The sequence below is a fragment of the Urocampus carinirostris genome, chromosome 1 (assembly GCF_059441175.1).
Source record: "Urocampus carinirostris isolate Australia breed hairy pipefish chromosome 1, RoL_Ucar_1.0, whole genome shotgun sequence".
Classification (NCBI taxonomy): Eukaryota; Metazoa; Chordata; class Actinopteri; order Syngnathiformes; family Syngnathidae; genus Urocampus; species Urocampus carinirostris.
Genome location: NC_142349.1, coordinates 64388327 through 64940743, shown reverse-complemented (window position 1 = coordinate 64940743; position 552417 = coordinate 64388327). Strand labels below are relative to the sequence as shown.

Below are 552417 nucleotides of genomic sequence, written 5' to 3'. Positions count from 1 at the left end.
ATGCATTGCTTTTTTTGTTTGTATGTTGGTGTTTATAATTTTGTGTGTGTTTTCGTGCTTTTCAGAATAAATCTTCGCGGAACTTTGGCCATTCCCACAAATTTACGACTCCTAGCTGACGCAATCTGTCAGGAAACCATCACAGGTGAACGGTAGATTGATAAGTGTAAAGTGTAGTAGACACTTAAAATAAGGAGAGAAGACATCAATGGATTCTGAACTTGCAAGCAGGACTCTTTGCAACATTGCTAAAATTCGCCCTATGTTGTCTTAGTCTGAAACTGAGATTGTGTTTGTTACCTCCCGTCTCGATGACTGTACTGTACTACTCTCCGGCAATGTTCCCTCTAATTTTCCTTACGGGTCTGAGCGTTCACACAAAGTCGGTGAGCAACGCTTGAAACAACAGTGAGCAACGGCAATCCCAAGTGTGGCATCTAAATCATTATCAAATATGTCCAAAACTTGACATCATGTTAAATTTTGCTGAGTTTCCGGCAATGCAAAAAAAGATTTAACTTTTGAATGAGTTGACTCATGTATTTTTGCAAAGGTTTTAGGCCTACAAACGTCATTTGTTTTTACAACAATTCTTTTACAATATTTTCATTTTTTTTTCCTGGTATCTTTTGACGCATAATACTAACAATTTTGGGGGCTTATTTTGTCGGTTGCAAGATACAGAACTGTATTTAATCACATTTTTTAGAGGAAGTACAATGTTGGCAACAAGATTGACTTGGTATAATTGGAAATTATTTGAATGCAACACAAACTTTTTCTTCTTTTTCCCTGTTTTTTTTTCTATTTTTTTTAAATTCCTTTTAAAAAATCTCATTGTGTTAATTTTTTACTAGCTGTTACTTTTTTCTTTTTGTTCTCTATTTACTTTTTTTCCTACATTTCTTTCTTTTCTTTTTTTCTGGCTTTTTTCTAAATTTTTCCTTCTTTTTTCTCTTCCTTTTGTTTCTTTTTTTCTCAGCTTTTCACTACTTTTTCATTTTGGTATTTTTTCCCCCCTTCCTTTAAGTCATTTTGTGCATAATTTTACATAATCTTTGGTCATGTTGGGATTAAAGAAGCAAAAACAACCCGAAGAGCTGTTTATGACCCGAAAGAGCCGGTTCCTTTTAGTGAGCCGGCTTTTTTCTGAATTTTTCCTTCATTTTTCTCTTCCTTTTGTTTCTTTTTTCCCCAGCTTTTCACTACTTTTTTATTTTGGTATTTTTTTCTTTTTTGTTCTATTCCCCCCCTTCCTTCAAGTCATTTTTTGCACAATTTTACATAATATTTGGTCGTGTAGGGATTAAAGAAGCAAAAGCAACCTGAAGAGCCGTTTGGGACCCGAAAGAGCCGGTTCTCTTTAGTGAGCCGAGCCGAAGAAGCCAGATCCCCAAAAAACTCTACTAACTTTACTCAACTTCGCTCTCCTTCGACTCGACTTCAAAATACCGTATTTAGAAAACAGCGTCAGGGGAACCCGTGTATTTTTACCTTCATGCACTGTAACTTTGACTTAATTCGCTTCTTAATTAGCAATTTTGAGCCCTGATTTTTGTGCGCTGGCTAGATTTTCTTGTGCGCTGAGAATATGCAGGCAGTGCGCGCATCTTAGAGGGAACATTGCTCTCCGGTCTCCCAAAGTTTAGCATCAAGAGCCTGCAGCTGGTTACAAAAAGCTGCAGCGAGGCTTTTAACTAAGACTAGATCGATGGCCGGGACGGGGTAGCAAAAACGACGATTTTAGCTAACTTGCATTGGCTTCCTGTTCTATTGGTATTATACAAAATTATGCATGGACTTTCCCCCATCATAAATGTCAGATTTTGGTATTTTTTGTTTAAAAACTCCACAGTGCGTCATACACCAACAATCATACTAGAAGGCCTGTCCTTGCCCTGAACCGGAGCACAGCATCACTCAAAATAAATAAATTACAGGGAAGATGGAGGAGAAAAATGCGCAGGGATCTTCGGAGAGTTGCAGCGGAGAAACACTCTCTGTAACCTCTTTAATGGCCCGTGGAGTGAAGAGACATTTCCTGGGATGCGACTTCGCAGTCAGCACAATCTATTCCAGGAGTCACACACACACACAATCATGAACCCCCCCTAGCCCCTCTCTACCCTCCTGTGATCTCAAAAGGACACAGCCATAGTTTTCCACATGACGGGCCTAACAGCCACCGCAAAACTTTAAACGGGAAACAGGAGAAATTTGCGGATCACAATTAACTGGCTTTGTTGGCCCAAAAAATAAACTGTTGTGAACTGTTGTGATTTTGCTGGTGGACCCAAACGCAGGCAAGCAGGAACCTCACTGTCATGATTGCCCATTAAAAGCCCGGAGAGCTGATTGGCTGTCAACAGTGTTCCTAATAAGCTGCGATGTGCGCAATCGCGCAATGCTCACACATTCTTAGCGCACAAGAAAATCTAGCCAGCGCACAAAAATGAGGGCTCAAAATGACTAATTAAGAAGCGACTTAAGTCAAAGTTACAGTGCATAAAGGTAAAAATACACGGGTTCCCCCGACGTTGCGTCCTAAATGCGGTATTTTGAAGTCGAGTCGAAGTAGAACGAAGTTGAGTAAAGTTAGTAGAGTTTGTCGGGAACCGGCTTCTTCGGCTCGACTCACTAAAAGGAACCGGCTCTTTCGGGTCCTAAGCGGCTCTTCGGGTTGTTTTTGCTTCTTTAATCCCAACATGACCAAAGATTATGTAAAATTATGCACAAAATGACTTAAAGGAAGGGGGGAATTGAACAAAAAAGAAGAAATACCAAAATTAAAAAGTAGTGAAAAGCTGAGAAAAAAAGAAACAAAAGGAAGAGAAAAAAAGAAGGAAAAATTTAGAAAAAAGCCAGAAAAAAAGAAAAGAAAGAAACATAGGAAAAAACTAAATAGAGAACAAGAAGAAAAAAGTAACAGCTCGGAAAAAATAAACACAATGAGGTTTTTTTTTTTTAAAGAATTAAAAAAAGTAGAAAAAAAACACGAAAAAAAGAAGAAAAAGTTTGTGTTGCATTCAAATAATTTCCAATTATATCAAGTGAATCTTGTTGCCAACATTGTACTTCCACTAAAAAATGTGATTAAGTAAAGTTCTGTATCTTACAACCGACTCAATAAGCCCCCCAAAATGTTAATATTATGCGACAAAATATATCAGGAAATAAAAAGAAATGGATATCTTGTGAAAGAATTGTAAGAACAAACGACGTTTGTAGGCCGTGCAACCGTACATGAGACAATTCGTTCAAAAGAGAAATACATTTTTGCATTACCGGAAACTCAGCAAAATGTAACATGATGTCAAGTTTTGGACATGTTTGATAATGAATTATCTTGCCACACTTGGGGTTATGGTTGCTCACTGTTGTTTCAAGCGTTGCTCACCGACTTTGTGTGAACGCTCAGACCCGTAAGGAAAATTACAGGGAACATTGGCTGTCACTCTCCTTTTAAACCCCCGGCTTCCTCTTGGAAGCCTTCAGATCGTTACGCAAACTGTTGCCTTCAGCTCAGTCAGCCTTTTCGTCCAACTCCGTTCCCGTCCTGCTTTTTCTGCCTGATCTTTGTTGCTGACCTGTTTCCGGACCTGATTACGCCCCGTTCTGCCTGCCTGTTACTTGACCTGTTTTGCCCCGTTACCTGCCTGCCTCCTGCTACCGACCTCGCTTACGAACTCGACACCGCCAGAGATCTCCACCCCCGACCAACGACTTGCTATTCCCGCCTGTCTCCAATCCTCCTCGCTCGACACTGCCACTTCCCCGCCACCTGCTAACCGTGTTCGTCGATCCGCGGATCGTGGAAGCATGCCTTTCTCTGCCTCTTTTATCAATAAAAACTGAGAAAACTAGCGCTATTGGGTCCCGTCTCCGTTCCTGGTTTGTGACACTCACAGTACTCAAAAATGATTGTATTTAAATAAAAAAATGCTCAACGGTCAAAAACAACAATAAAACTGTTTAAATTTAAAAAAAAAACAATAAAACAAACCTCAGAAAGCAGGCGGACTGGAAAAAGTGGAAATGAAAATCACCTGACACTGAATGCTGTCCCAAAATGTCCTTATGAATGGTGAGGCTAATTAGGGACACCTTTTCCAATTACAAATTAATTACGCCCCCTTCTGGTGGGTGGATATACGCCAGACCCTAGCAGAGTGTTTGCACCCTGTAGAGAAATCACTTTGGAAAATAGTGAAAATATTTACTCTGGCAAAATGACACCGCCTTTTCTCACTAATCGGTCAGGTTAATCGGCTGGTCCAAATTGTCCCTAGGTGTGAATGAGTGAGTGAATTGTCTGTCTCTATGTGCCCTGCGATTGGCTGGCAACCAGTTCAGGGTGTCCCCTGCCCACTGCCCGAAGACAGCTGGGATGGGCTCCATCACCCCCGCGACCCTACTGAGGATAGGCGGTGCAGCTAATGAGATGAGAAGGTACAAATGCTCCATGCTTTATTGTTCTATTACATTCCTAAAAATAAGATACGAAATCGGATTAGTGACGTTTGGACGAGGAGGGACATTTCACGCTGTGAGTGATTTTACGGCCCGGTTGGAAAAGATATATGACGTCTATAGATGTCAACGGGAGTGAATGAGGCAACAGCTTTATATCTAATATGTGAGCCCCAGGAACTATTGTAGTTGAGATTGAGTTGATTTCGTTTTAAGGAGAGATTTCCTCTCAGGGTACATTTTATGTAACTGCAATTGATTAAACCCATACTTGAATTTTTGATTATTAGAATAAAATAGAAACCAAGATAGATTTTATGAGATTTGGTTTTTGTACACAGTTGATCAATTTAATGGACAAAAATATTTCTGTTAGTTCCCTAATTAGGATTAGTGTCATGATTACTGATGCGAGGCACCTGAGCCTGCTCCTTTTGGCGCCAACAGCCTCGGACGCTGATTGGCTACCTGTCACTTTCTATACCCCCATCTTCCTGTCACCGGTTGTCAGTCCGTCTGCAAACCTCAGCTTACGCTAGGCAAGCTTTTCGACCCTGACTCTCTCCTGTTCCGATTCCTGTCTGTTTCCCTGCTCCGACCCCTTTTCTGATCTCAACCACGATTTTTGCTCCCCCGTCCCGGCTACTGATCCGTTTTTTCCGCTCTCGACTCCGCCACGGAAATACCACTTCCGTGTCGAGCGATAGTTTGGACACCTATGACTTAAAGTCTTGCAGAGTTACCTATGTAACCTGTGATCAGGGGTGGTGTTTGCGACAAACACCTGGGTAGCGTTTGGACTGATTCTGAAAAAAGCTCACCAGTGACGGGTCATTGTGATTTTCAAGGAAATTTGAAGTGTTGATAACAAGAATTATATTTAGTGGGTGAGATGAGCATATTTCAATCCTACTTCAATGGATTACTACCTGGTTATAACATAATAATTACATAGTTATAACATGATAAGTAAAGTTTTTTTGCTGTAGTCTACATATTGGAGCTGTCATTTGAAAAAATGAAAAAGTATCTTTATTCTTGGTCATTTTTTTACCTTAAATCTAATTGTCTGCATTTATATGGCACCTTTCAAGTCACTGAAGACCTGCCAAAGCGCTTTACAATGTACTTCACACTTACCCATTCACACACACTCACACACACCGATAGCAGCGTCAGCCATGCAAGGCAATCACCTGCTTATCAGGGGCATTAGGGATTCAGTGTCTTATCCAAGGACGCTTCGACATGTAACACGGAGGAGCCGGGAATCGAACCTGCGACCTGTTGATTGAGTGCTTTACCTCCTAAGCTAATTCACGGACAATTTATGTTTTTAACATTATCATGGAAAGTTTACGTTTTAAATAGGATTATAAATTGAGAAAAATGGACCCCAAATCAATTTTTGTTTTTTTGTTGTTTTTTTGCATGAATAGAATATTTACAATGAAAAAAAAATGGGAAAAAGGCAATGGAAATGAATATTGATTATTGAAATAGCAGCAACAATGTGCACGTTAATGAAAAATACGTAAAGAAAAGAGGACAATACTTGATATGAAAAATAATTCTGCTAATTTAAAATAAATTTCTGATTACATTAAGATATGTTCCCAACATATATTTAAGTATAAGTATTTTCAAATATGTTTATTTTTATAGCCATTAATCACATAGGGTCTAAAGGGCTGATCCAGAAAGCTTATGTAATTATAGACCTGTGTCAAACCTACCGTTTCTTTCTAAAGTACTTGAAAAAGTTGTGGCACAGCAGCTGAATGATTTTATATGCGGGAACAATCTTTTTCAATCTATGCAATCGGGATTCAGGGCTAACCATTCTACTGAGACAGCCCTGATTAAGGTAACAAATGATCTTCTACTGGCAATGGACTCTGGCGCTTCATCATTCTTGCTGCTGCTGGACCTTAGTGCTGCCTTTGACACTGTGGACCATAATATCTTACGAGAACGGTTGGAAAAATGGGATTGGTCTCCCAGGAACCGTCCTCTTATGGTTCAGATCCTACCTCTCAGATAGGACGCACTGTGTTAAATATGGTGAAATGACATCTGAGCCCTTTAGTGTTCTGCAGGGTTCAGTACTTCTTTTCAGCATTTACATGCTTCCATTAGGTGATATTATTCGCAAGTATAATATCAGTTTCCATTGCTACGCAAATGACACTCAACTATATCTGCTGAGATAAAATAATGGATGTCACTTAACTTCTTGCACCTTAACTTGGAAAAGACCGAAATGTTAGTTATTGGTCGATCTAAATGTCGTTACTTGTTCTCAAAAACGGCTCTGAATATTGACAAACGTAATATCACCCAGAGTGACTCGGTCAAAAATTCAGGTGTCATATTTGACCCCAATCTGTCCTTTCAAACATATTAAGAATATTACTAGAACAGCTTTCTTCCATCTTCGCAACATCGCTAATATTCGTCCTATGCTGTCTCCGTCGGATGCGGAGATTATAATTCACGCGTTTGTAACTTCCTGTCTCGAATACTGTAATGCACTACTCTCTGGTCTCCCGAAGTCCAAAATCAAGAGCCTTCAGCTGGTACAAATTTCTGCAGTGAGGATTTTAACTAATACAAGAAAGTTTGATCACATTACTCCTTTTCTTCTATTGCAATGTTTACATTTTAATCGTCTTCAGGAAATGTTTACATTTCAGATACGATTAAAAAAGTCCGAGGTAAGTTTTTTTTCCCATGACAGCGACAAGATACACGTTAAACCTTTTTTATAGTAAACTAAAAAAACATAAGATGAGGAAAATATGGGAGCTATTTTGTGTCTTTTTTCATATTTTTCTTATAATATTAAAGATATACCCAAAATATGATTTTTATCAAATAGACAAAACTGAAATTCAGTATTTAATCATATTGCTTGTTTTGAATTTAAATATATATATATATATATATATATATATATATATATATATATATATATATACTGTATCGGTAAATGAGTACATCTTTATCTATTTTTGAATGAACATTTTAATTTACATGTTTAAAATATACAAAAAATGGAGAAACAATACTTGGTGAAACAAACTAAATTATTTGCTGGTGGGACAAGTTTTTTCAAGCTAAATTAGACATATTTTTGCTTTTTTACTGTGAAAAATGTCGATGTAACACCAACTCACCTGATTAATTCTTCTTCTTCTTCTCTTCTTAATTTTCTGATCTACAATAGTTCAAATAATTGAGGCTACACAAATTCTACGTTAAACAATTGTAACACACTATTCCAATAATAAAAAGCAACTCTACTTTTGGATGGATGAAATGTTTATGTGTGCATAAAAAAATGTAAATACTTGACTGATTTTTATGTGGGGAGCAGAAATCAAACACCACTAATTTCAAAAGTTTACATCACCAAGCTTTTTGATTGATATGCATTTCTAAAAATAACAACTTATGTAATTACTGTGTTATTACTATGTTATTACTAGGTTGTCATTATTAAAGGTAGAGCAAGAAAATCTCAGTCAACCACTACAACATCATGTCAGTTAGAAATAAGAAATAAAACCCATCACTGGCAAGCTATGTACCCAGGTGATCTTAGGGAGCTACCCAGGTCCCGTGAGCACCGTGCCGAGTATCCTTCAGCCCTTTATCTAAAAATAAAAAGATCACAGAGAACTTACTTTTGACAAAAACCGAGCGATGTGATGAAGTTGAAGGATGCTGGGTGAGTTCTCGTCTCGTTCATCCTTTCGCCTTCCTCGAGGAACCTCCTTTGCTGCGTCGGGGGGCTTTAAAGTCTCCTCGCTTTCAGGAACCGCCCCACTCCCATCCGTCTCCATCATCGCCCCTTTCCCTCCGCCTCTTTCTCCTCAGGAGTTTTCCCCCCGCTTTGGATTTCTAGCACTAATCTCTTCCTCTCAAAGAGCAAAGTGCAGCTTTTGTATTATATAAGATGACCGCAAGGGGTTGGACAAAAGGCTGAGGGGGTCCATTCACATATTGTCCAGTTAGCTTTTATTACTGTTTAGCGCTGTGGAAGAATCAAAGATTAAAAATGCTACTGAAAAAAAAGAACATTGTATTCAATTTGAATATTTATTAAGTCTACTCATCCCATTTTAAATACAGGTTGACCTACAAATTATACCCAGTAGGGAAAAAAAGCATTTGCTGTACGGAGTTTGAAACTTTTTTATTCAATGACGTCATCTTCTGGCTTGTGTCATCATTGCATCCTCTGTCAAGCTCCTTATGTTGCACGTTCAAGTATGTGCATTTCTTAGAACCAGTCATGGTTTTGTTTTTGCATTCCTCGTTTGATCAAAAGATGGCAGCATTTACCATTCCCCATGTGTTTACAATTAGACAATCTGCTAGAAATACCCCGGGCTCCCACCTCACTTTGCATGAGCATTTTTATTATTAAAGACTTTCAGTCACCAAAATGACACGCATGACCACCCATGACCTCCTTTTTCTATTCCCTCCACGTTCCAGTTTCGCCACTCCAAAACCTGCCACACCAATTACCTTCATCTCCACTGACATCTTCCTTAAAGGAAGTCCCTTCAAGTTCTTTATTCACCCCAAGACCCCCTCTTAATATCTCCTCCCCTGCATTCCCTGTCCCACACCCCCTTCTCCCCGGTAAATTATTTTGTTGTTACTGTTTAAATAAACCTCCCCCCTTGTGGGGTTTGACCACATCCCTTGCGTCCTGCGTTTGGGTCTGTCCAACACCTCGTGACCGACACGCTCGAATAAATTCTTATCTTTCATCTTTTTAGGGTTTGGGTTGGCATTTGGACTGTACTTGAAACAGGTCTTTTCTTTCACCATTTTCATGCTACAGTAAGAAAAAACTGCGGGGACGAGCATGAATTCACTATACACCCGCCCCCCTTTACCCAATTTGTTATGTGGCCCAAGCGGCTTTGCAAAAGTGGGGAGAAAACAGGGGCTCTTTGAACTCAGTTGGGCATTGTTATCAGTGTTCCCTCTAAGCTGCGTGTGTGCACAATTGCGCACTGCTCGCACATTCTCAGCGCACAAGAAAATCTAGCCAGCGCACAAAAATGAGGGCTTAAAATTACTTATTAAGAAGCGACTCAAGTCAAAGTTACAGTGCATGGAGGTAAAAATACACGGGTTCCCCTGACGCTGTGTCCTAAATGCGGTATTTTGAAGTCGAATGAAGTTGAGTCAAGTTAGTAGAGTATGTCGAGAACCGGCTTCTTTGGCCCGGCTCACTAAAAAGGAACCGGCTCTTTTGGTTCCTAAACGGCTCTTCGGGTTGTTTTTGCTTCTTTAATCCCAACATGACCAAATATTAAGTAAAATTATGCACTGAATGACTTAAAGGAAGGGGGGAATGGAACAAAATGTAAAAAAATCCCAAAATGAAAAAGTAGCGAAAAGCTGAGAAAAAAAGAAACAAAAGAAAGAGAAAAAAAAAAGGAAACATTTAGAAAAAAGCCAGAAAAAAAGAAAAGAAAGAAATGTAGGAAAAAAGTTAATAGAGATCAAAAAGAAAAAAGTAACAGCTCGGAAAAAATAAACACAATGAGATTTGTGATTAGAGCGAAAGAAGGAAAGAAAAAAGCACGGCAGCACAGTGGTTAGCGCGTGCGCGGCACAGTTCTAAGGTCTTGGGAACCTCCTGTGTGAGTTCAAATCCATCTACCGGACTTAGTGTGTGGAGTTTGTATGTTCTCCCCGTGCTTGCGTGGGTTTCCTCCGGGCACTCCAGTTTCCTCCCACATTCCAAAGACATGCATTTCAGGTGGATTGGCTGGTCCAAATTGTGCCCAAGTGGGAGGTGGCTTTAGTCAAAAACACACATCTGCGCAATCTTGACTCTTGGGAGTTTCATACACAGGAGGGGATTCCCAGCCACCACACTCCACCCCTTTAAGACACCTGGGTGTACACGCCGTTGGGAGTCATGAGGTGACCAAACCTTCCAATTCCAACCCCTAATGCTGTGGAACTGGGAGCCAACTGGTACCTATGTCGCAAGTCTTAGGTATGACTCGGCCGAGGCTAGACCTTCAAGTCTTTGGGCACCTGCCCCACCCCCAAGCCCACCCAGCTGGTAAAAGCAGTAGATAAAAAACAAAAACAAAAGTGGTTTAGCGTGTTGAAGGATTTTACATATTTGACTATAGGGGATTTTGTACGATCAAATACAAATTACATTTAAATGCAAAAGATATTCACTGGCTGAGCTGTGGGGCGAGGTCAATGCAACCTTGTGAAGAATGACGTTTACAGAAAACAGTAGGAACCGGGACGAATGGCTGATATGATAATCAGCGCTTCCCGGCGCAAGAGGGGCCTTCGTGACACAGGGGTCCAGACATCGAGGCGACAAGGTGGAGCCCACATGGGGATTCTCTGACCCGCCCATGGCAGGAGTCAAGTCAAGTCAAGTCACATTTATTTATATAGCCCTTAATCACAAAAATGTCTCAAAGGACTGCACAGGATTACAATTACAAAATTACACGATTACCTGATCTCAAACCAGCATGCGGGCAAGGAACAACTCAAAAACCTCAGTGTGAGGAGAAAAGAGAAACCTTGAGAAAGGACCTCACATGTGGTAATCCCCCTTCCAGGATTGACCAGGGTGAATTACAATTAGCATTACTGTACACATAATAGTAAACATTAGGTAAGATGTTGAAAATGTCCGGAAAGTGCATGACATCAACAACGCCCCCAGCCTGCAAACCAGTCCAGAAAGTCTATGACGGCCACGATGCTGCCTCCAATCTCTGCCAGCTGGTAAATGCAGGGGTTGACATGCTGCAGGTCAGATGCTGGACACCAGCTGGCGGAGAGACGTGAGTCGAGAGAAGAACTTCAGAAGATCGGAGAAGATCGATCGAGAGGGACAGTCGAGAGAGAAAAGGCTCAACAAAGACTCGAGCAACGATAATTCGGCTAATTCGATGGAGTTCACTTAGTTAAATACTTTAAGAAAATAAATCTGTCCCCGTGTGGAAATGCCGGTCTCCTGTCTGTCTTTTCACAAAAAGAAACAAGCATGCATTGTTAGGTGAACGAAGGTTATATTTGGTTAATGGAGTCAGATAACTAATTCGAACGATTTGGTAAACGATACATTTTGATATTTATTTCCTAACAGCGTACAGCGGAAGTAATGGTGAGTATGTGTTTCGATTTGACCTCATGACACCGATCGGACTAAACTAGGATTCACATAAGGACACAGCGGGGAGTTGTTCAATTATATAAACGGCCAGCACGCCGGCGGGACGAGCTTGTTGATTGGATCACAACGTCCTTCAGGACGCACGGCAATTAATGAAAGCTTGGGGGAGGCATCAGGTGGGGGACGTGTTGACGCCTCCATTCCGTTTTAATTGCGCCGGCTAATTACGTCTCTCAGTGGAAGTTGCCGGCCCGGCTGCTCTACAGGCTATGTTCCACATCTCAAGTGTGTCAATTCTTGGAATGAACCCGGACTCCAGCTGGTGTCCCAATCGTTACGCAAGTTTGTTATGAAGCTCAGTGTTTATAATCTTAGAGGGGAGTACGATGGCCACAAGTGACAGTAGTCAACCACCAATTCCATGAGAAAGAAAATACCCGGAAAATCCCATTGATTTTTTACTAGTTTGTCTGTTGGGCAGCACTGCGGGGCAGTGGTTAGCACGTGTGCGGCACAGTTCTAAGGTCTTGGGAACCTCCTGTGTGGGTTCAAATCCAGCTTCCGGACATCCTGTGCGGAGTTTGTATGTTCTCCCCGTGCCTGCGTGGGTTTCCTCCCATATTCCAAAGACATGCATTTCAGGTGGATTGGCCGGTCCAAATTGTCCCTAGGTGTGAGTGAGCGAGTTGTCTGTCCCTGTGTGCCCTGCGTTTGGCTGGCAACCAATTCAGGGTGTCCACTGCCCGATGATTGCTGGGATGGGCTCCAGCACCCCTGTTACCCCACTGAGGATAAGCGGTGCAGCTGATGAGATGAGATGAGATGTCTATGAATTTTTGCTTAAAGTATTTGGTTACATTCAAACAATGTTTTGCTCTCACAGATCTGCTACTTTATAATGATTTTCTGTCCTCCACACCCGACCTGTCTGAAATTCACCAGAGAGCATTTGGATGATCCAGAAGAAAACTAAGAAAAACTTAAATATATCTTATACTAGTGATCCAAGAAGAGATCCGCAGATTTGAGAGCGTTCTCCATTCGGACTGTGGAATGCTCTGCCCTCTGAGATTTGATCTTCAACCTCAGTGGAACTGTTTGAGTCTAGGATAAAAACACACTTCTATTCTATAGCATATGAATAACCAATATTTTATGTTGACAGTGTCTGTGTATTATTTGTCATTTGAACCTGGTCATCCTGGAAGGGGGATTACCTCACGTGCGGTCCGTTCTCAAGGTTTCTTCATTTTCCTCATGTTGAGGTTTTTGAGTTTTTCCTTGCCCTCATGTAGGTTTTAGATCAGGGGATGGTGTAATAAGAGCCTTAAATTTGCAATAGTTTGTAGTAAGTGCAGCCCTTTGAGAGTCCTTATGATAAAGGATTACACAAATAAAAATGACATCATTTTGTGTTTAGAGAAGAAACACTATTGAGATGCATCCAAAGACCAACATAACTACTGTAAAGAATAGGGTTGGACCATCTTACTTTGGGGCTTTTTTCTGTAAAGGGACTAGGACGACTTCTCCATAAGAAGGAAATAAAAAATTACGCCATGAATTGAGATTTTGCGGGAAATTTTTCTTCTATACGCAAGGGCAATGAAGATTCAAGTCAAGTCATGTTTATTTGTATAGCCCCTAATCACAAAGAGTCTCAAAGGGCTGCACAGATCAAAGACTATTGCAAACTACAGACTATTATGACACCATCCCCTTATATTGTCAACATAAAATAGAGGTTATTCATATGCTATAGAATAGGAGTGTGTTTTAAGCTTAGATTTAAACATTTCCACAGAGGTTGCAGATCGAATCTCAGGGGGAAGAGCATTCCACAGCACCAGGGCCCGGATGGAGAACGCTCTCAAACATGCGGATCTCTTCTTGGCTCTTGAGATCACTAGTAGACCAGCATTTTCAGAGCGAAGGCTCCGGACCGGAACATAGGGCGAAATTAAATCTGAAAGATATGAGGTAGCAAGTCCATGCATGATTTTGTATACTACCAACAGAACCTTAAAATCACATCTTAGGCTAACAGGGAGCCAATGCAGGTTAGCTAAAATCGGGGCAATGTGATCAAACTTTGTCTTGGTTAAAAGCCTTGCTGCAGCATTTTGTACTATCTGAAGGCTCTTGTTTTTGGACTTCGGGAGACCGGAGAGTAGTGCATTACAGTAATCGAGACGGGAGGTAACAAACGCATGAATTATAATCTCCGTATCCGACAACATGGCTGGGTTTTTCAGCACAACAATGACCCCAAACAGACTGCCCGGGCAATAAAGAATTGTTTCGTAAGAGACGTTCTTATATCAGTAATTGCATTATTTTAAATTATGTTACTTTTCAAATTCTATGTCACTTTATAATCTAGGTGTACTATATGGGGCAGCCTTGAATTTCATTGACACTTTGTGTAATGACAATAATGGGATTCTATTCTATTTTATTCTATTCTAATTCGAGTGAGTTCGTTCAATTCAGTGTAGTTTCAACTCGATGGCCAGTGCTTGGACAAAAGACAACATAAATAGGAAGTCTAATGGATAAGTCACCATGGCAATGGGAAGCCAAGGGTGGTGTTTGTGACTCCTTTGAACTAGAAAGCTTGTATCGACCACCGGATATGACGGGGGGAAAAAAGAAAGTAGAAAGTATGGAAATATGGAACGAAAGACAGTAATATTTAAAGATGAAGAAATGTGGAAGAAAATGATGTAAAAAAATAAAATATATAAGAAAAATATAAATGAGGAAGAAAGGAAAGAGATATCGAATGAAGGAAATATGTGGAGGAAATTCAACGAAAGGAAATAAGGAAGAAATGACCTATGGAAGGAATGATGCAAGGAAATATGGAGGGAATGGATGAATGAATGGAAGAGATATAAAAGGAATAGAAGAAAAGTACAAGGAAGGTAAAAAAAGGAAATAAATGTAAACAAAGCAATTAATAATGGAAGGAAGGAACAAATAAAATATGAAAGAAACGATGAAAGGAAAAATTAAAGAAAGAAAATAAGGAAGGAATTGTGAAGGGGAAGTAAGAAAAGGAACATGGAAGAAGGTGGAGAACTATTGAAGAAAGGAAATGAATATGGAGGGAAGGAACTGTGGAGATCTGGGAGGATATATGAAAGGAATATGGTGGGAAAGGGAAGACAGAAAAGCAACACAGAAAGAAAAGGAATGAAGAGAATAAATATGGAAGTTATGGAATAGTTATAGAAAGAATGAAAGAATATGGAAGGAATGAATTGGGTAAATTTGGAAGGAAATATAAAATTAAAGAAACCTGGGAGGATGGAAATATGACAGAAAGGGTACACGGAAGGAAAGAAATATGGACAAAAATAATGAAAAGTTGTAAGGGAGAAAATATGGAAATATAACAAAGGAAGGAAGGAAATATGTCACTATTTCTGAAACATTAATAAAACACTATCATATAATTAGTGGTTTAGCTGAAATGTCAGAAAATGTGTATAAATGTTTGTCATTAATTTTCAAAGCAATAGCAAATGGGTGGAATCAAAAATATCATTAATAAGACAACAATACAAAAATTATGAAGAATACATTTTGATACCAAAAGCAAAATGTTTGGTTTCAATTTAAGACAAAGATTGTTAGTTATCAAAAGCAGTTAAAAGAATCAGAAAATTTATAGTTTTAAGGAGCAAAATTAAGTATTTCAAATTCAAGGAGTTTGTAAATCATCCACCGAATACCCATAGTTGATTAATTAGGCAATCGATTCAGGGTCAATAAACCGCTGGATTTTGGGGTTGCAGCATACATCTGTGTGGAGGAGTGGGCCAAGAACCCTCCTGCAGTGTGTTCAAACCTGGTGAAAGACTACAGGAAATGTTTGACCTCTGCAAACAAAGGCTACTGTATCAAAATATTTACATTCTCAGGTTTTCAAATACTTATTTGCAGCTATATCACACAAATAAATTGTTATAAAATCATGCATGTTGACTTCTCAATTTTTCTTTTTAGTTTATCTCTCTCACAATGGATATACACCATGATGAAAATTTCAGACCCCTCCATGATTTCTTAGTTAAAGAAATAGGACAATAGCGTGTTCAAATACTTATTTTCTTCACTGTATGCCATTTTTATCAATGTACAATGCTTTGCTGTGGTAGTTTTTCAATATGCAATATTAAGCTTAGTGTTTTCCTACATTTTTCTCAACCCAACACTTTGAACATGCCAATACATTCAAGCAAGTAAAAAAAAATGAACAGAAACAGCAAAAAGTCAAGTACCGCTTGAGGATGTTCAAAAAGGCTACATCGTTTGCTTATATTGGCAATACATTGGGTATTTGTATATTGTATTCTTTTTGCTTTATTATTGTATTGTTCTCAGCACAGGGATGCTGCTGGAAATGTGAATTTCCCTGCGGGGATGGATAAAGTATCTATATATCTATCTTTCTATCTAACTATGTAACAGTACCCTGTAAGTGCTTTTATGTATAACATAAGACTGAGTTCACATACTTTATGGATTGTACCGCGACAAAGAACATGCAATAATACACGAAGACTGCACAGGCTGCAGCTTTTTCCACGGCCGAGCTCATTCATTCTGTCACAATACTTGTGTACTCATACTGACCGTAGCCCGGAGCACAAAAAGCTCTTACTTCACATTGTACTCATTCTTTCACTGTACATTACGTGATTCCAAAAGCTTTTTTTTTCCTCCATCGTAGTCGAAAGAACAGAAAGACTTTAGAAGGAGAAGCCGGTCGAAGGACTCTTACGACCATCCATCACAACGGACAGCCATGGGATGAGGTCCCGAATATGTTGGCCCTGTGTTGGAATCTACAGGAGCAGGTTATTTAAAGCCCGTTCGATCATCCCTATACGGCGCCGCCGAATCCATAGGTTCATCAAGCCGTGTCAATGGGTGGACAGGTGGGCATCTATCAGAGCACGTCAGCGTTGAAATTTAAAAAAAAACATAACGGTCAAAAAACAGAAAAACAGAAAAACAGTGCAGACCCAATCAGCTTGAAAGGGGTTGACAAGTACCTTTTGGACCATTTGGATTCAATATCGAGCACATATTTTAGCTGCAGAAAGGTGTACATTTGTAGAATGGCTACAAAGACAAATGTAGGGAATTTACATGAAGTGCTTCTGTCAGCATCTTGAAGATGCTGACACTCGAAAGGCAAGCCATACAATTGGAGGTGGGCTCCTTTAATACACATATATAGCTGTGCAAATAATGTAGAGATTGGATGAGGCAAAATCACCAAAAGATTGCATGTTTAGCCAGAGTAAGCCCTTTCTTTACATGCAAAAAAATAAAGAGCTTCTTATGCTGGCAGATCACTTTACTTGTTTAACCCATTCCTTTTTTTAATTTTTACTAGATTTTCACTTTTTTTCTAGAATATAAGAGGAAAAAATATCTATATCAGTGTCTGAAACTCATGAGAAAAAATTACCGGACAACAGGGCAGACCACTCTGAAAAGTTGCCTGCCCAGCCATAAAGTTACCTGCCCCATTTTTCCCAACTTGAAACATAATAAGACAACTCATCGTAAAAAGAACCCATTGTTGCAAAGTATTAAGGATTGCTAACCAGAATATATAACAGAACAACACTTTCAAATTAAGTTGATTACAAGTATACTTATAACATTCATTGCATGCATATGACATCGCTGTTTTGTGTACAGGTATTTACTCATCTTCATTCATGCAATGTTTGCGTTGCGTCATCTGCTACAAGCCTTGTGAACTCCTCTTTCCACGATGCTTTTAATATACTTTACGTTTTGTAGCATCATAAATTTTGTTAGCTTCTTTTGAATCTTCTGGGGCTGAGGTTTTGGCTTGATTCCTAACCACATCTCCATTTTTCTTGTGTTCTCAGTGCATCTACTTTGGAAAATGATATGCAAATGCACGACCTTATAAGGCTCGGGAAAGTCCAGAAGCACAAAGTTATTCGATGCAGGCTTCTGATTGGCTGCAGAGTATGCAAATTGCCAAAAGAACCGAAATTTCCAAATTTCCAAACTGAACAAAGATTTCGAAATCGGAATAAAGCAAAAGGTTTGATTTGAAAAAAATTTAAAAAATAAAAACGAAAGATGCTTTTTTTTATTTCATGAAAAAGTTGAAGCCACCCGGGCAGAGATGTTGTGTAAGTTGTAAGCCCAACGTAAAAGATGCACGCCCCGGGCGTCCGGGGAGATGTTATTTCATACACTGTCTATATAAAGTTCTAAAATAAGGAAAAAAGGAGAAAAGGGGGATGAAAAAATAAAAGGGAAAAGGCGAAAAAATATTTTTTATAAATGTTTTACTCATTTTAAGTATCATATGTACATTTAGCAAATTAATTGCTCAATTCAAATGTTTGTCTTATTATTATCTAATATATACTTAGTTAAGACTGTTACCTAACAAAATAATTTATTTTTTAAAAAGTATTTAAAATGAACACACTTGCACATGTATTGCTCATTTTCAATATTAGAGAAAAAAACATTTTAAATAAGTAGACTTATTGTAAATCATTTTTTCAGAATATTTTTTTATTACAATAAAGGCCAACACAGAAAATTAGCGAATTTACCAGCAAGGAGAAATCGGTCATTTGGCTCTTGCCACGTTCCATCCATACATTGTCTTCCGCTTATCCGAGGTCGGGTCGTGGCCTTAAAAGGGAAGCCGAGATGTCCCTATCCCTAGCCACCTCCTCCAGCTCATCCGACAGAATCCCAAGATATAGTCTCTCCAGTGTGTCCTGGGTCGCCCCCGGGGCCTTCTGCCGTCGGGACATGCCCGGAACACCTACCGAGGCATCCAGAAGGCATCATTATCAGATGCCCGAGCCACCTCAACTGGCTCATCTCAATGCGGAGGAGCAGTGGCTCTACACAAAGTCCCTCCCGGATGACTGAGCTTCTCACCTTGAGATATAACATTCCATGCCCCAAAAGCCAGTTTCTGTAGCTGGGGATCGTTACGCCAAGGACCCCTTCCTTGGCTGCTACCCAGCTCTCTATGCACCCGGCCCCTTTAGCCCCTCCCACAGGTGGTGAGTCCATGGGAAAAGGGACCCACGTCGTCCCTTCGGGTTGTGCCCGGCCGGACCACCAGGCGCTCGTCATTGGACCCCACTTCCAGGCCTGGCTCCTGAAGGGGGCGCCAGTAACCCGCATCCGGGCGGGGGAAATTGTGGCCCAATGTTCTTTGTCTTCATAAAGGGTCTTCTGATCTGCGTTTTGTCTGGCCCCTCACCTAGAACCTGTTTGCCATGGGTTTAAAGCCCCCGACAACATAGCTCCTAGATCATCAAACTCCTCCACCACGATAAGGTAGCAGATCATGGAGGATTCTTGCCACTTTATTATACTTAATTTCCCTCCTTAATTTTCTAATAGACTTAATGCAGGTTAACACCTAAATCGAGTAAGTAATTTGTCAATACAGCACACATGGAATGAACAAATGTATTGATTTTTCAATAAATAAATTTATCCACAAAGAAATATGAAGAATAATTAAAAAAAGGTGTTAAAAAAGTACACATATGTACTTCCTTACTGGTCAACATGTGTCAGCAACAACAATCATGTAAATCATTTTGGAATTGAAACATGATCCGGTGTCAATACATGAGGATAGGCAAACCTATTTACATTAAATTTTATACAAACAGAATGAGAGATGGGCAAAAATGCAGACACTTTTCATCCCCAAGCTCTAGCTCACATTAGTTCCAAGCTTAATATCCTAGTAGCAATTTGTTTGGATATTCAGGTGACATTGATGACTGTATAAGACACTGAAGCTACAGTGTAAGATGAGGTTTAACCAACCTGAACATAATAATATTCATGAGGAAGATTTTCTGGATTGCTTCAGTCATTAAGCTCTTCTCTGCACTCTCGAGTGTTTTCTCACAGTCACAGTGCCCTCCCTACTTGTTTTTGTCCTAGAGAACCTGCTCGGTGCTGGATGCGGAAATGTCGAGGAGTCTCCACGCTGCGTTGGGGTTCAACTCCTCTTGGTCACGACACAGCGCCCACACGTACATTGTCCTCAAAACTTTTCCCTGTGAAGGCGAACAAATCACATATGACAGAGAATTGGTACTGGGTGAATTTTGAAGATAAACATAATAGGAACTGCATTACGATATTTTCAGGAAACAAGGTTTGTCGTTCTCTGTGTTCAGTACCTTGGACAAAACTTCAGTTTTCATATCCATTTAAAAAAACGAGTGCACATGATTTTTACTATCAAAGTTGATGTATAGATGGATGAGCAGAGGTGTTGGATGGATACATAGCCACGTGGACAGATGGATTAAATATGAGACGGGGCAGATGGGTGTATGTGTTGGATAAATGGAGAGATGGACGGTAAATAGATGTATAAATGGACGAACGGGTTGATTGATGGCGAGAAGGATGAATGGACGGACGAGTGGATGGATGAAATGAAATGATCTGCATTTATATAGCGCTTTTCAAGTCAAGACTTCCCAAAGCGCTTTACAGTATGCTTCACATTTCCCAATAGTGGCCGTGCAGCCATGTCAGGCGCTAACCTGCTTATTGGGGGTATTAAGGGTTCAGTGTCTTACCCAAGGACACTTCGACATGTAACACGGGGGAGCCGGGATTCGAACTGCGATCTTTTGATCCCAAGACGAGCGTTCTACCTCCTGAGCCACAGCCGCCCCACAGACGGATGAGAAGAAGTAATGGATGGATAAATTGCTAAGTAGACGGATCGCCGGACATATTGAATGGGTAGCATGGTAAATGGATTGTATGGATGAACAGATGGGTGGAAGGATGAGCAGAAGAAATGGATGGATAGATTGCTGAGTGGACAGATGGACAGACATATGGGATGGGTTGGATAGAGGAATGATGGATGGATGGATGGTGAGTGGATGGATGGATGAGCATACAGGGAGTGCAGTTTTCTGTGTTTTACGGAAAAGTGGCTCACGTCTAGCATCCCGGACGCTAACGTGGAGCTACCCGGTTTCAGCGATGTAAGGGGAAAAGGACACAAAAGCCTGCGGGAAGCGGAGAGGAGGCGGACTCGCTATCTACGTGAACACGAGGTGGTGTAACCCTGGGCACAAAGATTTCCATCTGCTGCAGGGACGTCTAACTTTTGGCCTAGCGTGTGACGTCATCCACTTTGCTGTTGCTAAACTACAACACAGCACCCCAAGGCCATCCTGTTAATCTGTTAAAAATCAACACAAGGATACTGCTGGAAGTGTGAATTTCCCTACGGGGATGAATAAAGTATCTATCTATATATATATATATATATATATATATATATATATATATGAATGGCTTGATCAATGGCAAGATGGATTATGGATAAATGTCTGAGTGGAAGGAATGGATAAATAGATGGCTTTGTGTACAGATGGATGGACAGATGGATTTGGTCGGGTGGATGGTGTCGAATGAGCAATTGGATAGCTAGATGGATGGCGGTTAGGAAGGGAATGAATGGATACATGGCAGAGGACAGATAGACGGACAGAAAGTATTGGAGTGTTGGATGGATGAATAAGTGGGTCGAGGGATCCATGCATAGATCAGATGGGTTGGATAGGTAAAGGGTTGAAGCTGGACAGACATATAGGATCGGTTGAATGGGTAAAGTTGTTGGATAGAGTGACGATGGATGGTGAGTGAATGGATGGATGGATGGACAGGTTGATCAATGGCTAGATGGATGGATGGAAACACTGAAGGATAGCAGGATGTATAGATGGATGTCTGAGCAGAAGGAATGGATGGATAGATGGCTTGGTGTACAAACAGATGGACAGATCAGATGGATTTGGACAGGTGGATGGGTGTCGAATGAGCAAATGGATACATAGATGGATGGCTGCTAGGAAGGAAATGGATGGATCGATGCCATAGGACAGATGGTTCGACAGATGGGAATTGTTGGATGGTTGGCTGGATGGGTGAATGGTTAAGTGTGATGATTTGATGGAAAGATGGCTGAGTAGGCAGATGCATGGACAGATAAGATGGGTTGGATGGATTGAATAGATGGGTAGACAAATTAACTGATAGTTGGTTACATGGGTGGATGGACGGATGGCTGAGAGGAAGGAATAGATGAATGGATAGATGACTAAGTTGAAAAATGGGTGGACTGATGGATCAATGGACAAACGGACAGGTGGATGAATAGATGGATAACCGGGTGGTTGGGCAACGGATGGATTAACCTTTGACAAGAGGGCATATCAACCTATGATTGATGGCTAGATTGCTGGATCAAAGTTGGTTTACCATATGTGCTTCTAAAATTTTTGGCACCTTTTTTCCTTCTAATTCACAGTTCCTCATCGTAAAACAGCCAAAAGAGGAAGCCCTCATGAGTAGCAGAAGGACCTTGAAAAAAGGTCAGCAGTGCCTAAACTTAAAATGTTCGTAAAACATATCATTGATCTTGACACCTTTCACGTTCAATAAAATGGCATCCGTCTTTTTATTTAGAAGACTTGGTGTAAAAATGACTAACTTACCGGATCTCCTTCCACGATGTCTCCTTTGGGGCTTCGTAAAACCATGACTACTTGGGCCTGGAAGGTGATGATTAGCACTGGGCCCTGGTCCATCATTTTCCCCATGGCTAACTATATACAACAGCAAATAGAGAATAAAGAAAACCTTTGAAACGTCATAAGAGTTGAAAGACTTAATAAACATTATGTATACGATCTGTGTGCTTTCATTTCAATATTACTTTCTTTACACATCACAGTATGTCACTTTGTCCATTAGTAGAACACGTTACTTTACAATATTACAACTTCTGTACACTTAGAGACGAAAATGTGGCAGACTCTCAGGTTAAAAGGCAGGTTTGGGCGGTCATTTGTGTGAACTTACATCAATATTATCAATATCAAGGATTTTGGACTGGAACAGCAACCCCATGGCTTTAGCTTGTTGGATAGGATGAGCGAGCTGGCTGTACGTCTAAGGACAGAAATCAAAACATGCTTCAGTTATGGAGAAAACGAAGTTGGATGACTTGGGGAGAAGTGTCATCCTGGGCTCAGCTATATCTGGACTGTTAAATGACCTCACTAAAGGTTGTGTCTTTATGGGGAACTTACCGCTTCATAACACCAGTCTTTCAATACATCCAGCTCTCCACGAATCATCGCCTGCAGAAGAACACAGTGAAGGTTAGAACTCTTGTATTGCTGGTTCGGCAAGATAGTAACTCTTTGAGAGTCATTAACAGCATAGAGACATCAGTGACTGACCAAAGCATTGTGTGGCACCATCTAGCTTTAATGAATGGTAAAGGCAGAATAATGAATCAGCCATGTCTGCTGAGAAAACCAAGTACAGTGGCTTGCGAAAGTATTTGCCCCCCTTAAACTTTGTGACCTTTTGCCACATTTCAGATTTCAAACAAAGATATAAAACTGTAATTTATTGTGAAGAATCAGCAATGAGTGGGACACAATCATGAAGTGGAACACACTTTATTGGATATTTCATACGTTTTTAACAGATAAAAAACGAAAAAGTGGGTGCGAAAAATTATTCAGCCCCTTTACTTTCAGTGCAGCAAACTCTGTCCAGAAGTTCAGTGAGGATCTCGGAATAATTCAATGTTGATATAAATGCCTAACGATGATTTTTCAATGTGCAAAACTGATAGACATACGCCAAATGACTTGCAGTTGTAATCACAGCAAAATGTGGCGTTACAAAGTATTAACTCAATGGGGCAGAATAATTTCGCACACACACTTTTTCGTTTTTTGTTTATTAAAAAAGTTTAAAACATCCAATAAAGTGTGTTCCACTTCATGATTGTGTCCCACTCATTGCTGATTCTTCACAATAAAGTAGTTTTATATCTTTATGTTTGAATTCTGAAATGTTGCAAAAGGTCAAAGTTTAAGGGGGGCAAATAGTTTCGCAAGTCACTGTAGGTCTGAAACTGTATTGCGAAACACTACTTAGCAATGGTGCCCCCTGTCTGAATGAATAATAATTTTGAACGAAAATTATAACTAGAGAAGAGGGATAAGAGGAAGGAGAAATAGAATAAGAAAAAAAATAACCTGAAGAAGAAGAACAAGTAAAAAAGAAAAGGGAGGAGGTAAAAAAAGAAGATGATAAAAAGGATGATTAGAAGCAGAAAATAAGGAGAAAAAGAAGGAAAAGGGAAAAAGAGAAAACAAGAAAAAGAATGAGTAGAAGAAAAAGAACAAGTAGAGTAGAAGAAGAACGAGGAGGAAAAAGGAGAAGATTAAGAATGGGAAGAAAAAGAACAAGAAGCAGGAGGAGAAGACAAAGAATAAGATACATGATGTGAATACGAAAATATAAACAGAAGAACAAGGAGAAGAACAAAAAGAGGGAGGAAAAAAATAGGAAGAAGAAAAATGCTGGTTGTCGAGCCGCTATGGGGAGCAAGATAGAAATTGCCGGGGGAGAAACCCTGCCAGTGCGCCCAATACGACACCAGGCGGAAGGAAAAGGGCCATGGAACAGCCATGTTCCCCTTTTTTCACAACAGAGGCGACCAAGCTTAGTTGCCTTGAAAGCTTCTATAGACAGGAACCAAGGGAGGAACTCACGGGGGACCGCATCAAAGCAGGTGCCTTTATAAGCATGAGCCATAGTAAAAGAAAGGGAGTGGAAACAATCCCTGGAAAACAGGCCAGGTGTAAAAGACGATGGCTCTCATACACCAACATGGAACGGCAGGAGAGGACCTTCCCAATGTGGGATCCGCGGGGGACCCAACCCTATCTAGGGGCCGACAGGTCGTTTTCGTTTTGGAAGAAAAACGACAAAGCGAAGGAGGGCAAGGAGAATACAAATAAGAAGTCAAAGAACAGGTAGAAAAAAAAAGAAGAGAAAAGGAGAAGGAGGGGTGTAAGAAAATAAGCAGGAGGGGGAGAACAAGAAAAGGAAGGACAAACAGGAGAAGAACAAGAATAAGAATGCGTAAGAGATGAAGAAAGAAGATAAGGAGGACGATAAAAGGGAGATGGAGGAGGGAAAGAACATGAGAGGATCAGTATGCTCGGATTGGATAAGCCTTGTAACAAAATCAAGCTCTCCTAAAAAATAAAAAAAAAAGCTACCTAGCTAGATAGCAAGCTAAATACCAAGCTAGATAGCTAGCTAGAGAGCTAGCTAAAAAGATAGCTAGATAGCTAGCTAGATAGCTAGCTAGCTACTTTATTCATCCCCGTAGGGAAATTCACAAAAGATGAAAACACCGAGGATAGAAGCAAACAATAAAAACAATAAATCACAAAAAGAGCAAAATAACACGGAGCTGCTGGAAAGGCAGCCCCTCGCGACGACGCCAACATCAAAGTTTATCAAATATATATGAATACATCTTTTCGTTGCTCGATTTTGCTCCAGAACATGCAAGTCCCAGTGTTAAAAAAATACACATTTTCCTGCAAGCCTTCAAATATCAGAAGAAATTGTCAAAATTGGGCAGCACTGGTACATCCTCTTTTCGGACAACAGCTGCCCTTCAATAAGTTAATGGTTGTGGCTATGTTGACTAGAAATATTTTTTTCATTTTACTACCTCTAATTGATTACAAGCACCCATCTAATTTCAATTCAAGAGAGTATGTTTTTACCTCAAGTATGTTTGGGATGATGTCTTTCTCACACTGCTTGAGAAAAGAGTCCTTATCAAATTTGGGGTCGGCTTTCACAATCTCTGTCAGCACCTCGGACATTTCCGTCTTGGAGAAAAGACCCCCTAGAAAAACAAAAAAAAACCGCGATACATAAAAAAAGATGAGATACATACAAGCAACAGATATGAGTAAATGTTTTAAAAAAAGCTGTCTACCGAAGACGGTGGTGACTCGGTCGGTCACGGCTCTGGATGCTCTGACGAGGACGTTGTCACTTTCGTCATATTTCATTTTCATCTCAAAGAACCCTGCAGGGAAGAAGAAAAAGCAAAGTATATAAGGCCACGGTGTTCTGATTATGGATCAAAATTAAACGCAAGAGGGCGCATCGTCCGAAATACTAGTTCATCCATTTCCATTAATACTAAACTGCAGTTGGGATTAACGGTTTCTACTGCCACCTTCTGGCTAGAAATAAAATTGTCTGCATCAACACATCCACCCCAAGCAATAAATTAATTTAAGAAATTATTACGAATTATTAGTCCCTCCTAGTGGTATAAAAATAACTCGCATTCAGTATGCGTACTTTATATATTTGAATACTAAAAATACCTAAACTATCAAACCAATGCATCCCCTAAGAACAACTGAATAGTCCACAAACAGATTCTGAAAATACCCCCCAATGATGGCTCATTGTGATTTTCTAGGAAATGTGTTTTCCAACTGTCGTGAGAAATCATTTACATGATCAGTGTTTTGAAATACATGATCAGTTCTGCCAAAATTATTTTTAAAATTAGCCAATGATTTATAGGTTAATCACTCAGTGCATTAACAGAAGGAGGGTGTTTTGGGTTTTGACTAAGCCTATTTTAACCCTATTTCTAATAAATACAAAGTTTTAAAAACATAATAACTCAGTAATAACATGATCAGTTATTTTTAAAATGCATATCAAACTGGTAGCCTTTTGCGCTCTTCCGTAACTCAGAGCTTCAAAAAGGTTGGTGTCCCCTGACATATTACATAAGAATGACAACGTTGTCATGGTTGCCATGGCGCTCAATTGGTCCCGCCCATGTGGCGCCAGCTGCAGCTTATTGACAGATTGCCTTTCAGTCTATTTAAGCTCAGTGATCTAATTTTTCCTTTGTCAGTCCGTCAACGAACGTCTGCCCCGCAAGACGTAGGTTTTGACTCGGTCCTGTTTCCTGTTGGTATTCCCTGTCCGGTATTGTTCCCGTTTATTTTTGTCCTGTTTAATATCCGTTTCCAGTTTCGTTCCCATCTATGTTTGTCCTGTTTATTATTCTCTCCAGTTTTCGTTCCCGTCTAGTTTGTCCTGTTTATTTTCGATATCCTGTTTCATTATCTATCCTGTCTGTCCCGTTCTGTCCGGTATTGACCCCATCCGTCTGATATCAACTCGGGCAATTGGTATCGATCTCGTCGGCCTCTGGCTTCCTATCATTTCACGCCAGAGTGTTGCCTAATGTGCATGACTCCCCATTTCCCGTAAAATAAAAGGCCTGTGTGAGTAATGTCACGCGTTTGGGTCCTGATCCTATTCTGATTTCTGACAAACTTGTTTTAAAAACAAAAAGCTATATTAAATGCTTCATATCATTTTTTTGATTTCAAATGGTATTTTTGTCCATTTAATTTTGGTACTCTAAAGCTCCCATATAGCCGAGGCTATTTTCCTAAATAATTCTTCTTTTAGAACGCGATGCAATACTAAATATTTGTGTTCTCTATCCTGTGTGACCTAAATGGTCCAGAGTTCTTAGAAAAATCTGTAATTCTTATCACTTACTGTTGAAAACCATATTATTATCCTTAAAGTCCTTCCACTGCTGGTACCATTTTGAATCCTTATGGAGAACAACACCCAAAGCCTCTCTGCAATACAAAATATCAAAAACATCAGTCCATGTTTATCATTTCTTGTTGACACACTAATAGTTATAAAATTATTTGGATTAATATCATAATGTGATCATTTCCCAGCTGCATCAACAATCACTTACTCGTTGGCCTCAAATACTCTCGTTTCGCTCTCTGCTCCCTTTGAAGAAAAATCACTCCTCTTTCTGAGCTGGGCGGGAGCTCTGTAAGGACCAGTGTCGCCAACGTCAATCTCTTTCTTCATCGTCTCCACGCTCTGCAGAAAAGATCATAAAATAGCACTAAGGAAGCTCATTTTTCTGCACTGAAAGGCTATAACATAGGAGACCAGCTTAATTACAGCAGAAATGTTTTCATCATGACCCAGTTTGCTTCAAGTCACAGTCAACTGGGCACCAACAATAACACAACGACATGAATAGAAACCAGCAGAAGTATAGAAAAGTGTTTCTTAATTTTTCTGATGTTCCCATATTGAAATATTTTTGGCCAAGTACCCTCAAATGGGATAAATCTACTTAGATATAACACAATAAACGAGAAACATTGATATAAATGTAATTGATTTGATCCATGAAATTCATTTATTTTAATTTATTTATTTAAGTTTATTATTTTAACTAGAAAAACGTCTGTCATTGGATTTCATATAAATCATCTGAAATATGTTTCTAAATTCAGTGTTTGTTTTAATAATCATTTTAATATATTTGTTGATCTATTTCTCATAGAAAGATTTTAAAATATTTTTAGTAAACTTAAAAAATAAGAACAATGAAAGAAATTGGAGGCAATATTATCGGGTTTTCTTGGGGGGGAAATAAATAAATAATACAAGTAGAGGAAAATTAGGAAAATAAATACCTAAAAAATTACCATCACGTGTAATAGTAAATATTTGTTCCAGCAAATAAATCACCATATGGAAAAATAGAAATAAATAAATATGTTCATCGGTCTAATCGTTAATCGTCTGCATTTATATAGCGCTTTTCAAGTCACTGAAGACCTCCCAAAGTGCTTTACAATGTGCTTCACACTTACTCATTCATACACATTCACACACCGATAGCAGCGTCAGCCATGCAAGTCAACTACCTGCTTATCAGGGGCATTAGAGATTCAGTGTCTTGCCCTAAGACACTTTGACACATAACACAAAGGAGCTGGGAATCGAACCTGCAAATCTTGATCCCAAGACGGTGCATATCGTCTCATTTTAAGATTTTTTTTGCTTCTTGAATAATAAAATGGAAAGAAATCCTTACAATGAGCAAAAACATCTTATCAAGTAAATGGCAGAGAATTTTGCCTATTTTCAGAAAACTTAGCATTGTTTTGTTTAATTTAAATAATTTTTTCTTATTCTGTTTGAAATATTTATTTTAAAAGTCTAAACAACACATAATTTGGAAAAAGAAATCCTAAAGAAGCTTATTATATGAAGATTTTCTTGGAATTTCTTCACTCCTTCACTAGCGATATTATAAGTGAGTAATGTTTTACAAACCTTTTGAAAGATTTTCTTTGGGTATCACATGCTATACAAGTCAGTCGTGATACTATTATAAATTTGAAATGTATTTTTTTTTTTGTTGTTTTTGAAATATGCATTCCATGTAAGGAGAAAAAAAAATTAACAGCGGTGGGCACATAAAACATACTTGTTAACAATTGATTTTGATGAAACATTTAGTACGCCTCTAAATTTCTTAGTTACAAAATTAAAGAAAAATGCAGTAAATATTTCTAAGTAAAATGTTTTTATTAGGTTGAACATACTGTAAAACAACATTCTAAATATAACATTCCTTTTGTATACAATACCTATATTTTCCCAAAATAATAATAATAATTAAAGTGTTCTGACAGGCCACCAGGGTTTAATTGGTCCCACCAGTCTCATTTACTTGTATTTGAAAAAAAAAGATAATATTTTTAAATAGATTACATTTCATGGTGTATCATTTTTTATTAGAAACCAGTATAAAAATCTTGTCTCACTATTTCTCAGCTTAAACTAGATGTAACAGAAATCGAACTCGGGTTGCAGCAGTGAGAGCAGTAAATTCTAACCACTAAACCACCAGTGGGGTAAATGACACATGAAAAGTCATTTTTCTTTTATTATCACACTAATTTCAGTCACGATACCAGAGAAGTATGTCAATGTTTTTGTGCATTTCACATGTTAAAAGGACAATAAATTTGTCATTCAAAATGCTTAGACTAGAATAGAAGGACACACATGGATCATAGATCTAGCTTCTCTATTTTTGCTCTAAAAATGCACCTGGATGATGCATTTAAATTTAAAATGAAGAAAATGTTCTTCACACTGACCCCTCGTTGACTGTCCACCCAACAGGGTCTCAAAAAATTCTATGGAAAACACTGCATTATGTACCACTTACTTCAAGGTGACTGCTTCTTTTTATTTATAATATTTGTTTCCCCTTCTCTCACCTGTGAGATAGCCTGGAAAGCGCTGGTCTTGCCGAGTCGCTCTCCTCCTTTGGAGACGCTTTCAGCAGAGTGCATGGCGCTTCGGGCGGCTTCCTCCACTCCTTCTTTTAATTTCTTCCCAATGTCTGTCCGACTCACCTCTTCGATACTCTGCGATAAACGCAAGAAGTTAATGAAAAAAATGTCTCAACTGCTGTGCATTTGGAAGACTTGTCATTTTCAGATTGCTGTGGAAGTAAATACAATAGACCCCCGCGTACAGCGTGTCTACCTTTCAACGTTTTTGCTTTACAGCATGATAAGATGTTTTGTCTACCCTCTCTTTACTGTATTTACCCACTTCACGAAATCAACTGGATTATTCCGTGCCCCAGAACTTGCTAAATCCTTTGCATTGTTTGCCCGTATGACAAGCTACGTCTTTAAAATGCCTGTCTGCTATTGGTCGACATCATATAAAATGCTGGTCTGCTATTGGTTTATGTTACGGTATCATTAAAATGCTGATATGCTACTGTCTGAAAAACTTCCCACAATGCCTTTATATTCATTCAGTTTAGACTCTTGTGTGCTTTGTAAAGACTTTGCAAATCGGCAATACAAGACGGTATTTTTGGGACTGTATATGTTGATTCATTTCTATGGGTCCCAAGACAAGCGGTGATGTTAAAGAAAGAAGTAGAACCATGATAATTGCAAGCTCCGTTTCCATAGTTATCAAGGTAGACAAAGGAGGCACGCAAATGGCTGCTCTACCAAAATTGCACTGCTGTAAACAATTAACAATTGGGACTGTTTTTATAACTAGGAAGGTTTGTAAAAAGAAATCTTGTAAGGGGAGGACCATTCTCGCAGATTAGAAGTTTTAAAATCAAGTTATTAATCCACCCTGCTGCATCCACTCAACTAACTCAAGTCACACTTAAGTAAATTACAACTTTATTTTGTCTTACATGTATACTTATTCATAATGTTATTTAATAATATGAATACATATTACAAACGGTAGTACATACTACACCGTGTATTTTCTTTTTTTATTATGGGTATTGTAGGTTTGGAACGCATAAACTGATTAGCATGATTTCTATCCCAGCTATATGGCAATTTGACTTTGTGATTCCCAATCTCGGAAGTTAATAAATATTGCATCTGGGGGGTCTTTTGTATTTTGAGTATAAATAAATAACAAAAACACAACACAATGAGCTTGATCTTCAACATTTCATGCTTGAATCTATGTTTGTCCTACACATTAATCTAAAGACATCCGTTTACGTTTTCAGGTTCTGGGCTGTTACTTACCTCCTTCACCGTTTCCGATAAGGAGCCCAGGGTCTTTTTAAAAACTTCAGATGTCTTCACTGTCTCTTTCTCTATAGATTTCTAAAAGAAAACATTTTTTTAAACGAGGAAACCCAGGTAAAGAATTAAACAAGTTATCTTACATATTTTCTTCGCGCCTGTTGGAGGGCATCAGACTCCTCCAGCCTTTTGGCCTCCTCTCTGAACTTCTTGATGTTGTCCTTCATCTCCTGATTCTTACCGAACTCCTGACGAAGATTATCCAAAAACTCTCCCAGAAAACCTTTGCGACCTGAGGCATGTCGGACCTGGTGAGCCAGAGGATTAGTGTCACATTAAGTTATTGCAATGACTTGCCAATTACAAATTAAACAGAAAAGAACTATTTGAACTTAAAGGTGGAGTACAGTAATTACTTGCACATAATCAACATGTATTGAGAGCTACTAGGGGCCCAATGAAGTAGATTTACCTGCAGTGCTGCTGCTTGACTCTTGGGTAAACTGTCATCTCTTCTCCAGTTTATGAAGCCAAGTGGACGAGAGCAAAAGGCTAAGCGACGCTTACCAACGAGCTACAATGAAGAAAATACTCTTGTCATTTAATATCACAGAAAAATCACTAAAAGAAAACATATTGTCTAGCTAAAATTAGGCTTAATTGATATAGGTATGTTTTTACCGCAGGGATATCACCACCCGAAAAAAGAATCAAGATCGTCTTTATTGTCCTTAACAAAATATGCCGTTGAAATTTTCATTGCAGCCACAGTGTTTACAGAAGGAAGTTCAAATTTACAGAGAGATCAGAACCGGATATAATGAAATTATATTTTGTATAATACAAAAAGGGATATAATATACGAAAAGGGAAGAACACAAGACTTTGAAAAAATATCTTACCTATGATATTCATATTTCATTATGTTTATATTTTGTAAAATAAATACTAAAACTCAGCTTAATCCATACAGATATGTTTCTTCCTCAGAGACATCAACACCCTAAACAAGCACACCAGACTGTTAAAAATATCTTACCTGTGTATTAAAATATTCATATTTTATTTCTCTATGTTTATATTCTGCTAGTCATAGCACTGCTTTCCTATGTACTTAAAACTTAAACCAGTCTGAGTCTACAAGCACAATCGTTGAATATTGCCTAGCTAGTCTGTTATTCTTTATCATTTTATTTTTAAAGATCATTTTTATTACACGTTTATTATGGAGTGATCAGACGGGACCGGGTTGTAAACAGTGTTCTTTCCGTTATTAGTCATTAAAAAAAACAATTTTTATTTCATGTTTATTACCACATACTTGGGGGAAAATACAAATTTTCTATGTTGTTATTAATAAGTTTTCTTCATTAAGTTATGTTTATTTTTGATGAACTCGAGGCATCACTCGGTAGACTCTCATTAATAAATCCACCCTTACCTTCTTAAATCTCAATGATTACAAACCCACCTAAACGATTTAATCAAGCCTAAATTGCTAATTAGTTTCGTGTTGTCTTGATAATAAATAATAAGTTCTGAAAATAAATGAAGGACGTATAAGCTAACCTGGTAGCATCGTAACATGGCGGCCGCCATCTTGGTTTCAGCATGCGTCAAAATCCACGTGCAACGTTGCGATATTCAGCTGACCCTTGGCTAGCCAATAGGGAGAATGAAATGAGTTTAAGGGGCGGAGCTAAATGTCGTCAGATTTTTTTAAAGGAGGATCGAATAAAAAAACTTTAACATTATTCAAGTGTCGAAAAAATGAAATTTATTAAAAAAATGTAATAAGTAAATGATCACGAATCTCTAGCAACTGGAAAAAATATTTTCTTACAACTTAAGCCAGTGGGAGTCTGCAAGCACAATCGTTAAATATTGCCTAGCTATCCTAATATTCTTTAATATCTATTTCTAAATTCAGTTTTTATTGCATGTTTATCCAAGAGTGCCATGTTAATTTATTTTTTCTATCCTTTCATCCATTTTCTGCGCTGCTAATCCTCACTAGGGTCGTGGGGGCGCCAGAGCCAATCCCAGCTATCTTCGGGCAGTCGGCAGGGGGCGTCCTGAACTGGTTACGAGCCCCAGAAATTGTAGATTAAATTATTAAAGATTGATTTTATTTTATTTTTTACTGTTTTTAATAGATCTTATTTTGTGAAGCAAATTCAATAAAACAATATTTGAGAACAATGGAACAGTTTTGTCAGAACGTTTTGTGGAAAACCTGATTTGGCCCAACCTCACCCAGATCCTAGCTCAAGGGGCAGCAACTTGAGGCTCTAGTGGCTCGCTGAGGATTTTTCAGAACTGTTTGAAAATGGAAAAAGATGGGAAGGGAATTATATATGTATTTTTGTGTGATGATTTTCTCAAGTATAAGTTTTCAATATTTAATGACTAACCTATGTATGAATTACTTTCTCTTTTAATCTACAAATAGTTTTATAAGGCTGTTCTATCGCGACCAGAATGGAATCAGGACCCAAATGCGTAGCGTTAACCACATGTTTATTGATAGAAAGAGGAAAGACAGCACCCGCGATCTGGTGCTCGCTGGACGCGGGAAGCAAGCCGCTCACACAATCGGATCGAGATCCAAACACGGAAGTGGATCTTCCGGAGCGGGAGATGGCGGTGTCAAGGACGGAAAAAACAGGTCGATAGCTGGGACAGGAGAACAAAAACATGGTCGGGATCAAAAATGGGTCGCAAGCTGGGATGGGAGAGCAAACGTGGTCGGGATCAAAAACAGGTCGTAGCCGGAGACAAACGGGGAGATCAGGAACAGACGGGTGGAAAACTGGTGCAAAAAGCAGGACTGACCAGAGTCAGAGTCAAAAATGCTTGCCTTGCAACAACAGAGGTTCACTGACGGACTGGCAACCGGAGAGTGACAGGACTGGGCTTAAAAAAATGACAGATAACCAATCAGGTAGCCTGCAGCGGCTGGCGCCAAATAAGCGGGCACAGGTGATCCAAATCAGTAATCATGACAATTTCATTTTTGTAGCTCTAGACATATTTAAATGGTACATGGTCTGTGTTTATATAGTGTTTTTCAAGTCATTGAAGCCTTCCCAAAGCGCTTTACAATATGCTTAGCACTTACCCCTTCACACACACTCACACACTGATAGTGGCAACAGCTATGCAAGGCGCCTACCTGCTTATCAGGGACATCAGGGATTCAGTGTCTTTAGTTTTTTCTTTTTGTTCCGTTATGGTCTAGTGCCCCCTAAGTAAATAGATTTTGAGGCCCCTGTTGTAAACAGTGCTCACTTCTTTGTTATTAACAGCACTAAAGGCAATTCTAATTAAAATTATAATTCAAATTCTGATTCTGATTCTAATTGAAAAAAATAAGGTAAATTATATAAATAAATATCCATCAAAATTATAACCCACGAAGATAAGTGGAGCGGAAATCAGATGGATGGATTATAAATATGTAGTAATTAATATTGCACGCTTTAGATCGTACGTGACCAAAACTGCAAATTCTACAACAGCATACCTGTCAACCTGTACGTTTTTGCCATACAAAGTACGTTTATTATGCATTTTAAGACGTGTACGACGTAAAAGGAAATCTGTACGGAAAAACGCAAATTTGTCAATGATGGGTACCATCCGGTTTATATCGACTATCACGAAACGGCAAATCAATCAAGTCAAACAAGTTCGGCGCGGTAGCCTCTATCTCGGTATGTTTTTTTTTGTTGCAAACGAACCGTGCAGTTTGATATTACTGTGCGCATGCGTCTGCCGCCTGGGGATTTCCCATCATGCATCATTCTGTGGTAGTTGTGTAGTGAAAGGAAGTCCGTTTATTTTTAGGCAACCGACTTTTTCGGCCCAACTCATTAGAGAGCCCGGCTCTCAAACAGCTCACTTGCTTTGATGCATTATATTACGAATGATTATGTTGTATAAAGAAGTTAAGAAAAAAGGAAGTATAAAAGGAAAAATGAAAAAAGACAGGTTTGTGGTTATCCTTTTAAACAGTTTATTACCAACAATAATTTAAAAAATGAATTCATAATTTGAATAAGAAAATTCTACTTAATTATATTTGCATGTTTTTTTTCCTTCTACAGTGAAGCTACTTCATTTTCGAACTTTTTTATAATAAACCTCATTCATGTCGAGCAACTCGGTATCTCACAACAAAATGTTAATTCACAATATATATGATATAAGGAAACACATGACATCTGAGCCCTTTAATGTTACCTGCGGTGTTCCGCAGGGTTCAGTGCTTGGCCCCCTTCTTTTCAGCATTTACATGCTTCCATTAGGTGATATTATTCGCAAGTACAATATCAGCTTCCACTGCTACGCAGACGACACTCAACTATATCTTCCGTTGGAGGAATCTACCACACTAAACTGTGGAAATTTGGAGGCCTGCCTCATTGAGATAAAAGAGTGGATGTCACTCAATTTCTTGCGTCTTAACTCTGAAAAGACCGAAATGTTAGTCATTGGTCCATCTAAATGCCGTGACTTATTCTCAAAAACTGCTGTGAACATTGACAAATGTCACATCACACAGAGTGACTCAGTTAAAAATTTAGGTGTCATATTTGACCCTGATCTATCCTTTGAAATGCATGTAAAGAAAATTACTAGAACCGCTTTCTTCCATCTTCGTAACATTGCTAAAATCCGTTCAATACTGACTCAGTCTGATGCGGAAATTATAATTCATGCATTTGTTACCTCCCGTCTCGATTATTGTAATGCACTACTCTCTGGTCTCCCGAAGTCTACTTTCTGGTCTCCCGAAGTCTAGAATCAAGTCTCTTCAGCTGGTACAAAATGCCGCAGCGAGGCTTTTAACTAGGACAAAAAAGTACGATCACATAACACCGATTTTGGCTAACCTGCATTGGCTCCCAGTTAGCCATAGATGTGACTTCAAGGTTCTCTTAGTATTGTACAAAATCATACATGGACTTGCTCCCTCTTATCTTTCAGATCTGATTTGCCCCTATGTCCCGGTCCGAAGCCTACGATCCGAGAGTGCCGGTCTTCTGGTGATCCCAAGAGCAAAGAAGTGTTCTGCTGGTTCGAGAGCGTTCTCCATCCGGGCACCGGTGCTGTGGAATGCTCTTCCCCCTGAGATCCGATCTGCAACCTCAGTGGAAATGTTTAAATCTAAACTTAAAACTCACTTCTACTCCATAGCATATGAATAACCTACTCTTCTCGTCGGGTGAAAAATAGTCTGTGTAATATAGTGTAATAATCTGTGAAGCCCTTTGAGACTATTCGTGATTTAGGGCTATACAAATAAAGATGACTTGACATGTACAATATAACATGTTAAACTACATAAATAAACACGTTTGGAAAAAAATGGTATAAGATTATTTTGTATTTTGTAAGGTAAAATACGAAAGTTTCTAAGGGCATGGAGCCGTGGAGCTTGACAGGTATGCAACAGCCTCTTCTATTCACATTTAAAATGTTTCTGAATGGCGACGTCATATCACTCCTGCATTGGCATTAGTTGTCGTTGAGAGGAGCGCCCTCTAGAGGAAAATATTCATAGCGCAGGGACTCCTCCCTCTGCAGAGTTGGGAGCTGCTGAGCCTTCCTGCAGCCCTGACAGCTAAAGCATTGGCGCATTTCAGCCTCACCACTAACCTTTGCCACATTTTAGCTTCTTTTTAACCTTCTTCTCGTATATCTCACACATCATCCTCCGGGGGAGACACGTCGGAGCGGCCTCGTCTAGAATGGGGAACCGAGATGATGAATACGATTTCTTATTCAAAGGTAAAGAAAGAGAATGAGAGAGAAAAATGATGATCGTGTTTTTTTTCTTTTAAAATGCATTTTAGTCCTTTGTTTGGTTCTGTTAGTAGAGATGACTTTATTGTTACGTTGCTGGAATTGTGCCCAAATTTGGGCCTTTGTTTATCTAGTGCTGGACTGACTTGTGATGATCTCAAAACAAAAACCTTACGACGCCTGCAGCTATGTTTCTAGGAAGGGTGCAACACCCTATTTGTTAGTTGGGAATGTTAAACTTATATTCGGAAAACCTAGCAAGATTCAAACTAAATCTTGTGGGACCCTTTGCAAATTTAAAATATGTCAGGGTCCTCTGTTTATGCTGAATTGTAATGAATTGTCACCTTTAGATGTCAAATTTAAACGAAACTCTTATCTATGAGTGGGTTGGGGTTGATTTATCTCTTCTCTTCTTCCTTCTCAAGGTTTCTTTGTTTTCCTCAAGTTGAGGTTTTTGAGTTTTTACTTGCCCTCATGTAGGTTTTAGATCAGGGGATAGTGTAATAATAGTCTGTGGTCTGCAATAATCTGTGGTCTGTGCAGCCCTTTGAGACTCCTTGCGATATACAAATAAAAATGACTTGACTTGAATTTGCCATTCCAAGTGTTCCAAGTCTATGGCATATACTAAAAAAGAAAATCAAATCGATCACTTGGGTAGCCAAATACCTCGCAAGTCCTAAATTTGACCCGAGAATTACCTGAATAATTGACAAAAATAAGAAAAGATATAGTACAGTTGCAATGCTTTTATTTGTATCCCATAGCCAATATTTGTACAAAAATAGAGCTTTTTCGCCATCCAATGAAACGTTTAAGTGTCACGACCAGAACGGAATCAGGACCCAATTGCGTAAAGTTTACCAGAAGTTTTATTGAAAGAAAGAGGAAGGGATGCACCCACGATCCAGTGTTCGCTGGACGCGGGAAACAAATAGCTCTCATACTCATGAGTGGATTTTCTGTAGCGAGCGATTGCGGTGTCAGGGGAGGAATTCAGGTCGGTAACCAGGAAAGGGAGAGCAAAAATGTGGTCGGGGTCAGAAACGAGTCTTAAGCCAGGACGGGAGAGTAGACGTAGTAGTCAGGATCAAAAATGGGTCGTAGCCGGGAACAAACAGGAGCAAAAACGGGACAGGCGGGAGTCAGGGTCAAAAAAGGCTTGCCTTGTATCAACAGAGGTTTGTAGACGGACTGACAGCAGGGGAGTGACAGGACTGGGTTTAAATAAGGACAGGGAGCCAATCAGAGACCGCAGCGGTTAGTGCCAAATGAGCGGGCCCAGGTGCCCAGCCTTTTTTTCTTTTTTTGAGGTTTTGGGGTATCAGTAGCAGTACAACAAGATGATGGACAATTATGTCAGATCATTTTAGAATAAATTCAATATTTTTCACCCAATCAGTATTTTAGATATTGCATGGTTTTATGATAGTTGGTGTATTTTTGCCTATTATCTGTGTTTAAATCAATTATGGTTGACGGATCCCTTAACCACTAGGGTTGTAGGTGCACCACTATCTGTGGTGTTTCATAAGCCTGGTGGTGCCCATCTCTCTTCAGGTTTTTTTTGGGGTGGTGGGGGATGAAATAGATAGTACTGGTTTTCATCTTTACCAGTAGCAGGAGGCTTTATCATCTGGTCACCGTTCTTCAGTGCAATGCGTTGTTTTTGAATAAATTAAGGTTTTTTTTTAACCATTAGAAGGTGCTAAATCAAATGCACTCCCTTTAAGTATAATTTTTTTCTTACTTTTTCCCGCCAAGAGCATAATAATATTGTAAAACTTAAAAAATGTTAAAAAAATAGTGAAATCCAAAATGACAACAACATTATTAAAAAAATGAATAACCACAAATCATAACAAAAATGATAATTTCTGTTTAAAAACAACAACATGAAACAAGTGCTGGTAATCACTTTTTAAACATTTTTGCTGTATCTCGAGACTTTTTCAATGAAAAAGAATTGTGCTTATGCTAAAAAAGGTTAAAAAACATTGGTTTAAAGGATACCCTTATTGCACCTTCAAGTGACTACAGGGCCCTGATGTAGCTTCTGCCTCTATTTGCTAACCAAAACAGCAGATGAAGATAAGCCCAGCTAAATATTATTGACCCAAAGAGTCCAGGGATTTAATGCCTCGTGCTCGCTGATGGATCTGCTGTTTATGTTTCGAGCTCAGCCGGACCCAAAATACCTCTTTGATGGTTCTACCGATTCCTGTGGCACATTAGCATCCCGGGTGTGTGTGTGCAGGAGGCAAAAGACCATTTAGCCATAACAAAGTCTCCTCTGTGGGATGAATGGTGCATCTGCCGGAGCCGAGGGCTCCCCTCACCCCGTCCGGCCGAGCCGTCGTAACGCTGACACAGGAAGGGAACTAAGAGGTCGGAAAATTGCAGATTCAGGTTTTGGAGGAGGCCGTTATCGGTTTCCTGCAGCGTCAAAGTTGGGCTGTATTTCCTTTGTGGAAGAGGCTAGAAAACAAAGGGTTCCACCTCTGCTGCCTGACTCAGATCCTGGGTTTGCCTCGGAAATTCACAGGAGGTCTTCAAGACAACAATACACTTCACCAGTATGGGCATGTTACTAAAAAACGTAATTAGTTACCGTTACTTCATTCAAAAGTAATTCCATTACCCACGAATTACTGACACCCAAATGTAGCGCATTACTCTAAAAGTAACGATCTAGTTACACATTACTGTATATACTCACATTGAAGCCCCCTAAAACTGCTTAAAATCCAAAAGAAAATCGAATAAAATGTGTACACCAACCAGTGGAAGCGGGGAAGCCTTCATATTTATTATGTAATCATGAGAGCTTGCAAATGAATACTGTAACACGGCGTACTTAACAATTGTGTTTGTGAGGTGGGTCGGTGACCAGTCGGAGGTGTAGAGGGTGAAAAGCAGGGGGCTCAGTACACATCCTTGGGGGGAGCCAGTGGTAGGGTGGGAGAGACGTGGTTGCAGAGTTTCACGGACTGTGGGCGGTTTGAGAGGATTGTCAAGTCAAGTCATGTTTATTTGTATAGCCCTTAATCACAAAGAGTCTCATAAAGTATAGATTATTCATATGCCATAGAGTAGAAGTGTGTTTTAAGCTTAGATTTAAACATTTCCACTGTGGTTGTAGATCGAATCTCAGGGGGAAGAGCATTCCACAGCACCGGGTCCCAGATGGCGAACGCTCTTGAACCTGCAGATCTTCTTCTTGGCTCTTGGGATCACTAATAGACCAGTTCTCAGAGCGAAGGTTCCGGACCGGAACATAGGGGGAAATTAAATCTGAAAGATATGAGGGAGCAAGTCCATGTATGATTTTGTATAATACCAACAAAACCTTAAAATCACATCTTAAGCGAACAGGGAGCCAATGCAGGTTAGCTAAAATCGGGGTCATGTGATCAAACCTTCTTGTCTTAGTTAAAAGCCTCGCTGCGGCATTTTGTACCAGCTGAAGACTCTTGATTCTGGACTTCGGGAGACCGGAGACTAGTGCATTACAGTAATCGAGACGGGAGGTAAGAAACGCGTGAATTCTAATCCCCGCATCTGACTGAGACAGCATAGGACGAATTTTAGCAATGTTGCGACGATGGAAGAAAGCTGTCCTAGTAATATTCTTCACGTGTGTTTGAAAGGACGGATCAGAGTCAAATACGACACCTAAATTTTTGACTGAGTCACTCTGGGTGATATTACATTTGTCAATGTTTAGAGCAGTTTTTGAGAACAAGTCACGGCATTTAGATGGACCAATGACTAACATTTCGGTCTTTTCAGAGTTAAGGCGCAAGAAGTTGAGTGACATCCACTCTTTTATCTCAGTAAGGCAGGCTTCCAAATTTCCACAATTTATTGTGGCAGATTCCTTCATCGGAAGGTATAGTTAAGTGTCATCTGCGTAGCAATGGAAACTGATATTATATTTGCGAATAATATCACCTAATGGAAGCATGTAAATGCTGAAAAGAAGGGGGCCAAGTACTGAACCCTGCGGAACACCATAGGTAACACTAAAGGGCTCAGATGTCATTTCAACATATTTAACACAATGCGTCTTATCTGAGAGTTAGTATCTGCCGGTTCCTGCGAGACCAATCCATTTTTCCAACCGTTCTAGTAAGATATTATGGTCCACAGTGTCAAAGGCAGCACTAAGGTCCAGCAGTGGCAAGAGTGATGAAGTTATCCTCGATCAAGCATTTATTTGGTAAATAAAATGAACTTACTGACACAAGTTATCATTCTTTTTATCCTACTTAGTCTGTTTTGCTGTGAGTAAATAGGTGCTTTTTTTTGTGTCTGCAAGAAGTATTGCCTAATAACAGGAATTGTGATCTTTAATATGGGGGAGCAATTGGCTAAGGTGGACAGGTATGTTATATAGCACAAGCAGTTTTATGTTATAGTTGTAATATGCATTACTGCATGTCGTTATTTTTCACGGTCAATTTGTTAGCATCTGCTTAATCATTTTTGTGCCGCTAGTAGAGTCATAAAACCTTTATAAGACTACACGGATCAGGGACTGGATCAGAGCAGAAGGCACAAAAAATCTTGGTCTGCATTTTGCTTATATTTTTCTTTTTTTTAACCTATATATCTAACAAAAAAATCCAAATGATTGTTTCGTTTATTAAAACATAATTTGGGAGTTAGTAAGTAAGTATGTGGAACAATTATTCTCAATGTAAATAATACAGTAACCTACTATGCACACACCTACACACACCCCTGCTATTGTATTTTCCTTATTCTTATTTCACAAACATCAACCAAAATGATGTGTTTATGGATAAATGCTGATTGAGTCTATAGAACTGTCAAGACCAGAACAGGAGGAGGACCCAGATGCGTAACGTTTACTCACAAGTTTATGGAGATTTGGAGAAAAAACAAACGCCAGCGATCCGGTGCTCGCTGGACGAGGGAAGCAAGCCGCTCACGGGATCGAAGCGTGTTCGGAATGCGGAGGTGGATCTTGCGGAGCGGGAGATCGGAGCCTGGTCTGGCGGGAAAAAAACGTGTCGTTAGCCAAGACGAGAGAACGTGGTCGGTGGTCAAAAACGGGTTGTTAGCTTGGACGTGAGATCAGAATGTGGTCGGTGGTCAAAAACGGGTCGTAGCCAGAGACAAACGGGGAATCAGGAACAGACGAGTGGGAAACTGGTGGAAAAAGGGAACAGACGGGAGTCAGAGTCAAAGTCAAAGTGCTTGCCTTGTGTAAACAGAGGTTCCCTGATGGACTGACAAAGGGTGAGTGAGAGCACTGAGCTTAAATAGGAGGGGGGACCAATCGGGTAAACAGCAGCAGCTGGCGCCAAACGAGCGGGCACAGGTGAGTGCAATGAGTAATCATGACAAGAACTTTTTATTGTTATTACATTATTTGGTTTGACATTCTTTAACACTTTACCTTCTAACATTTAACTGTATTGTAGCAGTTAATCAAATGACTTCAAAATGAAAATGACTTCATGTTTGACAGTTCTTCCCCTTTTGTTTTTACAGTCGTCTTAATTGGGGACTCGGGCGTTGGAAAAAGCAATCTGCTCTCACGATTTACACGGAATGAGTTCAATCTGGAAAGCAAAAGCACGATTGGCGTGGAGTTTGCTACGCGGAGCATTCAAGTGGACGGCAAGACGATAAAAGCTCAGATTTGGGACACGGCAGGACAGGAGCGCTACAGAGCCATCACCTCAGCGTGAGTCTATCCAATGTCTGGAAGAGTGTCTCAGACCAGAAACAGACACAGGACCCAATAGCGCTCATTTACCAGACCAGAAACAGACACAGGACCCAATAGCGCTCATTTACTCAGTTTTATTAATAAAGAGGGAGAGTAGGGCTTGCTTCCACAATCCCATGGTTGACAGACAAGGGTAGCAGGTGGCTGGAGACACAGAAGTGGCACTTTGTCGGTCGTAGATTTGCAGGAATACTAGTCGTTAGCCGGGACGGGAGAGCTAGGGCGGTATCGAGTTCGGAAACAAGGTCGACAACAGGTGACAGGCAGGTAGCGGGGCAGAACAGGTCGGATATCGGGTCCAGAAACAGGTCGGCAACGGGTATCAGGCAGAGGAAAACAGGGCAGGAAAAATGTCTGAAAATGTGAGCTTGCCTAGCTGGGAACATCGGTTCGCAACGATCTGACGGTGTTCTCTTGAAAGCCGGGGGTTTACAAAGAGTCTCTTAGCCAATCAGCTTACAGGGCTGTTGGCGCCAATTGGGCAGTCACAGGTGCCTTGAATATGCAATCATGACAGAAGAGGGTTCTATTTAGCATGTGATGTCACATGGAACTTCAAACATTGAGATTTAACATTCCTGCTCCAAATTTACATCAGAAGTAGGAAAAAAACTAACCATCCATCCATCCATCCATTATCTTCCGCTTATGGCTGGGTCGCAGAGGTAGCAGCCTCAGCAGGGAAGCCCATACTACCCTATTCCCAGCCACTTCATCCAGCTCATTCGACGGCCTAGAGACATTGTCTCTACAACGTGTCCTGGGTCGTCCCTGGGGCCTCTTGCTGGTGGAACATACTTGGAAAACCTCCCGAGGGAGGTTTACAGGAGGCATCCTTATCAAATGTCCGCGCCACCGAAGCTGGTTCCTCTCAACAAGGAGGAGAAGCAGCTCTACAATGAGTCCCTCCCGGATGACAGGGCTTTTCACCTCAGCTCTAAGGGAGAGCCCAGCCACCCAAGGTTCTCCTCCTGTTGGAGGTTGGCTTTCCGTGGTTGGTGGAGCCTTTGCTCAGGGGTTGCCAGGGTCCGGTTGTCTCATCCCTCCTGGGGCAAAAGCACCTTTGGAAGAGAGAAATTTCACACTTAGCGACACTTCAAGTAAGTTTTCAAGCTCTCCCAAAAGCCAGGGTTCTTCATGGGTTCAGCTCTAGCGAAAGGAGGTTTCTCTTCTCTTCTTCGACACTGGCCCAGAGGTGTGGAGGGACTGAGGGGTTCGCTTCACCAGCCTGGTCATAAATCTCCTTCTCTCTGGAAAGCTGGGCTGGAATACAGCTCTCTGGGCAATTGGTGGATTGGTCTTAAGTGTGACCACTCCCAGTGATTGCAGGGCATGTACTGGAAGGTAGCAGTGGTTTACAACTTTGACCAATAGAAAAGTTCGTGTCCGCCCGCCCAGTAGAGCCTGCTCTATCGGAAGTGACCTTGGGTTGCCATAATATATATATATATATATGTGTGTGTGTGTGTATATATATATATATATATATATATATATATATAGACAATATCTAACAATATTAAACATTTTACAAAAAAACCCAAGGAGCTACTGGAGAGGCCCAAAAGGCTGCATGCGGCTGCTTGTTGCTGACCCCCACACTAGGTCGTTCATATGACGATGAGCTTTAATTATTGAAAAAGACTGGTCTAATTCGCCATGGAATAAAAAAAAAAAAAAAGATTTTTTTTTTTCTTTTTGCATGGAATAAAAGAAGATAAAGCTAGTTTTCAGTGTCGGTACCTGTTGAAGTTGTTAGTTCTGCTCAGGGTCCTTGGTTGGAAAAAAATAGGCATGACAGATCGAATTTTAAGTTTTCTAGTGATGTCAAAGATTTGTGCCTTGTGAATCTTACATTTGGGTTGTACCATTTAACATACACAAAACATAGACACATATTCTTAAGAATTATTTACGTTGTTATCCAAAAGGATTTGAAACAGATTCAAAGCAAAACCAGATAAAAGATAAATATCCCCTTTATGCATGCCATTGTGAGAAATCCGATCAGGAGGGCTAGCACGAGTGACGTTATTCCGCAAGGCTACATACTGTAGATTCTGCTTTTAACTTTTGACATTATTTAAAGAATAATTTCATTTATGTGAATCACCAAATTTGCCGTCAGTGTTCACGTTTGCCCCGTTGTTATATTTGCTCCTGTCATGATACTGATCCGAAGCACCTGTGCCCGCTCATTTGGCGCCAACTCCCGCGGGCTCCCAATCAGTATTTGTACCCAGTCCTGTCTGTCCCCTTTTGTCAGTCCGTCTGCGAACCTCAGTGAATACTAGGCAAGCTTTTTTTGACCTTGACTCCCACCTGTCCCGCTTTTGCTCCCGTCTGTCTTGATCCTGTTTTGATCCTGACAACGTCTGCTCTCCCGTCCCGACTTACGACCCGTTTTTGATCCCGACCATGACTGGTCTCCCGTCCCGGCTTACGACCCGTTTCTGACCCCTACCGCGTTTTTGCTCTCCTGTCCTGGCTATCAACCTGTTTTTCTGTCCTTGACACCGCCATCTCTCGCTACGGAAGATCCACTTCCGTGTTGGGATCACAATCCGAGTACGAGAGCGACTTGCTTCCCGCGCCCAGCGAACTCCGGATCGTGGGCGCAGCCCTTCCTCTTTCCTTTAATAAAACTTGTGAGAAACGTAACACAATGTCGTCCTGTTTCTGTTCTGGTCCTGACAGTTCCTGTATAAGCCATTCCCCCTCCCCACCTGACGCCTACCGTTCGCTACTGGTGACGCAAATAAACCTGACCCCTGATTTCAGTATTTTGTTGTAAATATCACTTAGATGCGAGTATATATAGTAGGAAGAATATCAGTAGGGAGAAATTCCGTTTTCACATGCTCGGTGTTTGACACAGCGCTACCTCAACTGTATTCAGTTGTATTTTGTAGGTATATAAAACATCCCGGGCAGCACGGCGTCGCAGTGGTTAGCGCGTGTGCAGCACAGTTCTGAGGTCATGAGATCGAACCTCCTGTGTGGAGTTTGCATGTTGTCCCCGTGCTTACGTTGGTTTCCTCCCACATTCTAAAAACATGCATATTAGGTTAAATGGCCGGTCCAAATAGTCCCTAAGTGCGAATGAACGAGCAAATTGTCTGTCCCTGTGTGCCCTGTGACTGGCTGGCAACCAGTTCAAGGTGTCCCCTGACCACTGCCCGAAAATAGCTGGGATGGGCTCCAGCACCCCGTGACCCTACTGAGGATAAGCGGTGCAGATAATGGATGGATGGATGGATGGATAAAACATCCTCGCCTTGCTCATTTTTTGACTGAAGCGTTGCTTTGCTGGCAGAAAGAGGATGGTATGTACTTAACAAACGAAAGAGAAACTCAATTTTCAGTAGACATGGTTGTGATTCACTGTCTGCTCTTAAAAAGTAATAGAGTAATGCACCATGTTGTAACCAGGGTTGGGTAGGGTTACTTTAACTGGATTACTTTCAATTACTTTTGGATTACTCCAATACCAAATATGCTAATAAAAGACAAAAGAAACTAAATATGAATTAAATGATGACTCACAACACGTGGTAAGCTTTCTCTCCTGGCTTTGATCTCTCTGATCTCCGGCAAAACTAACATAAAATGCGACAGAAACAAAATGAAAATAAATCCAAACAGCTTGCCAACATCATTTTTGACGTTCCATGTATTCCGTTACTCCCCAAGCCTGCACAAAATTGAGTCATTTTATTCCTATTTAGTTTCTTTTGTCTTTTATTAGCATATTTGGTATTGGAGTCATCCAAAAGTAATTGAAAGTAATCCAGTTAAAGTAACCCTACCCATCCCTGGTTGTAACGTAGTTGATTTAGAAAATTTGATCATTAACGCTTTATGGTACTCGTTACCGAGAAAAGTAATTGCATTCCAGGAACGCATTCTTAAGTAACGTGTTACTCCCAACACTGTCTTTCACAGATACTACAGAGGGGCGGTGGGGGCCCTCCTAGTCTACGACATAGCCAAGCATCTGACCTACGAGAACGTAGAGCGCTGGCTGAAGGAGTTGAGGGACCACGCCGACAACAACATCGTCATCATGCTGGTGGGAAACAAAAGCGACCTCCGCCATCTCAGGGCGGTGCCCACCGACGAGGCCCGTGCCTTTGCAGGTAAGAAAATATACAGTGGTACCCCTAGTAGCTTTGTAACCTGAAAACTTCTTAAGTAGAGACGCATTTTGAATGTAAATGTGCTAATCCATTCCAAACCCTGCAAAACTACTGTATGACATTTTTTGATAAATCTTAAAAGAGCATTAGAGCATGAAACAAATGCATGTTAAAGTTAGATCACCACACAATAAACACAAGACGAGAGGCGCATGATGTAAAAAAAAAACAAAGAAAAAGGGAATAATAATTTTTTTTTTTTCACCTTTTTGCCCCGCATTTCTTGAAAAAAATGATCCAACGACGTCTGCTTTTGACAATCCGGGGGAAATGCGTGAGGCAGACGTAGGATGGCCTGGCTTGCACTTTCCCCGCATGATAATTTGGGCTGATTAAATGATGGCTGCGTCGTTCCCCTCCCCACTATCTTGCCAGAACCCCTTCTCTTTCTCGTCTCGGAATTCTGAACTGTGACGGTGACACGAAGAGCATGCTGGGAGCACGCATTTGCACTGGGTTGCGAGGCAGATTTGAAGCGATAGCCAGTTAGTTCATGTTCAGAAAATCTCTAGGATCGCATACTCTACTGTGTTTTTGACTTTGTATCCTGAAATGCCTTTGTAACTAGAGGCAATATTTTCCCCTTCAGGTACTTCATAACCTAAAATATTTGTAAGTAGAGGTACTCCTGTTATACCGGCGCATGATCTGCAGGAAATTTGATCTCTATAACACAATGCAAGATCAGCGCTTCTGTCGGACGACACATCCATGCTGCTCGGCCTTGCTCGACTCAGCAAGTATTGGTTTTAGCTCTGCTGACAAGAAATGGAGCTGTGGGTTTGGCAGCAAACGGAAAAACTGAAGTCCAAGACTCATTTTTGTTTTTAGCAATAACAGGCTATGATACATTTGTAAGTCCAAGTAGAGCTCCCCAAAAAGTTATTTCTATGAAATGCTTTGACTCCTCACTATTCGAAAAATATATTTGTGTAAATTTTGACCACTAGATGTTGCTGTATTGTGTAGTTCAATCAAAAACAAGTGCTACGAAACACAAGGAAGATTACAAACTATGGAGACTAAAAGTGACCAAAATGTCAAATTTTTCTTCTCTTTTTTTTCCCAAGCCTTTCCTGAGGTATTTAGTTTGCTGTCACGGATGCCCATTGCCCTCACTTGGTCCCACCCGTTTGGCGCCAGCTGCGGCTCGTTGCCTGATTGGCTTGCCTCCTATTTAAACTCAGTGCTCTCATTCACTCCTTGTCAGTCCGTCAAGGAACCTCTGCACTTGCAAGACTCTGTTTTGACTCTGTCCAGTTTCCTGCTCGTGTATCCAGTATCCGATATCGATCTCGTCTGTCTCCTCCTTCCCTGGTTCTTGCTCCAGTTTCCAGAATCCGTTATCGATCTCGCCTGTCTCGTCCTGTCCGGTATCTTGCTCCAGTGTCCGGTATTGACCCCGTCTGTCTCGTCCTGTCCTGTATCTTGATCCCGTCTTCAGTTCCTGATATCGATCTCGTCTGTCTCCTCCTGTCCGGTATCTTGCTCCAGTCTCCAGTATCTGATATCGATCTCGACTGTCTCCTCCTGTCCAGTATCTTGCTCCAGTTTTCAGTACCCGATATCGATCTCGTCTGTCTCCTCCTGCGTGGTGTCTTGCTCTAGTCTCCAGTATCCGATATCTATCCCGCCTGTCTCGTCCTATCTGGTATCTTGCTCCAGTAGCCGGTATTGATCCCAACTGTCCTGTCCGGTATCTACCCATTTGTCCTGTATCGATCCCATCTGTCCTGTCCGGCCTCTATCTCGTCTGCCTCTGACTTCTCTGTCTCACTTCTTCCGCCCAGAGATCGCCGCTTCCCTGGCGTTTGTGTTCTCCGACATGACTGCCCCATTCTTGTAAAATAAAGCTTGTGTGAAAACGTTACGCATCTGGGTCCTCTTCCTGTTCGGGTTCTGACAGTTTGCAGATACTCGTGGTAGCAAGATGGCGGATAATTATGTCAGTTCCCTCTAGGTGAGACTAATGTAATGTATAATCGATACAAATTTTTTGATCTACGAGTAGTTTATTTTTTATTTTTTATGCATGTTCATATAACAGTTCATGTATGCTTTGATTATTATTTGAATCTTTTTTTTTTTTTTTTACGAATTAAGTTTCTTTAACAATTATGTCACAATTTGTGCAGTACAACCTTGACCCAAATAGTATTTTATCATGAGATAAAACTCATGTGAGTAAATGAATCAGGAAAATTAAAAGTTTTCCAGCTTCAAAATAAAATCGTATTCTGTTAATAAAAAATCTTGCTTGTTTTATGTAGTAGTTTGTAATTTTATTTTTTTAAATATTTAATCAGTTTACTAGACTTTATCCCGATGCATGTAAAATTCCCATTAAAGTACAAGAATGGGAAAAATGTGTTTGTAAGGGGTAAATATTGATGATAATAATAATAATATAAGTGTGCTTTATCATTTGGTGGGCCCAATAGGCCAGAAAATATGGTAAGTAAAATGCATAATTACAATGAAATGCTAATACTCATGGTAGCCATTTATGAATGAATCTATATTAGTGGTGAAACAAGATTCCACAATGTTAATTTATATTCTAAAAAATACGTTTTCATTGTTTTCTGTCAAGACCAGAACTTAAGGAGGACCCAGATGCGTAACGTTACTCCCAAGTTTATTGAAATATAGAGGAAAGTCAGCACCAGCGATCCGTCGCGGGAAGCAAGCCGCTCACGGGATCGGAGCCTTTTCTGAATGGGGAAGTGGATCTTCCGGAGTGGGAGATCGTAGTGAAGTTAGACGAAAAAACTGGTTGTTAGCCGGGACGGGAGATCAGACCGTGGTCGGGGTCAAAAAACGGGTCGTTAGCCGGGACGGGAGATCAAAACGTGGTCGGGGTCTAAAAACGGGTCGCAGCAGGAGACAAACGGGGAAATCAGGAATGGACGGGTGGAAAATGGGTGAAAAAACGGGACAGACGGGAGTCAAAAATGCTAGCCTTGTGAAAACAGAGGTTCGCTGACGGACTGACAACAGGCGAGTGAAAGGACTGAGCTTAAATAGGACAGGGAACCAATCAGGTAACCAGCCACAGATGGCGCCAAACGAGCGGGCACAGGTGAGTGTAATGAGTAATCATGACAGTTTTCTGTTTTTCCAGTTGTTTCATTTTCACAGAGGCTTTTTTGGGAACATGCGGTTTACTTTTTGGTGTGCCTTACCATTTAAAAAAATATTGTACTTGAAAATAACAGAGTGATCTGCAATGGACTTTTTGTTTTCATCATATTTTATTCATAGACTTATGGTACATTATGTTTTGTCTTCATGCAACAGAGAAAAATAACCTGTCATTCATCGAAACGTCAGCCTTGGACTCAACAAATGTTGAAGAGGCCTTCAAGAATATCCTTACAGGTATATTTATTTCCTCTATACATATAGTATGTTTACTTCTAAAGCAGGGGTCAGGAACCTATGGCTCACGAGCCATACATGGCTCTTTTCATGAGTACAAATGGCTCAGAGAAAATAGAAATAGAAAAAAATACATTATTGCATGTGCAAAGCCAAAACAGTATTGTTTATTTGAAGGGTTTTGTTCAGTATATATATATATATATATATATATATATATATATATATATATGACACAACTTTTACTAGTGTTGACTGTCGGGGTGTCACACCAACGGAGCTCATTTTGGCTGTAAATCGCTGAATAATCGGAAATGTGTCAACAACAGAACGGAAAAAGGACCCAATTGCGTAGCATTTACCACAAGTTTTATCGAAGGAAAGAAGAAGGGCTGCGCGCACGATCCGGTGTTCGCTGGACGTGGGAAGCAAGTCGCTCTCGTACTCTGATTGGGTTCCGAACACGGAAGTGGATCTTCCGTAGCGAGTGATGGCGGTGTCAGAGACAGAAAAACTGGTCGGTAGCCGGGACTGGGAGAGCAAGGCGTGGTCTGGGTGGGAAACGATTTGTAAGCCAGAACAAGGGAGTAGACGTAGTCGGGGGACAAAACGAGGTCGTAAGCCGGGACGGGAGAACAGACAAGGTCGAGGACAAAAAGAGGTCATAAGCCGGGACGGGAGAGCAGACGTGGTCAGGATCAAAACAGGTCGTAACCGGAGACAGACAGGAGCAAAAACTGGACAAGTGGGAGTCACGGTCGAAAAAGGCTTGCCTAGTATACACTGAGGTTTGCAGACGGACTGACAACAGGGGATAGACAGGACTGAGTTTAACTAGGGAAAGAGATCCAATCAGAGCCCGCAGCGGTTGGCGCCAAATGAGCGACCACAGGTGATTCACATCGGTAATCATGACAATATGGAAAGTACTACGCATTCTATGTTCATTGTTTTACACTTTATAATGAAAAGCCACACAACAGACTTTGAATACCCAAAAGTTCTAGCAAAGCACGTACGCACAGGACAGTATATGCCATCTCCTCACCCACTGCCGTCTGCACTGAAGGTAAATAAGTTGGTATCCCCGTTTGCAGGATTTTGTGACATTTTTACAAAAGGACTGTGCTTGCATCTTGTTCTGAAACTATTATTTAGGGGGAAATGACAGTCAGAATGAGCCTCAACACTTTCAAGTAACTGTGGGAGGGAGACAAATGTTAAGTGGTATATTTTTATTGATATGGGACACAGGCTCTGGCATTATCATTGTTTCATAGATAATATCAAATCATCAAACATCATCAGTGAAATAAAATGTGTTGAAGGATTAACCTTTGTTGGGAGAGCGGGTTTGTCAATCTTGTAATTTTTTGTCTTAAAATATATGCTGTGGCCTGCTCTCCCCCCAAAACATAAAAATATATTTGCTCCTACTGCTCTTTGGGTCAAAAAGATTTGTTTTGTATTGTTTAGAAGAGGAGTCTGGAACCTATTATTTTCGTTTTAATCAGTGGCTTATCATTTTAGAACTTTGGGACCTCGTTTCCCCCTAGAATTTGGAGAAAATGCCTTTTACATGATATAAAGTGCAACTGTGTTCCATGTCTTTTGTATCAAGGTCACCTGAGTCAAGGGCAGTAATGCCTTTATCCAATTTCTCCATCATGATCGTTCTTCACCGCAGTCTGTTATTGATCAATTTCTCCCGTTTCCTCCTATAGTATTAGCAGGCCTGACGTGTAAATGGAGGATGTCTTTCACTAAGTGATTTAATGGTTTTAGTTACATCCAACATCAAGCAGGCACTTCCCCAACCTCTCTTGGAAAGAAATGTCATGACATCTTAGCTCTTTGTTGATTGTTTATATATCCAGTTCCAAGATGTTTTTTGTGTTATTGATTATAGTTGATCAAAGTACAAAATAGTAAATTTTTGCAGGTTTGTTGGATTTTCAGTAAGGAAGATACAATACTGTATCGAAATTTATACCAGTGTTATGATAAGGATGCCCTCTATAATGTCATGAACCAGAACAGGATCAGGACCCAAACGCATGACGTTTCTCACACAAGCCTTTTATTTTACGGGAAATGGGGAGTCATGCACGATAGGCAGCAGTCTGGCGTGAAATGATAGGAAGCCAGAGGCCGACGAGATTGATACCAATTGCCCGGGTAGATATCGGACAGATGGGGTCGATACTGGACAGGACGGGACAGACAGGATTGATAATGAAACAGGATATCGAAATAAAACAGGACAAACTACACGGGAATGAAAACTGGAGAGAATGATAAACGGGACAAAAATAGAAAGAATTTAGCTATATAAATTATATTTATAAATATGGTTTGAATTTCCAATCTTGACGATATTTTGCGATATATAAGGTGCATCTTGTTATAAGGCACACTTCCAAATTCCTTGCCAATTTGGGTTTTTTATCGTCCAGAGAATGTGGTATATGATACAGCCGAATCATATCTAAATAAAATTATATTTTAATGATGGGAAAATCCAGAGGGTGCTAGAATTGCACATAAGGAAAGTAAACACATTGGATGCTTTCAAGTCAAGTCTTGTTTATTTGTATGGCCCTTAACCACAAAGAGTTTCAAAGAGCTGCACAGACCACAGATTATTGCAAACCACAGACTATTATGAAACCATCATCTGATCTAAAACCTAGATGAGGGCAAATAATACAGATACACATTGTCAACATAAAATATATGTTATTCAGATATGCTATAGAATAGAAGTGTGTTTTAAGCTTAGATTTAAACATTTTCACTGAGGTTGCAGATCGAATCTCAGGGAGAAGAGCTCTCGAACCTGCGGATCTCTTCTTGGCTCTTGGGATCACTAGCAGACCAGCATTTTCAGAACAAAGGCTCCAGACCAGAACATACAGGGAAATTATATCTGAAAGATATATGAAAGTCCATGCATGATTTTGTATACTACCAAAAGAACCTTGAAATCACATCTTAAGCTAACAGGGAGACAATGCAAGTTAGCTTAAATCGGGGTAATGTAATCAAACTTTCTTGTCTTAGTTAAAAGCCTTGCTGCAGAATTTTGTTCCAGCTGAAGGATCTTGATTTTGGACTTCGGGAGACCGGAGAGTAGTGCATTACAGTAATTGGGATGGGAGGTAACAAACGCGTGAATTGTAATGTCTGCATCCGACGGAGACAGCATAGGGTGAATTTTAGCAATGTTGCGATAATGGAAAAAAGCTGTTCTAGTAATATTCTTAACGTGTGTTTGGAAGGACAGATCGGGGTCAAATATGACACCTAAATTTTTGACTGAGTCCCTGCATAGCCCTTTATCACAAAAAATCTCAAAGGGCTGCACAGACTACACCATCCCTAGATCTAAAACCTACATGAGGGCAAGGAAAAACTCAATTCATTTCATGAAACAATTTTGTGATTAAAGACTGTACAAATAAATGTGAATCGACATTGTGACATTTGTAATTAATCACAGGTCTAATACAGATGACAATTTTTTGACAATCACTTTACTTTTTTTTCTATTTGAACAGAAATCTACCGTATCGTATCACAGAAGCAGATCGCCGAGCGGTCGGCCCACGACGAGTCCCCGGGGAACAACGTGGTGGACATCAGCGTTCCCCCTACCACGGATGGGCAAAGAGGAAGCAAGCTGCAGTGCTGTCAGAACCTGTAACCTCTGCCCAATTGTCCATCTCACTTTTAGAGTGGATTATGATTTTGGATCCAGCGCTGTCCCGCCACAGTCCTCCCTGGCTGCGACGTCGTCGGAAATTGGCGTTTCACGATCCCACAGGATTTGTTTTCGAGATGTAATCTGACCCAGTTTCAGCCTGTTACAGTACGTGCTTGTGCAAAACTCGAGACTGCTGATACCACACAAGTGTGAAAGACAGGATTTTATCAGTTGAGTTCCTGATTAATATTTGTGTGGTAGCAGCATTCCTTTTGCAGTGCACTTCTTGTCCCGTCATCTTAAAAGTGGTAGTGATGCTGCTGATGCTTAATTCCTGTAAAATATTGTTATGCTGTTTTTTTATTTTGATAGTGTGTCTGCTCACATACATTATATTAATGCCATGAAAATACATTTTACTATATTATGTGGTTACTGATCAGAGTCATGATGAACCAGTTAGAGAAGTGTGAATGGTCCTTGAACATAGTATTACAGGGGGACACCTAGTAGTTCCCCTAAGAACACCAGAGTAGCCTGCTCACCAGTGATGGATCATTGTGATTTTCTAGGATGTTTGATCTCTACTAAATAATTGAGTGGCCTTTTACCAGCGGTGGGCAAATTTGTTCAAGTCGCGCGCCCCATTCGGTTAAAAGGTTTGTCCAGGGGCCGGATCTGGAGACACATGCAATTTTTCCCATTTGCATACTTGCAGACATCTAGATATAATTTTTACTTTTTCATATTTTCAAATAGTTTCACCAAAATGGCTTCTAAATGCACAGAATTAAAGCAAAATAAGTAAATATAGTATTTTTCTAGTATTACTGTTTTAATTTTTGTATTATATTGTTAATGTGGTAGTATTTTTTACATTTTAAAATTAATTCAAAATCATCAATCAGGTCCCCGTTTTTAGCTCAGGAGGTGGAGCGCTCGTCTTGGGATCAAGAGATCACAGGTTTGATTCCCGGCTCCTCCGTGTTATATGTCGAAGTGTCCTTGGGCAAGACACTGAATCCCTAATGCCCCCAATAAGCAGGTCGGCGCCAATGTTCCCTGTAATTTTCCACGGGTCTGAGCGTTCTTTTTTTCTAAATTTTTCCTTCTTTTTTTCTCTTCCTTTTTTTCCCAGCTTTTCACTACTTTTTTATTTTGGTATTTTTTTTTTCCTTTTTTGTTCTATTCCCCCCTTCTTTTAAGTCATTTTGTGCATAGTTACGCTGAGAATGTGCGAGCAGTGCGCAATTGCGCACGCGCGCAGCTCAGAGGGGACACTGGCCGGCGCCTTGCATGGCTGCATGGCCGCTATTGGTGTGTAAGTGTGTGTGTGAATGGGTAAGTGTGAAGCACATTATTAAGCGCTTTGAGAGGTCTTTATTGACTTGAAAAGCGCTATATAAATGCAGACCAATTACCATTCACTAAATTTGATATTTAGATTTGTAGTATTTTGTAGTAGACAAAGGACAAAGCTGCCTCCAAAAAAACATATTTTATTAGTAGTGCTTTATCTATTGTATATATTGTCATGATAATTTTACCATTTTCGCACAGCTGAATTAAAAAACCCAACAGGCAATGGGTCGTAGTTTGACCGCTCCTGCCTTATACACAGCAGATGTTTATTGGTTGTCTGAGCCTATTTAAACCTTCTAATCATTCTGACCTAGTAATAACATATTCATAACACATAAGTTGATATCTTAAATACATACCATAAGGAAACCCGAGTAGTCCACACACGGGTTGTGAATAGCTCACCAATAACGGGTCATTGCAATTTTCTAGGAAATTTGATTTCTACATCATTGACATGATTAAGAGTCTAAGACGCGCCGTCCGTCAAAATGTGTGAAAATTGATTACAAGCACTAGTTTCATGTTTTGTTCTAAAGCGAAACTGTATAATATACCGCTAGATATTGCTGTATAGTGCATTGCAACTAAAAATGAGTGTTACAAAACAAAAAGAAGATTACAAACTCTGAAGACTCGATGTGACCAAATCGCACCATTTTTTCCGGGCATTCGCAAGGTTTTTGGTTCTTGGGGGTACCCGTAGCAGCAAGGTGGTGGACAATCATTTCAGCCCCTTATGTTATACAAAATAATGACAATTTTTTTCGACCTATAAAACGTGCGTTTTTATATGATATATCTATATTGTTCAGTTTGAATGAATATATTTTTTACCATTAGGAGGTGCTAAATATTACACAATTAAAATAGGTAGATGATGCCTCCTGTAATGGAAATCACTTTGTTTGCATGGGTAGGATCAGTGTTTAAAAATAGTCAGTATAAAGACTCCATTAGTAAAATTGTGCACCAGTTTGCGACTAAGTTTATTCAATCCATCCATTCATCTTCTTGCACCGCTTATCCTCACTAGTCATGGGGGGTTCCCAGCCATCTTTGGGCAGTGGATACTCCGAACTGGTTGCCAGCCAGTCGCAGGGCACACAGGGACGAACAACTCACTCGCTCATTCACACCTAGGGACAATTTGGAGTCACCAATTAACCTGCCACACGTTTTTGGAATGTGAGAGGAAACGGGAGTCCCCGGAAGAAACCCATGCAGGCATGGTGTAAACATGCAAACTCTGCACAGGAAGATTAGTAGCTGGATTTGAACCCTAGAGCCCCGCATCGTGGGCCTGCGCAGTAACCAACCGGCCGCCGGACCCGCCCTGAGGTCTGTTCTAGTTCATTCAAAAGAAACAAGAAACGAGCAAACAAGAAAGCAAGTGCACAATGATAGTTTGGGATTCCCTCAAGTTTTATTGCACAATAAACCAACTTCCAGGGATGCAGCAGGAAGAGTCAGGGGGACATAAAAAAAACACTACATTTGAGTGCTGCTGCTCGAAAACTTAACGATTACTGTGGCACCCTGCAAGCATTTAAATAAATGTGTCCATATTTCTTCTGTTTAAAATGGAGTCTTGTTTTCAAAGGGGCCATTTTGTATAGACAATAGCTTAAATAATGAATTATGCATTAAATTAAAGCAAAAACATAAGCATTTTTTTTAAGATTTCAAGTTCACCTAAATAAGCACTCACTGCTGGGTTGTTAAAAGAGCTCAGTCAGCATCCAATGCTATAACTGACAAGAAGGTGTAAGACTGCTGACCTACTTGACAAGAATACTCCCTTATTTCACCCCTCAAATACAAAAAAGTGGTAGTAAAACCAAAAGAAGCAACCAATTTTTAAATCCTAACTTGACTTGATTGAACATCACAGCAGACAACCACCGTGTCTGAAAATAAAGGATTGTAACGTGCAAAATAAAAGTGATAATAAAATTTGTAAAATAAGACAAAAAAAAAAAACAACTGGTGATTGTGATCACAGTTTGGTACAAAATATTAAGGTTGGGGATCATCACACAATTTTGAGTTCCTGTAATGTTTGTAAGCCAATCGATAATTGCAGGGCTTCACAAAATAAAAAGTGGAAAACAGCACTGAGAGAACCCAATACCACAGGTGTCCCTATGTCTCAAAAATGCATGTACTCTATCTGCACTTACTGCTATGCATTTTCACCCTGGAAACCCAAGGACACTCTAGAGTTAAATTTGCTTACAAGAACAGAAAACAATTGTATTTCAGTGTTCTTGTGAATTGGCAACATTCAAGTGCTAAACGCTCTACTGTCCCAAGGTTGTCGTTTTTTTTAGTAAATACATAGCAAGAATCAACACTTAGTGGACCACAAAGGTTCAACTGGGGAATAAAAATACAATTGGAGAGACGAACCCTCCATTCGTTCAGCAAATGTCCAATACAGGGGCATAAATTACTGAGTTTAAAATTCAGCACTCTGCAAACTATTCTAACTGAAAAGTCAGGCTTGTGGCGTAAGTTGAAGGTTGCCCCCTTTTTAAAAAAAAAAAACGGCTAAATACATTGTGAAGGTGCGTGGGGGGGAATTATTAGGTAGTGAATACGTTTCATATTATACTGTCGTAGCATGCTGTCAGATAAACCCCGCTACAATAGCATGTGTCTGAGTATTTCATACCTTTGTCTGAGCCATAAGGCTGGGCTGGTTTGTCCATCTTCAATTTAGGGGATTTCTGACGTTTCTTCTTCAGCACCAGCGGTCCAGACGATACGTTTATCAAAATCAACGGGGGGCTCTGGCACAAGTTCATCGTTTGACCACGTTTGTGGCTTAGCAATACTGTCGATTGTTACATCAAGTGCTTCAATACAAAGACAAAAATGGGAGAAAGTAGTCCTCCCCCTCTCAGAAATGGTCCATATGAAGTGCAAAGGTTCGTAAGCATGATTTTTGTATGTGTGGGTTGTTTTTTTTCCGAGTGCTTCGGCAGGCTTTATTTTAAATATTCCCCATGCCGCCGAGCCGCACTCATACGATGGTCTCATCAGTCATTTTCTTTGTCGACTTGGTCGGCACAGAACTTTGGGTGCTGAGTCCGCCTTTCGAGTCAGGCATAAGCAGACGCACTTTCTGATTGGTCCTCCTCCACTCAGAGTACAGCTGACAGTGGTATCGAAAGGACACCTGGGACAAAAAATGTCACAGAAGGAAAACTGTCATTAGACAAAAGAAGATTATTTTCGAGTTTCTACTCCAGAATCTTGCTCTGGCGGCCCCCAAGTCAATTGAGTACAAGACCCCTGCTTTTCACCCAACAAAACAACAAAAAAACAGCGACCAGAGGATAAAGGTGCTGTATCTGAGTCAGATCAGGAGGCTTCCCTTCTATAGCAGGGGTCGGCAACCTATGACACACGTGCCAGCAGTGGCACGCGAGCCCACGCAAAATAATAATGATATTTTTTCATGCGCATTTTTAGGTGAAATTTAGACATTTTCAGTTGCGAGCAGTGTTATTTAGAGGCTTTACGGTAGCGCCCCTCCTCTGCTTTGTGTGTCTGCGCCACGCCTCGCAAAAGGAGGAAAGATTCGTCTTTTAACCCAGCCACAGAAACACCGGCGCGCGATAAATCAACAAATCACCACCACTCCTCCAGCGAAAAAATCTCGTTCTTTTCAGCCACCATGGACAGAAAAATGAGGCTTTGTGCAAAAAATGACCATGCTGTTTGTGCATTATGCCTCGAGAGCGTTGTACCTCGCACGTATAGTGTTAAAAGTCGTTACGAGACGAAACATGAACACGAATTCAAGGATGAGTCTGACAAGGCGGAGACATTAAAACGCGTAGTGTCCAGGAACGCCAAACAAACACAGACTCTGAAAACCTTTGTCACTGCTAAAAACGCCACCACTGAAGCAAGCTATCACATTGCTCACTGCATGCATGGCAAAGCACTTGATTAATATTTGGTTGGCAGAATATAAATTAAGATGCACCTGTTGTTTTTTTTTATAATTTCGAGAGCGTTTCAAGTGAAAAAGAAATCAAATTTCTTCAGGGCTCAGCCCCTTTCTGTAGCATAAACGTATTGGTCATTAGCTGAAAATTGAACAACTGTGATCTCTAAAAGTCTGCCGACACAGATTGATAAAATGGTTGGGTAATGATTCTTGATTCATTTCTCACAAATGCAAAATACTGTGTTTGGACAAGAAGATGCCCATAAAACACAATATTACTGTATTGGGAAAACCTCCAAGTTGAATTCCACTTCAATAATCCATCTCTTTTTTAAACTGAATTTTTTTCAAAAACGTGATTTAGGGTTTCAACTTTTCAAAACATTCAGTGTCATTGACAACTAGACATTAAAATTAAAAAGTAATTAGGCTGGCAGCTCATATGTAAATTTATTTGGTAAAATACGCTTATTATCTTGGAGACATAAATGGTAGGGTGCCTAAGTGACACCAACAACATGGAGAACTTAAACCACAGATGATTTACATCGATGACAAGTTGTTCAAAGCCAAGAGCTGCTTTTTAGTTACTGACTAGGGCTACTGGTTTAATATGCATTTCTAACATAACTTATTATGTAGTTGCTATGTTGTTAATATATAACAATCATGTTATTACTGTTTCAATTATTATTAACTTTTAAATAGGCTCAGTCAACCACTAAAAACTGCCCTGTATGAGCACAGTGTGATTTACATCCAAAGAAATTTTGGGGATGGATCTATCATATATTTAAAGACACTGATAAAAAAAAGACAATGATCGTCAATGATGAAAAAGAAATCAAATTTACTAAAAAAAAAAACAAGTACCCATCACTGGCGAGACATTTCCAGAACCGGTCCACGGTCCACTCAGGAGTTCATAGGGGGCAACCTGATGCCCGCGAGCACCATGTTGGTGACCCCCGCTCTAAATATTTTAACGGCAATATATGAAATTGTACTTTGCTCCAAGAATGTAACGCAAGTCAGAAATCATTAAAAAAATGACAATCTTAGCTGCTGTGCACACAGAAATACAACAGCAGTTTTGTTCACTCAAAGATCAGTCTTAAAAAATGTATTCTATTTCAAACCTATTTTAAGTTAGAGGCAATCGAGGACTATTACCAGTGTCCAGAGGATGTAGATGGTGAAAAGGGCAATAGTAAGTGCGATGAGGCCGACCGCCTCCAGTCTGCTTTTGAGCTGCAGGTGGTCTTGGGCCCCCCTGAGACACAACCAGCCAGAGATGGCTGCCAGTGGAGTGATGAGCAGGAAGCAGGCCATGTCGCACAAGAGAGTCCGCTTCTCGCTGCGTGGACCTGGGTCCTTCAGCCACTGCAGAATGTACAAATCAACTAGGTAAGAAGTCAGTCATCTCCTTATCCATATACTCGTTATTACCACATTGAGTACTACAAGATCTTTATTTCGTTCCTTGCCTTCAGTTGAAGAAGGCAAGCCAATAGTTAATCTTCAGGAATTTAGGGTATTCAACAGTCTTACTGAACGGAGCAGCTCTCAGATTTGTATTCGTTTCTGGTGAATGGTTTAATAAGTTGAACTGTCTCCTAAAGTTAATTCAATTAAACGAAAATATGCTTTAACGAACAAATGAACAACTAACATTGGGTGCTTAGCATTGAGCTTAAAGGGATTCCCAAATTCTAAAACATACGAAATGTGAGAAAATCATACATGTTTTTGCATAATATCTATACATATGTCAATAGTATATTCCAATTATTTTCTGAGATAATGCATTTTGAGGACAGTCTGTCTCGTCTTTGACTCCCTGGGCTCTGATGTCATGTGAAGCACACCAGCACCCTAGCAAGCCAGTCACCCAAATGGTTTACATGTTACCTAGTCAAAAAGGTTGAGTGTTTTGAGCCAAGTTTTGGTAGTTTTCATGGACAATGGCTAGGTGTTGTGTCGCAAGTGGATGCGGCAATTGTACAATAAATGGCGAGCAGCCAAAATGGGACGAGCTGGCAAAAATAACACACACAGCGTTAACATGGGCTAAACCAGCTGAAACATGGCAGGCTAGTTGGCTGCTATAGAGGACGAACCGGGCCCGATCGGCAGAAAAAAGACAAGAGGCTGGCTGACCGAAAACATGCAGTAAGCAGCCAGGATAACCGTGAGCCACGGCAGCAACAAACACGAGCCCAACCGGGAGAAAAAACAATAAACACGGCAGGCTGGCCAGCTAGCTGACTGCTAACGGGGCTAACCTAGACCAGACAAAATGGAAGCCTTCGGGAGCCTGCACGCTAAAAGGGAGCTATGTGGACCATATTATATTAATTGCAAGACAAGCGGCCAAAAAACAAAAGGGAAAAGTCACAATCGTATACTTAAAATGAGGCAAAGTTAAAAAAAGATCGCTGTCTGTCAATGGGGCGCGCCGTTTGTTTTGCTTCTCATAATCATCCAGTGACATAGCAGCTCTAGGGGATATGAGGTCAAACTGTCTACTTTGAAAATTAATTTCTTGAAATACAACGCACGTAAAATAATTCAGAAAATATCTGCAGGATTATGGGGGGAAAACACTACACGTTATGTGCCTAATTGAAAAAAAAAAAGATATTTTATAATCCTTTTAACCAAATTACAAATGCAAAAGAAAGTTTACGTAAGTCAACTAATAACATGTGACATGTAGCCATGTGTCAGGGAGACATCTGAAAAATAAAAAGGATTTGAGAGCCCACTATCTTAAATTCTTATTGTTGTTTTAGGGTTCCCATCTTATGGACTGTAACACATTAGTATTTGCATTGGCGAGTGTTCATATATATAGCACAACCGGTGGGTTTTTAACAGCAAGTGGTCTCCATTGCTACAGCTCGTCACCTAATGAAGCGTTTCTAACCACTGTGCCGTGGCACACCAGTGAGAATGAATCCAATTTGTGTATGTGTGGTCTAGCGAAAGCCATCTTTCATTCGGATTTACTTTTACCGGTGATGTAACGGCACCGACTGGTGGTAATCCGCGGGACTCTTCAATGAAAGAAATGTGTCTTGGCTAAATTGAATTAAAAACACTAATGCAATGCATGGAAGTCTGGAATTCGTAAAAAAAACTCTGAATTGCTTCTGACCTGCGTTAGAGGTTGTGGCCTCCGTTCAATGGTGAACTCTGTGTGGCACAGCTCACAGTAGCTGGTGTTGGAGGACGACAGCCACTTCTCCAAGCAGCTCTTGTGCACTTTTCCCAACGTGCCGGTACATTCGCACGGCGAGAGGAGTGTCTCCCCTCCGCCGCCCTCATGGCAAATCCGGCACATGCCTACATCGCTATAGATGTAATCGACAATACAACTGCATTTAGAATTCCTGGCAACATATTCATCAGGTTGCTAAAATCTTCCTACCTCTGCAGGCTCACAGCTTTAACAATGGTAGAAAGTGGGCGGCCGTCTTTAGCCGTAACCTTGGCAATGTACTGGGCCTGTGCAGTGGAATCAGACTCTTCGGAATCCTTAGAGGAGTCGGATTCCGCGGTCCCTGAGTAATCGCAGAGGGAGCCAGGGAGGTGGCAGCACCCTGATGAGGACATGGCTCGGGTGGGAGGGACACGGCGGCACAAGGAGCTTTAAAGCTTCAAAATGTTTTCAGACTCTTCACCTGCAGGAGAATAAAATAGACCACATTAACAAATGACACAAAACATACAAATCAAATATGAAATGCCCCTATTCAAAACTCACACATAATAAACTTTAACTGGCTTTGCAGCTTAAATCGCTGCACACCGAACTGTCACACATAAGGAGTAAACATTTATTCCTCGTTTATTGCGGCAGGTAGGTTCCAAAATGAACCTGTGATAGGCAAAAACCGTTAAGTAGAAACTTTAATTTTTTTTCTAATAATGATAAAATCAGATACTCTACTATGCACCGAAATCAAAGAATAAAACCTATTTACAGACCTAAGCATTGGTTTAACCAATAAAAGTACGGTATACTGTAACAATTGATTCCTCCATGAGCAATAACTACAATTTTTGGGACTGTTTAGCCAATCAGAATGCCCAACACAATGCACGATGCGAATCTGTAAAGAAGCGAAACCGTGAAAAGTAAACAGTGTTATTGCAAGGGACCAAAGTAGACGCCCAGCATATGGTGTCCCCACCGAACAACAGTTTTCATTTCAAGATTTGGCGGAAGCTGTTTTACAGGTCCCTGTTTCAGCATTTCCTCCACGGCACATCAACAAATGTACTTTGCGTACTTAAAAACAAAAATTCAAACTTTGCGACGTCAGTGCAAATGACTGTGAGTCACGTGACTTGTACGTCTCTAAGATTGGTGTATTATTTTATTGCATTACTTTTTATTGCACTACAGTGACGATGCACTATTCTTTCATTGCACTATTATTATAACTTAAGCCAGTCGCTAACATTACTTTCTAAATATTTGGCCTTTTTGTACTGATTAGATTTGTATATATTTCTCTATAACGCCTTTATTACATGCTTTACCCAAGAGTGCCATGTGTAATCTCGGTGCATTCAATGTTTCACAACATTGATGTCAATGACTACAAAGATAATCCAATTCCAGATGTTGGCCTGTTATTGGTTCGTGTCATGGAATAAACAAGATGCTGATATGCTATTGGCTGAACTCCTTCCCACGATGCCTTTCTACTCATTTATTTCAGAATCAGGAATAGTTCGTGAAAACGTTGCGAGTTGGCGATATAACACTGTTATTTTGGGTTACTCTATTTTATTCATTATGGGTCACATGGCTTGCAGTGATGCTAACAGTAGAAGCAACAGGGAGTTAATTATGGGAATTAAGCTTACACAAAAAAAGGCATACACACCATTATCCTGGCAGGTGGAAGTTTTAAAATTGTCGCTTCCCTCCCTTTCTAGCCACCTACTATAGGTACTGTACCTGCTCAAGTCACCCATACATCCGTTTTCTGTGCTGCTTATCCCCAGCAGGTTCGCTGTTTTCGTTAGTGGACAACCTGAACTGGTTAACATTCAATGGCAGAGCACACAGAGACAGACAATCATTCACACGTTCAATCATACCTAAGGGCAATTTATAAGCGCCGATCAGCCTTTTGAAGGGTGGGAGGAAACCGGAGTAACCAGAGGACATGCAAACACAGGTGGATTCGAACCTGGGACCTCTGAACTGTGACTCAGTCATCGTAACGCCCAGCTAAAGTCATGTGACACTATATAATCTTATTGTTTATTAGCTTAATTTAATTATATACACAGATATTACATAGGAGTAGTAGTACGGGCAGCACGGCGGAGCAGTGGTTAGCGAGTGTGCGGCACAGTTCTGAGCTCATGAGATCGAACCCCCTGTGTGGAGTCTGCATGTTCACCCCGTGCTTGCGTGGGTTTCCTCCGGGCACTCCGGTTTCCTTCCACATTCCAAAAACATGCATATTTGGTTAATTGGCCGGTCCAAATTGTCCCTAGGTGTGAATGAGCGAGTGAGTTGTCTGTCTCTGTGTGCCCTGTGATTGGCTGGCAACCAGGGCTCCAGCGCCGCCGCGACCCTACTGAGGATAAGCGGTGCAGATAATGGATGGATGAATCTTGAGTATTGGAAAGCATAACTTAGCTAATTACCATGGGTTTCTATCCCTCGCCATACGGCAATTTCACTTGAGAAGCACACCTCAGAACGGATTATTGTCGTTTAACGGAGATCAGTACTTGACTAAAAATGATTCTTAAGGAGTGTTTTGGAATAACAAAAGAGAAAAGAGAAAGCACATGTTTGACTTTTGATTTTTTACAACCCTATTTAAGGGCTGCACTGAGCGAACGTAAACATTTAAATCCTGAGTGTTTTCTAAACTAATTTCGTTGTTCACAGGTGCATTTACTAAACGAGTCGGATTATGGAATGAACTGAATAATATGACTACTACAAAGGAGTATTTATCTGAGCTGTCAAAAGCCATCTTGCAAAAGTAGACGCTGGCTGGATGCCAAACGATTTCACTAGACAGGATCGTCGTTGTCAATCATCGACTGACTACAAAGGCTAACGCCGTTTCACTCCACATCGAATAAACAAACACGTATATTAAACGTAGTTAGCAAATAATAAAACTGAGAGAAAAAATAAATTCCGCCATCGAATCCACTCACCCGACAGCCTTCCCCCCCTTTGTGTTTCGGCCTTGGCTTCTGTGGAAAAGCAAAACAGCAGACGACGGGAAGCTAACTGCTCAGCTAGCTGCAAAATATGACATTGACATCGAGCCGAAAGCACCTCGCGGGACAAATGGCGACAGACGAGCGCACGCGAAGCGGCACCGCCATTGTCCGTGGAGTGTTTCCCGCAAGCGGTTTCGCTTTAAGACGCGAAAGTTGTTAAAATGTGACAGGATTACCAGACAAAGCTAGCTCGGCTAACGTCGGCTAGCATCGGGGCAAGCCTGCGCGTCCTCAGCTGTGCGATACGGTCACGTGACCAGACGTTGCCTTCGGTTTCCCCGGTAAACGTGGGAGCTTTCACACCTCTTCGACTGAATCCTCCAGGTTGTTGTTGCGGTTGTTTTTTGCTCTTTTTTAAAAATTGGCCCTGTGAGAAGGGAAAATGAAAGTGACACATCGACAACGCATTTAATTATTGCTCTGATGATGTAAGAAAGAAAGAGTCACCGTTTTTATGACATTTGAACACACATACATTGCAGGGGACTGACTACCTTTTTTTTTTAAATAAACATCTGTTTGTGAAAAATTGATGAAAATGTCCTCATGCAATTTTGTGTTTGCTGTTAAAAACGTCATATTGGAATATAATATTATGAATGTGCTTAATTGCTGTTGAGATTGTCATGATTGTTTTCTGTTTTTTAGTGTCAATAAATTTGTTCAAACCCCAAAAAAATTTTGTTTCTAAGATAGAAAAAATAGAATAGAATTGTCTTCATTGTTTGCAACCTGAGGTACAGTGCTTATGACATTGGTCACCAAACTACGGCGCGTTGGCAGTATCAAGCCTGGCAATGAATTTATTCCAGCAGCTTGACGATGCTGAGAGTAGCATAAGAAAAAAAAACAAAAAATTATGTTCTCTGGATGTCGCCAAAGCCATGCGCAACCCCAACAATTGCAGCTGTATATGCTCATCTCATCTCATTAGCTGCACCGCTTATCCTCAGTAGGGTCGCGGGGGTGCTTGAGCCCATCGCAGCAATCATCGGGCAATAGGCAGGGGACACCCTGAACTGGTTGCCAGCCAATTGCAGGGCACACAGGGACAGACAACTCGCTCACTCATTCACACCTAGGGACAATTTGGACCGGCCAATCCACCTGAATGTCTTTGGAATGTGGGAGGAAACCGGAGTGCCCGGAGGAAACCCACGCAAGCACGGGGAGAACATACAAACTCCGCACAGGAAGTCCGGTAGCTGGATTTGAACCCTCAGCTGTATATGCTAACTACCAATTATTAAACAGACATTTGTAGACACACCCATTCAGATGTTATTTGATTTAAAATGTAAGTATTTGTCTAAGGTAATATTTGTGATCACCTGGATTTCTTAACCTGTCATCGTGGACAACATTCAAGTAGCCGACTACATTTTCCTGCAAATTTCAATTTCTTTTTTTCTAGATATTAAATTTCATGCAATAAAACACTTCTGAAGTAGCCGGATCACATTGAGCTTTTCAATACAAATGATCAAACTTTGTGCTTAAAAAGGGAGGTATTACTTTACTATTACTATTAATTAAAGTTTTTATTTGTAAATATATTCATTTATCTTGTGCGTTTCAAACCCGATTGGATGAAATGGTCCCTAAATCAACAAATAGACGAATAAATGAAACACAACTTGTGCAGGTAAATGCAAACATGAAAAATGCATTGGTTTATGTTATCTTTCTTCCATTGTAGGCTGTACTTGCCCAAGACACACCAGTGGAAATGGTGCCCCTATGACCCTAGTGGTTAAGGGGAGGTATCAAGTTTTAGACACACTATTTGCATATACAAAAAAATTAAATCCATCCATTTTCTGCAGCAGGCCAGGTAGACCCTGAACTGGTTACCAGTGAGTCGCAGGGCACACAGAGACAGAAACCAACCGCAAACACAACCAAACCATACCTAGGGGCAATTTGGAGTCACCAATTTACCGGCAATGAATGTTTTTGGAATGTGTGAGGAAACCGGAGTGCCTGGAGGAAACCTTCACAGGCACGGGGAGAACATGCAAACCCCGCATAGGAAGACTGCTACCTGGATTTGAACCTAGGAGCTTAGAACCGTTCCGTGGATGTGCTAAGCACCCAGCTGCCGTGCCGCCTTTAAATATGCAAATCAAAAACTTTGGAGACTCATGGCCTACAAAAAGATTAGACGTGGCACAATATATACTAGTAAAAAGGACTATGGATAAAAAATACAACAAAAAAAGCAACATTGGGTTGGGTGAAAATCAAATGTTATGTTTTAGAAGTCACTGTTTCTATATTTTTACATTTAACACAGTTGCCCTTTACCCCCAATTGGCCTCACCCGTTTGGCGCCAGCTGCGGCTTGTTGACTGATAAGCTTCCCTCCTATTTAAGCTCAGTGCTCTCACTCACCCCTTGTCAGTCCGTCAGCAAACCTCTGCACCCGCAAGATTTGTGTTTTGACTCTGTCCGGCATCCTGTTTGTGTATCTTGTCCGGTATCGGTCCAGTCTATCTCGTCCTGTTTCGTATCGGACTCCAGTCCCCAGTGTCTAGTATCGATCCCGTCTGTCTTGTCCTGTCTGATACCTTGCTACAATCTCCAGTATCGGGTATCATTCCCGTCTATCTCGTCCTGTTTGATATCGGACTCCAGTCTCCATCGTCTGGTATCAAACCCGCCTTTCTCGTCCTGTCTGATACCTTACTACAATCTCTGGTATCCAGTAGCGATCCCGCCTGTCTTATCCTGTCCGATATCTTTCGCCAGTTTCCAGTATCGATCCTGTCTGATATCTGTCTCCAGTCTCCTGTATTTGATATTGATCCTGTCTGTCCCATCCTGTCCGGTATCAATACCGTCTGTCTGTTAACTACTCGTGTATCTGGTATCAATCCTGTCTGAACTGTCCTGTCCGGTATCGACCTTATCGGTCTGGTATCTGCTCGTGTATCTGGTATCGATCTCGTCGGCCTCTTGCTTCCTGTTGTTCCACGCCGGACTTCTGCCTTACTTCTTCCGCCCAGCGATTGCCGAATCACTGGTGTTTGTGTTAAAGCTTGTGTGAGAAATGTTACGCATCTGGGTCCTCCTCCTGTTCTGGTTCTGAAAATGTAGTCTTTAGTTTATGTTTAGAAATAACGATGAAAACTAGGGTTTATAGAGTATGTTTACACATAGAGAAAACATGATATGTCCTTAAAATATTAAAATACAAGACCATTGTTAGCATAATACACTTTTTTGTTTTCTTAAATGAATCAAATTAGATAATTTTCCCATGGCACCATGGCATTAAAGGAATGTCTCAGAAAATTAGAATTTGGTAATAAAGTTCTGAATTTGTGTAATGCATTTTACAAACAAAAATATCACACATTCTGGATTAATTACAAACCAAGTGCAAAATTGCAAGCCTTTTATTACTTTAATTATGCTGATGATGACTTACAACGTACTAGTATACATTCTTTTGATATTTTGAAATATGATATTTGACTTTTTTCCTGTAAAGTCCTGAAAAGTCCTGTTCTTGCAACATGTCAGTGCACTATTTTCTTTGCGCAATTTTTTTGATGCACTTTTATCGTATTTTTTTTCCTTTTTTTCATTATATGTTTACTCAGGAGTGCAACGTCTAATCTTATTAGCAATGTTCCGAACATTGTTATCAATGACAATAAAGACAATTCTAATTGTATGATAAACAAGCATAATGGCGTTGCTGGGCTTGGCATTGCATGGGTTTGACGTTGCCCTTAAGCTAGGTTGTTTTGGGGCCATGGTTTGTTGAAAAAGTGCCAAAGAGCCACTATGGAGTGCCAAAGAGCAATATGACTGCATGCAACTCCAGAGTCGCTTGTAGACTAAAGCAGAAGTTTATCGATTTTATTGGTATTTAGGGAGTGCCTTGACAGCAAACCTCCCTAAAGATATTCTCAGAGGCTTAAAGTATAGTGTGTACATTTTCACCAAAATCAGTTCAGCCGTTTTGAAGAGGTCGGGAACTTTTTTGACCCAAAAAGCCATTACAGCAAAATATTTTTATTTTATTGATTTTTTTGTTAGAGAGCCACACCATCTATTTTAAGACCAAATTTAGTAAAACTGCCAAAATATTACATTCCCTAAAAAATGATAAACAGCCTCGTTTTATTAACGTTGGCTCGAGGGGAACGCCAAGGATTTAGCATTTCTGGGCAAAACGAAGCACAGTAACGCCTACCAGCTACAAAGAACTGATACGCATCCAGCCTTTTATAAGCTTTTAGATCAGCACTGGTGTATGGGGATACTCCAGTTACGATATAGTGGTAAAGATGGTGTGGACAGAAGTCAGGCACACTGGACGATTTGTTCAGATGTGTGATTATGTCTGGAGAAGGACTGTATCGCTCGCTAGCTAGCATTGCTAATGCTATCCTCCGTTTTTCTAAATACTGCTTTTTGTGCTTTCCAACAGGGTGAGCCACCTCATTTGACGACTGCACAAGGTTCGTTTGACTATTCATAGGCAATGGTTCTGAAAAGTAGGCCTATACTGTAGCTTTTTGTTATTGTATTATACTTTTTTTCATTCACTGTTTAAACGGGCTACTACCATCCGTCATGGTGTCGTCACGTGTTTAGGTCACGTGTGTGCTGGGGTTAATAGAAACTTAATATCATATTAGACTATACCTGCCAAAAACACAACCTCGTTATTACCCTCTAACACTCAAGGTTTTAGTGCCTCATGTGGCATTTATTAACCAAGCAACCTATTTTCTGTAAAAAATTGATAAACAATATCTATTTTAGTCCCCCTGCCTTGACCTCATTGTGTGCCCCTTATTCCCTTTGTACCCAAACACTGATAAACGCACAGTTTCATGCTATATAATGGAGCACGTGCACGCTGACACAGTTGCATATGCAAGCCGGCATGCATGTCTGTTTGAGTTAAACCACCCAGTCCTCTCTTGGGTCAAGGTTCAACGGGAATCATAAGATTCCACCACTCTGGAGAATATCATGAGACGTCCTTTTGTGGACTTTAACATGGGCTGAAGAACAAACGTACACGCGAGTTTTAGGATGATTGGCCCAAGAGATAACTATATGGCACGCGATAACTAGTGCAGATGCGACATCAAACGAAACGGCTAGAATTTATGAAGGGAAAAAACCCAAGTTTTAACATTGTTTGGCAAAAATATCTGAAGGCCCTGAAAGCAGGGTTACTAATTGAAGGCATATATGCTGTTCTTTCTCAACTACTGATATTTCCAATTAAATGCGTGTGCAGGCAAACTCTTTGCACGAACAGGTTTGAAAATCTAATTTATCCGGTGCGTAAAGCAAGATGATTACATAAGTTGTTCAAAACGTCTGGTTTTCAATAATTGAATAAGGAAATTGTCTCAGTTCAGTCTTGTGATCTTTCAGATGGAGTTCCCATGAGAATCATAGCTAAGTTACAAATCCGTTTTGGTTGCCCTGACACGAGCGACTGCTGCATACTCTCACTGTACAACGGCTTGTGTGCTACTTTGCAATGAACACCAGATAAAATAGATCAAATTCCTAATTGTTTTTAAATTGATTTCCAGAAAGTTGTGGCTGACGTTCATATATTCGAGGCACAGATGTGACTACAGTGGTACCTCTACTTGCAAATTTAATCTGTTCTGGGAGTAGCTTTGTAACTTGGAACTTTTGTTGGTAGAGACGCCTTTTGAATGGAAATGCGCTAATCTGTTCCAAGCTCGCAAAAGTATGATCATTCTCATAACAAACCATAAAAGAGCATCAGAAAATGAAACAAAAACATATTGAAATTAAATTTCCGTACAACGAACATAAAACGTGAGACACATAATGTAGAAAAAAACAAAGGACCCACTTTTCTGCATGTCTTTTGTGGGGTCCTGTCATGTCCTCCACGGTCGTCATGGCACCCAGCTGGTCCCGCCCCTTGACACCGGCTGAGACACATTGACTTGATTGAAACGAAATGAAATGAAATGATTTATGATGATAAATGCCTTGTTTGTAATTTTGATTGCCTTTAAGCCTGTTTTGTTTTGTCTTTGGTCCCTGTGTGTCGGTCAACTTTTATTTTCCAATTAAAGTGACAGATCGTCTACGCATTTGAGTTCACACTTCCTGCTTCCTGGTCCATTCCCTGACAGGGTCCATTGTGAATGACAGCTCTTTATGGCTGTACCATACAGTGGACTGCTTACAGAGTGGGAAGGGGACACGTAAAGCATGTCGGGATTCACACATATGCACTGGGTTGCCAGGTGGAACTCTGGTAGCGGCGAATGGCAGCGCATACTGTTCTGTATGTTTGACTTTGTATCCTGAAACTCCTTTGTAAATAGAGGCAATGTTTTCCTGTTCAGATACTTTGTAACCTGAAACTTTTGTATGTGGAGACATTTGTAAGTAGAGATACAACTGTATATCAATTAACATTGATGCGAAATTATTTTTCTTTAAAAATGAAATAATCTTAAACAAAACACAATGGCAAAAGAAGAAACAAATACAGATGGTACATAATGGTAAAATGGAAAGATGAAGGGATGTAGGGATAGCCTGTGAAATCAAGCTCAACTTTGCCACATTGATTTGTTTGCTATTCTTATTAAGTCAACTTAATGGCCCCTTTGGGCACTTTTCCTACACAGGACTGTAAACCTTTTAATTACCTTACCAAGATCTTACCATGTCGTGATGTTAGTTTATTTGAGCTCAGAAGAAATTATTCATTTCCAGATTGCAAAAAAGGAAAATGTTGTCACTGTTAAACTTGTATAAATGTAGCCATCTATGTAATAAAATATATATTTTTCTGTCACTGAGACACTTCCTGCAAACGATAACTTTTGCTTCTTCTCCCAAAACAGCAAGCGAAATATAGCAAATAACGTAAATATCATACTTCCTTGTCACAGATCCCTTCCAGCTGAATGGCCAAACATAAAGGAAATCATTTAAAAGCCTAGAAAACAAAAAAAATCCCCCAGTGATTTCGGATCTGGTATCATCTCTGAAGAGCAGGAGGACGCTTTACACAACAAACAACGGCGACCAGATGATGAAGGTTCTGTGTATGAGTAAGATCAGGAAGCTTCTCCTGCTACTAGTATAGATTGTCACCAGTACCATCTGTTACATTTGGGCGGGCAAACCCCTAACTGAAAAAACAGCCTAGATGGGCGCCACCAGGCTGTTCTTGTTCATGACACACAACAGGAAGTGGTGCCCTGACGACCCAGGTGGTTAAAGGATCCACGGACTGTGATAGAATACACTCCACAATGGGCCTGACAACCCTTAGAAACTCTGATGATTAGCTCAATAGAAAACCATTCACATTGATTTTTTTTGGAGCACATCCTTTTTATGAGCCAGACATATTGCACATACCAGAAATCGCCACTGATTAGGGTGATATTCATTAAATTGCATTCCTTTCTGTATAACCATTTAAAATAAATATTGGCCTTCTGTTTATATGGACATATAGCATTTTTAATCCAGAACTGTCATGATTACCGATGTGAATCACCTGTGCCCGCTCATTTGGCGCCAACCGCTGCGGGCTCTGATTGGCTCCCTGTCCCTAGGTAAACCCAGTCCTGTCAGTCCCCTGTTGTCAGTCCATCTGCGAACCTCAGTGTATACTAGGCTTCCGCCTGTCCCGTTTTTGCTCCGGTTTGTCTCCGGCTACGACCTGTTTTGATCCTGACCACGTCTGCTCTCCCGTCCCGGCTTACGACCCATTTTTTGTTCTCGACTACGTCTACTCTCCCGTCCTGGCTTACGACCCGTTTCTGGCCCCGACCACGTTTTTGCTCTCATTTCCCGGCTATCGACCAGTTTTCACGTCCCTGACACTGCCATCGCTCGGTACGGAAGATCCACTTCGGTGTTCGGGTCACAATCCGAGTACGAGAGCAACTTCCCGCGTCCAGCGAACACCGGATCGTGGGCGCAGCCCTTCCTCTCTCCTTCAATAAACCTTGTGGTAAATGTAACATAATTGGGTCCTGTTTCCATTCTGGTCCTGACAAGAATCAAATGAACTTGCAAAATATGTTATTTGAAATACTCAATAATAATTCACACTATTTGATTATGAAAATATAATAACAAAAAAAGAATGTAATGTTGCCCTGCAATTGGCTGGCAACCAGTTCAGGGTGTCCCCTGCCCACTGCCCGATGATTGCTGGGATGGGCTCCAGCACCCCCGCGACCCTACTGAGGATAAGCGGTGCAGCTAAAGAGATGAGATGAGAATGTAATGTTTTTAGGCATTTTTCTATACTAAGAAATTGGTGATTACGATGTGTAGGCTACTATACATTGAAAACATGATTAATCAACAAAGCAATCAATCAATTTAACAAAGGACGTGGTGAAAACTTCCTTTAACTTTACATAACCATGTCAGGAACTCTGACTGTATTTAATCACGTTCACTTTGCCTCCTGCTCCAGAATTCAATCAAGAGTTTTGGATCATGCGACTTACACTACTTTTCTAATTTTATGTCGTGACATAATAGAATGTGAATGCTGAAAATGCACACATGACTTCAACTTCGGATACTCTGCTGTCAATTACAAAAACTGAGTGGATCCATTCAGCGGCATTATTGAATTAGTAGCTAACTATTCTGAAGGCGAGTCTATCAGCTGATACGGCTAGTCAACGTAACTCGTGAATTTGTGTTGCCATTGAAGGTCAATTCCGTAAAAGCAAACAATGGCATGCATGTAGTATATTCTCTTCTTTTCTTGAGCACACCGGAGCCCAAGTTGCATGGATTTTCCGTGTCGACTATTTAGAAAAAAATCACAATATAAAAATTGGTGTAAATTACATTTCAAACCAAAGTTTTATATAGCTCGGTGGCCTTGGGGCTATGGCGCCCGCCCCGAGACTGGAAGGTTGTGGTTCAAGCCTCGGCAGAGTCATACCTAAGACTTTGACATTGGTACCCGTTGCCTTCCTGCTTGGCGTTCAGCATTAGGGGTTGGAATTGGGGGGTTTGGTCACCTAATGACTCCCAACACTTCAGTTGGGTTGAACAAGGGGGCTGGGAATCCCCTCCTCTAAATCAATCTCCCAAAAAGAGTCAGAAATGACCCTAGCCACCTCCCACTAGGGGGATATGGCTGTGTTTTATATATATATATATATATATATATATATATATATATATATATATATGCTTATTTTCAACTATAAAACGCAATTTCTAGGTCCACACAAGGAAATGTATACCTGCACAACGTCGTGGAAATCACACATTTGAATCATAATTGCGTTACTCTGTAGAAAAAAATAAGAGATAAAAGTTCACTCTTTTTGAATTTGTTGAACTGGCAAGGTTTTATATAAGGCATGCATAAAAAGGTTTAATTGTGTTTACTGTAAGAATTTCTTTGGTTTGAAGAGGGTCACTTGGAAATAGATGAAATTTGGGCTAGGTCTGACTAAAACACTTGCATGAATTCCTTTTTTTTAGATACAGCGGCACCTCTACTTACGAATTTAGTTTGTTCTGGGAATAGCTTAATAACCTGAAAACTTTGTAAGTAAAGACACAATTTGTATGTGTATGCGCTAATTTGTTCCAAGCCCCGCAAATGTACGGTACGATATTTTTTTAATCAATCACATGAGCATCAGAAGATGAAACAAATACAAATTCTAATACCGCACAATAAATATGAATCGAGAGGCACATAATGTAGAAAAACAAAGAATGAAGGAGATCATAAAAACATTTATTTAACTTTTTGCCTCAGGTTTATTGAAACACTGATCATATGCATATATGGAAGGAGACAAAGAGGAAGTCCACGATTGACGTGGATGGATGGTGTTATAAGTGCACTGCAGGAAAAAGGTCTAAATATAGTGGAAGCTAGAGCTCTTGTTGGTGATAGGAATGAGTAGAGAGGTGTTGTAAAATGATAGTGATATTTTTACACATGTTCTAAGGGATGGGCAGGGCACCTGTATGATGCGGCAGGGGTAAACCAGTGAAAGCTGTCCGGCCCTGCTGTAGGACAGAAGAGTGTGTTGTGTCACCCGGACCCGATTGACATGGCCGCTTTCTTGTGTCCCGTTTCATCCGGAGGTACGAAAGCATGACCAACTTAGGTGCCGAGGTGCTTAACTTGTTTGGGTATTTTGGCATTTGGGTTGGCCATTGTCAAAAAAAAATTGTGTATTTTTTGCTACTTTTTCCCTTTTTTATATTCTTTGTTTTTGTATGTGTTTCTCTGGCTGTCGGTCACCCCTCTTGAGGGATATGACCAGGGTAAAAAGATAGATGGAACTATGCGTCTGCTTTTGCCGGCTTTTGACAACTTCGCGGAAATACGTAGGGCAGATGTGCAATAGCCTGTCTTGTCAACACTTTTTCTGGGTGATTCGTTTCCACAAATTCCGAGACTTCATGGAATTTTGCTAGAATGTCTTTAATTTGGGCTGACTGGATGATGGCTACTTCTTGCCGGAAACCCTCATCCTCGTCTGTTAACTCTGAACTATGTCGGTGACACAAAGAGCATGCTAAGAGCACACATGTGTACTGGTTGCCTGGCAGATTTGAAGCAATAGCCAGTTTGTTTACGTTTAGGAAACTCTGGGAGCCACGAAAAGCAGCGAGTACTGTACTGTATTTTTGACTTAGTAACTGAAGGCAATATTTTCCCGTTCAGGTACTTTGTAACCTAAAATATTTGTATGTAGATACAGTACATTCGTAAGTAGATGTACCACTGTACAGTACAACGCTTTTGTTTAGATATGCATTGTTCGTTTGACAAATTTTGCAGTCATAACGCATATTCTGCAAAAATGCTGGATTAGGTTTGCAGTTGGTGTTTTTTATGATTAGCTATAGAGACGAATAGATGTCTCTAATGGTTTCTATATTCAGTTTCAACATATCAGATAGTGATGGAAAAAAGTCTTCAAAAACTTGATTGCAGGTTAAAAGTACTGTATTATTTGTTGCCCAATTATTAATCACTCAGGTTTAGAATTAAACCAGTCTTTATTGTCCTGGTTGAGAACATAGTGTATATTGTTTACAATGAGATTAGACGTGGCACCCCAGGATAGATTTGTAATAAAATACTTAAATTTGGACGAAATTGCCCGGTTGTCGACGAAGGGCATGGCCAAACAAGTAGTCAGCTCATGAGAATGGTTTGGGAGAGAGAAGACATCTTGCAGCATGTGTCGACCATAGCGTTAGAAATTAAATGCTGCCATCGAACTCAAAGGTTGCGCCGTGGACAATGATGATCGAACACCTGAACACGCCACATCTCACAACTATACAGGAGGATGGTGTGGACGAGAGCTTGATGGATTCTGATCTTCGTTCTCAAAGTGATACCATAGGCAAGACAAGCATTGTTAATGGATAAACGATATGTAATGCATAGTCCAAATAAGTGTTGTTTTCACAGTCTTAATGCGCTTGTTTAGGGTGAGAAAGAAATAGTCCCTTAGCATGTTAATCCTTGCTTTAAGGGATCTGTAGCATTTGCAAGAGGGCAGCAGGTCAAATAGGTAGTGGATAGGATAAGAAGAGTCCTTTATAATAACGTTTGCTCTGCTTGCAATGTCCTCCAGACTGGGAAAATAAAAGCCGATGATGGTCTGGGCTGTGTTGATGAATCTGTAAGGTTGGCAAGAAGGCTACAGAGGACACTGAAAGCAGCACAGCGCATCATTGACTGCCCTCTCCCCTCCCCAAAGCACATCTATTCCAGTCAGAGCCCAAAACATCATCTAGGGCAGGTTACATCCAGGTGTCCAGCTGTTTGACCTTATGCCTTCGGGAAAGTGCTTCAAGTTGCATCAAAGCAAAAACAAAATGAGGGACAGCTTCATCCTAAGAGCCTTTACCACCCTGAACTTCAATCTACAGCGTCCATGAGCTCCATGTAGAGTACAACAGCCACTGTAAATTTTTACATATTTATTATACATTATTAATATGTTTTATTTAGTTTTTTTTGTTTATCCCTTTTTACATGTTTTACATATGTATTTTGTTTTTGTACTTGCACTGAAAGGACCCCCCCAATTTCTTTATAATTGTATCAGGACAATATAGGCCATTTATTCATTTTATGTCTGCAGCCATGCTCCCAGCTTAACACACAGCTGCATACCTGTCAACCTGTACGTTTTTTGCCGTACAAAGTACGTTTGTTAAGACGTGTACGACGTATAAGAAAATCTGTACGGAAAACGCGAATTTGTCAATTATGGGTACCATCCGGTATACACCGACTATCACGAAACGACAAATCAATCAAGTCAAACGAGTTCGCCACGGTAGCCTATATCTCGGTATCGTTTTTTTTCGTTGTGAACAAAGCGGGCGGTTTGATGCTACTGTGCGTATGCGTCTGCCGCCTGGGGATTTCCCATCATGCATCATTCCGTGGTAGTTGTGTAGTGAAAGGAAGTCCGTCTCTTTTTAGAGAACCGGCTTTTTCGGCTCAACTCATTAAAGAGAGCCGGCTCTCAAATGGCTCACTTGCTTTGATGCATTATATTACGAATTATTATGTTGTATGAAGAAGTTAAGAAAAAAAGGAAGTATAAAAGGAGAAAATGAAAAAAGACAGGTTTTTGGTTATCCCTTTAATAGATATTTTACCAACAATAATTTAATGCAGAAAATGAATTAATAATTTGAATAAGAAAATTATATTTGCATGTATTTTTTCCTTCTACAGTGAACGTCCAAGCTGGTCATTTTTTTTTTTATAATAAACCTCATTCATGTCGGGCAACTCAGTATCTCGCAACAACATGTTAATTAACAATATATATGATATAACGAAACACATGTGCAATGAAATGAATGAAATGAATGAAATGAATGAAATGAATGAAATGAATGAAATGAAATGTTTATTGAAGGTATTGTTGGATACATTAATCAAAACATGACACAAAAAAAAACTAGTGCTGAGAGTGAGCATGGCCAAATATGGTCACCTTACGCCCCCTCCCCTAAGGAAATTTGACAGATCTGTTTCTGCCAACCTTTGCTTAAAGGTTTGCACCGTATTTGCACTAATAACCCGGTCAGGCAAAAAATTCCAAATTTTTGGTATCCTGAAAGAAATAAAGTTTCCATGCAAGTTGCTGGTAGGTCTAGGCACCCGTAACTTATATCTGTGACCACGTAAACCATCAACACGACAGAACTCAAAAAATTGATCAAAAGGCACATCGATCATTCCATGCAGTACTTTGAACACAAAAATTACATCAAATCGAATTCTACGGAGCTCCAAAAAATCCAAGTTCAGTCTTTGTAGTCTTTCCGGATATGACAAGCTGTGCATCCCAGGTATCCGCTTCGTATACCGTCGTTGAACTCCTTCCAGTAGGTTAACGTCCTTGAGTAAGTAAGGGTTCCACACAACGCTGTTATATTCTAACCCGGGTCTAACATAAACGCAAAACATTCGAACTAAGAATGCTGGGTTCTTGTTGTGAAAGTTTCTGTAAATGTTTGATGCTATGTTATTGGCTTTGTTGGTAATTTTGGCGATATGCGTGATAAACTTTAAGTTTGAAGTAAGAGTGACACCCAGATCCTTATGTTCAGTAACAACATGCAAATCATGATCATTAATGTTATACAGCGGAACAGAACCATGTAAAAACGACTGTGCTAAGCATTTATGAGATGACAATTGCAGTTGCCACTTTTCGGACCAAAGAAAAACTGATTTAATGTCATTTTGGAGAGAATCAATTGTTCCTGTAACCTGGGTTTTTGGTAAGAAAGCCGACAGTTTAGCATCATCGGCAAAATTTGAGATGTCACTACTTTGAATGGCCTCAGGTAGGTCGTTCACAAAAAACAGAAATAATAATGGTCTTAGTACTGAGCCCTGCAGTACCCCACTACAAACTTCCGACCATGCTGAAAGAACATCATCAATTTTTACGCATTGTTTACGATTTGACAAATATGCTGTTATCCATTCAAGCAGTTTTCCACTAATACCATAGCATTTCAGTTTTTGTAAAAGCTTGGTATGAGACACTTTATCAAAAGTTTTGCAAAAGTCTAAGTAAACAACATGACCAGCCATATTGTGAACAAAAAACATACTGGTAATATTATTCAAATGAGCTATTAAGTTAGTCATGGTAGAATGTCCGGACCTAAACCCATGTTGTTTAAACGTAAAAAGATTGTGCTCCTGTATAAATTTCCATACATAAATAAACACGTTTGAAAAAAAATATGGTGTAAGATTATTTTGTATTTTGTAAGGGAAAATACGACAGTTTGTAAGGGCATGGAGACGTGGAGGTTGACAGGTATGCAATATAGGCCATTTATTCATTTTCTGTCTGCAGCCATGCTCCCAGCTTAACACACAGCTGACAGGTATTCAGTAGAATGCCATATGCTATCCTATACACATATGAATTAATTCATGTTATAATTTGCTTGCAATTAAAAAAATATCAACAAGTTTAAGATTTAAGCCAACCGTTTTCCCAGTGGTTTAATAATTGAATCGCTGAACATGTGAACGGTGCGTGATCAGGGCGTAGCCCAAGTGACGTCACCGAGGAAATAACCAATCGCCGGCCGCGATTCCCAGCCTATCAGAGTCCAGTTAAATACACTGAGCTCTGCCCTCTTGCCGCAACGACCTGAGCAAAGGACGACAATCGGACGAAAGAGTGCAAGTTCGAAATTCACGATTTGAGACGCACATTATCAAACGAAGGCGAGTCGTGGTTGCTGTTTTCTCTTGTTTCGGTCCAGAAAACAGTAGCTAGCTGTTAAGGCCGAGAAAACAGATCTCGAATCCGACAGGGCCCTGACTGGTGTCCGCCTCCACCGGATCATCATCGGCAACCTTCGTCGTTGTGCCCAACGTGTGCATCCTACGACGGCAAACAAACATCCACGGGACGGTGATCATTTTCCACCCCCCCCTTTTTTTCCTGCGACTCTGCCGCAGCTTGGGGGTTTTCTGCTTGGCAGAGTATGCTAAATAATGAGCCAAAGGGACACACTGGTTCATTTGTTCGCCGGGGGGTGAGTTCAATTCCATCTTTTGACGTCCGCGATGTCAGGCTTTAAAATGATGTCGTAATTTGTAGTTTCGATCGTTTAGTAAGGCAACTTCGCAATGTTTACTATAATCACGTTAATGATTTCCAACAGTGCGAGGAATTCACTTGCCATTCTCGAAAAATAGACTGATATAACGATTTGGCTTCTACCCCATCTAATGGCCGCACTTCCGGTGTTATCAGAATAAAGCTTGCTTTTAATTTGAAATTTTCTTTTGTTTTGACAACTGGGTGACGTTTTTAAACATTATTTTATCTCTATGTAAAAATGATGGTGTAAGGACAATCACATCGTGCTAAAGGAATTAGCCAGAACTAAAAAAAAATTTTGTCATCGTGGTGTTTGTGGATTTGTAATCAAGACACAGCAAAAAGAACAACATTTAACCACTAATTAACAAAAAGAAACCACAAAAATATTTGCTCAAAATGCTTTACAATACAACAATAATAATAAAAAACATGTGCTCAAAGGGAGTAAGCTAAAGCGTTTAAGTGCCTCTCCATATTCCCTTTTCCCTTGCTTAATCAAAATAAGAAAACTCAATCTGACGCCACAAAAATAAAATAATAAACAAAAATATTACATTTTCAACTTACAATAGTGACTCTTACAACATATCCCCAAAGTGAACTCATGTTTATTTGTATAACCCTTAGTACAAGGAGTGCTGTTTAGACTACCAGTACACCACCCCCGATATAATTACACTGGCCACTCCAGGATAAACTGTAATAAAAAAGGAAAAAACCGATAAAAATACTAGGATAAAATTGGCAAATATTTTCAAGATGGTGCTTTTACACTTGTATATGTTTTAGGTGCATCATAAAGAAGTACAGTGAAAACTAGTGCAATCATATTAGCAGGAATATAATTCCAAAATAAGAGAAGAGTAGAGGACTATACATCTTTTATACATTGGCAAGCTATTGGTCATTTTTTTTCCACAATCTTGCCTCAATAAACTATCCTGCAGACAGGTCTGATGGTCCTTCCATTAATGACAAAGGCCAGTAGGACCTTTTTCGATAAGCATTGCTCATGTTTTCTTTCGCTCTCATCTCTTCACAAATCCATCGGTAGCAATTGGATAATATATCATATCCGAGGAGACACTTCACTGTAGAATGTAGCTCTAGGTAAAACTAAGATTACAGTACGACATTTTTCCTTGCTCAAGTGAGCTCACGCCCCCTGCACATGCAGCAGTTAACGCTGCACTGAAAACTAGGGTAAAGGTCACCGTTGCCTTTGCGTGAATGCTGCTGGGCTACCTTAAAGGTAAATATAGCTAGTGCAACTATGAATAGAGACAACTTTTTCTGCCAACTAGAGACAGTGCGATGCACCATATAGATTTTATTCATGTGACTTAATTTAAATGTACAGCATGGTTTTCAATTGAGGTTTTTCTGCCATTTTAAAGTGAAGAAGTTCTTCCTAAATTTTTGTGGTGAACGAAGTAGCCAGGTTAAGAAGCAGTTTCTAAACTGTTAATACTGAGATCTATGTGTTTTTATTTTTAATGCAGGACATTGTTTACTTCTTAGCAGTAAGTTTAGTTAAGGTCAGAGCAACCCGATCACCAGCTTACTAAAACCATTCCGCGTATTCCATCTCTGGCATCTAAATATGTATCTAAATCATCACATGACACATGAATCTGTCACAAATAGATCTTCTTCTTAATTAACGATCAATTCCCGCCTTGCTGGTCACTAACAATTCAAAAATTTTCCCTATATCATATGTTTGGTAACTACTAATAAACGATAGGATAAACTTTTCCAAGTCATGTGCTTAAAGTTGTTCTTTTAACGTTGTCTTTTGGATTTTTTTACAGGTGTGGGGGTACCGTTGGGGCTATCTTGACATGTCCTCTGGAAGTGGTGAAGACCAGACTGCAGTCCTCTTCTGTTACACTTTATATCTCTGAAGTCCAGCTCAGCACTGTAAACGGAGCCAGTGTCGCCCGTGTTGCTCCACCGGGGCCTCTGCACTGTCTAAAGTAAGGCTGGCAATGACAAATGTCACACAAAACAATCATTACGTGTGGCCTGAAATGTGCTGTTTTTTATGCAATTGTAAAAGACTGGGGTACTTTGATAAGAAGTACCAGAAGCACAATAATCTTTTTTTATTGCAAGGGTAATAGACTGAGGTACTTTAATATGATTACAACCCATTTATTGGGTTGAGTTAAAGTCATTGTAACACATGTACAGACGCTGCCCTACTTACGATCAAGATTCTGGACGATCGTAATTTGAATTTGTTCGTAAGTTTCTTCAGTGCTATGTATTGTATGTTTAAGTTTTATGTAAGTATGTTTAAGGCTTGTATAAGTAACCTGTATTGTTTTGTATTCTAAAAAAACATTTTATAAATGAATATGCGCTAAAAAGATAAATAAAATTGAGTTTAACTTACTTTTGGAAGACTGGCTTCAAGAGGTCCTCCTCCGTGGTAGAGAGTTTAATTTAATTTCAAATGAAACGGCTCTCGTCCTCTACACTTTACACCAGGCATATTGAATGGATGTACGAGATATTAAACAGTGAAAACGTCAAAGTTCTTAGCGCTAGAGATGCAGTACAAGTATGTTTACACACGAACTAGAAGGTAGAAGCCGGATTTCTTCTTCGGGGTGGATGCTGGGTGAGCTCTCACAGCGCCACACGCTGGTAGCGGCAGAAAGAAGCACCACAGTAATGTCCTGCACTTGTAAACGGGTGCACACAATACAAAATCTAACTCGCAGCAATGTCCAGATATTTTTCGACATCCCCAAAAATGTGCTCATCTGCCATTTTACTTAAGTTGAATGGTTGTAAGTAGGGAGCGTCTGTAGGCTGAGCCTCATTTCAGTTATTCCTCAGCCACCACCACGAAGGAGAGTCTGCATACCAGAAGTGATACATTAACACAGCTGTGAAATAATGCAATCGCATTCCTCACAAACCCTTGATAAAACTTCCTGGACTCCTCTGTTGATTTAGTCTTATATTTGTCATTTTTGCATGTCATCAACAAAAAAACAACCTAAGTGACATTGTTTGAGTAATGACTCAAACATGCATTTGTCGTTAAACGTTTGAAAAATCACATTCACATCAACACACATCATTTAAGATACTTTAAAGTCATCGTGGAGTTTTTTTTATTTTTTTTTATTGAATTCTGCAAACATTCACTGTAATTACAATCCCTGGCAAACTAATTTCCCCTGTTTGTAAAACCATTTGTGGGACAATGTGTGTATAAGGTTTCACTATCCAAAATAATAAAAGATCTCCGTTGGCTTAGTCTCAAATATTTGCCTCGAGAGCAAATTATAACTCTTCATGTAAAACAGTATGTCACCTTCCACAATAAAATTTTTCCTTAATTTAGCAGAAAGTTGGCAACAAAGAGAGACCCGAGGCTCTAAATACCTGTAGGCTTGATTTTGACAGGCTGTTCGTCGCTATGTGCTCTGTGAATGACTGGCAGCACGTCTATCGCTAAATTCTGCCTTATTCATTCCCTTAAACAAGACAAGAGATAGAAAATGGCAGGATTTTAAGAAATTTGCAGTGCAGTGGCATTCCTTGCTGAGCATCTCCACTTTAGTAGAGCCATACAAATCAGTCACTTGTGTAGCTACGAGAAGAAACTTCGCACTACAGGTCAGAGAAGGACGTACGAGAATAGAGCGATTGGGCGGATGGGAATAAAAACATGTGCAGAAGTAGGTCAACATTCTTTGAGAGGAAGCCTTGTTATGTACCCGTTGGAGTAACTGTGAGTAACAGTTTTACATTCAGATCGTGGGACATAAATTAAAATGAAAGATTGGGATTGGGATTTTTTTATCGTATGCAGGTAAAAATAAACATCTTTCCAAAGCTTTCCTGTGGAAACGGTCACATTTGATAGAAAATGATACATTTTCTGTCTTTGAATTCTCTTGACAGTACTTTTGAAGGGGTAAATGAAGGGAATTATTCATCATTCATAGTACTGTAAAGATGACCATAGCAAAGGCCACTTAATTTATTTTGAGTTTTGTTTTTTTCCCCCTTGTAAATACTTACTTTGAATGGATGTGAGTAGTCATGGCAGCTTACCATAGGAGTTATTATTAAGGAAGAATGCATTAAAAATGAACAGTACAGTAAGGGTGCAATGAATACATGGTAATTAATAAAAAGTTGTTATTTTGGTGACCGTATTAATTAAACCCAGGTTGTCGTCGTCTTACTACTGTGAAGATAACTAGGTCAAAGGCACATGTAACATGATTTATTTCGGGTGTCTGAGTAGGTTGATCGCGGCCCTATAAAATCTGTATTTATAAGATATTAAAGGTCATGGCATTGGCAGGCTTCTCTACAAGTGATAATTTTGTCATCCATCTGCTATGAAAGGATCACATTGTGTCCACATTTACTATTAGTTGTAGTGTCAATTGCTATAGCGTTCAGTTGTTTTCTGTATCAGAATAATTCATGCACTTAGTATTCAAATACAAATACTCACATAATTTTTATTTATAACATGTCCTTCCGCTTATTGATTCAATTTTCTATCTGCAGATTGATCTTCGAGCGAGAAGGACTGCGGTCTCTCTTTAGGGGACTGGGACCCAACCTTGTGGGTGTGGCACCTTCTAGGTATGCTCACTGTTTGGATTGATAAGGCTGTGTAATGACAGAGGTGCGCACAAATAAAATGGAATAGACTACTTCTTTCTTGTTCATGCAGTTGGTAGAGCTCCATTGGATAAGGGTGTGAGAAAATCACCTGTAGAAATTTATACATTTGCTGACAGTGTTATTGTTGCTTTTACTCACTGTAATATTTTTTTATCCTACCTATAAGGGCTTACAGAAAATAATTGAATTCGACAATATTGGTTAATAATGCCCTTTAACTAATTTAGTCACGAAAATATTAGTGTCAATTAGTTAGTATAATCGACTTCAGTAAACTGACACATAGTGGCCTTAGCATGCAGACAATAAGGAACAGTACAGACACTGCCCTACTTATGAACGAGATTCCGGACGATCGTTCGTAAATTGAATTTGTTCGTAAGTTGCTTCAGTGCTATATTTTGTATGTTTAAGGCTTGTATAAGTAACCTGTTTTGTACTAAAAAATAAACATTTTATAAAATAATATGCTCTATAAAGATAAATAAAATTGAGTTTAACTTACTTTTGGAAGACTTTGGAAGGCTTCAAGAGGTCGTCCTCCGTGGTAGAGAGAGGCCGAAAAAAAGCGATCCAACCATTTTCTCAACCGCATCAATCTTTCTTATTCCACTTTCATTTCAAAAGAAACGGTTCGCCTCTTTACACTTTACACCAACCTTATTGAATGGATGCATGATACATTAAACAATGAAAACTTCAAAGTTCTCAGCACGCTAGAGATACAGTACCATTACACATGAACTAAAAAGTAGAAGCCGGATTTCTTCTTTGGGGTGGATGCTGGGTGACTTCTCACACTACCATGCGGCGTAAATAAGCACTACAGGATTGTCCTATACTCGGAAATAGATGTACAGGATACAAAATCCAACTTACAGCAATGTCCAAGTATTTTTTGACAACCCGAAAAAATTGTTTTGATCTACCATACAGCAAATTGTATTGATGCAATAAATTGTGATGAACCTAGTACGCTTTTTTTTTTGATAAACTGCTTTATTGGAAAAATACAATTATAAAAAGATCACAGAAACTGAAAATAGGTGTGGAAAAGTTACACCCTCAAAAAATGAGAATGTGCAAAAAACGGGGGAACTGCAAATCTCCGCGGATTTACTATAGCCGGTTATTTGTTAGTTTTTCTCAGTGGGAGTCACTGTTATTGCTCAATGTGTTTTTTGCAAGTTACTTGACTCTTCTGGAAACGTTTCTTTGTTAGTTTCTGGCTACCAAATACAAAATTGGCAGCTGATATGAGAGGCTGTCTAATCAGTAGGAATGCACTTAAGTTCGTGCAAGGAACCAAATCTCTTACTTCGAAAACGGTCAGAATTGAAACGTTCCTTTTCACAGAGTTTGGCTAATCAGGATTACATAAAAGCGTGACGTCAGCCTACCAGATTCTGTCAGAAAACTGCAACATAAAGTGGTGCCAGCTGTGACACAGCGGTCGTGTAACCACTGTATCATCACAGTGGGTTGTTCCAGTTATGAGGCAGTTGTTTTGCCATCCGATCTCTCACCTTTCTTTTTTTCTACTTTTTACTGTAGATCCAAAACAATTATTTCTTACATCTTGATAATAGAAAAATGTTGTTAAAATAGCATCACCTACCGGCTTAAAAATAATTTAAATGATCTTAATGAGGCCTTAGTGGAAATGTCCATGATGATGGAGATTGTTAAATATTTTTTTGCCTTTACTTTTTGAATATTGAGTAGAGGGAAAATTATTAGCAATGCCTGAGTAACAATAGATTGATCCCTCCTTCCTGGCAGAAGTGCTATTTTAGAAAAATAAGGACACTCGTATCTTGACTTATTTAACATAAAATAAGATTTTCTCGTCTTTAGTATGTTACGTTTGTGCTTAGCTAATAAAGGGTTGAGAAACGATGGCATAAAAGATATGCTTGAGTTTCTCAGAAAATTGGAATATTGTGATAAAAAAATTCTGTAATGCAGGTTAGAAAACAAACTCATACATTCTGGATTCAACAGAAAAATTGAATGTATTTTATTTCGGGGCGGCAGTAGCTCAGGAGGTAGAGCGATCGTTTTAGGATTAAGGGATCCCAGTTCGAATCCCGGCTTGTCCGTGTTACATGCCGAAGTGTCCTTGGGTAAGACACTGAACCCCCAATACCCCCAATAAGCAGGTTAGCGCCTTACATGGCTGCACAGATCACGGCCGCTATTGGGAAATGTGAAGCACAATGTAAAGCGCTTTGGGAAGTCATTGACTTGAAAAGCGCTATATAAATGCAGATCATTTCATTTCAGATCATTTCATTTCTATATTGTTGATTATGACAAATTAATATCACAATATTAAAATCATAAACGCCTGCAGTATTTCACTTGATTTGCAATGAATCCTTGATGTATGGCATATCTGTTTCTTCAACTTACATTACATGAAATGACAATATTAACTGACAATATTCTAATTTTCTGAGACTGTCCTTTTGGTATTGCAGGGCCCAAGCTCAGAAAAATTGGATTTGGGGGCCCTCCATTAACGGCGTACTTGAGCTTATAGCTCATTTCATGTTCTACTTGTATTACGATATATTCTAAAATCCTAGATGTGAGATGTTTCTATTGTAGTTAAATTATAATAAACAATGATTAGAGCCACATAAGCTGACAACAGATTTGAACATTTGCAGAAAAGTCATTTCAAATTATTATATGGCAAAGTGAGCAACTTCCCCCTACTGGCTACACAGAAATCAATACATAAAACCTCAAAAGGCAGCCAGTCATGTTTCACCTATGGTATATAATCTGAAATGGTACCAAATTCAACTACAAGAGCAGCCTGGAATTCATATACACTAAATATTCAAAGTGATATAGTACAAAGTGGGATACTGAAAGCCATTTAGGCCATCTTTAAGGAAGTAAGTAAGTGAAGTAACAAAATAAACCAATTATTTACCGCAAACACAGTCAGCGCTATTATTTGTGTTTTAATTCAACTGCAACAAGTGTACTAAATTTAAACTCAAACGAATACTTAAATTAGCATAAATGCACAGAGATACCTGAAACAAGGAAATGGGAATGATTTTTGTTGTAAATTAACAGCAACAACTAATGTACTAATGCCCTTAGCAGCTGCTTCGATCGCTTATGCCTTGGGCTGGCGCTGAACTATTGTCTGCCTGCTAGTCATGTTCAACTAGCCATAGTCCCTTTACCATGGTGTTTTTGCAGCGTGTTAGCATCAAACTAAAAGTATTTTATAAGGCAAATTTATTCTATGGTGTTAATTTGTTTCTATCAGTATATCTTGGGGCTGCACGATTAACTTAAATCTAAGCAATATTGCAATGTAACATAGTGCAACTGTGTAATCGCAAGACACTGCGATAAAAGGGTGCTGTTTACTTAAGTTTAACCCAATTAACAAAATGGTAAAATTGAACTAAAATCCCAATCCAAGACGTACCCAAAGTAAATTAAATGCTGTTGTTGAATCTTTTTTAAAAATCTGGATGGTTTTGGTCTCTTTTGAACTGTTACATTCTGAAATTTTCTCTTCAACTGAAATAATCACTGCAGTTTTCCATGGATAGTTTAGGTGTGTCCAAAGTTGCCATTTGGACACTCCAAAAGGACCAGTGACTGGTACAGACATGTCCTGTCACTAGTATTAACATAAAACGACCACATGCGTTGTCACTCTTAAAAATGTTTAAAAAAAGTTGTAATATTGTCATTTTCCTGGTATCCCTCATAAAACATTTCCATGACATAATGCCATTAGTATTTTTATTTTTTGTCCACCGATTTTTCAGTGTATGTACCGGTAGGTCGTTCACCCAAGGGTTAAGTACTCACAAAAACAAAACAAGCACAGAAAATGCTTTCCTTTTAAATTGCATCGAAAATGCCATACTGGTCTGAAAAATCGCAATTAGGGTTTTTCCCCCTAAGTTGCGCAGCTCTAGTACACAAATTGATTTTTACTTGATGTTGTGTATTTTTCTGCCAACGTGACTGTGAGGATGTCAAACAAAAAGTTCAGTTCCTCCCTAGCTGAAATAGTCTTCCTAAAAGACACCCCTGCTTTAGTCGGGTTGCAATATCTTGTGTTTGCAGCGTATGGAACATCTTGCATTATACATGACTTATTAAGTACAGAGATAAGCATCAAGGTTATTGTGAGGTAATGTATTCACTCACGTTTCGAAATGAGGACAGTTCGGAGAGGTTGTAGAGTTTAATCCCACCCAGCAGAAATGTTGATTAAATCCACTCAGATTTGTTTCCACTTGCGGCTTATTATCAAGATTTGAAATGCTTCTAAAGCCGATTATGTAATATGTACGGTCGTTATAAAAATGCTAAGATTATTTTCTTTATTTTGCTAAATTTTCAAGTTGTTTACAAAATGGTAATAAGCAAAGAATCTTTTTTATTTTCTTAAGTAAATTTTAAGTGACTGGCAATTCTTGGCTTGCCCTGTCTTATCATCTGCAAATAATAGTGGCGCATTACAATTTTGATTTGCAATATCGTAATATGCCACAAAATTGGTTAATCGTTCATGCACTTGGGGCTTGCCACAAAGCCCGTTTTGGGGAGTGGATTTGTTTTAACTTGAATGTGTGTTGAGGGGCTCTGAAATTTACTACTCCACAACCCGCTTCCATCAATCATCATATCCTTATTTTCTGTAGGGCAATCTATTTTGCTGCCTATTCAACAGCCAAGGAGAAGCTTAATGGCGTGCTGGAGGCAGACTCCACCCAGGTGCACATGGTGTCTGCAGGGATGGCAGGTAAACATGGTTTCCCCCCCTCCCTTATGTCCGTTTGTCTGTCCAGATAACTTGAGGCTGCCAGCCAGTCTGCTTGAGAAGTAGCACTCAAATAATGGGCTGATAGACAAAAAGCCCAAAGTATGATAGAATTAATCTCCAATATTCACGAGATAAATCATTTTTTTTCACGTTAAATTCCTCACCCCTCCCTCCCCTTCCATCTCGTGATTATTTACAAATGTAGATTCATTACAAACGTACCTGACTATTTAAAGAATGCTAAAGATAATACTTTCTTTGTATGTTTTTTTTTTTACCTATTCGGATATATCAAAAGAGGTGTACCAGAAAGCACAATTTAAGACTCTTAAGGATCAGACAAGAATTCTAAACTGTGTCAAGTTTCAACTGTAATCCTCCGGTATATAAAGTCTGTAAAGGGCATTCAAAAAAGTATAGTGGGACCTTAAAAATCAAATTGTTCTACATGCACCGTGTTTTTTTAAGATACAAATCGTAAACAGCAGCTAATGTTAACTTGTTTGGTTTCTATTTCGGCTTTGCCAATGCAAGTGTTTCTGTAAACAGCAGCAGGGGCTTGTGGAGTTGACCTGACATGTCAACTAGTGTGTCAACAAAATGAAACCAAGCAGCCTGCCTTTCCTTTTTTCCTGGAGGGAAACCATCGGGGTTTTTAATGTAGTGAACCCTTCACGACAGGCAAACGTTAGACAAAGCAAAAACAAACAAGAAACCAGTTGGTGTACGTTATGACAAACCGTGACCTTGTTAGCCACGCTAGCATGCTGGTGAGTGTTTGCATATCACATGTGCTAATCACATGAGCAACTACTTGTTTCTCCAGGCTTCAGTACAAGTGTGGATAATAATCTCTTCGTCAAATCTAATCTTTACGTTAGGATTTACTTTATATTGCACATTTTGCAAATAAAATCAGATCTTTTTCGACAACTCGTTTTATGGGTTTATATCTCGCACAATCGCTAAGTCCAATCATACAATGCCGTGTTTTACACCCCACGGTTATGTTAGGTAATCACTGACCTTAGATAATTAATTGCACTGAATTGATGTCTTTTTAGATTTTCGTATGTATGGCATGACATTTCTTTCAGACCGTTTGAGAGGCATAAGTTCATATTACGAATGTTTGAAATTTAAGGTTCCACTGTGCCATCACAAGTTGTAACTGGATTATGTGGTCATTTTTTAAAACCATGATAGTACCTTAAAGTGAGTACTTGCTGGCTTATTTAACTCAACTTATTCTGCAAGTCTGCATTGTGCCAGTACTAACATCTGCACTAATACACAGTCTGTGTTTGGTACTTTTAGGAAAACAACACAAGGTCCTTGAAGTTTAGGTTGTGCTTTTTAGAAATTCATACAAAAAACACCCCCACATCCCGCATAAATCCTTTTTTTATTTCAACCATTACCTCCCCTTTTTTAAAATTTCATTTACATTATTATTTTTCACTTTGAGGTCTCTTGTGAGGGCTCTAAATGGTTTTTAACATCCTAGTTGTTATTTTTACAATGTGGTCTGGGCCCCCTTCTTTGCTCTGTCTGTATAGAGGAGTGAGCACGGCCCCCAGTGGTCAACAGGGGCCCCTGGCACTCGGGCGGAACCGTCAGGTAGCACCTCATTTCATTACACTGGTATGATGGTGATTTCAATTAGTAGTAGTAAATTGTGGCTTTTCATTGTTATGATTATAGCATTGCTTATGGCGATGAACACTTTCTGGTTTGTATCTTCCTTTTGTTGTTTTTCATCAGCGTTTTATTATCGCGCCAGTGAAAGTGAATTAGGAAACTTCTGTATATAAATATATATTTGAAGAAATGCTAACCTTGTCATAAGCACAGATTCAAATATTTCAAGCCTAATTTCGCAATCTTTTAGTTGATTCCGTTTATATTGGTTCAAGATACAGTCGCAGCAATTCTCAAATAAGTCCATGATTGACTGTGCCAAACCGAATGGGAATGGTTTTATAACCACTTGGCAACATTCATCTGCTCAGTACTTCTCCTTGTCATATGACTCAAAATATGTTTGCTCCGCAGTGCCTATTTCTGTTGCACATACACGACTTAACTTAGAAAAAAAGGAGCACTTTCAAAACAACTCTTTCATATGGAAGTAATTTTGCTTTGCTTGATTTAAAAACTAGGTTTTGTATTGTCATGTAATCAAACTAACTTTGCAAAGCGATGCCATAGGATAGGCACATTTTTTGTTATTTTGGCGGATGAAGACTTCCCAGTTTTACATCCACATATACAGTACGTTTCTGATTCAGCTGACACCACATAGGCTGACTCCTTAAGTAGGTCAAACCACAGTCAATGTTGGCATCCCTATTAAGAAGCCACATTGATATAAAAAAACATGCCGTTTTAAATGTCAGCTCGACTTCACAAAATTGTAAGCCACGATCAATTATTTCCTGCAAGCTGAGCTACTCTTATGTAATTTTACAGTTGAGCAAAAGTGGCAAAATAGCTGGCTTTGAGATGAATTAAAAAGATAACAGCCCTGTTTTTATACAACATAATAAAACTTTCACAAAAATAAGTACAAACAACATTTTGTGAAGTGCAATGATGATAAACACACAAGCTGTTGTACAGTGATATCCCCCGCCTTTGACGGTCTATTTTCCAGACTGCACCATACATTATTAAACAGCACAAGACATGGATTAATCATAAGGTTAATCATTCCAGCCAGGTTTGAAAAGGCTAAATGAGTTCAACATTAGCTCCTACTGAAAAACAGAGGTAAGATCATGCCCACCCAAAATCGAGCCCAACCTGCCACAGGCCCACCGGAATTGAAGCCCGATCCAGCCCGAGACCGACCACTTGACTTGATTTGCAGGACCGCGCCTGAAACAAACCTGAAATTTCCTATTTTATTTGATAGGGCTCAGGAGCAGAAGTGATTTATGATAACAGTAAAGTCTGTCTTTTGTAACAAAATCTAAGATAAACAACATTTACATCGTTTATGTTTCTGTGTCTGCAAAGGTTACATTAACCAACAATTTTCCATAATGGTTTTTTTTCTAGTCTACGTGAACATTTTTAGGCCGTCTGTCATTTTGACAGGTTGCGAATTGGGCCATAAACTTTAGCAGCAGTATTTCCTAAAGAATCTAGCGCAGTACATTAAATTGAGAGTGGAAGAATTTGACTATGCATGAGTTAAGTACGTGTAATGATGAGGCAACTAGTGTTTTTTTTTTTTTTTTTTTTTGCAGACTACGGTCTCTTATGGCCAAAATTACTAACGCCCTTGAAACGCCTCGGCGCACTGTGATATTAGCGTGGCAATATTTATGTACAAGAGAAGAAAAGCCTGGCTGATTGGCGTTTTGCGTCTGATCTTTGCCGAAATTTAGGTTGGGCTTGGACTTGGGCTTGGGCTCGGGCTCCGGATCTTACCTTTTTTTGTACTTGACACAGACAAGGTTAGCATTTCCCCTTTTACTCGAGATGTTTTTTAGTTTATTTAACACAGTGTGTTATGCACGGTAATAACAGGAACTGTAATTTAAAGTCGTTCGCCGTTTTTTTCCAACTACCTTTTATTTGGGTTAGTTAGTAACGCAGTATACAAAACAAATAGGATGGGGTTTAGAGTCTGGTAATGATGGAAGCCTCCATCTCTATAAAGGGTTTTGGGGTCGGGTAGGGTGGTTGGAAGTGACTGCTGCTTGTGTGTGACTGTGGTCCAGAAAAGCCTGTGTCTATTTTAGGGCTTTACTGTAAAGCTTTCACCCCTGGGTGGGACATCCCCGCCAACTGAGCTCCCCATATCTGCAGGCTACTAGCTGCAGCGGGGAGGAGCTGGAGGAGCTTTGCCCCTCCCCCGTGAGTACATGCCATAGACGCTACCTTCTCACTTTCCCCCTCTTTTTGTCTTCTACCTCTTCCTCTTCTTCTTTATGTTCTTTTCTGCAACCGACCTGCGTCAACATAGGGCTGTTGTACCAAGATGTTAGATGCAACTCAGGTTTCTTTTGCTCTGGTCTTAGCGCTTCTGCTAGGTGCATGACTTGTCCTGCACAGTTTAGTTCACGTAAAGTAAATAAACTCGATACACTCAGTTGTTTATGCATTTGAAACATCAATATGGACTAATGCCCTTTAAAATAACATCCTGGAAAGAAAGTCAAATAAGCTAAAGCAAAGAAATGTCCTGCCAGGAAAGCAATTCGTGTCAGAGAGTACAAAAATGAAGGCAAATAACAGTTGGCCTCGCTAGCATTGGCCATTTAAATCACCATTATTAAAAAAAAAAAGACCAGAAATGGCCATTTATTATAAAGTTGACGTTATACATTTTGTGACTCAAATATCTTTACTAATCTTCTCTTGATTTATTTTGAACTTAATTCATTGAATAGTCACTGCACTTAAAGCCTGGGATTATTTGCAGATTTTTTTTTTTTATATTCTTAAAAATCAATTTCCCTTTTGTCATCAGTGCCTTATTACAACATTTGTTGCCTCATTCGATATAACTTAATGAGGCAATTCTCAAATAGGCCTAACTACGATCATACTTCTTACAACCATAACCATTAAAACTATTTGTATCTGTTATTTTTCTCTTTTGAAAATGTTTCTTAAAATTGGGTCCAAAAAAGAAAACCTTTTTATTCATTTTTACCGGATTATCAATGAAAAAGAAAAAACTTCTCGTTGAACACCTATTTCCTATGGAGGATATCTCCTCCAAACATGTTTTTTTTTGTGCTTCACAAGTGTTTTTGGGGGGGTGAGCTTGTAATTGTAAAACTTCATAAATTGGCATAAATCTAATGAAAAACACTGCTAAATCACTAAAATGTGATGTGCATATGTTTGAGATCGCAAGATCAAAATGTGTCAATACTGTAAACAAAATTACGTTTGTTATTTGGCATTTTTCACAGTATGCCATGATGATAAGGGGTACATTTTGTATATTTCCATTCTTGCTCTGGCATTAGTTTAAGAATCATTTGCTAAACAAGGACAGTTTGTATCCATGTCAAAGTTAATATGTACAATGAATTCATGTCCGTGACTCCTTATTTAAATCCAATTACAGAAGCGAATCCATTTAAAGATCCATTGCCCCTTGCACTGTCCTGTTCAGTAGTGTAGAATAAACTGTGTGTGAGATGTAATGTAATTACAAGGGGCTTTACGTGTGTCTGAACCTGAACTGTTCTTTTTTAGGGTTCACCGCCATCACAGCCACCAACCCTATTTGGCTGATAAAGACCCGCATGCAGTTAGACTCCAGGTGAGAAGCTTTACAGACCAACGTCATCACGCAGCATAAAAAGGGTGTTTTTGTTGTAATAAGTGATTTTTATTGCGATTGCAGGAACCGGGGCGAGCGCCGAATGAATGCGTTCGACTGTGTTCGGCGGGTGTACCAAATGGACGGCCTGCGGGGTTTTTACAAGGGCATGTCGGCCTCGTACGCGGGCATCTCTGAGACGGTCATCCATTTTGTCATCTATGAAAGCATCAAACGCAAGCTGCTGCAGTCAAAGGCTCAGACGAGCATGGAGGGCGAGGAGGAAACTGTCAAAGACGCCTCGGACTTTGTTGGCATGATGCTCGCTGCCGCCACGTCCAAGACCTGTGCCACCACAATTGCATACCCCCACGGTAATTAAAGCATCTGAATTACACATAATGCATTTCCCAATTTTAATATTATCTACAAATGTCTTATATTAAAAAACGTAATTTTAATGTCATGCTACATTGTGCTTGAAACACATGGAAACCTAGCGTTGTTTTCTTCTATGGTGAAGATGACAGTGTCTTCTTCGAAGATTTTTTCAATTTGAAAATTTTAAAAGAGATGTTTCTGCTATACCTGGGACACCCAGTAGTGTCCTAAGGCAATATTCTTTAACCTCTTTTGAGCCAGGGCACGTTTTTTTCCATTGGAAAACTTTTGCGGCACACCACTAACCAAAAATGTTGTAAAATGACACTGAACAGTGTGTTTAATTACAATATAATTTATAATACCCCCAATTTTTACAGCACAGACACTTGACAATGATATCATATTTAATGTAATTCATACATGTTTTATACAATGTTTAAAAGTGACATTGGATAATTTCTCACGGCACACCTGACGATCTCTCACGGCACACTAGTGTACCGCGGCACAGTGGTTGAAAATCACTGTCCTAAGGAGCCTGCGGACTGGTTCAGAAAATGGCTCACCAGTGATGGGTCATAATGATTTTTTTAGTAACTTAGACTTTAAACTGGCATGTTTTGATGGTTAACTGAGCCTATTTTAACTTAACTCTAAATAATCACAACCAGGTAATAACATCAATACTTAGTAACAACATAGTAATGATATGATAAGTTTTTTTTTTTTAGAAATGTATATCAAACTTGTAGCTTTTCGCGCTAAAAAGTGACAAAAAGTTACTCGGCTTTATGAAAGTTGGTGACCTCATTTCTATTTCATAAATTAGCATCATCATCTTTGCAAAAAAACAGTGTTGTTTTCTACACTAGGAACTAGCTTTTTCAGATAGGCCAGAAAGTACATCTTCTCTACAACAAAGACTAGCATCATTTTTGAGTGCGCCAGAAACAAATATTGTCTTCTTAATTTATTTTTAAGCATGGCCTTTTTCCACACCCAAAAGTAATATCTTCCTACACATACACTATTTACTGTATCTGGATCTTTCGCTAAAAAATAGCTTTTTATTTTCCTGCGTGATCTTCCTCGCCAAAAATTCACCTTTGTCGTCTTTGTCAAAAGTTAATGTTTTCTTCACTGCCCAAACTATCTTCTTTCTCTTGACACAAGCTAATTAACCTTTTCGATGACAGAAACCAACCTGTTCCTTTATTCCTAAAGCTAATTTTGTGTTATTATACACCGGAAACTATATTTTTATTCTACGCTGAAAAAATACATTGTCTGCAGTTGGCAACTTATATAGGTTTGGTGTTTTATTGTAAACAATCATGCTTTTGTGGCTTAGTGAAAATTATATCCAGAGATACCTTGGTTTTCACGGTAATGGGGACCAGAACCACCCGCGAAGTAGCATCCCAACTTCATAAAGTGTCAAACTTGCCTTGAGATTACATCATTACTGATAGAGTAAATGATGTAACAAAATAACAATTATAGACCTAGAAATAATGACACACAACACGTAATTGCAGTTCAATGAATGGTTTTATTTTTATTATACAAAATTGGAGGGCTTCCCCTTTCAGTGTAAGAAAGCAATTTAAAGAGCTGCGCGCTAGCAATGGGTTACCTCGAATGATTGCAAAAAAAACGTACCGAATGTAGCGTGTTCCCACTTCGAAGCTCAATGTCATTCGTTTCATGGCTAATGGACCTGTTGTTGGAAAGATACAGGGTCCGCTTGGTGGCCTAGTGGAGCTGTTAGCCTAGCTGTTAGCAGTAGGCCGGGCTAGCAGCACCAAGTCAAGTCAAGTCATGTTTATTTGTATAGCCCTTAATCACAAAGGGTCTCAAAGCGCTGCACAGACCTGAAGGAGCAAGTCCATGCATGATTTTGTATATTACCAACAGAAGCATAAAATCACATCTATAGCTAACAGGGAGCCAATGCAGGTTTGCTAAAATCGGGGTAATGTGATCAAACTTTCTTGTCTTGGTTAAAAGCCCCGCTGCAACATTTTGTACCAGCTGAATGCTTTTGATTTTGGACTTTGGGAAACTGGAGAGTAGTGCATTACAGTAATCGAGAGGTGAGGTAACAAACGTATTCTCCCAGTTGCCACCTGAGTTGCTTCCGGAACCCGATTATAATGCACAATTTCGCTGCGCTCCTTTGACTTCATTTAAAGTCAGATTAATTTGATGAATTTATTTTCAATTTATGCTTCCCAGATTGTTTAGATGCAGGGCCTGTCCACTGTTTGATTGACACCATACACTACCCTATCACAGTCGTGCACATAGACAGTCACACCAGCCCAAAATCGCCCACACTCATCGGTCCCCGCTGTCTGCAGAACACAATTCACTCAATACGTTTATATCGATGACAATAAAGACAAAATGAATTCTATTCAAAATCCGCAAAGGAGTGAACCAGTTATAACTGAAGCGCGAAGTAGCAAGGAGTCTCTGTATACTGTATGGCAGGGGTCACTAGCATAATGCTCGCGGGCAACAAGTAGCCCTAACAACACCCGACTAGCAGGTTGTGACTATGAAAACATTCCCAATTTTTTTTTCCTAATTTGCCTATAATTTAAATGTTAATCACTCATTGCCCTTATATAATGCATATGTTTTAGTAGTTGACTGGGCCTATTTTAACAGTAATTCTAATAATGGTAATAGTAATAGAATAGGATTAACATGATGACTTGCTTCTTTTTTGAAGAGATGCATATCAAGCTGGTAGCAATTTGCTAAACGATAACTAAGACGAGCTTTAAGCTGCAAAAAGGTTTCTCACCCCGACTCTAGATTCATTTAAATATTGGAAAATATGGCGATGTATACCATAGTGTAGTTGATGCAGTATGGTAAAAAAAATTAAAGGTAAAACTAGCTCACATGTTAACCTAGCAATGCAATTGGGAATCCATTTTACAGAACCCCCCAAAAGGTTGTGGTTAAGCAACTCTATTTGAATTTGATGAATATATGACTATGTTCATTCTCATCCAATTGTCTTTGCTTCTCTTTGCAACCACAGAGGTAATTCGCACAAGACTACGAGAAGAGGGGAGCAAGTACCGCTCCTTCTTCCAAACTTTGCTGACTGTCCCCCGAGAGGAAGGCTACGGGGCGCTCTACCGCGGCCTCACCACGCATCTCGTCAGACAGATCCCTAACACTGCCATCATGATGTGCACCTACGAAGTGGTGGTCTACCTGTTAGGTCGCTAGCCCGCACCCTTTCCCTCCTTCCTCTGTGTACAGACTCAAAAATCGCTCGCCTTTGGTATGGAGAGAATAAAGACCAAAGGAAAACCGAAGACGCCGAACCGGGACAGCGAGGTACAAACGAGTCAATCCCTCAGACCCGAAAGAAGGAAGACCTTCGGTACCAATTCGACCTCGGGACTGCTCATTCCAGTCCTTACCTTATCTGAAGAGAGAGATTCCTGAATGTTGCCTTGGATAAGAGATGAGTTGGCACAAAGAAAGGTTGCACAAACAGAAGGAGCCTCTGATTTGTACAATTCAGTGGCCTAGGTATTGCATCAGGTGAATTGCTGCTTACCATTCCTGAAGAAATCCTTATGGAGGGGGAATGCTTGAAGACGACTTGTTTTGGTAGGATTTGGCTTATTCTGACTTTATTTTTATCTTAAAAAACTCATTTATTTTCAGATCCAGTGTCGTTCTGTCTTGACAAAAGGGGGAGGAGTTTCCAAATTTTGAATTAGATTTTAAATGGACAGTTTTTAAGTGTAACTTGAAAGTATTTCAACGATTTGTTATGGTGGAATTTTTTTCGGCGGGAGGAATTATTAGTACCTTTTTGATTTTTCGCCACTAATCTATAATATTTTACCTCAAGGCAGAATTTCAACAAACTTTAGCTATCTAGTCACATATTCTGCATACAAAGGCTCTATGTAAGCTATAATAATAATTGGCCTTTTTAGCAAAAGATAGACTATCCCACCAGTAATCTATATCAGGGTGTTGCTCCAAGCCCAATCAAAGGTGATTAGCATTCTTAACACAAAGCTAAGCTAATTTTAAGGAAAAATGTATATATATACTTTTAAACTTCAGAAACAAATTGAAGAATTATTTGAGGTAATTGGGTTTATAGCTAAGTATCCTTCAGTCCAGATAAAGCAAACAATCACAATTTGGGTTACTCGTGCATCATTGTTTTGACACACTTATGGTGCCAAGGAAGTTGTTAGTTAGTGAGCTATTCTGGGCGTAAAAATTGACCTTTGCTTCCAGTTTTTGGCTTCTTTAAACAATAACTGAAAAAAGAAGGTAAATACAACTTTGAGGGAAAGGTCCAGTTTGCCTTCCAGGGCATTTGGGTTCTTTTTTTGGGATGCATTTGTGTCCAGGGTTCAATGTCAGAGAGTTGTTTTTGTTCTGTAAGGAACGCAAGGCTTTTTATCAAGTTCGAAAGTGCCAAATCTCGACACGACTTCAAGCATTCCCCTCGAAGCGCTGAGACCCACGAAATAGAAATCCTACCTGAAATGGCCCCAGTGCTTCGAACTCGTAAAGGATGAGGGTGATTTAGACTTCCTTCTAGAATTTAGGGGGGGATATTCGGTGCCTGGCTGGGAAAATGAGATCTTCAAGGCCAGACAAATCTTATGTGATTTGATTGATTTGTTAAAACCAACTAAAAAGCCAAAACCAAATTGTTCTTCCACCTTAAAATAAAAATATAATGGTTGTGCAAGAGAAGGTAATATGTGTGTGTCTACCAACCAGATTAAGATTACATATGCTCAGTTATGCATCTGCAGTATTGAAATACCATTGTAATAAGCATCTACTAAAGCTTTCCCAACAGATGATAAATACTAATTTGGCGAAACAGCGACTCGGAGCACGGAGAAACTTCTACGTCGAATGCACATTCGCTCCCTGGCAACAGTTCTTCCTTCTTTTAGCTCCCAGCCGAGCTAACGTGCACTTTGGTGGCCTTTTTCGAAGGCTTGTGCTTTGATTTTTATGGTGTGGACAGTCGAGTTGTGTACATTGTAAAGGAAAACAACAAAATGTATATGAAAAAAAAACGTATTTTGTGCTACTGTTCGAATAGCAAATATATTGTACAGTGTTTGAGCCCTTTGTGTGTATAAGGACACTGTCTGTTTATAGATATGAGTTGGGTTCTTTAGGGTCACTTTTGTGCAATTGAACCTTTGGAATGACCTTGATCGTGTTCGACTGATTTTTTTTCCCCCCTCGCTGAAACGCCAATCCATTTTTTATTTTTTTTTATTTTACTTTTTCAACAATGTTTAATTGGATTTCCCCTCCTCAATATAATTAATGTTCTCAGTAATATCATCTGTGCTGTTTACATTCTTGTTATCATGTTCAGGTCTAAGCAATTCACCTATTGGGAAGTGTTATACAATCTGATTGTTCAAAATATTGTATAATCCCTTAAATTATTTAAGGTAGTTCTGAAAATTTAAATCTTGTTCATCAAAAGGAATTCTTTTCATTTTTCCTGCCTATTTCCCCCATAGGTAATGATAAAATAGGCGAGGCACTCACCCCCAGTGTTTTGTTATTTGTTTTTTTATGCATCGTCGATCAACGCACAAACTGCCCATTTTTCCCTGTTGAGGATGAAAATGCAAGAAACCAAATGTATTTATGCATGATTCCTCCTGAACACTATTTAACGTTTATTACAGTGTTGTTACAGGGGCAGGCAAATGTCAGCACTGTTACTTGGAATTATTATAGATTTTCTTTCCGGTTATATGTAGCTAATATTTAGTTGCATTTTACTTCAAGAAGAAAGCATATTTTCTTTTTATGTTCATTTTTTTTAACCACACTAAAAACTTTTGTCCTTTTGTCCTTATGTAGTGGTGATACTGAAGGTCAGCTACCAAAATGTGACAACTTGGATGAGTGCTGATTTGTCTGTTTTCCTTTTTCTTTGTATGTTTCTTTTAAATTTTCCAGCATTTCGGTGTTTGCAATTCATTTTACCTTGTGTGTTTGTGGACGGATTGTTAAAGATTTTTTTGTTACTAAATAAAATTAAAATGTTTTCAAAAATAAGCACGTGTGATGGAAATTATTTGAGTGGGACATTTTCAAGTGTAGCACCGATGATTACCGCATAGGGGAGCCAGAATTCTATTGATTTACTTTCTGCATAAATTTATAACCTCTTGGAAAATGTCTGCACGAATACCGTACGTGAATATATATGTTCTGTAAATATATACTTTTTGATTTATCTTATAAATCCATAATGGTTGCTATTTAATACAATGGTAATAAATATAATTTCAAATTATCAACACTTTCATTTGATCACCCTTCTCAGCTTTCCTAGGAAGGTCTCTTTAGGGGTACTGGAGAGGAAGGTCTGTCAGGGAGTTGAATCTCGGAATCTAGAGGAGCAATGTGGTTTTCGTCCAGGCTGTGGAACAGTGGACCAGTTCTACACACTCTGCAGGGTCATCGAGGGTGCATGTGAGTTTGCTCATCCGTGAACCCATGTGTTTTGTGGACTTCGAGAAGACATTCGACCGTGTTCTCCCGGAAGCCCTGTAGAGTGTGCTTCGGGAGTATGGGGTACCACATAGTCTTATCGTGGCTGTACGGTCCCTGTATGCCGGGTGCCAGAGTCTGGTCCGCAGTGTGAGTCGGATTCGTTTCCAGTGGGAGTTGGACTCTGCCAGGGCTGCCCTTTGACACTAAGACAAAAAAGTCCGATCACATCACCCCGATTTTGGTTAACCTGCATTGGCTCCCTGTTAGCCTAAGATGTGATTTCAAGGTTCTCTTAGTATTATACAAAATCATACATGGAATTGCCCCCTCGTATCTTTCAGATCTGATTTCCCCCTATGTTCCGGTCCGAAGCCTTCGTTCTGAGAGCGCCGGTCTTCTGGTTATCCCAAGAGCCAAGAAGTGTTCCGCTGGTTTGAGAGGGTTCTCCATCCGGGCACCGGTGCTGTGGAATGCCCTTCTCCCTGAGATCCGATCTGCAACCTCAGTGGAAATGTTTAAATCTAAGCTTAAAACTCACTTCTACTCTATAGCATATGAATAACCTAAACTTTTGGTGGACAATATCTCTGTATTATATTCGATTGCAACATCCTCTGCTGGCTGGTAATCCTGGAAGGGGGGATACCTCATGTGCGGTCCCTTCTCAAGGTTTCGTCATTTTCCTCATATTGAGGTTTTTGAGTTTTTCCTTGCCCTCATGTTGGTTCCAGATCAGGGGATGTTGTAATAATAGTCTGAAAAAATAGTCTGCGTAATCCTGTGAAGCCCTTTGAGACTCTTTGTAATTAAGGGCTATACAAATAAAAATGACTTGACTTGACTTGACTTGATTCTGTTCATAACTTTTATGGACAGTATTTCTAGAACTAGCTTCAGTGGGAAAGGGGTCTGGTTTGGGGGCCTCAACATTGCACCTCTGCTTTTTGCAGATGATGTGGTGCTTTTTGCTTCCCGGGATGAAGATCAGCTCCTCCTAGTCCGAGACCATGGTACTCAGCTGGAAAAGGGTTGCATGCTCCTTGCGGGTTGGGGAGGTGATCCTGCCCCCAGTGGAGGAGTTCAAGTATCTCGGGGTCTTGAGATACTGGGGCGGCAGTAGCTCAGGAGGTAGAGCGCTCGTCTTGGGATCTGATAAGGATGCCTCCCTTAGGAGGTGTTATGGGCATGTTCCACGACAGGAGGCCCCACTGACGACCCAGGACACGCTGGAGAGACTACACCTCTAGGCTGGCCTGGGAACGCCTCGGGATCCTATCGGATGAGCTGGATGAATTGGCTTGGGGTAGAGAGGTCTGGAATTCCCTGCTGAGACTGCTGCCATTGTGACCAGACCCCGGATAAGCGCAAGAAAATGGATGGGCTTTCATTTGACATATTTAAACACTGTAGATACACTGTACATGATAACAAATGGTTTATGGTTTTGGTTTCATTTGCTGCACAGGCGTTGTAAAAAAATGGGTATTGCTCTCACATTAACGGTGAGTTGGTTGGTTAGATCCCTTAGACATGAGAGTTGTAGGCGCACCATCCTGTTGGCGCCCATCTCACTCCAGGCCAACATATGGTCATTTATCACAAAAATAATCGATAGATAGATAGGTACTTTATTCATCCCCGTAGGGAAATTCACACTTCCAGCAGTATCTTTGTGTTGAAAATGAAACAATAATAAAGTAAAAGGAATATAATACATAAATACCCAATGTAACGTGTTGATAATATAGGGTATTTGGATAGTGCTACATAAAATACACAACGTAATAAAATACAGTAATATGCAATGGGCGGGTGTGGATTAATATGGGCTTTTACTCCCCCGGGTGGAGTTAAAAAGCCTCATGGCATGAGGAAGAAATGATCTCAGTCTGTCCGTGGAACAAGAACTGCCAGAAGTCTGTCGCTGAAGCTGCTTCCATAATTTATTTTCCATCCAGTAACTTTCAAACTTCTTCAGATAAATGTACACTCTTTACTAATAACTACAGAGACCACGTAAAAACGTTATTTATAAGGATGATAAGTATGTTCTATAATGTTTCCTTCTTAAGAGATGAAAAGTTATATACGGTAAATAGGCTATTCGACTAATCAGCAATAAAACAATAATGCAATGCTTGTGGTATTTCATTTGATTGGTGCAGTATTCAGAATGTATGCCCTTTTTGTTTTGAAAATTCCATTACAGAAAAATAACTTTTCACAATATTCAAATTTTTCGAGACAGTTCTGTAGGTATTGCCTGCCTTGTACTTATTTTCAACAAGCCTTAGTTCTGTTAGCATGGCGTTCTTGCGAGTTGGTACTATCAAGCTAAGAGTATTTTATGAGTAAAATTTACTCAACGGTCTTGAATGTACTACATATTCAAGTTAAATTGGCTTTTTTATCTATCTATCTATCTATCTATCTATCTATCTATCTATCTATCTATCTATCTATCTATCTATTTATCTATGCATCCGTCCATCTATCCATCCGTCCTTTTATCTATCTATCTATCTATCTATCTATGCATCCGTCCATCTATCTATGCATCCGTCCATCTATCTATCTATCTATCTATCTATCTATCTATCTATCTATCTATCTATCTATCTATCTATCTATCTATCTATCTATCTATCTATGCATCCGTCCATCTATCCATCCGTCCTTTTATCTATCTATCTATCGATCTATCTATCTATGCATCCGTCCATCTATCTATGCATCCGTCTATCTATCTATCTATCTATCTATCTATCTATCTATCTATCTATCTATCTATCTATCTATCTATCTATCTATCTATCTATCTATCTATCTATCTATCTATCTATCTATCTATCTATCTATCTATCTATCTATCTATCTATCTATCTATCTATCTATGCATCCGTCCATCTATCCATCCGTCCTTTTATCTATCTATCTATCTATCTATCTATCTATCTATCTATCTATCTATCTATCTATCTATCTATCTATCTATCTATGCATCCGTCTATCTATCTATCTATCTATCTATCTATCTATCTATCTATCTATCTATCTATCTATCTATCTATCTATCTATCTATCTATCTATCTATCTATCTATCTATCTATCTATCTATCTATCTATTCGTCCATCCATCTATCTAGCTATGCATCCGTCCATCCATCTATCTATCTACCTATTTTCCTATCTATCTATCCCTTGAATTTTGGCGGACTTTCTGAAGGATCCCTAAACACAGCATCAAAGTCTAACCCAATGGCGTGAGGGCTGCCACGGGAGTCGACCAATCAGCGCTCGAGCGGCCGCGTTAATGGCCACACAACGTCGGGGTTTGGCTGCTCTGCTTCCTCTAGCTACCATTGAACTGCAACAAAGAAACAAGGCGCTCATGCGCTTGTTCACATCACCGCTGGAATAGCATCGTGGCCCTAAACGGCGTTTTATTTTTTAAATTCATTTGCCTCCGAGAAAAGTGTCTTTTCAGACCCGTTGAGTTTCTTCCGTGCGGTGAGTGTTTGTGTTGACCGTGTTTGAGTACCACTGTGTATTGTTTAGAGTTGAGTCGCTTTGTATTGTTGATTATAAGTCACTAGGGATTTACAAAAGCGGTACTGCTTTCAGTACTTTTATTTCACTATCGTATTGTTCCATTTTCCCTTTTCACGGGCTACCTGTAGTGTCGTCCGAAAACGACAAAGTTCAATAGAGCTAAAGTGGGACATGTTTTATCACTCCGGGGACTGCAGCCTAGCCATTGAGGGTCCCTCATCATTTGGAGTGTTTGTGAATCCCGAGATGATAAGCAAGCATCTGCTGTGTTTTTCCGCCCACTCCCTGGTGCCACCTGTTCAAATAAGAGAATAGAAATATAAACAATCCCGCAGGGGTTGTTGGTTCTGTTTTTAATTCGAACGGAACTGCAGGAGGTAGAGTGCTCGTCTTGGGATCAAGAGGTCGCAGGTCGATTCCCGGCTCCTCCGTGTTGTATATCGAAGTGTCTTTGGGCAAGACACTGAATCCCTAATGCCCCCGATCGCAGGTAATGGCATTGCATGGCTGATGCTGCTACCGGTTAGTTAGTGTAAAAAAGGGAAAAGTGTGAAGCACATGGTAAAGCACTTTGGGAGGTCTTCATTGACTTGAAAAGCGCAATATAAATGCAGACCATTCACATTCATCATCCTAAAATTCCTTCACCCCCTTCTAATATTGCCAAATAACTCATTTTTATTCTTTTGCTATTTAAACTATTATTTTTTCTTGGATACACAAAAACAGCGTTGAAATTCAATCTTAATTATACCTATTTTTTTTAACTTAATCTGTTACAACCAGTGGTTCCGGTATCCAGGTTTAAAGGAGCCCTTGTAATATTTGGCCCCCTAGAGGTCGCTGTATTTTGGAGGTTTAACCCAAAACGCTACAGAGCACGAGTTAGATCAACATCTATGGTTTCATAATAGTCTGTAGTTTGCAATAATCTGTGGTCTGTGCAGCCCTTTGAGACTCATTGTGATTAAGGGGTATACAAATAAACATGACTTGACTTAAATGCGCATGTCCTTTGGGAATTGTCATGGATAAACAACAGTGTGTTAATTTACTTGAGCGTCTGAAATATATTGGAATATTGCTGGTATTCGGGTAATTTAAAGCCATATAAACACTGACAGAAATCTGAAGTCTTTGTCCGATTGCAATGTTCGGGTTAGTCTTTTCTTTTTCTGATTACTCGTTCATGTACAGACGCTCCCCTACTTACGACCATTTGACTTACAAAAAACGGTAGATACGAAGAACATTTTTGGGGATGTCGAAAAATATCTGGACATTGCTGTAGGTTAGATTTTGTATTGTGCAGCTTTTTCAGTGTAGAGGACAGTGCTTTAGTGCTTCTTTCTACCGCGTGGCGCTGTGGGAGCTCACCCAGCATCCACCCCCAAGAAAAAATCCGTCTTCTACATCCTGGTTCGTGTGTAATCATAACAACGTGTCCCGTATCGCTAGCCCGCAGGAACTTTGACGTTTTTATTGTTTAATATCTCGTGCATTGATTCAATATGGTTGGTATAAAGTGTAAAGAAGAGGCGAGCTATTTCTGTTGAAATGAAAGCGGAACAAGAAAGCTTGATACGGTTGAGAAAATGGTTGCATCGCTTCTTTTGGCCACTTTCTAACACGGAGGAGGAAGTCACCTAACTTTTGAAGGCCATATTTCAAAAGTAAGTTAAACTTCACTTTTTGTATCTTTATAGAGCATATCGTTTTATTAAATGTTTATTTTTCAGTACAAAACAATACAGGTAACTAATACAAGACTTAAACATACTTATACAAACCTTAAACATGAACTCCAGTCAAAATATAGCACTGAAGCAACTTACAAAACAACTTTAACTTCCAAATGATCGTCCGGAAGGTATCTCGTTCGTAAGTAGGGGAACGTCTGTACATACAAATAAATTAAGGTTACCTACAGACTGCTAAAATAGTCATATGCCCAATGGAACTAAATCTACTTATTTATTTTGCTCAATTTACTCAATTTGAGAAAAATATTTTTTTTTAAATGATCCGCATTTCTGCCAACGGGGGGTAAAAATTATTTTGCAGTGTATCAGTCAAGAACGTTCAAATTCTTGTATAAATACATAAAGTTTGGGTATACATATGTACTTGTATAATACACTTACCACTTATTTTAAGTTAAACAAGCACATTGAAATGAAAATGAAATGATCTGCATTTATATAGCGCTTTTCAAGTCAATGACTTCCCAAAGCGCTTTACATTGTGCTTCACATTTCCCAATAGCGGCCGTGATCTGTGCAGCCATGTAAGGCGATAACCTGCTTATTGGGTTGAATCACTTTTTTTCGGCCACTTTCTACCACGGAGGAGGAAGTAGCCAAACTTTTGAAGCACATCTTCCACAAGTAAGGTAAACTTCACTTTATTTATCTTTTTAGAACATATTATTTTATTAAATGTTCATTTTTTGTACAAAACAATACAGGTTACTTATACAAGCCTTAAACATACTTATATAAACCTTAAACATACAACATAGCACTGAAGCAACTTACGAACAAAATTAACTTACGAACGATGGTCCGGAATCCCGTTCGTAAGTAGGGCAGCGTCTGTATCTAGATCACGGGTGTCAAACGGGCGGCCCGCGGGCCAGATCAGGCCCGCTAAGGGATTAGATCCGGCCCGCGAGTCAACGCTCAGAGAAGTGCAAGAGAAAAACGAGCTGCAGGTTGAAATATATCCACTTGATGTTGCCAAAGCCAGGTGCCTCTCACAAACGCTGTACTTGTATTTCTCTCTCTCTCTCTCTCTCTCTCTGTCTTCTTTCCACTCTTTATCTCTCTCTCTTTCACTCTCTCTGTCTCTCTTTTTCTCTTTCTTTGTTCCTCTTTGTCTCTGTATTTTTACCTTATTTCACTCTCTCTTCCCTTTCTCTCTCTCTTTATTGCTTTCCCCTTTTCTCTTTCTCTCATTCTCTTTTCTTTCCTTGTCTCTTTCTCTCTTTCTATTTCTCTCTGAATTTCATTCTCTCTCTTTCCCTCCCTCTCACTATTTCTCTTTTTATCTATTTTTTTTCTCATGCTCTCTCTCTCTCTCTTTCTTTTCTCTCTCCCTCTCTCTTTCTCCCTTTCTCCTTCTTTGTCCTACCCTTTCTACTTTTCTCTCCCTCTCTTTTTCTTATTTCCTTTTTTTTTTTCTTTTCGTTCTCTCTAATCTACTAGTTCGGCCCCCGAGAGAATGTTTGTTCTCTCGTGTGGCCCCCGGGTTAAAATTAGTTTGACACCCCTGATCTAGATGATTCAATTGCATCTGTGATATTTTTACTTCGTTGGTGCGGCAAAGACCACTACTTTTGGACTTTTTGTACAGAGCTGACACTTTTGAAGCCACTTAGAATCAAAATCGCAGGTACAGTATTCCCTCACCGCTGTTCGACTTTCCAATCCTTAGAGTGTAAGAGATTTTGGCGTAAATCACATAATTTTGGCAACTTTTCATAGGTGGAGTTCCTTGTTTGAGGTGTCTTTAAAAGAGTTAACGTTGAATATTTTCTCTAGTAAGTTTGTGGTCAGAATGCCCAAATCAGTTCAACTAGCCTTTTATGCTTGAACACTTTAGGTAGGAGGAATCTGTGGAGGGGGTTGTATGCATCGTGATTTTATGCTCATCCAAGCGTATTTTTTTCCTTCTAATTATTTATGTAGCATGAACATGGTGAAAGTAAGAAAATTCCCCTTCAAGTAGCAATCCAAACTTAAAGAAAGAGGAAAAATCAAAGAGTTTATTGGAGCACGTTTAAGAAATGCACGTACTCGCACACGCATTTTATGAAGCTTGACAGATGCTGCCAGGGGATGGCGACCACAGATTAAAAGAAGTTCAGAATTCAAACCAATCAGAATTGCCTTCTGTTTCTTAGGTGCTGATTTGGAGTTTGCATGCCCAGAAAAAATACAATAACCCCTTATGCATTGGTCTTGCGAGTAGCCCGATCATGGAGGCAAGCACAAGCAATGGAAATTGATTTTTTTTAAGCATGTAACTTTTGACATTAGGTAAAGGATGACTACATAAATGAAACTCACCAAATTCAACTATGTACTATGGTCGTGGAACTGAGCAAGCGTGTTGATAAGAGAGTTCTCGGTTGGTTTGGACACATGGAGAGGATGGATGAGGAGCGAATGTTTAAGAGGATCTACAGAGTAGAAGTCAATGGAAGGAGACCAAGAGGAAGGCCGCGATTGACGTGGATGGATGGTGTTATGAGTGCACTGCAGGAAAGAGGTCTAAATATAATGGAAGCTAGAGCTCTTGTTGGTGATAGAAAGGAGTGGAGAGGTATGGTGAAAGGATAGTTGGATTTTGGACGCGTTCTTAAGGATGGGCTGGGCACCCGTATGATGCGGCAGGGGTAAACCAGTGAAAACTGTCGGGCCCTGCTGTTGAACAAAAGAGTGTGTTGTGTCACCCTGACCCGAGTGACATGGCCGCTTTCTGGTGTCCCATTTCATCTGGAGGGACGAAAGCATGACCAACTTGGGTGCCGAGGTGCCTAACTTGTTTGGGTGTTTGGGCAATTGGGTTGGCCATAGTCCAAAAAATGTGTGTTTTTTTCCTATTTTTTTCCCCTTTTATTTTCTTTGTTCTTGTATGTGTTTGTCTTGCTGTCGGTCACCCCTCTTGAGGAATATGACCAAGGTAGATAGATAGATAGACTATGGTTGTTGTTCCAGAAGGAGAGATTTACACTATATCAGGATGGAGACAATTGGATGGATATAACTGTGGACTTGCACTACACATAAATGTCATCCACTATACCTGTATATAAATGTGAAATATTTGCTGTGGGGCCAGAAAATAAAATGGAAATGTCTCAGAGAAATCAATCAATACACTGGAGGCTTTTCAGCAAGTAAGCCGATATTTGCATGTATCACTGTCTCTATACAAGTCCACCATGCTTTGTGGCATAAAAATATCCCGGAGGGAAATTGCTCGGGCGCAGAAATCCCAGCAAGAAAACTGATTTGTTGTGGTACATATATAGTCTTACTTCGCAGAAGTTCACCTAATACGAGTGGTTATATAAAGGATTGAGCGTGGAAATCAAGTGTACATAATGGTTTGTAGTCATTTGAGGTTAACCTTATACTTCAAATCAGCACATCCTGGATTTGCAATCCAAACTTTCTGATTTGCAACTGGATTTGCATCTTGTGCACTAGGCACTTTTCAAGGATGGAGTCAGTCCTTGCACCTCTATAAGTGCTCAGGTCCCTCTGCGGTTACCTTGACATTTCCTCCACGTTCTATAGAAAGGTGACAAGGACGCGTAAGTGAAGGGAGCTGATGAGCGCAGAGGAGGGAAGAAGACCAGATAGCCATCAAGTGCAAAAGAGGAACAAGATCAGAACACGTTGATACAATACTAAGAGTGAGATTAGATTGAAAGCAGAATTGGGAGATTGGGAATCTACCACACGTGTAAAAGTGTGTATTTGTGTGTACCTGTGTGTGTCTACCACTTGACAGATAGCCCGTCATGATGGCGGACTGAAAGATGGAGGAGGAGTGTTAAAATGGTGACAAGGAGTCATTTATCTGTCTACACAATCAGACCAGCCAGTCACCACGGGAGATCAGCTGCTTACCAGCACTCCCCCTTTTTAGCCGGCCATTGTCCCTGCCTCATTTGAATATATCACTTGTCTCTACTTTTGTGCAAACAAACCTTTATTTTTTACCGTGCACACCTTTTTACACTTCCTAATCTCAATTTGATTAATGCTGTGGGTAAGAATCTTAACACTTTTCGAAGGGGAAACCACTTTAAACCTTTGATTTATCAGAGTTTCACATTTTAATATTCTCATCGTGCAGCTGAAGTGGTTTGAGATACTGTTCACAGAGCTGCTCGCAGAACGTAATAAAATAATATATAATAAGTACTAATTATGTGTAATATAACTAATTAAGACTGTATATACAGAGACAAACAAGGACAAAGACGGGTGGATAATAAAGAAAACAAAGAACGTCATTTAGAAAGAAGCTTGTGCTGACACAGCTCTAAATTCGGGTCTGGTTTGTTCTCAGGCTTAAGATCTTACCTATAGGCTGAAAGTGGTGGACAAAACATTTTCCCGCTTGCTCGCTTTGGAGTTGTCTGACCTTTCGCTTTAAGATAAACACAATATATATCCTTGTACAGCTAAGTTTCCTCAAGTTTCAGCGGCTTCTATCACCATCGTTTTTGTGGATTAGGCATTCATAGTTTGTGAAACCTGTGACGTTTCTCAAGGCCCCCTAGAAGGATCTGAGACGCCAACTCTGTATCTGATTGGCTAAACCAACAGCTTTCCCGAAGACTATGTTATGGGACACGGCCTCCAGGAATTTTTCTGTAGGCCTCTGGGTGGATTTTAAGCCCAACAACAACTGTTTGCTTAATTATAGTTGTTTAAATGCTTAATTATAAAAGGAAACATCTGGAAGCAGCAGAACTAGGTGGAAAGCTATGAAAGGAAGCTAACAGACTCTTTGGATTTATTTAATAAGTAGTCTGGGACAAAATATAATTAACATCACATGATTCACATATTTTGTAAGGCAGCAAAGAAGGCCTTGTAGCCCCTCACCCCCCTATATATGATTAAAAAATATACATATGAAGGAAAAAAATGAAAATATTATTTACTTTTTTTGATTCGCATTCTTGCCCTGCGACTGGCTGGCAACCGGTTCAGAGTGTGTCTGCCCACTGCCCGAAGATAGCTGGGAAGGGCTCCAGCACCCCCGCGATCCTACTGAGGGTAAGCAGAGCAGATAATGAATGAATGATTCACATTCTATTTACTGGGTTGATGCAAAGAGGGTGGAAACGGTGGATTAAAATTTAAAACTGATTTTAAAACTACAATTTATGAGGATTCAAGAGATTCAAGATTGTCCATTGTCATTAACATAAGTCAAGTCAATTCAAGTCAAATTTATTTATATAACCCTTAATCACAAAAATGTCTCAAAGGACTGCACAGGATTACAGTTACAAAATTACACAATTACCTGATCTCAAACTAAAATTCCAATGAAACTTTCTTTGCAACACCGGTGTGCAGTGTTTATAAACAAAGTTTAAAACAAGGATCCAATAAGTTAAAAACATATATATATATATATATATATATATACAAACAAACACAAAAAGGAAAAGACAATGTACAGCTGAGTGTAGAAAGTGTTGTTTCATTCCTTTAAAAGATTTTGTTGCTTTAATCGCCTCCCTAATAATAGTCCCAATGGTCGATTGGTTAAGGCCATAAACATTAGCAAGGGTAACAATTTGTGCAAGTGTCGTTTCCATGGTTACCATTTTTTGCTTCTCCCTTTAGCATCACTGCTAGTCTTTGACCCCTAGCTAATAATAAATACAGAACAAAACAATCCAGTATTACATCACAATAACTAGCGGAGTATGCCAAGCATAAGAGTTTCAGGACAAAGAGACCGCAAAGCATTGTGGGAGGGAGTTCAGCCGGTAGCATATTGGCATCTTCAAGATGCAAACAATGGCAGACCAGAATCTGATATGGTGTTGACCAATAGCGGAGAGGTATCTTCGAGATAAATGAGTCATGTAACTAAGTATGAATTTTGTAATCTTTTTAGGGTCGGCAAAACAATTTGTCGATGTTATACGGTGGGGAAATTGCTGATAAAACATTCTATACCCCAGCGAAATGTGTAAACATCTTAAGATGACGACACTGTAACCCGGGGCTCACCTTTACTGCCATTATTATCAGAATGTGTCTTAAAGTTTAATACTTTTGAGAGCATTACCAGGAAAGCCTTACAAAAACAAAACGTCTTTATTGGCCAATCAGGGAAATTGCTCATGAATGAATGGCGGCCTTTCACAGTCACACACTCGGTTCAATTATATTTGACTTTTGGTCCACTTCTTCTCCACCCGCTGGTGCTTTTGAGCTGTTTTTCCATCCATCGTCGTTATTTTTAATGATTTAATTTCTCCCGCCTCCCCCACTGTGTTTGTTGTGTGCCTCAGGAAGCAGGCTCAAAGATCAGATCCGGCGGAGCCCTGAAATTAGACTCGCTTGAGGTGCAAATGATCACCACAATTTGTGTCAGATGCATGTTGCGATGAGAAAAGCGCACAATGTCAACGTATGTGGTTTCCCGGAAAAGTCGTAAAACGCTCCGTTAATTGTCTGATGTTTTTATTGCCAAACGCAAACGTGTTCGTAGTAATGGCAGATAAAGAAAAACATTATCGACCTGGTGGTGTTTCGAGCCGTGTGCGGAAATGGGTTGCCGGGTCCCGGTGGCTCAAAGGTGCATTACTGTTCAGCCTGCGGGTCGCTGTGAATGCCCAGTGTTTCCTGCCATGTTTCTTTCACCATTTTCAGGATCTGGACAAATACAATGTGGGCAATGTGCAAGTCTCTGGGTCTTTTTCTGTCCTGTCTGTCTGTCTGCTTTTCTGTCTCTCTTTCTGGCTCCTCCCATCTCTCACTCTTAATATCAGGGGTCTCAAACCAGCAACGTGGGGGCCAGTTCCGCCCCCGATGATGATAATTTGAGGCCCTTGCCTTACTATGATAGTTAAAGGGACAGTGTGTATTATTTTCCTACTAGATGTCGCCGTATTCTGTTGTACCACGGAAAATGAAAGAAGTCAAATCAAGTCAATTCATATTTGTATACAGGGTTGGGTAGGGTTACTTTAAATTGATTACTTTCAATTACTTTTGGATTACTCCAATACCAAATATGCTAATAAAAGACAAAAGAAACTAATTATGAATAAAATGATGACTCACAACACGTGGTAAGCTTTCTCTCCTGGCTTTGATCTCTTTGATCTCCGGCAAAACTAACATAAAATGCGACAGAAACAAAAAGAAAATAAATCCAAACAGCTTGCCAACATCATTTTTGCCGTTCCATGTATTCCGTTACTCCCCAAGCCTGCACAAAATGGAGTCATTTTATTCATATTTTGTTTCTTTTGTCTTTTATTAGCATATTTGGTATTGGAGTAATCCAAAAGTAATTGAAAGTAATCAAGTGAAGTAACCCTACCCTGTTTGTATAAGCCCTCAATCACAAAATGTCTCTAAGGGCTGAACCGGGACTAAAGACTAACATCACAACATCCTCTAATCTCAAACCACATGAAGGCAAGGAAAACCCATAAACCTCAACATGAGGAAAATGAAGAAATCTTCAGAAGTAATCCAAAGCACAACAGGATCCCCCCTACTTTTCTTTTTATTCCTATTTTCTTTTTTTTGTTTCTTATTGCTTCCTCCCTATTTTTCATTAAAAATTGTTTTCTCTTCTTTTTGTCTTTCTTTGAGAAGAGCTGGTTAATAATTGGAAGAAAAAGGGAGCTTTTTGCTTTCTTTCAATCTCCATAGTTTGTAGTCTTTCTTGGACTCATTTTTAGTTACACTACACATTACAGCGGCATCTAGTGGACAAATATAAAACGGTTTCTCTTTATGAACAGCGGAATGTTTTTAATCAGTGCTGTTTTTGTGGAAAACACCATTTGGACCAACCTCACCCGGATCCTAGATTCACAACCCCCTACTCCATTGAATTTGAGACCCCTGGTCTGTATCAGTCTCAACTTTGTATTTCTGTCTGTTTCTTTGTCCTTTTCCCAAGTTCTCTTCTTTGCCCTTCTGTCACTCCATTTCCCTTCCTCTGTTTGTTTGTCCTTCTGTTTCTCCTTCTTTAAGGCTTTCCCCATTTCTACCTTTCCCTGTCACTCTCTCTGTCTCAATCTTTCTACGTCTCTTTCTGGCTTTCTCTGTCTCTTGAACGCTCCCTGTCTTTGTTTTTTGTTTTTTTGTTCTTCTTTTTCTGTTTCTTTGCTCATTCCCCAATTTAAGAAATTGTCTTTTTTTCTTTCAGGATTTCTCTTTTTCTGTATTTGTCACTCTCCCTGTTTCTCTTTTTGTTTCTAACTTCGTTACGATCTCTTATTGTCTTTTTCTTTTCATCTCCCTCTGCATCAGTGCCAAAGAGAGTATTTAGCATTAAAGAAGTAGCATATACGAGTTACAGCCATCACATATGAGTTGACAATACTCCCTGTGACTTTCACACAAAGGACATCTTCCAAGTATTCCTTTTATAAGAGCACTGCTTAGGAAATGTGAGGTTCAGTTGAAAACGGACTGTTGTGAAAGTTCCTCATAACCAGTGTGACTTCACATTTTTAAAATGATCTTGTCGGGTATTTTCTGGAATTGCGTCTTCTCGCCTTTACCCACCCTACCCTCTTACGTCCTTTCACAATTATCCCGTGTTTTTGTCCCAGTTGAACTGAGACAGGTCTGCCATAGTTGCCTGGATCTCAGTTGAAATTTGTCAATAGGGACTTTACTCTTGTCTTGTTGCTTAGTGCTTGCTCACGTGGGATTCTATTATCTGAGGAGCCGAATTCAGAGACCTTCACCATTGGTGAATTGCTTTGAGAGGGCGTCTTTTATTAGTTTGTGTACAAAAAAGATCTGTTCCCTGAAAGTGTATAAACTCCGTCATCTGATAGAGAAATCTCTTTTTTGCATCTTCCCATTTAGACCCGCCATGGTACTAAAACTATAAAAAGCTTGTGTGGACAATTTATTAAAATCAATATTTCCTTAGGAGGGTGGACATTGATTCTCAGTACTAAGAAGATGTATCCCGGAACAAGACGTTCTTACTTTAAGTAATAATCATATAAATGTGTGTATAATACATGGATTTATACAAAATCGAATATGAGTGGATTTAGAGTACATTTTCTCTACGATGAGGGGTGGGTGCCAACAAGGAATATGTAATGATACATCAACTTAAGTTGTCTTGCAATCCAGGGTGCTGTAAGAAGCTTTGCTCTGATGTATTTTAAGAAGCCACTTTGCTGTATACTTCTAAGGGGGAAAGTTTGCTGCTGCCAACTCTGTGTTTTAGGGTCCAGGTTGTTAATGCTCTGTCCTCGGAGTGTGAAATGCGCTGCTCAATTCAGGACAGGTCGAAGCAGATTTACGGTAATTTTCCTTGTCTCTGCAGATGCAGAATTCTCATCTAAATATAAATCTCACTGTTCTCTCTTGTTACACGTTGTTTGGCTCCTGGATGGTCCCACTATTTCATTTCTGGGATTCCTGATCGGACTGGATATGTGAATCACCTTGTGGTTTCCCGCAAAATGTGATCATTTACATACAAATGAGGGCAGTGTCTGAGTTGGCAATCTCTTGCTTATTTTGGTGTGAGTCATTTTTGTACGTGTTTCATCTGAATGGGAACTGCTACTACCTGCCTTTTGATGTTCATGGATTTCCTGACACTGTGGTGATGGTGTTTCCATTTCATATTGGATGGCTGGTAATGTTGTCTCCGTATCTTCCATTTATACTGTTCTGTCTAATGTCACATTGGAAATGGGAATAGGAGGATGTTACACTCGAGTCGCTCATATGAGTTTTTCTATCTCATCTTACATAGATATTGTAACACCAATCTGTGCTGGTTTCTTGGTATGTTTCCACAAATAGACCAGACTGCCTGTGCTCCTACTCCCACATTCCTCACATCACGTTAAAACTAATATTAGCCCTTTTCTAAGGCTTTAAAGGCAAAAGTCAACCCAGGCATTTTCTCAAGTTTTATGGTCTCCCGCTTGGTTTAAACATGATGTAACAAGTGATAGATTTTCTTGTCGCTGGATAACCAAAGCAAAAAGCCAAACTGGGCCCAAGGTCCATAACCATTTGCTTTTTTTGAAGACCTAATAGGATTACTGTTGTTCTGTTGATTGTTTTGCATATCAACCGTTAACTTACAAAGATTTAAAAAAAAAAGTCCCTACAACAAAAACTAGTGATAGTTAAGTTAGCAGGGCAGTTATTGCACATTACGGCATTTCAACCACAAGCCTGTATTTAGCCAACAATGCACTGATCAAAGTTGGAGAACACTCTCAAGATCCTCCCACATAAAGGTGCTAATCTAGCCCATGTTGCTAATAACCTCGATTATTTGTCAACCCCTACTTAACTGACGTTCTAAATGCCAGTTTTGCTGACCTTGCTAGATGGTGGGCCGTTATTAGTGACTTAAACCCTCTGCATCAGGTTGTCCTGATGAAAACGAAAGGAACAAACTCTATCAGCCATAGAAAGACAAGTTGATCGTTCCTAATCTATGATTTAAAGATTATTGAATCTTTACAAAACTACAAACTCATTCAAGTCACCCAAGAGGGCTGGTCGTCTACGGAAGATAAATGCAAGAGAGGACAGGTCACCGAAGAGGATGTCAATGGGTAATCATTTCTACACTGCAGCTGGAATTGCTCGCCAATTCGGTGCTAAACACAGTAAGGATCTGTATCGCCATACGGTGTCTCGCCGTTTTAGGGAATTTGGACTGAAGGCCCACGCTGCAGTGACCCAACCTCTCAATAGCAAAATAAAAATCAAAAAGCTAAACTGAGCTGTGCTGAGGAGCATGTTGTGTGTACAGATAACTGGTCCAGGAGCTTTAGTAATAGAAGCAAATTTATTTTGATTTAGGTCTGTTGGGAAGCATTATGTTTGGTGACTCATTGGAGAAAGTCTAAACCCAAAGTGTGTAATAAAAAAAAGTAAATGAAAGTTGGAGTACGAAGTGTCATGTTTGGGCATGTTTTCTGCAGCAGGAGTTGGACCTCTTGTACAGCTACATGGCAGAGAGAATGTAAATTTGTATCAGAACCTTCAACAACACATGGTTCCTTACTTGTGTTTTTCACCCTATCCGCCTGCAGTCTTCATGCAGGACAATGCTCCATGTCACACAGCAAAAAGTGTAAGGAATTTCCTTGAAGGTGAAAACATATATACCTGTAGAACATTTTATCTATATCTGTACATTCAAGGAAACTGCGCGGGTCAGATGTATCGACATTTCGTTCTGTATACACGTGTACTAGAATGACAATAAAGCATATCTGAATCTGAATAGAATTATGACATGGGCGGCCCAGAGTCCTCAACCCAATAGAGAACCTCTAGAAAATCCTTGGCAACAAAATTATGGTAAAAAAAAACCCCACTACCAATATTTGCTGATGTCATTCACAGCAGAGACATGTACACTTCTTACAAATTGTAACCTACAGATTTGTTTCCTTGCAAAGTCATTGTTGTTCTCTAATTTTGATCAATGTGTTCTCCAATTTTGAGCAGTGCTTTTTATGAAAAATATGATTTGTTTGTTAAATGCCTTTAGTCGTTTTGTGCCAAAGTCAGACTAAAATTTAGTTTGCACTTCTGCTCCCTGTTTTCCCTTTAACTCAAATTGAACTGGAATTGAGGGTCATTTCGAATTTAACTTACAGAGCTTTGTAGTAAGTAGATTCACCGAGTCGACGCAATTTCAAGCTCACTGACATGCTAAATACTGAGTTTATTTTTAGTGCGCCGACCCCCACAGACGTATACAGTTGGTGTTTGCTCCAATTTTTCAGCTGTATTGACTCTGCAGCTGCACGATCAGAAGAAAGATTTCTATTATTTTGTATCTTGAGACGAGTCCTCATTAAATTGTAGCATTGCTTCCATCATCGTGGCATTGTGTAGCATTATTTGAATTTAGAAATCTGTCAATGTCATCTGAGATGCTTGTGGTTTTTGTGAGTCTTTGTTCCTACTCGACTACTTTTTATGGGCCAACGATTACAGTGCTCATTCTCATGAATATTTACACCTTAAAGGGGAATTGTCAAAGGGCACCATATGTGACTGGCCTGACCTAATTATGGAGATAGGCTCCTCCAGAAGACCACACGTGCACAATTCCAATTAGATAACACTTACTAAGCCTTAAACATATCAGCTTGAACAGCATCGGCGCATGCAGACATGCACCCCCCCAGTAGAGAGTTGGTAATAGTGCAGCTGGGGCTTGCAGCTGCTTCGTTGGTTATTGTCTAACAGAGAATTAAATGATGGGCACAAACTTGGCAGATGAGTCATTAGAGTCATGCTTGTTCTGCCATTGTGCCATGAGAGGGGGGAAAAAAATCTGACAGTGATGAATAGAAGTGTGATTCACGTTGACGGGCACAGCTGAGGATGGGTGGGGGCGTTTAAGTGAAGAGAAATGAGTGGTGGTGGAGGGGGGAACAAAGAGTGACAGTGGAAGAAGGGATGCGAGATCAGACGCAGAGCCAAAACAAATTGGAGCAGCTTGTATCGTTGAGTGTGGGCAGAGCGAAAGGAAAAAGGGAGGAAGGAAAGACTGGTGACCCAACGAACATCGGCGGGAAGGAGGCTTTTGCTGGAGTGACTCATTTCAGACAAGGAAGACGACAAGGGATGGAGGTGACTAATCATAGGACACATGTTGGGAAAAGCGGGAGAGCGACGCCAGAGTGATATGATTCTGCAATTAGACACCACTCTGACTCAAAGAGAGGAGACGGTCAGGGAAGCCAGCATCAGTGCGCCGGGTCCCAGAATAGAAATTAGAAATATGATAGTACGTCATTGATAAGAGAGGGTTTGTTGTGTATACCTGATAAGTTATTCAACAGTGATCAAATGATGCTTGAAGTGAATTTGCATTTGCATTTTTTAAGTCTTCAGAGTAAACCCTTCAGTGAGCTAGTCCTGACATTGACGTTTACATGGAGCCAATAATCCAATTGAAAACTGAATATTTATTTTCTAAAGAGGATAAATGGTAAATGGTCTGCATTTATATAGCGCTTTTCAAGTCAATGAAGACCCCACAAAGCACTTTACAATGTGCTTGTGGATCACATTTGGCATTTGGCATATTTAAACCAAGTTACATAATTACTTTTTCCATATTTTGCAGAAAGTATTCCCGTTCCCACAAAAATATTCTATATAGCTGATGCTTCATTTTACTAGTTTTTGTTGTTGTCCTGTACAGCCCTTTGAGACTTTTTGTGATAAAGGACTATATTTTGGAGTTAACCTTATAGGTTTTGTCCCAACTCTGTTAATGTACCGTAAATTCCGGACTATAAGCCGCTACTTTTTTCCCAAATGTTAAGCCCTGCAGCTTATTCAGAGAAGCGGCCAACTTATGTAATTTTTCTAACTGATACCAGCGGCACTCGAGTACAAAAGATAAGATTTAGACCGGTGGAATAAGTGCCTGACAACGGCATCCTCTTAGTTTGCGTACAAACTGTCAGTCTGACAAAGGTTCTTTCCGATAATGAGGAAATCGCCCTTGATGGCAGCAGTTATAAGGAGAAAGATGAGGACGGGGGTTTTTAAGGGTTATTGTTCTATCTTCGTTATTCATTATCCATTATCTGTTATCGGTCAGTTCATAATACGCTACAAAGCCTAGGAGCCGGGACACTTAGGGGACGTGAATTTCACATTTGCGGTATGGCTTTTTTTAACAGATACGCATGATGCGTTGCGAGCATGTTATTAGTAGCGCGTTGGTACCTTTCACAGGCACGGTTTGGGATGAAAATTATATTATTATTATTAAAGCTTTGAAAACTATCTTTCTTTGTAAATATGTGTAACCATGTATAATATGTATTTGCAACTGTATATTTTTGTAACGTATTTATTTTAGACTTATTGTGATATGTTTTCTACGAGCGAATCAAAAAGAAGGGGCGGAGCAAACGTGGGGTGAAGTTGAGTTAAATCTCTTTGTTGTTGCAGCGGACAATAGTGGATACCGGTATATATTTTTCCCACCCTTAACTTTGGAAATATACATTTCTTTCATTGGATTACTTTCAACGGGACCCGGACTTTAAAGGTCTGCATTAAATTAAAATTACAGGTATCATTTTCTGTTCATGTTGCCAATTGTGGTGTTTGGATCGTATACTATATTTATAGTTACAATCGCGGCACCTAGTCAAATTTGGGATAAGCTTTTGACTTTGCTACATGTTTTAATGTGGGTGCATGCGGCTTATATACAGGTGCGGCTTGTGTAAGGACAAAACCAATAATGCCCGTAAAATGTAGTGCGTGCGGCTTATAATCAGATGCGCTCTATAGTCCGGATTTTACGGTAATTTATTTTATTTGTAGAATGTTTTTGGTCTCTTATTGTTACGCCTTGATTCAAACTGATGTTATATTTTAGTGATGTGGAATGAAAAAAACAACTTTTTGAATAGGTGATAACAATCATTAGATTGAAATATTTGTTACTTTTATAGTGATGTTCAATAGAATCCCCCCAACAAATTACTTTAAATATCAAATTTTAAAACCTCATTTATTTTTCTGCAAGTGATTTAAAATGGTAGAAGTGATTACCTGCCTCAGCCGCGCAAGTGACGTGGTCTGTGCACATTCTGACATCACCAGACTCTGACAAGTACAAGTTGTCCTAAAAACCTCCTTATAAAAATGTACCAGAGTAAATGCAGTGCTTTGCTTTCTAGCATAATTAGGGCGACTTTTATAAAAGTGTTTAGCTCGTTGAGAAGATGTTATTTTCATGCTATAATTACTTCAAAGTGTAGTTTAACTATGCAGTGGAGTTTCTAGATTATCACAGATAGAAGTGGGTAATTGTGCTAATTGGAGTCATTGAGGGATGGAACGCAGATGACTTCAACCCAATCGAAGCGGATCTTTTCATTCTTTCAAAATCAGAGCCTTCAAGGCTTGCAAAACTTAGCGCACTAATCTTGACCTGGCACGGAAACGAACATGTTCTTTTATTTTTTTATTAATATACAAAAAAACACTTTCACATGCAATTGCCTGTTTGTTTTGTGGTCATTCATTAGTTATTTCATTTAAAACGTAATTTACTAAAATGTAGTGCATCACCTTGAAAGTAACTATCTCGTTCCAAATGACCCTTTATACAATGTGTCACCATTGACCCTTGGCCGAGACACAACATATCTATTTTGTCTCTGGGCTTCAAACCAAGTGAAGATCCCTTTCTTGATTTCTAGGTAATGTCCAAGACGTTTTCTTTTTTTCTAAAGGCATTGTGTGTTGCAAAAGTAATTTTATAAATGAAAAGACCAAAATGCAGCACATTTTTAACTGTGAATTCTGTACCCAACTTTGTTGCATTGTTTTTGCGTTTGTTAGTGGTTCCTGTATAAGCGATACACCATTTTGTATGTGCTGCTTATCATTTGCTACTTGTGACACACAATCAACTCGTGATTTCAGTATTTTATCTTATAGTAAGGCGCACCGGATAGGAAGGCCCACACAAAAATCAGTCTTTTTTAAAAAAAATTTATAAGGCTATAGAGCGCATAAAATTGAGACTCAAATAAGAGCTAATGTGGGTATTTGTGTATCACCATTGGGCTCTACAGTATATATTAATGCCATGACGCAAATATTGATCAGTCGATACGTGTGGCAGACCATAATCACAAAACTTTATATTCAATGAGAATCAAACCTGAGTTGTGGTAGTTTACCGCTACACCACTATTGTTATGGATGACATACAAAAAGGCAGTAAAGCTTATCCCATTATCTCAGTATTTTTGGTCACAATGCCAGCAACACTGATTTGCATAGTGCATTATGATACGTTAAACAGTCTCTTCACTTCTCAACCTGTGGGTCAAAAACCTCTGGGTTCAATATGTAAGACCATGTACAGTATTTTGTTGTAAGACTTTCTGTTTTGTACTGTCTCTAACATTCATTGGTCAAAAAGTAGAAAGACTGTTTAATGAAGAATGCACTATGCAAATCGGTGTAAAATGGGCTGTAATGCCTTGTTTGATGTCATCTGTACCAGTGGTGTTCTAGTGGTAAAGTGTTCGCGCACGAACCATAGATACTCTGGTTTGATTCCCGTTACATACAATGTTTTGCAATTTAGGTCAGTGATGATTCTCGATTAGATCATTCATTACATAATCATTGCTCAAATATGGTAATATACGGTAAAATCTTGTATATAAAACCTATAGTTCTATCTATCTACCTTGGTCATATCCCTCAAGAGGGGTGACCGACAGCAAGACAAACACATACAATAACAAAGAAAATAAAAGGGAAAAAAAAATAGCAAAAAAACACACACAAACATTTTTGGACCATGGCCAACCCAATTGCCCAAACACCCAAACAAGTTAGGCACCTCGGCACCCGAGTTGGTCATGCTTTCGTCCCTCCAGATGAAATGGGACACCAGAAAGCGGCCATGTCACTCGGGTCAGGGTGACACAACACACTCTTTTGTTTAACAGCAGGGCCCGACAGCTTTCACTGGTTTACCCCTGCCGCATCATACGGGTGCCCAACCCATCCTTAAGAACGCGTCCACAATCCCACTATCCTTTCACAACACCTCTCCACTCCTTTCTATCACCAACAAGAGCTCTAGCTTCCATTATATTTAGACCTCTTTTCTGCAGTGCACTCATTACACCATCCATCCACGTCAATCGCAGCCTTTCTCTTGGTCTCCTTCCATTGACTTCTGCTCTGTAGATCCTCTTCAACGTTCGCTCCTCATCCATCCTCTCCATGTGTCCAAACCAACCGGGTACTCTCTTATCAACACGCTTGCTCAGTTCCGCGACTACTCCAGTTCTGTCCCTCACAATTTCATTTCTCAATCTATCCAATCTTGTCACTCCTAACATACTCCTCAAACACTTCATCTCAAAAACATTCAATTTCCTTCTGGAATCTGCGTTCAGGCTCCAAGTCTCTGCACCATACAACACAGTCGGCACAATCACACTCACGTACAGTCCCCTCTTAACATCCATACTCGTACTCTTGTTGTTCATCACTCTCCTCAGAGCACCAAAAACCTTGCTTCCTTCATTAACTAAGAATGCAGTATGCAAATCAGTGTTAGTTAAAATAAGCTGTAATGGCTTGTTTGATGTAATCTGTACCAGTGGTGTTCTAGAGGTAAAATGTTAGCGTATGAACCGCAGCTACTCTGGTTTGATTCTCGTTACATACAATGTTTTGCAATTTAGGTCAGTGATGTTATTGTTCAAATATGGTAATTCACAGTAGAAACTTATATATAAAACCTTTTATGGTAATGCATACCTATAGTTACTTTATGCATTTTTAATCTTATCCACTTTTTGCACTTTGGGTTTTTTAGATGTGCCTTATAGTCTAGAAAATACAGTAATTGCATTCCAGGATTTTGTTCCTTTTCAACAGTGATAACCCCCTCAAGCATGTCTATTCCTGAAGACATGAATTTGTTTTTTTTTTTTACCATGTGGCATCAGTATTTAAAACAGCCTAATGTTTCTGTTGCGCTTCTGTTTGGAAAGTTGTGGTTACAACGTCACAGCACATCTCACCCTCACTAAGCACGACCTTTCATCAGGGCACTTCAGATCCTCAGAGCGGAAACCAGAGCGCCGCTGCGCTGTGTGAGGCTTCGCTGCTGCACAGTCAGACATACGGCTAGGATTAGGTGAGGCCTCAAAATTATAAGGGCCCGTAAACATGTGGAACAGCCCACAACTTCATGGGGTGTCTTAACAGTCTGAGGAGAGTCAAGCCCACCTTGCGTGCTTGTCTGCATGCATGCGCTTGTGGCACTTATTTTTAGATGTGGGTTGTAGGTCACTTTTCCGAGTGGGGTGCAGTAATCTCCATTTGAGAAGCCTTACTGTTAAAATCTAAGAAATGTTAACCTTCAAAAAGGTTTATGATCGCCAATTTTAATAGATGAAGGTTTAAAAAAAATCTCTGAGTTCAAACTCTGAACTTGGTCATATGTAGCTTATCACTATAAGAACACATGTGTCAAACTCATGGCCCACAAGACGAATGTGGCCCGCCGGACAATGCTGAGAGAAGAATATAATGACTTGCGGGTTTAATATGTCCACTCGATGTCGCCAAAGCCAGGCGCCACTCGCAAAGCACCCACTGTACCTGTATTTGCTAAGCACCTTAAATCAACCAGAGAACATTGAGGAAATTCATTCAAATTATATTTTATTTAAATGGAAGACACGGACGCGCTGTTGAAGGCAATACCAAATTAATACAAATAATACCTAGGTGTTTTGCCAGAAGCTTAAAGAAGCTATAACAGATATGAAATCTAACAGCAAAGGTCCCATATTCAGGTAACCATTTTTCTACAAAAATAAAAGCAGAAATACTTTTAAATCATTAAAACAATTATTTAAATGAGTGCGTACTGTATGCCATTTTTGTCACTTTCCAGTCTTGCAGAGTTTCCCAGTGTTAAATAAACTGTGTTAAAAATGAATTCAATCGTTTTTTGCTTTTTTTCCTGTGCAAATGCACAGGTGATAAACTACAAGAGATTAAATGTTAGTGAAGGAAAACAAATATTGAAAAAAAAAAAATTCAGTACTATTTTTTAAATAAAATCTTACATCTCTACATCATAATTTAATTGTGATCTTCTGAAAAGACCCCCAGCCCTCCAGCTCAGGCACACTTTTTATGTCATTAATTCAGTAGTCCAGCATACGTGAGTTTTTTTTTCTACCATGTGGCCCCCGAGCTAAAACGAGTTTGACATTGCCGCTATGGACTGTTAATTGCCCACATTTTTTGTCCACATTTGGAATATATTAGCACTTAAAGCATCAATGGACTTTTTTCCCAATTTTGAAATATCTGACTCCTTTAAATGCAACTTGTAGCTCGCCGAACAATGTTAATATTTAGTGGCTGAATGTTAAAAAGATGATCACCACACCAAGTGTTGCTTATATTACAGACTTACAATAACTGTAGTGCTAATAACGCTAGCAGCTGCAAAGTTAGTCCGCATCAGTATTAGCAGTGCTTGAGCTGGAACTGTTTCTGGCCCCTCACACCTGCTGAGCGCCTCTAGAGGCGAATGCTTGGGCCCAAATCAAACATTAGCATCAGCCGCATTTGAACAACAACTATTTACCCTTCTTGTACTTTCTGAGTTCTATATTTTTTGTTTTTTTACATGCGTTATAATATTAAATTCAGCCGCTATTAGTGTCTTGGTTTGAGTCCAATTCTAGTTTCACTTGGTAGTTTTTAGATAGATAGATAGATAGATACTTTGTTCATCCCCGAAGGGAAATTCACATTTCCAGCAGCATCCCTGAGCTGAGAACAATCGAGAACAATCGAAAATAACACGGGAGCTGCTGGAGTGGCTGCCATTCGTGACGGCGCCGGAAGAAAAGATTCAATAGCAGATTTTGTTAACCTCATCTGGTCTTTATTTAGTTAATTAGTTATTTAGCTTTAGCCAAATATGTGTGTAGTTTTAGTCAATTATCTATCTATATAACAAAGCCATATGTCCCTCCATGGGGGGTGATCTGAGTCAACTACACACTCACATTCATTCCCCGTCGCTCTTCCCAACCTGACACTGAACATTAAGCCCACAGCACAACAAGGGGTAAGTTGCTGTGCTATGCAACCCTTCATCAGCAGAGAGGCCCGACAGGATACACTGGATTTCCCTCTCTACATTATATGCGTTTACATCAGTCATTTTTAACTATCCTTCGGCATTCACATTTATCCCTAGCACGCACTCTTGCATATATTAAAAAAAAACAACCTCACATTGAGAGTACGTTTATCCCATCCATCCAACCATATTTGGGCCTTCCTCTCATTCTATTTCCCACTACTTCTGCACTACATACTATTTTAGTCGAACTGCCTTCATCCATTATTTCCATATGTCTAACCATCTCAGAAAAATGTCATCAACCCTCTCAGCAAGATCTTTCACTATACCAGTTCAACCTATCCTGTCATGTCACTCCACACATTCTACACAAACCTCTAATTTTAAAGGCATTTAACCTATTCCGCTCATTTGCTCTCAAACCCCACGCCTCTGAGCCATGCATCACTATTACCCTTACGATACCAACGGTATCACGACAACACTGTATGTAACATCCCACATGCCGACATTTCTTGTGTAAATACCATATAAATTATAACTATAGCCTTATCCCCCTTGTTTTATAACCTTATCCTCTCTGTTCCTTTATCTTCTTGGCTCATACCTCACTGTGAATGTGTAAAACTGGAGTGTCATGCCCAATTTCGTTGTCACAATATGTTAACCCATTTTGTAACAATGACAATAAAGGTATATTCTATCTTCTATCTATCTATTGGCACCAGCACACCTTCATACAGTCCTCACTTTGGATCCATTCGATGATCTGTACATTTAAACAATCCGTTTAGCACACCCATTGCCTTGTACACTTAACCCCACTCGCTTCTTCACATCCTCTTACAAATCACCACCTGCCTTAACATATGAACCTAAATACTTAAACCATCTACCTTCTGTAACTTTATACCATTCAACAAAATCTCTAATCCAACTATTTCAACACTTCTCGAACACCTCATTACCTTACTTTTGTCTGCATTTACATTAGGCTTCCCTCTCTTCCACACTCAAATTCCACTACCAAAGCACTCAGTCCTGCTGCAGAGTCAGCTACTAAAGCAATATCACCTGCAAAGAACAGCTGACTTACAACCCAACCTTACACGCAATACCTGCTCTATAGTCCATTAAGGGTCGGCAAGATTTTAATCTTGGTTTAATCCGTACAATTATTTTAGCCTTCAAGATAACAATATTAATAAGAATACAATATTGAGCATTTCCATAGAATCAAACATTTGCTTCTGGAACATTTTCATCTTTGTGAGAAATAAAAGTTAATATATTCAGATTAAAAGACATAATTTTGAAAATAAATAAAAACAAGTCATTTTTGTCTCACTACTCGTAAACTTGTAATAATATGTGTTTACAAAAATATATTTGTTCAGTTTAAAAAAAATAAGGTGGTGTAACTCAATAATTTTATTCCAATGAGAAAATGTTGACGTTAGCTCGGAAAGGATTGAAAAAAGTGATTTAAAAGATGAAAAAACGATGGTAACAAAAAAACATACTGTACAATACCTCTGGTAGAATAACCAAATTTCTAGTAAAATAATGATAAAAAAAATTAAAGAACGACAACGGTGACAATGATGTAAACAGTTAATAATAGTCAAAACAACAAACACCAGTGCGCAATTATAGTCAGCTTCTGAAATAACGTCTCGCCGGACGCCCGGTGGCGTGCATCTTTTACGTCGGGCATACAACGTGCACAACGTCTCCGCCCGGGTGGCCGACAACTTTTTCAAGAAAGAAAAAAAAATCTTTCGTTTTTTAATTTATTTTTTTCAAATCAAACTTTTGCTTTATTCCGATTTCGGAATCTTCATTCGGTTTGTAAATTTCGGAATTTCGGTTCTTTTGGCAGTTTGCATACCCGGCAGCCAATCAGAAGCCTGCATCGTATAACTTCGTGCTTCCGGACTTTCCCGAGCCTAATAAGGTCGTGCATTTGCATATCATTTTCCAAAGAAGATGCACAGAGAACACAAGAAAAATGAATAAGTGGTTAGGAATCAAGCCAAAACCTCAGCCGCAGAAGAAATATTCGAAAGAAGCTAACAAAATTTATGACGCTACAATACGTAAACGTACATTAAAAGCATCGTGGAAAGAGGAGTTCACGTGGCTTGTAGCAGACGACGCAACGCAAACATTGCATCAATGAAGATGAGTAAATACAGGTACATACTGATGGAAAATGGAAAACAGCGATGTCATATACATGCAGTGAAAATTATAAGTAGATTTATAATAAACTTAGTTTTAAAGTGTTGTTCTGTTATATATTCTGATTATCATTCCTTAATACACTTGCAACAATGGTTTTTTTTTTACGATTAGTCGTCTTATTGTGTTTCAAGATTTGAAAAAATGGGGCCGGCAACTTTATGGCTGCGCAGGCGACTTTTCAGAGTTGTCTGCCCTGGTGTCTGGTAACTTTTTGGCATGAGTTTCAAACACTGCTATAGTCAAAATGCAATATCCTTTGTAGGGGTCCAATACTAAAAATAATTGACGTATCATGTAGTGATTCTTTATTTTGTTTTTGCTTTTTTCATGTCAGTTTATGTCCTTACTAATCACCTGTGTTTACATCCAGGCTTGGACGAAAATGTGTTGATAATGAGATGGCTGCTGTATTTTGTCATCTAGTCAGCAGCTTTTCCTTTCCACGTATTGGAGCAAGAGAGAGCGAATCCATGCCTCTTGTCAGGGATAATAAGACTTGTGTCCTCAGCTAGGCAAATGAGTACACATAAGAAATGCAGCGAGAGCAGTATTTTTTATTTTTCAAAGAAAGAGAAGTAAATCGGATATTTAGGTCAAAGGGTTCACATAGCACAATGTTTCTGTCATAGGTTATGACTTATTTATTCTCTTTACTTACTTACTCTAGGCAAGTATCTGGGGCAGAAGTAATGGAAAAGGGGGGTGTCTGCATTTCTTTTCCCTCACTGTCTTGGTAAGAAAATGACAGAAAAGAAGAATGCCTTAAGAAAAGTATCGACTTCAGGAAGGGGGGCCTGAGGTTGGTCAGCTTGTATTTGTAACGGATCTCGCAGATCTTCTTAAATAAGTTAAAGAAACTGGAGGTGATTGTGTAACTGGAGAGCCTCGGAAGAAAAGTAGCCGGAACATTCACTCAACCTTGGTGAGCTGGCGAAAAGCAAGGCAATCCTGGGCGTGATCCGTTTTATACGGCCCTAGGGAGGCATTTTCTTCTGTCGAGGAGGGGGAAGCTGCAGTGGAGATATGGAAACGATGCGAGAGATAAGACGCTCATTATTCTGCTCCTATTTTTGGCTCAATATTCCCACTCTCATTTTCACGCTTACAGTGGAGACACGATCTATGTAGGCCTACAAACTACTTGGATCCGCGCTTGTGTTTAGGTGCTTAATCTTTGTGTTCTTTAGTTGTCTTGGAAACATGCCCATCAGGTGGGAACTTTTTTTTTCCTATTCTCTTTAAGTTTTATTCTTACAAGCAGAATGGCCAGGCTCGAGTGGTGAACATGGGGTGAATGTGGGGCTGGAGACAAGGAGAGAGTCTAGGAGCAAGAGAAGAGGCAAAGGGGTAGCAGGACATTCGTGAAAAATTAGGAGATTAAATCCATCCATCCATTATCTACACCGCTTATCCTAAGTAGGTTCGCGGGGGTGCTGGAGCCCATCCCAGCTATCTTCAGACAGTGGGCAGGGGATACCCTGAACTGGTTGCAGGGCACCGATGCAGGGACAGACACCTCACTCGCTTATTCACACCTAGGGACAGTTTGAACCGGCCAATTAACCTGACATGCATGTTTTTGGAATGTGGGAAGAAACCAGAGTGCCCGGAGGAAATCCACGCAGGCACAGGGAGAACATGCAAACTCCACGCGGGGAGGCTGGATCTAAACCTCTGCTTGATTGGAGGCGGCTACAGCTGGGATGATTGTGATCCACCCCACTTGTGCTGGCTAAGGTAGACGACTGACCCAGCGATGAGGAAAAACAGGGACCCCTTTCTTGGCAGGGACGCGGCATACAAACTCGTGCCTTGACTAAAACATGGCTAAAAACTCTTCTGGAGCCCTAAAGTACTACTGTACATTTTCAAGAAAATCAGTTTAGCCGTTTCGGAGCCTATAAACCACACACACACACACACACAAAAATATCGGGATTTATAAATAAATTTAGATTTTTTGCGACACAACACGTTTTTTAATTGACTGCTCCTTGGTCTTCAGTCTGATGACAAAAGTATTTTTTGGTCTTTTTGTCATTTTTTTGAGCTTTATTTGATATAAAGGAAATTATAAAATGATAATGAAATATTCTTCACCTGTTACTTATGGAAGCAAGGAACCGCCAGTGTGGAGTGAACATTTTTGACTCACAAAAATGTTATGTATTTTAATGTGCTTGTTTAACTTAAAATAAGTGGGAAGTGTATTATACAAGTGCATATTTGGGGCGGCAGTGGCTCAGGAGGTAGAGCGCTCGTCTTGGGATCAAGGGATCCCAGTTCGAATCCCGGCTTGTCCGTGTTACATGTCGAAGTGTCCTTGGGTAAGACACTGAACCCCTAATACCCCCAATAAGCAGGTTAGCGCCTTACATGGCTGCAAGGCCGCTATTGGGAAATGTGGAGCACATTGTAAAGCGCTTTGGGAAGTCATTGACTTGAAAAGCGCTATATAAATGCAGATCATTTCATTTTCATTATATGTATATCCAAACTTTATGCATGTATACAAGAATATGAACGTTCTTGACTGATACACTGCAAAATAATTCTTACCCTCGTTGGCAGAAATGCTGATCATTTATTGAAATATTTTTCTCAAATTTAGTAAATTGAGCAAAATAAATAGGTAGATTTAGGTCCATTGGGAATATGATTTTTTTAGCAATCTGTAGGTAACCTTAATGTATTTGTATGTACAAACGTTCCCCTACTTACGAACGAGATACCTTCCGGACGATCATTTGGAAGTTAGTTTTTTTGTAAGTTGCTTCAGTGCTATATTTTGACTGGAGTGCATGTTTAAGGTTTGTATAAGTATGTTTAAGTCTTGTATAAGTTACCTGTATTGTTTTGTACTGAAAAATAAACATTTATTAAAACGATATGCTCTATAAAAATACATAAAGTGAAGTTTAACTTACTTTTGAAATATGGCCTTCAAAAGTTAGGTGACTTCCTCCTCCGTGTTAGAAAGTGGCCAAAAGAAGCGATGCAACCATTTTCTCAACCGCATCAAGCTTTCTTATTCCACTTTCATTTCAAATGAAACGGCTCACTTCTTTACAATTTACACCAACCATATTGAATGTATGCACGAGATATTAAACAATAAAAACGTCAAAGTTCTAGAGCGCTTGAGATAAAGTACACGTAGTATGTTTACACGCGAACTAGGAATTAGGAGCCGGATTTCTTTGGGGTGGATGCTGGGTGAGCTCTCGCAGCGCCACACGCCGTTAGTGGCGGAAAGAAGCACTACAGCAATGTCCTGTACTCGGAAAAAGGTGGACAATACAAAATGTAACTTACAGCAATATAGACATTTTTTGACACCCTGAATCTTTTTTTCGTATGTACCCTTGTTCGTAACTCGAATATTCATATGTATGGGAGCGTCTGTATTTTCCAATTTGACATACTTTAAAAGTTTTACAATTATGTGTTTTATAAGTATTTGTATATTATACAATGTTAGAATATCCTTGACTGATAAATGCACTGCAAAAAAAAATCTTGTGATTCATTCATCAAGAATATTCTTTCCTATAAAGCAAGTGTATTGGCACATTTTTTGGAGTCTCGAGGTAACCTTGCATATTTTTGCATGTGCTTTGAAATTTTAAATACTCAGGGACAGATTATACAAGTATGCATTTTATAAGTACATACAGATTATACAAGTAATTACAAACGTCATTGATTGACAAATACACTGAAAACATGTTGACTTCACCTTTTATCATTTTATATCTTCTTTTACTAGAAAAAACAAGCTAAAATAGTAAGGCTGGAAAAAACACCTGTGTTTGGAAAAACCTGGCAAAAAGGTGCAGGTTTACTTAAATGGAGCTATGCATTTTTTGCATTTGATTTCCAACATCAAACATCTTGGAACATAATATTCAAGTATAGATTATATAAGGGCAGCACGGCGGCGCAGTGGTTAGCGCATGTGCGGCACAGTTCTGAGTTCATGAGATCGAACCTCTTGTGTGGAGTTTGCGTGTTCTCCCTGTGCTTGCGTGGGTTTCCTCCGGGCACTCCCACATTCCAAAAACATGCATGTCAGGTTAGTTGGCTGGTCCAAATTGTCCCTAGGTATGAATGAGCGAGCGAATTGTCTGTCCCTGTGTGCCCTGCAACTGGCTGGCAACCAGTTCAGGGTGTCCCCTGCCCACTGCAAGAAGATAGCTGGGATGGGCTCCAGCACCCCGGCGACCCTACTGAGGATGAGCGGTGCAGATAATGGATGGATGGATAGATTATATAAGTATATTTAGTATCTAATGTATTTTTTTCATTTGTTTTTCAATTCCAGGTATGTTGTTATGACAAGCAACTTCTGTAGCAGCCAAGAGCAATATGAACCTCACATAACCCAAAGTTCTGACCTTTTTTGAAGCGTACAATTGTAGCTGTTTGCAATTACAGTTTGTTCAAGCATTCACCCGCCTGGCAAATTTGCATAAATGCAATTGTTATTGAGTCCAATGAGCGACAGTTGATCCACAATTGATATGATTCACGAACATTATCCAATTTTTTTTAGTTCTTATCAAACAACAATTGTTCTACCAAGAGCACACAAAACTGCTTTAGCTCATCAAATTACATAATTGTCTTTTGCAGTTGCGTAATTTGTCAAGAGCACAACCAAATGGAGAGGCGAGACTGAACACCACCTGCACAGAGCTTCTAATCCCAAAGAAAAGCAGATTAGTTTGCAGGCTGGTGCCCCTACTCAAGTGTGTCTGGCCAAGGGGATCTGCTGAGGATGAGTTGCCTGCACGGTTTAGCCCCACTTAGCTCTTGTTCGACACCTCCTGGAAAACCTCACCCAAGCGCATCCTTCCAGTCTGCGTGGATGCACGCACTCAATTATGATGCATGATACGGGTTTTCTCATGTGTACCCACAATTCCAAGTGCTTTGTAATTCCCCATGATGTATGGTACATTTTACACACATTTCCCTCAACATAGAAACAATGTTAAGCGGGTAGGGATAGCGTTCCAATCCCAAGGCTAACTACACGTGAAATGATTGAGAATTTCTCATCTGTACATTTGTTTTATGTTAACAAAAATATTTTCCATAGAACAGTCAATAACTTGACTCTGCGGAGAATTTAACATGTATTTTCTTTTACATCATTCTCAACATTATTTTATCGAAATTGATTCACATTAGTCCATTTTTTTATATGAAATGAAATGATCTGCATTTTTATAGCGCTTTTCAAGTCAATGACTTCCCAAAGCGCTTTACATTGTGCTTCACATTTCCCAATAGCGGCCGTGATCTGTGCAGCCATGTAAGGCACTAACCTGCTTATTGGGGGTATTGGGGGTTCAGTGTCTTACCCAAGCACACTTCGACATGTAACACGGACAAGCCGGGATTCGAACTGGGATCCCTTTATCCTAAAACGATCGCTCTACCTCCTGAGCTACTGCCGAGCTGAGCTACAATGATACTATTGCTTTTTCTAAACTACATCCAAGGGAAATATGTTGTCATGTTTGCATCTTTAGTTTTGGAAAGAAAAGCATTTACATTTTTGATACATTAGTGAGGCCAACAACACTCACTCAGAAGATGTATTTTAATGTCATTTACATTTATTTATTTTTTCATTTTACAGCACGGTGTATCGGTGGATCCGATGTTCTATCCAAGTCGGAGAGAATGCCAACAAGTTGAAGCAATGCCCCACTCTAGATTTTAGATCAACTGCAGAAGACTGCAGAGGACATTGAAGCAACATTTGCAAAAGTAAGTTAAGGCTTGTTTATTAACACTGAAACAAGATAGATGTATTAAATATTGGAAGTAAGCTGCCAAAGCAAAACTGATGTCAAATACGACCATTAACAATCTCCAGTGAATCCAGCAATGTAAAATATGTAGTCTAAAACGCATGATAATGCCGACAGAAAATAAAAATCTGCCTAAAACCATTTCGGGATATTTTAACGATCTTCGGCGTAATCGGTCTATTTGGCTCCATAACTCCCCTTTAAAAATAAACAGATTTCCGATATAGCCTTTAGCCTCTAACCTTTTGATTGACACCACTCTTAGCCAATCGCAAGCTTTTTTTTAATGGTACTTGGCCTTTGACCACCTATGAGGGCCTGTATTATAAAAAAAAAAAAACTTTCATGACCAATTTGGCTTAAAAAAGCTTTAGCCATTAGTGACTGAATCAAAAGTTGCTTGATTGTTCAGCCAATGAAATTCCCAACATAATTTAACACAAATGTACGAGCTGTGTTGAAATCAGAGCCAAAAATTAATAAATTTAAATGCATCATGGGATCCATTTCTACTCTCGATTATTAGGCGCAAGTGTGCATAATCAGTGATCAGGGAACCATTTACAATTATTTCACAATGTCTAAATATTGGCCAAAGTAAAGTACACAAATGCAAGGGCTGTGAACTGGTTGTCTCAAAATGGCCACTTTTGGAAAAGCCTAGAGCTACCATTAGAAAAATGTGTAAAATATAGAGTTTAGTTTTTCATATTTTAGTCCATTTTGACAAGGTACAAGGTAAGGCTTGAAGTTATTGTCTCACCTGTTTTCCAGCTAAGATGCCCATGCTACACTAATCTGCAGGCATTTCATTACAGAAAAATAATCAGGCAAGAATAAAAACCTATTTCTGTGTGTTCCAACTCAGATTACTGAGTGTGAGTAGCACGTGTAGTGTTCAGGACCAAACTTTAGAATGTTAACTTTCCAAAATGGACTAAAACCGTCCACATTCTCCAAACAGATTACAAAACACCATTCAATTTCCTCTGGGTACAACTTGGTTTAGGATTTCAGGTAGATTTTACAAGAACGGTAAAAGATTAATAGTGTCACAGAGATGGCGTGAATTGCCAAATTTCCTATGTCCTTGAATTAATAAATCTCAAACATTTTCCTTGTATGAGCTGCAACGCACGTATGTATATCATCACCAAAAAGTCGTCTTTGTTCACTCAATGCTTTATTAATGAGTTATTTGAAGTGTCATTGTTTTCTAAATCGGTCAATATAAATTTAATGTGTTCAATTCATTTTTTAGGGAATAGGTGTTTTAACATCTTGTAAAAATTAAGTTTTGGAGATAAGTGACAGTAGCGCTCTTCTCTGCAACAGATATGACCTGATTTAGTTTATAAACATGTCATCATTGTTGTGGTTTACCATCTTTCGAAAAACAAAGGTTTGTCTGTAAAATAACATCCATTTGAATTCCGAAAATCATGTCTCAGCAGGAATTTTGTTAATAAAGGATTTAATCTGGCTGAGTTTATTTGGTTGGGTCCCATTTACTTGAATCTTCTACCCAATAATTTCATAGGCTAAATTAATCTTTGCTGTGTGATAGATGCGACCCAAAACCCATATCTTCAACATTCTGGACCGCTAGTCTACATCATTTTTAAAATTCCCAATTCTTTTAAAGTGTGTTATCACAATTTCTACCTACAGCAAGTCATGTGATGTCATGTGGGACCAAATCAAGATTTTATCCTAAATTTCGCTTTGATTTCCAGGGAAGCATGTTAGAATTGTTTGGGATCAAAATCGTCCCACTACACAACAAATCTCAGTTTGGCAAGCATTAAACACTTCATCAAAAAGAGGCTTCAAGTTATCTTTCCACTACAATGGGAGTTTCACGTTCTAGTTACCGTCAAACACAGAGAGGTCCATTTGCAAATCCTGCTCCAGTATTCTGCTGCATGTTTAAGTAATTTTACATAAACAAAATAATTAGTTTGCGACAGATATATTTGGCTCTATGCGAGAAATGTGTGACGAGTGCTTGTGAATGTTCCTCATTGATAGCTCTCTGCACTCAGTGTTGTCATTTTCCATAGTTGGCATTCAGTACTGTCAGAAAAGTATGCCACCAGCTCCCTGATGATCACTCTGATGCTACACGTGTGATGATATTTTTTGGGGCCATGTGGCACTTAATCAAGCCAAAATGTCAAGTGGTAAAAAAAACGAGGGAACAATGAAGCTGTTTGAGGTTGTTGGCAACTGAGGGAGGTGAAGACCTCTGGGCTGGTCACATGGCCTGACAACAAAAGTGTGCGTGTGGCCCAATGTGATGGGGCTAAATGGGGGTCCTGGCAACGTGACACACAGGAAATGGGAAACATCAACTCCCGTCTATGCGTGCTATAATGCTGACGTGGGCTTTATGACCTGCCGCGGCACGACTCAAAGATGTAGGCGAGGCAAACACGCTCTTGGGTGTTCGTTTTTGCATTTTTGCCAGTATTTGTTGTTTGATCTATTGCTGCTGCTGAGCACAAGGACATAACACTTACCGAAGCTTGGTGTTGTTTGTGCACAAGATTGGGGTAAAACTCAACTCAGCTGATTTCGTATTGAGCGCAAATCAGTGTTTGGAATGCATGCAATACATATATATATTTTGCAAGCAGTTGCAATTTGAAATACTGATTTCACTGCGATCAATTGCAAAATTGCAAAGTAGTGTAAAAATTAGGACTGTATCTGTTTTTTTTTTCTTAACTTGTTATCCATTTTTCTGGTCACTGATAGCATTTGCAAAGCTCAAAGACATGAAACTTCAGTTATCCAGGTGTTATAGAAAACATTTTTTTTCATTTCCAATACGATAAGTTATTTGTTTTTAATGAGGTTGACTATTTAAATTTAAGGCCGATATCCAGTTGCAGAAAATTAAAAAAGCTGGCATTGAATCTCTGAATAGTTTAAAATGTAACATTTTTAATGTATAAACTGCAGCACATTTAATTTAAATGGATACAGTATGTTTATGAAACGGCAGCGTCTCTAAGATGAGTGGTAAGGATCACTGATGATTGTCTATGGCTTTTGCAAGGCTAACCAATAAGATACTTGTACAGGTGGGACCGTAAAGTGTTCAGTTCTTAAACACGCTCCCAGAGACAAAAACTGATCGATTTGTTGAATATTAAAATAAACTCCAAATGTAGACAGAAAAAGTAGTTTTTTGTAAATTAAGTTCAAGCGTTGTTTCCTTTTTCTGGGAAGATAAACATAAAAACACTTATAGTCGTAGCCTTAACATTCATATCATTACTCTAAAACAATAATTCATAGAAAACCTCTAAAATTACACACTTTTAAATGGATTAGAGTTAAACCGTCTAAAAGAGCCTGTAATTGGCGAAATCCGTGAAGTAGAAAGAGAAGAATCAGAAATATTGTTTAGTCAATCAGAATACCGAACACAATGCACAATTCAAACAAGTAAAGTTGTGATACAGTGAAAGGTGAGCCATGTTGTGGCGAGGGTTCACCGGATTTATGGGCTGTCAAATTAACAGAATACGCCTTAGCAAGTTGAAAAGAAAAGGCTGGGAACATATCCTTATGCATAGACAATACTTGATCTCTTATTATTAGGTTGCATTTATGGATTTTTTCAGGCTTTTTGTAAGATATATTTTGAGCAACTTATACACCCAAAAACGTTCATGTATCTTGCTACATTGTTCTTTGAGCCTGCCAAAACTAGCATTGAGTTTTTTTCTAACTAACAAGCATCATCATCTTCTACGCTGAAAACTAGTGTCGTCTTCTCCACAGTAAAAACTAGCGGTTTGCTTTCCCTCCAAAAATGCGTTGTCTTCTGCACAAGAAAGCTAGCGATGTCTTCTTCTATAGTGAAAATTAGCGTTTTCTTCGTCTTTCAATGGTTGAACCGCATCGTTAGATACCCCTCACAAATTGCGTCTTTTACCTAACTATAGTTCAGTAAGTAAGATGCAATAGTTTGGATATTTATTTTCTTTCACCGTTACAGATACTGTTTGATGTCAGCTCTAAAATATAAATTGAATAAATATAATCTACAGCTAGCCGGAGAAAAACAGTTTTAAGTGACTTGCATATCCGTATATGATATTGAGAGCATATGAGAAGAGCCACAAGGTTTTTGAATCAAGAAAATGGCCACAGAAGGAATTAAACTCTTATCTTAAGCAATATAAAGCATATAATCAAATTCATTTCAGGGGAATAATAGTGTTTTCATCTTCCTGGAAAAAAAAACCCCAAAACAAATTATTTTCCACATGACCGTGACAGGACAACAGGATAACCGATACCATGGTAGTTAAGAACAGATCTACCAGCAAGAGCAGAAATGGTGAGATTCAGAAAGAAAATCATAACTGCAATGCTTGAAATTTGTATTTTAAAGCCTGTCAGTGTAAATTGGCAACGATTAGAAAAACATTTTTTTCCCCCTCAAGTCTGAGATGCTTTCTAATCAATTTCATGTGATAAATGATTGAGCCTGGCGCAAGTCGGAGTGCTCTTATTGACGACTGTCATCAATTGTCCACATCTTCTATCCATCTGACCTTCCACCTTCACCCCGACTCTTGAACAGAACAACAAACACAAATGGCGTCTGTTTGAATCCCAGAGGTCATCAATTTTTATGAAGTTACTCAAGGTCATCGCGCCTGAAACCATCTGTTATTTCCAGGTGCTTTGACTAACTGAAACGATCCTGGTTACATGCGTTCGTTAGTGATTATTTTCTTTTTTTTTTAAATTTACTATAGTTTTTGCACTATAGGGTGCAACTGAAAAAAAATGTCTTTGGTCTATAAGGCGCTTGAAATTAAGATTAATGAAAGAGCTTTTGTTTGTACGGGTACATATTAATACAATGCAAGGATATTTAGCAGCACATAGTAATGCATTGCGTTAATGCATTACTATGTGCCACTGACTCGCAGGGTTACTTTAACTTGATTACTTTCAATTACTTTTGGATTACTCCAATACCAAATATGCTGATAAAAGACAAAAGAAACTAAATATGAATAAAATTACTAAATTTTTGGCATGTTTGGGGAGTAACGGAATACATGGAACGGCAAAAATGATGTTGGCAAGCTGTTTGGATTTATTTTCATTTTGTTTCTGTCGCATTTTATGTTAGTTTTGCTGAAGATCAAAGAGATCAAAGCCAGGAGAGAAAGCTTACCACGTGTTGTGAGTCATAATTTTGTTCATATTTAGTTTCTTTTGTCTTTTATTAGCATATTTGGTATTGGAGTAATCCAAAAGTAATTGAAAGTAATCAAGTTAAAGTAACCCTACCCAACCCTGCTGACTCGCACTAATCGCAATACATTGTATGCAATGGGAATCGAATCAGAGTAGTGGCAATGAGACCGCAGACACATTACCACTTCACCACCAGTGCTACAATTGACATATAAAAAGGCATTAGAGCTTATCTGATCATCACACTATTTTTACTCACTGTGCAACAACACTGATTTGCATAGTGTTTTTGGTTAAGTTAAACAGTCTTTCCACTTCTTCATCTGTGTGTCAATAATCTTTTGGTTTAATACATATGCATGTATAGAAGATCTTTAGTAGTATTTTGTTGAAAGATTGTTTTCTACATTCTCTGAGATTCATTAGTGAAAAAGTGGAAACTATCGGAATGCCAGTATTTTTTATTTTTATTATTTATTATTTTATTATTATTATTATTTTTTTTAAGATTAAAGAGTTAAGATCATCAGCAATTCCAAGATTTACGGCACCTTATTGTTGTTTCTTCTTTCGAGACATGTTCAAACCTGCATTGAGATAATGTATCGGCGTCTCATGTTATCTGCACGTGTGTTTGTGAGCGACTCAGATGAGACGTGTTTCATTTCCATGCTATCGGCATCCAGTCCAGAGTTCACACTTCGCATCCATACATCGACTCGACGTGTGTAAGGAGGCCACGTTCTCTCCCAGTGGTTGAACGTGATTGTTCTTGTCTAATATTTATCTAACACCCTTATGTTGCGCTGGGGCGCAGACATACTGAAACTGAAAAAAGAGCTTTCCTCATATTTATGGAATCATTCCTAACAGTGGATTGATTCTACTAGCTGCTTAAACCTATGTGGATTTTTAAAATTTTTGTTTTATTGTCAAATCAGTTTGCTGCCTCTTCGCTGTCATATGAATTAAATCTGCCCAGAGCCCTAGTCGAGACCGGCACACATTTTTTGGTATCCATTTTAATAATTTTATTGTTGTCATTTTATTTGAGATTATGTGTGAAGTGTTCCAGTTGATGTATTGTAATTTCGATAACTAGTTTTATATTTATATGTTCACAAATCACACCAGTGAAAAATGGTTCTTGAAACATAAAATAAATAATAGATCATTTGAAAATCAGCTAAACTCTCGCAAAAATAGTATTCTCTGTACTAACGATTTTACCCATTTGAATTATTGCGAATAAAATTACATATTGTTTTCAAAAATATTTAATGACTTTCAAAAGGGAGCTACAAGAATTGAGGAGAAATACATAACTAAAATTTGCACCTTTAATTTTACTCTTATAAAAGGATATTTTCCTTTTTTTCTTATTGTAATTTTTAAAAATTTGTGTAGCTTATAAGTCATATTTTTGACATAATAATAATTAATTTTCGTAGAAATTAAATGCAATTAACTTTTTGTTTAGATTTTATATTGTTTCTCTTCTAAAATAAAAAAAATAAATTAAGTAGAGACTGATTATTCTTTATCTTGTTTCAAAGTTCACTCTTAAAATCAAATGTCATGAACTAGAACAGGATCAGGACCCAAACGCGTGACGTTTCTCTCACAAGCCTTTTATTTTACGGGAAATGGGGAGTCATGCACATTAGGCAGAAGTATGGCGTAGAATGATGGGAAGCCAGAGGCCGACGAGATCGATACAAATTGCCCGAGTAAATATCGGACTGATGGGGTCGATACCGGACAGGACGGGACAGACAGGATTGATGATGAAACAGGATATCGAAATAAACAGGACTCTAGACGGGAACGAAAACTGGAGAGAATAATAAACAGAACAAAAATAGACAGGAACAAAACTGGAAACCGAAAATAAACGGGTACAATACCGGTTAGGAAAAGCCAACGGCAAACAGGACCGAGTCAAAACCCACGTCTTGCCGGGCAGAGGTTTGTTGACGGACTGACAAAGGAAAAATGAGAGCACTGAGCTTAAATAGACAGAAAGCCAATCTGTCAATGAGCCGCTGCTGGCGCCACACGGGTGGGGCCAATTGGGCGCCATGGCAACTGTGACATCAAATTTTATATAAAATTTCTAAAATTATCTGTCATTTTAAATAATCTTGATCATTTTAAATTATTACCATTTACGAGAAAAATCATGTTATAAATTCATTAAAATCTGAAAAAAAAGGAAAACGAAACTTGCACTACTGCAGAACATTTTACTCATTTTATTTCTTTTTTGCAGTGCAATCACACAATGACTTTCTCAGTATTACACAATATGTATTTATTAATTTGTTTTGCTGTGCAATCACTCATTTCACATTATTTTTGGGTCAAGGTCAAATTTGCAGTTTCTGAATTGTAACAAAGTGACTTGATCAGTCCCCATCGAAACTGCCTTGTAAGACCAATGGACACTGTGTCGGCCTGATATTTTGTACGCTTTTGTATACTTAAGTATTTCCAGTGTGAACTCACTTAGAATGCCGCACGTACAAGAATTTCCTCTCGATTCTTTTCGGACATATTTATCGAGCGTAATAATTATGATTTATGAACACAAGCTGGACAACTCCTATTAGTCAGCATACATTGCCGGAATATCCTATCATGAATCAAGTTACACTTATTTAGTTTTAATGCTTTCACCAGGACCAGATGTTTCTGCACGCACTGGACCACTAGCGGTTCATTTGCATTTACTGTAATCATGTCTTTAAACTGACCATGTTTAATTACAGTTTTTCTGCACATGCCTGGGCTCAATTAACTGAAGAATTTGTCTTCCGCGGGCGATTTAATTGACAAATGAGTGCCATGTGATCAGAGCCTGAACTGTGAGGGACACTTCCACCCTTGTGCAGTGTATGTGCATGTGTGTGCACGACCATCCCCGGTGCACGTTAATTATCGAAGGCTCTCCAGGGGCCACGGCAAGGGGGACGTGGCACGCGACTAAGAGGTCATGGGCGACAGACGCGAGGAGGCAGCTGCTGTTGAAAACAGAGGAGGAGGGGAGGATAAAGGGAGGGGTGGAAAGTGCAGAGAGAAAAGAGGTTGGCGTCAGAGGAAGGGGCAGGACTGATGGCCGGGTGGGTAAAGATGGAGGAGATAGAAGGAGAAAAGAGAAGGAGGTTAGAGGGCAGGTCCTCTGGGATCACCCTGAAAATACATTCAGGAAGATGGTTTTCTCATTGTCTTCGCTATAAAACTAAAAAGCCATTTTTGAATGTGTAAAATTAGCTCAGGAGGTAGAGCGCTCGTCTTGGGATCAAGAGATCGCAGGTTCGATTCCCGGCTCCTCTTTGTTTTATGTCGAAGTGTCTTTGGGCAAGACACTGAATCCTTAATGCCCCCAATAAGCAGGTCGGCGCCTTGCATGGCTCCATGGCGGCTATTGGTGTGTATGAATGGGTACGTGTGAAGCACATTGTAAAGCGCTTTGGGAGGTCTTCATCAACTTGTAAAGCGCTATATAAATGCAGACCATAAATGTAAATTAAAGTTGGGTGGGTCGTCCTTTAAAAAAGTTGAAAGTGAAATATTTTCCCCATTAAGTCCATCCATTACCTGCACTGCTTATCCTCAGTAGGGTCGTGGGGGTGCAGGAGCCCATCCCAGCTATCTCCGGGCAGTTGGCGGGGGACACCCTGAACTGGTTGCCAGCCAGTCGCAGGGCACACAGGGACAGGCAATTTGCTAGCTCATTCACACCTAGGGACAATTTAGACCGGCCAATCAACCTGACATGCGTGTTTTTGGAATGTGGGAGGAAACCGGAGTGCCCGGAGGAAACCGACGCAAGCACGGGGAGTACATGCAAACTCCACACAAGAAGATTCGATCTCATGCCCTCAGAACTGTGCCGCACACGCGCTAACCACTACGCTGCCGTGCTGCCCTCTCTATTAAGTATGTGTTACAAATACCGGACTAAGTTCAAAGAGCCATTATGCTTTATTTTAGTGTCAATTCATTTCCTAAAAAGTGCTTTAAAAATCAATTTTGATTTGATTTGAAATACTGTAGAAAACCGCGGTGACTGCATTTATGACGCCCTTTAATATAAATCAGTTTATCTTTTTGCCAAGATTATTCATATAATACATGGCAGGAGCCAAACGGGAGGTTTGACAGTACTTTATTCAATATTCCAACATACTTACGATATTCAGATATTTTACCCACAACTCAAGTCCTCAATTCATACATACGAATTGCACAGCGGTGGAACTTACCTATCGAATGCGCTATACCTCTCTTTCCATAGCATCGGTGTCAATGTCAGGTCGCTGAAGTCTCTTTAATCTTTAATCCTCCGAACGATAGCAAGTGAATGCAGTCTGGTCCATTCCCACGGCAACTGTTAATGACAACAACACAAAAAAAACAATTGTGTTGCAATTTGGCACTATTCTCCACAGTATGGTTGCTCTGGCACTGTCCAGGAATGTAGATCTCGCGTTTTACAGAACGTAGCCCTCATTCGCGTTTTCTTTCGGCGCAGTAGTAAATATATGCTAGTCTTTGTGATCGCCATATTGAATGGTCACATGATCCGAAAACACATGACGTACACACCTGTGAGCAGAACTGCAAAATGATGAGTTATTTTCATTTTGCAACCAAAGTGTTGACCCCAAATTCTACATGCGGCTGACGGCAGGTTAAAATGTATGAAATTAGTCCATTTCTCTGTTTGTCTAGCCTGAGGCTCAAAATCCGGTGTGGATTGTAAAACAAAATCGAGTTTTGTCCATAAATTTCACTAAGCGCCTTCATTTAAGGTGTTCTCTGTAGTCCAGAATTTACAGTATATACTGTATACTTTTTCTCCCCAAATTAATGAAAACAGCTTTTTTTTCGAATAAATATAAATTTACCCAGCCGGCAAAGTCAATCGAGGACAACTTGATTACAGATTTTCTAGGGATTATTGCAGTCCTGCCCTGGAAGTGTTTTCATCAAAATATTTATTGTAATTGTGTCTTCCCTGCCAGCCCGTTTTACACGCATGGATTTACGATGTAGGAATGTTGTTTATTGAGCCCCCGGTCTCCTTCATTACAGAGTACTATTGGTATAGCATGCAGTTTGTGTTCTGTAATAGCTGTGTAATGGTATTTACATGACCTGATTTGTATTTTTTTTTCACGCTGGTGCTTATTAACAGTCGGTAAAAAAATGCTATGAATTATTACTCGGGGAATTCATTTTCGTCAGATTAAATGGAAGTATTCCCTTTCACGTCGCTTTTATGATGATATGACTAACTGGAAGAACAGGATCTTGATTCCTTAGTTTTGTACCTCAGTACCTAAGAAGTTTTTCCTTTTGGGGAGGAGGTAATATATAAATGTCAATATTTTTGCTTTGCTGCTCGTACTACAAGTGCTATTATTACCACTACTATTGTTATGTGTGCATGAAATAATTTTAGTCTTTTACTGTAATTTGCAAAAGAGCATTTTTCCTTGAATTCAAATGAGATTGTCTGCTATTTTTTTCTTATTCTAAATCCCAGTTCCTGTACCGTAAAGACAAATAAAAACTTTCTCATAAAATGAATAATCCTTATTTTATTTTTCTCATTCTATTAATAATTTAAAACATTAGGCAATGTCTGTGATAAGTTTATTCTCTTTTTAATATTGGACACCTGCAAAGGAGATTGCATAGGATGCCAGTCCCTTATTTTGACTATTATTGCACACTTTTGCTCGTTGTTTTGACGATTATGAATTGTTTGTTATTGTCACTATTAGCCAATCATATTACTGTCCTTTGATTTCCCTCACCTTTTTGGGCGGGTCTGTTATTGTAACCCAGGAGATTTCATTAAAAAAGGTAGGTTGGAATCTCTTTTCTGAGAATTGGCTTATCTCCCTGTTTCCTTACAAGTTCTAAATCCATTGATGTCATCTCTCCTTATTTTGAGTGTCTACCAAACTTTTAACATGTCCGTCTGTCATAAAAGATAAACTTGCTCATTTTAGGGTTTATGTCTTTTCACTGCAGAAATTAATGGAAATTTATTTAAAAAAAAAATAGAATTGAAAAGAATGTTCTAATCATCATCTATTACAAAATATTGTGTATGTAAACAAGATTTGATCTAACAAAGAGTTAAAAAAAAATATTCTAAAAAATCTATTGAGATTGATAGGTTTGCTGTTCTATCGGCCCGATACTAGTATTTGAATGTAACAGCATAATTTCAAAAAAGGGCAAATTATTTATTGCCCACCCAGCTCAGTTCTTAAAAATCTATAGAATGTGAGTTATGTAAATGCAAAATGGTGACTCAAGCCTAATGCTTTCCTATAACAAGACATGGAAAGGTTTTTTTTTTAATGGAGCAACTGAGCGAGAACGAGGACTGGAAACAGCCGATCACCCCCCGCTGCCTCCATTTACCAGCCTCCCAACGGCTGCACTCAGATGGCCTTTGCGGGTATCGACATGCACATAAGAGGCAGACAATGGCTCGGCGTGTCTGTCAATAAGCTCTTACTTTGTTTTCATGCAGTGCTCCAGCTGAGCAGGGAGCAACCTGGCCTGAGAAGATATTCCAAACAGTGCTAGCCTTTACTCCAGGTCTCCCGCCACAGATCAAATGTTCAATTTACACTGAAGATGTTGTGTTGAATATAATTTGACACTGGCTATTATCTCTAAAACTACTATAGTCTACAGAGAATAGTTTGCTCTCCACTGTGGAGTTTGCATGTTCTCCCCGTGCTTGCGTGGGTTTCCTCAGGGCACTCCGGTTTCCTCCCACATTCCAAAAACACGCATGTCAGGTTGATTGGCCGGTTCAAATTCTCCAAAATTGACCGTACTAGATCTATTCTGAAATTTATATTGTGATCCATAATCAATGCAACAAAATCAAAAAGAAATGAATGAATTCAAGAGGTAAAGTTTGACCAAATTACTGCAATTGTACTGATAATCCATATTATTCTCAGGTTGAACTTATTTTAAAGTATTCGGGGAACCTGTTAATACTGATGTTGGTCACCATGTTTGTGGCTGTACTGTTGGAAAGAAATTATTATTCTGTGGGGTTTTTTTTGTAGAAAAAAGCGAAAAAAATACAAAATTTACTATCATTTCGCATCCAGAATTTGTTCTACTTGCTGTCGCTATCTTCTGGCTTAAATAATTATTGCAGCCTCTGTCAAGGTGCTTGTGTAGCAGATGCAAATATGTGCATTTCTTAGACGTACTTGAATAAACTTTTGGTTTTTCAGCTGTTTGGGGATTTACGTTGGCGACTGTATTTGAAACGGTTCTTTTCTTTCACCATTTTCATGCTATCCTAACAGAAAACTTCGAGCATGAAGTCACTCTCCACCCTTCCCAACTCTATCCTGCCCTCTAAAGTGTTGCGAGTTCTAAACAGCTCTGACAAAAGTAAGATAAAAGCAGATGGACAAATACTTGTACAGTAAAAAAATGTTTTTAAATTCTTTGTTCAATAGCAGAAAATGCTGCTTATTTTCAGTTAGCGTTCGAGATATTCGATCATGTGGATCAGATAAAATAAGAAAAATCAACTTAAAAATAAGCATAATTCGTTTATCAAGCAGATCGTAGTTTTTTTTGTCTCTAATAGTTTTTTTTCTAACACAGAATAGAAAGAATACCTAAAATTAAAATTTTTTGTAAACATAAAATAATTTATTCTCTTATCATATCATTTGATATTTAGATCGCATATTTTAAAGTTAACAAAATACATTCAAAATGACGTCTGAAATGCATTTGAAATTTGCACTGTTCATAAAAATAAGGATATCAAACACCCATTTAATGAACAGCGTATCCTTTTCATATATATATATATATATATATATATATATATAATATATCCTTCCATCCATGCATCCATTATCTGCACAGCTTATCCTCTGTAGGGTCACGGGGGTGCTGGAGGGTCCCAGCTATTTTCGGGCAGTCGGCAGGGGACACCCTGAACTGGTTGCCAGCCAGTTGCAGGACACACAGGGACAGACAATTCGCTCGCTCATTCACACCGAGGGACAATTTGGAAACCCACGCAAGCAAGGGGGAGCATGCAAACTCCACACAGGAGGTTTGATCTCAAGATCTCAGAACTGTGCCGCCGTGCTGCCCATATTTTTATATAATATATATATATATATATATATATATATATATATATATAAAACTTTGGCTCCAATCTAAATACTTTAAACGTTATTGAAGCTGTTTATCTAGTCCCAAAGCAGCAAAAAAAAAAACCTCTGTGAGCGTATTTGATCATTTGCAAATACACTAACCAGTAATTAGAGCAGTTTTTGAAATTTCAAGTAATGCGAAATGTTGCATTTTTATCAATCTTGTTATTTCATACAAAAGCAGAAGGTGCAGAATGTATGTTATGAAAAATAAATAATGACTTTAATAGAGGTTTCCCTATGGAATATATAAGCAATATATCTTCCTGGCATACTTGAACTGAATAAACATTGGCGGATTTATGTGGTGTGGAGAATGGGCGTTACCAGGACGGCAGACAACAAAGGCGGTGTCCTGGCTTGGCCGCCAATAACCGCAATGCGCCTTAATGTTGTGCCATTAAGGCTCATATATTTTTAATGTATAATTATTATAAAATATAAGGCTTCGAGCAGGGTTTTCTCCGCAAGGCCCGCGATGACTTTTTATCGCTACTAAAACAAATGATCATGCGGCGTTCGCTGACATTTGATTTTACACTGTTTCTACTTCCGCATAAATCTCCAAATGGGCTTCATGTCATTAAATTCTCGACGTGAATTTGAATAAGCCAGTTTTAATGTCAGCGTAAGCCGGGTGGTTTTTGTAAGTCCTGTGAAAAGAATTGCTGAGTGAGCGTAAAAAAAAAAAAAAAGAGTCCCGTGAGATCCTTTTCACCCTGCTTGGACAATTCGCTCCTCTTTGCCTCATGTCAATGTTTCTTTGAGCCATCTGTACCATATAATTCCAGCATCCGTTGTTGGTGTTTTCACTCGAACGCTCTGGTCTCACTCTTTACAAGCACAGGCCTGACCAGTTTACTTGATTTGAGGGACCGTGTCCGAAGTAAACTCAAAATTTCACATTTTATTTGTGGGGAGGAAGGGTGCTTTTGGCTATCTTTCAGCCTCTTCCCCGCCACACGCCTGCCTTCTGTGTCCTACCGTGCCGCCGAACAGCGTATGCCCGAATTTTATTTGTGAGGAGGACTGGTGATTTTGTCCGTCTCCCACAACAACATGCGCCGAGCAGCGTGCATGCTGCCCGGATTTTCCAAGAAGAAAATTAAATGTACAATACATATGAGGAATGGATAATTAAAAAAAAAAAAAAAAAATCTGCGATAGGTAAATAACATTCGGGTCCGAATTACTGATTGACATTTTTTGCCCAAACCTGGGCCGAAGATCTTACCTCTTATCTATGCTGTCTTCCAATTTTAACTATCCACCCATCCATTATCCCCACCACTTATAGGGCCGCGGGGGTGCTGGAGCCCATGACAGCTATCTTTTGGCAGTGGACACCCTGAACTGGTTGCCAGCCAATCTTAGGGCACACAAGGAAACCCGCTCGCTCATTCACACTTAGGGACGATTTGGACCAGCCAAATAACCTGACATGCATGTTTTTGGAATGCGGGAGGGAACCGTAGTGTCCGGAGGAAACCCACGCAAGCACGGGGAGAACGTGCAAACTCCACACAGGAAGGTTTGATCTCATGACCTTAGAACTGTGCCGAACACGTGCTAACCACTGCGCCGCCTTGCTGCCCCCAATTTTAAGTGGCACTTTGATATTGTTGTTAGTGAGTTGTAGGATTATACATCCATTTCTAATCATTGTTTCACTTTATTTGCACTATTGATTTTATCTTCAGAATACAGTGGAACCTCGGTTTTCGAACGCCTCTCCGTTCAGACAAATCGGTGTTCGACCAAAAATTTCGAGAAATTCTTGCTTCGCTGTCTGGTCAAAAAATCGGAGTACGAACGCCGGTACGCTAGGGTGCGATGCTGAGCGGCGTACGGGTGTTTTAGCCCCTAATTATTCCTCCGAAGAAGGTTCTTGCAAGCAGGACAGGTGAAAGAAGACAAGCTGTTCGTACAACTATTGCCTTTAAGAAAGACATAATAGCTAAATATGAAAGAGGCGTACGAATTTCCGATCTTGCTAGTGAATACAGCATGGCTAAATCTACTATCAGTACGATAGTAAAGAATAAGGAGGCTGTGAAATCGAGTGATGCAGCTAAGGAAGTTAGCGCTATAAGCAAGCAACTGCCGCAAGTTTTGGAAGAGGTTGAAAAACTTTTGATGATTTTTCTCTCCCCACCGTCCACCACAAAGGTAAAAAATCCTATTCATAATCCTTTTTTTATTTTTACACGTTCATGTTAGCGTAATCTTTCGTACGGAAGATTATGCTAACGCGAACGTACGATTAGCCTGGGTTAGCTTCATGTTTACGGTCATGGTAAACATTCATAGTGTTACGGATTAAAATGATTTTACATTACTTTTAATGGGAAAAACGATTTTCGGTGATCGACCAAATCGGTTTTCGAACAGGGTTCTGGAACGGATTATGGTCGAGAACCGAGGTTCCACTGTATTGTGAAAGGAAGGGTACTCTATTTTCCAGACCATAAGGCAGACTTGATCATAAGATGCACCTTCAAAATACCCCCTTGTAAAATATTTTTTATAAATGTCGCATTCATTCATATCAGGCGCGTGAAACGAAAACACACGATTAAAATAAATTGATTAATTTGTACATGGTTACTGTATGTAGAAGCATTTCCTTGTAAATATGGATTTCTTGATTTATTTGCTGTATGTCCATCTCTATAAAAGTGCCCTGAATAATAAGGCAAAGCAGTCTGGCGTGAAATGATAGGAAGCCAGAGGCCGACGAGATCGATACCAATTGCCCGAGTAGATATAGGACCGATGGGGTCGATACCGGACAGGACAGACAGGATTGATAATGAAAACAGGATATCAAAAATAAAGAGGACAAACTAGACGGGAAGGAAAACTGGGGAGAATAATAAACAGGACAAAAATAGACAGGAACGTAACGGGAAACCGATATTAAACAGGACAAAGATAAACTGGAACAATACCAAACAGGGAATACCAACAGGAAACAGGACCGAGTCACAACCAGCGTCTTGCAGGGCAGAGTTTTGTTGACGTACTGACAAAGGAAGAGTGAGAGCACTGAGCTTAAATAGATGGATGGCAGCTGGCGCCAAACGGGCGGGGCCAGTTGGGCGACATGGCAACCGTGACAAATGCTGCGTTTTAATTTGACTCTTTTGGCTTTTGTTTTGAAACGCTTGTAATAGAAATATTTCTATTCATTTTTATACTTATAAAGTTTGAATGGTTATTTGATTAAAAAAAAGAGAAACATTTTAATGCCTGAAATCTTTGTGCTGTGTTTATCGTAAATATAAAGTAAATCAAGTTCAGTTGTTCAATGATCATGACATTTCCAACCAAAAAGGATGGGATTGGTAGCAATCGTTACCATCTATCTATCTATCTACCTTGGTCATATCCCTCAAGAGGGGTGACCGACAGCAAGACACTCACATACAATAACAAAGAAAATAAAGGGAAATAGATTGCAAAAAAAACACCTTGGCCAACCCAATTGCCCAAACACCCAAACAAGTTAGGCACCTCGGCACCCAAGTTGGTCATGCTTTCGTCCCTCCAAATGAAATGGGACACCAGAAAGCAGCCATGTCCCTCGGGTCAGGGTGGCACAACACACTCTTTTGTTCAACAGCAAAAGAGTGTGTCTGGAGGAGACTTTTGTTTCACTGGTTTACCCCTGCCGCATCATACGGGTGCCCAGCCCATCCTTAAGAACGCGTCCACAATCCCACTATCCTTTCACAACACCTCTCTGTTAAAGTCAATCATTATTTCGTGGCCATATTTACACAAATAAAATACATATAATGTTAAAATCTAATCGTTATACCAAGAGCAGATTTTACTCATGTCCTCCATGTGATGTTGATAAGAAGGGAAAGAGACCGCCCCCAGGGGGCGTGGTTTATTTCACGTTAGTGAAAACATTAAACACATGAACACGACTTCAAAATAAAAGAATATAAGATTGATAAACGTACAAGAGATGCAATTAGACTGATTATTGAAACGTTACTTCATGTGTGTGTGAAAGATTGATTTTATATTTTGGAATATAAAAACAAGTTATATTCACACAGTGAATTCTGAGAAATATTACAACCAAAACGACCAACTTATCACTCTCCACTCCTTTCTATCACCAACAAGAGCTCTAGCTTCCATTATATTTAGACCTCTTTCCTGCAGCAATCGTTACTACTACGTGTTTACCTGGATCGGATCAGTAACAATCTTCCTACTGTCGCCTGTTCCTACTGGAAAACCTTCAACAACATTTTTAATTCTAGGCACTCCATGCAATTGACAATATTATTTTCGGTACAAACTGACCGGGGCCCCTCATCAGAGCAGGGAAAAGTTATGTGGCCCTCACAGGAAAAAGTTCGGGGACAGCTGCTTTGAGCCATCTGTATCACGTAATTCTTGCATCCATTGTTGGTATTCTCTTGGTTCCCCTTCTAACGCTCTGTCCTCACCCTTACCCCCACCAGGCGGCACATTTAACACTATAGTTTCCTTTATTTTCGGTGTGCCTCTTGGCCCCTTTCACCCCACCCCCGGCGTCCATCTCCCATCCCCCAACTCCCCTGCAAGTCTCTCTCTCTCTCAATCTCCCCAAGGGGCCGTGTGGACAGTTGGATGGCTTTTGTGTTTGACACGTGTGTCAGCAGAAGGCGGTGCAGGTTTGCAGGTCTAATTTTATGTGTATGGGGATAACATAGTCCCCCAGTCACCATCCGCGGACCCCCTGCCAGTGTAGCGCAGATTAACTCCCATGCACACACGTGTCCCTCAACCCCATGGGGTCCCTTAAGTGTGAAGACTCCATGATGCAGAAAATCAGAAGGCAATTTGAGGCAGGGACCAGCTGAGTACATGGGGGAAGGGTTGTTTAATGAAGGTTCTTTTTTTCCCCGCAATAGTATAATTTTCTTTCTTCAAACATGAGTTTGTGTAGTAAAGTTAAACGCTGTGGAAAAGTTAAACCAAATACATTTTTGATTTGTTCGATGATTGTTAGCAAAGCAGCAATAATGGAAAAAATACTATCACAATATCAAAATAGAAATGAATTGTCTGTATTGCCATTGATAACAATGTAATAAACATTTTTTTAAATCGAAATTAGACGTGGCACTCCAGAATGAACGAGATAAACATGTAATAGAGACCTAAAAGAGAAAAATGAGAAAAAAGAATATCAGGATAAATGAGCCAAAATATTAAGAAGGTTTTGTGCTTTGATACTTGTTTAACTTGAATTTTCTTTCATAACATTCCCAAATAACTCGATAACATAGGGATACCCATTTTCCATACAATACCCATTTTTCAATTTTTCAATCTAAGCTTAAAACACACTTCTATTCTTTAGCATATTTTATGTTGACAATATCTGTGTATTATTTGCCCTCATGTAGGTTCTAGATCAGGGGATGGTGTCATAATAGTCTGTAGTTTGCGATAGTCTTTGATCTGTGCAGCCCTTTGAGACTCTTTGTGATTAAGGGCTATACAAATAAACATGACTTGACTTGACTTCCTATTTTTCAATAAAACTGGCAATATATATTCTTAAGTTAGCTTGTTTAGTCTGGTTATGGCCCTAGAGAAGAAACTGTCTCTGAGACTGTTAGTCCTTCTTTTAAGGGACCTGTAGCAGCTACCGGCAAGCGGTCGGAGAGGTGGTGGTCCGGGGTGTGAGGAGTCCTTTATATTGTTGGCTCTGTCCTGGTATCGCGAGCTGGCAATGTCCCCCAGACTAGGCAGAGAGCAGCCAATGATTTTCTGGGTTTTGTTGATTACTCCCTGTATGTTCTCTGCCTTACTCCTAGCATACTACATCCTGATGCTGTATGCTACAAAGGAGACGCTGTGGATTTGTAGAAGTACACGATAAAAAAAAAAAAATTAATTATCTTCGTCTGTCACAATATTAAAAGTAAATCGATGACTAAAAAATGTGAGGTTGCATTCCATTTTTGCAGTTCTAACACCTTCTGGAGGTTAGTTTATTAGTGCTGTTCAATTTTAGTTAGGAATGTTTTTGCAATACGGTGAGGGTGTCTGATAAACCAGCCATAAACCTCAAATAAGTTATTTTTCATGTGGCATTTTAACTATAGTGTTTTACTCGATGTTAAACGTTTTGGAGTAAATTAACTGAAAAACTAATTTAAAAAAAACAAGTATTTTAATGTTCTCTCTCTGGCTGCTTTGATCAATCTTTTTTTTTTTTTTTTTTAAATAATTTCTTAGTATTGGTGAAGACAAAACAACGAGTCCTTTTGGCACATTTTCGCTGAGAGGACCCGAGCGTCTTCTCAGCATGATTTGTAGTGTATTGTCTTGAAGTGACAGAATTATTGTTTGGCTTCATGCTGTCCGTTGCCAACAGTTTTAACTTAGAAAGCAATTTGGTCTTTTCTAGTCCCCACCTCTTTGGTCGCAGTGAACAGCTACAGTACGCTATGTCGAATTTCCTCATCCTGGGAGGAGACTTTTGTTTCTATTTACCCCCTTTGTTTCTTCCTGTCTCTCCTCATCTGGTTTAAAAAATCTTTTCATTGGGTCACTTCTGGTTGGGCTCCACTTGGTGTGTACACTACTCAATGTTTATACTGTGTGCAATATCGCGGCAAAATGTAAACAAAACGGTCAATGAGAGAGATACTGCTCCCCAGTGTAGTTTAGGTGCAATTGCACCTTATTTTTTGGAAATAAAAAAAAAAGTTCCCTGAGGTCGAATGCACCCACGCCCCACTATTTGAGAACCACTGATGTAGAGGAAATGCTGCCATCTGCTGGTTATAATCAAGTTTGTGCCATGAGTTTTTTATTTACACGACCATAGAGTGCACCGTGTGAAAAGACGCAGTCTCCATAGCTGGTTGTATTTCTGTATTCAACACATTCACAAGGCGCACCCCACGATAGGGCGCAGGAGCCATCTGCTTGCAGCCGTTTTACAACAACACAGACAAGCATATAGGTGTGCGAATTTAAAAATACAACCGACGCAAAACTGAGTTTTGTTGTGGTTTATTTAATCATGGATTACAAAGTAAAACGCACGGCTGAAACAAAATTAAAAATAAAATAAAAAGCTTGTGCAAAACAGTTTGGCACTCACATTTTCACCGGTAATCCAAAATCTAAGCATCAAAATCCTCGTCCTCTGTTTCTGACCAGAACAGCTTTACTAAATCTCCATTAAAAGGTTCACTTTTTTCACATCACTTTCAGAAATCTTGAAAAATCCCTTCCCAAAGCAGTGAAAATCCATTCTTTTCATTATAATCTTCTGTAAGTTTCCGGTGCTACCATAGTCATGGTCGGTGTCAAAATGACACTGGTTCATGAAACGAAAGCACTAAGACGATACCAATTACTAAATACGCTAGCGCGTTATTGTCTATGAGTGGTACTTCCGCAAATAGTGGACTCATTGCGCGTGACGTCACGTTTTCTCTTTTGCTTGTGGGAAACTTGTGGCAAGGGCATAAAAGTGACAGGAGATTGCATACATGTTGCATTTAGTTGGAAATGTGAACATTCCCTGGATTTAGTTAATATTTGGGGGGACAATTCTGGTAGCACAATACTTTTCCAACTGCTAGGTATGCTACGGTGTTAGCATCCATGAGAACTGCATTCCGTGTGATGTCTTGTGTCCTCTTGCGTGCAAGCGGGATATGATGGCAATTAAACAAGAGATGCTTAACAGTCACAGGAGAGGCATAGAAGTCACATTTAATAGGAAATGTGAACAATCTCACTAAAACTTCGGATTTCACCCAAAAATGTTGTAAGTCAGCAGCATGGCGGCACAGTGGTTAGCGCGTGTGCGGCACAGTTCTGAGGTTGTGAGATATAACCCCCTGTGTGGAGTTTGCATGTTCTCCCCGTGCTTGCGTGGGTTTCCTCCGGGCACTCAGGTTTCCTCCCACATTCCAAAAAACATGCTTATCAGGTTTATTGGCCGGTCCAAATTGTCCCTAGGTGTAAATAAGCGAGCAAGAGTTCTGTCCCTGTGTGCCCTGCGACTGGCTGGCAACCAGTTCAGAGTGTCCCCTACCAACTGCCCGCAGATAGCTGGGATGGGCTCCAGCACCCCTGCAACCTTGCTGAGGATAAGCGGTGCAGATAATGGATGGATGGATGTTGTAAGTCTTGAGTCGACCAAAGCTCGAACCTGTGACCTCCCAGTTCTTGGGGGCGGGCGCCCAACCCTAAGGCCACCGAGCTGTTCTACGTCTGCAGCTCTGCATGAGAGACATGGCGCACTGCTCATTGGAGCACGCCGCACAACTTTAAGAAAATCTGAGACTTATTTGTGCGCCTTATGGTCGTGAAAATACGGTACGCAATAATTTTATCCCTAAACTATTTTAGAAGAAAAAAAACAGAATTTTCGTTGTTGGCACAGAAGTTAGCTCTTTTACACTATGGGGATTTTTGCCAGTGTCAGGGAAAGGGTTAAAATGAATGACTTGACCACTAGATGGCATGTTCTCTGTACAATATATACTCACGTTGGTTGTTTTATCAAACCGCATTAAGTTGTCGTCCGCTCCCGTTGACATTTATTGCCCAGTAATGGAGCGAGCGCCCATGAGCTCACATTGACTACTATTCAATTTGCAGTGACTTAGCAGAAACAAAGCATCCGAGAAGTTAAACGGCGTGCTTTTAACAGAGCCGAGGCAACCACTCGGCCGTGACTGATCGATGACTCAACTCCGATGTGCATCTGTGCGCACTTTTGTTAAGTGTGGACGTCTGAGAGCGCCAGTACTGCAAAGTCTGCAGACATGTGATGCAATGAAACGGTAATAATATCACTGGAGATGTTGTGTCACTTTTGGGATCGGCGCTCCGGTGGCTTCCCACCTTTTGGGAAAAGGAAGCTCATACAGGAAGTGGGCTGGCTCGCCCTTAGACCTGCATGACTGCAATCACTGTGGTCCGTCTCAAGACTCCAAGTGTGGGAGGAAAGTGAAACTATGTGTGGATGCTTTTCATGAAATAACTGCTTGTTCATTGTTCACTCGCCATATCCTGGTCCAACGTCCTCTGTGCATCGTAGATTGTGTTCTATTACGATGATTAGCTCTGCCGATTTTTGCGTCCTTAAAAGTTTGTCAGTGGTACAGTCAAACTACTCTGAGAATTGCTTTTCATTTCCTAGGGGATGATTGATGCGATCCTAACAAATTGTTTACATGAGGGTTGTCAAACTCCTTTTTACTCAAAGGCCTCGTTGTAGAAAAAACACTTGTCTCGGGGCAGGACTAGATAGATAGATACTTTATTCATCCCAGTAGGGAAATTCACATTTCCAGCAGTATCCTTGTGTTGAAAAATAAAATAATAAAATATAGAATACAAAAATACCCAATATAACGTTTTGCTCTAGAGTATTTAAATAGTGCTACATCGAGTAAAACACTATAGTTAAATATACACTGTATTAAAAATGTGGGGGTGTGGTTTAATGTGGGCTTTTACTCCTCCCGGTGGAGTTAACGAGCCTCATGGCATGGGGAAGAAATTATCTCCTCAGTCTGTCTGTGGAACAAGACTGTGACAGCAGTCCGTCGCTGAAGATGGTAAATTAATGGTATAAAATTTTTGCCTTAGCTGCAGGGCTAGGGATCTCTTGGAGGCTCACAGTTAAATAACAATTATGATTCTGGGTTCTAAGATTATAAAACACGATTGAGGATTTTTTCCTCTATATATTTTCCTTCACTAAAATTTAATCTGATATAGAGTTTATTAACTTGGGCTGCACGATCAACCGAAATCTAATCGATGTAGCGATGTGACATAGCGCGATCGTGTAATCTTGATTTTCTTTTTCAAGGATTTATAGTTCCTTTTTGTCATTTGAGTGATGGAGCATTTGGCCAACCCGAATTGTCACAGTTCGGGTTCTAATGGTGCTGGCCAATCAGAGACCAGTTTTAACGACACTAGCCAATAAAGGTGAGGCAAAGTGCACACCACACACCCACGAATGAAACTCGTACAGAAAATTGACTTTACTTTTTAAATTGAAAATCGCATTGAAATTACAATATACGCTATTAGGACATATTCACAAAAACAACTGTGCGTTTCTAATGAAGCAAAACAACAAGTGAATTATTAGGATTTATTTAACTCAGGGAAAATCCTGTAAACTGGAAAGTGACAAATATAGTATGGTAATGTAATTGCAAATTCATTTAATGCTTTAAAAGGCTTTGTCTGGTTTTTATCTATTTTTTTCAATGAAAATGTTCATCTGTATTTGGGAACTTCGCCCTTAGATTTCATATCTGTTATAGAAAAGAGCTATACTTCTGAAAAGACACCCAGGTCCTTTTTAAACTCATAATTTTTAATCCAGGTGCAAACTGATATTTCCAATCACCCTGAATAAAAAACCCAGTTTAGTTGCAAGTCTTGCAGTTGAGAGACATCCTCATATTGCCTTAAACAGTGCATCCGTGACTTATGGTCTAAGTATAATAACATCAGGATAGGTGTTTCCTCAAATGTTCTCTGGTTGATAAATGGTAGTCAGCTAAACAGCTTGGGTGGGTTTGCTTTACATCTAGTAGACATATTTAAAACTTCAGCTCATTGTTTCACATAATGCGGCTCAATTTTCTTTTGTGCTTCTCTGAGCTTTGTGTCGGGTTGGGTTACATCCTTTGGCCCGGGGCCCATGTCTTGGACACCTGTGGTCTACATTTATGGTAAAAAAATGTATAACACCGTACACGTGCCATATGCGAGCAATCTGATCAGGGGGCAAGCACTAGCAACGGAATTACACAAATAGAAGTTGTTTAAACATTCAACTTTTGACATTAATAAAGGGGGATTTTATTCATGTAGCTCAGTAAAACTAGTTCCGTGCTTGTTTGCTCTCACTCCAAAAGTGGGCTACGTTGCTGTGTTCTGTTCACCCTGCCATTGAAGTTGCCATTTTTCACAACTTGAAACACAATAAGACGACTAATCGCAAAAAAACATTGTTGCAAAGTATTAAGGATTGATAATCAGAATATATAACAGAACAACACTTTAAAATTAAGTTTATTATAAATCTACTTATAACATTCATTGCATGTATATGACATTGTTGTTTTCCACCTGCTATCAGTATGTACCTGTATTTACTTGTCTTCATTCATGCAATTTTTGCGTTGCGTCATCTGCTACAAGCCACGTGAACTCCTGTTTCCACGGTCCACTTAAAGTTACGTTTTGTAGCGTCAGAAAATGTTGTTAGCTTCTTTTGAATCTTTCTTCTGGGGCTGAGGGTTTGGCTTGATTCCTGATAAGGATATGTCAGAGTGTGCAGTTTCCTCATGCATGAGAAGATAAGCAGGGCATTGTGGTTCAGCCTTTAAGTATATTTATTCCACAACAGCAGGCAAACAAGAACACGGCTCCATTCAATATAACATGGCAATCGATAGTTATCAAAAATAAATATGGTGCGTTTGTAATGTCGTCACACAGTCTAAAATGTCTTACCGCAATACCACGAGGAAGAGCGCTATTAAATTGACAAATTCCTAACCCCTTATCCATTTTCTTGTGTTCTCTGGGCGTCTACTTTGGAAAATGATATGCAAATTCGCGACCATATAACGCTCGGGAATGTCCGGAAGCACGAAGTTGTTCAAGGCAGCCTTATGATTGGCTGCCAAGTATGCAAATTGACAAACGAACTGAAATTCCGAAATTTCCAAACGAACCGAAATTCCGAAATTTCCAAAACGAACGAAGATTTTTAAATCGGAATAAAACGTTTAATTTGTTAAAAAATAAAATAAAAATAAAAAAACGAAAGATTTATTTTGTTTTTTTCTTGAAAAAGTTGTCAACCACCCAGGCGGAGACATTTTTTAAGTTTTACGCCCGACGTAAAAGATGCACGCCCCGGGCATCCGGGCACCCGTTATTTCAAAAACTGCCAATACACATGAAGCTATTTAGTTATTAAGCTAAAGTTTGCGTGCATCATTTGTCTTAGTACTACAAGCCCCACAGTGCTTTGCGTCATAAAAATATGCTGAGTGAGTAAGTTTGTGCGCAAGTAAGCAAATTCTTGATATATGGTTCGTATTTTGCGCAAATTCACTTAATATGAGTGTTGTTGACCAGATTACCCGCAGAATTTGAGGCGATGCAGTATTGAAGTTTTGATCATGACTGTGAAATTGGGTCTATAATGGTGGAAATCACAGCTTGTAAATTGGGTTAGATGAATGACAACTTGCGTCATTGAGGTTTAATGTCCCGATTTGACTTTTCCCTGCAGTGAGCGCGCTACGGTAATCTTTCCGTCACATCGCAGATGGCCCAAATGGCCGATGTCACCGCAGGGAGAATCGTGAACAATGAAATTGCGTCAAAGAGCAATAAAAAAAGTGGAACAGCATAAGAGTAACACTGCAAAAACATAATATAACCAAGATAAATTATAATGTCGAGGCAAAATGGGCTTGTTCTTTCTTCTAACGCTGCAGTTCTTGGTTTCAGAAGTCAAACGAATAATATAGGCACTCTCTCTAAAAGTGAGAATGTAAACAGGTAGATGGCTTTTTCCTTTCTATTTCTTTCTTTCTCATTTTATTTCTTTCTTTCTTGCTGTCTATCTTTCTTTCTATTTTTCTTGCTTGCTTTCTATCTTTCTTGCTGGCTTTTTTCTTTCTTTCTTGCGTGCCCTCTTTCTTTCTTTCTTTCTTTCCTGCTTTCCCTCTTTCTTTCTTTCGTTCTTTCTATCTCATTTTATTTCTTTCTTTGTTGCTTGCTTTCTATCTTTGTTGCTTGCTTTCTATCTTTGTTGCTCGCTTTCTATCTTTGTTGCTCGCTTTCTATCTTTTATGCTTGTTTTCTAACTTGCTGACTTGCTTTTTCTTGCTTTCCATTTTGCTTTCTATCTTTTTTATTTCTTGCTTTCTTGCTTGCTTTATATCTTTGTTGCTTGTTTTCTATCTTGCTTTCTTTCTTTCCTGCTTTCCCTTCTTTCTTATTTTATTGTTTTCTCGCTTGTTTTCTCTTTGTCGCTTGTTTTCTATCTTTTCTGCTTGCTTTCTATCTTTTCTGCTTGCTTGCTTTTTTCTTGCTTGCATTCTTTCCTGCTTGCCCTCGTGCTTTCTCTTGCTTTCTTTCTTGCTTTCTATCTTGTTTTATTTCTTGCTTTGTTGCTTGTTTTCTATCTTTGTTGCATGTTTTCTATCTTTCTTGCTTGCTTTCTATCTTTCCTGCTTGCTTGCTTGCTTTCTCTTGCTTTGTTTCTTGCTTTCCATCTTTCTTTCATGCTTTCTTTCTTTCTTGCTTTCCTTGTTTGTTCTAAACTGGTTTCACCATTTGCTTTAAAAAAAAATCATTACAGTAAATGTTTTTCATTTCAATATTACTTTAAGTTACCTCGATGTCAATTTGCATAATAACCCTTGTTATTACACGCCAGACATTGCAGGTACTGCATGCTCTGCTCATGCGGAACCGGCGGCACGTGCACGTGTGCATCAACATGTCTTGTTGAGTATACAGGCAAAAGGGCGTGTTAGGGAGTTGATCCGATCGGTGGCTCGGTGTGAGCTCTTTGTAAGGTGGACGGTGGGCGGGCGGGGGAGTAAGGTGACATGGGTGTTCCGCCTGCCGAGTTACTTGCTGCTGGCGACTCAGTTTGATGAGATCACATAGGGTATACTTTCGCTACTCTCCTCTCTCTTCCCTTTTCCTCCCACCCTTTCTAGATAGATAGATAGATAGATGGATAGATAGATAGATACTTTATTCATCCCCGAAGGGAAATTCACATTTCCAGCAGCATCCCTTCGCTGAGAACAATACAATAATAAAACATGAAGAATACAATATACAAATACCCAGTGTGACGTGCAAATGCCCACTGTAGCGTTTTATATAGAATAACTAAATAGTGCTATACAGAATACATATTGCAATAAGATTCGGTAATTCGGTAGGTTTTCATCATTGTACTCTATTTCATTCTTTGGTGTGAAATATATCAAAATATTTTACTTAGCATAAAACAGGCTTCCTGCATATCCTTAAAAAGGCATTGAATTCATTATTCTAAAAATAAATCCCTAATTGGCATTAATGTCTTAGTCATTGTCTTTTGAAATAATTCAGTGATTTACCTTCGTGGCAACATAACGGACCACAATAACAGATTTATCAAAACAGTGATATGGTTTCAGGGGGGGTCTCGGGTGTCCAGGGTGTAATTTAGTGTAGAGCCGCTGCTGCGTGACGATGTGTTGTGTGCAGGCAATATATATATATATATATATATATATATATATATATATATATATATATACACAGGGTTGGGTAGGGTTACTTTAACTGGATTACTTTCAATTACTTTTGGATTACTCCAATACCAAATCTGCTAATAAAAGACAATGAAACTCCACAAAGTTGAAACTTTCATGTCCATTTTGTTTGTAAATGATGCAATGTTCAAAATGTAGTATATAAAAGATTTAACATAGCTTTTCTTGTTAAAAAAACTGTCTTGGCCCCCTCTGCTGGATCAAAGCAGTACTACAGTTCCCAGTGTCACATCGAAATGGTGTGCACTCTAATTTGCATTGGTATAACGTTCTTGGTGGCTCAAATGATACGATACAACAAATCGATGATGTAATTGCTAACACTTTAAATCATCCATTTAAATCGTTTTTATCGATTAGTTGTTGCGGCACTAAAGTAATCACATTTAATAACAAGATAAAACAAGAAAAAGACTGGTTAAAATGAGCAAAACTATTCCAAGTTCCCAAAAATCTCGCTCAGGTAGAATTCATTATGCTGGTCAATAATAAATACGTTTCTTGATTTCTACTCCAAACTTGGTTTCCTCATTTGCCTCATCGTTGCAATCTAACTCAATCTAACAAGTATTTTTGTAACTGAAGAAGAGTTTGGAGGTGTTTGATGCTCATGGCGACAATGGTCCCTCGGGAACACAATTTGGAGTGTGGTGGGGGAAGGTGATGGGGGTGGTTGGAATAAGTGATAGCCTCTGGACAGATAAGCTCCAGGGAGAAAAAGAGGGAGGGAACGGTAGAGGGCGGAGGCAGGAAGAGAGCGTGTCGACCGGCTGGCAGAGAACAGAGGGAGTCTCTCTTCTTTTCTTCCTCTCGGTCCGAGTCGCCGGCTGCCGGCTGTCTTCTTCTCGTCTGCTCGCCGGCTGGAAAGAGAAGGTCCAACATGGACTTGGGCAGACGCCGCAAAATGATAGACTGATCACTTGGGAGGCAAAGTAAGGGGCTCTAGAAACATCTCTTAAAGAAGTGAGTGGCATTTGTCTAATGGATTCAAAGTTGTAAGTGAGCGAGTGTTTTCCTACCTGTGGTGAGCTTGTTACCTCTGTCAACGCTTGTGTTTATATTTAACACTTTCTCCCGCTGCCGATGTTACCATGCGCACAGCACGCCTCTCTTCTTCTCTTCATCTCTTCCCCGCTCTTGGACTGTATCCATTATTTGTCTTAATAGCCTCCGGGTCCCAGCTGGTCAACTGGGATAGCCCGGTATGTGTTTGAGTGTCTACTGCTTTTTTTGTGAAATAGTGCCGCCAGCTTTGTACTTGTTTACCCTGCTATATTTCGTTTTTGTTTTAATGAGCCGTTTTTATAGGTTCATGCAGGCTGCGTGGGTTAAGAGCCCAAACGGTGCATGCAAATTTCCCAAATGTATCACTAATGAAGCTACTATACCTCGCACTTGTTCGTTTTAAGCTAAGAAGAAAAATGTAAAGAAGGCTGGTCTCAAATATAGCAGGGCATAAGCAAGCCTGGGCGGCAGCCACACAGTGCAGAAGTTCAGGTTCAGCTATCGCAGCCTCCTCGTGTGGAGTTTGCATGTTCTCCCTCTGCCTGCGTGGGTTTCCTCCGGGCACTCTGATTTTCTCCGACATTCCCAAAAGCATGCATGTCAGGTTAATTGGCTGGTCCAAATTGTCCTTAGGTGTGAATTAACGAGTGAGTGAGTTTTCTGTCTCTGTGTGCCCTGCGACTTGCTGGAGACCGGCTCAGGGTGTCCCCTGCCCGCTGCCCAAAGACATTGGCTCCAGCACCCCCGTGACCCTCCTGAGGATAAGTGGTGCAGATAATGGAAGGATGGATAAAAAAGCATGTTGTTTTGCCAAGCAGCATTTCGGGTGAACGTATTTATTTTGGCTGCGCGTAATACGCAAGGTTTTTATGGTAATAATTAGTGCAATGATTGATCCGTCGACAAACATTGTTGACCACAATCGCAAATCATTGGATGCAAGGTTTTTATCTCATTATCTCTTATTAGTCATGGTACCAGAAAACAATATTAGCGAATGGAGAAAACGGAAAGTTGTACTGAAAGTTATAAAAAAGAAATGCAAAAAGCACCGCGAGAGAAACGACTCAATGGTGTATCTGATGATGAATCGGACTTTGAAGGACATTAAATACATGCAATGTAAATTTCATTTTGATATTGTGTTCACAGTTTACGTTGTCACTAAAAGATTTTACTCATTGCTCCATGTATTCAACAAGGTATTGTCATTTACAATACTTAGAATAGAAGAGAGCAGTAGACTATATTGTCATTAAAACATGCATAATACACAATGAAATTACATCAGCCTCTGGTACCCTGAGTAAAAATAGTGTGATGATAAGATAAAATGGAATGCCTATTTGTATGCTGTGTATATCAATGGTGGTGCAGTGGTTAGGCGCTCTCACTGCCACAACCCGGGTTCGTTTCCTGTTGCATCGAGTTTTGGCTGAGAAAAGGTGAAACAACATTTCTAACCGATCTTTAATCCAAAAGTAGGTGTGCGCTTGTGCGTTTTATAAATGAATAGATCATATTTTGGTTGTAGAATTATAATTTGGGCTGTAAAATGCAATTAAAAAAATAAAAATGTCACACATTGTCAATTCATTACAAATCAACTGAAATTTTACAAGCCTTTCATTATTTTAAAATTGCTGACTTTTGAGTTACAGCCTGCTAGCATAATTTTTCATGATATTGTAATATTTTTAGATTTCACAACAGATTTTTTCCACATAATCAACAATGTTAAAACAATAAAAGACTTGCAATATTCCCTATTTAATTTTTAAACTGCATTTCAGAAAATGAAAAACTTTATCTCAATATTCACATTTCCAGAGTCAGTCCTATAGTGTGCTAATCTATGCTTTGAGCGCGCCGAAAGCCAACTCGTGTTGATTTTATCAGCCATTTTTATTATCTGATTACCTGTCAATTTCGTGTTAGTGAAAATGATAGTCACCTTTCCTACGCTGAAAATGTAGTCTTCTTTAACGTGTGACAAGAATTTAGAATATTTAGGTGTTATGTCTCTATTTTTGCACCCTTGTCCTTGAGCAGTTTGTATTCCGGAGCAATTTATAATCTGTAAAATACAGTAAAATAATTTTTAAGTTTTGATTTTCTCTTGCATTCTAAATAGTGTCATTGAAAGGTTAGGGTGTTTTTTTTTAATACACAAATCTGATTCATTACCTTAAGATTACCATAGAAGCAAGTGAATTAAACTAACCAGCCATCTCTTTTTTTATATATATAAACAATTTCTTGTATATATCCTATTGATGTTGAAGCGAAAGTATTCTACAATAGATGACCTTCGCCAGAGATGTAAAGTGCCTCCTAAATAAAATGACGTACTATTGAGAAGCCCGAGCTATTGTTAGCTGTGGTAGCCTTGTTAGTTACTGTATGTCCTTTGTCTAGGAGTTTTGAATATCGCCCTTAGAAATGTAATGTCTTTTACTTTTTAATTAAGTTAATGAAAGTTTCTGCTGAAAGTTCCAGTAATTGTTGAAAGACCATTAAACTTGCTTTAATTAGCAAGTTGGTCTTTGATAACTTATTCTATGCTAAATTACTCATTTCAAGCTAGCTCTAAGATAACTGTAAACGAAGGCTTTTGAAGGATGGTGTATTGAAAGTTTTTTTATGGGACATTTCCAGCTTTCGCGGTTTTGTGGTCTGGAACGTGTCTGCCTCAACAAATGGGGGCTCACTTTACTTAAAGAGGTAGGGGATGGCGGGATAAGTACTCCAGGATTTCACTCTTATACAATAATAGGATAGATCCTGCGCTCTATTTTTAGCCCATACTCTGCAAGCACTCCTAATCTGACAGCCTGCAGTAGCGTCTTTCTCAGCGCCGTGTTTAGTCTGGCCATGTCTGTCGTGTCGGAGGAGGAGAATACTTTGTGTGGTCTGTCCTGGCAAAGGGCGATACGGGCTCCCCTTTCTGACTTGATCCGTTTTGTTTTCTCAGCAGCTGACCCACGTAACCCCACCATCTCTCTTACCTCTGGGATTGTTTCGGTTTTCAATCCCCGCCCCAGCTTTTACTCAAATCTATACCGACTTCCACTTCTCAAGCATTATTTGTCTGGCCTTCTGCTTTCTTGGACATTAATTTGCAGACGACAGGGTTACATGTGCTGCAACCCGAACCCTCCCTACTCCTCTCGTTCCACTTTGCACTCAGCAATTTTTGAGAACCCGGCGGAGAGGGAGACAAGTGCCTTAATAATGAGACAATGTGAGCGTTCATGGGTGCAGCAGAGCCTGAGGTGCAATTATGTCAATTATCATGTAGCAAATTAATAAATTGTTATAGGAGCTGTAAAGAATATATAACTTAACTCGCAGCCGCTATTTCCTGGATTGCGTCCTCAGTGCAGCCTCTGTACATTTTCTAATGATGCACGTGCAAGTATGTGCATTTCTTAGATGCTCCAGAGAAACTCTTTTGCCATTCTTGGGGTTTGGGTTGGCGTTTGGACTGTACTTGAAACACCCTTTTTCTTACTTTCACCATTTTCATACACTAACAAATACAAAAAAAAAGCACTGTAGGGACAATCATGGAATCACTCTCCACTGCCCCACCCCACCCTTTTCATTTCATCCTACCAAATGTGTTCTGCTTTGAACAGCTTTGCTAAAAGTAAGTAAAGTAAGTGAAAATGAAGCATAGGGGCTCTTTTAACTTAATTTGGCATTCTTAACACATACTTGAAGGAGAATATATTCTACATTTACCTTTTTAAGGATACCTTTAAGGAGTGTTGTTTTATTCTCCTTACTGTCCAAGAAAGGCCTTTTCTTTTTGAGTGTTTGACTATAGCTAAATGGAGGAAAGAAAACTTTGGAGAACAAAATATACGATGATAAAACTGAAGTTTTATATTTTTAGTATTTTTATTTCTCGACATAATGTTATTGTCATGGCAACCCCTAGTTTACTAAGGGGACGGTCACACAGACATTTGCGGCTGAATCACGGCCAGAAATTTCTGCCTGTGGGGCGGACGCTATTGGACGCTTTGAGATCGCAATGCAGACGAGATACAGCAGTGCTTGACACAAGGTCGGAAATTCCGACCGCGGGTGGCAGCGCGAAAAAGTTTTGCACTGCTCATTTCTTCAGAGCGCGGGTACACAGCCTTTCACGAGCGTATCAAGGCTGAACCACGGCCAAAAATTTCTGGCCGTGAAGCAGATGCTGTTGGGCGCTGTTGGACGTTTTGAGACCGCCATATAGACGAGATACAGCAGTGCTTTACTCGCGGTCGGAAATTCACACGTGGTTGGCCGCGCGCAAAACTTTTGAGCTGCTCAAAAGTTTGAGCACGTGTTAAACTGCGTGCCGCACACTAGGTCAACACGAGGTAATGACGCGGAAATGACGCGGAACGACGTGCTCGGGCCGCGGCCAGGGCGTGGTTACACATGGGTAGGACGGGAAATTTCAGAGGGTAATCGTGGGTGGAGCATGGTAATAGCATGTTCTGCGCCTGTATCGCGGTGTTATTACGTGAAATTAGCGTGTTACGCGTGTGACAGTCAAACGCCTTTCTCCGCGTATATACAGCGCGATTTGCCGAGCGCACGTCAGTTGTGCTCGAGACGTCAAGGGGGTGAACATGGATCCCCGTCAGCGTAGTGACCTCGTCTTAATCCATTTTTATTTCTTGACATTTCTTTTCAAGATAATAAAATAAAAATGATGCCATAGCTTGAAATCTTGATCTTCACGGGACTGTGTCTTGAGCGGTTATGATTTCTACAGCCCGGTGTTATCCGAGAAATGCATCCCTGCCGAGATTTGCATCCCCTCGCTACTACAACCACTTTTACCTCGTTTTATCTCACTTTTAGGGAATGTAATGGCGAACATATAACCAAAACCACTTCGTCTTGCATTTGTTGGGAATGTAATAACTTAAACCATTCCGTCTTTGTTTTTGTTGTGAACGTAATCGAACGGTAAATCCTCCCCCCCTCGCGTGAACGCGCATTCTGCTGCGCTTCCAACAAAAGCGATCGTACTCTATATAAAACGCTTATTAAAACTATAAAGCGAGCTAATTATAACAATTGGGAGATCCTAGTCTATATAACGCGTTTATTTAAACAATAAAGTGCGATCGTATTCTACAAAATGCGTTTGTTAACGCGGATGAAAAAGTCACCAACGTCAATGCACGCTTACAACAAAAGCGATCGCAGCAGAATGCGCGTTCACGAGAGGGGGTGGGGGGGTGGGGGGTTGCGTAGGAGTCGGATTTGGGCACAACACCGGCTCGGGAGCTTTTATACCTGTGGTCCACACGAGAAAATGACGCAGAAATGACGCGATGAGGAAGCGGAACAGTCGCCGGCGTCTGTTTTGCGGGCATACCACCGATGAACAGCGGGTTGGCCAATTTTGCGCATTTTCCATCGCGGGCAACCACGGGGAAAAAAAAAACGCAAAATTTTAGCCGTGATTCAGCCGCAAACGGCTGTGTGACCGGCCCCTAAGGTGCAAATACCTATTATCAGTTAAAATGGTAATTATTTATTTGACTTAGTTTATATACTGTTATATATATATATATATATACACAGTGATTTTCAAGTTCCAATTTTATACTGTAGGACAAACCTAAATGCGAAAAAACACTGGTCGGTTTCTCAATGATATTTTTAACCTTGCCTGATTTCAAATAAACCTGATTTTTTTTTTAATCATATGGTCCCAAACATGGCTCTAGGTCCTAGCTTCCCTGAGTGGGAATGGATGTTGGCAATGTAGGTAGGATTTGTTTAATCTGGAGTTGTGATTATTTGGCAGTCTAATCTTAAATATCAGAGACATGCGCTTTAATAAACAGTTGAAATCAAGTTATATTATGATTACAAAACCATCCTAGCCTTAAATTTTTCCTAGGTTAGCCTAGCGATCATCGCGTTTCTTCTTCCTGGCAGTTAATTATTTTACGTCACTCTTTTGTAAATGTAATATTTTGAAAGGTATTTTTTAACTAATACAGATTCGGGAGTGAGTCCACAGCGTGTTTAGCTTCAGTAGTTGTCAGGTAGACATATCTTGCTCCCTTTGCTGATGAAACTTGTCTTCTAGCTTTCTTACATAACTTTAGCTCAGTATGCACATTCGTTCCAGCAAACCTTGCGTTGTTTTCACTGTGGTTTTGGAAAATCAGATTTTTCTTTTTTTATTGAACATATTTAAGCTTGGGTTAAGGTGACATTAAGAGTTTGAAATTTGAGACTATTCAAACCAACTTTGATTGAGTTTTATGTCATCTTTTTGTTATTATGAATTTCCCTCTTGAGTCGACTGCCTAGGAGATAGCTCAGAGAAGCACTCGTATTTGTGCATGTGAACGTGAGCAAAGAGAGAAAGAAATAGGCTTTGCGTAGGTGTGCGTTAAGGGGTGCTTGATCACTGTGGTGCTAATAGTCTGCCATGGATGGCATTATTCATTTTCCACTCTCCTTAGCAGTAACAAACACCTACAGCATGCATATCAGTCTTCATGTGTTGTCCCTTGAAATTAGTCACCGAGTTATTCATTGGTAAAGAAAAATATGACCATTTAATGGAGGGATTTTTTTCCCCTTTGGAAAAAAAATATGCCTGCTTTAAAAATTGGGGAGGAAGCTGATTGAGGGACTGCAATTCAACTTTGAGGGAAGTACTTGTATACCGTAAATTCCGGACTATAGAGCGCACCTGATTATAAGCCGCACCCACCACATTTTAAGAGGAAAACCGATTTTGTACATACACAAGCCGCACCTGTATATAAGCCGCATGCGCCCACATTTAAACATGTAACACAAACACAAAATTAACCCAAACCCGACTTCGAGTCCCGCAATTGAAACTAAATGTCCTTCATTAAAGTCCACAGTCCAAAAATCACAGCCGGCAAAATAAATGGAAAATGATACAGGTACTTAAGGTGTGCAGAGTCCAGGTCCCGTTGAAAGGTAAGGGTGGGAAAAATATATCAGATGAACACATTTACTCACGCAGTTCCTTTTTCTTTACCCAACTTTTTACCCCCTCTTCTTTCCTTGTCTGTCCCTCACCTAATACTTACACAACAATATTTTTTTCCACTGAATATGAATATACATACGTTTTATGATAAGTTTCTGTGATGCATGTTCTATGAATGGATGAATGCCAACTTAAAAGATGTACTTAGATTGATGTTTCACGTTAGCAGGGTTGGGTAAGGTTATTTTAACTGGATTACTCTTAATTACTTTTGGATTACTCCAATACCAAATATGCTAATAAAAGACAAAAGAAACTAAATATGAATAAAATTACTAAGTTTTGTGCAGGCTTGGGGAGTAACGGACTACATGAAACGGCAAAGATGATCTTGGCAAGCTGTTTGGATTTATTTTCATTTTGTTTCTGTCACACGGAAATCAAAGAGATCAAAGCCAGGAGAGAAAGCTTACCACGTGTTGTGAGTCATACATTTATTCATATTTAGTTTTTTTGTCTTTTATTAGCATATTTGGTATTGGAGAAATCCAAAAGTAATTGAAAGTAATCCAATTAAAGTAACCCTACCCAACCCTGCTCGTTAGCATGTGTTGTGTTGAATCAGTCTTTCACAGCACCATAAAGGATTCGCATTGTTTTGTTCTACTCTGAATGCATGGCAGAAACTAACGTTGTCTTCTTCTGTGTGTAAAGTTAGCATAGTCTTGTACGCCGAAAATAGGCGTATTTTACCCTGCTGAAATAAGTAGGTTAGCCGCAGTGGTACAGAAGTAAAACATATAATAAATAAATATATAATAAATATATTTACAGTATATCTTTTGGCCCTGCAACTGTCTGGAAACCAGTTCAGAGTGTCCCCCTAGTATGGATAAGCAGCACAGAAAATGGATGGACATACCTTTTTGACATGGTGCAGCAAATTCAGGTCTGAATGATTGCATGTTATAGGTTTTATACAGTCTTCAGTGCTGAATGAGCTACATTGACATTTTTTTTTACTTTGCATTGCAGATTTTTGTACTGAAGAATTCATTGGGCACTTTTACCTTGTTTGTGTTTCCAATTTAGAGCTGTTTGTGCAATTTCTTGTGTGCAATCTGTATGCTGAGTTGGCATCGATTGCAGCCTGATGCAAGTTGTGGTGTTCGGTGTCAGGCCCACAGAACGTAATTTGCACCAATTGATGGGGCCTGGCTCTCTGTAGGTTTAGTGGTATATATTGTACAAGTGTTAGGCGGGGAGATGGACAGATGGGAGTGAGGTGAAGGGGAACGGATGGAAAACTCACAGCGTGTTGTCGATCGCTCAGTAACTGCCTAATAAGTACAATGAGCGAACACGGCTTCTTTTCATCAAGCCAGTGTCCCCGCCGCTGTATTTTGACATGTTGTCAGCAGCCAGACGGTCGAGTTTACGTCTAACTCCGACAGCCTCAGCCACCCAGGGTTTCCCTCGGTGGGAATGAATGTCGGCAATGTAGGAAGGATGGCAGTTTGTTTAATCTGGAAGGGGAGTGGGGGGTCGCAGCTGTTGCCATGAAAAGATGTAACATAAATGTGTGCGCTTGTGGTTACACTCGAGGTCTGTTTATGCTCAGTCTGGCGCCCCCGGCGCGTCCTGATGAACGGAAGGGAACTTGGAAGAAGTGACCACTTTGTGATTCATTTTTCAGACGTCACCCGGATTGAGTCAAAGTTCAGGCAACCCGGGATGACTGATAATTAATTCAGTTCAAACAAAAATAAACATGTCAATATCAGCCCAGGGGTTTTTGAGGCCATTACCTTTCACCTTTAAAGTCTGAGATTTTTCAATGAACTGCTTGGTAATTTACGTCTTTGTAGGGTTGCATAGGGTTACTTTAACTTGATTACTTTCAATTACCTTTGGATTACTCCAATACCAAATATGCTAATAAAAGACAAAAGAAACTAAATATGAATAAAATTATGACTCACAACACGTGGTAAGATTTCTCTCCTGGCTTTTATCTCTTTGATCTCCGGCAAAACTAACATAAAATGCGACAGAAACAAAATGAAAATAAATCCAAACAGCTTGCCAACATCATTTTTGCTTCATGTATTCCGTTACTCCCCAAGCCTGCACAAAATTTAGTAATTTTGTTCATCAATTCAGCAGCTCCCGTGTTATTTATTTTCGATTGTTCTCGATTGTTCTCAGCTCAGGGATGCTGCTGGAAATGTGAATTTCCCTTCGGGGATGAACAAAGTATCTATCTATCTATCTATCTATGAATTCGGTTATGCTACATAGCACGTTGATACATTTTTTTCCTCTACGATGAAAGGTAGCACATTCTTCTGTGATGAAAGCTTGCGTATTTTATGTTATTAACTGCTTCTACACTCTGATAGGATTCTCTTCTACACCTAAATTTAGCGTACCGTCTTCCACCATGCTGAAAACTCATTTGTTCCTAAAACTAGCATATTCTGTCATGCAGAAAATTAGCATTGTTTTATATGCTCAAACTAGCGTGCTGTGTCTTCTTTTTTTGCCAAAAACGAGCATTTTTCCATTATGATAAGTCTTTTTTTCCGGCAACCAGTTAGCGTTGTGTTCTATGGTGGAAAGTAGCACATTTTTGCATGCCAATATATAGCGTCCTCTTTTATGATAAGAATTGATGTCCTTCTTTATGTCAAACACAAGCGTCCTCTTTTGTTCTAAATTACAGCATTTTTCACAACTACTATCCTTTTTGCTGGCAACTCATCTCTTCTTTTAAAAACTAATGTCTACAATTCTAAAAACTAGGTTCTTCCTCCATACTAAAAGCGAGCATTATTTTTCGATGCCAACAATTTACAGTACATCATCTTCCCAGACCAATACAGTCCTCTTTCATGCAGATAACTAGCGTCTTTTTTTGTTTAAATTTTAGATTGTGCTTTTCTAAAGAGATGATTAGCCTTCCCTCATGCTTAAAAATAGTGTCTTCCTGCATGCAGAAAACCATTCTCTTTTTTTACTTGCTGACAACTTTCTGCTACACTGAAAACTACGTTCTTACTTAATACCGAAACTGGCATCTTCTGCCTTGCCAAAGGCATGGATTGTATTTCTCTATGCATGTCATTAGCATGTCCTTATGCCAAAAACTAGTGTATTCCTCCATGGCAAAAACTAGTGTCCTTTTTATGCTAACAACTTGGGTCGTCTTCTGCCTCTGACAACTACAGTCTTCTTTCATACTGAAAATTAGTGTCTCTTTCAATACCAAAGCTAATGTCATCTTTTTCTGTGCCAATTTTTATCCAGAAAGCTAACTTGGGCTTCTATTTTGGAATTACCAAAACTATCATAGTCTTATTTTAAAAATTACCTGTGTTATTTCAACGGATTAGGGTCCAGGAAATATGTTAAGTACCGTAAATTCCGGACTATAGAGCGCACCTGATTATAAGCCGCACCCACCACATTTTAAGAAGAAAACCGATTTTGTACTTACACAGGCCGCACCTGTATATAAGCCGCAAGCGCCCACACTTTTACGTACCTCGTTTTATCTCACTTTTATATCTGTTGATGATATTACAGTTCGTTTCAGCATAATAAGCTTTATGGTAGAGTGCATAACAGTTTAAATACGAGCGATTTGAGTCTCAAAAGGCAAAATAAACACGTTACCTGCTCAAAAGTGGTTTATATACGGTGTGCATTACCGTTCGATTACATTCACAACAAATACAAGACAGAATGGTTTAAGTTGTATTACATTCCCAACAAATGCAAGACGAAGTGATCTTGGATATATGTTCGCCATTACATTCCCGAAAAGTGATATAAAAGTGAGATAAAACCAGTTAAAAGTGGTTGTAGTTGCAGGAGTGACATGTGCGCGCTCCAGCGACAGGGGATGCAATTCTCGGCAGGGATGCATTTCTCGGCATAACACCGGCTTTTCGGAACCCGTTGGTGATGGTGGATTTTTTTATACTGCCCCACGCTGTCAGGATCCACTGGCAGACTTGCGAAAAAGTTGCCTTTCGCATGCGCCCAGTTTTAGTGAAGTTACAGTCTTCCTCGGCGCATATATTCCACCGGTCTAAATCTTGCCTTTTGTACTCAAGCGCCGCTGGCGGCCGTTAGAAAAATTACATAAATTGGCCGCATCACTGAATAAGCCGCAAGGTTGAAAGTTTGGGGGAAAAGTAGCGGCTTATAGTCCGGAATTTACGGTATATGTTATGCTTGAATGGATGCTCAAGGGTCAATTCTGTGTGCACGCTGACAGCAAATAAGTTAGCTAGAAATTTGGGTATTTAACAGTTACATTGAGACTCTGTGATTAAGGGTTATACAAGTAAATACGAATTTACCTGGCATGTATGTTCTAATGCCCTATGAATTGTAACTGGTGATCTGTTGCTAGGCAGAGAAAAAGATTGGATATTACCGAATCTTACTGCAATATGTATTCTGTGTAGCACTATTTAGTTACTTTATATAACACGCTACAGTGGGCATTTGCACGTCACACTGGGTATTTGTATATTGTATTCTTTTGGCTTTATTATTGTACTGTTCTCAGCTCAGGGATGCTGCTGGAAATGTGAATTTCCCTTCGGGGATGAATAAAGTATCTATCTAAAAAGATTGAAATGTGTGATTTGCCCCAGACTATATTAACAATGCAGTGAAATAGGAAATAAGGTAACAAAAGTAAACAAATTGCAAAAGTAGCACGCTGCCAACAGTTGCAGCAGCAGACAGTACGCCAACCACACAGGGGGAGGGAGGAGGCTCAATAACAACCGTGACGACATAGGATCTGAGGTCAATCGCCGCCTTGATGACAGCCCATACGGCTGCATCGTCAGTCACACACACATCACCTAGTTTACTTTGGCAGTGATGAATGTTGCATGCAGCGACCGCCTTTAACCCGTCTGCCAGTCATAACGACACACAAATGCACACAAAAAGACCCACACTGAGTCAGCTGTCTGCTTGTCCCATCACTGAACTCGCTCATGCTGGGGGTGCTCAAGCTTTGGGAGCATGTTTTGGCTACTCGTTGCCATGACATCATTTGCAAGAAAAGAGAAAGCGCTTGAGCGGGAAATACCGAGGGAGTCACAATTGCAGGTACAGTGTTCTCGTTTGCCTGCGTCCTAGACGCATCATTTTTGCTGGGGACGCATAGTCTCAAATCAACGTGCGTCCCCGGGACGCAACTTTCTTGCCACAAAATTGTCATTATTACCCGATTACTTTTTTTTAACAAAGATTTACTGCACTTCTAACATTTCGTCAGGCAAATCCGCCATTGCTGTTTTGGTCTCGCGGTTCGAGTTTTCGTCTGCACGCCGATCTCGACCAACGAGATCTCGTTGTGTAGTGAAAGGAAGTCCGTCTTTTTTTAGAGAACCGGCTTTTTTGGCTCAACTCATTAAAATAGCCGGCTCTCAAACGGCTCACTTGCTTTGAAGATTGATATTACGATTTATGTTGTATAAAGAAGTTAAGAAAAAAAGGAAGTATAAAAGGAGAAAATAAAAAAAAGACAGGTTTGTGGTTATCCTTTTAATCGGTATATTACCAACAATGATTCTATGCAGACAATGAAAAAATAATTTGATGATTAAAACTGAATGAATATATAGATTTATATTATATATTTGTCGCAGATTTACGATTTCAACCTCGATAACACTAAATTTTGGGGACCCATAGATCTCTGTTGGGACCCATAGATTTTTGAGCATGCGAGTCCCCGGGGCCCATCACTTTTCAGAGGTAAAATGAACACTGCAGGTATGTGGGGGCCATTTGGCAATTTGCTTTACGTTTGCTTCAGACTCCATTGAACGGTTAACACGGAAACATACTCAAAGCAGACACACAAATTAGATTTGCAATTTTCACATTGAATCATTTTTGTTTAGTTTGGTGATTTTGCATTTGTAATCGCTCTATTTTAAATCTCAAGCTTGTGGACGCAACACATTTATTATTTGATAATATAAATGATAAAGTTAACATGCGGGATATTTACCTACTGGGATCATAAGTGGGATTTTTCCATGTCTAGAGACAAACGAATAAACCCTTTTACATGGCATTTTCGATTATTCCGATTACAAGGCAGAAGCTGGAATAACTTCATTACGCAAGTATTCGCCATTTCCGCATTTAAAGTTTGAGATTATATCAAGGAAGATTTCTTTCATGTCCCTCACCAAATTCCACGAAGTGCTTTGTTTTTCCGTGGCCCAAACGTAAAGTCCATTGCTGCGTTTGTTTACAAGATGTGCTCGTACGCAGCTTGCCTAAAGGATAGACTTACACTATGTATGGATTAGACCTAAGATTTATGGCCCGAGCCCGAACCCGAACCCGAACCCGAGGCAATTTCGGGCCGGGTCGGGCCTGAAATGTCAGTCATACGGTTGGGTCGGGTCGGGTTCGGTCCTGCTTTTTTTTTTTTTTTTTTAAATTAATTAATAATTATAAATATATGTTCATTAAAAATATATACTTAAACTATGTATGGATACTAGACCAAAGAATATAGTAAATCAAATAAATATTATTTGTGTACAATTAGTTGTGATTGCGGAAATCATAGCGTACAGTGACGTTGGTGACTTTTCCATCCGCATTAACAAACGCATTTTGTAAAATACGATCGCGCTTTATTGTTTAAATAAACGCGTTATATAGACTAGAATCTCCCAATTATTATAATTAGCTCGCTTTATTTTGTTTTAAAGCGTATTATATAGAATACGATCGCTTTTGTCGGAAGCGTACATTGACGTTGGTGACATTTTCATCCGCGTTAAAAAACGCAATTTGTAGAATACGATCGCGCTTTATTGTTTAAATAAATGCGTTATATAGACTAGGATCTCCCAATTGTTATAATTAGCTCGCTTTATTGTTTTAATAAGCGTTTTATATAGAATACGATCAGGGGGGGGGGGGGGATTTGCATAGGAGTCGGAAAAGGGCACAACACGTCAACACCCCCTCAATGATAGTGCCGCGCTAAAATCTTAAGGACGTACTACTACTGCTGCTGTGGATTATGGCCCAATGATCAAGTCGTCAAAATGACGGACGCCCTTAAATGTTTTCGCTACCTCAAAAAAAAAAAAACGTCAATGACAGATTGTCGCTTAATGTAACATCTGCAGTGCAGACACAGAAATATAAAAGATGTAAATGTTTATACAGTTTTATTTAACTTAGGCCTAGATGTTGTAACAAAAGGCAGAGTTTAATTTGTTATCATAAATCACCCCTCCTTATAAATAAAATATGTAATTTCGGGCCCCCTCGGGCCGGGCCAGCAAATCCAGTTAATTAGTCGGGCTCGGTCCGGGTCGGGTTTAATACCCCTCGGGCCTGCGTCGGGCGCGGGTGCTTTTTTTTGGCCCGATCTTACCTCTAGTATGGATAGATGCAACCTGTGACGTCAATTATATATGGATGGATATACCTGTGTCATTCTTGCAGTGGGGGCAGAAAATAGAATCAAAGTTTCCCACAGAAATCAACTAATACACAAAGTTTCCCTGTATAATTTGTCTCTGTACTACAAGTTCAACAGTGCTTTGCTGCAGAAAAATATATTCCAGTTAAGGGAAACTGCAAGTGCGGACAAGCAATCCGATTAGTCAAAAACCTTTACATATAGGAGTATGTATTTTTTGGACTATAAGTCACACCTGGAGTATATAGGAAAATGTATTTAATCAAATCTGACACCAAAATTATGCATGTCATCTTGAAAGACAATTTTAAATTAAAATAAAATAGAGAACAGGCTGAAAAAGTGTACGGTATACTAACATTACACGTACATGCATATCTTGGACACGCTCAAATATCTCAGTAATGACCTTACATTTTAAGAGGTATTCAGATGACTCTAGCATAAAGTACATACTTACAAAACTATCAGCTTCACTCCAAATCACTAAATCCAACGAAATGTTAACCCTCAGTGTCACTTTTACTGGAAAACAATTCGTCTGACTCGGGACGATGAACTGCTTCCTTCTTCCGTTAATGAGGGAATGATTTCACATATAAGTCTCACCGGAGTATAAGTTGCACTCCCGGCCAAACTATACAAAAATGGCGACTTGTAGTCCGAAAAATACGGTTATTTGAAAACGAAAGCACAAAACCAAAGATAGCAATTGTAATACTGACAGTCGGACTAAGACCTTAATCTGATATCTGTGATAGTTTACATGGATTCACATACTGTTTCTGCATGTAAACATATCCAAGAACCATATCAATTTCAATACATAATATAGTATTTTTTGTGAAGGCTCTTTAGTTCAACTCATTCTCCACCATTGACGGTTATGCATGCCAAAGTCAAGATTTTACCAGCTGTGAACGAGGTAATAGTTTATTGTATTTAGACCACATCATTTTAGGTTCATTCTGTGACAATTTGTTTTGGAACACTGCTAGTTAATCTGATGATCAGTGTTTTTGCTATTTGCTATTTGGCAAAGGCGATATGAGCCGATTATTCAATAGCACTTAACAAACCTGTAGACAGCATTTCTAGTTATTGGAAAATTGTGCTTTTTGTCTTACCTAGCACAAGTTACGTACTAGAAAGCTAATCTTATGCAATAATTGTCTGGCCCAGTAAATATTCTCTCCCAATGTCTATAAGGTAGAATGAAAGCTTTACCGTTGCTGTCTAAAATTACCCGAATCATTTAAATCCTTTTTTATGTAGGTCACATGACTTTTTGTTATATCGGACTCGCCTCTTTTTTAGGAAGAAAACACTACAGCTTTGTATCATTATCTGGGGAAATAGATATATATCTTCTTATTATGTGGACAAGCCAAAGCATGTGATGATGAGCAACAAAGACATTTCCTAACATTGCTGCCGCTTTCTGTTCAGCTATTACTGAAGTTTCTGTTACTGTTTTGGTCATTTGGGGAGCTCTGTTGAGCAAGTGGTTTTCTTGCAACACACACCAAAACAGGCTCTGGGCTTATTGAGGCAGATGAGGCAAAGGCATGAGCCATCTCGAGAGTGATGACACAAACGCCTTCTGTCATTTCGAGGTGTGACTCGCTTTCTTGTAACCGTAAGCAGCAGATGCTGTTCCTGGAAGGGTCCAATATGTCAGTTTCGATGGTAGAACTCTATTGAATTTAGGTTCTCACTTGAAAAAGAAATGTGAATATGCTTTACATTTGCATCCCAACTTGTGGTTGTGTTTAACAGCACAAACTATGTGGCTAAGAAATAAAAAATACAAATTAGGAATAGATAAAGAGATCAGGTGGATCCCCCTCCCTTATTTCAAGTAATATTATTCTAATTTACTATCAGCTGTAGAAAACAGAAATCTTACCTAATCGACAGGACATTTATCTTTATTCTTTCCTGGTTCCAATCTTTTAAACTTATTTTTTTAATTATTGTTTTTTTCAAATGAGTAAAGCTGTCCACTATGTCAAATCCTTGTTTACATACAGGGAGTGCAGAATTATTAGGCAAGTTGTATTTTTGAGGATGAATTTTGATATTGAACAACAACCATGTTCTTAATGAACCCAAAAGTCTCATTAATATCAAAGCTGAATATTTTGGAAGTTGGAGTGGGGCTTTTTTAGTTTTAGCTATTTTAGGAGGATATCTGTGTGTGCAGGTGACTATTACTGTGCATAATTATTAGGCAACTTAACAAAAAACAAATGTATACCCATTTCAATGATTTATTTTCATCAGGGAAACCAATATAACAGCTCAACATTCACAAATATACATTTCTGACATTCAAAAACAAAACAAAAACAAATCAGTGACCAATATAGCCACCTTTCTTTGCAAGGACACTCAAAAGCCTGCCATCCATGGATTCTGTCAGTGCTTTGATCTGTTCACGATCAACATTGCGTGCAGCAGCAACCACAGCCTCCCAGACACTGTTCAGACACTGTTTTCCCTCCTTGTAAATCTCACATTTGATGAGGGACCACAGGTTCTCTATGGGGTTCAGATCAGGTGAAGAAGGAGGCCATGTCATTAGTTTTTCTTCTTTTAGACCCTTTCTTGCCAGCCACGCTGTGGAGTACTTGGATGCGTGTGATGGAGCGTTGTCCTGCATGAAAATCATGTTTTTCTTGAAGGATGCGGACTTCTTCCTGTACCACTGCTTGAAGAAGGTGTCTTCCAGAAACTGGCAGTAGGACTGGGAGTTGAGCTTGAGTCCATCCTCAACCCGAAAAGGCCCCACAAGCTCATCTTTGATGATACCAGCCCATACCAGTACCCCACCTCCACCTTGCTGGCGTCTGAGGCGGACTGGAGCTCTCTGCCCTTTACCGATCCAGTCACGGGCCCATCCATCTGGCCCATCAAGACTCACTCTCATTTCATCAGTCCATAAAACCTTAGAAAAATCCGTCTTGAGATTTTTCTTGGCCCAGTCTTGACGTTTCAGCTTGTGTGTCTTGTTCAGTGGTGGTCGTTTTTCAGCCTTTCTTACCTTGGCCATGTCTCTGAGTATTGCACACCTTGTGCTTTTGGGCACTCCAGTGATGTTGCAGCTCTGAAATATGGCAAAACTGGTGGCAAGTGGCATCTTGGCAGCTGTACGCTTGACTTTTCTCAGTTCACGGGCAGTTATTTTGCGCCTTGGTTTTTCTACACGCTTCTTGCAACCCTGTTGACTATTTTGAATGTAACGCTTGATTGTTCGATGATCACGCTTCAGAAGCTTGGCAATTTTAAGAGTGCTGCATCCCTCTGCAAGATATCTCACTATTTTTTACTTTTCAGAGCCTGTCAAGTGCCTCTTCTGACCCATTTTGCCAAAGGAAAGGAAGTTGCCTAATAATTATGCACACCTGATATAGGGTGTTGATGTCATTAGACCACACCCCTTCTCATTACAGAGATGCACATCACCTGATATGCTTAATTGGTAGTAGGCTTTCGAGCCTATACAGCTTGGAGTAAGACAACATGCATAAAGAGGATGATGTGGTCAAAATACTCATTTGCCTAATAATTCTGCACTCCCTGTATACATTTTCTATTCTTAGCAGAAGCATGAAAAATGAAGATCCACACCCTGCTATGTGAGATAATGATATTTTTTTTCAACTATGGAAACAAGTTCTTCAGATAAGAAAAGTAGTACCTAAAATTTGCCTACTGGGCAGGATTTTACTTTTTGGAGTGTTTTCAAAAAACATTATCTAGGTACTGATTGTAGAACATACATATTTTTTTGTGCAACTAATCCCTTTTAAAATTGATCTAAAATAAAAGAAGTGGACAAGTTAATATATGACTTTGGACAGATTAAAACTACACTGCAGTAAAAAATATTGAATACTGCAACATTGTAAACATACAATGCATGCAAAAAAAGAAAGGGTACAAAAAATGGGACTAAGTCATTGTTATTTTTACAATTTGTTTTGAAAAAAGAAAAAAATAATCTACAAAATTATATCATTACTATACGTATACAGTAAAATAAGTAAAATGGTGGGATCATCAAAATGATGTCATAGTTAATTTCCCAAATAGCGCGGGGGTATAATTCAAGCCAGATATTTTATTTTTTGTTGACATCCTCATTGTTTTTTCCTACGTTTTAATGGTCAAATATTAATGTGTCCAGTGTTAGGATTTTTATCCAGAAAAAAATGTGTTTTTTATTCGGTTTTGATCAAGATCTACATCATGTATTGTACTAAATGACAACACATTGAAAGCTTAAGAATCTAGAAGTGGAATCCTGACTTTTCTTTCTAAATTTACATGACATGTTAGGGGTCATAACTCAACCCAATTAGTAATACTATCATGATTGCCCATTGCCCTCACCTGTGCCCGCTCGTTTTGCGCCAACTGCTGCTCGTTGCCTGATTGGTTCACCTCCTATTTAACCTCAACGCTACCTTTCACTCCTTGTCAGTCCGTCAGCGAACCTCCGCACATGCAAGGCGAGCACTATTTGACTCTGGCTTCCGTCTGTCCTGTCCTTACCTGTATCCTGCTCGTCTGCCCTTGGCCTCCCGATCGTCTCCGGCTCCCTGACTTTTTCCTTCCTTCGACCACGCTCCGATCTCCCGCCTCGGCTACTCGACCCGTATTTTCCCACCGACTACGTTATGATCTCCTGTCCCGGCTACTCGACTCGTTTCTGCCTATCGACTACGCTCCGATCTCCCGTCCCGGCAACTCAATTCGTTCCCGCTTTCCGACCACGCTCTGATCCCGTGAGCTCCCTGCTCCTCCTGCCGATTGATCGCCAAATTGCTGGCGCTTGCTTTCCCATACCTGACTTCTCAGCTTCCGCAATTAAGTTTGTTGTGAAATGTTACGCGTTTGGGTCTACCATCTGTTCTGGTTCTGACAATTATTATTTTTTTCTTTTGAGCTAAACCCTACCTTTTAACATCAAAGTACAATTGTGCTGGTCTTTAAGGAATACAGGATTTTTTCAGAAAAATAGAACACAGTGATAATGTTATTGATTTTCTTCAATATAATAATAAAAAAAAAAAATCATACATTCGGATTTCATTGCAAATCAACTAAAATATCACAAACGTTTTATTATTTTTATATTATGTATTTTACTTATTATGCTTTTTCTTGATATTTTTTTCTTAAGATGAGAAACCAATACTGGCTTTAATTGACAGTGGTTCCTGAATCGAAGACATCAACAACATCTGCTGGCAGTTAGCCTGATCTCTTTCATAATATCTAGCCAATTATTTTCCATACCGCAAATCCTGTTTATAATTCTGGGTAACCAAAACATATGACAGCTGACCTAAGCACATACAGACATATCCAGGCAAGCAATCGTTCAATTATGATAATTGAATGCTGCCTTTGCAGAGGTCACACAACCCAACCACGAAAAATCAAATTCAAAAACATCCAACGTGGTTTTACCCATAATGGCTCTGGAAGTAAAAGTGAAGCACCCCCTTTTTTAACTGATACACTAAAACTGTGCCAACAAATGAATACCAACTTGAAGTTGTCCTCTGGCGTTTTATTGCTTTTTAAAGTTCCGTGGTCCTAACTGAAAACATGCTGGATGCAAATCCCAAATAATATTGCACAAGAGAAAAGTTTGGGGGGTTGCATAAAGGGACTGGCATTGGCTCAGATCTGTTGGAAGGATGCAATATGAGTCAGAGGAAGTGTATTCGTGTACATGTGGCAGTCTGTGGATTTTGTTTTTCCCGTCCAACTAAAATCCTGGCATCAAAATTGGGTAACTTCATCCCTCACCATTTATCCTTTTTTTTTAATTTCCTTCTCAGAGCCATCAACAAGATGGTTCTTTCATCAATAGAAATAAAAAGAGCTGTAGTTCAATTTTTAAAACGTAGTAATAAAGAAAAAACAACAACACATGAATACCAACCCCTTTTTGTAGAAAATGTTTCTCAGAAATTCATTTTTGTTTGCTCATTATTTGAATCCCTTCATTGTTTAATAAAAACGTATTTAACGAATAGCTGTGTTCTAAAACTTAAATAGTAGCTTTTTTGTAAAAGAGGGGTCTCAACGTTGTGCTTGCAGGCACCAGAGTGCCCCTTAAGGACAGCTGAGCTGCCCTTGAACCTGTTTTGAAAACACCTCAGTGCTGGGTCATTGTGATTTTCTTATAACATTGTTTTTTGTGTGGTCAATTTAACCCTACTTTGAGAATTAATCTGGTAATAACATAGTAACAATATAGTTATAACATATTTTTGTAGATCTATAGGTGTTGTTTTGTTACAGTAGTATACTCTCAGTCGGTAACAAAGTAATCTTGAGTTAAGTTTGCATGTCACTATGTTTAAGTTGTACCCAAAAAAAACATTAGCACAGAAAATGCACTTCATCCATCCATCCCTTATCTGCACCGCTTATCCTCAGAAGGGTCACGGGGGTGCTGGAGCCCATCCCAGCTATGACGGTGTCAGGGCGGCAGTAGCTCAGGACGTCTTGGGATCAAGGAATCCCGGCTTGTCCGTGTTACATGTCGAAGTGTCCTTGGGTAAGACACTGAACCCCTAATACCCCCAATAAGCAGGTTAGCATCTTACATGGCTGCAATACAAGGCCGCTATTGAGAAATGTGGAGCACATTGTAAAGCGCTTTGGGAAGTCATTGACTATATAAAATCAGATCATTTCATTTCATAAACTTATCAGTTGTATATTGTTTTTTGTTTCTAGAAAATCTACAGTAAATATAACCGTTTGTTTAAATCATCTTTTTCATTTTGTGTTCAACAGGTAGCAGCATTTCTAACATCCTAAAGAGATTTGGGACATGAGAGCAGCCATCCATTTGTGACTTCCTCCTCCACCTCCACTTCCCTTTACCTCAAATTCACCTCAGCCGCACCGCATTGATGAGGTAACATCACGCCGTGCTCAGGGCAGCAGCCACCTGCACAAACATCCCCCCCTTATTCCCTTCCGCCCTTCCGCCACCTGCTCCGTCGCAGCCATGGGCCAGAAAATATCAGGCGGCATCAAATCCGTGGACGTCCGCGGCGAAAGCGGCGGCTCCCCATCCTACCGGCCCTCGGCCCATCATCGCAGGCAGCACCCGGAATTGAGGGGTCCGGATTTCTCCAAACCCCCCAGACTGGATCTCCTCCTGGACATGCCGTGTGCCAGCCTGGAGATGCAATTCCGCCACGCGTGGAACGCCGAAGACCGCTCGTTGAACATTTTTATCAAAGAGGAGGATAAGTTGACGTTTCATCGCCACCCGGTGGCTCAGAGCACGGACTGCATCCGGGGTCGGGTCGGATACACGCGGGGGCTCCACGTCTGGAGGATTCACTGGCCCTCGCGGCAACGGGGCACCCACGCTGTGGTCGGGGTTGCCACCTCCGAGGCTCCTCTACATTCGGTCGGGTATACTGCCTTGGTAGGGTCGGATTGTGAGTCTTGGGGCTGGGATTTGGGACGGAATCGTCTGTACCACGACAGCAAGAACCGAGCCCACAGCTCGCTTCCTTCCTATCCTTCTTTTCTGGAGCCGGAGGAAGTTTTTACGCTGCCGGACTCTCTGCTGGTCATTCTAGACATGGATGAAGGGACGCTGAGTTTCATGGTGGAGGGACAGTATTTAGGAGTGGCCTTCCGAGGGTTGAAAGGGAAGAAACTGCATCCCATCGTCAGTGCCGTGTGGGGCCATTGTGAGATATCCATGAAGTACATCAACGGGCTTGATCGTAAGTAAAAACCTTACTTTTATTCCAAAAAATTGACGTCGCAAAATAGTTCCTGTTATGACTGATCTGTGTGATTGACAACTGTCACAATGCTTTAGATCAGATGATGTGATAAGTCCGTAGTTTGACATAGTCTCTTGTCTGTGCAGCCTTTTGAGACTCCTTGTGATTACTGCACAAATAAATGTGACTGGACTTGACTTAAAATTGCAACCCTAGTTACTGAAAGAGGCCGTCTCTGGAACAGTATGTGGCTCTTTGGTGCATCCTAGTGGCTGCCTGGTGCTTTTTCAAAAATGATTGATTATAGAAAATTATATGCTCCATGTAGGAGGAAGAAAATGACACAAAAAATCTTAACTTTTTCCAATGATATTGCCCCCCTTATGTGGCTTTTAAAAAGCTTATATTTTTTCGGCTCAAACATATGTTTTGTTGGTACTATATGGCTCTTTCAACATTTTGGGTTGTCAAGCCCTGAACTAAGAGCGTGTTACAACCTCACAAATTCAATAGAGCATCAAAGTTTTGACAAACTCCCCTTTTGACATGACAATTTTTTTATAAGCTATTTGTCGAGAAAAATTGTTCAAACCTCACATTGTTCATTTGCTAAAACCCCCCCAAAAACAAACCAAGTTTTTAATTGCTGTTAAAAATGTCGATAAAAACTCATATTGTTGGGATATGATATAATGAAATTGTGTGTTTAATTGCTGTTAAAAAAATAGTTAAAACGTCATATAACGAAATTGTGAACATGCTTAATTGCTGTTAAGATTGTCGAGAAAAATTGTTCAAACCTCTCATTGTTTATTTGATGTTACTAGTGTCAATAAAATTGTTCAAACCCCAAAAAATTTAGTTAAATCCATGGACTGTCCCCCCACCCCCCATAATATTGGCACGTTATCAAATACTTTTCCCCATTTTGCCCACTACATTTATTATTCTTGGAATGTCTCAAAATAGTGACTGTTATTACTGATTTTTTTGGATTAACAACTTTCACAGTAGTCAAAACATTCCTACTTGAAATAAGAACCATAGCAATAAACTATTAGCGGGTGCTACAACCACACACATGTATAACACCATCGCAGTTTTAACAAAGCTCCCTTTTCACATTACAACATTTTTTATAAGCTCTTTAGATTATAGTTGCATCCCTGAATTAAAAAAACTTGCCTTTGTAAAAAAAATCCTCATTTTACTCATTTTTATAATAGTATTTTCCTGCATTTTTTGGAGGGTAGAAAGAGGAAAAAAACAGCTGCTAATCGTTGTAATGGAATCAGAAAAGCATTATTGAGTGCTCTAATTATTTTACAATATTTATGTTTTTCTATTAAAACTAGAAAAAAAAATCCTCAATTCTATAGAATATCTATTTTATATTGTAGCCGGCAGGTGTTGTTTTTTAAGAACTTTTTGACTTAATAAATAAAAAAAGTGAATTAGAATAATGCTTGAACAATGTTTAAAACAAGCAAAATTATCTGCAAAATTTAAAGAAAATCACTTTCTTGTTGCATTTATTATGTGAAATATATGAACAAATGAGCAAACTTAACTTAATTTACGCTACCAAAAATATTTTCTATAGTTTTAAGTACAAAAATATCTGCTTCTGAGGCAACAATGTATTTTTCAGCATATTTCGAAGAACATGAAAGTCAGTTTTTTGTTGTTGTTGCTTTTTTCTTATTCTAAAATTTTGAAGAGAAGCTGTTTAGTATGTTGGGTTTCATTGTAAACCCATTTATTTTTTACAATGTACTTCTAATAACATGAAAGTCAGTTTTTGTTGTTGCCTTTTTATTTTATTTTTATTTTGAAGCAATGCAGTTTTAGTATGTTGGGTTTCATGTTTCTCTCCCATACTAATGTTTTAGATTCTGATCTCACTGTTGTATGAAATGAGCAATACCTTTTCTGCAATTCCAGTTGAGTAATTATTTGAAGAGCTTATTAAGTTTGAGAGGTGTCATGGCTGTTCTAATCTAAGGATCAACCAATGTAGGTTTTTTAGGACCGATACTGATTCCATTTATAAATTTTTTGGGGAGCCCAATAATGCAAATTTGGCAGTGGCTCAGGAGGTAGCGCGATCGTCTTCGAAAAAAAAGAGATCGGAGTTCGAATCCCGGCTCCTTCATGTTACATGTCGAAGTGTCCTTGGGTAAGACACTGAACCTCTAATACCCTCAATAAGCAGGTTAACGCCTACATGCTGCACGTTCGCTATTGGGAAATGTGAAGCACAATGTAAAGCGCTTTGGGAAGTCTTGACTTGAAAAGTGCTATATAAATGCAGATCATTTGATTTCATTCGCTGTAAAAGGTTAAAAATTGCCATAAGAAAATGTAATAATGCAAAAAACAGACTGATATAAATTCAAATAAAACTTTAATAATAGCTTAACTAACATGACTTAGCTTTCACTTCAACCAAAAAATAACAGTGAGTATTAAAATTGACTTAGCAGCAACTCGTAAAAAGGTCTATTAACTCTTAAATAGCTCCCTGATTTTTAAAATTGAATTAAAAATGTCAATACAACCATCCATCCATTATCTGCACCGCTTGTCCTCAGTAGGGTCCCAGCTATCTTCGGGCAGTGGGCAGGGGACACCCTGAACTGGTTGGGAGTTGTTTTTGGAATGTGGGTGGAAACCAAAGTGCCCGGAGAAAGCCCACGCAGGCACGGGGAGAACATGCAAACTCTGCACAGGAAGGTTGATAGCTGGGTTGGATACCATGACCTCAGAACTGTGCCGTGCTGCCCTCAATACCACCAACATTACCTACATTAACTTAAAACAAAAAAGTGCAACATAATTTCAACGGAGCTCGCGGATTGAAAAGTGTGGGCACCCGTGTTTTAGAACCATATTGACGAACAACTTTTATAAGTGATAAGAGCTAATATATGTGTCTCCACCTGTATGTGCTTCCCTAAAACAAGTTAACTACACTTTTTACGCTATCTCTTAATCACAGACATGCTGTCTTGACCACAGACTTTTAAACATCTCAATTTTATCAGTTGTCTTGACTCACAAGCATGTAAATAGCTCAAGAGTTTGCAGAGCTGCCGCTGTTTACTCCTTCTCAGTGGTTCGGCCCCTGGTTGCTTAGGTAGCATGTGAGACAGAAGGCAAGGGGGAGTGGGGGGAAGGCTCTGTTGTATCTGAGCCTAAATAATCGGCCCGTCGAATGAATAAAAATGCCTATACCTATTGTTTGTCCCTGCCGTTAATCGGCCCACCCGATAAACGGTCGAACTCTATTCAGAACCAAATCCATTTGTATTTTACTTAAAGTCCTAATCACACAAGAACCAAAACCTTCTTCTTTGATGGTGTGCCATGGAATGTCCTACCTAGAAAAAAAAATAGATAAGGGGTCATGTACGGCTCCCTTCCCGATCTAAGTCTGAAATGTTTTTGTGAAAGTGCAGCTGGCCAACTGAAACATGAGTCAGACCCAAAACACATTGCAGCATCACATTTGAATGTTCAGACTTCCTGATAAAATCTCGGCTGCCTGTAGTCTAAGTAGCTAGATTAAATAGCTCAAATCCAGCTAATCCCCGGCACTATAGGCGGTATTGAAATGGAGACATTGGGTAGTGAACTTTTAGTTTTTTATTTTAAGTACCAGCTGGTTGATTTCCCAGAAAATCCTCGAACTGTAGCGTCTCCTGTTAGTTTTACGAGCATTTCTTGAAGTGGAGTTTGAGGTTTTACTTGAGAAGATTTTTAGGGAGAAGTGATGATTTCAAAAGGCTCAACCTGACAGATGTGAGTAACTTGGAAATAATTGTGAGTAGCCATGAGCCTTTATAGAATTTACACATCATTGAGAAAAAAAATCTATTTTAATGAACCAGAGAGCTGTAAAATATAATTTTACAAAGAATTAGCAAATGGTTCCCCCTTGTAACAAGAGCAAATATTTGGTACTGTATTCAGGGTTCATCCGGGTGCCTAAAATCCTTGAAAATGCTTAAATTTTAATGTTGTTTTTAAGGCAGGAAAATGATTAAATTTTGAGGGAAGTGCTTGAAAATGCTTGAAATTGTTGCCCTTGCCATGTTTCTTGGCTTTCTGGCTCTGAAGACCACACAATACATGAAGAATTAAAAAAAAAGGGCGTGAAAATAACGCCGACACGCCTGCTCTGGTGGTTGGTTATTATGGCATTGTGTTGTGAGGCGTCACCTAATTACAGCTCTATTTAGAAAACCGGCTGTTTTTATACATACATCCATACATATATAATACATATATATACAGACGCTGCCCTACTTATGAATGAGATCGTTGAATAAGTTAGTAAGTAAGTTGAATTTATTTGTTAGTTGCTTCAGTGCTATATTTTGTATGTTTAAGGCTTGTAGTAACCTGTATTGTTTTGTACTAAAAAAACATTTCATAAAATAATATGCTCTATAAAGAAAAATGAAGTTAAGTTTAACTTACTTTTGGAAGATGAGCTTCAACAATTAGGCGACTTCCTCCTCCGTGTTAAAAAGTGGCAGAAAAAAAGCGATCGAACCATTTTCACAAGAGCATCAAGCTTACGTATTCCACTTTCATTTCAAATGAATTGGCTCGCCCTTTCTTTACACTTTACACAAACCATATTGAATGGATGCACGAGATATTAAACAATAAAAACGTCAACGTTCTTAGTGCGCTGGAGATACTGTATAGAATGTTTACACACAAACTAGGAAGAGAAAGCGAATTTTTTCTTTGGGGTGGATGCTGGGTGACCTCTCACAGCGCCACCACACGCCGGTAGCGGTGGAAAGAAGCACTACAGTACTGTGCTCTACTCGGAAAAAGGTGCACACAATACAAAATCTAACTTACAGCAATGTCCGGATATTTTTCAACATCCAAATGTTCGTATCTACCGTTTTTCGTAAGTCGAATGGTCGTAAGTAGGGGAGCGTCTGCATATGTATTATGCACTACCGTTTAAAAGTTTGGGGTCTTCTAGACAATAAATAAATAAGTCGAAATTATAGTAAAGACATTGAGAAGGTTAGGAATTATCATTTTTATTTGAAAAAAAACATACTTTAATTTTGTCAAAGAATAGAATTTTCCAAGCGACCCGAATGTTTTGAACGATTGAGGTTGCTGTACCCGCAACCCGTCCTGGATAAGCAGAATAAAATGAATGGATCTATATTTGTATAAAATATGAATAGAACATCTAAAAATAATATAAATTCCCTCATCTGGCACAGGGTAAATAATTTGGATTATCTAAAGTAATGTTTAAAGGATTAATTTATTAGTTTTATGTGTATTTGTCTTGGCGAAATAGTCCTTTTTATTGCCAGTGTTTGATGTTACAAAAGGATCTGGATCACGATAAGGGGGAAACCCACCAAATCTCAGACGACAATGGTTTCTCTGTTCTTTTATTGCCTTGGACAACATTGAGAGCTCTCTTGAGTTCTTCAATCAGAGACTAAATATGAATCATAGTATAAAGTAGGGATGGAGAAACAACATTTTTATTAAGGAGGAAAAATGAATGTCTGCTGTTGACGTTTTTCTTTCAGTATCACTTTGTAATTGTCTCTCGTCTGCCCAGCAGATGACTCAGGTAGTGAGAATGGAGTCATCATTGTGGCTTTAGCCGTCGCTTAGTCATGTCCGTGAGACAACAGCACTTGTTTTTACATTATTCGTACTCATCGCACGAATAGATGCCTGCTGGCCTCATAATTAGATATGCAAAGAGATTATCCAAAGTGATATCTTCACAATCTGTATCCAAACCATTATTTTCACAAATTTGCACGGGTTAACGTCCTCCCCCATAGACTTTTCTGCGTTCAGTTTTGATAGTTATTGGGATAAGCATGGTGGAAAATTCCCGGTTCTGAAGGATGGTTGGAATTCCCCACTAAGAGCCCTGGCTGCTAAAAAAAATACTTAACAGTGCAGTTATGTGAGCATTGGCTGCATTTTAGGTCGGAAAATATTCTGGAAAGTTAGTTTGTGATAAGCTTTGCTTTAATAATGTACAATATTTAACAATAACAAAATCAGTGTTTGTCAAATAAACAAAATACATACAAATGTATGTTATACACCTACAAATCTCTCTCTCTATATATATATATATACATACATATATACAGTATAGATAGATAGATAGATACTTTATTCATCACCGTAGGGAAATTCACACTTCCAGCAGTATCCTTGTGTTGAAAAATGAAATAATAAAATAAAGTTATAGAATACAAAAATACCCAATATAACGTTTTGCTATAGAGAATTTAAATAGTGCTACGGAAAATACACACTTTAATAAAAATAGGGTAATATGCAAATGTGGGGTTTAATGTGGGCTTTTACTTTCCTGGGTGGAGTTAAAGAGCCTCATGGCAGGAGGAAGAAATTATATATTCCTTTTTTGAGTGCAAAACAGGCATCTTTGTTGTTTAAGGGTAAAGAGCTTTTGGAACTAGAAATCATTGCAAACCTAAAAAGTCAGTGACAAGTATTAACATAAACATTCCAAGTGTTTGCCAAATAACTTAACAAAAAACATACAAATCACTGAAATACATCTGCAAATGTATAAGATGGTCTTTTAAAAAAAGGCAAAAAATTGGTATTCTTGATGTTTAAAGGAACATAAGCTTATGGAACAAGAAATGAATGCAGACGTGAAAACCCAGCAACATGATTTTCAACATTAACAGGCAAAATGGAAAAACTATCACCTTTTGCTCACTAACTCACTCACTCTCCCTTCTTTGAGAACTTCTTTGAGTGCACGATGTTTCTTTCTCATGATGAAGCTTGTCATTATTTGCTGTTTTTGTTTGCAATAAGAACGATCGAATGAGTATTATTTGGGGACATTTTACAAAGACACAATAATCACCAAGACTTTCATATAAATGTAAAACTTGATGCATAATCTTAAACTTATTAACTACATTGTGTGCAAGTTGAGCTTTTTTATAAAGCACAATTTAACACTGCTTAAGCCTACTCCTTTTGGGCACATGTTTATAATAATATTGCATTGTTCAGCTGATTTTCTTTCCGTGTGTTTGTTGCAAATAACTCGTTGTTCCCTTTTGTTAATTAGTGGTTGGTACAATTTTTTTGTGCTGTGCCCAAATAAACGTCATTCTTTCATTTAACTGAAATAAAAAGTATCTCGCACAAACACACACACACAGTCACTATTAAGCTATCAAGGAAATGCTAGCACATCAAGTGAGCGAACAGAGACTAACGTTACGTCTCCTTACTTCATCACTCGGGCTTAGCCAGAAAATTAAAACTTGATGCCTAGTCTTACCACGGTTGTGTAAAAGTGTACTGTTTTAAATAAAGCACAATTAAACACTGCTTGAGATGATTTAACTGAAATAAAAAGTATCTCTCACACACACACTTGCGGAGTCATTAATCAGCTAAAAAGAGAACGCTAACTTCAGCTAGCTACCAGAGACGAAGGTTATGCTTCCACTCTTAAAAGCGCAAATAAAGAACAAATACAAACAAATAATATAGTGGCTTCTGAGATCCCTTCTTCCTCGTCGGTGACTCCATCTTTTGTACTGCATTTCGTATGAATTCCTAGATCATTTTAATGTCAGGGTGTCGAGGTAATTTTATTTTATTATTTCCAAAACTGATTGCTTTTCCTGCCAGCAGTCAAAAGAAGGAAATTACTAACTATACATGTACACACTGACACAATTGCCAGAGTACAACATATTCTATATCTGACTGTTTTTAATATATTATATACTTTTGATCATTTATAATATTAAAACATGTAACAGAGAGTAAAACAAGAAACATTTTCCATGCATTCTAATATCCCATTTGGAAGAATCCAATAAAATAATACATATCATTTTTATCAAGGAAAGAGATTTGTTTTTACTGTGCCAAACCTAAACATGTATTAACCTTGATACCATTATAGCATATAGCAGGGGTCGGGAACCTTTTTGACTCAAAGAGCCATATAAGCAAAAAATATTATTTTATTTTGGGAAAGAGCCACACCATATATTATGAGACAAATTTACTAAATTGCTAAACCCGCGCCCCAGACAAAAGCTTAGTCTTCAGCACATTTATTTTTGATGATTTGATAAAAATTATGAAAAGAGACTAATGCCAGAGCCCGTGTCCCAAAATCAACAAACATACCACTTTAAACTTGTCTCTTTCTTGCAATTACTCAAGATCGGTTAAACTCCTTTTGACCCTTTTTTTCATACATATTGGTTTCAAAACCAGATGCAAGCAGTTATTGTGTAAAAACGTCACAACATTCTGCATATAGGGAGCCTGATGAGCTCACTTTTGGCGCAGACGGCGTAGGGCGAGAGATGGGAGGGAGTGCTTGCACTTTTTGCATAGCTCCACCCATCCCTCCCACTCACCCAATCAAATGACTCTCTTCCGGTGTTTTGGCGTATTTACAGTTCTGTGGATTCATCATAAGGTATCTGAACACTGAACACAGATTATATAGTGAACTTTTATATAAAGGATTCTTTAGCGTTGTACAGCCAAAACGAGTTTTTTTCCCCCCTTTTTTTGTGTGACACCTTGACTGTAAATTGTAGTGAAAAACGTGCCCTATATATAGTGCGAAGTAACACCTTGTTATTTAGCCTTGGTTTGGCTTTGCGTGTACAAGAACAGGATAGTCTACTCGAGTTTTGAACAAGATGGAGAAATTTTGCATGCAATCAAATTTGTCTCTGAGCCACAGATACTCATAGAAAGAGCCATATATGGCTCGCGAGCCATAGGTTCCCGACCCCTGGCATATAGTAATAATTGATTGTTTTTCCTTGTTTAGAAATAAACAGAAAAATTAAGGCCCATATAATTTCAATTGCAGTTTCAGGGGGGTGACCTCCTGTGATGTATTAAAGTGAATTATATGTCAGCCACTTCTTTTCTACTTGTGGCCAGACATGTGGAAAAATATGCGGGACATAAAAGCCACAACATCCCACTGCAGAATAAACTGAGACAGGTTAAGTTAATGAGCTTTAATGCAAATAAACGCTGAGTAAGATGCAAGCTCCAGATGCACATTCAGCTTAATTGCTGCCACATTACATCAACAACATTTGTAAGTCATTCACTTTGTTTAAAACACACTTTCATTTGTCTCTGTCTCTGGCATGTGTTTATTTTCTTTCTCTTTCTTCTTTCTCCTTCTGTCGTTATGATTACCGGTACACAGATTCACATTGCGCTGCTTAATACAATAGGAGAATCCATCCTTCTTCTGGCGCAGCAATGTGAATCTTCATCCTCTCCTTTTTTTCGAGTGTTTTTACTAGTCTTTCGTGTTTCTATAAGACGTTCAAAAGCTTCTTCATCCTCTCTGGTTTCACTACACTGGAGAAACCAAATCGATCGAGCCAGGAGAGAATAGCAACAGAAGGTTCAGTTGAAAGGACAAACGAGGTACAGTACTACGGGAGAGATTTTTCTGTTAAAACTAGTGCTGCGTAGGGATCTTTTTCAGAGGATTCTAAAATAGATCGCAACGCTTTCTGTTGGCAGTCTTTGTGTTCTTGTGTCGTGAGCAAGAAAACTAGTTTCTGCTAGTCTGAAGTTGTAAATGTTAAATTGAAAAAGTTGTACGTTTTATTTTTTTTACATTTTATTTATTGCATTAAGTGCCCGTGCTCTTTAAAAATAATGGCCCCTTGGCAGAACATGGTTCTTTTACTACCTTTTAAATATTTTCATCTAATATAAATCTCATATCTAATAAATCTAAACGTGTTTATAAATTCCATTTGTGCGTGTGAGCATGAGTGTGTGTGTGGTGAGTGTGCGTGAGTTCGTTCCTATGTGATCATCAATAGGCATGACAATTTACACAGTTGAAGGCACAGACATGATGTGCCCATTTTTGTGCCTAGTAGGATTTGGTAAGAATGGTAAATGGAGAATGGTCTGCATATTATATGGCGTTTTTCAAGGCAATGAAGACCTCCCAAAGCGCTTTACAATGTGCTTCACACTTACCCATTCACACACACACTCACACACCAATAGTAGGGAGTCAGCCATGCAAGGCGCCTACCTGCTTATTGGGGGCATTAGGGATTCAGTGTCTTGCCCAAGGACACTTCGAACCTGCGACCTCTTGATCCCAAGATGAGCGCTCTACCTCCTGAGCTAATGCCGCCCAATATAAGACCCAATATATTCCTCCAAGTCTTTATCTGAAGACCAGACCTCTACTGGTTGAGTCAGCAACATTACCGTTAATAAAAAAAAAAAGACCGTTTTGAATTCCAATACCAATATTATCATTTTGGTGACATGCCTGTGTTTGAAATGATCCCAAAGTTTGAGCATTCTCTTTTCTTGGTATTCTAGTCAAAGGTTACACAAAATAAAGCAGTGTACCTAAAAGGTAAGCCACAACCAACACTTTTTCATGTCAGTGATAAATTTTAGTTTGTTGTTGTGTGTGATCATGTTTAAATCTAATTTGTCTTTTTGCCATGGCTTCCCGAAGCCATTTTCCGCTATAGGAGTTCTTTTTTCTCTATAAATGTCTTTTTTTTAAATCGATTCTAATTAAATGGTGCAGGTATTCGGGTTGTTGCACAGGCCTTGCAATCATTGAAGCTCAGCTTTGTGGATGTGTTTTTGACATTTGCTATTTGTCACTCGGGAGCTGCAACCTTGTGGTCTACTTTGGAATGGAATGCAGAATAAAGAGCGCTTTTGTGTTTTTTTTCTACTGCTATAAGATTGAAACATCCCTGAACGAGTGTGATATGCTTAAAAATGCCGGTATCTGTGAATTATAGGGAATATAATGCAGAGAATGTTCGTAGAAGAATCAGAAACGAGCACATTAACTGCATGCAAGGCTGTAGATAACCGTTGGAAGTGAAGATAAGGACTCTTAGTGGTTATATTTGATAAAGCTTTTGATGAAAGCTGGCTCCTGACAATGAGAGCATGGAATAAAGGAACAAGAGCAAGCGACACAATACAGACGATGCTCGTATAAGGAGCGAGATTCACCGCAAAGACTGATATGGAGAGCCCAGAGATTGCCACTCTGAAAATAAAGAGTGACAGACACTGGATGATTCAAGGATGCACTATAGATGAAGGGGATGAGAGGTGTGAGGAACGGAAGAGGACTGAAGGGAGGGTCAAAGTCATGTGACGCAACTGGTGTCATCTCTCCCATGAGCGAGCTCACGCTCTGATGAGTTTCTGTGAGAGGAAGCGGGTCAATGAGTTACTGTGAAGCTAATAAGGTAGCACTGAAAAAAGATCTACATGTCGGATGGATGATTGAAGTATTGCAGACAGGTTCACACACACTCAATTAGTTCCTTTTGGGTTTTAGTTCCTTCATTCTGACTCGTGTTGGCCACTGAAAAGAAGTCACTTCATTTATAAAGTAATTCAGTTACCCCAGATAGTAGACTGTTACTTCAAAAGTAACTATGTAGTTACAAACATTGGTATTGGGATTTAAAGAAAAGAAATAGAAGAACATCTACAACAACCTGTAAAAGCGATGAAATCTTCATGTTTCTCAGCATGCAAACACTTAGCAGAGACACTCTATATCCATTTTGTCTCTGGGCTTCATCCACTCTAGGCTCTCCTGCACAATTCCCATTGCGATTTTTAGACCTGGATTGCAATTTCGATGCGATTTTCGATTTTGCTAGTGCTAGTTTTGGTTTTAGAGGCAACTTTGGGGGCGGCATTAGCTCTGGAGGTAGAGTGCTCGTCTTGGGATCAAAAGATTGCAGGTTCGAATCCCAGCTCCTCCGTGTTACGTGTCGAAGTGTCCTTGGGTAAGACACTCAACCCCTAATGCCCCCAATAAGAAGGCTGGCGCCTTGCATGGCTGCACGGCCGCTATTGGTGTGTGAGTGTGTGTGAATGGGTAAATGTGAAGCACATTGTAAAGTGCTTTGGGAAGTCTTCATTGACTTGAAAAGCGTTATATAAATGCAGATCATTTCATTTCATTTCATTAGTCTAGCTGTTAGCTTTCACTTCTGACGCTGCCTCACTCAATTCCCAGACGTGATGACAATCCACGGAGCACCCGATGGTGATTAGCATTTTTTTGCGCTCTTCTGACTTTCCTCAGAGTAGAATTTAATTGATAAATTTATTTTCCATGTAATGACCCGCTAAAGCTACGAGCCGTCGCGTTTGTTTTGGTCGCCATGTGTGCAACAGCTGTTTGACTAACTGACAGTTCACACCAGCCTGGCACAGTCGCGCACACAAATCTTGCAAAATTGGTTTGATGGTCAAACACTCCATCACTCAATTAACAAACTGGAACTATAAATCATCGAAAAAAAACTCTGTCTTCCAAAAACACTAACGCACTGTGCACCATCACGATTTAGGTTAATGTTGCAGCCCTACTGTCCAAGCGCTTTTCTTTACTTCTTCCAGGCTTGGTGTGTTGCAAAAAATACTTCACAAATAAAAAGACCAAAATTCAGCACACTCTTACCTTTAATTTTGTGCCCATGTTTGCCCCATTGGCTTCCCATTGTTCCTGTATAAGCCACCTTTTTTTACTTGTTGCACAGAACCAAATATGCTCAGACAAGCTGAATCCCTGATACCATATTTTATTTTATAGTTGTAAATATAGCTTAGATTCGAGTATACACAGTAGGGAGAACATCTGCATGAGGAGAAATTCAAGAATCTCGTACTCTTTGCTTGAGACAATGCAACCGTAACTGTATTTAGTTTTATTTTGTAGGTAAATATAAACACCCATATAAGCACTTCAGTGATCATGTCTACCAGATGGAGGGATGTATTAAACGATGTTATTCAACAGAGGACACAATAATCAGTAGAAGAGTAACGAAATAATGAACCAAGTAGTAACAACAGTAGCGTTACTAAATGTTTATCAATAACGCTTTTCAGTGCCTGTTATTGATAAAAGTAATTGTGTTCAAGAAATGTGGCCATTTAAAACTGTAACACGTTAGTCGCAACAATTTGACACTAGTCATTTTTGTTGTAAATGGAAATAATGGCATGAGAAGTCAATCAATCTAACTTTAAATCTGCCATTTGAAACATTTTGTCTAAATTTGTGGGTGAAAGAAATTGTGGATGAGAAAAAGAAAACATTTTCCAAAGAACAGTTACTGACATGGTTCACGCTTCCATCCTTCAATTTCTATGCCTCATTAGAGTTGCAGTCAACTTGGAGTCTATCCCAGTTGACTTAGGGCCAGAGGCGGGGGAATTTTTATTTTGCTTTTCAGACTGCAAATAGGAATAGCTGAAAATCACATTTTTGGATGCCATTTTCCAGAAAAGGCAGACAAATTGATTTCAGTCAATAAGAAATGCAATGGAAAAATAAATACCGTATTTTCCGCACTATAAGGCGCACTGGGAGGTCGGTGGTTCGCGCCCCGGCCGAGTCATTCCTAAGACTTAAAAAGTGGTCGGCGGCGCCCTCTGTTGGCTGCGGCTGCATCGGCTCGCTACAACGGGTCAGGTGCAATCGACATTTCATTCTGTGTACATTGTTACACAGAATGACAATACAAGGAAATTATTATTATTATTATTATTACCTAAAAGCCTTTATTTTTTTCAAAAGCTGACCATGCACCTTATAATACAGTGCGCCTTATTTATGGATCAATATTAATTGGCAAAGTCTTGCAACTAACTTGCCGCCGACGACTAGATTTTCCCCCGAACGCCAAGTAGTCCGCGGTGTATGCTGGGATTTATTTACCGGCGTTTCATTGGCTAATCAATGTGTCAATCATCATTTGAATGGATTACTATTGGCTAAAGTTATTCGGAGGTCAAGGGGAGGACCTTTTTTATAATTTACAGGCTGGCATTGGCTTGAACGGCAAAACAAAGCCTGCAATTGGCCAAAAAAGACGTGTCAATCATCAGTTGAATCGATCACAATTGGCTAAAGTTATTCGGAGGTCAAGAGGCGGATCCTTTTTGTCATTTACAGGCTGGCATTGGCTTAAACGGCAAAATCAAAGCCTGCAATTGGCCGAAAAAGATGAATGCGTATACCACGTGGCTGACGGCATACAGAAAGTATTTTTTACTATTTTGTATTTGTAAGTATTTTATTCTCCTGGATTTACTAAACTCACGGATAAAAGAGGACCACGGCTGCACGTTATTATGAACACAACGACTTCGGTGAGCTACTCCGGCTTTCTATATTATCCCTGTATCTTGTTTCAGACTGAACTCGATGTTTCTGTGATAAGTGGTGCAGATAATGGATGGAATGGAGTGTCTATTTTTAAATTAAACTCAATTCCAAGTGTTTATTGTCATATATACAGTAAAGTTGCGAGCGAAAAAGAAAATAGAAACTAAGGAATGAATGGTATTTCTTAAATCCCAAGATTTTAACCTTCCGAATGATGGAACGATGCATTTGAGTGACATCGTACGGACACCGCATCCGCACGTGTTCTCGACACGTATTTGCGTCTTTGCAAGCTTTGGGAATGTTAAGGGGGTAATAAGTTTGACTGAACTATCTGACTGTTTTTTCGACGTTTCCATTTTAGCGCCTTATAATCCGGTGCGTCTTATGTATGTCAAAAATAGGACCAAAAACTATTATTTCGGGGTGCGCCCTATAACCCGGTGCGCCTTATAGTGCGGAAAATACGGTAATTGTCATAATATTGTTTTCTTTACTATATTCATATTTTTTTATTGTTTGACATAGCAGATTTCTTATCATTTTGTTTTAGCAGTTTTCCTATTTAAGTAAACATATTTTACCTAATGATTTATTATGGGTTTTTTATTTCTGTCAATAAAGTTATGCAAAAAAATCTCAATAATATTTTCTTAAATATTGGTAACATTTTTTCCTTTTTTAGGCTGGTTACTTATTTAAATAAAAATAATATACTTAGTTTTTTTAATTTCAGACAAACTATGGAAACAAATCTTGAAAATCATATTAATATTTCTTATTTTGCTATATTTGTAACTTATTTTATTGACCTGGAGGTTGGCAGATTATTTTTCAATTACTTTCAGCATTTTTTTAATAAATAAAAATAGTTTAGTTTATTATGTTTTAAATTATTTATTCTAGATTTTTTTATTATTTTAATAAAATATTTCAAAAACAGGGCAGCACAGCGGTGCAGGGGTTAGCGCGTGTGCGGCACAGCTCTGAGGTCATGAGATTGAACCTCCTGTGTGGAGTTTGCATGTTCTCCCGTGCTTGCATGGGTTTCCTCCGGGCACTCCGGTTTCCTCCCACATTCCAAAAACATGTAGTTCAGATTAATTGGCCGGTTCAAATTGTCCCTAGGTGTGACTGAACGAGTGAATGGTTATCTGTCTCTATGTGCCCTGCAACTGGTTGGCAACCAGTTCATGGTGTCCCCTGCCCGGGGATGGCTGGGATGGGCTCCAGCACCCCCGCGACCCTACTGAGGATAAGCGGTGCAGATAATGTATGGATGGATGGATAGATTTCTAAAACACATAATTATTTTATATTTTAAATTCAATATTTTGCTATTGTTTTTTTCAAGAAAACATCCCAAAAATGCATCTTATTAGTAAATTATCAAAATGATTATCGAGTACAACTGTCCACTCTCTCTGATAATTGCGCTTATTTGCATATTATATGTCTCATTTTATTGGTAAAATATACAAAATAACATTTAAAATGGGATGCCCAATCTTCCAATATATTTTATTTAGCAGTACAAACTACTGTAAATGCAAAACTAGTATTAATGTGTTTGAAACAATTCACTCAACCTGTATCCTTAATAAAATAAGAGCAATGATCATTAAATGAGATTTTTTTTTGTTTTTGCAGTGTTTATATTAAACAAGTAGTTGGTTATTATTGTGCACGTCCCCACAAACAGTTTTATGACTTTGCTTTGTTTACACGGGCTGTTTGCACTCGTTTCCCCACACTATTCAAACACTCCATGCCACATTTTTCTTTCAGTTTGCTTTCCTACAATCTGTCGGCAGCAAACAGCCAAATCATGCCAGACATTCCAGCTTAGTGACCAACCGGCTAGTGGCACTTATTTGTTCTCCGTATTCCGGAGTTGAATTGGAAACGCAGGTGGCCGTTGCACCACAACTGTGACGTCCAGTTTCTCCATTGTTGTTGCAGACTCAAGTTCATAGACGGTGGGAAGGAAATGAGTTATTGGTGGGAGGAAAGCTGTCACAGGATAAAGGCTCTAAAAATGGCCTCATGGGAAATGCTGGATCAGGTCCGAAATATTTTGAAAGATTTGATTGTCCAAATCTGTCACATTTAGCTTTGAAAATAACAAACACCAAAAGACTAATGGTTTTCTGAAGAGCTCTGAACACAAATGAACCCACTGTGAATTTTCCATGTTGATTTATTCAGCTGTCTGTCAATTGTACCCAGTGTAGGCGTCTTGCACGAATGCATGGAACAAAAAAAAAATCTGTCATTTACAATAGTCAGGCACACTGTGTTCAGCACATATTCAGGAATTTACTGCCATCCGGTAACCAGCTGGGGCGTTTGGAGGGGCCTATTGCATTTGAATTGGCGGCGGATAATTTCGATCATTTTAAGCATATTTATCTTAGAAAATATCTTAAAATTACATTTTTTTTTTAATCAGGCATCATAATTTGCTGTATAAAAATATTCATTTTGTTTTCATTTCCTGCAACTCTTATCTTCAGTAGGGTTGCAAGGGATGCTGGAGCCTATCCGAACCATCTTCAGCCAGTGAGCAGGAGACACACTGAACTGGTTTCAAGCCAGTGGCCACTCGCTCATTCACACGTAGTGACAATTTTGACTAGCCAATAAATTTGATATGCATGAGTGCCTCGGGGGAAACCTGCGCAGGCACAGGGAGAACATGCAAACTCCGGATGGAATTGAACCCTGAACCTCTGCACAGTGGGGCTGTGTGCTAACCACCCATTCACCGTGCTGCCCATATTCAGTTTATAATAACCCAACGTTGTGGAATGTCAAATACACAGACAAACAAAATAAATAATTTTTTAAAAATATAGAAAGAGAAAATGAGAAATAGTATCTCCCTATCCCATAGTTTTGCTCGTTTTGAGGATTATCATTATTTTATAATACAAATAAATTCAAAATACATTAAAGAAAATCAATCAAACACTTGATTGTACGTTATAATTAAGATTTTTATTTTTAGTGTTTTCACAATAGGATATGTGTCAATTATAAGAATGTAACGTATTTCCATAAAAGCAGCACTGATTAATACATTTTGGGTCCACGGTCTGAAAACCTAGGTCATTTTTAGTGTGGATGTGTTCTTTTGATAAATTCCGATGTTTTTTCCTGAAAAACACGCCTTTTAAAAATATTTTTAGCATATTGAGCAGGAATTTACTATTCCCTGGTATTTTATGGTATCGGTACTCATGACAATGGCTGATACAACTACTGGTTTCTGTTTAGAGACAGGAACAGTAGTTCAAAAATGATGTATGTATGTAGGTGTATATACATACATACGGTATATTATTAAAAGTTGTGATTTTAAGAAAAAATATTATGTTCGGATTTAATATTAGTCTTATTATGTAATAAATCTGTCAGGACCAGAACGGAGACAGGACCTACTTGCGTTACGTTACTCAAATTTTTATTCTGAAGGGAAAGGAAAGGAGGATTGCACCCACGATCCGGTGATCACTGGTCGTGTGAAGCTGGTCGCTCTGAACGCGGAAGTGGCATTTCCGTGGCGAGCGATGGCAGTGTCGGGAACGGAAAAAAACGGGTCAGTGGCCGGGACAGGAGAGCAAAAAACGTGGTCGGGATCAGCAACGAGTCGAAAGCCAGGAGAGGAGGGTAGACGTGGTCAAGATCAAAAAACAGGTCGAAACCGGGGTACAGACTGGAGCAAAAACAGGAGTGAGTCAGGGTCAAAAAAAGCTTGCCTGGAGTAAACTGAGGTTTGCAGACGGACTGACAACAGGTGACAGAAAGGAGTGGGTTTAAATGGGGACAGGGTGCCAATCAGCGTCCGAGGCAGCTTGCGCCACAAGAGCGGGCACGGCTGATTCACATCAGTAATCATGACAGAATCAAGAGTTGGCATTTGTTTTAAAAAAGCGGTATGATTCAATAGAATCACATTTTTAGAATATATTTTTCACTTTACTTAAAAAACAAAAAAAAACAATTGTTCAAATCAGCCAAACCTTCTCATTTTACTCAATCTTTCACTGGATTTTACACTTAAGCAACATCCAACCTTTTTTTTTTAAAAAAAAGGTGTTTTCTGCGGTCTACAACACAAATGAGACAGTCAAGTATCGGTAGATTTTCCTCAAGGCACTATATCATTGACGGAAAGAACTTCTTTCCAATTCTAGATCTATACGCAATAACCAAAACTTTTGAAGAAGTTGGCTTGCCTGGCAGCTCCTTTTTCACCGCCCCCGCGACGGTCGTGCCATTTTGACAGCAATGTATTTGTGCCGGGAATGCTGAGACGGGCTGAAATCACTTTGCGCCACTCAGCAGTTGCTTTTCACATATCCATAAATCGGATATTTAACGCGGGCATAGATCAGGTCGGAGGAGGCGCTGCACACATAAGTCGTCTCGCGTTTTCAACCTGCTTATACTCCGTTAAATGTTGTTCTGTTGTTATTAGAAACTCTTGTAAACGCCAAAAGCGCACCTCAATATTTTAACATTTAAGACAATAAAATGACGGATGTTGATTAGAACCCTGACACATTTGATTGATTAAAAAAAAAGCACTGTCGTACTATTATAAATCCAAAACCTGGCTGTCAAGAAATATGTTGTTTTTTTTTTTTTAATTTTTATTTTAACTACCTCTCGAGCAGGAGTCTTCATCGTGGTGCCCATGAGCACCAGGGTTCCCACTAATCTTCTTTGTTCCTTTATCTCTTTGTTTTCTTTATCCTCACTGTAAAATGTGGACCTGGAGTGCCATGTTCAATTTCGTTGTCACAATATATTAAACCATGTTGTAACAATGACAATAAAGGTATTTTCTATTCTATTCTATTCTATTCTAAGGACTATTAAGATGCTTGCTTGCTTGCTTATTGCTCCAGCGAAGGTCGGGGGGTCCCGTCCCTGTGCGTTGAGCCGACCAGATGAACCAGGTTTTTCCAATGCTGGCGGTCTTGTGCCAGCTGTTCTGCATCCTCTACGGCAACTCCGTGTTGTTGGAGGTCGCCCGCAACGACGTCGAGCCATCGAGTGCGGGGTTTCCCTCGTGGTCGTCTCCAGCCTGCGGCCTTTGGGTCAAACTGGAGAATGGCTCGTGTCGGATGGTCTGGTGGTAGACGAAGGACATGGCCAAACCAGCGGGTGCGGCGTTGTGCGACCAAGGAAGATGCTTGGGGCTGGCACGTGCGGGCTCTGAGCTCTTTATTGGAGACTCGCTGGGGCCACCTGATGTTCTCGATGGTTCTGAGAGCTCTGCTATCAAAACCATCGATTCTTGTGGCCAGGGTGTCGTTCAGGGGCCATGTTTCTGAGCCATAAAGCAGGATAGGGAGTACGGCGAGGTTGTAAATGCGGAGCTTCGTCTTGCGTGCGATGGTCTGGTGCCGCCAGAGTGGTTTCCAGAGAGACTGCAGAGCAGATGCTGCCAGGGCTCTTCTGCGGAGAATCTCTGGTTTTAGGTCCCCATTGTCTGTCACCATGGACCCCAGATATACAAAGCTCTTGACAGGCTCTACGATGTCGCTACCAATTTGGATGGGAGGTGGATCTGGTCCATCACCGACATACATGAACTTGGTTTTCGTCCAACTCACTTGCAGGCCAAGCCGCGCTGCCTCTTCGCTGTAAATGCCCAGAGCGTCTCTCAGCTGGCTGTAGGAAGTGCTGAGAATGATGGTGTCGTCAGCATACTCCAGGTCAGTCAGGTGGTAGTTGCTGAAAGACACTCCGGGGATGCGCTCACTAACCCTGAACATCAGATGGTCGATGATGCAATTAAAAAGGTCGGGAGCAGCCACGCAGCCTTGGCGAACGCCGCTGGAGATAGCAAACCAGTCGGAGTCAATGCCGTTGATACGGACACAGCTCTCTGCGTTGCTGTAGAGCAGCTTGAACAGGGCTATGATCTTGGGTGGTGCTCTGAGAGCTTGGAGGATGTTCCACAGTGAAGAGTGGCAGACGGTGTCAAAGGCGGCCTTCAGACCTTTTCTGAAAAGAAATCACCAGGGCTGGGTCATTGTGATTTTCTATGACATTTATTGAAATGAGTCTATTCGACCCGACTTCCAAATAGTTAACCTGGTAATAACATAGTAATTACATAAGTTATTTCAGAAACTGTGTGCACTTTGCGCTAATCAGTAACAAAAAGTAGCTCTCAGCTTGAAAAAGACTGATGACCTCTGCTTTAAAGCACCCTAGCAGCAGATAACCCAAAAGAGAACCTACTTTTTCCTGAGTGTAGGCTTACCTAGCTAGCACAAGGTGGCACTCACAAGCACACCAGGGGATTGTTTTGTGACTTAAGCTACTCTTGCTCTGGAAAATGTCCTGTTCTATAAAACTTAAAAAAATAAATGTATTGAAATAATAATATTTCCAAGTAAAATTTTCTTGTTCCATTGACAGAATAATTTTGATAATTTTAAATTATATTTTTTCTCAAATGTTGAAATAAATCACAATTTTTCTTAATTTCAAATACTATTTTTTCTGCCACTTCGCCCCTTATTACGAATTTTATTTTTTAAATTTAATTCAAAAATATTTTTATAGTAAAATAGAAGAAAAAACATTTCTTGAATTAAGGTTTTTAACAAAATAAGATAAAATATGAGCTAAAATAAGCAAAACAATGGGCATTTTTCCTGATTTGTAATTAAAACATTATTTTAAAGAATAATGGCTAAATTAAGCAATACTTCATTTCACAAGAATAATTCCAACAATTGAATAGCTAAAATAATACTTAAAATGATCAACATCAGCTAGGTTTCTTCTTTTGCGATATATTTTAGGATTTTTTCCCCCCTGCTAACAAGAAACATGTTACTTCAAATGAGAATAATCCAAGTCAAATCATTCCTTTTTATCGCGCCCAATCATAAAAAGTCTGAAAGGGCTATCTGTTTTCTTCAGAGGTTTTGTTCATTTTTGTATATTTTGCTCTATTATACGAGAACGTTTTTGCAAAAATATACAGTAAAATTATTGTTACCTAATATCAAGTAACACTTGAAACCTTAAAACCTTACAAATAATTAGAACATGATACAAACAATACTTTTATCTGGGAGGGGTAAGCCTAATTTTTAACCACATCCCCAAAACCAGATCAGCAAGGGTTATAAAAGTAGCATCTAACTTATGACCAGGATTAGTTGCGACTAAATGCTTATTACTGGTGCCATCTGCTGCCTTGGTTGTACTAAGTGTAGTGGTAAATTACTGTGCCGGCTGGCTGCCAAAATTGTTGTGGGTGTTGCCAGGCTGCTGCGCTCAACAGCAGTGTTTTCAAGCACATTGATTAATTGTCGTACTGTGTCAAGGGAAATTATCCAAATTGTGTACCTGTGTGGTTTAGCGAAAGCTATCTTTCATTTGGATTCATTCTACAATGGCAACGGCATCGAGAGGTAGTGTGCCACGGGCTTTTTTTCAATTAGAGAAATGTGCGTTGAGTCAAAAAGGTTGTAAACACTGTTCTACAGTCCCTGACATTGTTTGGAACATTTTGCTGGCCATGCAGAAGAAGACGAAAGTCGAGCTGTTTGAAAATCGGGGGTTACTTGTATTGTAATAACACTTGAATGTTTACACCTAGTATACAGTATATGCTATATACTCAGCTCGGTGGCCTTGGGGGTATGGCGCCCGCCCCGAGACTGGGAGGTTGTGGTTCAAGCCTCGGCCGAGTCATACCTAAGACTTAAACATTGGTACCCGTTGCCTCCCTGCTTGGCGTTCAGCATTAGGGGTTGGAATTGGGGGGTTTGGTCACCTAATGACTCCCAACACCTCTGTTGGGTTGAGCGAGGGGGCTGGGAATCCCCTCCTCTAAATCAATCTCCCAAAAAGAGCCAGAAATGACTCTAGCCACCTCCCACTAGGGGGATATGGCTGTGGTATATATATGCTATCGAAAAGGCACATTATAGTTGAGGATATAACGCGCAACTCATTAGCTTTTGTTATTCCGCTGCTAAGCAAGTTAAAGTTCGTTTTCCGCAGCAGTCACTTTGTGATTAAAGCGGTTGATTGGATCGGTGCAACTACAAGAGGATCTTCTCAAGTCTTCATCTGCCTCCATCTTTGTTCCGGAGGTTTTACTCCGCCTTCCAATCAGCGTTTCAATTTGGCCCCCCGGCATTCCCGAAGTATTCGATCTTCCTGTTCTTTGAGTCTACTCGTGGATCGCATTTTATTTTAAGTTTTCAATGAGGCTCTCGCACCTTCGTGGAGAACGAAGAACATCCGATTTATTCAGCCGTTGCTTAATTCACCTCAGTAATTACAAGTGTGGTATTGATTTAATCACGGCACTTGCGGCACTCCGATCCAAATGCGAGAGGGCCATCCATGACATCATCGATCGTCTGGAGTGCTTCCTTCTCTTCGGAGAACTTCTCAGTTTTAAGTTCTCATCACACAGGAAGAGGAACCGACCCTGCGGTCCGTGCTCGAGGACGAGCCATGAGCCGTTTCCACGGCGACATTTCCTGTTTGCACATCAAGTCAGGGTGATGTCATGTCATTCAGACGGTTGCGTCTGCGTCCTCCGCCTTTCACCACTGCAGAAATTTTTTTGCAGCCTTTTTTAGAATATATAATGTGACGCTTAGAAAACTCAGCCACTTTGTTATCAAACCAGGAGAGTTTACCTTCGGACACCAGTGGACAGAGATGAGACCTCCACAGCCGTTTTAAATCACCTCTCATAATGATTTCCCTGTGCAGTATTTTCTCCGCTATATTGCATTTCATTGTTAGCTGTGCCTGCTGTATGAATCACAGCAGTTTTATTCAATTAGAATTCTGGAGTTGAGTTGTGCTAGGCAGCACCACTGGAAAGTGACATTATTCCGTTTTATGCTCTATCATGAGTTGTAGTTTTAATATTTATTGTTCTGATGAAGCAGAGACAATATGGTTTACTTTTAAAGAAAATTCCGGACTATAAGCCGCTACTTTTTTCCCAAACGTTCAACCCTGCGGCTTATTCAGTGATGCGGCCAATTTATGAATTTTTTCTAACGGCCGCTAGCGTGTTTAGGAATAAGGGAGCGTGGGACGACGTCTATATGAAAAAGTTTCTTTCCGATACTGAGGAAGATGACTTTGATGGCGTTAGTTACAAAGAGGAAGATGAAGATGGTTTGCCGGGATTTTTACTAGTATGGTATATTTTTTTAACAGACTCGTTTACTGTTTTGCGAGCGTGTTGCTAGTAGCGTGTTGCTACCTGTCACTGTCACGGTTTGGGATGAAAGTTGTATTATTATTATTGAAGCTTTGAAAACTCTTTCTTTGTAAATATGTGTAACCATGTATAATATGTATTTGCAACTGTATATTTTTGTAATGTATTTATTTTAGAAACTTATTCTGATATGTTTTGCACAAGCAAATGAGAAAGAAGGGGCGGGGCAAACGCGGGCTGACGGGAAGTGGAGTAAAGGTGAGACGTGTTTGTGGACGCGGCCGACAATAGTGGATATATATTTTTTCCACCCTTACCTTTAGAAATATACACTTTTTTCCTTGGATTACTTTCAACGGGCACCCGGACTCTGCAGGTCTGCATCAAACGTTAAGTACCGGTAAAATTTTCCGTACATTTATCGGCTGTGGTTTTTGGACTGTGTACTTAATATTCAGTTACAATCGCGGGACTTAAAGTCGGGTTTGGGTTACTTTTGTGATTGTGTTGTATGTTTTAATTTGGGCGCATGCGGCTTATATACAGGTGTGGCTTGTGTAAGTACAAAAGCGGTTATCCTCTTGAAATGTGGTGGGTGCGGCTTATAATCAGGTGCGCTCTATAGTCCGGAATTTACGGTAGTTATTTTCTTTACCCTAACGCTATCTACAACAATATGACTCTGTATTGTTGTTTACTTGATAGCTTAAGTTTACTGAAGGTTTGTTAATATCAGTACATCAATGCATCAAAAAATAGGTTATAAATATCGTTGAATTATTTTACGTTTTTCTCGTTTTGCTTTAGTGTAACGTATTATTACTTATTTCTAATATAAAACAAGTTGTAAGTATAGCAGAGTTCAGAAGGAAACATTCTCTGATATGGCAGATTGTTTAGCTCAGTGTTTTTCAACCCTTTTTGAACCAAGATACACTTTTATTTATAAAAAAGTTCCCAGGCACACCATCCGTCGAAAATGTTTGAAAATGAAGTTATGTCAAATATTTTACGCTACTACCTCATAAGTAGGTAATTAGTATATAAAAAGAAGAAAATAATTAAAATAAAAAAGAATAATGTGCTTTATTTATGTTTTTATTTTTTACAGTGCAATCTTAAACCGCTTTGTTAAACAAATGAAGTTATTAAATGTACTGTGCTACCTCATGAGCAGATAGTTAGTATATAAAAAGTACATAAAAGTCTACTGCCACCTACTGATATGGATGACTGTTACAGTTCCTCGTCTTAAGATAGCAAAAATACTGAAAAATGGCCTGAATTGAAGAGATACAATTGGGCAAATTCCAGTGGCACACTAGAAAAGGTCTCACGGCACACTGGTTGGTTTAGCTTATTCAAAGTATTATTATTTTGATTATTTTGTTTATTACTTGAAAGATTAAGAAATATATTAAAATATATAAAGTCAGAATGTTTTTCAAAAATAATGAAATCCAATAAAAAAAAGTTTGAGCAGTGCATGCACAATCAGAGACTAGATCACTTCTAACTACTAGGCTGGGCCTAGTAAAGCTGAGAGTACACCTTTTACTGCCCTCTAGCGGCCGGAGGGAGCATTTGGGTGGCATTTATTAAAAATAATCATATCACTTTTGTTAGAAATAACCTAGAGACTTCCTTCTTTTTATGACATACTCAGACATTTATGGCGGGTCTGATTGACTCATCCGATGGGCCCGGTCAGGCCCGCGGGCCGTATGTTCGACACACCTGTTCTAAGCTCAACTTTATTTGCTCTCATGATTGGCATTTAAGAAAACAACAAAAAATAAAAAGGAGGAAGAATTAGAAAGGGCACGGATTGAACTCTGTGTGACCATGTCTCTAGGTCAGGATATGCAAGAGGGCACATGTGGCTCTTCAGTGCATTTGTTGCACAATTTTAGATTTCTTCCTGGACACGCAGACAGGATATAAAAGGTGAACACGTCCCGGCAAAAGAGGACATTTGGACATGACAATTTCTTTCACGACCTCTGTGGTCGGTATTTTTTGGGTCCCTGCTGTCACTTTAGGAAAAAAATGTCTCATGCATCAAACTTCTATTGTGCTTTTCTCCTCACCTTTCACCCAGCCTGGAGTTATCCATCATTCCTTCTGCTCTCTTGTCTAATTCACATTTTTTCCCCCCTTCGGGCACCGCGCCCAGACGGGCATAAGCAGCACGACCTCTAACCGTGCCGCACGTCCTCTAACTGACGGGCCAAGTTAAACGAAACGTCCGAGATTTGTGGATGTGATGATGTGCTACCTGAATCCAAGCTTTTGTTCTCACAGCCTCCCTCCCTGCCCTTGCGCTCAGGTTTTATGTTCAATTTCATGGTGCTGCACCTTTAAAAGAGAATGAATTGTGACATGGTGTATCGCTACTTTATGTATGTATAATCTTCTTATGTGAAGAGAGATGGAAGTATAGAATAAAGGAACATTGAGTACATGTGGCGTGTGCAAGATCCCCTTGCGGAATGTTTTACCTGAGGCGCTTAGCACTTTAATGTCATCCGGTTTACGTGTACATGAAGGTACTGGTTTGTTGCTAGGCAACCCAAGGTGAGGTAAGTGACGCCCAAGTGATGAAGAGTGAAAGCGAGAACCGCTTGCCTTCACTGAATGTGTTTTATTGCGGGATCTAAACAAACCCTTAAGTAGTTTAGCGTTAGAACCTTGGTAAGCTTGTCCGGAACAAATCAACAAAAGTGGGTTGATGTAAAAAGTGTACACAATACAGTCGAAACACCATTTTGAGACTGAATTTTTATTTTATTTTAATTTTTTCTTTCAAATATCCCTTCAAGCAAAGGCTTTAGTGCTTTATGATAAAAGGGCAATAGTTGCACTGATACCAGACACTGTATCCGTACCATAACCAGAATTTTTTCAAGGTACTATCATGATTACTGATTGGAATCACCTGTGTCCACTCATTTGGTGCCAGCCGCTGCGGGCTATCTGATTGGCTCCCTCTCCCTACTTAAACCCAGTCCTGTCATTCCCCTGTTGTCAGTCCGTCTGCGAACATCCTTTGATACAAGGCAAGCCTTTTTTGATCCTGACTCTCGCCTGTCCCGTTTTTGCTCCCGTTTGTCCCTGGCTACAACCCGTTTTGATCCCGACCACGTCTGCTCTCCCGTCCCGACTTACGACCTGTGTTTGATCCGACCACGTCTGCTCTCGTCCCGGCTTACAACCCGTTTCTGACCGCAACCATGTTTTTACTCTCACAGTCCTGGCTATCGACCTGTTTTTCCGTCCCTTACGCCGCCATCGCCCGCTACGGAAGATCCATTTCTGTAATCGGATCACAATCCTGTTGCGAGAGCGACTTGCTTCCCGCGTCCAGCGAGCGTCGGATCGCGGGCGCTGCCCTTCCTCTTTCTTTCAATAAAACTGTGAGAGAACTTTACGCAATTGCTTCTACCCTGTGTGCTGGTCGTGACAGGTAGGCCCAATGGTATCCAGTACCAGTATCGGCATCTTTGTAATGCCCCTTTCCCTAAAATGAAACTTAGATTGAAGGGATGGTAAATTACCAGCTTTTTCATCACTAACATTCTTTCCTCCAACGCGGACACCTTGCTTCTTCAATGCCGAAAACTCTGTCTTCTGTACGTGGTAAAAAAGAGAAATTAACTTTTATCTTCTTTGTCAAAAGCAAGTTTTTTCATCTTCAGCAAAATCATCTAGTAACCGTTAGTAGCTTGAAAACTAGCATTTTTTCCTCCAACGCAGAAAACTATTTTCTTCAATGACAAAAGTTCCATCTGCACGTGAAAAAAATACTATTTTAAATCCTGTGTAATTTGTGTTTTATATGTATGTAATTAAGTATTTTTCCCCCAGTGCGAGGAGTTATAGTCTTAGATGTATGGAACTTGTAATAAATTTTGGCAGCTCAATCGATGTCGCTGCTGACCCGTTACCGTTCATCAACTTTTGTTTTGTTTTTCCTCCATGTTTGGAACTACTCTCGGGTCCAAGTCTGACTCTTTCCCGATAATTTGACTAGTGCCGTCACGTGCTTGGGTGTGAGTTGAAAATAGGGCTCTTTGTCCCCCAAACAAAAATCCCCATTTCCTGATTGAGTTCACATCAATAAATGAGTTCAGCTTGCATTCCAAATTTCCATCAGTAGGAAAGTTTTTCTTTTTTCGACCAGTGCATCCTTGCTTATCCGCTTCATGACTGTGAACTCAAGTTGGGGATTAGACGGCTGTGTCTCTCTGGGGAAAGGCTCCAATTCCCTTAAAGCAAATTGACAATTTGCTAAGCAATGATGACACGAGCACAGGATCTTTGCCTTTGCTGATTTTGGCAGTCTAAAAAAAGGACAGAGACCCCTTTGAGCAATTAGTATGCCTTTGCTTATTGTTGAAATGGCCTTTCACTATCCAATGAATTTGAATGAAATGAAATGATCTGTATTTATATAGCGCTTTTCAAGTCAATGACTTCCCAAAGAGGTTTACAGTGTGCTTCACATTTCCCAATAGCGGCCGTGCAGCCATGTAAGGCGCTAACCTGCTTATTGGGGGTATTAGGGGTTCAGTGTCTTACTTTATTTATTTTATCTGAAAATAGCCTGAACATAATTAACATCACACATATTTCTGGGCTATCAGTTTCTCAATTTTCATTGACCATGTCTGTATACAGGAATTTTGCTTTTGGATTAATCTAAATGAATCGTTTACATGCCAAGAACCAAATAAATAATCCTGTATACCAATGGTCTCCAATGTGGTAGTGGTCTCCACTGTGGGACACGCAGGCACCACAACTGTTCTGAAAATATCTGACCAGTGCTGGATCATTGTGGTTTTTTAGTAAAATAGTTTCATTGGTGGTTGACCGTGTTTAATTACATTTATTTTTGATATTTAGCCTGTTAACATAAGTGGTTACTATACATTATATCATATCAAACTAGGTGCCATCCATTCATTATCTGCACCGCTTATCCATAGTAGGGTCTCGGCGGTGCTGGAGCTCGTCCCAGCTATCTTCAGGCAGTGGGCAGGGGACACCTTGCATCGGTGGCCAGCCAGTCGTAGGGCACACAGAGACAGACAACCATTCACTTGATCATTTACACCTAGGGACAATTTGGACCGGCCAATTAACATGACATGCATGTTTTTGGAATGTGTGAGGAAACCGCAGTACCAGGGGAAACCCATGCAAGCACGGGGAGAACATGCAAACTCTGCACAGGAAGGCTTGTAACTAGATTTGAACCCATGACCTCAGAACTTTCGCGCTAATTAGTAGATAAAAGGAGCTGTCTGCATGAAAATGGTTGGAGACCTCTGCTGCATTTATGAATACAGTGATCCTTGCTATAATGCAGTTTACTTATCACAGTTTGGTTACTTCACAGATTTGCATATTGCATTGTGTTCTGCATTCTGATTGGCTAAACAGACCCAAAGGTAATAGTTATTGGTCATAAATGAATAACTGTTATACAGTATACAGTGCTTTTGTTAAACAAGTGTTTTGGCCTGTTAAAAGGTCATGTGTTTTGATTTAAATGCATCGTAGTGTCTTTCACCTATCACAGATTTATTTTTGAACATTATTTTGGATCACAGTGTTCCGATAACAAGGACTAAGTGGTAGCCAGGGAGATGTTTGACATTTTATAGAGGATGCTTTCATTCATGTCACTTACCAAGTCCAACAAAATACTGTGTTTCTTTTCTCCGCACTCCAAAAGTGAGCTCCATACCTGCATTCCATCTGCTCATACGTGGCTCACCAAAACAGATGACTTACACTGTAAATGAGTGGATAGAATTGTGGCATCCCCTATATAAGGATGAGTCCAGCTGTGGCATTTTCACACGTGGGAACCAGAAATAAAACTGAAATGTCCTGCAGAAATCATTCATTACACAAGACTTGTTCCGCAAGTCTGCGTGGATCACTCATCTCTGTACTACAAGTCCAGAGTGCCTTGTGGCAAAAAAATATCCTGGATGGAGGAACTCCGCTTGCAAACAAGCAACCAGATAACTTGAATGTGTAAACATGCACAAGTAATTCTAAATGAAAGAGCTAATCCAACGATTGCAATCAGAATGCTCTCAGTCGGACTAAGACCTTAATCGCATTTCACTGTGCCTTTATATCTTTTTACCTATTCGAAAATACTGGCAATAGTCAATTTCTCATAAGATTATTGCCTGAATGTCACGTAACTATTGAGAAGGCTGCATATGACACGACAGCTTTAATTGAAACGCAAAATCTCTTCCCAAGACTTTTTATAGTGCCTCGATTATGAAGCGACAGAAGCATGTTGTGGCAGCTTTGCAGTGAGGCGCCGCAGGACTGGGAAGGAGGAGTTGATTTAATTGCCAGTTTCTCAATCATTTGGGATTCGTTTCTGATCACATGCTGCTTTTTTACTGCTCCCCTTATTTTGGTTTCCCAAATCTTGGCAAAAACACAGCAAGTGGTTGGCTTTTTCTCTGTATATATCAATCCTAGTTTGAAAATAAACAATCGGATCCCACAGGATCTGTGATGCTCTTTTAGTTAAAGCTCAAATTGCATTTTCCGGTGTTTTATTGTTGACGTTCTTCACGTCTTAGGTTACGATATGGATATATTTTCCTGAATGTTGTCAGCTTTCAAGATTCCTTTCATCCTATAAAATGAGTCTTCAAAGATTTATGGGCATGGATGAAAGGTTCTATTTGTCACTATTTATTGCTTTTGTCATGGAAACTTCACTTCTTGTTCCCTGAGGCTTTTCCTTTTTCCTGATAAGACAAGTGAACGCTTTGGCTGTGCTCTTCTCTATATCGAGAGCCAGCCTCCATCAAGGTTTTTCCTGGCTCGATTTGAGGCACAGGTGGTACCATGAAGATTTAAGATGAGCAAGTAATATTGTTCCAAAGCAAACCCTAGCCTTGTTAGAAGGTATCGGTTCTCACAAATCACAATGGTGTCTTGTACGGTCACGATCTCAAAATTGTTGGGATATAATTTTTTTTTGTGTTGCTTTGATGGTAAATAGCACTAGTCCTTCTATTAGCCAATTTTTGTAGGGGTAATTGTGTCCCAGTGGGATTTGGCATCGAAGACTACACAACTGTTGAGCATTTTACATCAACATTTAACCATGTTGTCCATGGGTGTCCCAAACCTGGGCCATTTGCTGACCATATTTAATCAACTTGAAGCATTGTCTGGAACATTGTAATAATGCAAAAATTGCTCCTATATGACTACTGTTTATCCGTCAATCCATTATATGCACCGCTTATCCTCAGTAGGGTCACGGGGATCCTGGAGCCCATCCCAGCTATCTTCGGGCAGTGGGCAGGGGACACCCTGAACCGGTTGCCAGCCAGTCGCAGGGGACACAGAGACAGACAATTCACTCTCTCATTCACACCTAGGGACAATTTGGACTGGCCAATGAACCTGACATGCATGCTTTTGGAATGTGGGAGGAAACCGGAGTACCGGAGGAAACCCATGCTAGCACGGGGAGAACATGCAAACTTCACACAGGAGGTTCGATCTCATGATCTCAGAACTGTGCCGCACATGCGCTAACAACTGTGCCGCCATGCTGCCCATGACTACTGTTTATCTCTTAGTTCAATAATCTATTGTTAAATTTAGTTTTTTAAAGAAACTCTACGTAAAATTGTAAAATATCTAGAACAATTCTGAAATCAAAAGCTATTTGGGATAAATTTACAAACAAAAAATTAAAAATTAAAAAGCTGTCTGATGTGCTATCTAAATTACAGCAAAAAAGTGGCCCTAGGAGACTTACATTATTGTATGTGTCGACCAAATAAAAAAATGAATACAGTAGATCGAAGAAAACGTGGGTGAGATCAGCTATTGGAAATATACTCCCCACTAGAGGTAAGATCCGGCCTAAAAAAATCCAGCCAGACCCAACCTTAGTCATGAGAATATAATCTAGGGCTGCATGATTTTTGAAAAAAAGAAAAGAAAAAAAAATTGTGATTTTTCAGACCAGTATTGCGATTTTGTTGCCATTTTCGATTTTTTTTTTTCTTAAGTACATTTTCTGTGCTAGTTTTGTTTTTGGTAATACTGTACTCGACCCTATTGAAAAGCTAAACCTAGAGCAAACAGCACTGTGTTCCACCTCCGCTTCGTCAAAACCAAAATAGGTCCAAACAAGTGATATAGTGCCCTTCTTTGGTGCAAGCTTCGTTTCCTTCTCGTTTATTGACTCTGGGACTATGTTTGCGGATGACGACTCAATGAGCTCACACGGTGGGTGTGGCATAGTGTGGTGCTTGCAAATTTGAATCGCTTTTATTGGCTAGTGCTGTTATTCAAACTTGCCTCTGCTTGGCCGGCGCTTTAAAAACTCGAACAGTAACAATTGTGGTTGGCCATAACTCCATCACTCGCTACAAAACCTTGAAAAACAGCAGTGCTTGGTAGTTTCACTGCCGCACTACGTCACATCGCAATGTCGATTCGTTTTCAGTTAGTCGTGCAGCCTTAATATAATTAATCCCAAACCCGACGGATGAACCTTTACTTGACTTACTGAAACTTTAAAGCCGGAGCTTTACTTTGGCTGTGCGTACTTCAGCGCAGCTTCGTTTTTTTTCGGGCCTAGTCCCTCAAATGAAGTGTTCACTCTATGCCTAAGTGTGCATTTCGGCGAAATCACATCATGCAGATTACAAGCTGCAAATAGCGAAACATTTTCAAACAGTGCATTTTTCAACTTGTCCCTTGAAGTCCACACAAATGTACTAGAGTTTTCGATGCAATATATTATACACAACATAAAACAAGTCAGCATAAAACACTACTTCAGCGCAGCTTCGTTTTTTTTCGGGCCTAGTCCCTCAAATCAAATGTTCACTCTGTGCCTAAGTGTGCATTTCGGCAAAATGCACCTAAATGAAACTGAACGTAATGGGACCCAAAAGAAAATCACGTCATGCAGATTACAATCTGCAAATAGCGAAACATTTTCAAACAGTGAATTTTTCAACTTGTCCCTTGAATGTACACAAATGTACTAGAGGATTCGATGCAATATATTATACACAACATAAAACAAGCCAGCATAAAACAAATACAATTATACCAGATACAAGAGGACTATTGACTCTCCTTTTATAACACAAAGTGAGCCATAAGTAACAAAGATTTTACGGTTAGCCACAATACACAACACACGTAGAAACAGACAAAACAAAGTCCAATTGTGGATACTTGAGGACCATAGATACAAATTACCTTAGCATTAGCGAGCAGCATTGGAAGGATATTTTCTAAACTCATTAATAATTCATCCATCAGTACATATTCAATTGTAAATGCAGGTCAGTGTTGTTGTAAAACACTGTTTATTGTGCATTCTGTGCTTTTATGACTTTGGTGGGCTGCGTCGCTCCTTTAAAACCAGTAAATGTCAGTGAGTTGCTACGTGATCTTTTTTGGAGGTAGCCTTTCTTCATTCTGCAGTAGCTCAGGAGGTAGAGCGCTCGTCTTGGGATCAAGGGATTCCAGTTCGAATCCCTTGTCCGTGTTACATGTCGAAGTGTCCTTGGGTAAGACACTGAACCCCTAATACCAATAAGCAGGTTAGCGCCTTACATGGCTGCAAAGCCGCTATTGGGAAATGTGGAGCACATTGTAAAGCGCATTGATTGAAAAGCGCTATATAAATGCAGATCCTTTCATTTCATTTCATTCTGGTACACCGCTGCAAGTCTAGCGCCTCCTTAGTGGCGCAACGCTGCAACTGCAGTTGAAAGAGACACATCGGGTTGGCAATCTCCACAGCTGGAGGGTTCCGCTGCGTTGAGCGATATCAATCACTCTTGCTGAGGGCGGAACAAAACCGAAACCTTTTTGAACATCCAGCCTGAACTTTTACAGAGATACTCCTTTGTTCATTTGAGGGTGCTTTTCATCTTCGTGGCTTACCTTTCCTGACTTTTTTCCCCCTGAATCTATTTTTGATGCAGGGAATGAATAAAGCTACATTTACACTTTGTTCCCGTTGGGTAGTCCCTTTTTCCAGGCCACGGTCGACAAAAAAGAATATCAAACATTTCTTTGATTATCTCCGGTATCTACCACACTAAATTTGTAAGAACAAAAATTACAAACTAAAAAGAATGCATCCAAATTTGATGAGTCAGGGGGTTATTTATTCTTTGTTGTTACCACAATGGCAGAATTGATCTAAAAGTACTGATTTAGTAAAGGTTGGACATTACCCCCTGGTACTGTGACTTCCTGCTGTTATGGAGTCATCACATGATGGCTTCCTCCAATGAGAAGTCTGATCCCAGATCCCGTTTGCACCCGATACCTCACGTTCATCATTTCCACTATTGAGTTACTTAAAGCCCTGAAATCAATGATGTTTGCTTAAATGGGCTGTTGTATTGGCAATTAGGAAGGTCTCAGGTGCACTGCGAGCGGTTACTTTACGGTTCAAAATATTGAATCGTTGAAAGTTTTCGTTTTTAGACCATATTAGTAGTACCTTATTACCCTCATTAGGACACCAAACGCACATCTTATTTGGAATACCTCCAGACAATCGTCAAACTAACGTGATTGTATATAAATAATGGCTTAACAAATGATCAATTGATTAATTGCTAACTGATCAACTAATCACCAACTAAATTAGTATTGGAGTCAAGCAATCTTGGAATGAAAATCCTTCTCAATGTTAACGCCTTAATGTATTGTCGAGAAGCTAATACGTGTTTGTACGATGTCACCAGTCACTGAAATACGTCATGCTAAATATCGATGGAAAGCTTAAAATCTCGAGATCAAAGATATTAGACCATTTGAAACTATAATCATCAGAGAAACATCACAATCAGTCTGAGACGAGATACCCCAAAACTATAAAGCCGGCATAGCTTACCAAAGACCTAGCCTTGTAGCCACCACATTCGTTGATAGTACACAACCATGGTCTCCTTACATCCGCGAGAATCTAGTGAATCCAACCATGTATAATATTTATTCCAAAACACATGATAATGCCGACGGATTAAAAAAAAAAATCTGCCATAAAACATCCCTGCATCCAGGATTTTCCTTGTTGCTAGCTTTTTTACCTCTCGTTTACTAATAAACAGACTAGAAAAACTATTTCCTATAGGCCGTTAGCTGCTGAACTTTTCATTGACATCCTTTTCGGCCAATTGCAGGCTTTGTTTCGCGGTCCACAGCCCGCATTAGTATATACAGGCCTGTATTGCAAAAAACGACGCGCATTCTTTACCTCGGAATAGCATTAGCCATTAGTGAGCGATTCACAAGATGATTGACACATTGGTTGGCAAATGAAATTCTGAATAAATCAATTTGAAGATGTTTCTACTGTATTCAGATTAGACCCTGAAATAAGTGTACGTAACGCTACAAGTGATTCATTTTCACACACTGTTTTTACACGCAAGGGGGAAATAATTCCAACATTTACAACTCTTTCACAATGTTTAAAAATTGGCTAAAATAATATACACATTTGCTAAGGTTTTAGTGTTGAAAACCTCTCAAACACCTTAAACCGGACTCTTGTCTTCATTCACCTTAAGCTTCCTTCTCTTATTTTGCAATTCTTAAAATAATTTATTAGGAAAAAAAAAAAGATATTTCTTTAGTGGTTTATTATTATTGTTTGGAGTTGGACAAGAAAATTAGTTAATTACACTACATAAGGTACAACAAAAAAGAAATTTAGCAATGATGATGAAAATGATATTTGTGATAATGATAATGACGATAATACTACTACTGCTATCACATAGATAAAGAGCAAAACATATTCTCATACAAAAAAACGTTCTACTTGAAATTTTATTTTTAATTCTTAAATGTTGCTAAAAATGACTTTTGACATCTGTAACTGTGAATGGCAGATGTTTTTGGGTAAAATCATTCTGAATGGCAAGATGTTGAGTATCAATTATATATTCAAATATATAACGTGGCGGTGTGGCAACTGAGTGGTTAGCACGTCAGCCCTATAGTGCAGAGGTCCAGGGTTCTATTCCAACTACTGGCCTCCCCGCGTGGAGTTTGCATGTTCCCCTCGCACCTGCGTGGGTTTTCTCCTGGCACTCCAGTCTTCTCCCACATGCATGGCAGGATTACAGGTGACTCCAAATGATCACTAGGTGTAAATGAGTGAGTGGATTGTCTGTCGCTGTTCACCATGCGACTGGCTGGCAACCAGTTCAGGATGTCCCCTGTCCTTTTCCCGAAGATTCCTAGGATGGGCTCCAGCACCCCCATGACCCTAGTGAGGATAAGCGGTGCAGATAATGGATGGATGGACGATTGATTAAATTTTATGAGTTTTATCTTTCTTTCATTCAAGGATAACACATCAACCTTTCTTTTAGTCATCATCCTTCCGATCTCCTCTTTCTACCACTCAGTCGCTTTACTTCCACATCCTCTCACATTTAGTTACCCTATAACTAGAGTTTGCGAGACCTTTTGGTCTCCCGTCCCCCTTTCTTTGCCTTGCTGTCTCTTAGGGAGTAGAGATAGAGAGGAGACGATCCCCAGTCCCCTCTCTCCCTCCACTTTAGTCGCCTCTTACGATACGCAGCGGACCACGGTGGGAGAATTCTCACACCTTCCAGGGAGAGAGGGCCCCTTACCACAAGACTGACCTGGCTCTTTGAGTGACATGGCCGCTTTCTCGTGTCCCGTTTCATCTGGAGGGACGAAAACATGACCAACTTGGGTTTCCGAGGTGCTGGGTGTTTGGGCATTTGGGTTGGCCATGGTCAAAAATGTTTTGTGTGCATCTTTTGCTTTTTTTTCCTTTTTGTTGTCTTTGTTTTTGTGTATATGTTTGTCTTGCTGTCGGTCACCCTTCTCGAGGGATATGACCAGGGTAGATAGATAGATAGATAGAATTATTGTTAGTTTTTTACTACATGTGTTTATTATTTGCACTACTGTTATTCAATGAATGGTCATGAAATATACGAAACCGATAACAATTTTCTAAATGAGTCTACTCACTCAGCTGCCTCTTCAGTTTTTTCCCCATCGGTTTGTGTGAATGGTCATTGGAGTGCTCACATGTCGTACCCGTCTGCAGCCTTAATCTGCGAGATTATAGCGTGCTACTCACCACCCTGCCCCGCGTAATTGCACGTGCCAGCGCATTTCCCCCCCGCCTTTTTTATGTGGGCACAGCGGGCGCAGAGGAAACAAAAATCGTGCTTTTTTTATGGCGGCTGGTGCGCTTCTCGGGAATTGCCCCAAGTGTCTTCTGTGCAAGTGGAAAGGTGTATTTGATCTTCTGTTATTTGTTGTGTTCCACTGCTTTAGCGAAGTTTGTTTTATTCCGTGAAACTTGTGTTTTCCAAGTAGTCTTGCCAGCAGTTAATTTTCATATTTTAAAGCATTTTTCAAAATTATTTTACAGAACTGAAGGGAAGAAAAACGCGGATAATCACAGTGAAAATAATTTTTTACTTTACATATTTAAGATGGTTTTTAATAATTACATAACTTTGGTCACATTTTTACTCAAATATAATATAAGTTTATTTTTATTACCTTGATACATTTCCCTGAAAGACATCTATCAAAAAAAATTGGAAACTGATCATTTTACCAGCTGAAAATTAGGGATCCTGCTAAAATCTAGTCACATTTTTAGGGACGGCATTAACTCAGGAGGTAGAGGGCTCGTCTTGGGATCAAAATGTCGCAGGTTCTATTCAGAGTTATATGTCGAAGTGTCTTTGGGCAAGACACTGAATCCCCAATGCCCCGATAGCAGGTAGGTGCCTTGCATGGCTGATGCTGCTATCGGTTAGTTAGTGTGTAAAAGGGAAAGTGTGAAGCGCTTTGGGGGGTCTTCATTGACTTGAAAAGCGCTATATGATTGCAACAACAACAACTGCTTTGCTTGTATATTTTTATAGAGCCAAATCGATTTTTGTAACCACTAACACTACTACATACACTAACTTTCACAAACAATTGCTGATGTTTTTTATATAAATAATTTTGAGTGCCAACATATTATATTCAAATAATAGAAAAAAACGCATTATTTTAACTTCAAGTCTTTGATTTTTAAATTAACACCACTCAGGCATACCAAAAAAAGCGGGTATCACTACTGATACTGGCATAGGTATTTGCTATCCTTACTTATACCTGCCAACATCATGACTACTGATACCAGAAACTAGGTAGGGTCCCATAATTTGGTCTCTGGGCATATGCGCCCCAAAGGGTTTTAAATGAATTAGAATTGATACCTAATTTCTCAAAATCATTATTATACATTCCAAAAAAAAGCCTGGAAAATATGTCTAACTATTTTGATTGTTGATTATCTGTGGCAATAGGATGTTTTGATACGAAGCAGCCACTTTCCTTTTATTTTAAAAAATAACATATTTTGCTTTTATAGTTATGGTCTATGTGCTTGAGATATTTTATGACACATTAAAGGGACACTGTGTAACATTTGACCTCGAGATGTTGCTGTATTGTGTCATGCAATTGAAAAGACGATGAAGAATACAAGCTACTGAGCCTCAAAGTGATCAAACCACCCATTTTTTGCGCAGTCTTATACAAAGTTTTTGGGGTACCTTCAGCAGTAAGACGGCAGACAATTATGTCAGCTCCCTTGTAAACCTCAAGTTATGTAAAATAAATCCGAACTTCTTGATCTAAGATTTTTTTCAACAAAAGCACATTTCTATGGTAGGTTATGAATTTTTGCCTAAAAATTGAAATCATAAACACTAAATTGTAAGAAAAAAAACGATTTTAAAAGGTACTTAATCAGATTTAGCAATGATAATCAACAAGTTCAATAGATAATCAAATCAAAGTGAGAATATGGATTGGTGGCTTGTATCCCTAACAAATAGGGTCGTAGGGGCACCATTTTCTGTGGAGTGTCTTGGACAAGTACAGCCTGGTGGCTCCCATTTTGCATTGATTGTCATCTTTAGCATGAACTGTAACTGCCAGTAAACATATTTTATTAACTTTGCAAAATCAATGTGTGGTTTTGACATAAATATTGTGCACTTGATTGCCTCCTCTGGTCTACAGTTTAACTGCAAGTAAAAATGTTTGGAGTTTTGAAATTGAGTGCGGTTTTGATTCTAATAGTTTGCTCTTGATTGCCTCTTCTGGTATACAGTGGAACTGCAGGCTCTTGAGTAAGGCTTGTGCATGGTGGCACACCCTAAAATTTGCAGATGTTGGACCTGAAGTAAGTTGAACTGAAGGAAAAACGCAGATAATCACAGTCAAAATCAGGATATTTTGCTCTCATCTAGGCATAGATTATTGAAGAAAATCGAAATTTAACTAAAATGTATATTGCACATCATGACTTTATGGTTTTATTTGATGATCATGTGCGAGTTACTCTGATTGACCTAACGGGTTAATCCCGAGAAGGATCAGCAGGTTATCTCTCCCACTTTCAGGTCGGTGCCAAGAGCTGGCATGCTGTGTGTGCACGTGCAAACGCTCGTGAAGGGATTCTTTTTTGTGCGTCAATGTGTGAGTGTGTAGTTTTTACACCTTTTATCTACCCTTAATCCACAGAAACGACAGAAGCAAAGCCTCTCTTTCACTTCTGACCTTCCTGTGCACTTTGCTGCCCTCACTCTAAATTTAAAAAAAGAAAGAAAATGTTCTCTTTTTTTTAATTATAAAAGTGTTGTCCAACTTTCAACCTCCGAAACGATAGCAGTTTGGCTCTCTGTGGTATGAATGCAATGCTAATGAGGATGATTAGCATCATTTGAGTTTTTTTGAACACATTGCATTCCTTGTCCATGTTTAATGATGCTGAGCTGTCAAAATTACAAACACAAAATTAATTGATGCTCCCTTTTTGCAGTGTATCACATTAGTCAGCTCAGTAATTAAAGCCACCACTTGCAACAAATTTGACCAAAAAATGACATTGGTAAATATTGATTATTTTACTGTTTTGCCTGTGATTAATCTGTCAGACTTATTATTATATTTTACTAAAATGTGCCTGCAAAGTGCAGTTATTGTTGCAAAATTTTAACCGTGACATTGATTTTCTACGGCTTTAATAATTAAGGAATTTTGTCTTATCCAAATGGAAAAAAGTATTTCTGCCATTTAAATTTTAAACTGGTTTTTTAAGGGGACAAACGATGGCTTGCACATTTATTTTTTTTTATTTATTTTGTAAATTTAATATAGCTTCGTGCTCAATAATTTTATTTTAATTAATAACTTTTATTTATTTTTTTGTTTACTAATTTTTGGATGTATTATTTTTACAAAATTTCTGCTTGTTTTTGACTGGTAATAGTAACGTGAAACAAAAATATTTGCACTCTAAAATACTTTTAATCTGATTTAGGAGAAACAAACTTCTTGGGTTAATTTAAGGAAAAGAAGGAAAAATGTTTTTTTTTTTAAATCAAAACAACTCATAACAATGTAGTGATTTTCTACTAATTATAAGCAAATATACCCCCCAGAAAATAATGAAATGAGGTCTGTTAAAAAGCTGAAAATTAGTTTTTAAAAAAAAAAAACATTTATTTATTCCGGTTTCAATGTAAAAATAAATAAACAACCCAAAATAAGCAAATCTTGTAAAAATACATTCTGTTAATAATCTTAATTTAGTTTTATTTAATTGGGTTACAGAAATGAGTCAATATCGTACTTCCTAAAGGAAAATCACAATAGCTTATTTCATTTTTTTAAAACTGTATAAAAAACATTGAATGATATACCATAAACTCAGAAAGGTTATTTGTTTTTCAATATCAAGTCCTGGAGTTTGAGATTAACTTCTTTGGCTTGTTCTGAATATTGCACTTCAGATCTTATTTTGTGTTTTGAAAAATCAATTTTTATCGTTTAATAAAACTGTTAAGGTCCCCGAGATTGACCTGGGAAACAAATCGCTCCACAATATGCTACTAAAACTGCTCCTCAAAGAAAATAAAGCGTATTCTTGGAACATAGGGTGAGGTCATCTCCAAATCGGACGTGTTGGATTCTATGCTGACCTTGTATCAAGGATATTTGAGGATCAGTGTCATTTTTGCCTCATTTGTCTCAGCATCCCTGGTCCATGTGTTCTACTTTCATGTTTTTTCCCTCAACAAAAGTCCTCCACCTATGCTCTCTCCTTCTGCGTCCCTCCTCGTGTTTCTGTCGGAAATAAAAAAAGCCGTGCACTTCCAGTAATCCAAGGCTGGTCCTGAGAGATGGAGACGGCAAGGAGGCGAGAGAGCGATGCTTTAAAAAGAAAAGCAGCCTTGCACTGTGTGACGGGCGGCTCTTCTCTTGTAACAGGATTTATCTGCGTGGCAGTAAAAATGCGCCAGACAGAATATGACTCCTCATTCAATCTGCACCCGGCGCGCCCCAGTCAAGATAAACTTTTACATAATATCTTTATAAAAGTGAACCATTTGGCAGACACTGCAGGGACACATTTTTTTAATTTGGTGTACCTAAAATACTGAAGAAATTTATACCATGGGATATCCAATGAATCAAGGAAGCAAGGTTTTGGGTGCTCTGAGGAGAGTGATGAGCAACAAGAGTATGGGTATGGATGTTAAGAGGGGACTGTATGAGAGTGTGATTGTGCCGACTGTGTTGTATGGTGCAGAGACTTGGAGCCTGAAAGCAGATTTGAGAAGGAAATGAAATATTTTTGAGATGAAGTGTTTGAGGAGTATGTTAGGAGTGACAAGATTGGATGGATTGAGAAATGAAATTGTGAGAGGCATAACTGGAGTAGTAGCGGAACTGAGCAAGCGTGTAAATGAGAGAGTATTTGGTTGGTTTGGACACATGGAGAGGATGGATGAGGAGTGAATGTTGAAGAGGATCTACAGAGCAGAAGTAAATGGAAGGAGACCAAAAGGAAGGCCGCGATCAACGTGGAAGGATGGTGTTATTAGTGCACTGCAGGAAAGAGGTCTAAATTTAGTGGAAGCTAGAGCTCTTGTTGGTGATAGGAATGAGTGCAGAGGTGTTGTAAAAGGATAGTGGAATGTTTAGTCGTGTTCTAAGGGATGGACAGGGCAACTGTATGATGCGGCAGGGTTAAACCAGTGAAAGCCGTCGGGCCCTGCTGTTGAAGAGACGAGTGTGTTGTGTAACCCTGACCCAAGTGACATGGCCGCTTTCTTGTGTCTGGAGGGACGAAAGCATGACCAACTTGGGTGCCGAAGTGCTTAACTTGTTTGGGTGTTTGGGCATTTGGGTTGGCCATGGTCAAAAAATCTTTGTGTGTTTTTTTTTGCTACTTTTTCCCTTTTTTATTTTCTTTGTTTTTGCGTATGTGTTTGTCTTGCTGTCGGTCACTCTTGAGGGATATGACCAGAGTAGATAGATAGATTGAATGGATGTGCAAAATTTTAGGGTAATCCTATGTATGGTACCATATTTTTACGACCATAAGGCGCACCTAAAATTCTAAGATTTTCTTCAAATTGTGCTGCACCTCCTATCGTACAATGTGGCCTGTGTCTCATGCTCCAGCAGTATTAGGGTTGAGGGCCCGCCCTTGAGACTGGGAGGTCACAGGTTTGAGCCTTGGCCGAGTCAAGACTTACATCTTTGGGCGAAATGCGATGTTTTTGTGAGATTGTTCACATTTCCAAATAAATGCGATTTCCTGTGACCTTTATGCCATGTCCCTTGTTCGCCACCAGTTTCCCACAGGCAGAAGAGGACACGTGACGTTAAATGCAATATATCCACTTTTTGGGGAAGCACTGACAAATGCGAACGGCGTAGCCTATCTAGCAATTTGAAAGTTTTTGTTATCGTCTTGCTTTCGTTTCCACCTGCACCAAGACTACGGTGGCGCATACATTTACAGGGGATTATCATGAAAATAATGAATTAGCGACGCTTGAGCGGGACTGTTGTCTGAACTTTCCAAAAGTTACTCTGAAATTGAAAAAAGCGAAGCTCTTAATGAAGATTTAGGGAAGCTGTTTTGGTCAGAAACAGGGGATGATGATTTTGATGGTTATGTTATGGATTACCCATTTTATTTTATGTATTTTGTTGTTGTTTTTTATGTTGATGTACTTAAAACTGATTGATGGAAAATATAGTTAAAAAATAAAAATATTTAGCAAAATATAAAAAGAAAATTAAATACTCACTACTAACATTCCAGTTTCAAAGATTCAGTAAAATATATAAACACATTATTTCTAAAAATGTTTGCGCTTTTAACTAATTTTATTTTTTTTCCTTTTTTTTTTTTTTACAATTGTTAATGTACCTAAAATTCAGATGAAGAAATAGTTAAACATTAAAAAACGGTTCATAAAATAACAATAACTTGAGAAAATACTCCAGTTAGAATGATTCAATAAAATAAGTAAAACAATCTTTTTAACTAAAATGTTGTTGTACTAATGGCTCATTATAATTATTAATTCTCTTTTTACATTTGTTAATGTACTTAACATTTCAATGAATGGATTTAATTCAACTATGAAAAATATTTTATGAATTATTAAAGAAGGAGAAAATAATCACTGGTCAGTCAAATTAAAACTTGATTATTTTTTTTTCTAAACACAATTATTTTGTTGTCATATTTTGGTTTGTTTGAAAATTATTTTTCTGAAAGATATGTTTTTTAGATTTTTTAGCAAACAAGAATAAGCTGATTATAATAAATAAATGTATGTAAAAAATATGACCGAAGAGTTCCTATTTTTCTACTCTCTATTTTTTATGACTTTTTATAACAATTGATTTTAGTTAAAGAAATAGGAAAATATATATTATTTAAATGATTGAAATGATTTGTTGTGTAATCCATCAAAAATGTGTTTACATTGAAATGTTGATTCCCCACAATATAGACAAAAGTATTTGGGATGCAGTTTTTGTCTTACAGATACAAATAATTTGCTGCCTCTTATCAATATGATAACCAGTAATAATGCATTGAAACCAATTTAACAATAGCTGGGTGGAGGCCAGTAGAACACAAATGGAACGGATTTAAAATGGAAGAAAAACAAAAAATTATATTTATAGATCTATATCCTTTTGTTGTGGTTATGACACAATATTTCTTTTAGATAAAGTAAGCGTGGGTGGAAACATATTAGCCTGGAGAGGGATGGTTGCCACCAGGCTGTACTTGCCCACGATACACCACTGGAAATAGTGCCCCTAGTGGTTAAGGGATCCAACCAACCAACTGAAAATCCCTGAAAATCCTTTATTACATGTTCATCCTTGAGCGCTACGTCTAATCTCATTTTACTACCTTGTTGTCAATAACAATACAGACAATTCTAATTGGAGTTTTAATATTCTAATCTCTAGTTCCTCACCCCTAAATACACCTATATCCAGAGGTGTGCGTTTCCCTTGTGCAACTGTTGGTGTGGCACTTGGTTGTGCCGGATTCAGAGTACAGCAAATCGCATCACAATGGGTCGATAGCATGACTTTGGATGTTCTGAAGAGGCGTGAACATGTGTACCAAAAGCAACACACACATGTATGTTGTCTCTTATCGCTGTTTATTCGCCGAAAGCCATTTTGAGTTCCATCACCTTGAATTAAAGGATTAAAGGATTACACACTTGTCTGGAGTGTAGATAAAACATTCTTTTGCTAATGATTTAAAAAAAAAAACCTTTACCGTCAGTTCAATTCTTACTTAGCATGGAGGCTTTTTGGAGGTCGTTTTTTGCAGTGATGGTGTCCCGTGTGACAAGACAGCATTTGACCTTTCAGAATATGAAGGTGAAACACGACAGAAGCGAAATTCACATAAACCAGCAATTGAGGGAAATGCAGTAGACCGCTGGGATACAACATTAATCCGTTCTGAGCGTTGGGTTGTAAAGTGAAATTACCTTATGGAACGAGATAGAAACCAATGCTAATTAGCTAATGCAATCCGAAACAGGCTACTCCAAATAAAAACATTAAAATAACAAAATAGTATAAAGTACTTCTTATTTGTAGTCTAAGTGTATATGATAAAATCATTTTAAATGAATGCACAGGTAATTGTATTTCTTTGGTGTGACATGGCTTGAGGTAGTACAGTGGAGTAAATAGGTGAATGCATAGAGAGACAAGATGGAGATTAAAGTTTATTTTTGACACCCTTAATCACAAAGAGTCTCAAAGGGCTGCACAGACCACAGATTATTGCAAAACACAGACTCACTATTACACCATCCCCTGATCTAAAACCTACATGAGGGCAAGGAAAAACTAAAAAAAAAAAAAACTTAATCTCTCTGAAGGTGCACTGGATTATAAGGCAAACTTATGGTCTTTCTTGTTGACATTGTTATACAGTGGAACCTCGGTTTTCGAACGCCTCTCAGTTCGAACAAATCGGAGTCCGAAGATTACGATAACGCAAACGTACGATTAGCCTGGGTTAGCTTTAAGTTTACGTTAAACATTCAAGGGAAACATTCAGGGTGTTGGAACGGAGCCCAACATTGAGGGTGTTGGAACGGAGCCCCCTTTCCAATGAACCGCTCACCACTTGTTGTGGAGACCCGGGTGCTAAATGACTTGTAAACGACCTGATTTTTTTATTTTTACACGTTCATGTTAGTGTAATCTTTCATACGGAAGATTATGATAACGCGAACGTACGATTAGCCTGGGTTAGCTTTATGTTTACGTTAAACATTCAAGGTAAACATTCAGGGTGTTGGAACGGATTAAAACAATTTACATTATTTTTAATGGGAAAAATGATTTCGGTGATCGAACAAATCGGTTTTCAAACAGGGTTCTGGAACGGATTATGGTCGAGAACGAGGTTCCACTGTACAGTTTTTGTATTTTTGTAAACTAGAACTCCTTTGGTTTGACCATTTTGACCCTTGTTGTAAACAGTTGTTGTCGTATTTGATTGTGTATACTTATAAAGATTTTTACATGGTATTGTTAACACTTGTTCCACTGTACAGTTTTTGTATTTTTGTAAACTAGAACTCCTTTGGTTTGACCATTTTGACCCTTGTTGTAAACAGTTGTTGTCGTATTTGATTGTGTATACTTATAAAGATTTTTACATGGTATTGTTAACACTTTGAAAATAAAACTGATTTTAAAATTTTGCAGTGGCATGATCTTAGAATACTTTTTGCTTTAATTGCCTCCTTGTCCTTATTAATTGTCCCAATTGCCGATTGGTTACAGCCATATTCCCTAGTGATAATAATAAAATACTGTATATAATCACGGATCCCTTAACTGCCAGGGTCGTCGGGGCACCACTTCCTGTGGTATGTCTTGGACCAGTACATCCTGGCGGCGCCCATCCCTCTCCAGGCAATTTTCTTTGCGTAGGGGTTTGCTCCTCGACAGATAGTACTGGTTTCCATGGTTACCAGTAGCAGCAAAAGCCTCCTGATCCTACTGGGATACAATCCCTTCATCGTCTGGTCGCCGGTGTTTTTTGGTGTACACTCTTCAGAGATGAGCCAGACATAGGCAATGACAGGAAACAGCATTTGTGTGACAAGACTGATACTAGATCCAAGACTCCACTTACAGAGAAGTGCATGGATCTTTAGTACTTCAAGATACGTCATCAAGATATATTTTTAAATCTCACTCAAGTACCTCAAGTGCATTCAAGTACCCCCAAGGGTAATAGAGAATAGCACATGATGCTTGTGCGATCCAATTCTCCCGATATGAAGACTCCAATCAGAAACGTTAACAGAAAATAAAAAGAAGCCTAAAATAGTGAAAAGTCCTGGTGGCGGGGTCGGAGCATTGAAAAGTGAGACCTCATTAACTCCCTGCAAGTGCCGCAATCATCAGCGAGTGGATGAGCTGCTGATAATGTGGATGGGGGGCTTGGGCAACACAGCTGCGAGGTCCTTTGCTTTGTTTGTTTGGCACCAAAAGACCCCAAATGTCCATGAACATTAGCGAGAGGCACACACACTGATTTGCAATTCATTGTTTTATTTGAATTTTAAAAAGTGCACACCTGCCGTATACAGAGGATCCATCGCACGATTATGGAATTTTGGGGGGGAAATGCCATCAAAGGTAAAAACCTCTATAAATTCCGGACTATAGAGCGCACCTGATTATAAGCCGCACCCACCACATTTTAAGAGGATAACCGCTTTTGTACTTACACAAGCCGCACCTGTATATAAGCCGCATGCGCCCACATTAAAGCATGTAACACAATCACAAAAGTAACCCAAACCTGACTTTAAGTCCCGCGATTGTAACTGAATATTAAGTACACAGTCCAAAAACCACAGCCGGCAAAATGAACGGAAAATGATACCGGTACTTAAGGTTTGATGCAGACCTGCAGAGTCCGGGTCCCGTTAAAAGTAATCCAAGGAAAAAAAGTCTATATTTCCAAAGGTAAGGGTGGGAAAAATATATATCCACTATTGTCCGCTGCGTCCAAAAACACGTCTCACCTTTACTCCACTTCCCGTTGTTTTCGCCTCTTCTTTTTGATTCACCCGTGGAAAACATATCAGAATAAGTCTCTAAAATAAATACATTACAAAAATATACACTTGCAAATACATATTATACATGGTTACACATATTTACAAAGAAAGACGGTACACCGAGAGAGTTTTCAAAGCTTTAATAATATTAATAGAACTTTCATCCCAAGCCGTGACTTGTAGCAACACGCTATTAGGAACACGCTCGCAAAACGGTAAACGGGTCTGTTAAAAAATATACCGTACTTGTAAATATCACGGTAAACCATACTCATCTTCCTCCTTATAAATGACGCCATCAAAGTAGTCTTCCTCAGTATCGGGAAGAAACTTTGTCATATAGACGTCGTCCCACGCTTCCTTATTCCAAAACATGCTAGCAACACGCTCTCAAAGTAAAGTTTACGTGCAATAGCTCTGTTACCTTCTTTATCGGATTGCTCGATTGCTTTTAGCTTGAAAGCTGCGTCATGTGCCTTTCGTTTTGCAATTTGCATGATGAGGGTAAGTTTAAGCTAATTTAATTTGTGCACAAGCTAAGAAGTTGCAGTCTTCCTCGGCGCATATATTCCAGCGGTCTAAATCTTACCTTTTGTAATTGAGCGCCGCTGGCGGCCGTTAGAAAAATGACATAAATTGGCCGCATCACCGAATAAGCCGCAGGGTTGAACGTTTGGGAAAAAAGTAGCGGCTTATAGTCTGGAATTTACGGTACTATGTTTTCACTTTACGAGTGGGATACGATGTTTTTAGGCCCCTTGTTACGGCATTTTCCCCACTATGAAATATTAACAGAAACTATTGGATGGCCAAAACTTTCCTATTAAATTTACAAAATATCAACTTTGCAGTGCTGTGCCTAAGACGTGTTATATCGCTAGATTTATGTCTGTTATTGGGCGGGGTCACAAAATAGAATAGAATAGAATAGAATATACCTTTATTGTCATTGTTACAAAAGATGCTGGTCTGCTATTGGTTTGCGTCACGTCATTGTGAACATGCTGAATTATCTCCCACAATGCTTCATTGCTCCCTTGTTTTGTTTAGCATAACGTGTAACAAACATCCGAATATAGCCAAAACTAATCGACGGTTGGGAAAAATACTAAGAATAAAGCAATTACATATTTTAAGGGCATGACAAAACCTAGCAAAAGGAAGTTTTAAAAACAGATTTCATCTTATTCCAATGTCTCCTCCCCCTCTGCATCCACCCACTAACTTTTCTGTACCAACTCGTCTCGTCACATTTAAGTCAAGTAACTCATATTTAAAGAATTCTTAATCACAAATCTCAAAGGGCTACCTAGACCACTATTAAATACAATTTCCTTTACATTTACTTTATTTACAAAGTTTAACCATATGAACACATTAACCATAAATAGTACTTACTATATACTTTTTTTGGAATAATAATTTGAAAATCCCATTACATTTGCACTCAAAATTGAAATTAATTGTGTATGACAAAAAAAAGGTCATTAAAAATCCTGACTGATATTGTAATAGCTTTTAACAATATTTAAGTATCTTATTTTACCAATTGCGAGTTTTTTCCTTTAAAACATTTCAACTTACCAGTTAATTATTTTTTGTTTAAAATTTCACCTTTTGTATTTCACTGGGTGAGGTAAAATGTTGGCGTTGAATGTTTGATTTCATTTAAGATCAGAAAGTGATTTAAACACATTTTAATGAGATTTTGTTGAGCTGTCTTAAAGTAGAACTAATTTGCCGGATCGAAATCTGGGATTGTTAAGTGTTTGTTTTTGATTAAATAAAATAATGAAAACGTTTTAAAATCTGTTAAACGGTTACAGATGAGTTAAGTGCGCTTATACGTTTCAGTTTTGGTGTTTTTATAATAACAGGTGGTTCCGTAAGTTTATAAAAAAATATCCAGTTATAAGTTTTAATTAAATGTGTACACTTGATAAATTACATGACTCTTTTTTTCAACATTTCAAGAAAAAAAAAAAATTTGAAAACAATTGCAGGTTATATTTTTATGAGGAAGAAGGCACGTTGGATTATCTCATGTGCGGTCCCTTCTCAAGGTTTCTTCATGTACCTCAGGTTTTTTGAGTTTTTCCTTGCCCTCATGTAGGGTTTAGATCAGAGGATGGTGTCATAATAATCTGTAGTTTTTAATAATCTGTGGACTGTGCAGCTCTTTGAGACTCTTTGTGAGTAAGGGCGATACAAATAAACATGACTCGACATGACATGTTTTCCAGAATAAAAACACCAAATCTTTTTGCACGCTATTTTTAAGATGAAGATTTTAGACTTGATTTTGCAAAAATTTTGACTTTATTTTCTTTATTATTTTTGTATGGCAGCCATTTGTTGCTGGGAAAAACATATTATTCATATTCTGTCTTTAAGCATTGGCCAGTGTTATACTTTGTGACTTATTTTTGATTTTTTTAAGCCGCTAAATCTTATTGCACTTCCTTTCTTTGCATTATTGTTACGATGCACCACTCTTTTTTTACTCACGAACATTGCATTATAGCATTACTAACCTGGGGCAGTCTCTAAGCACCATTTTCTGCCTTTATCCTTTTCTTTTTTCTCTATGAAATATTAATTATACGTATACCCTGGAGTGACATGTCTGATCTCGTTTCACAACATTGATATCAATGACAATAAAGGCAATTCAATTACAATGATGGGCAATGCTAACTAACCACTTTTACATTAGCTATTTACTTTATACATTTTAATATGATTATATTAATATTTAATCTATTTTTTTACTTTGATCTTTGTAACTTGGTTATCATGATGGGTAACAATTTAAGAGAGGACATTTTTTGGTAGTGGTCCCACGATTTCCAATTTCAAGTTCTTCTATCGCTAGAAATCGAATTCTGTGTTGATTTCTACTCACTGTAGTACATGAAAGTGGATCAATAAGGCAACATCCAAGCGATCCATACAACTTCTTTGTTGACGAGCACTCTAAAGTGAGTGGAACAACGTGAAGGTGGAGCCTAATGGGGTCAGACATTGTGACGACAGCCTGTAATGAGATGCGCCAAGCCGAATTTATTGTCTGGGTTATGCTAATTGCTAGGCGGTGTATCCATTTTAAGAGCGAGGGAAAACTTGACAGTAGTGAAGGGGTTGACATCAAGTCAATGAGAGCGTGCGAACGTGACGTGAAGCGGCAACCTGATGAATGTCAAACGCGTGGACTGCATAATATAGAATTGGCAACAATCCAAGTTTTGTGAGTGTGAGCGGTGGCTCAAAGCAGGAAATTTTTGAGATGTGTGTATTCATTTCTTAGTCCAGTTAAAGGAATGTTGTAAAATTCCATAAGGGATGGCATTGCAATTCATGTAATTGTTCCATTTATTTACGCTACAGTAGCCCCAGGTCACCATATCATAGAATTTAGATGTTTTCACATTCTAATGTGGAATAAAATTGTTTCTTTTCGGCCCTTGGTTATGCATTACCCCCACCATTCAACATCAAGAACAAATCATTTTGCATGCCCCAAAACTTAAAATTCCTTGAAGATGCATGTCTTCTATGAGTTAACGTCAGGCATCAAGACCATCCAGATTTGCCATTGGCTGAACTCCCTCCCACAATACTTAATTTCCATCTATTTGGTTCAGAATGTGGCAAATCAAACTTGTAATTTGTTTGGCTATGGGTCCCAAGACTAGCAGTAATGTTAAAGGAGAAACATGGAAACCATGGAAACGAAACTTGAGATGACAAATATGAGAAAGGCACATACAGTGGCTTGCGAAAGTATTCGGCCCCCTTGAAACCTTTTACCACATTTCAGACTTCAAACAAAAAGAAATGAAACTGTCATTTCTTGTGAAACGTTAATGAAGAAACCTTGAGAAGGGACCGCACATGAGGTAATATATTTAGATAATTCTACTGTATTCGATTCTGGGTTTTCTAGGTAAATCAAAGGCTTATTAATATTATCGCAGTTTTAATATTTTATCAAGTATTTATTTGCTTTATTTGTAACCTATTTTACTAATGAACTAAGAAAAATAAACTCGAAGTGAATACAATTGTGATACATTTGCTCAGTTTAAAAAAAAAAAAAAAAAAATAGTTTTTAGCACAATATTCTAGTAAAATAAATTTTAAGTGTTTTTTCCTTATTATTTAAAAATCTACAAAAAAGTGAATATTAAATACAATATATTAAGTATTTTTAAGCGTTTTTAGAAAGTAAAATGATTAACATCTTAAATTTCAAATTATTTGTAAAGAAATTTAAGAAAAATAATAATTGAATTGTACACAATTATCTGGTAATAGGATATTAAAAATAATTAAACTGAGCAAAGTTAATAAAAGAATGGGACTAAGTTTTTTTGTCTATTTTTATCCATCCATCATCTGCACCGCTTATCCTCAGTAGGGTCGCGGGGGTGCTGGAGCCCATCCTAGCTATCTTCGGGCAGTGGGCAAGGGACACCCTGATTTGGTTGCCAGCACGTCTCAGGGCACCCAGAGACAATTCACTCGCTCATTCACACCTATGGACAATTTAGACCGGCCAATTAACCTAAAATGCATGTTTTTGCCCAGAGGAAACCCATGCAAGCACGGGGAGAACATGCAAACTCCGCACAGGAAGGCCTGTAGCTGGATTTGAACCTATAACCTCAGCCGTACATGCGCCAACCACTGCTCTGCCGTGCCACCCTGTTTATTTTTATATTGCCCCTATATTTTATCACTAATACTTTCATTTTTAGTCATTTCATTTGTCTATTTTCCCTTGTACAATTTTCTGAAAATCTCAGTAAGCACTGGTAATAGTGCCGCTTGTCTGAAGAAAAAAAAAATGCTACAAGGCACATTGTCGTAAAAAGGTTGACCACTTCACTACTTAAATGAAATCCCCTGAAAGTGACATTTCCGATGTGTGGCATTAATAGAGCGCTAGTGCACGAGCTGCAAGTGTGCAGAATTGATGACTGCTGCTTTTCCGCAGGGCAGCTAATGAGGCAAAATAGAGCACGGGTGAGAAAGACATGCCTCATTTATGTGTCCATTGCGGACACCATCCACATGCTCCCAACACTTATTTCAAACTGGTGATGTAACGCGCTGGAAAACACGGCAATCTGTTCAATTGGTATCATAATTCTTCCCATTCAAGTCGGTTTCATGCGCGAGTCTTCTCCTTTTCGTGTATTTCTTGTCGTCCTCGGCTAACACCTGCTAAGCATCGCAGTTTATTTATGCAGGCGCTACATTTAGCCTCTAGCTGGTAATGAGCCCCAGTGGTGTTGGGGTTTATATTTTGCATAAGGCTGGGGACGGGTCAGCTTGATGATATACCCTTAAAAAAACGTCCTAATGCAGTTTTGCATTCTGAGTTGGGCATTGCAAAGTGAAATTTCCATGTAGCGGGGAGATAGAAACCTATGAAAATTAGCTAATGCGTTCCAAACCCCAGAACACAAATGGAAAAACATTAAAATTGTTTATACATGTTCATTCAACATTAGAAACAAAATACCATGTCAGACAGATGAAGGTAAAAGCATCCATACTCTTCTGGTTTGCAGTATTTAGTGACATTTTTACAAAAGGACTCTGCTCGCACCTTGTTTTGTAACCAATATTCACACACATGAATTGAGTTTGCCTGTGTATTTTCTGCACAGCCCTTTGAGACTTGTGATTAAGGGTTATACAAATAAACATGACTGGACTATTACGTAAGTACCACTTACATGTAATATCCGTTTATGTAAAAAAATATACAGTAATCTCTCGATTATCGCAGAGGTTACGTTCTAAAAAGAACCACTGATGGACAAAATCTGTGAAGTGGATTCCTATATTTTTTTAATTGTACTGTTAAATACTCTATAAAACATTGAAATCAATGAATAAACCTTTTTAGCGGGTGAAATAATTTGTTAAATCAATAAAAGTACGTTTAAACATTTTTTTCACTTACAGTATATTTTTTACCAATACCTACTCTCTTAGGGACTGAATAGCCAATCAAAATACAGAACACAACGGGATGAAAATCCATGAACAGCAATACCTGAAAGGCAAACTGCGTTATAGTGAGGGATTAATGGACATGTAAAGGAAAACGGAATTTTGATTTAGTGTGACATGATATGAGCTGGCACAGTGGAGTTACTGTGTGGATGCAGAGGTGGTAGAGAAGGCGGATTAAAAAGAAAACTGTTTTCAAAACTTCACTTGTATTGTCAAGCCCTTAGAAGATTTTGTTGCCTTAATTGCCTCATTTTTCTTAAAAACTGTTCCGATGGTCAATTGGTTACGTCAATAATCCTTAGCGAAGGTAACTTGCGTGTGTCATCTTCATATATCTTTAATATCTAGTTTCATGTTCATGGTTATCATGTGTTTGTTTTTCCCTTAAAATAATGCAGGATAGGACCGATAGCAAATAAATACGGTACAAAAAATACACTAAAACACAAGATTGTGATAGGAACGAAGAAGGACATTTGGCATTGTGGGATGGAGTTCATCTAATAGCACATCGTCATCTTCATGATGTCATGATACAAACCAATAGCAGCTAGGTGTCTTAGTTATGCAACTTACACAGTGATATGCACAAACACCGCAAAGTTTCCTGACATGGAAAAAAATGTTTTTTTTTAACTTTTGGATGGTAGGGAAAATGCACATCTTAGAAAACCCTGTAAGGTGGGGTACACCATAACCTGGGATTCTGCTTTAGTTCACGTTCACTATTTTTCTTCCTGAGGATTTTATTCTTTCTGTGATGCTACAAAATTATGTTCAAGCCCCTTTGGAGCATTTCCTTTTCAATGTTGGCGTAATGAGGTCCATGCTGGCATTCATCTGGGCCGTAGAGTCTGACGTCAATGTCAACCCGTAAGAGATCTGATAGCGCATTTCATTTTAATGCTCGGCCATCGGCTCTCGTTACCATCTCGTCGTTGCGCTTGCGAGTGAGGTCACCGCGCTCCTGTCGGGGTCTCAAACTCTTCAAGGACACACGCGCTTATAAACATAGACTTAAGTGTGTGTAATGTACGTCTATATAAATGATATATGTGTGTTACTTAAAGATCCAAATTGCACTGACTTCAAATTTATTCAAAAATCATTCTTTTAAAGTTGTCTATTTGAGTTTCTACATTTTAGAAAAGGAACAATTAAGCACATTTTTCGTATATTATGATCTATTTTCATGAAAAGGTTAAAAACTCCAAGTTATTGTATCCAGCAGTAAGTAGATGGTTTTTCTTATTTTAAGTAGTCCATGTTGCTTATTTTAACTTTACATTTTCTTATAGTATGAAAAAGCAAGTTTAATCGACTTAAAACAATAAAGTCCTTGGGCAGGACACTGAATCCCTAATGCAACTGAGAGCAGGAAGTTGCCATGCATGGCTGACACTGCGATTGGTTAGTTAGTGTGTAAAAGGGAAGAGTGTGAAGCACATTGTAAAGTGCTTTGGGAGGTCTTCATTGACTTAAAAAAACTCAAATCAACGTGAATTGATAGTCAGAAAACCTTAATTTGGAAAACAACTCAAGGTGGGTGAATACCGATGCCAATCACAATGCCTTTATTTTCAAATATCGATTACAGAGACTTGAGGCAAAAAATTAATATGTCAAGCCATGTTTATTTGCATAGCCCTTACTCCCCACAAGGAGTCTCAAAGGGCTGCACAGACAACAGACTATTGTTACACCATCCCCTGATATAAAACCTACATGAGGGCAAGGAAAAACTCAAAAACCTCAACATAAGGAAAATGAAGAAACCTTGAGAAGGGACCGCACATGAGGTAATCCCCCTTCCAGGATGACCAGGCTGCAACGGATATTGCAATAACAAACAATACGCAGATATTGTCAACATGAAATATAGGTCAATTATAAGCTATGGAATATAAGTGTGTTTTTATTTTAGGTTTAAACAGTTCCACTGAGGTTGCAGATCGAATCTCAGAGGGCAGAGCTCTCCACAGCACCGGGGCCCAAACGGAGAATCCTTTCGAACCTGCGGTTCTCTTCTAGGCTCTTAAATAAATAAACACATTTAGGAAGTATTTTCAATAAATAATGCAAGTGTAGCATAAATAGTTGTGACGGATTTTCTAAGAATTACAAATACAGTTTGGGTCATGTCTTATTCTTAGTTACAAAGCAGAAAGTAATAACCAGCGGGATGACAAGCACACAAATAAATAAAGATGAAAGAGCAAAAGACGTGTATAATTTATTAGACAACGGATTATTATGGAGGTTCAGTCAACATGTCTTATTCTTACGTGAATTAAGAATTTCACTTCCTGGCTGTAAACTGACACGGAAAAAAACCACAGCGCAAGCACTTGTAAGCAGTTTGCTAGCAATTCTCTTTCGCTCGATTGAAGAATTTGCTCGACTTTGAAGCGACTTCCCCCTCCCCAAAAGTATGAATGAGCACCGTTGTTATCACACGCCCCCGCCGAGGCCTTTTCAGATGTCGGCGGCCATTGTGGCGAAGACGTGATGCGTGAAAAGTGAACCGAGCCGCGAGCGTTCGTGCATTCGTGTCTGCAACTACAGTCGCAGTTTCATCAGGTGGAAGGTTTTAAGGACTTGCACACTCGTAAGCCGTCACGGGATCCCAAACAAAGGAGCTGGTTTTCTTTTTTTTCCCACCGTGTTACGTTGACAACTGTATTCTGTATTTTAAATAATTTAACACATTGTTAAATGCTAGCTCACGTGTCACCAATTTGGTTTCCTGGTAGCAGCCTAAGAACAGCTGGGTAGTAAACGAACTGAGCGGTTCTAAAAACAGCTCACTAATTCATTTTCTAACCGGCATTAAAAACCATTCACATTATCAGTGTCTTTAAACACATGGTTAACTCATTCAGTGCCATAACGTATAAATATGTTTTCAGAGGCATTGTCCCTGAATGCCAAAATATTAAAAAACATTTTTTTTGTCTTTAAAAATAACTATCATAAAGGCTTTGGCACTGCTCATCAGTAAGTATCAAGCCTCTGGGAATAATTTCAGTATACATTAAAAAAAAAAAAAAAAAAAAAAAAAAAACAACACCATTCAATGGCATTTATTCAGATTCTTGTCCAGCCCCCACTTCCTCGTGTTGCTTCCTTTATCCAGCTATTGAGAGTGTGTGGGTGGCCCTCAAGTGACTAAAATTGTATGATCATGTCACCAAAAACATCACTGAAAGGTTCTTGCAAAGTTCATGCATAAGTTAAGAGTTCTTGCAATAAAATGTGATCTTGCAGGCAAAGTGCCCTTGGGTTTATGGAAAGCATTGTTTCGATATTGAAGGTATCACAAATGAAAAAAAGGGAATGTTCTGCTTGAAATGCATCCTTTCACATAAGCTATATTTCTCAGACACTTTCTCAGAAATAAGTATTTCCAAGAAATGTAACAATGTTCAACTCCATCCATTCATTGTCTCCACCGCTTATCCTCAGTAGGGTCGCGGGGGTGCTGGAGCCCATCCCAGCCATCTTCGGGCAGTGGGCAGGGGACACCCTGAACTGGTCGCCAGCCAGTCGCAGGGCACACAGGGACAGACAATTCGCTTGCTCATTCATACCTAGGGACAATTTGGACTGGCCAATCAACCTGCCATGCATGTTTTTGGAATGTGGAAGGAAACCGGAGTGCCCGAAGGAAACCCACGCAAGCATGGGGAAAACATGCAAACTCCACACAGGAGGTTTGATCTCATGGCCTCAGAACTGTGCTGCACACGCGCTAACCACTGCGCCGCCATGCTGCACATGTTGTTTTGTATTAAGAAATAAACATTTCATAAAATAATTTGCTCTGTAAAGATGAATAAAATTTAACTTACTTTAGGAAGATGGGCTTCAAGAGTTAGGTTACTTCCTCCTCCGTAGAAAGTGGCCGAAAATAAGTGATCCAACCATTTTTTCAACCGCATCAAGCTTTCTTATTCCACTTTCGTTTCAAAAGAAACAGCTCGCCTTTTCTTTACACCAACCATATTGAATGGAGGCACGAGATGTGAAACAATAAAAACGTCAAAGTTCTTAGAGCGCAAGAGATACAGTACACGTAGTATGTTTACACACGAACTAGGAAGAGGAAGTGGATTTCTTCTTCGGGGTGGATGCTGGGTGACCTCTCACAGCGCCAACACACACCAGTAGTGGCGGAAAGAAGCACTACAGTACTGTCCTGTACTCTGAAAAAGTTGCACACAATACAAAATATAACTTACAGCAATGTCCGGATATTTTTCCGAACAAAATGTTCGTATGTACCGTTGTTCGTAACTCAAATGTTTGTAAGTAGGTGAGCGTCTGTACTTCATTTAAAAAGTAATTGTTATCCCCCAGATTATTTACACCCAAAAGTACCCATCTAGTATATACTCTTATAGAAGGTGACCCCTAAAACTGCTTAAAAATCGGCACACGATAAAAGAAATGGAAGAAAATGTACACCAACCTGTAGAAGCAGGGAAGGCTTCATATTTCTTGGCTGGTGCAATATTTCTTCAGACAATCAATATCCATTTTGTCCTTTTTCTTCAAATTACTCTAAACATTTCTTCTCCATGTCTGGGTACTCTCTGGGTAATGTTTTTTGATTGACGTCATCAATAGTTAGCACTTTGATCGATCGTTGCATAATTGTCGCTCAAATATGGTAGGGTACTGTAAATCCTTGTATTGTCATGCACACTTGTAATTAATGTATGCATTTTGAATCTTATCCACTGAATTTTGCAGTATATGAGGCTTACCGCTTTGAAAGGCGCACTCTGGGCAAATTTGGGTTTTTCGGGTGTGCCTGATAGTCCAGAAAATACAGTACAGCGGAACCTCGGTTCTCGACCATAATCCGTTCCAGAACCCTGTTCGAAAACCGATTTGTTCGATCACCGAAAATCGTTTTTCCCATTAAAAGTAATGTAAAATCGTTTTAATCCGTTCTAACACCCTGAATCTTTACCATGAACGTAAACATGAAGCTAACCCAGGCTAATCGTACGTTCGCGTTAGCGTAATCTTCCGTACGAAAGATTACGCTAACATGAATGTGTACAACTAAAAAAATCAGGTTGTTTACACGTCATTTAGCACCCGGGCCGGGTCTCCACAAAAAGTGGTGAGCGGTTAAAGGATAACGAAAAGAATTATGAATAGGATTTCTTACCTTTGTGGTGCTCAGCAGAAGCCATGCTGTATGTATAGCAAGATGGGAAACTCGCACACCTTCTTCATATTTTGCTATTATTTATTTCTTAAATGCAATAGTTGTACGCACTACTCTTCTTTTTTCACCTGTAGCAACTTTGCTGCTTGCACCGACCTTCTTCGGAGGCATAATTAGGGGCTAAAACACTCCGTTCACCAATATTTAAAGCGAAAGCGAAAAGAAGTGCGCGTGCACGTCATAACAGTTCTTCACGAGGGGTGGGGGCAATCTACACGATAGACACGCCGCTCAGCATCGCACCCTAGCGTACCGGCGTTCGAACTCTGATTTTTTGAACGAAAAGCGAAGCAAGAATTTCTCGAAATTTTGGGTCGAGAACCGATTTGTTCGAACTGAGAGGCGTTCGAAAACCGAGGTTCCATTGTAGTTGCATTCCTCCCAACACTGGCCCCTGATAACCGTTGCTTTTTGTGTTTCTTCTCACAGCGGAACCCCTTCCTCTAACCGACCTTTGCCGTCGCGCGGCCCGCCTGGCGCTGGGCCGTGAACGCCTTCAGGAGATCGAGAGCCTTCCTCTGCCCGAGTCCCTCAAGAATTACCTCCAGTACCAGTGACCCACAACGCAAAAAAAAGAAGCGCTCCATAGCCAGCGAGCTGCAGGTGGGATCCACTGAAACTCGAGGATTGGACCTGTGAGGAGTCACAAATCGATTTAGAACGGAGAACTGTGCAAGCACAACTACTCTCCCACCCCGGAGGCCTTGTTGACGAGTTGGCGGCAAGAGGATCGGAGCACAACCGATTTTTTTTTTATATCAGTGACCAAAAAAACAACATAAAAAGCTCTCTTTGGGTTCAGGATGTCAACGTGACGCTCAGATTTGACTTGAAGCCCCTTGCAGACGCGATATAAAAATACAAAAATCCCATTTAGAAATTTAGTTTTCCATCACCTTTTAATTCTCTAAAGGAATTTTCTATATTTTATTTGTAAGGGTCTTTAAATTAACACTGGGACTTAGGTTGGTTCTTGGCATTGGTGGGGACATAAAGCATTTTTTAAGTGAGCACATCATATCAATACATTACAATGAATGTATTGAATTGAATGATAAATGGCTACTCGTTTTCAATTTTATCAGGGTCTTTTAAATATTGCGGCCTGTCAGATACACCTTTTTCTCCACTCCGAAAAAAAAGAAAACATAAAAATTGGAGGGGGGGTTATGTTACCATAGCTGTCAAAAGTTAAAGCTTTAAAGCTTTCCTCTGAGCTGAATGTTCGAGAGTTAAACCAGTTTTAAAGCGTTAACTCGAAAGTTAATTCATCTGAGAAATGGGTTGACACTGAGAGAGAGGAAAAATGGAAATTGGAAGGAGATATCCAAGGTAAAATAATTTAGTATTGCTGTCAAGAGTTAAAGCTTTAACTCTGTAGTTGAACCATTAAGATGCTAAAACTTGAGTTATAGTGGAAGGGTTAAATTGTTAGAGAAGATGGTTGACACCGAACAAAAATAAACAAACGTAGAAGAAGAAAGCTATTTAAAGTATGTTAGCAATGCTGTTGAAAGTTAAAGCTTTAACTCCGAGTTAAACCTTAGAAGGAGCCTAAACTCGAGAGTTACACCACAAGACTTAAATCGTTGGAGAAACTGGTTGACACTGAAAAGAAAACAAGTAAGATGGGGGGAAGGAAATACTCAAGAGTAAAATCTGTTAGTAGTTATGTTAAAAGTTAAAGCTTTAAAGCTTTAACTCAGTGTAGAATCTTCAAAGGTGCCTAAAGTTGGAGTAAAAATCCTAGTATAGCTTTAACCTTTGATTTAAATCATTTTTGAATCTTAATTAAAGCTAACCTTTGGAGTTCGATCTTTAAAAATGATTTACCTCTGGTCAATTCAAAGTAGTTGTATTTTCTTACTAGTGTGGCTGTTAAAAGTAATTGTCTGCTAATAATTATAAAGTAACTGGTGGCGGAGGACCTTAAGTACCAAAACTAAATGAATACAAAATACTTGTTGAATAATTATAGATATATTAATAAAATCCCACAACGCCAGACAATAGAGGAATACTTAATTTAGTTAATATATTTTAAAAATAATCTTAGGTAATGTATTTATCTGACAACACATTTTAATCAATAAATCAAAGTATTATCGTATGGGGGAACGCAAGTGCCAAAATTAAATTAAATTAATATCAATAGATCCAAATAAAAGAATACAATCCCACAATACAGGACAATAAAATAATTAATAAAAAAAGATAAAGAAATAATTAAGTATATGTATTTTCTAAGGATTATGGGTAATTTAATTATGAAATGACACATTTCGATTAGTTAAACATTAATTTATAACATGGACCGTTTAATTCAATATTTAACTATTGACACATTCCATTATTTTGGCACTTTCAGTTCTCCATAACTGGAAACTGCTTAAACTGCAAAAATGGAAATCCTACTTGGCCTTTTTAGCAGGGCTGCTTTGAATTTAATGGTTATGTTGCAGGTTTTTTTTTTTGCTGTTACCATCACATCCCCTTTTTCACAATTTCTTGTAATACATAGATGTTTTTTTGTTAAGAATCTGAAGAATATTTTTCTGGGGGAAAAAATATATTTGTGCGATTTATGACTATTTTTCTAATATGAAAATGAAATTCTCGTAACATCCTAACTTTATTCTTGTAAGAACAAAAAAACGTTTTTCTTCCTAAAATTCTAATTTTCCCTTCTGTGACCTTCCATTTTCTCTTCGCCTTGTTGTGAATTGTCTCAAATGTTTTTCCGCTCATTTTACGGGTCTAATTTTTTGACACAGTGGGGTCCTAAACTTTGATTCCATCGGGGTGTTTTAAACATTCTCTTGAATGTGGCCACGCGTCTGAAAGGGGCTTTAATCCTATAAAAAAATATAATTAAAAAAAAAGGAAAGAAACTACCGTAAATTCCAGACTACAAGCTGTATTTTAAACACAGAATCTTAGAATATTTTACTTTTCTGTACTCGACATTTCCCCGCTGATATTTTTTTAACGTAAGTTATGGTCGGAATGTTTTCTTTTTAATGGCTGTATGAGCCTATGGCTTAAAATCCGGTGTGGCTCGTACAAAATAAAATTGAGTTTCTTCCTTTCATTTGCGCATGCAGCTTTTAATCAGATGCGCTGTATAGTCCGGGATTTACGGTATATTCCTTTAAGGATTCTTAAGTTGCACTGGACAGGACACTAAATGTATTTTGACCAAAGTATTCTATGCTAGGAAGGCATGTGGAGGCGCACGTACATGCATTCATGCAGTTTTTTGGAACTGAGACGGCCATCGTGGCATTATGCTAGCATGCTAAAAATGACGGCATAAGGCCAGGATGCGGAACCTAATTTACTTGTACTGCCGGAAAAACGCGCTTCAACGGTGGGACTTTGCTGAAAAGCTTGTAACGGATGTGGAAACATGACCTCTTGTGCCGTAGCTGACTGAGAATGCAGATGACCATTTCAAACGCAAACACACACTGTAGACCAATCATGTTTCATTTCAGAATAAAAGCTTGAGTCACTTTTTTTTTTTTTTTTTTTTTGCGTTTGTATTCCTAATATTATTGTGAGTGTGAAGATGCTGATTCTGATCTAGTTTTAAATCTAATCATTGATGTTACTTCAGGTGAATTTATTACAAAGATGCTGACGACGAAGGGAGGAAATTGTAAACATGTTTCTTCAATGCTGCTTTATTATTATTATTGTTGTTGTTAAGATGGCTGGTATCGCTGTGTGTCCTTCACATGTAGAATGTATGGAGAGACTGTTCATGTCGGGTATGAAATGTGAATAAAAGCATAAAGTGAATTTGAGAAGACGTCAGAGTTTATTTGGGCGTTATTTTTGTTTGTTTTATTTGCAGGGACCATGTGATATCGTTTTAAGGTCAAAGCAACCAAAAATGTGCTAAAAAGCACAAGTAAAAATACAAACTACGGAGACTCAAAGTCACCTAAATGCACTCTTTTACTTGCCTATCCTTTTTGGGGTTTCTGGCTACCCGTAGCACCAACATGGCGGACACTCATGTTAGCTCACTCTGGATGAGCATCATGTTGGTTGGTTGGATTCCTTAACCATTAGGGGCACCATTTCCTGTAGTGTGTCTTGGGCAAGTACAGCATGGTGGCACCCATCCCTCTCCAGGCCAACATATGTCTCGAACTGGGGACCTTTCGCGTGTTGGGCAAATGTGCTAACCACTGATCTACAGAAACACTATTCTTGTTTTTTGGTTGGATTCCTTAATACAACGGTTGCAAGGGAACCATTTCCTGTGGTGTGTCTTGGGTTAGTACAACCTGGTGGCACCCATCCCTCTCCAGGCCAACATATGTTTCCACCTGGTCTCAAACCGGGGACCTTTCGCGTGTTAGGCAAATTTGCTAACTATTGCACTACGGAAACTTGAGAATATAGAATTTCTCAGCCTACAAGTCTGAAAAAAATACATGTTGAAATAGCCCACGTTTTTCCTTTTATTTTAAATCAATAGTTTTTTTTAATGATTCTTTTACCTCTAGTAGGCCCTATATAACACACACGGTCCCTTTAACGAAGGTAAGGCCAAGCTTTAGGGTTTTTTGTCATTAAGTACCATAATACTTGCCATTGTACTTCTTTAAGGGGTTTGTAAAAGAAGTTGCCATCTGAATTTTTAACTTGTATTGTATCCACAGTAGGGCAGCACGGCGGCTCAGTGGTTAGAGCGTGTGTGGCACAGTTCTGAGGTCATGAGATCGAACCTTCCTGTGTGGAGTTTGCATGTTCTCCCCGTGCTTGCGTAGGTTTCCTCCGGGCACTCTGGTTTCCTCCCACATTCCAAAAACACGAATGTTCGGTTAATTGGCCTTTCCAAATTGTCCCTAGGTGTGAATGAGCGAGTGAATTGTCTGTCCCTGTGGGCCCTGCAACTGCTGGCAACCAGTTCAGAGTGTTCCCTGCCCGAAGACAGCTGGGATGGGCTCCTGCGGCCCTACTAAGGACAAGTGGTGCAGATAATGAATGAATGAATGTATCAAGTCATGTTTATTTGTATAGCCGTTAATCACAAAGAGTCTTAAAGGGCTGCACAGATTATTGCAAACCACAGACTATTATTACACCATCCCCTGATCTAAAATCTACATGAGGGCAAGGAAAAACTCAAAAACCTCAACATGAGGAAAATGAAGAAACCTTGAGAAGGGACCGCACATGAGGTAATCCCCCATCCAGGATGACCAGGTTGCAATGGATGTTGCAATAACACACAATACATAGATATTGTCAACATAAAATATGCTATAGAATAGAAGTGTGTTTTAAGCCTAGATTTAAACAGCTCCACTGAGGTTGCAGATCAAATCAGTCAACATTGTTCCGATTAATAGAATAAGAAACCACAAATCTTATCAGTATTTTTTTAAACTAATGTTCTTATTTTACTATTTACAGTTTGTTGTTCTTTGCCCCCGCAGCAGAAAAATAATAAAACAGGAAACACAAGAACCAAGTAATTGTGCCCCAAAAATGTCAATAAAGGAATTCATTTCCATTAAGCACTTCTTCATTTGGGTCGTGAGCTGGAAGAACTCCTAACCAACATCCCATCGCAGGTAATCAGATATTTTTAAATGAGGTAAACATTCAATGAGTTACTAATTAGGATTTATCTAAATGACTCGAACATGAAAGAATTTAGAATAGCCGTGCTATTCTATTTGACGACACTTTAGTGCCATCTTGTGTTTACTCAGATGGTCATAGCCAAGCTCTGTGCTAAAACTAGAGTGAATCTCAAAAACGTATTCATAAAGTTAGTCAAATCAAGGCTTTGCAGTTTGAAACGTTTCTAATAAATATGATCCGTGCAGTCTGCCGTTATTTTAAAGAATAACAACTCTTCATTTTTTTACCACTCGAGACAAAGGCGGAATTTTATTCTAAACGTATGCACATGTATGAATAAAACTTTTTTTCGTATATGGAGGAAAAAAATGGTCCAAAAACAATTTTAACGTAACATGTCTGTAAAGGAAAAGGAAGAAGTATATGCTTATCTTATCCTATCCCTTCGACTTTCTTAATAATTGTGTCTCACGGGTAAATCTTCTGTATAGCAAACACCTCACGAATATACATACCTAGTATTTACATCGGTTCTTATTGCAATAGGGAAATAATAAGAATAGTAATAGTAATAGTAATAATAATAAGAATAGTATATATTTATTCCTCGTCTATATTTCGGATTATACAAAAAGTAGAACAAAAAAATCCCATAAATGTGGGAATTGGTAAAATACATGCTTGATTACATGTCATAGAATTAACTGCAAATATTATAAAAGTAAAAACAAGAAACAAAACTTTTTTTTCTCAAGGACAGACAAAAAAAAAGAAAATTACAGGGTTAATTTTTCACATTAATCTTGAATGCAAATTTAAAGCCTACGCGCTAATGCTTGTGGGACATGTAGTTTCAGGCAACAATAACTTCGCTTTCTATTTGATAACTTTGGCGCCATCCTGTGTTCACAGCCCGGCACTGTGCTGACTTGGAAGGAACACTAAACCTACTTATAAAGTGATTGGAAGCAAGACTACCATTTATTACAAACGAATAAAAGTATTTAGTTTAATTTTACATGCCGCTTTTATTGACATCAAGTTTCACCCAGGGTGACAGAAACCCTTAGAAAAGAGTCTATGTCATCCTCTTTTCATCAATTGTTAAAAAGGTGCAAGTCTCATGCTTATGATGTGAACGGAAACTGCAAAATAACAATAAAATAATCCGAATTTGTTTTTAAAAAGAGAGGCCAACAAGGCTAGAAAAATAACGATGTTAACCTTTCACGTTTATCTCAAAATAATATAATAGCGGTCTTGGGACATGTAGTCTTTAATCAGGCAACAGCACTGCCATGTTTTTGAGTGAAACATGACTACATTTCAACCAGCGGTGGGCCATGAGGGCCTGCAAGGCTTTCTCTGCTGGCCCCAAAAATACCTGTGTAACGCGATGTCGATTAAATTTGTTCCATTATTACTTTAAAAAAAAATCTAAATTGTCTGCCATCTTCTGTTCATGGCCTCTCCCTCGTTGCACTGCTTTCGAATTCTGTTTTAATATTCAAGCATTTAAGCAATCACGTTTGCACCATTGCTTGTAAGGCTCAGAAATCTCCCCGGATGCCTTTAGGATGGGTTTTGCAGGCTCTAGACCAGGGGTCGGGAACCTATGGCTCGCGAGCCATATATGGCTCTTTCTACGAGTATCTGTGGCTCAGAGACAGATTTGATTGCATGCAAAATTTCTCCATCTTGTCCAAAAGTTGTTTCGTCTATCCTATTAAGTTACACGTAAAGCTAAACCGAAACTTACTGGTAAATGATTACTTCGCAGTATATATATATGGCACGTTTTTCACTACAATTTACAGTCAAGGTGTCACACAAAAAAATGGGGAAAAAAACTCGTTTTGGCTGTACAACGCTAAAGAATCCTTTATTTAAAAGTTCACTATGTAATCTGTGTTCAGTGTTCAGATACTTTATGATGAATCCACAGAACTGTAAATACGCCAAAACACCGGAAGAGAACTTAGTCATTTGATTGGGTGAGTGGGAGGGATGGGTGGAGCTATGCAAAAAGTACAAGCACTCCTTCCCATCTCTCGCCAAAGGTAAGCACATAAGGCTCCCTATTCTCAGAATGTTGTGACTTTTTTACAAAATAAATGCTTGCATCTGGTTTTGAAACCAATATGTATGATAAAAAAGGGTCAAAAGGAGTTTAACCGATCTTGAGTCATTGCAAGAAAGAGACAAGTTTAAAGTGGTATGTTTGTTGATTTTGGGACAGGGGCTCTGGCATTATTCTCTTTTCATAATTTTTATCAAATCATCAAAAATAAATGTGCTGAAGACTAAGCTTTTGTCTGGGGCGTGGGTTTAGCAATTTAGTAAATTTGTCTCATAATATATGGTGTGGCTCTTTCCCAAAATAAAATTAATATTTTTTGCTTTTATGGCTCTTTGAATCAAAAAGGTTCCCGACCCCTGCTCTAGACCATACAATCAGTCTTGAAGAAAGTAGTTGGTGTAGCCTATCAAGCTTTCGAGTTGGCGTCTGAACGGATGCTAGCGGGCGCTAAGCAACGTCACCAGTTACACAAATAGTGACTGGTAGATTGCTGCCCCCTCGCAACTAAGCCAAAGTTTTAGCGTCAACATTCGTGAAAAAGGAAATAACGTTTGTGCAGGTCGGTGCCTTGCAAGGCTGCATGTCCTTCTATTGGTGTGTGAGTGTGTGTGAATGGGTGAAGTGTGAAGCACATTGTAAAGTGCTTTGGTAGGTCTTCATTGACTTGAAAAGCGCTATATAAATGCAGACCATTTACATTTACATTTATTAGCAAAATTTTGGACAAATCCAAAGCAATCAAGTGGTAAAATATTTTGTCTGGCACCTTTGGCATAGAGGTAAGATCTTATGCCCGAACCGAATTCCGACCTGATCCGTATTTTGGCCGGTTGGAGCTAAATTGATAATCGTGATCAGTTCTAGCTGATATTTGGTATTGTTACCTTTTTGAAATTACCGTGATTATGCACCCATTTTACAGAATTTCATAACTTAGATTTTGTTACAAAAGACTGGCGCGGGGGCCCTGAGAGTAAAAAACACACCTCACCCATACCCTATTACCTACTGTTCAGTCTGAGCTCCCCGAAGGGACCTCGTTCGGGGCACAGCGCCACCGTTGGACATGATACCGGGTGCGTGGCTGGGGCCAGGCAAAATAACGTCTCCCTTGCTCACAAATAAGGTTCACTTCCAGGAGCTTTTGGATTTGCAAACGATTTATCACTAGTTTGGTATGAAGCTGAAGGCATAGTTCCAATATCTACAGCAGGCCACTGGTTTTAATCTCTTTTCACTTTGAGGAGTTTAAGCTACCGTATTTTCCGCACTATAAGGCGCACCGGGTTATAGGGCGCACCCCAAAAAAATAGTCTTTTGTCCGATATTTGCCATACATAAGGCGCTACAATGGGAACGTGGACAAAACAGTCAGTTCAGTCAAACTTATTACCCCCTTAACATTCCCTAAGCTTGCAAAGAAGCAAATACGTGTCGTAGACACGTGCGGATGTGGTGTCCGTACGAGGTCACCAAACAAACATTTCTTAGTTTCCATTTTATTTTTTGCTGGCAACTATGTGGACAGCAAAGTAAGAATTTTATTGTGCAGGGAAACGGGGTCTTTACTGGGTATATGACCATAAACATTTTGAATTGAATTTAGTTTAAAAATAGACTCATCACAGAAACATCAAGATCGTTCTAGAACAAGATACCGGGAAAATATAAAGCCGCATAGCTCACCTAAGTTCTCTTGCAGCCATCACGTTCAATCATGATACGTAACCATGGTCGTCGTACAACCGTGAGTGTAGTAAATCCAGGAGAGTAAAATATTTACAAATACAGAATAGTAAAAAAATGTTTTCTCTATGCCGTAGTGCAACCCAACGTGCGATTCACATTCATGTTTTTCGGCCAATTGTAGGCTTCGTTTCGCCCCTTTAGCCTATGCGAGCCTGTAAATGATAAAAAGATCCGCCCCCTTTACCGCCGAATAACTTTAGCCAATAGTGACTGATTGACTGAAATGATGATTGACACATTGGTTAGGAAATGAAACGCCGGTAAATAAATCCCAGCATACACCGCGGACGACTTCGCCTTCGAGAGAAAATCTAGTCAGCGGCTGCTTGCCTTAGTTGCAAGACTTTGCGACTTAATATTGATCCATATATAAGGCGCACTGTATTATAAGGCGCATGGTCAGCTTTTGAAAAAAATTAAGGCTTTTAGGTGCGCCTTATAGTGCGGAAAATACGGTACTTTTTTTCTCCAGCTGCTTTCCAAAAAGTGTTTACACCTGAAATCGCAGGTAAGCCCCCCAGATTTTCAAAAATACAAGGAGCACAGACGACCAATACACAATTAGATTCTAAAGTCTTTATTGGTCAATATACAGAACGCAGTGGGATGACCACTACAAAGGGATGAATCTCAACCATTTGTTTACAAATAAGAAAACAAATCTATATTTATAAAAGAACTGTTCAATCATAATTGCTTCTTCACAAGATTCGCTTCACCTACGCGAGTTTATTTGCTGTCAGAAGCACAACATGACAAAAAGGTCTCACAATGATGACGTCACAACAAGGCCAACAGGAGCTACAAAAAAAATAAAAAAAAGCTACTTAAGATAATGAAGGTACAATAAGTTATTGAAGTCGTTTATTGAGTTGAATTTGAGAATTCTTAAAAATGTATAGGTAAGTAAAGCAACACTTAACACTAAGAGTAAAACAACTCGTTTTAGGAGTTTTGTTGGAGGCACTGGAGTGGAATAGAAAGCGAGGAGATTGACCAGGAGGCGGTTTCATTGATGCTAACGATATACACATCTTCAGTTATGATAATTTCAAAACAAGTGTTGTCAACTCATGGAGTTAAAACCCAACGACTGGAGTGCCTTGAGATATGAGTAAAATATTTAAAAGTAAAAGGTTCCCCCCTCTCAGATAAAATATTTCGACAGATTTCATTAAAAATATTTCATGCTCTTTGTTGTCATACTAAACAAAACAAACAAAAAATAAACTCTACCTGTTAATTTTAAGTTATTAAATAAAATTCAATTGACATGCTAATGATTAGCATAAAACATTTGGGAATTTTGAACGATTTAAATAAAACGCAAATAAAACAATAGGGATATGTTTTCGCAGCTTTGCAAAGAGCTTGCATGACTGTTTTACTGTACTGCCCCCAAGCGGCAGAGAAGGAATAGCACAATGTCCACTACACTGAATTGACACAAAAAAAGTGACGAAAAAAACAACTTAATATTCTTTTTCGACGGGTCACCAACCTTTTTGAAGTTTATTGTTACTGATTAGCACGAATGGCTACAAGTTTTGTATGCCTTCCTAAAAAGGAATCATGTTGTCTGTTATTATCAGATATTAAAAATATGATTAACCACTAAAACGCCTGTCCTGTCTAACGGCAATGTGTGATATACATATATAAATTATAGGCAAATTTTGAAGATCATTTTGAAAGAGTCAGTTAAAAATCACATTTCTTAAAAATCACAATGACCTATCACCAGTGAGCTATTTTCAGATCCGGTCCACGAGCCACTCTGGTGTTCTTTGGGTCACCATGTTGATGACCCATCCATCCATTATCTGCACCGCTTATACTCAGTAGGGCCACGGGGGTGCTGGAGCCTACCCCAGCTATCTTGGGGCAGGGGACAGGGGACACCCTCAACTGGTTGACAGACAATTCGCTCGCTCATTCACACCTAGGGACAATTTGGATCGGCCAATTAACCTGACATGCATGTTTTTAGAATGTGAGAGGGAACCGGCGTGCCCGGAGGAAACCCATGCAAGCATGGGGAGTATATGCAAGCTTCACACAGGAAGGTTCAATCTCATGACCTCAGAACTGTGCCGCACACGCCCTAACCATTGCGTCGCCGTGCTGCCCATGTTGATGACCCGTTCTACTTTATCATAACTGTTTTTATCCAGGATGTTAAATTCCACTATTTTATTTTTTCATTTTTAAACAGACCAATACTCAACTCCTCATTGTTGCCAATAATAGTTACCGAGACCACTACAACATCACAAATTATTTTTTCAAAACCTACAATTCAGTATAGCAATACCTCAGTACTCAAACCATAATCCATTTGGGATCGGTGTTTGACTACTGAATTGTTTGACTACCATAACAGTTTTTCCACATAAAAAATAATACTATTTATTTTCAGATATTCCTACAAATTCCAAAATACATTAACGAAAAGGTTTACAAAAACAACCAAAATAATTTTAATGTTTACATAATATATTTTACACATAGTAAATATAATTATATAAAGCAATTGGAACCTAGTAAAACTTCTCATTTGTTTTTCAGCATTACAAAAACAATTGTTTTGAGCATCAAAAATAACTGAGGAAATAAAACACATCTCAAGGCGCCGCCGTCTGTGAATTCTGATTTATAGTCACAAAATCTTTCAGCTGTAGATGGAAACAAGGACAACTGCACTGACAACTACTTGAAAAGTTGTATATGGAGAAAACAAAAATGAAAAGACCGACAAAACAAGATACAGTTTCCAGAAATCAACACGAATTAAGGACTCATGTCCCTCTCTTCCATTAGCAACTTTCAAAAATAAACTCTACAAAAGTAACCTGGGAATTAACGCGTTTCATTGCAGATATCAAATGTATGACTCATAAGGACGTACTAGTATTTGGGTTGTTAAACTCTAAGACAATTTGTGGGCTCTTAATATTATGCCATTCACTGTCATTGAAGACTGCAAGACGCATTGTTATTGTTAGTGAATAAGATATTGTTTGCCATGATGGCTTGGACAATATAATTTTTTCACTTCACATTTAATGTATATTGAAATTTTTTTAACGTTTGAATGTAACCCCGTCCATCAGTTTCTAAACCTGGCAAAATTCCAGAAGATTTTCTATTACATGCCTTTCTGTGACTCTTCCTTAAAGCACTTTAACATCCTTTTCACACTGCACTTTGTGTGAGAATTGAGACGCTCCATTGCTCTGCAGCGAATGGGTTTGCTGTGGTGATATAAGACACAAGGTGTCTTTTGCTTCATCCTGACATTAAACTTTTTATGTATTAGTGTCAGCACGGGTCAGAACTTTGCAGCCTGACATATGGAAGCCTCAGAGTGCCAAAATCAAATAAATAAGAATGACCTTTTGAAATAACAGGTAATTGTATAATAAGGCTAATCATTTATAAAATAGGGAGTCAATTTTGTGAAATGTGTATTGTACTTAATATTTTTTATTATAATGAAATAAAGTAAACTCTTGCTTATCACAAGGCAGTGTCTGAAACTCATGACAAAAAGTTACCGGACACCAGGGCAGACAACTGAAAAGTCGCCTGCCCAGCCATAAAGTTGCCTGCCCCATTTTCACAACATTAAACACAATAAGACGACTGATCGCAAAAAAAGCTATTGTTGCAAAGTATTAAGGATTGATCATCAGAATATATAACAGAACAACACTTTAAAATTAAGTTTATTATAAATCTACACATAACATTCATTGCATGTATATGACGTCACTGTTTTCCATCTGCCATCAGTATGTACCTGCATTTACTCATCTTCATTCATGCAATGTTTGCGTCGCGTCATCTGCTACAAGCCACGTGAACTCCACTTTCCACGATGCTTTTAAGGTACGTTTACGATTTGTAGCGTCATTAATTCTGTTAGCTTCTTTTGAATGTTTCTTCTGGGGCTGAGGTTTTCGCTTGATTCCTAACCACTTATCCATTTTTGTTGAGTTCTCTGTGCATCTACTTTGGAAAATGATATACAAATGCACAACCTTATAACGCTCGGGAAAGTCTGGAAGCACAAAGTTATTCAAGGCAGCCTTATTATTGGCTGCTGAGTATGCAAATTGCCAAACGAACCGAAATTACGAAATTTCCAAACCGGACGAAGATTTCGAAATCGGAATAAAGCAAACGTTTGATTTGAAAACAAATTCTTCGTTTTGTTTCCTTTTTTTTCTTGAGACTTTTTGTAAGTTGTACGCCTGACGTAAAAGATGCACGCACCGGGCGTCCGGGCCGACGTCATTTCAGACACTGCACAAGGTTACCTTGCAAAAATAATCCGTGATTGGCGGATCCTAAAGTAAAAACTTTTTTCTTTTTCTTTTTTTACAATTATACAATCAATCGATCTATAAAGAACAAACCCTTGTGGCCATTTTTGGGGCAAGCAGTTTTACATACGTATACTGAGAGTTTCGCCAATCCTAATACAGAACATGATACAAATCATTTAAGTTGCAAAACTGTGAAAAATGAAGTACAACATAATTTAATAGTTTAATATCTAAGAGGATATTTTTTCCATAGTAATAAGTTTTAATGCAATTTTCATGGTTTTATCAAGAAAATGTTTTTATTTAATAATTGTGGATTATAATAACATACTGTATAGAACAACTAAATACTAAATACATATATGTTATTATAATGACAACCTATTTTACAAATTATATTTACCTGTTATTTATCAACAATGTTTTTTATTTCAAAAGTTGTTTTTTTTTTATTCATTGTATTTTGGCACTTGTGTATGAGAGGCTGTTTGACAAGTTAATATACTTTCTTCCGCATTTAACATCATACTCTCACACATGCACAACTAAACTCACATACAGACATACTCATGCTCAAACACTACTATACTCTCTAACACGTACAATTAAACTCTCATAGCCCCAGTGAAACCACTAGACTTTCACTGCAAGACTCTCACACAAGTCATACGTATGAGAGGCCGTTTGAGAACTAAATCCTACTTGCTCTCACATATAACCTTGTACTCTCCCTGTCACACATGCACAACTATATTTTCATATAGAAACCGTCACACCCATGCCACAATACTCTCTCACCCATACTATTTTACTCTCATACACACACAACTATTCTCTCTCACACATATGTGAGAAGGAACATGAAAGGGGTAACTACTTGTAGCCCGAGTTAGTCATGATAATCTGTATATTTACACAGAATGTATACAAGTCAAGTAACAATAATAATATATAATCAACAGAGACATCAAATGTATGTGTAGGATAGTAGTTTGCAAACAAGAGTATAATAGTATGCGTGGGAGAGTATAGTAGCATGGATATGACTGCATTGGTATGACCTCACAACTATACACTCATACAGTCACTCATAACCATGCACAAATAATAAAAGGCCATTTAAAAAGTCATGCTTGCCCGTGTAGTAGTACAAATGAGAGTACACGAGTATGTGTGTGAGAGCATAGTAATGTCTGTATAGAGGATAGTAATATGTTAGAGTGTATGAGAGTATTAGTAGTATGTATTAGAGCACAGGTGTCAAACAGGCGGCCCGCGGGCCAGTTCAGGCCCGCTAAGGGATTGAATCTGGCCCGCGAGACAACACTCAGAGAAGCGCAAGAGAAAAACAAGCTGCAGGTTGAAATATGTCAACTTGATGTTGCCAAAGCCAGGTGCGCCTCTCTCTCTCTGTGTGTGTGTGTGTGTGTGTGTGTGTGTGTGTGTGTGTGTGTGTGTGTGTGTGTTTTAACCTCTTGCTCTAACTTCCTTTTTTTCTTTTCTCTCTTTTCTCTTTTTTTTCTGCTTCTGTCTTTCTATTTCTCTTTGGATTTCTTTCTTCCTCTCCCTTTCTGTTCCCCCTCTCACGACTTTTTATCTTTTGTTTCTCACGCTCTCTCTCCCTCTCTCTTTTCCTTTCTTTGTCCCGCCCTCTCTCCTTTTCCCTCCCTCTTCTCTTATTTCTTTATCTCTTTTTCTTTCCCTTTAATCTACTAGTCCGGCTCCTGACAGAATGTTTGTCCCATCGTGTGGCCCCCCGAGTTAAAATGAGTTGGACACCCCTGTATTAGAGAGTAGTGTTTGCCCATTGGTCTGATCGTGTCTATATAAGAGTATAGATGTGGCTGTGTGAGAGTCTGATGTTGTGAGCGCAAATATGATTTACTTCACAAACGGTCTCTCATACTTTAGGCTTCCATACATGCTGCAAATAACATGGGACTAAGGGCTCTTTAAGCATAAGGACAATTTAGACTGCAATTAAAACTTCATCCAGCAGAGAGGGGTGTTGGATTGGATATAACAGTAAGGGCAAGGTAGTGTAAGTGTGTGTGAGTAAGAAAAAGAGTGGGGAAATATTTCGATTTTGTGTATTTGTGTGTGTTCAGTAAGCCAGGGCAGAAGTGTGCCACTTGAGCTTGCTCCCTTTTGCCGTCTCCATCTCCTCCTCATCCTCTCCTGCCACCTCCTCCTCTTCATCCGCTTCTTCGTCATCATCGCTGCTATCGGACATTCTTCCCACGTGTTCCTCATCCTCTTCTTCACCCAGCATGCGAGCGTCTCTCATGTTCTGCATCCAAAACAAAATCACCAATGTCATGCATAGAACGTTTTCACATTTTCTTTTTCTTTTTTTTTTACCTCCATGGGGTTTACAGTTATGTTGAGTGCAGACTTGTCCCAGTCCGCCCCGGGCTCTCTGGCTGTGTCCTCGTCCTCTCTGGAAGCTTCCTGATGAGTGGCGTGGATTCTGTACACGCCGATTACCACAATCACCACCAGGGCGGCGATGCACACCACGATGACCACCGTGGCAGCCGGAGGAGGCGGTGCTGGACATAAGGAAAAAGGCACGTTTTGATGCAAATTTTGACTAATACTACATTTCTACCTTGAAACTGAATTTTAAAAGGTCAGGGGCCATAAACCAGCTTGCAGACTCGTTCTGAAAACAACTTACAAGTGATGGGTCATTGTGATTTTCTATAAAATAGGATTTCTAACCAGCATGATGTTTTAATGGTTGATTAAGCATATTTTAACCCCACAACTAATAATTACAACCTAATAATAACATATCAATAACTTTTTATTTTAGCAATGCATATCGAACTGGTCGCCCATCATGCTAATCAGTAGCTTTTAGTTTCAAAAGATCAGTGATCCCAGTGCTAGGGTCATTTTACACAATCAATTTAACATGGGTAAAAAATTAAATCATATATTCATGAGGGATGCAACCAAAATGGCTGTTCGGGTTTGAAACTTCAACTGCAGAAGCCCAAGATTTCCAAAATGCAATAAATAGTTTTGATCATACAGTTATGGTTTTATCTAAAAGAAAATTATTTTCTAATGTTTTTTTTAATTAAAAAATTCGATTCTATAAAAGAATGATTCCAAATGTCAATCAAATTTGGTTGGTTGTCCTTTGCTTGATTGTGTTCGTCCAGTAGCCCCACTCCCATTTAATTTGGCCATTTTCTTGGTAAGCATTATTTTTCTTACTTTTTAAAATTGATTCTGTAATTAACGGGAAAAAATCCTTTCGCTCATGTTGGAAATATTTTTTAATAAAATAACAACACAAAATCTAATCTTTATATATTATTAGTACCATAATAAATAAAAACATTTTTTTTTAAATGTAACTTGAAAAAAAATAATCATTGGGATAATTAATTAAAATTAAAATTATTGATAAAGTTTTTTTTCCCCTTTTTTGTGCAAGTGTAGTATCTTTTACGCAAATTATATATGGAAGTGTTGTTCACCTAACTAATTTCAACTATCCACTTAGCTATAAACACAATTAAGAAAGGTGGAATTAAGATATAAACCCTTGTTTTGATTTGAATTTAGATAAGGCACATGGAAGTATAAGTCAAGGGCTATTGTCCTATTATGTGGTGAATATATCCAAAATTCAATTTGTATGAAAAAATCTCAACATTTCAGATTTTATCTTTGTAACCACATAGAGTTAAAAAAGTCCTAATACATTTTTTCCCCCCAAGACAAATCTTAACGAAGGGATCGAGAACCTATGGCTCTTTTCATGAGTACATCTGGTTCAGAGATAAACATTTTCTCTTGCAAGTCTCATCTATAGCATTCCAATTCTAGTTAGAGCAGAGCCAAGTCTAGTTCATGCATAGACGACATAGCACTAATAGTGATGTGGCTGTATGTCACTTAAGAGTCCTTTATATGGAATCTCATTAAACAATTTAGGTTCACTGTTGAGATACTTTATGATGAATACCCACAGAAAAACTTTAAACAGCCAGAAACGCCAGCCAAGCATACAGAGCAATTTGATAGGGTCAGCGGTAGGTGTGGGCAGAGCTATGCACAGCTACTTGAGTGACAAAGTGGTATACAGTACTTGTTGATATAGGACACAGGCTCTGGTATTATTCTGATGTCCTTAATTTGATCAAATAATCTAACAAAATGATATTATATGCGCTGAAAAATTAGATTAAGTCTGGAAAGCATGTTTGGCGGTTTTGCTTAAATGTCTTAAAACAAAAACAAAATATTTTGCTACCATGGCTCTTTGGGTCAGAAAGTTTCCTGTCCCCTGTCTTAAGGCAAAATATCTTACCGGTCATCTGGGAATTAGGAGCGTGTATCATGAGTGGGTGATGAACGGATCTCATATACTGCGGCTGGGCGACCATATGATTGACATGCTCCACTGGCTTCACGTGATGAAGGACGCTGAGCTGAAGTGGCACAAGAACACTCGTCGATGCGGAGATAGCAAATGACGGTTGAGAAAGTGGAGCGAGGGAACACAAAGTGCAAAGAGACACCCGAGCGCCAAGAGGCCGGCTAATCATTTTGGACAACAAGAGAGAGAGAAACTTGAGGAAAACCGACCTCCAAGAGGAATTCGTTGCTGGTGTAGCGGCCGTTGAGTTCCGAGCAGGTGAGTCGAAATCTCCTTTCGGTGAGTGTGGCGGGTCGCCAGTTCCTGTAGCGCACTTGATGCAGTGCCTGCTCGTAGTGGGCCATGGAGTCCACACCTAGCGCCGGATACAGATATTTGTTTGTTAAAACTTGTGCTGCAACTCACGACTCAAATCAAGTCACTTTTATTTGTATAGCCCTTAATCACAAAAATGTCTCAAAGGACTGCATAGGAATACAATTTCACCATCGCCTGATCTTAAACCAACATGTGGGCAAGGAAAAATTCAAAACCTCAGCATGAGGAAAAAAGAAACCTTGAGAAGGGGCCTCACAAGTGGTAATCCTCCTTCTAGGATGATCAGGGTTGAGTAGATTTAGCATTGGGTTACAGTACACAAACATAGTGAACATCATTGAAAGACAACAATAGGTAACATGTTGAAATTTGACGGCAATGACACCTCAAGCCTGTAACATAGTCCAAAAACTATTTTAATTGACTACTAGTCACTGACTATTAAAACGATTAGTTGAGTAATCGGATAATTATTACGTTGATTTAATTATGTGGCAAATGATAGTAAAGCCAAGACAATGGGTACAATGGAAAATACATCTTTTATTGAACATACTGCAAATTTGTGCAAAAATAAATAAAAATGCCCTACCACAAACCAATTAGGCATAGTATAAAGTCAGTACAGACATAAATCCATAAATAAACCTCTGCCCATTTTTAGGGAGAGGCAAAAAAATAATACATTAGAATCAAGTATTTTCCATATAGTGAACCAAGAACAGGCTTGTCAGCAGCGGCAGAACAGTAAATAAAACAAAGATGTGCATTTTGTGTAGTACATTCAGTCGTCAACTTTAAAGTCTGTAACAAAAGAACTTGATGATTCTCAACGGTTTTAACATGTTTTTTTACGTTTTAACAGTTCTTAGGACAGCATGCATTTAATTTCAAATACTTGAGTCAGGAGCCGTTTGGCATAACACTCAAGCTCCCTTTAATTGCGAATTATACACATAAAATATACAATCTAGATAGATAGATAGATAGATACTTTATTCATCCCCGAAGGGAAATTCACATTTCCAGCAGCATCCCTGAGCTGAGAACAGTACAATAATAAAGCCAAAAGAATACAATATACAAATACCCAGTGTGACGTGCAAATGCCCACTGTAGCGTGTTATATAGAGTAACTAAATAGTGCTACACAGAATACATATTGCAGTAAGATTCGGTAATATCCAATGTAGGTGGTGTGGTTTAATGTGGGCCTTTACTCTGCCGGGTGGAGTTAAAGAGCCTCATGGCATGAGGAAGAAAAGATCTCTTCAGTCTGTCCGTAGTACAAGACAGTGACAGCAGTCTGTCGCTGAAACTGCTCTTCTGTCTGGAGATAATGCTGTGTAGTGGATGCGATGGATTGTCCATGATTGACCTCAGCTTTTTCAGTGCTCGTCTCTCAGCTACTGTTGTTAGGCTGTCCAGCTCTTTGCCCACAACAGAGCTCGCTTTCCTAGCCAGTTTATTGAGACGAGAGGCATCCTTCTTCTTGACGCTGCCTCCCCAACACGCTGCCGCATAGAAGAGGGCGCTTGCCACTACTGTCTCATAGAATATTTTCAGGAGCTTTTTGCAGATGTTGAAGGAGGCCAGCCTTCTGAGGAAGTAAAGTCGGCTTTGCCCTTTCCTACATAGAGCTTCTGTGTTGGCAGTCCAGTCCAGTTTGTTGTCCAGCTGCACACCCAGGTATTTGTAGGTCTGGACAAATTCTACACATTCTCCCTTGATGATTACAGGAACCGGGTGAGTTCTGGTTCTCCTGAAGTCCACCACCATCTCTCTGGTCTTGGTGGTGTTTAGGTGCAGGTGGTTTGCGTCGCTCCATCGGACAAAGTCCTGAATCAATTTCCTGTACTCCTCCTCCTGCCCGTTTCTGATACATCCCACGATCGCAGTGACCATATTGGTTTGAATGGTACTTGAATCTTACAGAGGTCAGACTTAGTTTCGTTCAACTGCCCAACGAGTTTTGTCTCAAAATCTTTGTGCATCACCGAGGTACAGCCACGTCTACTTTGCAAGTAGTCTTTTTATTCGCTGCATCTAGGCTAAAATGCTTACAAACTTTAGAAGTTTCAGTACGCATGCTTGAGGATGATGCTGTCTGTAATATGCCGCTTGAGAAAGAGACGTTATTGTGCATGAGTGACTCTCAGCAGAGATATTAATCATGTTAGAGACATCACCCTGTTGGAAGAACGTGTCTGGTGACAATTACGTAATTCAATTGTCGACTATTTATCCATCCATCCATTATCTGCACTGCTTATCCACAGTAGGGTCGCGGGGGTGCTGAAGTCCATCCCAGCTATCTTCAGGCAGTGGGCAGGGTACACCCTGAATTGGTTGCCAGCCAGTCGCAGGGCAAAGACAACTCTAACTGCAGATTAATATACGATCGCAGTTTTTTGCTGGATATGCGAACATCCAGAAATCCAGCGCAAATTTCGACGACCACTCTGGAGTGTTTACTTAGCCTCGGAGTGCTACGTCAACAGAAGCCAGAGGCCTACAAAGCAGCGAGTAAAAGTGGCAAGCGGAAGCGCTGTGACCGGGGAAGGAAACGAGGTTGTCGGGCCGGGCTAACGGCTCGGATGAAGGCTAAACCCTTCAAAACGCCTCTACCATCCATTTTTCCTATCCAACGTCCGCTCCCTGGACAACAAACTGGACCATCTACAAGTGGAATTCTCATCGAACCGCGAGTTGACGAACTGTTGTGCTTTGATTCTGACGGAGACATGGCTAAACTCATCTATCCCGAATGACGCGGTTAGCATTGTGGGGCTAACTGCTTTCCGCGCTGATAGAAGCGGCGAGCTCACCGGCAAAAGCAAGGGCGGCGGTCTATGCATTTACACAAACAATAAATGGTGCAGAAATGCGAAGATAATCTCGAATCACTGCTCACGAGACATTGAACTTTTGACGGTGATCTGCAGACCGTTTTACTTACCGAGGGAGTTCAGCGCGACCATCATTACGGCCGTGTACGTGCCCCCCAGCGCTAATACGAAGGAGGCAATGGACATTCTCTACCGAACTGTGAGTGAACTGCAGCATGCTTATACTGAGTGCATTTTTATTGCGGCGGGGGACTTTAACCAGGCCAATATGAAAACAGTTCTCCCGCATTTCCATCAGCATGTAAACTTTGCTACAAGAGGTAGGAACACATTAGACCTGGCCTACACAAACATCAAAGGTGCATATAAAGCAGCCCCCCGCCCCCACCTAGGCTCATCAGATCACCTTTCTGTTATGCTAATTCCTGCATACAAGCCCCTGCTAACAAGAGAAAGACCAACAGTGAAGCAGGTGAGGGTGTGGTCTGAGGGGGCTATGGAGGCACTACAGGACTGCTTTGAGTGCACTGATTGGGACATGTTTAAATCGGCTGCCACTTACAACAACAAAATAAATATAGATGAGTACGCCATTTCTGTGTCAGCCTACATCAGTAAATGCGCAGAAGACGTCAGCAATAACAAAACTATATGCACCCGTGCCAATCAGAAGCCCTGGATGACTGCTGAAATACGCAATCAACTAAAAGTACGTAACCTTGCCTTTAGATCTGGTGACAAGGAGGCGCTGTTATCAGCGAGGGCTAACCTGAACCGTGCCATCAGACTAGCAAAGCGAACGTACAGTCAAAAGATTCAGGAACGTTTCCTCAGCACAACCAACACCAGGGATATGTGGAAAGGCATCCAGGCCATCACCAGTTACAAGCCAAACACCACCCCAGTGCAGAACACTAGCATGGACTTTCTGAATGACCTCAACAATTTCTTTGGTAGGTTCGAGGCACAAAACAGCACCCCTGCAGTGAAAGCGGCTCCAAATCAGGACGAAAGAGCACTCCACCTGGACTCATCTGACGTGAGGAAGACCCTGAGAAGGGTCAACACAAGGAAGGCTCCAGGCCCGGACAACATTCCGGGGCGGGTACTTAGGGAGTGCGCCGATCAGCTGGCTTGTGTACTAACAGACATTTTCAACACCTCGCTAGACCAAGCCAAAGTACCATCATGCTTCAAATTTGCCAACATCATCCCAGTGCCAAAGAAAACCCAGATCTTATCACTCAACGATTACCGGCCCGTTGCACTGACTCCTATCATAATGAAGTGCTTCGAGAGACTGGTTAAAGAGCACATCACCTCCAGTCTCCCCTCTTCATTCGACCCCTTTCAGTTTGCCTACAGGACAAACCGCTCCACCAGGGATGCCATCTCCTCTGCGCTTCACCTGAGCCTGACACACCTAGAGGAGAAGAACACCCATGTGCGGATGCTGTTCCTGGACTTCAGTTCAGCATTCAACACCATCATCCCACAACATCTGGTAGACAAAATGGGGCTTCTGGGTTTCAACACCCCCCTGCGGAACTGGCTGCTGGACTTCCTCTGTGACAGACCCCAATCTGTGCGGATAGGTCAGAACAGTTCAGATGTCATCTACCTCAGCACGGGCTCCCCCCAAGGCTGCGTCCTAAGCCCCTTGCTGTTCACCTTGATGACACACGACTGCGCCCCTAGGTCCGCCACAAACCACATCGTGAAGTATGCTGACGACACAACGGTGGTGGGCCTCATCAGGGACGACAACGACCTGGCCTACAGAGAGGAAGTGGAGCAGATGGTGGGCTGGTGCAAGGACAACAGCCTGGTCCTGAATGTTGACAAGACTAAAGAGATCATTGTCGACTTTAGGAAAAACCAGCCCAACCATGCCCCACTTTGCATCAACAACAAGGCTGTGGAGGTTGTCAGCAGTATCAAGTTCCTAGGGGTGCACATCACAAACAAACTCACCTGGTCCGTGAACACTGCATCTCTGGTTAAGAGGGCACAGCAGCGCCTGTACTTCCTGCGGAGGATGAGGAGAGCCCACCTGCCCCCACCATCCCTCATCACATTCTACAGGGGCACCATAGAGAGTATCCTGACCAGCTGTATCTCTGTGTGGTGTGGAGGCTGCAGCGCTACCGACTGGGGTAGTGTGAGGAGGGTAACGAGGACAGCGGAGAAAATAATCGGGACTACACTTCCCTCCATTCAGGACATTGGCCAGAAGCGCTGCTTATCCCATGCTAAGAACATTACCGGGGACCCCTCTCACCCCCATCATGGACTATTCACTCTGCTAGCCTCTGGGAAGAGGTACTGCAGTGTGCGGTGCAGGACCACCAGGCTCCGCAATAGTCTAGTCCCCCTGGCCATTAGACTGTTAAATGGTCAATCTAACATATAGTTAACTTAAATCTAAACGGCTGCTAATTTGACTTTTGCACTAGTGGCAGTTTTTTTTATAGCTTGCCACTCCTTGCACATTTGATCTCTGCACTATTGTTACTTACAGTGTTATTACTTACAGTGTTATTGTTTACAAAATAATGGTACTGTGTACCTGACTTGTTAACCTGACTGCCCATCTTGCACATCTGGTTAGCGTCTCTTCTTGCACTATCGGCACTATGGTAAATAACACAATACAGCTTTATTTATATCTGTACACTGAAGGACACTGAGGGAAACTGTGGGAGTCAGATCCATCGACATTTCGTTCTGTATACACGTGTACTAGAATGACAATAAAGTAGATCTGAATCTGAATCTGAATCTGACATAGAGACAGACTCGTTCATTGACACCTAGGGACAATTTGGACCGGCCAATTAACTTGACATACATGTCTTTGGAATGTGGGAGGAAACCGGAGTGCCCGGAGGGAACCCACGCTAGCACGGGGAGAACATGCAAACTCCACACAGGAAGGTTCGATCCCATGACCTCAGAACTGTGCCGCACATGCTCTAACCACTGCACCGCCGTGCTGCCCTCGACTATTTATATTATTGATTTTTTTCAACAACATAGCCAATCAACTCTTCATTCACCATTAAAGGCTTTCCACTAGTCAAACGGAGACCATTAAAAGTAATTAACCATTAAAACAAAACTCTGGTGGGAGGAAAAAGTCAGCAGTGAACTTCTGGAGTCCTTAGAATATCTAAAAGGTTAGCAGAGTGATCTTTTGGATGGAAAAACAGCAAGTTTAACATCAAGTCCCTTGACAGATGCCCGAAGGAGTGAAAATGACCTCTGCAACATATCTGGAGTTTCTGACTGACATTTTCCTGCCATGGTCTCAAAAGAAAAAAAAGAGTGCCTTTAGCAATAAAATAACTCACTGTTTCAGACCAGATGATATAAAAAATACAATGGCAGGTTAGCTGAGATAATTATAGATGGGCATCACCATTGCCCTGACCGCCAACCTCAACGGAACAAAAGCACTGCAGCAGGAGTGTTCACCCTGAAGGGAAGATCCAAGCTAATGGCAGGAGAAGCTGCTGAAATGCGATATTTCAGTCACGCTCAGGTGCTAGCGCTCACCGTATATTGATATTCCCGAGGTGGAGTTGGTGGCGTCCAGGTGTTTTCCCAGCAGGACACTGTGATGAATATGCAAGCTCTCTCTTTCGGGATTCAGCTCGTCCCCGATCACCAGGATATCGCAGTAGTCCAGGTTATGCATCACCTCGGTTACGCCGGGCCTGCGGGCTGCACGCACCAAAAGAAAACTCCAAAAATAAATGACCAAACTCTGAGCGCTGGCTACTGATTTAGAAGTCTCTCCACTTCTTCACCAATGAATGTTAGAGGATGGAGAATAAAACAAAGTCTTTCAACAAAATCCAAGCTCTTTTACGTATGTATACATAATTTAACCGCAACGTTATAGACGCACAGGTGAAGAAGTGGAAATACCATTTAACCCAGTAGAATGCATTATGCAATGAGTAAAATAGTGTGATAATGAGATAAGCCCTAAAGCCCTTTCATATGTCATCCGTACCTATTAGTGGTCTACTGCCACTATTTAGGTTTTATTCCTGTAGTATACAATATTTTGCGATTTTGGTCAGTGATACTTATCGACTGATCAATCATTGCATTAATATGTACCGTAAATGCATGCACCTTATACTCCCCGTGTGCTTTATGTATGAAAAATACATGCCAAAATTCTTGAGGGGTGTGTTTTATAATCTGGAGGGCCTAGTAGTGCGGAATATATAGAATTTTAAAAAATACTAAACATACTTAACATACTTTCTTAAAATTAAAAAAAAAAAGGGTACTGAAAATAATATAAAGTACAAAAAAGCTCTGAAAGTAACTGAAAAGTATAAAATAAATGTACTGAAAATAATTTCTGAAGGGTGGGGTGCGTAGTTTGAGGTGTCCTTAAAAAGTTCAAAACTAAATATTTTTATTAAATATGTGTTTACAGTGCCCAACTGAGTTCAAATAGCCTTTATATATCAGGTCAAGTCACATGTATTTGTATAGCCCGTAATCACAAAATGTCTCAAAGAAATGCACAGGTAGCAAATACATCCTCCCCTGATCTTAAATGCGGGCAAGGAGAAACTCAAAACCTCAACATGAGGAAAAAAGAAACCTTGAAAAGGGGCCTCACAAGTGGTAATCCCTCTTCTAGGATGACCAGGGTGCAATAGATTAAGCATTGGCTAACAAAACATAAAACATACTAAACATCAACAAGAAAAACATAGGTAATATGTACAAATTTGTCCAGAAAGTGATTTCACGTGCGTGCTGGCAGTTTTCTTTGACGAAAATGGTGGAAGTAAGAAAGTAAGGAAAAGGATTGTTTCAAATTCAGTTCTAACGGCAACACAATCCCCCAAAAAGATGAAAAATAAATTTTATTTGAGCGCGTCAAGAAATTTCATGTAACAAAATGAGCTGCAATGAGGATTTCAGTCAGAAGATGGCGTCAGCCATTATAATATTTTTTAAGTTACGGACATCAGCTTAAAAAACTTACATAAAAAAAAAATACTTCAAGTACTAAAATCTAGTGAACAGTAGTGCAAAGTAATAAAATGTATTTGTAAGTTTTAAGAGTACAAAAAGTCATTAAAAAGTATTGAAAATACCTGAAAAGTATTATTACTGTAAATTAGTAAAAGTTCTTGGAAATAAGTGAAAAATGAAACATTAGCAATAAAAAGGTAGAAAGTACTGTAAAGTACTACACAGGCATGCTAATCTCTCACCTTTCGGTGAAATTGACGTGTGTGAATTGTATAGATCCAAGAAGAAAATGTTTTTAGGTAGGGAGGGTGGTGCGTTTTAATTCAAATCAGTGTAGTTCGCAAAGGCAGGAGTACTATATATTTGTGTGTAACACGCATTTCATTTTATCTCATGGTCACATTGCCAGAGAAGAATGATAAAGGAGAAAACAAACTCTTTTGGTGTATCTGATGACTCACCAGATTTAAAAAGGCATGAAATAAATAGTCAAGTCATGTTTATTTGTGACGCCCTGAATCACAAGGAGTCTCCAAGGGCTGCACAGACTACAGATTAATGCAAACTACAGACTATTATTAGACCATCGCCTGATTTAAAACCTACATGAGGGCAAGGAAAAACTCAAAAACCTCAACATGAGGTAAATGAAGAAACCCTGAGAAGAGACCGCACAAGAGGTAATCCCCCTTCCAGGATGACCAGGCTGCAATGGATGTCGCAATAACAATTAATACACAGATATTTTCAACAGGAAATATAGGTCATTCATAAACTATAGAATAGAAGTGTGTTTAAGCCTAGATTTAATAGTTCCACTGAGGTTGCAGATCGAATCTCAGGGGTTCAGAGCATTCCACAACATCGGGTCCCGAATGGAGAACGCTCTCGAACCTACGGTTTATTAAATCTGTTGTACATTTTATGTTGGTATTGTGTTCCCGACCCAGAATTTCGGGTCAAGTTTGGGCCCGGGCCCAAGATCTTACCTCTTCTTCAGGGCATTTCAGGTCTGCCAATCATAACTACGTCTACCTACGTCTCACCTCCGCCGATTCCATGGCCTTTCATGACCGTGCTGGTGATGTAAATCTCCTTGAAGGGCGCCACACCCGGCACGGCGTGGAGGTCAGCGGCCGGCCTGACGAGGCGTTCGCTTCCCGTGATTGTGATCCTCGGCTCGCTCGGCGGATGCACCGTCACTACCGCCCTTACCTCGGGGACCGAGAGACACGCGTCCTCCCCAAAACACCTGAGATAACAAAAAAAAACGTACAGAGAAGGTCGGTAAGCCAAAATACAGTGATCATCGCTGGGTTCGTACAGGTGTTTGAATCCTTGAAAATGCTTGAACTAGAATTTTGAGTTCCTAAGAATTAAAAAAGTGCTTTGATTTTGATTGACGTGTTAAATGCTTGAAATTGTTGTCATGTTTATCAACAAGTCTGCTTAAAAATGATGCCCACACTGCTCTTCGCCGGCTTCGCTTTGCCGTTGCGTTTTATTCTTCCCTTGAGATTAACTGCCGTTGACATGAATTTGTATTGCATTGTCCCATGAAGTGGCATCTCTCTTTAAAGTCACACTTGTCCAGGTACACGATACGCCTGAAGTGGGGACTATGGAATGTGTATTAGTGGAAGAATTATATATTAATTATGGACTTTTATAATGGGCCATTCAAACAATTAGGGTAGTGTTTCCCAGTGGCAAATTGTAATAAGAAGAACTCTGCAAGTGAAAATTATTTTTTACGCAATACTATGAGGGGAGAAATTTGTCTTAAAAAAAATTATATTTTTGATTTACTCGAGATCTAAAAATCATAGACACTCGCAAGTTTAGAAGTGCATATGTAAATCACAGATATATTTGTGGCTCCTCAAAATACATGATCCCCTCCGGATTGGACTGAAAAGTGCTTGAATTTAGCCATGAAAAATATGTATGACCCCTGTCATCGGAATGAATCACCTCTGTATTATGACAAAACGGTATTCAACCAGGGCAGCACAGCGGCATCAGTTGTATGTGTCTATGTGCCCTGAGACTGGCTGGCAACCAGTTTAGGGTGTCCCCTGCCTACTGCCCGAGGATGGCTGGGATGGGCTCCAGCACTCCCACGACCCTGCTGAGGATAAGCGTTGCAGATAATGGATGGATGGAAGTTAAAACAAATTGCCAAAAAACAAAAAGTTAAAAAATATAAAGGTCACCAACCATATCACATAATTTTGCTAATTGTAGGAGTATTTTATTCAAAAATAAATATGGTAAACACAAAACTTTGCAGATTTGTTTTCCTTAACATAAACATTTTTTTTTGTGAAATGTGAAAAATATTGCTTAAAATTAGCCAGAGATTTTTCTTGGTTTGCCATTCTAATATTCTTTTCTCGAAAAAAAAAAATCTTTATTTTTCATATAGATTTTATATAAAGATTTTTTTAAAAACACAATACAAAATTGCCATAAAATGAAAAAGTAAAAGTATAAAAAGCCTATCACCCATATCAGATAATTTGGCTAATTTAAAGATTATTTTCACTTTAAATATAAAGAAAAACAGTTTACTTTAATTTAAAGATATTTTTTTCTTGTAAAATGTGAGGGATAATTCTTATAATTAGCTAATGAGTTTTCTTAGTTTGCCCTATTTTTATCGTGTTTTTTAGTCATAAAAAATGATAAATAAAAATAAAAAGAGCCAACCATATCGAAAAACGTTGCCAATTTGAACAATTATTTTTCTTAGTTTACTTTTTTTCTTTTTCTCATAAATGTGAAAAATAATCCTTCGAATTAGCCACCCAAAAATCGGTGTACAAATGCCATAAGAACTGAAAGAGCCTTAATGTAACATCTGAAAAAAATGCAACATTCAGATAAATTCCATGGGCACTTTTTTATTTATTTAACTGGGTTCAATTTTTGAGAGGCTTCACCACGACTGATTCCTGGACCCCAATAAAATCGGCAAATAAATCAAATAGAAAATAATCTTTGACACTGCGATTCATCAACCTTGAGATGATCCCTTTAGAAAAATCGACGTGCGGATTGAACTAAGGTATAATCGGAAGCGCTCACAGGACAGTGGTGCTGATGTGGAGGCGTCTTAGGCCCGGCGTGGGGAACTGTCGTGAGTTGATGTAGGAGACTTTGCTCATGGCCGTGTTGATGCTGTCCACATCTTCTCCTTCCACCACCAACAATGATTGAGCAGGGTTGAAATGGAACTGGGGAAAAGGGAAGTAAATAACGTCAATAACCCAATATCGCTATATTAAAATCACTGTAATATTCCATTGGTACAATTCTACCACAATCTAGTGTCTCAATTGTTAGTGCGATTTATTTGTAATTAGGAGTGATTTGGTGAGAGCAGCAATGACAACTCCTATACATATGTAATGCCAACATCCGGGCTTATTTTTTGTTACACATAAAAAATAATATAAATAAATGGATAAATGCAGTAGATGACAGATCATTTCAACTATTTTAAGTATTTTAAATGTATTTTCCCACTTTAGAATGAAATAATTTTGAAATAGGTCTGTATACTTATTCCACCCGAAATATTAGCCAAAAAATGTTTTCTTTATTTTTTATTTTTTGCATTTCACTAGAGCAGGGTCTCCAACATGGTGCCCGCAGGCACTAGAGTGCCCCCTAAGGACAGCTGAGGTACCCGAGGACCTGTTCTGAAAATAGCTCACTAGTGCTGTGTCAATTTGATTTTCTAATAATACAATTTTTAGTGGTTGACAGAGTCTATTTAACCCTACTTCCAATAATAACCCTGGTATTAACAAAGTATATACACACTACATACACCCTGATATTTTGCTATTTCTCCCACTTAGAACTCATGGAGGGGTCTGAAATTTTCAACGTATGTCCACTGCGACAGAGATAAACTAAAAAGAAAAATCCAGAAATCACAACGCATGATTTTTTTTAACGATTTATTGGTGTGATATAGCTGCAAATAAGTATTTGAACACCTGTGTATCATCTAGAATTCGGACCCTGAAAGACCTGTTAGTCTTCCCATTACAAGTTCACCTGCAGTCCATGCATCATCCTGAATCAGATGCACCTGTTTGAGGTCATCAGCTGCATAAAGACACCTGTTCACCCCATACAATCTGTAAGACTTTAACTTGTAACATGGCAAAAAGCTATCCAGAGACACCAGAGACAAAATTGTACACCTCCACAAGGCTGGAAAGGGCTATAGAGCAATTGCCAAGAAGCTTGGTAAAATAAGGTCCACTGTCGGAGCAATCATTAGAAAATGAAAGAAGCTAAACATGACGGGTCAATCTTAATCGAAGTGGAGCCCCATGCAAGATATCACCTCGTGGGGTCTCAATGATTCTAAGAAAGGTCAAGAATCAGCCTGGAACTACTCGACAGGAGTTGGTTAATTAACTGAAAAGAGCTGGGACCACCGTTTCCAAGGTTACTGTGGGTAATACACTTAGACGTCATGATTTAAAATCATGCATGGCACGATTTTACGATTAAACCAGCACAGGTCAAGGCCTTTCTTAAGTTTGCATATGACCATCTGGATGATACAGAGGAGTCATGGGAGAAAGTTTTTTGGTCGGATGAGGCCAGAATAGAGCTTTTTGGTCATAATCCCACTAAGCGTGTTTGGAAGAAGAAGCATGAAGATTACAATCCGAAGAACACCATCCCTACTCTGAAGCACGGGGGTGGTACCATAATGCTTTGGGGTGTTCTTCTGCACATGGGACAGTACGCGTGCACTGCATTAAAGAGAGGATGACTGGGGCCGTGTATTTTGAGATTTTTGGGAACAACCTCTTTCCCTCAGTCAGAACATTGAAGATGGGTCTTCCCAACCTAGGAATGGCTCCGTAAGAAGGTTCTAGCATGGACAAGCCAGTCTCCAGACCTGAACCCAAGCAAAAATCTTTGGAAGGAGCTCAAACTCCATGTTTCTCAGCAAAAGCCCAGAAACCTGACTGATCTAGAGAAGATCTGTGTGGAGGAGTGGGCCAAGATCCCTCCTGCAGTGTGTGCAAACCTGGTGAAAGACTACAGGAAACGTTTGACCTCTGTTATAGCAAGCAAAGGCTACTTTACCAAATATTAACATTAATTTTTTTAGGTGTTTAAATACTTGTTTGCAGCTACATCACAACGATAAATCGTTAAAGAAAATCATGCATTGGGATTTCTGGATTTTTCTTTTTAGTTTATCTCATTCACAGTGGACATGAACCTCCGATGAAATTTTCAGTCCCCTGCATGATTTCTAAGTGGGAAAAATAGCAAAATAGCTGCGTGTTTAAATACCTTTTTTCTTCACTGTTTTTACACAAACACACATATATACTGTACATACATATATTTAAATTATATTTTACCTAATTTTATTCCAGTCGGGCTGTATACATTGTGTGTGAATTTCTATACCCAGAAGCTATATTTGATTTTACAGGAGCTAAACTTGACATATGAAAAGGTCCTGCGGCAGTAACAATGTGTGTGTGTGTGGTGTATTGTGCAAAAACAAGCGGCCACCTTGATGTCCTTAGCCAGGCTTTCAAGGGAGTTAATATCAAGACCTTCTTTGCAGGCCTGCAAGCAGGAGATAACCTTCTGGCTTTCAATGCGGCCCGGGCGAATGGTCAGACCAGACAGGCTGCCGTGGAAATACTGCGTGAACCGCGGCGTCCCTACCTCGCCACCTGAACGGGAAGCGGAAAAAGAATACAGCAGATAAGGAAAGACGGAGAGAAAGTCAAGAACAGAGATAAGGTTGGTGGCAAATAAGAAGTGGGTCAATAAAAGACAATTGGGGAAAGGACGACATCGTGGGTTAGCTATGCATTCATGGGAGAAGCTCATGTACTTTTGGCCCGAGTATTCTTAAAAACGATATATATAAACGTCAAAGAAATATAACTACGGTAGAAGAGTCAGTACAGTAAGTTACCATTCATCAATTTAACAATAGATTTTGATATGTGTCAATTCTATGCAAAATTGTGTCGACTGTGTTTAATTCTTATTCGTCAGTTGTCCAGTCACTTTAAAATTGATACTCACAAATATAGGAAAAATATAGAACTTATTTCAAAGGGTGTCTTAATGAGTTAAACTGTTATTTTTTTATGTGTGTGACAAAAACCTAATCAAAGTTTTTGATTATAGTTTTTGATATCAGATGACACAACATTTATGTATTATATAACATGAATAATTTATTATTTTCAATTCTATATATTTATTTTGGTCATTATAAATACATATTTTGAAATTAATATGAGATCATCATAAGTAAAAAAAATCAGGTTTTATTTTCACAAATTTTTACTCATATATTTATCTTTTGATTTATAATTAATAGATTAAAATAGATTTTACATTAATACAAGAATAAACAAAATCTATTAGTATGAATACTTGTTTTTACGATTTTTTTTTAACATTCTATTTTTTTAGACAAATATAGATTATATATCAACATAAAAGCAATAAAAAATCTGTATACTATTACCGATTTTTTTTTAATTATAAATGTAAATTTCCATAATAATATATAATCAATATTAAGTTTGAATATAGATTCATACTTAATGATATATTAAAAATACAATATACATTTCATATTCGTAAAAAAATAAAGGTAAACAAAGTATTTTTTTACGATTCTATCATTTGTATATTTTTTATAATATAAAATATAGACAAAAAGCAATCTATATATGAAAAAATACATGTTGTATTATTAATATTTTTAAAAATAGTAATATAAAGTATAATATAGGCTATCTACCAATATTTCAATTAAAATACATATTTATAATACATATATATATATTTATTATGTTAGTATAAAAATAAAGAGGTAAACTAAATATTCTAATATTGATACTTTTTTATTCATCTTTATTCTTATATTCATTTACTTTCTTTTAGCTTCATATGAATACATTTTAGAATAAAATATAGGAAATATAATTATTATATGTATAATTATACTTGTATATATACAGTATTATATAATACATAATACAAAATAATTTAATAATATGAGATTTTAATATAACACAGCATAAACATAGTATTATTTTTAATAGACTTTTTTGGGATGGCAGCATACCACGGGTGGGTGTTTAAAATAACCAGATGAAGCGAAAAGAAACACAAAAATCGTTGCTCGAATTCATGTCGGCGTCATCGAGTAAATGCGACGCGACACGACACGCCGGCGACATCTGGCACATCCTCATAACAATTCTGACACTCGCTCTTGGGAATGCGGAGCACAAGTTTGACACATGCGACTGATATTTAACCCTGTGTGACTGTCACGGTGAAAAAAGAAATAAAATAAATCAAAATAAAGCCGATAAACAGAAGCCCAAACATGCAACTCAATGCAGAAAGCGTCACTTTGAATGAGGATTTGTGTCGGCGTTCTTCGGCCTCCTTTTATTTTGCGTGTCATTCTTGAAATATTGATGCGGGGACTCATCTATTTGTGTGCATGCTGTCGAGTTTGTTGAAGCGTCACTGGTCTTGCCCCGTTTCGTTTTCTCCTGGGCGGAAGTTCTCATTTTCAACGCTTCCTCTTTCCAAACTTGAAGCGTTTCCTCCCTCGGGAGACAGCCTTTGAGTCTTTTTTTTGTGTTCGTTGTTGCGTTTGAACCCACACACTTTTGTTGTAAAGTGAGCAGCGGGAGGGTTTTGGTGCATATTTTTTATTTTATTTTTTACAGGTGTTGCTTTGTGCGTTTGCTATGTAGGCAGATCAGAATCAAAACCGGATCGAGGAATCTTCGCGCACCGTTGAGAATATTTTACCTTTAGAGGAACTGCATCACACTTTATTGGGACAGTGTGCCATATTAAGTGCCTCCTAGAGGTACAAGAAAAACCTTCCTTCAGTAAAAAACAAAAACAAAAAAAAAAAACCATCGATTTGAATAATGCAGTGCAAATGAGCCCATCACAAAAACGACTACCACGCTCCTCTTTTCCCCATGTTATTTTTTTCCCTTCTTTTCCACAAACAAAAACTGAACAGTTACAGTTGCCCAGTTCAAATAACTCAGATCTTTGGAATAGAGGGAACGACTGCGCCCCCTTTTGGACAGTTCCCTGACGTACCAATTCTCCATGTACCCCAATCAAATCTGATAACATGAAGTTTTGAATGTAATTAAAACATCCAAGGCTTTGTATTGATAAAATAATGTTGTCGCGTAATTATGTCGATTGGGGGGACATTTTCAAGTACTGAACATTAGGCAAATTTCTGACTCCTTTGGTATTCTAACAAGTTCAGCAATTTCAAACACCGTCAACTGTGTAATGTAAGATCAAACATTCGGTTGTGTCCGGGAACTCTGTTTGACCATCACAACAATTGATTATACTTTTGGGGGATTAGTAGTTCATATCAAAACTCCAAGAATTCGAATTATCTCAAAAATCCAACAACAAAAAAAAGGACCATTTGAAGTAATTTTTAATTGATTATTTTAAGTAAATTTTAAATATTTTATTTTGTTTCTTTAAAATGTATTATTATTATGTATATTTTAAGTATGTTTTGCCATAATAGGTATAATTTAGCAAGATAATCTACCTTTTAATTTATTTTTATTTGTCGTTTATTTTTTGATTTAGCATGGGAGAGCATTAAAGATGAAGTCAAAGATAAAATATTGGGGTTAACATCCCCTTTGGTTTTAAATAGACCTTTACAGCAGGGATCGGGAACCTACGGCTCGCAAGCCAGATATGGATCTTTTAATGAGTCTATCTGGCTCGGAAATAAAATTAGACCCAGCGACGCCAAATTAACACTAATTTTACAATGTGTTTGGTCCAGTATATAAAGGGCGCAGTCTCAATCAACTACAGTTTACAATCACAATGTCACACCAAAATACCCCGTTTTGGCTGTACATTGCTAAGGAATCATTTATATGGAAGCTCATTAAATAATATATGCTCACTGTTGAGGCACATAAAAACCCACAGAACATACCGTTAACACCCTTAAAGGCCAGCTATGCACCCAGCGCAACTTGATTGGGTGAGTGGTAGGAATGAGTAGAGCTATATACAAATAGCGCAACCACTCGCGTCACACTAAATATGTCGTTGTCCTTCTCATTAGCAGTATTTTGTGACATTTTTACCAAATAACTGTGCTTTCACCTTTTGTTCCCATTAGGACAAAAATGACTAAACATGACTCAACATTCTTAAGTTACTGTGGGAGACTAATTGTATATTGTATATTTTTATTGATATGGGACAAATACTTTGACATTGTTATCATTTCGTTATTTTTTTCAAACCATCAAATGTCACACAATGAAATAAAGTGCGATGAAGAATTAGCTTATTTCTGTAGGCCAAGTTTTGCAGTTTTTTCGAATTTTGTCTTAAAATATATGATGTGGCTCACTCGCTTTTTGTCTCCTATTCAGTTCAGTATCTTGAAGTCAGCGATACAATACTGTACAGCAGACCTGGGCACTCCGGTCCTGGAGGGCCATACGTCCTGCCAGATTTTGAAGTTTGCTCTTCTTTAACTCAGGTGATACAAATTATAACCTCGTTAGCAAGCTAGCAAGTGCTCGTTAACGATACTGGTGATTGGAATCACCTGTATTGGATCAGAGAAACCTCAAAAATCATGCAGAACATACGGCCCTCCAGGACCGGAGTGCCCAGGTCTGCTGTACAGTATCAGCTACGGGGCCAAAACTGATGTGATGCTAAAAGAAAAAGCAAAAATATTAATAACCATTGAACCGAAGCTTGTGATTTAAAGAAATAAACTGAGGGCAAACTAATCGCTACCCTCGCAAAGTGGCATGCCCATAACCACTCAACAATTGGAAGTATTATTAGAAATAAGAAGGCGATTAAATGAAGGCAATATTTCAAGGATATCCTCACAAGTGGAAGGTTTGAAATCTGTTTCTATTTTAGTTCGTTCTGCATTCAACCACTATTCCAATGGATCAGCTAAAGTCACATCACACCAAAGGTGAATAAAATCTCAGGTTTCCTTTACTGTTGAGTACTGATTTATGTGATTTAAACATATGCACATACAGTGGAACCTCGGTTCTCGACCATAATCCGTTCCAGAACCCTGTTCGAAAACCGATTTGTTCAATCACCGAAATCGTTTTTCCCATTAAAAGTAATGTAAAATCGTTTTAATCCGTTCCAACACCCTCAATGTTTACCATGAGCGTAAACATGAAGCTAACCCAGGCTAATCGTACGTTCGCGTTAGCGTAATCTTCCGTACAAAAGATTACGCTAACATGAACGTGTAAAAACAAAAAAAAAGGATTATGAATGGGATTTCTTACCTTTGTGGTGGACGGTGGGGAGAGAAAAATCAGCAAAAGTTTTCAACCTCTTCCAAAACTTGCGGCATTTGCTTGCTTATAGCGCTAACTTCCTTAGCCGCATCACTCGATTTCACTGCCTCTTTCTTCTTTACTATCGTACTGATAGTAGATTTAGCCATGCTGTATTCACTAGCAAGATCGGAAATTCGTACACCTCTTTAATATTTAGCTATTATGTCTTTCTTAAAGGCAATAGTTGTACGAACAACTTGTTTTTTTCACCTGTCCTGCTTAATTAGGGGCTAAAACACCCGTACGCCGCTCAGCATCGCACCCTAGCGTACCGGCGTTCGAACTCTGATTTTTTGACCGAACAGCGAAGCAAGAATTTTTCAAAATTTTTGGTCGAACACCGATCTGTCCGAACTGAGAGGCGTTCGAAAACCGAGGTTCCACTGTATTTCATTACTTTAATATTTGATCTGGGGTGCCGGGAGTTCAGAAGGCATAGTTTTCCAACTCCCTCTATACAGGAGTTTCACTTTGTGATCCCCACCTCATACCAGAAGAATGCATCCCGGGGCTTTTCTGTGTTAAACTTTTCTTTCGATGGGAAACGGAGGGCATAGAGCCTGTTACACGCCAACAAACTCTTGCTCGCTGTGATGTTGACTGTGTGTAAATGGGAGGGGGAGATGGGCTGGGGGCCGGTCTAGTGAAATGAGAGCCCGAAAGGCAATCTCGCTTGCTAATGGCCTGAAAAGTTATCAGTTGCAGCTTAGTGAAGCTTAAGGCAGCTTCATCGGCACGTAATAGCCGGCCAAGTTGTGGCCCATTCACTCGGCCTAATCCTTCCTCCAGGCCTTTCTCTCACAATCAAGAGCTTCACACGGAGAGGAATCAGACGAGGGGAGGCAAAAAAAAAAAAAAAAAAAACGTAGCGGGCGAGAAATGATGATGACTTCAAGAACATTGCAATCAAGCAAAGGCTTCCATTTGGAACCGGCAGCCCAATTTGGTCACGGTAGACGATTTTGGAAGGATGGAGTTTCATTGATGTCGACGGCAGTGCAGATCGCTGCGCGTTGGTCTGCCCCCAAACATTACCCCCCCCCAATTTTAACTGCAAATTTTTAAAACTGTGACGAGCAGTGTTGGGAGCAATGTGTTACAATTGAACGCATTACTGGAATGCAATTACAGTAGCTTATTTCCCGCACTAGAAGGCACACCGGATTATAAGGCGTTTTTGCATCATTAAAATGAATATAAGTTCCAAATATTGGTTGTCAGCCTCCTCTTAATACTAATAATCGGTAGTGGCCCTGAAAAACCTAAATCGGTCGACTCTTGGTGTTGAGTTCATCAGATACTATCCACTAGATCTCTAGAGATGCAGGTAACGTGGAGCTACGCGGCTTCAGCGCTGTTAGGGAGACAGAGACACAAAAGCCTGCGGGAAGCGGAGAGGAGGTGGACTCGCTATCTACGTGAACACGAGGTGGTGTAACCCTGGGCACAAAGATTTCCATCTGCTGCAGGGACGTCGAACTTTTGGCCTAGCGTGTGACGTCATCCACTCCGCTGTTGCTAAACTACAACACAGCACCCCGAGGCCATCCTGTTAATCTGTTAAAAATCAACACAAGGATACTGCTGGAAGTGTGAATTTCCCTACAGGGATGAATAAAGTATCTATCTATCTATCTATCTATCTATCTATCTATCTATCAAACACATGAGAAGGCATTAGATCTTATCATCGCCCTATTTTTAGTCATGATGCCAAATTGTTATCATTGGGACGAGCCGCGAGAACATTGTCAGACATTAAACCAGTCCGTTACGAAGCGCATGACGTTCGGAACCGAATGACGATGAGGGCATTGTGGGAAGTAATTTGGTTGTTCTGGACTGTATGAAGAAGACGGCATTGTGAGAAGTAATTCGGTTGTCCTGAAAAATAAAAATTAAACGCATGGCTGCACGTAATCAAAACATTTGTCAGTACAACGCTTGGTTTGAGCTGAGAAAAAGTACAACAACATTCTCTGTACTCTAACATATTTGGTACTGTGACTAAAAATCATCTGATAATGACATTAGACCCAATGCCTTCTCATGTATCGTCTGTATCCCTAGGGGTCGAGTGGATGGGAACAGGTGCAATCCAGGACGCTATCTAGGTTCAATTCCCATTGCATTAAATTTCATGCAATTGTGAACAACCATCGATGTCCCTAGTGGTTCGTTGTTTAGGAAGCCGTGCTATTACCATTGCTAACAGGTTTGATCCCAGTTGCCACCATTGCTATGCAAGTGTTGTCCATGATCAGACTGATCACCTGATCAATAATTTCATAAATATAGTAACACATTTCCAATTTTGTCGCATTAAGTATTATAAGGCGCACTTTCAAAATGATGGTCAATTTGGGGTTTATGGATGCGCCTTATGGTCCGAAAAATACAGATATTATTACTTTTCTCTGTAACAAGTCACTGATAAAATTTTGTAGCTCCACTATCGTTACCACATGGTGCATTACTCTACTACTTTATAATTGCAGAAAATGAGTTACAATATCTTCTGACCTTTGACAGCAACATACAATACTCAATTCGCTGACAATACAATGCTAAACCTACATCTCAAAAGGGTTTATGTATATGTGCCTACAAAATACAACTGAATACAGTTACGTTGGCACCATCTTAGAGTACAAGAGCGCATAATTCTCCCTACTGATATTCTCCCTACCGTATATACTCACATTCAAGCCATGTTTATAAGTATAAAATAAAATACTGAAATCAGGGGGTCAGTTTATATGTGCATATTTTTTTGGTGTGTCACAAGTATCGAATGCTAGGCAGTGAATTTACAATGGAGTGGTTTGAAGACGAATCACAAAATAGATTTGGAGTGTCTCGGCTGTGTTACTTTGGAAGCTTTCTAGATTGCACAAGCCAAAATACATGAAGGCTTCATCACTTTTCTTTAATTTATTTTATTATGTGGTTATCTTTAAGCAGTTTTAGGGGGTCGGCTTCAATTTGCGTATATACAGTCATTTGTAACTCGTTACTTTGAGAATAACGCGCTACTTTGGGGTTTCAGTAACGGGGGGGGCAGGGGATACACAGGCTACACAATTGCTTTTTAATGAAGTAACAAGTAACTGTATTTATGTCATGATTACCGATGTGATGCACCTATGCCACCAACTGCCTCGGACTCTGATTGGCTCCCTGTCACTATTCAAACCCACGTCTATCTGTCACCTGTTGTCAGTCCGTCTGCGAACCTCAGTGTACTCTAGGCTATCTTTTTCGACCCTGATTCCCACCTGTCTTTGCTCCCGTCTGTTTCCCGGCTTCAACCCGTTTTTTTTATCCTGACCACGTCTCCTCTCCTCTCCTGGCTTTCGACTTGTTTCTGTTCCCGACCAAGTTTTTTGCTCTCCTGTCCAGGCTGCTACTGACCCATTTTCTGTTCCCGACACCGCCATCACTTGCCACGGAAGTCCCACTTCCGCTTTCAGAGCGACCTGCTTCCCGCGTCTAGCAATCCCCGGATTATGGGCACATCCCTTTCCCTTTCTTCTAACAAAACTTGTGAGAAACGTCACGCAAGTGGGTCCTGTCTCCGTTCTGCTCCTGACAATTCAATTACTTTCAATTCCTAGTAACTCGCCCAACACTGGTACGAGTCACGGGACGGCTGCCGGTTTCCCTACAATGTGTTCATTCTGGCATCCTGTATGCGTTTTCTGTTTGATAGCCGCTTGGCAGGCGCCTCTCAATTTCAAAAGGATTGCCCGCAGCCCCGAGGCGTACATCTTAATCTCTATTTATTTTTCTTCTCTCCTACATTCGCTCCGCGCGCATGTGTACTTCAAACGCAATTCCAATCCAGCTTTGCCTGGCTAATGCAGGTTTCTCAGATGGCTTCGTAATATTTCATCCCGTTTCTTTTGCCGTTTAAAAATAAATCTTTGGACTAACGTGAGATGCACATTTTCAGAGTAAAAGACAACACATGGTTTCATTGAAGAAGAAAACATGCTTCCTTATTTTTGGCGTAGAAGAAAAAGCAGTTTTTCGGCATCAAAGACAACAATGACATTTCAAAGCACATTTCTATTCTATAGCATATGAATAACCTATATTTTATGTTGACAATATCTGTGTATTACTTATTATTGCAACATTCGTTGCAGCCTGGTCATCCTGGAAGGGGGATTACCTCATGTGCGGTCTCTTCTCAAGGTTTCTTCATTTTCCTCATGTTGAGGTTTTTGAGTTTTTCCCTGCCCTCATGTAGGTTTTAGATAATAATAATAATAATAATTTCCTTTGTATTGTCATTCTTTGTAACAATGTACACAGAACGAAATGTCGATACACCTGACCCGTTGTAGCGAGTCGATGCAGCCGCAGCCAACAGAGGGCGCCGCCATTATACCAATTAGGTATGTCTCGGCCGAGGCGCGAACCAGCGACCTCCCAGTCTCAAAGCGGGCACACTACCATCTAGGCTACTGAGCCGGATCATTAATAGATCATTAATGTCTGTAGTTTGCAATAATCTGTGGTCTGTGCAGCCCTTTGAGACTCTTTGTGATTAAGGGCGTCACAAATGTACATAACTTGACTAGTTTTAGGCATAAAAGAATAGTTAGTTTTAGGAATATAAGGCATCAATGCTAGATTTTAGCCTTTAAGAAGAGGAAATTAGTGTTTTGGGGGAAAAAAAACACTTTCTTCAACAAAGGATCATTTTTAGACTTTGGTATGTTAAAACAATGTTTCTTTAATATATATTTATACAGTATATAATATATACATTGTAGGAGCAGCTAGCTCCTGAAAATAAAGTACATATATATCACAATTACGTTTATAAAATGCATTAAGTGCATGGATAATAATTTTAATGGTATAATTATTTTTGCTATTTAAACTTTGCCATATGACCAATATATCAGGAAATAGATTATATAAATGAAAATAAAATAGGAATAGTTAAAGAAAGCCTTGTTGATGATGCTGTTATATAACTTGAATAAACTTCACATTTTTATGGCCATTCCAGTAATAAGGCCTTCTGTACAAACAAATATTGATTTTTATTGGAAAAGGACTAGTAAACTCGGGGCTTTGGAGCCGCAGGCGTCTCTTTGGTGCTCCCCTAGTGGCTCCCTAGCGCTTTTTCAGAAATGTTTGCTAATGGAAAAGTATATGGTTTCTGGAGGAGGACAAACATTCTTAATATTATCCAAAGAATGTCGATATATTTTGGTTCCCTTAGCAGCTAGGGTTATTGGGGCACCACTTCCTGTGGTGACTCTTGGGCAAGTACAGTCTAGCGGCGCCCATCCCTCTCCAGGCTGTGTTTTTGGGGTGTGGTTTTACTCCCCCACATGAAACTGATAATAAACGTTTCCATGGTTACAAACAGCAAGAGAAAACACCTGATTTGACTCAGATTCAGCACGTTCATCGTCTGGTCGCAGTTGTTTTTTCGTGTAAAGCTCTCTCTTCAGAGATGAGCTGGACATTAGCATTGACAGGGAGTGGCATGTGACAATACTGATACTGGGAAACAATATTTAGTATCACATTGTGCAAAACGCATTGCATCACTTGTGGTTTTCATTTCACATCTACAGTATTCTTTTATATAAAGCTTTTTTATTCATTTTAATTTTGGGCTGCCGAACCTAATCGCTAATATTCTGCATAGAAATGGTTGTGTTCATTTAATTATAGAACACACCTTTTCCCATAGCAACAGAGATCAACCGGGCTCAGCGGTTGAACACCCTCAGGGTTAGCGCAAACTACATGACGGCGTAACTGAACTGTAAGGCATTGTCAGCCAATTACACAGAGTCCAGTTTTTTCCTCTGCCAAGAATCCAAAAGCTTTTATTTGTTCAAGTAAAGGAACCCAAAACTAATTGGGACACGGTGTCTATTATTAGATTAGGGAAGATTATTTAAGGAAATATGAGCTCTTGCCTCATATTCTCGTGTGTTGACAAAAATGAAATTAGAAAAACTACTCTTTACTATTTGAATGTGTTTTTAAATCCTCTAAATCTGAACAGGAGTTTAAATAAAAAACTAGGATCATGAGGTTGCAAAATACATTAAAATATATTCCTACATTGTAAATGTTATATTTCTACATTTAAAATATTTTTAAATGATCTGTCTAGTCAAACAAGAAGAATTCCAGAGCTGCCAAATCTTGAAAACATTTTTCGGAATATATTCAATGTAGCATTCAAGAGCGCCATTTTCAAGTTGAAAGACGATGTTATATCGCAAATTGAACCTGCTATTCCTGCTAAAGTTCAGCAGATAGAGATCGTGCACTATAATTAAGCAAGGGACAATCAACATGGTAAATACAAAAATGAGGATTACTTTTTTCCCCGTAGTTTTCATTGAAAATGCTACCTACCCACCTACCTACCTACCCAACAGGGTTGGGTAGGGTTACTTTAACTTGATTACTTTGAATTACTCCAATACCAAATATGCTAATAAAAGACAAGAGAAACTAAATATGAATAAAATTACTAAATTTTGTGCAGGCTTGGGGAGTAACGGAATAAGTGGAACGGCAAAAATGATGTTGGCAAGCTGTGGATTTATTTTCATTTTGTTTCCGTCGCATTTTATGTTAGTTTTGCCGGAGAACAACGAGATGAAAGCAAGGAGAGAAAGCTTACCACGTGATGTGAGTCATAATTATATTCATATTTACTTTCTTTTGTCTTTTATTAGCATATTTGGTATTGGAGTCATCCAAAAGTAATTGAAAGTAATCAAGTTAAAGTAACCCTACTCAACCCTGCTACCCACCTACCTAAACACCCACCCACCCACTAAGGTCTTACACATAATCACACAACATGCTCTCTCATTCACATACACACTAACTCGGTGGTGGGCAAACCTTTTGATTGGCGGGTTGCGTTGGGTAGAAAAGAATTGTCAGAGGGGCAGGGTAAGAAGGGGGAAACATATTATTTTTTTTCTAGATCTGTTGATCTCGAACCCGATACCTCAACAATACACGAGGAAAAAAAAAAAAAAGGCCTGTCCAATTTTGATCGTATTGTCCCTGCTATTTTGGGGCATATTTTACTTTTAGGGGGAATCTTTGCACTTTTGTCATTGTAAAGATTCAATTTTTGTATTAGAATAGCAATAATGATATGCATTTATGAATACATTAACACACAGACAACTATATTTACACGTTACATTTCGTTTTTTTGTTCGTCCATAGGTTGACAATTTCATTAAATTGGTATTGAAACACACAGAATTAAAGCAAAGTAGTTTACTATGTCTCTTTTTCTAGGCATTTAATTTGATAATATGCATTGAAAATTCAATAGGACTACTGATTTTTTTGCGTGCAATTTCATAAATTATTAATTTAAATGATATTATTTTTTGTTATTATTAATAACATTGATTTCATGCAAAGCATTTTTTTGAATTACCAAAAATTGAGGGAATATAAAGTAATTTATTCAGCCTTCTAAATCACACATTCACATCACTGCCCATCAATGCAGAGGTCCAGCTCATCTCTGAAGAGCGGGGTGGCGTTTTACACGAAAAAAACAGCGACCAGATGATGAAAGTGCTGTATTAGAGTCATATCAAGAGTTTCTCCTGCAACTGGTAACCATGGTTACCATAACTATTTGTTAAATGTGGGTGAGCAAAACCTTACCCAAAAAACTGGCCTGGAGAGTGATGGGTGCTGCCAGGCTGTACTTGCCCCAGATACACCACAGGAAATAGTGCCCCGATGACACAGTTAAGGCAGGGGTTTCCAAACTTTTCAGAGAGCGGGCCTGATTTGGTACACTGAAAATGTGTGGGGGCTGACTGTTCATCGTGTGATTCTTTGAACAGTATTTAATAAATTATTCCTTCATGGAAGGTTTGCAGTGCTAAGCCTCGCCTTTGAAGCATTTTCATTTGACTCGCAGGGTCTCGTGAAAAAGCTCTGCTGTGCCGTTAAAACAGGTTCTAGTTGCTTCACCTTTTCACAGCCTTGGTTTCCAGTTCGCTTTTTGAAGTCAGCATGTTTCATCTGGCACTGCTTATAGATATTATATTATTTGAAAACAGCCACAGTCTCTTGGCAAATTAGGCAGACGCAGTTGTCTCGTTTTTTAGTGAAAATTACTCCGATTTCCACTTGTCCTGAAACGGCGGCCCTCACAATTAACTTTCCTTTTTTATTTATAGTCGCCATGTCGGAAATGGGGTGGGCTAAAATTCTCACAGAAATCCAAGGGCTACTTTCTCCTGCCATAATCTGAAAAAAATGGTGATTTATTTTTTGTACAAATTTGTTTTATACTGCAGTAAACATTACTGGCGGGCCACATATAATTTTTTGACATGGTTGGGTTAAAGGATTCGTGAACCATGAATCTTGCTTTACTGCATGAGCACGTATTTTGCAATACAACCCAGTACATGTTTTTTTTACCTTACTCTCATGACTTGCAATGAAAGGAATCAGCCTGGCTTAAATAGTAATTTAAAGCAGTATTTTAAAGTGTTAATGCTTTCTAAATCTGTCAATAGTATCCATAATGTTGATTTCCTGTAGAAATTGTACCCCCTAAAATAGTTTTAGGGGAAATAGCAGTGTTTTTATTTTCCCCACACAAAACAGTGACGTGCTTTTCATATGATAAGTTTCCTGCCAATGCAGTGAGACCCCTAAAAGCTGTTGTTTTTTTCCGATAACTGACTGCTGTCCTCTCTTTCATTTTTGACGGTCTTCCGGCAAGAAGCAATTACGGTGTCGGCGCACACCGACCTTGCCAGCAGGCGCCAACTGTGAGCTGCGTATCGATCTGGGAGGCGAGGATGGGCCAGTCGTCGGTCACCAGGTAAGGTTCGTAGGTCACGCCGTCCACAAAGAGAGTCACCGCGGGAAACTCCACATTAATCACATAGTAGTGCCACTCTTTGTCACAGATCTGCAGCCGGGAAAGAAAAGAAGACGGACGAGATGGTCACTAGGCAACAAGGTCTTTTTTTGTCTTCATTAATCTTAAACATTTGCTGAGAAAAAGGTAAGGTCACAGATATTAAGCTGTTATAAACGCTGAAGTTTGGGCAAACTCAAAGTTAGCGAGCAGATGATGATGTTTGAAAAGCATTTTTGAGCATTATAGGATGATGACACCATTGCTACCATATCCCCTGTTCCAGCTATGGAACTTCGAAAGATTCTTCCTTCGTCACCAAAGACACCCCTCCTCTCGGATAATTGGAGTTCTTACGCCGTATGATAGACTAACCTGCGTCCTTCTCACTATGCCCACTAAAGGACAGAACCCTACCCGTCTACCTACGCACCCTTACAGAGGTACGTCTGTCTCCCTGCTACCAGTATTGGGTACGTTAGTTAAAAAAGTAATTAGTCTCCATAGTGAAAGTAACTAGTTACAGGGGAAAGTAACTATTTCCTATACAAGATGTTCTTGGCAGTATTTGAGTCAGTTGAATCGAGAAGAACAGACAGGTAGTTGTTTTATATAGAACCTTGTAAAATGTATTGCACCTCACCAGCAGATTTATCCTACACTTGAAGTACAAAAAATATAAACAGTAAACAATATAATATAATTGTCATGATTACTGATTCGGGGCACCTGCGGCTGCCCCATTGGCGCCAACTCCCTTCTTCTGAAAAGAACCAGTCAGACCGTCTGCGAACCTATGCTCTCAGCTAGGCAAGCTCTTGTACTCTCCGACACTATCCTGCCCTGTTTCCTGCCTGATACCTGTTGCCGACCTTTTTTCTGGACCTGTTTCTGCTTTTTGCTCGTTCGCCCCAGCCATCGACCTGTTTTTCTCGCTGCCCACGACTATCCTCGCTCGACACGGAAGTGCCACTTCCGCGTTCCTGCTATCTGCTACCCGTGACCGACGATCATCAGATCGTGGATGCAAGCACTGTTCTCTTTCTTGATAAAAACTCAGTAAAACGAACGCTATTGGATCCCGTCTCCGTTCCTGGTCTGTGACAATAATACCAATCAGCAGTAAACAATATAATTTACGGTTAATAAATTTAATGGAACAAAAACAAACCGTAGAAAAAAGTACATTAACAAAAGGAAAACAGAGTAAACGTAAGAAAAAATGGTAGAGTATTCAACGTTTGCTCAGAATTCCTTTTCGCAATGTCAGAAAATGATCAAACAATGGCAAGCCCTGTGAAGTGAATACTGTTTTAGGTCAATCACATAGATATGTTATCTGACTGATAATGCTGGAATGTGAGGTTGTAGATAAAGCCCTCCCTGCTTTATCTACATTTGCGCATCAAAGCTTGCCGTGACATCTCCGCCACAGGGGGTCCGCCCTCCCAGGAGACCGGAACCCAGAGCTGGTAAACGTCTTTTGGCCAGCCACAAGGCAGGAGGGATGTCCTAACAGGAGAAAAAGCTGGACCTAGGCCCTGGCCGGTCCTGGGCAGGTCTCAGCTCAAAGGGCAGCCGGAGAGGCTTGCCAAGCTTGATCAAGCTAGCGGCCAAACCGGTGGGACAATGCCAGCAACCTCAGAGAAGCCTCAAGCCATCAGCAGTCAACCTCTGCTTCAACACCTTGCATCCTGTGGTCCTCGTCCCAACCGGCTCTCAAGCCTACGAGGATTCCTCATTGCTCTACAGCTGAGGACATAAAGACTGGGTCGTCATCTTCATTGAAGCAGAATTTAGCAGAACAGTTGTTGCTAGGTATTGGTGTGACGTAAAAGGGGGAACTCTATCAAAATACAAAAACGTAATAGTCAAGCCAATGTTGTTGTCTATCCAAATGGTGCCAGTTAAAGTTCTCAACTTCTAGTTGTCTTTACTTTGTTTTCTTATTGTTTTGTGTTCTATTCAAGCTTCTTCAGTAGATGATTAGTAAAAGAAAAGTCCATAAATCAAAGAGTGTGTGTGTCTTGATTAAAGTATATTGAACTATCGAAAACTGTAAAAAGAATTCACCTTAAGTGTGTGTAGCAACCCTTCAGAATAACTAAACAAGGTTTTTCATCCGTTTTCCCGACATAATTATCTAAAAACGTATGTGGTGCTCCAAAAACATGAGACGAGTTTTATAAAAGAATAAACTCGGCTCTTTAGTTAAATTGTTCAATGAATTGTTAGAATAATTTATTTACTGCCCATATTCACTACGAAATAATGAACTTTACAATTTCATACACATTAACACTGACAGGATATACAGGGTGGCCACAAAGTCAAGCACCAATGTTAATTAAAGAAGTTATAGTAGTAACATTTATTCAAATTCAAAGTTCTTTACAAGTCTTACAAATGCTCGATATGTTCGGCGTTTGCAGCTATGCACGAGCCAATACGAAATTCAAAGTTCTTAAGTCAAACTGTATATCAAAATATAAATCTACAAAGATAAGATAAAATACAAAACAATTTTAACCTGGTTTATAAATAATAATAATAATAATAATTTCCTTTGTATTGTCATTCTTTGTAACAATGTACACAGAACGAAATGTCGATACACCTGACCCGTTGTAGCGAGCCGATGCAGCCGCAGCCAACAGAGGGCGCCGCCATTATACCAATTAGGTATGACTCGGCCGAGGCGCGAACCAGCGACCTCCCAGTCTCAAAGCGGGCACACTACCATCTAGGCTACTGAGCTGGTATGCTCAACACATTTGAAGTCAACAACATTGAATCCCCCCCAAAAATGTATAGAAAAGTTGTATATTACAACGTTTACTGCTGATTGTCATCTTATTATATTGTTCACTGTTTATATTTGCTGCACTTCAAATGTGGAATAAATCTTCTGGTGAGGTGCAATACATTTTAGAATGTTCTACAGTGAAACCTCGGTTTTCGAACGCCTCTCAGTTCGAACAAATCGGTTCTCGACCAAAAATTTCGAGAAATTCTTGCTTCGCTGTTTGGTCAAATAATCGGAGTTCGAACGCCGGTACGCTAGGGTGGGATGCTGAGCGGCGTACGGGCGTAGATTGCCCCCACCCCTCGTGAAGAACTGTTATCACGTGCGGACGTGTTTCGTTTTGCTTTCGCTTTTAATATAGGTGTACCAAGTGTTTTAGCCCCTAATTATGCCTCCGAAGAAGGTCGGTGCAAGCAGCAAAGTTGCTACAGGTGGAAAAAGAAGAGTAGTGCGTACAACTATTGCATTTAAGAAAGAAATAATAGCAAAATATGAAGAAGGTGTGCGAGTTTCTGATCTTGCTATACAAACAGCATGGCTTCTACTGAGCACCACAAAGGTAAGAAATCATATACATAATTCTTTTCTTTTCCCTTTGTTTATTTTTACACGTTCATGTTAGCGTAATATTTCGTACGGAAGATTACGAGAAAGCGAACGTACGATTAGCCTGGGTTAGCTTTGTTTACGTAAAACATTCAGGGTGTTGTAACGGAGCCCCATTTCCAATGAAGCGCTAGCCACTTGTTGTGGAGATTCGGGTGCTAAATGACGTGTAAATGACCAGATTTTTTTATTTTTACATGTTCATGTTAGCGTAATCTTTCGTACGGTAGATTACGCTAACGCGAACGTACGATTAGCCTGGGTTAGCTTCATGTTTACGTTCATCGTAAACATTCAGGGAGTTGGAACGGGTTAAAAATGATTTACATTACTTTTAATGGGAAAAACGATTTCGGTGATTGAACAAACCGGTTTTCGAACAGGGTTCTGGAACGGATCATGGTCGAGAACTGAGGTTCCACTGTATAACACAACTACCTGTCTGTACTCTACTCAACAGACTCAAATACTGTTTAGAAAATGTTTAATTCTTCGACATACAACAACTTCTTTTGAGTAACAGAAATAGTTACTTTTCCTGGAAACTATTCAATTTACTATAGAGTAATTCAGTTACTGAGCCATTACTGTTTTATGATAATCGTACCACCACTTGCAATTTTTAGCGCTACCTGAAACAGAAGGTTGAAAATTCTACTATTAACTTTTAATCTCAGCAGCTGTTGAAGGAAGGACGGGACTAAGAAACGAGCTCCATTCTGCACTTCCGCATATATAAGAGCTGCGACATCAGCAACTTCACCATCTGTCCCATCTGCTTCCAAACAACGGGGCGCTTTTATCAGCACAGCGCTAGAAGAGAACCACGGCACAAAACAAGCACTTTGCAAGCAGGTAGGTAGCACAGATAGCATGGACGTTCATTTGCGAGCGTTTCCGACATTCTTTTTCGGTAATGGAACTTGGACGTGGACCTTCAACGATAAATTGAGCTCAGCCGCGGTTTTCACCGGAGTGAAATTGGAACACTTATCTGCAATTCTCAACACACGATGTCGCGCGGCGCTAATTATGCTTCTAAACAGCTGTCAGCGCCAATGAATAGTCCTTTGTCTCAGCTTAACTTTGGGAAAAATCTCAGCCTGTAAATACAGTTTCCAGCTGTACCACAGTTCATTGTTTATGTCCCTGATAATTCACAATACTTTTCATGGATTTTTGTGGGGGTTTTTTTCTATTGTTTTTCCGATTCGTTCCATGCCAGACGTGTTTCTCAAATTAGGAGAGCTGGTGCTAGGCAATTTTTGCCATTTCAACTACAGAAAATTTTGTTTTGCAGCTATATAGTCATAGGACATATCAAAAGAAAGTTAGAACCCTCATCTTTCATTTGAAAATAATATGTTTATACCTTTCACCATTGTTAAGTAAACAACAGTTGAACATTGCCAAGTTCCTTGAAAATACTTGGTTGAATTAGGCTTTTAGAACCAAATTGCATTTAATTTGTTTTAAGAGTGAAAAAGGTTTTCCTGTTGAGGGTATTAAATACACTGATGGAAAGTGTATCCATTCATTTGTTGTGTAAAGGTTTCCATCAGAAATCGCATTCCTTGGCAGTGTTCGATCCATTTAGCAAATGGAAGATGATTTTCCCGCTCCGTGCCGACATACCTTCATGGCTCTGTGCCTTTCCTCTCAAGGGTGACAATTGAAAAATCAATAGCGCTAAATGGAGTTGCGGCAAAAGCCATTGAGTGTCCTTCCTAAGTGCAGGAAAACGAGGATAGTGAGTGACTCCTCTCCGACATTCCACACAAATCCCACTGATCGTGTCCTTGTGACACACATGGCGGAATCCCAGCTCCAATGTACAGTACTTCCTGGCTTGAAATTGGAAATTTTCAAAGCTAAAAATACAAAATAAAAACGACCCTCAAAGAATGAATAAAATGTATGGCATTGACATACTATCAACAAAATGATTCGAATAGGTAGAATCCATTCATTCTTATTTCCTTCCATCCGTCTGACCTTCCTTTTTAGAACTCCCTATCTGATCTATCCTAGTCCTTCCTGGAGGTGGGTAGTAACAAAGTACATTTACTCCGTTACATCTACTTGAGTACGTTTTGGGAATTATTGTACCTTTAGGAGTATTTTCAAACCCCTATACTTTTACTTTTACTTGAGTAAATTAGTGAAGGAAAAATCAGTACTTTTACTCTGACTTAATAAATCCCCTCCACGTAAGTATGGGTCTGTCTGTCTCCGCTAAGGCGCATTCATTTTAATACAGGCTCTACAATGTTTAACCAATCAAACGTAGCAGTCTCGCCACGTGACCATGTTCCACTTCAGCAGGGGAAATTTTGTTTACGGATAAAACAGATCGAAAATGTCAGTTAGCAATACAGACAGAAGAGGAACAGAACCCTGGCCTCACATCAAAAGCATGTTTCCATTAAAAAGGGTGCCAAACACCAGCTACAATATGCAATGTCGTAGTGCTTTCTTCACCTTCCATCCTACTACTTCCCTCCTTCCTTCCTCCGTCCTGGTACTTCTTTCCTAGGCCTTCGTTCCTTAGTCCGTCTTAGTCCGTCTTAGTCTTTCCTCGTCCGTCTCAGTCCTTCGTCATAGCCCTTCTTGTTCCTTCCTTGTCCGTCTCAAATCCATCTTTAGTCCATTTTAGTCCTTTTTTCCTAGTCATTGCCTTTAGTTAGAGTACTTGCCTTTCATTGTTGTCCTTTCATCATCCTATTACTTCCTTTAGTCCTAGTCCTTCTCTCCACCATAGTCCTTCCATCATTCTACAATCTGTCCTAGTCCATCCTTCCACTGTCTCAGTTCTTTCTTTCAAGTCTTCCCATCCTTGTCCGTTCAAGTATTTCCTTCCTTGTCTGTCCGAGTCCTTCCTTCCTTGTCTGTCCTAGTGCTTCCTTGCTTGTCTAACCTCGTACTAATTTCCTTGTCGGTCCTAGTTTTTCATTCAAATTAATGTGGATGACTCATGTTAATCGATTTTTATTTTTCATTGTGGATGCCTGATCATTTTTAAGTATGCAAACTCTCATTAAATAGTTAACCAGAGTGAAAATGTGGCTTTTCATAATCCTGTTCTGTTTTTCTCTCTCTGAATTAAAGATTTATTTGATGCATTTTTTATTTTATTTTCTGAACTCATTTCTCTTTGACCTTACCAGTGTTGCTTCAGGGCAATCTTTTTTTTTTTTTTTTTTTTATGACGGTAGGCCTGTGCCAAAAAGCAGGTATTGTCCAGCCCAACTGGACAATAACTCGAGCAGTGATGTTTCTTTTATTTTCTTCTGTCTGAAAGCAAGAATGTGAATCCCCATGTTCCCTACATATTTTGTTTCACATACTATGTGAGTGACTGGGTGAGTGACTGAGAGAGAGAGAGGGGGGGGGGGGGTGCAAAGAGAGAAAAAAGATGCAGAGAGAAAGGAACTGAGAAAGAGACAGAAACAAAGAGATGTAGAGAGAGAGAGTTGGGAGTGGGAGAGATAGACTGTAAGACAGAGAGATGCAAAAGGAGAGATAGACATCGTGTGAGTGGGAGACAGAGAGATAGAGAGAGATGTGAAGAGAGAGACAAACAGGCAGAGAGAGTGGAGAGAGAGAGATGCAGAGAGAAGAAAAAGAAAAAGCAACAGAAAGCGATGCAAAAGAGATGCAGAGAAAGACAGACAGGCAGATAGAGAGACAGAGGTGCAGAGTAAAAGAAAGAGAGAGAGAGAGAGAGAGGATACAGAGTGAGACAGAGATGCAGAGAGAGAAACAGAGAGAGAGAGAGAGAGAGAGAGTTTGGAGTGGGAGAGATAGACAGAGATGCAAAAAGAGAAAGATGCAGAGAGAAACACACAGGAAGAGAAAGAGAGAGAGACTCAGATGCAGATAGAAAGACACTAAAAAACAGAGACAGAATGAGAGAGTCAGAGAGAGATGAAAAAAGATGCAGATAGACAGACAGGCAGAGAGGGATACAGAGATACAGAGAGAAAGAAACAGAGAGACAGAAAGAGAGAGAGATAGAGATCGTGTGAGTGGGAGACAGTGAGACAGAGAGAGAGATGCGAAGAGAAAGATGCAGAGAGACAAACAGGCAGAGAGGGTGGAGAGAGGGGGACAGAGATGCAGAGAGAAGAAAAAGAGAGTGACACAAAGCAATGCAAAAAAGATGCAGAGAGAGACAGACAGGCAGAGAGAGAGACAGCAGTGCAGAGTAAAATAAATGGAGAGAGAGAGAGGATACAGAGAGAGACAGAGATGCAGAGAGAGAAACTGAGAAAGAGATATAGAGAGGAAGAGAGAAAGAGAGAGAGAGTTGGGAGTGGGAGAGATAGACAGTGAGAAAGAGAGATACAAAAAGAGAAAGATGAAGAGAGACAGACAGGAAGAGAGAGAGAGATTCAGATACAGATAGAAAGACACTGAGAAACAGAGACAGAGTCAGAGAGAGATGAAAAAAACATGCAGATGCAGAGACAAATAAACTGAGAAAGAAATACAGAAAAAGTGACAGAAAGAGTGAGAGAGAGAGAGTGAGATCGTGGGAGAGGGAGACATAGAGACAGAGAGTTGCGAAAAGCGAAAGATGCAGAGAGAGACAGACAGAGATGCAGAGAGAAAGAAACGGAGAGACAGAAATCGATGCAAAAATAAGAAAGAGGCAGAGAATGACAGACAGGCAGAGAGATAGAGAGAGACAGAGGTGCAGAGTGAAAGAAACAGATAAAAAAGAGAGAGAGAGGGGATGCAGAGAGAGACAGATGCAGAGAGAAAGAGACAGAGACAGAGGTGCAGAGTGAAAGAAACAGAGAAAGAGAGAGAGGATGCAGAGAGAGACGGAGATGCAGAGAGAGAGAGAGAGAGAAATGCATTTAAATAAAGTGGGATATATTTTCAGCACATGAACTAAAAATTGACAGTCTTATGAACACTCTTTTCTGTGGGGTCCAAAATTTATAGAACATTTTTTTTTCTATTTTTTTCCCTTCGTTGATTTTAAAGGAAGTGGACTAAGGCTGTCACTTTTTCATTAAAATCATCGCTTATTGCAGATCACACCGTCTTTCCAAAGAGCTCACTGTTGTGATCTCTGTGACTAAAATAACTTCCGTGTGACATTTGCCTTCGAGTATCTCAGAGAAGGTACCATTTAAAAAAAAAGTGAGGTAGAAAAAAGCCGGGAAAGATGAAACCACGCAGGTAATAAAGCGTAACAAAGCTGATCAGAGGAGACCAAGTTGACGGCAGTCCAAACAAAGTCGGTTGGGAAGACGATGTGTTTACTTTCATTAAAGCAGAGCAAATATACTCAGGGGCGGGCTCGTTGGGAGCGACGCGGTGGATCGGCGGAGGGGGCAGGGCGAGGTGACAAAACGGCACGGAAATAGACTGGAATAACTTTTGATAGAGTGGAGACCTTGAGAGTAACAATCCAGCAAGTTATGGCCGACAAGACAACAGACCAACATCGAATGATAGCCTGGGGAGGAATAGGCCGTGTTGGAAATTGGTTTTAAAAAAAATAAATCAAGAAAAGTCACGGGGGGAAACAAATGGGGCAGGGTTTTAATCTGTCCCGATAGCAGGTCACTTCCTGCAGGGTTCGTACACCTTTCTCATGGCCAAATTTAAGCACTTTCAAGGCTATTTTTTCCAGTACCTTCAAAGGAAGGAATCCAGCACCTACCAAAAGAACATTTTTTTTTGTCGATGACTTAATTAAAGTCGCTATCTTGCTGCAAGCACATACGTTGTGCTCTTTTGAGCTGTTCCTATCTATGATCTTTTTGCGTCAATAGGCTGCTATAAACTGATACAAATTCTGCCATTCTGCTTCAACAATTCATCCTGGCTACATAACACTTCTTTACAAACACAGAAAGAGTTTTGTAGGTGGTGGGTAATAATTGAGTTCAATACAGAAAACAAGAAAAGTAAAAAAGTACCGTATGTATAAAAAGCAATAAAAATATATTGATTGATCCGAAGCAAAGTGCATTGAATTTTTTAATCTTAGAGACCTCTGATCTTTTGCTTTTATTTTTGATTACCGTAAATTTCGGACTATAGAGCGCACCTGATTATAAGCCGCACCCACCACATTTTAAGAGGATAACCGCTTTTGTACTTACACAAGCCGCACCTGCATATAAGCCGCATGCGCCCACATTAAAACATGTAACACAATCACGAAATTAACCCAAACCCGTCTTTGAGTCCCACAACTCTAACTGAATATGAAGTACACAGTCCAAGTACAACAGCCGGCAAGTTGAACATAAAATGATACTGGTACTTAAGGTATGACGCAAACCTGCAGAGTCCGGGTCCCGTTAAAAATAATCCAAGGAAAAAAAAAGTATATTTCCAAAGGTAAGGGTGGGAAAAATATATATCCACTATTGTCCGCTGCGTCCACAAACACGTCTCACCTTTACTCCACTTCCCATCAGCCCCCGTTGTATTCGCCCCTTCTTTTTGATTCGCCCGTGGAAAACATATCAGAATAAGTCTCTAAAATAAATACATTACAAAAATATACAGTTGCAAATACATATTATACATGGTTACACATATTTACAAAGAAAGACGGTACACCGAGAGAGTTTTCAAAGCTTTAATAATAATATTATAACTTTCATCCCAAACCGTGTCTGTGAAGGGTAACAAAACGCTACTAGGAACACGCTCGCAACACAAGGAAATGGGTCTGTTAAAAAAAATACGGTATTTGTAAAAATCATGATAAACCGTGCTCATCTTCCACCTTATATCTGACGTCATTAAAGTCGTCTTCCCCAGTATGCAAAAGAGACTTTGTCATATAGACGTCGTCCTACGCTCCTTAATTCAAAGACACACTCGCATATATTCCACCGGTCTAAATCTTACCCTTTGTACTCAAGTGCCGCTGGCGCCTGTTAGAAAAATTACATAAATTGGCCGCATCACTGAATAAGCCGCAGGGTTGAACATTTGGGAAAAAAAGTAGCGGCTTATAGTCCGGAATTTACGGTATTACAATTAATATGTCTTGCATGTTTTTCAGAGGGTCTGTGTCGAATTTGAAGAGTTCATTTTTCATTTTAATATTAAGTATTTTTAGGGATGTTGGGTTTTTGTTCGAGTTTAAATCTGTCAATTGCGTAATAACTTAAAATTGCTATGTATTTCATACATTTTGTGGTAAATCTGTGGATACTTAGGAATGAGTGGAGAGGTGTTGTGAAAGGATAGTGGGATGTTTGGACGTGTTCTGAGGGATGGGCAGGGCAACTGTATGATGCGGCAGGGGTAAACCAGTGAAAGCTGTCGGGCCCTGCTGTTGAACAGAAGAGTGTGTTGTGTCACTCTGACCCGAGTGACATGGCCGCGTTCTTGTGTCCCGTTTCATCTGGAGGGACGAAAGCATGCCCAACTTGTTAGGGTGTTTGGGCATTTGGGTTGGCCATTGTCCAAAAATGTTTGTGTGTTTTTTGCTATTTTTTCCCTTTTTTATTTATTTTTTTATTTTATTTTTGTTTTATTTCCCTTGTTATTGTAGGCGTTTGTATTGCTGTCGGTCACCCCTCTTGAAATATATGACCAAGGTAGATAGATAGAAATACTGTGTTTTTCAGGGATCCCCTGCTAAACCCATGAAATGACTAATTACAAAATCATTTGCTGCATAATGTTTTATTTTCTTGATAATGTATAATTACAAAACAAAAAATCTGAGGAGCGGTTTGGGAGCTAAAAGTGAAGTGAGCCAAAGAGACTTTTTTTCTAAATAAAACTGTCCTGTTGGGTGCAACCACTAGAGGGCGGGTGCGCTTCACATGTAAACGCCATAATGACAAGGCACCAGAGAAGGTGCGTCGGTGTCATTCTTAGCCACTTTAAAAAAATTATCCTCATTTGTTGCTTGGTCTATAGATTCAGACTGCCGAGAAACATGGCAATAGCAACAATGTCAAGCATTTCCAAGCACCTCACCCATAATTCAAGAATTTTCCTGACCTTGGAAACACAACATTCAAATTCAAGCCTTTTCAAGGATTTCGAGCACCCGTACAAACCCTGTTCCTGGTTTTAGATTCTGATTATTATTGTCAACACATTTTCATAGTTAAGGACTGCAAGTTACACGTTTCAGAATTAGGATTGCCTTAATTGTCATTGATGACAACATAGTGAGCATTGTTTACGATGAGATTAGACAGGGCACTCCAGGACAAACATGTAATAAAAGACCCACATAAAAAGGTAGTGCTTGTAGAGTGCCCTAGGTTGTAAGTGCATATTGTAATGAAAATAGTGCAATGACATTTGGCAGTAACACAGTGCAAACATAAATTACAGTGGACGCCTGGGATACGGAAACTCCGCTCCATGACCTTACGCCGTGGAATAAGATATTTTCCCTACTATGAGACGACAATACATAATCATTTCGCGTCCGTAAAAAGGTATTAAACGCCATCTTTGCGGTGTTTGTGCGTATGTAGTTATGTCTCAATGATACATAGTCGTTCATTGGTTTACTTCATAGCATCATAAAAATTCTGATGTGTTATTAGCCAAACTACCTCCTACGATGACGTTCTCCTTTTTCCATTCAGTTCAGAATCTCGACTGCATTGGTGATACAGTCCTGTATTTATCCACTAAGGGTCCCATGGATCAAAGGGAGAAGCAAAAACATGATAACTATGGAAACAAAGCTTGCAATGATGAATATAAGAGCACGAGGATCATTACCCTCGCCAATGTCATGGCTGTAACCAATTGACCATGAGTTAAAATAACGAAGAAGCAAGAAAAACCAAAGGCATGACAATCCTCAAAAGTAGAAGTTTTAAAATGAGTTGTTTTTAATCCACCGTCGCCATATTCTCCCATCTGCATCCACCCGCTACCCCACTCAACCAGCTGAAGGCTTCTCACACTAAAGGTAAATGAAATCCTATCCTATTATTATTCTGATATTTTTACCTGGGGTACTGGGGGTTCGGAGACAATTTATTAAAGGTTTCTATCCTGCGATCCGCTCTTCAGAAGAGAATGTCGTATCCCGAGGGTCTATTGTAAGTCACGTTAGTTTCTTGCTGTTCTGCTTCAATGAGAACCACATTAACATTTGATCAACGAGTCAAAACATAAAAACCTGCACGGAAAAAACCTTCAAATCCCAAAGAGTACCGATAAATTTGGGCGAATATGTCATTCCTTGCGATTTAACAAACTTTGAACACAGCTACACTTAGGAATTTCGAACAAAGTAGGGCAGTTTCTTGCCCCCTTGACTTCTTCATTGAACAGAAGAAAGTCTGAAGAAAAGTGGATAGGTGAAGGCCGGCAGTAATGAGAATAGACAACCTCTCTCCTTCACAGTACACTAAAAATGGATCGCTTCTCACTCCGGGTGCAAAATCCGCCTGAAAGCATCCTTACCTGCTCCAGTTTCCAATGAAATTCGGCGGGCCTGAACGTATCGAGCTGGCTGAAATCCCTCCGAAGCAGGAAGACCAGCCGGCAGTTGTGAATGTACAGAGAATAATGATGGCGGTTCATTTCTGCAAAACAAATACGCAGGTAAATGAGGACAAACCGAACATGTTTTTTATCGTATATGATTGGAAATGTCGAACACCGCTTTTATCATTTAAGTCATTTTCACCTACACCGACACTATCGATCGCAGCAACCGGCGTCGGGGTTGATGTTTGTTTAGGATGTGGCGAATCTCATTTCCACCCAGAATAGGTGTTTTATTATTTTGGATGCAGAAAAACAAATATACGTGGAGAGAATATTCACGTCAGTGTGCTATAAAGTGATTTGATATTGGCCACAGATATTGAATTGCTTTTTTGGGAGCGAAATGTGTATGTTTGGGAGGTCAGTGGTGTGCACAAATAGACACAGGGTGGTGCTAGAGCCCCTGCTTTGCCCTTTGGATCTCATGCTTACTGGTGTGACTCACCTGTGTCTGCTCATTTGGCGCCAACCGCCACGGGTTCTGATTGGCTCCCTGTCACTAATTGAACCCAGTCCTGTCAATCCCCTGTTGTCAGTTTGTCTGCGAACCTCAGTGTATATTAAGCAAGCCTTTTTCGACCCCGACTCCACCCTGTCCCGTTTTGATCCTTTCTGTTTCCGGCTTCGCCCCTTTTTGATCCTGACCATGTCTGCTCTCCCGTCCCGGCTTAAGACCTCTTTTTGTCCCCAACTACGTCGCAGGTTCGATTCCCGGCACCTCCGTGTTATCTGTATTATTTGTGATTGCAACATCCTTTGCTGTCTGGTAATCCTGGAAGGGGGATACCACATGTGCGGTCCCTTCTCAAGGTTTCTTCATTTTCCTCATGTTAAGGTTTTTTGAGTTTTTCCTTGCCCTCATGTTGGTTCCAGATCAGGGGATGGTGTAATAATAGTCTGAAAAAAATAGTCTGTGTAATAACCTGTGAAGCCCTTTGAGACGCTTTGTGATTAAGGGCTATACAAATAACTTGACTAGACATATGTTGAAGTGTCCTTGGGCAAGACACTGAATCCCTAATGCCCCCGATCACAGGTCGGCGCCTTGCATGGCTGACTCCCTATTGGTGTGTGAGTGTGTGTGTGAATGGGTAAGTGTGAAGCACATTGTAAAGCGCTTTGGGGGGTCTTCATTGACTTGAAAAGCGCTATATAAATGCAGACCATTTACCAATTACGTATTACAGCTTGGGACCAAAGTTTGTTCCAGACACAATGTCAAAAATTTCAAATTTTAGTGGCAGAGACTCCTACTGCAATCAATAATTTTTGACTATGAATCAGATTTTTGGATTTATTTTCAAGTTTCCTCACCCGTTTTATCAGAGTTGCACAGTAGGGTTTCCTTCTCGGCTCTGAGTCCCGGGCTGGGTCCGTGCTTCATCCAGGTGGCGATGGTGAACTGATCGGTCAGGTTTTGAGGCACAACGTGATCGGGGACGTTTGCCGCCTGCTGGCCGTCAAAGCGGTAGATGAGGTCGCTGTCACGTCCGCTGTCCGTCACCAGGGAAACCGTCCAATTGGCAGACGGGCTCGGCGAGGGAAGGAGATCCGTGCTGCCCGATGCCGCGCCTGTCGGAAAATACCTCGAGGTCAGGTTGCTTATGTAGTATCATAGAAACTGACGTAGTCTACAGTAAATCAAAAGTAGGAACATTGCTTTTCTTCAACAGCACATACAGCAAGACCAACTGACTTGTCATTGCTACGCCTGGTTTACTATGTTTGAGGTAAGGTGTGTTGTTTGAGGTGTCCCTAAAAAGTCAAAAGTTAAACATTTTCTCTATTGAGTACAGACGCTGCCCTACTTACGGAAGAGATTCCGGACGATTGTTTGTAAGTACAATTTGTGCGTAAGTTGCTTCAATGCTATATTTTGTATGTTTAAGGTTTATAAAAGTATGTTTAAGGCTTGTATAGGTAACCTGTATTGTTTTGCACTAAGAAATAAACATTTCATAAAATAATATGCTCTATAAAGGTAAATAAAGTTGAGTTTAACTTACTTTTGAAAGATGCGCTTCAAAAGTTAGGCGACGTCCTCCTCCGTGGTAGAAAGTGGACGAAAAAAAGCGATCCAACCAATTTGTCAACCGCATCAAGCTTTCTTATTACATTTTGATTTCAAAAGAAACGGCTCGCCTCTTCTTCACACTTTACACCAACCATATTGAATGGATGCGCGAGATTTAAAATAATAAAAATGTCAAAGTTCTTAGCGCGCTGGAGATACAGTATGAAATGTTTACACACGAACTAGGAAGAGGAAGCCGGATTTCTTGTTCGGGGTGGATTGCTGGGTGAGTTCTCACAGCGCCACACGGTGAAAAGAAGTATTACAGTACCGTCCTGAACTCGAAAAAAGGTGCACACAATACAAAATCTAACTTACAGCAATGTCCTGATATTTTTCGACATCCCGAAAAAAATGTTCATCTTTACCGTTTTTCGTACGTCGAATGGTCGTATGTAGGGGAGCGTCTGTATATATATTTTTGCAAGGAAGACAGGGAGAGAAGCCTTCAGAAAAAAAAGTCCAACCTTTTTATTGCATACCCATAGGTTACAAAAGCAGAAGAATAGCAACATGATTGGCTGACAGCGACAATTAATGTAGTAGTCAAAATGACAAACGCAGTAATGGACAAAATTACAAACTGGCATTCTATGAAATTGCCTTTTCAGGTGTCCAATATTAATATTAATATATATTCGACACAGTTCTGAGGTCATGAGATCGAACCTTCCTGTGTGGAGTTTGCATGTTCTCCCCGTGCTTGCGTGGGATTCCTCCGGACACTCCGGTTTCCTCCCACATTCCAAAACCATGCATATCAGGTTAATTGGCCGGTCCAAATTGTACCTAGACGTGTGAATGAGCGAGTGAGTAGTCTCTGTGTGCCCTGTGCCTGGCTGGCAAGCAGTTCAGGGTGTCCCTTGCCCACTGCCTGAAGAAAGCTGGGATGGGCTCCAGCACCCCCGTGACCCTACTGAGGATAAGATTTGCAGATAATGGATGGAAGGAACTATATATGCTTAAACCTCCTGAAACAGTGTTTTTTATATAAATAACCCAAAATCTGGGTTGTGTTATAAAAAACAGACCACAGAAAAACTGGGTCAGCTTGTGTGCAATCAAGCCAAAAAAAAACAAAAACTGGGGCATGTTTTAGAAATCAACCCACCAAAATTAGTTCATTTGGGTTCAATTCACTTTGTGGTTTATTTTCTTGACTTACTGCAGTGTTTATTTAACAAGTTTATCAATAGAATGTGATAACGACTGTATCGCAGCTTGGAATGGAGACTTCATTAAAAACATACAATGTAATTCCGAGCAGTCTCCACGACTACAATAAGCGCATTGGATTTTTTTTTTTCATAAAAAGGGAGCCAGACATAAAATGCAATTTCTTACGTTTAATTAAAATTTCATTGTCTCCCATGACGACGGCACTCAGCCGCTCAACATCAGCGAGACGTCTCCAACAAGCATTCTAAATCCATCCCTGGCCCTTTTATTCTATTATTGCAAACGGCGCTTCGACCCAGTATCCCATCGCCCGCTTGTCTCTACTCACCGCAAAGTTTTTGAAGCGACTTTTCAGAGTAAGTCTCTCGGTCGCAGCCCTTCCCGATATGACTGGTTTGCAGCTCCACCATCACTTTAATACCGGATAAGGGTTCTCCGCATGTTTCCAAGTGAAGCTTTGGAAAGAGAGGCTTGCTCCCGGTGCCGGGCTCATAGTCCACTCGCTTGTTCCAGCCTGAAAAGATGACAGCCATTAGTCAAAATAAGATGAACATTTAGCAGGTTTCTGATCTCTTGATGAAGACGCTTTTGTTTTAATAAATGAGTTGTTGATGATTGCGGTTAATGAGTGTACTGTTGTTGCCATAGGATACAAGTTCATTGACTCATTCACAGATACCCAGGTCATGATTACCGATTGGAATCACCTGTGCCCGCTCATTTGGCGCCAACCACCGCGGGTTCTGATTGGCTCCCTGTCACTATTTGAACTTAGCCCTGTCAATCCCCTGTTGTCAGTCCGTCTGCGAATCTCCGTGTATACAAGGCAAGCCTTTTTACACCCTGACCCCTGCCTGTCCCGTTTTTGCTCCAGTTTGTCTCGGGCTACAACCCGTTTTGATTCGGATTATGTCTGCTCTCCCGTCCTGGCTTACGACCCGTTTCTGTCCCCGACCACGTTTTTGCTCTCGTGTCCCGACAATCGACCGGTTTTTCCGTCCCTGACACCGCCATCGCTCGCTACGGAAGATCCACTTCTGTGTTCAGATCACAATCCGAGTACTAGAGCGATTTGCCTCCCGCCTCCAGCGAACACCGGATCGTGGGCTCAGCCCTTCCTCTTTCCTTCAATAAAACTTGTGGTAAACGTCACGCAAGTGGGTCCTGTTTCCGTTCTAGTCCTGACAAATCTACTTCAATCGGGGAATATCAATATGACATACATTGCCGTCAATGGCACTTAATGTATTAAACAACCCCTAGCAATAAGTATGGAATAATCAGTCTTGGACAAGTACTTACGCTGACATTTTATTCTGTAGACAGGATTGATATAAAAACTCGAAATTAAACAGGACAAACTAGACGGAAACAAAACTGGAGATCGATATTAAACAGGGCAAAATAGACAGGAACAATATCGGACAGGAAAGACAGGCTGGGAACCGGACAGAGTCAAAACCCACATCTTGCGGGGCAGAGGTTCGTTGACGGACTAACAAAGGGTGAAAGAGAGCACTGAGCTTAAAAAGAAGGGAAGCCAATCTGTCAACGAGCCGCAGCTGGTGCCACACGTGCAGGGCCAATTGGGTGCCATGGCAACCGTGACAGCCAAATTGTTTTTTTTGTTTTTGTTTTGTTTCTACTCCCCCCAAAATGTATTCTTATTTTCTGTGATCATATCGTACATATCAGTCCACAAAAATGGGTCCATTTTGCACAAAAAAACCCCTAAAAACATCAAATTGATAAAGTCATGCATCAGGTCCAGGTCGAACCGATCGTGACACCGGTCTGAGATTTACATGTATTCGTCCTGTGCAGCAAATTGCATCAAGCTTCGTTTTTTCCCCTCACATCTCGTTATATTCACTGAATGTAACGAGTGTTGCTTGAAAGCTCCGAGCCGCATCTTAAAAGTCGTTCAGCGTTGCGTGAAAGCGCAAGACAAGTATATTTAGAGAACTCATTTTTATTTCACCCCGCAGGCCGGGAGCATTCACACGAGACCTCCTATATAAACCGCGACCTTTCTGCTGCTAACGGAGCGAACCAGACTTTGGCCCCAAAAAGGTGGGCGGTGTTTCAGGACAGCACCGTTTCATCCCAACTTAGTTTCTTGCTCTTTTCCCTCGAGTTGTCTTTCTCGACGCGGCCCTCACTTCCTCTTTCATTCCTTGGCGAGTCGGACTTGTGAGATGCTGTCAGCGTTGACAGGTGAGGAAACGGGGGAAGCGTTGGGCTCCCGCGTTGGAGGGAGCACTCCCAGTCAACTTTCTCTCAAGAGCTTTTTCTTTTTTTTTTTTATCTCCGCGAGAGACATTCGTACAAAAATGAAACTAAATTCCCTCGAGGAAAAAAATGTGTGCTGTCAAAGTGAAAGCTGCGCATTTCACTGGGTTCAAAATAATTTTGCATAATAACAATCATTAATTATGTACATGTCACTGTTTTGCTTGAGTTATCAAACACAATCTTAAAAAAATGACTGCTAATTTATGACACTTTGAGTGCAAAGTCTGAGCAGAAGACAAAACTGTGATATAACAAAACACACATCAACAATCTTTTTGAAACTAAGAGGTATTTCTTTGTTATGGATTGCTGCAGTAAGCTGTTGGTTTGATAAACATTACTAAATTATCAACTAATAATGTTATTACTATGTTGTTATTATGTTATGACTATGTTATTAACAGGTTTATTTATTATAAGTAGGATTAAAAGAGACTCAAAGTAACATCAAATAGGTTAGAAATTACATTTCCTAGAAAATTACAATGACCCGTCACTGGTGAGCAACATTCAATCCCAGTACAAAAGCTACTCAGGCGTTCTTAGGGGCAACTTGGTGCTGGCGGGCACCACATAGGTGACAACTGCAATAACATTTTTGAGAATCAAACAGAAAACCATAATTGAAAAATAAGCAATTTTTAGGAAAGTGTTCATTCTCAAACGAATTGGGTGAAAACGAAACCTAACTTGGGTTAACTTGAACCTTAGTTGGGTTGACTGGACACACGTTTATAGTGTTATTTCATTCCTAAAGTAAACTTGAGAAATGGTTGATTTTCTGAGAGATAACCACAAAAATGTACACGTTTTCAACAACACACATTAAAAATTGGGTCGTTTGGATTAAGATACCAACATAAAAATTGGGCCGTGGTGTAGAAAACAACATATAGAATTAGGTCATTTTAAAACAATAGATATATATATACTGTAGTTCATATTGTAATACAAAACATACAAAAACTGTCATGATTACTCATTGCACTCACCTGTGCCCGCTCGTTTGGCGCCAGTTGCTGGTTACCTGATTGGTTCCCCGTCCTATTTAAGCTCAGTCCTTTCACTCGCCTGTTTTCACAAGGCAAGCATCTTTGACTCTGACTCCCGTCTGTCCCGTTTCGTCACCAGTTTTCCACTCATCTATTCCTGATTTCTCTGTTTGTCTCCTGCTACGACCCGTTTTTTTACCCCGACCACGTTTTGACCTCCCGTCCCAGCTAACGACCGTTTTTTTGACCCCGGCCACGTTCTGAGCTCCCGTCTTGTCTAACGACCTGTTTTTCCGTCTAACTACGCTAAAATCACGCTCCGATCCCGTGAGCGGCTTGCTTCCCACGTCCAGCGAGCACCTCTATATTTAAATAAAATTGTGAGTACCGTTACGCATCTGGGTCCTCCTTCTGTTCTGGTCGTGACAAAAACATTTTCTTTAGAACAACCCCCCAAAACGAATATGGGTTATTTTGGAGAAGAGTGTTTGAGACTCAGGTATTGCATTTAATCATATGATGAGCTAAATATAACAAAACTTTAGAAACACGTAGGCTCTGAAGCTCAAGGACATATAAGGCTGTGTTGCTGCAGCAAAGAGGTAACATTGTGCTGAAGACAGTTACTTAAATTCTTTGGAATTCTTTTTAAAACCTGGAAAAGGTAATAAAGCATAAAAATCACAGCCGATTAGGAGAGGCTATTAAGAAAAATGACCCAATTTGAACAAGCAAGGTTGCCCCCCTCCCCCGCTATCGGCAATGAAACATTGAAAAAAATCAAGGTTTTCTGGGCCATTTCTAACCTTGCCATCCAGCTTTGCAGACTGGCTTGACTTCGATGAGCACAGCCACGTCCTCCTTTGCGCTCTTCTGACCGCAGTCAAATGCTGTCACCATAATCTTGTAGCTCTGCTGCTTGTCATAGCTCAGGTGCTCCGTGTTTCGAATATTACCTGGAATGGTACATAATTAGAAACAGGAAATTATTAGAGATATTAACTTATTAGAAACCTATTAAACTTAGAGATAGAATATTATTAGTGATAGAGAAATTCCCGTGAAAGGCTATGTATTTAGCTATGTGACAATTCTCATATGGCTTGTATTCCTAATCCTACACATTTTGGCTCCTGTTGCTGGTTACCTGAGTGATTCCCCCTCCTATTTAAGCTCAGTGCTTTCACTCACCCTTTTGCCAGTCCGTCAGCCAATCTCGGTTTACACAAGGCAAGCATTTTGACTCTGACTACCATCAGTCCCATTTTGTCACCCGTATCCCACCCGTCTGCTCCTGATTTTCCCGTTTGTCTCCGGCTACGACCCGTTTTTTGACCCCGATCGGGTTCTGATCTCCCGTCCCGGCTAACGACCCGTTTTTCTGTTTGACCACGCTACAATCTCCCGCTCTGGAAGATCCACTTCCGCATTCCGAACACGCTCCGATTCCGCGAACGGCTTGCTTCCCGCTGATTTTTCGTCTATGTCTCGATAAACTTGTGAGAAACTTTACGCGATTGAGTCTACCATTTGTTCTGGTTCGGACAATATATCATTTGGTTTTGTCCTAGTTGAGCTGTAGGAAGTTCTCTGCCATCCATGACTTAATATCTAAAATATATTTTACAAGGGTATCTAAAGGACTTGTGTCATCATGGGAAATCAAAAATGTGCATCTGGCTGTCGTAACTATAGAAATTGATACCCCCAAGGGGAAGCATATACAGATTAACAAGTACCTTGCCTAAAATTGAACCTTGGAGAACCCCACATGTGACTTCATGGATTCTGGAGATACATGCATCCATACCAACTAAAATTAATTTCAACTTTAATGATTACCGTAAATTCCGGACTATAAGCCGCTACTTTTTTCCCTAACTTTCAACCCTGCGGCTTATTCAGTGATGCGGCATATTTACGTAATTTTTCTCATGGCCGCTAGCGGCGCTCGAGTGTTGCTACCATTAACTGCCCTGTCAAAGCTATATTATTATTATTAAAGCTTTGAAAACTCTCTCGGTGTACCGTCTTTCTTTGTAAATATATGTAACCCATGTATAATATGTATTTGCAATTGTATATTTTTGTAATTTATTTGTATTTATTTTAGACACTTATTCTGATATGTTTCGCACGGGTGAACGAAAAACGAGGGGCGGAACAAACGCGGGTTGCCGAGTTTAAGTGGGGACCACTAAAGGTGAGGGACAGACAAGGAAAGAAGAGGGGATAAAAAGTTGGTTCAAGAAAAAGGAGTTGCATGAGTAAATGTGTTCATCTGATATATTTTTCCCACCCTTACCTTTGGAAATATATACTTTTTTTCCTTGGATTACTTTCAGCGGGACCTGGACTCTGCAGGTCTGCGTCAAACCTTAAGTACCTGTATCATTTTCCGTTCATTTTGCCGGCTGTGATTTCTGGACTGTGGACTTTAATGAAGGACATTTAGTTTCAATCGCGGGACTTGAAGTCGGGTTTGGGTTAATTATGTGTTTGTGTTACATGTTTAAATGTGGGTGCATGCGGCTTATTTACAGGTGCGGCTTGTGTATGTACAAAATCGGTTTTCCTCTTAAAATGTGGTGGGTGCGGCTTATAATCAGGTGCGCTCTATAGTCCGGAATTTACGGTATATCATGCAAATTGGCAACTTAATTGCTTTCCTCAAAACAGTTGGGTCTTTCCTCAAACAACCAATTAGCTCTCTATTTTTCCGCCTGGTTATGAAAATGTGTCCATGAGAGATCCGTTTCCCACTGCCTTCCCACTGTTACACATACGGCTGTGGTTTATGCATTGAAATTAGCCTGTAGCGACTTCACGCACACGCTAGTTATTTGTCGGTAAATATGCTCGCCCTGCTCTGGAGGGAGTCTCAAAAATCATAATATCCCGTGTGGTATCACTCTGCACGATCCACAAACAAGACCTCACTACAGGGGTTGAAGAAGTCACAATGAACGGCCTTGCTTAGTCCGATACCCCGGTCGTCATGGTGACAAAAGGCTTAAGACTTAACCCGAACAATGTGATACTAACTAGAAACACAAATTGGTGATTAAAATAGAAATAATTTCATCCGTGCAAGAAATAACCAGACACTCTCTTTCACAATTGTTCTAATTGACTCTGTATGACTCCATTAGGGGTGGGCGGAATGATCCAAATATCGATATTATTAATACGTGGATCAGATCGATACTATTGTCCTGGGATGGATACTTTATCCTTCCGAGGGAGGCGTCCAGGAGGCATCCTTATCAGATGCCCGAGCCACCTCAACTGGCTCCTTTCAATGCGGAGAAGCAGTGGCTCTACACAGAGATCCTCCTGGATGACTGAGCTTTTCACCTTATCTCTAAGGGAGAACCCAGACACCATGCGGAGCAAACTCATTTCGGCCACTTGTATGGTGTTCTTTTGGTCATAACCCAAAGTTCACGACCATAGGTGAGGGTAGTAACATAGATCGACCGGTAGATCGAGAGCTTTGCCTTTCGGCTCAGCTCCCTCTTCACCACTCTAGAAGTATATAAATGTTTGTATGACTGACAGGTGAACTTATAGGAGCTCCCCCTACCGGGCCTGCTGCTGCTTTTTGCCTGACAGGCAGAAGACAGGGCCAAATTTATCTGCAGTCAGAAGCTAAATATGACAAAGGAAAACTGTAAGCGCAGCACAGTGCAGGTTTTTATTTTTAACAACAGAAAAGGACTATGCCAAGTGTCATTCGTGTAGTCTGTCAAATTTACAAAAACATGAGAAAGGTTTACCCTACAGAGAGAAACGAGCTGCAACCAAAATTGTAAACATGTTACTGTTACTGAACAAAACTTCATTGTAACTATGACAACAGGGCCAAAAGAGCTTGTTCAGTACATGGATGATGTTTTTGGCATGAATTTGTTGACTTTTTTGCTGTAACAGTAGTAGAAGTATTTATTTATACTATAAAAGGTTTTTAGATTGTATTTTTTACACAAAGGATTGAGAACCTTTTTAACTCATCATCTCATTTCATTAGCTGCAACGCTTATCCTCAGTAGGGTCGCGGGGGTGCTGGAGCCCATCCCAGCAATCATCGGGCAGTGGGCAGGGGACACCCTGAACTGGTTGCCAGCCAGTCGCAGGGCACACAGGGACAGACAACTCGCTCGCTCATTCACACCTAGGGACAATTTTGGACCGGCCAATCCACCTGAAATGCATGTCTTTGAAATGTGGGAGGAAAACCGGAGTGCCCGGAGGAAACCCACGCAAGCACGGGGAGATCATACAAACTCCGCACAGTAAGTCCGGTAGCTAGATTTGAACCCACACAGGAGGTCCGCAAGACCTTAAAACTGTGCCGCACACGCGCTAACCACTGCGCCGCCGTGCTGCTCCCCCTTTTTAACTCATAAAAGCAAAATATATATTTAGCATTTCTTGGGGGGGTAAGAGCGACACAATAACAAAACTGCCAATCCTGCTTTCCAAACAAAGCTTATTTTATCTCACTGTCTGATGTTTGACAATTTGATACAATCTATGAGGCAATAATAATGCCAGAGCCTATTTCCTATAAACATACACCACTTAAAATTTGTCTCCCTCCCGCAGTAACTTAAGAGTGATGAGGCTCATTTTGAACATAATATTTGTCTGAAAAAGTGGTTTCAAAACAAGGTGCGAGCAAAGACCTTTGTTAAAAATGTCACAAAATACCCTGAACGAGGATATTAACGTATTTACCTTCGGCGCAGAAGGCGCAGGGCAAGAGACAGGAGGAAGTGCTTGAACTATTTGCATGGCTCCACCCATCTCTACAGCTCACCCAATCAAAATGCTCTCGGTGCTCTGCTGGCATTTCGGTGTTTATAGTTTGTTCTGTGGATTTTCATTAAAAGGTGGCTCAACAGTGAACATATAAAGTATTTTTTAGCAATGTACGGCCAAAATATGGTTTTTGGGGTGACCCCTTGACTGTAAACTGTAGTTAAGAATGGGCCCCATATATACTGGACAATACTATCACTGGTCTTAACATTGGTTCAACTTCACGTGCGCGACAATAGGATTTGGTAGCGCAGATTCGGAAAAGCATGGAGAAAACTTAAAATCAATTTTGTGTCTGAGTCATACGTACTCATAGAAAGAGCCATAAATGTCTCGTGAGCCATAGGTTCCCGCCCTTTTGGTTTACACTATTTGCTTTATCTATTGTGCAGTGGAAGGTATAGTTGGACTTTGTTATAATTGTATTTTTGTTCCATTACCGCTTCATTCATTTGACTCTCTCAGTGTTCATTTTACCTGTGAAAAGTGATGATTGCCGGGGACCCGCATGCTCAAAAATCTATGGGTCCAAGCAGAGATCTATGGGTCCCCAAAATTTAGTCTTATCGAGGTTGAAATTGTAAATCGGCGACAAATATATAATATAAATCTATATATTCATTCAGTTTTAATCATCAAATTATCAATTCATTTTCTCCATCAAATTATTGTTGGTAATATACCGATTAAAAGGGATAACCACAAACCTGTCTTTTTTTTTCATTTTCTCCTTTTATACTTCCTTTTTTTCTTAATTTCTTTATACAACATCATAATTCGTAATATAATGCATCAAAGCAAGTGAGCCGTTTGAGAGCCGGCTCTCTTGAAGGAGTTGAGCCGAAAAAGCCGGTTCTCTAAAAAGAGACGGACTTTTCACCACACAACTCGAGATCGGCGTGCAGACGAAAACTCGAACGGCGAGACCAAAACAACATCTGCCGGATCTGCCTGACGAAAAGTTTGGAGTGCGGTAAATCTTTGTTTAAAAACAAATCCGGTAATAATGACCATTTTGTGTCAAAAAAGTTGCATCCCAGTTGATTTGAGACTATGCGTCCCCAGCAAAAATGATGTGTCTAGGACGCAGGGACGAGAACACTGCTCTCTTTGACTATTGTTCTGAAACAGTTTTAGAAATAGTTCTATCTTTTTATGAATTGTGGTTATTTAACAAAAATGAAACATTTTTAGTGCCAAAAATCTTTGTGCTGTGTCTATCGTTAATTTAAATTAACTCAAGTGGGAGGGTTCAATTATTCAATGAATGGATCGTTGTCTACCGATAGTTCCGTGGATTTACTTGGATCAATATTCAAATCCCAAGTACTGCCAACTCCTGGACTCCATTCATCAGTTCGAATTCAAAAAATGTTCACGGCAAATAAATTCACATAAATGAAGCGCGTCAACACTTGAAGCCCACAAGCTGTCTTTTGCTGAATTCATCCACTGTAACAAAGAGCGGTTGTGGACGTTCACAGAGGAGCAAGCAAATAGCCCAAAGCTGAAACTTTATGCGTGTGCAGGATGGAAAAATAATCGAAAATCAATCCGAAATTTTCCCTGCGGCCATCTAACAAGTGTGCCGAAAAAGGAGACTAATGGAGCTTGCGTCTGGTTTATTTCTGTTTCCTTTCCATTTGAACGAATGTAATTATTACTGGTTGTGTACCAAGTAGCGAAAGATATATCAGGAAGGAAAGTACTGTTTATGGTAACTTGATCAAAATTGAATTCACACTGGTTAATAACAAGAGGATCATTTATTGATTCGTATCAGACCAGGCATGTCCAAAGTCCGGCCCAGGGGCCAATTACGGCCCTTGATCAAATTTTTACTGGCCTCAGTCTCAGTCATAAAATTAAAAATATGTGGCCCACACCAATAATGTTGGCAACTGCAGTATACAATAATCTTTGACAAAGAAAAATAGTCACAATTTCACCATATAATGACAGTAGCCCTTTGGCCGGCTTGCCCTAGATATATGTTGATATACAGTGGAACCTTCGCGGTTCCACTTTTGCGGGTTCAGAGCTTCGCGGGTCTAAAAAATATACCTTATCTTTTCAATAAAAGCATTTATTTGACGCCATTGAGCGTGAGGTTATGTCAACTGAGGCAGGACACTCTTATTGTGAAGGGGAGGGGGAGGCCCTGACACAATGCTTAGTCATTGCCGCTTCACCCCCCCCTTCAACTCCTCCCACCTCACCCCTTTCTTATGTGGCGCTCCGTTTATCAAGGAAAGAACTCGGCGACGCGACGTAAGTATATTCTCTTCTGTCACATTTCATCTCAAGTTTGACTTTATTATACCAAAAGCGAGCGGTTGTTTGTACTACCTAAACACGGCTTATTGTGTGTGGTTTCGTGTATTTGTTGTAAAAGCCATTCGATGCCGCTAGCTAAAGTATGTTGTTATTGTCAGAAGGTAGCTCTTTCACTTTCATTCAAATGAACACAGACCATTTTTTGAACTGTTGTTTCCCAAAACGCTTCACAAACACTCATCAAATATCACATTTTCACAGTTTTTATTTTCAATATAGTGTAGTAGTGTAGTGTTAACAAGCGAAATAAAGCGAAATGGCTGCATGTGGTTGAGAGCGGTTAATACAATCATACTGAATGGTTCGTAGTGGTTTCGCCGCAGTCCTATTCCGCGTACATACAACATATTTTACTTTTTTTTGTTATAACATGAATTTCACTCTCTCTCTCTCTCTCTCTCTAAACGTATTCTATATGGTGTACTTTATACAGGGGGTGTATACTGTATACCTGTATACGTTTTTTTAAGCATTTTTGAAGGGGCGCTGCTACTTCGTGGATTTTCAGTTTTTGCGGTTGGTCTTGGTCCCTATTAACCGCGAAAACCGAGGGATTACTGTAGTGGAAACACATGTTGGCCTGGAGAAGGATTGGCGCCACCAGGTTGCCTTTGCCAAAGACACACTACAGGAGATTGTGCACCCACCACCCAAGTGGTTAAGGGATCCAACCAAACAACCAACCATAGATTTCATACCTTACATCAAAAATAAATTACCGTAAATTCCGGATTATAGAGCGCACCTGATTATAATCCGCACCCACCACATTTCGGGAGGAAAACCGATTTTGTACATACACAAGGCACACCTTTATATTAGCCGCATGCGCTCACATTGAAAAAATGCAACTCAAAATTAACCCGTACACAGTCTAAAAATTACAGCCGACAAAATGAACGGAAAATGATACCGGTACTTAAGGTTTGAAGCAGACCTGCAGAGTACGGGTGCCCGTTGAAAGTAATCCAAGGAAAAAAGTGTATATTTCCAAAGGTAAGGGTGGGAAAAATATATATCCACTATTGTCGGCCGCGTCCAAAAACACGTCTCACCTTTACTCCACTTCCCGTCAGCCCGCGTTTGCCCCGCCCCTTCTTTCTCATTTGCTCGTGCAAAACATATCAGAATAAGTTTCTAAAATAAATACATTACAAAAATATACAGTTGCAAATACATATTATACATGGTTACACATATTTACAAAGAAAGACGGTACACCGAGAGAGTTTTCAAAGATTTAATAATAACTTTCATCTCAAACCGTGTCTGTGAAGGGTAGCAAAACGCTACTAGCAACACGCTCACGACACAATAAACGGGTCTGTTAAAAAAAAGTAAAGTTTACGTGTAGTAACTGTTTCCTTCTTTATCGGACTGCTCGTTTGCTTTTAGTTACGTCATGTGCCTTTCTTTTTGCAATTTGCATGATGAAGATATGTCTACGCTAATTTAATTTGTGCACAAGCTAAGAAGTTGCAGTCTTCCTCTGCGCGTATATTCCACTGGTCTAAATCTTACCTTTTATACTCGAGCGCCGCTGGCGGCTGTTAGAAAAATTACATAAATTGGCCGCATCACTGAATAAGCCGCAGGGTTGAAAGTTTGGGAAAAAAGTAGCGGCTTAGAGTCCGGAATTTATGGTATTTTATTCATGGCCTCACATATTCAACAATGTGTGTGCACTTACAATGCTTAGAATATAACTTAATTTATTGTTATTGTAACATGTGAAATGCACAATGAAATTGACATTAGTCTCTGGTACCGTGACTAAAAATGTGCGATAATGAGCAAAATCGAATGCCTTTTCGAAAACCATCTATGCCACTGGTGTTCCAGTGGACAGGATTTGACCTCAGCGAAACCGTGTTTGATTCCCGTTGCATCGAAGTCCAAGTTTGAGCTGAGAAAAACTGACAAAATGTATTACCGATTTTTAATTAAAAAACTGACGCTATAAACAAGTGTACGTTGTACTGAATACGGTAAATAGATAAATACATCCATCCCAAAACACACAGCTCAGAAATTTGGGTGACAATAACGATCGTTGGATTAATGTTATTTAGTCGATTTATCAGTTGGACCCAAAAAATTTACATTCCCATTTTTTTTTTTCAAATTCACGTTGTAGAAAATGTATTAATTGATCAGCTCTAAGTAATATTAATAAGATTAATAATACTATTATAGCAGTGCTACATTAATATTGTAATGTAAGAATGTACTATAATAATATTACAATAATATTTTAATAGTATAAACACAGGACATCCATTTTATTTATGTACTATGTAAAATGGCAATAGTTTCTTTCTCCTTAGTTATTGCAAATTACTAGTCTCAAAATATTATACAAAATTGTCACTTTTAATAAGAAGACAAAAATGTTGCTTTTTTTCAAGCATCGTCTTTGTATTTTCATATTTTAGATCGGGGGAAAAAATATTGTTTTAAATGCAAAAAAGATCAACAACCAAACCACAATATTAAGATTTGTTTTCAAAGACGTTATTTACCAGTTTTTAGTCCGACGTTAAAAAAATGTTTTATTTTAAATGATCATCGAGAAGAAGAATTGACAAATATTTACGGAAGTGAACATTTCTATAATTTTTCAAATTTCTAATCCAAAGGGTAGTTTAACAAGCAACTACTTGGAAATATAGCTGGCAATTATTCGGAAAATGGATTTGTTGTCCTTAAATTGTTAGTTAGACTGACAAAAATAATTGGTTAGTTTCTCTCCACACAGGCGTGTTTCAACAAAAAATTATAAACATATCAACTGAATACACAGGGTTGGGTAGGGTTACTTTAACTGGATTACTTTCAATTACTTTTGGATTACTCCAATACCAAATATGCTAATAAAAGACAAAAGAAACTAAATATGAATCAAATGATGACTCACAACACGTGGTAAGCTTTCTCTCCTGGCTTTGATCTCTTTGATCTCCGGCAAAACGAACATAAAATGCGACAGAAACAAAATGAAAATAAATCCAAACAGCTTGCCAACATCATTTTTGCAGTTCCATGTGTTCCGTTATTCCCCAAGCCTGCACAAAATTTAGTCATTTTATTCCTATTTAGTTTCTTTTGTCTTTTATTAGCATATTTTGGTATTGGAGTAATCCAAAAGTAATTGAAAGTAATCCAGTCAAGGTAACCCTACCCAACCCTGTGAATACATATAGAACCCCGAAATGTAATTAGAATAGAACTGCATTGGAATATCAAACGTGAGTTTACCTAAAAAACGGAGTGAGGGCCAGTCAAAAAGAGCCATTTAAGGTGGATTGCTGTATTTTTTTAATTTAAATTGTATTTACTTTCGATGTTCATTATTGATCAGGGTTCGTACACCCTTTTCATGGCAAGTTCTTCCGATTAGAATTTACCAATGGAGAATGCTACCTTAATTTTTTCCATGGCCCAGAATAAATGTCCATAATTGCTATGTAAACCTTGCAATACACATTTTATACAACGCTGTTTAGGTGTAGCATGCACCTGTCTTTTGGGTGCAACCCGTGGGGGCGATGACGCTTCAAAGGACATTGCCGTACAAACTAATGCCAGCTGCTGTGATTCACGAGGGAGGAAAAAATGCAGTGGCAAAGTGAAGCCACCGGAGTGCAGCGTCTGTGTCATTTTTAAGCAGACTTGTTGTGAAACATGGCACTTCACCCAAATTACAAGCACTGTCCAATCCTTGAAAACATAATAAAATTAAAGCATTTCCAAGGATTTCAAGCAACCGTACAAGCCCCGAATGAATTACTACTATATCACATACATGCATGCAGCTTTCTACACAATGGACTTTGAGTGCATCGTTTTGAGCACTTTACATCACGACAACGCAATCGCCATTAAACCCGAATAAGCACGAAAGACGCACACACTCACCATTGCGGTCTATTGCAAAAGGAGTTCCCGCTGTGACAATTTCGTAGTTGCAGATCTGACTGTACTGCGGAGAGCAGTCTTGATCCCAGGCCTCCACCTGTGACAGCACATAATACATTGCAAGAAATACTCCATAGTAGAGGTAAGATCTTGGGCCCGGGCCTGAACTTCGGGCCAGGCTCTGGTTTAAAATGTCAATCATTAAGGTAGGGCTAGGCTGGGCTTCTCTTTTTTGTTTTTTCTCCCTTTGTGGAGGATCTGCACAGTATGTACTTACTTTTGCTCAAATAACTATTTAGATTACTGCTTTTTACTTCTACTAATAATAATTTTAAGAATTTGTTGGCCTGGAGAGGGATGGGTGCAACCAGGCTGTACTTGCCCAAGACACATAACAGGAAATGGTGCCCCTATGACCCCAGTGGTTAGAGAACCGTGTGTGTTCAGTACTTTTACTTGAGTAACACACTTTGGCGCTGCTGTTATATTATTCATCATAACTCAATCATAAAGATGAGACGATCAGTTTAACTCCAAATCACAAAATCCAAAGGAATTTTCATTCTCAGTGTCACAGTAGAAGATGCGCCGCTTCCTCTTTCCATCTCTACCTCCCCTATGTCAGACGTTATCTCCGCCAATAGCTTACAACCTTTACAGAGTTTCTTTCTGCTCTTCGGCTGCATATTTCACTAATATGCAGCTTGTAATCTGCAAAATATGATTTTCTTTTTGGTGCCATTTTTGTTCTGTTGCATTAAGATGCACTTCGCCGCCGAAGTGCTCATTTCGCCCTGCACTTCGAAGTGCACACTTGATTTGAGGGACTCGGCCCGAAGTAAAGCTTCGGGTTTACTTCGGGCTGAGTTACTAAATGAAGTTAATCGGTCGGGTTCGGGCTAGTCTAACCGCAGGTTTGGGTCGGGTAGGATTTTTTAAGGTCAGATCTTACCTCTACTCTAAAGCTGCTAGATATCTTAACTAAAAAGGATGTGTCTCATTGAAAGGCAATGAATTTTGCTAGTCTTTTGTGTAGGTAGGTAGGTATGTAGACATACTATTATGACACCATCTCATCTCATTAGCTGCACCGCTTATCCTCAATAGGGTCGCGGAGGTGCTGGAGCCCAACCCAGCAATCATCGGGCAGTGGGCAGGGGACACCCTGAACTGGTTGCCAGCCAATCGCAGGGCACACAGGGACAGACAACTCGCTCGCTCATTCACACCTAGGGACAATTTGGACCGGCCAATCCACCTGAAATGCATGTGGGAGGAAAACCGGAGTGCCTGGAGGAAACCCACGCAAGCATGGGGAGAACATGCAAATTCCGCACAGGAAGTCCGGTAGCTAGATTTGAACCCACATAGGAGGTTCCCAAGACCTTAGAACTGTGCCGCACACGCGCTAACCACTGCGCTGCCGTGCTGCCCCATTATGCCACCATCCCCTGATTTAAAACCTACATGAGGGCAAGGAAAAACTCAAAAACCTCAACATGAGGAAAATGAAGAAACCTTGAGACGGGACCTCACATGAGGTTATCCCTCTTCTAGGATGACTAGTCCAAAATAGACGTTGCGATAACAAATAATACACAGATATTGTCAACCTGAACTACATGTCATTCATAAGCTATAGAATAGAATTGTGTTCTAAGCCTAGATTTAAACAGTTCCACTGAGGTTGCAGATCGAATCTTAGAGGGCAGAGCGTTCTACAGCACCGGGGCCCGAATTGAGTCTAACATTGCTCATGATTTTAATGACCGTGCTTTGAAACCAACAGACATGTTTATCCACATGAAGTTACACTCAGGGTTGGGTAGGGTTACTTTAACTGGATTACTTTCAATTACTTTTGGATGACTCCAATACCAAATATGCTAATAAAAGACAAAAGAAACTAAATATGAATTAAATTATGACTCACAACTCGTGGTAAGCTTTCTCTCCTGGCTTTGATCTCTTTGATCTCCGTCAAAACGAACATAAAATGCGACAGAAACAAAATGAAAATAAATCCAAACAGCTTGCCAACATCATTTTTGCAGTTCCATGTGTTCCGTTATTCCCCAAGCCTGCACAAAATTTAGTCATTTTATTCCTATTTAGTTTCTTTTGTCTTATTAGCATATTTGGTATTGGAGTAATCCAAAAGTAATTGAAAGTAATTAAGTTAAAGTAACCCTACCCAACCCTGGTTACACTGTACATCAACTTTTGGTTCTGTATACATTTGTAACCACGATACCTGCAAAATGCTGTCATAGATCTTTCCTTCAATGACCGAGGCCTTGTACAAGGGCTCCCGGAAGATGGGTGAAAACTCGTTGACATCATCCACCTGAACGTGAACCACAGCCCTGGGTGAAGATGCAGAAAAAGAGAACGGCAGGAAGCCACGGGGACACAAACGCAGACGTGTCGTTTGGAGTTGATTGATGGGGAGAAGGGGATAATGGAGACAGAGAGCAGAGATGGATGAAGGGAGAAAGAGACGAGAGAACCCATTAGAGCTGATCAAACTTAATTAAAACCTTTCTCGTGGTCTATCTTAAGAACAGCATGTTAAATCCTAGATATAGAAAGCACACTCTTGTTAGCACCTGTGTGGAAAAAGAAACCATGTGCACTCCCTCAATGACTTGTTTTTGAGTTTACACGCAGGGAATAATAGTAATGGTAAAAGTTGGATTTCTGGGGGCAATACAAAGAATTATTTAAATGCCTACAGACGAATAAATACCCCAAATAAACTAATAATACTTGCCGTTTGCGAGTATTCCGATAACGAGAGCTAAGTCATTACGCAAATACCGTAAATTCCGGACTATAAGCCGCTACTTTTTTCCCAAACCATCAACCCTGCGGCTTATTCAGTGATGCGGCCAATGTATGTAATTTTTCTAACAGCCACCGGTGGAATATATGCGCCGAGGAAGACTGCAACTTCTTAGCTTGTGCACAAATTAAATTAGCGTAGCCATATCCTCATCATGCAAACTGCTAAAATAAAGGCACATGACGTAGCTTTCAAGCTAAAAGCAAACGAGCAGTCCGATAAAGAAGGAAACAGAACTACTGCACGTAAACTGCGTGTTGCTAGCGTGTTTTTGAATAAGGGAGCGTGGGACGACGTCTATATGTCACAGTCTCTTTCCCATACTGGGGAAGACGACTTTGAAGACGGCAGTTATAAGGAGGAAGATGAGGATGTTTTTCCGTGGTTTCTTCAAGCACAGTATGTTTTTTTAACAGATCCGTTTATTGTGTTGCGAGCGTGTTACTAGTAGCGTTTTGCTACCCTTCACAGGCAGGGTTTGGGATGAAAGTTATAATATTATAATTAAAGCTTTGAAAACTCTCTCGGTGTACCGTCTTTCTTTGTCAATATGTGTAACCAATGTTTAATATGTATTTGCACCTGTATATTTTTGTAATGTATTTATTTGAGACACTTATTCTGATATGTTTTGTGAATTAAAAAAATAGGGCTGATGGGAAGTGGGGTAAAGGTGAGTGAGACCTGTTGTCGCGGCGGACAATAGTGGTTATATATATATATTGGAATTATAGACTTTTTTTCCTTGGATTAGTTTCAACAGGCACCCGGACTCTGCAGGTCTGCATCAAACCTTAAGTACCGGTATCATTTTCTGTTTCCCTGCCGGCTGTGGTTTATGGACTGTGTACTTTGTAATCAGATACAATCGTGGGACTCAAAGCCCGGTTTTGGCTAATTTTGTGATTGTGTCACATGTTTTAATGTGGGCGCATGCGGCCTATATACAGGTGCGGCTTGTGTAAGTACAAAATCGGTAATCCTCTTAAAATGTAATGGGTGCAGCTTATGATCTGGTGCGCTCTATAGTCCGGAATTTACGGTAATTGTTGTTTGCGCGTTTAAAGGGACAATGTGCAAAATTTAACCAATAGATGTGAAGTGCAATCGAAAACGAGTACCACAAAGTGAAATTAAGAATATAAACTAGACTCAAAGTGAACAAAGAGAACCATATTTCTTCTCATTTGTTTGTATTTGGATTTACCCATAGCAGCAAGATGGCGGTCACTTAGATCAGATTCTTCTAGCTGAGGCTCATGTTGTGTAAAATAATACCAATTTTCTTTACCTACGAGTATTTTCTAAAATGCATTTTTATCATAGTTTATGAGATTTTGTGTCACGACCAGCACAATGGGTAGACCCAATCACGTAACGTTAACCACAAGTTTTATTGAAAGTAGGAGAAAGGGCTGCGCCCGCACTCCGGTGGTCGCTCTGGCCATCGGATTGTGATCTGAATACGGAAGTTAATCTACCTTAGCAGTCGATGACGATGTCAGGGACAGAAAAAAACGGTCGATAGCCGGGACAGGGGAGCAAAAACGTGGTCGGGGTCAGAAATGGGTCGTAATCCGGGACGGAGAGCAGACGTGGTCGGAGTCAAAATCAGGTCGTAGCCGGAGACAAACGGGGGGATCAAGAACGGGCAGGTTGAAAAATGGGTGCAAAAACGGGACAGGCGGGAGGCAGGGTCAAAAAGGCTTGCCTTGTAACAAGAGAGGTTCACAGACGGACTGACAACAGGAGAGTGACAGGACTGGGTTTAAATAGGCACAGGGAGCCAATCAGATAGCCCGCAGCGGCTGGCGGGCACAGGTGATTCAAATCGGTAATCGTGACATTTTGCCTGTTATTTTTCAATAAATGATTTTTGGTTTAACACTCGAAGGCGCTAAATGAAAAACAATGCCCTATTAACTTTGATAGAAAATAGAAGAGGACTTTATCATGTCACTGACCAAATTAAGGAGGTACCGTGCATATCTCCTCCTCACTAAAAATTTAGCACCATTACTTCCTCCCATGTGTTTGCAAACGTGTAGTATACAGCTTGCCAAATGCGAAGACTTACTCTATATATAGTGGGATACAACTGTGGCATCCATTATATATGGACTCTGGAATTTGGGCCAGAAACTAAACATCGTAAATGTCCCGAGAAAAACAACTATTACACAGAAAGTTTTTTTTTAGCAAGTAAACCAGAGTTTGCATGTATCATTTTGTATGTACTACAACTCCCAATATGCTTTGCGGCATACAAATATCCCAAATGAGGGAAAATGCACATTCTTGAATGTATTCACAGGCAAAAGTAATCGAAAAATTAAAGGGGTGGGCAAACATTTTTAGTCGCGGGCCATATTGGGTTTGAAATTTGGCCGGGCCAGAAGGAAAAACATTTCATTTATTGATGTTCTGTTTCTGAGAGTCTTGAGTCTGATACCGCAGTAATACATGAGGAAAAACGTAAGGACACTGGGGACAAGAGTGGCACCAAAAATAAAAAAAATTGTATTAGTAGCCATCAAATGTATTTTTATCATATTTTTTATTATGTTTTCCCAATTTTCGTGTGCCCATCCCTGCAACCATTGCAATTGGCTTGACTCAGTAGCTCAGGAGGTAGAGCGCTCGTCTTGGGATCAAGGGATCCCCGTTCGAATCCCGGCTCGTCCGTGTTACATGTCGAAGTGTCCTTGGGTAAGACACTGAACCCCTAATACACCCAATAAGCAGGTTAGTGCCTTACATGGCTGTAGGCCGCTATTGGGAAATGTGGAGCACATTGTAAATCGCTTTGGGAAGTCATTGACTTGAAAAGCGCTATATAAATGCAGATCATTTCATTTCATTTTCCTGCAGAAGCACAAAAACAGATCAAATGTTGTTTCGAAAAAAAGTTTAAACTGGCTGGACTATTTCAATGCATTATTTTTAAAATGGGCGGCAGTGGCTCAGGAGGTAGAGCGCTCGTCTTGGGATCAACAGATCGCAGTTCGAATCCCGGCTCCTCCGTGCTACATGTGGAAGTGTCCTTGGGTAAGACACTGAACCCCTAATACACCCAATAAGCAGGTTAGCGCCTTACATGGCTGTAGGCCGCTATTGGGAAATGTGGAGCACATTGTAAAGCGCTTTGGGAAGTCTTGACTTGAAAAGCGCTGTATAAATGCTGATCATTTCATTTTTCATTTCATTTCATTGTAGACCATCACAGGCCTTCACATAATGGGAATACTGGCAACATTCCGTTTTCAAACGGATCATTGCCTGCATGTAAACGTACCCAACGATGCAATTTGTGCGACAGAATATAAAAAACGAGCAATAATCTGCGCAAGTTTGATTTTCCGTGACCTTGCCTGCAACTTGTGTCTGAGGACGCACATCTGGCAAATTAATGACATTAGCTTAATGAGGCCTATTTAGAATGCCATGCCGTGATAAGGACATGTACACACACATACTCACACGGGCCCCGTGCCATTCATCTTGCGCCGGAGAAATTCATCCCAGAGCTCCCCTAGCTCATAAATTTCCCTTCTACCTCTCAGTATTACCCCCCAGCCTTCACTCCCTCCACCAAAAGCTTGAGCGCCAAGCCAGCAGCGTCCAAATGTTGGCGGCTTTGATTCGATGGCGTCAAGGCAAGATGCGGCATCTGTCGCCGTCACTCACTAAAGGAAAGCGCCGTCGTGTCAACAGACGTCGTCATCTTGTCTGCGGTGACGCGCCTCAATGGAAAGGAGGGCAGATCCGGTAAGGGCGCCCCTGTCATGCCGAGAAATGCATCCCTGCCGAGATTTGTTTTATTGTCTGCTCCTATCTTCGGTGTTTTTTCTTCCCGTTTTGACCACTACACTATGGATTACTTCTATCCTATGGACATGGGTTTTAGTGCACAAGAAATGCGTGTATTCAAGGAATTTCAACTCCTTGCCCTGAAGAATTCTCGTGCCGGCGTGATGAAGGAGCCTATCGTGCAGGAAGAGCCGGAGCTAGCGAAGCGGCTAGCGGCGTTATAGGTCTTCGGTACCATCCGTAATCATGGTAAATGCGAACTCACGACCAAATAAGATCATCGAGTGCTGGTGGAAAACATCGAAGCGCACAGGGAGCGCAGTTGCTGTGTTTTGCGGAAACGTGGCTCACGTTTAGCATTCCGGACGCTAACGTGTAGCCACCCGGAGCTACCCGGAGCAATCCGGCTTCAACGCCGCTAAACAGAGACACGAAAGCCGGGGGTAATCGGAGAGGAGGCGGACTTGCTAACACGAGGTGGTGTATCCCTGGATTTTCACAAAGAAAAGTTTTCCATCTGCCGCAGGGATGTCGAATTTTTGGACTGGCGTGACGTCATCCACTCCGCTACAAGCACCCCTAGGGCATCATGTTCATCTGTTAATAAACAACGGGGTAGACTGCTGGAAGTGTGAATTTTCCTACGGGGATGAATAAAGTATCTATCTATCTATCTATCTATCTATCCCCTAGCTACTAGGATATCATTAATATCCTTTAGGATTGCTGACTCTGTACTATGCAGAGACTTAAAACCTGAATGGAATCCTTCAGAACAACATGCTCGTCCATAAAGGACTCAATTGGGGCGGCAGTAGCTCAGGAGGTAGAGCGATCGTTTTAGGATTAAGGGATCCCAGTTCGAATCCCGGCTTGTCCGTGTTACATATCGAAGTGTCCTTGGGTAAGACATTGAACCCCCAATTACCCCCAATAAGCAGGTTAGCGCCTTACATGGCTGCACAGATCACGGCCGCTATTGGGAAATGTGAAGCACATTGTAAAGCGCTTTGGGAAGTCATTGACTTGAAAAGCGCTATATAAATGCAGATCATTTCATTTCATTTCATTTCATACACAACTTTTTCCAAGATCTTGGAGATAAAGGGCACCTTGGAGATGGGCCTAAAGTTGGTGAAAACAGTTTTGTCCAGGCTAGGTTTTTTAGGAAGAGGTTGCATTACCGCTGTTTGGAACCAGAAGAAAGACTGCTGTTAATAATGGCCAGATTTGACTGCTACAGGAAAATACTCCTTAAAAAAATAAGAAGGGATAAAATCATAAGAGAACCTGAAGGCTTCTTACAGCCAACCACATCTTCTATAAACAACAAAGTCACCAGTTAAAACGACAATCCACAGGGGTCAGTGGCAGGAGCGGAGATTAGGGCTCTTGTATTAAGAACCTTGTCAATAAAGACTTTGAATTTAAACAAATCGGTATTTGTCCCAAAAAATGTCGTAGGCGCAGACGAGTTGATTTGCCGGGACGGGAGATCGAAGGAAGGAAAAAGTCAGGGAGCCGGAGATGATCGGGAAGCCAGGGGCATACAAGCAGGATACAGGAAAGGACAGGACAGACGAAATTCAGAGTCAAAAATTGCTTGCCTTGCATGAACGAAGGTTCGCTGACGGACTAACAAGGAGTGAATGGAAGCATTGAGTTGAAATAGGAGGGAAACCAATCAGGCAACGAGCAGCAGGTGAGGGCAATGGGTAATTGTGACACATTCCCTCCATCCTCTAAAATTCCTTCCATATTTTGTCTTTCTTTCAATACTTTCTCCCATATTTCTTCCATGTTTCCTTACTGCCATATTTGACTTTCCTCCAATATTTCCTCCTCCGTTTCATATTTCTTTCTTCCTTCCAAATAGTTTCTTTCTTTTCCTTTCATATTTTCTTTCCTTCCATATTTCCTCCTTTCCATATATTCTTCTCCCCTCCATATATTCTCCTTCCTTCCTCTTTTTTTTACATATTCTATTCTATATACATACATTTCCTACCTCTGTCCATGCTATTCTCATCCTTCCTAAACATGGAGTTACACCAATTTCCTATTGTCAACTGTTGGTCCCCATTTTATGATGTCATACGCAGGGTTGGGTAGGGTTACTTTAACTGGATTACTTTCAATTACTTTTGGATTACTCCAATACTAAATATGCTAATAAAAGACAAAAGAAACTAAATAGGAATAAAATGACTAAATTTTGTGCAGGCTTGGGGAGTAACGGAATACACGGAACGGCAAAAATGATGTTGGCAAGCTGTTTGGATTTATTTTCATTTTGTTTCTGTCGCATGTTCGTTTTGCCGGAGATCAAAGAGATCAAAGCCAGGAGAGAAAGCTTATCACGTGTTGTGAGTCATCATTTTATTCATATTTAGTTTATTTTTTCGGGCAGCACGGCGGCACAGTGGTTAGCGCGTGTGCGGCACAGTTCTGAGGTCGTGGGAACCTCCTGCGTGGGTTCAAATCCAGCTCCCGGCCTTACTGTGCGGAGTTTGTATGTTCTCCCCGTGCTTGCGAGGGTTTCCTCCGGGCACTCCGGTTTCCTCCCACATTCCAAAGACATGCATTTCAGGTAAATTGTCCGGTCCAAATTGTCCCTAGGTGTGAATGAGCGAGTGAGTTGTCTGTCCCCGTGTGCCCTGCGATTGGCTGGCAACCAGTTCAGGGTGTCCCCTGCCCACTGCCCGATGATTGCTGGGATGGGCTCCAGCACCCCGCGACCCTACTGAGGATAAGCGGTGCAGCAAATGAGATGAGAGATGAGTTTCTTTTTTTCTTTTATTAGCATATTTGGTATTGGAGTTATCCAAAAGTAATTGAAAGTAATCCAGTTAAAGTAACCCTACCCTGGAAGACCTTATCAGTCCCGTTTACGAAAGACAGGCAATAATGATTTGCGTTATTCGTTGGACATTTTCCCTGAAACAGAAACTTACAACTTTTAATTATAGCCCCTGTCATGTGCTGACAATGTCATTGTGTGCCCAATCTATCATAATATTCTTTCTCCTTCGTGAGGATTTTTTTAAAGATTCATTTGTGAAGCTGTCCGAGCAGCGTTGATGCAGATTTGTTTTCTGTGTTCCCGCCTTCCTGCTTCCTCGCTCCCAAAGTTACGCATCTGACCCATTCTAAGATGGAGAGCAATTAGCGGCACGAGACGACTTCAAAAGCGGCCATTGTCGGAAATGAATTGCCATTGTGCGGCAAGCAGAATTGGCGACGGCGGAACAAAAGGTTCCCGCGAAGCAGTCAAAGGGAGACAAACAAGAGCAATTATTGGAGCTCGAAATTAAAGCATTTTCATGTTCTCTCGATTCATGTCAAGTAAATCTTTGGGAACCGCCATTATTTTGTCGTGTGGGAGTTCAACAATAAAAAGAAAAGATTTTCCAGTTGGCTTGAATTTTAAATGGTGATGGGAAGTCCGGCTTCTTTTTAGAGAACCGGCTCTTTCGGCCTTGGTCATAGAAAAGAGCCGGCTCCCGAATGTTTCTTCAGATTGTTACTTTTTTTTTTAGAATGATGTATTACCAGTAAAAATGAAACATAATGAACCAAATTAATTCCAGCCTTAATTGTTTCAATATACAGTTAAACCTTTATCTAATTTAAACTTTCAATTTGTTATACAATATATAACAAACACAGAGAAAACACCTTACTTTTTGACCTGTCATGAGCGCCTTCAAGCGAGGGAGAGGGAGATGAAGAAAGAAAACAAGGGAGAGAGAAAGAGAGAGAGAGAGAAAGAGAGAGAGAGAGAGGAAAGAAGAAAACAAGAGAGAGAGAGAGACAGACACTCAGATGAAACAGGGAGAAAGAGAGAAAGATATATAGAGAGAAATACAGAGAGAAACAAAGAGAAAGAGAAAAAAGGAGATAGAAAATGAGAGTGGGGAAGAGAGAGGGAGGGAGAGAGGTAAAGAGAGAAAGAGAGCAAGATAAAGTGAGGCAGCGAGAGAGAGAGCAAGACAGAGTGGAGAAAGCGAGAGAGAGAAGCAGAGAGAAAGGGAAAGAGAGAGAAAAAAGAATGAGGAAACAACATAGAGATGATGCCTTACATACTAAAGTCCTTCCAGAGAGAGTGAGAGAGAGAGGGAGAGAAAGACACAGATAGAGAGACAGAGACAGGGAGAGAAAGACAGAGACAGACACAGAGAGAGAGAGACAGGGAGAGAAAGAGAGAGAGAGAGAGAGAGAGAGTAATAAAAAGTGGCAGAGACAGAGAAAGCGGGAGAGAAAAATAGAAAGAGAAAAAGACAGAAAAAAAGAGATAGAAATTGAGAGAGAAGGTTAGCAAGAAAGAGAAAGAGCGAAAGGCATACAAAGAGAAAGAGCAAAACAGAGAAACAGGGAGAGAGAAAAAGAGAGAGGGAAAGAAAGAAAAAGCAGGCAAAAGAGAGAAAGAGACACAGAAAGAGAGAGAGAAAGACCAAGAGTGAGATAGAGAGAAAGAAAGAGAGAAAGAGAAGGGAGAAGGCTCCTAATTGAGGTGGAGCCGGCTCCCCGTCGTTCCTTTCCATGAGCCAGCTCATACAGCCGTAACACATAACTCATTTTAAAGAGCAAGTTACTTGTTCGACGCCGACACTAATTGAAAAAAATAAACAACAACAACACTCTGTCAAAGTTAAATAAGCTCTCCATTGAACAAACACTCACTTGTGGGACTTCTTCCAGTCGGCCCCGCCGGGCCCCGCTCCGCAATCGTAGGCTTGGATAATGAATGTGTATTCCTTCTGGCTCTCGCAGTCCACGGGGCCACTGGCTCTCAGTATACCCTCTCCTGAGGTGCGATTCAACACCACCGCCTTGAATGGAATGTCCTGGCCATAAATCTTAAAGGCACAAATTTCCCCTAAAAAGACAAAGGGAGAAATTTATGGGACACGGCCGAGCGTGAGTAATTACTTGGGAGTAGAGGATGGTTACTTTCGGTAAAATACACTACAAACAGTTATGAGAAACTTATAAATCAAGTCCATTGCGGGCATATAAAGACTGCCAAAAAGGCCTATATCAGGGGTCAGGAACCTATGGCTTGCAAGCCATATGGGGGTCTCATGAGTTCATATGACTCTGGGATAAAATGGTTGTAGTGCAAATTCTACCCTCCAATTCTGTTAAGGCATATGTGTCAAACTCCCGGCCCGCCGTGTAATCATATCCGTCCCGCAAGTCCATTTTAAATTATTGTTATTACCGTAAATTCCCGACTATGGAGTGCACCTGATTATAAGCCGCACCCATCACATTTTAAGGGGAAAACCGATTTTGTCCATACACAAGCCGCACCTGTATATAAGCCGCATGCACCCACATAAAAATGTATCCAAGCTGGGCAGCACGGCGGCGCAGTTAGCGCTTGTGCGGCACAGTTCATGTCATGGGAACCTGTCGTGGGTTCAAATCCAGCTCCAGACTTCCTGTGCGGAGTTTGTATGTTCTCCCCGTGCTTGCGTGGGTTTCCTCCGGGCACTCCGGTTTCCTCCCACGTTCCAAAAACATGCATTTCAGGTGAATTGGCCGGTTCAAATTGTCCATAGGTGTGAATGAGCGAATGAGTTGTCTGTCCCTGTGTGCCCAGCGATTGGCTGGCAACCAGTTCAGGGTGTCCCCTGCCCACTGCCCGTAGATGGCTGGGATGGGCTCCAGCCCCCCCGCGACCCTAATGAGGATAAGCGGTACGGCTAATGAGATGAGATAGGATTTATCCAAGCTAAACTTCAAGTTCCGCGATTGAAACTAAATGTCCTTCATTGAAGCACACAGTCCAAAAATCACAGCCGCCAAAATGAACATAAAATGATATAGGTACTTGAAATGTGTTGCAGACCTGCAGATTCTGGGTGCCCGTTGATAGTAATCCAAGGAAAAAAAAGTGTATATTTCCAAAGGTAAGGGTAGGAAAAATATATATCATTATTGTCCCGTCTCTCGCCCTACTCCGTCTGTGCCAAAGGTAAGCGCATCAGGCTCCCTGTTCTCAGAATGTTGTGACGTTTTTTTTCAAAGTAATTTGTGTAGCATTTTCATATTTCTACTTTTGACAGGAGACATATCAAGGAGAGCAAAATCTTTTGGGACATTTAAGTTGTTTTTAATATATACATTGACATAGGAGCAAAGAAATTTGAATGTTATTTTAATGTTAAGTTGTTTAAGTTAAGTTCTAAGTTGTATAATTTAACAAGATATTTTTATTTACAGCAAAATAATAAATACTGCATAAGTGATTTAAGGTTTAAATTTAATATTCTTGTCTGTTTTTATTCATAATTATGTTCCAAAAACATTCGGTTTAAGTGTGGTCAATAAATGGTTATCCTGGTTGGCCCGCGACCTGAAGTGTGTTTTCAATTTTGGCCCCTTGTGCAATTGAGTTTGACATCCCTGTGTTAAGGTCACTATCGGCTTTGACAGCTGATTGGCTGATGTACTCTTTTTAAACCCCCGGCTTCCAAGAGGAAGCCGTCAGATCGTTATGCGAACTGTTGCCACCAGCTCAGTAAGCTTTTTCGTCCGACTCTGTTCCTGCCCTGCTTTTTTCTCTGCCTGATCTTCGTTGCCAACCTGTTTCCGGACCTGACTTCACCCCGTTCTGGCTGCTTGTTACCTGACCTGTTTTGCCCCGTTACCTGCCTGCCTCCTGTTACCGACCTCGTTTCCGAACTTGACACCGCCTTTGCTCTTAAGTCCCGGCCAACGACTTGTAATTCCCGCCTGTCTCCGATCCTCCTCGCTAGACACGGAAGTACCACTTCCGCATCGTCTTGGTGAGCGAGCCATAGAACCGATTTTCTAAATAAAGCTGTCTTCTTGGGTGAGACCAGTAAGGGGCAGTGACGCTTAACATGACAACGCCATGATAACAAACCACCAGATAAGGCAGGTCAGCGTCATTTTTTAAACACTTTGGAAAAGAAAATGTCTTCATTTATTACTCGGTCTGTTAAGTCAGACCGCCAAGAAACGTGGCGATAGAAACAATTTCAAGCACTTCACCTAAAAAATGTTTCTGACCTTCTAACATACGTAAAGAATCTTACTAGAACAGATCTCTTCCATATTTGCAACATTGCTAAAATTCGTCCTATGGTGTCTCAGTCAGATGCGGAGATTGTAATTCACGCATGTGTTACTTCCCGTCTCGATTACTGTAATGCACTACTCTCCGGTCTCCCGAAGTCCAAAATCAAGATCCTTCAGCTGGAACAAAATGCTGCAGCGAGGCTTTTAACTAAGACAAGAAAGTTTGATCACATGACCCCGATTTTAGCTAACCTGCATTGGCTCCCTGTTAGCTTAAGATGTGATTTTAAGGTTCTGTTGGTATTATACAAAATTATATGGACTTGCTCCCTCATATCTTTCAGATTTAATTTCCCCCTATGTTCCGGTCCGGAGCCTTCACTCTGAAAATGCTGGTCTAGTAGTGATCCCAAGAGCCAAGAAGAGATCCGCAGGTTTGAGAGCGTTCTCCATCCGGGCCCCAGTGGTGTGGAATGCTCTTCCGCCTGAGATTTAATCAGCAACCTCAGTGGAAATGTTTAAATCTAAGCTTAAAACACACTTCTACTTTATAGCATATGAATAACCTATATTTAATGTTGATAATATGTGTATTATTTGCCCTCATGTAGGTTTTAGATGAGGTGATAGTGTCATTCCATAGTTTGCAATAGCCTTTGAGCTGTGCAGCCCTTTGAGACTCTTTGTGATTAAGGGCTATACAAATAAACATGACTTGACCTTTACATTCAAGTATTTTCAAGGATTTCAAGCACCCATACAAACCCCTGATTTTATTTTGATTCATTGTGTCAATTAAAACCAGTTTAATTTGAATGATCCTCAAAAACGCCAGCAATGCAACAAAGTTGCCGTAAAACCTCTGAATAGTTCCTCCCATGTCACACTTTGTGGAAAGATTTTCTGCTCCACCCGTCGGTGCAAATATTTCTGGATTCAATTTTACAGTGGAACGCAATCGAGTTAGGCGGAAGAGAGACGAGATACAGGAGAGCGAAGGAGACGGAAATGTGCAGATGTGTATGTAAAATGGTAAGATTTCATCTGGCCTCCTACTGAGTCAGCAAACACGTACTTATGCATACACGGGCGTACGTTTTCATTTCTTGCCACTTAGCCGGCTTCTCGGCACCGGGCCCTCGGGGAACACTTGAGATTCACTCAGCGGAAATTTATGGATGAAAGCCGCTCTAATCTTCAGGCCGGTAAAGCAGAAGGTAAAGGGTGGCTTTTTTTTCTTCGAAAGTCAACAAAATAATGACGCCGTTTGGCCTCTGGGATAGGGCTTGCTACTAAGGAAGGAGGCGAGCGGATGGATTGAGGGGAAAAAAATGAAAAAAGGAAAATAAATGGGCCGAGAAAGAGCTGCAATGACAGAAAATGTCACGCTGTCAATACGGATGTATTTCAAATTAGGCGACTTGGCGAGAAAAAAGGAAAAGGATAGATTCAGAGAACCAAATATAAACCGGCATTCAATGGTGGATGACGTATTCTCTTTTTTACTCGAATAAAAGTTAAAAAAAAAAATTGCAGAATACCGTATATATATAAAAAAAATCTACCAAGTCAATCCAAAAGAATAGACTCCCGAGATACGGCATCCAAACAGGGTTGGGTAGGGTTACTTTAACAGGATTACTTTCAATTACTTTTGTTTGTTTTGGTGTCCGTTTCTGCAAGACTGACCGGCAGCCTGACACCACGCTATCAGAGTCGTGGACACACGTCTTGCAGACTTTGCCTCGCCTTTATTAGTTGGTACCATTAAGACCTGCTTCTCATTGGCCGGTGGTGTTGAACCACGAAACGTGACAGTTCTTGTTGGCCAAACACTCCATCACCAATTAACCCACTTAAACTATGAAATCCTGAAAAAAAACCACAGTGTTATGCGGTTACACTATCGCGCTACGTCACATCGCGATATCAATTCGATTTCGGTTAATCGTGCAGCCCTAATATACCGTAAATTTCGGACTATAAGCTGCTACTTTTTCCCCAAATCTTAACCCTTCGGCTTATTCAGTGATGCGGCCAATTTATGTAACTTTTCTAACGGCCGCCAGCGGCGCTCGAGTGCAAAAGGTAAGATTTAGACCGGTGGAATATATGCGCCGAGGAAGACAGCAACTTCTTGGCTTGACTAGCGGCGAGAAATCTTTCACTAAAACTGGCCGCATGCGAAAGGCAACTTTTTCGCAAGTCTGCGAGTGGATCCTGACAGCGTGGGGCAGCATCAATAATTTCACTATCACCAACGGGTTCCGAAAAGCCGGTCTGCTGCAGAGAGGAGGGCACAGAATCAGGAGTGGATGGGACCGTGGGACGACGACTTTGATGGCTTCAGTTCTAAGAAGGAAGATGAGGACGGTTTACCGTGATTTTTACAAGTACTGTATGTTTTTTCAACAGACCCGTTTACTGTGTTGCGAGCATGTTGCTAGCGTGTTGCTACCATTAACTGCCCGGAAGAAAGTTATTATTAAAGCTTTGAAAACTCTCTCGGTGTACTGTCTTTTTTTGTAAATATGTGTAACCATGTATAATATGTATTTGCAACTGTATATTTTTGTCATGTATTTATTTTTATTTTTATTTTGGACACTTATTCTGATATGTTTTGGACCGGCGAATTAAAAAGAAGGGGCGTAACAAACGCGGGCTGATGGGAAGTGGGGACCGGTAAAGGTGAGTATTTGTGGACACGGCGGACAATAGTGGATATATATTTTTCCCACCCTTACCTTTGGAAATACACACTTTTTTCTTTGGATTACTTTCAACGGGACCCGGACTCTGCCGGTCTGCATCAAACCTTAAGTACCGGTATCATTTTACGTTCATTTAGCCGGTTGTGATTTTTGGACTGCATACTTAAATGAAGGATATTGTTTACTTCTCAAACTGTGACGACATGTTCCGGCTGCTTTTGCCTTTGTGTGTTTGGCCTGAGCAGGGTGACGATTCTGTTGCGGCTTTGATGCTAGGTCCTTAGCTTGGCCTTTGCCTTTTGTGTACTTTCTATGAAGTCACTATCTTTGATTTTTGCATTTCGGAGATGGAATATGAGCTTGCTCTGTCCACTCCACGCATCGGCCCGGTATTGCAGTACCTCCGGGAACGGTGCATTCGCAATGATCGCAGCAAGGCTTTAGGGCTAGGACCTTAGCTTGGCCTTTTGGCTGAGAGTAAGTGTCCCGGCTCCTAGGCTTTGTAGCGTATTATGAACTGACCGATAACGGATAATGGATAATGAATAACGAAGATAGATCAATAACCCTTAAAAACCCCCCCATTCAGTTACAATCGCGAGACTTAAAGTCAGGTCTGGGTTAATTATGTGTTACATTTTGTAATGTGGGCGCATGCGGCTTATACACAGGTGCGGCTTGTGTAATTACAAAATCGGTTATCCTCTTGAAATGTGGTGGGTGCGGCTTATAATCAGGTGGGCTCTGTAGTCCGGAATTTACGGTATATCTAATCAAGCACTAATACTGTTTTAGAGTATAACACTGAAAACATGTTTTACTGGGTTACATCACCCCCTCGGCAACAGTCCTAATGTTTTTTCAAGAAAAGCTTTTTTATAATACACGATTGATTCCAAAAAAAGCCTGTCTATTAATAATGTATAAGCGAAATAACTCACTCTGGTTTTCTTACTAGAATAAAATATCGGGGGGAAAAAAACCCAACACACAAACTGCCTGAAGTATGTAAGTATGTATGCTGTTTCTGTTCAAAGCTGTACAGACTTGGAGGCCAATGTAAGTTACTAAAAATAACCCATAATTCAATTAAACATCAGATTGCACAATATTGTTAAGTCAGAAGAAACTGCTTGTGAAATCGAAATGAAATAAAGAATGTCTTTTAATTCCTTTTTTTCCCTTACAGCTCCTGCTTTAGTGTGCCTTCGGGTTCTTACGCAACTTCAGGGATCATTACAGTGTTTTATTACTGCTTTCTTCTTATTATAGCATTGATTTCACAAAACTATGAGAAATGAAAGTACTCTTAAATCAAAAACCCAAGAAACTACGTTGACTCCATAATTGTAAACACAAAATAAGATTTTATAAAAAGATTTATACACAGGCAGCACGGCGGGGCAGTGGATAGCGCATGTGCAGCACAGTTCATGTCTTGGGAACCTCCTGCGTGGGTTCAAATCCAGCTCCAGACTTCCTGTGCGGAGTTTGTATGTTCTCCCCGTGCTTGCGTGGGTTTCCTCCGGGCACTCCGGTTTCCTCCCACATTCCAAAAAACATGCATTTCAGGTAAATTGGCCGGTGCAAATTGTCCCTAGGTGTGAATGAACGAGTGAGTTGTCTGTCCCCGTGTGCCCTGCGATTGGCTGCAACCAGTTCAGGGTGCCCACTGCCCGATGTTTGCTGGGATGGGCTCCAGCACCCCCGCGACCCTACTGAGGATAAGCGGTGTAGCTAATGAGAGATGAGATTTATACACAGAAAATGAATGAGTATGCGAAAGTGTACATAAACAGAACAAAGATATTCAGAATTCAAAGATATCAAAGTAACAAAGAAGACGCAGGCACAAAACTAGGATATAATAATAATAATAATAATAATTTCCTTTGTTGGAACAATTACTATAGCCGAGCAGAAAAAAAAGACAACACAGAATAAGTTGATAAACTACCTCTAAGAGAAGAAACAACAAAAGAAAGACCTATTTTAGCTAGGCTACCATAGACGGTTATAGACGTCAACCATCCATTAGGGCTGGCCTGCTATTGACCGTTATGGACGTCAAGGATCCAATTTAGCTAAGTTGTTGTAAATGGCTAAGGACCACAAAAATCAATTTTAGCTAAGCCATCATAGTTGGCAATAGACATCAAAGATATATTCCTGCTAGGCTGCCATAGCAGTATCGTGCAGACCCTTCTATGTACCGGGAGAGTTACCTGTGGTCTTTGTGTTTGCTGTTTACTTTACACTGCTACCGTTTCACCGGATGCTAACGTTAAGCATAGCGCTAACATTCCGGTTGTATCCAGCAACTCTGTTTGACCCACACCCCCCTCATCAACCACTCCCCCCCGGAGGAAAACAAAGCCTACTTACAACAAAGTCAGTTAGTTCTTTGTTCCTTTATTTCTTGTTTCCTCATCCTCACTGTAAATGTGGAACTGGAGTCGTCCAATTTCGTTGTCACAGCATATCCCATGTTGTAACAATGACAATAAAGGCATATTCTATTCTATTCTAGATGGCTATAGACGTCAAAGGTCAAATAAAGTTAGGCTGTCATAGATGGCCATTTTACCAAAAGCTGCCATAGACTACTTCATACGACAAATATTCATTACGGCTAGGCCACTTTAGATGGCTACAGATGTCAAAGATCTAGTTTACCTAGGCTGCCTTAGACTGTACAGATGTCAAAGATCCCAAGAAAATGGGACGTCGTACTTGGCTTCACACGCCAAAGATCCATTTTATCTGCAGTGCCATAAACCATTATAAATGCCAAAAATCCATTACAGCTTGTTTGCCTTAGATGGGTGCAGAAGTTAAAGAGCAATTTTACCCAAGCTGCAATAGACTACTTTATATGACAAATATTCCTTTTGGCTAGAGTGCCGTGGATGGCTACAGATGTCCAAGAAGCATTTTAGCTTAGACGTCTATAGACGTCAAAGATCCAATAAATTTAGACTTTCATTGAAGGCCGCAGACATCAAAGACACATTTGACCTAGGGTGCCATAAACCACTATAAATGTCAAAGATCCATTCCAGCTAGTCTGCCTTAGATGGCTGCAGACGTTTAAAAGACATTTAACCTTAACTCCCATAGAATACTTTATAGGTCAAATATTCATTACGGCTAGGCTGCCATAGATGGCTACAGATGTCAAGATCTAGTTTAGCTAGGCAGCCTTAGACGGTACAGATGTCAAAGATAAAAAAAATTGGGCTGTCGTAGATAGCTACAGACGTCAAAGATCCATTTTATCTACAGTGCCATAAACCACTATAAATGCCAAAACCCCATTACAGCTTGTCTGCCTTAGATGGGTACAGAAGTTAAAGAGCTATTTTACCTAAGCTGCCATGGACTACTTTATGAGACAAATAATCATTACGGTTAGGCTGCCGTGGATGGCTACAGATGTCAAAGAGGCATTTTAGCTTAGACGGCTATAGACGTCAAAGATCCAATAAAGTTGGACTTTCATAGAAGGCCAAAGACATCAAAGACACATTTAAAACAGGGTGCCATAAAGATCCATTACAGCTAGTCTGCCTTAGATGGCTGCAGACATTTAAGAGACATTTAACCTAAGCTGCCATAGACAACTTTATAGGTCAAATATTCATTTTAGCTAAGCTGCCGTAGATGACTACAGAGGACCAAAATCCATTTTAGCTAGGCTGCCTTAGACGGCTACAGACGTCAAAGATACATTTTTGCGAGGCTGGGCATTCAATGAGTTAAAATCACTGCTGTTAGAATGAGAAAATATAGGACATTTGTACAATACTGTATTTCCAAGAGAAAAAAGGAAACAGGAGAGTGTCGGTCGCACAAAACGAAAACGACATAGCCTCGGTGGACAGACACTCGTCACATAATTGAAACAAATTGGCCGAGGAGTGAAGCCTCGACTTTATATTTGGAATGACAAGCTACTTTCCCAATTAGCGCTCGGCCCGTGGGACACATCCACCTTAATCAGCTTTCAGTAGCTAACAATGTGAAGTATCACTTCTAATCAGGATTGATAGCGTCACTGTGACGTTACAGTGCCGAGCTATTAGAGACCATTCTGATGATTATTTTCAAACAAGAGAAAAAATGTTGATTGCTAATCAATGGCTTTTGTATTTTTAATGTTCGTTTTCAAAGAGTATACAATAACAAAGAAAATTCTGGATGCTTATATGCAGTGTTCCCTCTAAGCTGCTCTAAGAAAATCTAGCCAGCGCACAAAAATGAGGGCTCAAAATTACTCATTAAGAAGCGACTCAAGTCAAAGTTACAGTGCATGAAGGTAAAAATACACAGGTTCCCCCGACGTTGTGTCCTAAATGCGGTATTTTGAAGTCAAGGTCGAAGGAGAACGAAGTTGAGTGAAGTTAGTAGAGTTTGTCGAGAACCGGCGTCTTCGGCTCGGCTCACTAAAAGGAACCGGCTCTTTCGGGTCCTAAACGGCTCTTTGGGTTGTTTTTGCTTCTTTAATCCCAACATGACCAAATATTATGTAAAATGATGCACAAAATGACTTAAAGGAAGGGGGGAATAGAACAAAAAAGAAAAAAATACCAAAATGAAAAAGTAGTGAAAAGCTGAGAAAAAAAGAAACAAAAGGAAGAGAAAACAGAAAGAAAAAAAGAAAAGAAAGAAATGTAGGAAAAAGGTAAATAGAGAACAAAAAGAAAAAAGTAACACCTTGGAAAAATAAACACAATGAGAATTTTTTTAAAGGAATTTGAAAAAAGTAGAAAAAAAAAACAGAAAAAAGAAGAAAAAGTTTGTGTTGCATTCAAACAATTTCCAACGATAACAAGTGAATCTTGTTGCCCAACATTGTACTTCCACTAAAAAATGTGATTAAGTACAGTTCTGTATCTTACAAAGGACTAAATAAGCCCCCCAAAATGTTAATATTATGCGACAAAATATATCAGGAAATAAAAAGAAATGGATAAAAATTGTAAGAACAAAGGACGTTTGTAGGCCGTACAAGCTTTGCAATAGTACATGAGTCAATTCATTCAAAAGAGAAAAATCATTTTGCATTGGCGGAAACTCAGCAAAATGTAACTTGAAGTCAAGTTTTGGACATGTTTGATAATGAATTATCTTTCCACACTTGGGATTATGGTTGCTCACTGTGGTTTCAAGCGCTGCTCACCGACTTTGTGTGAACGCTCAGACCCGTAAGGAAAATTACAGGGAACATTGCTTATATGTAACCGCGGTGTATCTGTCCCACCAAAGATCCACATTCACGCTGGACTGGACGATGAGGTTTTTATTATAGTTGCTGCAACTGAATGAGTCACAACACAACACGTGGTAAGCTTCTCTGCTGGCTTTGATCTCTATAAGGGGAGTTAGCATTTTAGCACAATATGCAACGTCTGGCGAAACTAACATAAAAGGCGACAGAAACAAAACGAAAATAAATCCAAACAGCTTGACAACATCAATCACATTCCTGTGCATGTTGAGAGATTTGTCAGCTGTGGTTTTAAAGCTTAAAATTAACTTTTTGCAGAGCACCAAAAGATCGTGTCTTACCGTTGGCAGCTCGTTGTAGACTGCCAAAAAACCCCACCTTCCTGTCGCAAAGTCTAAAGCCAAGCCAAACCTTACCCCATACCAGCAGGTGGCACTGTTGGACTCATCAGTGCAGGACACTTATACAGAAACTATACAACATATCTCGGCAAGAATTTCAATAAAACAAAAGTTATTATTACACCCGTTACATATGTACAAGAATCCAATCTAAAGTGTTTTTGTTGCTGTTATAGGTCGAAATAATCATGAAAAAAATCAATTCTTGTACTATGAAATAAAGTATACGGTATGCAATCAGCCCCCCATCTGCATCCACCTGCTAACTCCACTGTACCAACTCAAGTCACGTCACACCAAATGATAATACAATTCCATCCTTCCTTTTCTTTTTGTGCGTATTTATAATGTTATTTAATCATATGTAAATATCTGATTGTTAAGTCTTTCAAAGTCCAATCTGTCACAAGGTTAATTGCAGCTTATTTACTTAGTAGAATTGAATGATGGAAATTGATTTTTTTTGGAAAAGTTTTCATTGAAGCAGGAGGTCCCGGGGATGACCCAGGATACGCTGGAGAGATTGTGTCTCTAGGCTGTCCTGGGAACGCCTCGGGAGCTGAGCTGGAAGAAGTGGCTAGTAATAGGAAGGTCTGGGCTTCCTTGTTGAAGCTCTTTCAGAAGATAACGGATAGATGGATTTTATTGGAGTCTCTGATTATCTACTCCAGCGGACAACAATATGATGGCCATGGTCACCAGGTAGCCCCGAAGATATCTGTGGACTGGTTCTGAAAATAGGTCACCAGTGATGGGTCTTTGTGAATTTGTCGGAAGTTTGCTGTTGTTTGTGGTTGACTGAGCCTATTCCAACCCATCTGTCCATTATCCTCAGAAGGGTCGCGGGGGTGCTGGAGCCCATTCCAGTTATCTTCAGGCAGTGGGCAGGGGACACCCTGAACTGGTTGACCTCCCGTTGCAAGGCAGATAGAGACAGACAACCTTCGCTCACTTACAATGAAGATTTGAACCGGTCAATTAACCTGAAATGCATGTTTTTTGGGTGAATGTGTCATGAACCGAAACAGGAGGAGAACCCAAATGCGTGACGTTTCTCACACAAGCTTTTATTTTACGGCAAATGGGGCAGTCATGCGCGTTAACCCAAACGCCAGTGATTCGGCGATCGTTGGGCGGAAGACGCAAGGCAGCAGTCCGGCGTGGAATGACAGGAAGCCAGAGGTCGACGAGATCGATACCAATTGCACGAGCAGATATCGGACAGATGGGGCCGATACCGGACAGGACGGGACAGACAGGATTGATATCAAAACTGCATATCAAAATTAAACTGTCCAAACTAGACGGGAACGAAACTGGAGATCGATATTAAACAGGGCAAAATAGAAGGGAACAATACCGGACAGGAAACACAAGCAGGAACCCACACATAGTCTAAACCCACGTCTTGCGGGTGCAGAGTTTCGTTGACAGACTGACCAAGGGTGAGTGAGAGCACTGAGCTTAAATAGATGGGAAGCCAATCCATCAACGAACCACAGCTGGCACCACACGGGCGGGGCCAATTGGGCGCCATGGCAACCGTGACAAAATGTACTTAGAGAAAACCCACGCAGACACGGGCAGAACATGCAAACTCCACACAGGGAGGTAACGGTAGCTGGACTTGAACATGAATCTCTGCACCGTGGGGCTGCACGCTAACCACCCATCCACCGTGCCACCCTATTTTAACCCTACTACTAATGATTACAACAATAATAACAATGAATACCGTATTTTCCGCACTATAAGGCGCACGTAAAAGCCTTTATTTTTTTCAAAAGCTGACCATGCGCCTTATAATACAGTGCGCCTTGTATATGGATCAATATTAAGTCGCAAAGTCTTGCAACTAAGGCAAGCAGCCGCCGACTAGATTTTCCCCCGAAGGCGAAGTCGTCCGCGGTGTATGCTGGGATTTATATACCGGTGTTTCATTTCCTAACCAATGTGTCAATCATCATTTGAATCCGTCACTATTGGCTAAAGTTATTCGGAGGTAAAGGGGGCGGATCCTTTTTATCATTTACAGGCTCGCATAGGCTAAAGAGGCGAAACAGAGCCATTGGCCGAACAAGATGATGTGAATCACTGGTTGGGTTGCACTACAGCATAGAAAAAACATTTTTTACTATTCTGTATTTATAAATATTTTACTCCCCTGGATTTACTACAATCACGGTTGTAAGAAGACCATGGTTACGTATCATGATTGAACGTGATGGCTGCAAGATAACTTAGGTGAGCTATGCGGCTTTATATTTTCCCGGTATCTTGTTTTAGAACGATCTTGATGTTTCTGTGATGAGTCTATTTTAAAACTAAATTCAATTCAAAGTCTTTATTGTCATATGCACAGTAAAGAACCCCGTTTCCCTGCACAATAAAATTCGCAGTTGCCAGCAAAAATTAAAATGGAAACTAAGAAATGTTTGGCATTTCTTGAATCCCAAGACTTTAACCTTCCGAATGATGGAACGATGCATTTGAGTGACATCGTACGGACACCGCAACCGCACGTGTCTACGACACGTATTTGCTTCTTTGCAAGCTTTGGGAATGTTAAGGGGGTAATAAGTTGGACTGAACTATCTGACTGTTTTGTCCACGTTCCCATTGTAGCGCCTTATAATCCGGTGCGCCTTATGTATGGAAAATATAGGACCAAAAACTATTTTTTGGGGGTGCGCCCTACAACCCGGTGCGCCTTATAGTGTGGAAAATACGGTAGTTTTAGACATGCATATCAACTTGATAGCTCTTTGTACTCATCATTAATAAAAACGTGTCTCCACTTCACAAAGGTTGGTGTACTGTAGTATATTTTGTCTGCAATATAAGTTTCCATCTGCTTACACCCTGAATTTATTTTTTCAAAACAATATCGCATTTGTTGCAAATAACAAACACCCTCCCCTTGCTGTTTTGGGGAGGGAGTGAAAGATTGAAAAAGAAGACAAAAAACAAATGAAGGATCCCCGCTAAGCCATTCGACTGCCGGCTTAAAGCAGATTTTCGCTTGCGTCTGGAGGTTCTGCAAGGTTGCCATGAGGACACCAAGTTGACTGAAGACGATTTTTTTCAAAGTTAGCTTGGCCTCGGCTCGGGAAATTTCCCGCGACTGCCGGGCTTGCAACTTTCATCTGCTCTCACCCCCGACAGCAAATAAACTCATAATTAATGACGTGGCCGTGTGGCCAAGAGATTCTCTCAGCGGTGAGATCTGAGGGACATATTTCAATATGGCTCAATCAGTCAGAGAAGACAGGTTCTCTCCGCCAGTCCATTTTGAAAGTGACGTATTGCAAAGGAGGTTGTCCTTGGTTGACCATTTTTCTTGACGTGAGAGGACAACAGTGTCCTATCAGCGATTCATCACGTAATAGGTCACTTCTTAATTGCATCCGAAAGCTCGTCTCGCCAACCGCTTGACCTCGGGGTGACAGACTGACACCTAAGGCAGATACGCGCAGGACGACGTGCTGAAATGCGCTCTTGAGTTAATTCGCCCCCACCTAGCTCTCCAGAGGGTCATCGGGCGAGCGTACTATGAATGCAAAAAAAGAACATGATCATTAGGGCACTTGCCAGGAAAGCACCGTGTTTTACGCTCTATATTATAAGGCTCACTGGCAATGTTCCCTATAATTTTCCACGGGTCTCAGCGTTCACATAAAGTCAGTGAGCAGCGCTTGAAACAACAGTGAGCAACCATAATCCCAAGTGTGGCAAGATAATTAATAATTATCAAACATGTCAAAGATTTGAATGCAACACAAACTTTTTCTTCTTTTTCCTGTGTTTTTTTTTCCAACTTTTTTTTTAAATTCCTTTTAAAAAAATCTCATTGTGTTTATTTTTTCCGAGCTGTTACTTTTTTCTTTTTGTTCTTTATTTACTTTTTTCCTACATCTCTTTCTTTTCTTTTTTCCGGCTTTTTTCTAAATTATTCCTTCTTTTTTCCTCTTACTTTTGTTTCTTTTTTTCTCAGCTTTTCACTACTTTTTCATTTTGGTATTTTTGTCTTTTTTGTTCTATTCCCCCTTCCTTTAAATCATTTTATGCATAATTTTACATAATATTTGGTCATTTGGAATTAAAGAAGCAAAAAAAAACCTGAAGAGCAGTTTAGGACCCGAAAGAGCCGGTTCCTTTTAGTGAGCCGAGCGGAAGAAGCCGGATCCCCGGCAAACTCTACTAACTTTACTCAACTTCGTTCTCCTTCGACTCAACTTCAAAATACTGCATTTAGGACACATACCTTCATGCACTGTAACTTTGACTTGAGTTGCTTCTTAATTAGTAATTTTGAGCCCTCATTTTTATGAGCTCTCTAGATTTTCTTGTGCACTGAGAATGTACGAGCAGTGCGCAATTGCACGCGCGCAGCGTAGGGGGAGCACTGCTCACTGGACTATAAGGCGCATGGAATGACAGTAAGAGCTATCTTATTTATTTATGTATAACCGTTGCACATTTTATACACTTACCTTATATATTCGTGAAAAGATTGACTGGTCGAAAAATGTCACTAACCAAAATTTGTCAAGAACTGGAACAGGAGGAGGACCCAAATGCGTAACGTTTCTCACACAAGCTTTATTTTACAGGAATGGGGGCAGTCATGCACATTAACACAAACGCCAGTGATTCGGTGATCGCCGGGCGGAAGAAGAAAGACAGAAGTCTGGCGTGGAACAACAGGAAGCCAGAGACCAACGAGATCGATACCAGTTACACGAGCCGATACCGGACAGATGGTGTCGATACCGGACAGAACGGGACTGACAAGATTGATAACAGACATGGGAGACTGGAGACGGATATCAGACAGGACGAGATAGACGGGAACAATACCAGACACTGGAGACCGATATCAAAACAGGACGAAATAGACGGGATTGATACCGGACAGGATACACAAACAAGATACCGGACAGAGTCAAAACACACATCTTGCGGGTGCAGAGGTTCGTTGACGGACTGACAAAGGATGAGGGAGAGCACTGAGCTAAAATAGGAGGAAAGTCAATCAGTCAACGAGCCGGGCGGGACCAATTGGCAACCGTGACAAAAATCACATTATTCATTTGGAATCGAACCCAGGTTTCGGCTGTGAGAGCGCCAAAACCTAACCACTATAGCAGGGTTCAAGAGCCATAAATGCCTCTTTTCCTGGGTACATATAGCTCGGAGATAAAAAAAAAAATATATATTGTGCATTTACGTAATCTAATGCTACACACAGAGAACATGCAAAGCTGAGGCATTACCGATTTGTTGAAGGTTTCAGTCCAGTATATATATTTATATATAAATATGAGACACAGTTATAACTACAGTTACCAGTCAGGGTGTCACATCAACAGTTTTGGCAGTAAATTGTTAATTAATCCTCTATATGTGAGGTCATTAAAAATATGTTTACTGTTGAGACGCTTTATGATAACAAGCCTCATAACAAACTTTAATTACCCAGAAGCTCAAGCAAAGCACCTAGAGCAGTTTGTTCGGATGAGCGATAGAATGGGCAGAGCTTAACTCAGGGAAGCCGCACTGCCTCCCTATACCCAGCACTGTCTACACTGAAGATAAATGCGTTGGTATTCTCGTTTGCAGTATTTTGGGACATTTTTACAAAAGAACTTTGCTTGCACCTTGTTTTTAAACCTATATTTAGGACAGAAATGACAGTAAAAATGAGCCTCAACACTCTAAAGTAACTGCAGGAGGGAGATACATCTTAATGGTATAATTATTTTGATATGGGACAGGCTCTGGCATTATTTTTTATTTCGTAGATTTTGTCTGGAGAGTGTGTTTGGCGGTTTTGTTGAATGTTGCCTTAATATATATGGTGTGGGTCTCTCCCCACCAAAAAAAATCTAAATATTTTTGCTCTTATGGATTTTTGGATCAAAAAGGTTCCCAAACCCTGCACTAGAGATAAATATGACATGTGAAAAGGAATATGATTTTATATCTAGTAATGAAATAAAGCAATAAAAATACCAGAGTCGACTTTCTTAGCATGTTTTGCAAAATGGCACCACATTTATACAGTTTTTTTTTGTCATTAAGTTGCTAAAACTGTTTGCAAGTCATGCAAACGTTAATTAAAAAGAACCAAACTGATTACTTTTCCGGAGAAATGAGGTATTGCTCAAAAATACAATTTGATAAAAAACAAGGGTACAGTTTTATTCACATACATGAAACAAAAGTTTTCCTTTTTTAGTTTAAAATAGTTTACTCAGAGATTCTTCAACATAATCGGTCATACAATAAAACAGTATTGTGTGACATTGGCTAGCTAGCTAACGCTTTAGCTAAACCGTTATCGCCAGGGCAGCGGACACATCCCAAACTCGGTTTTTATGCAATAATGTGTATGTATGAAGCCAGAAAAAGAATCTTAAAAATAAAAACACGAAAAAAAAAAATCATTTCTCTAAAAAAATAATGTTCAAATCACATTCTGTACTGACTTGAGTTCTTTTATCACGTTGATCTCGCCAGTCGGTTACTATCTGCAGTCAGATTACTTTAAAGTATAATCCACTGAAGTTGTGAAAAAATAATATATCTAAAAAATTACATAAATTAAATGGAATTTGTTGTGTGTGGCTCTTAATCCTTCTGAAGTCATTAATTGGATTGTCACAAGTAGCGTTGGTTCAAACTTGAGAATTATCAAAATGAAAGCTTCAACACTGGGGAAAAAACTAATTATCAAACCCCGAAGTTCTCCAATAAAGGCAATGAAAAATTCAAGATTTTAGATAACGAGATGATACGATGACCTCAATGCTTTACAAAATCTGGTTCACTCTACATGAGCCACGAAAAACCATATTCCATCCTTATGTTATGTAAGGAATTGGCACCACTAACCGTTGCGGGTCAATTTTGAGCCGGGGTTAACTCAGAACTGACCACCAAAAGAATAGAAGAATAAAATAGGATAGAATAGAATATACCTTTATTGTCATTGTTACAAAATGGGTTAACATATTGTGACAATAAAATTGGGCACGACACTCCAGTTTCACACATTCACAGTGAAAGGGAAGGAGTATCACTCGATATAGTTAATACAACATCCTAACAACCAATAAATGCATCCATAACCATACAGTGGGGCAAATAACTATTTAGTCAACCTCAACCATTAGAAACAGAATGTGGGAAAAAAACATAAAATCAAATTGTTTAATTTTTGTAGAATTTATTTCAAAATCATGGTGGAAAAAATCATGGAAAATAAGTATTTGCTCAATAAGAAAGGTTCATCTCAATACTTTGTTATGTTTGTTATGTACCCTTTGTAGGCAATAACAGAGGCCAAACATTTTCCGTAACTCTTCAAAAGCTTTTCACACACTGTTGCTGGTATTTGGCCCATTCCTCCATGCAGATCTCCTCTAGAGCAGCGATGCTTTGAGGCTGTCATTGTGCAACACTGACTTTCAACTCCTTCTACAGATTTTCTATGGAGTTTAGATCTGGACGTTGAAATGCTTCCTGCAAAGGCACTTATTTGTTGTTCCGGTCGGTGTTTGGGATCATTTTCATACTGAAAGACCCAGCCATGGCTCATCTTCAATGCTCATGCTAATGGAAAGACATTTTCACTCGAAATCTCTCGATACATGGCCCCATTCATTATTTCCTTTACACAGATCAGGCTTCCTGTTCCCTTTGCAGAAAAACAAGCCCAAACCATGATGTTACCACCCCCATTCATCACAGTGGGTATGATGGTATTCGGATGCAATTTAGTATTCTTTTTCTTCCAAAAACGAGAACTTTTGGTTTTATCTGACCATTACACATTCTCCCAGTCCTCTTCTGTATCATTTAAATGCTCGCTAGCAAACTGCGGTCGGGCCTAAACAGTATGTGTACTGGCTTCAGCAGGAGGTGTCTGGAAGTGCAGGATTTAAGTCCCCAGCGGCGCAAAGCGTTACTAATATTAGCCTTTGTTACTGTGGTTCCAGCTCTCTCTCGGTCATTCACTAAGTCCCCTCGTGTGGCTTTGGGATTTTTGTTAACCATTCTTGCCTTCATTTTGCCGCCACGGGTTGGGATCTTGCATGGAGGCCCAGATTGAGGGTCGTGTTTGTCTTCCATTATCCCCAAAAAATGCTTCCACAGTAGATTTCTTCACACCAAGTGTTTTACCTATTGCAGATTCAGTCTTCCCAGCCCGGTGCAGGTCTACAATTTTTGTCTCTGGTGGCTTTGACAGCTCTGACTAACTAAGGTTGTGGACAGATGTCTTTTATACCGATAAGGAGTTAAAACAGGAGTTAATACCGGTAATGAGTAGAGCCTCGTTAGACCTTGTTACAAGAAGTAAGACCTGCAGGCTGGAAATCTTGCTTGTTTGTAGGTGACAAAATACTTATTTTCCACTCTAATTTTGAAATAAATTATTTTAAAACTAAACAATGTGATTTTTTACTTTTTTCCCCACATTCTGTTTCTCATGGTTAGTTTATCTAACAGGCCTCTCTAATCATTTCAAGTAGGACAATTTGCACAAATACTTACAGTGGAACCTCGGTTTTCGAACGCCTCTCAGTTCGAACAAATCGGTTCTCGACCAAAAATTGAGAAATTCTTGCTTCGCTTTTTGTTCAAAAAGTCGGAGTTCAAACGCCGGTACGCTAGGGGCGATGCTGAGCGGCGTACGGGTGTAGATTGCCCCCACCCTTCGTGAAGAACTGTTGTCACATGCGCGCACTTCTTCTTGCTTTCGTTTTTAATATCGGTGAACGGAGTGTTTTAACCCCTAATTATGCCTCGGAAGAAGTTCGGTGCAAGCAGCAAAGTTGTTACAGGTGAAAAAAGAAGAGTAGTGCGTACAACTATTGCATTTAAGAAAGAAATAACAGCAAAATATGAAGAAGGTGTGCGAGTTTCCGATCTTGCTATACATACAGCATGCCTTCTGCTGAGCACCACACAGGTAAGAAATCCTTTTCATAATTATTTTCTTTATCCTTTAACCGCTCACCACTTGTTGTGGAGACCCGGGTGCAAACGACCTGATTTTTTAATTTTTACATGTTCAGCCTAATCTTTCGTACGGCAGATTACGCTAACGCGAAAGGTACGATTAGCCTGGGTTAGCTTCATGTTTAGGGTGTTGGAACGGATTAAAACGATTTTACATTACTTTTAATGGGAAAAACGATTTTCTGTGATCGACCAAATCGGTTTTCGAACAGGGTTCTGGAACGGATTATGGTTGAGAACCGAGGTTCCACTGTATTTGCCCCACTGTATATCACCAATGTAATTTGACGTAATAGCCCCCGAGACATATGAGTTATTGTATTCTATAACCCTAAAACGGGTCACTTGAAACCCTAATACAACATAAGGGTTAAAATGTTTATAAGGACCGGCACAATATGCAGCCAATTATGCCGGAAGCTTGTTGGTGGCTCCGGATAACATCTGTTAAACATAAAACGTGAGCAGCAGTGCTGTGCTTGTTTGTAAATCTCTCATTTTAGGCGACAATTGTGCCAGCATAGAGTTGGTATACATTTGCATATTGTAAATACGGAGACATAACTAATGGGGCTAAATGTTGCTGTGCGCGCCTCTGTCACTTTGGCAATCTCATTTCGTCTTCAGGGTAATATGCTATTATTCACATCCTAACACACGTACAGTATGCACTCAGAGACACCGACAACTCCCCCCTGCACCTCTTTACCGATCCAAAGCATGCAGACACTTGTGACAATGCAAGTGTCGGCGCTTGACAGATAAATGGCTTTTGGAAGAAGCGCAACCTGACACTGTTAAGATGCGTGTGAGTGGAATTTTAATTCAGGCATCTGTTGAGAGAATGTATGTATGGGATAGTAAATTTGCATTGCAATGACATGAAAGCATGTTTTCCCAATGCCATCTGTTTTGTTGTGTGTTTGTGAACCGACACGTATCATCCCGAACGTAATGTGCAATGAATGTTGGATTATTTTTGATGAACTATATAAACCCAAAGAAAACACATGAAGACACACACACGCACAAAGAGTGGGTATTCTCTGCAGAATTATATAATATCAACAGTTTCTGATTGAAAATGTATAACTACAATTAGAATAGAATAGAAGAAGAATAGAATATACTTTTATTGTCATTGTTACAAAATGGGTTAATATATTGTGACAACGAAATTGGGCATGACACTCCAGTTTCACACATTCACAGTGAGGTAAAAAGCCAAGAAGATAAAGGAACAGAGAAGATAAGGTTATAAAATGAGGAGGATAAGGCTATAATTTACATGATATTTACACAAGAAATGCCGGCATGTAGGATGTTACATACAGTTTGTATCGTAATACGGTTGGTATCGTATTCTCTTAAGTGGAGGAAAGCGTTTCAAAAAATTGTCAAAAAGTTGAAAATTAAAAACTTAAAAATGGCTGTTGTGTTCACGATGAGGTTAAGAAAGTCAAAATCCTCCGTTAAGGGTAGAGTAAAGTAAATGAATGAGGGCCAAAATCCTCTTTTTATCGAGTCAGGTCGGAAGCGCCATAGGCTACAACACAAGAACCCCTCCCAAAGACCATCTAGAAGCAATTGTGGGAGGGAGTGCTGCAATTATAAGTGGGTGTGTTGTGTTATGAAACGCAAAATTCCTACAGAGGCTTATGTAGGACAAGGAAAAGCACAGAAACAGAAGAAGAAATTGTAGGGAAGACGAGGAAGAATAGACAAGTATGAAGCACAGTACTTTTCTTGTGGCAGTATTTTGAAGGTTAAAATCTTCAGGTTTTTTTTTCTAATGACTTATATGTTACTGTTTTGAGGTGAGTGGAAAAAGTTGACGTAATGTCGTGGTAAGTTGAAAGTCTATTCTCAATATCTATGGGAATTGTTCCTTTGCCTCTACCAAAAAATGGAAAGGGGAGCCGAAAGATTAAAAAACAGAGTAGGTAGGTGATAACTGAAGTAATGGGATTAAGCCTTAATCCAACCATCTAAAGTAGAAAAAAACTTTCAGTACTTATTCACCATTGGGGAAAAACTTTCTTCGCAAAAGATGAGGGAAATGTTCTGCATAAAATAAGTCAATGCTAATTTCTGTTCAGAAAAAACACAACATTTCATTGCAGATAGCAACAAGTTAATTTGCATAAACAGTAACATAAGAAGAAACTGCCAGATAAATGAATACACACCTGCAATGTTCCCTCTAAACTACGTGTGTGCGCAATTGCGCACTACCCAGAGCTTTTCCGCGCACAAGAGAATCTAGCCAGCTCACAAAAATTTGGGCTCGAAATTGCTAATTAACAAGCGAATTAAGTCAAAGTACAGTGCATGAGGGTAAAAATACACAGATTCCCCTGACGCTGTGTTCTAAATGTGGTATTTTGAAGTCAATGTGGAAGTAGAACGAAGTTGAGTAAAGTCAGTAGAGTTTTTCGAGAACCGGCTTCTTTGGCTCGGCTCACTCTTTCGGGTCCCAAATGGCTCTTCAGGTTGTTTTTGCTTCTTTAATTCCTACATGACCAAATATTATGTAAAATTGTGCACAAAATGACTTAGAGGAAGGGGAGGGGGGGAAGAACAAAAAAGAAAAAAAATACTAAAATGAAAAAGTAGTGAAAAGCTGAGAAAAAAAAACGAAACAAAAGGAGAGAAAAAGAGGAAAAAAGAGCAGGAAAATTCAGATAAAAAGCCAGAAGAAAAGAAAGAAGCAAATAAAGGGAAAAAGGTAATAGAGAACAAAAAAGCAAGACAAAAGTAACAGCTAGGAAAAAATAAACACAATGAGAATTTAAAAAAATGATAAAAAAATAGGGAAAAAGAGGCAAAAGTTTGCGTTGCATTAAAATAATTTCCAATTATATCAAGTTAATCTTGATGCCAACATTGTACTTCCACTAAAAAATGTAATTAAAGACAGTTCTGTATTGTGCAACCAACTAAATAAGCCCCCAAAAATGTTAGTATTATGCGACAAAAGATACCAGGAATAAAAGAAAAGGAAATCTTGTGAAAGAATTGTAAAAATCAAATGACGTTTGTAGGCCCTGCAACCTTTGCAATCGTACTTTAGTCAATTCATTCAAAAGTGAAAAATAATTTTGCTCTGCCGGAAACTCAGCAAAATGTAACGTGATGTCAAGTTTTGGACATGTTTGATAATGATTTAGTTGCCACACTTGGGCTTGCTGTTGCTCATTGTTGTTTCAAGCATTAGCGTAGAGGGAACATTGCACACCTGTGATTATGATTCTACCCATCTACCTGTATCACTCCAAATAAATTCAAATCCATTGCTTCCAAAAGAACAAATATGGATGCAAACATGGGCAGGTCATTGGCTTTTCCTGCATAGGAGGTTGTTTTTAAATACACAAATGTAACAGTTTGGCAGCCATCGTGAACTGGGATGGTCTTTAAACAGCTTGAGCATGTCATGTTCAATAACCTTCATCCAAGGTAAAATGAATGCTGGAATCTATTAAAATACAACATGCGGCTTTTATGAACCCCCGAAGACCCTACGCAATCAAACATTCACCTATTGAAAGGTATAAACAGGGTAGCAGCAAGCCGTGAAGTGGCACAGCGTGGATTGCAAAGGGACTCTCCTGGTCTTTATCAAAAGGTACATTTACAGACAACATCTGAAGAGGAGCTAATGAGCAACACCCTCAGGACACAACGTCAAGGATAAAATAATAACCAATGTGCCATGTTTCATTGATCTCAGAATGCTTGTTAACATTTGTCAAAAGAGACTATCGCATATGAAAGCACACATGGGTCCCTGTCATGTTTAATCATCCATGGCAACGTCAGGTAAACTATTTTCTGGGGGGGAGTAGCTTTTATTTGTTTTATGGAGTTGTTTTCATTTTTATTTTTTATGAGTGAAAGCCAAAGACTTGACGTCATTTACATCATTGGTTCTCAACTGGTCTGACTTTAGGACCAGGGTTGGGTAGGGTTACTTTAACTTGATTACTTTCAATTACTTTTGGATTACTCCAATACCAAATATGCTAATTAAAGGCAAAAAAATATATATTAAAAAAAAGGTGACTCACAACACGTGGTAAGCTTTCTCTCCTGGCTTTGATCTCTTTGATATCCGGCAAAACTAACATAAAATGCGACAGAAACAAAATGAAAAAAAATCCAAACAGCTTGCCGACATCATTTTTGCCGTTCCATGTATTCCGTTACTCCCCAAGCCTGCACAAAATGTAGTAATTTTACTCATATTTAGTTTCTTTTGTCTTTTATTAGCATATTTGGTATTGGAGTAATCCAAAAGTAATTGAAAGTAATCAAGTTAAAGTAACCCTACCCAACCCTGTATAGGAGCCACCATCCTACCGTAATGACAAGCTGCGACCCAAATCGAGAAAAAGGAATCCACTACTGAAATGTGTTAAATGAAAGGATTGTGAAGTTTAATCCAGACGCAAAATATATATGAAAAAACAAAAAAAACAAATGACCAGCTAAACCAAAACAACTAGGAAATAATATTCCTGTCATGATTACTGATGTGACTCAGCTGTGCCCGCTCCTTTGGAGCCAACTGCCGGGGTTCTGATTGGCTCTCGGTCAGTATTTATATGCACTCCTGTCTGTCCCCTTTTGTCAGTCCGTCTGCGAACCTCAGTTAACACTAGGCAAGCCATTTTCGACCCCGACTCCCACCTGTCCCGTTTTTTGCTCCCATCTGTCCCCCAGCTTTGACCAGTTTTTGATCCTGACCACGTCTACTGTCCCGTCCCGGCTTTCGACCTCTTTTGGTCCCCGACCACGTCTCCTATTCTGGCTTACGACTCGCTTCCGACCCCGACCACGTTTTGGCTCTCCTGTCCTGGCTACTGACCCGTTTTTTCCGTCCCCGACCCCGCCATCGCTCGCCACGGAAGATCCGCTTCCGCGTTCGGACACAATATAACAATTCCCTTTGGATGCATTTTTAATGAAATCCAAATACTTCACTTCAGTGGCTAATAAAATCCATGTCTCATATATTCTCTCCTCTATGTTTGTTTGGCCATGCTCAACTTCTGTAAACAAAACTATCCGACTTTTTCTGTGTTGTGAATTGGGGGTTGTCAACTTTACATTTACAAGGAATTATTCCCATCAACTGTTAAGGAGTTTAAATGACCCTCTGTTATTCAGCATTATTTTAAAAAGGCAGGGAAGCACGGCGGCGCAGTGGTTAGCACGTGTGCGGCACAGTTCTGAGGTCATGGGTTCAAATCCAGCTACCGGACTTCCTGTGCGGAGTTTGTATGTTCTCCCCGTGCTTGTGTGTGTTTCTTCCGGGCACTCCGGTTTCCTCCCACATTCCAAAAACATGCATTTCAGGGGAATTGGCCGGTCCAAATTGTCCCTAGGTGTGAATGAGCGAGCGAGTTGTCTGTCCCTGTGTGCCCTGCGATTGGCTGGCAACCAGTTCAGGGTGCCCCCTGCCCACTGCCCGATGATAGCTGGGATTGGCTCCAGCACCCACGCGACCCTACCGAGGATAAGCGGTGCAGATAATGGATGGATGGATAATGGATTTTGCCAAGGCAAAGGCCCACAACCCAAATTTGGGTCCCGACCTACCATTTGAGAAACACAGCGCTGAATAGCGCTTTTTCTATCAATTATTTCAACTCATGATCATGTCGTGGATGATTATAACAGCCATTTGTCAGTCCATTTAGTCACATGGTTTAAATCAAAACGGCAACGGTCTAGTCCATAAGACAGGGTACAAATGGACATTTTCACTTGTAAATTTATTAAACAGGATTGGTCGAAATACCAAACTAGTGAGCCATGAGGGCCCAGCCAGACCCAGTCAAGAAGAAAGTCAAAGATCGTTTCTGGAACGTCAGTGATTTTCAATTGAGATCATCTTCAAGGTCTTTGATATTACATCCAAATTATTCAGTTGATATTGAAATGCTATGAAGTTGTCAATGTACTTTATTCATACAGTCCTTTTGGTGTGCCAAAACGCGTTACAGTAAAAAATAAGGGAAGTGAATAATAAAGTGAAATTATAAGCAAAACAAACAAAAAATAAAAACAATAATGGACAATAAATGTTTTAAAAATGGCGAAGGTTAATTGAGGATAAATGAGGATCTATCCTTCTATCTACCAACCTATCTATCCTATCCCGAAAGTGGGAGGTGGCTGGAGTCAAGAACACACTCACATTCACCAAACAACCATTCCACTTTGCTCTTCCCAACCTGACACCGAACATTAAGCCCACGGTAGAACAAGGGGTCAGTTGCTGTGCCTCACAGCCCCTCATCAACGCAAAAGCTCGACAGACTGGTTTACCCCCTCCCTATCATATGGTTCAGTACAAACTGTTTAGATACACAGATGGATAGATGGATACTTTATTCATCCCCGTAGGGAAATTCACATGATAATATTAAGATTGCGAAAACCTTTTGCAAAAACCTTTTGTCGTTGTGGCCCATTTGTTCCAATTACATTTGGTAGCTAACCATTTAAAAAGCTACTCAGATAGATATACTATGACTAGGGATAGAGCTAGAGATAATTAGCTGGCTGAATAGCTCTCCAGCTACGTAACGCTGAATAGCTTCCAATCTACATACTTGAATAGCTTGCTGGCTGAAAAACAACCTAATTAGATAGATAGATAGATAGATAGAGCGAGAGCGAGAGCGAGAGATAGAGAGATAGATAGATAATTTATTCATCCCCGTAGGGAAATTCTCACTTCCAGCAGTCTACCCCGTTGTTTATTAACAGATTAACATGATGCCCTAGGGGTGCTTGTAGCGGAGCGGATGACGTCACACGCCAGTCCAAAAGTTCGACATCCCTGCGGCAGATGGAAATCTTTTTCTTTGTGTCCAGGGATACACCACCTCGTGTTAGCGAGTCCGTCTCCTTTCCGATTCCCGTAGGCTTTCGTGTCTCTGTATAGCGGCGCTGAAGCCGGATTGCTCCGGGTAGCTCCGGGTGGCTACACGCTAGAATGCTAAACGTGAGCCACGTTTCCGCAAAACACAGCAACCCTGTGCGCTTCGATGTTTTTCACCAGCACTCGTTGATCTCATTTGGTAGTGAGTTCGCATTTACCATGATTGCGGATGGTACCGAAGACTTATAATGCCGCTAGCCGCTTAGCTAGCTCCGGTTCTTTCTCCACTATAGGCCCCTTCATCACGCCGGCACGAGAATTCTTCAGGGCAAGGAGTTGATTCCTTGAATAGAAGCATTTTTGTGCGCTAAAACCCATGTCCATAGGATAGAAGTAATCCATAGTGTAGTTGTCAAAACGGGAAGAAAAACACCGAAGATAGAAGCAGACAATTAAACAAAAAATCACAAAAAGTGAGAGATAACAATTAAATAATTGGTTTCCTAGCCTACAAACAACTAAGCTAAATAGTTTCCTAGCTGGAAAATAATCTGGCTAAACAATATGGCTAACAAAATCAAATGGCTTTTTAGCTGAATGGCTTCCTAGCTGATTAACAACCTTGCTGAATAAAGACCTTGCTGAATAACAACCTTTCTGAATGACAACCTCACTAGCGCCACATAGAGATCCGATAAGATTAGATAAGGGAAATGTGATCGTAATGTTTTCTCTGTCGACATCAAAAATATTTGAAGGTTGAATGGAGAAAATAAGTTATGAAGTGAACGTTAAAAATAAAGAATACACGTGAAAGGCACTTTAACCAGTCAGCTGGAAGAGTCTGAGAAAATATACATTAGGTGGACATTTAGACTTGGTTCGGTTTGGTTGCTGCCTCGCTGCCCTCATCCATTACTCTGTCATCCATTTGGAATTTCATTTCAGAAGTTGGGGAGCTGTCTTTCTTTTTGTCCAAAATGTCTGAAGGCTAAATTGCAAACATCATTTCATATGTGCACCTGTCAAATGTGGTGTGAAAACGTCAGGAGGGATCTCACTTTGCGCCGGGAACAGCCTTAAAAAAATGACGTGGTGACAGAGAAAGAGGAAGGACGGAATAAAGAGTAAGGGAGGAAAAGGCAGGGGAGAAAATTATAGGGTTGAGGAGGAAAAAGAAGAGGTACAGACAGAGGAAAAGCTGAACATTTGAAAGTGAAGAATATTCAAAAGATAAATGAGGAAGTCGAGAACAGGAAAAATGGAAAAAGGAAGGTGGAATTGAAAAGGAAGTAACAAAAATGAGGGGGAAGAAAAATAAATTATGCGGGATTAGCGGAATCGGAAGAAAATAAAGAAAGGTAAAAACAAAAAAGCAGACAGCGGACAAAATACAAGAACAAATAAAAAGGAGAACGATGAAGAGGTGAGCATGGGGGAAAATAAGGAAATAAGACTATAAGAGCAAGATAGAGGAAGAGAAAGAATAAGAAAACACAGAAAGCTAAATGCAAAGGGACATACAAAAAAGAAGAGGGAAGAATTTAAGAAAAAAGAGGATACAGAAAAAAAAGGTTAAACAAATGAAAAATAGGAAAGGAAAACGCAAAGAGCAAAAGAATGTAAGTGAAAAAAGTCAAACGAAAAATGAGAAAGTAAAAAATAAATCAAAGAAGATGTCATGATGATGTGAATCACCGGTGCCCTCTCATTTGGCGCCAACCGCTGCGGCTTTGATTGTCTCCCTCTCACTATTTAAACCCAGTCCTGTCAGTCCCCTGTTGTCAGTCCGTCTGTGAACCTCTGTTTTTACAAGGCAAGCCTTTTTCGACCCTGACTCCCACATGTCCCGTTTTTGCTCCCGTTTGTCTCCGGCTACGACACGTTTTGATTCCAACCACGTCTGCTCTACCGTCCTGACTTGACCCGTTTTTGATCCCGACCACCTCTGCTCTCCCGTCCTGGCTTACAACCCGTTTCTGACCCCGACCACGTTTTTGCTCTCCCAATCCCGGCTACCGACCAATTTTTCCGTCCCTGACACCGCCATCGCTCGCTACGGAAGATCCACTTCGGTGTTCGGATCACAATCCAAGTACGAGAGCGACTTGTCTGCCGCGTCCACCAAAGATCGGATCGCGGCCGCTGCCCTTCCTCTTTCTTTCAATAAAATTGTGAGAAAACGTTACGCTATTGGGTCTACCTTGCGTGCTGGTCATGACAGAAGAAAACATTTCAAATGGAAAAACAGGAAAATCCAGGACTAGAAGCAAAAGTAGAACTAGGAAGAAAATGGCTAAGTAGGTCACCAAACAACACCTGTACAAAAACGCTGTTGCTGTTTGCATGTTCGACTGGTTACTTGCATTTTTTTAACAGAATAAAAATACTAAAAACAAACCATTTGTTGCAATATCCTGCATTAGCGATTTAGCTAAGCAATATTTACACCACCCTCTGTATTATCCCCCACAAACCAGCGGGTATTGAACTAATTTGTTTACCGTACTGAATGACCTTTACATTGATCAACACCATGCTGGTTTTACTTTGAGAATGAAACACAAACAAACAGGAGTATTCTGTATATTCTTACCCCGCAGGGTCTCGGTCTTTGGCCACAGGCGCACAATTCCGCGCAATTTGCAAAGTGGCTGTCATCCAGAGCTTTGGCTAAATTACTGCCCGCCGAACCAGACATAAAGTGGGCTAATGTGTTGAAAATTAGCCAATTACGATCATTACACTGCCATAATTGACCCTGGAGACCCTTGTCCAGCAATACACGCTATGCCTCTAGGGCTCAATGTGTGTGTCGGTCTTCCAGACCTGTAATTAGGTGTCGATTGGACCCGGAGGATGGACTCTAATTCATATAATAGCAAGATTTCACCAACTGCCAGGCAATAGTATCGTAAAGGTGAATTGCCAGGGTCGGTGTCCATAATTCCAAAGAGGAGAAATGAGAAAAATAGAGAATAAGAGAGTTAAGAGTTCTTATAAAGTGTTACCATTGACGCCAATAAAATCGAAGGTCAACTGAATTGAACAGAACTGTAATATGTTTTACATTATTTGATTGATTCAAAATGCAAAAAGGTAAGTTATCACACCTGAAATACTGTACAAGAGCCAAGCCAAGTCAAGTCATTTTTATTTGTATAGGCCTTAATCACAAAGAGTTTCAAAGGGCTTCACAGGTTATTACACAGACTATTTTTTTAGACTATTATTACACCATCCCCTGATCTGGAACCAACATGAGGGCAAGGGAAAACTCAAAAACCTCAACATGAGGAAAGATGAACAAAAATACCTGTTAGAATTTAATTACTCCCATGTTACTCCAAAATGTATGTTATAATACATTGGGAAAATGAGTGATATAAGTCAATAAAACCTTCTAAATATACATAATACGACTGTATTTGTGAAAAATAATTACTATCTGCAACATAATACAAAAATAATGACAGCCATTTTAAGTTAAATGTCAAATGGTCTGCATTTATATATGTCATGATTACCGATGTGACGCACCTGTGCCCGCTCCTTTGGCGCCAACTGCCTCGGATTCTGATTGGCTCCCTGTCACTATTTAAACCCACGTCTATCTGTCACCTGTTGTCAGTCCGTCTGCGAACCTCAGTGTACTCTAGGCAAGCTTTTTCAATCCTGACTCCCACCTGTTTTTGCTCTTGTATGTTCTCCTGGCTTCGACAAGTCTACTCTCCTCTCCTGGCTTTCGACCCTTTTCAGATCCCGACCACGTTTTTTTTTTGCTCTCCTGTCCCGGCTACTGACCCGTTTTTTCCGTTCCCGACACCGCCATCGCTCGCCACGGGAGTCCCACTTCCGCGTTCAGAGCAACCCGCTTTCCGCGTCCAGCGATCACCGGATCGTGGGTGCAACTCTTTCCTTTCTTCCAATAAAACAGAGAAACGTAACGCAAGTGGGTCCTGTCTATGTTCTGGTCCTGACAATATAGCGCTTTTAAAGTCAATGACCTTCCAAAGCTTTACAATGTGCTTCACACATTCCCTTTTACGTACACTCACTAACCGTTAGCAAAGTCAGCTATACAACTACCTGCTTATCGGGAGCATTAGGGATTCAGTGTCTTGCCCAAGGACACTTTGACATACCACGGAGGAGACGGGAATCGAGCCTACGACCTCTTCATTTTGTTAAACCCTTAGTAATTACAGCTACATAAAATGATCAACAATAAACATACTCTATGAACCAGTAGAGGTATTTTCTAGTGTCCGTTTATCTCGCGTTATCTTTCAATCTCTTTCCTGGCAAATAAGATGTTAATCTCAAGGTCTGTCCATCCGAAGTGTTACTGTTCGGTCTTTTCACCTAGACGGGAAACAGTAAGCCATTCGTCAGAGATGGAAATGGCCGTCGACTGATAAATCACGTCATTTCAGCGTGCCGAATGTATTCCTTCTATCTATCTGACATTGCTTGCTAAATCAGAAATGGGCATTAGCGTAGAGAAATGTTGAATTTTGAATGAACGCGAGTTTCAGCTAGGCTGTTTGAAAGCATTTTGTATTGGAAACTAGTACAGCAGGCCCCCAGGATACAACATTAATCCATTCCGAGGTAGGGATCACTGTGAAATTGCCGTACAGTGGGTAATAGATACCTATGGTAATTAATTTTGAAACCCTGCTACCACAGGTAAAACATCAAATTAACAACATAGTATGTAGAAAGTTCTACTTATGTCTATTATGTGTATATAAATAAATATATATGTAACGGGTGTAATAATAACTTTTGTCTTATTGAAATTCCTGCTGAAATATGTTGTATAGTTTCTGTATAAGTGTCCTGCAATGATGGGTCTAACAGTGCCACCTGCTGGTATGGGGTAAGGCCTTAGACTTTGCGACAGGAAGGTGGGGTTTTTTGGCAGTCTACAACGAGCTGCCAACGGTAAGACACGATCTTTTGGTGCTCCGCAAAAAGTTAATTTTAAACATTAAAACCACAGCTGACAAATCTCTCAACATGCACAGTAATGTGATTGATGTTGTCAAGCTGTTTGGATTTATTTTCGTTTTGTTTCTGTCGCCTTTTATGTTAGTTTTGCTGGACGTTGCATGTTGTGCTAAAATGCTAATTCCCCTTATAAAGATCAAAACCAGCAGAGAAGCTTACCACGTGTTGTGTTGTGACTCGTTCATTTGCAGGTAAATTGTACCCGTTTTTATACTCATTATCGCTATTATTTCTATTTTCTCATATATATGGAAGGATGATGTTGGGTGAAATTCAGACTAAAGAAAAATATATTGAATTCATTGTAAACATTAAAAAAACCACTATACGATCTCTTGTTAAAAGTATCTTGTTAAAATGGATGGAAAAATGTATTTTATGTAAACTGAAAAGAAAGCTCTATGATATGTTTTGTGGGCAGTCTACAAAGACCTGCCAACGAGATCAAAGCCAGCAGAGAAGCTTACCACGTGTTGTGTTGTGACTCATTTCATCTGCAGAAACTGTAATAAAAACCTCGTCATCCAGTCCAGCGTGAATGTGGATCTTTGGTGGGACAGGTACACCGTGGTTACATATATATATAAAGGAACAGGACAATTTATTTATCTTTTGTCTAACACGACAAGATGGTCTAGTGGAGTAGCAGGTGGATAAAGGGGGGGGAGAGGTGATTAAAATTACAACTTATTTGAAAATTTTTACTTCCGAGGATTGTCATCTGTTTAGAAGATTCCCTTTTTTTAATCGCCTCCTCATTTTTAATAATAGTCTCTATTGTCAATTGGTTACGGCCAGGCAACTTAGGGTAGCCATTTGTGTGACATCTTTGTATTTTTTGATAATCACAAAATGTGTTTCTGTGGTTATCAAGTTGTTGATGCACCCTTCTTTATCAATGAAAGTCTTGGAATCTATAGCAAATTAATTACAAAAAATACAGAATTGTATCGCCGTCAAGTCAAGTCATGTTTATTTGTAATCACAAAGAGTCTCAAAGAGCTGCACAGACTATTGTTACACCATCCCCTGATCTAAAACCTACATGAGGGCAAATAATACACAGATAGTCAACATAAAATATAGGTTATTCATAAACTCGTAAAGTCTTTACAAAGCACGTACAATTTTAAACTGAATGAAGAGAAAGGCGTTGTATAATAATATGTATATGTATAAATGTGACGCTAATCAAAATAACTTTATAAAAAAGATTGCAAATGACATTGAGTGCTCGCTTGCAAGCTTTTTTGACCTCCCACTCGCTTTCGGGTTAATTGGTTGATGAGTTAATAAGCATTTTTATTTTGTTTGCTGTCCAGAGGAGGGTGTCATGATTACTGATGCAGAGCACCTGAGGCTGCTCCTTTGGCGCCAACTGCCTCGGACTCTGATTGGCTCCCTGTCACTATTCAAGCCCACGTCTATCTGTCACCTGTTGTCAGTCCATCTGCGAACCTCAGTGTACTCTAGGCAAGCTTTTTCAACCCTGACTCCCACCTGTCTGTCCCCCGGCTTGGACCCGTTTTTGATTCTGTCCACGTCTACTCTCCAGTCCCGGCTTCCGACCCCAACCACGTTTTTGCTCTGCTGTCCCGGCTACTGACTCGTTTTTCCGTTCCCGACACCGCCATCGCTCGCCACGGAAGTTCCACTAGTTCAGAGCGAACTGCTTCCTGTGTCCAGCAATCACCGGATCGTGGGTGCAACCCTTTCTCTTTCTTCCAATAAAACTTGTGAGAAACGCAACGCAAGTGGGTCCTGTCTACATTCTGGTCTTGGCACGTAGGACAGTACGTGGTAGTCCATTCAAATGTTTCCATTATTTGTATCATATCGCCATCTGTTGACCAAAAAGCGTTCCGATTGATAACTATATTGAAAAAATAATCTGCCAATTTCCAAAAAAAGAAAGCTGACATTTTTACGACCCCTGCTGTCGACTGCCATTGACCACAAAGTCTTCATGGGCTCAGTTCTTCTCACGGTTGGATGCTAACTTTAGTTTGAGTGACAGATGCGGCACAAAGGTTCAAAAGCTTGATTATCCCATTTTATGCTTACATGAGCAAGGAAAATAGCTCAATGAAGATATGCAAATGAGCACCTAATTGGCTTGTCAAGAGATATAGAAGCCCTGTGAAGTCATGGGGACAAAAACATACCAGGAAACTTTCAGTTTCAATTGCTTTTCACGGATCATTGAATGCTAGAGACATCAACGGCAGTGAATGAGTTCAGCAACTTCAGTTTATGGGTCGTGGTAGAGAACTTCATGGAATCATTTTGTCCCGAGAATGTTTTTCTCCAGTACATGTTTAGAATTGTATGTACACACACAATTATGTTTTGTATTATCCAAACTATACAGTAAATTGCTTTAAAGTGTCATGATTACTCATTGCACTCACGCTCCTATTTAAGCTCAGTGCTCTCACTCACCCTTTGTCAGTCCGTCAGCGAACCTGTTTTCACAAGGCAAGCATTTTTGACTCTGACTCCCGTCGGTCCAGTTTTGTCACCCGTTTTCCACTCGTCTGTTCCTGATTTCCCTGTTTGTCCCCTGCTACGACCCGTTTTTTTTTACCCCGACCACGTTCTGACCTCCCGTCCTTGCTATCGACACGTTTTTTCCCCAGTTTGACCACGCTACGATCTCCCGCTCCTTAAGATCCACTTCCACATTCCGAGCACGCTCCAATCCCATGAACGGCTTGCTTCCCTCGTCCAGCGAGCACCGGATCGCTGGCGTGTTTTTTCCTCTATATCTCAATAAACTTGAGAGTAAACATTACGCGATTTAGTCTACCTTTTTTTCTGGTTCTGACATAAAGTTTAAGTAAAACTGCGCACTGTTCACAAAAAAACATAAGTCACACTTGTCTAGAGTCTAAGTCGATTTCATTGTAATAATACGGTTAATTAAAAAATGTTACATTTATGAGCAAATGGCGACACATTGTGTTTAAAAAGACGAGCTAGCTTTCTGTGCAGAAAATATTCTACTAGTTATTGGCGTAGAAGAAGACAAGTATAATTTTTGGTGAAAAAGTTGACACTAGCTTTCCACACAAAAGTAGACATTAAGAACTTTTGTCGAAGATGTTGACACTGGTGTTAACGATAGAACACCACAAAACTAGTTTTCAACATAGAAGAAGTTAGTTTTTATGAATGAAAAGGCAAATATAGCTTTCGATGAGGGTAATGCTAATTTTCAGCACGAAAGAAAATCAAGCGAGCTTGTTGCATTGAAGACAAGGACAAATCTTTTCGACGCAGGAAAAAATGCAAATTTTGGTCAAAAAGGCCAACACTGGCTTCCTGTGTAGAAGAAAACAAATTGAGTTGTAAGAAGGAAATAGTTTCCATTAAGAAGACAAAAATGCTAAATTCCTGAGCAGAAAAAGATGACACTTATTTTCTTTTAAGAAAGTGAAATAAGAATGCACAGAAGACAATAAACAAAGTTTGACTGATCTCTCTGACGGTTTTGTCGGCGTTCCTACTGTAGCTCCTTATAGTACGGTCCGCCTTATATGTGGCAAATATATCCCAAGACTAATTTTGGAAGGTGCGCCTTATAATCCGGTTCGCCTTATAGCTCAGAAAATAAGGTAACGAGCTGTCTTTGAAATTTGACAACATTTTTAATCGTATATAAATCAATCCGAGAAAGGTCACAAAAACAATCACCTTCTGAAGAAACAAAAGTGATTTGTAGTCAAGAAAATGAGGTTAATACAGAGCAGGGGTGGGCTAACTGTGACCAGTCAAACTATAATGACAATATATATAAAAGTAAATAAAGATCTTCTCATAAAAAATATTTTGGTGTCAACAAACCTTTGTGTGTCTACAACACACCACAACAGAAATACTACAAAAATACTACAAGATTACTACAAAACTAAATATCAAATTTAGTGCTTAAAAACAAGGACCTTATGTGTTATTTTGCTTTAATTCCCAAAAGAAGATAATACTGTAAAACATAATAAAAAAAACTACTACCACAGATATATTACAACAAAAATACTACAAAAATACAACAACAGTAGTATTACAAAAATATTAAAGAAATACCACAAAAATACTACAGAAATACTACTATGGAAATATTTCCAAAATACTTCTAAAGAAAAACTTAATAAACACCACTTCAGAATAACTATAATACAAAAATACTATGACTGAAATACCACAAAATACTATGACCAAAATAATACAACAGAATTATTACAAAAATACAACAACAGTAATACTATAAAAAAATACTGATACGCTACAAAAATTCTACTCTGGGTATACTTAAAAAAATGCTACAGAAATAGTAGCAAACGACTACTATGGAAATATCAAAAAAATACCACTACTACAAAACACAAACTACAGTAATATTAAAACAAATAAAAATCAAATAGCTTAAAACAGAGACCTAATACGTGTATTATTTTGTGAGTGTTTCAAGTCAAGTCAAGTCAAGTCAAATTTATTTATATAGCCCTTAATCACAAAAATGTCTCAAAGGACTGCACAGGATTACAGTTACAAAATTACACAATTACCTCATCTTAAACCAGCAAACCAGCATGCGGGCAAGGAAAAACTCAAAAACCTCAGTGTGGGGAGAAAAGAGAAACCTTGAGAAAGGACCTCACATGTGGTAATCCCCCTTCCAGGATTGAACAGGGTGAATTACAATTAGCATTACTGTATTCAGAATAGTAAACACTAGGTAAAATGTTGAAAATGTCCGGAACAAATCTTATGAAACCAATCAATTCAAAAATAAATATTAAGAAATATTACATGGAGATGGATGCATGTATTGTATTTGTTGCCATGGCGCCCAATTGGCCACGCCTGTGTGTGTCACGATTGGCATGGTGCCCAATTGATCTTGAGCACATCTACTCTCCTCTCCTGGCTTTCGGCTTGTTTCCAATCCCGACCATATTTTTGCTCTCCTATCCCGGCTACTGACCTGTTTTTTCCACTCCCCGACATCGCCATCGCTCGCCACGGAAGTGCCACTTCCGTGTTCAGAGCGACCTGCTCCCAGCAACCCACGATCACCGGATCGTGTGTGCAATCCTTTCCCTTCTTCCCAATAAATCTGTAAAAAACGTTATGCGAGTGGGTCCTGTTCCCGTTCTGGTCTTGACACGTATATTATTCATAAATGGAAAAAAAAATGCATAGGTCTCCTGGACGGACCCTCGACCAAATCGTTCAACCCAATACAGCTTACGACTCCAAATAGTTAGCCCACCCTACATAGAATATATTGTATATTTTGTTTATTCCAGATTTGGGATTCGCTCTCATGGAAAATGCATCACAGCATTAAAAGTCGCCGTTTCTTATCTGTGTCCGTTACCAAGGAGCGTCCGGGTGCTTGTGGAGGTCGTCGGCATTCTGTGCAAAGCAGATTGTGCCCCGATAACCAGCAGAAGTGTGATGGCCACCGATGCTCTCTACAACTCACACAGGTCATGCAAAAATGAGGCTAGAAATAAGCGGCAGCTTGCCTAGGCTGGGCTCCTCCACCAACCGCCGTTGTTAAGTTAATGATGTGCGCTATATAATAGCGAGGCAGTTAGCCGCTTCATGACATTTCCGACAAATAAAGTCGGCTTTGTTCCAAGAAAGCACTCGCGTCTCTGGTTTGGAATCTTTTGTTATTGTGCGTTATCTTTTAAATGGGCTGCAAAAGGGCAGCCATGATCTTATTAACGAATAATCCTCCGAGGCCCTGTGCAACCTTTTTGCTACAATTGTGATACCTTTGTATGCTAGGAGGAACGAGATACAGTAGTTTTTGCTGATAATCTATTCCATAACCACTTTTATTAATTGAAACACTGCGAAATAGATTGGCTTGACTTCTTTTTAATAAGTCATAATGGTGAGCCAGACATACAGTGTCTAGCGAAAGTTCTAACCCCCACCCATCACACCAATAACTTTTTGCATATTGCCAAATTTCAGGCTTCAAACTTAAAGCTAAAAAACTGAAAACGTTTTTTAAAAAAAGAGACACATCGTGAAGTGAAACCTAATTAATTCCAACGTGTTATATTATATTTACAACAACGAGACTAAAAACGAGGTGTTAATATTGACACCCCTGTTCTCTCAGCTCAGCCAACAGAAGCCAGAAGTTCCCAAATGACTTTTGAATGATCCAATGTCCAACTAAATTACTAACGATGACCAAAAGAGTTCATTATGTTAAATGCACCTGCTCTGCGATGGACTCTTTGAAAGCAGACCCTGGAGAACAGATTAAGAAGACCAGAAGCACACTAGGCGGGTCTGGGATAAAGTTATTGAAACATTCAAAGCAGCAATGGGATATAAAAAGATTTCACAACATTTGAACGTCTCCCAGAGCACTGTGCTAGCAATAATATCAAAATAAAGAGAGCATAAAACCACTGCAAACCTACCGAGACATGGTTGGCCCTTTAAACTTTCGACCCATGCAAGGAAAAAACTACCAAGAGGAACTTATCGCATTGGATGACCTGAAGGCATACACAACTGAGGTGGGACATTCTTTGCATAAGAAAACTATTAGTCATGCTCTGCATAAATCTACCCTTGATGGAAGAGTGGCAATATTGGCATATTAGTCACACTGCACAACACCCTGAAAACACTATACCCACTGTCAAACATTGTGTTGGCAGCATCATGTTTTGGGGTTGCTTTTCTTCAGCAGATACTGGGAAGATCGTTAGAGTTGATGAATAGATAAAATAAGCCAAATACAAGGCGATTCTGGCATAAAAATAAATAAAGAGGTGTTAGAATGGCCAAGCTAAAGTCGCATTTTTGAAGGGGCGCCACTACTTTGCGGATTTTCAGTTTTCGCGGGTGGTCTTCGTCCCCATTAACCGCGATAACCGAGGGATTACTTTATATGTATTCTAGTGTAACATAATGTCAAAAAAGAAATGCAGATATCAGGTCTATTTTTGTTATGGCGTCGCTCGTGCTTGCTCCCCTGACTAGATTGCTCGAAAATCGGTCTTGTTTTCCAACTGTCCAACGTGTTGTTTGTCAGTAGAGTTTTAAAAGTGGCTGCGCACTTCAGGCTACAGCTAAGTCACGAGGCATTGAAGACATTTTCGGTCTTGTGACAGCGGCAGAAGCGCTGTATCGTGGGATCTGTAGTTTGAGGGTTATCAGCCTTTAATAAAGCTGGGCCATTTTTGTAGATGTATATAAAAGGATTTCACGGGCGAATATAATTGTATGCAGGATATCCCCCGCGGGCCGTGAGTTTGACACCTAGGATGTAAACGATTCCTCTAGATTGCTCCAATCGGCACCCGGCAAATAGAAGGCAGTTCTCAGATTGAGAGCTCAAGTACAGTAACCAAAGTGACGCAGAAATTTTATGATGAAAAAATCCGCCGAAGTAATAAACAAAATGTCACGACCAGCACACATGGTAGACCCAATCGCGTAACGTTTTTTCACAATTTTATTGAAAGAAAGAGGAAGGGCAGTGCTCGCGATCCAATGCTCACTGGACGTGGGAAGCAAGTCGTTCTCGCACTCGGATTGTGATCCGAATACGGAAGTGGATCTTCCGTAGCGAGCAATGGAGGTGTCAGAGACGGAAAAACAGGTCAGTAGCTGGGACAGGGAGAGCAAAAGCGTAGTCAGGGTCGGAAACGAGTCGTAAGCCAGGACGGGAGAGTCGGCGTACTCTGGATCAAAAATGGGTCGTAAGCCGGGACGGAAGGGCAGACGTGGTCGGGATCAGAAAAGGTCGTAGCCGGAGACAAACGGGAAAAAAAAAAGGGCCAGGCAGGAATCAAGGTCGAAAAAGGCTTGCCTTGTATAAACAGAGGTTTACAGACGGACTGACAACAGGGGATTGACAGGATTAAATAAGGACAGGGAACCAATCAGAGCCCGCAACGGTTGGCGCCAAATGAGCGGGCACATGTGATTCACATCGGTAATCATGATCCAAAAAGAAGGTTTGCAAAAATAAATATCCGTAACGAAATGTTTGAACATGAATCACAAGGGAACAGAGTGCGAATTGCAAAAATACAATTATGAAACTCTGGTGGGAAAAAGAAAAAAACCTCAAGCGTGTAAACCAACACAATCAAAGCTCCGTCATTATTCACTCGAGTGTATTTGTCGCACTCGTCTAACAGGCTCCTTTAGCTACGAGCATCACTTAGCCAGAGAAGTGAAATTCCCTCTTGAGAGCATCATCTCTGAGGTGAGTGCATCTCCCTGACATTTCATTTGGGCAAGTTTGAACGTAATTAACATTTAGAGGTAAAATGTTACAGCCTACCCCTGGTGGTTTCATCAATTCATTTTTTGTAACAATCCTATCTTGTAAGGTCTTTAAGATAGAGTAAATCTGATATAAAACAAGTGCCCAGTTACTTGTAAAAATGTTAACAAAGACCTTTGGCAAATATCACCTGGTAAATACAATTTTAACCAAGAATAAATGATGTAATCCTTTTTTTCATTGGAGCAATAAAAATTAAGCTACTAATAGCCAAGCTGTGTGTATTCAAAGACTGACTTAAAGGTCTAAAATTGCCTGAAGATGTCATAGTGTGGCAATTAATAAAAACTTCACACAGTTCTTCGGAACCAGAATGCATAAGGGAAAGCAAACAAAGTAAATGAAAATGTAATTATTTATTTAAGTATTATTTATCTTATTTTACTATAAAGTTTTGGAATTATAATTATTTTACCACTCTAGTAATAAGAAAAACTATACATAGTATTTATGTGATTATCATTTGTTTATAGGGTAAAACAATAAAAATAGTACATCACACGGGAAAAATAAATTCTTTTTCTATAAAGCTTTTACATCTAAAGGTTTGTTTGCCTGGAAAAAAGAGATTTAAAATACTGTTTTACTTAATTTACTATGATATTGTTTATGTCGCGGTTGTCGTGGCGCCCAATTGGCCCCGCCCGTGTGGCGTCAGCTGCGGCTCGTTGACAGATTGGCTTTCTGTCTAGTTAAGCTCAGTGCTCTCACTCTTCTTTTGTCAGTCCGTCAACTACCCTGAGCGACTTGCAGCTGTAAACGCAGGAAAAGGTGGCACTACAAAGTATTAACTCAATGGGGCTGAATAATTTTGCACACCCAGTTTTTTGTTTTTTGTTTATTAAAAAAAGTTTAAAATATCCAATAAAGTGTGTTCCACTTCATGATTGTGTCCCACTGATTGTTGATTCTTCACAAGAAATGACAGTTTTACATCTTTATGTTTGAAGTCTGAATTGTGGCAAAAGCTGTCACAGTCTTGTACCACGGACAGACTGAGGAGATATTTTCTTTCTCATGCCATGAGGCTCTTTAACTCCACCCGGCGGAGTAAAGGCCCACATTAAACCACCCCCCCCCCCCTCCACATTGCATATCACCGTATTTTTATTGCAGTGTGTATTCTGTGTAGCACTATCTAGATACTCTATATAACACGCTACATTGGGTATCAACACGTCACATTGGGTATTTGTGTATTGTATTCTTTTTTGCTTTATTATTGTTTTGTTCTCCAGCGCAGGGATGCTGCTGAAAGTGTGGATTTTCCTGCGGGGATGAATAATCTATCTATCTATCTATCTTGAGCATGGCAAAATGCAGAGAGTGGAGAAAATGATAAATGGATTTCATTATCTTCAAGTGAAGTGAAGCTTTTAATTTTTTTTTAAAAGAGGCTCCTAATTGACATTAAGAATTACCCATTCACACACACACTCACACACCGATAGCGGCAACAGCAACCTGCTTATCAGGGGCATAAAGGGTTCAGTGTCTTGCCCAAGGACACTGAACATTTAACTGTGTGATTTCCAAGCAGCACGGCAGCACAGTGGTTAGCGCGTCCACGGCACAGTTCCGAAGTCATGAGATCGAACCTTCCGGTGTGGAGTTTGCATGTTCTCCATCTATCTATCAAAGTTCAAGGGGGCCAAATTGTTTTGCGAGCCACTGTAACCGGTAAAAGCCTCCAGACTCTTTGATGTCTTTCATCGGTCTTTTTCTCCGACCCGGCCTTGCCCTTAGCTCACACAATGCGCTTTTGCTGAGAGATCCACAGCAAGTGAACAAAGGAACAAAGGACAAGAACAAACGAAGCAGACCAAGAGATGTTCTTCTTCCTTCTAAAACACACCCGGTCACTTCGGTAGTCTTGTTTTGACCTTTCGTGTGCTTTTACACGTCTTGTTTACATCCCCCATCTTTTCCTTTGCCTGGGGGTCTTTAACGCCTCGTGTCTTATTTCCGACAGATTTCACAGCTTTGCTTTGTGGGATATGACAGTCTAATTAGCGCCATCTGAAAAACTTGACAGGTGTTGCTGTGTGAACAAACAGGAAGAAGAAAACCCTAATTCATGCAACACTGGATTTGGCAAATGATAAATGTGAGCAGAAAATGAATGATCGCCGCTTCAGAGCTTGGCTGCTTTCCTTCGAAGCTTTGCAGGGATTGGTCGCCGTGTGCGATTCCGGTCGAATCGTGCCGCACTCGCCAATAGAAGCATCCAGCAGAGATGCTAATGGTGGACTACAAAAGGCGTGCTGCTTTCATAATGCAACCGCAGCATGTTACAATATGCCAATAGCAGCACGCAAGTGAAACAAGAAAAAGCCTGTGGGAAATCCTATTTGTCTTTAGGCGTTAATTTGACTTCAGACAGAATTTAATTCCTAATAGAAAAATTCGCCTGGCGCTACATTTCTGTTAAGCCGCAGAATGGCTGTGGACAAGCCCCAAAAACTGTCTTTTCAGAACTGAAACTACAGCCGTACCTCTCCATCCAAGCTTAATTCGTTCCAGGATCTCGCTAGTGCAATGAACACCTTTTCTTGATCTGAAATACTAACAAATCGGTCTGTTCCCGACCTCCCAAAAGCATCTCAGTTAACCCGAAATAGCCATAAAACACATCTTCCACTGTGGACCATAATATCTTACTAGAACGGTTGGAAAATGGATTGGTCTGTCAGGAACGTCCTCTTATGGTTCAGATCCTACCTCTCAAATAGGACGCACTGTGTTAAATATGGTGAAATGACATTTGAGCCCTTTAGTGTTACCTGTGGTGTTCTGCAGGGTTCAGTACTTGGCCCCCTCCTTTTCAGCATTTACATGCTTCCATTACGTGATATTATTTGCAGGTATAATATCAGTTTCCATTGCTACGCAGATGACACTGAACTATATCTTCCGATGGAGGAATCTGCCACACTAAACTGTGGAAATTTGGAGGCCTGCCTCACTGAGATAAAAGAATGGATGTCACTAAACTTCTTGTGCCTTAACTCTGAAAAGTCCGAATTGTTAGTTATTGGTCCATCTAAATGCCGTGACATTTTCTCAAAAGCTGCTCTGAACATTGACAAATATTATTATCACCCAGAGTGCCTAAGTCAAAGATTTAGGTGTCATATTTGACCCCGATCTGTCCTTTCAAACACACGTTGAGAATGTTACGAGAACAGCTTTCTTCCATCTTGGCAACATTGCTAAAATTTGCCCTATGCTCTCAGTCGGATGCGGGGATTATAATTCATGCGTTTGTTACCTCCCGTCTCGATTATTGTAATGCACTACTCTCCGGTTTCTCGAAGTCCAAAATCAAAAGCCTTCAGCTAGTACAAAATGCTGCAGCGAGGCTTTTGACTAAGGCAAGAAAGTTTGATCACATTACCCCTATTTTAGCTAACCTGCACTGGCTCCCTGTTAGCTTATGATGTGATTTCAAGGTTCTGTTGGTAGTATACAGAATCATGCAAGGACTTGCTCCCTCATATCTTTCAGATGTAATTTCCCCCTATATTCCGGTCAGGAGCCTTCGCTCTGAAAATGCTGGTCTACTAGTGATCCCAAGAGCCAAGAAGAGATCCTCAGGATTGAGAGCGTTCCCCATTCGGGCCCCGGTGCTTTGGAATGCTCTTCCACCTGAGATTCGATCTGCAACCTCAGTGGAATAGTTTAAATCTAAGCTTAAAACCCACTACTATCGTATAGCATGTGAATAACTTATATTTTATGTTAACAATATATGTTTATTATTTGCCCTCATGTAGGTTTTAGATCAGGGAATGTTGTAATAATAGTCTGTAGTTTGCAATAGTCTTTGATCTGTGCAGCCGTCTTTGTGATTAAGGGCTATACAAATAAACGTGACTTGACAATCTTCCTGATCACTTGTATGTAGATAGGCCACTTTATATGGTAAAGGCCTAATAAATCATTGGGTATGTTTACGTGCAGGCAAAAAGCCAAATGGAAACAGAATATTGCCCGTATTCTGACTTGACGCTGATTGGCTTAAATGAGGGAGCAAAACACACACTGGTGGAAAAGAACATTACAGCTCCAGGGTATATGTCGAAAGACTCGCCAACTTATAAATAAAGAAAAAAACGAGGCTTAGTTCAAAAAAGATGGTATATTTAGTAGATGTTATTCTTACTTTAATTAACAAGCTCCCAACCCCCCTCAACTGCACAAATGACAATCGGAGAAGTTACATCCAAGCAGTAAAATGTGTGAGCTTGCTGATGGGTTGGACATTTCAGGATAAGATTAGCATTTAATGAGCACGTTAAACTTAGTAACATGAGTCACTTGGAAAGCTGGCTATCCGCTGTTTAACAAGTACAAAATCTCAAACCAGAAAAACCTTAAACTTAAGTTTCAGTATGGTTTTCTATTGCGTCTTCCGAGGTTTATAACTTTATTCTTGTCATTGTTACCGATACGCTTCACCTGTGCCCACTCCTTTGGCGCCAACTGCCTCGGACTCTGATTGGCTCTCTGTCCCTATTTAAACCCACTCCTATCTGTCCCCTGTTGTCAGTCCGTCTGTGAACCTCAGGTAACACCAGGAAAGCCTTTTTCGCCCTTGACTCCCAGGTGTTTTTTGCTCTTGTCAGTTCCCCGGCTTCAACCCGTTTTTGATCCTGACCACGTCTACTCTCCTTTCCTGAGTTAAGACTCGCTTCCGGCTCCGACCACGATTTTGCTCTCCTGTCCCGGCTACTGACCAGTTTTTCCGTTCCCGACACCGCCATCGCTCGACACGGAAGATCCACTTCCGTGTTCAGAACGACCTGCTTCCCGCATAGAAGATCACATAGGATTCCAAGGTGTTTCATTATTTTGACTAGTATGGTTCACTGCTGTAAGTTACTTAGATTTTTATGCACCGTTTACATCATTATCATAATTGGCCAATGATGTTGCAGTTCTTTGTTTTCCACACCCTTTAGTGCTGATCTGCATTTTGTGACTTAAAATATTTCATAAAAAGAAATGGCCCATCTGAGAACCTTTAGAACAGTTCTTTCTTGTCCTCCATTCAATCCATTCATGTCTTTTCTCCTTATTTTGATGGTCTAAAAATGTCATGATTACCGATGTGCTTCACCTGTGCCAGCTCATTTGGCGCCAACCACCACGGGTTCTGATTGGCTCCCTGTCACTATTTGAACCGAGTCCTGCCAATCCCTTGTTGTCAGTCCGTCTGCGAATCTCCGTGTAAACTAGGCTTTTTCGGCCCTAACTCCTGCCTGTCCCATTTTTTGCTCCAGTTTGTCTCCAGCTACGACCGGTTTGGATCTTAACCACGTCTGCTCTCCCATCCCGGCTTACGACCCCTTTTTGTTCCAGACTACGTCTACTGTTTTGGCTTACGATTCGTTTCCGACCCCAATCACATCTTGCTCTTCCAGTCCCAGCTACAGACCAGTTTTCCGCCCCTGACACCGCCATCGCTCGCTACGGAAGATCCACTTCTATGCACGGATCACAATCAGAGTACCAGAGCGACTTGCTTCCCGCGTCCAGCAAACACCGGGTCGCAGCCCTTCCTCTTTTCTTCAATAAAACTTGTGAGAAACGTAACGCAATTGGGTCCTGTTTCCGTTCTGGTCCTGACAAAAAAAAAAAACTTATCAGAGGGTCACATGGCTTTTTAATCAACCGCCATATTGAATTACAAGCGGCAATGGAAAAAGACGCAAAAACAAATCGATTTGTTTCTTTCACATATTTAGAGAGCAGATGTGAAGAAAAGTTGAGGATAGTTAACAACATAGACCTGTATTTTATGAAAAAATTTACAAATGATCAAATCCAGGCAATTTACCTGTAATTTTAAACGTGGACATCGCGAACTTTGATTCACCGACCATAATTGTACACTTTCAACAAGCTTCAATCCTATAAAAGCCTCAACACATATAACCAGCTTGTTAGTAGCTGGGTGAGAGAAGGAAAATCATCTGAAAACAACAGTCATCATTTAGTTCATGGACGAGTTAAGAGTTTACGATGTCCCGGTATGAAATAACCGGTGAAACATCGAGCTCGGGTGACAAATTGTGTTTTTTCCTAAAATACACTGCTTTGAAGTGAGCTGGAGGCACTGTGATAAAAAGCGGTCTCTCGTTCGCTCCCCTGCAGGTAACCATAAACAATTCTCTTTGTCATTTTTGTATACAGGTTGTTGTTACAAGTGTTGGGTTGAACCTGACATTAACTTCGTTGCTATTGTTACTATAATTATATCATAACTGTTATTATTGCTATTGTTATTATCATTGGTGTCACAATGATATTTAGTGACTAGTAGCATTATAACGTTAATAGATGGTACTACGATGATTAGTATAAAATATGTGACTATTGCTATTATCATAATTATTGATATCTAAACTATGTAATATGTAGATCCGTGAGGTTTTCTTATATTTAGACACAAGAGGAGAAGAGGATCTGTAAAATGTAATTAATAGGGAAGGTGAAGGGGTAGGGAAAATAAGCGTCCTACTACCCCTTTTTCAAACATGTTAACATCATTTTGTTGTTGAGTCATTGGTTTTGTCCTGTTTTTATTTTATAATGTTCGAAATAAAGTTTTCATTCATTCATTCATTGCTCACATTGGCTATTTTTGAATATTTTTTTCCTGGCTTCCATTTCTATTTCTATTTCTATTTCTATTCCAATCATTTTTAGCAGGTTTCAGTTGCTTGTGTAAAATTACCCGCCGGGTAAAATAGCAAAACAATTGAGTGTGAATTTGAAGGTAATAAGAGGGGAAAGTCACAAGCGCTCTTACCAGGAGCAGCACCAGACGTTATTAAATAATACATAAGACGTAGCGTCGAAACAAATGAAAGTAATCAATTATTGAAAGGAATACAGCGGCGCCATTATCGCAAATGTTATATCGACAAAAAAGTCCGGCTTCCTGCCCTTTACTAGCAACCTCCCATTATCGCTAAAACGTGCCCTCTTCTATCAGCGAGAGCAAATTCACCCCTGCCGTGCGGAATTTTTGCCCATCGATTGCTACTCGTGCATAGTCCTTCGACTTTTTGGGAACTATTGCGAGTTCTTCTTTTTCTATTGTTGTCTGTAAACGCAATCGATAAGCAGTACTTGGGAGTTCTCTGTCCATGTTCTAGTAAATGCACAATCAGACACTCTTTGCTGGCAACGAAGAATCCAACACAGGACTTTTAAAAACAAATCAAAAGTACACTTAAAAAAGTAGATTTGTCTTGACCGAGAAGTGTCCATAAAAGTCAAGCTTTTTATGAAATGAAAAATGAAATGAAATGAATTTACATAGCGCTTTTTAAGTCAATGACTTCCCAAAGCGCTTTACAGTGTGCTTCACATTTCCCAATAGCGGCCTTGCAGCCATGTAAGGCGCTAACCTGCTTATTGGGGGTATTAGGGGTTCAGTGTCTTACCCAAGGACACTTCGGCATGTAACACGGACGAGTCGGGATTTGAACTGGGATCCCTTGATCCCAAGACAAGCGCTCTACCTCCTGAGCTACTGCCGCCCCTTAAAAAAAAAGCTTATGACAACAGATTTACTGTCAAAGTTGCCATAGTGCCCAATTGGGCCCGTCCGTGTGGCGCCAGATGCGACTCGTTGACAGATTGGCTTCCCTTCTATTCAAGTTGACCAGTGCTCTCACTCACCTTTTGTCAGTCCGTCAACGAACCTCTGCCCTGCAAGACGTGGCTTTTGACTCCGTCCGGTTTCCTGCCTGTGTTTCCTGTCCAGTATCGTTCCCGTCTATTTTTGTCCTGTTTATTGTTGATCTCCAGCTTTGTTCTCGTTTAGTTTGTCCTATTTAATTTTGATATCCTGTTTTGATATCAATCCTGTCTGTCCCATCCTGTCCTGTCCGGTATCGACTCCATCTATCCGATATCTGCTCGGGTAATTGGTATCGATCTCTTCGGCCTCTGGCTTCCTGTCATTCCACGCTGCTGCCTAATGTGCATGACTGCCCCATTTTCCCGTAAAATAAAAGGCTTGTGTGAGAAACGTCACACATTTGGGTTCTCCTCAGGTTCCAGTTCAGGAATCCGCCTAAAACATTTTTGCTTCATTGGACGCTGCTTCCTGTAATCCTTTTGTTTCGCCACATTATTTCTGTTTACAAATAAACAGACTCGTAAAATTACTCCCAATACGGTAGTGCGCCCCTTTCGATAGACCCCTTTTCCATTATAAGGGTCTGTTTATGCTGGGGGTTTTTTTTTCATACACAAAGCGCAAAGTTGAATGAATGAATGAATGAATAAATGAAAACTTTTTTTCGAACATAATAAAATAAAAACAGGACAAAAACAATGACTCAACAACAAAAATAATGTTAACATAACATGTTCGAAAAGGGGGAGTAAGAAGCAGACGGTTATTTTCCCTACCCCTTCATCGTTCCTATTTATTAAATTTTATAGATAGCTCCACTTTTGTGTCTAAATATAACAAAATCTCACGGATATACATATTACATAGGTCAGATATCAATAATTCTAATAATCACAATAGTCACATATTTTATACACTAATCATCGTAGTACCCATCTATTAACATTATAATGCTACTAGTCACTAAATATCATTGTGACACCAATAGCAATAATAACAGTTATGATATAATAATAGTAACAATACAAACAAGGTTAACTATAATTGTAAACGCAGTATTTTCAATCTCTAGTATCACTCATACCCCATTTTCTTCATCTATTCTGCTGGTAATGTTTTTTTGTATTTAAATTTGAGCACGCGAATATTTGGGCAATGTTTGATCTCGTCTTGTAAATTATTCCAAAGTTTGACTCCACACACAGACACACACATACTTTTCCTGGTGGTTCTCACCTTTGGGATTTTGAATTTACTACAGGCCCTTACGTTATAAGTTCCCTCTTTCCGAGTGAATACTTTTTGGATGTTTTCCGGCACTATGTTTTTGTTGACCTTAAATAGCAGTTGTGAAGTGGAAAATTGTACTAAATCATCCAATTTTAATAATTTGGACTGTGTGTCACAATCACCTGGATCTGGAACACCTGTGCTCAGGATTTGGCGCCAACAGCCGGGACAGCTGATAGGCGCACCCTGTCCATTTAAATCCTCAGCTTTCGGAAACAAGCTGTCTGATAGTACTATGCTACCTGTTGCCATCTGCTCAAAAAGCCCGTACCTCCGACTCTTTGCCTGCCTCCTGTTTTCTTCTACTTGATCTCCGTTGCCGACCCGTTTCCAAATTTGCCTACGACCTGCCCTGCCCGTCTGATTCCTGATCTACATTTCCGAACACGACGACGCCCTTCTTCTCCAGCCCCGACCAACAACACGACGATTACGCCTGTCCGCGACCATTCCCGCCAAGCCTTCGCCCGCCTGTCAAGCTTCGTCAATCTGTCAAACAACGGATCGAAGAATCACGCCTTGTCATTCCTTCCTTCCAATAAAAACCAAGAAACGAGTGCAAGGGATCTCAGTTTTCCTTCTGTCCCGCTTGACACTGTGGGAATAAAATATTAGTATGATCCCGATGTCCTACCCTGTGTATAGTTCTAATTGCATGTTTTTTTGGAGGATAAAAAGGGGCTGTAGTGAACTTTTGTAATTATTGCTCCAGACTTCTGCACAATATGTTAAGCATGGCAGAACTAGAGAGCAATATAATAAATACAATGCATTATAGTTTGAAAGAAATTTGGCTTTATTACTTATTGAAATGCTTTTAGATACCTTAGCCGCACCTGTATATAAGCCGCATGCGCCCACATTTAAACATGTAACACAAACACAAAATTAACCCAAACTCGACTTCAAGTCCCACAATTGAAACTAAATGTCCTTTGTTAAAGTCCATAGTCTAAAAATCTCAGCCGGCAAAATGAACGGAAAATGATACCAGTACTTAAGGTTTGATGCAGACCTGCAGAGTCCAGGTCCCATTGAAAGTAATCCAAGGAAAAAAGTGTATATTTCCAAAGGTAAGGGTGGGAAAAATATATCAGATGAACACATTTACTAACGCAACTCCTTTTTTTTTTAAACCAACTTTTTACCCCCTCTTCTCACCCTGTCTGTCCCTCACCTTTAGCGGTCCCCACTTAAACTCGGCACCCCGCGTTTGTTCCGCCCCTCATTTTTCGTTCACCCGTATCAGAATAAGTGTCTAAAATAAATACAAATAAATACTTTACAAAAATGTACAGTTGCAAATGCATATTATACATGGGTTACACATATTTACAAAGAAAGACGGTACACCGGGAGAGTTTTCAAAGCTTTAATAATAATACTATAGCTTCGACAGGGCAGTTAATGGTAGCAACACTCGAGCTCCGCTAGCGGCCGTTAGAAAAATTATATAAATTGGCCGCATCACTGAATAAGCCGCAGTGTTGAAAGTTAGGGAAAAAAGTAGCGGCTTATACAGTGGAACCTCGGTTCTCGACCATAATCCGTTCCAGAAGCCTGTTCGAAAACCGATTTGTTCAATCACCGAAATCGTTTTTCCCATTAAAAGTAATGTAAATTCGTTTTAAACCGTTCCAACACCCTGAATGTTTACCATGAACGTAAATATGAAGCTAACCCAGGCTAATCGTACGTTCGCGTTAGCGTAATCTTCTGTACGAAAGATTACGCTAACATGAACATGTAAAAATAAAAAAAAGGATTATGAATAGGATTTCTTACCTTTGTGGTGGACGGTGGGGAGAGAAAAATCAGAGTTTTTCAACCTCTTCCAAAACTTGCGACAGTTGCTTGCTTATAGCGCTAACTTCCTTAGCCGTATCCCTCGATTTCACAGCCTCCTTATTCTTTACTATCGTACTGATAGATTTAGCCATGCTGTATTCACTAGCAAGATCGGAAATTCGTACACCTCTTTCATATTTAGCTATTATGTCTTTCTTAAAGGCAATAGTTTTACGAACAACTTGTCTTTTTTCACCTGTCCTGCTTGCACCGACCTTCTTCGGAGGCATAATTAGGGGCTAAAACACCCGTACCCCGCTTAGCATCGCACCCTAGCGTACCGGCGTTCGAACTCCGATTTTTTGACCGAAAAGCGAAGCAAGAATTTCTCAAAATTTTAGGTCGAACACCGATTTGTCCGAACTGAGAGGCGTTCGAAAACCGAGGTTCCACTGTAGTCCGGAATTTACGGTAATTAGCTTTTTAGCCAAGGCCATACTCCATGCATGGCCATTCTCATCCATGCTTTTGTTTTTGTTGATGAAACTCAAACAATTCCTTAATTCATCTATCTATTCTCCCTCTTCGGCATGATCTTATTTCTCTTTGGCTCCTTCCGTTCCATTACCCGACTCTCCAGAGGAAAAACCGAGCGCGTAACGGCGGGCTATTCTGGTACCATGATGAATGGTTAAAATCTATAGCCGTTGACTGCAGCTCTCAGATAAAGGATGAGGGAAAAGGAAAGCGACTATTTGCTTGGCGGTAACCTCGGGTTCGCCGCAACCATCCCTCATACTAATTTGATTGAGAAAGCTTGCTCGGAGCGCGCCATTCCATCCCTGGAAAGGGATAGCGGGCCGGGTTGGCTCGTAATTTATCCCCGCGCACCGCGCTTAAGGTGAAGTCGCTGCGGGGAGCTTCAATGAAATGTGATGCCGCAGGGGAGGGAGAGACAAGACATGAGTCAAAAAGCAATGAGAAGAAATATCGGGCCGCAAAGGTGAAGGGAACGGGGGGGCGGGAGAGGGAGTGTCTGCGGGGTTCCCTTGAGGGGGCACCGAGAGGAGAAAAAGGTTGGAGCGACTGAAAACGGAAACGGCTAACGCGGTTGTCGGAGGCAGGGACGCAATTAATGAGCGGAGGCCGAGACGGGCCACGCCTCTGCAGTAAAACCAAAGCAGGATTGATCTTACCTTCTTAAGTGTTCAAGCGTTGACCCGAGAGCACTTCTTCAGCGACAGTTTAAACAAATGTACGGGTTTTTATCACTAGTGGTGACACAACTTCTTGTTACTCGTTAGTCTTAAACCAGGGGATGGGAAAACTACAGCCTGTGGGCCACATATGGCTCATCAGGCCTTTCCATCTGGTCCACAACTATGGCAATTATCTAATGCTTTCCCAAACCCTGGCACCCAAAATAAAAACATTAAAATAAAAAGAATAGAATAGAATAGACCTTTATTGTCATTGTTACAAAATGAGTTGAACATATTGTGACAACGAAATTGGACGTGGCACTCCAGTTTCACATTTTACAGTGAGGATAAAAGAAAACAAAGAAGATAAAGGAACAAAGAAGATGTTTGTATTGTCCTCGTTGCAGGCTTTGTTTTCCTCCGGTGGGGGGTGTATGAGGGGGGTGAGGGACAGACAGAGATGGCCGGATCCAACTAGATGGTGTATATTACTGTACATACATTCCAGTGTTTTTTCCCCTGGTTGCTCAGTCCACCTATTGAATGAATTTGGGAAGTACAATCCTTAAGCATGCCTGATTAAAGTCGCCGGCGACAACAAAAGCTCCGTCGGGGTATGCAAACTTCTGTTTATTGATAGCAGCGGGCAGGAGATTTAGCACTATGCTAACGTTAACATCCGGGGGAACGTAAACAGCAAGATCGTACATAGTAAGAACATCTTACGTGTAAATACAGTAAATCCTTTGTTATATCATGATTTACTTTCTGTGGTATCACTACAAATTTTCATCGTGCATTGTAGTCTGTAAAGCGCTTTGGGAAGTCATTGACTTGAAAAGCGCTATATAAAATGCAGATCATTTCATTTCATGTAGTCTGCATTCCGATTGGCTAACAATTACTCCTGCCCTTCACCCACGCTTCGTTGATTTCTTTGACATTCAGAGTACCAAGCAGAAATCATATCGTGTCAACACCATCACAATGCCTTGGTTTAATTCAGGTATATCCAAAGTCGAGCCAGGGGGCCAGTTATGGCAGTGATCAAGTTTTTACTGGCCCACGACCGCTGTCATAAAATTGATATGTGGTAATATATTGAGAAGGTAAGGTATATTTTTTAGACCCGCGAAGCTCTGAACCGGCAAAAGTGGAACCGCGAACTAGCGAGGTTCCACTGTACATCATTTTAGAATTGTATACAAAATTATTAGCCTTTTGCACTAATCAGTAACAAAAAAACAACTCTAGACTTCAAAAAGATTGGTGAGCCCTGTTTTAAATCAATAGTGTTAAAGTGCCTCCTACTATAGAGCATTCAGTAGTGGGGTAAATGGGACCAGTAAAGCAACCATTCTTCGAATGCGCTGAATTGCCTTGCTAGAGGGGGAATTGGACACACGAGTACATCAACCTGGAGCCGATATCGACTAAGTGCCCCACTTCCCATAAACATTTACACAAAGGCTCATTTTAAAATACTGATTGACAAAAAAGAAACACAACGTCCGGGAAAAAAAGAGAAGAAGCATAACGACTTTAAGACCGATCCATGAAAAGAACAGCACCAGCCTTTTGTTTCGCTATATTGTTTAAAAGGGATAAATGGGGAAGGAGTGTCGGCATTTTTTCTTGTGTTTCCTCGGTTGCTGATCGTTTCTTTCATTTAACGGAAGAATTACGGCCAGCCTGCGCCTTTTGCACAGCACAGCTCCTCTGGGGCAATCGCTCCCCAGGTTTGACCTTTAGCCGTTAAGCTAACAAAGTGTTAATCACGGAGGCCAAGGCGGAATATAAATAATCATAATCAGTGCTTTTTGTCACCCTTTAAATCTTGTTGGCTTCCATTTAGTCAGCGAGTTAAGCTGTCTTTGCTAATGCTACAGTACGTGGCTAAGGTTTTACTTTATTAGCGTGGTAAAACCAGTAAGGCGAATTTCATAAGCGTCTCCGCACTCGTCAAGGTCACCCGTGTTTACCGAGCGGATCAGACGTACTTTGTAGCATCACGTCACTGATGTTTTCGAGAAAAAGGAGAGAAATCCATTTTGCGGCGTTGTCAGCGTCTAGATTAATAGAAACCATTTGGCCGTAATGAGCAGTTAAGTGCTGGCTGCCAGAAAGGTTCTTTGTTTGCCCCGGAGTCTGGAGAATAATTTATCTAATTATAACGGTGCTCTCGGTCTCATTTTCGTCAATGTCTGCCTGCAATCATCGCATGGTTACCTCTTACGAGACAAAACAATCGACATCTGAAAGCGCCGACTGCATATGAGCTTTATGATGATGTTCTGCTGCCATCGTTGCATGTTAATTCGTTCCGTGGCACATTTGAGGTCCATTGAGCCGTCAGGCGAAAATACGGAACAAATAGCACAGTTTATATCCAACCTTTTTTAGCCTTGTAGAGCAGTGTCTTTCAACCTTTTTTCAGCCAGGTCATGGTTTTTATTCTGGAAAATATTTGAGGCACACCACTGTGTCAGATTCAAATAATGATTGACACATGGGTTAGCCAATGAAATTCTGAATAAATTGAGATGAAGATGTCCCTGTTGCATTCAAATGAGACCCTGAAACAAGTGTGCATAACAATACTGGTGATTCATTTTTACGCACAATCACTGATTGACTTCTGGAAAGAGAATTTAAACATTTAAAACTCTTTCACCATGTCTAAAACTTGGCCAAAGTGAAATACACATATGCAAAGATTTAAGTGTTGAAAACTCTTCATCTCCAAATGGTAACTTTTGGAAATGCCTAAATCTACCCTTGGAAAAAAGTGTAAAATACGATATTTAATTTTTCGGATCGTGATCAAATTTGACAAGGTACTAGGTAAGGCTTCAAATTACTGTCCCACCTGTTTTCCAGCTAAGATTCCCATGCTACACTAAATTGCTGGCATTTAATTGCGAAAAAAATTCAGGCGAGAAAAAAATCTCTGTGTGTTCTAACTCAGATTACTCATTGATAGTAGCACTTGCAGAGATTATTTCAGTTTGGAACAAAATTTTAGAGTCTCACCTTTCAAAAGTGACCAAAAGCGTCCATATTCTCTAAATGGTTAAACTAAAAGCAATTAGTTTACATTTGGGATTTTAGGTGAGTTTTGCAGGAGCAATAACTGGATAAGAAAGACCGCTATTGACGCACATGATGCGGAGGGGGTAAACCAGTGTATGCTGTTGGGCCACTCTACTGATGAAGGGTTGCATGGCGCAGCAAATTACCCCTTTATATGCTTTCAAGTTGAAGTTTGTTGTCAGGTTAGGGAGACGAAAAGGGAATGAATGTTTGGTGAATGTAAGTGTGTTTGACTCAAGCCATCTCCCACGAGGGGGAATATGGCTTTGCTATATAGATAGAAAGTTTATCAGACTTTCAATGTGGTATTTTTAATGATTCCCAAATGTTTTGTACTTCCCTGTACACAAATTATTTAAATGTCCAAAAATCCAATGTGGGCAGCACGGCGGCGCAGTGGTTAGCGCTTGTGCGGCACAGTTCATGTCATGGGAACCTGTCGTGGGTTCAAATCCAGCTCCAGACTTCCTGTGCAGAGTTTGTATGTTCTCCCCGTGCTTGCGTGGGTTTCCTCCGGGCACTCCGGTTTCCTCCCACGTTCCAAAAACGTGCATTTTAGGTGAATTGGCCGGTCCAAATTGTCCCTAGGTGTGAATGAGCGAATGAGTTGTCTGTCCCTGTGTGCCCTGCGATTGGCTGGCAACCAGTTCAGGGTGTCCCCTGCCCACTGCCCGGAGATGGCTGGGATGGGCTCCAGCCCCCCCGCGACCCTAATGAGGATAAGCGGTACGGCTAACGAGATGAGATGAGATAATCCAATTTGTTTTCCCGCAGTAATCTTCAAATTCCATTTAAGAACAGTACAGATTTCAAGTCGTCGTATTCAACCTTAGTTTTCAGAAATTATTTTTTTTATTTTTTTTGACTATATATTTGCATGGGTGTGTGTTGGTACCTGCATAAGGGACAGGCGCATCCTTGTCAAGAGCCACCAGCGGAGGGTCCAGCAGCACAGTGCCCATGTTTTCTGTGATCACCCCATGATAAGAAGCTTCAATCCACGGTTTGTGCTTGTTGACTGCGGGTAAGAAAAAAAGGAGAGACAGGCTGATATTAATCTTTTCGTTTCCTGTTTAACGTTTTAGTCGAATGCACATTTCAATTTAAAGCAAGCGTAGCAAGGATTGTTTTTGTAATTCACATGTTTCTCCCCGCTGCACATCGTGTGAGATAGACATACTGTGTCAATTCAGGCAATGTAGGAAAGGGGAGGAAAATATAGGAGGAGCGAGAAAAAAGGATCAATTTGCAGTAGTTTCCTCTTTGTAATACCAGTGAAATTATACATATATATACAGTATATATAATGTATTGCCCATGTTTTCATAAGTTTCTTAAATATGATAAACATGATGAACAAAACCCAATGTCCTATTTTTTCATGCAAAAATGCAACATTGACTAGCTTCTGGAATAAAAGGAGAAATATAACACCAATTTGTATGGAATAGATATTCATTCATTTGTTCATTCATCTACCAAGCCGCTTATCTTCACTAGGGTAAGGGGGTGGACAGATATTGGTAAAAAAATACATAATTTATCATAAATACTCATGAATACATGAATAAAATGAAATCAGTTATTGATTAGGTAACAAAAAAATGGTGTATACTTGTTTAGTAAATGAGAAAAATATTCTTTAAAACGAGAAAAAATAGCTGACATGGAAATTTATCTTTTTCATTATGTTCCATAAGTTGCAGTTTCTTTTCATAATTTGGCCAGAGATGCAATTGATACTCTGGTGCGACTTATATATGTTTTTTCCTTCCTAATGATGCATTTTTGGGCTGGAGCAACCAATAATCTAGAGCAGGGGTCGGGAACCTATGGCTCGCGAGCCATATATGGCTCTTTCTATGAGTATCTGTGGCTCAGAGACCAATTTGATTGCATGCAAAATTTCTCAATCTTGTTCAAAACCCAAGTTGTCTATCCTATTCAGGTACACGTAAAGCCAAACAAAAGCTAAATTTTAAGGTGACACTTCGCAGTATATATAGGGCACGTTTTTCACTACAATTTACAGTCAAGGTGTCACACAAAAAAAGGGGGAAAAAAACTCGTTTTGGCTGTACAACGCTAAAGAATCCTTTATTTAAAAGTTCACTAAATAATCTGTGTTCAGTGTTCAGATACTTTATGATGAATCCACAGAACTGTAAATACGCCAAAACACCGGAAGAGAACTTAGTCATTTGATTGGGTGAGTGGGAGGGATGGGTGGAGCTATGCAAAAAGTACAAGCATTCCCTCCCATCTCTCGCCAAAGGTAAGCACATAAGGCTCCCTATTCTCAGAATGTTGTGACGTTTTTACAAAATAAATGCTTGCATCTGGTTTTGAAACCAATATGTATGAAAAAAAAGGTCAAAAGGAGTTTAACCGATCTTGAGTAATTGCAAGAAAGAGACAAGTTTAAAGTGGTCTGTTTGTTGAATTTGGGACAGGGGCTCTGGCATTATTCTCTTTTCATAATTTTTATCAAATCATCAAAAATAAATGTGCTGAAGACTAAGCTTTTGTCTGGGGCGCCGGTTTAGCAATTTAGTAAATTTGTCTCATAATTTATGGTGTGGCTCTTTCCCAAAATAAAATTAATATTTTTTGCTTTTATGGCTCTTTGAGTCAAAAAGGTTCCCGACCCCCGATTCAGAGCAATAAATAGTCCGGAAAACATGGTAATATATATTTGCAAAGATCACAAAAAAACACCCAAATGATCTCATGCAATCGTCCATATTAGTCAATTTCGTGTATTTTAAGTGTTACTGTACTGATTTTAACGTAAGCAAAAAGATAAAAATATAGAAACAGAGAATAGAAATTGTCTCATTTCATTCTGAATCTTATTATTACAATTCATATGTAACATTGCTGTGCTAAGCGTATGAGCATTTGTGTCAGACCCAGAACAGGACCCAGATGCTTAACGTTTTCACACAAGCTTTATTTTACAGGAATGGGGCAGTCATGCGCGTGAAAACAAATACCCGCGAATCGGCGATCACTTAGCGGAAGAAGTAAGACATAAGTCCGGCGTGGAAAAACAGGAAGCCAGAGGCCGGAGATCGATACCGGATTCACGAGCAGATACCGGACAGACGGGGTCAATACTGGACAGGATGGGACAGCCAGGATCGATACCAGATACTGGAGTCAGATATCGGACAGAACGAGACAGACGGTGTTGATACTGGAGAATGGAGTCAGATATCAGACAGGCGGAATCGATACGGATACCGGAGGGTGGAGTCTGATATCAGACAGGATGAGAGAGGCTGAATCGATACTGGATACCGGAGACTGTAGCAAGATATCAGACAGGACGAGACAGACGGGATCAATACCAGACACTGGAGTCAGATATCAAACAGGACGAGATAGACGGGATTGATACCAGACACTGGAGACTGGAGTCAGATATCAAACAGGATGAGCTAGACTAGGTTGATACCAGACACTGGGACTGAAGTCAGATATCAAACAGGATGAGATAGACGGGATCGATACCAGACACTGGAGACTGGAGTCACATATCAAACAGGACGAGATAGACGGGATCGATACCGGACAGGATACACAAGCAGGATACCGGACAGAGTCAAAACACACGTCTTGCGGGTGCAGAGGTTCGTTGACGGACTGACAAGGGGTGAGTTAGAGCACTGAGCTTAAATAGGAGGGAAGCCAATCAGGCAACGAGCCGCAGCTGGCGCCAAATGGGCGGGGCCAAGTGAGGGCAATGAGCAACCGTGACACATTTGTATTTCAATGCTAGAGTTTATGCATTTCTTTCTCGCTCTGCCATTCAAATAATGATTTAAGATTTAAGTTCAATTATTTATAAATCTGACGAACCTCAGCACACATCATGGCTATATGACACGCGATATTGATGGGAGAAAAATGTAAAGTTATTATGCGGCCTTTATTAAGCAAGCTAACAGCTGTCAAAAAGTAATAACATGAGGTGTCCTTGTCGACTAAACATGGAGTCATGTTGAAATAAACACAAACAAGCAATATATGAATGATCATGAAATAATAATCGCTGCCACAACGCAAAATGCGGAGCATAAAATGAGCAGCTTGTGAGATTCGAGCAAGGTCACCCAAGTAAAACAGAATATTCATGACAGGTGAACTTAGCTCAAAATGACATGGGTTGAGTAGTTGTGAGCAGTGTTCCCTCTAAGCTGCGCGCGAGCGCAATCGCGCACTGCTCGCACATTCTCAGCGCACAAGAAAATCTAGCCAGCGCAATGTTCCCTCTAAACTGCGTGTGTGCGCAATTGCGCACTGCCAAGAGTTTTTCCGCGCTCAAGAAAATCTAGCCAGCTCACAAAAATTTGGGCTCGAAATTGCTAATTAAGAAGCCAATTAAGTCAAAGTTACAGTGCATGAAGGTAAAAATACACACGTTCCCCTGACGCTGTGTTCTAAATGCGGTATTTGGAAGTCAAGGTCGAAGTAGAACAAAGTTGAGTCAAGTCAGTAGAGTTTTTCGAGAACCGGCTTCTTCGGCTCGGCTCACTAAAAGGAACCGGCTCTTTTGGGTCCTAAACGGCTCTTCAGGTTGTTTTTGCTTCTTTCATCATTATGCACAAAATGACTTAAAGGAAGGTGGAAAAAATACCAAAATGTAAAAGTAGTGAAAAGCTGAGAAAAAAAGAAACAAAAGGAAGAGAAAAAAGAAGGAAAAATTCAGAAAGAAGCCAGAAAAAAAGAGAAACGAGGGAAATAAAGTAAATAGAGAACAAATAGAAAAAAGTAACAGCTAGGAAAATGAAAACAATGAGATTTTTTTTAGGAATTTAAAAAAAAGTAGAAAAAAAACACGGAAAAAAGAAGAGAACGTTTGTGTTGCATTCAAATCATTTCCAATGATATCAAGTGAATCTTGTTGCCAACATTGTACTTCCACTCAAAAATGTGATTAAGTACAGTTCTGTATCTTACAACCGACTAAATAAGTCCCCAAAAATGTTAATATTATGCGACAAAAGATATCAGGAAATAAAAAGAAATGGATATCTTGTGAAAGAATTGTAAGAACAAACGACGTTTGTAGGCCGTACAACCTTTGCAATAGTGCATGAGTCAATTCATTCAAAAGAGAAAAATCATTTTGCTTTGCCGGAAACGCAGCAAAATGTAACTTGATGTCTAGTTTTGGACATGTTTGATAATGGATTAGTTGGCACACTTGGGATTATGGTTGCTCACTGTGGTTTCAAGCGTTGCTCACCGACTTTGTGTGAACGCTCAGACCCCTGGAAAACTACAGGGAACATTGGTCGTGAGACACCCATTTGCAAAAACGACATTAAATACTTTGGAAAATGAAGACCCCGCAGCGTTCGAGAAAATACAGCACGTTGCAGACGAGAACGTCGTCCATTATGCCGATAAAACCTTCAATACGTGCTCGCTTACAGGAGAAAACCCCACGGCTCACACACGAGACTCAAAGCCGATGAAGATTCTCATTCAATCCTTATAATCCGAGTTATCACTTTAGGGTGTAGGGAAGAATGTAAACCCTGTGCCACAATGAGATTAAGTACACCAGATGATCTGGAGATTAACACGGATCGCAAATAATTACAGTCAGTGTGGATTAAGCGCACTGCCCGCTTCCCATCTGCCCCATCCAATAAGTGAGGAGAAGCTGACATGCACGCCACAAGTGTAGAGGAGGGGAAATGACAGCTGTTAATCTTCTGTGTAACAGACCGTCCAAGTTCATCAGGATACAGTTGAAAATACAGTAATCCCTCGCTATAACACTCACATTTCAGTCTGGCTTCTTCGTGGATTTTCATAATGCATTGTGTTCTGCAGGGCAGCACGGCGGCGCAGTGGTTAGCGCATGTGTGGCACAGTTCATGTCTTGGGAACCTCCTGCGTGGGTTCAAATCCAGCTCCAGACTTCCTGTGCGGAGTTTGTATGTTCTCCCCGTGCTTGCGTGGGTTTCCTCCGGGCACTCCGGTTTCCTCCCACATTCTAAAAACATGCATTTCAGGTGAGTTGGCCGGTCCAAATTGTCCCTAGGTGTGAATGGGCGAGTGAGTTGTCTGTCCCCGTGTGCCCTGCGATTGGCTGGCAACCAGTTCAGGGTGTCCCCTGCCCACTGCTTGCTGGGATGGGCTCCAGCACCCCCGCGACCCTACTGAGGATAAGCGGTGTAGCTAATGAGATGAGATGAGAGATTGTGTTCTGCATTCCAAAAGGTTAAATAGTCCGTAAGAGTCGGTGGAAAAACATATTTAAAGGTACTGTATAAAATATTTTTATTTGTTAAACGAATTCTTGAGCCTGTAAAAATGTTTGATTGTGATGTATAATAGAGAATTTAATTGTAGATTAATTGTAAAAAAAAAAAGTCTTTTTTTTTTCCATTAATTTTTTGCTTTTGATGCAATTTTTTTTAGTACCGGTAATTTAAAAAATACATTCAACATTACTCTTTGAATGTACCTAGTCCTGTTAGCAGTTGCGAAGCAGTGAGACAGAGAGAGACAGAGAGAGAGAGAGAGACAGGGAGAGAGAGAGACAGAGAGAGACAGAGAGAGAGAGAGAGACAGGGAGAGACAGAGACAGAGAGAGACAGACAGAAAGAGAGACAGAGAGACAGAGAGAGAGAGACAGAGACAGAGACAGAGAGACAGAGAGACAGAGAGAGAGAGAGACAGACACAGAGACAATCTGTCTCTGAGACACAAAGAGAGACACAGAGAGTGAGACACAGATAGAGAGACACAGAGAGACACAGAGACACAGAGAGAGAGAGACACGCAGAGCGAGAGACAGAGAGACTTACAGGTTTACAGCAATGGAAGCCTGAGAACGCCCGATCTCGGAAGCTAAGCAGGGTTAGTAACCGTACTTGGATGGGGGAAAGAAAACAACTTACGACTGGGATCAGTTATGACAGACAGGTAGTAATTCCATCAAAATTGTGCCATTTGCTACTAGTTATTGAGGGCAGTGGTAGATTGCTGTTCCAGCTGGCTGCCAACTTTGTCATACTTGTTGCCAGGCTGCCATGCACTTTAGGGCCAGACATTGAATTAGAAATATTAATATCTGCTGCGGGTAAACGTCTAGACCTAAGAAAAGCAGGTCATAAGTTGGATGTTCTATGTATATATTAAAGGTGTCATCGCTTGTGTCGCAGGGGCGCTGGATACCATTCTTGCTGTCTTTGGGCAGAGGGCAGGGGACACCCTGCACGGGGTCAGGAAGACAGACAACCATTCATATGCTCACTCATAAGTTTTTGAGACCTCGGAGACATGCTAACCGGTTATCCACTGTGCCGACTCTACTCTTTTCCAATGACTTTCTCCAGACAGCACCACATTTACTTAGTCTTTGTCTCTCAAATCTTGGCTTTTTTTTGTTCTTCATTCGATTGCAACATATCACATCCAAAGCAATCAAATTTGACATATCGAAGACGCATCAGTACCGTGATGGAGTACATCCCCGAAATCATACAATAGATTAACAGACAACTAAAATCTATTCCATTGCGCCTCAGGGAGGGTTCTGACAGATACTTGAAAAGCAAAGTGGACAAGAATGACAGTAACACCATTTTATCAGACAAGACGGGACTTTAGAGACTGCAGTTCAGAGTTCTGCTATAATATTAGATTTAGGCCGGGTGGAAACTCTCAGACTGGCCCAGTAAGAGATTAAGACCCAGTAATGCAGACTTGTCCAAAGTCTGGCCCAGGGGTCAGTTACGGCCAGTGATTACTTTTTACTGGCCCTCGGCCTCTGTCGTAAAAAAAAACCATATCTGGCTCTCCATTAATGTTCACCACAGTATAAAATACGTTTGTACAATATCACCATTTTACCAGATGATGGCCATAGCCCTTCGGCCACCTTGCCCTTGGCTTTCTGTGACAATTCTAGCCCAACCCATTTTCCACATGGCAAGCGTAAATAAAAAGGGAAGTGGATTGTGAGGGCTGCCGCTTCCAGAACCACTGAGTACCAATTGAGTATTTTTTCACCAAAATCTGAAACAACTACGCCTAATTTGCCAAAAGACTGTAGCTGTTTTCAAAGACCATACCATCAAAAGGCACTGCCAGATGAAACATGCTGAGTACAAAAAACTAACGCTGTGAAAAGGTGAAGCAACCTGAAGCTGTTTTGTTTTTTTACAAAACCTGCAGGTCAAATAAAAATGCTAAAAAGGCAAGCTATGAGGTCGCTGATCACCAAGCACTGCAAACCTTTCATGAATTTATTAAAGACTGCTCAAAAAATACCAGGCTGAATAGTCAGCCCTCACACATTTTCAGTTTATCATTTCTGGCCCACTTTCTCAAAAGTTTGGACACCCCTGCAGTAATGGCTGCCGCAACAAAGTAATGACTGCAGATATTCTGTTGGGTAATGATGGCGTTGTTTGCTTTCAGACACTTTTTAGAAACTCAGTAGAGAGAATGTCAAGGACAAACGCCCTCGCACGCGTCAAAGATGGCTTTACGGGCGGGATTTTAATGAAAGGCATTTTCGCGACGCCGCTTACGGGCTGCTATATAAATTTGAATAGACGGCAGACTATCATGTAGTACTTGACTTTGTTTGCAGCAAGTCAAGTCTCGTCACTTTCTGTGGTGAATGGGAAAGGTCCTGTGTGCAGGACAGCAAATTTAATTTTTCAGGCCCCTGGAGTTGAGGACCACCTTTTCTTAGCAATCAGGACACAAAGGCGTCATTTTGTGTCAGGTTCAACCCAACACTTGTAACAAAAACCTGCATACAAAAAAGACACAGATAATTGTGTATGGTTTACTTGCAAGGGAAGTGAATGGAAAACTGCTTTTGGTTACAGTCCTCCAACTTACTCCAAAGCAGTTTTCCCTCGCCTTGCCTTTTATCTAGAAAAGGAACGCCCTGGTGACAATGTGATTTCAACACTAAGGGTTGGGGTTGGTTGAAGGTTGAATTTTCCATTGAAACCAGTTCTTGCACAACAACTTGTTATTTGAAATGTAACTGATTAACTCTCTTCCGCTATACTCAGGAAAAGATCCTTGGCCTTCGGGTCAAATCTGTAACTGATTCACACCATTAGTTCTCTCTAGAGTGCAGTGGAAAACTTTTGCTTGTGAAAACATCCTATTTTGTAAGCACAATATTTCAAGCAGACATATAACACACATAAATTATAGTAAAGTTGAATAACTTATGTACATTATTCCAACATTTTGCCATAGTAAATATTTTCAACTATTTTCAACAAAAAGGATTTCAATACAAGTTGCAAACGCTCTACTGTTCCTCTTACATTGCCCAAAAAATGAGATACAAAGTCATTTGCATATAGTGAAAGGCAGAAAGCGGAGGTGATGATGAGTTTGACATATGCGAAGCCAAGGGGGGAAGCGGCAGATCGTTTATAGTGACAGTGACACCGAATGAGCAGTGGCGGTTTTGGGCACCGGCAAGGCGGGCAGCTGCCAGGGGCGGCATATTTTCTGTGACACAGCAAGAGAACTTTAAAAACAATAAAAATAAAAATAAACCTCTAATAATGTGCGCCGCAAAGCAGTTTTGTTCTATCCAACAACATAGAACTTTGCGTCAAAATGGGCGCCCCTTTGTTACAGCTTCGACACCCCTGCTTGCTGTGAAATTGTGCAGAGAGACTTACAGAGACTGTGCTAGCGAGGAAAGACAAAAGGGGAGGGCTGCAAGGGGGAATGTTCACTTCTGACTGTCTCTCTCACAATAAATGGCCGGGTTGTGTGTTATGCTTGGGGAGGAGTCACTGTATTAAGTCAAGTCAAGTCATGTTTATTTGTGACGCCCTTAATCAAAAAGAGTCTCAAAGGGCTGTACAGCCCACAAATTATTGCAAACTGCAGACTATTATGACACCATCCCCTGATCTAAAACCTACATGAGGGCAAGGAAAAACTCAAAAACCTCAACATGAGGAAAATGATGAAACCTTGAGAAGGGACCGCACATAGGGTAATCCCCTTCCAGGATGACCAGGCTGCAATGGATGTTGCAATAACAAATAATACACAGATATTGTCAACATAAAATATAGGTTATTTGTATGCTATAGAATAGAAGTGTGTTTTAAGACTAGATTTAAACAGCCCCACTGAGGTTGCAGATCGAATCTCAGGGTGCAGAGCATTCCACAACATCGGGGCCCGAATGGAGAACCTGCGGTTGGTTCTCTTCTTGGCTCTTGGGATCACGAGACCAGCATTTGACAGAGCGAAGGCTTCAGACCAGAGCATAAGGGGAAATTAAATCTGAAAGATATAAGGGAGCAACTCCATGCGTGATTTTGTATACCTCATGCAGAGTATTTGTATTAATTATGCAAGCTGTTTTTTTCTACAAATATTTCCTTTTCATGTATATAGTGTATAGTATTTGTATTTATTAGATAGATAGATAGATAGATAGATACTTTATTCATCCCCGAAGGGAAATTCACATTTCCAGCAGCATCCCTGAGCTGAGAACAATACAATAATAAAGCAAAAAGAATAATGCTGTGTAGTGGAAGCGATGGATTGTCCATGATTGAACGCAGCTTTTCCAGTGCCCGTCTCTCAGCTACTGTTGTTAGGCTGTCCAGCTCTTTGCCCACAACAGAGCTCGCTTTCCTAGCCAGTTTATTGAGACGAGAGGCATCCTTCTTCTTGACGCTGCCTCCCCAACACGCTGCCGCATAGAAGAGGGCGCTTGCCACTACTGTCTCATAGAATATTTTCAGGAGCTTTTTGCAGATTTTGAAGGAGGCCAGCCTTCTGAGGAAGTAAAGTCGGCTTTGCCCTTTCCTACATAGAGCTTCTGTGTTGGCAGTCCAGTCCAGTTTGTTGTCCAGCTGCACACCTAGGTATTTGTAGGTCTGGACAAATTCTACACATTCTCCCTTGATGGTAACAGGAACCGGGTGAGTTCTGGTTCTCCTGAAGTCCACCACCATCTCTCTGGTCTTGGTGGTGTTTAGGTGCAGGTGGTTTGCGTCGCTCCATCAAACAAAGTCCTGAATCAATTTCCTGTACTCCTCCTCTTGCCCATTACCCAGTGTAGAACCGCCACTGACACCGAGGATAACAATTTCATTGTATTGAGTGATACAGAGTGAAACAGATAGTGTGGTAAGCATATTCTTCATGCAAGAGGTATCTGAACAACATGATACGTCGTTACTGAAATTAACAGGCATGTCAATCAAGCAGCGTTCGTAAATCGTACGAAAGCTACATGATTGACAGGCCTGTAATTCAGCCTGTTGTTCTCTTTTAATTTAAACTGCCTTTCAAAATGACATTTACATTTTTGGTGTTGGATTTTATTCAATAAACTTACCCCAAAAATGCGATTTATAGATGTTTTTCCTTATAATACATTTTTTTAGCTGGTGTAACTTATAGTCCAGACAATACGGCTAGTAAAACGAACCTATTGATTTGATCATCTTAAATGCAATCACGATTCCTTACATCTTTCCCCATCTAACCATGTTAAGATTCAAAGATATAGTGATACTTAGATAAATCTAATTAGTATACAAAACAACTACCGAAAAATATTTAACAGACACTAATTCTCAGGGGAATCCTCAACTTTAAGGTCCAATATTCTTGCACAACAATGAAAAGTTATTGTGCCACCCGAAGAGCTAATAATTTATACAACGATTTAGATGATGACCTTGAAAATGTCTCTTATCAATTTAAAACAATTATATACTATCCATCCGTGACCCTTCTGAGGATAAACAGTGCAGGTAATGGATGGATGGATGGATATACAATACATATTTTAAATGAATGTGTTACAGTTGCCATGGCGCCCAATTGACCGGGCCCGTGTTTTTGCCAGCTGCGGCTCATTGACAGAATGGCTTTCAGTCTATTGAAGCTCAGTGCTCTCACTCTTCGTTTCTCGGCCCGTCAACGAACCTCTGCCCCGCAAGACGTGGGTTTTGACTCGGTCCTGTTTCCTGTTGGTGTTTCCTGTAAGGTAGTTTGTCCTGTTTATTTTAGTCCCGTTTGATATTGGTTTCCAGTTTCGTTCCCGTCTATTTATGTCCTGTTTATTATTCTCTCCAGCTTTCGTTCCCGTCTAGTTTGTCTTGTTTTATTTTGATATCCTGTTTCATTATCATTCCTGTCTGCCCCATCCGATATCTACTCGGGCAATTGGTATCGATCTCGTCGGCCTCTGGCTTCCCATTATTTCACGCCAGACTACTGCCCAACGTGCATGACTTCCCATTTCCTGTAAATTAAAAAGCTTGTGTGAGAAACATCACGCATTTTGGGTTCTCCTCCTGACATTTACGGTTCCTGTTTTGGGAGCAATTAAGATTATTTTCAGTTCATATTTTTTTCTGCAGCCCCTCTTTTACATAAAAAAGCAATATAGTGCGTGTTATGAATGGGAAAAATGTGTAAAAATAATTAATATAACAAATGGGAGAAAACAACCTACACAGATTTATATAAGAGACAATGTGCATGATTCCCCATTTCCCATAAAAAAAGGCTTGTGTGAGAAACGTAACACGTTTGGGTCCTGATCCTGTTCTGGTTCATGACAAAATGTAGTAAAGAAACATCCAGATTTTTAAATTTCTTCTTACATAGTGGAATCCCTTCTGAAAGGTCATGTTTTTTAGGCATCATGCTCCTAAACTGTGCTCTGAGGCATTGGTTTTTGTTTGCATTAGACAATACAGTACCATCTAGTGGTCAAATATTACACACTGGGGCTTTAATTATAGTGCAGAATTGAACAAATTGCATGGTCTTGAACACATCTGTCGCAATAAACAGCCTGTTCATTATACATTTATAATACAAATTAAAGGAATGAACGACACATGGCATACACAATTGACAGGCAAAGGCATTTGTACTTAGAGCGTCAAAGCGACTTTTCAAGTCTCCACACTGAAGTGCGAGATGCGGTTAGGACGCAGAATGTAATTACGCCTATTGATTGCCGCATGTAGTCCTTGGTTAGAGACTGCCGGCGGCTCATTTGCAGGACATTAATTCTTCCCACATCCTCTCTGAGGACTCTTACTAGCATCCTGGAGAGAGTTGCACAATGTTCTCTTTCCCTTCGCTATTATTTTGGCTTTTGCTTTCCAGACAAATAAAACACTGATCTGGGCTAAACGGCAAGCCACTCGGGTTTAAAGACCAGGGACATTACCAGGAGGACGGGGGGATTGTTTGAAGGGTGGGCAGTGCCCTCTGACATGGGCGGCACGGCAGCGGTGCAGTTCTGAGGTCATTGGTTCAAATCCAGCTACCAGCCTTCCTGAGTTTGCATGTTCTCCCTGTGCTTGAATGAGTTTCCTCTGGTTTCCTCCGACATTCCACAAACATGCATGTCAGGTTAATTGGCCGTTGAAATTGTCCCTAGGTGTGAATAAGTAAGTGAGTCGTCTGTCTCTGTAAGTCCTGCGACAGGCTGGCAACCGGTTCAGGGTGTCCCCTCCCCATTGCCCGAGGATGGCTGGGATGGGCTCCAGCACCCCCGCAACCCTAGTGAGGATCAGCCAAGCAGAAAACGGATGGATGGATCGTACTGACTAGGGCTGCACGATTTTGAGAAAAAAAAACCTAAATGCGATTTTTCAGACCAGAATTGCAATTTCGATTCGATTTTCAAATTTAAAAAGGTGCATTTTCTGTGCTAGTTTTGTAATTTTTGTAAGTACTTAACCCTTTGGATGTATGATTTACGAGTGCATTCATTCTTTTATGAGTGGAGAAATACCTGGTATATGACAATAAGACAACTGTTTTTTTTTTTTAATTTTTAAAGATATTGAAGAATAACAACTCATGGAGTAATTTTTTTACCCCACTTATGCAGTCAAAGGTTAATATTAGGGACAGGGCCATCAGATTGTTGAGAAGCAAAAACGTGTCTGTATGATGTCACCAGTCACGCCTTAGAAATGGTTGTGAGGAGAACCCAAATGCGTGACGTTTCTCGGACAAACTCTTATTTTACGGGAAATGGGGAAGTCATGCACATTAACCCAAACGCCAGAGATTCAGCGATCGTTGGGCAGAAGACGTAAGGCGGTAGTCTGGCGTGGAACGACAGAAAGCCAGAGGCTGACGAGATAGACAGGGATCAGAATGGAGATTTTCATTTTCAGCTATATTTTCCATACATAAGGCGCACCGGATTATTAGGCGCTACAATGGGAACGTCGACAAAATAGTCAGAAGCAAATACGTGTCGTAGACACGTGCGGATGCGGTGTCCGTACGATGTCACTCAAATGCATTGTTCCAAATATCATTCGGAAGGTTCAAGTCTTGGGATTCAAGAAATGCAAACCATTCCTTAGTTTCTATTTTCTTTTTCGCTCGCAACTTTACTGTGCATATGACAATAAACACTTGGAATTGAGTTTGATTTAAAAAAAGACCCATCACAGAAACAACGAGATCACTCTGAAACAAGATACTGGGAAAATATATAGCCGGAGTAGCTCACCGAAGTCGTTGCGTTCAATAATAATGTGCGACCATGGTCCTCTTATATCCGTGAGTGAAGTAAATCCAGGAGAGTAAAATATTTACAAATACAGAATGGTAAAACATGTTTCCTCTTTGCCGTAGACAACCAAACTTGCTATTCACATTCATCTTTTTCAGCCAATTGCAGGCTTTGTTTTGCCCCTTTAGCCTATGCGAGCCTGTAAATGATAAAAAGGATCCGCCCCCTTTACCTCCGAATAACTTTAGCCAATAGTGATCGATTCAAATGATGATTGACACATTGGCTGGGAAATGAAACGCCGGCATATGTATCCCAGCATACACCACGGACCACATCGCCTACGAGGAAAAATCTAGTCGGCGGCTGCTTGCCTTTGTTGCGAGACCTTGCGAATTAATATTGATCCATATATAAGGCGCACTGTATTATAAGGCGCATGGTCAGTTTTTGAAAAAAATAAAGGCTTTTAGGTGCGCCTTACAGTGTGGAAAATACGGTAATAATAGTTATGCCCCCCATTTATTTGATATGTCCCCCAAGACTCATGTCTGGTGAAGCCCATTGGTAAAGACGATAGTTTATGGATATTCCCACATTTAGAAAGAATCTTGATGATAAAATGAGTTTGGGAGACTGTGCCCAGTCAGCAGATAGGCTGGAAGACAAAAGGGTGAGGGGGCTGCGCATTAGACCGGCTCCAGAAAAAGTCAACAATGCGGAGGCGGAAAACAACATCCAAGAGAGAGAATGGGAAAATCAAACGTGCATGGGCGTGATAGAATATGTTTTTGCAGCTTCGGCATATTTTTGTTCTGCTCATTATCACACATCCGAGAGAAACTGTTTCATGTTATTGTGAATAGTTTGTTCTTCTGGGATACAAGAAAACTCAAAAAGTCAAGTCATGTTAATCACAAAAAGTCTCTAGGGGATTTAGAGACTACAAGCTATTCCATACTACGGACCATTATTAAACCATCCCCTGATCTAAAACCTATATGATGGCAGGGGAAAAACCCAAAACCTTAAGCATTTTTTTCTTTTTATATACAAGCCGTTTGGGAAAAGAAAATGGATTCAAGTGTCATGATTACTAATGCAAGGCACCTGAGCCTGCTCCTTTGGCGCCAACTGCCTCGGACACTGATTGGCTACCTGTCACTTTTTATGCCCCCGTCTTCCTGTCACCGGTTGTCAGTCCGTCTGTGAACCTCAGCTTACGTTAGGCAAGCTTTTCGACCCTGACTCTCTCCTGTTCTGGTTCCCGTCTGTTTCCCGGCTCCGACCCTTTTTCTGATCTCGACCCCGATTTTTTGCTCCCCCGCCTCGGCTGCTAACCTGTTTTTTCCACTCTCGACACCGCCATCGCTCGCCACGGAAATACCACTTCCGCGTCGGAGCAACCTGCTCCCCGCGACCAGCAATCTACAGATCATGTGTACTATCCTTTCCCTTTTACCCAATAAAACTAAGAGAAACGCACGCAAGTGGGTCCTGTCTCCGCGCTGGTGCTGACATCAAGTTCATCGTCAAACTAAACAAAGTAGTGAAAAAAACAAACTAAATATAGTTCCTTTTTTAACAGGGGTCAGCAAACTTCTTTAATCACAGGGTGCTTGGTTTGAAAACATTTGCACAGAACAGGGTCGTAGAGAAAAATAGAGGCTGGTTGATATATTTTATTTTTTGTATACAAGGATAGAAAGACTTGAATCGGACATCTCGGTAATACATGCGGAAAAAGATAACTTGTTTGTATTTACCTGCACACAGTTGTGTTTCATTGTATATTTGTTTATAAAGGGACAATTTTATCAAATTCATTATGAAACACACAGAATATGAAAATTATATTATTTTATATATAAAAACTTCAAGAGTAATAGCAAAGTATTATCTCCCGTTTCAAGCACTAAATTTGATCAAAACTCAATGCAATACTGCTACTTCAGAAGTGTTTTTCTGAATGCTTTGGCGACATCCAGTGGACGCATTATAACTGCATCTCATTTGGATAGAAGCAGCTCATTTTTTTCTCTTGTGCATCTATCGCCATCATTCGGCGGGCAGGATTAAAACTGTTGGTGGGTATAATATGGCCCGTGGGCGGTAGTTTGGTGACTTTCAATAATTAAAATTTGCTAGTAAAACATTAAGATTACAACATTTGAAGCAGAAACAACAGCAGGGAATATAGTACACAAAAAATCTTGATCATTTACGTAGCATAAATTTTAAAAAGATTTTGGCAAAATAAGAACAAAAACGTTGTCAGTGCCATAAAATATAATAAAGTAAACTAAAGAATAGAAAAAAATATGTTAAACAAGCTTAATTGTCTGCAAATGAGGCATCTTTTTGCAGCGCAATCATAAATTGCATTCTTTGTCTTTCGCCTGGCACAATTTAGTCCTGATGAGCTGAAAAGACTAGAGATGTCTCAATGAAGAATTAGTTAGACTTCCACTTCAGTTTTAGCAATCAGTTTGAATAATAGAACAAATTATCAGTCTTTAAAGTGTTTTAAATAAAACCGCTGTATACCCTCTGCTCTTAGCTACAAAGGCATGTGAGAATGCTAAATGTGGAAATGTTTATAATCATGTCGAGCTTCACATTTATGTAAATCTTTTAAGTTTGTGCTTTCGCATGCTACATAAATAAAATAATGTTACCGATTTAAGTTTTAATATGATGTTCTGAAAAATAATTTTGATTTACATTAATAAGTAATATAAGGCTAACTAGCTAGCTTGCAGGATTGCTCATTAAATAAATAGCCTGATCGATAAATAGCTTGATAGCTGTCCTTGGGTAAGACACTGAGCCCCTAACGCCCCCAATTAGCAGGTTAGCGCCTTACATGGCTGCACGGCCGCTATTGGGAAATGTGAAGCACACTGTAAAGCGCTTTGGGAAGTCTTGACTTGAAAAGCGCTATATAAATGCAGATCATTTCGTTTTCATTTCATTTCATAACTCAATGGATACCTTTAAAGATATGTCCAGTTTGAAATCTCGATAGATATTTTGATGCAAATACCTTGATAGCTTAATAAATAGCTTGATATAGTTGGATAGCGAGCTTGATAGATACTTCAATGGATAGTTTGGTGGATATGTTTATGGATATTCTGATAGTTTGATAACTTGCTCGACAGCTTGATATAGTTTAATATCTAGCTCGATAGGTATTTCAATATATACTTGAGATCAAAATCAGAGAACAATTCACAAATAATTTAATAATTCAGAAAAAAAAAACGCTATCTTTATCAGTGTCTGAAATAACGTCTGGCCAGACGCCCGGGGCGTACATCTTTTACCTCGGGTGGACAACGTACAAAACGTCTCCGCCCGGGACAACTTTTTAAAGAAAAAAAAAAAACGAAAGATTTTACTTATTCCGATTTTGAAATCTTCGTTCGGTTTGGAAATTTCGGTTCGTTTGGCAATTTGCATACTCGGCAGCCAATCAGAAGCCTGCATCGAATAAATTCGTGCTTCCGGACTCTCCCGAGAATTATAAGGTCGTGCATTTGCATATCATTTTCCAAAGTAGATGCACAGAGAACACAAGAAAAATGGATAAGTGGTTTGAAATCAAGCCAAAACCTCAGCCCCAGAAGATTCAAAAGAAGCTAACAAAATTGATGACGCAACAAAACGTAAATGTACATTAAAAGCATCGTGGAAAGAGGAGTTCCCGTGGCTTGTAGCAGACGACGCTACGCAAACATTGCATGAATGAAGATGAGTAAATACAGGTACATACTGATGGCAGATGCAAAACAGCGATGTCATATGTAATAAATGTTATAAGTAAATTTATGCTGGACCTCATTTTAAAGTTTTGTTCTGTTATATATTCTGATTATCAATCCTTAATACTTTGCAACAATGTTTTTGTGATTAGTCTTAGTGTATCATGTTGTTAAAAATTGGGCAGGCAACTTTATGGCTAGGCAGGCAACTTTTCAGAGTTGTCTGCCCTGGTGTCCGGTGATTTTTGTCACGAGTTTCACACACTGTTTTTACGGAACAGTTTAAGGACATATTGTTGTGTCTAAACCATGCTACTACAAGGCATTTTCACAAAAACCTGTATTTTGTCCCCCTGGCCATTAGACTGTTAAATGGTCAATCAAACACATAGTAAATCTAAACTGCTGCTAATCTGTACATCTGTTGGTTTTGTTTGACTTTTTGCACTACTGGCAGTTCTTTATAGCTAGCCACTCCTTGCACATCTGTTTCTCTGCACTATTGTACTTACAGCGTTATTGTTACAGTGTTATTGTTACTGTTTACCTGACTTGTTTACCTGACTGCCCATTTTGCACATCTGGTTAGCTGCTCCTCTTGCACTATTTGCGCTACTGTAAAATACTATACATAGCCATAATTATTTAGTATATTATTAGTACTCAATACTCCAACTACAATACAACATTTTATTTATATCTGTACATTCAAGGAAAGTGTGCGGGTCAGATGTATCGACATTTCGTTCTGTATACACGTGTACTAGAATGACAATAAGGTAGATCTGAATCTGAATCTGAATTGTGCCAAAAAGCATTGATCAAAATCAGACACTTTCAGGTGCCTCAAACTTAATAGTACTAATCTAGCACATGGTGCTGATTTCCTTGATTATGTGTCGACCCTTATTTAACTTTAATTTTAACTTGCAAGATGGTGGGCTGTGTGTAAAAAGTGGGTAAAAACAGTAAAGGTAGAGGAAGAAGTGTCATGGTTTGGGGCATGTTTTCTGCAGCAAACGTTGAGCCTCTTGTACAGCTACATGGCCGAGAGAATGCAAATTTGTATCAGAACCGTCTTCAGCAGCACATGGTTCCTCACTTGCGTTTGTCGCCCAATCAACCTGCATTCCTTATGCAGGACGATGCTCCATGTCACACAGCAAAACAAGTAAAGAATGACGTTGACGGGTTAAAACATTGAACTAATGGCACGGAAAATCCTTGGTGACAAAGTTATGGGCAAGAAACCCACTACAATCAACAAACTGGAGGAGGCTGGAAGAAGAATGGACCAAAATCACCGGAAAAAAGAAAAAACAGAGCAGTGTGAGAGACTAGTGCTATTTTGTGGCTGCAGATGTGCTGACGTCATTCACAGCAGAGGCCTGTACATTTCTTACTGATCCCCTAATGTCCCCGATTAGCAGGTAGGCGCATTGCATGGCTGTCGCCACTATCGGTATGTGAGTGTGTGTGTGTGTGTGTGTGTGTGTATAGGTAAGTATAAACAGGGATGTGATTAAGGTGAGGAGAAAAAGTCTGAAACCTAGCCGGGGGTTTGGGGGCCGGTGGGGGGGCACATGGGGGGAAAGCCCCGCCGAAGCTCCTGGGTTTTAAGCAATTTACTTGTCCAAAACCATGCTTAAATTAATCATTTAAGTAACATCTTTAGAAGATTTAAATAATAAAAAAAATTGCCCACATACCTGATTTTTTTGTAAATACTGCAAGGTCAGTTCAAATGCAGTTCAGTTCATACACATAAAAAATAAAATATTCTTCAAATTGTAATGTTTGGTTCACTTCACAAGGATGAGAACAGAGACATTTATTTCTGCTGAAAACGTTTCCAGTTATTTTCAAATTCACTTATAAACTTGAACATCTCCACATTTGAACACTTCACTTAACAAGAACGAGAACAGAGAAATGTACTACAGCTGAAAAAGTTATTGGTTTCAAATTCACTTCAGACATGAACATTTTGCCAGTATTGCCCTGACATGTGCCTTCCATGCAAATGTCTGGGCTGCCTGCATCTTCCTCTCATGACAAAATGTTACCGGACACCAGGGCAGACAACTCTGAAAAGTTGCCCATTGTTGCAAAGTATTAAGGATTGATCATGAGAATATATAACAGAAGAACATTTTAAAATGAAGTTTTTTTTTTTTTTATAAATCTACTTATAACATTCATTGCATGTATATGACAGCAGTTTTCCATCTGCCATCACTGTGTACCTGTATTTACTCATCTTCATTCATGCAATGTTTGCGTTGCATCGTCTGCTACAAGCCACGTGGACTCCTCTTTCCACGATGCTTTTAATGTACGTTTACGTTTTGTAGCGTCAGCAATTTTGTTAGCTTCTTTTGAATCTTTCTTCTGGGGCTGAGGTTTTGGCTTGATTTCAAACCACTTATCCGTTTTTCTTGTGTTCTCTGTGCGTCTACTTTGGAAAATCATATGCAAATGCATGACCTTAGAACTCTCGGGAGAGTACGGAAGCGCGAAGTTATCCAATGCAGGCTTCTGATTGGCTGCCGAGTCTTGCCGAGTATGCAAATTGCCAAACGCACCGAAATTTCGAAACCTAGCGAAGATTTCGAAATCGGAATAAAGCAAATGTTTGATTTGAAAAAAAATGTTTGGGTTTTTTTTCTTGAAAAAGTTGTTGGCCACCCGGGCGGAGACGTTTTGTAATTCGTGCGCCTCACGTAAAAGATGTAGGATCCGGGTGTCCGGGCATACGTTATTTCAGACACTGATGAAAGTAGTACAAGTTCACCCATGGCCGAACTATGAAAAAAACATTGCAAATTTATAGTCCGAAAATTACGGTAGTTAGATAACTAGCTTGAAAGATATTTCAAAAGATAGCTTGGTCAATACATTCATTGATAGTTCAAGACAATTTCTACGTAGTCAACAGCTCAATGTTTTCCACAAACAACAGAGTGTAGCTTTACATAATAATCCTATCTCATTTCAAGAGATAAGCGTAATAACTAGTTTTATTATACAGGCAATTCCCGTATAATGAATAAAAGCGTGTGTTGATTTGATCGTCTCCCTGGAGGCCACATCACCCTCCGAATTTGCCTATTTTACCCTTAATGGACCAGCCATCTCTGCAGAATAGACACATAAAAGGACGGCAGTCAAGAAGAAGCGCAGTGAAAGTGCAGCACAGGGAAATTACAAGAAAGCAAGATCAGAGAATGAGACCGAAATGAAGATGGCGATGGCTGTGATCTCCATTAACTGAGCGCAGCATGCAGCGAGAGAAGCGGGTAGAGAACGGCGTGCGAGTGACCGAGTGGAATTAGAAACGGTTCCACTCCAGTGACTTGTCACTACATCTCCGTCCTCGTGCTGATCGGGCGGGTAGTGTTTGTTTGTATCGTGATATGACTGCAGGAATCATCTCTAAAGTGGAATAAGAAAGCTTGATGCACAAAAAAACTAAAAAAATGTGGTAAAAAAGCACTCAAAATATGCAATTTTTTTTTTACGTTTTTCATGTTCACCCTGAAAATAATCGTCTAACTTCTACATCAAAAACTAGCGTCTACAGAAAAAAATAAAGCATGGTCTATTTTTAGGGAAATTTAGTTGTCACGGTTGCTATGGCGCCCAATTGGCCTCGACCGTGTGGCGCTAGCTTCTGTCACTGTTGCCATGGCGCCCAACTGGCCCTGCCCTATGGCGCCAGCTACAGCTTGTTGACAGATTGTCTCCCTGTCAGTATTTAAACTCTGTCTTGTCAGTCCCCTTTTGTCGGTCCGTCAGCGAATCTCCGTTTTTACACGGAAAGTCCTTTTTCGCCAGTCCAGTGTTTTTGCTCGTGTTTTCCTCCCGCTATGATCTGTTTGATCTCTACCACGTCTGCTCTCCCGTGCCGAATTACGACCTGTTTTGATCTCGACCACGTCTGTTCTCCCGTCCCGAATAACGACCCATTTTCCGATATCGACCAAGTTTTTGCTCCTCCATCCCCGCAACTGACCCGTTTTTTCCGTTCCCGACACTGCCATCGCTCGCGACCAGCGATCTCCGGATCGTGTGTGCACTCCTTTCCCTTCTTCCCAATAAAACTGTGACAAACGTTACGCGAGTGGGTCCTGTCTCCGTTCTGGCCCTGACATTATTATTGTATTCCAGGACGAAATCCATTGTAATTTTCTGTGCATAAAAGGTTGCATAGCCTATTTAGAAAAATTAGGCCCATCACTTTTTAATTTTAAGTGTTTTTTAGAATTATTACACAATAAATATTTTTAATACATTTTTCTACCCACTTTTTGTAGCACGAGATAACAAAACAATTTTAACTTCTTTTAAATATGATTTTCTACTAACAAAATAAAACATCTTGAAATTAACAAAAGCAACATTTTCTCCTGAAATGGTATGAATTTAGTTTTGCAGCTTGGAATGCTCATTTATATTATTAATTTATTTTTTTCACATAAAATCTGTTTAAACTGAAATCAATAATTAATAACACAATTGCTTCACTTGTAAAATCAGAACAATTGTGAAAATGACTAAATTATCTGCAACAGAGGCGAGATTTTGGTCCTACAAAATGTGGCTTCATCATGATGCCATGACTTCCAAATGTGCCTTCACCAAAACTCTTCTCTGATCAATCTCATCAAATTATGTCGGAATTTGTGGCGCTGCGACAAGATTTTAGCACTTTGGGTATCCCTTGAAATTGTTGATTTGGTAATGAAACTCTTCTTTTCATGATTAGAAAAGGCAATTGTCTTTTTTAACCGTTCTCTTGTGTCTTTGAAAAAAAAGGACACGGCCACTATTTTTCATCCAAATAGCTAAGCAATATAAGAGGTACAGCACTTGTCAAATAGTTGTTAAAATTGCTCTATTTATCCACTCTCACGAGACTTTCTTCAGAGCAGGTAATAATCCCCTCTCAGCATCCAGACTGAGTATCAATTTCTAAGCAAAACAGAAGTGGCGCAATTCAAAAATGGTTATAGAAAACCACCAACTGTCTTCCATGCAGTTTAACGATTTAAATTCTTTTATAAGTGACGGATGTTTAGACTTGGGAACTCCTTTTGCGCCACAAATAAATGAAAGCAAAGGAAATGATAGGAGAGTATTTTTCAAAGGACATTTGAGTACAAAACTGGGATTTAAGTTTTAACCCACTTCAAAAACCGCCTTGGATGTTTTATTGCAGATTATATCAAAAATAACATTTCTTATTCATGATTAAATTTTGAATTAGTGGAGATAGTTATTTAAAGTGTTAAACTATTTTCCGGACTAAAAGTTGTAATTTATATTTTAGTTTGGCCGGGGGGGGAGACTTATACTCCAGTGCGACTTATGTGTGAAGTTGTTAACACATTATTATATCATTTCACATCTTTTATACTCCAGTGCGACTTAAGTGTGAAATTGTTAACACATTATTTTATCATTTCACATCTTATTTTCACACTAAATAGGGTGCTCTAGGCCTATGTTGATAATTTCAACATTGCCGGTAATTAAAAAAAAACACAACTGAGAAGAGCTGAACAAAAATGGCACGAGAATAAAACCCTATTCTGCAGATTACAAGGTGCAAAGAGTGGACTTTTCTTTCATTTTAATTTTTACTTCGCCGAATGTCAGAGGAAAAACAATGAGAATAAAAAAGTTGCAGTTTGGTCACTTTTGAGAGTCCGTAGTTAGTTTTCTTATTCGTTTGCATTTGCACAACACAATACAGTGACTTCTTGTGGTTAAATATTACAAACTATCCCTTATTGAAGTGCAGCAAGTCAGTTATAGCTCTGTTTGTTGAGAGACATCTGCGTCAAAATTGCCACGAATCAGCTTAGGAGGCTTTCAGAAGAAAAAAAACATTAAGTGTTTACTTCCTGGAAAATGCATCAAAATCCTCAACACTCATCTTAGCGAGCAGTGTGTACGGCTAATAAAAGAAATACTTCACATACCCGAGTGGAAATACACACCCTTTTCTTCTGCAGACACAAATGATGTAAAATCTATACATTTCATTAAAAAAGGATCCCACGGAATAAAAACAAATCAAAATAATTGCTAGTCACACAATGGACTGGGACACGATTCAAAGCTACACTTCTTTACAAAAGAACTGGTATTGATTGGTTTTGTGAATTGTTTTAATAGAGCCTTTGCGCCGCTTGCATTTTGTTGCAAGCCTTCACAAAACAGGATGTCATTGTATTGTATGGTCAAAGAATATATTTTGCATATCCAGTGGAACCTCGGTTCTCGACCATAATCCGTTCCAGAACCCTGTTCGAAAACCGTTTTGTTCAATCACCGAAATCGTTTGTCCCATTAAAAGTAATGTAAAATCGCTTTAATCCGTTCCAACACCCTGAATGTTTACCATGAACGTAAACATGAAGCTAACCCAGGCTAATCGTACGCTCGCGTTATCGTAATCTTCTGTACGAAAGATTACGCTAAAATGAACGTGTCAAAATAAAAAAAAGGATTATGGATAGGATTTCTTACCTTTGTAGTGGATGGTGGGGAGGGAAAAATCATCAAAAGTTTTTCAACCTCCTCCAAAACTTGCGGCAGTTGCTTGCTTATAGAGATAACTTCCTTAGCCGCATCACTCGATTTCACAGCCTCTTTATTCTTTACTATCGTACTGATAGTAGATTTAGCCATGCTGTATTCACTAGCAAGATCGGAAATTCGTACACCTCTTTCATATTTAGCTATTATGTCTTTCTTAAAGGCAATAGTTGTACGAACAACTTGTTTTTTTTTCACCTGTCCTGCTTAATTAGGGGCTAAAACACCCGTACGCCGCTCTGCACCGCACCCTAGCGTACCGGCGTTCGAACTCCCATTTTTTGGCCGAACAGCGAAACAAGAATTTCTCGAAATTTTTGGTCGAACATCGATTTGTCCGAACTGAGAGGCGTTCGAAAACCGAGGTTCCACTGTACATTTTTTCCTTGTGTAGCGTTAGCAATTAGAAAGAAACATTCTAATGTTATTGTTAAAGCGCCAGTGTGAAATATTTGAGCACTAGATGGCACTGTATTGTCTTATGCGAACAAAAATCAGTGCAAGAGCGCAGCGTAGCAACAAGTTGCCAGACAAATAAGATGGTGACTTGTAGAAAGAGACATTTTCTCAACCTATGATATTTTTTTTTCAAATTAACATTGGTATAATAGTTTATGTAGTTTTGCCTAGTATTCAAATTAATGTTTTTTTGTTTATTTACTGAAGTAAAGTTTTTCAGTACCACAATGAGTCACTACATTATATAAACGGTCCCTTTAAGCATCATTTTTAAATGCCAAATGATATTTCGTTTTGCGTTCTATTTTCTTTTTCAAATCATTCAACGATTTACGTAAAATCGTACTATAGAGCGCACCTGATTATAAGCTGCACCGAGTACATTTATTAAGGAAAAATACTTTTTGTACATACATAAGCCGCACCTGGCTATAGGCCGCATGTGCCTACATAATATAAGGTACTTTTGATAAACAAATACCTGTCTGTACGATGTCACCAGTAACTGAAATATGTCATGCCACATATCATTGGATAGCTTTAGCTCTTGAGATTCAAGATATGACCATTTCAAAATGTACTCAGCAGAGGAACATCACGATCAGTCTGAGACAAGATACCCGAAAACTATAAAGCCAGCGTAACTCTCCGTTACGTCCCCTGGGCGTCTTCAATTTCCTTGAACGAAAAATGGGTTTGTTATCCAACCGTGTAAAATATTTACTCCGAAACACATGATAATACAGACGGATAAATAAAACTATTCTGCTTCGTTGAACGTTGCTTCTTGTAATCCGTTCATTTTCGCCACATTATTATGTTTACAATATGGTAGTTATCCCTCCCCTTACGACTTTTCCATGATGAAGGTCCGTTCATGCTAGTATTATTCATCCACAAAGGGCAAAATTACATTAAACTTGAGTCTCCCTTGACACATAAAAGGCAGGTAATTTGTAATGCCTGTCATGATTACCGATGAGATTCACCTGTGCCAGCTCATTTGGCGCCAACCACCACGGGTTCTGATTGGCTCCCTGTCACTATTTGAACCCAGTCTTGTCAGTCCCCTGTGGTCAGTCCGTCTGCGAAAATATGTTTTTCAAAGCAAGCCTATTTCGACCCCTGACTCCTGCCTGTCCCGTTTTTGTTCCCGTTTGTCTCCCGCTACGACTCGTTTTGATCCCGACAACGTCTGCTCTCCCGTCCCGACTTACGACCTGTTTTTGATCCCGACCACGTCTTCCCTCCCGTCCCGGCTATCAACCTGTTTTTCCATTCCTGACATCGCCATCGCCCGCGACTAAAGATCCACTTCCGTATTCGGATCACAATCCGATTGCAAGAGCGACTTGCTTCCCGCGTCCAATGCTGCCCTTCTTCTTTCTTTCAATAAAATTGTGAGAAAACATTACGCGATTGTGACAATGCCAAATAGCTGTATCAACCATAAAACAAAGTCCCCATCAGTCTTTATAAAAAATCCCAATAAATGAGTGAAATAATACTACAAAAAGGAGCAACACTTTCTTATATGGCAGATGTAAGAAAAACTTGCTAATTTTAACCAGTAAAGAGTCTAATGCAGGAGTGTCCAAACTTTTCAGAAAGTGGGATGGATATGGTAAGCTGAAAATGTGTCAAGGCCAACTATTCAGCCCGTCAGTCTTTGTACACTCTAAATAAATTCATTCTATGTAAAGGTTTTGCAGTGCGTTCAGCGAACAACTTGCGACCTCGTAGCTTGCCTTTATAGCATTTTCATTTGACTCGCAGGGTCCCGTGAAGAAGCACTGCTCTGCCGTTAAAACAGCTTCCAGTTGCTTCCCTTTTTCACAATGTACGTCCCCAGTTACTTTGTTGTAATAAGTTTTGTCTGGCAGTGCCTCTTGATATTATATTATTTGAAAACAGACACATTTTTGGGGCTTATTAGGCAGACGCAATTGTTTCTGATTTTAGTGAAAAAATACCGACTATTTCCACTTGTGCTAGTAGCGGTGGCCCTCACAGTCAACTTTCTTTTTTTTACATCTGTAAGACTTCTTTAAGACGTTTTAATGCAATCAAGGCCTTATTTTTACAATGATGAATTAAATGCCTTTTAATACTTTCAGGATCAGCAGGAACCCTGTTTGATGACTACAAATACTAGTAACTCCATTACATGTTTTCCGTTACTCCCCAAGCATGCCAATCCTATGATTTTTGCAGTGTTCACTATATTAACAGGGGTGTCAATAGTTCATGAGCAGGGTTGGGTAGGGTTACTTTAACTTTATTACTTTCAATTACTTTTGGATTACTCCAATACCGAATATGCTAATAAAAGACGAAAGAAACTAAATATGAATAAAATGACTAAATTTTGTGCAGGCTTGGGGAGTAACGGAATACATGGAACGGCAAAAATGATGTTGGCAAGCTGTTTGGATTTCTTTTCATTTTGTTTCTGTCGCATTTTATGTTCGTTTTGCCGGAGATCAAAGAGATCAAAGCCAGGAGAGAAAGCTTACCACGTGTTGTGAGTCATCATTTTATTCATATTTAGTTTATTTTGTCTTTTATTAGCATATTTGGTATTGGAGTAATCCAAAAGTACCGTATTTTCCGCACTATAAGGAGCACCAGGGTTATAGGGCGCACCCCCAAAAACTAGTTTTTGGTCCTATATTTTCCATACATAAGGCGCACCGGATTATGAGGCGCTACAATGGGAACGTGGACAAAACAGTCAGATAGTTCAGTCCAACTTATTACACCCTTAACATTCTCAAAGCTTGCAAAGAAGCAAATACGTGTCTCAGACATGTACGGAAACAGTGTCTGTACGATGTCACCAATCACTCAAATACATCGTTCCAAATATCATTCGGAAGGTTAAAGTCTTGGGATTCAAGAAATGCCAAACATTTCTTAGTTTCCATTTTATTTTTAACTGTGTGGACAGCAAAGTAAGAATTTTATTGTGAAGGGAAACGGGGTTCGTTACTGTGCATATGACAATAAACGCTTTGAATTGAATTTAGTTTAAAAATAGACTCATCACAGAAACATGAAGATCGTTCTAAAACAAGATACCGGGAAAATATAAAGCCGCATAGCTCACCTAACTTCTCTTGCAGCCATCACGTTCAATAATGATACGTAACCATGGTCTTCTTACAACCGTGAGTGTAGCAAATCCAGGAGAGTCAAATATTTACAAATACAGAATAGTAAAAAATGTTTTCTCTATGCCGTAGCGCAACCCAACATGTGATTCACATTCATCTTTTTCAGCCAATCGCAGGCTTTGTTTCGTCCCTTTAGCCTTTGCGAGCCTGTAAATGATAAAAAGGATCCGCCCCGAATAACTTTAGCCAATAGTGACTGATTCAAATGATGATTGACACATTGGTTAGGAAATGAAACGCCGGTATATAAATCCCAGCATACACCGCGGACGACTTCGCCTTCGGGGGAAAATCGAGTCGGCGGCTGCTTGCCTTAGTTGCAAGACTTTGCGACTTAATATTGATACATATATAAGGTGCACTGTATTATAAGGCGCATGGTCTTTTGAAAAAATAAAGGCTTTTAGGTGCGCCTCATAGTGCGGAAAATACGGTAATTGAAAGTAATCAAGTTAAAGTAACCCTACCGAACCCTGTTCATGAGTGAAGTTGCTGGCTTAGCAAGGTTCCAGGGGAAACAAGGAGAAATTTTACAAAGGTGACTGGTCCTTCCCTGTTTGTGCGATGGAGACAAACACCAAATGCAAAGCAGGTCAAATCAAATGTCGTTTTTCGAAAAGGCGCTACAGGGAAAAAATAAAAGCGCGGGGAACCAGAACTCAGACACCCGGGTCCTAGAGGGCAACCGGAATTAATTCTGCTGGTATCCGGAGTCGCTTAATGAGCCCCATTGTCGCATTTATCCCACACGGCACTTTGGGAACCTCTCGACGGCAGCTAATCTCCCCCTGGCCGCAAAGTGAAACATGGAATGCCAACCGGCGCTTTATCTCATTTAGTAGAAGATACAAGACATCCGCCAGCATCCAAATCTCAGGTGTGGCAAAATGTTGTAAGTGCCACGCATCACTGAAGGTGCAATCAATGCTTCCGTTTAGTACACTCGGCATGACACAAAACACTGGGGGAAAGGATACGCAGTTGATTAACTTTGAACAATTTGCAATCCGTTTAAAACCACACGGAGGTGGAATTGACTATTTTCTTTCCCACTGGGTGAGAGGGGCACTCTTGCTGCTCTCAACAACACAGGGGAAAATCCTTTCTTTATCTATTATTTCTTATGAGAGGGTCCACTAATGGAAATTAGCTTTGTAAAGTGCAAACATTGTCTAACTCCTAATGCAACAGTAATACATGAAAATCCATAACAGACCATATAGAAATGTTTTGATAAATTGTTACTTTGGCTTTTCAGACATACCGTAAATTCCGGACTATAAGCCGCTATTTTTTTCCCAAACCTTCAACCCTGCGGCTTATTCAGTGATCCGGCCAATTTAGGCCCTGAAACAATGCTTAGTCATGGTGAGTTACTGCTTCGCTCACCCCACTCCTTCAACTCCTCCCACCTCACCCCCTTCTTCTGTGGCGCTGTTTATCATGGAGGAACTCGGCGACGCGACGTAAGTATATTCTCTTCTGTCACATTTCATCTCAAGTTTGACTTTATTATACCAAAAGCGAGCGGTTGTTTGTACTACCTAAACACGGCTAATTGCGTGTGGTTTCGTGTATTTGTTGTAAAAGCCGTTCGATGTCGCTAACTAAAGTATGTTGTTATTGTAAGAAGGTAGCTCTTCACTTTCATTCAAATGAACACAGACCATTTTTTTTTAACTGTTGTTTCCCAAAACGCTTCACAAACACTCATCAAATATCACATTTTCACAGTTTTTATTTTCAATATGTAACCGGTAGTCTTAACAAGCGAAATAAACTGCGATGGCTGCATGTGGTTGAGAGTGGTTAATACAATCATACTGAATGGTTCGTAGTGGTTTCGCCGCAGTCCTATTCCGTCTAAATTGATTATGTAAGACATGGCTACACTTGTGGGTCATGTTTTGGTACATTCAGTTCCAGTGTGAAGAGTTCTGGATGAGTCACCCAATAACTCCTTGCCATCATGCCAGCGATCACTTCGGTTTAATGGCGGGGGGGGGGTATACTGTATACGTTTTTTTAAGCATTTTTGAAGGGGCGCCGCTACTTCGCGGATTTTTAGTATTCGCGGCTGGTCTCGGTCCCCATTAATCGCGATAACCGAGGGATTACTGTATTCTCTTTTCATAATTTGTATCAAATCATCAAAAATACATGTGCTGAAGACTAAGCTTTTGTTGGGGCGCGGGTTTAGCAATTTAGTAAATTAGTCTCATAATATATGGTGTGGCTCTTTCCCAAAATAAAATATATTTTGCTTTTATGGCTCTTTGAGTCAAAAAGGTTCCCGACCCCTGCCCTAGAACTATGACATCACCGGATTACAACGAGAACCAAAACAAGTGGCGAGTCCAGTTGAAAAACAGACGGCGATTGTAGTGATCAGCGATTGCATAGTGCTTATTTTATCTTGGAGTAATCAAAACTTTGCTTACCTTGTCGCTTCGGGAACTTTTGACTGTTTTGTCCGAGTTGATCATCAAAGGGTAAGTTTACCTGCCGTCGTTTACAGCTTGCAATCTTTTTTTACTTCGTCTCTTTTCCGGTAATGTATTGTGACTTTTCCTCTTGTGTTTTTTGCCGCGTGTCCTTGACAATAATATTGTACAGATTGCTCCCTGTTAACATGCGGGCTCCCCAAGGCTTCCGGTTTTGTTTGGTCTAGGTTAACAGTCAGCTAGCTGGCGAACCTGCCATAATCATATTTTTTTTCTCCCGGCTGGGTTCGTCTCGTGTTTCTGCCATGTCTTACGGTTAGCCTGGCTGCTTACTGCATGTTTTCAGTCAGCCAGCTTCCTGTTTTTTTCCGACAATCGGTCCCGGTTCGTCCTCTATAGCGGCCAGCTAGCCTGCAGAGTCCGGCTGGTTTAGCCCATCTTAGTTCTTTGTGTTATTTTTGCCAGTTGGCCCCATTTTGGCTGCTCACCATTGTACCATTGCTGCACCCACCTGCGACACAATGCCTAGCCATTCTTCACCAAACTACCAAAATTTGGCTTAAAACATTTGACAAATTAACATGTAAACCAATAAGGTGACTGGCTGTCTAGGGTGCTGGTGTCCTTCACATGAAGTCAGATTTTAAGAAGTTAAGACCAGACAGACTGTCTTCAAAATGCCCGGAAAATAATATAACAATGGCATATACACATATAGATATTATGCAAAAACATGTACTATTTTCTCACATTTTGTATGTTGTAGAATTTGGCAATACCTTTAAGTATATGTTAACAATGCCCAGTTGAGTTTAAAGAGCCCATATGCTTTAATCTAATGATCATTTTTTAAGTGGGGACACAAAAGAATAATTGTTTGATTTTGGTGATGACTTGTCACCTCCGTCCGTGCCGAAACTACGCACTAGTTTGGTAAGTTAAAAAAAAGAAAAATAAATAATAATCAACGAGCGCAACATGATTGGGACGTAATGTCTTTAAATGACATTCGAATCTATTTAGCTTCATTCTCTTCGTCGCCAACATTTTTAAAGCAGTCCATAGTCACGCTTCTTCATTTTTCCTCGGCTTTTGGGAGACTTTCGTTCGACTCTATCTCTGTTTATCTCTGCCTGTATTCTCATCCCTGTTCAATATTGTTTTCAAAGTTTACCTTGAGGGTCTGCTACACTTCTTGTCAACACTTCACGCTCTCTACAGAGCGCTAATGCTCAATGTAAACAAACTTCTTTACACGAGTGCACACTTTGCCAATGAGAGCGCTAAGGCAGCCTTTGAATAGTATGAGCGAAATTGTACGTTATCAAAGAACAGAAAGTCACACACGCAAACTTTTTTTTGTTTTCTATTAATTAATGTATTAATGTAGCAATTTCTAACAATCATGGAAAATGCTGAAAATAAGGAGAGGCCTGCTTCAAGTAGATTAGTAAGTGCATTATTATAAACAGAATCAAGTCAAGTCTATTTGCGTAGCCCTTTATCACAAAGAGTCTCATGGGGTGCACAGATCACATATTATTGCAAACTACAGACAATTATTACACCATCCCCTGAGATCCAAAACCTACATGAGGGCAAGGAAAAACTCAAAACCTCAACATGAGGTGAATGAAGAAACCTTGAGAAGGGACCACACATGAGATAATCCCCCTTCCAGGATGACCAGGCTGCAACAGATGTTGCAATAACAAATACTACACAAATATTTTCAACGTTAAGTATAGGTCATTCATAAGCTAGAATAGAAGTATGTTTGAAGCCTAGGTTTAAAGTGAACATGACGAAAGAAAAAATTAGATTTTATAACAAAAAATGCAACTACCTAATTTTTTAGAAGGAGCTATCCATTAAATGCTCGTGCTTGGTTTCAACTGGCCTTGTAACTCAGTGTCAATTCCCTGAACATAACCACAATGATTTAAAATTTTGTCTGGTAGCCCTTTTGCTAACCTATCAGATTGATGCAAGTTTATTTGGGCAATCCATTTTCCCTATGTGTTTATTATGATACCAATGCCTCTTGAAGGAAATCCCAAATTGTAAAACGTACTAAACGTGGGAAAATAGCATATGTTGGTGCATAATACCTACATATGTCATTCGTACGTTCCAATTCTTTCCCACATGTTGTATTTTGAAGACAGCCTGTCTCGTCTTTGACTTTTGGAGCTGTGACGTCATGTAAAGAACACCAGCACCCTAGCAAGCCAGTCAGCCTCATGGTTTACGTGTTAATTTGTTGAAAATGTTTTCAGTGTTTTGAAACAAGTTTTGGTAGTTTTTGTGGAGAACGCCTATGTGTTGTGTCGCAGGTGGGTGCAGCAATGGTACAACAAATGGGGAGCGGCCAAAATGGGGAAAACTGGCAAAAAAAAAACACACAGACAGGGTAGCTGGCTGCTAAAAATGGCTTACCATGACCAATCGGCAGAAAAAACGGGAGGCTGGCTGACTGAAAACATGCAGCAAGAAACCAGAATAACAGAGAGTCAACGACCAAAATGTTTACAGCAACAAACACAAACCCAGCCGGGAAAAAAAACAATGAGCACGGCAGGCTAGCCGACTGGTAATTGGGCTAACATAAACCAAACATAACTGGAAGCCTGCACACCAAGGGGGAGCTATCTGGACAAATTTATTTTAATTACAAAACACGCGGAAAAAAACAAGGAGGGAAAAGTCAATCACATACCTATGAGGAAAAGCCAAGCCTGCTGTACAAGACGGCAGGTAGACTTACCGGACGCAGCTTGAAATGATCAAAGCAAGCACCTCGGACAAAACAACAAGAAGTACCTCAGCGACACGGTAGACAAAGTTCTAATTGATCCAAGCGGGTACAGCGCTATTGCATTCTCACTATTATTGCCTTCTGTTTTTCAGCAGGACGAGCCGTTTGTTTTTCTTCTCATTGTCTTCTGGTGACGTCACCGCTCTAGTGAATACGAGATAAAACGTTCTACTATGAAAATTAATTCCTCGAGATCCATGCCACATGGAATATTTTGAAGCATATTTGCATGAATTTGGGGAGGAACCCTACACATTTTATGCCAAATCAGAAAAAGAAGAGGGTCTTTTGAAACCCTTTAAGGTGTCATTTTGTGCTCTCGCACTCCTGTCCGACGTCCCAGTGGTGTTTTAATTTTCCATTGGTCTAGAGCAGAACTGGGCACTCCGGTCCCCATTGGCCGCATGTCTTGCCTGATTTTTTAGGTTTCTCCACTCCAATCAAGGGGGATTCCAAACTCCTGCCAGCTTGCTAATGAGCTTATTATTGTCACAACCAGGAAAGGAGACGGGACCCAATTGCATTCATTTTGTTCAGTTTTATTAGAAAAGAGAACAGTGCTTGCATCCACGATCCGATGATCGTCGGTCACGGGCAGCAGATAGCAGGAACGCGGAAGTGGCACTTCCGTGTCGAGCGAGGGTAGTCGTTGGCAGCAAGAAAAACATGTCGATGGTCGGGGCAGAGGAGCAAAAACAGAAACAGGTCCAGAAAAGGTCGGCAACAGGTATCAGGCAGAAAACAGGGCAGGGTAGTGTAGGAGAGTACAAAGGCTTGCCTAGCTGAGAGCATAGGTTCGCAGACGGTCTGACGGCTTCCTTTCGGAAGACGGGAGTTTAAAAAGAGTCCAGCAGCCAATCAGGTCCCGTAGCTGTTGGCGCCAACGGGGCAGCCGCAAGTGCCCCGAATCAGTAATCATGACAATTATTTGTATTGTTTTAGAAGTGAAACAGCATATATCATTTTCTTCAAGGGTCACCAACCTTTATGAAGCTGAGCTACTTTTTAGTTTTTTATCAGCGCCAAGCGCAACCTGCTTCCACCTCCGTGTGGTGTACATTTCTAAAATGGCAACTTATGTTATTACTATGTTGTTATCATATTAAGTTATTACAAGGTTGTAGGAGAAGGGTCAAAATTGGCTCAGTCAACCATTTAAACATTTGTCTTATATACTGTAAGGGCACTGAGTGATTTGGACAGTCGGACAGATCCCTAAGGTCGTAGGGGCACTTTTTTCTGTGGTGTGTCTTAGGCAAGTACAGCCTGGTGTCGGCCAGCCTGGTGGCGTCAATCCCTCTCCAGGCCAACAAATGTTTCCTCCCGGTCTTGAACCAGGAACCGTTCGCGTGTTAGGCGAATGTGCTAACCATTGCACAACATGAAATGAAATGATCTGCATTTATATAGCGCTTTTCAAGTCAAAGGCGCTAACCTGCTTATTGGGGGTATTAGGGGTTCAGTGTCTTACCCAAGGACACTTTGACAGTAGCTCAGGAGGTAGAGGTAGGGATTCCAGTTCGAATCCCGGCTCGTCCGTGTTACATGTCGAAGTGTCCTTGGATAAGACACTGAACCCCTAATACCCCCAGTACCCCCTTACATGGCTGCAAGGCCGCTATTGGGAAATGTGGAGCACATTGTAAAGCGCTTTGGGAAGTCATTGACTTGAAAAAAAAATTTCATTTAATTCGACATGTAACACGGACGAGCTGTGATTCGAACTGGGATCCCTTGATCCCCAGATGAGCGCTCTACCTCCTGAGCTACTGCCGCCCCTGCCCAAAACAATTTTCAAATAAATATTTCATGAAAGTCGCAATGACTCATCACTGTTCCTAGCTACTCAGGTGTTTTTAGAGGGCTAACTGGTGCCCCCGGGCATCACTTTGACACTAACACATGGACCAGGAATAACCAAAGAATCTGGCATAATTTCACAGTTGCATGAAAAAGTCCATATTCATCCATATTTATCCAGGATTATGGTATCAGATATGCTTTCATGCCCATCGCTGGAGGTCACGTCCAAACTGACACGCCGGAGACGGCCAGCGGCGTTGGAGCGCTTCCAGACGGATAAGAGGCAGTTCTCGTAGGTTTGACGGTCACATTCCGGCAACAGCCTTGGGCAACCTGCTTCCATTAACTATGAATGCATTTGTGTGTGCGTGCGGAATTCGCAGCATCCCCTAAGACTGACTGGGAGAATGTCTGACAGGTGAAGATAAACTGAACCAACAGCGTGGAGGCAGCAGCTCTTTAAACATAACATCCCAGACGCGGAGCAGATTGTCTAAGGGGCGCACATAGTGTGCGGAAGAGATTCGGATCCTGCATTTATGCATGCGGCCCGCTTGGCAGCGCGCGGAAGGCTGTGGAGGTGTTCTTTTGCTTGGAAAAGCAAGCCTGTATAATTTTAATTCTATGCGTGCATGGTGAATTTTGCCGGATGAAATCCAAAAGACACCAAAACACAAGCGATAGTATTTCAATGCAAAATCGCCAATTTGTGCTGCTACCTCCACTGGTATTGGAGGATGCAACTGGATTTTTTTTTCCTGAACTAACACTGACTCTGTTATTTGGGATTTATTACTTGTGTGTTTCAGGACCAGAACGGAGACAGGACCCACTTGCGTTGCGTTTCTCAAGTTTTATTGGAAGAAAGGGAAAGGGTTGCGCCCATGATTTTTGAAGATAAGACCGATTTGTTGAATCGTCTCGTACGTGTTCAAAGAAATGCAGGAATCAAAATGACGTAAGAGGGAGTTCTTTTTATTTTTACACAATTTCAACAAGAGACTCGGCGAATCAAAGATATGCGTGTGTCTTTATAGTTTTCAACATAGCACGTGTACCCGGTTTGGCCCCGTCCCTTTTCACGCCTGAAGGCGTACATGCCCAGGGTTCCGTCCTTATTTGGAAGTGTTTTTAAGTTTATGTCACCTTGCCCTTTGCCGTTATCGGTTGTCCTCCCTTAAGGAGGATTGTTTATACTAATTCGTTCTTCGAGACCTTCCCAGATGTAAACAACATTTCGCCCAACTGTAAGCAAGTCTTTCTACATTTCTTTCTAAATGTATGCAAATCTATTCTACAAATGTAAGTTTATTTTCTACAAGATCCGGTGATTGCTGGACGCGGGAAGCAGGTCGGTCTGAATGCGGAAGTGGATTTTCTGTGGCGAGCGATGGCGGTGTCGGGAACGGAAAAACCGTCAGTAGCCGGGACAGGGGAGCAAAAACGTGTTCGGGGTCGGAAACAAGTCGTAAGCCAGGAAAGGAGAGTAGACGTGGTCAGAGACAAAATGAGGTCTAAAGCCGGGACGGGAGAGTAGACGTGGTCATGATCAAAAACGGGTCGAAGCCGGGGGACAGGTGGGAGTCAGCGTCGAAAAAGGCTTGCCTAGTGTTAGGGTTAACTGAGGTTCGCAGGCGGACTGACAAAAGGGGACAGACAGGAGTGGGTACAAGTACTGATCGGGAGCCAATCAGAGTCCGAGGCAGTTGGCGCCAAAGGAGCAGGCACAGGTGATTCACATCGGTAATCATGACAGTGCGTATAATTCTTGTTTTATTGTTGTTTGATATTCTCTGTACAGAAACTCAAGTTGTCCTGATAAAAGTAAAATGTATTAATAATCATAGTATTTTTATTGAAATTGCAAAACTCACTTGATTAGAGTTGTTCTACTAGAAATTAAGTGAAGTACAGTGTTTCCACCGGTTTGTTAAAAGCCTGGCAGCTCTCCATACCACATTATTTTTGAGTATGTTTAAAAAAAACCTATATTCAAATAATGTAAATGTATTTTTGAAATACATTTTAAATGCGCATTCCTTTGTGTTTACAATATTTTTTGCCATGCACGGTAGTTGCTCTGGGGCATAGACCGCTCGTTTAGGGACTGCGAGGTTGCAGGTTGGATTCCCTGCTCCTCCAAATTAAATGTCTATGTGTCCATGTACAAGACACAGAACCCCTAATGCCTCTAATATGCAGGTAGTCTCCTTGCAGGCTGACGCCACTATTCGTGTGTGAGTGTGTGTTAAAGGGTAAGTTGCTTTGGGAGGTTCAGTGCCTTGAAAAGAGTTACTTTCTATAGCGCTTTTCAAGTCAATGAAACCTTTACCATTTTACAATTTACCCCGGATACAGCATCCCCCGCCTTACAACGTTTTTACTAAATGGTGTGGAATAAGATGTTATTTTGGCCCCTCTTTATGGCCTTTTCTCCACTATATCACATCAACTACACGTTATTTCTCCCCAAAATTCAGTTAATGTCTAAAATGCCTGTTAGCTATTGGTTGACATCGTATAAATTGCTGCTTTGTAATTGGTTTGTGTCATGCCATCATCAAACTACAGATATGGCATTTCGCTGAACTACATCCTACAACAGGGGTGTCAAACTCATTTGAACTCGGGGGGCCACACGATTGAACAAACATTCTGTCGGGGGCCGGACTAGTAGATTAAAGAGAAAGAAAAAGAGAGATAAAGAAAAAAGAGGGAGGGAAAAGGAGAGAGAGCGGGATAAAGAAAGAAAAAGAGAGAGAGGGAGAGAGCGTGAGAAACGAAAGATAAAAAGTCGTGAGAGAGGGGGGAAAAGAGAGGAAGAAAGAAATCCAAAGAAAAATAGAAAGACAGAAGGAGAGAAAAGAGAAATTAAAGCGCAAAGGGTAGGAAGAGATGGAGAAAAGAGACAAAGAAAAAAGGAAGTTAGAGCAAAAGAGACAAAAAGCAACAAAGGAAGAGAAAAAGAGTCACAGAGAGTGATAGAGAGAGTGGGAGAAAAGGGGTGGAAGAGAGAGAGAGAGAGAGAGAGAGAGAGAGAGAGAGAGAGAGAGAGAGAGAGAGAGAGAGAGAGAGAGAAAAAAAGAGAAAGAGAGAGAGAGAGAGAGAAAGAGTAAGAGAGAGAGGGAGAGAGAGAGAGACAGAGAGAGAGAAAGAGAGAGAGAAAGAGAGGAAGAGAGAGAGAGAAAGAGAAAGAGAGAAAGAGAAAGAAAGAGAGAGAGAGAGAGAAAGAAAGAGAAAGAGAGAGAGAGAGAAATAAATAAATAAATAAATAAATACCAGTACAGTGTCTTTGTGAGAGGCACCTGGCTTTGGCAACATCAAGTTGACATATTTCAACCTGCAGCTTGTTTTTCTCTTGCGCTTCTCTGAGTGTTGTCTCGCGGACCGGATTCAATCCCTTAGCGAGCCTGATCTGGCCCGCGGGCCGCCTGTCTGACACCTGTGTCCTACAATGTCTTTCAATTACTTCGAAAATACTTTGCGAGTTCGCGATAAGATACTGTTTGTTTTTGTCCTGTATTTATTCGCAACAAGTCACAAAGCTTGCAGTTATGCTAAAGGGAGAAGCAAAACCATGATAACCATTAAATTGCGATAATCAAGAAATACAAAGAGGGCAAACTAATTGCAGCCTACGCTAAATTGCACGGCCATAAACGATGGATGATTGGGACTATTAATAAAGGAGGCGATTAAAGCAAGGAAATTTTCCAAGGGCATAACAATCCTCGCAAGTAGAAGTTTTAAAATTAGTTTTTTATTTTAATCCGTCATCTTCCCCCCCTCTGTATCTACCCGCTAATCAACTCGAACAGCTTTTTACTCCAAAGGAAAATAACATTTTGTTTCCTTTGCATGTATAATCATATAGAATGTCATTTAACCATATGCACATAGCACTTACTATGTACTATTTTGAGATTATAATGTTTTTACCTGGAGTAACAAGGGTTTGAAAGGCATTAGGTCATTTTCATAGGTTTCAATCCCCCCTACACAAAGCTGTATGGCGGGGGAGAGTTCCACTTTGGAATGGATTTGTCTTATCCCGGGGGTCCACCGTATACCGTAAATTCCGGACTATAAGCCGCTACTTTTTTCCCAAACGTTCAACTCTGCGGCTTATTCAGTGATGCGGCAAATTTATGTAATTTTTCTAACAGCTGCCAGCGGCACTCGAGTACAAAAGGTAAGATTTAGACCGGTGGAATATATGCGCTGAGGAAGACTGCAACTTCTTGGCTTGTGCATACAGTAAATTAAATTAGCGTAAACATACCCTCATCATGCAAAATGCAAAAGGAAAGGCACATGACGCAGCTTTTAAGCTAAAAGCAATCGAGCAGTCCGATAAAGAAGGATCGAGCGTGTTGCCAAGGGAGCGTGGGACGACGTCTATATGACGAAATTTCTTTCCGACACTGAAGAAGACGACTTTGACGGCTTCAGTTCTAAGGAGGAAGATGAGGACGGTTTACCGTGATTTTTACAAGTACGATATGTTTTTTTTAACAGACCCGTTAACTGTGTTGCTCGCGTGTTGCTACCTGTCACAGGCACCGTTTGGGATGAAAGTTATAATTATAAATGCTTTGAAAACTCTCTCGGTGTACCGTCTTTCTTTGTAAATATGTGTAACCATGTATAATATGTATTTGCAACTGTATATTTTTGTAATGTTTTTATTTCAGACACTTAATCTGATATGTTTCCCACGGGCGAATAAAAAAGAAGGGGGGGGGGGGGGGGTCGCGGGCTGACGGGAAGTGGGGACCGGTAAAGGTGAGTGTTTGTGGACGCGGCAGACAATAGTGGATATATATTCTTCCCACCCTTACCTTTGGAAATATACACTTTTTTCCTTGGATTACTTTCAACGGGACCCGGACTCTGCAGGTCTGCATCAAACCTTAAGCACTGGTATTATTTTCCGTTCATTTTGCCGGCTGTGATTTTTGGACTGTGTACTTTTATGAAGGACATTCAGTTTCAATCGCGGGACTTAGTCGGGTTTGGGTTAATTTTGTGTTTGTGTTACATTTTTTTAATGTGGGCGCATGCGGCTTATATACAGGTGCGGCTTATATACAGGTGCGGCTTGTGTAAGTACAAAATCGGTTTTCCTCTTAAAATGTGGTGGGTGCGGCTTATAATCAGGTGCGCTCTATAGTCCGGAATTTACGGTATTCATGATACGGTACATCAGAACCTTTTTGCTTCAAAAACATTGAAATTGAAAAGTTAAATTTGAGCAAACAAGAGATTCACACGTGCTTGCTGGCTGGCTGACCCAAAGGCGAGGGTGAGAAAGTACCACGGAAAGATCCATTAGCTGTCAGCAACACTAATCAGGCTTCACACAGAAACATTCATCTCATTCGGAGACGTATGAGAGGTGGACACGACCGGCATCTCGCATGGCCACAATTTTAACAGATTGCCTTTGTCAGGCTATCCTGTTTTCACTTAAACCTAGAAAAAAATGCTTCATGTGGTCGAAGTACATATTTTAGCCCATTATAAGTAGTTTGTAAATATTAACCAAAAACCAACTCTTTAATAAGAAAAAGTATCGCTCATGTGCCAAAATTCACAAGGTTGCCGTTTTTTATTTTAATTTCTTATCTAAAAAAATGTATACAGTCTTATGTGAATAGGGCGAACATACAGGGGGCCACACGATAGAACAAACATTCTCTTGGGGGCCAAACTACTTGATTAAAAAGAAAGAAAAAAAGAGAGAAAGAAATAGAAAGAGAGGGAGGGAAAAGTAGAGAGGGTGGGGCAAAGAAAGAGACAGAGAGAGAGAGAGACCGAGAGAGAGAGCAAGAAAGCATGGGAAACAAAAGAGAAAGAGAAATAGTGAGAGGGGGCAAAAGAAAGAGAAAGAAAGAACAAAATCCAAAGAGAAATAGAGAGAAAGAGAGAAAGGAGAATGAGACAAAGAGAGAAAAGGAAAAAAGGAAGAAAGAGCAAAAGAAGGTAAAAAGACACAGAAAGAGACAGAAAAAAAGAGCGTGAGAAACAAGAGATAAAAAATATTGAGAAATAGTGAAAGAGGGGGAAAGAAAGAGAAAGAATAAAATCCAAGGATAAATAGAGAGAAAGAGAAGGACAGAAAAAGAGAAGGAGCAGAGATAGAAAGGCAGAAAGAGAAGGAGAAAGTAAGAGAGAGAGCGAGAAAAGAGAATAGAAAATAGGAAGAGAGAGCAAAAGACGGTAAAAGGACACAGAAAGAGACAAAGACGAACAAAGAAAGAGAAAAAGACAGAGAAAGTGAAAGAGAGTAAGAGAAAAAAGGAGAGAGCTAACAGGCGTGAAAGTGTCATTACTCATAATGCCAAATACATGTTGCAAAGACAAATTACAGAGAGCCAATGGCGCCTTTTATATCGCAAACTATTATGCAGAAAGGAAAAAGTTAGTTGGGGAGTGACCTGGGATCTTGCAATACAACAATAAGAATAAAAACACTAATAATTGTCATGATTACCGGTGTACCTGCTCTTTTGGCGCCAACCGCTGCGGGCTCTGATTGGCTCCCTGTCCCTATTTAAACCCAGTCCTGCCAATCCCCTGTTGTCAGTCTGTCTGTAAACCTCTGTTTTTACAAGGCAAGCCTTTTTCGACATGGACTCCCAACTGTCCCGTTTTTGCTCCCGTTTGTGTCCGGCTACGACCTGTTTTGTTCCCGACCAGGTCTGCTCTCCCGTCCCGTCTTACAACCCATTTTTGATCCTGACTACATCCACTCTCCCGTCCTGCTTCACGACTCGTTTTCAACCCCGACCACACTTTGCTCTCCCAGCTCTGGCTTCCGACCAGTTTTTCCGTCCCTGACACCACCATCGTTCACCACGGAAGATCCACTTCAGTCAGTCAGAGTCTGAGAGCGACTTGCTTCCCGCGTCCAGCGAACACCGGATCGTGGGCGCAGCCCTTGTTCTTTCTTTCAATAAAAACTTGTGGTAAATGTTACGCAATTGGGTCCTGTTTCTGTTATGGTCCTGACAATAATAGAAACAAAAGTCATGATATTAGTAGTAACAGTAGCGTGACGAAACTAGAGAAGGAAAAAACGAAAAAAAAAACCTTTCAGTTTTCCCTAATTGATGCTAAAATTTATTGGGAAATGACATAAAAAGATAACAGGCATAAATTATTAATGCACATAGAAAATTGACTGAAATAACCAAACTGAATTTGAGTTACAAAAGCTAGCCATTAAATGTCTGTCTCCATGACTATATCATAGCACCCCCTGGTAGCAAAGGTGCAGAGAAAATAACACGCCACATAGAAAATATATAAACAATTATTTTTAAATATAATGTTCAATGTATATCTGATTATAGGCCTATGCTTCTGTAAAATGAAATATGGTTCTATTTCAGCATAACTGGCATTTCCCTCCTAGGGGACGCCGACCGGGGAGACTGGCTGGAGAGCGCCCACCTGGGGCTTATCATTCTCCACACTTTCAATTCATTATTATAGCTCTTTATTTTGACTGTACCTGACAACAGAAGTTGGTTGTTTGCTTAGAAACTTTGTAAGTTGTTTTGAAATAAATTGTTCTTTGTTACTTTGTACCTTGGTTTAGTTATTGAACACCATCTTTTTGAGCATGCATGCCTTTGTTCCTGATTTCCCGCATATAGATTTATCATGACGGTTCCTTTTTTTGATAAAATAAACCAAACATTTTTCTTGGTTTTGTTAGAGACAGAAAAGGAATAAATTAACATTCTAGGGTTAGTATAGTATATCCAAATTTTCTCGGGTTAAGACTACATCCCAAAAATATCGATGGATCAATGGCCACTTCTCATTCAATTTACAATTTCCCATCATCCAAAGTAAAAATCTCTGTCCAAAGTTGCGATGTGTATTGTGGGTAAACCTAAGACTTGTGTCTTTTCTGAAAGGCCCGACTGAAACCACATTACCGTTTTGATAGTTCCATTATTGTCACGCGATGTTGCCATGAAAGTTAACAGGTGAATTATTACAAAAAATTATCATCAATTATAATAATATTTCATAAACGTTACTTTTTTTTTAACAAATACATATCTTAATAATGTGTTTGTCGGGACCAGAACGGAGACAGGACCCCCTTGCGTTACGTTTCTCTTAGTTTTGTTGGAAAAAAACGAAAGGGTTGCGCCCACGAACCGGTGATTGCTGGGCGCGGGAAGCAGCTCGCTCTGAACGCAGAAGTGGGACTTCCGTGGCGAGCGATGGCGGTGTCGGGAATGGAAAACGGGTCAGTAGCCAGGATAGGAGAGCAAAAACGTGGTCGGGGTCGGAAAGTAGTTGAAAGCCAGGAGAAAAGAGTAGACGTGGTCAGGATCAAAAGACAGGTCGAAGCTAGGGAACAGACGGGAGTAAAAACAGGTGGGAGTCAGGGTCGAAGAAGGCTTGCCTAGAGTAAACTGAGGTTCCCAGACAGACTGACAAAAGGGGACAGATAGGAGTGGGTTTAAATAGGGATAGGGAGCCAATCAGAGTCCAAGGCAGTTAGCGCCAAATGAGTGGGCACAGGTGATTCACATCGGGAATCATGTCAGGGTTCACATTTTTAAGACTTTTGAAAATTGAATTTAAGAATTTTAATGGCAATGTAAGGCCTTATTTTTAAAATAATGAATTCAACGCCTTTTAAGACTATTCAAAGATTCGCGGGAACCCTGTTAATTGTTTGGTTAATAATCGAATAATTTTTCACAAAAGACAAACGTAGCATTAATTTTTATTTGTTTCATAAATACAAAAACGGTGACTCGATATCGAAGGTGCTGTATCTAAGTCAGATCAGGCTTCTCCTGCTACTGGTAACCATGGAAACCAGTCTCTTTCATGTGGAGGAGAAAACCCCAAACCCCCAAAATGGCCTTGGCTATCGCCAGGCTGGGAACCAGGATATTTATATCGTTATTCAACATCTACAGATGGGAAAACTCTACAGTAACAGCTGCACCCCGCTGAAATATGGTCAGTGGGTCGGATATTGCCTTTGAGCCGTAGTTTGGACATCGAGGTCCAAGATAATCATCAGTACCAGTACGATCATGTTGTTTACATTAAAGTACCATTGTAACAATAGACGATCAAAAACGACAACAGCAACAACAACAAAATAATAACCTACCAAGACTCATCCCTATTAACTTTGCAAAAGTCAAGTCACGTGTATTTGTTTCGCCCTTAATCACAAAGAGTCTCAGTTTTGACGGCTCACAAAGTCGGCTCGAACTGCAGATTAAGATACGATCGCAGTTTTTTTTGCTGGATATGCGATCATCCAGACATCAAGTGCACGGTGCTACGACCACTCGGGAGTGTTTATTAGCCACGGACTGCGATGTCAACAAGACCCAGCGGCCTACAAAGCAGCGAAGCAGAGTGGCAAGACAGCGGCGTGACCGCCGGACGAGGAAGCGAGGTTGTCGGGCCGGGCTAACAGCTAGGCTAAAGGCTAAACCCTGCAAAACGCCTCTCCCATCCATTCTCCAACGTTCGCTCTCTGGACAATAAACTGGACCATTTAACAACTGGAAGTGGCATCGAACCGCGAGATGACGAACTGCTGCGCTAAAATTCTGACGAAGACATGGTTAATCTTATCTATCCCGGCTGACGTTCAAAGAAACTGTGCGGGTAAGATGTATCGACATTTCGTTCTGTATTCACGTGTATACGAATGACAATAAAGTAAATCTGAATCTGAATCTGAAATGGCCGCACAGATCAAAGACTATTGCAAACTATTATTACAGACTTTTATGACACCATCCCCTGATATTGTCAATATAAAATCTAGGTTATTCAAATGCTGTAGAATAGAAGTGTGTTTAAGCTTAGATTTAAACATTTCCACTGAGGTTGCAGATCGAATTTCAGGGGGAAGAGCATTCCACAGCACTGGGGCCCGAATGGAGCACGCTCTCAAACCTGCGGATCTCTTCTTGGCTCTTGGGATCACTAATAGACCAGCATTTTCAGAGCGAAGGCTCTGGCCCGGAACATAGGGGGTAATTAAAACTGAAAGATATGAGAGAGCAAGTCCTTGCATGATTTTGTATACTACCAACAGAACCTTAAAATCACATCTTAAGCTAATAGGGAGCCAATGCAGGTTAGTTAAAAAAATGGGTTTTTCTTAAGGTCACTATGCGGCCAGTGCCAAGGTAAAGGTAGCAAAGTGCCAAAAAAGCAAACAAAACAAAAAGTCGAAGCCAAGCTGTACCTGCAGGACCTGTTCAAAAAAAAATGTGGTGGCTTCACAGAAACTGATTACCTGCGCCCCGGGCAATACGGTCTCCGAGGCGAGGTAGAACGAATTAGGATGAGCAGCCAATCCTGAGAGGGCGGAGTTGACCGTGCGAAAGAAAATATAATGGGAATTACAACACACAACATTGCCTGGAGGCGGCTTCGGTTCCGGGAAGGTTTCTCCTTTTGGCCCTTTCAGACATGACTCACACGAGCGAGACCTAACCTGGGATCGAGTATGCGTTCACGTAACTGACATTGGAAACATAATTAGGTGCATTGAGACTTCGGCTCCAGTCACCGTCAAAACCGCGTTCTGCATAATTTAACCAAATGCAGATTTTCTTCCATCTTTGAAATGAAAATGAAGGTAATTTCTAAATACACAAGTCACATTCTTTGCAAAAGTTTTTTGTAAACCTGTTTAAATAGGATTATCTATTTTTCACATTGTAATGAATCAAATCTTCCACACTGAAATTGAGGGACGTATTAAATTCTTTTATAGAGACCTAGATCTTATAACTGTCCCGTTTGCCATGGCACCCAATTGGCCCCCACCGTGTGGCACCAGCTTCTGTCACGGTTGCCACGGGGCCCAATTAGCCCCGCCCATGGACACCAGCTGAAGCTCGTTGACAGATTGCTCCCTATCACTACTTAAACGCTGTCCTGTGAGTCGCTTTTGAAGGGAGCGTCTGCGAAACTGTTTTGACACGACAAGCCCTGAGAATCTCCGCTTTTCCTGTGTTTTTGCTTGAGTTTTTCTTGCCCCCATGTAGGTTTTAGATCAGGGGATGGTGTAATGATAGTCCGTAGTCTGCAATAGTCTGTGGTCTCTGCATCTCTTTGGGACTCCTTGTGATTAAGGGCTATACAAATAAACATGACTTTACAAGGTTTCTTAATTTTCCTCATGTTGAGGTTTTTGAGTTTTTCCTTGCCCTCATGTAGGTTTTAGATCAGGGGATGGTGTCATAATACTTTGTGGTTTGCAATAATCTGTGGTCTGCGCTGCCCTTTGAGACTCTTGATGATTAAGGACTATCCAAATAAACATGAGTTGACTTAAACGAAACGAAGAGTAATACCAACAAAGAGCACAGTGGACCGTACAAAGAACTGTTTTCAACTTTGCGCGATGAAAACTGCAGTGGTATGGTCATCACAAGATCATCAGGACTGGCCAAGATCCTTTTTAAAGGACACAGTCCAAGGGTGCAGCAGAGAAAAACAGAAAAAGCCCTGTACTGACAACATCAAGGAATGGACTGGTGGCAACTTTGCCTCAAACCAAAAACAGACCTGGAATCAGCTATGGCAAGATCTGTCCACAACTGTGTCCTCAGTGGCACTCAAACGACCAATGAACCATGAACCTACTATATTGAATCCAATCGTAATGGTCCTTTTAATTTTCTCAGGTGCAATTGCACCTCCAATACAGTAGGGGACGTCCGAGATTAAACAAATGTGTAGCAAATGGGCCGAGTTACAGAATTTCACCACACCGATGAAGCTGCAGCCACCAGAGTCATCATGACTTTAATGACACTGTCATGAACCATTTCCGAAAAGTGCTAAAAAGAAAGCAGAAGCAAGTGCCATTGGATAGAGATTTTAAGAATAAAGAACATCCTGTAGCCAGTCATCCGTAGCAAAGAGATTTGAACGTGTGAGCACCCCTCAGACAAAAGAGCTCCCCGAAGTTTTTACGGAAGGAGACTCTCCTTCCAAACAATAATTTTCCTTCCTCCTCCATCCTTCTCACCGTCCATCTGTCCCTTCTGCTGACCACCACAAAAGTAAAAAATCCTATTCATAATTCTTTTCTTTATCCTTTTTTTTATTTTTACACATTCATGTTAGCGTAATCTTTCGTACGGAATATTACGCTAACGCGAACGTACGATTAGCCTGGGTTACATTTAAGTTATTGGTGTCTTAAAGGTAAACAAAGGTAAACATTCAGGGTGTTGGAACGGATTAAAACGATTTACATTATTTGTAATGGGAAAAATGATTTCGGTGTTCGAACAAATCGCTTTTCGAACAGGGTTCTGGAACGGATTATGGTCGAGAACCGAGGTTCCACTCTATAACACAATGCAGGTGATGTCTCACATTATCCCAAAGTTGGAAATTGAGGAAATAAACAAGTGCCAATTAAATTCAGGGTAGTGGTGGGTGATTTTCTTTGTTTTTTGTTTTTTATCACTTAGTTGATTTACATGTGAAAAGTTTATCAATATTTCTTTATTTACCCCACTATGTTGTTTTAAAACAAACGCCCTAAAGGAAAATTGCAGAAAGAAATAACGGTGCTTGTTTAGGCAAGAAAATTTAGGACTAAACGGTTTCTCATTGTCTTCTGGCTACCCGATAAATTTTGTGTGCCCGGAACCAACCAGTCAATACCTGACCAATCGTTTACGTAAATAAGCAAAATTAAGCTTAACCAACAAGATTGTAGCTCTTATAAGGTTAACATTTATACACTTGTGACAAGTTTAAAAGTGAAAAATGTTCTGGTTAGTACCCTAAAGTTTCTTTTAGGATGTCAAAATAGTATTATTTTAGTTAAGACCATTTTTCTTGGGACCAGAACATTTGAGAAAGGTTTCTGGATCTAATTAAAAACTTTCACTGAAACAACAAACTATCTGGTTAAGATGTAAAACTAGCAATAAAGTTAATATTTTGGATGGAAAATGGTAGGAGGATTACTTTATAGAGAACGTTTATAGTACAAATCAGAAACTTTCATAGACACAAGGTTTTGGCTTAAAACATGAAAACATGAAACTAGCAAGACATTTTCTGGTTAGGTTGGAAAAGTTTATTGTTAGGCAATGTTCCCTGTAATTTTCCACGGGTCTGAGCGTTCACACAAAGTCGGTGAGCAGCACTTGAAACAACAGTGAGCAACCATAATCCCAAGTGTGGAAAGATAATTCATTATCAAACATGTCCAAAACTTGACATCAAGTTACATTTTGCTGAGTTTCCGGCAATGCAAAATGATTTTTCTCTTTTGAATGAATTGAATCATGTACTATTGCAAAGGTTGTACGGCCTACAAACGTCCTTTGTTCTTACAATTCTTTCACAAGATATCCATTTCTTTTTATTTCCTGATATATTTTGTCGCATAATATTAACATTTTTGGGAGCTTATCTAGTCGGTTGTAAGATACAGAACTGTACTTAATCACATTTTTAGTGGAAGTACAATGTTGGCAACAAGCTTCACTTGATATAATTGGAAATTATTTGAATGCAACACAAACTTTTTCTTCTTTTTTCCGTGTTTTTTTTTTCGACTTTTTTTTAAATTCTTTAAAAAAAATCTCATTGTGTTTAATTTTTCCGAGCTGTTTTTCTTCTCTATTTGCTTTTTTTCCTACGTTTCTTTTTTTTTCTGGCTTTTTTCTAAATTTTTCCTTCTTTTTTTCTCTTCCTTTTGTTTCTTTTTTTCTTAGCTTTTCACTACATTTTCATTTTGGTATTTTTTTCTTTTTTGTTCTATTCCCCCCTTCATTTAAGTCATTTTGTGCATAATTTTGCATAATATTCGGCCATGTTGGGATGAAAGAAGCAAAAACAGCCGTTTACGACCTTTTAGTGAGCCGAGCCGAAGAAGCCGGTTCTCGACAAACTCTACCAACTTTACTCAACTTCGTTATACTGTACTTCGACTCGACTTCAAAATACCGCATTTAGGACACAACGTCGGGGGAACCCGTGTATTTTTACCTTCACGCACTGTAACTTTGACTTAAATTGCTTCTTAATAAGTAATTTTGAGCCCTGATTTTTGTGCGCTGGCTAGATTTTCTTGTGCGCTGAGAATGTGCGAGCAGTGCGCAATTGCGCACGCGCGCAGCTTAGAGGGAACACTGTTGTTAAGGCGAGATTTTTTGAGAAATGTTGTACGAACAGGAATATTTTGGGGGTTAGAACAGCGGTTCCCAACCTTCGAATTAGCGAAAAGGGAAACCAGTTTTAGTCGCATTTTCTAAAATAACTTATGTTGTTACTATGTTGTTTCTGTGTGGCTAATATGTTATTATCAGGTTGAATTTATTAGTAGGATTAAAATAGGCTCAGTCAACAACTAAAACATCTGACCCAAATTACTGAACTGAGTAATTAATATATTAAAAAGGCAAATTTAAAATAATTTTGTAAGAATTTATCTGGTATTGTCATGATGACTGATTCGGATGACCTGTGCCCGCTCATTGGCGCCAGTCGCTGCGGGCTAACTGATTGGTTCCCTGTCCTACTTAAGCCCAGTCCTTTCACTCGCCTGTTGTCAGTCTGTCAGCGAACCTCTGTTTCTACAAGGCAAGCACTTTGACTCTGACTCCCGTCAGTACCACTTTTGGCACCCGTTTTTCCACCCGTTCGTTCCTGCTCTCGCAGTTGTGTCCGGCTACGACCTGTTTTTTGACGCCGACGACGTTTACTCTCCTGCCTGGCTTACGACCCGTTTTTGATCCCAACTCCGTTTTTGCTCTCCTATTGACCTGTTTTTTCCGTCCTCGACACCGCCATTTCTAACTCCGGAAGATCCACTTCCATATTCTGAACAGGATCCGATTGTGTGAGCGGCTTGCTTCCCGCGTCCAGCAAGCACCAGATTGCGGGCGCTGCCCTTCCTCTTTCAATCTATAAACTTGTGGTTAACGTTACGCATTTGGGTCCTGATTTCGTTCCGGTTGTGACAGGTATTTAAAGACGCTGATCACTGAAATTAAATTTCCTAGAAAATCCAAATGACCCATAACTGGTGAGCTAATTTCAGAACCGATACATGGACTTCTACGTTCAAGGCACCGCATTTGTGTGTAATGGATTAAAACATGAAAGTTATTGCTTAGGACACAAACTAGCAAGAAAGATTGTTTTGTGTGGGGACAGAAACTTTGCAACATGAATATTTTTGTAAAATAACCCCCCAAAAAATTCAAGCGCAAATCGCCTCATGCACCTTCTGAGAATAAACTGATTGAAAATGAATGAATATTTCATGATTTATAGAAAAGACAACTGTCAAGACCAGAACGGAGACAGGACCCACTTGCGTTACGTTTCTCTCAGTTTTATTACAGGAAAGGATTGCCCCCACCATCCGGTGATCGCTGGTCGCGGGAAGCAGGTCGCTCTGAACGTGAAAGTGGGACTTCAGTGTCGAGTGATGGCGGTGTCAAGAATAAAAAAACAGGTCGATAGCCGGGACAGGAGAGGAAAGACGTGGTCGGGATCAAAAACGGGTTCTAAGTCGGGACGGGAGAGCAGATGTGGTCAGGATCAAAACAGGTCGTAGCCGGAGACAGACGGGAGCAAAAAAAGGGACAGGTGAGAGACAGGGTCAAAAAAGGCTTGCCTAGTATACACTGAGGTCCGCAGACGGACTGACAATAGGTGACAGAAAGACGTGGCTTTAAATAGTGAGAGGGAGCCAATCAAAGTCCGAGGCAGTTGGCGCCAAAGGAGGGAGCACAGGTGCATCACATCGGTAATCATGACAACCAGGGTTGGGTAGGGTTACTTTAACTGGATTACTTTCAATTACTTTTGGATTACTCCAATACCAAATATTCTAATAAAAGACAAAAGGAACTAAATAAATAAATAAAATTACTAAATTTTGTGCAGGCTTGGGGAGTAACGGAATACATGGCACGGCAAAAATGATGTTGGCAAGCTGTTTGGATTTATTTTCATTTTGTTTCTGTCGCATTTGATGTTAGTTTTGCCGGAGATCAAAGAGATCAAAGCCAGTAGAGAAAGCTTACCACGTGTTGTGAGTCATCATTTTATTCATATTTAGTTTTTGTCTTTTATTAGCATAATTGGTATCGGAGTAATCCAAAAGTAATTGAAAGTAATCCAGTTAAAGTAACCCTACCCAACCCTGCTGACAACAACTCGTATATTTTGGTTTGGCAGCAGCTATTATTTGAACAATTCTACAGACCATGCCACCGACAAATCTTACACAACATGGCAATATTCTCAACTACCCGTCACTCATTCAACATTATAACTTGCTGACTTCCACTTTCCCTCAAAACGACAGACCTCCCACTAATCCTATTCTCTGCCAGCCCAGTTAAAATTCATCTTTGACGTTTACAGTCCTCAATGGCAGTGAACAACTACAACTTTACCTAAGTTTGTGTCAAACTTTCCTATAACACCCAGTTAAGCCATGCTAGTAGTACAATAAAGGAACAGATCAAGTACAGTCGAACCTCGGTTTTTGAACGCCACTCAGTTCGGTCAAAAAAATCAGAGTTCGAACGCTGGGGTGGATGTTTCACATCACATTTTTTTTACTCCTTTTAATTTTCTCAGGTGCAATTGCACCTCCAATACACTAGGGGGCGTCCAAGATTACACAAATGTGTAGTAAACGGGCCGAGTTACAGAATTTCACCACACCAATGAAGCTGCAGCCACCAGAGTCATCATGACTTTAATGACACTGTCATGAACCATTTCCGAAAGGTGCTAAAAAAGAAGGCAGAAGTAAGTATCATTGGATAGATGTTTTAAGAGAAAAGAACATCCTGTAGCAAAGAGATTTGAACGTGTGAGCACCCCTCAGACAGAAGAGCTCCCCGAAGTTTTTATGGAAGGGGACTCTCCTTCCAAACAATAATTTTCCTTCCTCCTCCATCCCTCTCACCGTCCATCTGCGCCTTCTGCTGACCACCACAAAGGTAAAAAATCCTATTCATAATTCGTTTCTTTATCCTTTTTTTTATTTTTACACATTCATGTTAGCGTAATCTTTCGAACGGAATATTACGCTAACGCGAACGTACGATTAGCCTGGGTTACATTTATGTTATTTGTGTCTTAAAGGTAAACAAAGGTAAACATTCAGGGTGTTGGAACGGATTAAAACGATTTACATTATTTGTAATGGGAAAAATGATTTCTGTGTTCAAACAAATCGCTTTTCGAACAGGGTTCTGGAACGGATTATGGTCGAGAACCGAGGTTCCACTGTACAGACCAAGTAAACATGACATTCATCTGAAATAAAACATGTGACGGAGGGCATCAAAGTAGTTGTCATGGCGAATCGAGATTGTTGACATCAGCCCCGGTCACGTTATACATTCACACGGAGACCGTTTTTTTTCCTCCAGTCAATTAGCTGGTAAGAATGACATTCTTGGGAGACAAGTGACAATTGCCTACAGCGAGGAATTTAGGAAACACACAGAATATTAACATGACAGGTTTGAGTGAAAGCTGTTAAAAGCTGGAACACGCAGCAAACTTTGTGTCATACATTGAAAAATCTTCATACACTTTGACTTGCATGAGTCCAGTATAAATGTCTACCATTTTTTAACAGTTTAAATGAGGTAACGGGCACTTACAAAAAAATCCAAAATATTCTCAAATCTATGCTTAGGTATTGACTAAATACAATACTAATTTGTTGTAGCATCAATAATACAAGTGCCCTCGTTGTCAGTTTTCAGTTGAGATTAAATCAAGAGAAGAATTACATTGATGTATATGTAAATTTACAGCATGAATTGTTTCAAAAACATGATTGAAATGCTTGAAAGTCCATGTAAGTGTCACGGTTGCCATGGCGCTCATATGGCCCCGCACGTGTGGTGCCAGCTGCGGCTCATTGACCGATTGGCTATTCGTCTTTTTAAAGTCAGTGATCTCATTTTTCCTTTGTCAGTCCGTCAACGAACCTCTGCCCCGTAAGACGTGGGTTCTGACTCGGTCCCGTTTTCCTGTACGTATTTCCTGTCTGTGTCATGTCCTGCACGGTTGTCATGGCGCCCAGTTGACCACGCCCCTTGACACTGCCTGAGACGCATTGAACTGATTGCTTGTGGAGTACTTAAACGCTCCTTTTGGGACTGCCCCTGGCCAGACCATTGCTTTACGATGTTGAAGACCTGTTCATGCCTGTTTGATCTGTGTAATGCCTAGTTTGTAATTTTGATTACCTTTGAACCTGTTTTGTTTTGTCTTTGGTCCCTTTGTGTGTTGGACAATTTTTATTTCTCAATTAAAGTGAAAGATCGGCTACGCAAATGAGTTCAGACTTCCTGCTTCCTGGTTCGTTTCCTGACAGTCTGGTATTATTCCCGTTTATTTTGTCCTGTTAAATATCGGTTTTCTGTTTCGTCCCGTCTATTTTTGTCCTGTTTATTATTCTCTCCAGTTTTCGTTCCTGTCTAGTTTGTCCTGTTTATTTTCGATATCCTGTTTCATTATCTATCCTGTCTGTCCCGTCCTGTCCGTTATCGACCCCATTTGTCCGATATCAACCCGGACAATTAGTATAGATCTTGTTAGCCTCTGGCTTCCTACCATTTCACGCCAGACTGCTGCCTAATGTGCATGATTCCCCATTTCCCGTAAAATAAAAGGCTTGTGTGAGAACGTCACGCTTTTGGGTCCTGATCCTGTTCCGGTTCTTGATAGTAAGAGCCCATTCAAAAGCCAAGAAGAAATTGCCATGTACTTTGAGAGTGCATTTAAATCCCCCAAAATATTTCCTCTCAAATTCTTGCAGATATCATAATAGTACTCAAAAGAATCTTATACTTCTCAAACTGTTAAAAAGTAGAAAGTTAGAGTACTTTTCACTAGGATCTGCATTAAAAATTGTGCTGAAAAAAAAAGTCATGATTTTACTGCTCGTCACTGACATGTGGGTCTGGAACTGAAAATTAAAGAGCGTGTATATACATTGTTAATATACGGCAATGGAATATACTGAGCCAGCTAACATTACAGAACTGAGTGTATTTTATTTCGCAATACTTTTACACCGCTCTAAAGTTGGAGAGTCATTAAATGTTTATGATTTGGGCTCTCATCATTTTAACAAGGTCCTTATTCTCACACTCACCCACTTTCAAGCCCACTCCAGTACTCAGCTGTCATTATCATCAATCATTTCTTTAAGTCCCTTAACTACACAAACAGAGCAGGGGCCAGAAAGCAGTGCGTTCCATTTTTCTTCAGCAATTGAAGAATAAATAGAGTAGCGTCCTTGGCATAAATCTTAATTGTGGCATTAAAACAATATGATAGATAGGAACTTCATATTTATGTATAAAACCTTACCGAGCCATATCAGGCTTCAACTTTCAGTTCCACGGTGCATTGCCAATTTTTTCTGATAATTAGATCTGTGTATTTTTGCGTACAACAGATCAACTAGAGAACTGCGTTCTTCATAATGGAAGTCGATAAGACCGATCCGAATGAATGGTTTACATGAGTGAAAAACACATAACCTCATATACAGTACGAGTGACGTCAATATGCAAATATAAGTAGTTTACGCATTAATTTTTTGACATTAGAAATGAAAATGAAATGATCTGCATTTATATAGCGCTTTTCAAGTCAATGACTTTCCAAAGCGCTTTACAATGTGCTCCACATTTCCCAATAGCGGCCTTGCAGCCATGTAAGGCGCTAACCTGCTTATTGGGGGTAATAGGGGTTCAGTGTCTTACCCAAGGACACTTCGACATGTAACATGGACGAGCCGGGATTCGAACTGGGATCCCTTGATCCCAGGACGAGCGCTCTACCTCCTGAGCTACTGCCGCCCCAGTGTTCATCTGATGTATTTTTCCCACCCTTACTTTTAAAGATATACTTTTTTTCCTTGGATTACTTTCAACAGGACCTGGACTCTGCAGGTCTGCATCAAACCTTAAGTACCGGTATCATTTTCCATTCATTTTGCCGGCTGTGGTTTTTGGACTGTGTACTTTATATTCAGTTACAATCGCGGGACTCAAAGTACCGGTATCATTTTCTGTTCATTTTGCCGGCTGTAATTTTTAGACTGTGGACTTTAACCAAGGACATTTCGCGGGACTTGAAGTCGGATTTGGGTTAATTGTGTGTTTGTGTTACATGTTTAAATGTGGGCGCATGCGGCTTATATACAGGAGCGGCTTGTGAATGTACAAAATCGGTTTTCCTCTTAAAATGTGGTGGGTGCAGCTCATAATCAGGTGCGCTCTATAGTCCGGAATTTACGGTATATAGACTACGAGCACTTTTTTGTTTTATTCACGGCAATCAATATTCCTTAATAAACATGTTATACAGACTACATTCGCAACACGCGTCCTGTCAGAACCGCAGTGCGGAGGAGCATCGTTAATGCAAAGGGGAATCAGATTTTGCAGGGTAGTCGGATTTAAGCACAACACCGGCCATGATGAGATCAAACAGGTAAATTATCATTTTTCCCAAGAAAATCCCTCTGGCTGCCACCTTCTTTCTCCACCTGCACTCCGCCCGCCGTATTTATCCCTGGCGCTCGATCCTTGATTAGAATTTAGACGGTGAGCAGTGGGCAGGCTGCACGAATGAGGTTTGCTCCGGCTGATTTGTCCTCGCTACCCTCGCAGTCAGCCTGGGGGCATGAGCAGTATTTTTTAGTCCAGTGAAGATTGGCAAAAGACCAGAAAAGTTTGCGTATACGTAATGTGAAATTTACATCCAAATAGGGCGCTTAAAGTCTTTGTTGAGCAATTTTAAGCGGAGTGCCAAATAAGATGGATAATGGCCAGGGTTTATGAAGCTAACATGACTGCAAGTTTAGTTACTCCCTTCTTCTTCACATAAATTGCCTAATTTGTGTTTATGTTGACTTAACTCCTTAACGTTCCCGTAAAATGTGCCTAAAATCCCTATGCAAGACATACCCAACATCAATTGAATGCTGTTCTAGAACCATTTGGAGATGGATGGTCTTGCTCTCTTTCCAAAGGATAGACTCTGAAGTTTTGTCCCAAAACCAAATAATCACTGTAAGTACTACTAACATCGAGTAATCTAAATTGGAACACAGAGTTGTATAAGCTTTTTATTCTCGCTTGTTTTTTGTTGTATTTTGCAATCACATGCCTGAAAATAAGTGTAGCATTGGCATCTTAGTTGGAAAACAGCTGTGACAATAGCTTGAAGCCTTACACATTTTTATAAAGTTATGTCAAAGCATTTCCAAAAGTGGCTATTTGGAGACAACCAGCCCTAAAAACTTGCAGCCTGCAACCGTGTATTTTCTTTTGGCCAATTTTTAGACGTTGTGAAACAGTTGTAAATGTTTGACTTCTCCTTACAGAAGTTAATCCATAACTGTGCAGACTTGCACATTATAATCGCCAGGCAATCCTAGGCACAACATTGGCTATCATTTTCCCCAAGAAAATCCCTCTGGCTGGCACCTATGTTCTTGTCCCTATAGAGTCTGGGAAGTGTGGCTGTGGTTTGAGCTATCCTGGCCCTGAATTCTGGTTCTGACCCCACTTCTAATATGACAGTCCTAAGATATTTCAATTTGATGACTGGGTCAAGCTCCTGGTCACACCGAGGCAAAGCTAATAGGCTACAAGACGGTCAAAATGAGCGATACAGAGAGGAAGGATGACACCCAGCATTCTGACTTAAAGCATGCCGAAAAATTTGTAGACAGGAGAGGCCCCCCGTCTCCAGTTTTTTGGCAGTATTTGGGCTACTTACGAGTTTGATTAGAAAAAAACAGCAGCGATGTGCACTGTAAACTTTGCAAACGACATCTGCCAACTAATTCGGGCAACAAGACAAATTCATCCCACAATTCAAAACAGTATGGCCCACAAGAATACGCGGAAAGAAAAGCAATTCAGTCCTAAACGAGTGCTAGCAGACATTCAACAAGCACTGGGCCAGTGAGTGTTGAGTCCAAACAGCACAAAAGCCTAGCGAGAAAAGTGCTAGCAGCTTCCCCTGTGAAGGCGGGAACATCGTGACTGGTCACAGAGCACCATTTAACATTGGTACTGTTTTTCTGGCACGTAACCTTTAAAGCGAAAGCATTTTTCTTTGTAATTTCTAAGATTTTTTAAATTGACTTTTTTTTGTCTATTTATCTTGTTAACTTTGTCAGTGACATTAAGAACTTGCACTTAAAAGGCTTTAACAAGTTGCTGAGTATAAATAATTAAAATTAGTTTGTGTATTTAAGGGCTAACCCTAACCCTAATAGGGTCGCACAATTTTGGGAGATTGCAGGTCTACCTCCAATATGTGCAATTTTCTATGTTTTGATTACCTCATTTTGTTAACTTTTCAGGTTTAATGTTCCTCATAATTGTGAAATGCTGTGTAGTAGTTTGTCACCAAGCGTCTTTGTTCTTGTCAGGACCAGAACGGACTTGCGTAACGTCTACCACAAGTTTTATTGAAGGAACGAGGAAGGGTGTTTCGCTCTCGTACTCGGATTGTGATCCGAACAAGGAAGTGGATCTTCCGTGGCGAGCGATGGCGGGGTCGGTCACGGAAAAGATGGGTCTGTAGTCGGGATAGGAGAGCAAAAACGTGGTCGGGTCGTAAGCGAGTCGTATGCCAAGACGGGAGAGCAGACGTGATCGGGATCAAAAATGGGTTGTAGCCGGAGACAAACGGGAGCAAAACAGAACAGGCAGGGGTCAGGCTCGAAAAAGGCTTGTCTTGTATTCACGGAGATTCGCAGACGGACTTACAAAAGGGGATTGACAGGACAGGGTTTAAATAGTGGGGAAGCCAATCTGTCAACAAGCTGCAGTCGGCGCCACAAAGGCGGGGCCAATTGGGCGCCATGGCAACCGTGACAGTTATGACATTTAAGATTGGTAAAAGCAGCCTCTGGTACCTTCAACTTTCAGTCAGGGGCAAAAATGAGTCTTAAAATGTCCTATTTATCGACGTCAACTGATAAATGTTCAATCGTGATAACATTTTTTGTCATAACACCGAGGCCTACTTTAAAATCGAAATTCAACTCAAAAAGATTCCCGACCAATGAGATGAGACATTTGTTTCCATTTAACAATCATGTCTGGCGCTGTTGACATTTTGCCTGGCGGAAAACAGCGATCAACGTTAAAAGCGAAGCCACCTTTTGTTCCAATGGTATCTGATCGAAGTGAGAGTTATGGCGTCCTGCAAACGGAAAGCTAAGAGAGGACAACAAGACACATGGTGTGTTAAGCAAAGGCCGTTACTTTGAGGAATTGAAGGACATTGGGGGCAAAGACCTCTACTAAGTCCTGCAAAAAAAAGGATGTGAAGTGGAAGGCTATTCGCACATTACAAACCCCGATCTCATGAACTGCTGCCTACGACTTGTACCAACTTAAAGCTCACAAGGCGCTACAAGCCTACAATAATTTTGTAAGCGGCTGTGTTCATGGTGTCGGACAGCATGTGATTGATAACCATGGTTGGGTAGGGTTACTTTAACTGGATTACTTTCAATTAATTTTGGATTACTCCAATACCAAATATGCTAATAGAAGACAAAAGAAACTAAATAGGAATACAATTACTAACTTGTGCAGGCTTGGGGAGTAACAGAATACATGGAACGGCAAAAATGATGTTGGCAAGCTGTTTGGATTTATATTCATTTTGTTTCAGTCACATTTTATGTTAGTTTTGCCGGAGATCAAAGAGATCAAAGCCAGGAGAGAAAGCTTACCACATGTTGTGAGTCATCATTTGATTCATATTTAGTTTCTTTTGTCTTTTATTAGCATATTTGGTATTGGAGTAATCCAAAGGTAATTGAAAGTAATCCAGTGAAAGTAACCCTACCCAACCCTGTTAATAACAAGTTTGACATGGCTTGAGTAAAACAACCTACTCCTGCCAATCGACTTCATCATTTGTGACATTTTAGCTTTTATTGGACAGATGAGTGAAACAGAAGATAAAGCGAACTTGTGACGACAATGCTGCAGCTCCACAGTGCAATGGAATACCATAAACAAGACATATATTTGCCAAAGTAATACATAAATCCTGGAGAGCCACGCCTAATGTAATTGTAAACAGCGTTCAATACCAATGACAACAAAGAGAAGTCTAGTTCAAATTGTTAATGCATAAAATCGAAAAAATAAAATCCTGCGGAACATAGCTTTGCCAATTCACCTTGTGGACGAACAAACTGTACGTCAAATACAACATAAGCGATTACGAATTGCAAATTTTAACTAAGTTTGTCTGTCGTGTCAAGTCAATTCATATTTATTTAACTACTAGCTCCATTTTCTGTGGTGTGTCTTGAGCATGTTCAGCCAAGTGGGGCCCATCCCTCTCCAGGCCAACAAATCTATCTATCTATCTTGGTCATATCCCTCAACAAACACATACAATAACAAAGAAAATTTAAAAAAACGGGAAAAAATGGCAAAAAAACACACAAAAACTTTTGGACCATGGCCAACCCAAATGCCCAAACACCCAAACAAGTTAAGTACCTAAGCACCCAAGTTTGTCATGCTTTCGTCCCTCCAGATGAAGCGGAACACAACACACTCTTCTGTTCAACAGCAGGGCCCGACAGCTTTCACTGGTTTACCCCTGCCGCATCATACAGGTGCCCTGCCCATCCATAATTGTTTTAATTTTATAGTTTGTCAATGCAACAGCCATTGTAGCCTGGTCATCCTAGAAGAGGGATTACCCCATGTGCGGTCCCTTCACCACGATCCAGTGTTCGCTGGGCGCGGGAAGCAAGTCGCTCTCGTACTCGGATTGTGATCCGAACACGGAAGTGGATCTTCCGTAGCGAGCGATGGCAGTGTCAGGGGCGGAAAACTGGTCGGTAGCCGGGACTGGGAGAGCAAGACGTGGTCGGGATCGGAAAAGAGTTGTAAGCCAGAACGGGAGAGAAGACGTAGTCGGGAGCAAAAAGAGGTCGTAAGCCGGGACGGGAGAGCAGACGTGGTCAGGATCCAAACAGGTCGTAGCCGGAGACAGACGGGAGCAAAAACGGGACAGGCGAGAGTCAGGGTAAAAAAAAAAGGCTTGCCTTGAAAAACAGAGGTTCGCAAACGGACTGACCGGGAGCCAATCAGAACCCATGGCAGTTGGCGCCAAAGGAGCGGGAACAGCTGAGTCATATCAGTAATCATGACAGTCAAATGGCATTGATAAAGTTAGTATCCCTGTTTGAGATTTTTAATCAAACGTACTGGTGTGTAAGCACTTTTGTTTACCTTGAAGCAGGTAGTTTGTTTTAAAGTTAGACTTCCTATAGTTCTGGAAATTCATCGACAGACAGGTGAAATTTATCCATCCATCTATCATCTGCACCGCTTATCCTCAGTAGGGTCGCGTGGGTGCTGGAGCCCATCCCAGGCATCCTCAGGCAGTGGGCAGGGGACACCCTGAACTGGTTGCCAGCCAGTCTCAGGGCACACAGACAACTCACTCGCTCATTCACACCAAGGGACAATTTGGACCGGCCAATTCACCTGACATGCATGTTTAAGAAATGTGGGAGGAAACCGGAGTGCCCGGAGGAAACCCACGCATGCAAGGGGAGAACATGCAAACTCCACACAGGAGATTCGATCTCATGACCTCAGAACTGTGCCGCACACACGCTAACCACTGCACCGCTGTGCTGCCCTTAAAGGAAATTCTGAACCTATAATATTTGTTTCACTTTTATTCTCGTTTGCGATGTCGGTTCTAGTCTGTGCTGATTAGCAGTTATCACTACACTGTGGTTAAGCATTATGCTGTGTTTCAAATAAAGGTGAGTTGTCTATTGAACGTTTTCTTGTTTAATTACAGAATGCAGGAGCAGTGTTCCTATCTATTTGTGTGTATGGGTCTGGAATGTGGATACAGAGTAATCAAATACTTCACTTATTTCACCACCAATCTGACTTTTTCCGATGTAACCCGAGTTTGCCGATTTAATCAGCTCCCATTGAGTTTTGGCAGAGCGCCTCCGTATGGATTTTCTTAATGAACACACTTGCTCACATGTGAATTCCATTTTTTTTTTAAATCTCTCTGCGGTGAAGGTGGACATGAGCCTGAACCGCTCAATCGCCGAGTGATTAAGGGAATTGATTCCACGTCGGCGATGTGAACTACTACATTAACAACAGTACGGTTGTCGAAAATTGAAATTATGAAATGAATACTTAACGCCAACCCATAAAATGTTAACGATTTTACTGTAAAAGGTAAAAAAAAAAAATCAAACAAATCACCAATTTCTTAAAAATAATTGATTTTATTGAAATGGAAATAAATACAGATCAATATATTATAATAGAAATGTTCGTTTTCAATATGGTAAATACTATCACTGTTCCCATGACGCCCAATTGGCCCCACCCGTGTGGCGCCAACTGCGGCTCAGTGACAGATTGGCTTTCTGTCTATTTAAGCTCAGTGCTCTTACTCTTCCTACGTCAGTCCGTCAACAAACCTGTGTCCCGCAAGACGTGGGTTTTGACACGGTTCCTGTCCGGTATTTTGTCCTGTTTAATGTCGGTTACCAGTTTCGTTCCCAGCTAGTTTGTCCTGTTTAATTTCGATATCCGGTTTTATATCAATTCTGTCCGTCCCGTTGTTTAAAATCGGTTTCCAGTTTTGTTCCCGTCTAGTTTGTCCTGATTAATTTCGATAACATGTTTTGATATCAATCCTGTCTGTCCCGTCCTGTCCGGTATTGACCCCATCTGTCCGATATCTTCTCAGGCAATTGGTATCGATCTCGTCGGCCTCTGGCTTCCTATCATTCTACGCCAGACTGCTAATGTGCATTTCCCCTAAAATGAAAAGCTTGTGTGAGAAACGTCACACATTTGGGTCCAGATCCTGTTACGGTTCATGACAAATACAGTTTTCTTCAGAAAGATACTGATAATTTACTCAACTTTTAACGAGTCATTGATGACAATAACCCCAAAATATGACTTTGTTTTTATTAATGTCTTAGATAAAATGAATTTACATCCCCACATTTATGACACTAATATTTCCCAAATTTCTATTTATTGTAAAAACGGCCACGAGAGGGAAGCCTGGTATTCACCACTGACACAAATACAAATATAAATCCAAACTTTTTTATAAATCCCAATTTGTCTGTGTGTTAGCGTGTGCGAATTTGTATGTGACTTATAGGCTCCGAAACAGCGAAACCTATTTTCTTGAAAATCTACACAGTTGTACTTTTAGGAACTGGTGAGGTCTCTAAGAAGATTTTGTGTCAAGGCACCCCCAATAAATAGCAACAAAATACATAAACGTGGGCCGGCATTTCTGGGCATTCTACTCAGAGGCTGTAGTTTGCTGAAACGTGTGCGTTACAATCGGCCATTCGCCTCGGAAGCCGTAGTTCTGCAAGCTGCTACCAGCCCGCGGAGGGATAAGTCCTGGGCAGGAGGGGGTTGTTCGGCTCGCCAGTCAGTTACGCCAGGTCCTTTTTGGACGATTGATTAGTAATGGGAATTCCTGTTTTTTTTTTCAGGAAGCTGCACTTTTGGCTCGGCTCATTAACATCCCCAACAACCTTGCCCAAGGAGAATGCCCGGCAATGCCAGACCATCCTGCTTGTACCTTTAACATGACAGGCATCATTGTACCTTAAAACGGTGCTGAAGTGAGTGGATTTAAAAAAGACACTGTGGAAACCTAAAGGATATCACCTTCCAAAATTCAAAAGCCTACTAGCATATTCTCTTGCCAGCAATGGGATATAAGAGTTAGTTTTAATCCCCTTCATGAACATCAAAAGACTGAGCAAGCTGTATTTCCTGAAGCGGCTGGAAAGATGGAATAGCTTAAGTTGGTCAGAGCTGGCCTTAGTGGATAACTTTAGCAGCAAGTGGTAGAAGAAACTAAAAAGTCCAGTCCAAGATTGTCAAAGTGAACCAGAATTTGTCAATAGAAAATGCGGATAGAGGCGCGTAATGGCCAGCAGCGAAGTGCCTAACATGAGTGGCGAGAAAAAAAAAAAGAAAAAAAAAGTTGAAGATGCCGGAATCATGGAAAGCACTCGGCGACCATCACATGCAGGGCTCATGTGGGGGAAGTTAAGTGGCAATTAAGTGCTAAAAGCACCACCGGTAAAAGCTACCGTTGCAAAATCTTCATTCAGGTTTCTGTAATAGTCAGCTTCTTTAAAGGGTGTCTCAAGTTGTGTACAACAATAATAAATATGAAATAGTAAATGTGTTTTTGCTTATTATTTAAATCACTATTTTACACTGGGCAATTCTAAAGGGACATTGTGTATTATTTAGCGCTTCCTTATGTCACGACCAGCACGCAGGGTAGACCCAATCGCGTAACGTTTTCTCTAAATTTTATTGACAGAAAGAGGAAGGGTAGCGCCCGCGATTCGATGTTCGCGGGAAGCAAGTCACTCTCGTACTCGTATTGTGATCCCAACACGGAAGTGGATCTTCCGTAGCGAGCGATGGCGGTGTCAGGGACGGAAAAACTGGCACAGCAAAGTGTGGTCGGGGTCGGAAACGTGCCGTAAGCCAGGACGGGAGAGTAGACCTAGTCGGGAACAAAAATGGATCGTACGCCGGGACGGGAGAGTAGACGTGGTCGGGATCAAAACAGGTCGTAGTTGAAAACGGCTTGCCTTGTATACACAGAGGTTCGCAGACGGACTGACAACAGGGGATTGACAGGACTGGGTATAAGTAGAGCCAATCAGAAACCGCGGCGGTTAGCGCCAGATGAGCGGTCACAGGTGAATCACATCAGTATTCATGACACCCCATGGAAAAAAAAACAATAATGATTTAAATAATAAGCAAGAGTACATAAGCTACAGGGGATTGACAGGACTGGGTATAAGTAGAGCCAATCAGAATCCGCAGCAGTTGGCTCCAAATGACGTAACGTTTTCTCAAAATTGTATTGAAAGAAAGATGAAGGGCAGCGCCCGTGATCCGATGTTTGTTGGACGCGGTAAGCAAGTCGCTCTCGTAATCAGATTGTGATCTGAACACGGAAGTGGATCTTCCGTAGCGAGCGATGGCGGTGTCAGGGACGGAAAAACTGGTCGGTAGCCGGGACTGGGACAGCAAAGTGTGGTTGGGGTCGGAAACGAGCCGTAAGCCAGGACGGGAGAGTAGACGTAGTCGGGAACGAAAATGGGTCGTAAGTGGGGACGGGAGAGTAGACGTGGTCGGGATCAAAACAGCTCGTAGCGGGAGACAAACAGGAGCAAAGACGGGACAGCCGGGAGTCAGGGTTGAAAACGGCTTGCCTTGTATACACAGAGGTTCGCAGACGGACTGACAACAGGGGATTGACAGGACTGGGTATAAGCAGAGCCAATCAGTACCCGCGGCGGTTGGCTCCAAATGAGCGGTCACAGGTGAATCTCATCAGTATTCATGACACCCCATGGTATTAAAAAAACTTTCATTTGAAAAAAAAAACAATAATTAAAAAAAAATAAGCAACCCTTACGATACCAACGGTATTACGATAACACTGTATGTAACATCCCACATGCCGACATTTCTTGTGTAAATACCATGTAAAATATAACTATAGCCTTATCCCCCTGTTTTATAACCTTATCTTCTCTGTTCCTTTATCTTCTAGGCTCATACCTCACTGTGAATGTGTAAAACTGGAGTGTCATGCCCAATTTCGTTGTCACAATATGTTAACCCATTTTGTAACAATGACAATAAAGGTATATTCTATCTTTCTATCTATCTATCTATATTTTTTGAATACTCATAATTCCAAATATTTGTGAGGTTCCCACAATGGGAGCTGACATGATTGGTCGTCATCTTGCTGCTAAGAGTAGCCCCAAATGTCAAAAACATTGTGAACTGCTGGGCAAAAAAAAGGGAGAAAAAAAAAAGGTGTGGTTTAGTTTAGAGTCTCCGTAGTTTATTTTCTTCCGTGTGCTTTGTGGCACTCGCTTTCAGTTACACCACACAATACAATATTACAAAACATCCTTTTAATTAAGACCGTTTTCTTGACTCGCCGTTCCTTAATTATTCGTTTTATTTTGCAGTCAACGATGGCATAAACTCACGGATTTTCACATTTATCTTCAAATTAGGTGTCGGACCTAAGTTTGTCCTTAGGTCAACTATTCAATGCTCCAAGGTTCTGCTTTGTGATAGAACTACAGTAGTTCCCTTAACATTTTACACATCGTGTTCCCGTTTTTATTATCTCTGTGTGGCCTCAAATCTCAAAAGCTCTTAAATCAGTTCTCTCTTATTGACAAAAGTAAGCTCCTCCCCTTTGCGAAGTTGCCAACCTTTCTTTTTAAATTCTAGCACAGTCATGCAGAAACACAAAAGGGACAATTGCAAAGTGTTCCCATTAAGTCGGAGGCATGCAATTGTTGAAAAGGTCGTAGTACTTACGGGTCCAACCCAACACTCGATTAATCCATTACGAAGGGTCTTAAAGACTTTCACAGTCCTAATTTTCAGAAATGAAGCGGGCAGTTACTTTTTCGAAAAGCAATTAAAGTGAAGTGGAAACTTTGGTCTCGGACGGCTCCGCTTCGATTACTCTTACTTGAATGTGTAGAGATGGCAGGAGAGCACCTGTTCTGCCCATCATGTACATCTGGTTTTTAATGTTTTAATGAAATCTACTATAACAAAACTACAATATATTTGTCTCAATTACAGGTAAAATCCGACTTACAACCTGTTCAATTTACGTCCACCCGCACTTACGCCCATTTATGGGAAACGCAAATTTTTTTTTCCAGCATGTGCTCATTTTTTTGAATTCAATATCTGGCAGCACAAGGCAAACCAGCCAGTCAATGCATAATTTTGACAGTAGGCCAGCACAACAATCCACCACTGCACTTAGTACATTGGTCAGAACCGGATCAGATTGTAAATCAGATTTTACCTGTATCTCAGCTAGCATTTGTACTATAGATACATTTTAAAAAAATCAATATTTTAAGGAGTATAAATTGGAATAGACCAAAAATGACCCAAACATGTGAGCAGGAAAATAATGAACTAAAGTCACACTTAAGGTTTTTTTTCATAGGCAAAAGTCAGTTACACTAATTTTTCGCGAAGAAGAACGCGCTAGCTTCTGGTGTACAATAAAAAAACACTCTAGTTATTAGCAAAAAAAGGGTGTTAATTAGCGGTGCAGAAGACAATTAATCCAGTTTTAAATGTCAAAGAAGATTAACTTAGTTTTTGACGTTAAAGTAAACGAACCTATTTTTTCAACTTAAGAAGACAACGCTAATGTTCTACTTCAAAGAAAAAGCTAGGTGAAGAAATTAATTAACAATGAGTCATTTTCATCCTAGAAGAAAACGCTAATTTTCAGTGTAGAACAATGCTTCTCAATTATTTTCTGTCTTTGTCGTGCAAGAAGATGATGTTAGTTTTGGGTGAAGAAGTTCATTTCTGGTGCAGAAAAAAAATGACCTCCATTTTAAATGTCAAAGAAGATAAGTTTTTCAGCTCGTTGAGACAATGCTAGTTTTCTACTTGGGAGATTAAGCTAGTATATGGCAAGGGCGTTGATTGGAGGAGTAAAATCTCATTTTATTCATCTTTATAGAGCATATTGATTTATTAAATGTTTACTTTTTAGTAAAAATATACAGGTTACTTATTCAAGCCTTAAACACACCTATATAAACCATAAAAAAAATTGTCGGATCGCTTTTTTTTTGGGACAGTTCTTACCACGGAAGAGGACTTCTTGAAGCTCATCTTCCAAAAGTAAGTTAAACTCAACTTTATTCATCTTTATAGAGCACTTTTTTCATGAAATGTATATTTTTTAGTACAAAACAATACAGGTTACTCAAACAACCCATACTTATATAAACCATAACCATACAAAATATAGCACTGAAGCAACTTACGAACAAATTCAACTTACGAACGATTGTTGGGAATCTAACTCGTTCGTAGGAATGGCAGCGTCTGTACCTCTGCCTAGTATATCAAAAGACACTGCCAGACGAAACATGCTGACTACTGACAAACTGGAAACGACCGCTGTGAAAAGGTAAAGCAACTGGAAGCTGTTTTAACCGCACGAGACTCCGCGAGTCAAATGACAACGCTACAAAGGTGACATCGCCAAGCACTGCAAACCTTTCACAAACTGTTCGAAGAATGCCAGGTGGCATAGTCGGCCATCACACATTTTCAGTTTACAAAATCCGGCCCACTTTCCGCTCATTTCATTAATTTGCTCATTTTTGTCCAACCGTTTAATGTTCATATGTTTATTTCAGATTTTCCTCTACAGTCACTGCAACATGAAGACATCAGTCTTTATAAAAACGAGTCGATCGCATCTAAAAAAAAAAAAAAAAAACTTTCCGCAAGTGAGCGCGGGAAACAAATTGTATACAATCGAGGCCAAAGTAAGGTGACAGAAGCAATAAAATATTTTGTTGTCCATTTGATAGATTACCATCTGCCCGTTTTTTTCTCCGCGCGATTTTTCAATCAGACAACCGTAGATCTTTTGCGATAAATCTCGCCCTTTAATAGTGTAAAGGGGACACAGAGACTAAAGCAAAGCGATCCCAAATCTAATTGAAGCCGCAAACAGTCCAATGTGTACATCAGATTACCATCAAATTGAATTTCCTCCACCTCCATTTCCCGAGCAGCCTGTTTTCAAAAGCCAGGGCCAAACATCGACGTTGTTTTTGCATTATAAAAAAAAAGAAAGAAATTACTCCGTCGATCCGATGTTGCTTCTTTGTTCCGCTCAATGATGCAAAAAGTTTTGAGAGATTTATTTTTAGACAACAGTGCTCATAACCTCCAGATTAAGGGTGGGCAATACTTGGGATTTTTGTATTTATTATTCTTTTTTTTTTTTTTTCACGCTGGACTGGATGATGAGGTTTTTATTATTACAGTTTCTGCAAATGAATGAGTCACAACATTAGCTTTTCTGCTGGCTTTGATCTCTTTGATCTTAGTAGCAGTTCCCTCTGAAAACTGCCCAAAGCATATCAAAGAGCTTTCTTTTCCATTTACATAAAATACATTTGTACATCCATTTTAACAAGATACTTTTAACAAGAGATCGTATAGTGGATTTTCAACGTTTACAATGAATTCAACATATTGTTCTTTAGTCTGAATTTTAACCAACATCGTCCTTTTTAATATATATGAGGAAATAGAAATAAGAACAATAATGAGTATAAAAACGGGTACAATTTACTTGCAAATGAATGAGTCACAATATTAGCTTTTCTGCTGGCTTTGATCTCTACAAGGGGAATTAATATTTTAGTGAAACAGAAACAAAACAAAAATAAATCTAAACAGCTTGACAACATCAATCACATTACTGTGCATGTTGAGAGATTTGTCAGCTGTGGTTATATTTAAAATTAACTTCTTTTGTGGAGCACCAAAAGATGTGTATTGATCCTATCCAATTATATACAAGGTAGTATCAATCGATACCAATCCCATACAGATACTGTTAGCTTGGAAATGTCACGATGATGGAAAAATTAACCTCCCCGATTGAGTTAGTTTATTATGATAATGATAAACACAGCACAACAACTATTCTTTATTAAATGACTACAATGCAAACGTTTAAGGGACAGTGTGTATTATTCGACTAATAGATGTCGCTGTATTTTGTCGTGCAGCCGAAAACAAGGGCTAAAAAGAACAAAGGAGAATACAAACTAAGGAGACTCAGAGTGACCAAAACATTTTATATAGGGGCGGCAGTAGCTCAGGAGGTAGAGCGCTCGTCTTGGGATCAAGGGATCCCAGTTCGAATCCCGGCTCGTCCGTGTTACATGTCAAAGTGTCCTTAGGTAAGACACTGAACCCCTAATACCCCCAATAAGCAGGTTAGCACCTTACATGGCTGCAAGGCCGCTATGAGGAAATGTGGAGCACATTGTAAAGCGCTTTGGGAAGTCATTGACTTGAAAAGCGCTGTATAAATGCGGATCATTTCAAATGCAGATCATTTCTTCTTTGTTTAATGACGACAATGCAAACGTTTAAGGGGCAGTGTGTATTATTCGACCAATAGATGTCGCTGTATTTTATCGTGCAGCCGAAAACAAGAGCTAAAAAGAACAAATAAGAATACAAACTAAGGAGACTCAGAGTGAACAAAACGCAACATTTTATATTGTATTTTGTTTGCCCAGTCTTTTTGAGGTTTTTGGGTACCTGTAGAAGCAAGATGGCGGACAATTACGCCAGCTCTCTTTCAGGTGAGGCTCATGTTATGCAAAATAAATGCTAACGGTGTCACGGTCGCCATGGCGCCCAATTGGCCCCGCCCATGTGGCGCCAGCTGCGGCTCATTGACAGATTGGCTTTCCGTCTTTTTTAATTCACTGCTCTCCCTCTTCCTTTGTCAGTCCGTCAATGAACCTCTGCCCCGCAAGACATGGGTTTCGGTCCCGTTTCCTGTTGGTATTTCCTGTCCGGTATTGTTCCCGTCTATTTTGTCCTGTTTTATATCAGTTTCCAGTTTCGTTCAAGTCTAGTTTGTCCTGTTTAATTTCAATATCCTGTTTTGATATCCATCCTGGCCGTCCCGTTGTTTTATATCGGTTTCCAGTTTCGATCCCGTCTAGTTTGTCCTGCCCGGTATCGACCCCATCTGTCCGATATCTGCTTGGGCAATCGGTATCGATCTTGTCGGCCTCTGGCTTCCTCTCATTCCACGGCAGACTGCTGCCTTACATGCATGACTCCCCATTTTCCGTAAAATAAAAGGCTTGTGTGAGAAACGTCACGCATTTGGGTCCTGATCCTGTTCCGGTTCTTGACAAACGGCTATTTTTTAAAATGCATGCTTATATAATAGTTTATGTATTTTTTCTTATTATTCAAATGAATATAGTTTTTATATGATGGATTTATTTATTTTTACCTCTAGGAGGCACTCATTAATACACTGCCACTTTTAAGTATATCATACATCATTTTTACTTTGGGATAGTTTCTACACTTAAAGAGTTAACCAAATTAACAAATTAATTGACAACATTTTGAAAAGTAGTGTTACATTTTTATATTGTTTATCGAATAGAATAAAAAATTGCCCAGATATAAGATTGATTTATCTTTCATCTTTATTATCTGTTAACCACAAGGAGAATCGAAACAATACACATTGTCCCTTATAAATATATTATACATTATTTGTATATTGGGATTTATTTATAAATCACATAAAAGATTTAACTCAATAAACGTTCGTCGGCAAAATTTTGAAAAGTGAGGTTACATTTTGGGTTTTTTGGGGGGATAAAAAAGGTGCCCATTCAAATAAAGTGTTGATCGTTCTTGTTTTTTTGTTTTTTTTTTTACAGCTAGGATGTGCTAAAAATACACACCGTCCCCTTAACAGTACAAGAAAAAAAAAATTCTACTAGACTAGAGTTTATCATCATTGTAACATGTCAAATGCACAGCAAAATTAAAATCCACAACGGATTCAGAACAAAAGTCAGAACAGTCAAACCCTTAAAGCAGCAATGTGGCAAAAAATACAAATATAACAACGCTAACATAGCAATTGAGGTATAGTTGTCACAACCAGGTCGGACTCAGGACCCAAATGCGTAGCGTTAACCACAAGTTTATTAGGAGGAAAAGAGGAAGGGCAACGCCCGCGATATGGTGCTCGCTGGACGCGGGAAGCAAGCCGCTCACAGAATCGTAACGTGTTCCAAATGCGAAAGTGGATCTTCCGGAGCGGGAGATCGTAGCGTAGTAGACAGAAAAACAGTTAGTTAGCCTGGACGGGAGATCAGAACGTGGTCGGGGTCAAAAAAACGGGTCGTTAGCCGGGACGGGAGATCCAAATGTGGTCGGGGTCAGAAAACAGGTCGTAGCAGGAGAAAAATGGGGAAATTAGGAACGGACGGGTGGAAAACGGGTGAAAAACGGGACCGACGGGAGTCAGAGTCAAAAAATGCTTGCCTTGTGAAAACAGAGGTTCGCCGACGGACTGACAACAGGCTAGTGAAAGGACTGAGCTTCAGTAGGACGCGCCAAACGAGCGGCCACAGGTGAATGTAATCAGTCATCATGACAATAGTTGTCATTGCACAATATTTTGAGGGTGCAAATAGTGTAACTAATACAATTCTGCGCAGAAAAGCGGCGCTTTGTGGAAATTGGTGGTGGAGCCAAGTATTCATCACTGGATAATGTTCTCGATCCAAACAAAGTATTTACTTAGTTTCAATAATATGTGGATCGATCCACGTAAGCCTACTGCAGATGATTTCTTAAAGGTGGATAGCACAAATCAGGACTTAAACACTTTTTCTGTGTTGCTGTCGTATTCTTTCGTCCTCTGATTTCTCACATTTGAAAGTATTTTACAAGTGGAATTCCGTGTGAGGTCTCTGAAAGACTTTTTAATTTAGGGGAAGGGAATGGCTGATTTTCATTCAAGCGCTCTGCAAGCTTTGTTAAAGCACAGCAGATCTTCATTTGGTGGAATATGAAAGAAAATAACTCGCCATGGTCTTCTTAAGAAAATCGCTCTCTAAATAAAAGTGCAACAAAATAACAGATTCACGGTAAGTAAATCGCAATATTCCCTCAGTTTTTTCAGTTAATCTTCTTAAATCCGTCCATGATAAGTATCAGAACCAGAACAGGAGGAGGACCCAGATGCGTACTGTTTTCACACAAGCTTCATTTTACTGGAATGGGGCAGTCATGCGCGTGAACACAAACGCCAGTGATTCGGTGATCACTCGGCGGAAGAAATGACACAGAAGTCCGGCGTGGTAAAACAGGAAGCCAGAGGCCGACGAGATCAATACCAGATACACGAGCAGATACCGGACAGACGGGGTCGATACCGGACAGGACGGACAGGATTGATACCAGATACCAGACAGACGGGGTCGATAGCAGACAGGACTGGACAAACAGGATTGATACCAGATACACGAGCAGATACCGGACGGACGGGATCGAAACCAGACAGGACGGGACAGACAGGATCGATACCAGATACCGGACAGACGGAGTCGATAACAGACAGGACGGGACGGACAGGATTGATACCAAATACACAAGCATATCCCGGACAGACGGGATCGAAACTGGACAGGACGGGACGGACAGGATTGGTACTAGATACCGGAGACTGGAGTAAACCTGCCCTTGCGATAGTATTTGCCTTGTGCTGTATGCTGTAAAATACAACGCACAATGCAAGGATGTCAATAACAATAAAGACAATTCGATTCAAACTCCACAAAGCAGTGAACCAGCGGTAACTGAAGCGTGAACTAGCGAGGGATTACTGTAAATGTGTTATTTGGTTTTGTTTTGTTATTTGGCAGTTGATGAGCAGGATTTTCCCATTTTAGGGTTTGTGTGTGGGCCGTCATGGCAGAACGTTTCCCCCGACACATCTTATGCATCTGGAGCAAACATTTGCGAGTATGTTGGCTGCCGTTTTGCAGGATGTTTGCCAGTGGGCAGATTTCTGGAACAGCAAACGCATACAAACTAACCAAAGTTCCTCAAACCTCCCATTCCTTCTCGGCTACTTATCTGCAAACTGTTTGACCTCAGATAACACCCGCGTCCTTTCTACATTTTCTTTTTTCTCTCGTGTTCTCAAATGGGCAATATGAGCTCTTTCGTTGGGCTCTGAAATTTGCAAGCTGTTCGACATTTCCAACGGGAGGCACTCAGAAGCTAACCTAATTGAATGGCTCCAACATGTCATATCCAATGGCTCCTTGAAATGTTAGGGAGCACTGGCTCAAAGGTTAAAATCAGACTACCTCAGATGAATCACTGGAGCGCATTTCCAAATAAGATATAATAGAATATAATAAAGCACTGCGACTGGTTGGCAACCAGTTCAGGGCGTCCCTTGCCTGAAGATAGCTGGGATGGGCTCCGGAACCCCACATCAGAACCAGAGCAGATACAGGACCAAATCGCGTGACGTTCACACAAGCCTTTATTTTACGGGAAATGGGGAGTCGTGCACGTTAGGTAGCCGGTCTGGTGTGGAAAGACCGGAAGCCAGAGACCGACCAGATCGATTCCAATTGCCTGAGTTGATATCGGACAGATGGGGTCGATACCGGACAGGAAGTGACAGACAGGATAGATAACGGATCAGGATATCGAAAATTAACGGGAGAAACTAGACGGGAATGAAAACTAGAGCCAATAATAAACAGGACAAAAACAGACTGAAACTAAACCGGAACCCAAAATTATACAGGACAACAATAAACGGGAACAATACCGGACTGAAGATATCACAGGAAAACAGGACCAAGTCAGAACCCACGTCTTGTGGGGCAGAAATTCATTTGACGGGCTGACACTGAAACAAGAGAGCGCTGAGCTTTATATAAACAGAAAGTCAATCTCTCAACGAGCCGCAGCTGGCACCACACGGGCGGGGCCAATTAGGCGCCATGGCAACCATGACACTCCAGCGGCCCTGTTGAGGATATGCGGTGCAGATATTGGATGGATGGATAACGTAATACAAGGTGGACGGGGAACTGTTCTGAGGTCATGGGTTAAAATCCAGCTACCAGCCTTCCTGTGCGGAGTTTGCATGTTCTCCCCATGCTTGCATGGCTTTCCTTTGGGCACTCCAGTTGCTTCCCACATTCAGGTTAATTGGCCGTTCCAAGTTGTCTCTAGGCGTGGATGAGTGAGTGATTTGAATTTGTGCCCTGCGACTGGCTGGCAACCGGTTCAGGGTGTCCCCTGCCCACTACCCCAAGATAGCTGGGATAGGCTCCAGCAGCCCTGCGACCCTACTGAGGATAAGCTGTGCAGAATGGATGGATATAAGGGGGTATTTCTGGAATGGACGGAGGGGAGATGTCCCCACAAATATCGAGCAATCACTGCCTCACCAATATTATATGATCACTTAGAATAAGCCCTACATCCCCACTAATGCCAAGACCAAACCACATTCTTTTATTTTTTTTAAATATGTCAAATTTGGGGAGGTCATTCACTGCACTTTCCTTTTCAAAAACGGACTTTGACTTTTAAGCACAAAAATCAAACTTGACTGACTTATTAATAGTCCCTTCACAATAGGTCGTCAGACAGCTTTCCAACTAGCCAACCTTTCTCCCTTTAGTTCGAAAACTGCCCTTCGCACTGGCTATTCTTTTCCGGGCTTGCTTCTCCCTTGGTGTTCGCATCTAAAACGGTTACTCATCAGTTCAAAACTAAAGGTGTACAAAAGGCAGCAAGCCAAGTGGCCAAGCTGTTAACAAAGCAAGGTCAGCAGATATGCATCAGACTTTTATCAGCAAAAGAAAGCTCTGTGTGGGTTCCCATCCATCCCTCTTAGTCTTTCGCTTTGTGTTTGCAGTTATTCAGGAACAAGCAACTTGCATTCATCAATCCTCGTTCCTTTAGTTGTGGAAAATAAGAGCCGAGGAGGTCTTCTCAGATGGTCTTTAAGCAGGAATGTAGAAAGTCCAGCCACATGGCTCGATACTACCCCTGATCAAATTTTTGCTGAAAAGGAAAGTTGATTGCGAAGGGCCGCCGCTTCCGGAACGAGTAAAATTTGGAGTATCGTTTTCACCGAAATCCGAAACAACTGCATCTGCCTAATTTGCCAAGAGACTGTGGCTGTTTTCGAAGAATATAGTATCAAGAGGCACTGCCAGGCGAAACATGCCGATTACGACAAGCTAACTGGAAACGACCGCTGTGAAAATGTGAAGCAACTGGAAGCAGTTTTTACGGCACAGCAGCGCTTATTCCCTGCAAGTCAAATGAAAATGCTACAAAGGCGATCAATGGGATCGTGATGCTAATTGCCAAGCACTGCAAACCTTTCACATAGGGTGAATTTATTAAAAACTGTTCAAAGAATGCCAGGCCCTCACATATTTTCCGCTTACGAAATCTGGCCCACAAAAGATTGGACTGTCACGTCCAGAACTAAGGGTAGACCCAATCGCAAAACGTTTCTCACCAGTTTATTGAGATAGAGAGAAGAAGGGCAGCGCCCTCAATCCGGTGCTCGCGAGACGCGGTAACAAAGTCACTCTCGCACTCGGATCGTGTTCCGAATGCGGAAGTGGATCTTCCGTAGCGAGCTATGGCGGTGTCAGGAACGGAAAAACAGGTCAGTAGCCGGGACAGGGAGAGCAAAAACGTGGTCGGGGTTGGAAACGAGTCGAAAGCCAGGACGGGAGAGTAGACCTAGTCAGGATCAAAAATGGGTCGGAAGTCGGCACGGGACAGGAGAGCAGACGTGGTCGGGATCAAAACAGGTCATAGCAGGAGACAAACGGGAGCAAAAACGGGACAGGCGGGAGTCAGGGTCGAAAAAGGCTTGCCTTGTATAAACAGAGGTTTGCAGACGGACTGAAAACGGGGGGTCAAAGGAGTGGGCACAGGTGATTCACATCGGTAATCATGACAATGTAAAGAAAAATGAGGATTTATAGTTTATCCCTCGACTCTTATTTTGGAAATATGTTGCTGCTGATGTCATTGCACATTTTTTTTTACACTATTTTCCTGATGCACTTCCGATGTCGGCCAGTCTCTTGTTAATATTTCCCTCTTCAACCTAACTTTAATTTTTTGGGATTATTTTTCTTCTTGAAAATGTTTATCCCGGAGTGCCACATCTAATCACGTTGCAAACCATGTTTACTACATTATTATCAATGACAAAAAAAGACAGTTCCTCGATCCTTTTACTGTTACGACACTTAAGAATCAAACTGGCTCAATCCCCCATCGAAAGGAAGGTAATTCCGAGCTAAGTGTTAGCAATTATATTTCAGCCATCTTCCAAGCTTTTAGCCTTTATGCATCCGCTCTTTATTGATTTTTGGATGTAGCGTGTGTGGAGATCTCCATTCTGCATTAACTATTAGACGGGATCAACATCTCATCGGGCCGTGTTCATTGTCGCCGGCAAAACCGTGAAAAAAAAATTGATCGGATCAAACATTCGGGCCAGCCGACCAGAATTTGATTCGAGCGTGTGCACATCCTACTCACTGCCGGAAAATTCCATCGGGAGGTTGAGCGTTTCCTGTGAAATTGGAACTGAATTCTAAATCGCTATCATTGAGCTAGTTGGCTCAACTTTAAAAAGATGAAACTGCATGATTGTACTCCACCGTTCGTGTTCACTTTTGAACAGTACGTATTACTTTATTTACTTATACAGTAGAAAAAAACTAACTAACATGATTTTAACAAGTGAGTGTCTCTATGCTGGTTTTGCTTTTATGGCTGTTTTTTGTCAGATATATTATGTTTCTGGTCCATTGTTCAAAAGAGTAGTGATTTACTGCTAGCCCACTTCAACTTAAAATGGAGGTACAGTCAATTACATTAAAGGTATTAAGTCATGTTTATTTGTATAGCCCTTAATCACAAGGAGTCTCAAAGGGCTGAACAGACATAACAAACATTTATTGTAAAACATTTGATTAAAAAAAAACATTCTTTGAATAATTTATTTTATATCAGCTTTAAAGCAATTTTTGCAACATAGTTGCTCATAGTCTGAGCTTCGTTTACGTAAATTCCACAACACACTATACATTATACATACAATACATTTTTAATCATTGGAACTTATTTTGGTGATTAAATGAAAAATCTCGAATTTGTAACCTTGATTGAATTTTCAAATTGCTGGTTATTAAAAGGAGTAATCAACAAATTCATTACATTTACTAAATAACAAATCAAATTAATTGGGTTTTGGGAATGACTCTTAATTCATAGGCCAAACAAGTCCATTTATTATTAGAACCAATTCAAATAATCAACCCAGCTCTTGAATGAAGTAAATTGGAAAACAACGACCATACGGCATAAACTATCAAGACCTGAGTCAAACTTTTTGCATGTTGCGGAGTGATTTTGCAGTGGGGATCACATGCGACAAGGGAATTTTTTTGTCCACAAAGATCATCAGACTTCCGAGTTGGTTTAATGACTGAATAATCATCCCGGTCTTGCGATAAGGCCCCATCGCGCATCGAATCATCTCCCAGGCGCAGAAGGTTTGGATGTAATGCAATAGGGAGAGCGGGCAAATTTTATTAGAGCTGATAAAAATGGATTCATAAGTAAGGTTGAAAATAGCCAGAAGACGGGCTATAGGGAGGGCTGCTTATTGTATTGAAAAATGCCTGCCATCCCTCTGACCTTTCTGATGCAGATTGAGACAGAAAGGCAATCAAGTTACGAGAAAAATGTTCTCCTTTGATTTAATGGTGCTCCGATATCATCCGTCATATGGCCCAACAGATAGCATCCCTTGTATCAGATCGGATATTTCCTTTCACGTTGTATTCAAGCCTGGCGACAGTCGTCCGGGCTAGTAGTGTGCAGGAAACTGTTTTCCTCTTTTACGATTGGATCGAACTTGACTTAAAATGGCAGTACGTACATTTACATGCAAGCAATAATGCGTTTGGAAACGGACGATAGTCAGTATACTGATGATAAAAAGCAAACACTCACAGAAATCTGATTTATGTCACAGACCCACTTGGCTCATTAGAGATAGACACTGTAATAAGAAAAGGGTAATATGCAAATGTGGGGGTGGGCTTTTACTCCCCCGGGTGGAGTTAAATAGCCTCATGGCATGAGGAAGAAATGATCTCCTCAGTCTGTCCGTGGAACAAGACTGACAGCAGTCTGTCGCTAAAGCTGCTCTTCCGTTTGGAGATGCATGCTCTTTCGGATAGTTTAAACCAGGGGTGTCAAACTCATTTTAACTCAGGGGCCACACGATAGAACAAACATTCTGTCGCGGGCCGGACTAGTAGATTAAAGAGAAAGAAAAAGAGAGATAAAGAAATAAGAGAAAGAGGGAGGGAAAAGAAGAGAGAGGGCGGGACAAAGAAAGAGAGAGGGGGGGAGAGCGTGGGAAACAAAAGAGATAAAAAGAAAAGTCGTGAGAGAGGGGGAAAAAAAGGGAGAGGAAGAAGGAAATCCAAAGAGAAATAGGAAGACAGAAGGAGAAAAAAAGAGAAAGAAAGCGTGAAGGGTAGGAAGAGAGAAAGAGAAAAGAGAGAAAAGGAAAAAATGAAGTTGGAGCAAAAGAAGTTAAAAAGACAAAGAGAGAAAGAGACAAAAAACAACAAAGGAAGAGAAAAAGAGAGACACAGAGAGTGAAAGAGACAGAGAGTGGGAGAAAAGGTGTGGAAGAGAGAGAGAGAGACAAAGAGAGAGAGAGAAATAAATACAAATACAGTGTCTTTGTGAGAGGCACCTGGCTAAGGCAACATCAAGTTGACATATTTCAACCTGCAGCTTGTTTTTCTCTTGTGCTTCTCTGAGTGTTGTCTCGCGGGCCGGATTCAGTCCCTTAGCGGGCCTGATCTGGCCCGCGGGCCGCCTGTTTGACACCTGTGGTTTAAACCATCTAACACCCTTTATTATGTATTATTATGAATGACTTAAAAATCAAAAAACAAAATTAACATTTAAACCTTTACACTGAAAAACACAGGAAAAATTAAAATACTTATAAATATACAGGTGTATTTCTACAAACAAACGTTTCAGGTCTGTTCAGGCACTTTCTAAAGTAAGCAAACGAGAACACTGCACTTATAAACATCCATACTTCTACACCCCACTTTAACCTCACCCACATCAATGTGGAAGATATCTCTTTCCACTCCACCAGTTTTTCCTTTTCTTTCTCACTCACAAGCACAGCCACTCCTTCTCTGGATTGTCCACCCGTAACTCCAGACTTTCTACCATACATACCCCCAAGCTGTAATTCACCCTTTCCTTTCATCTTTGTTTCACTCAAAGCCAGCACATCAACCTTCCTTTTAGTCATCATCCTTCCAATCTGCTCTTTCTTCCACTCAGTCGCTTTACTTCCACATCCTCTCGCATTGAGTGACCCTATGATGACCAAGGTAGATAGATAGACTATACAGATGAGGATTTTTAGCTGCTAACCCAGAGTATGTGAGGACTATTTATCTCTGCCCCATACAAATATACCAAAAGAGGAAAACTGCATATGCAGTAATGCACACTAGTAAACGGATTTCTTGTGTTACGCTAAAATATGTACTTTATGTGGTTCTTAGTTTGTGTAAATTCACTTGAGGAACAGATTAACTGCAAAAGTTGAGAGAGTACTGTAATTCAGTCTCTTGTTTAGAACTGAAGCAGCAGTGTAGTTGACTCACTCTCAAATGTGCTCTTTGAAACAGTGCACAATCCGGCACTCTAATGGCACAACTCCCAAGGCATCATTAAAACTGCGATTAAAAACAGACGTTCCGAGCAGAAGAGAGCATTTAACTATGTGAATTGTTGTGTGGTTTCGGTGTTTCAACTATCCAGTCAATTAGGACAGCGCAGACTTTTTTTTAGGTCAGAGAAATTAAATGCATCAGTGGCGATTCTCACAGGTACCTGCATTTATATCACTCATGTGACTGATCCCCTTCCGTGTAATTTTCTTCTTATCGTACCTCCATGGCCTGGGGAGGCATTGGCCTAGATAGCGAAGGTGTGTACAAGCAAAGATGCCTAGCTCAGTGAAAGTAAAAATGGAGCGCTGGTTTCCGAGGGAAAAATGATTTAAATTTTAATGAAGACAGAAACTCCACTCGGCCAATGCCATTGCCAAACATGTTCCCGTGGAGACTTTGAAACTTGATGCGTTTACAAAAACTTTCGTAGAACGTACTATTGTTACTCTGGGTGTGTTTACATGTAGGCGACAATTGCCAGGATTTCGATGATGTAAAACCATGTGACGCTACTACCCGGATTCCGATTGAAATGGTTGGGTTAGCCTTTTCTCTTCATCATTACTTGTGTGTGTATTCAGATTCGAGTAATCCGATTGGATGTGCAGTCCAGAGATAATGGATCCAACATTTGTAGTGCATGTGTAAGTGTTTTGGGGTAAATTCCACTTGTCCTGGAAGCGGCGGCCCTCACAGTCAACTTTCCTTTTTTCTTTTTTTTTATTTACAGTCACCATGTCGGAAATGGGGTGGGCCAAACATCTTGCAGAAAGCCAAGGGCAAGGTGGCCTATGGGCTAGTCACTAGCCGCTAGTGCCATCGTCTGGTTATATTGTCTCATCTCATCTCATTAGCCGTACCGCTTATCCTCAGTAGGGTCGCGGGGGGCTGGAGCCCATCCCAGCAATCATCGGGCAGTGGGCAGGGGACACCCTGAACTGGTTGCCAGCCAATCGCAGGGCACACAGGGACAGACAACTCATTCGCTCATTCACACCTAGGGACAATTTGGACCGGCCAATTCACCTGAAATGCATGTCTTTGGAATGTGGGAGGAAACCGGAGTGCCCGGAGGAAACCCACGCAAGCACGGGGAGAACATACAAACTCCGCACAGAAAGTCTGGAGCTGGATTTGAACCCACGACAGGTTCCCATGACATGAACTGTGCCGCACAAGCGCTAACCACTGCGCCGCCGTGCTGCCCTGGTTATATTGTGATTTTCTTTTTTGTACGCATACATTTTATACTGCGGTCAACACTAGTGGCGGGCCACATTTTATCAATTTTATGATAGAGGCAGTGGGCCAGTAAAAATTTGATCACAGTTTGTAACTGGCCTCCGGGCCGGACTTTGGACATGCCTGGATTAAGCAGAACGTACAATAAATTTTGGTCTAAGGCGAGAAACTCAACCTATGTTTTGATGGACCTTGTTCAGACGCAGTTCGAATGCAAAACACTTTTTTTTTGGTCAAAGCAGGAAAAGCACAGACGGAATTAAAATCAACCGCAATTGCATTTCGACTGAGATTTTTGCGAGTTGCAGCCTTGGTATTGTGCATGCTTACTCGTTGATATTGGATGGGAGGACAGATGAAAGAAATAGAGCTCTGGATGATGTTAGATGTTTTTTTCCTCTCCTTTTTTTAATGTCAACAACAAAGAACTGTAATATTGAGGCTGAAGATGTAGCAGAACATGAAGGTAACATCTGTTAAGCAGAATAAAAGCAAATAAATTAACAATTTAGATTAACAGTTTTGTAGCAGCCATTCCTTTTTGCATCATAATCTTACCATAGTGTAAATACTACATTACTTTTTATCAATGGAATTGATTCATAAATTACCCCTGACCAGGTTGATTATTATCATTGAAAACTGATCGCCTGGAACCCCTAAAAACAGCTTTTTTTAAGAACGTCATCCAAAAATCCAAATAAGACATTTTTGAAGCCTGTAAAGCAGAGGTGGGTAGAGTTGCCAGAAATTAAACTCAACTAAAAGTAAAAATTGTCATCCAAATAGTTACTTGAGGAAAAGCAAAAAAATGATTTAGTGAAAAAATTACTCAAGTATTGAGTAACTGTAACGACGTCGAACTTATTGATTTTTTTTAAAACAACCAATAAGATCATTCAATTATCAAGGTTATTTTATTTTTTGCACTGTAAAAAAATTACAAATAAATTAAAAATCTCCTGCATAGAAACAATTTGGCTCATTTGAAGCATACATTTTACTTCACTAAAAAAGAAGAAAAGTAATCCTTAAAATGAGAAAACAACTAAGCCAATGTGAGAGGAATTTAACAGAAATTGACACAATATGAATCAGGTATCACTATTGTTGCCATGGAAACAAAGCCAAACTGACCTATGTTACTCTCAAATTACAATTGTCCTATTTCAACTGCTCTTTATTCTACCCAGCCACTGAGGAAATATGGAAAATATTCACAAATATTTCTCATAAGTATTTCATCATGAGATGAATGAAAATATGGAACAAAATAAACAAATACAACTAACAGCTGGTGGTCTTATCAGTCCTAGATTCATTACCCCAGCAACGGAGTCCATGGGCATACAATTTTCATGGAGTGGCAGCACTGAGAGAATGACACTGATTTTAGCTCCAGTCTTGGCAGACGTACCACAGTGGGAAATCATTCATCATTTACAACTCTCAAGCATCACACTGTGCACTGGAGCAGCGGCAGCAACGCTACGCTGAGTCCATATTGCTTGATTCATATCCAAAAATATCCATTACCGGGCAAAGTCGTGGACGGAATTACGCAGCTGAGGTGAAGTTGAAGTAAAATGTGAAAGGTGGACTGCCGCTGACGTCACAAGAAGGAATAACAAGGGAGGGAGGTGAGAGAAGGGTCGATGGAGGGAAAAGAAATCGACTTCTGCCATTTAAGGTGTCTTTAAAAGGATTAAAAAGGACCTTTTTCTTTCAACTAGGCACCGAACGTGTAGTCTTCCTCTCTACAATCACGCAGATATGTTGCAAAATATTCCACGTGCTGGTGGACTGGAGAAATTAAGTTTCAAAGTTGACCGATTCGGGTCAAATCCTGTAGAGCTGTGACGTCATTGGATAAAAACAAGGACTCATAACAATGGCAGGTCCTGTAGAAAAACAGACGGAGATTGTAGTGAACGGCGATTGCATATCATTTCAGCTTGGAGAACTTGGAACGTGGCTCGTGTCATTGGGGGACTTCTGACTGTTTTGTCCGAGTTGCGTGCTTTGATCACGGAAAGCTGCATAAAGTAAGTTTACCTGCAGTCATGTACAGCGTGCGTTCCTTTTTTGCCTTCGCCTCTTTTTAGGTAGGTGATTGTGACTTTCGCCGTGTCTCTTTTAATTGGTATAAAATTGTCCAGTTCCCTGTTAGCTGCCGGGCTCCCGAAGCCTTTCAGTCTTGTTTGGTCCAGCTTAGCCCTGTTTGCTGGCTATACTGCTATTCGCTCATTGTTTTTTTTACGTGGCTGGGTTCGTGTTTGTTGCCGTGTTTCGTTGTAGGTTCCTGTGTAGCTTGGCTGATTACAGCATGCTTTTGGTTGTCCAGCTTTCCGTTTTTTCTTGGTTCGGTTCTGGTTGTTTTATTAGTGAGGACTCGTGAGAAGGAGGGGTGTTTTGGGCTGAATGATAATGCCTGGAGATAAAATAAAAAGTCTTGGGCAATACCTAGAAATGGAGGGGAAAATCTCTGAGTGGTTTGACGCACCAGAGACAAAATGGATAGAGTGGCTCGGCTAAGTGTTTGTTTACAAGCTTTCAAGATTGCAAAAGCCAAGAAATATGAAGGCTCAACTGCTTCAACAGGTTGGTGTACAGTTTCGATTTATTTCTTTATGTGGCTACTTTAAATAAATGTTACGGGGTTGGCTTCTACGATAAAATATGAATACAACAAGCCGTTCTCTCTCTTAGAATCTTGAGTAAGATATGTTAATTTTTTTTGCTACTTGTACTAAGATTGGCAGTAATACTAAAGGGAGAAGTGAGAAGTTGATAACAATGGCTACAAGGTTGAGATAATAAAGAAACACGAAGGCGGCACACGGACCTTACCATTAATCATCCATCTCCTCTCATCCACTCAGTAACGTCCCTGTATCAGCTCAACTCAAGTCACACATGGGTGAATACAGTTTTTTTTTTCTTTATGTTAATAGTAACACAGTCCCAAAAATGTCAGGACCAGAACGGAAACAGGACCCAATTGCGTGACGTTTACCACAAGTTTTATTATAAGAAAGAGGAAGGGCTACGCCCACGATCCGGTGTTCGCTGGACGCGGGAAGCAAGTTGCTCTCAGATTCGGACTAGGATCCGAACACGGAAGTGGATCTTCCGTAGCGAGCGATGGCGGTGTCAGGGACGGAAAAACTGGTTGGTAGCCGCAACTGGGAGAGCAAGGCGTGGTCGGGGTCAGAAACGAGTTGTAGAGCCGGAACGGAAGAGTAGACGTAGTCGGGGACAAAAAAGGTCGTAAGCCGGGACGGGAGAGCAGACGTGGTGAGGATCAAAACAGGTCGTAGCCGGATACAGACGGGAGCAAAAACAGGACAGGTGGGAGTCAAGGTCGAAAAAAGGCTTGCCTAGTATACACTGATGTTCGCAGACAGACTGACAACAGGGGACAAACAGGACTGGGTTCAAATAGTGACAGGGAGCCAATCAGAACCCGCAGCGGCTGGCGCCAAATGAGCGGGCACAGGCGAGTCACATCAGTAATCATCATTCTGAAATAGATTTTTAACTTTTTTTTTAATTATTTTAATCATTTTGTATCTTTAATTTATATCATTCATATTATTTTACGCACACATTTTTAACAATATGGAAAATTGGGCTAAGAATTATTTATATTTTAATAATTTTTCCTCTTTTTTTCTGTAACAGATTTACAAATGTGCATTCATCTGTCCAACCAGAAAGGTATTTTTCTCCCAGTATATGTGGACCGTAAAATCTGCACTTATCCCCAAAATGAATTGTTTTCTCGCATGACATTACTATAAATTCCTTTGAATGTGTTGCTATTGGGGCGGAACGGCAGCTGAGAGGTTAGCGCGTCCGTGCCACTGCACTGAGGTCATGGGTCTAAATCCAACAACCAGCCGTCCTGTGTGGCATTTGCATGTTCTCCCTGTGCCTGCGTGGGTTTCCTCCGGGCACTCTGGTTTCCTCCCACATTCCAAAAACATGCATGTTAGGTGAATTGGCCGGTCCAAATTGTCGTTAGGTGGGAATGAGCGAGTGTGTTGTCAGTTTCTGTGTGCCGTGTGACTGGCTGGCAACCAGTTCAGGGTGTCCCCTGCCTGAAAATAGCTGGGATGGGCTCCAGCACCCCCGCAATCTTACTGAGGAAAAGCGGTGCAGATATTGAATAGGTGAATGGATGTCGTTTCTATTGGCATGTGGCTTGGAGGCTGGCACCAAGACGCTCCTCAAAATAGCGCAAGTGTGCCCATACCCGCTTTCTCTGCCATCACCTGCCTACTGCCACATAATTATGATGAATGGCTTTGGAGCGCAGGTTGCTCTTGCTGCCAGGCAAAGTGTGGCAAAGCCATGGAAGCATCGTTTTGCCACACTTTGCCGTTCTGGCCCGTCTACAATAAAATGCACAGTTGTGGCCACGATCCATTATCCCCGCCGCTATTGCTGAGAGCAGGGGCCAGCTGAGAGCATTTTGTTTCGGTTTGGCCCACTGAAGCGTCCTATTGTGGCCTGCCTTAAACGAACTGCACTGTTTTGTCTGCGATCCATCATCACCTGTTGTCTATTGCCAAGAACAGGGGGCCTCTACTGGAATTACCATCATCTTTATTTTTCTCCTCCTCCAGAAGACTACAGTGGAACCTCGGTTCTCGACCATAATCCGTTCCAGAACCCTGTTCGAAAACCGATTTGTTCGATCACCAAAATCATTTTTCCCCATTAAAAACAATGTAAATTGTTTTAATCCGTTCCAACACCCTGAATGTTTACCTTGAATGTTTTACGTAAACATAAAGCTAACCCAGGCTAATCGTACGTCCGCGTTATCGTAATCTTCCGTACAAAAGATTACGCTAACATGAACGTGTAAAAATAAAAAAATCAGGTGGTTTACAAGTCATTTAGCACCCGGGTCTCCACAACAAGTGGTGAGCGGTTCAATGGAAAGGGGGCTCCGTTCCAAAACCCTGAAAGTTGGGCTCTGTTCCAACACCCTGAATGTTTACCTTGAATGTTTAACGTAAACATAAAGCTAACCCAGGCTAATCGTACGTTCGCCTTATCGTAATCTTCCGTACGAAAGATTACGCTAACATGAATGTGTAAAAATAAAAATAAAGGATATAGAAAAGAATTATGACTAGGATTTCTTACCTTTGTGGTGGTCAGCAGAAGGCGCAGGTGGACAGTGGGGTATTCCCTAGCAAGATCAGACACTCCACCTCCTTCATATTTAGCTATTATTTCTTTCTTAAATGCAATAGTTGTACGCACTACTTTTCTTTTTTCACCTGTAGTAACTTTGCTGCTTGCACTGACTTTCTTCGGAGGCATAATACGGGGCTAACACACCCGTACGTTGCTCAGCATCGCACCCTAGCGTACGCATTACCGGCGTTCGAACTCCGATTTTTTGACCGAACAGTGAAGCAATAATTTCTCGAGATTTTTGGTCAGACTCCGATTTGTTCAAACTGAGATGCGTTCGAAAACTGAGGTTCCACTGTATTTAAATAGAGAGACGATGCTTGGGCGGTAAACAGTGTCGCTCTTAGATATCGCATCACATTTTACAAGAGTACAAGCATGGCGACCATCCGTGGTCCAAACAGAACAGGTTGAGAAGAGATCAAGGTCGAGAAAGGTTAACAAAATAAGTAAGTTAGCCATCCTCATCGCTGATCTTTGGCAGAGGAGCTTTCTTGGCGTACTTCACCCGAAGCTGATCCCCATTACTGGGAAAGACAGCAGCTTTATTACAGCAGCTAAGGAGCTGCCTGGTGGATGTGTGTGGGTGCAGAAGCGTAATTGTGCAGGAGGGAACTCGGGAGGAAGAAGGAGGTGGAAAGGGCTGAAGACGAGCAACGGCGAAGGACATGTTTGCTGAAAACCAACAAATTTAGAAACCAAGACGAGAATAATATTGAGGACCATCTCAAAGACCTAAATTTCAAATCTCGGATACATCAATTATTTGAATATCTTTTTGGTTACAGGGCTGAGCAAAATTCAGAATTTCAGGAGGATCCAACACTGTTCCATATCACCCACACCAGACCCAAATCAGTATGCCAATATTCAAGGACTGTGCCGACAGCAAGAGCTGTTCTATCATTGTTAGCCTCGATGTTCCTGATCTTCTGCAGTCCATCTTTTGTGAACTCCTGAACCTTGCCAACCATGACCATTTTCAAGACTGTGTTTTTTGTTACTTGTTTTTTCTTCCCTCTCATAACCCTAAATAAACTCTTGTGATTCCCATCATGTGTCTGCACTTGGGTCCGTCTCACCAAAACATATCACAGAAAGAAATCAGGAATATGCTTGGTATGTATGTCCCTCTATAACAATTAAAAAAGTAACAACTTCACACTTCAAGGTTGTCCCTTTTATGTAAACCATGTGACTGTAGTTGAATAATTAACAAAAAAAAAAGCAAAAAAGTCAATGCAAGCCCCATTATTAGGCATTAAAAAAGCAAAGCTGAATCTGCAAAAATATTGATTGCATATTGTGCTGACGAAGAACCGAGATGTAATAGCCAAAGCTGCGGACTGTGACTAATAAATATGAAATGTCATTGCGCTGGAGTAAGTAAAAATTAAAAGCCATCTGTGATAACTAAAATTTGATGGGTAATTTGGCCAGAGAGTTTGAAGTAGCAAAATTATTAACAGTGAGCCTTTCATTAAAAAAATGGCAAAGGACAGCACAAACATAGTACATACAACGCAATTCATCAAAAATGTGCTGTTCATTCATAAAGCCTCCATTATTATAATTTTGGAACAACAAAGAAGATGGCTTGTTAATTTGAGCTGGCTCTGCAAATATGTGAATTAGAAAGAGTACATTAAGTCCATCCTTCTTTCCATTTTAAATAAAATTAAATTCCGAAATTTTTTGAAAAATACATAATCGGAAGTAGTTGAAGTTCCATCATCCAAAAGTAAAATCCCCCAAAACCTTTTACGACGAAAGTGTCTGTCAGGACCAGAACGGAAACAGGACTTAATTGCGTTATGTTTCTCACAAGTTTTATTACGGGAAAGAGGAAGGGCTGCGCCCACGATAGGGAGGCAAGTCGCTCTCGTACTCTGATTGTGATCCGAAGACTGTGGATCTTCCGTAGCGAGCAATGGCGGTGTCAAGGACGGAAAAAACGGGTCGATAGCCGGGACAGGAGAGCAAAAACGTGGTCAGGATCAAAAACGGGTCGTAAGTCGGGACGGGAGAGCAGACGTGGTCAGGATCACAACAGGTCGTAGCCGGAGACAAACGGGAGCAAAAACGGGACAGGTGGGAGTCAGGGTCGAAAAAGGCTTGTCTAGTATACACTGAGGTTCGCAGACGGACTGACAACAGGGGATTGACAGGAGTGGGTTCAATTAGTGACAGGGAGCCAATCAGAACCCGCAGCGGTTGGCGCCAAATGAGCGGGCACAGGTGCATCACATCTGTAATCATGACAGTGTCACTATAATACTGTAGTGTCAGTGCCACGTGAAAAAAACATATTTATTTTTTCAGGATAGAAAAGCACCATGATAAAAAAAAAAAATAATAATTTGTGTTGTTTTTTTTATATGAAAATGGAATTTATTATCGAGCGCTTTAGATATAAATGACTTTTTCAACAGGGGTCGGTAACCTATGGCTTGCGAGCCACATTTGGCTCTATTCATCAGTACATATGGCTCTGAGATCAAATTTAGCTAATGCAATTTCATAGGGTTCCAGTTCTGACTAAGTTAGAGTCCGGTCTAGTGCTCATATACATATTTTCTTCACTGTAGCTGATGTAGCACTATTACTGTCAATGGTTCGGTCCAGTATACAAACAACATACTCTTCCTTACCGTTTATGGGCAAGCTGTCACACCAACAGATCCCGTTTATGCTGTACGTTGCTAAGGAATCCTTTATATGGAAGCTCATAAAAACATTTCGATTCATTATTGAAACACTTTATGATGAAAACCCACAAAGTAACTGTAAACAGCCAGAAACGCCACCCAAGCACAAAGAGCAGTTGATTGATTGGGTGAGCGGTAGGTGTGGTCGGACCTATGCACACAGGGCAATTATCTGTCCAGCGCTGTCTGCACCGAAGGTAAATACGTCAGTATCCTTGTTTCATAGTAGTCGCAAAAGAAAATAGTTAAAAAAAAATCATGCATTGTGCTTTCTGGAATTTTCTTTTTAGTTTATCTCTCTCACAGTGGACATGCACCTACGATGAAAATGTCAGACTCTTCCATAATATGATTTCTAAGTGAGCGAAATAGCAGGGTGTTCAAATACTTATTTTCTTCACTATATATTATATATATATATGTATATATATTCTATGAGGTGTTATTATACTTACTCAAATCTGATGAATCCAGCCCAAGGTAACAAAGTGCTGTTGCTCATCCAAAGTTTTGTAAATTTTGAAAATTCTGCACTAGTGGAGTGGGCCTCTAGACAAATTTACCACTGACAATAATTGTGAGTCCAGACAATAGCACCCAATGACTATGTTAATTATGAAGAAAGTTAAAAATTTCTACAATGTCTTGGAAAAATTTGAGAACTTATTCCATAAATAAACTAACCTTGTGAGATCTGGTTCCACCAAAAGATTATTGATGTATCCATAAATTGTCACTGTATGTGGTAACATTTAATTTTTATTATGCATTTTCAATTTTAATGACCGTATTTTTGGTTCCATAAGGCGCACCGGAGGTAAGATAAGGTGCATCTTGAGAAATAGTTTTTCGGGAAATATGGTCAGATATGAGGAGCACTTGACTACGGGGTGTAAGAAAAACTACTAAAAGAAACAGGGTTAAAACAACAAAAAACATTTGGAAAATACCGTAATTTGTGGTCGACAAGGCACACCAGATTATAACGAGCACTGTCGAATTCCTGGCCATGGTTGCCATGGCGCCCAACTGGCCCCGCCCATGTGGCGCCAGCAGCGGCTCTTGACAGATTGGCTTTCTTTCTACTTAAGCTCAGTGCTCTCAATCACTTGTTGTAAGTCCGTCAACGAACCTCTTCCCCGCAAGACGCGGGTTTTGACTCGGTCCTGTTTTCCTGTTGGTGTTCCCTGTCCGGTATTGTTCCCGTTTATTTTTGTCCTGTTTAATATGCAAGGCAAGGCGCAAGTTTATTTGTATAGCACAATTCATACACAAGGCAATTCAAAGTGCTTTACAGAAATGCACTTTGAATTGCCTTGTGTATGAATTTTTGTCCTGTTTGTTATTCTCTCCAGTTTTCGTTCCCGTCTAGTTTGTCCTGTTTATTTTCGATATCCTGTTTCATTATCTATCATGTACGTCTCGTCCTGTCTCGACCTCATCTGTCCGATATCAACTCGGGCAATTGGTATCGATCTCGTAGGTCTCTGGCTTCCTATCATTTCACGCCAGACTGCTGCCTAACGTGCATGACTTCCCATTTCCCGTAAAATAAAATGCTGGTGTGAGTATCGTCACGCGTTTGGGTCCTGATCCAGTTCTGGTTCATGAGTCTGGGGTTTTTAAGTGCGCTTTAAAGTCTAAAAAATACGATAGAATTAAAATCTACCTATAAAACTCTCGTATTAATAACATTGCAGCTCTTAGGGTGAGAATAAAGCAGTCACGTAAAAATGGACGCATTTGAGTAAGAGAACTAAGAGAGACAACACTAAGTGTGAATACAAAAGTCTAGCACGGCATCGCTAAGAGAGAGCACGAGTGACCTGAGTGCAGCAAATATTTGCTGGCCGGTTCTGTGAGAGATGTGAGTGGTTTGTGAGGTGGCGAGTCAAAGAAGAATCAAACTGAATAAACAGATAACTCTTTTGACTGATGACTCAGAAGAAAATTATAAACCTCCTCCGTGGAGGACATTCTTTCATTTTCTGATCTTTCTTCTTTGCACTTCAAATGCAACTGCTGCAGGCGGTGAGTAGTGCGTGCACCCACGTGATAGAAAAACGTGACCGTCAGACACACACTGTAACACGGGGGGTGAGAAAACTAGAGCCCGAGGGCCACACATGGCCCGTCAGGCTTTTAAATCTGGCCAGCCAAATGAAAATGATAAAAATATTATGATAATATTGAATTGAAATCGAATTGAACCGTCTTTATTGTCATTGATATCAACATTGTGAAAAGAATGCGTGTGACAAGAATAAACATTACATTCCAGGTAAAAATGTAAAAAAAAAAGACTTAAAAGAGAAATAAAACATAAGACTGTCAGGATAAATGGGCAAAAGAATATTTACGACGTACTGCTTAGAGAGGGGCTTAGATTATAATAGTAGTATAATAATGTTGATGAATGAAAAACAATAGTTCATCGTAAGAACAGTGCAGGAGGGAAAGAGTGTGAAAACATTGAGCAGCCACAAAAATCAAGCTGCTTGTGTCCTGCCACACTGGAAAGCATTCTAACATACTGACAGGAAAAACATATAGAGAGTAATCAACACAGCCCAGTGTCAGGACCAGAACGGAAACAGGACCTAATTGCGTTACGTTTCTCACAAGTTTTATTGAAGGAAAGAGGAAAGTGTTTGCTGGACGCGGGAAGCAAGTCGCTCTCGTACTCGGATTGTGATCCGAACACGGAAGAGGATCTTCCGTAGCGAGCGATTGTGGTGTCAGGCACGGAAAAAATGGTCGGTAGCTGGGACTGAGAGAGCAAGGCGTGGTCCGGGTCGGGAACGAGTCGCAAGCCAGAACGGGAGAGTAGTCGTAGTCGGGGACAAAAAGAGGTCGTAAGCCAGGACAGGAGAGCAGACGTGGTCGGGATCAAAACAGGTCGTAGCAGGAGACAGACAGGAGCAAAAACGGGACAGGTGGGAGTTAGGGTCGAAAAAGGCTTGCCTAGTATACACTGAGGTTGGCAGATGGACTGTCAACAGGGGACTGACAGGCCTGGGGTCAAATAGTGACAGGGAGCCAATCAAAACCCGCGGCGGTTGGCGCCAAATGAACGGGCACAGGTGAGTCCCATCAGTAATCATGCCAGTAATACTACCCACAGGTTTTCTAGTTTCCGTATGTAGAAGTTTTGAGTTTTTCCTTGCCCTAATGTAAGTTTTAGATCAGCGGATGGATGCAATGATGGTTTGTAGTCTGTACAGCCCTTTGAGACTTCTTGTAATTAAGGGTTATACAAATAAACATGAATTGACTTCATCAGCAGATACAAAATATTCAAATCAACAACAACAAGAACAATCGATTGTTTCTTTTTCCCCCGCAGTGTTTTCTGTCAAATTCTTGAATGGCCTCTGACACAGATTGCCCTCCCCTGCTGCAACATCTCCCACTAACATATTTTCTCGTATAAGCGATTTGTATTTTTGCATTTCAACGACTCAGCTGATTTTTCTGAAACATTGCCACACACCTGCAAATGTAAAACATCGCCAGCATCAAATTGAAAAAGAAATAAGCTCCGAGCCTTCGTTTCTGTGGGAGAGCTGAGAACAAAGTAGAAAGCCTTTTCAAAGGCTCTGACTGCTGCTTTGGACCGCACAAGCGCGCCGCATAGGACAAAAAAATAAAAGATGACTCGGTTCAGGTTCAGACGAACATAAAAAGCGATTTTTGTGTGTACGAAAACACGTTTTAGTTGCTGCATATATGCAAAGAAGGTTTATGTGCTTGGTCTGGATTTTTTTTTTTTTCAAATTGAGCGGTATAAGGAAAGCTTTTCACTAGTAGCTAAACAGCAACAAAACAAGAAATACAGTGGAACCTTGGTTTTCGAACGCCTCTCAGTTCGAACAAATCGGAGTCCTACCAAAAATTTCGAGAAATTCTTGCTTCGCTGTTCGGTCAAAAAGTTCGAACGCCGGTAATGCGTGAGTGCGTACGCTAGGGTGCGATGCTGAGCGGCGTACGGGTGTTTTAGCCCCTTATTATGCCTCCGAAGAAAGTCAGTGCAAGCAGCAAAGTTGCTACAGGTGAAAAAAGAAAAGTAGTGCGTACAACTATTGCATTTAAGAAAGAAATAATAGCAAAATATGAAGGAGGTGTGCAAGTGTCTGATCTTGCTAGGGAATACCCCACTGTCCACCTGCGCCTTCTGCTGACCACCACAAAGGTAAGAAATCCTATTCATAAGATTACGAGAACGCGAACGTACGATTAGCCTGGGTTAGCTTTAAGTTTACGTTAAACATTCAGGGTGTTAGAACGGAGCTCAACATTGAGGGTGTTGGAACTGAGCCCCCTTCCCAATGAACCGCTCACCACTTGTTGTGGAGACCCGGGTGCTAAATGACTTGTAAACGACCTGATTTTTTTTATTTTTCCACGTTCATGTTAGCGTAATCTTTCGTACGGAAGATTACGATAACGCGGACGTACGATTAGCCTGGGTTAGCTTCACGTTTACGTTAAACATTAAAGGTAAACATTCAGGGTGTTGAAACGGATTAAAACGATTTACATCATTTTTAATGGGAAAAATGATTTCGGTGATCGAACAAATCGGTTTTCGAACAGGGTTCTGGAACGAATTATGGTCGAGAACCGAGGTTCCACTGTACATGACTTCATTTTAAAGAAGGACTGTCCAAATACTCTTATGCAGCAGGGGTCATCAATCTTTTTAACTGATCAGTCAAAATATTAAATTCTATTATAACAATGGTTGGTCTGTCTGTTTGTCGGTTGGATCTCTTGACCACTATGGTCATGGGGGCACCATTTCCTCTGGTGTGTCTTGAGTAAGCACAGCCTGGTGGCGCCCATCCCTCCCAAAAGCAACATAGGTTTCCACCCAGTCTTGAACCAGGGACCTTTCGCTTGTTAGGCAAATGTGCTAACCACAAAATATCATGTTATTACCATGTTATCACTATGTTGATATACTCTTAATACCAGGTTATAATTATTAGAAGTTGGATTGATATGAGCTCAGTCAACAGCTAAAACACCTGCCTTGTACAAAGGCACTGAGAGTTTTTCATTAATAGGGTCATTTTGTAAATAATTTTGGGCGAATTGATTCTGTATTTAAATACACTGATCATATCAGTGCAGCACGGCGGCCAGTGGTGAACTTGTGTGCGGCACAGTTCTGAGGTCATGAGATCGAACCTTCCTGTGTGGAGTTCGCATGTTCTCCCCGTGATTCCGTGGGTTGCCTCCAGGCACTTCGGTTTCCTCCCATATTCCCAAAACATGCTTGTCAGGTTAATTGCCCGATCCAAATTGGCCCGAGGTGTGAATGAGTGAGTGGGTCGTGCGTCTTTGTGTGCGCTGCAACTGGCTGGCAACCAGTTCAGGGTGTCCCCTGCCCATTGCCCAAAGACAGCATCCCCACGACCGTACTGAGGATAAGCGGTGCAGATGATGATGGATGATCATGTCAATGGTTTCTAATGCTTATTCGGAAATTAAATTCCCTAAAAAATCATAATGACCCAGCTATTTTCAGAAAAAGTCTGTGGGCTACTCAATATTACTATTAATATCAAAGAATGGACAAGTCCCGATACCATTTATAGGTATCGGGCAAATACCAGCCTTTTTTAAGTTATCAGTCCAAGCGATGCTAGGTAATATCGGAACTAGCTGCCCTCTATTGTCCATTTGACAATCAGAAACCATAAATTAAAGAAATTGTAAACTCGGTTTTGCTGATATCGTCAGATTGGCAGGAGAACAACAGGAACTCAGAGATCTAGTAAATCAACCCAGAATGGGATGTGAATTAGCACAGAAAAAAGCAAAAGTAATGAGGAACAACCCCTAAGGTATCACCACAAACATCACATTCAACCACCAAGAGCTAGAACCTGTCACCAAATTTTAAATATCTTGGAGCTGTCGTATCAGAGGTGAGGTGAGGCCCAGAAATCATGGCCAGGATAGCTCAAACCCAAGCATCACTTGCCAGACTTAAACCCATCTTAAGGGACAATAACATAGCAGTGAAATCAAAGATCAGACTCATGCAAACGCTGGTTACTTCCATCTTCCTCTACGCTTGAGAGGGATGGACTCTCTTATCAAAATTGTAAAAGAAAATCCAGGCCATGGAGATGTGATGTTAGAGGAAACTTCTAGGCACCGGCTACTTAGCCCAAGCAACAAACAAAACAGTGCACAACACCGTCAGACCCTACGAAGAACTGTTGTCAATGGTGCACTGATGGAAACTTCAGTGGTATGGTCACATCACAAGATCATCCTCCAGGGCACAGTCCAAGGGGGCAGGAGGAGAGGAAGACCGAAAAAAAGAACTGGGCAGACAACATCAATGAATTTTACCACGACCCAAAAATAGGCCAGGAACCGTCAACAGTGAAGAAAGCTGTTAAGAGCTGTATCATCAGTGGTGCCTCGACGACCCAACCAGTTAAGGGATCCGTGTACCGAGAAGTTGTCATTTAAAAATTGCAAAAATGGGAAAAAAATATAATCCTGTGATCCAAGGTCTTAAAAATATATATATGCATCAGTCATTTTTTTGGCGTGTTTTCGATACCAGTTGTGAATATCATGCCAATTTCAGCGGGTTTTTTTTTCAAGTTATTGGTACTTTCAATGGTAGCCAGTATTATAGCTTCCCATTTAGAGCACGGGTGTCAAACAGGCGGCCAGATCAGGCCCGCTAAGGGATTGAATTCGGCCTGCGAGACAGCACTCAGAGAAGCGCAAGAGAAAAACGAGCTGCAGGTTGAAATATGTCAACTTGATGTTGCAGAAGCCAGGTGCCTCGAACAAAGACTCTCTCTCTCTCTCTCTCTCTCTCTCTCTCTCTCTCTCTCTCTCTCTCTCTCTCTCTCTCTCTCTCTCTCTCTCTCTCTCTCTCTCTCTCTCTCTCTCTCTCTCTCTCTCTCTCTCTCTCTCTCTCTCTCTCTCTCTCTCTCTCTCTCTCTTTTCCACTCCTTTTCCTCCCACTCTCTGTCGCTTTCATTCTCTGTGTCTCTTTTTCTCTTCCTTTGATGCTCTTTCTCTCTTTCTCTCTCTGTGTCTTTTTAACTTATTTTGCTCTAACTTCATTTTTTCCTTTTCTCTCTTTTCTCTTTCTCTCTTCCTACCCTTTGCGCTTTCTTTTCTCTTTTCTCTCCTTCTGTCTCTCTATTTCTCTTTGGATTTCTTTCTTCCTCTCTCTTTCTTTCTTTTTCCTCTCTCTCTCTCTCTCTCACCCCTATTTTTCCACTCTGTCTCTTACACTCTCCGTGTCTCTCTTTTTCTCTTTGTTGCTCTTTGTCTCTTTCTCTCTCTGTCTTTTTAACTTATTTTGCTCTAACTTCCTTTTTTCCTTTTCTGTCTTTTCTCTTTCTCTCTTCCTACCCTTCGTGCTTTCTTTTCTCTCTTCTCTCCTTCTGTCTTTCTATTTCTCTTTGGATTTCTTTCTTCCTCTCCTTTTCTTTTCCCCCTCTCTCACGACTTTTTATCTCTTTTGTTTCTCACGCTCTCTCCCTTTTTTTCTTTCTTTGTCCCGCCCTCTGTCCTTTTACCTCTCTCTTTCTCGTATTTTTTTATCTCCCTTTTTCTTTCTCTTTAATCTACTAGTCCGGCCCCCCGACAGAATGTATGTTCTATCGAGTTAAATTGAGTTTGACACCCCTGCTCTAGAGGATGTTTGTTGATCAGGGAAAAAGAGTGAAGAAATGGCAAATGAAATATTGAGTAAAATCGAAAGTTGGTATGATTTAATATATATATATCTATTTATTTATTTTTAATATATTTTCCATATATACATTTTTTTGCAGATGGATAGGATTTTATAGTATGGACTACTAGTATCAAGTAAATGGTATCGGCAAAAAAAGTGAGTATAATCTAAATGCAACAGATTTTTAAAAAGCCATTATCATTAGGATATTGTTTTTCTGTAAATGAAATCAAATAAAAGCTTCCTGATCTGACTCGGATACAGCACCATCTTCATCTGCTCGCCGTTGTTGCGATCTTAATCACTGGGGGAAAACTTCTTTTTTTTCCCTTTTTTTTGACGATTGCAAATGAAGAAAAGCTCAATTCTGTTCCGAAATTTTGAGGAGGCCTGTTTTGTTTACATCCACATTGTACAATGCACATTAGATGTTAATTGTTCGAAGTAGGGTAATACGAGGTTAAAATAGGTTTTCCCAGAAAAGCATAATGACCCACCACTAGAGATCTATTTTCAGAACCGGTTTCCTGGTTACTGAGGTCTTCTTAGGGGGCTTAATGTTTTTGTTGCCCTTGCCATCTCTAATAAATGTCGAAACTTAAAAAAAGACAACATATGTCACTTGACCATACAACTAACTGATGAAGAAAATGTTCTGTCTGCATTTAATACATGCTATTATTATCAATATAAATATTTTGTAATGTGAGATATCAAACAAAACAAGGCGAAAAAATAAGTCACCATTGCCCTCACTTGACCCCACCTGTTTGGCGCCAACTGCGGCTCGTTGTCCGATTGGCTTTCCTCCTATTTAAACTCAGTGCTCTTACTCACTCTTTGCCAGTCCGTCAACAAACCTCTGCACTTTTAAGGCATGCATTTTGACACTGTCCGGTATCCTGCTTGTGTCTCCAGTATTGATCCCGCCTGTCTCGTCCTGTACGGTATCTTGCTCCAGTATTCAGTTTCGATCCCGTCCATCTTGACCTGTCTGGTATCTTGTTCCAGTTTCCAGTATCCGGTATCGATACCATCTATCTCGTCCTGTCTGATATCTTGCTCCAGTCTCCAGTATCGATCCCGCCTGTCACATCCTGTCCTACATCTTGCGCCAGTCTCCATTATCCGGTATCGATCCCGCCAGTCTCATCCTGTCCGAAATCTTGCGCCAGTCTCCAGTATCCGGTATCGATCCCGCCAGTCTCATCCTGTCCGATATCTTGCGCCAGTCTCCAGTATCCGGTATATATCCTGTCCGTCCCGTCCTGTTGGCGTGTTTTCGATACCAGTTATGAATATCATGCCAATATCAGCAGGTTTTTTTTCAAGTTATTGGTACTTTCAATGGTAGCCAATATTATAGCTTCCCTCTAGAGCACAGGTGTCAAACAAGGTATTGAATCCGGCCGCGAAACAGCACTCAGAGAAGCGCAAGAGAAAAACGAGCTGCAGGTTGAAATATGTCAACTTGATGTTGCCAAAGCCAGGTGCCTCGAACAAGGACACTGTACTTGTATTGCTTTCTCTCTCTCTCTCTCTCTCTCTCTTTTCCACCCCTTTTCGTCTATCCGGTATCTCGTGTATCTGGTATCAATCTCGTCTGCCTCTGGCTTCCTGTTTTTCCGCGTCTGACTTCTTTCTCCCTTCTTCCACCCGGATCCACGCCGGATCACTGGCGTTTGTGTTCACACGCATGACTGCCCGAATTTCGTAAAATAAAGCTTGCGTGAAAACGTTACGCGTCTGGGTCCTCCGTCCTGTTCTGGTTCTGACAAAGAGTAGTTTTCTTTCTGCTTCTTTTCATTAAATTCATTGATGACATTAATTTAATTTATTTTTTTTAATTCCATCCATGAGAAAAATAGTATCATTGGCCACTCAAGATTACCAGTATTGATCTGAAGATTTGGTATCGATCATCCCTATTATCATAGTCTCATCTCATCTCATTAGCTGCGCCGCTTATCCTCAGTAGGGTCGCGGGGGTGCTGGAGCCCATCCCAGCAATCATCGGGCAGTGGGCAGGGGACACCCTGAACTGGTTGCCAGCCAATCACAGGGCACACAGGGACAGACAACTCGCGCTCATTCACAACTAGGGACATTTTGGACCGGCCAATCCACCTGAAATTCATGTCTTTGGAATGTAGGAGGAAACCGGAGTGCCCGGAGGAAACCCACGCAAGCACGGGAAGAACATACAAACTCCGCACAGGAAGTCCGGTAGCTGGATTTGAACCCACACAGGAGGTTCCCAAGACCTTAGAACTGTGCCACACACGCGCTAACCACTGTGCCGCCGTGCTGCCTATCATTATAGTAATAATCACTATTTATTATATATGATATCTTAGCCACCAAAGATTTAAGTGAACCTGACCAAGGAATGCAACTACTCCAAACTGTCAGTATAATTCTCCGGCAGACAGAAAAGCCTCAGTTATGTTCGCGATTCAAGCGGTTATGTCTCTCACACACGGCCAGACGACATCGAACATAACCACAGGTAATCATACTGCACAAAGAAAGACAATTTTTCGCTTTGTCGGAAGATTGCAAGAACATAAAGCTTCAAGGCTTAGGAGACGTTTCCAAAGAGATTCACTGGGAAGTGAGAACAACAGGAACAGTTGTTGGACCTCAAGGTAAGAAAAAGAGATTGTACTCAATGAACCTGTACTGCAGTGTGGTTCGTCTTTCAAAACCATAATAGAAAGTGTTTCAATATATATTCAGAGTTTCCAGCAGCTGTTTATTGGCCTGGTGGCCTACCAGGCTTTCGTAGATCACGTCCCCCGGCCCGAGTCTAAGCCAATGATCAAAAAGATTACAAAGATTATATAGGGTTTAATTCGAAATAGATTGAGTTTTTAATGAGTTTAGAATGTCAGCTAGCTGGAAAAAAAACACACTATAAAATACGTATGTTTTGTTGTTGATTATGCAAATCAAGGGTCTACAATGTGGTGCCCATGGGCTCAGCTACGATGCCCGCAGACCTGTTCTGAAAATGGCTCACCAGTTCTGGATTATTTTGTTTTTATTGGGGGTAACATTTGTTTTTATTGATTGACAGAGTTGGGTGGCACGGCGGCTGGGTGGTTAGTGCGCAGCCCCACGGTGCAGAGGTTCAGGGTTCAAATCTAGCTGCCACAGCTTCCCAGTGTGGAGTCTACGTGGGTTTCCTCCCGGCACTCCAGTTTCCTCCCACATTCCAAAAACATCTATGTCAAGTTAATTGGCAGGTCCAAAATTGTCCGTAGGTGTGAATGAGCGAGTGACCCGGATCTAAATTGTCTGTTACTTGTTTATTCTGGTTTATTTGATGAGTAATCCCTTTTTGTCAATGTTTTGCTACTTTTTCTACAACTGCTGCAGTGGCAGCAATCTGCCCCTGAGAGTATATTTACTGTAATCCACTTTCCCCACATAAGTTTGCCAAACTTGAACAGCTAAAGTTCAGTATTTACTGAGGATGGATATTATAGAGGGCAGCACGGCGGAGCAGTGGTTAGCGTGTGTGCGGCACAGTTCATGAGATTGAACCTACTGTGTGGATTTTGCATGTTCTCCCTGTGCTTGCGTGGCTTTCCTCCGGGCACTTCGGTTTCCTCCCACATTCCAAAAACCAGCATGTCAGGTTAAATGCCCGGTCTGAATTGTTCCAAGATGTGAATGAGCAAGCGAATTGTCTGTCCCTGTGTGGCCTGTGACTGGCTGGCTGGTTCAGGGTGTCCTCTGCCGACTGCCCGAAGACAGCTGAGATGGGCTCCAGCACGCCCCGCCACCCTACTGAGGATAAGCGGTGCAGATAATGGATGGATGGATAATAGATGGATATTATAGATACTGAGCAAGTACTCCAATCAAAAACTATTGTCCTGGGACTGATGCTGTCCTCTTATTTTAACTATCCATCGCTTATCCTCAGTAGGGGGGTTATTTTGACTAACACTATAATAATGTTGTTAGCACATTGTAAGATTATACATACATTATAACTTTTGAATTGGATCCAATTTTTAGTTGAACTGCTGACTTGTTTACAAAATATTGTGCAAAGTGAGTTGTTTTAGTTATCTTGTTGATATTGTTGATAAGAATTTGTATTCTGGTTATATTGCTGATATTTTTGGTTTTACTGATGACTTTTGTCCTGGAACAGTTGTTGTAGTAAAAGTATTTAAAATACTGTTAAACGTTTCACACTGTATTGTTTACAGTATTCGCATTTTCTGACCTCATTTTTCTCCAAAGATTTTGCAATGGAAGGTATTATGGTTGTCAGGTTGTCATTCTTGTATTTGTATTTTGGTTCGATACTCTTGACTTTTGCTCTGAAAAAGTTGAAGTATTTTAAAAGTATTTTACTTTTTTCTAATGGTTGCTGTATTGATTACCCTATTTGGATTTCTGATTTTATTTTTAAAACATTATCCAATGGAAGTTTCAGGACCAAAACAGAAACAGGACCCAATTGAGTCACGTTTCTCGCAAGTTTTATTGAAGGAAAGATGAAGGGCTGCGCCCACGATCCGGTTTTCGCTGGACGCGGGAGGGAAGTTGCTCTCGTACTGTGATCCGAACACGGAAGTGGATCTTCCGTAGCGAGCGATGGCGATGTCAGGGACAGAAAAATGGGTCAGTAGCGGGGACTGGGAGAGCAAGGTGTGGTCGGGGTCGGAAACAAGTCGTAAGCCAGAACGGGAGAAAAGACGTAGTCGGGGACAAAAAGAGGTCGTAAGGGAGAGCAAACGTGGTCAGGATCAAAAGGGGTCGTAGCTGGAGACAGGCGGGAGACAGGCGGGAGCAAAAACAGGACAGGTGGGGGTCAGGGTCGAAAAAGGCTTGCCTAGTTTACACTGAGGTTCGCGGACCAACTGACAACAGGGGACTGACAGGACTGGGTTCAAATAGTGACAGGGAGCCAATCAGGACCCGCGGCGGTTGGCGCCAAATGAGCGGGCACAGGTGTGTCACATCAGTAATCATGACAGGAAATTATAGTTATAATATCGACATTGATATATTTGTATTTGTTACATTTTTGGTCTTTTTTTCTTGACTTTTGTTCTGAAACAGTAATATTTATAAGCATGTATTCCTAAAATCTGTGTGCTGTGTTTATCGTAAATATATAATAACTCAAGGGGAGTTCAATTATACAATGATCGTCACTTTTACGAGCAATAAGTATCTGTATTGAGCGATACTTTTCTTCAATTAATTATTTGGATCGAATCAACATAAAAATTCCCAGTATCGCCTACCCGTAGTACTTGTTCCCCAGGACATTAACGTTTAATTTTGTTACCGTAGTACCCCCTCTTGGAGAATTCTGCAGATCATGTCAATTGTCAGGTCATCTACTTGCAGAGGGAAGCGTTTACCAATGTTAGTATTCAGCACACCACCGTCCTTCAGAGGGCGCCAATATGCAAAGGAATTGGAAAATTCCAAACCTTATCCTCATCACCCGCAGGAATCCACAGTGCTTACGGATTCTACCAACAGCAAAGCCTGTCGGATTGTTGTTTACCTTTAATGTTCTTATCTCCTGCCTGAGTATACCGGTCATAGATCTATTCTGGACTTCCTGATATTTGTCATCAGTGAGTGTTTTCCAGTCTGTGCTTTTTGTGATTTGTTTTCTCCTCTTAGACTGTTGTCATTCATCTCGTGTGTCTGCGCTTGGGTCGGCCTCGCCAAAACAGACAAACACAGACAAAAAATTAAATGTATGAGTCCATCATGCTCTGCAAAAAACAGTTCAACCATTTTTTTAATGTGGGAATGCAGACCTACAGTAGATATAACCATCTGACCTTCTCCCATAAACAATGGATTAACATTAAGAAGTCTAAAGGTTCTTTTTACCCGGACCATAGTTGTTATAAGTCAACCCTGGGTAATCTTAATCATGCAGTGAGGCCATTGTCATTGTGACATGAACAGCAACACGCATACCATTCAAAAACGCCTTCTCTCAATAACAAACAGAACATTATGCTGTTGTGACCCTTATATTTCACTCGCCCACTTTTTGCTTCATCAGACGTATTCTAATGACTCTGTCTGGGTAATTAACATCCTAATTAGGAGGGGATTTGCATACCCACTCTCGTTTACAAAGATTTCACATTCCTCCGCATGCTTATGAATGCTAATGTTTCAGGAGAGGCGATGACGTGCATTATTGTACAGTGGATTATATGCATTCTTTGAAAAATAGGCATTTTTTTTAGGAGCTTGTGTTTGTCCCTTTAGGTAAAATATACACAATGTACTTTATATAACATTATTCATGTTAGTGGAATACCAATACAGTGGAATCTCGGTTTTCGGACGCCTCTCAGTTCGAACAAATCGGAGTTCGACCAAAAAATTCTCGAAATTCTTGCTTCGCTGTTCGGTCAAAAATTCGTAGTTTGAACGCCGGTAATGCGTGAGTGCGTACGCTAGAGTGCGATGCTGAGCGGCGTACGGGTGTAGATCGCCCCTACACCTCGTGACCAACTTATCACGTGCGCACTTGCCTCTTTTTGCTTTCGCTTTTAATATCGGTGAACGAGTGTTTTAGCCCCTAACTATGCCTCCGAAGAAGGTCGGTGCAAGCAGGACAGGTGAAAAAAGAAAAGTTGTTCGTACAACTATTGCCTTTAAGAAAGACATAATAGCTAAATATGAAAGAGGTGTGCAAGTTTCCGATCTTGCTAGGGAATACAGCATGCGCCTTCTGCTGACCACCACAAAGGTAAGAAATCCTACTCATAATTCTTTTTCTTTATCTTTTTGTTTATTATTTTTACACGTTAGTGTTAGCGTAATCTTTCGTACGGAAGATTACGATAACGCGAACGTACGGTTAGCCTGGGTTAGCTTTATGTTTACGGTAAACATTCAGGGTGTTGGAACGGAGCCCAAAATTCAGGGTGTTGGAACGGAGCCCCCTTTCCAATGAACAGCTCACCACTTGTTGTGGAGACCCGGGTGTTAAATGACTTGTAAACGACCTGATTTTTTTATTTTTACACGTTCATGTTAGCGTAATCTTTCGTACGGAAGATTACGCTAACGCGAACGTACGATTAGCCTGGGTTAGCTTCATGTTTACGTTAAACATTCATGATAAACATTCAGGGTGTTGGAACAGATTAAAACGATTTACATTATTTTTAATGAGAAAAATGATTTCGGTGATTGAACAAAACGGTTCTCGAACAGGGTACTGGAACGGATTATGGTCGAGAACCGAGGTTCCACTGTACCAGGTATCAGTGCTCATGGATGCAATGGCTACCTGTAAAGGCTGCCCTCATGTGGCTAGTCAATGATCAAAAACGTAAAATTATACACCAAAAAATCCATTTTTTTCTTATAAATTAGATTTAATTTTCAAGGAAATTAGATATATTCTGCTATAAAAGGTAAAAGTTATCTGGGGACGTTTTACATATCAACGGTATAACTGGTGTTGGTATTTGCTATTGCATCGGTTAAGTATTCTTGGTCTTATTCAGAAACAATGTGAAAGCAACTCCAGTCTATTTATATAGCACTCTTAATTAAAAATATATGGAACATCCTTTGGGTATCAAAGGAGTCACTTTATATACAGTATATCATTGCTGCAGTCTAAAAGCTTGTGTCAAAAAGAACCCAAGTTTGGGTCAAAATAGGACCGCCCAAATGTCCCGAGTATTTTTACAGAAAGAACCCCCCAAAAAATTGTGTAAGGTTTTCATTATTTTGTACGAGATAATTTTGCACACACAAAAACTTCTCATCTCATCTCATTAGCTGCACCGCTTATCCTCAGTAAGGTCGCAGGGGTGCTGGAGCCCATCCCAGCAATCATCGGGCAGTGGGCAGGGCACACCCTGAATTGGTCGCCAGCCAATCGCAGGGCACACAGGGACAGACAACTAGCTCGCTCATTCACACCTAGGGACAATTTGGACCAGCCAATCCACCTGAAATGCATGTCTTTAGAATGTGGGAGGAAACCGGAGTGCCCGGAGGAAACCCACGCAAGCACAGGGAGAACATACAAACTCCGCACAGGAAGTCAGGTAGCTGGATTTGAACCCACACAGGAGGTTCCCGAGACCTTAGAACTGTGCCGCACACGCGCTAACCACTGCGCTGCGGTGCTGCCCACACAAAAACGTATTCTTGTTTATAATAATACCACAGAAATTGGTTTGCTTTATATTCAACCAGGGGTCATCAAAATGAAGGGCGTGGGCACCAGGTAGTTCCCCTAAGAACACCTGAGTAGCCCGGGGATCTGTTATGAAGATAGCTCACTCATGGTGGGTTATTGTTATTTTCTGTGAAATTCAATTTTGAACTGGCATGATGGTCACAGGGTTGGCTGAACCTATTTAAACTCTTAATGATTACAAACTGGTATTACCATAACATATTAAAAACATAGTTAAACATGGGAGAAGCATTATCTCATGTGCGGCCCTTCTCAAGGTTTCTCAATTTTCCTTATTCTGAGTTTTTTTTTCTTGCCCACATGTAGGTTTCAGATCAGTGTCACAGTTGCCATGGCACCCAATTGACCCAGCCCGTGTGGCGTCAGCTGCAGCATGTTGACAGATTGGCTCCCACTCTGTCCTGTCAGTCCTATTTTGTCGGTCCGTCTGCGAATCTCTGTTTTTACACGGCAACATTGAAGAATGATTTCATTCATGCAGTGTTCTCGTTTGCCCGTATCCCTGCGTCCTAGACGCATTATTTTTGCTGGGGACGCATCGTCTCAAATCAACGTGCGTCCCCGGGACGCAACTTTTTTGACACGAAATTGTCATTATCATTTTTTAACAAAGATTTACCGCACTCCAAACTTTTCGTGAGGCAGATCCGCCATTGTTGTTTTGGTCTCGCGGTTTGAGTTTTTGTCTGCACTCAGATCCCCAGTTCGAGTTGTGTCGTGAAAGTCCGTTTCTTTTTAGAGAACCGGCTTTTTCGGCTCAACTCATTACGGAGAGCCGGCTCTCAAACGGCTCACTGGCTTTGATGCATTATATTATGAATGATTATGTTGTAGAAAGAAGTTAAGAAAAAAAGGAAGTATAAAAGGAGAAAATGAAAAAAGACAGGTTTGTGGTTATCCCTTTAATCAGTATATTACCAACAATAATTTAATGCAGAAAATGAATTTATAATTTGAATAAGAAAATGTATTATTCTACTTAATTCTATTTGCATGTATTTTTTCCTTCTACAGTGAACGTCCAAGCGACTTCATTTTGGAACTTTTTTTTATAATAAACCTCATTCACGTCGAGCAACTCAGTGTCTCACAACAAAATGTTCATTAACAATATATATGATATAAGGAAACACATGTACAAAATAACATGTTAATCTACATAAATAAACATGTTTGGGGGAAAAAAAAAGGATTTTTTTTTTGTATTTTGTAAGGGAAAATATGCCAGTTTGTAAGGGAATGGAGCACACTAAATTTTGGGGACCCATAGATCTCTGTTGGGACCCATAGATTTTTGAGCATGCGAGTCCCCGGGACCCATCACTTTTCACAGGTCAAATGAACACTGTTCATGTCACTCACCAAAATCAACAAAGAACTATGCTTGTTTGCTTTCGCTTTATAAGTGTGCTCCATTGTTGCCTGGAACCAAATACATGCGTAAGTAGATGTATTACTGTATATGGTTCCTACTATTCACTTAATATGGGTGGTTATGGAACAAATTAACCGCGAATATCGACGTAATACTGTATGGGGACATTCCTAGTGTTTATAACAATGGGACAGCCACAGAAATTTAGAAGGCAAATCCAAGCAGAGAGGAGCTTCATTTCAAAGTCTCGTTTCAAGCGAACGCAACTTTGATATTGAATCCACGACTGTGAAACGGAAAGGATCGTGAGCGGCAGGTTTTTAAATTTAGAAGGAAAAGGGCGGCGAGAGTTTGCGTGGATGACGAAACGCTTTCTTTCTCCGTGACAATTTTGCCCGCTGAATGGCATCAGCTCGGCGAAGCAGATCAGTAAAGAGAAATGCGTCGTCAAAGGGATGAGAGGACTGGAAAAACAAAGTGAGAAGGATGAGCAAAGACATTCGGGAGTTAAAAGGAGAGGGGAGGAGGCGGTAAACAAGCATCAAGGAAGGGTAGAAAAACTCCCAGTAGACTTTGTCGAACCAGCACGGAAGCAAAGCACCTGAGTTATGGGTCTCGGCTCCGTGTCACTGGCTAGATTTATGTTCCGGCGAGGATAAAGCCGCGAGACGGCTCTGTTGAAAAGATGGCCGTAAATCTGATCTGGTTTCAATTGCTTTCCTTTCCCGATACTCTTTCCTCTTCACAGCGTACGGCAAACGTCCCCCGGCACCCCAACCTCGACCCCCTTTTGCATTCTTTTGTCTCCGTAAACATTATTCTGCTGAAGGCGGCGGCGCGCAGGACAATGTGGCCTTGACGTCTTCCTCTTCAAAGGCAAAATGATTTCATTTTACAACGAGGCGCCTTTGAAAAAAAAACCCTGTTTATTCATCGACTAGCTTGGGGGTAAGAGGGGGGGGGCTTACAGTCATTTCACAAAGGGCTGAATAATGCGGTCTTTGCACCAGGCTATGCATTTGTATGATACATCATAGTAGAACCCTTTCTTTTTTTTTAAAACCGCCCCCAAATTTGTTTTTGCCTAGGTTACAGTTTCTAAAATAGCAACTTTTCTAGATTGTCAGAACCAGAACAGACGGTAGACCCAAACGCGTAACGTTTCACACCAAGCTTTATTGCGGAAGCGGAGAAGTCAGGCGGGGGAAAAAACGCCAGCAATTCGGCGATCGCTGGCAAGGAGAAGCAGGAAGCCCACGAGGTCGGAGCGTGGTCGCTGGGGGAATTGAGTCGAGCAGCTGGGACGGAATATCGGAGCGTGGTCAGAGATCGGAACAAGTCAGGTAAACGGGACGGGAGATCAGAGCGTGGTCAGAGATCGGAACAAGTCTGGTAAACGAGACGGGAGATCGGAGCGTAGTAAGAGATTGGAACAAGTCAGGTAATCGAAGACAAAGCCAGAGACAAGGGATCGATACAGGATACAGGATAACTGAGCATGGTCAGGGATCGGAAAAAGTCCGGTAATCTGAGACGATCGAGAAGCCGGGGATCAGGGATCGATACAAGATAACGGATAATGGAGCTTGGATCAGGGATCGATACAGGATACTGGATAGGGGCGGCAGTAGCTCAGGAGGTAGAGCGCTCGTCTTGGGATCAAGGGATCCCAGTTCGAATCCCGGCTTGTCCGTGTTTCATGTCGAAGTGTCCTAGGGTAAGACACTGAACCCCTAATACCCCCAATAAGAGGGTTAGCGTCTTACATGGCTGCGATACAAGGCCGCTATTGGGAAATTTGGAGCACATTGTGAAGCGCTTTGGGAAGTCATTGACTTGAAAAGCGCTATATAAATGCAGATCATTTCATTTCATGGATACAGGATAGCGGCTACAGGATAACGGGGTAGGGAACACAACGGGAGCAAGAGTAGAAAATGCTTGCCTTGCAAGTGCGGAGGTTCGTTGATGGACTGACAAGGAATGAATGAGAGCACTCAGTTTAAATAGGAGGTGAACCAATCAGGAAACGAGCAGCAGACAGAGCAAAATGAGCGGGCACAGGTGAGGGCAATGGGCAAATCATGACATACATGGCTTGTTAAATTGCTACAAAAGTAGCTTGATGGTTAGCTAGAAAGGTTAACAGGTAAAAACTAAAAGAGAGCTAGGTATCTAGCTTAAAGAGTAAAAATCCATCTGAAGTCAGATAGAAAGCTAAAATCAAAGCGGGATAGCTAGCTGAAAAGGAGGCAAAAATTAGCTTAACTAGCAAAAAGGGCAGAATGTTGGCTAGATACCGTGCAAAAAAATAAAATAAAAAAGCTAGCTAGACAGCTAGCTAAATAGCTAAAATGGTAGGAAGATAGCAATAAACTGCACTTTTTTGCTTGTTTGCTTTATAAAACATCTACAATGGAATTCATAAATGTGTTTAATACATGAATACATTTTCATTCTACTCTATAAAAATTGTGTAAAAATAATTATCAATACTGTAATACATATTTTTGGGTCCATGGAACCCATTAACTGGAAATTATTTATATGACTTTCTAAAATGACAGGTTATGTTAATAAATTACTATATTTTTACTATGTTATCACCAGGTTAATTATCAATAATAGAGTTTAACAGACTCAGTCAATCAATAAAAAATATTTCTACTAGAAAATCACAATTACCCAGCACTGGTTAGCCCAGCTGTCCTTGGGGGGCATCCTGGTGACCGCGGACACAACTTTGGAGACCCCTCTTCTGAAGCAATGTTTCTTCTGAATAAATCTTTGGAGATATTCCACGTTTTGTACCAGCAAAAAAAATATATAACTATATAACTATAAAAAAATATATATATGACCTTCTCATGCTTTTGTTGCTGTTAAACGTTTTTGCACTTCTTTTCATTCTGCTATTGTTATGATACACTATTCTTTTTTTATTCACAAACGTTGCACTGTTATGTCTCTTAGCCAGGGGTGCCCAATATGTCAATCGCGATCTGGTGTGGGTAGTTAGTGAGTTAATGAAGGACTCTCTGGATGGAATAAAGGTTTATTAGGTGATCATGGCAAAAAAAAAACACACATTGTGCTCCTCCCGAGAATGCGGCTGCCGCGTGGCTACAGCCTAGCAACAACCCCGTCCACTTCATCTCTTCACTATAAAAGAGTTCACTCGAATGACATACAGAGCAGCCGTTCTGACAAATGGGTCACCGTGCGAGTTAACAGACAGTCTATGCTACGGACTTTCCGAATTAGCCTCCAATTTATTCCTTCTAAATTCAAGAAATGGTAAATGGTCTGCATTTATATAGCGCTTTTCAAGTCAATGAAGACCTCCCAAAGCCGTTTACAATGTGCTTCACACTTACTCATTCACACACCAATAGGGAGTCAGCCATGCAAGGCGCCTACCTGCTTATTGAGGGCATTAAGGATTCATCTCATCTCATTAGCTGCACCGCTTATCCTCAGTAGGGTCGTGGGGTGCTGGAGCCCATCCCAGCAATCATCGGGCAGTGGGCAGGGGACACCCTGAACTGGTTGCCAGCCCATTGCAGGGCACACAGGGACAGACAACTCGCTCGCTTATTCACACCTAGGGAGTTGGCCAATCCACCTGAAATGCATGTCTTTGGAATGTGGGAGGAAACTGTAGTGCCCGGGAGGAAACTCACGCAAGCACGAGGAGAACATATAAACTCCGCACAGGAAGTCCGATAGCTGGATTTGAACCCACACAGAAGGTTCCCAAGACCTTAGAACTGTGCAGCACACGCGCTAACCACTGCGCCGCCGTGCTGCCCCGTTTGTCATTCACAATTCTTAGATAGAGCTAAAACAAAAGAGAACATTTTCTACCCATTTTCAATTATTTTCTCTCTTCTCATTTCTGTAACATTTGTATCTGGTACATTGACTAAAAATAGTCTGATAACTAAAGAAGACCTAATGCCCTTTTCTATGTAATCTTTGTTTCTATTGACCCAGTGTTTAGTATTTTATGCAATAGTGGTCAGCGCTAATGATCGACTGACCAATAACGGCAAAAATATGACCTGAAAATCTCACACCCAAAAACATATTGTCTGGTTTGTGCACTTAGGCTTCACAGTGAAATCAAGCACCATAAAAACAAGAATATAAAATGAGTGGGAGAACGGGACCAAAGGCCAAAAACCTACCATTTCCATGCGGAATGGGAGGAAGACCTTTTTTCACGATGTCATTCAAAATTTGTTTGCCGAATATCCCTGCCTATCATCGCTATTCTCAATTAGGGAAGTTTCAGACTGTTCAAATGAAATGAAATGAAGTGATCTGCATTTATATAGCGCTTTTCAAGTCAATGACTTCCCAAAGCGCTTTACAGTGTGCTTCACATTTCCCAATAGCGGCCTTGTTTTGCAGCCATGTAAGACGCTAACCTGCTTATTGGGGGTATTAGGGGTTCAGTGTCTTACCCAAGGACACTTCGACGTGTAACACGGACGAGCCGGGATTCGAACTGGGATCCCTTGATCCCAAGACGAGCGCTCTACCTCCTGAGCTACTGCCGCCCCCGTTGTCAAAAAAACCACAACACCGATATTCCTTTAAAAAGCAAGTTGGGGAGAAAGGTGAAGTAACTCAAATCACACTTATGAGGACAGCAGTCATTTTTTTCAGAGTCGACCAAAAAAGTGAAAGCAGCCGCCGAAGCATCATTTCGGAATTGAAGCACTGTTTCACTAAAACTTTTCAGGAGTGGAAGATGAGATTTTGAGACTAACCACTGCCATTGAGGAGAAATACAGAGCTCATAATCAGTTCTCGGACTTACAGAGGAAAAGTACCTAAACGTGAGGAAATATGCTACCTACTTGACTGCATTATAGAATAGAATAGAATAGAATATACCTTTATTGTCATTGTTACAACATGGGTTGAATATATTGTGACAACGAAATTGGACGTGGCACTCCAGCAGGGCTCTCAGAACCATCGAGAACATCAGGTGGCCCCAGCGAGTCTCCAATAAAGAGCTCAGAGCCCGCACGTGCCAGCCCCAAGCATCTTCCTTGGTCGCACAACGCCGCACCCGCTGGTTTGGTCATGTCCTTCGTCTACCACCAGACCATCCGACACGAGCCATTCTCCAGTTTGACCCAAAGGCCGCAGGCTGGAGACGACCACGAGGGAAACCCCGCACTCGATGGCTCGACGTCGTTGCGGGCGACCTCCAACAACACGGAGTTGCCGTAGAGGATGCAGAACAGCTGGCACAAGACCGCCAGCATTGGAAAAACCTGGTTCATCTGGTCGGCTCAACGCACAGGGACGGGACCCCCCGACCTTCGCTGGAGCAATAAGAAGAGAAGAAGAAGACTCCAGGTCCACATTTTACAGTGAGGATAAAGAAAACAAAGAGATAAAGGAACAAAAAAGATGTTTGTACTGTCCCTGTTGCATAGGCTTTGTTTTCCTCCGGAGGGGGGTGTTTGAGGGGGTGAGGGACAGAGATGGCCAGATCCAACTAGATGTCTGATCTTACTGTACACACGGTCCAGTGTTTTTTCCCTAATTGCTCAGTCCACGTATTGAATGGATTTGGGAAGTACAGTCCTTAAACATGCCCGATTAAAGTCGCCGGCGACGATAAAAGCTCCGTCGCGGGGTGTGCAAGCTGCTGTTTATTGATAGCAGCGCGCAGGAGATTTTTTCGCTATGCTAACGTTAGTATCCGGTGGAACGTTAGCATCCGGTGGAACGTAAACAGCAAGCACAATGACCACAGTTAGCTCTCTCGGTAGATAGAAGGGTCTACACAATACTGCTAGAAACTCTATATCGAGTGAGCAGTGTGTGTCAATGATTCGGCTGTTATTGTAGCGCATAGTCCCCCACCCGTTTTTACCGGAGTCTCCGTCTCGTTCGTGCCGGTGAAGCGTGCGTCCTGCTATTTGGACTCCCCCCTATTTATGCGAGTCATTCCGTATGAGGAGTATTATGTCCAAATATAGTTCCACCATGACTGGTGATCATTTTGGAAGTGTGCAGCTACTATCCATTCAGTGGAAGTCCTCAGAGTAAGGTAATGACAGAAAACATTTACTGGCTTATATTGCAAAATATAGAGTCATGCAGTAATGCAAGATACATCAACATAAATGGTACAAACAAACAATACTCAATAGGCTTCATTCATAAATAAATATGTTTTGCATTTTTATAGTAGACATGGCCGTTTTTTTAAGTACGGAAAAAGTGTAAGCACCCCTGCTCTAAGCACCATGTTGTAAATATTGTTTTCTCTTTTAGCCAGTTAGTCTTTCATCTTTTTACCCTCTTTAAAGGGACAGTCGGTAATATTACGTGCCTCCTAGTGGAACCCAAAAACTTGCTTCCTTTTTCTATCAATAAACTTGTGGTTAACGCTACGCATTTGGGTCCTGATTTCATTCTGGTCGTGACACTTTTATTTGGTGAAGAAATAAAACATTGATTTGAATATTAGGCAACCTTGCATAAACTATCATACCATTGTTTATTATATATATATATATATATATATATATATATATATATATATATATATATAATGTTTGTCAGGCGTTTTGCTGCTACGCTGAGCTCTGTGGCACTGGATTTCGTTTGCATTAGACAACAGTGCCATCTAAAATGTCTTTGCTCTAAAATATTAACTATGTTGCCATCAATTACAAAAGACAATACAACTAAATTCAAATCAGATGTTTTTGGGTTGGTTTGTTTTGATAACTCTTCAAGGTTGGTGGTCAATGTCTGATTTTGGTTGAGGTCGGACTATTTTTTCTTATAGGAAATAATGCTAAACCCATTAATCCGTTCGGGCCCATATGAAAAGTCTCCTTTTCTCAAGTGCATCAAATTTAAAAAAATTTTAAAAGAAGTTATGTGGATATTTGTCATTGTTTTACTATGCGTGGAAAATAAAAGCATTAATCAAATGGATTCTTTTGCTAAATGTTTTAATTATTTTTCTAGGAAAATAAGGAAAATAATCAAATAAATTATTTTTATTATTTTATCATATGTGTTTGATCTGTAGAAAAATTAGATATCTAATCATACGGATTATTTGTAATGTTTGATTATATTTTTACTTGTTTTTCAATGAAATAAGAAAATGAATCATTAGGATTAATTTTACTACATTTTTACTTGGAAGAAATTTGATCATATGGATTATTTTTATTTTATTTACTTTATGTGGGAAAAATAAAAGAAAATTATATGAATTATTTCATATATCATGTTTTTCTAAGAAAAATTAATCACATGAATTAATTTTGTTATACAATTATATTTTGGCTTGTTTGGGGGGGATAAGAACATTTATTATATGGATTATTTGTAAGATGTTATTAGATGTTTGTTTTTCCGGGAAAATGTGAAATTTGCATTAACTTACAAAAATATGTTTTATAAAAAAAATCATTAAATGAATAAAAATATAAGACGTGTAACAATAGAGACATTTCTCTTTTTTCAAATACTTTAATAAACTTTATAACTTGCGCGAGTTAATACCTTTCAAATCAATGGATATTTTTATGACACATTTGCCACAAGTATTCAAATCTATTTGATAAGATTTTTTTTTAATAGACATAATATAACATCTAATATTTGAGTTAATTTTAAGGAATACTTTTTGTATTACTCTAAAATGTATTACTATAAAAAGAGATATATTTGGATTGTGTTCATTCCTCCTGCACTCTCCCGTACTCCATGAATTTGTGATCTTTCTCAAATGGGCAATTTCCCAAAAAACAAATAAGGACGTTTTTTCCTAAAAAAAAAAAAAAAAAAAAAAAAAAAAAAAAAAAGAATTATTCAATAAATGTGCTAAGGATTATGGACCTTATCTTTCCAGGATTTTTTTGGGGGGTAAAACATGAAAACAAAAACGTAATTAAAAACAGGTACCTGTCTTCAGGACAAACTTGTTTTTTTCTGGGTGTACCCAAATGATGCATTACATATTGTTCAACGTGATAATTCGAAACAAATTAGTTTTGCCCCCACCCCAGTGATTTAAGATATAGTAAGACTATTGTCACACAAAGGCCGCTGCCCGTCATTGCCGAGGACCGTCTTAAGAGCAAAATGACTCTGCACTCCGAAAAACAATGGCGTTTAGATGATGAAAGTGCTGTAGCAGAGTTAGACAAGGAGGCTTTTCCAGCTACTAGTAACCATGGAAACCAGAACCATCTGTTTCATGTGGAGAAGCAAACCTCTTGAAAGGGATGGGCGTCACCAGGCTTTACTAGCCCAAAACACACAACATGAAGTTGTCCTGCTATGACCATAATAGATGGCCAGAATACACAGTCATACTATAAAAAAAATTCAATTTCAGCCCATAAACAAACAATATCAATAAGAGATCAAATTTGATGTGTATGTATTCATCTCAGACTCCCTCGAGCCCCTCCAAAACAATCTAACAATTACCTCCGTCTTTAAGTGTTAAATTGGCTGTGTGGTCCGGAGAAAATGACGGCTTAACCCAGCTAGTTATCCATCTGGCCATCAGCCATATTGAGATCTTTTACAAACAAAAAAAATAATGACCGTGTTTGGCTTGGCGAGCGTCAAGACCGCCCCACAATCCTACTCCAGAGACCTAATTAAAAAAATGTCCCTGCTATTCAGGGGCACGCTAGTAAGTGCTGCATGTGGGTTTTCATGTGTGTGTGTGTGTCAGATAAGACAAGAGGAAGATTTGAGGGGAGCTTTCAAGAAAGGACGCTGGTAAATGAAATGCCCTGACCATGGTGCCCTGCAAAATGCCTGATTCTTTTGATTTGCATTACCGGTCAACCCATTTATAAAGTACACTAGAACCCATGGTCAACTTTGTTTTATTAAAAAAGCATAATTGGAATTCAGGTTAAATAAATTATTTCACATTTTCTTCCATGTTCCCATAGTGTCTGATTTTCATTTGTTCTCAACTTGAACTTGTACGCGGCTTGCCAAAAGCAAACACTCACACTATATATGGATGGATGCAACTGTGACGCCCACTAGATATGGATGGATGCAACTGTGACACCCACTAGATATGGATGGATGCAACTGTAACACCCACTATACATGAATGGATGCAACTGTAACACCCACTATACATGAATGGATGCAACTGTGACGCCCACTATACATGAATGGATGCAACTGTGACGTCCACTATACATGAATGGATGCAACTGTGACGTCCACTATACATGAATGGATGCAACTGTGACGTCCACTGTACATGAATGGATGCAACTGTGACGTCCACTGTACATGAATGGATGCAACTGTGACGTCCACTGTACATGAATGGATGCAACTGTGACGTCCACTATACATGAATGGATGCAACTGTGACGTCCACTATACATGAATGGAGGCAACTGTGACGTCCACTATACATGAATGGAGGCAACTGTGACGTCCACTATACATGAATGGAGGCAACTGTGACGTCCACTATACATGAATGGAGGCAACTGTGACGTCCACTATACATGAATGGAGGCAACTGTGACGTCCACTATACATGAATGGAGGCAACTGTGACGTCCACTATACATGAATGGAGGCAACTGTGACGTCCACTATACATGAATGGATGCAACTGTGACGTCCACTGTACATGAATGGATGCAACTGTGACGTCCACTATATGAGGATGGATAAAACTGTTACGTCCACTATATATGAATGGATCCAACTGTTACGTCCACTATATATGAATGGATAAAACTGTTACGTCCACTATTTATGAATGGATGCAACTGTGATGTCCACTATATATGAATGGATGCAACTGTGAAGTCCACTATATATGAATGGATGCAACTGTGAAGTCCACTATATATGAATGGATGCAACTGTGAAGTCCACTATATATGAATGGATGCAACTGTGAAGTCCACTATATATGAATGGATGCAACTGTGACGTCCACTATATGAGGATGGATAAAACTGTGACATCCACTATATTTAGATGAATGCAACTGTGACGTCCACTATATATGAATGAATACAACTGTGACGTCCACTATATATGAATTAATACATCCACCATACAAAGATCCCTTGTTTTTTGATTAAAAAGGACTAGAACTACTTGCGAAAAGCTAAAATCTGTGAATTAGTGTTCCACATTTTTTGCAGCCTTCTTTAGAGCGCACTTGTAGAGAGAGACCAAGAGAGCACGAATTGAAACCCATTAAGCATCTTAAATTTGTTTTAGATTTTTTTTAAAAATGTCTCGCGAAAGAGCGAACCAGCAATAACTGAACTGTGTATATTTATGGATACAACTGTAGTATTTTTTTCGTGGGAGCATAAAATAAAACTGAAATGTCCCGGGAAAGCCAACCAATATACATGAGCCTTTTTACTGGGTAAGATGGAGTTTATTTGTATTATTTGTGGTGAACAATATTACAAATATGTAATCTCCTGATTTTTTTAATACAACAAAATCACACTGTCAATTTTCTTATGAGTCTTCAAAATCAGGAGGGGGGGGGGGTTGCATAACTCTGACCCTTTACGTCTGATGGGAAACAAACAAAAATATCCAGGGGAACTACTTTATTATTTTCTTAAATTAAAATAATGCAAATGTGACTTTTATTCAAAGTGTTTACAGGTAGTCATTATGCTGTTATACGAACAGTACTAGTCACTAATGCTAAGCATGCGCCTCGGACCCTAGCGCTAGCAATTTTTCAGCATTTAAGCCTCTTAGAAAATGAGCAAGTCAGAATGATCCACCCACAACAAAATAAGTCTTTTTACATTCTGTAGCTAAACCAAAATTACTAAAAGTTCAAGGGTACGTAGTCTAGTATGAAAAAATAACTTTTTATTGAATGCTGACAATATGCCCAGAAATGAATCGAAACCAAATACAATCTTCATCGCAAATAGTGTCAACAGCCTAACTCAATTCAAGTAACCCTTTTTTCCTAAGAAATTGCAGGAAATAACAACACTGTACAAATAACATACAGCATATGACCACTAGATGGAAGCGTGTCCCATCAAATACAAAGAGCTGAATGAAATTTCCTGTGATTGACCAGGACTACCTCTGGGATCCACCGGTAGATCGAGAGCACCCTTGCACCGGCGTTGATGGTAAATGGTCTGCATTTCTATAGCGCTTTTCCAGTCACTGAAGACCTCCCAAAGCACTTTACAATTTGTTTCACACTTACCCATTCACACACTCACACACTGATAGCGGGGCCAGCCATGCATTAGGGGTCCAGTAATGCAAATATGGGTTTTATTCAAAATGCACACAGGTAAACATTGTGCTTCAATGACAAAAGTGGTAACCGCTAATGCTAAGCATGTGCCAAGGACTAGCATTCACTGCTAGCATCCATTGCACTAGGATAGGTTGATAAATTATTTAGCATTAGCGGCTAAACCAAGCCCCCAAGGTGATGGCATTTGCTATTGTGGTTTTCAGCCTTCTTAGTTAATATATAAGATAAATATGGTTTCCTATTAGCTAGCGTAGAGATAATCAAACAATGATTGCTTTTTTAAGATCACAATCTCGTCCTTCACGGACAAAAACTACATTTTACATTCAATGGCAATTGGCAGCCCCGTGAGAGGAATCAAAAAAAGTTGAAGTTGCCGTCTGATTCATATTTTATGGATATTACTTAACTCAACCCTAAAACCACCGAAATGATAATTAATGGTCCATGTAAATGCAGTGACTTGTTCTCAAAAACAGGTCTGAACATTGACAAATGTAATATCACCCGGAGTGACTCAGTCAAAAATTTTGGTGTCATATTTGACCCCAATCTGTCGTTTCAAACACACGTCAAGAATATTACTAGAACTTCTTCAACATCGCTAAAATTCACTCTATGCTGTCTCAGTCAGATGCAGAGATTATAATTCATGCGTTTGTTACCTCCGTCTCGATGACCGTAATGTACTACTCTCCGGTCTCCCGAAGTCCAAAATCAAGAACCTGCAGCTAGTACAAAATGCTGCAGCGAGGCTTTTAACTAAGACAAGAAAGTTTGATCGCATTACCCCGATTTTAGCTAACCTGCATTAGCTCCCTGTCCAACTTAAGATGTGATTTTGAGGTTCTGTTGGTATTATACAAAATTATGCATGGACTTGCTCTCTCATATCTTTCAGAATTTATTTCCCCTTATGTTCCGGTCCAGAGCTTTCGATCTGAAAATTGTATTCTCCTAATGATCCCAAGAGCCAAGAAGAAATCGGCAGGTTGAAGAGCGTTCTCCATTCGAGCCCCGGTGCTGTGGAATGCTCTTCCCCCTGAGATTCGATCTGCAACCTCAGTGCAACTGTTTAAATCTAGGCTTAAAACAAACTTCTATTCCATGTCTTATGAATGACATGCATTTCATGTAGACAATATCTGTGAATTGTTTGTTATTGCAACATCCGTTGCAGCCTGGTCATCCTGGAAGGGGGACTACCTCATGTGCGGTCCCTTCTCAAGGTTTGTTCATTTACCTCATGTTGAGGTTTCGAGTTTTTCCTTGCCCTCATGTAGGTTTTAGATCAGGGAATGGGGTAATAATAGTCTGTAATAATCTGTGGCCTGTGTAGCCCTTTGAGACTCCTTGTGAGTAAGGTCTATACAAATCAACATAACTTGACTCAAACACAACTTTACGTACGACCTCCCTTTCAAAATTATAAAGAAATAAAAATGTGTATTAAAAAATCTTAGCCTTGCTTGCACAGAAATGCGAATAAAAGCACCAAAAGTCAAAAACGAAATAAATATCAGTCGTTGAATCACAATCGCACACCTAGCAACTGACCCATTCACACATACAAACAGTAACAGGAACCCGTTTTTATTCTGAAATAACATATTCAGGTGCCACTGTTATTCTTACCCCAATCGATTTCAAAGAGGCTGAATTTTGAAGCAAGAATTCAAAGGGACTTTAGAGAGTGTGAAGACTGAAGTGGAATTTTGGAACTGAATTTTTCTGCTCTATATACAGAGAGGATTGAAAAGTCTTAGTTCACGGTGATAAATTATAAAAGCTGTTCATTCAGCACACAAAGTAATCAACTTTATATGGGCTATTATGATATTGAAGGATGATCTCTGTATCCACTTTCTAGCAAAATTGATTCATTCTTTGATAATGAACAGATTTTTGGGAATGCAATTTTAATCTCATTTGATGCTGAACATAAGGTCCTTTAAGTACTGTTATTGAACTAGAATGATTGGAGAAATTTCAACAGAGAAAGAGAGAGAGAGAAAGAGAAAGAGAGAGAGACAAAGAGAGAGAGAGAAAGAGAAAGAGAGAGAGAGAAGAAAAATAATAAAGAGAGCTTTATCTAAAAGGATTGTGGAGGTATCAGTGAAAAGAGAGAAAGAGTGAGTGAGAGAAATGAAAAATATCAAAGAGAGCTTTATCTAAAAGGATTGGGGAGGTATTAGTGAAAAGAGAGCGAGAGAGAACGAGATATAAAAGAAAGAAAAATAGATGGAAAAGGCAGAGAGAAACAAAAGAAATTGAATAGAGAGAGCATTCTCCAATAGGATTGGGTAGGTATCAGCAAGGAGAGAATGAAAGAGAGCAAGAAAGAAATAAAGAATGAAAATAAAGAATGAAAAGAAGGAGAGAATGAAAATAGAGGGAGGGCGAGAGAATGAAAATACAGAGTGAGAGAGAGAAAATAAAAAGTGAGAGAAAAAGAGACTGAGAGAGAATAAAAAGAAAGACAGAAAGAGAAAGAAGAAAAAAGGGAGAGAGAGAGAGAAAGAATGAAAATAAAGAATGAAAAGAAGGAGAGAATTGAAATATAGTGGGAGAGCGAGAGAGAATGAAAATAAAGAATTAAAAGAAGGAATGAATGAAAATGGAGAAGGAGAGCAAGAGAATGAAAATAGGGAGAAAGAGAGAATGACAATACACAGAGAGAGAAAGAGAGTGAGAGAAAATAAAGGGAGAGACAGAGAGAGAGAATGAAAATAACTAAAGAGAAAGATAGTGAAAAGAAAGAATGAATCAAAGAATGACAAGATGGAAAGAAAAATGAGAAAAGAGAGAAAATAAAGAAAAAGACACAGAAAGAAAAAAAGGGCAGAAGAAAGACAAGAGAAGGAATCATGTTGGTTAGAAAGGGAAAACAGTTGAAAAACTGCCAAGTTTAGTGTGCTAAAGAAGGAGTTTTTTGTATTTGTTTTTGTTCCACCAAGCTGTTTTCTTCCATTTCCGGCAAGTAGAAATTACCCACCTGCCCCGTTAATTGCCACACAAAATTCCCTTAAGTCTGAATCTCCAAAGACAGATAAAGAAAAAAGAAATGCCAGAGCAAGTGAGAAAAGTTATCAATTTAACAGGCATTTATCTAAACACTTGACATTTTAAAAAATAAAATAACACCAGCTGGTTTTTTTTCGCAGTTCCTACCTTTTCCATCGACAGTACAGCAGAAGCCACAAAAGAGCCAAAAGAACCAAGCAGACCGGGTGACTTTGTTCATGGTGTTCGGTTAGGATGGTGCCGATAATGTCGATCCCCGCCTTCGCCTCTCCAAAGTCGGCGTGTTGTGCGCGTAAGCGTCGCTGCTCCTCCACTGGCGCTTCTGTCTCACTCTGGGCGCGTAGAGAGAGGTTCGCGAACAGTTCGGAGAGAGAGATCGACCAATACTCGTTGGTTCCTCTTACTGCGTTTCAAAATAAAGCTCTTGAACGGATATTACAATAATGTAGCCAGTAAAAAACACTGTGACTCCTATGTTGTAAACAGGGTTGGGTAGGGTTACTTTTACTGGATTACTTTCAATTACTTTTGGATTACTCCAATACCAAATATGCTAGTAAAAGACAAAAGAAACTAAATATAAATAAAATGACTACATTTTGTGCAGGCTTGGGGAGTAACGGAATACATGGAACGGCAAAAATGATGTTGGCAAGCTGTTTGGATTTATTTTCATTTTGTTTCTGTCGCATTTTATTTTGGATAGATAGATAGATAGACAGATACTTTATTCATCCCCGAAGGGAAATTCACATTTCCAGCAGCATCCCTTCGCTGAGAACAATACAATAATAAAACAAAAAGAATACAATATACAAATACCCAGTGTGACGTGCAAATGCCCACTGTAGCGTGTTATATAGAATAACTAAATAGTGCTACACAGAATACATATTGCAATAAGATTCGGTAATATGCAATGTAGGTGGTGTGGTTTACTGTGGGCTTTTACTCTGCTGGGTAGAGTTAAAGAGCCTCATGGCATGAGGAAGAAAAAAAAGAAAAGAAAAGATCTCTTAAAATAACACGGGAGCTGCTGGAGTGGCTGCCATTCGCGACGGCGCCGGAAGAATATATATGAGAAAATAGAAATAATAACAATAATGAGTTTTATGTTATGTTATGAAATCTAAGCTCAAATATGTGGGTGTTATTTTATTGTTATTATTTTTTTATTATTATTTATTTTTATTGTATTTTTAAAAAATATTGAATAATATCTAGATGTAAACCCAACATGAATTGTTAGGTTCAAAAGTGCTATTTATATGGGAATGTAAGTTTCTAGCTCCAACCTGGTCTTATAATAATTGTACTTTTGATAATAATGATCATTTTTCTATTTCATTTCACATTTATTTTTTCCTTATCAGACATGTTGTAACAATCAACAAATGCCAAAATAATTGATAATCCAGAAAAGATGGGTTAAGGCAAGGTTTATCGAAGCATTCTTGGCCACACTCGTCACTGAATATTCATTAAATGTTTTTTCTCAAGTTTAATTTGAAATCATTTTAAGTTTTACAACACACGTTGAAACGAACGAATGTTTAATAAATCTGACAATTTGAAATAATCAACAGATTTGTCAAATATCAAACTAATGCCTGACTTTTGTCATTTAAAGGACAGACAGAGATATATTTTTATTCAAAGGGCTTTTAAGTCAAGTCGATGTTTATTTGTACAGCCCTTAATCACAAAGAGTCTCAAAGGGCTACAAAGACCAGGGTTGGGTAGGGTTACTTTAACTGGATTACTTTCAATTACTTTTGGATTACTCCAATACCAAATATGCTAGTAAAAGACAAAATAAACTAAATATGAATAAAATTACTAAATTTTGTGCAGGCTTGGGGAGTAATGGAATACAAGGAACGGCAAAAAGTATGTTGGCAAGCTGTTTGGATTTATTTGCATTTGATGTTAGTTTTGCCGGAGATCAAAGAGATCAAAGCCAGGAGAGAAAGCTTACCACTTGTTGTGAGTCATCATTGTATACATATTTAGATCCTTTTGTCTTTTATTAGCAAATTTGGTATTGGAGTAATCCAAAAGTAATTGAGAGTAAGCCAGTTAAAGTGGGGGGGGGATTTTTAAGGGTTATTGTAACCCTACCCAACCCTGGTTGTTAATAACGAAACTCAACAATCGATGATCTGCATCCATCCATTATCTGCATCGCTTATCCTCAGTAGGGTCGCAGGAGTGCTGGAGCCCATCCCAGCTATCTTCGGGCAGCGGGCAAAGGGACACCCTAGACTGGTTGCCGGCCAGTCGCAGGGCACACAGAGCAAGGTTGGGTAGGGTTACTTTAACTGGATTACTTTCAATTACTTTTGGATTACTCCAATATCAAATATGCTAATAAAAGACAAAAGGAACTAAATATGAATAAAATTATGACTCACAACACATGGTAAGCTTTCTCTCCTGGCTTTGATCTCTGGCAAAACTAACATAAAATGTGACAGAAACAAAATGAAAATAAATCCAAACAGCTTGCAAACATCATTTTTGCCGTTTCATGTATTCCGTTACTCCCCAAGCCTGCACAAAATGTAGTAATTTTATTCATATTTAGTTTCTTTTGTATTTTATTAGCATATTTGGTATTGGAGTAATCCAAAAGTAATTGAAAGTAATCCAGTTAAAGTAACCCTACCCAACCCTGACACAGAGACAGACAATTATTCACTCGCTCATTCATACCTAGGGACAATTTGGACCGGCCAATTAACCTGACATGCATGTTTTTGGAATGTGGGAGGAAACCGGAGTGCCCGTAGGAAAGCCAAGCAAGCATGGGGAGAACATACAAACTCCACACAGGACGTTCGATCTCATGACCTCAGAACTGTGCCACACACGCGCTAACCACAGCGCCTCCATGCTGCCATAATGAAACTCAATTTGCTAAAATAACTTTCAAGTTATCTTTCATATTGCTGGAGATGCTGACTCTACCTACATCAGACTCTCGTACTCAGCCAAACTGTATAGGATTATTATCTGCGAGCAACGCCAGGGTGGGGATTATTTTTTGTCCGGGATCCAAGTATGTATATTTGTTTGTTTGGTTTTGGTCCGTCCACCCGAGAAAAGGGGGAAAAGTTTAAATAGGACCACCTTTTACTGGCAGCCAGGTAGGTTACACTTGATGTGAAAAATGCTAAACAAGAAAAGCTCACCCTGCAGTTTTGGTTTTGTTCAATTTGTATTTTTTCCCAGAAAGATATTTCACTCCCCCAGCATCCATCCATCCATCCATTATCTGCACCTCTTATCCTCAGTAGGGTTGCGGGGGTGCTGGAGCCCAACCCAGCTATCTTCAGGCAGTGGGTAGGGGACACCTTGAACTGGTTGCCAGCCAATCGCAGGGCACACAGAGACAGACAACTCACTCGCTCATTCACACCTAGGGACAATTTGGACCGGCCAATTAACCTGAAACGCATGTTTTTTTGGAATGTGGGAGGAAACCGGAGTGCCCGGAGGAAACCCACGCACGCACGGGGAAAACATGCAAACTCCACACAACCTCAGAACTGTGTCACACACAGGCTAACCACTGTGCCGCCGTGCTGCCCTCCCCCAGCATAAACATTGAATATTACCACTATGTTTTACAAGCAGTCAAGTAGGTTACCCCAGATGTGAAAACTGCTGAAAAAGCTGACTTGGCCTTTCTTGTTTTGCTGACTAACCACAGTTCCCAGAAAGGTATTCTACTCTCTCAGGCCAGAACAATTTTGGACAGGTTTAAAATCTCTCACAAGCTATCTGATAAGTTGCTGCAGATGTGAAAATGCCCAAAAAACTGACTCTGCACCTTAGGTTTTGATGACACAGCAGTTTTTCCAGAAAGGCATTCCCCTGCACTAGACCAGAACAACACTCAACTTCAACACAATGTCTTGCAGACGGGTGGGTTGACCAATATGTAAAAGGATTGCCCCCCCCCCCCCCTCCCCCCACCCACCTCCACTCCCAAAAAAATGCCACAGCATTCTTGGTTTTGCTGACTCAGCATTTTTCCAGAAATACACTCTCTCAAGGCCAGAAGAACATTGAATTCTAACACCATATTTTATAAGCAGTCAGGTAGTCTACTCCAAATGGGAAGATGACCTAATAAAAAGCAAATTCTGCATTTTGGGTTTTGCTGACTCAGCAGCTTTTCCAGGAAGACATTATACTCTCCCAGGCCAGATAAAAGAAAGTCCACCCAAAAAGGGTTTGCATCTCAACGTGGGTGATGCGCTAATGGCACACAGCCATTCTAGTATTCAAAATCAAAGCAAAATGTATTTGTATAGCATACAGGTCAGCAAACTGCCATTTCAGAGCTTTTTGGCAGTGCCCTTGTGGCTCCTGGGATATTTTTTAGGAATGAACAAAATGGAAAAAGTTGGGGGAGGGGGGTTATGTTGTCAGTCATTTTGTGATTTTCTGTAAAAAAAGAACAATTACCCCAGCATTCCAGTGTTTTAAAACGTTTGGAATAAATGTGAAATGAATAGCTTTTAAGTATGAATCTGTCATGATTACTGATGTGACTCAGCTGTGCCCGCTCATTTGGCACCACCCACCGCGGGTTCTGATTGGCTCCCTGTCACCATTTGAACTCAGTCCTGTCAAATTCCCTGTGGTCAGTCCGTCTGTGAACCTCAGTGAATACTAGGCAAGCCTTTTTCGATCCTGAACCCCCGTCTGTCCCGTTTTTGCTCCCGTTTGTCTCCGGCTACAACCCGTTTTGATCCCGACCACGTCTGCTCTTCCGTCCCGAGTTACGATCCGTTTTTTGATCTCTACCACTTCCCCTCTCTTTCAATAAAACTTCACGCAAGTGGGTCCTGTTTTCATTCGGGTCCTGACACAATCCCCTTTTGGTTTTAATTTCAAAATACATTCATATATGCCTTTACATTTTTTTTTTGTGACTGCAGACATTTTGGGTTGCCAATCCCTTGTATAGTACATTTCAGACAACGAATTGGAACTTACAGTACTGTTTAAAAAACCTAATGTAAAATAACAAACTAAATTCCCCTTTCCCTTTTCCCCAACCAACAACCCAGACCCAAATACAGACAGACAGACAGACAGACAGACAGTCACACAACAATTAAAACAAAATTAACATAGAATAAATAACAACATTTAATCAGTAAAACAAAATTATGGCAGAACGCAGACTAACTGTATTAGAATTATATTTTTCTTCATAGAAATTAAAAACAAAGTAGTGAACACTTTTTACGAGATTTTACATGGCACTCAAAGATAAACATGTAAAAAAGACTTAAAAGCGAAAAATGAAATAGAACTAGTGTCAGGATAAAAAGGCAAAAATATTTGTTAAGGGAGTGCTTAGATATTGTAGTGGAATAACATTAAGCGGCAAAAAATAATCCAAAATAAGTTGATGAATTGGATATGAATTCCCATTTTTCTATACATTGGCAAGGGACCCGAGGGGGGCTCATATGAATTGATAGCAAGGGCAGTATATTCCAGTTATATGAAAAATAAGATTGTTTAAAAAGAAGATTTAAGCCTTTTTTGTAACTCAAATTAAGAATATATTTTCCCTTAAGAGGATATAAGTATTTAAAACCTTCTTTTGATTGTACTTTGTCCAAGAGAGTTGTAAAGAACCTGAACAGGATCAGGACCCAAATGCGTGACGTTTTCACACAAGTTTTTATTTTACGGGAGATGGGGAGTCATGCACGTTAGGCAGCGGTCTGGCCAAAGACCGGCGAGATCAACACCAATTGCCCGAGCAGATATCGGACAGATGGGGTCGATACCAAACAGGACGGGACAAACAGGATTGATATATAAACAGGATATCGAAATTAAACAGGACAAACTAGACGGGAATGAAAACTGAAGAGAATAAACAGGACAAAAATAGACGGGAACAAAACTGGAAACCGATATTAAACAGGACAAAATAAACAGGAACAATACCGGACAGGAAATATCAGCAGGAAACAGGACCGAGTCAGAACCCATGTCTTTAGGGGCAGAGGTTTGTTGATGGACTGAAAAACGGAGAGTGAGAACGCTGAACTTAAATAGAAGGAAAGCCAAACTGTCAATGAGTCACATGGGCGGGCCAATTGGGCGCCATGGTAACCGTGACAGGAGTATCTAATTCCACTTCGTAGTCACCAATGTGTGTTTATATCTGGTGAGGTTATAGTCTAAATTGGAAAAAGATAATTATATTTATGAAGAATGTAACCGCAAACAAAGACACCCTTGCTTTACTTTTTCAAATTCACCACTTTTAGTCATTCCCAGGGACAATTTCAGAACTGGGATGCTAAAAAAATAACTACACAGTGTCCGAATCTAGAACTGCACCTTTCGGCAGAGGGTGGCAACTGGGGGGAGTGGCATAACTGCACACACCTGCTTCTAATCTCCCCACTCCTAACCCACATCTAAATCTCACGGGTTCGTAATGTAAAAATATTAAATTACAATTATGTGTGTTATTGCCACACAATAAAATGTCACTTCTCTATAATCATGCCGTTTTAGTGTATACCATTCATTATTAGGAGAATTAGGATGTGTTTAGAGGTTGTAACTGTTATTATCTAACGCCGGGAAAGATTAACTCTCGGCATTTTAGACGTTCCGGCTGCATCTTCCTGAAAAGAATCAGAACGGCACGGCTTACACTGTCTGAAATGTAAGTCTTTCAGCTTTTACGCCATATGTTCTCCAATTATTCTTTCCTTTTCCTCTTCTCTTGGGTGTGGGTGTGTGGGCTCAGGGGATTAGGGTAAGAAGCAGCTCTCAAGTGAGTTACAGGAAACAACAACATGCAGAAAACAAAGTTATATACTGTTGCTGCTATTTTGAAATATATATATTTATATATATATCAGTTTTCTGCTTTTGCTTTTTTTGCAGTTATTCCATGTATGGAAACACATAAAAACAATGACAAGAACTTAAGATAAGTCACCTTTATAAAACGTTGATATGTAGCTGTCACATTTTCCTTTATAGTTGTTTTGCATTCAAGAGGTGAAATATGATTTGATTATAGTTGTTCCTTAACCTCACCAGCATTTTCTTATTGATAACTGTTACCAAGGGAAACAAATGGGAGGATTTGCTGAATGACATGTTCTACTTTCCATCCATTATCTTATCCTCAGTAGGGTCCCGGGGGTGCTGGAGCCCATCCCAGTCATCCTCAGGCAGTGGGGAGGGGACACCCTGAACTGGCCAGTCACAGGGCACACAGACACATACAACTGATTCACTCATTCACACCTAGGGACAACTTGGACAGGCCAAATAACCTGACATGCATGTTTTTGGAACATAGGAAGAAACCAGAGTGCCCGGGGAGAACATGCAAACCCCACGCTGGATTTGATCCCTGAACCTCAGAGGTTGTCATGATTACTCATGACACTCACCTATGCCCACTCGTTTGGCGCCAGCTGCTGCTGGTTACCTGATTGGTTCCCCGTCCAATTTAAGCTCAGTCCTTTCACTGGTCTGTTGTCAGTCCGTCAGCGAACCTTTGTTTTCACAAGGCAAGCATTTTTGACTCTGACTCCCGTCGGTCCCGTTTTGTCACCCGTTTTCCACTCGTCCGTTCGTGAATTCCCCATTTGTCTCCTACTACGACCTGTTTTTTGAACCCGACCAGGTTTTGATCTCCCGTCCCGGCTAACGACCTGTTTTTCCATCTAAAATGCTACGAAATCCCGCTGCGGAAGATCCACTTCCGCCTTCGGAACACGATCCGAGCCCATGAGCGGCTTGGTTCCCACGTCCAGCGCGCACCGGATCGCTGGCGCTGCCTTTCCTCCATATTTGTCATGTCCTGCATGGTCGCCATGACACCCAGCTGGTCCCGCCCCTTGACACCGGCTGACACAGATTGACTTAATTGCGTGTGGGATTCTTAAGGGCTCGTTTTGGGACTGCCCATTGCGATACCATTGTTTTGTTTGACTCGAGGAAAAACCTGTTCATGCACGTTTGTTCTGAGTTACTGCCTTTCTTTTTGAAGACCTGTTCGTGCCCGTTTGTTCTGAGTGATTGCCTGTAAGCCTGTTTTTGTTTTGTCTTTGGTCCCTGCGTGTTGGACAACTTTTATTTTCTAAATTAAAGTAACAGATCGTACACGCAAATGAGTTCACACTTCCTGCCTCCTGGTCCATTCTTTGACAATATTTCAATAAACTTGCGAGTAACGTTACGCATCTGGGTCCTCCTTCTGTTCTGGTCATGAGAGAGATGACAATAAATTAAAGTTCAACAATACAACAAACAGAAATTGTAAAAAGGGCTAACGGGAAAAAGCCGTAGCTACCTCCTTAAAAGTCTAAACCTTTTTCAAAATAATGTATTTAGGAAACTGAATTACGATAACAAAAAAAATCGACTTATCATAGAATATATAGTTACTACGCCCCTAGGAAAACCCGAGTAGCCCAAAGCCCGGTTCTGAAAACACCCCATCAGTGATGGGTCATTGTGATTTTCTAGGAAATGTGATTTCCAACTGGCATGGTGTTTAGTGGCTGGCTGAGCGTATTTCAACCCCACTTCTGATAAGTACAACCTGGTTTTTAATAAATAATATAAGAGTAACATTATAGTAATACACTGTAACATGATTTTTGGGGGGTATTTTAAAATTTAATATAAAACTGGAAAGACCCTGGTGCTAAACCGTAATAATGTGTAGCTCCAAACTTCAAAAAGGTTGCAGAATGGATGCATTTTGTTTGCGCTTGTTAAATTAAAAAAAGGTCAAATGTTGTTGTTTATATCTAGATTAATCTGCATTCTATGTCTATTACTTGCTATTAATTATTTACTGAAGATCGTACCATGGACAGCGACAGCATAAATCTGTACACTAGATGTCGCCCTTCAACCGTTATATATTATTTTTAATGACCGGAACGGAAAATTCTTGCTATGTACATTTACGGAACCAAAACATTGGGACACATTTAAAAAATAACGTGTTACAGAATAAAACACCTTATCACCACATTTCTCTCGATACCTTTACGAAATAAATATGCCTTAATTTAGTTTTCGTGTTTTTTGTGGATTCGAAGAAAATAAATTACTTAATCGAATGATTACATACTTACGTCATACCTGCCTCAAATCCAAGATGGATGCCCCCATGGAAATGTTTGTTGTGACTGTTTCTTCATAATACATGTCCTCAAAACAAAATGAGGCTTTATACAAAAACCGTTTGGAAATGGAAAAAATACATTCAAGGTAGGATTAACTCTATTCAAGTGTGTGTCCATTGTTTGTCTTGTTGAGGTGCCTCTCATAAAAAATTCTCACCTTGTCTAACTCGATTCTGCAATGCAGCTTTTAGAAGCATGGCCATGTGTGCATCATGATATCACAGACATTAAAGATAAAAGCATTGTTGTTTGACATGGCAACAAAATACAATCGAGGAAGTGTCTTAATTTTATCCTCACTACTAAGCTGCAATCCGAGTCGTCTATTTCTCTATTGCTTATGATAAATGGTGCAGAGTGCGTGCAACGAGATTTCCATTCCTTTTCAGGTGATTTTGACGTCGTGAAAAGGACTTTAAGCAGCATGCGTGTGCCGCTCGTCTTGCTGGCCTGCGGATCCTTCAATCCGATCACCAACCAGCACATGAGGCTTTTTGAGCTTGCCAGAGACCACATGCACAGTACAGGTCAGAGCTCATCTGTGGAAGTTTATGCCTACCAAATTGTGTGTAATATATTAAAAGGATGTTCAAAACAGTGACAGCAACATCTGCAACCCTAAATGATCCCTTAAAACCAGGGTTGGGTAGGGTTACTTTAACTTGATTACTTTCAATTACTTTTGGATTACTCCAATACTAAATATGCTAATAAAAAACAAAAGAAACTATATATGAATAAAATTACTACAGGCTTGGGGAGTAACGGAATATATGGATCAGCAAAAATTATGTTGGCAAGCTTTTTGGATTTATTTTCATTTTGTTTCTGTCACATTTTATGTTAGTTTTGCCAGAGATCAAAGAGATCAAAGCCAGGAGAGAAAGCTTACCACGTGTTGTGAGTCATAATTGTATTCATATTTAGTTTATTTTGTCTTTTATTAGAATATCTGGTATTGGAGTAATCCAAAAGTAATTGAAAGTGATCAAGTTAAAGTAAACCTACCCAACCCTGCTTAAAACAAAGACGAACAGGCTCAGAAACATGTTCTTCCGTTGCGATTTGCAGAACCTCATCTTTCCCATAGCGATTATCTAAACAAGCTCACCACAATGCTGTTAAAATATGTTGCCTGTGTATATAAAACTACATTGATATTTTATTCTTTATTCTTACTTTCGCCCAATGTTGCTGCTGGATGTTATTGCACTATTTTCGGATGTGTTTACACCTTAGTCAAGTCAAGTTGATTTGTATAGGCCTTAATCCCAAGGAGTCTCAAAGGGCTGCACAGACCACAGATTATTGCAAACCAGACTATTAAGACACCATCCCCTGATCTAAAACCTACATGAGGGCAAGGATACTCAAAAACCTCAACATGAGGAAAATGAAGAAAGATTGAGATATAACGTGTCTCTCCTGCTTTTAGAAAGTCTTATCATCAAAATATAACCATTCTATTTATATTGATATTCAAATTGATGTCTGGAAACGAGGACTAGTCAGTCAAGGCCAGTTTACTTTGTAACTATTGCCTATCCGTCCTAATATTATTTTTTTAGCTTTTTTTACTACAGTTAATCCTGGATTGCCATATCTAATCTCATTGTGAACAGTGTACACTGCGTCGTAATCAATTACATTAACAACACTTCTATCCTTTTGTATCGTCGATTTATTGTTATGATAGACTAATACAGAGGAACACCCCCTTTCAATACAAAGCCCCAGAAAATGAAAACAAAAATGAAATCACATTAGGATGTCTGTGCACTACTATGTTTGCCTATTCTTTTCTTATACTCTTCTGTGTTGGTATATAAATCGTATTGGAGGTGGAGGAATTGATCAAATAATTAACAACTAATCAATCAAATGATCTCTCAGTAATTTAGTGTAATCCATTGTTTTTATGGGCTATGTTCCAGAAATGACCCATGGTAGGTAAAAAATGTGAAGGAAAAAAAACAATTATTTGTAAATGCTAAATGGTCTGCATTTATGTTGCGCTACCCGAGTCACTGAAGACCTAACAAAGCGCTTTACAATGCGCTTCACACTTACCTATTTACACAGACTTCAGCAAGAGAAAATCATTACAGGCCCAATCATCCATCCATCCGTTATCTGCACCGCTTATCCTCAGTAGGGTCACGGGGGTGTTGGAGCCCATCCCAGCCATCCTCGGGGACACCCTGAACTGGTTGCCAGCCAGTCGCAGGGCACACAGAGACAGACAACTCACTCGCTTATTCACACCTAGGGACAATTTGGACCGGCCAATTGGCCTGAAATGCATGTTTTTGGAATGTGGGAGAAAACTGGAGTGCCTAGGATAACCACGCAAGCATGGGGAGAACATGCAAACTCCACACTGGAGGTCTGATCTCATGACCTCAGAAATTTGCCGCACACGCGGTAACCACCGCGCCGCCATGCTTCCTGGCCCAATCATCTGTTTAACAAATATGATCACGGTATATTTATCACAGCTAACAGATCCCTTAACCACATGAGTCATTGGGATACCACTTCCTGTGGTGTGTCTTGGGTAAGTACAGCATGTTGGCACCCATCCCTCTTCAGGGGTTTTTTTTGGGGTAGGGGTTTGCTCCCCTACATGAAACACTACCAGTTTCTATGGATAGCAGTAGCAGGAGAATACTATACTGTACCTTTAAACATCTGTTTTGTATGTTTTTTTTTATTCTTTTTACAAATAACTACTCTCTAGCCAATCAGAATGCAGAAAACAATGCATAATAAAAATCCTTGAATTAGCAAGACTGTGAAAGGTGAGCCACGCTATAACTAGGGATTACTGCACATGCCTTTTGGATTAGAAACTCTCCAAATCCTTAGAATATCAAAGCCGAACCTCGGGTCGTATTTAGTAATTTTTGAAATAATTTTCAAGAAATCTATGATATTCGTCAGGCCACCTCTTAATTGAATTTATTTATTTACTTCATTTATTTTAGGTGTACAGTACATATAGTTTCCTGATTTGTTTATTCATTTATTAATTTATTGTCAACACAATTTCATTTATTTACTTATTTATATGTATTGAAGTTCTTTATCAATTTATGTATCTACTACAAATTATTACCCAAGCTATTGTAAAGAAATTGTAAAAAATGCCAAATTTATATTTAAGGAAAGTATGCCTTAATTGGGGGTTTATTAAAAGTGATTCTTTTGGAAGTCAACCGCTTCTGTCTTGTGCTAGTAATCAGGTTTTAACATTTCGGTATTTGTCATAATAGTAATAATAATAATAACGATAATCATTATTCATGTTATTTTAACACAAGGTTATCTTATCTTTATAAATAATTAATTATTTAACAGATTACTCAAATATCAACATAATTCTTTTATGTTATATGATGTAACAAGCACAACCTCATTTTAGAAGAGGAAACTCTGTCCAATATTGGATTTTTTGGTAAATATTTTAAAAGGGCAGGTAAATTTCACTAGATCAGTGGTCAGCAACCCAGAATTTTAAGAGAGCCACAATGGACCAAAAATAAATGTCAGTAGCCGCAAAAAGATAAAAGCCTTGTGAAAAAGCTATTTTTAAATTAAAAGAAAAGGCGATTAATACATACAAGTTCGCCATTAAATATGTAATACTTTTTATAAAGAAAACAATGACACAATAAATACAGATCCATTTCTCCAATTTTTTACAATTTGAAACATTTTTAAAAAATCTATTGAATAGCTATGGAAGCGTTAAAGAGCCACATGCGGCTTTAGAGCCGCAGGTTGCTGACCCCCACACTAGATGATATTGCATTACATGCCCGGAGTCAAGTCATTTTTATTTGTATGTCCCTTAATCACCAGATGTCTCAAAGGGCTCTATAGACTATTGGCTAATATTACACCATCCCCTGATTTAAAACCTACGTGTAGGCAAGGATAAACTCAAAACCTCAGGAAAATAAGAAACCTTAAGGAGAGGCCGCACAAAAGTTATTCCCTCGTCCAGGATGACTAGGCTGCAATGGACGTTGCAATAACAAATAATACACAGATATTGTCAACATAAAATATAGGTTATTCATATGCTATACAACAGTAGTGTGTTTTAAGCTTAAATTTAAACAGTTCCACTGAGGTTGCAGATCGAATTTCAGGGGGAAGAGCATTCCACAGCACTGGGGCCCGAATGGAGCACGCTCTCGAACCTACGGATTTCTTCTTGGCTCTTGGGATCACTAGTAGACTGTGGCAGGTGCTGCTATAACTCCATACCACAGGAATAATGTTGAAAGGCGATATCGTTGGAGAAATACCGATGAGGCACAGTTCTGTCATCATCATGTCCTTGGCTGCCGTTTCCAAAATCACTTTTGCTGTCCTGCCGATTTGGCTTTTTTAGCCCTAAAATCAACGCTTGACCAGCAGCCCTGTTTTTGTTAACAATCCCTACGCCACTTCGTAAGTGGGTTGGCCACCCACGGAGGTCCCATGGCCCTTTGAATTTCCCTTGGGACATCAATGGTGGCGTAGAAATTGGCCAGTAATGCAGAATAAGTCCCAAAATTTGGATTTCCTTGTGAGTGTAGGCATTATTGACCAAGCTTGTCTCCAGAAGAGAAAGCAAAATAGACAGAATAAGAGTAATAAACGGAAAAGTAGCTGACAAGACTTAATATTAAGTCACAACAACACGAAATATAGAGTTAGTCACTTTTAGACTTAACCATCTTGTCTGCCTTTAACATCAGTTTTTTTTTTTTTGAGTTATGACACATTTTGGGATTCAACCTCTTATGTGCACACCCTCAATTTAAAATAGTTTGCTAATTTTTACATATATTCCCTATTTTTGTGTCAGCTACCCGACCTAGAAAAAGTGAATTTATATCCTTTCCCTTTAGGCTTGTACCAAGTGGTGGGTGGCATCGTGTCTCCCGTGAGTGACAGCTATGGCAAGCAAGGCCTGGCACTGGCAAAGCACAGAATCGCAATGGCCAAGATGGCGCTTCAGAGCTCAAACTGGGTCAAAGTGGATGAATGGGAGAGCCTGCAGCCTGACTGGACTGAAACTGTGGTCACCATGAGGTAAATTCTAATGATCGTAAAAGTATTTTATGCACCGCCAAAGAATATTATCATTTATAAGGTGCACGGAACTACTAAGGCGCATGGAATTAAAACTTCCGTAAACTCCGGACTATAGAGCGCACCTGATTATAAGCCGAACCCACCACATTTTAAGAGGAAAACCGATTTTGTACATACACAAGCCGCACCTGTATATAGGCCGCATGCGCCCACATTTAAAAATGTAACACAAACACAAAATTAACCTAAACCCGACTTCAAGACCCGCGATTGAAACTAAATGTCCTTCATTAAAGTCCACAGTTCAAAAATCAGAGCCGGCAAAATGAACGGAGCAAACGTGGGCTGACAGGAAGTGGGGTAAAGGTGAGTGAGACCTGTTGTCGCGGCGGACAATAGTGGATATATATTTTTCCCACCCTTACTTTTGGAAATATAGACTTTTTTTCCTTGGATTAGTTTCAACGGGTACCCGGACTCTCCAGGTTTGCATCCTACCGGCTGTGGTATTTGGACTGTGTATTTTATATTCAGTTACAATCGCGGGACTCGAAGCCGGGTTTGGGCTGATTCTGTGATTGTGTTACATGTTCTAATGTGGGCGCATGCGGCTTATATACTGGTGCGGCTTGTGTACGTACAAAATCAGTTTTCCTCCTGAAATGTGGTGGGTGCGGCTTATAATCAGGTGCGCTCTATGGTCCGGAATTTACGGTAGTTTATTCTTGCCCCAAATGTCCCGGTGTAATAAATATCCCCTGCTAAATTTAGCCAATGTGTCGAATCCTTCCTCATTCAACCACTTCCATTTTTCCATTGTCCTTCCCCCCTTTCTCTACATTTCACGCAAATCCCCTTACGCCTTTAGCTCCTCCCCTTCACATTGTTTGTGATCCCTGTTTGCGCAACAAGGGTGCTGATCACAACATAAAGCGGACCGTTGTTTCCAGAATCTGAGCACCTCGCTTTATTTCACCAAGCATGCCTTGGAATAGAACCGCTTTTAAGAAGCTTAAGAAGGGAATTTTTTCGCCTGTCACGCATACCGATTCAGTTCCTCCTGATTAAGTGTCGGCATCGAAATAACACACAAGTTGTTGAATTTGCAAATACAAATACTGTTTTGTATTGGATTTAAAATTCGGGGCCGGAACAGAAAGCCGAAAATGTGAAATACTTGACTGAAAAGGAAAGCGCGAAAGTGAAAAGAAAGAAATTGATACAGAGATCCCTCGGTTTTTGCGATTAATGGGGACCAGAACCCCCCGCGAAAAGTGCAAATCCCTCAAAGTAGCGTCCCACCTTCATGAAAGCCCCCAAAGGGTTCAACTTAGCTAGAGATGATGTAATTATCGACTGTAACAAATTAACAATTATAGAGCTACAAATAACATTCATATACATAATTGCAGATGAATGGTTTCATTGGCATTAAACAGAAAGCAATTTAGAGAGCGTCTGGCTAGCTGCCAAAACTCTGTGATGATTAAAATTAAACTGTCCTTAATGTAGCGTTTTCCCACAAATTGTAGCTCCAGGTCATCTGTTTCATGGCTAATTGATCTGGCGTTGGCAAGCTACAGGGTTTGCAGCGGTGGCTTAGGATATTTCCTAGCCAAACTGTATTACGATACCAACTGTATGTAACATCCTACATGCCGACATTTCTTTGTGTAAATATTGTGTAAATTATAACTATAACCGTATCTTCCTTAGTTTTTATAACCTTATCTTCTCTGTTCCTTTATCTTCTCGGTTTCTTTTATCCTCACTGTGAATATGTGAAACTGGAGTGCCGTGCCCAATTTCGTTGTCACAATCTGTTAACCCATTCTGTAACAATTACAATAAAGGTATATCTATTCTAATCTAGCCTAGCCTGTTAGTAGTAGGCCGGACTAGCAGCACCGCTCTTGCCTTTTCGACGCCGCCCCAATCGCTTCTGGAATCCAATAATAATCCACAGAGCTCCTGTCCGTGATCACCATTTAATTGCGCTCCTTTGACTTTTCTCAGAGTCCTATTTAATTTATGTTTTTTTTTGTTTGTTTTTTTGATGTAGCGAGACGCTAAAAGCTAGCGGTTGCTATGCCTCCCAGTTTGTCTGATATACCAGCCTATCACAGTCACGCACCCAAACAGTTGCACCACAATAACTCAGGGAACCCTTCCTAATCTGTCCCCGCTGTCAGAACACAATGCTCGATACAATTATATCAATGACAAAGTACATTCAATTCAAAATCCGCGAAAGGATGAACCAGAAATAACCAAAGGGTGAAGTAGCGAGGGGTCTCTGCACTTATTTTACATTTACTTGCTGTAAAGGTACTACAAAAAATGAAAATATTCCCCATAAAACAAAAAAAACACAAATAAGTACTTTAAAAAAATCCAGTCAGACAACAAAGTGATTCAGAAGGAAAAAAACTGCGGATAATTCAAAGAATACAAGTCAGTTCGTTGGACTTTGGGTAAATTGACTGGTTATAATAAAAAAAATAAGCAGCTTGTAGCTGCTATAGTTCACAATTAACTCTCCCCATTTTTAAATACATATTTTAGGGGTATTTAGGCTTTCAATGGACAGGAAAATTAATAATGATAAGGAAATGAGAGAAGGAGGGATCTGAAGATGCAACATACGAGTAAAAATCGCATAAACGCAAAAGTTAAATTATAATAATCGTAATTCACCCTCTTGCCCTACATAGCTTAGCGCTAGCCAAGAGATTTCATGAAAGAACAGACTGAATATTACCCACAAAGTACGTGTTTTCGAGTTTAAACGTCTAAATTGTATCACGTGTTAGCTTATATACATTAGCCAAAGTCCAGTTAGCGGCTAATCAAAGCTTGAAAGCAGAGAGACAAACAAACTTACTGTATGAGAATATGGCAGAGCTCCCATTTTCTTTTTATCCTTCCATCTCTAGTGCAATGTAAAAATTAAACAGCCACGCCAATGACAGGCTCGCCCCTAGTGAAAGCCAGCTTTGCAGGGCTCGCCTCACTTTAGACCCGACATCATCACAATATACATCTTTCGGGAAGCGGTATTTTGTTTTTTGTTTTAGCTGAAACCGAAAATGCTCTTTTAGTCATTTTCGCCAGAAATATTTTCAGTGCCGAAAAATTCAGTGCCCACATTTACTGAAATAACTTCTTACTTTTATATTACAGGTACCATTACGGTCGTATACTTAACGAATACGAACAGAGGATACGAGAAGATTCAAGTGGGAACAGCAGTCACTCACAAAGTGAGTTTTGTCAACCTTTAAAAAAACTTTAATCAATTGTTTTTGCATAGCATGGTACAAAAAGGTTACCAGTTCCAGAGGTTGGAGCTACTGAGCTACACAAATACTCAATTTGAGATTAACACTTTGCACATGGTCCTCGGAAATCTGTTTCGCAAGCTTAGGGCCTGCTTTGGAGGATTTGTATCTAGCAATGTGTTATAACGCATTCATAAGCAAAAAATGAATGCTGCCAAAAGAGGGAGGGAGGATTCGTTTTCGTGTCCTTGGGCCACATTGATTTGTATTGGCAATCCACTAAGAGCTGACGCATGCTAGCGCAACATGGTTAGCGTTTTCTAGCTAAGGTCTTGTAGACATTGAACACAGTGTAATTAAGGGCTGACAAAACTAGTATTTTCTGCAGTTTATAATTTGTAAATGTAAATGTACTTAATTTATATAGCCCTATACAACAATCCTTTTGTTGTACCAAAGCGCTTTACAGTATACAGGGATGTGATTTTTCCGCTAATTCGCGGAATTCCGCTTTTTTTATCTCCAAAAATAAAATTTTAAAATTTCCGGTGTTTTAATTGGTAAAAAAAAACGATTTCGTCTCGACAGCATGCCATTTGAGTGTTTCCGTAACTGAAATGAAACGTACTTGCGATTGGTTGAAGTCTCGTGTTGACCAATAAACGCGCTTGTTATAGGAGTGTGCCATTGTTCATTTCTCACACGTTTTTGCCGGGTGTTTAAAGAAAGATGTCCGTGATCGAACGCAAAGATGCTCCGCGAGCTAAAGAAATTGATAAGATTGTAAAAAACAAGTTTCGATGGGACTGGTTGGAGAAGGAATTATCTACGAATGTTGGAAAGAAGACTGTGACGAATTTGTTCAATGACTTTATTCGGAAGATCGATCGTGCCGGGAAAGCACTTTGCATTTGGTGTCATGATACCATCGACTATGGTGGGAGAGGTTTCAAAGCTCTTGAAAGTCACGCAAAGAGCAAAAAACACGTGAAAGAACTCCAGTCAAGAACGACAAATTATTCCATCGCTGGAAGTTTCGGTGCCCAAACGAAAACTCCAAAACTTTACGGCCTCCATCCCTTATTGACATCACAATCGGAAGCGGTAATAAAGAGACGTGATCCACCCCAACAACCTGTACCAGTTGCTGATAGAGTCGTGAATTTTGAGGTAGGTGGTAAACTTTTCAAATTTATTTGACAGTTTTCCCATTTTTTTCGAAAATATTATAACGTAATAAAAATGGCCATAAATATTTAACAATTACAATAATAGATTTTCATGTGTACATTACACCAACACTTTACTGTAGGGCCTATACTTATTGTACTTTCATTTATCAAATACTTGGATACGCTGCTATTAAAGAAATAAATTATTACATTTAAAATATGATTTAGGAAATTTAAAAATATTATTAAGCCTAATAGTAATCAAAACTATTGTCAGTATTTATATTTTTTAAATTAAGTACTTGTATGATATTCTACCATTGATTTTCTTAATGGCCACGATATTATTATGGTACATAATTTACTTAATATTAATAACATGGTTAATCATTGACACAAACTCAAATGAATGCTGCATGTTTGCACTTTTTAGGTTTCAAGATGTTGAGTGTCTTGATGTATGCAGTTACAGAGATGATCTTAGTCGAATGCATGATTGTGTTTTTATCAGAGCTTGCTGCATGAGGTATTTTATGTTTTTGTTATCCATTATGTATTAAGAATGATTGATTAAATGATTTATTGCATGGTAAATATTATTTCCAATGGTTTGTAGCTAATTTTCAACATTTTTTTGTCACCATAATAAATACTCTGACATGTGAATGTGCATGAAAGTTTAGACTAAATCCTTTTTTATTTACTTTGGTCGCATGACATTTTGGATTATAATTCAAATAATTATTTAAATTATTTAATTGTTTACTGATTATTGTTAAATTTCTTTTATTCTTCAGGCAATGCTGTTGGGAGTGCTGGCCGAAAATTCTCTTCCGTTCACCATGGCCCCAAAGCTCATCACACTGTCAAAGGAACTGGCAAGGGATCCAAAAGCTCTGAATGGACTGTCCATGGATAGAACCAGTGCATCCTACAAAACAAAGTATGGCCTTGCCCATACTATGCTTGATGAGACTTTAACAAACTTAAGATCCTCCCACTTTTCAATGAACATTGATGAGTCCACCAGCAACAATCTACACCGTGTCCTGTGTGTTCTCGTCAGCTATTTCTCCCCGTCGACAAAGTCTGTTGTGGTGGAACATTTAGCATCTTTGAGTGTTGTTAAAGTTGACGGCAAATCTCTCTTTGATGAACTCTCAGCCCTCATGACCAAGAACAATATTCCCTGGAGCAATTTGGTGTCTGTGTTGATGGACTCATGTGCAGTGATGCGGGGTTCCAAATCTGGAGTTGAGACGCGTTTGCGAGAGGGACCAGCACCACATCTCCTTGACATAGATGGGGATACCTGCCACCACATCCACAACGCCTCTAAGCATTTTTGCAAGCCATTTGAGTACAAGATTGAAGGACTCCATAATGATCTCTTCAACGATTTCAAGTGGTCAACCGATCTGAAGGAAGCTCTTCAAGAAATTTGCTTTCTGACAGGCATCACCTTCACCATGCCAGAGAGATTTGTCAGCCATCGATGGCTTTCAAACTATAATGTTTCAATGTCCACCTTACGCCTCATGGATGTCTTTACCATCTTCTACTATGCATTTCTTGGCAGAGGAGATAAAGAACTCTATCTTCCCACCATCATGGCCATCTACCACAAGAAGGATCTTTCAAGAGAAGTCAAAGCCAAACTCAAAGACATACAATCAGCTTTAGGCCAAAAGAACATGACTGAGGAAGGAAGGAAGAGGAAGCAGAGGATCTATGAGAAGATATTCTTCACAAGATTGGATACGCTTCTCACCCTCAACCTGTACACAGCAGTTCTGCCCTTGCTGAAGAACTATGTGATCACCTTTGAGACGAAAACGCCAATGATCCACAAGCTGAACGACAAGCAAGTGTCCTTCTTCAAGAAGTTCTTGTCCTGTTTCCTAAAGCCAGAGTCCCTTCAAGGCTGTAAACTGACAGAAATTGAACTGAACAACAAAGCCAACCAACTCCGAGAAAATGATATTTTCTATGGTGGTGTCACCAGCAAACTGATGGATTCTTCTAACAAGTCGTCAGTTGTGTTCAAGTTCAAAGCCAAAGCCAAGGCAGCATATCTGGCATGTGGTCTGTACCTTCAGAAAAAGTTGCCCATGAACAGCAAGCTTCTGAGAGCAGCCTCTGCCATTGACCCACTTGCCAGAGGACACAGCTCAACTTTAAACCAACTGAAGAAGCTGTCGTCGTTGGTCACCAATGTCCTTGATGAGTCAGAGCTGGGGAACTATGATCTCGAGGTGAGAGAATACCAGTTGGACAGTGAGTTGCCAACACCTTTGGACTCAGAGGGGAAGGCAATTGCACTGGATCGTTGGTGGGCCCAAGTCTTTGCTGTTGGAAGATACCCAACCCTGGCCAAGATGGTGAAGGCTCTCATGAGTTGCTTCCATGGGCCGCAAGTAGAGGGGGCTTTTAGTGTCATGGGTGATGTCCTGAACCCCAAAGCATGCAGAATGGACATAGCCACATACAGTTCTATCCAGACTGTAAAATATGCCCTAAGAGCAAGAAATACCACCTCTGTCAGCCATTTTGGAAGGAAAGACATTCTGATGGATCCTGTGCAGTCCATACTGTGCCTAAATCTGAGGACATCCTCCAAAAGGTACAGGGAGGAGAAGGATGCAGAAGCAGCTATGTTGTCTGCAAAACGAACAGAACTTGCTGTGAAACAGGACACCCAAATGAGCAAGGCTGCCTCAAGAAGAACCATCAAAGCTGCACAGAAGCAGGCTAGAAAGACCCATTCCAAAGCAATGAAGTCTAGGAGGAAGTAGTGTTTGGGTCATGTGAATGGATTTAGCTGTGTCCCGACGGATCACCACCTTATCGTGGTGGGGCACTTTGCGCGTCTCCATGACCCCCAGAGCTATGTCGGCGGGAGTCTCGTACTCCTGGTAGGGTTACCCAAGCCGAACAGGTCGAAGGGTAGAGTCCAGACTAAGAGTGATCCCAAAAGCTGGTGGCGGCACGCTTTGAGGCGGTTTCCTACAGACCTGGATCCCGTTAGCCGCCTGCAGTTGTAGAAAGATGCCGGTCGTCTAGGGTCTCCCTTGCCACTGGAACCATCTTCTTTACAATTAAGATAGTGGCGTTGGGGAAATGTTTTTTAATGTGACTGATTTTGAGTTGACTTAAACTGTAATTTTATATGGGATAGTTCAATATACATTGAAAATTTATGCTGTTGTCTTGTCTATTTCTTTGTCATCTGAGTGCATTGAAAGTACTTAAAAAAACCCATGAGCTCCGGGGGGGGGCTTCGCCCCACTTTTCCCCCCACCAGGGCACTGCCCTGGTCCTACCTGGTTTCCCCCCCCCCCCCCCCAGCTAGCAATCACACCCCCCCCCCCCCCCCCCCGCTAATTTTCAGATAATTTCACTTTGGTCAAATCACATCCCTGAGTATATAATAACAAGATAAGCAATAAATAAAAACAAAAAACGAAAAATGAAAAACGATAAAGACAAAAAAACTTACAGGACTAAATTAGATAAAAATAATAAAAGTGCCCTCGTACTATTGGGTATCAAAAGCCATCCGGAAGAAGTGGCTTTCTAGCATGGATGTATTTGGTATATTAGTTGACAAAATGATGAAATAAGATCTCTTTATTTCAAAATATATGATACATTTTTTGTGACACCATACAAAATACGCTGGCCCCCGCTCGCATCACTATTTGATGGGGGATAATGGATCGCGCCTTCATGTTGTTCATTTAGGCGCAAAGAAGGGGGGACTAAGCCTCCACACATGACACAAATTTGTTTTGTCGGCCCCTGCTCTCAGCAGTAGTGTGCTGAGGATTGTGTATCGTGGCCCTAACAGTGCAGTTCCTTTATTAATGTCCACAGCCCAAATTTTAAAAAAACAAACGCTTTATTGGCCCCTGGTCTCAGCAATAGTCGACCGTGAATGATGGATCGCGGCCTAAACGGTGCTGTTCATTTTACACCGGTCACAATGGCATGCTTCAGTGGCCCAAATCCAAAAGAAAAGCGCTTTAATGACCCTTGGTCTCAGCCGTAATCGACTGGGGATCATGTATCGCAGCCCTAACGGTGCAGTTCCTTTGTTATTGGCCACAATGGCACGCTTCAGCAGCCCAAATCCAAAAGAAAAGAGCTTTGTTGGCCCCTGGTCTCAGCAGTAGTCGACCGTAAATGATGGATCAGGGCCAAAACAGTGCTGCTCATTTTGGACTGGCCACAATGGCACGCTTCAGTAGCTCAAATCCAAAAGAAAAGCGCTTTAATTACCCCTTGGTCTCAGCCGTAATCGACTGGGGATCATGTATCACAGCCCTAACAGTGCAGTTCCTTTGTTAATGGCCACAATGGCACGCATCAGTGGCTCGAACCCATACAAAAAGCACGCTACCATCCCCTGCTGTCAGCAATAATTGACCTGGAATATTGGATCACAACCACAACCATGCATTTTATTTTTAGGTGGGCCAGAAAGTGCCTTGTGTTGGTCCCCACTCACAGCTACATGGAATTGGGGATAACGGAATCGCGACTGCACAAGTGCAGTTCATTTCAGGCCGGAATAGCGACAAAAAAGCTGCCAGGCCCAACAGAAGTGCGTTCTGGCTGGCCCGTCTCGCAACAATATGCAATTGAGAATAATGGATCGGAACCGTTTGAGTGCAGTTCCCTCTTTAGTGGAAAAACAAAGTTGCCAAGCCTGACAAAAATGTGCTCTGGCGACAGCCACTCGCATCAATTTGCAATCGGGAATAATGGATGGCGCAATATTTTTCAACGTGCGATGCACTGAAGCCGCAAAGTACGAAGTAGCGAGGGATTACAGTAATACATTCTTTCCCCCTTCAGGTATTCTTCCTCAGCTCAAGCTTCTGTGCGGAGCAGACTTCCTAGAAACCTTCAAGGTCCCTGGCCTTTGGCGGGACGACGACATGGAGGAAGTGGTCGGGCGCTTCGGTTTGGTGTGTGTCAGTCGAGGAGGGTTGCAGCCCGAGAAGATAGTTCACGAATCCGACATGCTTTGGCGACACAGACAAAACATTTTCCAGGTCAGTTAGTCTGAACTAGAAATTATGGAAGTAGGCTCCAAAATTGGTATCCATCGGTCTTCCATAATGTGTCTTCGTCGAATGAACACACAGCTCCGTCCTAAGTTACAGAGACCTCTAGTGGTGAATTCTTATTCCCTATCAACTTAATAAATCATTGAGGGACTATTTAGATAAGCCACAAAACCGAATTTCGGAAATAAGTTTTTTACCACATGTCAGCAAACAGGGTGTTACCAGGGAACAGAAAATAAATTCTGTATGTGGTGGTGAGAGCAGTCTGGCAAAAAAAGACAAACAAAAGAAGGAAAAGATGAAAATACAAAAGGAAAAGAGATATAAAAAGAAACAAATATTAAAGCAAGAAAAAAATAAGTAAAAAGTTAGGGGGAAAAGAATACAAGAAAAGGGAAAAAAGCATGCAGGAAAATATGATAAAAAGAAGAAAAATCATGAAAGAAGAATTGAAAAGCTAGGGGGAAATGAAAAAAACAAAAAAAAGGGAAAAATAGATTAAAAAATGCAGAAAATAGCTGGATACAAGACCCTTTGTTCAGTGCATTTCTAATAAAAATGTAATATTCTGCACAAAATAAATAGGTTTCTGAAAAATGTATTATTGTACTCAATTATAATAATTTATTTTTTCACTCTGCCATGGATTTATACTATACTATTTTACTTTAAACTAAGCAAACTTTAAACTGGAATCCCTGCAGACAACGAAATGTCTGTTAAAAATATTCACTTTACAGTGCAACAACAAATAAACTCCAAAATACAAAAATAAACCTTTTCAAAAATGCTAATTGTGAAACACTGAAAAACACTGGAAGCAGTGCTGTGCAAACCCATTTTGGGAGTAATAATAGTTGTGCTAATCCCAAATTTAAAGGTTAGGTGCGTAGTTTGAGTTCTCCTAAAAATTTTGAAAGTTTAAAATTTTCCTCCATTAAGGATGTGCTAACAATGCCCAACTGAGTCCAAAGAGCCCCTTATGCTTTATTTTCCGGTGTTCCTATCTGCTCTTATTTTACTTTTATCAGGCCTGTTTGGGTCGGAACAACCCCCCAACAAGATTAAAAAAGAAGAGTTCATTCAAGCGTGTCTAAGAAATAAACGCAAAACTTACTCTGCTGACCTCTTCTAAGTTTTGAGGAAATTATGAAAAGGAAATCTTAGTGACTCAACTAGACCCAGTAGAAATATCACACTTATACTCAGGGTTGGGTAAGGTTACTTTAACTGGATTACTTTCAATTACTTTTGGATTACTCCAATACCAAATATGCTTTTAAAAGACAAAAGAAACTAAATATGAATAAAATGACTAAATTTTGTGCAGGCTTGAGGAGTAACAGAATACATGGAACGGCAAAAATGATGTTGGCAAGCTGTTTGGATTTATTTTCATTTTGTTTCTGTCGCATTTTATGTTAGTTTTGCCAGAGATCAAAGAGATCAAAGCCAGGAGAGAAAGCTTACCACGTGTTGTGAGTCATCATTTTATTCATATTTAGTTTCTTTTGTCTTTTATTAGCATATTTGGTATTGGAGTAAATCAAAAGTAATTGAAAGTAATCAAGTTAAAGTAACCCTACCCAACCCTGGTGCCGAATGACTGACCGCACTATAATAGGAGCTCTAGTGCCATCAGTGAGTCATAATTTTATTCATATTTAGTTTCTTTTGTCTTTTATTAGCATATTTGGCATTGGAGTACCGTATTTTCCGCACTATAAGGCGCACATAAAATCTGATTTTTTTTTAAAAAGCTGACTTTGCGCCTTATAATCCGGTGCGCCTTATATATGGATCAATATTGAATTACAAGGTCTCGCAACAGCTGCTGCTCAATTCCCGTGTTCTACTGCGTGACTGATCGCCTTGAGTTTAAACTCTGCGTTGTAAGCGTGTCCTTTAATAGGAGCCATTTCAGGGTCCTTATACAAAAGCACAGATAAAAGAGAATCGTTGTTTAATATTTCCCAGTATGCACAGCACACTTCTTCTACGCAAAAAATGGAGTCGGTGGCTGCTTACCGTAAGTTGCGAGACCTTGTAATTCAATATTGATCCATATATAAAGCGCACCGGATTATAAGGCGCATAGTCAGCTTTTTTTTAAAAAATCAGATTTTATGTGCGCCTTATAGTGCGGAAAATACGGTACCTGATCTTAAACCAGCATGCACTTATAGCGCGTTATAATGGGGTGCGCCTTATGTATGGAAAAAGTTTAAAAATATATCATTCATTGAAGGTGCGCCTTATAACACGGTGCGCCTTATAGTGCAGAAAATACGGTAATCCAAAAGTAATTGAAAGTAATCCAGTTAAAGTAACCCAACCCTGCTTGTACTTAAACCCATCCAGGTGAAAGAATGGGTGAGGAACGAGATCAGCGCCACAGAGATCCGGCGAGCCCTCAGAAGAGGACAGAGTGTCAAATACCTGATCCCGGACTCTGTTATAGAATACATCGAGCGGCACAACCTATACACGGAGAGCAGCGAGAGAAGAAATGAGGGCACAGCTTTGAGGCCGCTCGCCAAACTATCGCAGCAGCCCCTGGAGAGTCTGGACGACTGACACGGATCAATGATTCTCTGGAACGGCTTCGGGGATTCATCTGCACAAGCTCAGAATGAAAAGTGACACTGCTATGACACTGTGCTTGCTACGACTATTGAAGATGGCACTAGAGCTCCTATTATAGTGCGGTCGGGACCAGGGTTGGGTAGGGTTACTTTAACTTGATTACTTTCAATTACTTTTGGATTACTCCAATACCAAATATGCTCATAAAAGACAAAAGAAACTAAATATGAATCAAATTATGACTCACGGCACATGGTAAGCTTTCTCTCCTGGCTTTGATCTCCGGCAAAACTAACATAAAATGTGACAGAAACAAAATGAAAATAAATCCAAACAGCTTGCCAACATCATTTTTGCCGTTCCATGTATTCCGTTACTCCCCAAGCCTGCACAAAATTTAGTCATTTTATTCATTTTTAGTTTCTTTTGTCTTTTATTAGCATATTTAGTATTGGAGTAATCCAAAAGTAATTGGAAAGTAATCAAGTTAAAGTAACCCTACCCAACCCTGGCTGTTAAAAACAATAGCAGTGCAATATGACTAACCAGAATATCTCAGGTTTTAGTATATTTTTTTATTGTTACATGCCAAAGAAGTTACCATTAGTGGCAGTAGATTCTCAGAAAACGAACAAAACCCAGCATTCATAATAGGCACTCTGAAGGCTGTGCGATTGGTTAAATAGTAAAGAGGTGTGTTCAAAAAATAGCAGTGTCTGCTGTTGACTGTACGAACTCAAAACTGTTTTGTATTTTAAAATACATCTTAATACCGTAAATTCCGGACTATGGAGCGCACCTGATTATAAGCCGCACCCACCACATTTTAAGAGGAAAACCGATTTTGTACATACACAAGCCGCACCTGTATATAAGCCGCATGCGCCCACATTTAAACATGTAACACAAACACAAAATTAACCCAAACCCGGCTTCAAGTCCCGTGATTGAAACTAAATGTCCTTCGTTAAAGTCCACCGTCCAAAAATCACAACCGGCAAACTGAACGGAAAATGATACCGGTACTTAAGGTTTGATGCAGACCTGTAATCCAAGGAAAAAAGTGTATATTTCCAAAGGTAAGGGTGGGAAAAATTCATCAGATGAACACATTTACTCACGCAAATCCTATTTCTTTAACCAACTTTTTACCCCCTCTTCTTTCCTTGTCTGTCCCTCACCTTTAGCGGTCCCCACTTAAACTCGGCACCCTGCGTTTGTTCCGCCCCTCATTTTTCGTTCATCCGTGCAAAACAGATCAGAATAAGTGTCTAAAATAAACACAAATAAATACATTACAGAAATATACAGTTGCAAACACATATTATACATGGGTTACACATATTTACAAAGAAAGACGGTACACCGAGAGAATTTTCAAAGCTTTAGTAATAATAATATAGCTTTGACAGGGCAGTTAATGGTAGCAACACTCGAGCGCCGCTGGCGGCCGTTAGGAAAATTACATAAATTGGCCGCATCACTGAATAAGCCGCAGGGTTGAAAGTTAGGGAAAAAAGTAGCGGCTTATAGTCCGGAATTTACGGTATTTAGATAGATAGATAGATACTTTGTTCATCCCCGAAGGGAAATTCACATTTAGTTGTATGACCATAGTTTTTTTTTGACTGCTTCACATCTCTGTGGGATAGAGTTAACCAACTTGTGGTACCTTTCAGTTGTTATTTTAATCCATGATTGCTTAACAACATTCCACAGTTCATTTACATTTCATGGTTTTGCTTCACAAAGAGCATTTTTGATATCACCCCACAAGTTCTGGATTTGATTCAGATTCCGGGATTGGGCTGGCCCATCCATAATATTAATTTTATTGGTTTGGAACCAAGACTTTGCTTGTCTACTGGTGTGTTCGGGGTCATTGTCTAGTTGAAACACCCATTTCAAAGCCATATCCTCTTCAAGTATCTGAAATGATCCATGATCCCTCATATACGATAATTGGGCCCAACACCAGAGGAGAAACAGGCCCATGATACTTGCACCACCATGCTTCACTGTCGTCAATGTGTACTGAGGTTTCAATTCAGAGTTTGAGAGTCGTCTCACTCATCGTCTGTGGCCCCAGGACCCAAAAAGGACAATTTTACTTTCATCGGTCCACAAAATATTCCTCTGTTTTTCTCTAGGCCAGTTGAACAGTAACCTCTTTTGCACATTTTTTTTTCTAAACAGAGGTACTTTGGGTGGGGTTCTTTAAAATAAATTTGCTTTACACAGACCTCTTCTAACTGTCACAGGACTTACAGGTAACTGCAGACTATGTTATATCATCCTGGAGCTGATCATTGGCTGATCTATTGCCATTCTGGTTATTCTTTGGTCCATTTTGATAGTTGTATTCCATTGTCTTCCATGTGTCTCTGGATTTTCTATCCATTTTTAGGCTTTGGCTAAATAGCCAACAGTTTTTTGCACCTCTGGAGACGTTTTTCTCTCTCCAATTAACTTCTCGATCAAAAAACGCCGTTCTTCGGAACAGTCTCTTGAAGGACCCATTTTCCTCAAATGCATGTTCAACCTGTGCTGGTTTTGTCATACTTAAAGAGGCGCTACCTTATTCACACATGATTCACACCAGTTTGTTTGTTTTTCTTCCCCAAAATTGATGAACTCAGAGATTGGTTGCAACACTGCTATTTTTTTAACACAAAGAATGACAATAAAAGTAAATTCTTCTTCTATTCTATTTGCCCAATAGCATAGGCTTCAGAGCATGCCTATTATAAATGCTAGGTCTTGTTTTTTTTCTAAGAATCTACTGCACCTACCGATAACTTGTCTGGCATATATCAATAAATAAAAAATACTAAAACCTTAGATATTCTAGTTACTCACATTGCACTGTTATTATTTTGAACAGCACTGTATGTAGGCCCAACAACCAGCAGGATGTCAGTGTTCAGCATTGACATGCTTGAAATACAGCTAGGCAATATGTAGGGCTGCAACTAAAGACTACCTTCATAATCGATAAAATCGGTTATTTTTTCGATTCATCGATGAATCAGATCTATTGAAGATATTTTTAATTTCCTCCCTTTTATTTAAATATTGAAGTTTTGGACAGATAGAAAAAAAACTAATGTATTATATAAAACAATAAAAACCATCCGTGTTTTTTCCAATTAACAAGAAACGAAAATGCATACAAATATATGTTAGACACCTGCAAATATGTACCAGCTTATCCCAAGATCATAACATTTTTGGATTTATCGTACAGAACAAAAACAATAGAGGAATACATTTAATTTTATTTGTAGCAAATTGTTTTATCCATAAAAACGGATCATAACTGTAAAGCCACTACTCTATTTTTTGTCAAATCTCTGCATATGATAATCATGCAGAATATTAAAATAATATATAATATGCCCCTTTTGTAGAGTTAAACATATCATTATTACCATTTTTCCTTTATTTTATTTACTGATTATCAGATTTTTTTCTCTGTATCTTTCATGCACTTTTTGTTCCCTCGATATAAAGATTTTTTTAAAAATGCAAGATATATATATTTTTTTATATATATATATAAAAACGGTCTTGGCTCCCTCTGCCTAACTAAAGTGGTACTACAACTCTCAGTGTCACAACTGAATTGTGTACACTCCTATCTGCATTGATTTAACGTACTTAGTGGATCATAAGTCATGTAATACAATGAATCGGTGATCTAACTAGTACGCTTTTAATCGGTTTTATCGATTAGTTGTTACAGCCCTAGGGAAATGCCTTAAAGAACTTAAAGGGACAATATGTGTTATTTTGCGCCTCCTACAGGTGTAAAAAACTTTTGATTAATAAGCTAAAATAAATGAACTATTAAATATCCGTGCATTTTATTAATTAAAAGAAAAAAAAGTCCCGAAATGTATTTTGTTTTTACATAACATGAGTGTCACCTAGAGGGTGCTGACATGATTGTCCACCATCTTGCTGCTAAGAGTACCCTCAAAACCAAAAACCTTAAAAAAAAGGCTGGTCAGAAATATAGGAAGAAAAATTGTGCTGTTTGGTCACTTTGATTCTTCATAAATTGCATTCTTCCTTGTGCGTTGTAGCACTCGTTTTTGTTTTGACTACACAAATGATATCAAGTGATGTGCCCTAAAACATTATCTCTGTGGCCTATTCTTTTCTATTCAGGTGATTATATCTTGGACTTTGACCATATATTTTCTAATGCAGCCAGTATTGCTTTGATGGCAAATTTGGCTTTAGTAGTTAGTATCACCTTCAAAATATTATTATCTATTTATTTTCAGGGTGTGGGGCCAATTATTCTAGCAGAAATGATCACAGATCAGAAATACTCAGCTCTTAATGGAAAAAAAACAAAAGCATCCCTGAATAAGTTAATACTAAATACGGTAATTTAGCTACTATTTCCAGTTCTTATGACCTTTAGCTGATATACACTAGCATTAGCGGCTAGCAGCTATGTCCACAATTCTAGCATTGGGAATTGAAAGGTTGACAGGACCAAGTTTTATTAAAGGAAAGAAGAAGGACTGCGCCCACGATCCGGTGTTTGCTAGGTGCGGGAAGCCGGTCGCTCTGAACGCGGAAGAGGATCTTCGGGGACGGAAAAACAGGTCGATAGCTGAGACAGGAGAGCAAAAACTTGGTCAGGGTCAGAAACGGGTCGTAAGCTGGGAGGGGAGAGGAGACGTCGTTGGGAATCGAAAACGGGTCGTAGCTGGAGACAGACGGGAGCAAAAACTGGACATGTGGGAGTCAGGGTCAAAAAGGCTTGCATAGTATTCACTGAGGTTCCTAGACGGACTGACAAAAGGCAACAGACAGGAGTGGGTTTAAATAGGGACAGGCAGCCAATCAGAGTCCGAGGCAGTTGGCGCCAAAGGAACGGCCACAGGTGATTCACATCAGTAATCATGACAAAGGTCAGTAAAACTGCCATTAGTTGCTCCATTGTTTACACCATTCATTCATTCGAAAGTGATGCTAACGGTCAAAGCTAGCCACTAAAGTGATCGTATCTGCTAATGTGGGAAGCGGCTGTGTTACGATAACTATGGGCTAAGTCAAGTGTGGGCAACTCTGTCCTTTTGTTTACTAAGTATATTTTTGTGACTTTGCCACTAACCACTAATAGCAGAGTATTTGAATCCATGCCTAATATTTAACCACACATTTTCTTTCATTTGCTTTCGAAGATTGCTCTATTTATATCAAATGATAAAGGACCTAAATTTTCCTATTAGTTCCTAAGTCTCTGATCATTTATTATGCCTGAATTCAAGAGAAGCCTTGCTACATTGACGAATAGCATCACGTTGATAGCTAGCTTCGTTTAGTGGTTAGCATCTGTTTTGAAATGAATGTTAAATAAATTAGCAACTCATTCCAGCTTTATTGATATTTAACTTCTAGATGTTGTTCTGATTGAGTACACGGCCGCTTGCCGCTAATGCTAGTGTATTTTTATTAATTCTTAAACATCAAACCATGCAGATTTTGATTAAAAATCACTGTTAAATTAAAATTTGTCATTAATATGCCTATTGGTTTCTAATGAGATAAGCATTTGTATCACTTGATTTAGAGAAGAGAAACCTCCAAAAATATGCAGGACATGCGGCCTTCGAGGACCGTTTTGCCCACCTCTGATTTAGCACACGTTTCGCTAATGCAACATTTGCTAATAGCATCAATTTTCTTGCTTGCTTCGCATTAGCCGTTAGCATCACTTTTGGAGTAAATATTGAATAATGGTGCCCCTACCACCAAAGTGGTTTAGGGATCCAACCAACCAACCAATTTAACAACTAATGCTAGTTTAATGACTTTCTTCATGATAGCATTGTGGACACGACCGCTAGCTGCTAATGCTAGTGTATTTGCTCTAATGTCATCATGTGCAAATTTTGATTGTAAAAATGCTATATTTAGATCAAACCTTGTTAATACAGTTTCTCAAATGCGTTTTTTTATCATTTTAGTGAAACAAAAATGGTCAGTAATGTGCGTATTAACGGCCTTTTTTTTTGTTTTATTCTTAACACCGTAAGAAAATGGTCAAAAAAATTGCTAATTAGTTTCCCGAAAAATCATATAAAATTAAGGTTGTAATCTGGATGTGATATTTTCCCAGATCAGTGCTTGTCTTTGTCAAGGTCTGGGGATTGTGGCAGGATTTGTACAACAAAAATATAAAAGTTGGATTTGTTTGTGGTTTGTGGAGTATATACAAATATTTCACTGCGGATACATCAATTAAGAAAGTTGAAAAGAATTAGCGCTGATAATTGTGCTGTATTTTTCAGGTTTTATTTTAGTAAATGTCAGTGTTAATTTGCTGTATCTTGTTTTTTTTTACTTGAAAAGACTTCTTGAAATATATAAGTCAAGTCAAGTCATGTTTATTTGTATAGCCATTTATCACAAGGAGTCTCAAAGGGCTGCACAAACCACAGATTATTGCAAACCGCAGACTATTATTACACCATCCCCTGATCTGAAACCTACATGACGGCAAGGAAAAACTCAAAAACCTTAACATGAGGAAAATGAAAAAACCTTCAGAAGGGACCAGAGGTGATTCCCCTTCTCTGGGATGACCATGCCAAAATGGATGTTGCAAGAACAAATATTACACAGATATTGTCAACGTGAAATATAGGTCATGTGTTTTAAGCCTAGATTTAAACAGGACCGACACGTGATTAATGTACATGCAAATCTTAAAGTAGTTCATTTATCCTAATCCTTCATCGACGTAAGCAAAAAAAAGGACACACTGCTGCTTTGTATGTTTTGTGAGCCTGCGCAGTTCTGGCAAAGGATAAATCGTGGCGGGGCTCGAGCTATTGCGTGATTTGAACGAGAACGGGGAAATGGGAGGTGAAAGGAAAATGAAAACCAAGCAAATAATCGGATTAGGGTTTGCGTTGGGTTCAAATGGGAGATTGCGACGCTGGGATTCGCACTCGAGCACAAGTGACCTTCTGCTGCTAACTTCCTTAAGTGAGAGTAAGGGAAACCTCTGGAAAAGTTACCAAAATGCCTGTGGATCTCAACGGATACTGGAAAATGATTTCCAATGACAACTTTGAGGAGTACCTCAAGGCTCTTGGTGAGTTTGAAATCTAGATCCGGGGTCACAACCTTGTTTTATGGTATTGCTATTTTTCCCCGGTTGGAATTATTGGATGTAGGGTTGAAAAAAGGCTCTTCAACCACTAAAATATCTGCCTTGTAAAAGGGCATTGAAATATTTACACATATAATATTTAGGCTGACAAGCATAATGGCCTGGCTTGGCGTTGCTGGGCATTCTACTTGAGCGTGGTTGTTGGGGTCTGGAGCTGCTTGTACACGAAAAGCAGATGTTTATTGATTTTGTGGGTATTTATTAGAGGTGAGTTAAAGACACTCCCAGAGGCCTAAAGTACCACTGTGTGAATTTTCACAAAAATCGGTTCAGCTATTTCGGAGCCTATGAGCCACATACAAACAAACAGAGGAATCAAGATTTATATAATAGTAAAGATCTAGACTAGATAGATTTTAAAAATATTTACGGATGAATGTATTACTAAATCAAAGACACGAATCATGTCAATGATTTCTATTTCAGTTAGAAATAAAATATTCTAAAAAAAAATATATCACAATGACCACGATGAGCTATTATCAGAACCAGTCTGTCGGCTTATCAGCTGTTCTTAGGGGACTTCCGAGTGCCCGTCGCCATCACGTTGACGTAAATGTTTTCAAACATTAAAATTGTTATTGGGAATGAATTAAGATTGAAATATTTCATTTTTATTCCTATCAGGCTTTTAATCCAGATAAATGTGACCCTGTGGATGTAGTGCAGATTTTTTACCAGATTATTCAGAATATAAATCAATATGTTTCACAGGACAACATCTAAAAGGATAAAAAAAACAGAAATACGAACAAAAATAGATCTTATTACAATGCAAAATTTATTTTAAAAAAATCACCAGGAAAAATAAACATAGTAGTTATGTATCTATGCATTCTTTACATATTTTAACTGTATGATCCATAGGAAGAATATTACATGTGCTAAGCAAAATTCTGGTTGGTTTTCTATTCGTGTATTTGCTTGATATTTTTTGTAATTTACCTTATGTCAGTAAAATGAAATGCTATTCAAAATAATTTGACACATTTTGTGTGTCCTGTTTCATTCATTTTTTGTGAAAATGCTTATTTGTCTCAGGTTTTTGGGCTGTTTTGTTGCTAGAGAGTAAGGAGAAGGATGAGGGTAAAAAAAAAACTCAGAAAATGTTAAATGTAAATTGTGATTTTAACTATATCATTTCTAAATTGACTAACATCCATCCATTTTCTGCTTAGTTATTCAGGGCAGGGGTCTCCTATAAAAATGGGGACATTAGTGCACTGTGAGACATTGGCTAGTGTGCTGCAGGAAATGACTAAATCTTATCTTTGTAAAAAAAAAAAAAGCTTTAAATTGTTAAATATTGATGTGTTCTTCCAGTGATCAGTCGAGTAACTAACATTCATCCATATCAGTAGGTGGCAGTAGATTTTTCTCTTTTTTTTCTCTTTTTGTTTAATAAATTGCTCAGAAGGTGGCTCTATTAGAAATGGTCCCACCTAAAGAAATAATAACAAATATAAAACGAAGATAAAATCGTGCATATAATTTGGCTGAGTTTAGTTATTTTTCTACTGAAAAAAAAAAATATTTCTGACAAAGTAAAATAAAATTGTTACACGCGCTCACAGTATCTTCTCATTTTAAGTGCATGCAAGTTCTATTGAAAAAAACTACAACAATATACATTATAAACCTCGAAAAACAGGTGTAGTAAAAAATATTTGTAGTAAGAAATAAACCTAAACGAATTACATGTATTACCTCCTGAGTCACCGTGACCACAAATGTCATGAACCGGAACAGGATCAGGACCCAAATGCGTGACGTTTCTCACACAAGCCTTTTATTTTAAGGGAAATTGAGAGTCATGCACGTTAGGCAGCAGTCTGGCGTGGAAAGACAGGAAGCCAGAGGCCGACGAGATCAATACCAATTGCCTGAGCAAATATCGGACGGTTGGAGTCGATACCATACATGACGGGACAGAAAGGATTGATATTAAAACAGGATATCGAAATTAAACAGGACAAACTAGACGTGAAGGAAACTGGAAAGCCATATTAAACGGGACAAAATGAACGAGAACTACTGGACAGGAAATATCAACAGGAAACAGGACCGAGTAAGAACCCACGTCCTGCGGGGCAGATGTTCGTTGACGAACTGACAAAGGGAGAGTCAGGGCACTGAGCTTAAATAGAAGGAAAGCCAATCCCTCAACAAGCCGCAGCTGGCGCCACACAGGCGGGGCCAAATGGGCACCCTGGCAACCGTGACACAAAATGAGTAAAAAAAAAAGATTATAATGACAAAAACACACATGAAACTGGTTCCCGGGATTTAATTTTTAAACATTGGAAAACCCAAAACATTAGGAAACACCGTCTTGTATGCCTTTAGCCACAACCAGGGTTGGGTAGGGTTACTTTAACTTCATTACTTTCAATTACTTTTGGATGACTCCAATACCAAATATGCTAATAAAAGACAAAATAAACTAAATAGGAATAAAATGATGACTCACAACACCTGGTAAGCTTTCTCTCCTGGCTTTGATCTCTTTGATCTCCGGCAAAACTAACATAAAATGCGACAGAAACAAAATAAAAATAAATCCAAACGGCTTGCCAACATCATTTTTGCCGTTCCATGTATTCCGTTACTCCCCAAGCCTGCACAAAATTTAGTCATTTTATTCATTTTTAGTTTCTTTTGTCTTTTATTAGCATATTTGGTATTGGAGCAATCCAAAAGTAATTGGAAAGTAATCAAGTTAAAGTAAACCTACCCAACCCTGGCTACAACCCATCATCAATTTTTTTCCTTTTCATGTGATTTGTTGATTTTGTGAAGTGATGTTTGTTGCAACATACCTAATATGAAAGAAAAAATCTGAGAGACCAAAATCACTAAGATGTCTTCACATTTTTCCATAATTGACATTTTTTTTCCTCTGCTTTCAAATAAATCTTTTGCAAAAAGGCGTGTTGAACGATTTGCCCGTTTATTTTTCGATTTTATTCCAGATGTTAACGTTGCCATCAGAAAAATCGCCACTCTACTGAAGCCGGACAAGGATATCGTCCACGACGGAGATCACATTGTTATCAAAACCCTCAGTACCTTTAAAAACTACAACATGGATTTCCATATTGGAAAAGAATTCGAGGAGGATTTGTCCGGCGTAGATGACAGGAAGTGTATGGTGAGTACTGTTAATCTTAAATGGCTGCTTGTGATGTTTTTCATCAATTATTAAAAAAAAAACAGCCGAGTTTAATGTGATTATTTGGAAAATTATATTTTTGTATTTCCTATGCAACCAAAAGAGTTAAATGATGGTCTGCATTTATATAGTCAATGAAGATCTCCACACTTACCCATTCACACACACTCACATACCGATAGCAGCGTCAGCCATGCAAGGCAACTACGTGCTTATCGGTAGCATCAGGGATTCAGTGTCTTGCCCAAGGATACAGGAATCAAACCCGTGACTTCTTAGAATAGAATAGATAGATAGATAGATAGATAGATAGATAGATAGATAGATAGATAGATAGATAGATAGATACTTTATTCATCCCCGAAGGGAAATTCACTTTTCCAGCAGCATCCCTGAGCTGAGAACAATCGAAAATAACACGGGAGCTGCTGGAGTGGCTGCCATTCGTGACGGCGCCGGAGAAACGATTCAATTTGAATCATGTACAAACAAACAAACAATTGAATCATGTACAAACAAACAAACAAAATATTTATGTTTCAATAAGTGGAGTGTTAATAAAATGGGGGGAAAATAAGAATAAACCTTTATTATCATTGAAACAAAATGGGTTGAACATACAACGAGGGCAGCACGGCGGCACGGTGGTTAGCGTGTGTGCGGCACAGTTCTGAGGTCATGGGTTCAAATCCAGCTACCAACCTTCCTGTGCGGAGTTTGCATGTTCTCCCCGTGCTTGCGTGGGTTTCCTCCGGGCACTCCGGTTTCCTCCCACATTCCAAAATCATGCATGTTAGGTTGATTGGCCGATCCAAACTGTCCCTAGGTGTGAATGAGCGAGTGAGTTGTCTGTCTCTGTGTGCCCTGCGATGGCTGGCAAGCAGTTCAGGGTGTCCCCTGCCCACTGCCCGAAGATAGCTGGGATGGGCTCCAGCACACCCGCAACCCTACTGAGGATAAGCGGTACAGATAATGGATGGATATGACAACGAAATTGGACGTGGCACTCCAGTTTCACATTTTACAGTGAGGATAAAAGAAAATAAAGAAGATAAAGTAAAAAAAAGATAAAGGTTATAATTTACACAATATTTACACAAAACAGTGTGGGCATGTAGTGTTACATACAGTTTGATACTCGTTACATGCTTGATCCCAAGACGAGCGTGTTATCTCCTCAACTACTTAAAACTAATCTATATATGTGTATACGTGTATATGTGTATATATGTATATATATTCGATAATAAATATTAAAATATATATTTGATAATACATTTTATAAAATGATTAACAGAACTATAAAAACTAAAAGTAAATCCCAGGGCCTTATAAGTATTCATCATCGTAAATCAATATTTAAGAACGATAATTAACGTTTTAAATAAAAAACATATGTTCAGAACAACAAATTCATCACCTTACTCCTGAGTATCCATTGTCACCAAAAGTTGAATGAATGTATACTGATATATTCGTTACCATTCCATCCATTCATCCATTGTCTGCACCGCTTATCCTCAGTAGGGCCGCGGGGGTGCTGGAGCCAGTCCCAGCTATCTTCGGGCAGTGGGCAGGGGATACCCTGAACTGGTTGCCAGCCAGTCACAGGGCACACAGAGACAGACAACTCACTCGCTCATTCACACCTAGGGACAATTTGGAACGGCTAATTAACCTGACATGCATGTTTTTGGAATGTGGGAGGAAACCGGAGTGCCCGGAGGAAACCCACGCGAGCACGGGGAGAACATGCAAACTCCACACAGGACGGTTTGATCCCATGACCTCAGAACTGTTCCACACACACGCTAACCACTGTGCTGCCGTGGTGCTGGTTAACATTCCATTAAAGCAAAAATAATCTAAATGAATACCTGGAGAGTTTAAGCAACACGGCCAAGTGTCAAGAACCAGAACAGGATCAGTTCTCACACAAGCCTTTAATTTTACGGTAAATGGGGAGTCATGCACGTTAGGCAGCCGGTCTGGCGTGGAAAGACAGGAAGCCCGAGACTGACAAGATCGATTCCAATTGCCGAGTTGATATCAGACAGGATGGGACAGACAGGATAGATAACGAATCAGGATATCAAAAATAAACAGGAGAAACTAGACGGGAACGAAAACTGGAGAAAATAATGAACAGGACAAAAATAGACGGAAAAAAAAACGGAAACTAAAATTAAACAGGAAAAATGAAACGGGAACAATACCGGACAGGAAATACCAACAGGAACAGGACCGCCTTGAAACCCACGTCTTGCAGGGCAGACGTTTGTTGACGGACCGACAAAGTAAGAGAGAGCGCACTGTGCTTAAAAAGATGGAAAGCCAATCTGTTAATGAGCCTTAGATGGCCGCACACCGGCAGGGCCAATTGGGCGCCATGTCAACCGTGACACAAAGTTCTGTTTCTGAATAGGCTTAAATATCATTTAACCTAGGAAAAATTATTTCAAACATACTCATGGATGGACTACAGCCAATAAAAACAGATTTATAAAAAAATAAGTACAGATTCTTAAATACAACTACAAGGCAGTGGATAATGGTATCGGCCCTTGTCAAGGGTATCAATCTTTAGACCTAGTTTGTCCTTCGATTTCACCACAATCAGATAGCTTAACAAATCTGTTTAAACAGTGTATTACATTAGCAATGCACTGAAAATAATAAATTAGCATCCAATCTGTTTCACCCCCTTAAACTACCTGGTTAGGGTATAAAAGTTTGTGTTTATAGAGTCCTATCGAGAAGGATTTATTTTCTAGCTAAAGTTTTTGGGGTTTCATTTTGTCTGAAAAGAAATTCCTGACATCATGAAAAAAATAATAAACTTGTTTTTTTGTGATAATCTTATATTTTAAAACTCAAAACAAACGATCAAAAATCTGGAATTGGTATCTGTCAAGACCAGAACGGAAACAGGACCCAATTGCATAATGTTTCTCACAAGTTTTATTGAATAGAAAGAAGAAGGGCTGCGCCCACGATCCGGTGCTCGCTGGGCATGGGAAGCAAGTCGCCCTCGCAATCTGATTGCAATCCGAATACGGAAGTGGATCGTTCGTAGCGGGCGATGGCGTATCAGGGATGGAAAAACAGATTGATAGCCGGGACGGGAGAGCAAAAACGTGGTCAGGGTCAGAAACAATAAGTTAATAAGTTAAGAATGTGTTGATAATAGGAATAATAACGGCAATTCTACCATTGTACTACACGTAATCGTCTCATGAGATTAAATACTGAAAGGGATCTTTTATACCTTGAGAGAGAGAGGTATTTATTTCCTGATAAGCTGATTACGGATAAACTATAATCTTGTTTAAAAAATCTCAGTGTGAAAGTCACGTGCTTCCTGCTAGTCTGTTTATATGTTCATATTAACGACAAGAACGTTTCCATATCCATTATCCCTTTGGTGAGTATTACTGACTAACAAACTCATGTCATAAATCTTTCCTTTTACTCTGTACGCTCAGACCACCATCACCTGGGAAGGAGATAAACTGGTTTGTGTGCAGAAAGGCGAGATTGAAGGAAGAGGTTGGACCCATTGGGTGGAAGGAGACGAGCTTCATCTGGTGAGGACCTTACTAGATACTGCTATGAAAATAAATTCTACATTTTCCTTACTTTAAACCAGAAGTCACTGATTTGAGACCTACATTTTTGTCACTGGTTGTTGCTTACACCTACCAGTTTTGCAAGTCACATTTATTTGTGACGCCCTTAATCACAAAATGTCTCAAAGGACTGCACAGGTTGCAATGACACCATCCCCTGATCTTCAACTAACATGCAGGCAAGGAAAAACTCAAAAACCCCAGCACGAGGAAAATAGGAAACCATTTGGTCATCAATCATAAGCTATTGTATAGAAGTGGGTCTGAAGTCCAGATTGAAAAACTTCCACTGAGGTAGCAGATCTTATCTCCGGAGGCAGAGCATTGCACAGCACCGGGCCCAAATGGAGAATGCTCTCGAGCGTGCAGACTTCTTCTTGGCTCTTGGAGTCACAAGTAGACCGGCGTTTTCCGAGCAAAGGCTCAGTGTAGGAACATAGGGGGCAATCAAATCAGAGAGATAAAAGGGGGTAAGTCCATGCATAATTTTGTATAATACCAACAGAACCTTAAAGTCACATCTTAAGATGACCAGGACGTGCAAGTTAGCTATTATCGGAGAGATATGGTCAAACTTTCTTGTCTCAGTCAAAGGTCTCACTGCCGCATTTTGAACCAGTTGCAAATTTTTGATCCTAGACACCGGGAGACCAGAAAGCAATACATTACAGTAATCAAACTGGGGAATTAACAAACGCATGAATTATAATCTCAGCATACGATTGATACAGCATTGGGTGAATCTTTGCAATATTACTGAGGTGGAAGAAAGCTATTCTAGTTATATTTTTCACATGTAACTGAAATGACAGATTAGGATCAAATAGGTCAGTATAGGTGATATTATATTTGTCGAGGTTCAGAGCTTGATGTGTATTTCTGAAATAACAAGTCATCGTGTTATTACTATGTTATTATCATGTTATTAACAGGTTGTAATTATCAGAAGTAGGATTAAAGTAGTCTTAGGCAACCCCTAAAACGGCATGCCAGTTAGAAAATCACAATAACCCATTACTGGCGAGTTATTTTCAGAACAAGCCTCGTTGGTGACCCCTGCTTTAAACCATTAAATGCTTGTTTATGAATTCCACATAAATTATTTCACGCGACTCCCAGGAAATCCTGCTGCACACGAAATGTTTTCATTTACAAGAGTTTCTGTATACAGTAGATTTAATGTCCAATGTCACGTCAACAAACTATGACAAATGATAGTTAATCTTACCCAAACTATGCATTTTTACAAAACAACGTGTTAAAAAGCGCTCTTTATTTAGTTTTACCCATCTTTGGTTGCAACGAAGGTTGTGTAGAATACCAAACCGAGATTTAATTAACCTTTTGATAAGTAAAACAACACCAATAAGATATCAACTTGGATTAAAGTAAAGACTTATAAAGTACACTAAATATACCAAAGTTGAAGTGGACTAAACTTTATAAAACAACCAAAAGCAACTGGAATTTGACTCAAATTGATTGATAAAATTCACACTAGCGCAGATTCATATTTCTAGCTAGGAATGGGAAACACTTCTGGGGCGTTTGGTTTCTCAAGCAGCAGCGAACTCTGGTGGAGAGAACTGTTATTACAAGACGGGAGCCAGTGAGACAAGTCGATGGCAAAAAGAAAATTCAGTATATAAGAATCTGGCGTCCTCCCACAATTTAATTCAAGGAATATAATATAATATAATATAATATAATATAGTATAATATAATATAACATAATATAATTGAATAGAATAGAATAGAATAGAATAAAATAGTGTAAATTGTTTACATTGAGATCTGATTTGGCAAACATGTAATAAAATACTTTAGTAAAAAAGTAAGATAAAAGATATACAGTAATTAGAATAGATAGGCAATACTAACAAGATGGTGCAGTTAGACTCGCTTAAGTTTTAAGAAAATGGCGCGCTGACATTAGCAGCAGCATTTTACATACATGAAAATAAAGAAACAAAATATGTATATTCATTTTGCTGTATATAGCCCAGATTAGGGATCTCCAATGTGGTCCCTGCGGGCACCAGAGTGTCCCCTGAGGACAACTGAAGTACCTGCGGACCTGTTCTTGAAAAAGCTTACCACTTACGGTTATCGTGATATTCTAGTAAATTGTTTTTTCTACTGGTTGAGTTTATTTAACCCTACGTCAAATAATTGCCCAGGTAATAACATAGTAACAACATAGTAATAACCTGATAAGTTGTTATTTTATATGCATACCAGACTGGGCGCCCTTTGCACTTATTAGTAACAAAAAAAAGATCTCAGATTGAAAAATCACAGAAGACGAATTAAAAGACGACATGTGTTTTGTTTGTTCCATAGGAGCTTAGAGCTGGAGGAGTCGTTTCCAAGCAGGTCTTCAAGAAGTCCTAAAGAAGCTCCTGAAGACACCTCGCCCGGAACCCATTCATGCACTCATCCACACATCTTAACTATTTGCCACTAATCAACACTGCATGGCTGCATCGTCCAACCACGATTGCTTTGCTCGGAAAACAGCATGTAGCATCCCCAACTAGCTCAGTATGCCGTTTTAATCAACGTATCTAAATGCATCAGAAGCATAAAGGCTGTTAACTATTGCACCGAGAGATCGTTTGAATGCAACTTGATGTCTTAAGGACGTCAGTTTCAATGCTTGTAAATAAATATTATCCCTCCTGATTCTTTCGGTTTGGGACTATGTCACTAATAGTGAAATGAATGGATCAAATAAATAAATTCCAATACCCTCTTGTCAATTATTTACTTTTTTTTTTAAATATAGGGAATTAAATAGGTGCTTAGTTTGGAAGTTTGAGGTTTGGGACCTAAGGCTGTCAGGACCAGAACGGAAACAGGACCCACTCGCGTAACGTTTACCACAAGTTTTGTTGGAACGAGGAAGGGCTGCGCGCACGATCCGGTGTTCGCTCTCGTACTCGAACGATGGCGGTGTCGGGGACAGAGAGCAAAAACGTGGTCGAGGTCGGAAGCGAGTCGTAAGCCAGAATGGGAGAGCAGATGTGATCGGGGTCAGAAACGAGACTTAAGCTAAGACGGGAGAGATGACGTGATCGGGATCAAAACGGGTTGTAGCCGGAGACAGACGGGAGCAAAACGGGACAGGTGAGTGTCAGGGTCGAAAAAAGCTTGCCTTGTATACACGGAGATTCGCCGACGGACTGACAAGAAGGGATTGACAGGACAGGGTTTAAGTAGTGGGGAAGTCAATCTGTCAACAAGCTGCAGCTGGCGCCACACGGGCGGGGCCAATTGGGCGCATTGGCAACCGTGACAAAGGCAGTAATCATCAATTGCCTTAGAAAATAATAAAGAACATTTTTGTCTTTCTAACTATTTATTATGATAATAATAATAATAAAAATAATAATGATGATAATAATACATTGTACTTCGCAGCACCTTTCAGGACACCCAAGGTTGCTGTACATATAGTAGGACACATCCAAAAAAGCAAGAATAAAACAGGAGTAAAACAAGAAAGTAATAAATAGCAAATAAAACACAGTAGAGTTAAAAGGGGGCGTAAAGTCAAGTCAAATTTATTTATATAGCCCTTAATCACAGAAATGTCTTGAAGGACTCCACAGGATTATAATGCCACAATTTCCTGATCTTAAACCAAC

The 552417-nt window shown here is 40.0% G+C and overlaps 9 protein-coding genes, 1 long non-coding RNA gene and 1 pseudogene across 17 annotated transcripts; 8 read left to right on the top strand and 3 right to left on the bottom strand.

Moving 5' to 3' along the window:
* Positions 1–18226: 18226 nt before the first annotated feature.
* timm44 (translocase of inner mitochondrial membrane 44 homolog (yeast)) lies at positions 18227–32707 on the bottom strand. Its single transcript, XM_088320061.1, has 13 exons — positions 32617–32707; positions 31520–31621; positions 31191–31355; positions 31048–31128; positions 29743–29892; positions 27399–27532; positions 27185–27270; positions 25578–25670; positions 25360–25484; positions 22843–22893; positions 22613–22702; positions 22246–22356; positions 18227–19773 (listed from the first exon to the last, which is right to left on the bottom strand). The coding sequence occupies exons 1-13, from the start codon at positions 32644–32646 to the stop codon at positions 19654–19656; spliced, it is 1338 nt and encodes a 445-aa protein (XP_088176187.1). The 5' UTR covers positions 32647–32707; the 3' UTR covers positions 18227–19653.
* Positions 32708–36603: 3896 nt separating this feature from the next.
* LOC148376557 (ras-related protein Rab-11B) lies at positions 36604–62353 on the top strand. Its single transcript, XM_088348537.1, has 5 exons — positions 36604–36843; positions 42385–42580; positions 46571–46764; positions 50125–50205; positions 53766–62353. The coding sequence occupies exons 1-5, from the start codon at positions 36804–36806 to the stop codon at positions 53909–53911; spliced, it is 657 nt and encodes a 218-aa protein (XP_088204663.1). The 5' UTR covers positions 36604–36803; the 3' UTR covers positions 53912–62353.
* marchf2 (membrane-associated ring finger (C3HC4) 2) lies at positions 56681–65872 on the bottom strand. Of its 2 annotated transcripts, none has more exons than XM_088348523.1 (5): positions 65687–65872; positions 62671–62923; positions 62398–62593; positions 60411–60620; positions 56681–58457 (listed from the first exon to the last, which is right to left on the bottom strand). In XM_088348523.1, exons 2-5 carry the CDS (start codon positions 62853–62855, stop codon positions 58302–58304), a joined length of 747 nt encoding a protein of 248 aa, XP_088204649.1. In that variant the 5' UTR covers positions 62856–62923; positions 65687–65872; the 3' UTR covers positions 56681–58301. The 2 variants fall into 2 exon arrangements, with proteins under 2 accessions (XP_088204649.1, XP_088204642.1); XM_088348516.1 differs by having other exon boundaries at positions 65442–65871.
* A 14322-nt stretch (positions 65873–80194) lies between these two features.
* slc25a36a (solute carrier family 25 member 36a) lies at positions 80195–99504 on the top strand. The gene is made up of 7 exons (XM_088348504.1): positions 80195–80609; positions 82495–82659; positions 85229–85306; positions 90043–90143; positions 95388–95454; positions 95539–95828; positions 98897–99504. The coding sequence occupies exons 1-7, from the start codon at positions 80569–80571 to the stop codon at positions 99088–99090; spliced, it is 936 nt and encodes a 311-aa protein (XP_088204630.1). The 5' UTR covers positions 80195–80568; the 3' UTR covers positions 99091–99504.
* Positions 99505–105694: 6190 nt separating this feature from the next.
* spsb4a (splA/ryanodine receptor domain and SOCS box containing 4a) lies at positions 105695–248705 on the top strand. 3 transcript variants are annotated; one of them, XM_088348476.1, is made up of 4 exons: positions 105695–105892; positions 135267–135397; positions 185608–186560; positions 245321–248705. In XM_088348476.1, the coding sequence occupies exons 3-4, from the start codon at positions 185825–185827 to the stop codon at positions 245446–245448; spliced, it is 864 nt and encodes a 287-aa protein (XP_088204602.1). In that variant the 5' UTR covers positions 105695–105892; positions 135267–135397; positions 185608–185824; the 3' UTR covers positions 245449–248705. The 3 variants fall into 3 exon arrangements, with proteins under 3 accessions (XP_088204602.1, XP_088204609.1, XP_088204618.1); XM_088348483.1 differs by lacking the exons at positions 105695–105892; positions 135267–135397 and adding an exon at positions 164109–164248; XM_088348492.1 differs by lacking the exons at positions 105695–105892; positions 135267–135397 and adding an exon at positions 176302–176429.
* An 11451-nt stretch (positions 248706–260156) lies between these two features.
* On the bottom strand, positions 260157–508671 carry clstn2a (calsyntenin 2a). Its single transcript, XM_088348430.1, has 18 exons — positions 508499–508671; positions 388395–388517; positions 332479–332674; positions 323395–323506; positions 321141–321237; positions 310868–311017; positions 307103–307288; positions 304836–305093; positions 303435–303556; positions 290482–290644; positions 276800–276966; positions 274325–274473; positions 272281–272486; positions 269783–269950; positions 263267–263412; positions 262989–263109; positions 261020–261210; positions 260157–260948 (listed from the first exon to the last, which is right to left on the bottom strand). Exons 1-18 carry the CDS (start codon positions 508569–508571, stop codon positions 260763–260765), a joined length of 2814 nt encoding a protein of 937 aa, XP_088204556.1. The 5' UTR covers positions 508572–508671; the 3' UTR covers positions 260157–260762.
* Positions 262775–305251, top strand: LOC148376553 (uncharacterized). 5 transcript variants are annotated; one of them, XR_015852117.1, is made up of 8 exons: positions 262775–263315; positions 276855–277036; positions 290456–290554; positions 290643–291036; positions 294686–294860; positions 303375–303575; positions 304910–305113; positions 305195–305251. It is a non-coding gene; the product is annotated as an uncharacterized LOC148376553 (long non-coding RNA). The 5 variants fall into 5 exon arrangements; XR_015852116.1 differs by having other exon boundaries at positions 290453–290559; XR_015852118.1 differs by having other exon boundaries at positions 290453–290559; positions 304848–305113.
* On the top strand, positions 337843–337985 carry LOC148376552 (U2 spliceosomal RNA; annotated as a pseudogene).
* Positions 508672–517521: 8850 nt separating the features above from the next.
* nmnat3 (nicotinamide nucleotide adenylyltransferase 3) lies at positions 517522–538623 on the top strand. Its single transcript, XM_088348395.1, has 6 exons — positions 517522–517645; positions 517950–518087; positions 522465–522648; positions 525835–525914; positions 531965–532164; positions 534541–538623. The coding sequence occupies exons 1-6, from the start codon at positions 517597–517599 to the stop codon at positions 534754–534756; spliced, it is 867 nt and encodes a 288-aa protein (XP_088204521.1). The 5' UTR covers positions 517522–517596; the 3' UTR covers positions 534757–538623.
* LOC148376550 (uncharacterized) lies at positions 526414–530304 on the top strand. The gene is made up of 2 exons (XM_088348383.1): positions 526414–527102; positions 527902–530304. The coding sequence occupies exons 1-2, from the start codon at positions 526662–526664 to the stop codon at positions 529897–529899; spliced, it is 2439 nt and encodes an 812-aa protein (XP_088204509.1). The 5' UTR covers positions 526414–526661; the 3' UTR covers positions 529900–530304.
* Positions 538624–541719: 3096 nt separating the features above from the next.
* rbp1.1 (retinol binding protein 1, cellular, tandem duplicate 1) lies at positions 541720–551517 on the top strand. Its single transcript, XM_088348405.1, has 4 exons — positions 541720–541888; positions 544939–545117; positions 548624–548725; positions 551111–551517. The coding sequence occupies exons 1-4, from the start codon at positions 541816–541818 to the stop codon at positions 551159–551161; spliced, it is 405 nt and encodes a 134-aa protein (XP_088204531.1). The 5' UTR covers positions 541720–541815; the 3' UTR covers positions 551162–551517.
* Positions 551518–552417: the final 900 nt, after the last annotated feature.

Coding starts and splice junctions, on each gene's coding strand:
- timm44 (XM_088320061.1), bottom strand. CDS start 32,646: ATGGCGGCCGCCATGTTACGATGCTACCAG. Junction 31,356..31,519: donor GTCAAGCAGCAGCACTGCAG/GTAAATCTACTT, acceptor CTGGCTCACCAG/GTCCGACATGCCTCAGGTCG. Junction 22,703..22,842: donor AAGACTGGTGTTATGAAGCG/GTAAGTTCCCCA, acceptor TTCTGTCCTTAG/ACGTACAGCCAGCTCGCTCA.
- LOC148376557 (XM_088348537.1), top strand. CDS start 36,804: ATGGGGAACCGAGATGATGAATACGATTTCTTATTCAAAG. Junction 36,844..42,384: donor ATACGATTTCTTATTCAAAG/GTAAAGAAAGAG, acceptor TTGTTTTTACAG/TCGTCTTAATTGGGGACTCG. Junction 50,206..53,765: donor CTTCAAGAATATCCTTACAG/GTATATTTATTT, acceptor CTATTTGAACAG/AAATCTACCGTATCGTATCA.
- marchf2 (XM_088348523.1), bottom strand. CDS start 62,855: ATGTCCTCATCAGGGTGCTGCCACCTCCCTGGCTCCCTCTGCGATTAC. Junction 62,594..62,670: donor AAAGCTGTGAGCCTGCAGAG/GTAGGAAGATTT, acceptor TTACATCTATAG/CGATGTAGGCATGTGCCGGA. Junction 60,621..62,397: donor GGCCACAACCTCTAACGCAG/GTCAGAAGCAAT, acceptor TACATTCTGCAG/TGGCTGAAGGACCCAGGTCC.
- slc25a36a (XM_088348504.1), top strand. CDS start 80,569: ATGAGCCAAAGGGACACACTGGTTCATTTGTTCGCCGGGGG. Junction 80,610..82,494: donor GTTCATTTGTTCGCCGGGGG/GTGAGTTCAATT, acceptor ATTTTTTTACAG/GTGTGGGGGTACCGTTGGGG. Junction 82,660..85,228: donor GGGCCTCTGCACTGTCTAAA/GTAAGGCTGGCA, acceptor TTCTATCTGCAG/ATTGATCTTCGAGCGAGAAG.
- spsb4a (XM_088348476.1), top strand. CDS start 185,825: ATGGGCCAGAAAATATCAGGCGGCATCAAATCCGTGGACGTCCGCGGC. Junction 186,561..245,320: donor GTACATCAACGGGCTTGATC/GTAAGTAAAAAC, acceptor TTCTTCTCACAG/CGGAACCCCTTCCTCTAACC.
- clstn2a (XM_088348430.1), bottom strand. CDS start 508,571: ATGAACAAAGTCACCCGGTCTGCTTGGTTCTTTTGGCTCTTTTGTGGC. Junction 303,557..304,835: donor GTGCAACTCTGATAAAACGG/GTGAGGAAACTT, acceptor TTTGTTTTGCAG/AAATGAACCGCCATCATTAT. Junction 269,951..272,280: donor AGGCCATGGAATCGGCGGAG/GTGAGACGTAGG, acceptor TGGTGCGTGCAG/CCCGCAGGCCCGGCGTAACC.
- nmnat3 (XM_088348395.1), top strand. CDS start 517,597: ATGAGGCTTTATACAAAAACCGTTTGGAAATGGAAAAAATACATTCAA. Junction 518,088..522,464: donor AGACCACATGCACAGTACAG/GTCAGAGCTCAT, acceptor CTTTCCCTTTAG/GCTTGTACCAAGTGGTGGGT. Junction 525,915..531,964: donor GAACAGCAGTCACTCACAAA/GTGAGTTTTGTC, acceptor TTCCCCCTTCAG/GTATTCTTCCTCAGCTCAAG.
- LOC148376550 (XM_088348383.1), top strand. CDS start 526,662: ATGTCCGTGATCGAACGCAAAGATGCTCCGCGAGCTAAAGAAATTGAT. Junction 527,103..527,901: donor ATAGAGTCGTGAATTTTGAG/GTAGGTGGTAAA, acceptor TTTATTCTTCAG/GCAATGCTGTTGGGAGTGCT.
- rbp1.1 (XM_088348405.1), top strand. CDS start 541,816: ATGCCTGTGGATCTCAACGGATACTGGAAAATGATTTCCAATGACAAC. Junction 541,889..544,938: donor GGAGTACCTCAAGGCTCTTG/GTGAGTTTGAAA, acceptor ATTTTATTCCAG/ATGTTAACGTTGCCATCAGA. Junction 548,726..551,110: donor AAGGAGACGAGCTTCATCTG/GTGAGGACCTTA, acceptor TTTGTTCCATAG/GAGCTTAGAGCTGGAGGAGT.